The sequence below is a fragment of the Pangasianodon hypophthalmus genome, chromosome 16 (genome assembly GCF_027358585.1).
Source record: "Pangasianodon hypophthalmus isolate fPanHyp1 chromosome 16, fPanHyp1.pri, whole genome shotgun sequence".
In the NCBI taxonomy this organism is placed as follows: Eukaryota; Metazoa; Chordata; class Actinopteri; order Siluriformes; family Pangasiidae; genus Pangasianodon; species Pangasianodon hypophthalmus.
This window is the reverse complement of record NC_069725.1, coordinates 20,582,539-21,156,117: the sequence shown is the minus strand read 5'-3', so window position 1 is coordinate 21,156,117 and position 573,579 is coordinate 20,582,539. Positions and strand designations below refer to the sequence as shown.

At 38.8% G+C, this 573,579-nt stretch overlaps 31 protein-coding genes and 2 long non-coding RNA genes across 75 annotated transcripts; 16 read left to right on the top strand and 17 right to left on the bottom strand.

The window, feature by feature from the left end:
- Nucleotides 1–3,197: 3,197 nt before the first annotated feature.
- On the top strand, nucleotides 3,198–13,100 carry zmp:0000001088 (trypsin). The gene is made up of 5 exons (XM_026921223.3): nucleotides 3,198–3,347; nucleotides 6,042–6,201; nucleotides 7,077–7,218; nucleotides 10,691–10,954; nucleotides 11,262–13,100. Exons 1-5 carry the CDS (start codon nucleotides 3,293–3,295, stop codon nucleotides 11,430–11,432), a joined length of 792 nt encoding a protein of 263 aa, XP_026777024.1. The 5' UTR covers nucleotides 3,198–3,292; the 3' UTR covers nucleotides 11,433–13,100.
- Nucleotides 13,101–51,699: 38,599 nt separating this feature from the next.
- fam43b (family with sequence similarity 43 member B) lies at nucleotides 51,700–53,798 on the bottom strand. The gene has a single exon (XM_026921097.3). It carries the CDS (start codon nucleotides 53,653–53,655, stop codon nucleotides 52,708–52,710), a length of 948 nt encoding a protein of 315 aa, XP_026776898.1. The 5' UTR covers nucleotides 53,656–53,798; the 3' UTR covers nucleotides 51,700–52,707.
- Nucleotides 53,799–67,877: 14,079 nt separating this feature from the next.
- On the top strand, nucleotides 67,878–72,320 carry mul1b (mitochondrial E3 ubiquitin protein ligase 1b). The gene is made up of 5 exons (XM_053240924.1): nucleotides 67,878–68,147; nucleotides 69,766–69,893; nucleotides 69,976–70,063; nucleotides 70,378–70,498; nucleotides 70,668–72,320. The coding sequence occupies exons 2-5, from the start codon at nucleotides 69,774–69,776 to the stop codon at nucleotides 71,383–71,385; spliced, it is 1,047 nt and encodes a 348-aa protein (XP_053096899.1). The 5' UTR covers nucleotides 67,878–68,147; nucleotides 69,766–69,773; the 3' UTR covers nucleotides 71,386–72,320.
- A 2,613-nt stretch (nucleotides 72,321–74,933) lies between these two features.
- Nucleotides 74,934–77,882, top strand: camk2n1b (calcium/calmodulin-dependent protein kinase II inhibitor 1b). Its single transcript, XM_026920970.3, has 3 exons — nucleotides 74,934–75,076; nucleotides 75,182–75,365; nucleotides 76,772–77,882. The coding sequence occupies exons 2-3, from the start codon at nucleotides 75,200–75,202 to the stop codon at nucleotides 76,840–76,842; spliced, it is 237 nt and encodes a 78-aa protein (XP_026776771.1). The 5' UTR covers nucleotides 74,934–75,076; nucleotides 75,182–75,199; the 3' UTR covers nucleotides 76,843–77,882.
- A 19,360-nt stretch (nucleotides 77,883–97,242) lies between these two features.
- On the bottom strand, nucleotides 97,243–132,694 carry vwa5b1 (von Willebrand factor A domain containing 5B1). The gene is made up of 22 exons (XM_026920705.3): nucleotides 132,004–132,694; nucleotides 129,759–129,953; nucleotides 128,162–128,323; nucleotides 127,583–127,802; nucleotides 127,207–127,361; nucleotides 126,456–126,587; nucleotides 123,085–123,209; nucleotides 122,148–122,324; nucleotides 118,300–118,410; nucleotides 116,725–116,927; nucleotides 114,271–114,385; nucleotides 113,767–113,952; nucleotides 112,119–112,317; nucleotides 111,613–111,812; nucleotides 108,636–108,831; nucleotides 107,408–107,701; nucleotides 107,110–107,247; nucleotides 105,752–105,883; nucleotides 105,432–105,500; nucleotides 105,193–105,262; nucleotides 103,689–103,809; nucleotides 97,243–99,327 (listed from the first exon to the last, which is right to left on the bottom strand). The coding sequence occupies exons 2-22, from the start codon at nucleotides 129,895–129,897 to the stop codon at nucleotides 98,701–98,703; spliced, it is 3,771 nt and encodes a 1,256-aa protein (XP_026776506.2). The 5' UTR covers nucleotides 129,898–129,953; nucleotides 132,004–132,694; the 3' UTR covers nucleotides 97,243–98,700.
- Nucleotides 132,695–136,181: 3,487 nt separating this feature from the next.
- On the top strand, nucleotides 136,182–145,310 carry ddx19a (DEAD-box helicase 19a). Its single transcript, XM_026921038.3, has 12 exons — nucleotides 136,182–136,521; nucleotides 138,051–138,105; nucleotides 138,243–138,290; nucleotides 139,430–139,565; nucleotides 140,209–140,301; nucleotides 140,769–140,871; nucleotides 141,896–142,010; nucleotides 142,120–142,297; nucleotides 142,430–142,667; nucleotides 142,761–142,923; nucleotides 143,924–144,115; nucleotides 144,191–145,310. The coding sequence occupies exons 1-12, from the start codon at nucleotides 136,465–136,467 to the stop codon at nucleotides 144,250–144,252; spliced, it is 1,440 nt and encodes a 479-aa protein (XP_026776839.1). The 5' UTR covers nucleotides 136,182–136,464; the 3' UTR covers nucleotides 144,253–145,310.
- LOC117599282 (uncharacterized) lies at nucleotides 140,182–142,533 on the bottom strand. Its single transcript, XR_004579744.2, has 3 exons — nucleotides 142,399–142,533; nucleotides 140,771–140,923; nucleotides 140,182–140,320 (listed from the first exon to the last, which is right to left on the bottom strand). It is a non-coding gene; the product is annotated as an uncharacterized LOC117599282 (long non-coding RNA).
- On the bottom strand, nucleotides 145,288–148,372 carry ubxn10 (UBX domain protein 10). The gene is made up of 2 exons (XM_026921039.3): nucleotides 148,038–148,372; nucleotides 145,288–146,907 (listed from the first exon to the last, which is right to left on the bottom strand). The coding sequence occupies exon 2, from the start codon at nucleotides 146,897–146,899 to the stop codon at nucleotides 146,210–146,212; it is 690 nt and encodes a 229-aa protein (XP_026776840.2). The 5' UTR covers nucleotides 146,900–146,907; nucleotides 148,038–148,372; the 3' UTR covers nucleotides 145,288–146,209.
- A 145-nt stretch (nucleotides 148,373–148,517) lies between these two features.
- On the bottom strand, nucleotides 148,518–151,134 carry cptp (ceramide-1-phosphate transfer protein). Its single transcript, XM_026920955.3, has 2 exons — nucleotides 150,768–151,134; nucleotides 148,518–150,000 (listed from the first exon to the last, which is right to left on the bottom strand). The coding sequence occupies exons 1-2, from the start codon at nucleotides 150,878–150,880 to the stop codon at nucleotides 149,478–149,480; spliced, it is 636 nt and encodes a 211-aa protein (XP_026776756.3). The 5' UTR covers nucleotides 150,881–151,134; the 3' UTR covers nucleotides 148,518–149,477.
- A 217-nt stretch (nucleotides 151,135–151,351) lies between these two features.
- On the top strand, nucleotides 151,352–165,152 carry ints11 (integrator complex subunit 11). 2 transcript variants are annotated; one of them, XM_053240737.1, is made up of 18 exons: nucleotides 151,352–151,711; nucleotides 152,323–152,420; nucleotides 152,566–152,639; nucleotides 153,250–153,478; nucleotides 153,658–153,756; nucleotides 154,932–154,966; nucleotides 155,046–155,184; nucleotides 155,275–155,339; nucleotides 155,650–155,839; nucleotides 155,935–156,018; nucleotides 157,206–157,295; nucleotides 157,742–157,904; nucleotides 158,630–158,740; nucleotides 159,391–159,452; nucleotides 159,607–159,749; nucleotides 160,769–160,898; nucleotides 164,042–164,100; nucleotides 165,063–165,152. In XM_053240737.1, exons 1-18 carry the CDS (start codon nucleotides 151,684–151,686, stop codon nucleotides 165,100–165,102), a joined length of 1,839 nt encoding a protein of 612 aa, XP_053096712.1. In that variant the 5' UTR covers nucleotides 151,352–151,683; the 3' UTR covers nucleotides 165,103–165,152. The 2 variants fall into 2 exon arrangements, with proteins under 2 accessions (XP_053096712.1, XP_026776044.1); XM_026920243.3 differs by lacking the exon at nucleotides 165,063–165,152 and having other exon boundaries at nucleotides 164,042–164,160.
- A 696-nt stretch (nucleotides 165,153–165,848) lies between these two features.
- LOC113530777 (lysophosphatidic acid receptor 6) lies at nucleotides 165,849–167,459 on the bottom strand. The gene is made up of 2 exons (XM_026921092.3): nucleotides 167,197–167,459; nucleotides 165,849–166,931 (listed from the first exon to the last, which is right to left on the bottom strand). Exon 2 carries the CDS (start codon nucleotides 166,908–166,910, stop codon nucleotides 165,936–165,938), a length of 975 nt encoding a protein of 324 aa, XP_026776893.1. The 5' UTR covers nucleotides 166,911–166,931; nucleotides 167,197–167,459; the 3' UTR covers nucleotides 165,849–165,935.
- A 15,735-nt stretch (nucleotides 167,460–183,194) lies between these two features.
- acap3a (ArfGAP with coiled-coil, ankyrin repeat and PH domains 3a) lies at nucleotides 183,195–243,110 on the top strand. The gene is made up of 25 exons (XM_053240642.1): nucleotides 183,195–183,458; nucleotides 211,153–211,210; nucleotides 215,717–215,836; nucleotides 216,697–216,750; nucleotides 220,336–220,394; nucleotides 221,570–221,753; nucleotides 222,046–222,090; nucleotides 222,332–222,427; nucleotides 222,754–222,828; nucleotides 223,342–223,353; nucleotides 229,726–229,838; nucleotides 230,030–230,081; nucleotides 230,721–230,821; nucleotides 230,915–231,026; nucleotides 231,252–231,460; nucleotides 232,422–232,491; nucleotides 233,507–233,601; nucleotides 233,740–233,948; nucleotides 234,036–234,137; nucleotides 235,502–235,594; nucleotides 236,153–236,373; nucleotides 236,492–236,601; nucleotides 236,699–236,809; nucleotides 237,650–237,711; nucleotides 243,004–243,110. The coding sequence occupies exons 1-25, from the start codon at nucleotides 183,412–183,414 to the stop codon at nucleotides 243,108–243,110; spliced, it is 2,517 nt and encodes an 838-aa protein (XP_053096617.1). The 5' UTR covers nucleotides 183,195–183,411.
- A 2,290-nt stretch (nucleotides 243,111–245,400) lies between these two features.
- On the top strand, nucleotides 245,401–251,185 carry ube2j2 (ubiquitin-conjugating enzyme E2, J2 (UBC6 homolog, yeast)). Its single transcript, XM_026920114.3, has 7 exons — nucleotides 245,401–245,596; nucleotides 246,640–246,770; nucleotides 246,853–246,893; nucleotides 246,991–247,093; nucleotides 247,882–248,020; nucleotides 248,166–248,246; nucleotides 249,186–251,185. The coding sequence occupies exons 2-7, from the start codon at nucleotides 246,640–246,642 to the stop codon at nucleotides 249,459–249,461; spliced, it is 771 nt and encodes a 256-aa protein (XP_026775915.2). The 5' UTR covers nucleotides 245,401–245,596; the 3' UTR covers nucleotides 249,462–251,185.
- A 3,813-nt stretch (nucleotides 251,186–254,998) lies between these two features.
- On the top strand, nucleotides 254,999–273,422 carry hipk1a (homeodomain interacting protein kinase 1a). 10 transcript variants are annotated; one of them, XM_053240757.1, is made up of 17 exons: nucleotides 254,999–255,252; nucleotides 256,729–257,444; nucleotides 258,353–258,726; nucleotides 259,110–259,233; nucleotides 260,372–260,491; nucleotides 260,575–260,661; nucleotides 260,807–260,988; nucleotides 261,257–261,407; nucleotides 262,460–262,664; nucleotides 262,844–262,962; nucleotides 264,100–264,234; nucleotides 266,710–266,867; nucleotides 267,011–267,166; nucleotides 267,575–267,715; nucleotides 268,809–269,005; nucleotides 269,091–269,221; nucleotides 271,458–273,422. In XM_053240757.1, the coding sequence occupies exons 2-17, from the start codon at nucleotides 256,731–256,733 to the stop codon at nucleotides 271,863–271,865; spliced, it is 3,402 nt and encodes a 1,133-aa protein (XP_053096732.1). In that variant the 5' UTR covers nucleotides 254,999–255,252; nucleotides 256,729–256,730; the 3' UTR covers nucleotides 271,866–273,422. The 10 variants fall into 10 exon arrangements, with proteins under 10 accessions (XP_053096732.1, XP_053096730.1, XP_053096731.1 ...); XM_053240755.1 differs by having other exon boundaries at nucleotides 262,841–262,962; XM_053240756.1 differs by having other exon boundaries at nucleotides 262,457–262,664.
- Nucleotides 273,423–276,241: 2,819 nt separating this feature from the next.
- On the bottom strand, nucleotides 276,242–291,111 carry marchf9 (membrane-associated ring finger (C3HC4) 9). Its single transcript, XM_034311607.2, has 4 exons — nucleotides 289,403–291,111; nucleotides 279,676–279,831; nucleotides 278,688–278,880; nucleotides 276,242–277,300 (listed from the first exon to the last, which is right to left on the bottom strand). Exons 1-4 carry the CDS (start codon nucleotides 289,736–289,738, stop codon nucleotides 276,966–276,968), a joined length of 1,020 nt encoding a protein of 339 aa, XP_034167498.2. The 5' UTR covers nucleotides 289,739–291,111; the 3' UTR covers nucleotides 276,242–276,965.
- Nucleotides 291,112–298,226: 7,115 nt separating this feature from the next.
- Nucleotides 298,227–308,082, bottom strand: tspan31 (tetraspanin 31). The gene is made up of 6 exons (XM_026921277.3): nucleotides 307,862–308,082; nucleotides 306,097–306,264; nucleotides 304,057–304,137; nucleotides 302,922–303,062; nucleotides 302,346–302,456; nucleotides 298,227–300,191 (listed from the first exon to the last, which is right to left on the bottom strand). Exons 1-6 carry the CDS (start codon nucleotides 307,922–307,924, stop codon nucleotides 300,117–300,119), a joined length of 639 nt encoding a protein of 212 aa, XP_026777078.1. The 5' UTR covers nucleotides 307,925–308,082; the 3' UTR covers nucleotides 298,227–300,116.
- A 192-nt stretch (nucleotides 308,083–308,274) lies between these two features.
- agap2 (ArfGAP with GTPase domain, ankyrin repeat and PH domain 2) lies at nucleotides 308,275–328,908 on the top strand. Of its 6 annotated transcripts, none has more exons than XM_026920368.3 (19): nucleotides 308,275–310,347; nucleotides 319,412–319,470; nucleotides 319,742–319,829; nucleotides 320,761–320,846; nucleotides 320,978–321,119; nucleotides 321,220–321,354; nucleotides 321,646–321,767; nucleotides 323,205–323,348; nucleotides 323,610–323,693; nucleotides 323,982–324,086; nucleotides 324,871–325,048; nucleotides 325,131–325,238; nucleotides 325,426–325,566; nucleotides 325,858–325,917; nucleotides 326,210–326,358; nucleotides 326,451–326,541; nucleotides 326,658–326,880; nucleotides 327,491–327,749; nucleotides 328,239–328,908. In XM_026920368.3, the coding sequence occupies exons 1-19, from the start codon at nucleotides 310,179–310,181 to the stop codon at nucleotides 328,443–328,445; spliced, it is 2,550 nt and encodes an 849-aa protein (XP_026776169.2). In that variant the 5' UTR covers nucleotides 308,275–310,178; the 3' UTR covers nucleotides 328,446–328,908. The 6 variants fall into 6 exon arrangements, with proteins under 6 accessions (XP_026776169.2, XP_026776170.2, XP_026776164.3 ...); XM_026920363.3 differs by lacking the exon at nucleotides 308,275–310,347 and adding an exon at nucleotides 314,996–317,007; XM_026920364.3 differs by lacking the exon at nucleotides 308,275–310,347 and adding an exon at nucleotides 315,001–317,007 and having other exon boundaries at nucleotides 325,429–325,566.
- Nucleotides 327,994–330,947, bottom strand: LOC117599265 (uncharacterized). Of its 2 annotated transcripts, XR_004579728.2 has the most exons (3): nucleotides 330,843–330,947; nucleotides 330,126–330,222; nucleotides 327,994–328,480 (listed from the first exon to the last, which is right to left on the bottom strand). It is a non-coding gene; the product is annotated as an uncharacterized LOC117599265 (long non-coding RNA). The 2 variants fall into 2 exon arrangements; XR_008304133.1 differs by lacking the exon at nucleotides 330,843–330,947 and having other exon boundaries at nucleotides 330,126–330,261.
- On the top strand, nucleotides 330,160–336,176 carry LOC113530420 (zinc finger and BTB domain-containing protein 39). 4 transcript variants are annotated; one of them, XM_026920372.3, is made up of 3 exons: nucleotides 330,160–330,299; nucleotides 332,122–333,658; nucleotides 334,229–336,176. In XM_026920372.3, the coding sequence occupies exons 2-3, from the start codon at nucleotides 332,153–332,155 to the stop codon at nucleotides 335,126–335,128; spliced, it is 2,406 nt and encodes an 801-aa protein (XP_026776173.1). In that variant the 5' UTR covers nucleotides 330,160–330,299; nucleotides 332,122–332,152; the 3' UTR covers nucleotides 335,129–336,176. The 4 variants fall into 4 exon arrangements, with proteins under 4 accessions (XP_026776173.1, XP_026776171.1, XP_026776175.1 ...); XM_026920370.3 differs by having other exon boundaries at nucleotides 330,163–330,303; XM_026920374.3 differs by lacking the exon at nucleotides 330,160–330,299 and adding an exon at nucleotides 330,402–330,629.
- Nucleotides 336,177–336,414: 238 nt separating this feature from the next.
- Nucleotides 336,415–338,845, bottom strand: LOC113530407 (G-protein coupled receptor 182). Its single transcript, XM_026920339.3, has 2 exons — nucleotides 338,669–338,845; nucleotides 336,415–338,023 (listed from the first exon to the last, which is right to left on the bottom strand). Exon 2 carries the CDS (start codon nucleotides 338,018–338,020, stop codon nucleotides 336,956–336,958), a length of 1,065 nt encoding a protein of 354 aa, XP_026776140.1. The 5' UTR covers nucleotides 338,021–338,023; nucleotides 338,669–338,845; the 3' UTR covers nucleotides 336,415–336,955.
- Nucleotides 338,846–340,115: 1,270 nt separating this feature from the next.
- On the bottom strand, nucleotides 340,116–343,697 carry LOC113530755 (G-protein coupled receptor 182). The gene is made up of 2 exons (XM_026921045.3): nucleotides 343,563–343,697; nucleotides 340,116–342,870 (listed from the first exon to the last, which is right to left on the bottom strand). Exon 2 carries the CDS (start codon nucleotides 342,865–342,867, stop codon nucleotides 341,803–341,805), a length of 1,065 nt encoding a protein of 354 aa, XP_026776846.3. The 5' UTR covers nucleotides 342,868–342,870; nucleotides 343,563–343,697; the 3' UTR covers nucleotides 340,116–341,802.
- A 4,267-nt stretch (nucleotides 343,698–347,964) lies between these two features.
- pip4k2ca (phosphatidylinositol-5-phosphate 4-kinase, type II, gamma a) lies at nucleotides 347,965–359,903 on the bottom strand. The gene is made up of 10 exons (XM_026921162.3): nucleotides 359,476–359,903; nucleotides 358,670–358,767; nucleotides 356,327–356,423; nucleotides 354,941–355,087; nucleotides 351,675–351,821; nucleotides 351,278–351,316; nucleotides 351,018–351,131; nucleotides 349,205–349,469; nucleotides 348,881–348,984; nucleotides 347,965–348,765 (listed from the first exon to the last, which is right to left on the bottom strand). Exons 1-10 carry the CDS (start codon nucleotides 359,632–359,634, stop codon nucleotides 348,685–348,687), a joined length of 1,251 nt encoding a protein of 416 aa, XP_026776963.1. The 5' UTR covers nucleotides 359,635–359,903; the 3' UTR covers nucleotides 347,965–348,684.
- A 2,024-nt stretch (nucleotides 359,904–361,927) lies between these two features.
- igfbp6b (insulin-like growth factor binding protein 6b) lies at nucleotides 361,928–366,613 on the bottom strand. Its single transcript, XM_026920287.3, has 4 exons — nucleotides 366,095–366,613; nucleotides 365,348–365,382; nucleotides 364,873–364,992; nucleotides 361,928–363,812 (listed from the first exon to the last, which is right to left on the bottom strand). Exons 1-4 carry the CDS (start codon nucleotides 366,438–366,440, stop codon nucleotides 363,699–363,701), a joined length of 615 nt encoding a protein of 204 aa, XP_026776088.1. The 5' UTR covers nucleotides 366,441–366,613; the 3' UTR covers nucleotides 361,928–363,698.
- Nucleotides 366,614–369,810: 3,197 nt separating this feature from the next.
- spryd3 (SPRY domain containing 3) lies at nucleotides 369,811–416,543 on the top strand. 2 transcript variants are annotated; one of them, XM_026920756.3, is made up of 11 exons: nucleotides 369,811–369,968; nucleotides 373,292–373,419; nucleotides 375,530–375,605; nucleotides 380,853–380,977; nucleotides 382,010–382,145; nucleotides 382,823–383,011; nucleotides 394,279–394,428; nucleotides 403,445–403,502; nucleotides 408,164–408,271; nucleotides 409,524–409,660; nucleotides 411,278–416,543. In XM_026920756.3, exons 2-11 carry the CDS (start codon nucleotides 373,292–373,294, stop codon nucleotides 411,410–411,412), a joined length of 1,242 nt encoding a protein of 413 aa, XP_026776557.1. In that variant the 5' UTR covers nucleotides 369,811–369,968; the 3' UTR covers nucleotides 411,413–416,543. The 2 variants fall into 2 exon arrangements, with proteins under 2 accessions (XP_026776557.1, XP_026776556.1); XM_026920755.3 differs by having other exon boundaries at nucleotides 369,818–369,977.
- Nucleotides 416,544–417,345: 802 nt separating this feature from the next.
- On the bottom strand, nucleotides 417,346–442,022 carry lima1a (LIM domain and actin binding 1a). 11 transcript variants are annotated; one of them, XM_026920825.3, is made up of 12 exons: nucleotides 441,892–442,022; nucleotides 441,013–441,105; nucleotides 435,002–435,142; nucleotides 433,538–433,580; nucleotides 430,406–430,645; nucleotides 423,871–423,934; nucleotides 423,557–423,654; nucleotides 423,320–423,400; nucleotides 423,179–423,230; nucleotides 420,613–420,668; nucleotides 420,003–420,136; nucleotides 417,346–419,902 (listed from the first exon to the last, which is right to left on the bottom strand). In XM_026920825.3, exons 3-12 carry the CDS (start codon nucleotides 435,121–435,123, stop codon nucleotides 419,020–419,022), a joined length of 1,773 nt encoding a protein of 590 aa, XP_026776626.3. In that variant the 5' UTR covers nucleotides 435,124–435,142; nucleotides 441,013–441,105; nucleotides 441,892–442,022; the 3' UTR covers nucleotides 417,346–419,019. The 11 variants fall into 11 exon arrangements, with proteins under 11 accessions (XP_026776626.3, XP_053096426.1, XP_053096425.1 ...); XM_053240451.1 differs by lacking the exons at nucleotides 441,013–441,105; nucleotides 441,892–442,022 and adding exons at nucleotides 436,297–436,424; nucleotides 437,954–438,408; XM_053240450.1 differs by lacking the exons at nucleotides 441,013–441,105; nucleotides 441,892–442,022 and adding exons at nucleotides 436,297–436,424; nucleotides 436,833–437,928.
- zgc:174906 (uncharacterized protein LOC571548 homolog) lies at nucleotides 441,703–447,547 on the top strand. Of its 2 annotated transcripts, XM_026920972.3 has the most exons (5): nucleotides 441,703–441,765; nucleotides 443,510–443,791; nucleotides 446,100–446,447; nucleotides 446,539–446,616; nucleotides 446,765–447,547. In XM_026920972.3, the coding sequence occupies exons 3-5, from the start codon at nucleotides 446,129–446,131 to the stop codon at nucleotides 447,046–447,048; spliced, it is 681 nt and encodes a 226-aa protein (XP_026776773.1). In that variant the 5' UTR covers nucleotides 441,703–441,765; nucleotides 443,510–443,791; nucleotides 446,100–446,128; the 3' UTR covers nucleotides 447,049–447,547. The 2 variants fall into 2 exon arrangements, with proteins under 2 accessions (XP_026776773.1, XP_053096429.1); XM_053240454.1 differs by lacking the exon at nucleotides 441,703–441,765 and having other exon boundaries at nucleotides 443,326–443,791.
- Nucleotides 447,548–450,176: 2,629 nt separating this feature from the next.
- csad (cysteine sulfinic acid decarboxylase) lies at nucleotides 450,177–460,371 on the top strand. Its single transcript, XM_026920876.3, has 14 exons — nucleotides 450,177–450,276; nucleotides 451,934–452,079; nucleotides 452,168–452,294; nucleotides 452,379–452,469; nucleotides 453,866–454,088; nucleotides 454,904–454,983; nucleotides 455,081–455,135; nucleotides 455,359–455,475; nucleotides 455,746–455,810; nucleotides 456,495–456,576; nucleotides 456,812–457,011; nucleotides 457,136–457,187; nucleotides 457,957–458,046; nucleotides 458,148–460,371. Exons 1-14 carry the CDS (start codon nucleotides 450,255–450,257, stop codon nucleotides 458,319–458,321), a joined length of 1,524 nt encoding a protein of 507 aa, XP_026776677.3. The 5' UTR covers nucleotides 450,177–450,254; the 3' UTR covers nucleotides 458,322–460,371.
- Nucleotides 460,372–460,970: 599 nt separating this feature from the next.
- Nucleotides 460,971–470,537, top strand: znf740b (zinc finger protein 740b). Of its 4 annotated transcripts, none has more exons than XM_034312135.2 (7): nucleotides 460,972–461,812; nucleotides 463,811–463,901; nucleotides 464,207–464,389; nucleotides 464,985–465,119; nucleotides 465,444–465,573; nucleotides 466,860–466,978; nucleotides 467,856–470,537. In XM_034312135.2, exons 2-7 carry the CDS (start codon nucleotides 463,857–463,859, stop codon nucleotides 468,024–468,026), a joined length of 783 nt encoding a protein of 260 aa, XP_034168026.1. In that variant the 5' UTR covers nucleotides 460,972–461,812; nucleotides 463,811–463,856; the 3' UTR covers nucleotides 468,027–470,537. The 4 variants fall into 4 exon arrangements, with proteins under 4 accessions (XP_026777140.1, XP_034168026.1, XP_026777139.1 ...); XM_026921338.3 differs by having other exon boundaries at nucleotides 460,973–461,719; XM_034312136.2 differs by lacking the exon at nucleotides 460,972–461,812 and adding an exon at nucleotides 461,881–461,961.
- Nucleotides 470,538–483,377: 12,840 nt separating this feature from the next.
- copz1 (COPI coat complex subunit zeta 1) lies at nucleotides 483,378–490,493 on the bottom strand. The gene is made up of 9 exons (XM_026921356.3): nucleotides 490,369–490,493; nucleotides 489,169–489,237; nucleotides 488,353–488,434; nucleotides 488,165–488,256; nucleotides 488,024–488,079; nucleotides 487,853–487,930; nucleotides 487,073–487,124; nucleotides 485,632–485,670; nucleotides 483,378–483,950 (listed from the first exon to the last, which is right to left on the bottom strand). Exons 1-9 carry the CDS (start codon nucleotides 490,384–490,386, stop codon nucleotides 483,903–483,905), a joined length of 534 nt encoding a protein of 177 aa, XP_026777157.1. The 5' UTR covers nucleotides 490,387–490,493; the 3' UTR covers nucleotides 483,378–483,902.
- A 12,165-nt stretch (nucleotides 490,494–502,658) lies between these two features.
- On the top strand, nucleotides 502,659–508,183 carry nfe2 (nuclear factor, erythroid 2). Its single transcript, XM_026920986.3, has 4 exons — nucleotides 502,659–502,934; nucleotides 505,837–505,915; nucleotides 506,140–506,289; nucleotides 506,901–508,183. The coding sequence occupies exons 2-4, from the start codon at nucleotides 505,868–505,870 to the stop codon at nucleotides 508,101–508,103; spliced, it is 1,401 nt and encodes a 466-aa protein (XP_026776787.1). The 5' UTR covers nucleotides 502,659–502,934; nucleotides 505,837–505,867; the 3' UTR covers nucleotides 508,104–508,183.
- Nucleotides 508,184–508,330: 147 nt separating this feature from the next.
- On the bottom strand, nucleotides 508,331–512,813 carry LOC113530730 (heterogeneous nuclear ribonucleoprotein A1-like). Of its 5 annotated transcripts, none has more exons than XR_008304162.1 (12): nucleotides 512,703–512,813; nucleotides 512,101–512,220; nucleotides 511,746–511,892; nucleotides 511,447–511,657; nucleotides 511,267–511,359; nucleotides 511,093–511,176; nucleotides 510,737–510,802; nucleotides 510,085–510,264; nucleotides 509,846–509,983; nucleotides 509,695–509,773; nucleotides 508,501–508,566; nucleotides 508,331–508,418 (listed from the first exon to the last, which is right to left on the bottom strand). XR_008304162.1 is itself a non-coding variant. In XM_053240636.1 (11 exons), the coding sequence occupies exons 1-10, from the start codon at nucleotides 512,712–512,714 to the stop codon at nucleotides 509,706–509,708; spliced, it is 1,119 nt and encodes a 372-aa protein (XP_053096611.1). In that variant the 5' UTR covers nucleotides 512,715–512,813; the 3' UTR covers nucleotides 508,331–508,566; nucleotides 509,695–509,705. The 5 variants fall into 5 exon arrangements, 3 of the variants coding, with proteins under 3 accessions (XP_053096611.1, XP_053096610.1, XP_053096612.1); XR_008304164.1 differs by having other exon boundaries at nucleotides 508,512–508,566; XM_053240636.1 differs by having other exon boundaries at nucleotides 508,331–508,566.
- LOC113530729 (heterogeneous nuclear ribonucleoprotein A1) lies at nucleotides 509,268–517,957 on the bottom strand. 4 transcript variants are annotated; one of them, XR_008304161.1, is made up of 13 exons: nucleotides 517,811–517,957; nucleotides 517,201–517,320; nucleotides 516,838–516,984; nucleotides 516,539–516,749; nucleotides 516,351–516,443; nucleotides 516,191–516,274; nucleotides 515,925–515,984; nucleotides 515,639–515,803; nucleotides 515,411–515,551; nucleotides 515,231–515,333; nucleotides 514,459–514,658; nucleotides 514,142–514,208; nucleotides 513,983–514,065 (listed from the first exon to the last, which is right to left on the bottom strand). XR_008304161.1 is itself a non-coding variant. In XM_053240634.1 (11 exons), exons 1-10 carry the CDS (start codon nucleotides 517,820–517,822, stop codon nucleotides 515,242–515,244), a joined length of 1,125 nt encoding a protein of 374 aa, XP_053096609.1. In that variant the 5' UTR covers nucleotides 517,823–517,957; the 3' UTR covers nucleotides 509,268–509,542; nucleotides 515,231–515,241. The 4 variants fall into 4 exon arrangements, 2 of the variants coding, with proteins under 2 accessions (XP_053096609.1, XP_026776788.1); XR_003403172.3 differs by lacking the exon at nucleotides 514,459–514,658; XM_053240634.1 differs by lacking the exons at nucleotides 513,983–514,065; nucleotides 514,142–514,208; nucleotides 514,459–514,658 and adding an exon at nucleotides 509,268–509,542.
- A 522-nt stretch (nucleotides 517,958–518,479) lies between these two features.
- On the top strand, nucleotides 518,480–528,597 carry cbx5 (chromobox homolog 5 (HP1 alpha homolog, Drosophila)). Of its 2 annotated transcripts, XM_026920990.3 has the most exons (6): nucleotides 518,484–518,680; nucleotides 521,051–521,128; nucleotides 522,526–522,736; nucleotides 522,859–523,078; nucleotides 523,332–523,432; nucleotides 526,650–528,597. In XM_026920990.3, the coding sequence occupies exons 3-6, from the start codon at nucleotides 522,597–522,599 to the stop codon at nucleotides 526,789–526,791; spliced, it is 603 nt and encodes a 200-aa protein (XP_026776791.1). In that variant the 5' UTR covers nucleotides 518,484–518,680; nucleotides 521,051–521,128; nucleotides 522,526–522,596; the 3' UTR covers nucleotides 526,792–528,597. The 2 variants fall into 2 exon arrangements, with proteins under 2 accessions (XP_026776792.1, XP_026776791.1); XM_026920991.3 differs by lacking the exon at nucleotides 521,051–521,128 and having other exon boundaries at nucleotides 518,480–518,680.
- The last annotated feature ends 44,982 nt before the right edge of the window (nucleotides 528,598–573,579 follow it).

The following is a 573,579-nucleotide window of genomic DNA, read 5'->3' as shown; positions in this document are numbered from 1 at the left end:
CTGTTCATATAGCACCTCACATGATGTATTTTACCTCTTACATTTCTGGATTTTACTTCTTTTTTAGTACTCATATGCTTTAAATGGCCAATTTTGATGTTTTATCTTCCACAGGGCTGCACCCCAGTGATACAGTGCTGAATTTTTGTGTTAGGCTACAAGCCTTATTAGCAATCTAGACAGAGACTAACATAGTCCGAAATATTTTATAGAGCTTACAGTCTCCTTGAATGTCTACAAATCAGACTCCTCGCTGGAGTCTGGAAAGAGACTAAAATCTGCACACTGGTTAGCTGCTCTTTTTAAAATTCTTAAATTGAAAACAATATGTTTCAAGTGCTAGTGGGATTTAAAAAAAATACAACAGAGAGCAAAAGGATTAAACACAAATAACTGTGAGTAATAAACAACAGACTCTCAATAGCCACTATATAAAAGAAATGGATGGATATCCATGTCTTCATTAAAACCCCTCATTTTAGGCTAATTACTCAAAAGCTGGCTTTCTGAGATCTTCTGTACATGGACAACTGACGACTGCAAAGTCTAACTATCTCAAAGAGAACACTGCATGTGAACATTAAAGAAGCAAGAAGTGATTGAAGTTTTCTGTGCTCAGAGATGTTCACTACTTGCAAAATGTACTTCATTTGAAAAAAATTCCTAGCATGAAGTGAAATGAACATTCTAATTTGAATGTCTTGGAAAATCTGTGGCCATGTTCTCTAAAATTTAACCAGTTCTTTGGGTTGACGTCATGCGCTTTTGTTTATATTTCCATGTGCCTTTGTTTCTGTTCTAGGACTGTCTCCACCCCTGTCCTATCGTTGCTGTGTTACCCTAATGTGTGCACCTGTTCTGTGTTTAGTTCTTGATTAGTTTGTGTATTTATACCTTCCTGTTTCTTTGTTTCATCATCAAATCTTATCATTCATTTATTGTCTTGTTAAGTCTGAGTTCTGGATATCGTTTTCCACCTCATCTGTTTACCCCGTCTTATGATTATGGATTATCCAATTTGTTGCTGTCTGCTTATGACTATGATTTTCAGATTCGCCCTAATAAAGCATATGTTGACTTTTCACTCTTGAGTCCTGCCTCATATCACGGCAGGCCCTGTTTGTTTTTTCTTCAGCGAGCATATAGCAACTTCTAAATTCTACAATTAGATGTACATTTGACATCAATCAAAAGGTACTTTTGATTGATTGGTTCTTTTTCTAAGAACTAGTGTTCTTGCATGAAATAAATTCACTCATGGTCAAGCTTAAACTATAATGTTTTTAAAACATATATTTTAAAGGAAAGAAACTATGGACAGATTAGTTCTTCAGCAATGTTATGGTCAAAATGTATGTCATTGCTGTGTTACCCTATTGTGTGCACCTGTTCTGTGTTTAGTCCTTGATTAGTTTGTGTATTTATACCTTCCTGTTTCTTTGTTTCATCATCAAATCTTATCATGCATTTATTGTATATTTTTTTTTATAGGAACAAGGGCAGTGGGTTTCAATTTGATCCTAAAGCATAGGGTTATGTTTTTTCTTTTTTTATTATTTTTTTATCACAAATCAGTCTTAATGTATGGAATTAATTTTAGGATTTTAAGTTTATTCAAGGGTTCTACATGGTATGATACTGAATATACATTTAGCATACCTGAAGGAGCATTTATATTAGTTAAAATGTAAAAAATAGAAGTGTGACAACGTTAACATGAGTAACATAGTTGACCAGACATATTCTTAACAATCAGAATACACCTTTAGCACATCTGAAGGAGCATTTATATTAGTTAAAATGTAAAAAAATAAGTGTAACCTAGTTGACAATAAATGTGACATCAATGACATGAGTAACATAGTTGACCAGACATATTGTTAATAATTTGAATATACCTTTAGCACATATGATGAAGCATTTATATCAGTTAAAATGTAAAAATACATCTGTAACATAGTTGAGCTGTATTTATATATATATATATATATATATCTACGTATCAAAATGACGTAGTTGACCTGAGTAACATAGTTGACCAAACACATTATTAACATTCTGAATGCTATTTATTTCACAACCTTCACAATATTATCATGACTCATATTCACCTACATGACCCAACTGCCCACTTGCAGCACAAAGCAGGGGAGCATGTAGCGGGTAGCAATTACACATTTTCAAAGGAACTTGCATCACATTGCAGCATTGCAGCAGATATTTAAAATTACCCCAAGCTAAAATGTTGAAAGTAGGTCAATAAAGATGTGTTATATGGAACATGGGCCTTTAATCTCTGTATACTAAGTAGGAACTCAGGAGCAGAGTAACGGGTCAGCTGTAAAAATTGCATACGGTCAGCACCCAGGGGAATGAAGCATGGAAAAGAGATGGGGGAGAGAAAGAGATATTGTTGCTGTAATGACCAAAAAAATGAATGAAGCTTGCTGTGTCAGGCTTCAAAGGTGGATATTAGCTACACCCTGTTTGGGGGGAGGTGTCCAGGAAAGCAAGGGGGGTGGAAGAGAGTGTCTCGGATGAACACTGACAGAGAGCAGCTCCAAGTATATGGACTTCTCTTGAAACTAGCCTTCAAACTAGTCATTGCATCATGGTCTCAGACTTGCAAATTCATAACAGTTTAGGGGTGGGGTGAACATTTGTGTCTTTTTATTTTAATGACTTAATTTGTATGAAACTTAACCACTTAAGTCTTTGCTCTTTTGACTTTATATCAATTTCTCAGGAGATCAGGTTCAGATTTGAATGATGGGTAAGCTTGATGTAGAAAATGTAGAAAATAAGAGTTGCATGTTCAACCGATTCAGTTACAAATGACATCATAAGAAACACAATGATCACTAACCTCTACTGATCATCACGCTGTGCTTAACCATTCATACCTCATCATTCTGTCCAAATTATTCCAACTGAATCACAGTGGTTGTAAAATTCCTTGAGATAAATTTTTAATGCAATGCAAATTAGGCTTCATGCCAGGCAGATTGGTATAGAAAGCCTGAATCAGAAGGTCACAGGTGGGGTTAAGAAAGCTACGCTTCAATTATATATGGTTTCTTGTCCTCGTCTTCGTGGTGTCCATGGAAACAGAAATCGGAACTGAGAAACCCGAGAGCACTGAAATGATCCTTCCTTTGCAGAGCAATCAGAGTATGGGGTGGAAAGGCTCCCCTCAGTTCAGCCTGGCACCTGTGGATCCTCTCTCTCACTCCCTCCCTCTCTCCCTCTCTCTCTCTCTTTCTCTCTCACTCTCTCTCTCTCCTCTTACAACATGAATCTGCTCACCTTTTTGCCCTGCATCCTGCTGGAAGTTCTCGCTGTCACCTGTAAGTAAAGCTGTGGACATTTGTGTTAGACTTCTTGGAGATACTTTTGATGTGTTCCTGAAGTTTGGCATGATTGGAGCTTTTTTAAAAAATGAACCTGGACTTGATTACTTCTTAAATGAAAGAGGAAAAGGTGATAAATATAAAGGTTTTCCAATTCCTAAACTGGGGTCCAAACACTGCTGCAAGTAATATTTATCTTCTTGAGAGCTGTATAATATAATGATTGTTAATTTTTTACCAAAACATTGGCTTCTTCACTTCTGCAGTCTTTCAGGGTCTCAGTATGTGTCTCAAAATCACTAAAAATGTCACTAAATGTTTTATTGTGATGAGAATTTACTTGTCAGCTTTTATTAATCATTGAGTTTTATACCAAATTATAAATTAAGCTGTTATCATTTCTGTCAGAAAATGCAGGCCCATCTTTATCAAGTCATATGAAGATGTTTTTAAATATATTAACAGCAATATTGAAATATTTTGTACATATTGTGTCTACTTTCTGGCTGTTACTCTATTTTTAATGTACCATTAAATTGCACATAACGTCTAAGCAATTTTTGTAAAATTGAAATGCATTTGCCCAGAGCAATTTTTTAGGTATAATATTGTATAATTTATGGAGATGAAATCATGTGGTAACCATTAAGCAAACATGAATTTATCAGGGATGTGGATAATGCTTTCATTATAATGTGGAAATGACATTCCTTTACACAGCCAGATGCCTGATGATGAGTATGAGTATGAGTGATTTCTATATGAGTGGTTAGAACTGTTAGCTGAATCTCTTATATGCATTGATGCCAAAGCATATCTAAGGCTGAAGAACTGTTGCTGAAGTCTGAGCACATTTGGGGATATTTCTGCTCTGTTCCAACCCTCTAGCTTTAAAGCTCCTTTTAGATTCCACAGGTAGACCAGCTTGGGACTGTGATATATTATATAAAGGACCTACTCTATATGTGGAACCATTATTTATGAGCTGAAACTGAAGTTGCATATCAGCTGATGGTGGGGATAAGGATAAAGATAAGCACATTTTCAGGAAACAATTTCATAACCTAAAACAAAAGAAAACAAAACACAAACTGACCCGTACTCTTTCTACTGACCATCACTGATTTATCGACTGGTGTTTAAGTAGCTAATAAAACCTGATGGGGTGGTGTGAAGTTGATTATTTCCTGATAACAGCACATCAAGTTTTATTCCTCTTATACCACAGGAATTTACTAACAATTATTTTAAAAAATTTATTAATGAAAGACATTTCATGCTTTTTATTTATTTAAAGTTAGATTTAATGTCATGGAATATCAGCAAGACAAGTTTGTTCAAATTATCACTCAGTCAGTCTTGTTTTCTCTCTCTTGATGTTAATAATGCAAAAAAAAAAGCAGCTTGTCATGTTACAGAGAAACCAGAACGTCCTCTACCCCGAAGACTTTCCTGTAGTGGAAAAACGTACAGACTGTTACAAATCACTGACACTGGAGACCCCTTACATTAAAGTTAAATGAACATCTCCTCACAAAAAGTTTCACCATATGCATTAACTGTTACTATGGAAATTATAACATTTTAGAACGAGTGCATTAATATGAATCTGATTTGACTTATAGATAGAACTGCTATCAGAACTTCTGATCAAATAGAATCGAGAACAGTGCTAGCACAATAAAAAAAAATAAAGATGAAGGTGCAATAAATTTCTGATGATTCAGTTCACTACTCGGGTTGTGTTATTGTTTGGTTCACAGTGGATTCAAACACAGACACAATCATCCTTTCGAGAGGGCTGTTCGCTTTCTTTCAGAAATGATCTTTTAAAAAAAAAGCGATAAGATTCTCTGCGGTTTCACTCTTGTGAGATTGCAAGCCTTGGGTGCTCTGTTGCATATTGAGTTTCAGTCCAATCTGTGTTTGTTTCACATGGCAATCCAATCACTGTCACAAGGTCAATACATTCAAGGGCAAGGCAACTACAGATGTATGGTGGCACTTTATGGGATGTATAGTGTATTCATCCCAGCATCACTGTTTGTAAAGAAGGGAGAGAATCACATCAGAGACTCGGAGCATTGTTTGGCAGGAAGTATAGTAGAGGATTGAGTTACCATGTGACAAAATTAGCACTCAGAACCTGAAACTTTGGGTTGTGTTACACGTCTCCTCCCTTTTATGCTCGCTTAGGCTGAGATGTAGATAGCCATAGATGAGTTAACACCAGGGGTGGACAATGTGATGATATAAGTATCATGACAAATGACATTACAATACACTTTTCTGAGACATTTGGACAGTTAAAACAAAAAAGTCCCTTTTTTTTTCTTGAATGCATTGGGTGCATTTTATTACCAAAGTGCATTCACATCATATATTACAAAATTGTTGATAAATATCATGACTTGATATTTTTGTCCTTTTTTGGTAGCCCTGTACAAACTTATATACACTAGTAAATACCGTAATCACATTTCTTCGCTTGTGTCTGAGGGGTGACATTTTGCCTCCTACTTGACACTTATAACATAATGTATAAAGATACATAAGTGACAGAGAATTTATTCAGATTTATTTTGTTTACACTCTAAGCTCTGCAACAGATATGTTTTTGGGTATGATATGATTTCTGATACAGTATACTATAATGCCTTGTGTTGTTTAATGCCACTGTATATTTCTCAGGTCAGGAGACGATGCAGGGCCGGATAATAGGTGGCTACGCCCCTGCACCCTACTCCATCAAGTACATGGTGTCCATCCAGACCATTGTGGGACAGCACTTCTGCGGCGGCACTTTGATTAACAAGTACTGGGTGCTGACAGCAGCACACTGCAATGTAGGGTAAGCTTCCTAAAGTCTCATTCAGGTGTGCTTATATAATGTGGCACTTTAATTTTTACAAATGCTGTATTGCAGATAATACTGCTAGCCTAGTTATACCAGCTGCCCCTGATGCAAACTAAGCCTACACACACACACACACACACAGAGTTGGCAGACAATAATAAGTAGGAATCAGAGTAAATATCCAAGCACTCTGAGAGACAGAAGGAGATATGAATTTAAATTTTAGGGCACAGGTTTTTGTGGTCTGTGACTTTGGAAGTAAAGTGCACTAAATGCATTAAAGATAAATATGACAGAAGAAGAAGCTCTGTACATTTGATTTACTGTGCAATATTCAGGTTCACCCAGTTCACCTTATTGAAAAATAAAAAGTGTAGACTAAGGTAATGAAACGTTATTCTGAAAATGTACTAGCACAAAAACATTAAATGTTTAAGGGTAGCAATAAAAATCAAAGTAAATGTTAAAAAAAGATAATCAAGCAAATAGTAATAAACTGTAATGGAACAGCATGCTGTAATTATGATATTGGAAGATAGTGCTTGTGTTTGTTGACTGGGACCTCTGGATATGTATCATTTAATAATAAGTGTAATAAAATGTAACAAATGCATTCAATCTAAAAAAAAAATAGTGCAGAAGAGACACTGGCACTGTACTTTTATATCTAACCTTTTATATCTAACCATGTCTGATTTACTATGCAATATTCAGGTTTATATTCATAACACTGCAGAAAATATGATCTAATCATACTGAATATGTATGTAGCTGTAGGAAATGTTAATCAAATTCCATATTTCAGTACTTCATCACATTTCCACTGTCCTTCTATGAGGAATGTGATCAATTTTATGTGTTGTATCTAGTGCTGGGAACATGAGGATTGTCACTGGAGATTATTCTGTAAGTGTGTATGAAGGGACAGAACAGTATCGCACACCACAGCTCCTAGTACCTCACCCACAGTACAACAAAATCACGAACAACGCAGACATCATGCTCATTAAGGTAAGAGACTACACAACATCATCTTCAATCCAGATGAAGACATACTTGCTTACCTTGGCCTGTTCTTTAGGACTTAATTTTTTAATTTCATGATTTGTTGTTAATTGTAATAGATTTCCAGTCATTAATAGGTCTCAGAAAGTGTTGATTCATTTTCAACACATTAATTCTGACTGTAATTCAAATCACAGAATCGTTGTTGTTTCTAGTAACAGCGTACACAAGAATCTGTATGGTGTATACTCCATATAAACACACTTAAAAATGTGCATAATATTTGAGATGTTGAAGTTCTCTGTGAGGAGACATTAGCATTTTTGGAAGGAGTCTCCAGTGCTAGTGCTTTGTAACTGTCAGAGATAAGACATAAAACTGTTCCACCATGGGAAAGAACAGAGAATGTTGCATTTGGCAGATTCTCTGTAACAAGCAGTGTTTTTTAGTCCTGTTAACTTCAAGAGAAAGTGAGTGAATAAACTTTGTGATAAACTTTGCAGAGATTCCAGAACAATAAATGTAACTATAAATAGATAATAATTATTACATGTTACTGTTGGGACATATAGTGTGGTATAGGAGGAAATTTATCTTTGGGGTGGTAACAGTAATTCTGCTTTGAATCAGGACATATCACATCACCCTGTTGTTGATTATTTTTGTATAACAGAGCAACCTGATGTGATTTATGCCTTACATATGAATACCTAAAAATAAATAAATAAAAATTAAATAATTGTTACTATTACTACTACTAATGATAATAATATTAGCTGTAGTAATAGGAGGAGTAGTAGCAATAATAATCATACCAGTGGGATAAAGTTATGTACTGTTTATATGTGGAAAGCTCATGTTTTATTTGCACTGAAATGGGTAGCCAGTGTAACTGTTAGAATATGTATCTAGTGTGTGCTGAGTTCCTGGAATGATTGAAGCATCCAGCAGCTGAATTTTGAATATGTTGAAGTTTAGTGATTTCCAAAAGAAAAGGGTATTGCAGTAATATAAGTGTGAAGTTGACTTATGAAAGCATGAGTCAGGGTTTCATAAATTTGCACAATGTTATACAGCTCAGAAAGTGAAGCATTCGGGTAAATGACCTGATAAAATGTTGAATATTATTGTTTTAAAGTAAGTGAAACTTGAAATTGCTCAGGTCACAGAATTAAATACCGCACTGGGACATGGGTAAATGTCATCGTCTGTCACTGATTCTTCTCTTTCTGGTAAACTGTTTATTTGGCTTGACAGAGCAGCCTTAAAAAAGAAAGTCCACTAGTATCTCATTCTATTACACTGTTAGAAGAAAAATAAATGAACACTGTACTGAGTTTTAAAATGCACTGTGTTACTTGAAAAAAACCACCATTTTTGGCAAATATAATAACTGTGATAAACTACAGCAAAGGACAATGTAACCTTTAAAAATATTAAAAATTAATACTGGCACAGCTATATGACATTTTTCTGCACTCTCTGTAAACTCCTTCTGGTGAAAGTGTTTTTACAGATATAACATATTACATGTAAGTACATAATTTACATGTACTTTAGACCATCTTCTTAATTTTGTCAAAAGTTTTATTGGCATTTACCTGTAGATACAATCATCCCACTCACATCCCTCACAAAAAAGTCCTTCACCTCCTCCATATTGAACACCAAAGAGCTCCAAAATCCTCTTCAATGTTGCATGGAGATCTGGGGAAATGCCTTTGGACTGACAAACCAGGATGGTGTTCCCTATTTATTTTAAATGGGGGACCAGAGGGTATGTTCCAGTTATAGGGAAAAAGTCTGACAGATGAACCTTGGATTCAGGAGGAACAAAGTAGGTTCTGCTCAGGACATGGAACTGTAGACCGCTTTTATAGTCTTGCACAGCTTTGGTTGGGGTCATGGGAGTATGCTAATCAAGTCTACATGTGTTTTGTGGATTTGAAGGAGGCATATGATTATGCACCTCGATATTTGGACATTGTGGGACATTCATATGATCTGGTCTAGAGTTGTGTCCACATTCTTGGTGTTAAGTCGAAACCATTTAATGAACAACTGACTGCAAAATACCACACTGTTTCTTATGAAGAGTCACACATTTGAAAAGTCACAGAGTTTGCTAACAAAGTTGATAAAGTCAGCAAAGTTGGCTAGTCATTGATCAAGTATGCTAATGGTATACCTGATCACTAAGACACACCCAGCTATAATCAGTTAATAACCAAGAACTAGTGAGTGCCAGCAGCAAGTTATCTGGCCCTCATGCCCTGGTAGGCCTTCAACATATTGTCAAGACACATTTGTTGATCAAAACTTCACTGGTAGGAAGCATGACCCTTAGCCTTACCAGATCCAATAAGTAGAGGTTAAATCCCTACTGCTTCAAGGCACCCATAATGTCCTCATATTCATCCCAATGCTAGTGAGTCATTGGTCATGCAAACATGGTGGACATGGTACTCTTATGTTTCTCATTTGCATGTTCCTTGGATCAACTGTTTCTTGACCTAAAATTGGTGGAATTGTAACAAAACAAGAGAACGTTTTCTCGTGGGTCCCAGTTTGGGTGCCAGAGTGAGGTGGGTTCTGTCAAGGGTCTGCAATGGCAGTAACCGATTCCCAAAGACCTCAGTGAGGAGTGTAAACATTTAAATTTACATTCACTCATTTGATTGATGCTTTTATCCAAAGTTACTTACCATTGAGTGTAAGCACAACCTTCTGATCAGTAGCCAAAAGCCACTGATCCACCACTGCAAAGAAAGTGTTCTTTACCATTGTAAAGAAATTCTTAGCTGGCTTTTCTTGGCTTTTGGTTTCTTTACTTCTGTAAAGAACTGGAAAATTACGCAGCCACGAGAGCTCCTTTGACAGATTCCGGAGCTGCACCATCTGACTTCCTGGTTCACACAGACTTGGTGTCCTCTGCAGTAGACTGAAGGGTTGTGATACATTGCTGTTCTTTTGTACTGTGGCCTGAATTCAAGGCAGTCTAGATTCAATTACTGCAAACATCAACATAACTCTGTAAAGAGTGCCTTTATGTGCTGTTCAAAGAGTTTTTCACGGCATTAGAAGACAAAGTTTTAGTTGTCGATGTTGCTGAAAGCTCCATAACTTTTCAGTGTTCTCAGTTTGAATGTCACTTATGTAACTTAATAACTGTAAATTAAAGTTGACCCCAGAGAAGAAGACTGCGCCATTAGTGGTAACTGAAAACAATATTGTTTCACATAATGGTATTTGGCATTTAAGTATCCTCAGACTGGTTGCTCTTTTACTATATTCGGTGTAAAAAGGAGGCATGTGCTGATAAAAAGTGATACAACGTACTGTGATATTCAAAAGGCATTGGACAATTTTTGTTCATTTTGCCCCCATTTGAAGGCTGCATTATGAATGATGTCATAACAATGTTACTTTAACTCTAACCTTACCCTTTTCATACATACTGCTTCTTTCACCCATCCAGATGCAGACTCCAGTGATTGTGAATAACTTTGTGTCCCCTGCACCGCTGCCCCGTCAAGGGGACAACATGGCAGAGGGTCGAGTGTGTCGTGTATCTGGCTGGGGATTCACTAGCCCCACAGGGGGTATCCCTACATCACTTCACACCGCCACAGTGCCCATTGTCTCCAGCGCCCACTGCAACAGCACAGACTCCTACGATGGCAACATCACAGAAAACATGATCTGTGCTGGCTATGCTGGTGGAGGAACAGATGCTTGCAGTGTAAGCTACACATTTGTGACATTATTTCAAAATAATTGTCACATTATGGATTTTTAATCGGAGCCAAAATCAGTGTAGTCATAGCAACTCGCTTATTAGCTAGTAAAGTAACTACAGATCTCAGATGCAACCAGAGTGAAACAAGTGGACAACCACTTAATCAAGTTTAACAGAAATAGACTTGTTCATAAAATTTGAATTAATAGAGTAAATATAAACCGTTTCCGCATGTGATTTCAGGAATATGTTTAGGAATATTGACATTTGCTTTGATTGTGCAGGGTTTATAACACTTTCCACTTTGCAGGGTGACTCTGGCGGGCCACTGGTGTGTGAAGGTCGTGTCTACGGGATTGTGTCTTGGGGAAACGGTTGTGCAGATCCTCAGTATCCTGGAGTTTACACTGCTGTGTCGAAGTTCCGCAAGTGGATAGACAACACTGTGTTTGGCTTTTATGGCAGCTGTGGAAAGAACTAGACTGCACTACCTCAATACCTCTTCAACCATAAACTTGAAACCACAAAGAGATCAACATGCCAAATTCCATGTTGTTAGAGTACATCTTCTTGTTGTGTTACTATGTTAATAATGCTAAATATAACTTATGATGATTTATACCACCTTCTGAATTCTCCATTTGGATTGGAAGGAGTCTCCAGTGTTGGCACAGTTGTTATAACAGTCAGAGGTAAAGCTGTTGCTTTAAAATTTTCAGATAATGAGAACACTTCAGGACAGAGGTCATTGTGTTTTGCAGTTTCTTGGTAAGCTGCATTTTTTTCTGTTATTAACTTCATGAGAGAAAAAGAGAAGCTGGTGAGTATTGAATGACTGTTTATAACTGCTATAATAAGTGATAACATGAATTAACTTGTTTCACAGATGTTTCACAAATGTAACTATAAAGAGATAAAAAAAAAAGTACAGCATGTCATTCTTTAATTTAAAAAAAATCATTGGCAAGTCATTGGTGTTATACTGGTGGTATAAGAGGAATAAAACTCTTAGGGATATACTGATCACGAAAACTTTGTGAGTAACTTCGGGATGGTTGATTAAATTTCTTATAAGAGCACACCCCCCAATTATTTTGTTCTTTACTTAATAACTAGCTATTTTGTTCCTTGCTTAATAACTAGCTTAAGATAGTAAAAATAGTTTATTTATAGTATAGTATATAAAAATAATATTTTAAGAAATAATAATGCCTCAGTTTTACTTGGCTAATGTGACTGAGAGTGTGACTGAGCCGAGTGAACTGTTGTGTATGTTCTTTAGTAGGTGCCATATTGTGTAGCACAAATATCATATTAGTAGATCCAAAAAATATAGTGTGTTCCTACCAAAGAAATACGATTGGTTATAAATCTAATATAAATTATCATTTTTCTCAGAAATCCCATTTTATTAAAATTTCTAAAATGAGCTAAATTTGCAAAAGGCTGCAGACACAACTGTGCCTTTGCAAGTCATAAGCAAAAGACACTATAGACACAACTAAATACAGACACACGTCTAAGTGTTATTTTGTTTGTTTAGTTTGTTTATTTTGTGAGGACCTTCTTATAGAAACCTTTCCCTGTTGTTTAATATCGCCAGACCATGCATTAATAACAGCTGTCATGATTTAGACAGTTTAGCCAACATACTTTTTTTTATGTACGTTATCCGTTTGGTTTTACATTTGTGTTTGGGTTTTGAAAATTGGTCTTAGATTATTGGCAAACTGACCAGTTTACTAGTTATGCCAGTAAAGGCCTGGTTAAGATTACAGAGTGTTATCCGATAACTAAACAGTACCTTATTAATGTCTCAGAGTAGTGTGAGGATGTGTACATCACAAAGCAATTGAATGTCTGTGTTCTGGAGTGTAATAAATTGTTAATTGTATAAACACTGTTTGGTATTTTATTTTTCATTTAAATTCATTTCATTTACATAGAAATAAATGAAAGTATGTACAAAGCAGTTCTGTACCATATACTTAGATGTGATATAAAACACAAATTCATAGCAAATCAAAGTTTGGGACTCACACTAAAACCGTCCTGCTGTGTTGTTGCTATAAAACTACTTACTTGTGTGATTTAAAGGTGTTTTTTTTTTTTTTTTTGGAGAAGGTCAAAAAACATTAGTGTGATTGTTTGGCTAGAATTTGTCATGGGTCACTGTTACAAACTGACTCTTTGTACTTGAATGAAAAGTAAAGGCATTACTGTAGAAAGCTACAGCCTTATGTCTCTTCTGCTTACTGTTTTTTTTTTTTTTTTTTTTTTTTTACAAACATTACATTCATCAATCAGGTAAGGTGAATTTTTCTTTCGTAAAAATTCAACGAGAAAAAAATGCAGTCGTTTTTTTAAACTACAACTTTATTCAAATAGGCAGTCAACAAAGATAACAAAGCTTTGGCAGCTAACATTTTATTGTCAAGAACGTTGAATATTAACTGCATAGCATTAAGGACTAGCTGTAACTAATAATAAACCTTTATAGCACTGCACTGTAGACTGTAAAATATATAAAATATTGTACGTTTTCCCTTCAGTCAACAGAACAAACAGACAAAAAGATAATCTCACTCTTCTCTTTTGTCTCACCAATGGTGAGAGTGTCATCACTGCTAGCAAGAAATCCTAGCAGGCAGAGAAAAAAAATTACCACTGAAACCCAAGTGTTTGTCGTTGGACAAGATGGAAATAGTGAGTCAAATAATTAGCAGCACATTTTTTTTTACTGATTTGACACAAAGCTGCGTTTCATCTGTCACAATAACTGAAGTGTCTGGATGGTGGCTTCCAGCTACACAGCACTCTGTGTAGTATGTTAGCTTCTTGTCATAACCAGGGTTAAAAATCACTCACTCGTTGCACTTGGAAGTGTTAGGTGTTGTTGCATTTAGGTGCCATATTTGCCACAAGCACTGCTTTAAATCTACTGGGCCTTTAGCTTGTTTGTTCTGAGTTTTGAGCACAAGTTTGTAAGGAATTTTTCGTTGGGAAAACAAACCTGTTAATCATAATCATCACTAACTAGTTTGATTTGACTGTTAATCATAATCATCACTAACATCACTAACTGTTTTTGCTCTAGTTAGCTATGTTAGCTAGCAACCAAGTGTTTTAATCTGGATTTTTCCAGTTCCATGCATCATTTAACAAAATCTGAAAGTTTCTGTCATTCTGTCAATGTGGTAAATCAAAATCTGTTCTTGCACACGTTCCGCTTAAATCCAAGTTATGATCATACTATCAATGTTCTTGATGTTCTTTATGTTCTTTATGTAATAAAAAATGCATCAGGGATTGTGCTGCATCACATCACCCTGTTGCTGATTATTTTCTTATTATTTTCTTATAGAGGAACACATTTAATGTTTTATTTTTATTTTTTTTAATGTAATCTGCATGCATTTCCTTCATAGTAACAATAACATAGCCATGATTTCAGATAAGAGTCTTATCTGGGGTAATTTAAACACACTTGGGCACACCCATTAGGATTGCCGTCGCCGTATCACCATGACACAGACATAAAATGTCCTACTTTTCTGATGATCATCTTACTCAACTAGGGACTTAAGTCTTTCTGATTAAAGGTGTGTCCTGGTCGCAGTTATGGCTTCACAGCTGCAGTTTAAGGGAATCAAACTCATTGTTGAATTACTCTGTATGCAAATTTGTGCAACATAAATGCATATCATAATACATATTTTGATATCTGAAAGGAACAATTTAGTGCATTAGTTTGGGGTGGATTAGACATGGTGAAATGATTCAGTCCTAAAAAAAAAAAAGGAAAAAAAAAATTGTTCTTGCCAACAGTTCTCAGGAGATGTGAGTTTGTGGTTTAAAAGACAAACCCTGTCATGTAGCACTCAGATAAAAATGGCCTTTTATCTGAATCTAGGTCATATATTCATAACACGGCTATTTCAAGTGGACAGAGAAGACCCTGAGAACATATTCAAGAGCAAGTACTTGTTAAACATGCACAAACATTTTGTATTACTTCTGGTGCAGCCAGTGTTTTATCAGATTTAACACGATTAGATTTGTAATACAAATATGTCTTAGCAAAAATGACTTTTCCCAATTTGCACAACACTAATGTAACTAGATTCATACAAAACACGAGACATGAGGCTGAGTTACAATCAAATGTGGCTGATTTAACACATGATGTGTTGGTTAATTGTGTGTATTACTTAAAACTTTACATTTTAAGTATTTAACCCCAGTTTGATTTATTCCTTAATGCCTAATAACAGAGCCATATATTAACCATGACATGTTTCCTGGCCCATGTTTCCTGTTTTTTTTTTTAACTGTAATCTGTTAATACTGTTGATTTAAGGATCAAAATGCAAAGCTGTGCTGTTATAGGAAAATAATCAACAATGGAGTGATTTACCAATGCTATTTTTATCCATTTATAGTTATGAATCTGAAAAATTAGAGTTAGTGGGAACTCAAAAACAAGTATGTGTAGAAATAATGTCAACTTGGACCTGATGTGTTGTGTTGGTGGAACGTTCAGGTATAAAAAGCTCTATAAGTAGACAAAAATATTATACAGAAAATTAAAAATACACATTTATGAATGTCATGGGGGTCATATTGCAGTTAGGAGTCCCTGCACTTAGCACTAAAACACATATACGTACTGAGCATCCTGAAGGTAAACTTAGCTCGAACACTGATATTGGCTCCTTTCAATTAAAATGGCTCTGTTTTATGTTGACTGATTTTATTTAAAGTTGTGCTTCTTCTTTTAAAGATTATTTTATAGAAAGTCTTTATTTATAGACAATTATAATTTGACTTGCCCTTCAGAGCCACCATAGGCATATTTGCTTCCCCTTGTGACAAGACTAGACACTTCAAATGATAGCTCAGCCAGGCCATAAATTCAGCGCGGCAAGAGCGCTGTGTATCAGAGCCGGAAACCTCTAACTGATGGCTTTCTGTCCATAAATGAACAAAGACACAGAGAACTCAAAAAGAAAATCAATACTACCTTTCAGGCCAGGGCAAACAAAACTCAGATTTATTTTGAAACACTTTATACAAGCTTGAATTTGGAGATTGAAGTCCGAGTAACGTAAATGGTTAGTGTAGCTAGATCACTTCAGGGCAGCGGTTTCTCTTTGAGGAACTCAGTCATTTTTGTCCTTTTTTAGTTATCCTTCAGGCAACTAAAGCTTTCATGTCATACTGCTTTCTAGCAGCAGCATTTTATTTGGATGTGGGCTAATGGCATGCTTCCTGTCTCCATCGGGTTACAGTGAGTACTTCAGGTGTGCTGTAATAAGAAAATAATAAAAGGCAGGGTGGTGTGGCCTAATGCAAAGTTGATTATTTTCGAACAACAGCGAATGTTCCGAGCTGCTTTATTAATCTTATGCCACAATAATTTACCAACCATCATTTTTTAAAATTAATTAAAGAACGACACATCATACTTTTTTAAGTTTATAGATAAATTTAATGTTAATGGAACGATTGTGATACCAGTTAGTTCCTGTTATCATTTACACAAAAACAGCTATAAACAGTCGTTCCCTCACCAGTCTCTTTTTTTTCCCCCTCATTCTTGAAGGTAAAAAGGCAAAAAAAAAACCAAAGCTTGTCATGTTACTGAGAAACTGGAAAGTTGACTGTCACACAAAGCGCTGACACTGGAGACTCCTTCCGTGAACGTTAAATAAACAGTGCATTCTTAAAAAACAACAGATGTGAATTAGTAACTATAGAAATGTTAACTTATTAGAAGGATCGCAGTAATATAAACCTTGCAGACGGAACTACTGTCTACTGCTGAGCTGCTGTTATAGAAAATTAATCAACACCTTTTGACCAATCAGATCACAGAATTCAGCAGCACTATGGTTTAAGTGTTAATGCACATTTATATCACAGAGGCATTTTGGACAAAGCTTTAGTGTCCCGTTTTTCAGTACTGTCTTTTCAGTACTTACTGTGGTGTTCTGTCTCTCTTCTGTCTTTTTTTTCCCTTTAACCTACTAAATGTGCATTTTTATCTCACTGACAGCTTGCCAGTTTTTGATATGACCTGAATATTTTATAGTTCTGTATGGGCAGAGTATCAAACAAAAACAATGCAAAAGCAGACAGCCCAGAGAAAAGTCCTGGTATAATTTATTCAGTGTAGTAGCTCTTCATATACAGAGCTAAAAAGATGAAACCTAAAATCTCACAAGCATGACAGGGTCCAGCAGAAAGGACGATATCCATCTTCAGCTTGTACTTTGGAAATGTCAGCCTGGCTTTCCTGTCAGTAATGCACAGCCTGCACAAGCCAGATAATTTGCTTAATTTGTTACATCAGTCAAAATGCTGGCTTAAAACGAGCAAGGTCTTTATAACCTCAGTTGTAAGGGATGTCATAACCCCCCAGTGACAGCTGCAAATGCGTACGGTCATTCAGCGTTTGAGAAGCATTAGCTCTGGGACAGGAGGCATCTATTTTTCCTCCTCATTGAGACGAGCAACCGAGTGGGGCTAAATTGAGATGAATAGTGCTCAGGCAATGGCCTGGCGATGTACCTGGGAGTGCGCAGGCCTACATTAAAAACCACACAAACGTTTATAGAATAGTAAAACACTGAAGGATACGCAAAGCATAAATTACGCCATCCTCTCCGCAAATGATCTAAAGGGCCTGTCCTGTTCTGTAATTGCATGGGCTTATGGGAGATTTGCACACACTCTGTGCGTACTGTTTGCTTATGGAAAGTCAGTGGCTTGGGAAAGATTTGATCCCGAATGAAAAGTACATTTACTAGTGCATGTCCTGAAACATCAACTGGATATTTTATAGCTGTGCTTAATGATGTTTTAGGTTTATTTTCATTTTTGGGACCTTTCCTGTTCTGTTTGTTACATAGGAATGAAACATTTATTTTAAAATACTTCAAAAGTCTCAAGTCTCAGTTGGATAAAAGTCATTCACATGGTGGGATTCACCAGTGAGGATCTGACAATTCTTTGTTTGTTTTTTTTTTCTTTGTGGGGACATTCGGCTGGTCACCATGAGGAAAACTGCCTTTTTTTTTTTTTTTAAACAAAAACTAAAAACTAAAGAAACCGAAAGGTTTTCTTGGTTACAGAAATTAAAGTTAGGGTCAGATTTATTACTATTACACTGTATAGAACTGCAACACAATATACTTTACTTCCTGCACCTTAGCATAGCTATAGATGTACTGTATATGATGCATATTATATAGGTTTATTATTGATATTATATCTATGCTATACATTTTTATATTTTTACCTTTAAATTTTATTTGATTTTTTGATATTTTCAATATTTATTTTACTTTATCTTATTTTATCTTTATTTTATTTGTACATTGTCTTTTATGTATGCTGCTGAAATGCTCTAATTTTCCCTTGGGATCAATAAAGTCTTGCCTTATGTTATGTTATGTTATGTTATGTTATGTTATGTTATGTTATGTTATGTTATGTTATTATCTTATCTTATCTTATCTTATCTTATCTTATCTTATCTTAGGTGTAGCATTGTTGGATTATATACTTAGCTGGATTAATATTTATGTCAGTGGAAGGATGGTAAGACAACCGTGTGTGTGTGTGTGTGTGTGTGTGTGGGTGTGTTGAGATTCTACACTTAATCTACCTCTTGTTACATTTACTCAAGAAATTAAAATACATAAAGCATCATATTGAAATATGACATTACATTATATAGACCTAAAATTATATGAGTAAGGAATAAAACATAACAAGGTGTGCTGTTAAGCGAAAATGAATCAAAGACACAGTGGTGTGATGCAGCTTGACATGAAGCGAAGTTACCCTTACTAATCCTGAAGTTGCTGTTGTTCTTAAAACAGATGTCTAGAAGTGTTATTCTTCTTATACGACAACAATTTGCCACATATTTCAATCTTTTATTTTTTAAAGTACAGCACATCATATTTTTATCTATTTATAGTTATATTTAATGTTGTGGAACATCCATGAGATAAATTAGTTCCTGTTATCACTTATATTATAGTAGCTATAAACAATATGTCTTTCATCAGCCTCTTTTCTCTCTCTTTCAGGACAGCGAAAACCTCCTCTGTCCTGAAGACTGTTACGAAGAGCTGACACTGGAGACTCCTTCCATAAATGTCTAATAAAAATGTCCTTACAGAAAACTTCAACATAACAACGATTTTACTGTATGTCTTGCTTCATTAAATAACAACAGGGTTTTAATCTGTTTATGATTAGGCTTAGCTTATATGTCCTGTGTAAGCTGTTACTATAGAAACGATAATGTATTAGAATGAATGCATTAATATAAACATGTGATTTGAATAACAGCCAGATCTTAATTATATGGAGTGTTAAATTGATAGAAATGTCTTTTATATGCAGTTAATTTGTTTCTCGCTAATTAAATATAACCACAAGGCTGAGGTTGAAAAAAACCTGTTGTGAGTCTTAATATATAATTTATAGTTTTTTTAATTGCTTTTATTCTACCCAAGTTTTTTACATCAGCATCAGAAGTACTCTTTACAGCTTTACAGAACAGGATGTGACCTGGTTGTTACATAAAGCCGCTTCGAAGGCTGCAATTACCGGAGCTGCTCATTTTTCGCCCCCTCTTAAGTCTCAGCTGCACTTTTACTGTTCTCCCTGAATAACTCCCGGAGCAAGGAAGGCAGATACTAAGGAAAGCATCATCACTGCCAAACCTTTTAGGAGCGACTGTGAAGTGAAGAAATGAGTCAGAGATGAGTTGAGCCTTTAATTATGTTTAAAAAGTGGCCATTAGGCAGACTAGTAGCCTGTTGTGTGAAGACAAGCCCTAATGAGATATTATGTATGCAAAAATGGCACTCCATTTCTCTTTTCTTGCTCCTCGTGCCCTCGTCCTGATTGTGATTCAGCAAGTTCCTCCTGAGAGGAGAATGTCAGAAACTCAAGAGCTGTAATGTTTCTTAACAAGACCTGTCAGTCACCAAACAGACCTCTTTGCTGTCTGTCAGTTGATAACAGAGCTTGTTACCTAAAGCCCAGATCAGAGCTGCGTGTTTGTGTGTGTATGTGTGTATGTGTGTGTATGAGACATAACATCCTCCACATCTCTCCTCTGTACCATTAATGCTAAAGCAGACAGACACAGACATAACGACACCTACATACTGTATCTGCCCAAGCACAATGCATTTCTAATGTCTTGGGAACATTTTTTGATAATGGTTATCCTTTTCATAACTATATTATGGCCATAAAATGCAGATTATTTAAAAAAAAAAAAAAGAGTAGATATAGCTGAGTGCAAAAGTTTGCATCCCCTATGGGTTTTGAAGGGAAAAAAGGACAATGTACAACTATTTCACAACGTATCTATAAAATAATAAAAAGTATTGCACAACACCAATCTAATCTGTTAGACAAAATCAACAGAAAAAGTGGTTGAAAACTACTGGTTTGGTCTTTCCTGATCTTTTCAGTACCCAGGCAGCAGCAGTGTGACAGCAGAATACGAGGATTAGAGAAGGTTTATTTTATCACATTCAGAAAGGAACTTTTTTTTAGTAATATCTTACCGCACACTTTTGGCCATTTTGTTACTTGTGATAATAAAGCAGTGAAACAGGTATTTTGTTATAAATAATTTTTGTGTTAACTGTGGATAGATTAAGGGTAAATAAAAGAGAGTTTAAGACATTTTAGCAGGATTTGATGTGCGTGTTTACGAGAAGAAAGTGAGCATGAACATGAGCAAGTCATGAATATAACATTAGAAATCTTAGTCTTTAAACTAGATAGTGACAGACGAGGAGAATATCAGCTTAGACTATGAATGAACTTAAATTTGAAGAACAAATACATTAGGAACTTAAAGAACAAACACATTATGAAATCGAAGAACAAACTCATTATGACCTTGAAGAACAAACTCATTATGAAAATTCAGGCAAATAGAGAAATACTGCAGAAATACTGGGTAGGTGTTCATGGAAGAAGCAGGAAATGGCAAGACTTCACACACATGGAGAGTGGAAGTCTGGGTGAAGTCTTGTGTCTGGTGTGAGTATTTAAAGAATGCTTAATTGATTAGGAAGCAGTTGCAGGTGTTAATGATCAGTCGAGGCAGAGTGCCGAGGACAGGGTGGCTGTAGTGGTATGCTAGGACTTTGCTACAAAAAGATTTTTAAAAAGATTGCAGATTGCAAAAATATCAAAAACATGGAAAAGATTACAAAATGAGATGAAACCAGAGATGGTTGATGAAAACGGATGTACAAATAAACAACAGAGCAGGGAGCTTAGATATTCTATCTGCAGGAAGAAATGGTATCTTTTTTTTTAAATCATTTTTCAACATTCAATCTACGAAAATATTTAACCATTCAAAAAACACATCTCAGGCAACAATCTCATTTTTACAAGTTTTCTTTGCTGACAGGCTCCATTTTTTGAGCATAGCATCCATGCTAATGGGGTGAGGACTTTAAGGACGTTCAAATAACTTGAGTAAAAATGTATATTTTTAGATGATCATTTACTTTAAATCCATAATTTGGGCAACAGAATTGTTTCAACTTTCAAATAGACCTTATCAGTGAGTATCACAATATCACTGAAAATAAAGAAACCAGAACAAGAGAACTTAATATTCATCTTCTCAGGATCTTTAGGAAATTTGGATGATGCAACTTCCTGTTAGAATATTCCAAATATTTCATAGGGAGGATTATATTATAGTGAATGAAAAATGAATGATATTTGAAAGTTTTTAATTATCATATTTCAAGGGAAATTGGAGTTATAGTGAGCTGGGCAAAAAAAAAAATGCTGTTTGGTTTGGTAATATTTTAAGTTTTATGTGAAACATGCACATGAGCTGTTATGAAGGACACTTAACCTTTTAAAATGTCTTTTTTGTAATATTAATGTAATGTTTAATGTTTTTTGTAAAAATTAATGTAATATTAAAGGAATCACTGTGTACTCTCATATATCACACATTAGCTTTAATCACCTATGAAGCTCTAAGATTGTATATTACTGCATCATTTCATCTTAAATAAATCATTGTATATAACATATAATATCACAGTCTGACTGTAATTGTGTAACAAATGTCACCTGATGACATCAGCCACCCAATGACATCACAGATCACATGCACATAATATATAGGGCTCTATAGAGTTTTTTATCAGTGGCATTTTCATTTTCCTTTTAAAGTATTTTTCTTTCTGATGTGCTTCACCAGTATCCATCAAACCTTTCAGCTACACACACACACACACACACACACACACACACAGGTTTAGAAATAGACACACACAGTCACATAAACAGAAACAAGCAGTGGAAATGAAGGGGGTGGCTGCACCCTGACTCAGAATACAGCAAAATCACACATCTATCAAGTAGCAGCTAATAAAAAGACAGCAAATGGCGAGGGGGTGTGGGGCTGAACAACGCTTGAGAGGATTTCTGAGGCTGACTCGTGGGTGTGCTGTGTCTCTCACTCAGTTTTTTCTCTGTACATATGACTCAGTCTGACTGAAGCTCAAACACACGCTGTGCACATTTTAAACACACCTCCAGGAGGAACATTATCCTCGCACACATCACAGAGCTTAGAGTGAACGCTCTAAAGTTAAAAGCCTACAGCAATAGATGAATTATAGAAAGAGATGGAGGAGAAAAGGAGGATTACTGACCCCCTACCTCAATGCACACTCCAGATAACATGTGCAGGAATTGCTCACTGTGATTTTTATACAGTAGGATCCAACTGTCTGGGTCCAATAACCAGCTCTGGTTTTATTTCACCATTTCATGACCTTACTCAAAACCAAAATCAAAACATTTTACCTTGTTAGTTTATGTTCCAGGTCATAATGTACACAATTGCACAATATCAATCATTAAAAAGACACTATCATTGTCTTTAATTAAACAATAATTAAATTAATATTTAATCAGAATGACAGCTCTGTTGATGGACATGAGCTTCCATGCTGCGCACTCTCAGTTCCAGAATCAACTCTGCACTTATTTATTATTTTGCAATGATTTATTATTCATTTACATTGGTAACAGTATAGTCTAAAAAGCATTCTTCGCTTTTATTTATCATCATTTACCTGCACTAATATAACAGCCTAAATATAGCAATATCTTGAATCAGTTTTTGCTTTAACTATGCAAAATACCTCTTCTGACTACTTTTTTAAATTACTGGTCAACTAGTAAATAATTAACAGTCGTGCAACCTCTACTGACTACACATGCATAGATGACAGATTACACTAAGCTCTTTGTATCCACATGAGAGCAACTACCATTTCCACATTTGTAGTGGTTCTGCTTCAGCATTATCCAGGAACTAATCCATCCACTTTAATGTTTCCTCGAGGGCCTGAGGGGGTTCAGAGTGCGACGTGTGCAAGCCGACTGCTCACAAACTGCTGCAATGGTACTGATTCTCACCCAATGATTAGCTTCAGGGATGAGCCTGAGAGAGGGCAGAGTCAGATCGATAAGTAAGAAGCGTGATAGGGTACTGTGGGGCACAAGGCTAATGGGAATAGAAGACCATCTCCTACACGTCAGACTGAAATGAGCAGAAGGCCTGAGGGAAGCACTTAGGAGTAAAGCTTTCCTTTTCCTTAACTTACTCCAAATTGTTTAAAAGATCAGCTATTCTATCTTCTTTTAGTATTGTGTATTCCGGATTGAGTGCATATTTTAGCTGAGAGTCATTACAAGTAGTTACAAGTGGGATGTGTACATAGTTTCATTGCTCATAATTGCAAGGCAACATCTCATGTTTTATTAATTGAATATTAACTTGCCTTGCCAAAGTACAACTGCAATCAAGCACTTTACATAAAGCAGCTGGCAAACGTCCTCTTCAATTACCTGTACAGATGACTTCCATAAACAGCTGTGATCTAAGTGGGTATGAATTATTAATTCATGTATCCCAAAGATGTAACTTGTATCTTTGATAGTTACTTCGGAAATTGTATCCAAGTTACTAATGAAAATCGGGCAGTTCTGCTTAAGCACCTTCTCAGCATGTGGGCCTGTGATCAGATGTGAAGAACTCCCAATTATTTATCCTTTTTTTTTGTCTTTCTCTTTTTTAAAATTGAGGTCAGGTTGGCATGGTTGTTTGTGGTTCAGTATTTCAGAAACTGCCGATCTCCTGGGATTTTTATGCACAACACTCTCTAGAGTTTACACCGAAAGGTGCGAAAAAACAAAAAAACATCCAGTGAGCGGCAGTTCTGTTGGCAGAAACGCCTTGTTGATGAGATGTGTCAGAGCTGACAGGAAGGCTATGGTAATTCAAATAACAACTCTTTACAACCAGGGTGAGTAGAAAAGCATCTCAGAATGCATAACATGTGAAACCTTGAGGTGGATGGGCTAAAAGAGCAGAAGAGAACAATGTGTTCCACTCCTGTCAGCCAAGAACAGGAAGCTGCACTGAGCACCAAAACTGGACATTGTAAAAACATCATCTGGGCTTTTTCCTGTTTTCACCTGTCCAGTTTTGGTGAGCCTGTTTTATATCCACAGCTATTATACATTACTTGAGTTGTAATTTGTTGCAACATCTGATTGATTACTGTTCAGTAGAGACCCGAGCATGCTTTCGATCATGCTTTCTTTTTTCACACTTGCCAAATAAATGCCTGGTCTTCTCTTCTGATCTAAACTTCTGTTGCAATGTCCAATTTATAAACCTATATACATTCTTACACTATTGATGGTTCAGCTCAAATGAGGATTTTTTTTGTTTTCTCAGACTGCAGGTACGGTGGACATGAAGACAAGTCTCCCTTGTGGTTCTGGTTTAAGACATTGTCAGTAACAGACACTAATTAGCACCAACAACCTCCCTTGTGTGCTCTTTTTTGCTCCATGCTGCCATTGTTCTCAGTGCTAGAAAGACCCATAGAACTGAAAACTAGTGGATAATGTTTAGTAGGCTGTCTTAAAAATAGGGTTGTTAATGCACCAGTGAAGGGCAATTAAGTCAGGATAATTTTGGTGACACTCCCTGCTGCTTAAACGCCCACTCTCGCTCTGTTCCTTACCGCGAGAGCTGTAGTGCTTTCCGCTCTGACGAAAGAGCCCAGAAAGTCACAAAGCCACAATAGAACAGTTGAACTGCAGAACTTCCTGTCTGCTAATAATCAGTTCTGCGTCTCAAATCTGTGTGGTCAGATTCCTGAGGCAGGAGCATCTGTCCAACCAGATACTCTTAAAGAAAAAAAGTTTCATATAACACTCTTAAGGGTTCTCTGGTTTTGTTTCATACTATAGAGGAGGTTTCATACTATAGAGGATACTATATTTTCTTTATCAAAAAACATTCCGAGTAGAACATCTTTAGGAAGTGAAGAGCCCCTAACTATCCTTGAGGAACCATTTTCTAAGTACTGAAGTATTGATGTACTGAAGTATTTTTTAATGAACTCCTCATTCAATTCAATTCAATTCATTTTTATTTGTATAGCGCTTTTTTACAAAGGTCATTGTCTCAAAGCAGCTTTACACAAACAAAAGTAAAGTGAAGTGTGTGTGTGTGTGTGACGTCTCTGATGAGCAAGCAGGGCGACGGTGGCAAGGAAAAACTCCCTGAGATGGTGATAGGAAGAAACCTTGAGAGGAACCAGACTCAACAGAGAAGCCATCCTCATATGGGTTTACACTGAAGTGCGCGCGTGTGTGTGTGTGTGTGTGTACAATGTGCGTTTGTGTAGTCCATAGAAAACAGCTGAAGCGTCTTCGTGGCAGTGTGAAGCATTGCCGGTGGACAGGTCCAGAGTGAAGGGGGGTGGGGGGGGGGGGGGGGGGGGGGGGGGGGGGGGGGGTCTGGATTCCTGAATGAACTCCTCATGTATTCTCTTCTCTACACTCTTAGGGAGTTCGATGATGGACTTGATGCGCATAATGATACACATCTTAAAGGGGTTCTACATTGAACCCTCTGGGAGGTGTTCACTCACAGAATGAGTTCAACCTTTTGGTATGTGTAGATTCTTAAATGGGTTCTATATGGAACCCTCTGTGGATTGTGCACTCTTACAGAGGTTCTACATGGAACCTGTTGGTGGGTGTACACTCTTTAAGAGTTACTACTTTGAACCCTCTGGAGGTGTGCACTCTGAGAATATGTTCCTCTTGGAAACCTTTGGTGGGTATAGACTCATGAATGGGTTCTATAACAAACACTCTGAGGTTGTTACACTCTTACAAAGGTTCTACTTGGAAGCCGTTGGAGGGTGTACAGTCTTATAACAGGTTCAGTCTGGAGCACTGGGGTGCAGATTCTTGAATGGGTTCTACGTGGAACTCTCCAGGGATTGAACAATCTTATGGGAGCTCTACCTGGAACCCTTTGGAGGGTGTGGATTCTTAAATATAGATTTTAAATACTTTGAACTCTCTGGGGGTTTGCATTCTTAGAATAAGTTCTACATGGGATCCTCTGAGGGTGCAGATTCTTGAATGGCTTCTACATGGAACACTCTGGGAGTTGTAAAGTTTTACAGAGGTTCTATTAAGAATTGGTTGATGTACACTTTTAAAGAGTTGCCACTTGTAACCCTCTGGTAGGTGTACACATATGAAGGTGCTCTACTTTGAACCCTCTGGTGGGTGTACAGTCTTACAAAGTCCTACTTGGAAACCTTTGGGAGATCTCCACTCATAAAGGGATTATAATAGGAAAACCTGGGTCTCTAGATTTTTCCTTCTGTTCTTCAACCTTCTGTGAGTGTACAATGTTCTACTTGTAAAAAGCTAGGGGAGAATATGCTCTACGAATGGGTTCTACTTGGAACACTTTGATGGGTGTACAGTCTTGATAAGGGATCTACTTTGAAACCTCTAGGGTTTTATGCACTTAGAAGGAGCTCCACCTGAAGCCATTGGAGAGGGGGGTTGTACACTCTTAAAGGGGTTCTACATGGAACCAATTGGGGATGCAGACTCTAGATGGGATTCTACTTGGAGCCCTCTGGGAGATATACATTCTTAAAAAGGTTCTACTTGCAGCACTCTGGGGGTTGTGGACTCCTAGAAGGGATGCCACTTGAACCCCTTTAGGGGGTGTACATATTTAGAAGGGGTTCTTCCTGAAACCATTGCAAAGAGGTGGTTGTACAAGGGTAAGGGGTGGTTTTTAAAGGGGTCCTACTTAGAGCCAATTGGCAGGTCTATAATCTTAAAGAGGTACTTTAGTTGTAAACATTTGTTGGTGTACACTCTTAAATGTGATTCTTCCTGGAACCCTCTGGTGGGGGTGTACACCCTTAAAAATATCTGAAATCTCTGAAAGCAGAGGCATATATTTTTTTCCCATAAGGCAGCACATGAGACAGTCATTCGGGGGGTGGGGGGTGGGGGTGTGTGTTTGGCTACATAAAAGGAATAGAAAAATGAAGTGTAAACTTGATATGCTCCGATTTTCTCTTTAAAGATATTGTGCAAGTTTCTCTAAACTTGTGCCCTGGCTTAAAAATGGAATTGTACACTCAGCAGCTCTGTCCACTGCAAAATACAACGTCCACACCAAACAAAAAGCGGTCAGCAAAATTCATCATCTGACTCAGACATTGGCAAGCTGATTTATCTGAAGTCTTGGCAACCAGACAAAAGCCTCGCAGCCTCTCACTTTTTTCTTTTAATCCAGGGAATTGTGGGTAAGCATGCAGATGGCTGAATTAATAACACACTCTCTGCTGACAACAGAGCTTCAGGGTAGGTGTCCTGGTCCAAGTACATATGAAACGTACCGCATGTGTGACCACAAATATTTGGTGATGTGATCTTAAGATATTTTAGATTCAAATACAGCAAATTTCTATATATTGTGTATATACAATAGTCTTACACTGTCTTACAATACCACAGCGCTGTTGAATTCTTGAATCTGATTGGTTATACTTATATATGTCATAACAGCAGCTCTGAAAGTATTTCCAGCAGCAAGGTTTATATTAATGAACTTGTTCTAGTGTGTTATATAGTAACAGTAACATTCACAGGAACTTGTATTGTGTTGTACCAATATAATTTAAAACGTGTTAAATGGTTGAGCCAGTATACACATCACTATGTGACACAACAGACCAAACAAATAAGAGCTACATCTCACATTGCATATTTATGGACTATTATAGACATATTAATACTAAGCGTTTTCCCTACTGCAGTTAGTGTTTGAATTATCTCATCTAGGTTTTTGATTTGAGACACAGCTCTTGATAAAAAACATTGTATATTTAACATCTTGCTGCTGCACATTGATAAATATGTGTTCTAAAATAGCTGGCGTGAAATAGATAAACGTTATAGCAGTTGACATGGAAACCTGATGGACATGGTTTCAGCTCTGACATATTATCTATGGGCTTTAATCCCCCAGATGCACAAAAGGTACACAGATGAGTATGTGAACAATGACACTCCTATTCATTATATAGTGCACTATTTTTGTACTGCCATTTTGTAGTGCTGTCCAAAATCAATGAAGCACACCCAGTGCACTGTTTTAATCCTGTAATGCACCATGATAGTTAGAGTACAAATTGTGTATCCCAGAAGGCACAGTCAATTTTTACACTAAATTTACATTTACATTGTTGTCTAAAGTTTTCCAAAGACTTTCCTGAGCTTATTACGAAAAAAGAAAAAAAAAAAAACCCAACATGCCATGGCTTGCTAATATACAGCTGTGTTATGAGCGAGCTGGAGGGATGAGGAATAAATCACACCGTACCTAATTTTATAGCTGCACGTGTGCTGTGATGCAAGTATATCGTAAGAACAGAAGACAATTCATGGCGTGTCAGATTCATGCGTTTGCCTTATAATTCATTATAACAACACATCAGCCCTTCCATGTGTTACTAGAAACAGTGTTGTTTCACACACTAAAGTGGATCTGAACCTGCTACAACATCCACCACATACATACATACATCCAATTTACAGTATTATGAGTTTCATTTCCCATTCATGCGTTCAGATCTTTACATAATAACATAGCTAGACATAATGTAATTTTTTCTATCTTCCTCTGAAAATTAGATTTTCCTTTAATTTGATCCATCCTCTAAACTGAAGGACTGAAAAACCAAAAAAAACCTGAAGGTTCAATTCAAAAGAAAGGAAAATTTCTTTGAACGTCCTTCAGCTTTGAGTTAAACGGCCTTGTTGATGATAAAGCGATGACGCTGTTCTGGGCTTGTGCCAGACCTCCATTATAATTGCAGTTTATCATCAGGTCGTGAAACTATGTACATCGAACCACAATTGGAAAGTCTCCTTCTTCAATAAAGGTGACTCGATATTGCAAAACTTTCCTCTAATGCCCCCCCCCCCCCCCCCCCCCCCCCCCTTTGTGGTATAAAGTAGCTTTTGTTCTGCAGAAATTATGCTTCTAGTGACTTGAATATAAATGTTATAATTGTGACTTCTCGAATGCAGGTTAAGAAGTGAAAAGTGCATTAGAAAGTGATTATTACCTGCTAGGGAAATAATCATCTCAAATGAGATTTTCTCAAAAGAGTGAGATTCGATCACATTATCTGAGATGAGTCATTTAGGATAAAATCCATGAGGCTGTGTAGAAAGTACAGTCTGCAGGATTAAACCTACAGTTTTAATGTCTCACTTGTATCCTGCATTCAGATTGCTCATTTTCCACCTGCTGGCTTTATAATTTCGATATAAAGGGCAGCCAGAAAATGAAAATGATACTGCACTTCAGTAAAGTTAGAAATTTAAACTAGCGCATCTTATTTGGTTCCATTAATTCAGCAAAGAACTGAATGATTTCTGGGTCAGTATTTCTCAAAATGGTGCTCAGGGACTTCAGCTCTGATATTTTTGCTGATCTGTTTTTACTATAAGTATACAGTAGATATAATACAGATATGAGTGCATTAATACAGTAAGACAGTTATACCCTGCTGAACTGAACCAAGTCACAGCTCACCCCACACACAGATCAATACTCTGTGCACACACACACTGTTCTCTGTGCACGCATTAATCAAGAACTGGTACATACACACTATTATTTTCTGCACATTACTCATATTACACCTCTTTCATATTGCTCATATTTAGACTGTACATATACATCACTGGATCTCTATACACACATCTCACTGTACATACTGTATATACTGTACCTTGCCATCCTATTTATTGCTTAATCTGCACTGTTGTACATGTACTGTTGTACATTTTGCTGCGCTAGTACTTGTACTCTGTGCAATGACAATAAAGTTGAAGCTATGCTTCAATCTGATGAAACCTATTTCTGAAAATACGAAGTAGCTACAGTGCCATGGTAGTGCAGTGGGGAGTGCTGATGCTGCACAGCTCCAGTGTTCCTGGTTTGGTCCAGTTCTCAGGTTACTGTCTGTATGAGCTTTTGCCTGTTCTGAACATGTCCATGGGGTTTCCTCTGCGTTCTCTGGCTTTCTCCCACCTCCCAAAAACATGCTGGTAAGTGAATTAGCTACTCTAAAGTGCTTGTGTGTGTGAACGTGTTGGACTTGGGTCCCATCTAGCCTGGTTTCCTACTTTCTTAAGAGTGTTCCTGGGATAGCCTTCAAATCCACCATGACCCTGACCAGGATAAAACGTTTACTGAAGATGACTGAACGGATGCACTAACTACTCATGATATTCAATTAAACACTTTAAACCCCCAGTTCACAAAATTCATATAGACTTGATTGTACTATGTAGTTCTACCAACAGCACAGTGGTGCCTCAGTGATTAAGGCTTTGGGCTACTGCTGGGAAGGTTGTGAGTTCAAATCCCAGCACTGTCAAGCTGGTATGCTTGACTCTTAACCCTTGACTTTTCAGTTGTATCCTGACTCTACTGTAGTTTTGGGTAGAAGTGTTGTATTTAAATGTGCATAATGTGAGACATAATCTCATGAAACTAACCATTTTAATAAAATTCTCAGTACATTTTCTGACAAATGATACAGTGATATGGTGGAGGCTGCATATTTAAATCCTGGTGATGCCATGGCAACACCAGCCTCTCTCGTCTCTCTGTTCAAAAAGATGTAGCAGCTTCATTTCTCTTGTTTGAAGCACTCTCGTCGCCCCTCAAATGACAGGGGGATAACCAGATAAATTTTTAGATTTATTTATTTATTTCAAAGTGCACTTTCAAGTCAATATGTAGTTTATTTTCAAGTCACTTCAAGGCTAGCATACTAATAGTATCTTCAGAGTGTCATGGGTTTGGACACATGCAGGTTTATTTGCAAGGCTGACAAACCCAAAGGACAGAGCCAAAGCTGGGTCAAAATCAAAGTCAAAAAGGGTTCAGGAAATCAACAAACCAATTGGTTTAGGTTTCAAATCAAATATAACTAGCTCAAAACCCGAATACACTCAAGGGCTTGGTAATGTCATTAGGGATGACTTAGCTGAGATTTGACTTTGCAATGTGGTTTGAGCTGTGTTGACATAACAGCAGTAAACTCAATAAAAAGAACACGCAAGTATACTTTGTGAAGCCTTCTCTTGCTCAAAGGATTTTCTCCAAATGTTTTTTTCGAAATTGTCATCACATATAAACCCAGCAGCAGCTTCGTTGTCTGAACGCTGTTTTCCCGATCTATGGCATGGATGAATGAATTTCATTCTCATGCTAGGCTTTGTTATCTGTTAAGATACCCCTTAGTGTCAAGAAGAGCATGGGTTAGCGCTTTTGTGAAAGCCTCATGCTCGAAGTCTCGACAGTAATCTATAATTAACTTCAACCTAGCGGAGAGAGAATGTGCAAACTCCCAAAGCAGAATTTGATCACTACAAAATCGAAATGTAAATTTGCTCAGTCTTCAGTCTCAATTAAGCACCGCTTGCAGAAGTACGACTTCAGAACATTTCTCTCAGTACACCTCTAAGGAGAAGATAAAACTACAAAGCGGGCTTGATCTAAATGAGATTTTCACTATTTATGAGCTCAGGGGGTGTACCACTGAGCCACCAGATATATTAATCTCAGTATACTCAACAGACAGATTTATAATCAGGAACTATTTACACAGGATGAAAACAGCTCTTTGTCACATAGATAGAATTACTTATTCAATGATATTGAATAATTGCTTATTAAAAGCACGGAGCTCCTGAGTAAAGCAGTATTGAAAAACTTAGTACAATTAAAAACAACTTGCGCTCATCTGGAGCTTTGTAAGATGAGCATGCAGTATATTAGCAGCATAAATTACTTTATCGTACCTCCGAGAGGCAGAGGTCTGGAGGAATTGCTGTATCAGTAAAGTATTGCAGTAGTGGCTTATAGGTCTTCATCAGAGCAAATTCCAACTCATGAATTTTCACAAGACACCTTTTCCACTCACTGCAGAGCAACTTCAGTGAGTTCTCTCATTTCTTCTCATCTATATTTCTCGTCTATATTATATATGCATGTTATATATGTGGTAAGCTTGGAAAACCCATCTGAAAATCAGGTTTCGAACAAAATTCATGGTTTTTTTTGGCTAGCAACATAGAGTCAAAAGTTTGTGGACATCTGACCATCACATCCATGTGCCACAAAGGAAGCACACAACTGTATAGGATGTCTTTGTATGCAAACCTTTGGCCACATAGTATACTATGACATCTGTAATTTAAGAAACTTTTCACTAAAATTATGTAGAAATGTTTTTACTTAGTTTATAATCCTACCCACGTTTTCTTCCTGCAAAGATCATGTTTATTAGAGGCAATGTTTATTAATGCAATGCAATGCCATGGTCCGTATCTGTTTAGTGCTTCAAATACTCATTCCTGTATCTGTATTTTGATTTTAACCCAAACAGGTGTCACCTAAACCCCAGATATGGAAATGCTAGCACTGTCATGGTATAACATGATATGTGAATTCTAGCTCTAACAATTCCTCATCCTCAGATGCATAACTCGAGTTCATAATTGGTCTCAACTAGCGATGTGTACGGGAGTGTTATTTTAATCCTGCTTGCACTGTTATTATTTTTGTTTGTACCTGCCCATGATATTTTCTAACAACTAACAGAACTTTAGTTGGTTCTGTTTCCAAAAATACAAACAAACTAGTAGTTTAATTTAAAACCACTGCGACCCTGACCAGGCATTTACTAAGGATGAATGAAGGAATGCTATAAATGCATCACATGTTAATGAACATGGGCTTTGTTTGTCTTGTGAGCTTCATACCTGACCGCTGACTCAACTAGTTGGATAGCTAATGACCTAACAAAAATATGGGAAGTTTGGTAAACAGAACAGATCTGACTGAATGACTCAGCGATTATTTCTCCACCGATGTTAGTCACTGTAAGTGACTTTTACCTCATGTGATGAGACAGACACTGCTGTGGATGATGCCGTTAATCAAAGAGAGAACACATTTCCTGTTGTAAACTTAATTTAAAAACAATTTTTTTATAAAGTGCTTAACATGTAAAATATTGTACATTAAATGGAAGTGAAATCAATAAATAGTAGTTGCATTTACACAATCAGCGTATTTCCATCTTTGGAATGGGATCTTTAAGAGCAACTTCCTCCTTTTCAGACTTTAAAATATTTCTTATGTTTAAGATAGGCATCAGAGAAAAACATTTATCAGTCAGGAAACCCTGTAATTTTTGACTCTTCATAGTGTATAGTAGAAAATGTCTAAATCTGTGAATGTGAATGGTTTTCCTAGGCCCTCGCATACACTATGTCTTCCCCGGACCAACAGAAAAATTAATTTTTAATACATGAGCAATAGTTCAAGATGTTCTCCATTCTCTACAAACATGATTTTGTCCAAGGGTTGAGTTGATCACTTGAGCTCGATCCAAATTTCCAAAAACTAATTCAGCAGTTCAATTAAAATTTCCATTTCGATCTGACTCGCTGAAGGACAGCCATGAATAAAAACAATTAGTGCAAAAATGCAGGCTGAGCTCTGTATCACAGCAGTGCATCCAGAATTATAATGTAACCCTACGTGCTGCAGAATTATTTAAAGTGGACAGATGGTTGAATAGCACCATGCTTTTATCTTTCATGGTTTCTGCTTATATAAATACTACCCTACACGATCTCTGATCTTCACAGGCCCATATGAATGGCAGTTAGTCACAGATGCGCTCCTGCTATGCATGGTGATGACTGCACAGCCTTGTGAACCTCACTCTTGTTTTGTGAATATTTCTGGAAGTGAATGACAGACAGTGTGTGACAGATGGCTGAGGATGTGTGCTTTTCTACAGAGCCAAAGATGTGCTTTTTCAAAAAAAATAATTATATTATATATGGTGTGTTTCTAATTGTGGGTAAATTGAGCAGATGTTTTAAACAGCATTCAAGCTATTTTCCATTTGTTTCAGCTCTCTGCAAACCAAGTATAGCAGCTCGTCTCTGTTCCTTGGGGAAGGATGGCGAAAGAACAGAGACAGAGAGTGTTCAGTAAGTGTGCAGAATAGGATTAGCGAGTGCAATTTGCTGACAGGCAAACTCAAGCAAATTTAAAATGAAGTGTGATTAAAACAAAGACATGGAATCACATGCAGAATCACAACAATGGAAGCCAAAGGGAAAGCTTTTATACAAGCTATAATATCCTCGTATAATATCTGGGTGTAGTAAAGGCAAGTTTTTTCATGCGTTTCATGGGATTAGCGGAGCCAGTGCTTCTACACCCTTAGAAAAAAATGATCAAATCTATAAAGATTATATGTGTAACCCAACAACAGAAAGCTGAAGCAAAGAACCCTTAGCTATACAAAGAACGCTTTTTTTGTGTGAGGGTGATAGCAGGCCAGCAGTGTCGCGAGCACGCTCAGATGAAGTGCCCACACTGAGAGAGACTCAGGGGTTTGACTGACAGGAGAGTTTATCCTGGCAGAGGATATTAATCTGTGAGACCGGGAGATAGGGTTTAGTCAATATACACAGTCCTCATTACTGACCCCAGAGAGGAGCAGCCGTCTCCACTGCAATTTCACTGTCTGGTTATTGGTAGAATATATAAACTGCCTAGCTATTAAAATGACATATTAATTCTCTGACTATTAAGTTAGGAATAAAACATGACAGGTGTGCTGTTATAGGAAAATAATAAAGAATGGGGTGGTGTGATGTGGATCGGGCGGTCTTGGAATCAAGTTCAATCTCGAGACATTTCTGTATTGAATTGATTTGTCTCAGACTTATTGACATTGGTACTAGGATTTGTCTCAGACTTGGGTATTTAATATGGCGTTGGTCTCAACTGAGAGTTTGTAAAATTAAAGTCTTTTCGAAAGCACAAAGTTTGACAAGAAGCAATTCCTTTTTCTAGAAAACATAGCCTAATCAGTAGTGCAATGCATGAATGAAGCCAACGAGTTGAAGTAAAAGCTTGGCCTTGAAAAGGATTTGAGGGTTTTCAGTCTTGGCCTTGACTTCATCTCGCTTTCATTTGGACTCGATCTTGGCCTCAACCTCCTTAAGACTTGGTCCTGAGTCAACCTTGACTAGTCCTCATCATAGACTTAACAATGGTGGACTTGACTACAGACCTAAACACAGACATGGAGTGGAGCTCTAATAACAGCACATTCAGAAGTGTTTTATTTCCCTTATACCACAGTAATTTGCCAACGATTACAATTTTTTATTAATTCGTATATGTATGACATACTTTTTTATTCATTTATAGTTACATTGAATGTTGTTGAATATCCATGAAACAAGTTAGTTCCTGTTATCACAGTTATAACAGCTATAAACGGTCGTTCCCTCACCTGTCTCTGCTGCTTGTCATTTTACTTAAAAATCAAACTTTTGGTTGGTAACAGTAACTGCCTCACACCACACCATTGTTAATTATTTTCCTATAACAGGCCACCACATCATGTAAAATATCACTGTAAACAGAGACGAATTTCCAGTGATAGTTTATAGGATATATAATTTGTTATATACCGATCAGCCATAAGATCACAACCACCTGCCTAATATTGTGTAGGTCCCACTTGTGCCTCCAAAACAGCTCTGACTCTTCGAGGCATGGACTCCATAAGACCTCTGAAGGTGTGCTGTGGTATCTGGCACCAAGATGTTAGCAGCAGATCCTTTAAGTCTTGTAAGTTGTGAGGTGGGGCCTCCATGGATCAGACTTGTTTGTCCAGCACATCCCACAGATGCTCGATCGGATTGAGATCTGAGGAATTTGGAGGCCAAATCAACACCTTGAACTCTTTGTCATGTTCCTCAAACCATTCCCGAACAATTTTTGCAGTGTGGCAAAAATTAGGGAATACCATTGCCATGAAGTGGTGTACTTGTTCTGCAACAATGTTTAGGCAGGTGGTACGTGTCAAAATAACATCCATGTGAATGCCAGGACCCAAGGTTTCCCAGCAGAACATTGCCCAGGGCATCACACTGCCTCCGCCAGCATGCCTTCTTCCCATAGTGCATCCTGGTGCCATCTCTTCCCCATGTAAGCAATACACATGCACCCGGCTGTCCTCATGATGTAAAATAAAATGTGATTCATCAGACCAGGCCACCTTCTTCCATTATTGCATGGTCCAGTTCTGATGCTCACGTGCCCATTGTAGGCGCTTGTGGACAGCAGTGGACAGGGGTTAGCATGGGCTCTCTGACCCGTCTGCGGGTATGCAGTCCCATACACTGCAAGCTGCGATGCACTGTGTGTTCTGACACCTTTCTATCATTGCCAGCATTAACCTTTTCAGCAACTTGTGCTACAGTAGCTGTTCTATGGGATCAGACCAGACAGACTGGCTCCCCACATGCATCAATGAGCCTTGGGCGCCCATGACCCTGTCGCCGGTTGTCCTTCTTTGGACCACTGTTGGTAGGTACTAACCACTGCATACCGGGAACACCCCACAAGACCTGTGGTAATCATTTCAAATGTTGTATACTCCCACTCTTCTGCACTAGTTGTACCTCTAAAGTAAAAGATACATGACCTTTTCCTACCACAGACATGTTCACTCAAAATGTCAGTGTAAACACAAATCAGACAACACTGAATCCTTTGCGTGAAAAATGAAAGCTAGCATATGAGGCTGTGTGTTGGTGTTCAGCTCTACTTGGCTGTGTGCATGTAAATCAGGTAGTGTGTGCACTGTACAAAGCGAGTGGCTGTAATGAAGGCATAATTCTTTGCCTCTCTGTGGAAATGGCATTATTTTCCTCACTCTGCTGTCTTGTTAGCGCTGTGCATGTGTTATTGCTCGCCATCCACTGAGTCACTTCCATCATTCCCCAAATGGAATTAGTAAAGGAGAACAGCAGCATGTTGAGAATGTTATTTTGTAAGCTTATTACATATAAACCTCGACCTAATAAAATCTCTGCAATCAAGATTTTTTCATTGCTTTGATTATCCAGCGAGTCACGAGTAATCAGAGCCTTGTTTCTTTCTTTATTTCTGTATTTATGCTTCAGTGAACTGAAGACTTTAGGCAATGCATCTTTTATTCATCGTCACCAAGGAATATACCAGTGCCTTTCAAACCCAGACTAGTAATAAATGGATTTTTTAAAAAACGTTGCTTTTTAACAAAAAAAAGTGTATAATTGGTGACTTTTTTTGTTAGGAGACATTGAGTAAGAGCGACAGAGAGAGAAGATGTGGATGAGGAAACGATTGTTTATTGTTATTATTCTATGGTAAGTGATAACAAGAACTAACTTGTCTTTCGGACATTCCAGAACATTAAACGTAGCTATAAACTGTTAAAATGGGTGATGTGTCATTCATTAATAAATTAAACATGTGTAATATTTGGGGGAAAAAATCACTGTGGTATACATGCTGTGGATTTTTTTTTTTTTGTATTAGATTCCTTACAGAAAAATGTGTGATCCTCCTTCTAAATCTATATTAAGCCCTAAAGGCCAGATGTGGTTTGTGCACATGGATGTATGTGTCTTTATGTGTAATTGTGTGTATACAGTTTTGTACATGAACCATAAAGTGTCAGTCAATATCAGCTGCATAGAGATAATGCAAACATGAAGAACGCTCATAAAACGCTCTCAAATACTGGGTCACGAGACATTTCACTGAAGCGTCCTGGGAAAATCGTAATTAGTGCACCTTTAAATAGCTGAGCATATGTCTGTCTGCTCTGTGCAGAAAGGATTCATGCAGTCACTCAAGGGAAAATCTGCAAGTTTGCTTTGTAGGTCTTTGCAATAGACATTTACGTCCTACACGTTTGTAGTACTGACGCTTTGGAGTTCTTATTGGGCAGAGAAACAGTATGCTACACTACTTCCCACAATGCATAGCAGCAAATCTAAGGAGGATAGAAACTTATTATTTGTTTTTTTTTTTTTTAGATAGTGCTAGTAATTGGTGTGAGAGATAAGTTTTAGCACAAAAGACTTATATATGACGCAGAACACGGGATGGCTATTAATCTCTATCTGGTGTCGGCTGCGCACACACACACACACACACACACACACATACAAACCATTTTGAGATTTGAATCACAGCCAGTCATTAGATTAAGGTGATGCAATGTAACAGTTACACAACTAGATCTGTGTCAAAGCCCAGTACCAATAAATCCAATAAAGCTCGCTAGGAGAAAACTGCAGATGCACAGACGTGAGGCTTTGTACCTTCTTCTTTTTTTTTTTATAGGTTTTACAGTGATCTCTGAAGACACAGCCAATCTATCCTCTCTTCACACAACATCCAGTAAGTGTGCATAAAAGTCTGTTGAAAATTCCAGCAGTAAAATGAAATTGCACCATAGTTCCTTGTAAAAAAAAAAAAAAAATTATCTGGAGAGTAATTTCACACCTTGCATTTGAGTTCCTTTCTATTAGTATAAAATCCCTGCCCTTCAGCGTGTGTGTGTGTGTGTGTGTGTGTGTGAGTGTGAGTGAGTATGTGTGTGTGGGTGAGAATGATTCTGCAAAGATTAGCTCCACACAGAGAGAGTGTTCTTGAATCATCGAAGGTATACAATATAATCAGACGGCATAACATTGCTTTACAGCTTGCTCCTGATTATAAATTAAACTATTAAATGGTTATAAATGTGCACACATTTAATAAATCTAGATATATACTTATAACAATTCATGCCAGTACAATTACGTACGCAGTCATACACACCCTCATTAAAACCCTGCACATCTGGCTTCGAGAAACAGAAGGACAGCAAGCATAAATAATGCAAGAGCCAAAGTATCTGCTTTGTGTTTTCCATCATAAAATGACAAGGCTCATCTCTATGCGAGAATAATCGAGACATTCATTTCCCCACTGAGGGCAGGAGACAGAGAGGAGTGCAGAAACATATTAACGCTGTGTCTACAACCCCAGTGCCCCTCCAGCTTTCCTTTACATAACTGCACCACATTTTTGGAGGCTTATCAAGGGAGCATACTTATTATCGGAGATGCAGAGATTAAAGTGTAAAGGATTTTGATCTCAGTCCTTGGCAGTTCTGTCACGGAGCTGTAGACTCACCCACTTGTCTCCATAACTGCTAAAAACTTCTCTCAGGCGAACAGCCAGATGATTGTGCTTAGGAAGCGATTCTCTGGTCTGTACCTCAAACCAGGAGCGAAATGCAGAGGACAAACATGATAATGGAGTTCATTAATAATTGTACTTCATTACAAAAAAGTTGTATTTTAAGGGATTTGCACTTAAAACATATACTCACTTACATTCCCATGAAGTGCGAATCTTGAAAAGCGCTTAAGTATAGAATTATGTGAAAGATATTTAAACATATTCAAACATTTAAAAAATAATTAATTAAACTCTACTTAGAAGTCAGGTTGTGTTTTTATTTTTAACATCTTATAAACATGGTGGAGGTAGTGTCATGGCTTAGGCTTGCATGACTGCTTCTGGAAGAGGCTCACACTTCTTTATTGATGATGGAACTCATGATGGTAGCAGCAGAATGCATTCTACAGAAGTCTACAGAAACATTCTGTCTGCCAATTTACAGAGAAATGCATCTAATTGGGAGGAACTGGGAGGAACATCACACAGCGAAACAAAGACCCAAAACACACTGCCAACAGAACAAACAACTTCATCATGGGAAAAAAGGAAGGTTTTAGACTGGCCAAGTCAATCACCAGACCTTACCCTGATTGAGCATTCATTTCACCTCCTGAAGACGAGACGGAAGGGAGAAACCCCCTAAAACAAACACCAACTGAAAGAAGTCTGGAAAAGCATCACAAAAGAAGAATGCAGCACTTTGGTTGCTAAACAGCTGCCGCTGCCGTTAGCCATTATTTTAATCTGCGAAAGCCAGTGCCAGATTGTCATAATCTATTAACGCAGCCTTTTGGAGCTTGTTATCTGGACTCCAGCTGTTTCATAGGTGACTTCAGCATGCCCTGCACACCATCTTCAGCCTTTAAGGATGTGACATGTCACCCTGTGGGAGCGAGCAGACTGAGAGAACGCCTGAAAAATGAAAATGAATCTTTTTCTGAAGGACAGCACCATGTTCAGGAAGAAAAGCTCTATACAATACAATACAGTACTCATCCTGATATTCATGTGTTGCAGTGATGACAAGAATCTGAATAGTTTGTATTTTTAAAGGTGCAGTTTGTATGGTCTAATATAGTCTAATATGTGACTCTCGACATGTAAAACTCCTATCTTTTGGAAATTATTTTGGAAAAAAATAATAGAGTTTGCTAGTTTCTTTGACTCAGGCTTCTTTTTATATTTTTCTGACACTTAATTGACTTCAGAGTTCCTGTTGTGTCGCTATTAAGGCAATGCAATTACCTGTTCCAAAAATGAACGCCAGCATTAACGGGCCAGAGAGCAGATGATTCATCATGATGTCACTCATTGTGAATCTGTTCAGTACATTTACCAATGTCTTCTAAAAGCCTCTTGTGAAATGTTACCTAAGAAAGTTCATTCAAAAATAGACTGTCAGATTTGATTATGATTGAAAAAAAAAAGCACAGATGCAGTCCTTCCCGGAGGTAGAACAGAAGATATTTAGCTGAGTTGACGTCTATGAGAATTAAAAAGCAGTAAACCTAGGAAGTGGGCCGAGACTGCACATGAAAAAAAGAGGTAAAAACTTTGACGTCAAAGCTATATTTCTTTCTCTGAATCACAGGCCAGCGCCATTTTTCTTAGGCACGCATTTCTCAGACATACACACAGAAATGCACTGTACAAAAGAAAAGCTCATTCACAAAGACTCATGCTTAATAAAATAAAGCTTGATTTGCTACAGTGTTGTGTTTTCTTTGTGCCATGCAAAGCTCTGTGTGTGTGTGTTTCTGTGTGTGTGTGTGTGTGTGTATGGGTTTTCCAGTACAGTAAAATGTGACACCAAAATAAACGCATGTAAACTTGCAGAGCAGCGAAAAGACCTTGTAAGTCGTTTTGTCACATCACTGAGCTTTATGAGAACATTCGCTTCCGGCAACTACAGTATGCGTGGGTGTGTTATGTGTGTGAGTGTCTGGTACACGGCAGGAGATCACTCTCTAAGATCTCTCACTGTAATAGGGACCAGCAGCAGAACGAATGCAGGCCTGGTTTGCTTCTTGTCTGCGCATGCTGAGGTGATCTGTCTAAACTACTGAAGGCACTTTGCTCTCTCACACAGAAAACACTCGAGAAGCAGCATATTAGAAGAAGGCAATCGGCAAACCGGCAGCTCTTAGCAAGACAGAGAGAGAGAGAGAGAGAGAGAGAGAGAGAGAGAGAGCAGTTGGAAAAGACGTCAGAAGAATTATTGAATCACTTCTGTTATTGCACATTCTCTCAACCTAAGTGCCAAACGGTGCCCAAAGGAGAACAGCAATGTTATGAGCTTTAATCTAATATATCGGTGTGTAGGAGCGTAATAAGGAGAGACTCCATTCTCTTAACTGAGACGATTTTAAAAAGAGGTCAGCCCTTATTAGCTCTCCTTACACACCTTCCTCTGTTGTTTATTAATTGATTATTATTTCTTTCTGTTTTCAGTTTAGACATGATTAGTACTGAAGGTTCTCCATCATACAGCTTTGGCAAGCTAAGAGTGTATGAAAGTCTTGTCCAATGTGTATTAAACATGCCTCTGTGTCTTTGACCGGTTTCTTAGATTGCTAGTAACTATAATTGCCTCTTATTTTACTTAATGGTAATGAAGAATATATGAAGAAGACAGGTCAGAGACTGCTTCAGTTTTATTGCCAATCACTTGAGAGTTTTTAGAGGAGATCTTGGGAGCTAATATATTTCTGAAATGACTGTGAGGGCTTTTTTGTTTTGTTTTGATTTTTTGACTGGCACACAGCTGGAGTTTATGTCCTTTTTTGTATAATGTCACACTCATGGTCACTGCAATAGTGAAAAAAAAAATCCCAGATAAATCTGAATCCCAGCTACAGCCCTGTTAAGTACTGCTTGTACTGATAAATAAACGATCAATTTTATAAATTTTTTTATGAATTTTATAAATTTTATTTGGGGGCATACTGTTATATTTGCCAAAGATTGTTTTTTTTTTTTTTAATTAAAGCACATCATAATTTCTATCCATTTTTAGTTACATTCAACGCTGTGAAACATCTATGAAATAAGTTCGTCATGTTATCACTTATGTTAGCAACTATAAACTACAAAGCGCAAAGTCCCGTGTCGACACTGAACACTCCTTCCATAACTGTCGAATAAACATTTACCTAAAGAAAATGTCTCTATAACAATTCTACAAGTAAATCATTTATGTGGAGTGGCCATCATACAAATACCTTTATATTAGCTGTTACTATAGAAATGATACTGTATTAGAACTAAATTAATCTTGTATCCGACACTATAGTTGGAGCTGCTGTTATAGAAAATTAATCAACACCTTCTGATCAAGCATTCAACAGCACTGTGGTATAAATATATTTAACTAATTAAACAGCCTTTTTCCTCCTTCATTAGAACAGAATCGAATCAAAGACTGTTAAGGTTTGATTGATTTGTTATTGGGTCAGAATCACTGAGTCATTATTGGTAGTGATTTACTGTTAGATCAGATAACGACTGTGTGTCTTCAGCTTGAGGAACAATTTCATTTAAGTCTGTGCAATTAATTGTCTTTCTCTGGATCATAATATCCAAGGTATAAGGATTTATTGGATAAATAAAGGTTCTTAGCTTTTAAAAATCGAGTTTCAAATAGGTTATAACTGGAACTGTTCTCTGAAATTTAAGATTCTATAACTTCTCTAAACTGAAGAACTATTAATGTTGTTGAATGAGAACTTTTTCTCTAAATGTCTAATCTTCCTAGTTGACCTGGTTTCCAAAATCACAGTTGTTTTTTTGGGCTATTTTCTCTTCATATATCCTAGTTCCTTTATCTATGTTACTTTTTTCTGAATTTGACCTTTGTGTTTTGATTATTGATTCACCTCTGACTGCTTTTTCTCTCCAGTCATGGATTTGGGCCACGATTCTTGAAAGTGCACAGACTTTGGCAAAAATCCTTACTGTATTTTCATAAAGACTTGAATTTTGATTTAAAGGAATAAAAGCTTAGAGGTAGAGGTGTGAGTACCTGCGACTTTATAGTGTATCTGGAAGTAAATCTAAATTTTAGAACTAAAAGAATATAGTGTTAATGAAGAGCCATTTGTTAATCCTAAACCATGCTCCTGGTTGCCAGTATGACATTTAGAAATGACATCAGTGTTGACGTTGTGTCAATAAAAGGGAAACGGCAAGTGTTTTTAGAAAGTCGCTCATTTAGAGCTCATTCGCTGCTTCACACTATCAGTTTCATAATCGCTCTTCTAATGAGGGGAATGATGTCAGCAGCATGGCAGGCCAGCTGGGCAGTGTGGAAGGTGTCTGGATCCAATCTGTAAGTCTTAATGGGTGAAATAAATGGATAAAAAAAGGCTTCATACAACATCAAAGGGGTAGGCCTACAGAGACTTTACATCGGGATTTACGCATGTCGACAATCATCATGAAGACTCCGAATATTAGATAGTCAGGGTGTCGTAGGGCAATAAACTCAGTTGCAGAGAGACGAACAAAGAAATCCGGCTGGGGCTTTGTTTAGACTGTGCATATTCAAGCATCCTCAATCATCTCCTCTAGTAAGTGTGGTCACTACATGTGGTATCTTATGCACTCACATGTGGGACCAATTCCTGGGAAGCTGACCATGTGAGAATTGTCTCTTCACTCAGACACAAATCTGCAGGTGGGGATTTGTTCATGCAGCACAACTCAGGCTTGAAGTCCTGATCAGTTAAGCCCATTAAGTATTCCACCTTCAGTATTGAGCAGCTTCTAGAATAGCACTTGCTCTAGCACATCCTAATAATGTTCATTTTAGTTTTGTAGATGGTGCTCCGGCAGTTACTCTGTTCACACACCTTATGAGATACTAAACAGGTCATTTTTATAAAATTGCAAGACGTGTGTGGGATGTAGGCTAGTTTATCATGCTCTTAATTTGTTGTTTTATTTGTCAAATTTATAAAATATTCCCTCTGTTTTTGTTTATTCAGTCCACACTCCTGTAAAGAAAATGGTTTGAAAGATAAGCTGACCAAGCACTTATCTGCTGCGCTTGGTCCTTAAGATAAGCAATGTCTCCAATTAAGATGCTGTCTCATCCGATGTACTCACGGAAAGAAGATACTACTAACTCATTATTAGTCTCATATCTATAGTATGCATTTAATATTGATCTCAAATAGCATTTCATAGGGTTTTTTATTTTAAATGTACTATTTACAGCCAAAAACATAAATGTCAGCATGACATATTGTGGTTACATCAAACTGTCAGACAGTGGTGCTGGACGTAATAATGGGCTGATATCATGAAAGAATAATGCACTTAAGTTCAAGGTCAGAATTGCACATGTCTCTGTTTTACTCAAACTGCGCACTGTATGCATAACTCTCATGCAAATCCTGAATAGCACTTAAATCCAGAGTTATGTCCGAGATCCGAATACCGATATGCCCAGTCATGTTGGCAATACAGAGCATCCATGTTGGTAATTTACGTATCTGGAAAATAATTAGCAAATAAATTATTATTAATAAGGAACTCCAAAGTCAGATGTGCTGATGAGGCCTTTGCATGGTTGAATGGGAGCCTAATTCAGTGGTTCTCAAAGTGGCGTCCATGAAGCATAGACAAGGCATCTGTGTTTGTTTGTTGTTGTTTTTTTTTTTTTACATTTTTTTCATACATTTTGTTTGTTCATTCAGTGATGGAACCCACCATTAACAAAGCTATTATATGTATTTCTGACCTATTATAATTATTAACCGATTGACATTGACTGGTCGGTTGAATTGAACAGGTTCAATCCAAATCTCAATCGCTCGAAAACAAATAGCTTATAAATAATGTCAACTTGGACCTAAGGTGCTCTGTCAGTGGAAGATTCAGGAATAAAAAGAGCTTTGGGAGCTAGAGGGGTCCCTGGCTGTAAAAAGTTTGAGAACCCCTGGCCTAACTGAGACAGCCTATTCCATAATGTCTCTAGATGATTAGAACATGGGTCTAATTGATCCCAAGGTGACAACCTATGGGATAGATACAGTAGGACGGGGGAAAAAATAGTATATAGGCGGACAGCAAGCACTGGGATAGACTTTTCCTCCATTCCATAGGGGGTCCATTGGCGTGTTAAGAGGTTGCAAGGATACTCTCTGGAAGAGAGGCAGCTGGTGAGGTCTGGAAGATGAGCTGTTCAGATTAAGGGGCTGGTGTTCACAAACAGGACACATAACTGAGTCTGTTGTTGATTTGGAGTTCTCTGGAGTTCTTTCTGTCAGAAAGTTGTTTGCCTTCTTGTTCAATCCCAAAGAGATTGCGTAGCTGCTTAACACAGCCTGACAGAAAATACTCGACACGAAACATCTTTACAGAAAAACCCTGCTACAATTAAAGGGCTTTGCAAAGGGAATGTCCACACCAAATTACTTGAATTGGAAACGGAAGCAAAGCAAGAGCCTAGAAAGCTGAAGAAGATGCATACTTGAGTCACTAAACTACCACAAATTAACAGGATTAACAGGATGAAGAGAGAGTAGAAAACATGTCTTTAAATAACTAGCAGTAAATTTTTATGTTAGAGTACTTTAATCTCGACGATTAGGTGGAAATAATAGAAAATAGCAATTCTGCATCTAAAAGTGTGTTTTAATACACTGTCAGCAGTGCTAGAGTGTGTTCTAGGTTTTCACAACCAAATACCTACTATATTGCAGTATTAAATGCCATTTAAAGTGATCCTTTTTAAATATGGATACTGCAATGAAAATTGTGATGATAATTACAGTTAATATACTGTGGAGTTTTCAGAGCATTACACTCCATCAGACAGTAAATAATGAGAGAACTGCAGAAGACACATTGCAGAGAAGATAATGATGCCTCAGCTGAGGTAAGGGCAATGTTCACTGCTGATTAAAAGGACCGTCATTGGACTAGCTGCACTTTTTTTAATCATCGTCCAGCTTTGTATAGAGTCTACAAAGCTCCTTGCCTTGCTCGGTGGGAATAATGTTTTAAAAGCCTGAATTTTTTTATTCTTTTGAATCTACATGAACAAAGTCTTTTCAAACTTAGCAGCGTAGCCTGTTACAGAGTGAGTTAAAATAAAAAACACGGAGAGCAACATTACTAAAACATATAAACCCAATTTCTATGAATACCATCATCAAATATAGTTGTAAATATTTGCTGAGACCTACTGTTGAACTGTAGACCCTACTAAGTATTCTTCACTTTACTTTATGTCTGTTTCTTTGGACGAGAATCTGATGAGACAATCTGAAGGAATGTAACATGGCCGTCTGCTTGAAAGTATTTTTGTTTTCTCTCAGACAGGTCATGCAATATTTAGTAGCCGAGACTATGTAGGCTACAAGTCAGCTGGTGGGCGTGAGATCTTGCTCTGAAGTGCTAATCATGGCACAGAACTTTGAGCTGAGATTGGTGAGACTCACACAGGGAACGATAGCTTAGGTTGACGGAGCTTATGATGTGTTATATAATGGTGGAAACGCATGACATCTGCTCAGCGACTCGGCCTGGTGCATGGCAAAGTGAACATACAGTATTTATGTCAGTCCAGCTGAACACCACTGAGCACTGTAAAAAGTTTATTTGACACAGCAGGTGGTTATTCAATAGTGTGAGAAGTCACTGAACACAGTAAAAGTTTTGTGCATAATTTTTCAATTATATCAATCCATATATCACTGCCTGAAAGGTATTACAGTAATACATCTTTTTTTTAAACTAATCTGCGAGCACTGCATGGCCAAGGACAAAAAATGGAAATCTAGTCCAGACTCACTTATAATGGAAGTCTAAGGGGAACTCAAAGTTTGCCCTAATCCATAATATTTGTAAACTAATTTAGGGAATACTTTTTCACAGGGAAGAATTTTTGGTTCTCTTCTTGCCGCATTATTGCATGTGGATACCACAAATCCTTCAAACCATAATTAACCAGAATTACTTTTGTATTGCTCTACTGTTGGGAAGATTTGTACCACAGCACTGTTGAATTCTGGAATATGTTACTGTCATACCTGACTTTGGTGCAGGACTACGATTCCCATCAGCCAGGTTCACGTTTTGGTTTAATGAGCACTTGTATTTAAGTCAAGTCGTGCACAGCACACATTGTCTAGCTTTTGTCTTTTGTTGTTGTTTGTTGTCATGGTTTGCTCTAGTCCATGTATGTCTTTTTGGCTTGAAACCATAGTTTATGTTTTAGTGTCTATGTCTGCACTGTTTGTCTTGTTCGTTTTTCATTAAAGTAGAAATCTGCACTTGCATCCGCCTCCTCTACAATATCCTGAGAGTTATATTAATGCACTTGTTCTAATATGTTATTGTTTCTATAGTAACAGCTAATTCACAAGGACTTGTATGGTGAATGCTCAACATAATGTAAAACTAATAATAAATGGATTTAAAAAGCATGGTCTTATTTAACTATAAAACCCACATTATTGATATGCTGAGGTTTTCTGTAAGGAGATGTTTGTTTAACATTTATGGAAGGAGTCTCCAGTATCAGCATGTTGTAACAGTGTCAGTAAGTTTTCAGGACAGGGGACTGTGTGACATGAAAAGCTGCAGTGTTTTTGTCTTACTAACTTCAAGAAAGAGAAACACAGAGAAGCAGGTGAGAGAATGACTGCTTATATCTGTTATAATGTAAGTAATAACAGGAACTAACTTGTCTTGCCAATGTTCCAAAACATTAATTGCAACTATAAATGGGTTAAAAATATGATGTTCATGAATAAACTAAATTTTGTAATGTTTCGCAAGTTGCTGGGGGAGAAGAAAAAAAAAAAAAAAACATTTCAAGACGAGCTGTTACAACTAAAATTCACCCCCAATCAAAGATTCAGGATTTTCCAACAGCACAGCTGAAATTTACTAAATTAAATTATTATTAGTTATCATTATTTAGAGTGGGCCAATGATAAGATCAAATAAATAAAATGAAATTAAATACTTGTAGGTAGAAATGGCACTATATCACTTTTTCTTTTCTGATTTCGATACTGAAACCATGAGCATCAGCCGATATGGATACCCATCTGATCTTTTTTTTATTGCTTTAAAACCTAAGCTTTAAAATGTTTTTTTTTTTTAACTGAAGCAATTATAATACACAGATAAAACATGTCTTACAGAAAACCACAGCTTTGTATAATATGTAATAAATATAATAAAGTGCAAATACCCAATTCAGACACAATTCATTCTTTTTTCCTCCGATATCTAATCCAAATTCTTTTTTTTGCTGGTTGGCTCTGCTATGGGATCGGTGCCATCTTTACTTGTAGGCTTTACTTGTAGTGGATGAAGTCATGACAAACAGTAGAATATCATTTAGAGAGACTTTGAGAGGGCAGAGTTAATAATGTATGGCTGAGGAGGTGGGTCTAGAAAAATCTGTAGGTAGTGATAATTATGCTGTATCCAGCAGTACAGTACAAGAGGACAGTTGAGTGCTACTGTAGAATACAAATGAAACACACACACACACACACACACACGCACACACTAAATGCCTAAATTCGGCTCTCAGCCTGCGTGCTGTGGCTCATTGATCGGGTGTGTTCTGTCCCTAGCACACCTCGTTCTCCTTTCTGCTTCCAGGAGAACTCATTAGCGCTTTCTCTAAAACCCTTCCTCAAGCTCCGCCGCAACTCTGTACCTCCCATTGTTCCTCAGTGAGCAGGTGACAGGAGTTCACACACACACACACACGCACACACACACACTCAGCTCTGTTCTCTGTGCTGAAGCCAAGTACACTCTTACACCCACTACTCCTTTAATCCGTCTCCAAGAAAGCTCTCTGGCAGCGATGAAAAGCCAAATCACCATCTCCACCACAGCCTCCATCCACCACACACCAACAACACACAGGAAATGTTACAGCTCACACTCAGTGCTGTTAGACCACTTTGTCCCCCGAGGCCCACGCTGTACGACATGTGCTGTGTGATTTGATGCAGATGTAGTCTGTGGATTCCCCACAGGGCTCAGCATCAAACACTCGTCTGCTCGACACATGGGGAACAGTGATGAAAGACGTCTTTTCTTCCTCCAGCGTACCTTCCATCTGGACCTCATCTTCCGCTTGGCGATGTGTACAGGATGGTATACATGTTTTGTCTGATGTGGTTCCTCAGTTAAGATGGCGCGCTTACGTATGAGACAACACTCCACGTGTTTAAATGTTTTAAATTATTAAAATAAGCTATGTAGAATTATACATTATTTAACATGTTTATTATATAAAATGGCCTAGGAACACCTTCACCTCTATGAATATTCAGTTTAATTTTATTTCTATAAACACTGTCACAAAGCAGCTTTGCAGAACTCAGACCATGGATGTACATTTAGATCCCAAATGAGCAAATCAGAGATGAAAACAGCAAGGAAAAAGGAGAGGAACCAAACTCTAAAGGGAATCCGTCCTCTTCTGGGTGACACTGGGTAATGGAATTATAAATCATTACAGTACACAGCTGCAGGAGAGTAAAGACAAACAATACTAAGTGTGTTGAAGAGATGTTATTGTGAATAAAAGTCTTTATGATTACAGCAACAGTTTTTTAGGTACAAATCTACAGTATCCATGTGAAGCAATTGTATCTGGTTTTGGGAAGTGTAAATATTTAGGGCATCCATGTAGGACCATCAATAAAAGCATCCATAGCAGCAGAAGCTATCTGGCTAGTTAACTGCTAGCATAAGCTGCAGGTAGACACCAGAGCAATTTTAGTATTTTAGAGTCGTGACTTGCATCATCATATTCTCAGTGATTTAGCTAAACCTGTCAGAATATACCACAACAATGAACAAAATATTACATTCATCACTAAAATAAGCTGTTAGCTAGCTGACTAGCTGAACACTAGTAAACGATTTTATTTTTATCTTAAATGGCTGATTATACAGTAGATTCTAGGATTACTATTTGGTATGAATATTGCTTAGCTAGTATACTAGTGTTCAGCTGGTCAACTAGCTAACGTAGCTCATAAGTGATGAAAGAAATACTATTGTTAAGGTATATTTATAATTATAAATATTATTTTTAAGGTACATTTCAACAGATAATATTATATCATGTTAAATTATATTATTTATTATTATAATTCCAGGAAATAGTAGAGAACAAAGAAGTCATATTTGCAACAAATATGTCTACCTGTGGCAAATGCCAGCTAGGTATTAGGAAAAGCAGGTGGACATGGTTTTCAAATTTCATATTCATGTAAATCCATATTTTAAGTGATGGCTTTGAACAATAACTTGTTGTAAGTTTAATTTCAACACTTAAGTTTAATTTCCACATTTTCTTCTTCACGTCCTTTCACCAGCATCAGGTTGCCTCTACATGTCTATTCTCAGAGTTCATTTTGGAGTTTTTTGGTAGGTGATTAGTTGAGATGTATATTGACTGATCCTCAACAGCTCCCCGAAGACCAATTCATGTGAATAATTTAAATCTCACTCTACTGCACAGGCTGTTCAGTTCTGCAAACCTTGCATACAAAATGAAAAAAAGACAGCTTTGTAAAATGAACCTGAAATTTAAATTAAGCATTTGAATTAGAGACTTAGAGAACAATGCAAAATTAAAACCCTTCGCTGCTTTGGGCAAATGGAACTCGCATTAATATGGGGCTTCTGTTTTGTTAATTAAAGGTCGTGTGAGTTGGTTGATGTAATAGACCGAGTACCGGGATGCAGAAGCAGTTGAGTCTATGTCTTGCTGGAATTTTGAGCCAGGTGCTTTATGGTCATTTCCTGTACATTTTGTTCATCTGACGAATTGCCTGGCTTTGAGACGGCCAAGTGTGTGTGTGTGTGTGTGTGTGTGTGTGTGTGTGTTTGTGTGTGAAGAGATTTCTGCTTCCCTCTCCAGAGCCCACTCACAGCCGGTGTCAATCTGCATAGCCATTTGTGCAGAGATTGTTCATCTTTTGAGTTGGTGATACACTGTTGTGAAACATGGCCTGAAAACCACAGGTAATTCTGAAAAATCTTTGGTTTTTTTAACTTTGGACACACAAACACAAACATATCACTTTCACACATTTCTGCTCATATCCAAAAACAGCATCTTCACCTAGAAATGTTTTTTTTCCCAACATTTTATTATAATTTTATGGTAATTAGTGCAATTGGAATGACAGCTTGTGAAATGTCTAGTACACTATTATTATCACAAAGCAACTATTAGATAAAAACATGTCTACGAATATGAGACAGTGTTTATAGGCATACGATTTTGAACAATGCATTACCTCTTAAAGCAGTAAAGCTTATTTACCTTTTTACCAGATCAAGCTGATATCGAAATGTGTATCATGTAGAAAGAAGCATAGACTATATTCATATTTTTCCTCATATTGGTCCCAGACATGTCACAGTGCAAACCAGGGACGGTAAAACTGCAAACATTTAAAACATCCTGCCTTAAATGCCATGGCCGACGTCTCCACTGGTCATACGGTAAATGATTCTGGGGCTGTAATGTGTGGCAGCTGTAAACCCGTCAATTCAATGGCTGATATCCTAAATCATGGATTAATTCATTAGTGCTTCTGCCTTGGTGTAGAGGCTGAATGCTGTCACAGAGGTTTTGGCCAGAAAGGAAAGATACATAGAAGAGGGAGATGGTTACTGTACGTAGAAAAATGTACATATTACACAAATAATATATTTCCAAAATTATCCAGTAAAATCTGAGAAAAGTATGTATTTTCATGCAATCACATGAAAAGAACACAAAGGCTCATCGAAGGTCTCTGTTTTGTCCTTGTTTGGTTTGTAGCCCAAGGACTGAGCTCCCTCAGTGTTCATCCTCCCTGGCTTGCTTTGCAGTGTGACGCTCTCTCATTGTGCTTTTGTGTTTATTCACAAAGTTCCACTTTATTAGACACCCATATAGAAAGTGCTCACAAGGCGAGCCAGCAGCAACTCAGCATTAAAACTTGCTGATGGTGGACCAGATCACGCTCTGCAGGAATCGGTGTGCTCTGAGGAGAGAGCGCTCTTCTGAAGTGGACAGAGAGGAAAGAGGAGAATGGGCAAAGGAAGAAAGAAGTGCACACCATCCAATATCCATGTGCGGTCACACAAGTGTGCTGAGAGTCATGTGCACCTCGTCTCTGATGGTGATTGAAAACCCGTCTAGTCCGTGAACTATGTATCCCAGCTCTCTCTCAGGGGGTTCCTCTGGCTCGGAATTTGGTGGATCAGTATTTGATGCTTTATCATCTTTATTGTCTGCCTGCTCTTCCACCTCCTCTTCCTCCTCCTCATCCTCCTCGGTGATGGAGAACAGGCGGTTGGAATTGCCAGGCCTGTCTACTGGTGGCTGATAGTGACACTGTCCATTCAGCAGCTTCCGTAGGGGCATGAGTGGCATGATATCCTCTCCCAGCAGCTCCTGCTTGCGATGCCGGAAATCACTCTGGCGTTTGAGCCTCTTAAACTCACTGAAGGCTGAAATAGAGTTCTGGTACAGGCTGAGAGCAATAGCATTAGCTTTGTCCGCCTTGGCCAAAAGTACAGCATGGCAACGCAGAACCACTGCCTTGTGCTTGACCTGGTGCCGGTAGATCCAGGCCAAGATCTTGGGCCGGTAGGGGTCTGTTGTGCAGTAGGTGATACGGTTAAGGGTGTAGAGGTGTGGGGGTTTCCTGCGGCAACCCATGCGTATTCCGTATGGCCCTACACTCAGCTTCATCTTGGCACTCTGCTCACCGTAGTTGCTGGACGCCCAGATCTTGGCGACAGCATCATGCGTGCAGCCCTCACCCTTCGCCACTACAGTCACTACACTTCCCAGGTAGCGGACGCTGTATATGGGCTCCTCCTTGTTTAGCTCCACTTTCTGGCGCTTGCTGTGGAAAACCCCGGCGAGCCAGTGGAAGGGGCACTCAGGCACTAGGTCAGGGCACGACCTCAGCAGCGAGGACAGCAGTGAGTGGTAGGTGAGTCCAGCACTCAGGCTCTTTGCTTTGCTCTTGGAATCATCCTCCACCAGCACAAACTTGCTCCTTTTCCAGGGCAGCATGGTCCCAATTTGTCTGAGGGGCTTGATGCCCCCCCCCGAAGGCAAAAAAGCGAGTGTGTGTTTGTTGTGTACTGAGTGCCTGCGCGCAAGAGTGAGGAAAGCTGTTCTGTCACACGCTGAAGAGAGACTGAGAGCAATGAGGCTCAGCTGGTCTGCTCCAAAGCTCGCTCACTCGCTCGCCCCTCCTTTCTCTCCTCCTCCTCTCCTTCTGGTCTGTTCACATCACAGAGAGAAAGAGAAAGAGAGAGGGAGAGAGAGAGCGCACAATGATCAGAGCTGGGATCCCAGCCCGATGTCTCGGCATCATTTATCTTAACTCTTCCTGCCCCTCGCCTGCTTCTACCATCAATAAGTCCAACAGTGAAGGATCTAGAAGCACAGTAAGTCCGTTGCTCTTTTCATATCTAGTCTTTAACCAACTGGTGGTGGGTCTCTTGACTGTTGAGACAGTGAGATGTCTCTATAACTTAAAAACAACCATTTCTTTGCAATTCCTGAAAAAAGTCAAGCGGAAGGAGCATCAATCCCTTGACAAATTGGGAAGGTTAACATGAAGAGCTGATTCACAGTGAACATCATCACATCAGATAATTTTTGTACAAACATAACAAATTCATACAAATGTTTAACATTATACATCACCTTGCATAAGTATTCACCCCCCTTGAACTTAGAATCATGGCACAGCATATAGCGTTTCTGCTGCATAACTCCAGGTTCCCTGGTTCTATCTTGAGCTCAGGTTACTGTCTGTGCAGTGTTCCACATGTTCTCGCTGTTCTTATCTGGGTTCACCAGTTTCCTCTCATATTCCAAAAACGTGCATTTAGGTGGATTGGCTACACTAAATTGCCCATAGATGTGTGTCTGTGTGTCTGTGTGCTCAGATAGGCTGAGGTCCCATCCGGGGTGAATTCCCCCACCTTCTGTTCCTGGGATAGGCTCCAGATAAAACTTGACCCTGACCAGGATAAAGTGGTTGCTGAAGATGAATGCACAACCTGAAACTGAAATGGACTTAATTACAATTTTTACTATTTGATTTATGCAATATGTCCAACATGTGAAGGTACAAAATATTTTTATTTTGTCAAAAATGGTTTCAAACAAAAAAAAAAGACAGTTGTTGGGTGCACTCCTGGGTCAGTACTTGGTAGAATCCCCTATTGCTGCAACAACAGCTGCAAGACTTCTGGGATATGTCTCTATCAGCTTTGCACATCTGGATCCTGATATTCTTTGCTCATTCTTTTTGGGAAAAATTTATCAAGAGCTGTCAGATTGGATGGAGGCCACATTTTCTTCAACATGTCTTGTCACAGATTCTCAACTGGACTGAGGCCTGGGCTGTCACTGCCATTTTATTATTACAGGCTATTTTGTGTAGATTCATGATCTCAATTATGTAGATTTCAGTTTCAGAATTGAACACCACAAAATGTGTGAAAATTTAAGGGGGGGGGGTATAATTGGTTTATTACTCTAAAGAATCATTTGTCAATGTGGAAACAGCACTGCTATTAGTTGCTCTGATCTGTTTTGGCAGTGCATCTGTCCATTTCATGCAGAACAACACAGGGAAAAACGGTTCACTTCAATCTTACTCACTTACTCAAATGACTCACTGATCTATTTACACTTCATTAATTTCTATTAGCATAGAGATTGAAAGAATGTAACTGCAGTTGTTTGTCATACAGTGTCATATTGTAATTCCACATCCACGATACATTGCTTCTACAGTATTGCCCATGTGTTCATTTTCTAGACGTCTCTGGCAGCAATCATTTTATTTACATAATCCCTGAGCTATTTCCATGTCTTTTCCCCTGAAGTCTGAAGTATATAATAGCAGACAGGGTTGTTGAGGGAAGCCGTTCAGCCGGTCAGGTCAGCAGCAATGAATCATATACAGCAGCATTTCTATCAGCTGCAGGGTGTGAGACAGGGGATTGTGTTGTGGGGGGTGTTGGAGGGGGTTGCACATGTCCAGTTGAGATGAGATCTCAATGTGATGGATTGAGTCCCATCTGAGTTCCCAGCTAGTGATTACTTGCAAGTAATAGGGCAGTTGGAGCTCTCGTGGCTATTGCTATCAGGGACTGCTGAAATGTGGACCATGGCATGTCAAAACCAATTTTATAAGAGCAGGGGATAGCAAGAGTGACAAATAATGAGACTAGGGGGCCTAAAATCTCACTTTCACACTAGTAATATGGCATGGTTACGCAACATTGCTAATGACCCACGTACTAGTTATCATGAGCCGCATTGATTCCATTCTATTAAAAATTTGTCAGTCATCAAAGTGCTTGTATTGTAATTGACAGGCTTAGACTACTGCATTAACTGCACATAGTATTATGTTGCTCTTGTCCTCCTCTGCCCTCTCTCTGACCTTATGCAAAGAAGCATTATATACACTGCAACATGTGTGTAATCAGTGGACCACAATGAGGTCTGGAAGGATAAATTACATCCAGCTACATCTGTTTGGTCACGTGATATTTGGAATGCACTGATTCCCTCTCGGGATTCTGAGAGGTTTTTCAGTTGCCTTCTTGCTGCAGCAAAACTCCCTGTGTACACTCTTATGACTTAAAGAAAAGGACTTCACAATTTGATAGTTTATGATCGTCCAATTAAATGCTCTCTAGAAAGTAGAGGTGGGTCTTGCTCTACAGTAGCGGCTTCTTAGTAGGAAACATCGTTCGTTGGTGGATTTTGTTTGCCATGATTGCCATTTTACTTGTTAAGACATGCATTTTTGTGAACGCTGACACTTTTTTGGGGAGTGTTTTACCAACTTGTGGCTGTTTACTGCTGAAATGCGTCTCCCTCAAACTGATTGAGAATGCTATTCCACCTTTATACCCGTCAGGGTGTCTCCATGACTATGATCTGACTCTCAGACCTGTCAGATGCCTCTACAGCTCTCTGTCACCATCGGTGCCACTGATGGGCAACCTAGGCTCAAACATGTACAACCTAGGCTCAAACAACTCCAAAACTTGGCTAGGATATTGTCCTGGTTAAAGTGAATAGGCATGGGTGAAGGCAGAGATGAGAAATCCTCCACAGTTGAGAAAGACTTTTGTTCATCTCTTCACTATTCTCCATATTTAGCTAGTTGGCTAAGCTACTGTCAAGTTTGTTCAGATTCGGCAGGGCGAACACTACTAACTCAGGATGCATGAACATATGGAATAAAATCACTGCTCTCAAGCCATGCAGACTTAGATTTAGATTTAGTTGTGAGAAGTCGTGTGGTGTTTGGCTCTATCTATCATCTATGGTGTTTGGTTCACCTGAGATTTGATGGAGAGTGGACAGCTTTTTTCTATAAACAACATACATTTCACTGTTTGAAGCAATGTCCAACATTTCTACCTCTTTTTATTCCTTTCTGAAAGATACACTCTAGTAGCATCCATACAGCATCATGCGAAACTGCATGGAGGAAAGCAAAGGAGAGTCAAGATAGTCCATTAAGTGAGACTGCTTTTTTAGAGGAGGTTCGAGTAGAAGCTATTTGTTTGAGTGAGTACACGTGCGCAGTTTTCTTGGACATGAGCCGAGTGTGTGACAACACAAAAAAAAGAGCTGCAGAAGATTAACGTGCAGGGCAGAACTCAGCCATGACTTGCCTGGCCTTTCCCGAGATTGATGAACGTGGCTCGTATTGACTTAGCTGCCACTGAAGTTAACGCCGCAGAGCAGGGAACAGAGCCGAGGAATGAAATAAGGAAATGCCGAGGGAAAAAAAATTAACCCAGAGCCATCTTAGTTTTCCACTTATGATCATCACTGTTTTGCTGTTTTTCCTCTTCTGGTGTGATTGAGCTGCACATTTAAGACACTCAAAAGAACTTTCAGAAGAAAACCAGCAACTTTTTTTATCAGAATGAATTGTCAAACAGTATGGAAGAGCCAGTACAATTGTGACTTTTTTTTTTTTGGTTTGAGTTAAAATAGTCAATGATGGTTTAAATGACAGACTTTATGACATCTTGTATGTTTGATTCTTTAATCAAGTGCATGTTTACCTATGTCATCAGCAAGTACTACACACTTTCACTGAAACTAACAAGAGTCCTGTGGTACAGTTACACAGGCAAAATGCCACAACTGTAACATCAAGTAGGTGAAGAATAAGTCACAAAATGCTGTAAACTTACATGTACATCAGCAAAAATTAATGCTATACCACTGAACACTTATACTTTGGAGGGTAGATGTTGGAAAATATTAAGAAAGCACATAAGAAAACGTACATAGGACAATCTTGTATTGTAATTGGCTGATGATGCAGAGCACATAAATCCTGTTTTTCTTCCCATTTCATTTTTGCTATTTCATAGTAAGCATGATCCTGCCTCTGCTCTGTGTGTGCGGAGTTTCTCCCCATGCTTCGAGGGCTTCCTTCAGGTACTCCGGTTTCCTCCCCCAGGCTAAAGACGTGTTGTAGGCTGATTAGCATTTCCAAACTGTCCATAGTGTGTTAATGGGTGTGTGGCGTGTTAGCACCCCATCCAGGGTGTCCCTCGCTTTGTGCCCCGAGCTCCCTGGGATAGGCTCCCTGGGTAGATGGGTAGATGGACAGTAACCATGACTACTATGGTATGATATAAGGTTACTATGGTTTAGCCATAATTCTATGATTTAAAAAAAAAGGTTAATGAGGATTTTAAGAGGATTTTCCACCAATTCCACCACCAGTTCATCCTTATGAGCATGGAAATTTGTGTATGTGCAGACCGAGAGCCTCTGAAACAAGTTGTACAGTTATAAGAGGTGTTACAGTTGTCCTGCAGGTCGCACCCATGATTTTTCATAAACCTAGCAAACAGAATTAGCAAGCATAAACATTAAAAAAAACTCTTCTAACAGTTAGTGTAGTGACAAGTGCAGACAAATGTGCTCATTTTGAACATGTAAAACAAGCAAAAATATTAGAAAACTACTTAGTGTTTTTTGACTTTCCTTGCACAAACTAGATTTGTCACAAAAACTGACAAGGAGAAGTGACACACTTGTATCCAGATGTAATGAAGTCACAGTTACATGTTCTCCCCTGTGATGCAAAATGTGGCAGCCACTCTCTGAACCAAGTGAATGCATTATTAAAGAAGGCCGTGTTATAGAATGGCTTGTCGTCTGCATATGAAAGCCGGGAGTGTGAGGGAATTAATTACGTGTGTGACTTTTACTAATGATGAAGGACGCAAGCTAGAATGAAAGACGGCCCTGGCCTCATGTGAAGTAAATTATTCCCTCAAAATGACATGCCCTCATGGCGGCGTAGGCCGTTCTTTTAATAATTAAATGATCCGAAAGCTTTGTGGAGAAGTTTATATTAAACAAGATAGACAATCTCTTGCAGATTTGTTTTTTTTTTTTTCATTTCTGAGGAATGTGATCTCACTATGCACTAAAGCCTTTATAATACATATAAGATCAAACACAGTATCAGCATTTTATCGCAACTAATTTCTTCAGAGAATTGGGACTCCTTGGGTCCTTTTACATAATTAAGAGTACCTCTGTGGTATCATACAAACAGCCACTAGATGCTATCTAGTGGAATATTTGTTTCTGCTGCTTATTAGACTAGTTCAGCAGAACGGACGTCAGCCCAGGGAATCACAAAAAAAAAACAAAAAAAAAAAACGTTATTGCTCTTGGAGCTGAACAAGCCTGCAAGGGTGCCTGAAGATCCCATTTGTTTTTTTTCTCTCTACCCCATCCCATTTGTTATCAGTCCTCTTCTTGCATGAGCAGCCCACGGTGCGGAACAGTGTCGAATCAAACCGATTATTCTTATCTAAACGTCCTCCTCTCGCTCTTTGGTTCACTTTCCCATCTCCGTTTCTGCATACGCTGTTTCTGTGACTTTGATTGTGTAACAGAGCTCCTGGTGTTGGACATTAATCAACACCTTCTGACCAATCAGATTTTTAGAATTCAACAGCGCTGTGGGATTTGAATCACTGATGGCTGGTCATGATATTAGAGGTTTATCAATAGCTTGACAAAGAAAAGATTAGTTTTGAGCAATGCTTTATATCAAGAGGTCTCATCAATGTCATAATAAGAATGATCTCTCTCTCTCTCTCTCTCTCTCTCTCCCTCTCTCACTCACACACACACACACACATGCACACAGGCATTTGTGTTAAGTGTTTTAGCTCTTTAATGCTCTACTGGCTTCATGTTGTGTTTCCTTGAGCTCAAGATTCAAGAACTTCAGTATAATATGCACAAGCTTCTTGTAAAATTGAAATACCTAGCTTGCTAATTCTCAGGATAAATAATAAAGTATAAATAATAATGAATAAAAAAAATTAAGACCAACGGTAGAATTTGTACAATATACTGTATTGTGCAGCGCTGGAGAAATCTAAAAAAAATATGTCATAAAATATGTATATATATATATATATATATATATATATATATATATTACATATAATATATTATATATATATAATATATAAGATATACAGAAAATATACTTTCATATATTTTTGAGGTTGAGGTGAGGTTGTGGGAAATTGAAGGTAATTTAAGGTGAAAATTAGAGTAAATAATCCAGATTATCTACCGTCTAGGCTAGAAAGAAATCAGCCCCAGCGTCACTTCTTCATATCATTCTGTGTATTTTACTTACAATCATTTGGTGGTGCTGTTGCACTCTGTTCCACAAAAATCTGAAATAATCTGCTGTAAGATATTTGTTAACAGCAAATCATTTTACGTGGATGCCAAAAATGAAACCTTACATTTATCTTTGCAAGAAAGGTCCGCCAGCCACTCCTGTGTTTACTTTATTTTCCTGCTGGTCAGTGTGTAATTAAATCAGGTTCTTGACTAAGCTCGACTCAATCCACTGTAATGAAAGATGGGAAAGAGCACCAGCTCTTAGACGGGTGATTTATAGCCGCTGTTGTGCTCTCGCTCTGAGGAAATGCCTGGCATGATGACAGCATACATCCTGGCCTGCTGTGCCGACTACAGTACCTGCGACCTGCAGCTAAACAAACATGCACTGACTACCAAGCAGGGATAGTTTGTCCTCTATCTAATATGGCAAAGGGAAATAAAAAGGATTAGCCCTTCATTTTGTGGCCCAAAAATGTGTTTGCCATTCATTTGTCCTTGTTCATTTTTCTTCCATGTTCACTGGTGTTGCCAAATGATATATTAGCCAATTAAGCTTAATCTACACCACTGGACAATTATTGACTTGTTCATCCAGACAGAAAAACAAGCACAGGGGTTATCTTGTCTTTTTAGTCTCACCTAAGCGTGTAACTTTTTCACCCGGTTTTAACTGATTCACCCTTATTTGCATATGCATTAGACTCAGCCCTGAATGCAAATCCGCCTCGCCGCTGAACTTTCTGAAGAGCGGAAATGAAAATCAGCATGATGCAAGCCAGTGCCAATCGGCTTCATTATTCACTGGCTGCTTTTGTCTCGTAAATCCTCAGAGGCAGCACTCCGGATGCATTATGACTTTCAATAGATGGCATGATTTTTAATATCCTTAACTAGCTGAGATGGTTTGGCACTCGGTTCTGTCTGTTTTTTTAAAGATCAGAGATGAGGTTTTCTCAGAAAAGCAGAAGAAAGAGAACAAACATTAGTTGTTAGTCATAAGACACCACACTGATTTTGCCCTCGTTTTTTTCTGCAGTTTACATAAAAATCTCTCCATTCTGAGTGTGATGTGGTTTAATCTTTTCAGCCTGACAGGAACAGATTCAGAAATCATCATGTCTGCCCTGGTTAAAGTTACTGATCATAATTTCAACCATCTCATGTAAATATACCTTAACAATGCCACACAAATCACTCACTCTCACTATTTTCCACTATTTTGAGTTTAATTAAAGTAATGATAGATTTCTGTCTCAGAGAAAGGGAAGGAATGACTGTTTATAGCTGCTATAATATAAGCGATAACAGGAACTAACTTGTTTCATGGACGTTCCATAACATTAAATGTTAGCTATAAACGAATATAAAGGTACAACGTTCCCTTCTTTAATAATAAATAATTGTAATCGTTTGCAAACTGCAGTGAAGGAATAAAACCCTTTGGGACGTGCTGTTTTACAATCTTCAGGCTGGTAACAGGAACTAATGCTTCATCACACCACTTTACTGATGATTATTTTCCTCTGACAGCACGCTTCATTGTGTTTTATTCCTTATTTGTTTCAGTGAAAGGAAACATTAGTAAGATGATTTGGGGAAAATTTTATATGGAACTTTTTTTTACTGCCAGCTCAGATTTATTTATAGATGCATGTTTTGCTTAGTCAGCAAATAAATCGGCAGCATGAATGACAACCATGACACATCTGTCAGAATGACAGGAAGATCCACGCAATCGAACATCATGCATAATGGCACATCCAAACGACAACGAGAATGACACAACCAGATGACAAGAGTGACATCATGTGATGGAAAGGACTGATCAAACATAAGCAGCTGCTGTTTAAGCTCAAAACCACTGGCACAGAATTGGACCGAAAAATCACTACGAAAAAGTCCTAAGTGCATATATTATTGCTCAAACATTTTCTGTTATATTAGACACTGACAATAGTTTTATTAGTATTATTAGTGATCAAATGCACACACAAAGTGGTCCTATATTTAAACTAATCTCACCGTGCTACACAGAGTTCTCATGGTTCTCAAACTTTTGGTACTCTTCACTTAAAAAAAACAAGATTGGTCCCATTTTTCACCTCAGCTCCCCAGTATAAAAATCCACAAGTGTTCAATATAGAAAAAATGGAGAACAAAATGGAGAACAAGAGTAAGAGCAGACTCGTGCTTTGAATGAAACAAAACCGCACTGATATTGTAATCATGTCTGGATCTCATGGATCATACCCCACCACAGTCTTCACTGTATCTGCTTCAGACAAGAGTCTAGAAAGCGCTAGAAATAAATGCAAATGATGTATTTATACACAATCCAAGAGCTTGATACTAGCCATACTAGCTGAGATCATCTACTGTATGTTGATGAGGCAGGATCAAGTCTGTCTACAAGTGATTATAGCGAAAGAACAAAACAGAATAAGAGGAAATTAGGAAATGTGTAGAAATTCATTCTCAATGCAGCTGTGAGCATGCGGATGTTGGGGTTTTCAGGATGCACTGGGTTACTCATTTATCATGTTATACGTCATATTAACACTAACTACTAATTAATATATTAACATTCATCATACAACACTCAGTTCTGGTCCACTGATCTGATTGGTCAAGCGGTGTTCCAAGAGTGCCTGTATTTAGTATAACCGCACTGGGATGTTTTGCTGTGTGTATCACTCCGCTTGTCTGTGTTCGCCATGTAAAATTCCACTTCCTAGTTTCAAACCGTTACTACAGTAGTGTTAGCGACATCATCAGACACGGTAAACGATACTTTTCAGAAATATAACTTTTGGCTTAAACTACCAAATGAAGATGAAAAGGAAGAAGGGATGCCAATTTTACCAGAAGCACCTTTAACGGGAATGTACCGTCAATGTGAGCTAGCTAGCCAGCTAGCCATGAGTGTAGCTTCTTTGGGCTCTATTTCTGATAGCGGAGCAAAAATAAACAGAACATTTGCTCATATTGTGTCCGAAATGTAAATGTTAACGTCTTAAATTTATTAAATATTCAACCATAATACTTTATGTTTTATTCGTAGGACTCTCAGGTAACTTTATTTATTAGATGCTGATGATTTTAGCATGTGTTAAATAAGGAACAACACATCTGAAGGCATGCTATTGCTGAACGTCCCACAGTGTTTTATTCCTCTTAGACCACCGCACTTTGCTGATGATTACTTTTTATGACTTATTAAAGAATTACACGTCACACTTTGCATTCGTTTATAGTTACGTTTAATATTGTGGAACGTCCACAAAACAAGTTAGATCTTGTTATCACTTGTGTTATAGCAGCTATAAAGCAGTCGTTCCATCATCAGCCTCTCTTTTCTCTCTCTTTTGAAGTATTTTGATGTTGCCAAGAAACCGCAAAATGGAGAATCCTTCCGTAAATATTAAAAAAGCATCTCCTTAAAGAAAACATAAATGGTTTTGCTTTGTTAATCAACACCTTTATTATTAGTCTCAGATGATGTGGTGCGTCTGCTATACAAGTATGAGCTGTTGCTATAGAAACGATAATGTGTTAGAACAAGTGAGGAGCTGCTGTTATAGGAAATGAAACAACAATCCTCTGACCAATCAGATTTCGGAATTCAGAAGCGCTTTTTGCTATCATAGTTATTAGTATGATAGTAAGAAAAGAAGTTGTAGTAAGAGAAAGTTGTATTATTCACTTGAAAAATATGCTTAATGTATCTGTCAATAAACGTTGGCGTGTTTATTTTTGTCTAGTAACGATGCCGATGCATGCAAGCCGGCAGGAAGACAGAAAAAGCAATCCTGTCGTGCTGTCGAGAAGAAGTGAAAAATTGCTACGTGTCTAAAAAAAAAAAAAGCGAGGCCATTATGGCATGCATTAGGAGAGTCACATCAGGATTGATGAGAATATGAAAATCCATTATGTGCGATTTGGCAGAAGTTCGAAAAGCAAGGCAAAGGCAAAGGCTGTGTCTGCACGACACCGCAAGTCTAACACTGTGATAAAAAGGATGTTTGGCTACAAACAGTAGACAGTTGATATGATGAGAGATGACGATGTTAACGCCTTTCTTAAAATCGTTTTTTTAAAAACACTCTGTCAAGACTCTGTGCATCGTTAGTGCAGGGAGCGCAAACAGGCCCACCTCGTTTACAGTGAAGATATATGAAACTCCAGAGCTATTAACAAACATCCAGACTGATCGTAACGTCCTGTTTACTCAGCCTCAGGTAAACACACTCCATCTGGAGAACATTTCGAGATTGCTCACGCGTCCAAATACCTGCACCTGTGCATCTGTGCGTGTGTGTGTGTGTGTATGTGTGTGTGCAAGCACTCATATGTGCATATGAGTGTGTTATTGAAGGGAAATGATGTGCATGCATTTTAATGAGTCATAATACAACCACAAAGCATCATGTGGTAACATAAATGTGCATTTGTTTAAAAAAAAAAACATTCTTAAAGTGGTAAAACCTGAACCACCTTATTTTTACGATCAGCTTCATACCATTATCAGTAGATTTTATGTTGTATTTATGAAAATTCACTAGATAACATTTGGCCATAGATAACATGTGAGCAGTTCTACATTGCATGTACATGTATTAAAAATAAATCATTCCAAAAATTCAAAAAACATTATCCTATGAGACTTTCCACTGAGTTGCTATAGTTCTGAAAAGAACTGTAGGTGATCAGCTTCGACCCCATGAGTGATCTTTAAATTCAACAGCCTGCTGTTCACATAGCTAGTAGTAACAATCTAGCGGCTGAACACATGTTAGTGTAACACTTGTTACTCTAGATACTAGCTAGCTAGCTCATGAGCTGCTAACTTTATTTCATTTCAATTCTATCAACAAGAGGAAGGAAGCAAGAAAGCTTTTATTTTCTCTTTTTGCATTTTTCCACTCCAGATAGATATAAACGCATTGTGATCGCTGCTTGTGACGTTAGTTACCTTAGTTAGTTACGTAAAAATTTCAGTTTCTAGTCTTTTCACACCACAAGGGGGCGCTATGTGAGTGCTTCATACATAAACCTTTTCACCGAATGGAGGCAAAGTCATCTATCTATACATCTATATAGACATCTAAGTCATCATATATATATTTGTGTGTGTGTGTGTGTGTGTGTATACAGAAGTTTAATACTTAACCGAATGTTTTACACAAATCTTTTCTTACATCTACTGTACGGTTTAACCTCCACTCTAAGATACATTGCAGTATTTTTCAGTTATTGGTTCTTTGAAGTAATTCATTAAAGCTATTTCTAGATAGCAAATACACAGGAAAAAAATTGCATACATCAACAATCTATAGCAACTTCCGTGAGTCATTATTTTAATCAAATCATCTGTGCTGTGTGTAGTATCCCAGGTGGAAACGATGTGCATATTAGCAGGTATTTGACTGATTAATGTCTTTCTGATTAGAGCAGTGGAAAAATAATTGACATTTTAATTTATATATATAAATGCCAAAAGTCTGAGGCACCTCATTTTTAGCATTATCGAGTCAGTACAAAAAACATTTTAGATTCCAAACATTAGTTTTCCAGCAGAAAAATCAAATGTTACAGAAAAATGTTTGTATGTCAGTAAAGAAAGCAATATATTACATAAGAGACACTTTTCAGACAAAAAAACACAGTGAAGGCTGCTGGGTTTCGCTGCAAAAACAAGAAGCAAGGTGACAGTCAAAGTCTCCAGAAGAACTGTGGCTGCTTCTGCAAGATGCTCAGTAACACTTACAGCTCATTTCCTTATAAAACTGCACACACTGCACCTGAGACTACTGTTTAGGATCGTCACACCAAATATTGACCTTGTTTCATTTATTACTGTTTTCTGCTCTTTATAGTATTTTTTAATGTAGAAACATTTAATTTCATTATTTGTGAAGGCATCTTTGCTCTACAGCATTTCTATGCATGTGCCTAAGACTTTTGCACAGTACTATATACATATAGTAGTGTGTGTGTGTGTGTATATATATATATATATATATATATATATATATATATATATATATAGAGAGAGAGAGAGAGAGAGAGAGAGAGAGAGAGAGCTGAGTGTGTTTATGAGCCTGAAACTAGTGCAGCAGAGTTTTATTTCTCTATGCGCTCCTCTGCTGCACACTCTCAGGGTTATCTCCACAACCTCCTGTGCGGCTTTGTGCTGCTTGCAAGAAACTGTTTATCATGCAAACTAGAGTCACTGGGTGACGTCTGCTGCTGCTGCTGCTGCTGCTGCGCCACCAGCTTCTCTGCTCAGGGAAGATTTATTAGTCCATGACCTCATCACCTGCAGCACTGTTCATCTGAAGATGTGTTTCTGCAGAGCCACTATTCAGTGTTTCTGCATACAGGAACGCAGCGTGGGTTTTGTATAGACACATATATCAATAGATTTAAACATTTGCTCTTATATGACAAAGGACAATTGTATATTTTTGTCAAGAGATGTTTAATAGATGTTTAATGTCAAGCTGCATTATTTGTCTTATTAACTTTATTATTTTCCTATAACAGCATGCCCCTGAGTGTGTTATTCCTTTTACAGTATACAGTAACAACATGACTCAAGACTACCATCTACAGTACAGCACTGAGGCTGTGCTCTAGTGCTCCTTCCTCCTTCTTTCTTCCTTTCTCCATTAATATGGACGTCATAAAAAGAGATTTGAGTCTTGATTGAACAAAGATCGTGAACCACTTTTGTGAAATAATGATAGTTCACTTTCTAAAGAAATCTCTCTAAAGAAATTAACCTTTATTAGACCTACATTAGATATAAACTAGGCAAAGAACAAAACGGATATCGTTTCTGAAAATGTTTCAAAGGTTTGCATCCAAAATGCATTTTATATCCTTTATATCCTTAAAGTACATTTTTCATTTTCAAAAATTATTACACACTCACTCTGTTATCCTTTAATTTTGTACCTTTTATTTATTTATTTATTTATTTAGTTAGTTAGTTAGTTAGTTAGTTAGGTAGGTAGGTAGGTAGGTAGTTAAATATAAACCATAAATATAGTATTTTCACCCAAACTGTAATCTTGTTATATTTTTATTAATTCATTAAAGGCCATATAGATAAGACATGTAGCTCTTAATATATATAATTTATTTACACACACATTGTCTTATTATTTGCACTCAATTATATATATAGAATTTTGGTGCCTGATATAAAATAAAATAAAATAAAATAAAATAATTTTTAAATTTAAATAAAAATGTATTCAATAAAAAGTAAGTAATATAATTAGAAAAGGTACAAAAATTTATTCCAAATGCTGTTTTTAATCCAAATGCTTGTCACAGTATCAAAAAGTCACTTATATGGTATAAAAAAACAAAACAAAACAAAACAAAACAATCTTCCACACCACAAGGTGGCAGTTAATTCACACCACTTAAACGTCACTGGGGGGGGCGGGGTAAAGGCTGCATTTCAAAAAGCACCTCGTTTCCTACCTAGGTGCACTCCACACCGCACAAACAGAAACACTTCTACACTGTACTCAGTGCACTACATGTTTGAATTGGGAGTGAACCAGGGTCGACGCTGACCCAGGGTCGAAGTCACTACAGATAGAGAGTTGTTGACATTAATTTTTTTGGTCATTATAAGTGTTTTGGTTTAAAAAAAAAAAATAGAAATAGGAATTCTACATAAATGTCGTTAGTATTTATCTGTGTAGACATGAGGTTTGTTTAAACGATAAAAACAGTGCAAAAGAAATGTTAGTCTAGCATTCAGTTAGCCAGCTAAGAAGACAAGCTAACAAGCTAGCTGAAGTTATTAGGCAAGTATACACTTATATATCTGAGTGAATGTGCGATTTAGTGTTTGATATTTTTTGTTAGTATTATGTTAAATTTTTATTTAACATTTTTATTTCAATAATAATGAAAATGTGGCTTATTTTACTGTTTTAGCTTATACCTGAAACTGAAAGTGTGCTACAACTAACTCAGTTAAAATAGCACTAATCATGTATGCGGTTATGGCTCGTGAATAATATGATGGTAAAACATTATAAAATATAAATGACATTTGTTTCTTCTTTCTCAGCCATCTGCCTGAAACTGAAACTGTACAGCTGAATAAAGATTTGCTATGACCTGGAAAATCAGTGTTGCCAGTCTGGTTTCAGGGGAAAGTAGCTAATGCATGCTCAAGTCGCCAGATGACGTCATATATTACATTTGCATAGTCATTGAATCGTCGTGCTCATTTGCATATCAAGTGGAGTTACATGAAGAAGGAAGATTTTCTGAAGACAGAATAGAGTTTTATTAGAATAGAAAGTGACAGATTATAACATACTTCTTATAGAAAGAGAAAATCTTTGGTCATGGCACGACTATAACGCACAGCTCTGTACATATTTAGTATTTAAAATACTATTTCTATGAAAAATATAGAAAATATGAAGCAATGTTATTGAATACTGGGTGGTAAACATGAAGGAAATGGTTATGAATGGAATAACTTGCCTTTATTAGTTGTAAATATCACCAAGAAGAGAGTTTAAAACAAGGAAGTGCCTGGGTGGGAAAACTATTGCCTGTCGGGAACAGTGGTGATCAGTGATTGGTTGTCGGGAACAGTGGTGATCAGGGATTGGTTGTCGGGAACAGTGGTGATCAGTGATTGGTTGTTGGGAACAATGGTGATCAGTGATTGGTTGTCGAGAACAATGGTGATTGGGGATTGGTTGTCAGGAACAGTGGTGATCAGTGATTGGTTGTCAGGAACAGTGGTGATCAGTGATTGGTTGTTGGGAACAATGGTGATCAGTGATTGGTTGTCGAGAACAATGGTGATCAGTGATTGGTTGTCGGGAACAGTGGTGATCAGTGATTGCTTGTCGGGAACAGTGGCGATCAGTGATTGGTTGTCGGGAACAGTGGTGATCAGTGATTGGTTGTTGGGAACAATGGTCATCAGTGATTGGTTTTCGGGAACAATGGCGATCAGTGATTGCTTGTCGGGAACAGTGGTGATCAGTGATTGGTTTTTGGGAACAATGGCGATCAGTGATTGGTTGTTTGCAACATCTCTGCACAACTCGGTCCGGATTTACACACTAGTGGTGAGTCGAGTGAACCTGCTCTCTCAACCTCTCAGCTCTAATAACCAGCAGCTGTGGTGTGAGCTGGAGAGCCGTATCGAGTGCAGGACAGTCTCTAACGTCGGTTCAAGAAGTAGTTCGATTTGTCGCTAGACTTTTTTTTTTTTTTTTTAAATAAAGTTGCTAAAGTGATCTAAAAAGTCACTAAATTTGGCAACATTGTGGAAAATTCACTATGTTGTGACTCCTACACCTTCACTTTGCTTGTTAATGTTATTTGTTTTTACCAAAAGATTATTAATTGATGATTATGATTAATAAGGTTTCTCTTTTATCTATAATCCAGAATAAAAAATGGACTCGAATGGCAAACCTTCCACAAGCCAGATTTTGCTCTTGGCCACCAGTTCAGCTCTCACTGCTCTCCTTTACTCGGTGTACAGGAAGAAGGCCAGCAGTGCTGCCAGATTGAGAGTAAGTAAGAAAATTATTGGGATTTATTTCGACGAACAGATGGTGCAGTTACAATAGCATCTGATTATATTCTAATTAACAGGAAGCCAAGAAAATATCATTAGATCAAGATCTGCAGAGCATCCTTGCTGAAGCTCCAGGCAAATGTATACCATACGCTGTTATTGAAGGTATGAATGAATCGCAGCGTAATTGTGTGACAACAGTTGTGCTCCTTTGTGTTACAAGGATTCTTATGGTAATAAAATAAGCAAAATATTATCAGAGTTTACAAACTTGGTAAAGAAGAATAAGTGATTAAGTCTGGGCCAGTAATCATCCCAAATTACATTTGCTATTTCATTTCTTGGTTGCCATTTGGCCTTTTGCATTATTTCTGTTTTTGCCTCATTAGCAATCTGTATCAGGGCTTGAATATTTCCTCAGCGGTATAATTAATAAATGAGAGAAAGATTTTGAGGCTCTGTCTGTTGTCTGTCTGTAGGGGTTGTTCGGTCTGTTAAAGAAACCTTGAACAGTCAGTTTGTGGACAGCTGCCGAGGTGTGATCGCCAGACTGACACTAAAGGAGAAGAAGATGGTGTGGAATCGGACCACTCATATCTGGTAAATGCTTGAGTTTTGGGCTTTAGTTTCATGCTTAGTTCATTATACTTCATTAGTGTGTAAGAAATGTAGCTTTTTTTTTATTCATGTTCAAATTCACTAAAATGCTGTGAAGAAAATGTGAGTACTGAAATTGACTTTTGAGCTTGAAATCATTGCCTTTTGTCAGGAACGACTATGAAAAGGTCATCCACCAGCGCACCAACACTGTACCCTTTGACCTCGCGTCACACGATGACACCATCACAGCCACTGTGCGCGTGATCCGCCCCCTGGACGCCGAGCTGGACCTGGACAAGACGTACGAGAACTTCCACCCAGCCACGAGCTCCTTCACCAGCATCGTGGGTCACTTCCTGAGCGGCGAGCGGCCACAGGGCGTGACGGAAATGGAGGAGATGCTGCGGCTGGGCACAAGCATCACCGGCGTGGGCGAGCTGGTGATGGACGGCGGATTGGTGCGTCTGCAGCCACCCAAACAAGGATTGCGCTACTTCCTGAGCAGCCTGGACTACGAAACGCTGCTGGAGAGCCACAAGAGCAGCGCGAGGTTCTGGAGAGTTCTAACGGCACTCATGGGTCTGGCAGCGTGCGCTACACTGGTGTACGTGCTGTGGAGGCGCTACACCTGGCACAGGGAGAAGAAGAAGGAGCGTGAGATGATGGAGGAGTTTGAAGAGCAGAGGAGGAGGAGGACGGACGGGGAAGAGGAGGCCGTGCAGCTTGGAGCTTGTGTCGTGTGCCTGAGCCACCAGCGCTCGTGTGTTTTTCTCGAGTGTGGCCACGTGTGCACGTGCTGGCAGTGTTACCGCTCGCTGCCTGTGCCAAAGAAGTGCCCCATGTGCAGGTCTACTATAGACCGGGTGGTGCCTCTGTACAACAGCTAATCACCTCTCAGAAGAGAAAACCCAGAGGCTTAGATTGTGTAGTTTTTTTGTGAAAATATTTAAATTTTCCAGCATGGTGGTAGGTGCTATACCGAATCTGGGTGAAAATCCAAAACGTTTATTTAGCCTTCTGAACACCAAATGTGACATGCGATCTGCTTAACATATAAGTAAATATATATAAATATAGAGCTGATGATTAAACAATAAATAAATATATTGTGATAAATAGTAGAGCAAAATACCTCGATAATGGTTGTGGCAAAAATCAGGAAATATTTGTTTATGAACTTTCTTTCACATAAATTGTTGTGATGTTATATTATACTGTATGATGGATTAATGAGCAGCAGGCGGTTCTAACTGGTTTCAGAGCGGTGTTAGAACAAGTGTTCCTGCTCTCAGGGCTGCTCTGATTGGCTGCTGGCAGCCAGAGAGAGAGAGAGAGGGAGAGGGAGAGGGAGGATGAAAATTGAACAATATGAAATTTTCAGGTTGATTAACATCAGCTCTGTTACCAAAATGGACTTTCCAAATGGAATAAAAGCACTCACATTTATTATACTACAACAGCACTTCCTTTATAAAGAGGAGAAAAGCCTGTGGACTGTTTTGCTTGACCACTGAAAGTGATTTATAGCTGTGTGAAGACATTGTGGTCTCATGGGTGTTGGGTGAATTTTAAGATTTGGCAGATGAAAAGTTTCATGGGTGAAAAGTTTGACACAACACGCTTTATGCACAATATACATGTTAAACAGATATAGGTTGTTTTGTTTTTTTTTTGTTCAAGGGCTTTAAAATGATGCTTGAATTCTTTTCCTTAAAAAAAAAAACAAGTATTACTTGTCATAAAAGGCTTCAATAAAGTTTTCTTCCGATATATCACAAAAAATATCAAAAAATATCACAAAAAATAAAATGTGATTTCAGAACATTGAGCAGATCTCTTGAAATGTTCTTACTCTCCTAAGTTTGCCCAAGCCAGAATTCTAGCTGGCGTTAGAGAGTCTGGTACCTTTCACCAAAAATTGCCTTACTTCAGCAGTAAAAAAAAAAGCAGTTGTACTAACAGAAATGTGTATACAATAAAATATGGCGAGCCAATCAGATTGTAAGCTTCAAGACTGCGATGTTTGTAGCAGCTCAGTGTCCAAAACATTTCAGGTAGTCAGTGGATCATGGGAGAAGTTTCAGAGCATTTCAACAACGTAGTAAAAAGATCATTTTGAGCTGTTGAATTCTCTTATCTGATTGGTCAGTGGGTGTTGATTAATTTTCTATATCAGCAGCTCTGACACTAGTGTTGGCTTCAATACAAATCACAGGTTTATATTAATGCGATCTTTCTAATATATTATCATTTCTGTAGTTACTCATCCACAGGGACTTGTATAGCAGACACTCAAGAAAATCTAAGCCTAACAATAAATTGAATTAAAAAAAAACGATTTAACAAAGAAAAACCTCTAATCGTTGATATGGTGATCTATAATTGTTCCATAAGAAGACATATATGGAAGGAGTCTCCAGTGTCATGATTTATTCCTTACTAATCACCACCGCTTTTTTTTTTTTTTTTTTAAAGAGTGTTCGAAGGTGCAATTTGTAATGCTGAAGTCTTTTTATGCCCCAGTCCTAACGCAGCTGTTCAGCCCCGCCCCTTTTTTCCTTAAAAAGGCAACAGTAGGGGTGGGGTCAGTTAAGTGGAAGAGAAAGGCTTGTCAATGTTTTCATGGCAATTATGATTTGATTTCCAAACAGGAATCTAAAATGGCAAACTGTTCTTCTAAATAAAATACATCTTGTATTTTGGTCAGTGGAATGTTTGTGATGAAGGATCTTGTACATAAAACAAAAACTCACCCTGACAAGAAGAGGGCGCTGTCTATCTATTATATGCAGGGCCTTGCATAAGTATTCACCCCCCTTGAACTTTAGCACATATAAGATGAACTTAATTTGGATTTGTATGATTAGATACGCAAAATATCTCTAACATTCTAACCCAATCAGACTGCGGTGTGCTTTTGACTCAGACATTCTGACGTCTTGGTTTTTAACCACTCCAGTGTAGAACCACTTCACTTGAATATTACAGTCTCAGAAAATAAACGTATCAAACTGTATATTTTCTTGTCACTTGTGTGGTACATCTTCTGTATCTTTTTCTATTTATCTTTCTCCTGGAAATGTGAATATAGAATATCTTTCAAAATAATGTAGATACATAATTTGACCACTGAGGTACCTTTAAAGCTTTACTTTAAAAACTAGTTAAAGGTAACACATGCACCTTCCCAAGTAATAGATACATACTAAAGGTACAAAAATGTACCTTGATCGTACCACATCAGTGACCAGGAAAGTACAGTTCTGATACCTTTATTTCTGAGAATGGATTTTGTGAATATGTATCAACAAAGTGAATACATTTGCAAGGAAAGCTATGTATGTATGTATGAACATACATATTATTATTATTATTATTATTATTATTATTGTTATTATTGTTATTATTATTATTATTGTTGTTATTAGTGTTGCCATAGCAGTCTTTGTAATGTTTGTAAAAGGGATTTATTTATTTATTTATGATTATTATTTATATATTTACTTAACTGTGTTAAAAAGGTATTGCATTATTTTTAATCAGTTTCAGCTTGTTGCAGAACATCTGGATTATTCCCACCTGAAATGCTCCAGTGTAAACTCACACTCCTCAGAGACATTAAGCAACTGAAGAATGAATAAAGAAGATTGGGTAATTAGATAATGTTTATAATATCTAAATGTTAATAATGTCTAGAATTAAAATGATAATACATTTCAAAGAATATAAAGGCATAATATAGCTCTTTAACACTTTCTTTAAAAAAGTGTTTTTACAAAAGTGCATTACAAATAAATACCTAGTTCTTAATTCTTATGCATATTGGTATAAACCTCCAAAAGGCTGCATTTTGCAAAATGATGAACATGATCAGTTTTTGAAAAAAACAAAAACAAAAAACAGACAATATCTTGCGTCTTGCAATAATTTAAAAAATGTGCAGTTCTCGCAGCAATAAGAGAAACTCAGCTTGACCTAATCTCGGCTTTATTTTCTTTTCCATCAGCTGTTTTTCCCATCAGCTGTGTTACGACTTTGAAATGGTCCGAAAACAACCCGCGTGTCCCAAATCACCCTGTATACACTATGTAGTGCACTACTTTTTAGAGCGTTCCCTGTTTTTTTTTGTTTGTTTGTTTGTTTGTTTGTTTTTTTCGTTTTTTTCGTTTTACAGCGTTGGAAAGCTTAGTGGATAGAAAATAAAATCCCACTGAGATGGACAGTGTGCAAACGACGAGCCCTAACTAGTAACGATTAAACAAAGTGCACTTTATATTGGTAGGGAATAGGGAGGCACCATTTCGGACACGGAGACGTGTTGCGCTGAATTCGTACTCCAGAAAGAATCGGATTCGTTCCGCGGTGATTGGTTGGGTTCCTGAAATCCCGCCTACTTGGATTGTAATTGGGCTGGAATCCTCACGAAGCGAATTTGATTGGCTGACGGACTGGTAGTCTGGCGAATCCGCGCGCGGGAGAGCAGATTTTACGTTGGTGTGATATCTGTGCACCACGTGGTGTCTGTGACTGTAGGACCTGCTCTGGCCGAAACACCGAAACACCTAAAGAGGCTCGCGGGTAAATAAAATATATGTTTAAAAAAAAGCATTTTGTTGGTCTGTTTGATAGTTTCAGTTCTTTAATTTGTATTTAAGAAAGGTTTTTTGTTGACTCTGGGTTTAGACGGAGAGAGAGGCAGTCATGTCGCAGGTGTTGCCTTACGAGGAAAACATAAGTCGGTACGGTAACGATGGAGACGAGGAGCAAATGTCTCTCACCTGCCGCCTGCACAACACCAACAACTTCTTCAGCTCCACACAGAATAAAAGACCTCCAAAACTCGGACAGATTGGACGGAGCAAACGAGGTGAGGAGACTTTCAAGAGTTTGACACAAGCTCTACCTTGTTAAAGTTCATTTCAGGTGGCAGAGTCCACAATGTCCAGCTAAAACCAGTGAACACCTTAAAGGAAAAGTCCACCCTGAAACACATGAAGTATAATCAGACTCCAAAATGTGTGATGAATTTATAAATTCTGATTTTAAGTTGTTCGTTGATTTTGTCTTTTCGTTATTCGTGTGAAAAGTTAGGATTGTGTCCTGCTCTGATGTCACAGGGGGACACTGTTATTACTGTTATACTAGTGCACTTACAGTGGCGTTTAACAGGCGAAAAAAAAAAAAAAAGAACGAACTCAAACATGTCTTTGAGAAGGAAACCGGAGAACCCGGAGGAAACCCAGACAAACGCGGGGACCCTGGAGCTGTGAGGCGGCAACGCTACCTGTGTGTCAGCCTGTTCGGTGTCACATTAATGAGAAATCCAGTGTAGAAAGTAGTAGAGACGTTGCTGCAAACGCTGAACTCAAAGTTCCAGAATGCAATGCAGCTATACGACGTAGTTGCGATAGAGACTCGGGTCGATGACGAGCGTAATGGCTCTGAAAGCTTTGGAAGCTGATCTGTTTTAGCATGAAGAAGTGACCGAGCCAGACAGACTAAAGGACTAAAGCGCCGCTGCATCACTCTCTTTAGGTAGAGCTGGGCTAAAGCAAGGGCTAAATCCCAGTGGCGTTACTATCAAACAGCATTGTGGGTAATGTAGAAAAGCAGAAATGTAGAAAAATCAACTCCGATGACTTATTTTGAAATAAATTTTGAATACTGCTGAAGATCATGTGTTAAGTACAGAAATAAACATGCAAGCCATTCAGGGTGGATTTGTCCTTGAAGCCTTGCACTAGCTGTTATTTTTTAGGGGAATGTTTCTATTCTTTGGCTTGTAGGATCCTGTCATGTCATCTATCTATCTATCTATCTATCTATCTATCTATGTGCATGCATTTCTGGTTTATCTGTAAGCATCTGTGCCCAGATGTTTACCTGTGGAAACATGTGATATGTGTCGGTTTGCTTGTTTTTGCAGCCTGCATGTTATTATCTGCTCATATTTGCTCATCCATGGTTGGTGTAATGTCTGGAAAGATAATGTCAGGTCGAGGGACGGATTTAGGTGGATTACATAACACACGCTCGCAGGAGAAGAGAGAGAGTTGGAGATGGTGATGGTGGGATTTGAACAGGGCCCGAGTGAAGAGCAGAGAACAGTGTACCTGTTTTATCCTGCTGTAGCACTAGTACTTTCAACTGGTTATATAACATCCAAGTATTTTAGTTTTTTTTATTATTATTATTGAGAAAATCATTAGTATTTTCATTAATCACACCTCTCTCTCTCTCTCTCTCTCTCTCTCTCTCTCTCTCTCTTTCTAGTTGTCATAGAAGATGACAGACTTGACGAGGTGCTCCAAAACACGACGGAAAAGTCGCCGGCGAAAGTGTAAAAAAAAAAAAATCAGCGAAGGACGTTTTTCATGTTGGAACGCTCACCTCTGCGTGAAACGGCACTTTGCGGTGCTCTTCAGTATGGGTTGAATTTCACAGCACAGCACGTGAGGAGAGCAGCACCGGCGCAGGCTCCCACACGGAGAACGCTAATGTCTGACCTACTGATTCCTCCTGAGGGCATGTTTTGATCACTTATTTTTTTCCCCCCCTTTATGAGTTGAGATCAGTCTATTATTGCTACTTGTTGATCCTTAGTGGTAAAGGTACCGTTGTATTGTGAGAATGCATTGATATTAATAAGCACAAATCACAGACTAATGGTAACTGTTATATTTTGTCTTTTTTTCTCTCTCTCTCATTCTTTCTCTCTAACAGCGCACTTTGTTTTTTCTTTGTGTATCTAACATTTTGTGCACAATGGAACTGTGAATTTCTTCAGTGACGTGTTTTTCACTTTAAGGAAATCTCTTATTATATACATTTTTGCAGTACTAAAAGACTGAGCAAACGTTTTTATAAACTGATGACAGTTTTTTTAATTAACTTTTTTGATGTTGCTAATCGTGACTTTTGTTGTTGCTGAACTGCCTGCGCAGCGTAAAAGTGAATCGCTAACTTTTGTACGGAGAAGCAGTTTGTGAAACCGGCTTATTTGTAGCTGTAGTTCTAGCACTTTCAGATGTGGTCGCCACTCTCTGCTGTACAGGATCTTTACGATCACAATTTGTGCCAAATCTTGCAAAAGTATGCCAGTCGAGGTGTGTCGCTGTGCTCTGCGTACTGTGAAATTCTGCGAGCCTGGCCGTCCTGTCCGTTTCAGGGCTTTTCTAACTGCTTTTGCATGAGACAGGCTGAAGTGCCTCGCTGTGTGGCAGTGAAACTGGTGTACTTACAGTAACTTTGGAATGACAGACCTCAAAACTCTTGAATATTACATATAGTAAATGTTGCACTTCTTACTGTTTAACAGGGCTACATTGATAATGGAAAGTATGACCATCAAAATGTGAATATACAATAAAATCAATACAAATGATCATTTGTGAAACTGTGATATTTTTTTTTCTTCCACAATCATGCAACATACTTCACAAATCTACATTTTGGCCTTGCAACACATCTGAACTCTCTATAACTAATCATTTATCATCCATGCAATAATAATTGGGACATTTGGTGTCCATTCAAATGTTGTTGCTGCATATCTCAGATTTTGTTCTTTTTTTTTTTTTGAGATTTTTTTATTTGTTGCTTGTGACCTAAAACCAAATCCTTTTTTCCCCTCAAATTTCTATCACACTTTTTCACTCCTGTGAAAAAAATATTTTTAATTAATAAAATGTCTTATCTAGGATGCCATGTTTTGGATTTAATATCCTCAGATATATTTTTCCCTGCCACATGAAATTTGGCAGACATAAAGACAAACTTGTTTCTTTATCAACTGTCTAAATGAAGTCCCCACAGAAGGCCAGTTTTTTCTTATTGGATCCTCAAAATGGGAAAAAGTGCCAAATTTCCAAAAGGCTTACTATAGACCGCACTTTAATTGACACACGCTACAAGTCATAGTTTGTGTTTAAACTTCTAAATTTTATTGACTGTGAGTCAAAATCTGAGGTCGGACCAACTAACAGAACTCAAGATACTGACAAAATTACAAGATAAGTTTAAAAATTTGTGCCATTTTGACATACTCAGATGTTGACTCACTCGTAAAATCATGAAAAATTGTGTGAAATATGTCTGAAGTATTGTCTTGTTGTGTTCCACGTTGTCTTAATATTCAAACTTGACAAGATATCAGCCCATATTTCGTCTAGAATCGACTGTAGCCATTTACATAAAGTGACCATAGAATATGTCTGACTTTAATAAAGTGCTACATAAATAAAATTTCAATCTCAGAAATATCAAGCTATAAAAAACACACATTATTCCATAAGATCCTATATAGGCCATAGACATATTTGTATGCAGATATGTCTACATGTGCTGTACGTAGACCCACAAGACCAAGACAAGTCCAAGTTGATACAGAGAACATCTCAAGACCTGACTCGAGTCCTACAGCCCCACTTCCCACTTCGGAGTTAACTCAAATGCAGAATAACTGACACCCCTGGAAGCCCCGCCCACTTCCCCCCCGTCTCACATTAATAATGTTTTAGCCGGTGCTGTCATCTTGACTTGGTTTTCAGGCTTGAAAGATGTAGCACTCTTGCCTCCCTTCAAGGTAAATGGAGAATGTTTTGAGTTCTTTTTTTAAGTGAAATAAATTTTATCCACATGGGTCCCTGGAGGGCTAGTGGTTAGGCCACAGAGCTCTCGGCGCTGTGGCACGGGTTCAATTCCCAGCCAGGAAACCCCTGGGGTTGTGTGCAACAGTGCACTCTCAGTGCCAGTCCTAAGCCTGGATAAAACTGGGGAGGGTTGCGTCAGGAAGGGCATCTGGTGCAAAAGCTGTGCCAAATCAAATATGTGGATGTATGATCCTCTGTGGTGACCCCTAACGGGAGCAGCCGAAAGAGCAATAACAACAAATTTGATCAGCGTATGTTTAACTAAGACAAGTTTATAGCTAACATCAGTTAACTATATTCATCCGGGGTGCATTGAATGGTTGGCCACAGAAATGTTTTAGATGGAAATGGTCAGTTTTAGTCCAAAACCCTTAAAATTTTGACTGAATTAAAAAAAAAAAAATGTGGAACTATTTTACAGTTTCCACGCGTAACACTGGACAAGCCATATGTGAATATATGAAATTATACTGAAAATCTACTGTATGTTTTTATACTGTGAATTGTGCTTTTATTTTACCCTTTCCACGGGTCTACTCATTACTTCACTTCAGAGTTGGCAGGTCTGTAACACTGTTCCTGATAGCATGTGTAAACTCTAAAAAAGAAATTCTAAATTCAGCTAATAGGGTCAAAACAGCTAATGCTCTGCGTTTATGCTAACCATATATTAGTCAGTATTTTGAAAATAAAGCATGAAAGACCATATTGTGTCCGCATTTGCTAGAACATGTTGCCCCTGAGAGGAGTGTGATGCGAATCCACTTCCCGCCCTTTTTCCCCATGAGTGTGAGATGGAGTTGGTTGCCATGGCAACAGAGAGGCACCCCAAATCAGCTTGTTAGCTTTCTCTTAGGCCCCTGAACCAACACCCGGACTCTGTCATCAAAGTGCTCAATTATTCAGCACTCGTTCTCAGTTAATCAGCAGCCCTCCATTCAATGTTAGCACCGAACGCTCTCAAGAGCCTCTCAAGACTCGAGAGAAATGGTGTTAAAAATCTTTTTTATGTCCCAGTGTCCCTCAGGCTCCATCCAACAGCAACACTTTTGAATATTTAGGATGTGGGTCAGCATAACTTATAAGTATAGGTTTAGCATATACAGTATGTACCATACGATGAGCAGTATTAGCATGTATCAGCTCATTAGCAGGTCATTAGCATCTTGCACTAGCAGTATTAGCAGTGATCTATTTTCTTGCTACAGTGGTAGGAATGGACACAATGTCTGCTTTACTGTATGCCTACACAACACATTGTGTGCAAAACTGATATATAACACTTATTTGTCTAGCCTGAAACCAATGTCCCATGCACGGTGGTTGCCATGGAAACATTTTTACCACAAAGGGAGACACTTCAGCTGTGCTCATTTCCCACAATTCATTCATTATGATGCATTTAAAAGGATGGCATCGTTTCAGGGGCACAATAGGTGAAGAGCTGTTTATAAGATCGTTTCTCCATCTAGGCTACAACGACAGTGCTGTTGAATCCATTTCACCTTCAGTGCGGCTCAGAGTGAATCTCTTTCTCATGCCTTTGGGCACCATTACTGCTGACACAAAGCAGGGGTGGACAATCACCACCTCGAGCTCCCAGGACAAGCAGATAATATCAGGTTTTTTTTTTTATTATTTGTCATTGCCCAGTGGACTGATGACTCAGTACATTGCTTGTAAAGACACCAGTTTTTTTTTTTTCTTCATCCAACCAGAGAAAAATTGCTCCCTCTTTGCTTTCACAGCTAAACATATATTTTAGGCACAACACAAAAGCATTCACCATATCGTTCACCATATGAAAGTTCAAATCTCATTGATATCACAGACATATCACGTGGCTTGGAGCCAAAAAGCAATATTGGCCTAGCATACTCTCTGTTCCCTGTCAATCACAGCAACACTAGCCAATCGTGGCACCTGTGAGCTCAGGTATGCAGAAGGGGGTAGACAGCGTTTTCTTCTGAGTGTGTTACGCCACCCTGTGATGCAGCATGAGCAGCAGTTTGAAAAGATACGCTTGGCTGGCTTCACGTTTGTCAGAGGAAGCATGTGTTAGCCTGCGTTAGCATGTGTTGTATGATAGGGAAGAGCTGACTGGTGGGTGGGAATTGACAGGTGACAGGCGAATTGAGAAAAAAGATCTGAAATGCTATGTATCTTTGAGTCTAAAACACTACAATCATTTCTAGGCTCTGAGTGGAGCTTCAATGTGTCTGTATTCACTGTAGATAGAAAAGAATTGAATTGCACCAACAACAAATATATAGGGTTTATATGGGGCAGTTTTTTATTGGACTTCTGATGAATGACGTTTATTAAATCCAGAAATCCAATAAAATCCCTTCCTATGAATTTTGAGAGAGCTTGGGTAAGGGTAAAAGGTGACAGGGGAAAAAAAAGCATCACTTCTCATACATATACATAAACCTTAGTCATAACAGTTCATGCATTTGCATCAGGTGAAACTGAGTTCTCGTGCATTATTATATACCTGGTGGGAGCGTTTGCTCTGAGACAATGCTCAAAACAAAAAAAAGGCCTTTGAAGTAGTCTTCTGAATAATGAATATTTAAAGTCTGAGCCCCAGATTTATTGTAAATTTACTGGCACTGAGAACAGGGTTTTAAACTAGCAAAATAGAATGTGTGTTGCCCAATTTTGTATGTACCAAAAGCACCAAAAGCACAAAATACATAGAGGTGTCTATGTAAATATATTAATTTACCATCTGCAATGTCATTTACTGCACAGCCCTTCAGGCACAGCAATTGTGTGCACAAATTAATACTACCAAAAAGCAGGTATTATATTTGCAGAAGCCCGTTTCTGCCAGTTGAAGGCAAAATTATAGCAGCTATTCATCGCACATTTACACTGATACTAACAGCTTTTAAACAGAATCTTGGAAAGGGTTTTCCTTTAACACTTTATAAACAAAACACACACCAATTGTGTGCAAATTAGTACTACCAAAAAGCAGGTATTATATTTGCAGAACCCTGTTTCTGCCAGTTTTGAAAGGGTTTTCCTTTAACACTTTATAAACAAAACACATTCTTCTATTTGGCAAATTTTATACCAACATTCTATACCACACAGCCTTTAATTGTACTTGATGCACAATTGTGGCGAGGTATAGTTACACTTTACCGCTTAGAGATCTGAACTTGCCGTGACTATCAAGAGCAAATAACGCACGTAAAAATATATCTGACATATTGATTTACTTCTAGTTTATACATGACGTAATTAACTCAATTATTCATTGTACAGTACATCACCTACACACGACTACTTTTTGTGTGTCATTTACTTAAGAAATCGTATTTCAGAGATCATCAGTCAGCCTTACTATCACTAGATATGATTATGTTTGACTATATATGATTTGACTTTGATAGAAAAAACATTTCAGTGAGATTGACATTACTCGAACTCAGTTTTATTCATGCAGATCATGTCTGCAGGATGTCAGGCTTTGTTCCACATAATTGGATCAGTCATTGAATTATTAAAGGATGATAATGAGGCTGGTAGATTATTCAGATTTCATTATAAAAAGTTTTCATGAACACAGCTAAAATAGAAACTACGCTCATTTTTCGAATGCTTTAACTGCACGTTTTATAGTAAGTTCATTTCGAAATTCATTTTTTGACAGCAGTTGCTAGTAGGAAATGTTTTTTTGTTTAAAGGTTTGTTGTTGATATCTTAGGAGACTTCATACTCATCCTCATGTTTCATTTATGTAGCAAGATATCTTTGTTGCAAATATAACACTGAAAAAAAGAGATTTTTTTTTCTATGATTAAAGCATGAGATTACTGGCATCTTTTGGCTTATGTGAAAGCCAAATAGGAGCTGTCTTGTTTTTCTTTTCTTTTGATCTCATTTCTCATACAGAGCTAAGAGGTCTCTTTTCACATTTTCCTCTCCTGTAGCATGCTGTGTAATACTTATAATAGTGGTTAATTATAAATTAAATTACTGTTATTTCATTGTCATCCAGTGTAAGAACAGTACAGGAGCACTTATCTATCTATCTATCTATTTAAAAAAAAAAACACTCTGGATGGCGGATGTTTTTTTTTTTTTTTTAGATAAATTTTATCTCATTTCTCCTTTTATCACAAACCCCTCTGCTCCCTCCTTGTGATCCCTGTCATCATTAGCAGACGCTGACAGACTCGAGTGTGTGCGAGTGTTTGTTGTGTGAAATGACGGTCCCGCAGGAAGCTGGGATAGCACATGGTAACACACTCCTGGCACAGAATACTGTATGCTGAGGTGAGTGCTGCCAAAGTTGTTGTCATGGTAACCTCCTCCTCCTCCTTCTCTCTTCTCTCTCTAACACACACACACACACACACGCACGCGTACAGAGAATTCGCAACAAAGTTGAGGATGAGTTTAATTTTGTGGAGGAGGACGGCAGGTCTGAGCATCCTACGCACAACCAAAGAGCATGTGCTTCCTCGATCTAACTGCATAACTCTGATTTATGACTTCCAGTTTAATTTCTCGAGGAAAAACAAATTGTGTTTTCCACTAAAGCATATGGATGATACTGTAACGTTGATGCTATTTAATAAGCCTTTGATGAAATTAGTGGCTGTTGATCTGCAACTTGGAGAAGTGGAAAAATAACATGATAAATAATATGAAAAAATAAAAATAATAAATACAGAAATATACAATATATAAATTATACTATATATAAACATTAGGAATAATTATAAATGAATATACTAAAATCAGTAACAAATTTTTACATTTTTTAATTTTATATATAATATATATATTTTTTAAAAATAATAATAATTAAATAAAATAACAACTTCTCTCAAGCTTGTTTTTATTTCCACTACAAAGTAGTATACTATATGATATCTCAATAATAAAGTAATATACGTTCTCAATAATAAAGCAATATACTCTCTCAACAATAATGCATGTATTGTTTTGTGCCTTTAATAAACATGACTATTCATGTGAATTATTCATCACATTGTTATTTGTTATGAAAGTCTCTGCTCTTCCACGTGTCTCTACCGTCCCATTCACACATGCTACAGCATGCAGCGTGTTTTATGCATGTGACAGACACAGAGAACATCTTCCAGCCCTGAGCACATCAAACCCTGTCCCACTGTTAATTGGCTCCGGCAGATCACTGATAGCATCAGCTATAAAAATGGATAGCACCATCCGTAGAAGTCTGAAGATCTGCACATTGAGTCTCTTCAACAACAAAGTGCTGAGTGAAAGAGACATGATCACTCTGTAAACGTTCTTGGCAGGCGAGTGGGTAAGCAGCTTTTGTAGCTCTTGTGCCTGATGACTGCAACAAATACAAGTACAAAACTGTCAAGTCAATGATCGCATTTATTTAAACAAATTTCTTCATGACTCATATTAGATATTTTACACTTCTTTGAGTTGCAGTGTTGCTGCCTGGGTTGTATTCAGCCTCACTTTTTTTATGAGGCCAAATGAATAAATATAAACAGCCCACAGATGTCAGCACTCAATTTTTTTTTTTTTTTTAGCTATGTAGGCATTCAGATAGAGGATAGATACAAGTATGAACACAGAAACGATTGCAGAAATGTTATTTTATACTTTTGCTGTGGAAAATAAGATCAGTTTTCTGAATAATAATTATGTCCATTAAACCTGAGTTAAAAAGGACATTGGCTAAGATGAATGGTTCTCAGAGCTGGTCCATGAAGCATAGCCAGGGGGTGAGTAGAAATAATTTTAACCTCAATAACTCAAATAAGCCTGTAAATAATGTCAACTTGAATTTTAGAAGAAGAAGCCTTTATATGTCACATATACATTACAGCACAGTGAAATTCTTTTTTTCACATATCAGAGCTTGTTAGGAAGTGGTTGGAGCACAGGATCAGTTTACATACACACTTTGTTTCTTCCTATTCTGTTATGTAAAATAATTAATAGGAAAGTGTTTATCTGCTCCAGGGTTAAGGGCCTTGCTCAAGGGCCCAACAGTGGCAGCTTGGCGGTGCTGGGGCTCCTGCGCTCAAAGAGCGAGGTCATACCTGTCACGGTAGAAACAGTAGTATTGCGCATATAAACACTTTCCTATTAATTATTTTACATAACGGAATAGGAAGAAGAAAGTGTGTATGTAAATTTAGTGTCTTATGTAATCTTAGTCTATTGTCTACATCTTAACTAAAACAGACAAGCGGCAGCTTTTTTCCCCCAAGTGCCTGATGGTTACCATAAAAGCCTGTATATACAGTAAGTGCACTCCAGTTTGTATTTTAGAGAAGTGATTTATAGGTCTATATTGAAAATGTACTGCTTTTTTGTCACCTCACCTTTGGCAATACTGTGCATTATTCCTCTTTAAGGTTAGCAGGTCTGGATCTGTTACAGGCCTTCTGATGAGACACGGTGATGTGATTATGGCATGACTGAGTAGCGGAGCCTCATTAAATAATTACAGCTAGTAAGGCCATTCATAATGACAAGCTCACCATCCATGCAAAAGGTCGGTGGTCTAAATTTTTAAAATGATGAATCATGTCGCATCTTACCATCATTCCATCATCAAATTGTTATATCTTATATCTCACATATACAAACTGGATCACATGTACTGGAACGTATACATATCATGCACTGTTCTGCAATAATACAGTCACGATGTTGAATTAGTAATGGTCTATCAAATAACATGGAGCTTGTGCTTTCCTCAATAACGCTGCAACATCCTGCCAGGGCCCGAACCACCCGGCCGTCACCAGGCAGCGGCGACACTCAATCCTCCGCCTCTCGAACAGCGAAGCCCTAGAGGAATCATCTGTGTCGCTCATGATTAATTTAAAGCTACCACCTACCACCCGCCAACCTCGTGTGTGCACCGCAGCGCCTTTCCCCCGGAGGCATGAGCACAGAGACACCACCATCATCTTAGCTAAGAGACTGGAGCTAATAAATCTGCTTCACCTTAGGTGCTTATGCAACACTTTATAGTCTCCTGAGGAAAGTGCCAGCATTTGACTGTGATGCACATACGTATATCAAAGCGTTTACGTGATAAACTTCTGTATGATAGATATGTACTTTTGACCAGTCATAATATAATAGATGCATGAGAAGCCATGTTGATTTGATTTTGCTGAACTCGGGGTTGAGGAGACCTTCCCGAGGTTCAGAGTAAGAATTCCAATTTGGTGGGGCATTTACTTTGCTTTTTCCCAGTCGAAGGTCAGAAATTTTGAGTTACAAGTTTTAGTCGAATGCAGTTTTAGCCATTCGAGTCCATTTATACCAGCTTTTGACTGTCTGAAAAAGGGCTCTTTGAGAGTTCTTTGGATAGTTATGGGTTCTTAGCTTCCTGAAGGAATTATAGGTGGAACCCTGTCTGATTGGGAAACAGTTTCTTCTAGGGTTTCTCAGAGAGCCAACCGAAAAAGCCTTAAGGGTTCTAGATTTAACTTAGTGGTGTAGTACTATCATAAAAATTCCTATATTCTTGAACATGGAAGAATGCGCATAATATTCCAGTACTGGCAGCAATTCCAAGCCAGTAAAATGTCCTTTTATTTATTTTTTTTATATTTATTTTTTTTTTTTTAGTTTTTTCTGAGCTACAATTCCTTCCTTTACCCAATATTATTATATTATTTATTCTTCCCTTAGGCTGTTTTTGTTTGCTTTTTTTTCTTCTGAGCTGCATTTAGAAGGACCTATGAAAACAGTGCACAATTTTACTAAATAGTTAATAAGTGAAGCCCATTATTTCACATGGAAGAAGACCATTTGTTATGGTTTTGGTGTCCAGACAAATAAATTTTGCCTCAGGTCGTGAGATACTGAGAAACCAGAACAATAACCAGGAAATATGAACGTTTATGATTTGAAGGTTAGAGGGTAAATTAGAATCAATAAGTGGAAACTTGAAGGCAAAGTTTCTTTGGAAATTGAGGAAATAGCTTTAAAATACTAATGCATTCAACAGTTGCCTGGAAACACACATTTTTTCAGTGGTAAAGCTTTCATTTACAGTAGCTGCTATTTATTTCACCTCTAATGGACTATTTCAGTAAAGGAAGAACATTTTCCTTAGAAACTGTGCACTTTATGGTCAAACTGAAAAACTGTTCGATCCTGGGAGATGGAACTTTTAGTCGTTACTGTGAGCAACACTGACTTCCTTTCACAATTTTATTAAGTGTTTGGTAAATGTATACAATATGTTTAATTTTCTTTCCAACACTTGTATGGAAATTCTAAGCCTGTTATGAAAGAAATATTTGTAACGATTTGTAACGAAAATGTAAGATAATAAGATATGTTTGCACTGGAACTACAGACCTAACAATATATACAGTCCCTATACACTGAAGACGTTTGGGTTTAAGATCGAACTGTGAATATGAGAGGATAGATCAGAATTTCAGCTTTCATTTCCCACTGACATCACCAAACTGTTGCATTCTTCTTTTCTTTTCTTACTGCTGATGTGTGGTTTACATCTTGTGGTATAGTCTCTATATTCATGTTCTCAAAGTCTTCTCTGAACGGTGGATTGTGATACCTTCACCCTCGCCCTGTGGATGCTGTTGGTGATGTCATAGACTGTTGTTTTTGGGGTTTTCTTCACAGCTCTCACCATGTTTCTGTCATCAGCTGACATTGTTTGCCTTGGCCAACCTCTTTAATGTCTGGACATTCCAAATTGTTATATTGGCGATGCCCAATGCTTTTGCAATGGCTCTGATTTTCCCTCTTTTCTCAGCTTCAAAATGGCTTGCTTTTCTCCCATAGACAGCTCTCTGGTCTTCATGTTGGTTTATCCCTTTTACAACAGATGCAGTCTTCACAGGTGAAACCCAGGTATAAAACCAAGAGTATTAATTGTTTAAACAATCTAACAGGGCACACCTGGGTAACAAGAAACACCTGTCAGTCACCTGTTCCAATATTTCTGATCACTTTAAAAATGGGTTTCAAACAAAAGGTGCCATGTTTTAAGTTGTTTAACACATTTAGATGTAAATATCAGGGAATTAAATCTAAAACACTGATCTATCATCTAATATTCATCTTTTTCATGTCAAACCCAATGTCTTCGGTGTATAGCAAAGACAAAAAAAATTGGCCTTGCTCATCCAATATATTCGGAGGTGACTGTATATAATAACAAGTGGGACAATTGCAACATACAACTGCCAATTAGCATCAAGCTGACTTTTAACTTTTAACTTTTTGAGTTGACACATGTAGCTATGTGGTTTCTGACAAACAGTTATCTCATCTGTAAAAATAAATATAGCTCAAAACGCATCTTAATACATATTATTATGAAGCTGGTTATAAAGTATGCAGTCATGAGAGTTGGTCTGGACACAGTATTACAGAGCATAATCCTAATTGGTGCCCATTACTTATATAAGCTCCAGTGTAAAACTAAAGAATCAAAATGGTGACACGAAACATGCCTTGAGTAAAAAAAATGTGTAAATTATGTCAATTTTTCCACTAACCATTACTTTACCTACTTTAACTTTGAGCTTAACCTATAGGACTTAAGGGTATATACCATATATCAGTACTCCACTGCCACCATGTGCTACATCAATTAGCGGACCATTCCAGGGTCATACCTTGAAACGGATGATTGAGTCACTCTGTGATGAAGAACATAGCAGGCATTATTAAAGCTCTCCCTTACTGCTGTGGTTATAAGTCTCTCAGCGCTCACAGCACATAACAATCATTAGAAGATTACTTCACCCAAGACTGACCAAAGTAATAATAACTGACAGCTAAAAGGTGCCACCTACTATTATGCAAATTAGAGCTTATGAGGACATCCCCGGTATCATCTACTCACAGAATATTGTGTGTGTGTGTGTTTGCATTTTGGCTGAAATTAAGGAGGTTCTGAAAATCTGAGTATTTAATCAGTGTTTAAATATCAAATGTGTACAACACAACAGTACCTTTTTGAGTGTAATTTAATCATAATCAAACATAATCATATTTTTACTTGTTTGTTTTAAATAAGAGCAGCCCTGGTCCAATTAATCAGCTATCTTCAGTTGTAAATACTTCAAAGGAAATACTGTGGTAATGATCTGCAAATTATGCAAACGCGATGATATTTGATTTCACAACTCAATAGCAAACATGAACAGGTAAGTTATTAGCTAGCTGAGTGAGCTAGACTAGTTATTAGTTATTCAGATTTTTTTTATGTTTTACTGTAAAAAAGCCCTGTATTAAACTTAAGATGTCACTTCGATGTTTGGTAGCGATTGCCTGTTGTGTTAAATATATCGAAGTGCTGCTAGGTAACACTCAGGATAATGTGTAAGGGGCATCTCTGCTAGCTTGCTAACTATGTAGCTAGAAACATGTATGAATGAACTTGAACCAACCAGCTAATAAACCTAGCATGCTACTGAAATTCCAACAGCATTTGGCTAACCAGCTAACATTACCTTTCTTTATATATTGTTGATAACGGAGGTGGTGTTCATTTCAGCATAGCCTGGCATCCTACTGTGGAGAAAAAGAAGCATGTTAATAGGTTGTCGTAAACCAGCACAGGTGTAGACAATCATTCATTTCCCGCTTGTTCTACATGACTCCTCCTCCCTTTCACAGCAGGTGCTTGGCCACACCCCTGCTGTCACAATAATGTATTAGAATGTGCATATTAATACAAACATATCATTGGAATTACAGTCAGTGCTACTAAGCTGCTGTTATAGAAAATTAATCAACATCTTTCTGACCGTCTGTTTCAACAGTGTTGTCATATAAATGAATTAAGAAATAAATATAGCTGCAAGCCGCAATCTGCGGGGGCCCAAGCACTTTTATTCGGATCTATTAAATAATAATTAAACAAATAAATCAGAGTATTCAATTCACACTATAAATCGAGTGGTGTGATTTATATAATTTAAATGGTAACACATGTATGTTTCGAATACACAGTGTTAGCTGTCATGTCTTAACGAAGACCAACCTATATAGAGTTAAAACAGTCTGTAATGCATGATAGGTTTTTCTGTGCTGATTTTAGAGAATGATGTAATATTTAAGAAATAAAATTTGACAAATTTGTTTTCTTTTGTTTTCTTTAACAGTGAAATTCTCTGAGCTTTAGTCTCTTTGCTTGAGGGTTTTGAGATTTGTTATTTAAGATTATGAGAAGTGAGATTTGAGAATTGAGATAGGAAAGCTCTGCTGTTTAAATGCACACACTTCACTAAAGAGACTTAGGCAAACTACACACACTACAATCCTGATTATTTATTAGATATTTAGCTTCGGTTAATGACTTTAATTATCCAGAGTGACATCTGATCCTGATATTGTTTCTCTTTTCAATCTGAGTGATTAATTCCTATCATTAATATTCACCCTGTATTTTTATCCATATTTGGTCGGGAAGACAGTTTCTGTAAGCGCTGTTTTATCCAAAGTGTGTCTATCTCCAGCCAAAGACTAGTGGCATGATGACGCATGTTCATAAATGTTATGCCCCGAGGCAAATTAAAATGCAAATTAAAATGTTCTGAGGTGTAGCTTGATTGTTGGTGTGATGGTCAGGGTCATGTAGCGGTATAAAATGTGATCTCTTGAAGGAGGAGAACTGGTTTATGGGAAGTCATTTGAGCTAATAGAATAAGAAAGAAAGAGAAAACAGGTCTTACAAAGTCTCTCTCACAGATTGGGAAGGGTTTTAAGTTACATAAATTTCCTGTTATTTTTATCTTCTTTTTTATGGGCCTTTTCTTCTTTAGTAATTTTTGCCTTGTTGTTTGTCAATTTGGCTGGTACTATTTTATCGGTTAAATCCAACATTTCTAGACTGACTTATTTTACTTACCCCTCAGTATTACTGAATTCTTGAATCTGATTGGTCAGAAGTTGATTCATTGTCTATAACAGCAGCTCTGCCAGTAGTGCAGCTGCAAAGCAAATCACAAGTTTATATTAATGCGCTTGCTCTAATACGTTCTTGTTACTATAGTAACAGCTAATTTACAAGGACTTGTATGGCAGATGCTCTACATAATCTTTGGAAGGAGTCTCCAGTGTGAGTGCTTTGTAAAAGTCAGTTGATAAAGCTGTAACTTGAGGTTTTCAGACAAGGGAAAGTCTTTAGGATGGACATCTTCATGGCTTGTGGTTTCTCTGCAACATGATTAGATGCATATTTTGGCTTATTAACTTCAAGAGAGAAAAAAAGAGGCTGGTGATTGGACAACTGTTTCTATCTGGTATAACGTAAGTGAAAACAAGAACTAACTTGTTTCACAATATTAAATATAACTATAAAAAGGACAATGTGTCATTCTTTAATTAATTAAACGTTGTTAGAATTGGCAAATTGCTGTGGTGGAAGAGGAAAAAAACACATGAAAATAATCAACTTCGAGGTGGTAACCGTAACTTTACTTTGCATTGGGCCACATTACACCACTGCATCATTGATTATTTTTCTAGAACAGCATTGCTAAAGTGTTTTATTCCTTAGTCATCCAATAATTTTTTATTTTAAATAGTGCAGTAAGTGCATTAACAGTACTCTTGTTTTTAATCAAGGATCGCCGAAAATCAATATAGAAAGGTCAATATTTAAATTCCTGACTGTGACTGGGAAATCCAGACCGCCGTGCCCACTTTGTCAGAAGTGATTACAGGCAATGAATCATAGCTCACTGTCAGCTTTGAAGGAGACTCATCTGACTCTCTCTAAGCCAGAATGAAGATCATTCACACAGTCAGTCATTAGCTCATAAATAATAAACTGTTTAAAAGCTGATGATCAAAGATGATCGAGGGCTTTGGAGCAAAGCTCAGTTCTTCATAACGCTGCCAGTTTCCATAGAAACAAAAGTTCTAACCAAAGCACATTGCACTTTTGAAAGTTAGCACGGCACACATTGTCCTAATCACCATGGTAAACTGCGGTGTTAAAATAGTCATACTTGTCATTGGATTATATCAGGCAGTGTGACGCAGTGGATTACAATAAGGACCAATTAAGTCAGTCACCCAAAGTTCCCAGCAAATTGCACTTATATAATGAAGGTGTATTAATGATGTTGAAAATAAGATGAGCTGTGTTGCATAATGCTAAGAATTATATGCCAAAAGGTTATATTATGTATAAAGAGCTTTATTCTTATCTGCAATCCTGTGTTAGGTTTGACTAAAGCTCATATGTAACTCGGAAAGCACCCCATCAACTCGGAATTCCTACTCTGAAATATTCTCCTCAGCCCCGAGTTCAGCATGATGTCATGCCAACATGGCCGTCCATGGCATCACCAGTAAATAAAATACCACTTCATTCCTTTAATATAGTACTAGTTACTTTAGATCAGTCAACACAGACACAGTAGTTGGTTAAATCTATAACACTGACCATACAATGCATCATAAACTTATGATCATTAATGTTATCTGACTAGGTTGTTGCTAACACAGCTTTATTAAGACGGCTGTGTTTTTTCTTACTTCGTGGCTTGAAGAAGCTTGAAAATGATGCAATTCCGAGTTAATTTTGAACGCAGCATGAGACCATTAGTGAAAATGATTTATTTGGCATTTGTTTCTAGTTTAATACAATTTTTTTCAGCAATACAAAAATTCAGTAATACAGAAATTATCAGCAAAAACTTGAGGGAAAGTAGAATCTTAAAAATATTTGCATGAATTTTTGAATTTCTTAGTATTGGTAAATCCACCTTTTGCATTAATGACATCTACCCATGTAAAACCAGATTTTCCAAGTTAGATCAAATTCATCGAAGTGTCGTCTGAACTACGTGCTTCAACAGACGGGATAAGATGGGATAAGACTCAAGGAAATTCTGAGCTTTTGTACACAAGACTTAACATTGCTTACATTTTAAATAGTGGCCTAGAATTAGTGCAGAATCATGAATACTGGAACATTTCCTTTTTGTTTTAAATCTTTTACAAGACCAAAACTTTCTGGTTATTTCTAGTTTTAAATAAAAAAAGAAATCCCCAGTCTTTCAGTGTGATCTCAGACTTTTGGACTCCACTGTATAGCCACTATGGTGTTTTTATATAATGATGGTGAAAACCACTATTACCCTTTAACAAAGTATTAGATTTGTTTTATAAGGAATAAAACACAATGCCGTTATAGGAAAATAATCAACAACAGGGTTGTGTAATGTGGCCCGACATTTGTTGGAGTTACTGTTACGACCCCAAAGTTGATTATTTTCCAATAACAGCATGCTGTGAAGTGTTTTATTCCGTTCATACCACAATCGTTAATTTATTAACGAATACTATGTGATATTACTGATCCATTTATAATTATACGTTTAATGTTGTGGACCATCCATGAACAAGTTGGTTCCTGATATTACTTACAATATAGCAGCTATAAACCATTGTTCCCTCTCTCTCTCTCTCTCTCTCTCTCTCTCTCTCGATGTTAATAAAAAAAAAAAAAGCAGATTGTGTTGTTACCAAGAAACCACATCTTCTGTCCTGAAGACTTTCCCATTGCAGAAAAGTCAATGTTACAGCTTTACCTCTAACTATTCCTAAATACTCTCACTGGAGACTCCTTCCAAAAATGCTAAATAAGTGTGTCCTACATGGAGCTTCCACCATACAAGTCCTTGTGAATGAGCTGTTACCATAGAAACGATAATGCGTTAGAATGAGTGCATTAATAGAAACCTTGCAGCTGGAGGAACTTTCAGAAAATCAATCAACACCTTCTGACCAATCAGAAGTGAGACTTCAACAGCGCTATAGTATAAATAGCTATGTTGGTGCATAATTGTTTAACGTGCCTCCTATTTGAATGGTTAGATAACATTTAGAAAATAAAGCTGTGCTGGCATCAATATTTAATATCAGCATCACATACAGTATCAGATGTTCCTCTATTACATATTTTGTTTCAGATTTTTGACATTAATACGTGGTATAGCCTCCGCTGTTTGCCTGTGACGGTTATTAAGCTTAGGTTAATGTTACAGGTTAATACAGACGACAGGAGAGTACGCTACTCGTTAGTACTCCTGCAGCATGCTCAAACTTCTGAGGAAGATGAAGGCTGGAGAAGCTTCTGGAGCTGATGAGAGTTCACAGTTGAGAGGTGTGTGTGTGTGTGTGAGGTCTCAGTGAACAGGCTCCAAAGGAGAGACACTTTCAAAGCAGCTCCTACAAAGCAGTTCCCTTTGATTTCTGCACCATCGAGGTCACAGAGGACGTCCTGAAGATCATTTCTGTTTTAATGAGGATTGATTAGCTCAGTCTTCACCACTCCCCCCACACACACACATCTCTGTTTCATCATGCTTTACTACTGATAGCATCATCATCAAAGCCTTGTTATAGCCGTGTCAGAGCTCATCTCTCTGTCTCTCCAAGTTCCTTTATCTGTGGTAATTAGTTTTAAAATACAGAGCTGCTCTGATGTGTACTAGGTAAATAAGGTGCTCTACATTGTGATGAAGTTTTAGGATTTCTCCTAAACGTGGTGCTGAGACAGTAGCAAAGCCTTTGGCTGGTAAATCAGGTCATCGGCATGCCTGGCAGGACACTAACACGCCATAAAGGCTTAGTCACGGCTCATGTAGCTGCCTCTATTGACATCAGCACTCAGTGTCACACAGCCATGCGGCTTGCAATATGATCCTCAGTTAATCAGTGTAGCTTTTTATCACACACATGAACCACAATCTTACCTTACCTTACAGTAGGGGATGTGATTAGCCACGCCCCTGACTTTCTGGTGTCTGACATCATCAGCAAGAAATAAACAAACAAATTCTATTCACCGGCTTTCGAAATACTATTGCTATAAGAAATGCTGGGCTTTTCTGTTGCCATGGAGACACCACTGACAATCCTTTTGCCCTTTGACACACCCACACAGCTCTGAACAGGCGCAAAACGAGATTATTTCTTGCTTCTAAAGACAACCTGAAATCAGAATTGACCTTTTTACCTTGTTAGATAATGGCTGTGGTCAGATTTAGCTGTATGTTAGCTAACTACTTCAAAAGACAAAATTCTTCTTTGTCCATTTGTACTGCTCTAGAAAAATCAGCGACAGCGCAGTGTGATGTGTTAGTTACTGTTACCACCATGAAGTTGATTTTTTTATTTTCCTAATACAGAAATAATCCCTTAGTGATTCATTCCTTGTATACTACAGCAATTTGCTAACACTAACAATTATTCATTTATTAAAGAACAAGACATCATACGTTTTGTCTGTTTAGAGTTACATTTTATGCTGCGGAACACCCTGAAGTGTTTTATTCCTCTTATACCACAGCAATTTTCCAACTTTTTATTTGTTAAAGACAAAACCTACGTAAAAAAAAAGAACCTAAGTTCTTCTCGCCTCTAAAATGACCACTGATTTTTTCATTACGTCAGTGTAGATGTAGATGTAGGTGTAAAAATGATAACCAAAAATTTTATATTTTTACGTCACCCTCCTAAACGAAAACAACAAAAGTCCCAGGCCATTCAAACATGTGGATTCACTCAGAAATACATCATTTTGTGGGGGAAAAAGTGTTCGAAATCCCGTTTTGCAAAATTGTTCTTATGTAATTCTTATTAAATTATACATTTTTTTTAATCGCAAAACAAAATTCTAACATATGTAACTATGTTGGCTCGATGTAAGGGTTTTTTTTAAAACTTATAATAATTCCTTTTAAAAAATACATTTGGAAAAAATGTAAAAAAAAAAAAAGTCTTTCAGACTTTTGTTAACATTTTTCTGGCCCTGAAATCAGCTCCACCCCTTCCTCTTAAAGCTCAACCCACAAAGTAAACATAATTTCAACAGAATAGATGGGTTCAACTGAGGGAAAGGTGAAGGCTTGTCAACGTTTTCACTGTCGTTGCAGGGAGCAGAGGGCTCTAAAAATTACAAACTGACCCTTTAAATTGACTGCAGTGCATTACAGTTACCAAGACAACATTCCAGGTGTAGATGGAAATAAAGGGCAAAAATTCTGTGTTCAAAGGTTTGACACTTCTTTAGGTTAGCACACATAAATTTCAGTGTTTGAAATACAGGCCATATGCAGAAAGAAAGGCAAGCTAGGGCCTAAATTGAATCTCTAATGTACTGTAGGATACATCCTTTTGCAACCATATCAACTCCTCCATCTCTTTTCCACTTGTCAAAGTGTGGTGCAGCATCTGCTGGTAATAAAATGTATTGCTTTTCAACAGAGCCTGAGATTGAGCAAGTGGAAGAAAGGATTTGTTATGTTTTATTACAACATGCCATGTTCTTGTTGTCCAGAATGCTGTAAAACCACTAATGTTTAAAATTAAAGTCTTTAGTTATAGAACTGAACAATAATGTGAGACGCAGAACAGCTCATTAAAGCGTATGATGACAAGCTAGACTGGTTATGGAAGAAGAAGAAGAAGAAGAAGAATAGGAAGAAATGTAAACATTCAATCATTACATCTACCATTCTGTTTGACAGCAAAGTAGCTAAGTTGTTAATGAGTTATTATACCACAGCGCTGTTGAATTCTCGATTCTGATTGGGCAGGATTTCTGTGAGATGTTTATTTAACATTTATGCAAGGAGTCTCTAGTGTCAGCTCTTCAGTCGAAAGTAAAGCCGTAAAGTCTTCAGGTTAGAGGAATGTGTGCTTTGTGGTTACTTCTTAACATGACAAGGTGTGTTGTTTTTGTCTCATTAACTTCAAAAGACAGAGAGAGAGAGAGAGAAAGAAAGAAAGAAAGAAAGTGGCAAATGTGACAACAGGAACTAACTAGATTCACTCAGGTTCCACAACATTAAACTATAATTGGATAAAAAGTACAATGTGTCATCCTTTAAAAAGTTTTTTTAATTGTTAGCCTTGGCAAATTTCTGTGGTATAGAAGAATAAAAACTTCAAGACATGTCTTTATAGGAAAATAACTCCATATCACTTCACCTCATTGTTGATTCTTTTCCTCTAGCAGCACAACCCTGTGACTGACAGTGACAGTGGTGCTGTAATAACCAGATGCACTCTCTCATCATTTACTCAGCAGCAAGACTTTATTACATGCAGTTACACACTCCGTCATTGCACAAGAGGCACTACAGCGAGCTGACAAGCGCTTGATAACCACTTTGGAAAAACACGATTGACCTCAAACATAGAGTTCACGTTTTTTCACGCGAAGAGTCAACGGCCACATTCACAAGCAAAACGTCACACATCAGCGGTGGCTCTCAGACGAACTCATGCATCAACAGACTCATGCTCACCACAGGGACTCAAGCTACACAGCAGCGATACCTGAGTGACAGTAACAATCTTGTATGGAAAATTTAAAAAATAAATAAATAAATAAATAAAAACAGTCAATCATGTGGATAACACTCAGCAGAAATTTCGTGGAATTCACATACGATTTGCCACACGTTAAGGCAATCAAACGATGGCGAAATTCAGCAACAACAGATTCACAGATTTCATAAATACACTAGTAAACAGCACACAAGAGATAAACTTCACGTGGCATTACAGGAAAAAAAAAACGTATCATAGTTCATCGGAGAAGTTCGGCTGGGTCAGGCACTTAAGACTGGAGAGCACTCGACAGGAAGTGCTGTCTCAGCAATAGTTTGACATCTTATTAAGTCTCCAAGTACAATAAAATAACACTGCATGGTAAATACAATATAATACTGCTGCCTTTTACAACAGAGCAAGCGTTCATTAAAAGGTTTGATCCTTCAGTGCCTTAATTAAAAGAATTTCCATAGAATGCTGTAGGAACTTTGTAAGATGATGACCATTGAAGAAACAGCCGTGTTTACAGCTATTTGCAGTACACGAGATCTGCTTTACTCATTACAGAAAGCAGCAATCACACCAAAAGTCAAACCAAGTCCAACAAATAAAAATACATTTACAGTATATATATATGCTCCGAGACGAACACAAACACGTTCCGGTTACATCCTGCTTGGATTCTGCAACTTGAAAGACGGAATGTTAACAAACGATAGCATGCTTCGATGTCAGCGTGGACATCCCTGAGTGGATGTGCCAACAGAATCCACATCAGCTGTCACAACTATATACTGGTTTGCATATAACCTTGGTTATGAATAATTTACCATCAAATTATCAGTTTTTAGGTCTTCCGGTGCACCAGAGTTTAATGTGCCCAGAAATAGCTTTTAATGAAACTAATCTTTTAGGCCTTCCATAGAACCTATTGCAGCACTGCAGCATTTTTGATAATATGATGAACAAATTAAAATGTGGTGCCTTTGTTTCCAAAAAGAAAGGAAAAGAATTAAAAAGGTGTAAGAGCTCAGCATACCGTATAATTATCACATCACTAATGTCATTTTAAATTCCGTTCAGTTTTTAGTGAACTGACAGACCAACGGTTTGACAACTTGCATGGAGTGTGGATCAAGTAAAACCAGACATATGATGCTGTACAGGATAAAATCCCAACAAAATCACCAGCCAATAACGTACTTTATAGATCTACATGCTGTTGGGGTTGTAGCACAGCATGTTGAGCTGCAGGTTCTCATCCCAGTGTCTGAGGATGATGAAGAGCTGATTGGCCGCCGCCTTCACCGCCCCCAGCTCTCGTCCCTCGGGCACCACCTGCGCATCCAGCCACAGGCTTGCTTTCGCCGCGATCAGCTCCCATTCAATGAAGTAGCTTGCTGAGTTGTTCTCGAGCCACGCCAAGGCCACAGCCGTAGCCCACACCATGCCCTCTGGCTCCTGCACCATCTTCTGCATGCCTCCAGGCGAGACTGGTGTCTCTGTGGTTCCCAAATCGGATCCCCGTCCACTGTCGGACTGTGAATAGCTGGGAGAGAGCGACGCCTCACCCAAACCAGATGAGCTGCTTTCGGTTCGGGGGCTGCGAGGCACCATGTCCTCAGATTCAGAAAGATCGGAGTCTTTAGGTGGAGGCGAATAGCTGTGCTGGACCTCCAGACTGTCGGTTCTCCTGCTGCTGGAGTGGGAAAGGTGGGGGAGGCTGAGTCTGTGGCTGGTGAACGGCGACGTCCACTTCAGTTTGTCCATGGGGACATTTATGGCCTCACACAAGGCAGCGTCAAGGACAAATGCACCACAGGACAGCTGCAGAGACACCTGCAACAATCAAGAGTAAGGTTAGGAAGGAAGAGGGAGAGCCGTAGGTACTTGCTAATTTTGACAGGAAATTTAGCCAAAAGTCGTCCATTGTGATCAGCGTCTCAATCTGATATGCACAGAAGCCTGGTGTAGACTACAGCCGGCTTTGTTGTTACATTTTTGGTTTTGTTGTTGTGTTCTTAGTCTTCTGTTGTGTTCTTAGATTGCTGTTTTATTTTATTAGTTTTACTGTTCTGCTTTTGATTTAAAATGATGTCTTTTTCACTTTTGTTGTTGTGTTCTTAGGTTTGCGTTCGTGTTTTCGGTTTTTGATGTTGTATTTTTGTTTTTTTGCCATCGTGTTTTTGGTTTTAAGCTTGTGTTTTTGGTTTTCAAAGCTTTATTTATGTTTTTTGCAGTCGTGTTCTTAGTTTTGCTGTCGTGTTCTTAGTTTTGCTGTTTTGTTTTAGTTTTGCCTGTTGTGTTTTTAATTTTGCTATGATGATTATGGTGTGTTTGTGTTTTTCGTTTTTGTGTTGTGGTTTTTGTTTTGCTGTAGGCTGCAAGAACGTCAATAAGTTTGAATCCAGTAGAAATTAGGCTGTCACTGAGAGAAAATCTCCAGCTCTTTCTTAAAAAAGAGGAGGAGGAGGAGGAGGAGGAAGAAGAAGAAGAAGAAGAAGAAGAAGAAGAAGAAGAAGAAACTGTACCGACCATGTTTCCCTTCTTCTTCTGTGCATATATTTTTCAGTGTGTCCTTTTTCCGTACATCATTAGAGCTAAGCGCTGCCTGGTTGTCAACGTCATTTCAGCCTGAGAGGACTAGAGACCAATTGACATTTAACTTTGGATTTGACAGTCGCCCACTATGAGCGCCTACATCATGAAGCAGTCAGTGTGAGCCGGCTGGACAATTTCTGCCATTGTGTTCTATTATTTTGTACAAATTCATATAACTTTTACATGCAAGACTAAAATTTTCAGTGGCAGGCAAAAAAAAACTGAAAACGGACAAAAAAAAAATTCCAACAAGCAAGAAAATGTTTCAGAAAAGGAAATACTACCTGAAATTAAATATTTATCACTGAAGCCTAACACACTAGTTAGGGTGTGCTAACTTTTGCATATAGATCAAAGACCATTCTTTTAAATTAGAGAAAAAAAATCAAGCTATTATGGGAAAAGTGTTGTGTTATTACAAGAAAAATATTACATTTTTACAAGAAACGTAATGCGTTATGATGAGAGGAGCATAACGTTATTATGAGAAAACATCTCATTATTATCAGAAACCATATTAATATTACAAGAAAAGTCTTTCACTATTATGAGAACACATGTTATTAAGAGAAAGGCATTACGTTATTATGAAAAAAAAATCTTGTTATTCACAATGCATTACATTATTATGAGAAAACATCTAATTTTATGAAAAAACATCACGGTAAAATGCATCTTTTTATTGTGAGAAAGCATCGTTACCTCATTACGAGAACAGCATCATTTTATTACGAAAAAATTCATGTTATTATGAAAATATCTCGTTATTACAAGAAAGTATCTAGTATAAACTATAAGTATAGTAAAGTATAAAGTGAGAAGGTCATCACTTTATTTCAAGAATAGCATTTCATTATTACGAGAAAAGTATCTCGTTGTTACGAGAAAAGCATGTTGTTTTGAGAAAATATCTCATTATTATAAGAAAGCATCTTGTTTTTTGAGAAATGCGTCACATTATTACAAGAAAAGCGTTACGTCATTATTAGAAAATATCATTATTATGAGAAAACATTACGAGAAAATCATTTCATTTTTACAAAAAAAAAAAAAAGTATCTCATTATTACGAGAAAAGCATCTTGTTAATACAGGAAAAGCACTAAGTTATTATGAGAGAACATATTATTACAAGAAAGCTTATTCACACTAATATGAGAAAAATCTCATTATAACAAGAGCAGCATAACGTTATTATGAGAGAATATCTCGTTATTACGAGAAAGCTTATTATTATGAGAAAAAAATCTGATTATTATGGGAAAACATTTTGTTGTTATTAGAAAATTCCAGCATAGTAAATGTCTACAGGCTCGGTATGTTGTTACATTTGGCAGCAGTGTATGTGGCACAGAGGGCGTGGTCAGGTGAATGGGAGGAGGAGGAGTCACAGAGTGATAATGAAAGTACACCTACAACGACGTATGTAATTTATACGCTGTATTTCTACACTGCATGTCTTACAGACAGAGAGACGGTGCTGTATTTATTATGCTTTTCAGCCTGAAGACTCTCAGAAAAACAGAAAAAACTCAATGAGATGCTCATGTTTGTGGAATATTGCATTTTTTTTATGTTTAGAAAATTCCCTTTCCATTGCAAACCAGAAGCCTAAAGCTAAAATCTTTCAGTAATTGTTAAATCCTTGGATCTTTTGCAGTGTCTGTGTAGAAACACTGATTGATCAGATTACAGTATTTTCATGCTCTAATAGTATTAACTAATCTGTAGTCAAAGCTGAACTGATCTGTAAACAAATAGATACAAATAGTCGATTTCTGGGGCCTTTTCCTCATAAATCATCCCTGTTGATTTTGTTAAGCTTCACTACCAATCACACAGGAGGATGTGCATCAAACTCAGCCTGCAATCAATACATTTCACAGTGCTGACTAGAAAAATTTATTAGATTACTATCCTGAGGAATGTCACAATTAGAGGTTGATATATTCTCAGCTAATTAGGATAGTTTTTTTAACATTACACCTGTAAACAAATTTTGATACCTTAATAGAAATTTTTTTTAAAAAAATGGAAAGATTGAAAAAAACAAAGATGACTACATGTTTCCAATCCATCTGAGCATTTCTGAGAAACAAAATATTTTATAATGTCGTTTTATGACCACTGTGGTGCAGACCAGATTATTATTATTATTATTATTATTATTATTATTTTGTCATGAACATTTTGGATCATATTTTACCCAGTCAACCCAAACTCTAAAAAACTCTCCCTAGGGTTTTCTTAGAGCTTTAGAGTTGTTTTTCTTGGTGAAATCTTTCATAAAGGAAAAAAAAACCACTTCATGTTCAATATTTAATTTAATTTGTTTACACAGCAATCTGTTTCATGTTTACATGAGGGCTGTCACTATAATTACCTAGATTCTAGACAAGATTACTCTTACACTTAAATACTTTCCTATTTCTGAGGAAGAGAGGTTTGCTAATTAGTTGATGCTAATAGTGTAGTAGTGTGTTTATTCTCGGGAGAAGAAAGAGAATTTTTTGCTTTAATACTTTAATATGAACAGCATGTAGCTGATTTACCATTTATTCAAATTTACCAATTCTATGCTAGCGAAACACTTAGCTAAACATTAGTCCCGAATTCTTAAGTGTACTTAAGTGTTGACTGAAAATGTTTTGTGTTTTTATAACTCATGCTGTGTCCCAATTTGCCTACCATCTGTCCTAAACAGTATCTGAGATTAGAATTAGTGTGTCCCAAATCATAGTATGTTGAAATAAGTATCCCAATGGTCCCTGGATGGTCTACTATTTCTGGTAGATTTTCAAAGTGTGGATCCATGGACACTTTTAGCTAATATTGCCCACAATTCCTTGCGTGAAGGAGGAGTAGTTTTGTGACGGTTTGCTTCGCTGAGTTCAAGGACGCATTTTAGAGAGATATAAATGAAATGTGGAAAAATAAATCAAAGGAATGGTAAATTAAATTGATATTGTTCCTCTTCCAGCCGCGCCCCTTAGGGGTCGCCACAGTGGATCATTGGTCCACGTATTTGATTTTTATGGCACAGTTTTTACGCCAGATGCCTTTCCTGACGCAACCCTCCCCAGTTTTTATCCAGGCTTGGGACCGGCACTGAGAGCGCACTGTTGCACGCAACCCCAGTGGCCGGGGTTGGTTCCCTGGCCGGGAATTGGATCCGGGCTGTGGCCTAACCACTAGTTCTCCAGGGACCCTGAATGGTAAATTAAATTACATAGTATAAATTATATAAGGAATAATGAATGAAAAAAGGCTGAAATGCAATGAGAAGTTTGTTTACGGCGTCAGTGTGCATAACTAGGCAGCAACGTTCTCTTCCGTTACATGACGTGTTGCTTAGGATGTCGCAGTACTTGCATACTCTTTTGCTACACGCTCAAAAGTATGTACTATTTAATCACAAAAAGAGTACATACTTTTAGTGCATAGTATAAGTAGGCGAATTGGGACGCAGCATAAACGTCCTGGTAAATTCAGATTTTTGCAAAGCCTTGATATTTTGGATTTTATTCCATTTGAGACTGTGTTTTTTGTTGTTGCTGTTTTGTTTTTGCCAGAGTCATTGACACAAGAAACAATACGAACCAGAGGGATGTAGTCCTTGTTGTCATTATCACTCTCTCCCACTGAATCAGCTTTGCTTTGTGCGCGGCACATGAAGCCCCGGGCTGCTTTAGTCAGGAGCCGTGTTCTGGTGAGACTCAACCTGAGAGAAAAGAAGGGAGAACATCTAATGAAATGCCACCAAAGGCAAACCTCATTCCTCACGACACGAGTCTCTGGAATAATTTATCTTCAAACTGGTTCTTATTCAGTAAACAGCACACTTTTAGATTACCTTCAGAGTGAGCTTACATGTTACTAAATGTTTGACTCAAACATTTGACTAGAGAATCTAATGCAGCTATATGACACAGCTGTGCTGAGATACAGCACAGACTCTAATACAGCACATAATACAACACATTCTAATACAACAACACATTTAGGTCTTGATTCACCCAGAAAAAACACAGAAAATATATACAAGATTATATATATTTATACTGTAAATTGTGCTTGGGGGCTCCTGGGCATGGATAACTGTGATAAATGTTGGACTTGCTTCTTTTGACTGACAACAGCACTTAAAAAACAATCAAAATGCACCACTGAGAGGGGAAAAAATGCGTATGAAATAATCAAATTGTAGATTAACTTGTCTCCTGGCAATATGCATCCATCTATCCATTCTCTGTACTGCTTATCCTACACAGGGTCATGGGGTAACCTGGAGCCTATCCCAGGGAACTTGGGGCCCAAAGCAGAGGACACCTTGGACAGGGTGCCAAACCACAATCGCACACACTATCACACACCCATTCACAATTTGGAATTGCCAATCAGCCTATAACACATGTCTTTGGACAGGGGGAGGAAACCTGAGTACCCGGAGGAAACCCCCGAATCACAGGGAAGACATGCAAACTCTGCACACACAGGGCGGAGGCAGGAATCAATCCCCCAACCCCGGAGATGCGAGGCAACAGTGAGAACCACTAAGCTGGTGGCAATGTTGGCAATGTAATTTACATCTACATCCATGAACTTGAGATTATTTGACGGTCAAGTAAACGCTTTTCTACTGCACCATCTTTTATGGAAACCCTCTCCACGTTGGACTTGCTTCATTTGACTGACTGACTGACTGACAACGACACTCAAAAAGCAATGAAAATTCACCATTGGGAGGGAAAAAAAACAAGTACTGAATAATCAGAGTGTAGATCGTCTGGTGGCAATGTTTGCAATGGAATTTACATCTGCATCCATTTGCATTGCAAGAAAAGACTGCAGGTAATTTCCTTGCCACAGTCTGTGGTTAGCCAAGTCAAGTGGTATTGGACTTTTTTTGAGGGTTTTGTCACTAGTCTTTCCTCTATTTCCTCTCAAAATTGAGTGACATTTACAAGCAGAGAGAAATGCAATAAAAACTGGCGATCTGTCATTTTCTTCCAATATCTCTCTCCCACACTGTGTGGTTCTCCATCTTTGCATCAATCCACGACTCAGAGTGTGGTCTTTCTTTATCTCTGTCTCTCATACCCACCTGGCTGAGAAGAGGCTTTCCACTGATCTCTGCGAATGGTCGGAGGACACCGTGGGACTCCTCTGAGAGGCTGAAACAGAGAGAGCAGTGGCAGCAGGTTAGCCTCCAGCACTTGTTCTCAAGGATAGTCACAGATGGATGGATGTTCAGTTTAAGCAGCAGTGCCACTCCCTGTGGTGTGTGTGTGCACTTAACAGTGCTTTCAGAATTATTACTGCTGTAGTGCCAGGAAACCATACCTTCTGTGAAGCTGAACCGTTCCCATCCAGCTGATGAGGGAGTGCTACAAGGAGAGGCTTTGTCTTCAACTGGGTATAAAAATCACAGATTAGATTAGATTTAGATTTTTTCATTCATTTCATTTGATACAGGCCTATATTTTGACAACTTTCTCCAACATAGAAAACTATATATATATACAATATGTTATGTGTACATGAGTGCAATGGATGTTATATAATACACTTTTGGATTTAAATATAAAATATGAGACTTAAAAATTGTGAATGGTTTCAGTAATGGCCAGAAGTGATATTGTGACAGATGAAGATGATCTTACAAGTTGGTGTTGTTTGGTCTTCAGCCTCAGCCAGGCAGCCGGACTGTGAGTGGCCCAAACCCACCGAATAACCACGGCTCTTCCTGCTTCCTGAACGCTGGCTCGAATGTGAGCTACCCTTCCGTTCTTCCCCTGAGAATAACCACAGACTGATATTAGCATTGACTAATTAGGATAGTTGGGAGTGTTTGCATTTTGGAGTTAATTCCTGCATTCTTCCCACATGAGAACCATGTACTCTAAAAGTCAAAAAGCCTGGCGATCTTCCCTTCTGCTTCTCTTCAGGGAATAAACAAGGACCGCTGCAAGCATCCACTAATTAGCAATACTTGCCAATCTTAAACGCTCAGAAATCAGGAGATTTTTCAAACCCATGGGAAATGGTCCTCCAGCACGCGAACTTGAATTTTTAGAGATTTTTATTTTCTGAACACTGCTGACTTTCTCTTAAATTACATTTAGGATATAATGCAGTATGTATTAAGTTGTCTTTAAATTCAAATGTACATGAAGGAACATGTAAGAAACTAAGGCTAATTTTTTGCTATCTGCTGTTGCACTAGCTTATTAGAAGTGGGCACTTTAACAGCTTTTCTTGCTTTTCCTACTCACACATATATATTTAACACTGTTATACATTCATTTGAAGCTATAGTTGTAGAATTTTCTGGTTAAAAATGGGGATAAAACATTATTGCGTCAAAGGAGAAAAATACTTTAGAACATGTCCCAGAGTTGCTGTGAGTCACCCTGAAAATCATGTAATACTAATACATAGACAGAGCTTTCAGGTATGAATTAGCAAGAACCTTTTAAATGTACATGTCATACATCAGCTCAGATACATCTCAAGTCATCATTCCTGAAAGTAGTATAGCCAAAGACTCTCATCGAAATTCTGCTCTGAAGTAAGCCCTGTCTTGATGTAAAGCTCTAATCAGGTCACATGAAGTTGGTAAGATGAGTAGTTTGGGACCCAATAAGGGATCAACTCAGCATCTGACATCTTGCAAACAGTTGCAGAAATAGGACAAAAACCGACTTTATATATCAGACAGCTGACATAACTTCATTATTTTATTCTTATAGAATAAGTGCAAAGTCCACTCCTGTTCTTCCCACACATGAGGGTACTGAAGATCAGACCTGGTCTCCTCTGTCATGAGAGTTAATTTAAACCCTGAGCTTCTCTCAGAGGAGACCAGGTCTGATCCTCAGTTACTATACATGAGGGTACTGAAGATCAGACCTGGTCTGCTCTGGGAGAAGCTCAGGGTTTAAATTAACTCTCATGACAGAGGCACTGACATATCGACAGAAAGTTCAAATCTAATCAAGGAAACAAAGATGTGACTCACCAGTGTATAGATACTCAATAGAAGTAGGTAAATATTCATTGCTGTCTAGATCAATGGGCACGAAGGCTGTGTATTTGCTCAGGATGTTGCAAGCTTTGCTAGTCTGCATGGCGTACAGCTGATAGCGCCTCCCGGAACCTGAGAGAAATAAAAGAGTCACGTGATTACTCACACTTTTTTTGGACAGCTTGGAGACACAGAGAGATCGATGCAGACTAAAGAACAGACCAGATCTCCCAATATAGATTACTCGAAACACTACACTTGATTACAGAAAGTGTATCATCTCATTACTTACCATGCTCAATCTCACACTCTTTGTCAGCCATCTGCTCAAAGTCCTGAATAATCGACCTTGCAGCCAGATGATGGAAGGTTTCATTCCACAGATCCTCATGAACCTTTTCCTCTCGCTCACGCCCTTTCAGGTAGGGTTCGATATCGAAGCACACCTCCCATTTCACAGGTTTCCCACACAGCAGTCCCGAGATGACTGCCTTGCAGTCTCCTTTACCTTTGCTCATGGGCTTGAAGTCCGGAGCATGTGGGTCTTGAGGCGTTTCTGCTTCACAGAGTTGATGTGTGTATCCATCTGCAAGCAAAAACACAGTGGAGTAAACATCTGAACATCTGACATATGATTCCATCTTGAAGCTCATAATTACAGCAGCAAGTGTGCATGGCTCATTTTACTTGGATGGCTTATGTGTTGTAATAACAGAGCTATAAATGGGCAAGCAGGGATAAGAACTCAATCTCTCTCAAGGATACATATATTAAAATTCCACATTGTCTTATTTGCTGTTAACAAATGGTTTAAAGTGGATTGTTTTTTTTTTTATTGCTCTGGAACCAAGAACAAAAGCACTACAACCATCAATGGTCAAGAGAAAATACACAGAATGGTATGAAGTACAGGCTGGGGCTGGTTTCTCTCTAGCTCAGACTGTAGGTTCAAGCAGCCAATCACTGCCAATCAACCTTAGCCCCCTAGATTTGGTGTCCATTGTGGCTAATTTGCTTCTCTGACAAGTGACAGAACTGTTTTTGTGTGGTTTGAATGAAAGAGCTAATGGCAAAGACAGAATTTTTTACAGTGGTTGCTACTGAAAAAACTTGTCGTAATGATGTTTCCTATCTATCTTTTAATGAGTGTCTATAATAATATAATAATGCATAATAGTTTCATAAGTATGATGAGTCCCTGTACTACAAGGCTCAACCATAATGATTTCATTATAGTAATCATCTCATTCAGTATTGTGAGCAGCCATCTCTGAATAACCCATTGGTCTTTGTGGTTTATTAATGCGTATGCATTAGCATTCTCATGCCTCCAGTGTTTCCACTGGCTTTCACTGCCAGTTAATGGAACAACTAGCAATCATACCAATCGCCTATTACTTTAACTACATGCTGTTTCACCAGACCACTAAACCCCTCAAACCCCAGACATAATGGCAGCATTCAGTGCATTCATTCTGACACTATTGATCTACACAGTGTTTCATTATGAATGGACTGACCTTCTTCTCCTGTGCTGCCCAGGGAAGGGCTGTCACTGGAGGATTTGGAGCCATTCTCCTTGTTTTGGCCGCGGGTGGCTGCCTGCGCACTGGGGTTCACTTGGGTTTCTTCTGGTTCAGTGTCTCCATGGGGTTCGTCAGGCAGTGGGCGTCCATGCGCTTTGGACGAAGTGGCACACAGAGTGGCCAGCTGAGGCTGCATATGGACATACAAAACTCTTATAGCATTCTTGTGGTGTGTATGATATGATATACCCTGAAGCAGGGGGTTAGTGAGTTTTAAGTTGGTGAAGTTGACCTCACAATGTGGCATCTGTCATAACATATGTCCTCAGAATAAAACTGTACTGTCACAGGCTGTGCAAACAGATGAGATGGACCACCAACATCCTAATGAAGAAAAGGAAGCGTCTCCACTTGCTTGTCAATTTAAGAAGCTATTCTTCCTTCCTAAATTACATTCAAGGGTTGTGGTCTAGTCGCTGAAAGGAGGGTCTGAATTGGGATTTGGATTTTGCAATCCAATTGAATTGGATTTGGAGTTGCAATGTAGCTAGCTGCAGCTAACCTCCACCAAAATACCTTTAAATGTATAACCTTCCAATTTAGTACTTTGGTTACAGAGTCTGGTACATTTCATTTATAAATTTGGCCAAGAAAGGCCTGATTTCACTAGAAAAGTCCAAGTACAGACCTTTTCCTGAAGCTTGTCAGCAAACAAGCGTGATTATCTAGCTTACGTACCAATGAGTCCTTGAAAACTCTTGAAAACTCGTGAAAAACTTTGAAAAAGTTGTGATTCCTTAAACTTTTTTTTTTTTAATCCAATGACTATCTGGATTGCTGTGTTTAAAATTTTGTTGTCTTGCTAGAAGTGCAAGTCATATTTGGCCAACATTATAATTAAGGGTTGTATTCATAGAGTGTTTGGGTAATTATCCTAAAAGATGGTGGGGGGTTTGCACATTCTAAGAAATTCTTTGTGTTAGGAAAAGGGAAAAATATGTTTATGACATTTTGACAATCTGTGTTCTCTTTATTTATTTCCAAGAGAGATGTAGAAAAGGCAAAACCTCATTACACCTCCTGTAGCAATGCCACACAATACCATTTTCTCATTGTTTTTCCTTATTTCTGAAAGGTAATTTTTCCACACTAAAATGCTCTTTTTGATCATATAGAAAAGGCACATGCTTAAACTAAAAATGTTATTCACAGTCAGGGGTAAATCACAGGTGCCATTATTTATTTAACATTTCTCACAGTAACATTTCTCATTAATTATCATCATAGTGAAGTATTAACAAGTATTAACTCATTGTTTTGATTAATATCATGACATGCAGGATGATAAAGATGGTTATGCTTATATGTGTATTTCATTTTCTCATTGCATTGCAATGGGCAAAAGTCTACAAATTGTATTAAATGTATCTCCAGTTTTCTCAGCTACTCCTTTCTGAAATGTGGTCACTAGGAAAGGCTGGCAGAAACACACTCTGGATTAATAAAAGATATACTTTTGAGTGATATTCGTACACTCACTCACACTACTCATTCTTCTCAAGAAATCTTTGAGGTCGGTGCATAAGATGGTCCTTGTTAGGAGAGAGAAGAGGAGGAGAATCACAGCCTTGCTTTGTATTCCTGATTGCATTCAAGTTCCTCTTTTGGATCGGGCATATTTTTGTCACCTCATTATCTTTCCACTGCCATGGCAATTGCAACACTGACACATCTTTCCATGACAGCCAATAACTCCCTCTTTTTTAGTGTCAACTGAACCAAAGGAGATTTTGTATTACCGGGAATGTGGCCATGCACCACAGGAAGTCATTACCAATGTCTACCTGGAAGCCAGTCTGTCTGAGACGTGAATTACTTTTCTGAAATTTAAATTCCAGTCTTGACATAATTGTCCAGGGAATTGTCTGCTGTACCAAATGGGCAAAACTATATTTGTGTATAGATGTGACAGAAAGAAGATTGAATTGTTCTGAGTCTGGACTCGAGTTAGGAAATACGATCAAATAACTCCTGTGAATAAGCAGTGGAATCCTCAGGGTTTTGTTGCTTTAGTCTCTTATCATCATGCCAGACGCTCGGCTGCAACAGATGGCACTGGAGAGATTAGCCAAGGAAATCTTTACATCAATAAGAAATAATACTGTGAAGCAGAATTTTTACTGCATCAGATCTTTCAAGTATAAAAAGCAATCACAATTACAAACACCAGCAAAAGCCTTTTGCCATTGAGACCTGAAAATTATGTAAGATCATTTCTAATGTGTTGGTGTGTTAACTGCAAGATTAGTCTAATTAGCTTAATGTTACATAATCATGTTGTTAAAGAAAACTTTTAGTCATATTTTATTCTTTTTTATCTTTTATTTAGTGAGGTCTGGTGTCTAATTGGAATCAGTCGCCACTGAGATTTTATCATTTCTATAAAATATTTATAACCACAAAAGCACCCAGTCACTTACTTTTGGTTGGCAGCCACCTCTGGATAACTCTGAAGGAGCTGGAATAGCTGGCATAGCTCAGACTCAGCCAGGCTTTATGGAAAATCAAAATCCTTGCCATGTTGGAGACTGTTTGTTTAGGTATGTTCTATGACAAACTCTGGGTGGGACCTTTCAGGAACAGGTTCATTTATATTGAGATCAGGACACTTGAATTAGACACAGATTGACTGGCAACTGGTTGCACCAGAAATAATTTAGGTGTTTCACATTAATGGGGGTGAATACTTATGCAATCAGAAATTTTTACTTTTTTAAATTCGTAAATTATCGTGCAAACTCAGTCCTTAAGTACTCATGACATTAAATGTTAATTAATTCCAATTCAATTCCAGATTGTAACAACACAAAATGTGGGAAAGCTCAAGGGGGGTGAATAATTATGTAAGGCATTATAACAGCTCTAAAAGGCTAATGCATATCACGGCAATATGTTTTGAAGTCCTACTAACCTGATAGTTCATCTTCCACTGGACCCCATTATCAGGACTCGTCTGTCCGATGAGCTCCTGGACCTTGGCTCTCCTCAGAGGGTTTTTCCCCACCACTGAGCTCGGGTCACTGGATGTGTAGGCCTTCTTCAGAGGATTATATTCTTCAATCTGATTGGTGCTGTATGCACGCCTTCTCGGAGAAGAGCTCATGTTAGTCCCTGTGATGGGAATTTCCATAATTGAACAATCAGTATGCCAAAGAGAAAGGCAAACAGAAGAAGGCAGGATCACTCTCTTGGTTCACTGAACAAGTTATTAATAAAGAAAGGCTTTGAACAAATTGAACAAATCCGATCCAATATCAGCCCTAATACCAATATGTACAGATTGGTGCATCCCAAGTACCTAGAGTAATCCATCTGTGAAACAATACTGTTCTGATCTCACTCATGGAGGTGGCAACAATCACTAGATAGACATCTTTGAGTACTTTGATGAAGTGTTTTAAAGTTCTAGGTTATTACCAATGCCATCCTGTTCCACCATGCCAGGGCTGCTTTCAGACATGCTCTGGTATGCATCAGACATTCCTGTGCCTGATATATCCCTGGCAGCACCATGCCCATCCGAGCTGCTCTTCCCTGGTTCTTCCTCCTGACTGTGGTAGAACACAGAGCTGGCCGACTCATTGGAGCGCATCATGCTATAGCGCCGTCGCTTGTCCTGCCACATCACAGCAGACAAAGAAAGAGCAATACAGGGCTGAACTGGTTAAATAAAGCTGACAATTTGTTATGCAGTAAACACTAATGAGGCGTCTTGAAAAAATCAGGTCATTTCAATGAAGTGTGGTAAGTAATTAATGGTGAAGGGAAAAAGCAAAACTCAGCTTCTGAAATGAAAAAAAAATTAGCATCCTTTAAGCAGTGCTTTTCAGTCCCAGTCATGGGATTTCAACTAATGAGCTAATAATGTGAATCAGGGAAAGCCTCCCAAAGGTGCTAATCTCTGGAGTCACACAGTTGTGCTCACTCCAGGTTTGCTCATGATGGAGGGTAGGCTTGTGTTTTCTTCTCACTTTCCCTTTTTAGTAAGCATGTCAGCATCTCAGCTTGCAAGATGCTCACCACAAACAATGTATGATACACCAAACAATCAGATTTCTAATTTCTTATCTAATCTTCTAATCCTAAACCTATCAGACATTTAAAGGGGTAGTTTCCAATGCTCAAAAAATTACAAACTGCTGCTTTAACATATTTGGCTGATATGTGACATGTGACAGATTCTGAGATAAACGATGTCTCATTTATCACCATATATGGAAAACGTACCTATATGTTCAAGCCCAATTATGGTACACAAACTAAGTAAGATTAAATAGATTTAGTGCACAAGGAATTAAACATGATGGGGGTGCTGTTATAATCAACAAGAAGGTGGTGTAATGTACTGCATATAACAGCACATCCTGATGTTTTTTATTCCTCTTATACCACAGAAATTTGCCAACATTTTTTTAAAATTAAAGTACACATCATAATTTTGATCTGTTTATTGTTACATTTAACACTGTGGAACATCCACAAAGCAAGTTAGTTCCTGTTATCACTTACACTACAACAGCTATAAACTGTTGCTCCCTCACTAGCCTCTTTTTTTTTCTTATGCTTGAAATTAATAAGATACATTTTTTAATTAAAAAATACAAGCTCGTCATGTTACTGTCCTGAAGACTTTCCTGTGGTGGAAAACGTATCGACTATTACAAAGCACTGACACTGGAGTCTCCTTCCATAAATGTTAAAGAAATATCTCCTTACAGAAAACTTCATCATTATATGTTATTAAACAATTTTTAATGTGTTTATTATTAGCCTTACTTCATATACAGCACATACTGTAAGTCCCTGTGAATGAGCTGTTACTATAGAAACAGTAATGTATTAGAATGAGTTCCATTATAAACTGTGATTTGAATTATAGACAACACTATTGTCAGAGCTGCTGTTATAGGAAATAAATCCACACCTTCTGACTAATTGAGAATTCAACAGCGCAATGGTATAAATATAAATAACGCATGTATGGATAATACAACGGAACAGGTTTTTTTTTTTCCCTGTATTCACACAGCTTTGCTTGTGCAGACCCCTACTGAAGTTTACTCACAGACTTGGGGTTGGAGTGGTAGCGTGTCGTGTCACACACCACGCTGTATCCAATCAACCGGTCACCAGGAAACAGGTACGTCGTTCCCACTGGAGATAGCAGCACCTCCTTAGTCTCAGGATAGAGCCATTCAATGGAGATGTCACTCAGAACGGGGGCCATGGACTTCTTCAGGCATTTAATCATCTACAAAATTTCCCAACACATGGACAAATACAAGACGAGTTCATTTCTCATGTTACATGCTGCACGATTATTTTAAAGGAAGTAGACAGTAATTACTATGCTCTATGAATAATTACAATGAAAGCTCAGACAAAACAAGGGAAGGAAAGCATGTCTTTTTTTTTAACCACTGATCCTAATTTTTGTCCTACTGTTTTAACTTAGCAGAATGAATTGTTAATTGATAGTACTTGTAAGCACCCCACAATTTATATCCAAGCTTTAATTGCAAGGCAGTGACATTCAAAGCAGGATAAACATGTCAGTGTGAATAAAAACCTTAGGCTGCAGTCTTTCTCCTTCTGCCAGGAACTCAGCAGCACCTCTGGAAACAGTCGCGAGGCCCTGGATGAGCCGCCTGCAAGCTCCATGACCTATACCGAATGTGTAGCACCTGCAAAGTAAACAGTCACGGTTATATTGAGATGAAGAGCTGAAGCATGTCAGAGCTGCTATTTGATATCTGCATAGACGTTATAGGTCCAGGGAAGCACACTGCTGCCACGCAAGAAAAAAAATTCTCATTAACATCTTGATATTTCGAGATATGTATCTTGTACAAGAAAAGCATCTCATTTTTACAAGAAAACATCCTGTCATTACGAGAAAAGCATCTCAATATTCCAAGCAAATATTTTGGCATTATGAGAAAAGGATCTCATTATTATAAAAGAGGCATATTGATATTATGAGAAAAAATAGTTCATTGTTACGAAAACATCTCATCATTACAAGAAAAGCATCTTGTTCCGAAAAGAGCTTCTTGTTATTATGAGTAAAAAATCACATTAATACAAGATAAATATCTTATTAGTATTAGATTGTTTTGACACATTTCATTGTTATGAGAGAAGCATCTCATTATCATAACAAAACCTCTCATTGTTATGAGAAAAAGTATCAAATTTTACTAGAAAAGCTTTTCATTTTTATGAGAAAACATCTTGTCATTATGAGAAAACTGCATTATTGCAAGAAAAACATTGTTATTCAGAGAAAAGCATTCATTATTATAAGAAAAGATCTCATTATTACAAAGAAACGCATCTTTTTACTACGAGAAAAGCTTCTCAGGATTATGAAAATACATCTCACGGTTAGAAGATAGTATCTCATTGGTATGAGAAAAGCATTTCGTTACTACAATAAAGCATCTCATTACTACAAGAAAGCATTTCGTTATTACGAGAAAATATGAGATGCTTTTCTCATAATAACAAGATGTTTTCTTGGGGTAACAAGATGCTTTTCATATAATACATATTATGATATGCATATCTTGTAATAATGAGATGCTAAAGGTTTTTTTTTCTTTGAATGGAAAATGCACTTTTGTACAAACTGACAATAGGACTGACAATAATACAGTTGAAAAAAAAAAAACAGTTGTGTTAACATAACATGATTTATTTCCAATATTTACAGAGTGTAAATCAGGCTTCTCATTAGTTTTCGGGATTAATGTTGAGGCTTTGATGTATAGTGGGTCGCTCATGCATGTGAGATGAAGGAAAACACAAGTGATTAAAGACTCAGCTTGACCTTTAGTTTTGTCAGTGACATATCCAAGATTCATCGGAGTTGGAGTTGGAGATTCATGACTATTTGCTCATTATGCAGGGTTTGCTCGGTAGCTGATGCGCAGCAAGGACAATTCCATATGCCTTGGAGGTCTGGGCAGACTGTGTGCCTAATGAAATCATGGCATGGGGTTCATTCTTTATAAGACAAAGAGTCAGGGTCATCAGTTCCTCTTAGAGCAGGTGCTGTTGTTTTTTTTTCCTCTCTCATGCCAGAATAGTGCTTAAGGGTTGAATCCATCTGATCTACTGGGATGAACAAATGTTAATGGAAATTTGCATAAACATTAGACCGGATGTTGCATATCAACGCAAGACAGATCTGCGGCTTATGCTGTAAATCTCAGACAGGTCTGCGCAAGCATAACCACATGCAAATACCAGCAACATCCTGTTTATTTCAATCTGAAGTGGATTATAGATGCATGCCATTTTGCACGCACAGCAGCCAGGCTGATTTGATTACAAACTTGCATTATGTTCGCTTGTTTTTCATGTCTTTCGTTTATCAAGAAAGAACAGTAGGCATTTTCAGAACTAAGCTCTGTTACTTCACATTCAAAAGAACTAAAGAAAACGCATTGATAAATATCATACCACAGCATTGTTGAATTCTCTATTCTGATTGGTCGGAAGATGCTGATTAATTTTCTGTAACAGCAGCTCAAATCACAGGTTCATATTAATGTGCTCCATCTAATACATTACTGTTTCTATAGTAACGGCATACACAAGGGCTTGTTTGACAGATGCTCCACAATAATCTAAGCCTAATAATAAACAGTTAAAAAAGTTAGTATTAGTATTTAACAAAGAAAAACATGTATTTGTTGCTAAGGTGAAGTTTTTTGTCTAACGTCAAGAAAGAGAGAGAAAAAAAAAGAGTGGCCAGTGAGGGAACAACAGGTAGTGTAAACTTGCTCCACAGCCATTCCACAAGATTAAATGAAACTATTAATGGATAAAAGTACAACATGTCATTCTTTAATCAATAAAAATGTGTAATCATTGGCAAACTGGTGTAGTATGAGTGACATTATACACTTCAGATTGTGCTGTCATAGGAAACTAATCAACTCCAGGGTGTTATTTCTTACATATTCTACTGCATAGCAACAGCCTATAGTGTAGCTACAGTCTTGTTTTCTCGTACCTGATGAATCGGGCATGACTGCGGACCAGCTCGATGACCTTGCCCGTGTTACTGACGGCTCCATCCGTGAGGAAGAAGAGCAGGCGAGGATGACTGCGCTGCACCGGCTGCCTCAGGATCCAGTTCAACGGGGCCAGGATGTTGGTGCCACCCATGTCAGCCCGAATCTTCTTTATATATTCACACGCAGTGCCTAAGCTTTCCTGTGATGCGGTAATGTGTTTTGAAACAAAGTAAAACAAGGGTCAAAATCCATCGGATCAGAAGAAAACGGAAACTCGTTAAGCTAATTAAGCTCATTAATTTAAAAAAAAAATTGCTCAAGAATATCAGCAATTAATAGTAATGAGTTGATTTTAAGTTGATTTGAATGAACTGGAATATAATTGACCTTAAGCCTGCATGGAAATTCATATAATAGTCCTCTCTGTGGATTGATTAAAAAAAACACTCCTGCTAATAAAATGTGACTAGACAAGCCAAGTTTTGCCAAACCACCATCAACTGCACAGCATTTCAGTGTCAGGGGATTGTTCGAACATGTGATCATTTCTGTAGTGACAGCTACCAGACACTCCATATAATCTAAGCCTATGAATAAATAGATTAATACAAAAATCTGTTGTCAGAAGTATAACTGTATAATATGGTGAAGCTTTCTGTAAACAGGCGAAAAAAAAGACGTGGTTTAAGATGGTTCAAGTTCGAGGGGCAAAGTAATATTGTGTACATTAACAGCATTCATTCACTCATTCATTCATTTATCCTTAGTAACTGCCTGATCTGGTTTGTGGTGGTTTATCTATTTTGGGAAAACTAAATTCGTTCAAAATTATAGTGGGGAGGTATTAAAAAAACCAGTCCTTCGCACATCTCTAGTTGAGCCAAATTGTCAACTCAAATGATATAGCTGAGGTTGTGGAACTGTCAGAGCCAGAAGTCACACACCATGATGATAGTGCTGTCATTTCTACCTCTAGGATTTTTTCCCCCAGTGTTTTCCAGTATTTCCGGGGGGCATACAGGTAGGGCTCATTAAAAAAAAAAAAAAAAAAAAACACAGCTTCAGGCTTCCTGTTTAGGCCATGCTCACTTCGAGTTTAATTCCAAATACAGATATAGATAAATAGATAAGGATATTTGAAGCACTAAACAGATGCAGATATGGATACAGATAGTGGCATTGTGTTACACTCCTAATGCATACATAATAGCTTGCATCATTTCATAAAGGTAAGTGGTTTAGAAATGGATTTTGGCAACACTACAGGAATTTAACCAAGTAAAAAAAGACCAAAAAAAAAAGATGCTGCATTCAGAAGTTTCACCATTGCTGCATCGGCTGTACAGAAATGCTTCAGCCAAAAATGTCAACATTGTTAATAATGAATGAAAGTAAGCACCAAGCATAAAATTACAAGAGCCCTTCTCAGTAATCATTCATTATTAACAGTGTTAGCATTTTGGGGTGAAAAATTCCTCCACCCAAAATAAAAGCTAGTGCTAAACACTGTTAGAAGCATTAAATCAGATTGTGGTGATTGTTTGTGTTGTAGCTCGTGGTCAGTGCTGTACCTCATCATAACTCTGACTGGTGGCAAACAGCGGTTTAAACGTCGAGCCAAAGCCGATAATATTGAACAGGCAGGCGGGGAAAAGGCTTTTCAGAATCACCACCATGGCATCCTGGCAACACAAACACCAGGAATGAGTGATTGCAGAGAAAGGATGAAATAAAAGCTGAATGAGCTGGGTATGAAATGAAAAGGACAGAAGTAGAACCGAGAAAAGGTCAAAGCTGCCACTCAAGAGCTATTCTTTATATCTCAATACACCATTATATATAAATGGAAACTCTCTAGATGTCACCATATTGTAGTACATTAAAGGTTATATTGATGGTCTGCACAAATGCAGGAAGTAATACACGCACAAAAAAGGTGAAAGCGCCAACAGCCAAGTAACATCCATCCAAAAATTCAAAACATTCTAGTTCCTTTATAAAGAAATGTTTTCAATTTGACAGAAGAAAAATGTTTTAAAAGCACTGCCTTAGTTTAAAAAGAATAGTGTTGTATCATCAATGTGATATGTACGTCACTTTAAGTCCAACTTTAAAAGCTGATTTCTGCACATGCAGTGAAATCTGTAAATGTTCAATCCAGAATGCATTTAAAGCTCAAGAAAAGGTGAGTGTAAAATTTACAATTACAATTTTTACAGTATTCCACTTACATCAGATATAGTTGATCAGATAAAACTATCAGTAAACCAGGCATTTCTAATTTCTTGTAAAAAGATGCAATGTGGAGCTAACACAAACACAAAAGGTGTAAGTGATAGCTAGTAGTAGCAACGTCTCAAAATTGTCTCAAAATGAAACTTTTTGTCTGACATCCATCCAAAATTAGAATTGTTAAAAATACAGCTGTCATAATACGATCATCAGGGCAACTGGATCCAAAAAAGAAAGCCACTTTGATTTAAAAAAAAAAAAAAAAAAGGCATGACACAAAAGTGGTGACACGGTACACTCTCAGCCAATCAGAATTGAGGAAATGTTACATAGCTATACAGGTGTGCATGCTGGACGGCATGGAAGGAGCAATCTGGCCTTAAAGTAACATATTTAATGGCATAAAAAAACACGCTGATCAACTAAGACGTTCAGCCAGCATTAGATTCTTTAGTTTTGCACTGGAGCCAGCATTAGCTTCTTTAGTTTTGCACTGGAGCAAAAAATGCTAATGTACCTTACAACGTTACATGCCAGAAGGGGTCACACTTTTACATTCTTCCTGTGTACCTGAAAACAACTTGTGAAGGTTGTCTCACTCGAAATCTCTTCAATAAATGACTGCTACAAATCATGTCCTTTTTTCCATAAAGGCCACACACATATTTTTATAATGTATTCAAGCTGGAAGTGATGCCAATTATAATGTAATTATCCTTTGAATTTAAATACCATGGATATTTTATTTTAAAAAAAAAAGGTTACATAGCTTAACTATGCAGCTATATGAATGTTTAACCAATATAATAAATGTGTTTATAGAAAATAAAATTGGGCAAGATAGACTTCCATTACTTAGTAATATTAGCCTTGAAGCTTTTAAGGCTCACCCAAAGGCTTACGTAATCCATTTTTTTGTATAAATACATCTCCATATCTCCATATACCCGGCATTATTAATCTCAGTTGTAATCTCATTTGTAAATAAGTGATTTTGCAAATTATTCTGACTACTGAATACACAAATTGAAGTTTGAAGAGGAAATTAAATCATTGTCTGCATCATTTCCAAGTTTCACAATAAATCAAACTGGCTCCTAAACCACATCAGTAAGTCTTTATTACATTACTGAGGACATGAATGATGGATGAAATACCTGAAGCAGATATTTATGGAAGGAGTTTTGGTGAGAAAATCTTCCATATTTGTTAGCTAATTCTTAGCTACGCTAATGTCAGACACCACACACGCGTCGGATGATCAAATGTGTGCAAATGTGTCGCTTTAAGGTCAGATTTCTCCTTACATGCTGTCCAACTGTCAGACCTGTATAGCTATAAGACTATAATCCTTTAATTCTGTTTGGCTGAGAGTGGATCATGTGATGGATCATGTGATGGCTTTTGTGCTCTGTGCCTTTTTGTCTCAGTGGATTGCATTTTTTGGATCCAGTCGCAGTAGAGTGACCCGATCCTATAAGATAGCTCCTGTGGTGGCAGAACAGGACCATCCTCAATCAAACACAGAATGAGTCATCACTGCATCATGCGTCATACACCCCAGCCTCACACACTCCAGCACACGGTTAACATTGGCTCCCTTCACCAAACCCTCAGACATAATCACTCACGCTACTCGAGCCGTGCACTGACCAACACCATCCGATATTTCACCTACTGCCCTTTTACACTGGACAACTTTAATGGCTTCGGTATAGCCAAGCAAAATGCTAATGACATGCATAGTTTAATGAGGTGATGTGCTCGTTATCTTTTCAGGCCCACAATGGTACTGATAAATTATAGCAACTCAAGGTTGTAGCAATTTTGGAGAAAAACTGATGCTTGTAGCAGGCTCAGTAAATCAGTAAATGCATTAAAGGATTTGTGTATTAAAGGAATGCTTGAGTGTTTTTCAGCCTAAGCTCCATCCACTCCATCTGGTGTGTGTGAGTGTGTTATTACCACAGACAAAGATTTCAACAAATTTCTCTATCATAAGATAACAGGATTCACTTATGAACATCTAAGGGCAGTTGCTGAATTGTTTCAAATACGCAGCTACATAATGTGGATTTTAAAAAAATCTGACTGTTTAACAGTTAAACAAATTTGGATGAGAAAAGAATTACATTAATTGTTCTTATGTAATTTTCTTCAACTTCCAAATATTAGAGGAAAAATAGTAAAAAGTAAGTACACAAGTATTTTTGTAACAATAACCACAAATTGAATGAAGAATTTCTGAAAGCCTTTTACAAAAATATCCTTTTTTTTGTGCATAAACATTTGTTGACTGTCCCAACAGCTTCCCTGAACGGTGATTTTAATGATACAAACGAGTTTTGAGTAAACTGGTTTTCCATACTTTCCTCAGGCTTTGTGCACATATATACAGATATTTTTAAAAACATTTTTTTTTTCTCTGCATTTTTGGCCCCCCATTCACGTGAAAATTGCTTTTTTTTCTAAAACGCCCTCCAAGGTGGAGAAATGATACCTGATCAACTGCTCCTGAATCCACTGCTCTGGGAGTACACATTATACTGCAAACAAATTTTGGAGATTTATCCAAAATTTAGAATTTTTTTTTTATTACACCTGAGCAAACACTTTGCATTCAAGTGTAACATGCATACAAACAGTAGGTCTACTTCATCATCAGTTTGTCTTTTTTGTTTGTTTGTTTGTTTGTTTTAGAAAAATTTGGCCATTTTTTGTTTTCCACATTTTGCCTTGCACTCAATGTGCATGCTCTTAACATTATTCTTGAGGCATTTGGCATAACAGTCTGAAAAGTTTAAAAACTTTTCAAACAATATCCACCCACATGTGTGGACGGGGTCTCCAGAGAACTTTGTCAAATTTTGTCAAATTTAGTAGGTTACAAAAACTTTGGAGTATTCCATTAACAAAGGAGGATTTGAAGAAAAGTTTTCATTTGCTTTGAAATTCCTCCTATGGACCTTTTTTCACTCTTATATATAAAACCATGTCATTATTAGCAAGAACTCGTTTGGACTCATCATTATCTCTATGTGTACTTGTTATCTAACCTTAACCCTAACCCTGACTTACTCTTCCCTTTTCCTGCTTGGTGTTCAATCATATTAACTTGTATTCCATTATATATAAAAATCTGACCAAAAAAACCTGATAAAATCCATAATTGACTCAATTACCTTACCTTAACACGGCTGATATTGACACCACTCATACTCCCACTGCGGTCAATAAGGAAGATAAACTCCCCCTGCACCCTGCGCAGGTCAGAGGTCATGGATTGTAGGTCGGGGCAGAAGTTAAGCATAACCACAGGGTTGTGAAGAATGTCTTTATGGAGCCTTTTATGGATGATATCCACCTATGCAGGGAAGGAGACGAGCACAAATCAGGAGCATCTCTAAACAATACAGCATACATCTTTAGAGGCTTGTTTAATTTAAAACATTTTTTGTTTTTGTGGCATGAGCATGAAGACATGGTCCTAATATTTGGAATTGTGTATGCAAAAGACCATGGAAAGATTCTCATAAAAAAAAAAAAGGACGGGCCTAGTTACTAATTCAGACTTTTCTGAGCAAACACGTAGTAATTACCCTTTCAGCAGTCTATAGTCTTTGTTACTATGTTACTTTTTTGGCTGGGGCTTGCATTGCTAATGCAGCAATTTTTTTTGGGTTTTTTTTGCAGTTCGTAGTCATTCCTTCACTGGCAGTTTTAAGGCTTTTTATTGTTGGTGTAAACACAATGAGAGGAAGACGCACATATAATACACTTGCACTTGTTCTGCTGCCCTGTAGGTTGACACACCATGTACACTCCATTAGAGACCTCTGATAGTTTCCATAGAAACCCCTTTTTATTGCTGATCATATTTACGGCTGAATGTTCTCAGCCTCATGTTGAGGAACAGCGGTCACTTAAGGATCTAATTAAACCCGCCTTCTTGCAAGTCTTTCACAAGGATACATCTGTCCTTGCTGCAGTGTGCAGAAAGTACAGGAAGTGGGTACTAAATGACTAACAGAAGCTCGTCCTTGTTCATTGTTCCTTCCAAAACAGTGCATAAAAATAATTTGTGGTTATCAGCCTCGTTATCTTTTTGCCTGTCTTCTCCTCACTTTCTTTTCATTGCTAGAGTCCTTCTTGATGGCCTTGATGTAGTCACTCCTCCCCTTCAGATGTTCATCATACTCTTCCAGCGTCATGTCTCCATCTTCGATAAGCACATGAGGCAGGTGTGGCTCTGGAGACAGCAAAGGAAAGGAGAGTGGACTTCAGAGTTGCACCAAACAGTCTCCTTAAACCACTTAAAAATACACAAATTAGTGAGCACAAATTAGTTAATGTCCTCAGAGGCCTCTCCATTACACAGTTCAGCACTGTCTATTCAAAACAGTTCTAGAGGGTTAAAGTCTAGGACAGTCGGGTGACTTCCCCACACGGAGACACCTGATTTCCCTTACAAGTTAATTACAGGTTTATTAGTTGTGTTAGATCAGAGTAATCACCAAATTGGGGAACCCTGGTCTATTTGAATACTGACTATATAATGCGAAAGAACTGAGAACAATTCCAATCATTTATTCTCGCATATTCATTTTCCATATTACTACTACATATTACTTTACATTCTGTATGTGTTGCATATTACTAATTTGACACCAGCTTTTCTCAACCTTACCACTGTATTAAAAATTGCTGCTTACTTGCACTGAAACATTCCCCTTAAGAGCATTCAAGCATTCCTCTATGCTGTCCTTTTAAATCAATAAAAAAAAACACACAGACGCATTTCTATAGTCAAGGTAAAACTCAATATCAAATGCCATTAGAAAACTCTCTCTGACAGTACACATGATGTCAAGGCTTGCATTATCTCACCATTGAAAAACCTTTCCGGCTCAGTGGCGTAATGTACTTTGTGATACTGATAGTATTTCCCAAACACCTACAGCGTGTGAGTCAGCATGTCACGATATTAGTGCCATTATTAGCACTGCTAACACATGTTGAGGTGGCATTGGGATCAGTGAACAGATTGGTTTGTGACTGTCCATCTGTAGCCTGTGGGCAAATGAGATTCGCAACAGCAAAGGATAGAAATAACTTTTTTTTGCTCAGTGGTTTTTGTAGGATAGGATTGCTTAACCGAGAAGCCATAATAGCCATAATTGCTTACCTGAGAAGCCATAATGATGGGTTAAAAACATCACAATGCGACTGACATTCCCTAGAACTCATTGGTCTGAAATCAAATAAAGAGCCTGTCCCTTGATATGGGCATATATTTGCCCACAGCACGTTTCCTCAGCATGAGTCTTGAAGAAGCCACTAGACAAAAGCTGCCCACCAAATTCAGTTGTTCCTCAGCCAGCTCAATGAGGGAGCATCAGATTGATTTTTCCCAAGAGATAGAGGTCAGGAAGAGCAAGTGCTGGGGGAAGAAAATGTAATAAGGGGAGAAGTGACAGCAGAAAAGCAAGCATCTCGCTCTGGCTGCCCGAAAACATTTAAACCACGGCCCACACCAAGAAGAATCCAGCAAGAAGGATGGTGAGGATGATGTTTCAATATTTTTGATCTAATAACAGCCCACGCTTGGTGTGGGTGTGCAGGAGCATTAAGAGGAATATGGGGAAGCCTAAAGGCTGATTTTTTTTTTTTTTTTAAAGACTCTTTTGGTCAGAGAGGAAAGTGGTCATCTGTGTGTTTAAATTCAGTTTGGGTAGCTGCAGGAAAATACAGGCAATCTGCAAAATTCTATAATGCTGTGATGGCGTATGCATCCGCAGGTATTCAGGAGTTTCATAATGTGCTTGTGTTCTTTAGCATGTGTTGCAGAAGACAATGGAGGCCACGAACACAGCGACTAAACAGCAAGCAGATTATAGTGCCATTAAAATGAAATCTACACACGCAGCTGAATTGCACTATGGAGGTAATGGTCCACCAAAACTTGTTGCAAAAGATCCTCACACTTGCTTTTAAAGCCTGCAGCAAAGACTCCATTGGAGTGGCTCCATTCTTCAAATACCTGCACAGCATCCCATCTGGAGACCTCAGTAATGAGCAGGAAAAAAGAGGATAATGAAAGCTACCTTCTCTACTGGAAACCTGAAGAAGAGTGCATTCTAAAATGAATAACACCATCTGTATACCAAGATTGCAATCTCCATCTGTTTGACTTTGCACGATGGAACTTGGAGCTTGTGTAAGAAAAGTGTATGACACATCGAGATAATAGCCAGAACAGCTTCCCAGTAGGGATGGAATTGGCCAGGTTATGAGTGGTACCTGGATGTAATGCTTGGCCTTTAGGGCAAAGTGTTGGTTTCATCAAATTATAGAATCTTGTTTGACCTGAGAGTCCTTTAAGTGTCTCTTGACAAGTAACCCATTATGTGCCTTTTACCAAAAAGTGGCTTCTGTCTGGCCCCTCTACCATAGAGGCTAGATTGGTGGAGGGCTGCCGAGATTGTTGTCCCTCTGGCAGAACCTCTGGAGGTCTTTCATAGTGACCTATAGGTTCTTGGTCACCTCCCTGACTAAATTCCTTTTGGTGGAGATTAGTGGAGTGCTACAGAGATGGTTGTCTGCTGGCAGGTACTCCTCTAGCAGAACCTTTGGAGTTCTTTCATAGTAACCATTGGGCTCTTGGTCACCTCCCCAACTAAAGTCCTTCCCCAGGTTGGCTGGACAGCCAGCTCTAGGAAAAGGCTCATCGGTTCCAAACTACTTCAGTTTAAAAAAAGGAAGCCAGTATGTTCTTCAGTCCTTGACAAATGCATAGATTCCCTTTCCCAAATATGGACCTTAAAACAATCTTCCTTGGCTTCATGGCTTATTTTTTTGCTCTGACATACTCTGTCAGGTCTGGGGCTTTTTTATAGAACGAGGTGTGCATTCCCTGGTAATGTTTACTGAACTGATGTCACCACAGGGAGACTTTATTCAGGGTGTAGAAACATTTCAAGCAGGATCACTGGAAAAGGATCTTTCTGAATGCACTGTGTATCAAGGCCACATGAGCAATAAATCTAAGATCATTACATAAATACAAAACCTAGTAAACACTCATCCTTCTATGCAAGAGAGCCCTTTGCCAGCATCACTGTATGAATGAATGCCATTATTCTAGATGCTAGTGCAAACTGAGAAAGATGAGTGTAAATCCATGACCACCCCCATTTTACAAAGCCCAGACTGCATTGTCTAGTCTGGGTTTTGAAATCTTCAGCTGAGTCATCTTTGAATATCACTGACAAGCTTAGGTGTGTACAGTTCTCCTTCAAAAAAGCTTTCACAAAAGCTTTACACACTATTAGATTTAACGCCACCAAATTTATGAGGATCTGTGTGGGATGCCTTATTGCTGAGCACGACTGCTATTACAAGCAGCTAAATTAAACCAACCTGTTGGGTTTTATTTAAGCAAAATTTAATTGTGTGTAGATATATGTGCAGTTGTGGTTGCTTGTATAGTACATACCACTGGGGTAGATGATGATTTCCACAGGACAGTCATAGGTGTATTTGTCTGCCAGGGTGACCACAATGCTGGTAGCAGAATGGGCGGAGGGGTCAGCATCTGCCCGGATGGCGTGAGAAGGGCTCTCTACTCCTGAACAGAGAAACCTCAACCTTACAAATACATTAAATTTACACATTATTTTACCAAGTGGGTTTGTTCAATCAGGTGGCCAATCAGTATCACAGTTACAATCAGTGTTTAAATTATCCATCCATCCATCCAACCCACCAACCAGCCATCAATCCTATTGCCTTCTATCCATCCAATGATCCACCCATCCAACCATCCATCCATCCATCCATCCAATTAACCAGAGCAATCAATCCAACAACCAACAAATCATCCATTTGACTGTCTTCCATCCATCTTACCATCCATCCTTTCTATCCATCAATCATCCATCTATTTTATCCACCATCCATTTATAAATCCATTAATCCAAAACCATTCATTTATCCATCCTCATATATATATATATATATATATATATATATATATATACACCACACATGCTGTCTAATCAACCATGCACTATTCATCCATCCATCCCTCCATCTGTCATCCAATAAACCAACTTACCTATCCAATCTATCCAACATCCACCCATCAAGCAACCAACTATTTATTTTTTTGTCCACCCCTCCGTCCATCCATCAATCCATCCATCCATCCATCCATCTATCTATGCCAGTCTCTGTAATATTCTGACCTGCCAGTAGATATGGTCCTCTGATCTCTAGCTGGAAGTTGAACTCATAGTCAATGGAGTTGATAGACTCCTCCTCCAGTAGCCAGGAGAGACACAGTTGGTTGCTTGAGCCCATCTGCTCATGTGATCCTAGAGAGCAGTGGTGTCTGTCTCTCCTGAGTCAGAAACAAAAAATAAGTCTCACACGTCACTGCTTATTAATATAGAATAAGTCCCTTTTCATTAGAAAAGAGCAAGAATGCATAACTAAGAATTCAGAGCTCCTATTGTTTGTGTAAGCAGAGATGTTAAACATATTTGACCAGTGGGCACCAGGTGATTTTTCATCATCAAACAGAAAAGCGTACATAGCTAACAACTATTGTTAATGTCCTACTTCCTGCTTGTGTTGGGAGAGAAGGCCTGCTCCTCTTTAATGGAGCGCTGGACCCTTGGAGTGCAGACAGGCGGTGAGGTGACACGGATACCCCCATTTCGAAAGGTGGAAAGCTCATAGGAGGTGCTGACCAACACATTCACAGTTTCCAGAGGTGGAATGACCCCCAAGTTTACCACCAACACCATCCTCTCCAGATCCTCATCAAGTACCACATGACCTGCAGCACAATCACAAAGTACTATTCAGGTTCCAATCAAGGCCATGTAATCAGCGTGTTCCATTACCTTCAAGCAAGTGAGCAAGTGAAGTGGAGTCACTGTGTCTAACTGTAAGAGTGCTCCAGTAGGATCACCTCACCCCTCATCCTTATCACGGTATTCATTAGGATACAATACCCCTGTTCTAGACCAGCACTCTGAGAAGGCTTATGGCTGCAGATAAGATACTTAGACATTCTGCACACAATTTTTTAATTCAACAAGCACTTGAACAGCAGTAATGCAAAGGAAGTTCTGGATGAGGTCAAAACATGGCAACATTTGAGGGCAGTTTTTAAAGCAAAGCATAAAATCCCACCATTGCCACTCTGTAGATTTCCGTTGGTCGCTGTGTAGCAGTCGAAGTAGCAATCGTCGATTTTTGTCTTGTCTTTGATCTGCACTGTTATTATCTGACTGGATATCATTGCCTCAAAGCCCACCACCACTGAGCCCTCCTCCAGCGGGTAAATGAAGATACCTCCAAAAAAGAAACCAAATTTTATCAACAAAAGGAAATAAACTAAAGCAATGATTCAATGATTTTTTTTAATTAAGTAATTTAACAGTAATAACAGCTTTGATTTAAAAAATGGCAAAGTGGCTGCTATTTTGGTATTCAACAATGGCACTATTGATTTCTTTTCACTACCTGGGTCTGGGCTTTTGAAAAGTTCTTCTATTCAGTTTTGCCAGGAAGGTTTTGAGAAATTCAGCCCTATTTAACGCCAACCTAAAATATTATACAGTTATCATAACATACCAGGGATATTCCTAGTCTTTATATCGACAGTTAAAATAGTTTGGATGTGTAAAGTAGAGGTGTAACTCAATGCCACTATCTGTATATGTGTCTGTATTTGTTGCTCCAAATATCTGGATTCAGATTTATACCTGAAGTGGGTGTGGTCAAAACCTGAAGTTTTTTTTTTTTTTTATTATTAATTATGAATCCTACAATGGACCCAGAAAACCTGGAAAAAAACAGAGGTGGAAATGCAGGCACTGTCAGCATGGTGTGTGAGTTCTGACAGTTCCTCACTGACAGTTCCTCAACCTCAGCTACATCACTCAAGTTCATGATTGGTTTCAACTAGACATGTCCACAGGACTTTTTTGTTAATCCCACTGGCACAGTTATTATTCTTGTTTGTACCTGCCTGCTATATTTTCTAATGAATATAGTTGGTTCTGTTATCCAAAATTTAACATACTGGCCTCATTTAAACCAGACCAGATGCCATGTGAACCTTTCTAGCAAGCTTTCTAGGAAAAAAAAGAATAGTGTGCCTCCTGTTGGTATCTCTGGCATCTGATACATTTTCTGAAAACCTGCATGGGGAAAAAAAGAGAAAAACATGGGCCTAACATACTCCCTTGTTTTCTTCATTTTGAAATAGCTGCGGATTTGCTATACCATGCCTGCATTATGACTAAGGCTGTAGCAATCACACTGATTCCTTCCTCCAAGCATGTCACAAGCTAATGTTGTAAAGCTACCACGGCTGACAGCAACAAGCTTTCCCCAGACAGAGTGAGGCTGCCAAAGGAATGTCTACTGTCTGGCCAGAACAACTTTGTGGCTCCTCGGAGTATAGCTGAAGCCCAGGCTACGCATTCAAGTGCATCCACATGCCAGAAAAAAAGGTAATGAGTTGTACTATAAAACAAAAGAACTACTTTTTGTAGAACATTAGGTCTGTGATATACACATCCCATATTTTTCTAGTCTAATTTTATGCATATTTGACTTGCACTGCTGGAAGGATATGCAAAATATATTTAAGGCAGGTAATGAAAACAATATTACCTGTAATATCACCTGATACATACAAAACCACCATTTAATGCAAAGTATGACAGGAGCTCAGATCTCTATCATCTTTGTGGTGAATACAGAGAGAGTTCACTCTCACCTTCTATGGGGTGATCCTCAATGTTTTCATACGTCATGGAGGCTGTCATGGCCAGGGTGTAACCCCGGACACAGGAAGTGATGTCAGAGACGCTGAGTGGCAGTGCGCTGCGTTTGGCCTTGTTGATCAGGCCTGGCATGGTTGCAGACTGGCAGGTGTTCTCTCACACACACAGAGCTGCGCTGGGTGGCGTCTCTGAAAACACAGACCACCAGTAAAGTCGCATGCTGACCCCTTTCCATTAAGCACAACATTTCTACACTCCTCTATTGCACTTATTTATTTATTTATTTATTTATGGGATTCATCACACGTTTTACTGTCACTTTATTATGATCATGTGCACTACACTCACGTTACTCATTTGTTCATTACTTTATTAATTTAATTATTTGCTTACTGTCATTTCTGTATTATAATTTGCGTCCTTGTAATTTCATGTGCCTTTTACTGCTGTGACGAAGCAATTTTTCAGTACAGTCAATAAAGTACTCTATCTATCTATATATCTATCTATATATCTATCTATCACATTCACTCACTTTCAGTAATGGCTTTATCCTGATCCAGGTCACAGTGGAGCTGTAGTCCACTTGACATGAAGCAGGAATACACCCTGGATACACCCAGAAGCCAGTCCGTCACATGCACATACACTGACACATTCATTCACCTAGGGACAATTTCTTATAGCCAGTTCACCTACTGGTATGGTTTTGGGAGGAGAGAGGAAACCAGAGAACTCATAGGAACCCCACAGGGAAATGGGAAGAACATGGACAACTCCACACGGACATTAACACGAGCTCAGGATCGAACTGAGGACACTGTACCACCATATGTAGATGCATATTTGGATTTTTTTTTTTACTACATTCTCATACAGATACAGTATAACATGTCTTAACCTGTGAATATCCAAATAGATGAGGAAGATTAAGAATGCTTAATGATCTATCCTTAATTAATTAAAAAAGGCGAGAAAGACAACAAGGCGAGATGATCAGCTTTTCTCATTATCATTAAGATACTGTGATTTGACTTTTAAATTCACAGTATTATTGGGGAGCATTATTGTTACATTCATTGTCTATCTACTTTTAGCATCACTATTACATTTTAACCCATATCCGTGATTAGAAAAAAAGGATAAATTGCTGGGACTGTCTTAATGTTTTCCTCGTCTCCATGTTTTTCTAATGTGAGATTTATAATGTGAGATTTCTGTGAGAGTAATATGTTGCCTCTTCCTGTGAAGACAGCCTTCTGAAAAGCTGACTTAATTGCATGTGGCAGAAATGTATCTCTCATAACCTAATCCCTCGCCCAGAATAAGGCAAGAGATGGCAGCTGATGATTAAACATCTCTCTGAGTGTTATCACAGAGCAACATCAGCATCCAACATTTCAAACATCCATCCAATCCAACTTCCAGTCAGCAATAACTCATGCACAGAGGAAGCATTGTATTACATTAGGCTTTGGCATGTCGCTATATTGAGATGATAACGAGAAGGGACAGCAGCGATGCGTTAAACCGTTCCACCTTGCCAATCTGTGCCAAGACTGCCATCGTGTGTCCAGTATGCAGTGTGTCGGAAATAAAGCAGGTCCCTCATAATCTGATTCCATTCAGATCAAGATTTTGTGAGCAGGCATATGAACCATTCAGCATGCCAAATAACCTATATTTAGGCAGGTAGGTGGTTACGGCAAGCCAAATTCAATTATAGCATCCCTGTGATGAGATTGATCTCTTGTGATTAAAGCACATCACATCTGTTTCAACTAGACAGAAACTGACCAGGAGAGAGAAAAAAGAGGAGAGCAGAGGAATGGGGAGTCCAGGAAAACCCCGAGCGTGACTCAGTTCCTCTCCCAGAAGTCTCAGCTGACTGAATCATTGCACAGGCTAATGAGAGATCTCCACCGTCTAATATAAACCCCTCTACCCCTGCGACCATTCATGCTGAGAGACGAGAACATGCTGCAGAAGTCACCTGTTGATCCGTGCTGCGTATTCACATCACACCAGCTTCACTGACTACCCTGATTAATTCCACTGCACTTTTTTTTAAATTTTTATATTTTAATTTTATCTTTGAGGTTTAGTGAAAGGATTCAGCCAACAAAGCATGCCAGATTTGATCCTTTGCTCTACAGTCTTTGCACTTAAACATGACTAAACAGAGACTTTGAAACAAAACAAAACAAAAAAATTACACATGCAAAGCACCAGGCTTACCTCACATTGGTGTTGTGATGATGGAGGAAACCTCTTCTAATACTTGCAAGGTTTTGAGGAAGCAGCATGAAAAGCAGTCCTTTCGCTCTGTCTTTTCTTCCTACCTCTGTCTCTGGATGGTGACAGTCTGTGTGAATGGCGTAGAGGAAACAGCAGCTGTCACAGGTGGTTGAAACTCTGAATTAAACCACTCTCACAAAACAACTGAGAGAGGGAGACAGAGAGACAGTGAGATAGTGTGTGTGTGTGTGTGTCTGTGTGTGTGTGTGTGTGTGTGCGTGAGCAGCAGCTGCAACCCCACTGATGCAGTCACTCGCCACAGCAACATGTGGTTATAAAAAGTAGCTCTTGGTCTGTGGCTGGAGTTGGTGGTGGTGGGGGGATGCGGAGAGAGAAGGATGCGGAGAAGGATGTGGATGCGTGTCTCATTTAGCAGCATAACATCCCCCTGACTACTCCATCCCTTTTTCCCCAAGCCTCAGCACCACCTAGTGTGCCCTCCTCCCCTCGACTGGCCACAGTCACTGATGAGGGCGCCTATTCATGCGTCCTTTTTGATAAATCAGAGCCGAAATGAAATGCAGCAGCATGCAAAGAGAGCACAGCAGTCTCTGTTTTGGCCCCCACAGGCAGCTACATATGTTTTGTTTGATAGCTAAGCTGTAAAATTTTGCTTTGTTTTTTTTTCCTGTCTCACGCTCTTCATATTTTTGCCACTGTGGCTCATTTGATCCATCTGCTTTTGCACAGAAGGTAACCATGACAATCAATATGGAGCCTCTAGAGCTTCTTAAAGACAACAGGTTGGGGTGTGTGTGTGTGTGTGTGTGTGTGTGTGTGTGTGTGGTAGGAGGGCTTATCTGAGCTTTCACAATTAAATTAAATCTCTCTCTCTCTCATTTTCTTTCTCTCTCTCTCTCTCTGTCTTTCCCTCTCTCTTTTTCTCTCTCTCTTTCTCTCTCTCTTAATTACAACCCATGCAATTATACTATAATTTGTCATTTCTTTTACAGAACATGCATGACGATTCTTACCCTTTAATTATCAGCAGTAAATGTCTTCATCAGACATGAGATTATCATCAAGAGTGTCAACAGCATCTGGCCTCAGCCGCTTGTCTCTACATCTCATTACAGGTGGAACATCTCCACAGTGACAAGACTGCCTACCCTTTTCAGCAAATTAAAAACAATTTAAAGATCCTCCTGTATTTGTGCGTCAAATGAAACAAAATCGTATATTTTTTTAGATCTTCAGCATGAATCACAAAACAATATGATATTCCTTGTTCCACTATTTATTACTTATGTGTGATTATTATTTCTGATAAAGGTCATTATATACACTCACTTACTGAGTAGGACCCCTTTTTCATGGCTTCCTCAAGGTCTGAAATATTTCTTACAGATTCTGGTCCATGTTGACATGACATAATTGCTGCAGATTTGTCAGATATACATTCATGCTGCCTCCAAATCCCAAAGGTGCTCTATTGGATTCAGATCTTGTGATTAGAGAGGCGGGGGTATGGTGGCTTAGTGGTCAGCACTGTTGCCTAGCACCTCCAGGGTTGGGGGTTCAATTCCTGCCTCTGCCCTGTGTGTGTGTGTGTGTGTGTGTGTGTGTGTGTACCCCATGCTTCAGAGGTTTTCTCCAGGTAGTCTAGTTTCCTCCCCCAGTCCAAAGACATGCACTGTAAGCTGACTGGCATCTCTAAATTTTCCATAGTGTGTGAATCCATGTGCTATCGTGCCCTGAGATGGGTTGACACTCCGTCCAGGGTGTCCCCTGCCTTGCAGCCCATGTTCCCTGGGATAGACTCCAGGCTCCCCCTGTGACCCAGTTTAGAATAAGATGTATAGAAGATGGATCATTAGAGAGGCCATTGAAGTACACTGAACTCATTGTCATGTTCAAGGAGCCAGTTTGAGAATACTTGTGCTTTGTGACTTGGCACATTATCATCCTGGAAGTAGGTGTTATAAGATGGTTCAATTGTGGCCAAAAAGTTGTACATGGTCAGCAGCAATACATTCAGATAGGCTGCGGAATTCATATTAAGGAGCCCATTGTGTGCCAAGAAAACATTCCCCATACCATCACACCACCACCACCAGTCTGAACCTTTGATACAAGGCAGCTTGGGTTCATGGGTTCATGGAATAATGATGTTGACATTAAGTTCTTTGGCAGTGGCAGCAGAAATCAAAATTCTTCAGACCAATCTTCAGTCTTTTCCAGTCTTCAAATGTCGCCTCAGATTTCTGTTCCTGGTTGAGAGGAGTGGAAACCCAATGCAGCCCATCTGTTTCCATCTGTTGAGCATTCTGTGGTGTTTTTCTGCTCACCATGCTTGTAAAAAATATAATATTAGGAAAGCATTTCCAATCACACACTACAGTTGGTATAAAAAAAAGTTTACACACCCTGCAAACTGCAAAAACCGCAGCTTTTTGTGATGAAAAAAAAAAAATGAAACCAAGATAAATCAGATCAGATAAATAAATCAGATTTTTTTCACCTTTAATGTGATATAGCAACCAACAAATCTTCAGTTAAAAAAACAAATAGAAACATTCACACCCCTTAACTAATACTTTGCTAAGGCACCTTTTGCTCATAATACAGTACTCAGTCTTATTGGGTAAGAATTTACCAACTTAGCACATCTTTATTGGGTGATTATATTATACTCCCCAGATCTATCAAATTTTGATGGGATCCCCTGTGCACAGCCCTCTTCAAGTCATTCCAAAGGTTTTCAATAGGATTTAGATCTGGTCTCTCACTGGACCATTCCACAACCTTGATCTTCTTCTTTTTCTGCTTTTTCCACTGTTGACTTGGATTCGTGGGTCATTATCAAGCTGGAAGATGAAAGTTTTCTTCATTTTTGGCCAACTTTTTTTTTTTTTTTTAATTTAAAGTGGTCCCATGTAATGAGTATGAATGAAACAAATACATCAAGTGTGAGTGCATCTGTCAGTTTTTAGACACTGTTCTTCCACTGAAATAAGAGTGATATATGGAGGCAGTTTCTGAAGAATGGCTTTTTAAATAAACAGGCACCAATGCTGCACTGAGAGAAGGTCATCTTGATTTGATATAAAACACAATGATGAGTGGAGTAGTCTTTTTTGTCTCCAGTCATAACGATGAAAACTGAATGATGAACAGCATCAAGAGGATTTAGTAAAAGGGAAGGTAGCATATTCATAATACACATCTCTACATGCTTTAACCAGGAGGAACATCTACATCTTTACTGCACAAGAAATAATTATTCATCTATAGGTTTTGGGTGATGTGAGTGTTATGAATCCCAAAATATGACCTATTTTCTATATAGTTCATAGGTTCTACACCCTACATTGCAGGTCCCCAACCCTGGTCCTGGAGAACCTGCTAGTGCTTTTCCTGCTTTAACATATCTGATTCAACTACTCAGATCATTAATGACCCTTTCTGAGTTGAAGCTGGGTTGTTAGAGCAAGGACAGCACGGAAATGTACAGGATAGGGGGTACTCCAGGACCATGGTTGGGAACCTGTGCCCTACGTTATTCCATCCTGCTTATCCAACACAGGGTCATGGGGGCCTGGAGCCTATCCCTGGGGACTTGGGGCACAAGGCAGGTGACACCTTGGGCAGGGCGCCAACCCATAACAGGGCACAATCACCCATGCACACACGCTATGTTTGCTGTAGGCCTACAACGCATGTTTTTGGACTGGGGGAGGAAACCACCGTACCCCGAGGAAACCCCTGAAACACATGAGAACATGCAAACTCCACACACACACAGGGCAGAGGTGGGATTCAAGCCCTCAAACGGGGCGGTGTGAGGCAAATGTACTAAGCTCTAAGCCACTGTGTCCCTGCCCTATGTTATTAATGACAGGAATTGGTTTCAGTGAGTCGAATCATTTGTTCCAGTTCACCAGTAAGAGCCGAATCTTTGGGCTCCTAAACGGCTCATTGTCATTTTGTCCTACACTGGACAATGAATTGGATTAATTTAATTCACAGCTCAGACTTTGAATTGTGATTCAATTGCATTACAAAAGAAGAAGAAGAAGAAGAAGAAGAAGAAGAAGAAGAAGAAACGGTTCATATATGCGACTCGGTTCAGTAAGGGGTATTCAGCTAAAAGAGCCGAATCAAAGAGCCGACTCGTTCATGAACGACACATCACCATTACGTATGTAGTAATGTAGTCATTTATCTGCATTTAGGAATCAGTGAACTCTTTGTAGGCTCGTGACATTTTCCAAATAAACTGATTTTATAATTCACTGGCGCTATTTTGGACAAGCAGGAACTAAAGTTTCGTTTGTCCGAAACCAGACCGGACAACTGAAGAAGAGACACAGAACCGTTAGAAAGTGGAGCTCAGGGTAGAGAAATCAGTGTTTTCAAAAGTTAATAAAAGCAGCAAAAAATATTATCAGGCAGAAAGAAATGGCTACTGACTCGTGGGCATTGTCTGTTGATCAACAAGAAGCAACAACCAAAACAGTAAGAAGTTTTTTTGTTTGTTTGTTTGTTTGTCTTTTAATAAGACTCGCATCATCATGCTGCTCATGCTAACAGGTTAGCTAACAGAGAGAGCAGTGTTTGGGTCGCGTGCGCTGCAGACACACCTGTTTATATTTCTCATCTGCGATATTTATCAGGATTCATCTGTTTTTTATCATCAACCAGAACAACAACAGCTTCAAAAATACAACCAGAAAGAGAACAACGTATTAATTTAGTTATATTCATAATTCTAGTTTTAAAAAGTATATATTTTTTTAAATAGTTTGAATATTTCTCTACTATCCTCACAAGATAATCTAAAAAATAGTCTAAAATAATCTATTATTTATCACTTTAATAAAATAATAGTAACTTATCCCAATTATTCAGGCAATTTGGTAAAAATGAAAAAAATCTATTACACTTTTAATAATTTTAAATCAACAGAAATCAGGGTTTTCATTCACAGTATAAACCAGGATCCCTTTAAATTAATAAAAATTAAATGAAAATAAGACTGCTCTTTAGTCACAATAATTGAGTCAAACATTAAAATGATTTTTTAAAAGATGAATATAAACAAATTCATACTCTAAATAAATCAATAAATATATGTCAGTTAAAAATATGTCAACAAGGAGCTTGTGTTTTTTTTTAAATGATATTAGAGGTGAGTGATATGACAAAAATATCAGATCACAATTCTCAAAATCATTTCTATGATACACAATATGTATCCTGATATAGTTTTTATGTTTTTATATGTGCATTTAAAAAAAATAACCTTTTCAGTGATTTCTGTAAGGTCCAGAAAATTATAAGATTTATAAAAAAGATTTATAAGATTCTATAAGGTTTTTTGTTTGTTTGTTTTTTTTACAAAATATCTGTAAAAAATTTTTTTTTTTTTATTAAAAAAACTAACACTGAAAATGTGAAAACCTAAATCTGTAAAAAAAAAAAATAATAATAATAATAATAAAATAAATAAATTACAATTTTAAAGTAAAAGATTTTAATATCAAATCAGCTGCTTCCAATCAGTTTGTAGTTAAATTTTTTTTAAGAAATTTTATATAAATATATCATATAATCATAATTAAACATAATTCATATTATATGGTCATATTGCCCAGCTCTGCATTTAATGGTAATTATTTAACGTATGCCAGACATGATTATTTTTTTTACTAATTGTGGAAGCGAAGAATAAAAAAAAAGTTATAATGGATAAAATATAATTAATAAAATATTAAAAATCGTATAGCTTCATGTTCAGTTATGAGGACAGAGGGAAATATTTAATTTAGTCCTAAAGGCATCAATTTATATTACAGTGTGACTTACAATCTTACTGTGTACTGTACGTATGTTCCATACTGTATATTAGACTTTTCTTTCCTGTTTTCCTGTAACAGGAAACTCTTTTATTCCTTAGATAATGTTTTCCATGTTAGTGTTAAATGCACAGTAACTGGCTGATCTTCTCAACTGTTATTGTCCTGGGTGTTATTTGCTCTGAACAGTGTGAACTGCTGCGGATTAGAGAAAGGCGAGTCATCCCGAACACTGAAGCGAAAGGTGATTGTTTACTGAACACACACACTTTAATCGAGCTTTATGTTGTTAATGAAAAGTCAGAAAAGTAGTTCTGAACTCTTGGGTTTTTTTTGTGTGTGTGTGTGTGTGTGTGTGTGTGTGTATTCTTTCATGTTCAGAAACAGCAAAAGCTACAGATGGTGACAAATCAGACGAAGAAGAAAAAGGTGAGTGCTTTCTCTTTGCCCACCTCCATTTTACCACGGTTAAAGTCAAACACCTGGTATTTGCAGAGCTTTATTGTTTGTGTCAGATTTACACGGAGAGCTGGCAATGATCATCATGTGATTTTCTGGCCTGTGCAGCGTGGAGAGAAGCAGTAACTGCAGCCAAAAATGTAGTCTCACACTTTTTTTTTTGTTTTGTTTTTAATAAAGAACAATGAACACTGTATAATCAATGTAGGACGCTCAGGCACAGAATGCCATGAATGATCCATATGGCAGGAATATTATATCATGACACTTTTCCATAATACACAATATATATATCATGATATTTAAGTGTTTAAGTGAAGTACGGAAAAAATCCAGTAGTGCTAGATTTAAAAGCTGTTACAGGAAAATAATCAGTGAGGAAGAGTTGCTGTTACAACCTCAAAGATCATTTTCCAATAACAGCACTTTTATTACTTAAATGAACAACATGTCATACTATTCATGATGGAGAACGTCTGAGAAACAATTTCACGTACATTAGAGCAGTTATGAACAAATTGTTCCAGTGTCTCTTGAAGTTAATAAGACAAAAAAAAGGCAGCTTGCCATGTTACAAAGAAAACCATAAATCACAAAGTCCTTTATGCTGAAGATTTTCTTAGCGCTGACACTGGAGACTCCTTCCATAAATGTTAAATAAAGCCTCCTTACAACATATAAATGATTATTCTTTTGTTAAATAACAACACTTTTTTTTTATTCCATTCATTATCAGTCTTAGATTATGTAGAGCACCAAAAGCTATGAAACTATAACGAGCGCATAAATATAAACCCGTTACAGCCGGAACTGTTGTCCGAGTGGTGTTATAGACAATTAATCAACAGCACTGTGGTGTAACATATGTAACAGAAAAAGAAATTTTCATAGAATACCAGATTTTAATGCTTAATGATTTGTTCTGTGTTATAATTAAAAAAAATACCAATATCTGAGATCAGAGAAGTGTATCATGATGCAATTCATCACAAGATCTAAATCATATTGCCCTGGCTTTCAGGATCTTTGTATCAGATGTCTGCTCATAAAGTTAAATTCACGTGGCTTTATTTAATAAAGTTGATGTGGATTTTGTGTTTGTGTTCTAGAGGACAGAGCCGCACAGTCTCTTCTTAATAAATTAATCAGGAACAGCCTCGTCAACAACACGAACCAGGTGGAGGTGCTGCAGAGAGACCCGAATTCACCACTCTACTCAGTCAAGACATTTGAAGAGCTGCGTCTGTAAGTAAATACACTTTAATACACGTTACTCTGTAACGACTGGGGGTGTAACACAATGCCACTATCTCAGTGTCTGTATTCAGAATTATTTATTCATTCACATAAATATAACTACTAATAGCAATCTGCAGAACATAACGTTGTTCAAGTCTTGAACTTTCTACGGTTCCTCAACCTCAGCTACTTCACCCGAGTTCATAATCGTTCTCAGTCAGACGCCCTGTGGACGTTTCTGGCAAACGTTCTAATGTAATCTAATGGGACTGTGTGAGCTAGCTGACTCTCTCTCAAATCAAACTATATAGACAAAAAAAATAAGTAATGTCTCGTATTTGTATTTCTTTTAGAATACATTATCTGTTTATCTGGAATAATGTGTTCATATTCAGCTAGCTCCTTAGTAAATACTCTCACAGTGACTGCACTTTCCTGGAAAACAAACCATACTATTAATTTTAAATGTATGTGACTTTTGATTGTATGACTGCATGGGAAAATATTTGATTATATTATTAGTCGTATGATTATTTGTTCTTGAAATATTCTACAACTTTTGCATTCTTGCTGAGTGTGTTGTGTATAATGAAATCGAACTTGCTTGTTATGTTCGTCCCTCATGAATTCATGCTCACTGTGTTCACAGAAAACCTCAGCTGCTGCAGGGAGTCTATGGAATGGGCTTCAACAGACCTTCAAAAATCCAGGAGACTGCGCTGCCGATGATGCTGGCAGAACCGTGAGCGCACCGTTTCTACCTACGCATTTGAGAAAAAATACTGATCTGTACCCAAAGGCATTTCATTATGATGCACAGAGTATAAGTCTGACCCGAGACATGCATTTGAGTATTTTATTATAGAGACAGTATGTAGCATAGAGAGAGAGAGAGAGAGAGAGAGAGAGAAGGGAAGGGAAGGGAGAGAAGAGAACAGGAAGAGAATGGAACAGCTTTGGAGGATAGGAAGAGCAGACAGGGGAAACAGAGACAGACTTCCTGGTACACTTATTATACACAAAAAGGTTTTAGCTCAGACCCATCATCTTTTAAATCCAGTTAAAATGTTTCTAAGCTCTGGCATCTTTGTACTGTGGTGAATGTTGTGTCATAATATGTTTGGAAAACAACTTCTCATATTGGACTTAATGCTTTTAAGCTCTATTAATCCTGTATTTGGCCAGTATGTGTGTTCTGTGTGGTTACAGACCTCAGAACCTGATTGCTCAGTCTCAGTCCGGCACGGGGAAAACCGCCGCCTTCGTACTGGCCATGCTGAGCCACGTCAACCCAGTGAACAAGTGGCCACAGGTGAGCAGGAGCACTTTGTGTATATCCTTACACCGCTGCTGAATGCTTGAATCTGATTGGTCAGAAGGTGCAGATTAATTTTCTTTTGAACTGCAAGATTCATACTAATTTGCTCATTCTAATATGTTATCATTTCTATAGTAATAACTTACACAGTATGGCAGAAGCTCCATCTAAACAACTTAAAAAAACGTCTAATGGTTAATATGGTGATTCGTGGAAGGAGTCTCCAGTGTCAGTGCTTTGAAACAGCTGAAACTTTGAAACTGTTTTCTGATGCTGGAATGTCTTCAGTACAAACGACTTTGCACTGTAACTATATGTTTTACATAATTACATTGATTTAACCATAAACAGATAACGTTTTTTAATAAATAAAAATCATTCACTTTAGCAGATATCCGTGGTATAAGAGGAATAAAACACTCCTGGATGTGCTGTTATTGATGTGCTGTGGTAACAGTAACTCAGCTTCACAATGATGACTAACCATTGTTTATTATTTTCCTATAACAGCATGCCCCAAGTGTTTTATTCCTTATTTACACAGGGATTTGGTTTCAGTCATAACTCATTTGGATCTCCAATGATAGCCTTTACCATAAATTCCAGAGAATCCCTTAAATGCTATAAACGCATTCTTGTTTACAGTTTTTGTCTTGTAAAGCCGATTCCAATTCTCTGAAATGGACATACTCACAGTTTTAACCCGTCCAGCTGAACCAGTACTCTGGAAATCAAGTTCAGTCTTGCATAATGACACACTAAACATTAAATGTTGATGTTTAGTGTGTTATTAAAGCTTAGTCACTGTTTCCAAGTGACAAATCTGTTTAAGCATTTTCCCTATAATCAGATTAAGCGCTGGAGTCGAGGTGGAAACAGCTCGAGGTGGAATGGAGCTGGAAACAGCCATGAGTGATGAGTGAAGTGGATTTCAAAAATTGGGAAATCAGGACCACTACATGTATAGTGTGCAAATGAGTAAATTGTAAATTTTGGTGCTGTGTTGTGTCCCCTGCAGTGTCTGTGCATCTCGCCAACCTATGAGCTCGCCCTACAGACGGGTAAAGTCGTAGAGCAGATGGGCAGGTTTTACCCTGAGGTGAAACTGGCATACGCCATTCGAGGCAACAGGAGTAAGTGGCCTACACAAGCACAAGGAACCAAATCCCACTACTGTGTAGTGACTAATTTAAATAATGGAATTTAGTGCAAGTGCGTGTAACTTCCTGTGCCATTCCTTAGTTGAGGGAGGGAGTAAAATCCAGGAGCAGATTGTAATCGGCACCCCAGGCACCATGTCCGACTGGTTAACCAAAAAAAAGGTCGTAGACCCCAAGAAGATTCAGGTGTTTGTACTGGACGAGGCTGATGTCATGATCGCTATGCAGGGTCACCAAGACCAGAGCATCCGCATCCAGAGGTGAGGGACATCACCAGCAGGCGACACAAATAATCAATAACAGCTTAGTATATTTGTTAAATATATGTAGATCACAGCATTAAATATGCATCAGTGCTCACCGAGTCTTGTGATGTGTTGCTCTGACGACAGGAAGCTGCCCAAAGACTGTCAGATGCTGCTCTTCTCTGCAACCTTTGAGGACTCGGTGTGGCAGTTTGCTGAGCGCATCGTCCCCGATCCCAACATCATCCGACTGAAGCGAGAAGAGGAGACCCTGGACACCATCAAGCAATATTACGTGCTCTGCAAAAACAAACAGGACAAGTTTGATGCACTGTGTAACATCTACGGCGCAATCACAATCGCACAAGCCATGATCTTTTGCCACGTATGTGCTATTAATGAGCTAATATAATCCATAACCTCGGTGTTTTAAAGGGGAAAGATGTTCACATGACACCATCATGTCTTCTTGCTGCAGACTCGCAGGACAGCAGCCTGGCTGGCAGGAAGGATGGCAGCAGAGGGTCACCAGGTGGCACTGCTGAGCGGAGAACTGGCAGTTGAGCAAAGAGCGGCCATCATTGAGCGCTTCAGAGAAGGCAAAGAGAAAGTGCTGATCACCACTAATGTGTGTGCGAGAGGCGAGTACTACGACACGTGATTACTGTGCTGCAGCATTGTGGGAAATATTCACAATGACTTTGTTTCCACATTAAAGGATTTTCATCAGTCTGAATGAATATTTAGATAATATTTAGCTTAAACTCTGAAAGCTTTCCAAAGTGTTATCAATTTGCCACCAATTTTATCAGTTTATAGTTTCAGTTAATGTTGTGACACTTCCATGAGACATTCCCTCTCCTGCATCTCTTTCTTCTTTCTCTTGAACTTAATAAGACTAAGAAAGAAAAGCAGCTTATTATGTTGCTTAGAAAACAGAAAGTGCAAAATCGTCTGTCCTGAAAACTCTCCTGTGGCAGAAATCTTACTGTAACAAAGAGCCAACACTGGAGCCTCCTTACATAAATGCTAAATAAACAACTCCTTACAGAACCCTTAGTTAAATAACAACACTTTTTATTAGTTTTAGCATCCAGGATGTAAGTCCTTGTGAATTAGCCATTATTATAGAAATGATAATGTATGAGAACGAGCGCATTGGTGTAATTTGGGTTGTGGTCGCAACTACTTTCCAAGCTGCTGTTACATAACATTAATCAACACCTTCTGACCAATCAGATTCAAGAATTCAGCCATGCTGTGGTGTAAGTAACTCGCTCTCTCACTCAGTCCTCTGTTTTAAATAGAACACTGTATAGGGAGCAGCAGTAAACAGCAGCAGACACTGAACCGACATTGGACAGGACTAACCATAGAGTGTTCTGGAAACACCAGTCATTAAAATCATTTTCATTAACATTTATATCCGATCTTTGTGTATCTGTTCTGTACTATCAAGCTGAAAAAATTGCTATGAAACGTTACACTTAGCACAGAACTAGGGGGACTAGGATGTACACTGGATTTACACTTCACTATGGGTAATTATATATAATTTGTCCAATGAGAATTCAGTTGCTGACCCCCAGATAGTGCACTACATAGTGAATAAGGAACGAACTCTTGATTTGTGCTCAGCAGGTATCGACGTAGAGCAGGTTTCCGTGGTGATCAACTTTGACCTCCCCCTGGACAAAGACGGCAACCCGGACAACGAGACCTACCTGCACAGGATCGGCAGGACGGGGCGCTTCGGGAAGCGAGGTCTGGCCATCAACATGGTGGACAGCGAGGAGAGCATGGCTGTGCTCAGAGCCATCGAGGAACACTTCAGTAAGTCCATTAGGTCTCACTGAAATTCACCTAAAAGATCGATTTTGAATTTGAATGATTATTTGTCTTTTGTAGGTAAGAAAATAGTGAAGCTGGACACAGAGGACCTTGATGAAATTGAAAAGATTGCACACTGAGGTGGTGAAGAAGATTAAATACACTACATAATGACATAACACTAACATTTATAGTGTTATCTCATTTGAGCTATCTCACTTGAATTTACCGCTGTTTACTCTGAGCTAACGACGTGTTTACATTTACACTTACATTGCCTTACCTTTAAGAAAACATTTTAAACTTTAACCTTTGCCAAAAAAAAAAAAAAAAAAGACTTTATCCTTAGCTGATCGTTACTAAGTTTGAGGTTGGTTTTTTTGGTTTTGTTTTTTTGGTTGATGCACTTTCTGTTTTCAGTAACAGGTCAGTGACACTGCTCAATATATTAAGCTATTTAATTACTGAGGGTTTTTTTTTGGCAGGACTAATTAACTGCCGTTGTAGCTGTTTTCTGTTTTTATACTGTGAAATGAACACCGTTTGGTGTCTCTTAAAGGACTAGACACATTCTGATGTGCTGTGGAAAGCACACGGGTACCAAAACAACCAAAGGGAGTATTAGTCATATCAAAATGACACTGAAGTTGCACTTTTTGACTGACATTTTGAGGATCAGAATTTGAAGAAATACTCCTTCGTTTAAAAAAAAAAAAAACAACAACAAAAAAAGGACATTCCTAAAGAGTCATATGTAATATTACTAAGGCACTCCTTAAATGAAAAGACTGTTAAACCCCTCTGTTTTGGTGAGAAGTTTATCCCTTGCAATGACAAGAGGAGTAAAATAAAAAATAGTTTCATTGTTGGGTCTAAGGACCAGCTGCTGGATCATATGATGATTTTTTGTGATACGTTTTTTTGTTTGTGTGTTTACTGACATATTCCTGGATGATTAGGGATAGTTAGATTTGTGTGATTTCTTTAAGAAGAAGGAATGGTTGATTTAATATTTTTGCTTTGTTACTTGAATAAGTATGCACTTTAGTTTGGTTTGTGAATGCTGTGTTTGGATTCGAGTGAACTTGGTTACAGACTAGCTGTAAAATTTTATTTGCAGCTCTTGCGTTGTGTTTTTCTGTTCTGCTGGATTCAGCTGTTTACTGATACATTCAATAAAAATTCCTGCCTACTGGAACCTTCTCTCACAGTATTTTATTTACTTCTAAGTTGCATGTATTAGTGGTTATATAAACATGGAGTTGACAGATTATTATTATTATGATCCTTATTTCTACATTAATTGGTCATTTTATCAGATAAATCTAACATAGGCCACTTTTTTTAAGTAATAAAATAAGGAAATCACTTAGGGGCATGCTGTTATAGGAAAATAAACAACGACAGGGTGGTGTGAAGCAGAATTACTGTTACCACCCTAAAGTTAATTATTTTCCTATAAGAGCACATTCCAAAGTTTTTATTCCTCCTATACTTCAGCAATTTGCCACAAATTACAGTGTTTTCTTTTATTAATTTATTAAAAAACAACATCCATTTATTGTTACGTTTAATGTCACGGAACATATGTGAATCAAGAAATGAAAAGCCCTCTATCCATGACATTTTCCTTTAAACGAACATCTTCACCTCTTACTGTTATAAAGCACTGACAGTGGAGACTTCTCCCATAAATGCAAAACAAATATCAACAATTACATGTGTTGTTATTAGTGAGTCTACTATCCAAGCACATGAATATAAACCTGTGATTTGACTGACAGACAGCACTACTGTCACAGCTTCTGTTTATAGGAGATTTGAGAATTTAACAGCGCTGTGGTTGCTTGCTGAAAATATTATTTGGGTGAAGGATCATTGTCAGGATGTCCCGTTGAAGCAAGTTCACTTTGCACAAATAGGAGAAAATAAATAATAAATAACTGAAAGTTAGGGGCGATCCTGTTTAAAAAGACATGGCGTTGTACTGTAAGCAGATGGCGTGATGTAGTGCAAGCAAATGTCTGTTCATTTCAACAGTGAATAAAACCAATATTCTCCACTATTTATTATTAAAGATAAATTGTTTTTGAAATGTTAAGGACTGTCTTTGAGGCTGATGCATAAGACTGATTTATTAATGATGCCACACTGAGAGAGAGTCATGTTCAGATTGGTGAAGCTCCTCCGAGGAACCTCCATGGTCTCGATCAGAACGTGTTCGTACCGTTTTCCGGATTGGTCCTCCGCTGTAGCGACGACATCCCGGAGTGTGTCTGTGGGTTGGAACTGGCACTTCAGCCTCTGACCGCACGGAGTCCGGAGAGCAAGCAGAACCCCTGTCTCACCCTCCTGGCACCAAGACGTCGACCTGACAGTCCTGCTAGACGCCCTCTCCGTCTCCTGATCGCTCCTGAAGAAACGACAGGCATGGAGTCTAGACCTCGAGGACTTTTCCTCCATGTCTGAGCTGGACGCCTCTTCTTTTGATCTCTTCTCGATAGACGGGAGGACTTTGTATTTGTTTAGCGACAACACCGGGATGTCAAGGGCTTTCTCAACTGCTGAACTCGGATTGTCGTGCCTAAAGAAAGCACGGGGGGATGGAGACGACTCCAACCTGTGGCTTGGTGTGTGGCTTGGCGTGGGTGGAGGACGAGGAGGATGAGAAGGAGGGTGTGGGGAAAACGGACGATTCTCATGTAGAAGCTCATCATCTGCAGTACGGGCCTCGGTCACTTTGGGTCTGGTGCGTCCTTTGGCGGATTTTGGTCTTATCACATGCATGTTTCCTTCTAGAAAATGAAACAGCACTTCAAAATGGTTGAAAAAAAAAGTTTGAGTTGTAAAGCTCTAAGAGCTGCTGATGCAGGTGTTACTGTAAAGCAAACTATAAGTAAGGAATAAAACACTTGTGGATGTGATGTTGGAGGAAAATAATCAACAACATGGTTGGTGATCTGGCCTGACACGAAGCGGAGTCGCTGTCACCACGCCAAAGATGATTATTTTCCAACACCAGCACATCATGATATGTTTTATTTCCCTTATACCACAGCGATTTAACAACAATTCAATTTTACAATAAACACTTTTTTTTTTATCCGTTTAGAGTTACATTTAATGGTGTGAAATGTGCACGAGTTAGTTTAACAAAAATATATAAATGTTGATTATGGTTAAGGTGTTTTTTTTTTTAACATTTATGGAAGGAGTCTCCAGTGTCAGAGCTTTGTAACAGGCAATAAGTTTTCCTCTACAGGATGGAGGAGTTTGTGCTTATGGTTTCTCGGTCACATGAGCATGTTTTTTTGTTGTTGTCTTATTAATGTCAGGAGAGAGAGGGAAAAAAAACAGGATGGTGAGGAAATGACTGTTTATAGCTGCTGTAATGTAAGTGATAACAGGAACTAACCTGTTTTGAGGACATTCCACAACAATAAACGTAACAATAATCGAATAAGAATAAGTCGTTGTTTTTGTTACACCGCCCCGTCACAGTTTTGACCAGTGGTTTAGTGGTTTTGAGGTCTCTCAAGCAGGAAATTATGGACCAACTATTTCTTTAGTGGTAAATAAACTGCAATGAAGGTAATAGATTGGCTTCTACTCAGAATGTCAGCTGGATTATTATTTTCCACTGGTCACATATGTATTTTTATTAACTTTACCAAAAGATTTTTAGAAGAAGCCACAGTACCTTTCTGTCTGAGACTAAACAAGATGTAAAGGCTGAAAGTTAGGAAAGAAATGGTTTAATATAGTTGTAGTGGTCATTATAGCTAATAAAGCTTGCTAGCTAAGTTAGCCTGATAATGAAAATTAGTCGAGTTTCACAGGAGGAATATTTAATGGTGTTCAGCTTTAGCATAAACAATAAACAAACATGTATAGATAGATAGACAGATGAAGAGTAAAACTTTACCTTAAGCTTTATTCTGTCGCTGGGTGATAAAATTACGCACGCGGACATTTTCGGTGGCGTCATTCAAGTTGCCAATACAGTAACGTCTCCTTGGCAACGGCTCACGTGCGTCAGTCGCACGCTAGGCTAGTTCGCTGTTTTGCTAGGACGCCTCATTAGCCCCTGTTGCTAACTACCGCGACACGACAACGCGTCCGCCATATTGGAAAGGACCAACTCAGTACAAGTCTATAGAGAAACACTTGCCTACCCTGATATCATTAGCTATAACTTGCTTTATATGAGACGTATTTTCACAACAGCTTCTTTGTTATAGATATTGTGAGATATTTTCTGACGCTCTAAATACAAATTCATTCATTCAGTTAGGTCATTTTTTTTATTTAATGGTGGTGCTGTTGACCTGTCTCCACATTATATTCATTTTCATATCTGTGATGTGAACACCCAACATTAAACAACAAAATTAACAAGACTGTGACTGGTTGAGTGATTTATTTTCTATTTGGTTATTTGGTCAAGTAAGATGTTTCAACTTTACATACAGAACAAACATTTACACATGAATAATGGTGTAGAATGAGTGATGTATCATTTACGAGTGAGTCAACTCTTTTAGGTGAATGTTGAGAGCTAACTGCCATATATATATATATATATATACAGCAGTAACCACTGCTTCCATGGAAACCATTTTTCAAATTGTAATCTGTTTGTTTGTCCAAATGATTCGTGTGTTTGCCTCTCAGCTATGTAGCTGTGTGTAGAGGTAAGTTTATTGTAGTTTATTAGGGGATGCAACTGGTTTTCAGGATAAATGGTAATAAATCTTTATAATGGACCATAGACACAACAGGGTACAATACCAATACATGGATTCTTACTGTTCTCATCAGTGTGTTTTTGTAGAATTTAGCTGATTTAGGATTATTCACATGGGTTTAATAGGTAGAGTATAATTTCACTAAACCATTTCAGCCATGGTCTGGCAAAGAAAAAACAATCACTGCTCATAATATTGGAAATTTTGTCCAGTTCAGAAAAAATGGCAATTATTCATTTGGGAATTGAAAGAGTTGACTCTGATTGGTGAGCTGAGTCAAATGATCTGATTCACTAAAAACTTACTAAAAAGAACTAAAATTTTTAAAAATAATGTACATTAAGATACACACGGTTAACATTTCAAATATGTAAAACATACTGTCTATCATAACTGTGCTGAATATATTTCACAGAATAGTGATTCAGGTACATTCAATATATCCCTTTTAACCAATAATAAATATGTGATTACATTCAAATTTCTTAATTTTATAATAATAAACTGTGATCATATCCCAGTGTATTTGGAAAGTTACAGGAATAGCAGGAATATATACACTACAACACACAGTAATATCAAGTAACCAAGGAATATGTCAAGTAGTGTAGAACCTTCTAGGGTAAGTCGAGCAGCTTGTTTTTTGCATACAGGTCTTCTGTGATCTGATAGACTTCTGAGATCAGAGGTAAAGCTTCTCCCAACAGTGTGATCACCTCCTGATGGCTGCCTGCATTCATCACCTCGAAGAATGCATCGCGGCCTGGCAGAGCGCAAAACGCCAATCCAGCTGCTTTCCGGATGATCCACGAGTGGTGCTGCGCCAGTGACGCATTATAGGCCTCGGAGCACATGACGGAGGTCTTACTGTCCTCAGTGCTGGTGCGCAGACTCTCCAAGAAGAGCTGCAGCCAGCGCAGGGCACGGTGGAGACGCAGTAATGTGCGGCAGCCCGACTCCGGATGGCTCCCTCGTTTGGTAAGATCCACCAGCTCATTGTCCAGCTCATACTTCACCATGGACTGGACGGTGAGGTAGTGCGTCCCATTCTCACCCAGCAGAAAGTTCTCCAGGATTTGGATTTTGCTGACTGCATCCTTGGAGATGAAGGAGAAGACGCTTCCCAGGCTGTTCATAAAGCTGGGAGAGGGGAAAAGAACATAAAGACATCTGGCTGATCTAATAATTAAGCAAATATCATATTTTCAGTTTGCGAGCAAAATGAGATGATGACATCCCTCCAATGCGTATTTGCATGGTGCCCTGCGACGGACAGGTTTCCCATATAAGGTTGTTTTCCTGCCTTGCACCCAGTGTTCACAGGATGAAGTGGTTACTCAAGTTGAATGAATTAATTAATGTTGGTCTTTCCAAACATTTGTTTAATTATTTTTGAAAGCATCTTGGCTTTATTAAATTTCTTTACATGTTTCTAAGACTTTTGCTCAATACTGTATAAACAAATGCACAGTTTACATCACAGGTGACATAAGCAATGTCTTCATTCATCTTCAGTAACTGCTTCATCCTGGTCAGGGTTGCGGTGGATCCAGAGCCTAATCAACATGAGGCAGGAATACAACCTGACACAAAGTGCTACGTTTGATGGAAACCCAGCCCTGCTTAGCAGCCTCAGCTCACCATCCCCACAGTGAAGCATGGTGGTGGTAGCTTCATGTTGTGGGAATGTACTTCATCAGCAGGGACTGTGAAGCTGGTCAGAGTTGAGGGCAAAATGGGTGAATGATATCTAAAATGCTTTTTCTTGTGTAAGTATACAAACACTTACAGTACAAACAATACTTTATAGTTCAAACACTGAGATGTATGAAAGTCTACATGCTCTATAACCGAATATAACATGACAATAATGCACAGGAGGAAACTAACTGGTGTACACCACATACCTCACAAGCTCTCGCCATCCTGATATATAGTACTTTATGTAGACTTCCTTATTATCACTGAGACATGACTTGAAGTTTTCCAGAACATTCCGTAGACTGAAAGAATCTGCCATTTCTAGTTATTCTAGTTATCTAGGTAATCCTGTCTTTGGAATTAACGAGTCAGAATACAAAAACACTGAACACTGAACACTATTATTTACAATTAGCTGTCAGAAACAAAAAAAAATACCTTTACAAAATCATTCATATCAGTTAATAAGCTAAGTAGCTACTCTAATAATGCTGTATAAACCATCACCAGTTTCAATTCAGCGTTGGATTATTTTCTTTACCCATATTCCGTATCCTTCTTCCGGATTAACAAATGGTTCCCTCCTCTGATTGGCCTGTTTTTCGTTTTATCAATATTCTGTCCAATCAATGCCTGGGTTTGAAAGAAGAAGGCGGGATTTATCAGAATGCAGGTGTAAAAGAAAGCACATATCCGAATCTGTTGTATGAATTCTTCCGGGTTTGAGAGCTGTACACCAATTAAAGTGGGCCGCGGTGTCACGTGTTGAAATTAACCAATCGGATTGTTTTTGGCGGTCGCAGCATTTGAACATCATGTCCGCTGAATTTTTTTTTTTTTATATATTTTGATGCTTTGTATGCATGTTCTGCTAAAGTAATTGCTTTTTTATGAAGATTTTATGAAGAAGTTACACTAGAGAAGTTGTGTATTCCTGAAAAGGTTTGAGGTTAAGTTATAAATGTAGTTAAGGTGAGGGTCGGTGCAGCGAGCAGCTTTGCTTGCACACTTCACAAGTCAAAGTTTCACTATTAGCTAGCCAAGTTACCCAGAAACATACACCCAGCTTTAAAACAAAGTTATTCAGAATATATAAACTATATATATTCTTCTATTTTTAAGATGCCGGACATCAAAGTGACGCCTCTGGGTAAGAACCGTGTGTTTCTAACGTTATACAGTATCACATTAGGTTCCTATGGATCTGTGTTCATAGTGTCTGGCTCAGTGTATTGTGAGGAATAAAACACTTGGGGGCGTGCTGTAATAGAAAAATCATCAACGACAGGGCGGTGGGATGCAGACCGACATCAAGCAGAGTCGCAACAAGTGTTTTATTCCTCTTATACCACAGCACTTTCCCATGTTTATTAAACAAATAACAACATAATGCTTTTTATTGTTGTTGTTATTCTTCTTCTTCATTCGGCTGCTTGTGTTAGGGAACACCACAGTGGATCACTGGTCCGCATATTTGATTTGGCACAGTTTTTACACCGGATGCCCTTCCCGAAGTAACCCTCCCCAATTTTATGTGCAACCCCAGTGCCTGGAGTCGGTTCCCTAGCCAGGAATCGAACCCGGGCCACGGCACCGAAAGCGCAGTGGTCTAACCACTAGTCCTCCGCGCTATGGTGTAAAGTCATTTGTCAACTGTTTGGCTGAATAATGGCTTCTAATCATAATTTAAACACCCTAGTTAGTGCATGGAGTTATTGAGGATACAGATATTAAGTGTTTAGCTGATGTTTTGTTTTGTAGGTGCTGGACAGGATGTTGGACGCAGCTGCATTCTGCTCTCTATAGGAGGCAAGAACATAATGCTGGATTGTGGGATGCATATGGGATATAATGATGATGTAAGTTACTGAACAGCAGAACACTCTCCCTTTTTTTGCTGATTTATCTGTTCACATTGGCGCAGAATTGAGACATCAATCTAAATTGATGTCTAATGGTGCAGAATGTCTAAACTGAGTCTGATTTCATATTTTCTCTTATTAGAGACGCTTTCCAGACTTCTCTTACATCACTCAGAACGGCCGCCTCACAGACTTTTTGGACTGTGTTATAATAAGGTTTGATTGTTGTTATTATTATTGTTATTATTATTATTATTAAACATAACAGTTGTACTTGCCCCATGATTAAGTGACTGTGGACTGAGTCTCACACACACACACACACACACACACACACACACATATATATACAATTTCGTTCCTGCTATCACTTTTATCACCATCACTAACAGCTATAACCAATCATTCTATCCTAAATCTCTCCGTCCTGAAGACTTTAAGACTTTCCCGTGGTGGAAAACTATATGTCTAGCACGGTTACAAAGCTCTGACACTGGAGACTCCTTCCAAAAAAATAAAAAAATAAACTGTCTTTACAGAAAACTTCACCATATCAATAATTACGCATGTTTTTTGTTTTTTTTTGTTTGTTTATATGGTGCATCTGCTGTATAAGTCCTTGTGCACATTTATTATGGTCACGTATAAGAACAACAGCATTATTTCAGTCGGAAACTACTGTAGAGAAAATTATGATCAGTGAGAATCAAGAATCAACAAAGCTGTGGTATATGTTCAGTAGTGTTGAAACACAAAAAAAATATGTTTAAATATTGATTCAGTTCTCTTTAGATTCAATCTAAATTCCTCTCGTCTTTACCTCCAGCCATTTCCATCTGGACCACTGCGGAGCTCTTCCCTACATGAGTGAGATGGTGGGATATGAAGGACCGATCTACATGACCCACCCCACCAAAGCCATCTGCCCCATCCTGCTGGAGGACTTCCGCAAGATCACGGTGGACAAAAAGGGCGAAACCAACTTCTTCACCTCACAGATGATCAAAGATTGCATGAAGAAAGTGGTGCCGCTGAACCTGCACCAGACCGTTCAGGTGGGTACCGACAAACACTGCGTGGGTCACGCTAAAGCTCATTTCCAAATGTGTTTGGTGAATATATTTATGATTTGTAACACATAGAGCACTGTACTATTTAAAACATCTTTAAAAAACGACAGCAATGAACATGAAGTGTTACTGAGGTCTTGTTTTGTAAACTTTCTCTCTTATAGGTGGATGATGAGCTCGAGATCAAAGCCTACTATGCAGGACACGTCCTCGGGGCGGCAATGGTGCTAATTAAAGTCGGCTCTGAGTCTGTCGTCTACACGGTGAGCGCTACACGCCTGTTTTTATCATTTTATGTTTATTTATTCATGGATGAATCAGATATGAATCAGCACAGAAGTGGTAAACAAGGTGCAGGATACATATAAATAAAATTAAAAAAAAAAAAGAATAATAAGGCCTAAAATAGAACCTTGTGGGATCCCATATTTCCCCCCATATTTTTAATGCTAACGAACTAGTGACCGTGTGTTAAGTAAGATCTTTAGGCACACACTTGTATCTAAGCAAACCATGGACCTCATTTACAGTATTAAACTGGATACGAGCAAATTTATTTGTCTGCAGGAGCATATACTCAAGTAATGTCATATTCAGGGAAATCCTGGTAGTTCAGGGCAATGTTCATATCCCCTGAGTTTGTCACTTTCTGTAAATTTTTTTATTTAAGGAGACTCAATAACGTAAACTTTGATCGGTTTCAAATCGATGGGTTGCGCAATTGTATACACAGATTGCGCTGTCAAGTTTAAATCTCTAATTTATTTCAATTACACGCACAAATTAAATGAATATTTTGTGATTTGAAAGAATACAATCCAAAAGAAATCCATAAATACAGACAGGTAAACTCTAGCCATTCAATTAGGACAAAAGTATTTGCGCCCTATAAACGGAGGACACCTTAGTGTGGAAGCTTTAGTGCACGCCACATTTTGGAGGCACTTTTTCAACGTTTAGTGTTCATCGTTCATCATTCAGCTCTCTGAGCTTTAACTTTTATGGAGTTTTGTGAGCGTCACTACACACATCAGCTGTACCATGAATGCGTTTGGTCACTTACAGGTGATTGGGTTTTATCAAAATATGCATGCAAGCCTAACCAAATCAGCATTACCAAAACATGTTAGTTCTGTTTGGTCTATGAAAACATTTACACACAGCTATATTAAATGATTAATAAATGAGGTCTGCTGTTTTCAAACCTGTCTATTAAGTGAGGAATAAAACACACTGGGTTGTGCTGTTATAGGAAAATAATCAACGATGGGGAGGTGTGATGAATCTTGGATTCATCTCTGATTCTAATATCTCATCTTCAATATAGACTTAGAGCAACTGGGTTATATACTTTTAAATAGCATTATGTGGAGTCTTTCTGGCTTTTCAGAGTGTGTGTGTTTCCACTCTGTGTACGTTTTAACTTGTCTTTATGCAGGGTGATTACAACATGACACCAGACAGACACTTAGGGTGAGTAGTTTATTCATTTGTAATAGTGGGGGAGAATTACAAGTCATACCTAACGGAACATCATAATAATTTTCTCCAGAGCGGCCTGGATTGACAAGTGTCGTCCAGATATTCTGATCACCGAGTCGACCTACGCCACCACGATCCGCGACTCGAAGCGCTGCAGAGAGAGAGACTTCTTAAAGAAAGTGCACGAGACCATTGAGAGAGGAGGAAAGGTCAGAACAGCAACGTAAATACACGAGCAATCGCATGGTCGTCACTGTATACACTATGTGCTTTATTTATTTTTTTTAATGATTTGACAGGTCCTCATTCCAGTGTTTGCTTTGGGAAGAGCTCAGGAGCTCTGCATCCTTCTGGAAACGTTCTGGTGAGCAGTGAAGCAGTCTGGCTTTATGCCCACACAACACTTTTGTGATTATGAAATGTCAAAACATTAAAATACAGGAATCCCCCTAAAACCCCACTGGTTTATTTTTTTAAATGAATGGGTGTATCGGGGTAGCTGATCTTTAACGAGAGAGAAATTTCTGGTAATTATATACAATGTTATATTTATCCACATGAATGATGAACCATTTTTTAACATGATAATAATTAGCTGTAAATATCTGACCTCCGAAGCTAAAGTTGTTTCTAATCCGTATAAGCAACGTGTTTTGTTTTTTTTTTTTTAACAGGGAGAGAATGAATCTGAAAGCACCCATATACTTCTCCACGGGCCTGACGGAGAAAGCAAACCACTACTACAAACTCTTCATAACATGGACCAATCAGAAGATTCGCAAAACCTTCGTGCAGAGGAACATGTTCGAGTTCAAACACATCAAAGCCTTCGATCGCTCCTATGCAGACAATCCCGGACCCATGGTATGATTTTTTTTTTATTTTTTATTAATATATAGAATGAAAGGAAGAATGAAAGCCTTTGTGCTGATCTGTAAATCCGGGTCTGTATGTTTCAGGTGGTGTTCGCTACTCCAGGGATGTTGCACGCTGGCCAGTCGTTACAGATATTCAAGAAATGGGCCGGAAATGAAAAGAACATGGTGAGAGATTTTAGTGAAGTAGGACTGCACGATATACAGTACTGTGCAAAAGTTTTAGACACCCTATTTTTTTTTTTTAGTACAAACGTTGTTATAGATTTTTATTTTATGACTTCTACGTTATTGATTCAGTACAAAAACAGTTTAGATTTCCAAGCATTAGTTTTCCAGCACAAAATTAAATGTTACAGAAAAATGTTTGTATGTCAGTAAAGAAAGCAGCATATTACATAAGAGACACTTTTCAGACAAAAAAAGCATAATGAAGGCTGCTGGGTTTTGCTGCAAAAACAAGAAGCAAGTGTGACAATCGTCAAAGTCTCCAGAAGAACTGTGGCTTCTTCTGTAAGATGCTCAGTAACACTTACAGCTCATTTCCTTATAAAACTGCACACACTGCACCTGAGACTACTTTTTTTTTTTTTTTTTAAAGCGAAGGATCGTCACACCAAATATTGACTTTGTTTCATTTATTACTGTTTACTGCTCTTTATAGAATTTTTTTAATGTAGAAGCATTTAGTTTCATTCTTTTTGAAGGCATCTTTGCTCTACAGCATTTGTTTGCATGTGCCTAAGACTTTTGCACAGTACGGTATGTTTGATTGTTATCGCGATATTTGGGTTTTGTAATGCTTATACCACTGATCCAGATCAATATAATATGTTATTTTGTGGAGGCTTTGATGAATCTCTTAATCTAACAAATAGAAAACTGCTCAATGCAATGCGGTTCAACTTTGAAGCATTTCACGTCACCAGTGTGCGTTTATGATATACACTCATTTTCAGTCCCTTCATTTCTCAGCACATAGGGCCACTATTTATTGTCGATACTTACATGGGGAAAGTTATGTGTATTCAGAGTCCATTTCTGCACATGCTCAAGTCAGTTTTCTGTGAGGCTGATTCAGATATGCGTGTAGTTCACACCTTTGAGGTTGCCAGATCTTTCAAGAATAGAGGTGTTTGTGCTTTATGGTTTCTTGTTAACATGACAAGCTGCATATTTTCATTTTATTAAAATGCAAGAGAGAGGAAAAAAAGAAACTGGTGAAGAGAGAACTGTTTATAACTGCTGTAATTATTTTCCTGTTTTATGTGCTATAGGACATCTACTCCATTTCTGTAACTTGGTTTCAGGATGCGAATTCTATCTGATTTTTTTATTTATTTATTTTTTGACAGGTCATTATGCCAGGGTACTGCGTGCAGGGAACAGTCGGCCACAAGATTCTGAACGGCCAGAAGAAGCTGGAGATGGAGGGAAGAGCCACGGTAATGATGCAGTTATCTTCAGTGCTCTGCTTCGTGCTTTAGCTGCTGGCTTTTCACTCACTCATGCAGCTCTTCTGCACATGACAAGACATTAATACACACACACAGCATCTGATCATACATATCATACATACACAGAAGGCACGCCTGCCACATTTGCACATGCACACGACACTTCAGCGTACATATGTATATGTACATACATATACAGATAAATACATACTCATTTGTATTTTTAGTATGCTATTGTTTTGTCTGCACTCTCCCTTACTCCTATACCCATTGTTATATTGTGTGTATAGTCCATTTATTGTTCTTGCTATGAATGCGCATGTGAAAATGAACCTTTGAAATCTTGCTTGAATGTTTGTGAATCTCAGAAGATTGTGTATGTGTGTGTGTGTGTGTGTGTGTGTGTGTGTGTGTGTGTGTGTGTGTGGTGACAGCTGGAGGTGAAACTGCAGGTGGAGTACATGTCGTTCAGCGCCCACGCCGACGCTAAGGGCATCATGCAGCTGATCCGCATGGCCGAACCTCGCAACATCCTGCTGGTTCACGGCGAGGCCAAGAAGATGGAGTTCCTCAAGGACAAGATCGAGCAGGAGTTCAGTGAGTACAGCACACACATTCTACAATGCAACTTTGCATTAACATACCTAATTTATACACTTCAACCTAAAGTAGTGTGACAACTACAGTTTTTCATTACATTTTCTTTTATCAACTATATTTACCTAACAAAAAAGAACTGTGAGCACCCCTTTGAGAACCCAATGCCATCACTGGCACCCAGTGAAAATGACTTGACGACGTAGTCGTATAGTCTATGGTAAATGTTTACAAAGGGTACTTTTACAGAAAGGGGCCATTTGTCAACCACAAACCTTTTCCCCGAACCCACTGGCAAACATATGAGATTCACTTTTACTCACCACTAACTGCTTCAAACAAAACTCTCTATTAACATATAAAGAGAGGATGCCATGCACTTTTTTCAATCCAGTGACAAAATAAGCCTTTTTGGAGCAAGATAGACTCAAGATTCTGAAGCTTGTGGCCAGAAAAGTGTACAATAAATATCAGATGCTCTGTGGATCTAAGGCTGTATTGGAGGAATGATAAATTATACCTTGAAGTCTAGACACAACTAACTGTTTTGTGCATATTATTATATCTATTATATATATTGCTGGCTCAGGTTGTCTTGTTTGAATCCTGTACTAAGGTGTGTGGTCCAAAAGCTTTGGCCTCAGGAGTTAATCACTTAGTCATTTCTTGATATGTATTGCTGCTTTGCCTTGCTCTCATTGATGTTCCTGTTTCTCTCACTGCAGATATCAGCTGCTTCATGCCGGCTAACGGAGAGACCACCACAGTGACGACCAACCCGAGCGTACCGGTGGACATCTCGCTCAACCTGCTGAAGAGAGAGATCAGCCTGGGAGGTGTTTACTTAACACGCCGAGCTAGCACGCTTACTCAAACTGTCCCCAAGAATTAACATACTTACTAAACTGAAATTATTCCAGTAATAATAGCCAAGCCATCATATTTATTCTAACACCAAACTAAACTAAAACAGTAGCTTAACTCCAACATCTCACTTAAACTAAGTAGCTCAATTATTTAAACCAACAACAATAATCATGCCCGTACACATAACAAGACTAGAGGCTGGATGTGTTGACAATTCTGTTTGTAATAGACAATCTGTTGTTTGGCATTTGCAGGAAATGTGAATTTTACTGATGCACGCTTTGACAATGGAGCTTAACAGGCAAAGCTGACAAACTGATACGAACTGATAAAGGACACATAGATTAAAACCTCATAAGCTCTTTACATGCTATTAGCAATGACAGTTTGAATTTGTGGTGAATTTTTTAAATATAAAACCAGCTTTACCACAGCATTTCCAGGTTTCACTATAATGTGCTAAGTCTGAGGTGATTATGGTTACTCACTGTCTTCAAGCAGTGTCCTTTAAAAAGTCTAATTCATCACAAGTGATGGTTCAAAGGATCTAGGAAATGCTTTAATGGCATCAAACAATTAGTGACGTTTAACAATCTTTTTATTTTTTCACCCGTGCCAGGTCCTTTACCCGACCCTAAGAAGCCGCGCACCATGCATGGAACTCTGATCATGAAGGACAATGTAAGTCAGATTATTATTAAGACCTCTTTACCTAGTGACCTTTGCTATATTTTCCTTTCTGATTATTGATTTTTAAGATGACTGTTGTTACTCATTCCTTGTGTGTGTGTGTGTGTGTGTGTGTGTGTGTGTGTGTGTGTGTGTGTGTGTATAGAATCTGAGGCTGGTTTCCCCAGAGCAGGCTTTAAAGGAGTTGGGACTTTCTGAACACCAGCTGCGTTTTACATGCCGTGTGCATCTGCAGGACCCTCACAGCGACGCAGACACTCTCACTCGCATCTACAGCCATCTCAAGAGGTCTCTCTCACACGCTCACATGCACACACACACGCACACACACACGCACACACACACTGCTTAAATTGTAAATATTTTGATGCCCCTCCAACACACAGTTAGGTTAAATCCTAATTCAGTTTGTTCACTATATGTGCTCACTGCATAGGGTATAATGGAATAATGTTGTGGAGAATGCTTTGAGATTTAGTGACTCTTATAATAGGTTACTGTAACTTCTTACATACAGTAGGACTGTTTTTTTTTTATACTTAATTAGAAAATATACAGTGTCTTGCATAAGTATTCACCCCCCCTTTGACCGTTTCCACAATTTACAAGTCACATCCTACTGAAATCTACTGAAAACTGAAATCCACTAATTGTGACTCCATTTTGTGTCGCACAAAATGTAAAATTCAATAAAGTTAGCAAAATTATTTTCAAATAAAAAAAAGGTGTGATTACCTAAGTATTCATCCATGTTACTGTGAAATTAATTCTGGTGCAACCAGTTGCCATCAGAAGTCACATAATTAGTTGAATGCAATTAAAATGTCACATGATTTCACTATAAACACTACAAAATGTTGAGAAGTTCAAGGGGGTGAATATGTGTGCAAAACACTGTATGAAAATAAAGAGTTTCATAAATGGCATTCACTTATTCCGTGCACCTTTTCCTACATCGAAGCCTTCGAATAAGTAAATACATTATTATAACCATTTGAAAAGTATTGAAACAATGACGTTCATTTTGTCTGTACTGTATACACACACACACACAGCCGAACACATTGTGTTTTTGAACAAAATAGTTTTTTTTTTTTTTAGCACTAAACACAGGGGGGCTTTTTTCCATCTCTAAAGGAGAATGTAGTGGTTTACTAGGTGACTCATTTCCTCCCACATCTCGTGATGCCTTTCCAATTTTCAAATGTCATTACAGCGTGTGAGGTACAGTGTGTTTGTTTTGTGGATTTTTTGTGGGTTTTCTATCTGCACTTAATTGTAACCCCCTTTTCCTTGCACTTGATTAGCATGCTCAGAGGTTACTCTGTGCAGCACCTTCCCGATGGCACCGTTATCGTCGAGTCCATCGTCCTCAAAGTGTCTTCGTCCACCGACGACCCCAGTCTTAAAGTTATCCTGCTCTCCTGGAGCTATCAGGTAAATGTCAGTGAGAAGCACTGATACACACACACAAACACACACACACACAGAAGGTATGGTCAGGCACATCCTTATAGGTGAACTAGGTGATTACTCAGAGCGAAGGGGTGACAAACTACCAAAATTGATGTTCGCTATTACAAAGGTGATTGTGGCGTATGTAATTTTACAAAGTTTACTTGCATCCTGCAACATGACAAATCACAAGGCAAAAAAAAAAAAGTGTTGCCATGACATTCTTGATCTAAAGAACCGACCTGAAAAAGGAAGTGAATTGAACTTTACAAGTTTTAGAATTCAAAATTTGAGGATACGAAAGAGACACTTATGAAGGCAAACGGTGCGCGTACACATTATTAAGGAATACTTACATCACATTCAGAAAGGGAGATGCAAACTTCTGCATTTCTGGTCCCACTATACACTCACCAGCCACTTTATTAGGAACACTGGTGCACCTGCTCATTCATGCAGTTATCCAATTGGCCAGTCGGGTGGCAGCAGAACAGCAAAAGAAAAATCATGTAGATACAGATCAGGAGCTTCAGTTTAACATCAGAACGAGGAAAATATGATCTTCGTGGCATGGTTGTTAATGCCGGATGAGGTGGTTTGAGTGTTTCAGAAACTGCTGATCTCCTGTGATTTTTCACGCATTTCAAATAGTCTCTAGAGTTTACACAGAATGGTGCGATAAAAAACAAAACATGTGGGCAGAAAGATCTTGTTGATGAGAAAGATCAGAGGAGAATCGCTAGACTGGTTCGAGCTGACAGGAAGGCTACAGTAACTCAAATAACCACTCTTCACAACCGTGGTGAGCAGAAAAGCAACTCGGAATGCACAACTCATCAAACCTTTAAGGCGGATGGGCTACAACAGCAGAAGGACCACATCGGGTTCCACTCCTGTCAGCCAAGAACAGGAATCTGAGGCTACAGTGGGCTGAAGATTGTGAAAATATCAGCTGATCTTTATGCATTTTATGCATTGCACTGCTGCCTCATGATTGGATAAATGCATAAATAAGCAGGTGTACTATTCCTAATAAAGTGGTTGGTGAATATAAATCAAATGTAAATAGATTAAAGATCCATGTGAGGTGAATTCTTTTTTTTGTTGTTTTTGTCAGAATGAAAATGAGAGAACAAGGAAGCAGCTTTAAATTTTTTTTCTTGACACACACTAAAATAGCAAATCAGTTCATTTTTTTTTTAATGATTATGTAAAAAAAATATATATTGACTTGCTTTTTGATTATTTTTACTTGTTTCACTACACAAAGGCTAGATATTCATATTGTCAAATATCCAAATATGAAAAAAATATCTATATGAGAATCACTGCGGTACATTTCAGCATGAACAGAGTCAACCTGGAAGCAGAAGTAGGCAATTCTTCAGGTTATTCTCTGGTTAAGATCTCAAAGAACCGTATTATTATCTTTAGTTTTCATGCGAGATGATATAAAATTTTGAGTGATTAAAAATATTTTTAAATTCCATCAATGGAAAATTGCTCCTTCCTTCCTCCTCCAGCACACGTAGAGAATCGAATTAGCAAAACATCTGTGGAGCTTGGAAACTTTAAAAAAAAAAAAAAAGTATTTACAAATGTGACTTTTGCATAGTTGAATTATCACATCACATTAAATGTGTTTTTCCTGTGGTGTATTTAATACATTTACATATTTGCCAGTGTTTTTTCTTTGTTTTGAACTTAGTAGTGGAAATTTGAAATTACGGGTTATGGGTTTAACTTTATTTTTTTATTTATTTATTTTTTTTTTAATTATTATTATTATTATACATCAGAACCCTGAACACAAATCTCGAGAATACAGTTTTTCAGTAAATTCGCCCACGGGACTGCTTTTCCCCATGCTTTGAGAGTGGCATGTTCTTACTTAAATAACAAGATTTCTACAGTCACACTAGCTGCTTAACAGGAATTTAGCAATTTCAGTAGAACATAAAATTGTAGCTGGATCATAGCTTCTTTTTTGACTCCTTGTCTCAATGAAAAAAAGAATTGTATTTACATGTATATAATTTAAATATATAAAATTCATATTGTCAGCTAATGGCTTTAATAGCAATCTTTAATCTACCCTCTTCTTGCTAGTAGCTACTCTGTAATCACTGATACGCATCCGGGTCATTCAGGATCTTTCATTCATTTTAGCCCCATAGTGAAGCTGAAATGATGGAAAGCAAGCAGAGGAGAAATGTGGGTGCTTTTTGTCATATTTATTTTTTAAATAGTTTTAAATCCAAACTGCATATATTCATTTTGAAATGAAAAAGGAAGGAAGGCAACATACACAAATCCCTAACATACACTGATTTTGTTACTTAAGATAATAAAAGTATTGTAATAAAAACTAAACCAGTAAACGCCTGGTTGGTATTTTTAAGTGTACGTAGTTTTGCACTCAAGTTCCATTGCAGTGTGTGTGTGTGTGTGTGTGTGTGTGTGTGTGTGTGTGAGTGTGAGTGTGTGAGTGAGTGTTAAATTGCCATGACAAATGTTCCACAATGGTAAATCTCGAGTGTAACCCGTCACCCAGGTGGAATTTACAGTGTACCCACATAATAAACTATTTAACACTCACAGGCCGAGTTTAGGAACAGATTTAAGTCTGCAGTAACTCATCTACTTCATTGTTTCTCATTTTAACACCACAAATATCACACACCTGCACTCATTCACACACACACACACACAAGCATCTTTATTTAGCTGCAAAAGCAATTACAGTACAGTTGAACAATCATTTATTAGGGCTAAAGGCAAAACAATAGGAGTGAAAATCTTTGAAAAACATTTTGTATGAATAAACAATAGCTTATTAAACGTATTTAAAAAATGTTTTCTGCATAATCATACATAACATTTTCATTATTAGAGATTAGTGCAGAATGTACTAAATTAATAAAATTATACAAGTATTTATATAATAAATATAGTTGATATGAATATATATTAATATATAAAATTTATAATGTAATGTAATATAAAATTTAATAATATATTTATTTATTATAATGTAAATATCTTGCCATCGACACTGCTGATTTTCTGATTTTTTTTTTATTATTTTATTTTTATTTTATTATATTTATTTGTTATTTTTTTAGGACGAAGAGCTCGGCAGTTTTCTTTCTAATCTGCTGAAGAAAGGACTTCCCTCCGGATTGTGAGTGTCGACTAATGTTGTTCAAAATGAATGATTAAACCTTTTGTAAAAAAATAAAAATAAATAAATAAATAAAATAAAATAAAAAGAAGAAGAAATCTCACTTCCCCAGAATGTGTTTAAAACATAAATATGTACAGCCTCTCTACACTGTAAAACACTACAGGTACAGGTTAATTTTAGGATCTGAAACCAGTGTGTGTGTGTGTGTTTATATGCAAGCACACATTTGCACGCCCACACACACACACACACACACACACACACACACGTGTCTGTGTGTGTATATATATATATATATATATATGTGTGTGTGTGTGTGTGTATTTACACACCTACTAATGTAATTAGTATGAAATGTTGCAGTAAATATATATATTTATATATATATATATATATTTTTTTTTATATATATATATATACATATTATAATATATATATATATATATATATATATATATATATATATATATATATATATATATATATATATATATATATATATATATAAAACTATACAGAAAATATATTCAATATTCAAATGTCACATTCTCTTTGACAAATTCACTGCTCACTTTCCACTGGGCTTTTATTTTTATACATTATATATACAGCTATGGTTTGCTGTGGTAACTATGGCAACAGAAGTCAGAAATCCTTATCTGGAGAGAGTTTAGCCACAGCATACAATACATTTTTATTTTACACCCACAAAGATTGGATCAAACAAAGTTTCTAGATAAACAAGAATTCCACCATTTCATTTTATACACAACGTCAGTGCTTGGGAATTAAAATCAGATAAAATGTTTCTAATTAAAATCTTAAGATTGCATGGTGGATTCCTCTGTCTAAAAAAAACAACAACATCTTTTCAGTTCTGTTATCATGCATAACGTTTCCTTTTCTTTGACTAGCATAAATGTTTCCATTGAGGAATAAACTCTTTCCCTTTCCTGCAGTCCAGCTGCCGTTTTGGAATTGAAACCCCTCATTAAATGAAGTCCTGTCTACCATTCGGTGAGATTTTCATGGTTGTAGATAGAGTTGTTACAGTGTCACAGTTTCAGTGGTTCGTCACAGTATGATTGGATGGTTACCTCACCGCTGACTTTTTCTGATTGACTTCTGATTGAAATGCATTTCCATCTCTTGCCATTTACCCAGTCAAGTTCTTAACTCCAGTGGTTCTCATCCCATTTGTGTCTGGCTATAATGCCTCAGAAACATCGGCTGGATTTCACAACCCTTCCCCTGGACAGAAATCATCCAGAGCACCTTGCTATCTCTGCTGCCGCTGCTAGCATGTTTATAACTGTAGCATACCCAATGGCGATGGCTCTCAAACACAGAAGACCACAACATGGCTGACCAGACGTAAACCATTAAACCAAAAAACTATTTTTGGCTAAGCAGCGCCGCACAGTGCGCTCTGTTTAAATTTTTTCCTTTCCTTTCACACACTCTCTCTTCAGCGTATAACAACATGATAACTACTGACAGTGTATGAAATTTCGTGGAAAAGTCACTGGATTTGATCTTTTGTTTCTTTTTTTTTTGTTCTATATATACAAGAGAGGTTTCATAATTAATTTTTCCTTAAATTTTCACCACCAGCTTGTGTATGTGTGTGTGTGTGTGTGTGTGTGTGTGTTTTATAGTCAATTAAGATTAGGTTATCATTTAAAACAGTAACCCCAGTAGAATATTTCACCAGAAAAAATCCTTCCAATGCACTCCTAAGCTTTATGTCACATAGATGCCCCTCATCTTCTCCTGTTCATTTCTTTGTCATTGTTTATTCTTAGAAATCTCGATAAATGGAGTTTGTTTCTTCAATGAGCTTGTAACCTCTCTGAGATGGCATAGACGTCTCTTTTCTTCCTTGGCTTCAGCCGCTTGAAGTTCCATTTGCAGTTCAACTTGCAGTGGCTGGTGGCGAAGTAATAAAGCACAGGGTCGAGTAGGCTGTTCATGCTGACCAGCGCCATGGTAACACGCCTTGCTTTGTAGATACCATCAGCTAGCAAGCAGTTATGGATGACCTGAGTTCGCAGCAGCAGGTGCAGCAAGTACACTAGGTGGTAGGGCAAGAAGCAGAGGACTGTGATGGCCAGGATGGTGTAGATGATCCTCAGGGCACCGCGCGCTGTTCGCGTCTTGATTTGCGCGATCCGACGCGCCACCACCGGGTAGAGCACCAGGATGATGATTGAGGGAAACAAGGCGCCAAATACCAGGCTTAAGGCGCTGTACAGAACCAGATTTGTCTTCCAGTCACTCTCTGAAAAATTCTCGAAGCAGCTTGTCCGCCCATTGGTGGTGTGGCTATCTGGAGACGTGAACATGAAGGCTAAAATTGCTGCCCCTCCAAACACCCAGATGAAGGTGGACACGGCTCCAGCGCAGCGTGTGTTACGGAGACGCAGGTACATGTGGGGATGCGCGGTGGCCAGGTAGCGGTCCACGCAGATGCAGCTCATGAAGGCGATGCTGATGTAGACATTGGCGAAGAAGACCGTACCCGTCATACGACACGCCACATTCCCGAAGGTCCAGTTGTTGCCATTGAGGTGGTAGTGAATGCGGAAGGGAAGGACACACAGGAAAATAGTGTCAGCCACTGCGAGGCTGATGATGTAAATGCTCGAGGGGGACTTATGCTCTGTTTTGAAGATGAAGATGTAAAGGGCTCCCAGATTCCCCAGCAGACCGAACACCATCACGAGGATGTAGGTGATGGGGAAGAGGTAGAACTGGAAATCAGCAGTCAACTCGGCATCGCATGAGATGTTGTTGGAAGTGTTCATCTTTGGAAGTTTTTCTGATTTCTTTTATAAAATTAAGGCAAAAAATATGTACATATAGTCAGTCTCACTTTTGATTTAAAAATTTGTAACTTTCTTTAGTGACTGTATAGTGATAAACTGATAAGTTTATAAGCCATCTTCTTTCTGTTTGACTCTCAACTCTAAGATCAGATCTGCTGCTATACGATAATTGCAACATCCATTTTAGATCCTTATTTAAACACTAAACCTTAAAATAAACAGAATTTTTAATATAAAATCCACAGAAGAAAACAAAACAACTTACCACGTCTTTTTGAGTTTTTGTGTAAATCAGTCCTTGATAACGCGATCTCCAGACATGTGCCTTTTTTCCGTCAGTCTCGTCAACCGTCTCACTCAGACACTAGTGGAAAACTTTCTTTCACCTCTGTGGTTCTCACTGAACATAAAAAACATGAAGACAGGAAGTCATGAAGCAAATGTTCTTCCCCCAGCCTCTGGTTTATAAGTCACACTCGGAAATACAGAGTTGTTATAATGATGTTTTGACGAGGGACCTACACCCACTGGGGCTGTACTGTAGATTTTATACCCAAGTAATTTTTATTTACTCACCCTGTTTTGTGTCTATAGCTCTGTATGGGCTTGGTTTTGTGGTCAGTTGTAGAGCTGACAGGGTGCAATCGGATGTGCTGCAAATTTCTGTGGGTGAGATTAGATGACTATGTTACATTATTCACATCACCCTAAGCTAAAATATGCAAAGAAAAGAATGTACAGTGCCTTCCAAAATTATTGGCTTTACCTTTCATTTAAAAAAACATACACAAATGCGATTGTATAAAATAAACATTACACACAATAATTGAAGTTTTCCACTCAAACAATAATAGACATTATTACTATTACATTATTAATAACTAAAAATGTTGTCATTAGAACTAGTTTTTTTTTTTTTTTAAATAATCATATTTTCTCTAGAGAACATGTACCAAAATTATTGAAACAAATTATTAGGCAATATTTTAAATAAAGGCAGACTAAAGGGTAATTGTGGAAAAACTTAGTTATTTTATAATTATATATATATTTTTTTTTTTACAATCGCTCTCATTCCCTAGGAGCTCTTTGGCTGTAACATGAGCGATATGATTACATTATTCTATTATTCTCGTTCATTATTCTCGTTCTAATGCGTTATTGTTTCTATCCTAACGGCTAATACATAGTGACTTGTAAGGCAGACGCTCCACATAATCTAAGACTAATAATAAATGGATTTGTTGTCTGAAAAGAAACAACAATGATAAACAAAGAATGGTGTGAGAGAGAGAGAGAGAGAGAGAGAGAGAAGGAGATGCTAGTGAGGGAATGACTGTTTGTAGCTGCTATTATGAAGGTGAGAACAGGAAGTAACTTGTCTCTCAGGTGTTCCATAACATTAAATGTAACTGTAAACTGTTAAAATGTGCAATGTGTCCGCATTAATAAATTAAACATTGTAATCCTTGGCAAATCACTGTGGTATAACACACTCTAGACCGTGCTGTTCAGTGAAAATAATCCACTTCGGTATGGTAATCACCATGTCGTAAATTATTTCTTTTTATAATCACACAGTCTGGAGTGTGTTATTCCTTACATAAACAATTACAAATTCCAATAAACACAATAAGACCATAACAAAAAGCGTTGCATGTCCGAAACAGTTTGGCAGCACAAAAGGGGCCTACAAGGATATACACCGTTCAGCCATAACATTAAAACCATCTGCCTAATATTTTGGAGGTCCCTTGTGCCGCCAAAGCAGCTCTGACTCGTCGAAACATGGACTCCGCAAGACCTCTGAAGGTGTGCTGTGGTATCTGGCACCAAGACCGTAGCAGCAGATCCTTTAAGTCCTGTAAGTTGTGAGGTGGGGCCTCCATGGATCAGACTTGTTTGTCCAGCACATCCCACAGATGTTCGAACGGATTGAGATCTGGGCAATTTGGAGGCCAAGGCAACACCTTGAACTCTTTGTCGTGTTCCTCAAACCATTCCTGAACAATTTTGGCAGTGTGGCAGGGAGCATTATCCTGCTGAAAGAGGCCACTGACATTACTGAACACCGTTGCCATGAAGGGGTGTACTTGGTCTTCAACAATGTTTAGGTAGGTGGTAGGTGTCAAAGTAACATCCATATGAATGCCTGGACCCAAGATTTCCCAGCAGAACATTGCCCAGGGCATCACACTGCCTCCGCCGACTCGCCTTCTTCCCATAGTGCATCCTGGTGCCATCTCTTCCCCAGGAAAGCGACGCACACACACCCAGCTGTCCACATGATGTAAAAGAAAAGGTGATTCATCAGACCAGCAGTTTGTGCTTGGGCGTCCATGACCCTGTTGCTGGTTCACCTTTGGCCCTTGTCAGAGTTGTTCAGATCCTTATGCTTGCCCATTCTTCCTGCTTCCAACACATCAACTTCAAGAACTAACTATTCACTTGCTGCCTAACATATCCCATCTCTTGACAAGTGCCATGTAACAAGGTAATCAATGTTATTCACTTCACCTGTCAGTGGTTTTAATGTTATGGCTGATTGGTATATAGGATCGTATAACGATTGACACTGTGTATTTGAAACAAAACACACCATGCTAATGGACAAAGCACAACAACAATGCACTTTGCACCTCAAGAATTGTCAAATCAAATCAAGACAATGTACAATGATAACTCTTCACTTCATCTGCATCTGTAGCACCTTAATGGTAAGTCCTTTCTACAGGCTGATACTCAGATGTGATATGTGACAAGACATGCTTGGAGGTAGTTTTTATTTCTTTTAACGATTTGTAGTTCTAGAGAATTGTGGTGAGGAACTGAAACAAGCTGCTGAATATGCCTGCAGCCTCTCTTGACCTACTTCTCCCAAAAAAAAAAAAAAAAAAAATCATCAGAAGTGCTTTGCTCCTGCAGAGCAACATGCTCCTGAAGATGCAAACCTCATAAGAGAATATGAACAAGCATCTGTTCTCATTACCTTATCAGCCATTTTATGAAATCATGTCTATGGGTCTCTCTATGGGTTCACAGTATTATTTTTTAAAATCTATTTACTGACAGCCTTCTGTAATTAACATAATCTTATGTGTCGTGTTTTTTAATATGCAGCCTTTTATTATTAATCAGTTCTGCTGTGATGCAGTGTCTGCTTTGCTGAAGTATTTTAACACAAAGAAAGTGAGGCGTGAGATTTCTAGTGTGAATTATATTTCGGCTCTGCATTTTCAGGCGTGGTCTTTTAAGCATTTTTAGCAGGAAGGAAAGCTGCTAAAAAATGCTTTACTTCTAACTGTTACACAATCTGACAGTTCCTCAGCTACATGACTCGCGTTCTTTACTGGTTTCAGCTAGAGATGTGCAAAGGACTGTTTTTTTTTTATTTTTATTTTTATTTTTTAAAAATCCCATTCATGCAGTTATTATTTTTGTTTGTTACACTAACCTGCAATATTTTCCATCAAATTTATCTGTTTTTATTTCCCACCATATTAACAAATCAGTAGCCTGATTTAAACCCCTGCAACCCTGATCAGGCGTTTACTAAGGATGCTGTAAATGCACTGCATGTTAATATTAATGTACATGGTCTTTCTTTGTGCTACGAGCTTCATATCTGACCACTCACTCACTCTCATGAAACTAAAAACCTCCCACTCACATGTCTTTTTTTGTTGTTGTTGGATCCTGCAGGATCCCAGTTTTGATGCATCCCCTTCTGGCAAGCTTTTCTATAATAATAATAATAATAATAATAATGACGTATTGGATCTGTATTTGTATATATTCTGAATAATTTTTTTGTATACCAAATAATGTATTCAGTTACATCCCTAAAGCACAGTTTGCCTTACCTGATATGTTCAAAATCATATGCAAAACTGCAGGAAATGCCACATCTTTGATCATCGGGTGTTTTTTACAGAAGCAGTACACCAGATGGTGCTGTTTATTTGAGTTCTGCAGGAATGCAATATTATTTCTCCTTTATGTAATATTCATTTTCACTCTGGATTAGAAAGCACATTTTGGGATAACATCACTTTGCGTTCATTTTAGCCTTAGTCACATCTCTCATATGATGAAATGCACATCAGATTTAAAAGAGAGAGAGAGAGAGAGAGAGAGAGAGAGAAGTCCAGAGGCCAAATGTTCCATTAGTGAATCCTGGCACATAATCTGTTGATGGAAGGGACAGTCAGGGACATAATGTTGGATTTGAGTCAATAAAAACAAAAGCATGTAGAAAACTACACGTAGAAGATGTTTGCAGTGAAGATTCCAGGCTTGTGGGATGAACGAGGCATTGTGCACTCTGGCCTTTAACTTTGCATCATGTCTATTGATTTCTCGTCACTTCAGAGACGTCCTACACTTCCTGTGTGGATGCAGCTGGCATTGGGTTTGGAAAATGATTCAGAGTGTGTCTATTATTTCTAATCTCGCCTCTTTAATTGTCTGATTTTTTCCCCCTTTACAAAGCTGAGGACTCAGATATTCAAAGAATCCTGAGGAGCCGTTTTTCCTAAGAGTGATGGTGTGTAAGTTCTTATATTGGCTCTTAAATGTTAACCACTTTTACATTTATTCTTTTATTGATTTTTCCCCACGGTGATGTATTAGTGACTAGTGAAACACGCATATTGCTGTGCATTTGAGAATCAAGGGCCTGACAATGGGGTTTGGGATTTCTGATCGATAGTAAAAAGCCATAACATCTGAACTCTTACCTCCCTCCTTGTATGTCTTCAAATTTAAAACGCACTAGTTTTTTGTTTTGGTTTGAATTTTCTTTTGGATAGACTTTTATAAGGTGTGTTTCTTAGTAATCCTTCCAGCTGCACTAATTCTTACTCTGATATGCTTCTTTTGGCTTCAGACTGACTATGACTTCATTTTCTTTAACGCCTGAAAAGCCTTGGCGCCCATGTTAGGACTTTGCAGTTTACGGCGTCTATATGCTTTATATGGCATTCTGAGCCTGCTTATGTGATTAGGCTCGCTCTAATGTGATTAACACAGATTTGCAACAAGGTCAAGCAAATGTTCAAGCAACATCTCAATTCTTGTGATCTTAAATGGGTCCAGAGTAAATTTCTGCACATCAGCACATTTTAGCGTGACCGATTGTGTTACATTCTGACATGGATAAGACATTCAAGCATGTTTTGGGGATTTTTCAACGACAATGTCAAATCAGACCTTCTCTATAGCACAGAGGTAGGCATGGTGGACAACTAAAAAGATCCAGACCTTCATCAAAAATGGCCTAAGGAGAATCCTATAGATCTGATGGCCCAAAACAGGTGGCAGAGGACAGAACAGCAGCAAGCGGAGGAAGAAACAATAAGAAGATGCTGTGGATGGGTTGGCCACATGCTTCACGAGCCTATCCCACAAATGTTTCCAGACAAGCCCTCACTTACAATCTCTGAGGCAAGTGGAAAAGAAGATGACCGTGCAATAATTGGTGCCGAGACCCGGAGGTGGACATCAAGAGATGAGTGAAATGAGTGAATAAGATTGAATAAATCAGTCTTTAGCAAGCTCGCTAAGTGCCTCTAGCAGTAGTCATCCCCCACCATCATTTGTAAATAGAGGCTAATTGATGTCCTGCTCCTCTGGGTACACAAGGTCATTGCAAATGCTGCTGAATTTGTTTGTGTGGCACAAGGATTCAGCAGCAGGGGTCTGGAGTTCCACACGGTATTGTGTTTTCCCTGAAGAAAGACACCTCATCACTCATCAATACTAGGTTTGGAAGGTAATTATAGAGAGAAATAATGTGGTTTTGAAGTATGAATCTAGTAAAAAAGAGGTTGAGCGTAGCAGAGACTTTTTCAGCATGTACCAGCCGTCTTTATCCTTCAACCTGGTCATGAATGATCCCTTGGTGGGGAGCAAAGCTTAAAGTTTTTTTTCCCCAACCTAATCTCTATCTGCAACATCTGTAGTGTATTTGTGATTACCACATATTTTCCAGTACTGATAAAAAAAAAGTGTAGAAATCCTAAACTCACTTTTCGAAGAAGTCTAGGACCAGCTGTTGGAGCGTTGATGAATATTTATGAGAAACATATTCTGTAGAATACGTTCATGAATATTTCAGATAAAAGAATTTGGAAATTAAGCTCTAAATCAGCCAATCATTTATTCTTTCAAAGCCTATGTTAATCACCAGAATGACATTGTGCCGTCATTCTCTCATACCTAAGACCTGTTTTAGTAAGACTTTTTCTCGTGTATATCATTCTTAGGTATAAATATTTAAACTGAGATCTGTCCTTGTGACAGATTCCCTAAAGGTTCTACACATAATCCTACAACAGTATAAAAAGTGTTCCATGTAGTACCCCTTTGCAAAGAACCCTTAACTATCCAAAGAATCCTGTGTAGATTAGTAGTTTTGAAATGAACAGCTGCCATTAGACTTCCATCCTAAGTGAGCTCAGGTTTTCCTTTCCGTTCTTTTCCCAGCACAGGGAAACATGTCGGAATTGTTATCTGTGGTAATCACACACACACACACACACACACACTTGAGATGCATTAGATAAAGGTAAGGTTAAAAAGAAAGTTGAGTATGCCTTTAAACTTAGAGTTGGTAATGTTAAGGATGTTAAATTTTCCATAAGAATGGTGTATATTCTTCGAAGCAGCCAAAAGCTCTTTTCTGGGTTTACATCATCTGAAATCATCTGAAACCTTGTTTTCGCCGTATCAAATTCTTGACCAAAGCAGACTCCACCGAAACTGCGACTTACTGGATATGCATTTATATAATAGACTCTGTGACAGAAACCTTAGCCGTAAGTGCTGAGAGGGTCTCACTCGCTCAGATCTGTTTAGCAATTCAGTCCATCTAAATGTGTTTGGGTGGCTGAGGCAGGACGAGACGCTGTGGAGCTCAGAGGGAATCGAGAGCATAAATGACTCTCTGTCAAGTGAATGAGTTCAATAATGAATCTATAGTCAGGATAAAAATTCGAGGACACAGAGAGTTATCTTTTTGTCAAATCATTAAGTTAGGATATTGGCAAGGATTTTTGAAAGAGTGGATATATGGACTAAAAATATTGACACTACAGATAAATAATGGATCAGATCGAGAAAGACAGAGAGAGTAGCTTTTCCTCTGAAACACTGAATGAGAAATGTCTGATCTGATCCACTCCAGTGGTTGTTGGTTGTATCTCGCACCTGCAGTCTGAATAATGTTACACGCTGAGTGTTCAGTGTTCAGCGGTGCAGCACTTGGCTTCCTCATACAGACCAGAAGGGCAGAAACTGGGAGGGGGAACGAGGAAAAATGGAGAAAGGAAAGGGAGTGAAAGTAGGTCATCGTTGCTGAGCCCCGCTTCACATCTCTTTCCAAACTGAACCGCCGCTCCACGCTGCTCCACTGCATGTGTCTGCCATAAGAGGGAGATAAAAACCAAAATCTGATCTGATGTGACAGACAGGAAACCCCTTATTGTCACACACACACACTGAACCTGAAAGCTTCTTTTTTATTAGACTGGCATTGCAATGTCATTCATGCTCTACATGCTAGTAGTAGCATTAATAGCAAAAATGTATCCTAAACAAAAGTGTGATTCGTTCCTTTCTCACTCTGTCTCATTACGCCACATCTGTTGAATCCTCGATTCTGATTGGTTAGAAGGTGTTGAATAATTTCCTATAATTTCTTGGACAGTAGTTATAGCCACAAGGTGTATATTAACATCCTCATTCTGATATGTTATTGTTTCCATAGTAACAACTTGCACTTGTAAGGAGGACATAAACAAATGTTTAAAAATGTGTGTTGATATGGTGATGTTTTCCATCAAGAGTTGTTTATTATTATTATTATTATTAGTAGTAGTAGTAGTAGTAGTAGTAGTATTTGTGGAAGGAGTCTCCAGTGTCAACTCTTCGTAACAGGTAACAGGTAAAACTGCAACATTAAGTTTTGCAAAACGGGAAGGTCTTCAGGATGGGGAACCTTTTTTTGTTTGTTTGTTTGTTTTGCTTTGTTGGTGTTTTGTGGTTTTCTAGTAACCTGATTTGCTCCTTTTTTTGTCTTATTAACTTCATGAGATTAAAAGAGAGAGGCTGAGAGAGCAGCTGTTTATAGATTCTATAACATAAGTGATGACAGGAACTAACTAATTCTGCAGTCCTTTTATAGCTATAAATGGATAAAAAAGTACAATGTGACGTTCTTTAATAAATATAACATTGTTAGTGTTGGCGAAAACATTGTGCTATTATTGGAGAATAATCAACTCTGCCATTTCCAATCTTCAAGTTTCACTGTGCTTTAATTTAAACCATATTTTAAAATGTTTTGCTATAAAATTTGAAGGGAAAGCTTGGGTCAGTAGGAGATCTGTTACTGATTAGGGAACACAACATGTGAGTTAAGCAGATGGTCCAATTTCCATACAGGATCCACGCTGCTGATCACCAACAGTGATAAATTGCTGTCATTTGCAGGTGATAATATTTTACTCGCTGTGTACAGCCGGCCTGGCTTCTGCCTACCGACAGTGCCTCGGTACTATTCATGAGCAACCTCAAATCAAAAGGTTCCCTTACTTCTTTTCCAGCTGAGGCTGCTGACTCATCAGCTTCCAAGAATGAAAGGGAGAAAAAAAAGAAAGAAGAAAGGTTGCCGTTTTTAGCTAGCTGAGAGAGAGAGGAAGTGAAGGAAGAGAGGTGGGAAGCGTGAGAAATCACAATGGATTTGAGCTTTGGCTAATTTTAGTCCCTGAACACGGTGGAGGAGGTTTACATAAGATACACAGGAATGTGAGTGAAGAAACAGAAACAAGGAGAAACTTCTCTAGCACTCTCGTACTGGTAGAACCGCAGGATTCCATAGCAAGCTCCAAAACAGCCCCGAGTCCAGTCATGCTGAGATCTGGATGCTGTTTCAGTATTTATGCATGAGCAATAATTTTCCATATCAAGCTGGAGTGGAGAAGGATTGCAGGCAGGAGCTTTAAGCATACCAGTGTGTGTGCAGGGGGTTTTACTGGAACAGTACTTGTTATATTTTAAAGGTCCTGTTTGTACGTAAGGAACGAAACACTTGGGACGTACTTATATAGGAAAATAATCGACCACAAATTACTGTTACCACCCTGAAGTTGATTATTTTCCAATAAATGCATGTACAGAAGTGTTTTCTTCCTCTTACACCACAGCAACTTGCAAACTATTGCAATTTTTATTTATCAAAGAATGACAAGTCTTACTTTTTATCCTTTTATAATTGCATTTAATGTTGTCCACGAAACAAATAACCTCCTGTACAGTCATTCTCTCACCAGCATCTTTTTTTCTCTCTCTCTTGAAGTTAATAAAAAAAAAAAAAAACAGTTTTTCATGTTATAGAGAAACCTCAAAGTGCAAAGTGTTCTCTCCTGAAGACTTTCCAGTGGTGGAAAACTTGTTACAAATTGCTGACACTGGAGACTCCTTCCGTAAGTGTTAAATAAACATCTCCTTACAGAAAATTTCATCGTATCGATAATCACACATTTTTTAAATTCTTTTATGTGAGTGACCACTGTATAAGTTGTTAGTAGAGAAATAACATAGAAATAACTACGAAATTACTGCGGAAACCTTGTAGCTAGAACTAGTGTCAGAGCTGCTGCTATAGAAATTTTATCAACACATTCTGACCAATCAGAATTGGGGAATTCAACACGGGATCTCATTAGTTCCTTTATTCCAGGTTTCTGGTTACATTTTTACGGCAAGAACTTGGTGCCAATCCCAGCTAAAACAGTTGCTCAGCTCTTCCCTTTTTCCTTTAAAAAACAACAACACACAATAGAGTGTCATTTTGGAGAAAGGGAAAGAAATTGATCTTAATTTTTTAACTGGAATTGCAATAATAAAGAGCATTCGAATCATTACAAACTGCTGATTTAATCATATATGTCAATATGTATGACTGAAATGTTTTTCAAATCTTTTTCATACACTCCATTTAGTATCTATTTATTGAATCAATTAAGGCAGTTTGATTGCAAATTTGTTAGCAAATGATCAGCACACACAGGTGTAAAGAGGAATTAAGCAGTGATACAGTTTATCAGCATGTTCAGTAAGAAACCCTGTTTCATTCACAACCCCCCTGGGGTTCCCAGCTTCCTGTGTAAAAGGTTTTCCTTCGTATTTTGTGAACACACTCCCCAAACCCCCGTCACACACCCGCTTGGACACTCCTCTACCCAACAAAAGGGCAGAATGAGATCATTGCTAATCAGTAGCTCAGGCTCCATACGTGGGGCACCTCTGAACAATAGCACACTCTGACAGCCTGTATTGAAACGCTCAGCCGCCCTCCCCCGGGTTGTTCCACTTCCTGTGAATTAATAACATCTTCTATTTCTGGCCTCGGCTAGGAAAAGCAAGCACTTGAAATAATCTTGTTTTAGTCTGTGCCATTCAAATTGACGTATGAAGCAGCGATATTAATACATCTACCTGCATAAGGCTCTTGCAATGCGAGCAGTGAGATTATACTGAGGATTCTAATGAACTCTCATACGTTGTGGTTATTAAATTTGGGACAATTTTCAATCTGGCAAATAAATAACCCTTAGCAGCTAACCAAAGTGCTCAGTTACTCCTGACAGATCAGATACAAACTTCAATTTCAAGACAGAGTGTCTCATCTGTGTGTGTACTGTGTATTTACAAAACATTAGGGAAAATTACATTTTAATAAACATATATTTTTTCTAATATTATAATACTATGTGAGTGTCCTACATGTAAAGTGAAGTGCACTTGTATGTTGAGATGAATGCTTAATTGCTTAAATACTAGGATCTTAGGGTAACTAACAGAAAAAAAAAAGATTAACCATGATATGTCAGCAATTTGCCAACAATTCTAAATCTAATTTAATAAAATCTATTTTATCCTTTTATAGTTACATATACTTTTCTTCTCTCTCTTAAAGATAATAAAACAAAAAAATACAGCTTTTTAGTGAGATATTGCCACGTCCTCCATCCTGAAGACTTTCCCATGGTGGAAAACGTAAAGCTACAACTTTACGTTTACAACGCTGACACTGGAGACTCCTTCCATATGAAATAAACATCTACAAACAGAAAACTTCACTATATCAATGATTATACATCACTCTTTGTTAAAAGCAACACATTTAATCTGTTAATTAATAGTATTAGATTGTGGAGCGTCTGCCATACATGCCCCTGAATTAGCGGTTACTATAGAAACAATAATGTATTAGAACGAGTGCATTAATATAAACTTGCAGTTGGCACTACTGTTTGCTGTTATAGAAAATTTATTAACACTTTCTGACCAATCAGAATAAAAGGTTCAACAGTATTGTGGAATAAAACAATACTACACAAAATAATTTATGACTCTAGATTTTTTTATAGTATAAAATTACATGCTCACAGATACTTTCACCTGAAACAGTGTTTGTCTTCATCTCACCAGAGATCTCATGTTTCTAAGACTACGCAATACAAAAATTTGGTTGATGAGCGGACGCTGGGAAAACAAAACCAAGAAAGGGAACTCACTTTTTTGTGGGGAAAAAAAGTAGTGTTGATGATTGTTAAGGTATTTCTGGCATTGCAAGTACAACCTGTCAAGAAAAGAGGAGTGTGATTTATTTCAGCCTTTGGACCAGAATGAGATTCTCCACCTGCTCCTCTACACTGTGCTATTTCTGCTCTGACTAATGTAACAAGATGCCAGACCTTCCTCTCTAGTTGGCATACATCTCACAACTCAACCAAACCCACACCAAGGTCTGAGTGGAAAAATATTTATACAATGCAAGTTATTGTACCTCTCTAATATACTTAAGTATTCTTTTGGCTTATTTATACTTTACTGGAAGTGAATACTTGTACTCTTACTTAATTACATTTCCAAGAATACAATTTCTTCTCTCTTCCAACCAATGACTGTACTCTATAAATCAATAGAATGGGGTCAGTTTAGTGTCCAGTCATTTTGGTTTCACATCCAATCAAGTTGATCAGTGTAGAAGAGAACTACCAAGAATTATACCAGTTTGTCATCTGAACAAGCCAGAGGTGTAATGAACAAGCCAGAGGTGAGAGTCATGAGGAAAACCTCCTTTAGACAATCTAAGGATAAAAACCTTCGTAGGAACCAGAATCAAAAGGATTTAGCGTCTAAAAGACAAAACCTAAAGTTAAAAAACCTGACCGTCTTGGTTCAGGTTTGGTGTTAATACACGGTGTCCCAAAAGTCTCCAAGCATAGGGGACTATGTACGCCAGCACCACGTAGGTTGTGTCTTCATCAGTGGAGGTTCGTGTACGTCCATTTCTCGGTTGGTCCGCAGCACTTCCAGTTTTTTTTTAATTTGTTAATAAGTTTGGCAGCAGTGTCGTGCATGGAGTGCTTTCCAAGTTTCCCGTTAAAGTCCATTGGAAGCTTGTGACAGCTTCTTAATCTAACCGTGAGAAGGATTTCAATACATTCTTCTTTTGTCAAAAGGCATTCTTAAAGGCAATCTGAAAAAAAATATATATATATAAACTAAGTAAGAAAAATTTTAGACGATTTTTTAGAAGATATTTTGCTAATCTGACTATGTATTCCCTTACAGTATGTATGGGGACTTTTAGAATAGCTTGTATACTGTAGGTTAAAGTGTACAGCATACAGTTTTGTGACACAAAACAAGAAACAAAACTGAAAAGATTAAAAAAATTGGTTTCCTTACTGTTCTGAATAATAGGTGAATATTGAAGGCTTTTCTGGTGAATTGTTTACTCCTATGAAATGTTCCCTATTCAGTTTCAGATACTGTTTTGCTCTGAACAAGAAGGAACCTAAAACCAAATAACAAGTTCTCCAAATAACAGAGGTCATGTCAGGACTCCAAGAAGAGAGGATTTTTATTTCACAATTATTATAGTGTCCCTGATTCGATCCTGATCATGGGTTACTGGTTGTGGTTGAGTTTTGTGTGTTTTCCTCATGTCTGTGTGGGTTTCCTCACACCTCCCAAAAACATGCCAGTAGGTGAATTGGCTATGATAAATTGCCCCTAGGTGTGAAATAGTGTGCGAATATGTGTGTGTGTGTGTGTTTGTGCATGGTGCCTTTGCAATGGCCTGATGTCCCATCCAGGGTGTATTCCCACCTCACCCTCGGGATCCAGGGGTTCTGGATCTGCTTCACTGTAACACATTGCAGTAACTGGATGAGATATCTGTAAGACGCTGAGAATTCGAAGGTTAAACAACGTGGCCAGATGAAACCTGGCTTCAGCTGCAGTATGTGTAAAACTGATTAATAATTCACAATTCCCCTAGGAGACATGAATAAGACTTATCATTTACAACATATTGTATGATATCAAACTTTTTATTTATTGGATCATACTGTGTCAAATGTTTTAATTATAGGAAAAAAGCCATTAATTTTTTTTTTGCTTGTTTTCAGAGCAATGGCCTCTTTCAAATGAGCAAAGATCGGACTGTGATGGGCTGTTAATCATTTAAGTCAGTGTAGTACACTGAATTCCTCAGGCCATAAACTATCATAGGAACACAGTGATCTGCTCTGGGGCTTTTCTACATGCTCTAAGCAGGTCTTGTTATTCAAAGAGAATGATTCAATTAGTGCCCTATAGCAGAAAACAAGGCAAAAAAACACTACAGAACAGTTTCGAAATCATTGATTTAAATCAAAGTGAATGTTACGTAGCTAACAGATGTTACTTTTCAACTTTAGATTGCTGAGATGCTCAGCAGTTGTCATATGTACGCAGTTTCTACTGTTAGCCTGTAATCTAATCTTAGCTTCGTTCACGTTGAACATGTGAATTTTGGTGCAATATCCTCCCAAAAAGACAAACAAAACAAACAAAAAAACCCTCTTTCTAATTATGTCTATTCCATGTTATTACGGTAGCAGGATATATTTTGTTCATGGAGTGCTTTTATTTTAACTAGGGGTAATCTAGTCACGTGGCCTAACTGTGGCCTAGAGCTTGTCATTAAAAGAAGTGTAAGTGGCCCTTTACACACCACTGCTCTAATTACGGCTTAAAACACTCTTCTCCTGTGCCTTTCATGTAATTATGTTATTTAGTGTATGAAGCTGCTCAGACAAATTTGATACACACTGCCCTGATCAGAGATGCATGCAATTTTTGCAGTTATTTTACCATATAAGGAGGGAAAATAATATATTTTTTTAAATAAGTAACTGAAGTAATATTATTAACAAAAAGATTTTTATCATTAATAAAAAGTTGCTTGCAATTTATTTAGATTTTTAATCACACACTTAACCTGGAATAGAGAGTAATATGGACAAGACTGTGTGGGATGTGTGTAGTGAGGTCATTTAGGGACTGTCTTAAAAGAGTTTTCTTTTACATTTTTATCCAATGACACTGAATGCATTCAGAAAATTCTTGTATGGAAACAGCAGTTGCCTGACAAATATAGTGATTTGCTGTGCAATAATTCTAAACATTGTCAGACAGAAATGGTTATAGTTATGTCTATGTAATCATAACAAATGACATAACTTGTTCGATGGATGTTTCTTTATCAGAGGAAATGAAAATTGTCCCGTGAATGTTAAAATATAAATAGAGGAACCATTAAAATGATATAATGTGACATAAATGTGGATTGGATTGTATTTTGGATTCTGAGCTTGAGAGTTTGAGCTTGTTTTTAACTTTTCTTGTCTTAAATAAAGTTTAAGGTAAACGTGGGTCGACTGTTTTAAGTCATTAGATTTGTAATGTAGCACATTCAAAGGAATTAACTAGGGCTTAGCAATGGGCATGAAATCTTTTGAGCTTTCAAATAACAGTTGAGCAACTCATCTTCTCAATTTCTGGAATTTTCAGACTGTCTTGTAAATACCAGTACATTAATATTCTGTTTTGTGCATTTTTATTACATTGTTTTTAACCCTGTATCACTTGATAAAGCAACACCTGTACTTCTATAAGTAATAAAACAGATACCTGAGAAAAGTAAACAAGTAAGTAAGTAAGTGATTTATAAAGCATATTTACAACAACCAAAGTTGACCAAAGTGCTGTAAATAGTTAAGATCACATAGATGCAAAAAGTAAAAAAGCATAAAGCATAAAAATAGGTATAGGCGACAATAAAAGAAAGAAATATAAAAGAAATATATGTATTTGTCACAATCAAAACAGATTAAAATGCAAATACAAAATATTTTGTAAAAGTGTGTTTTTAGTCTTGATTTAAAACTGTAACAGAGGGAGCACATCTGGTGTCCAGTGGGTTTACATCTGGCATTGTGAATGCGTCTCCAGTGACCATTTGCGTTGGATTTCATACATCGTTTCCTCTGGAGGAAGACTGTTGCACATATTTATTACCTCAGTCTTCTGCATCGTTTGTTTTCAGGCAGAAATGTCCTCTGAATTCTGTTTTATGTACATGCACGGGCCATTTCAAATGCTTCACCCACATGGTCTGCTAACAAATCTTATAAATGAATGGCAGATGAGATAACAAAAGAAGTTATGAAAAGCAGTTGCTTTCGTTTCTGCTGTTTTAGCCACCCACAAGACCCCACAGAATGTTATAGAGCATATGCACTATAAGTGCAACAGTGAGTTATCAGTTCAGTGCAATGATTATGTATTTTACGGGTAGGGCAGCGTTGCAGTCGATTAGGCGGTCGTTTGTTGCTGTCTGGGACGCATTGAAACACATTCTCCTTCACACTACAAATGTAATGTGGCCATATGAGTCCCAGACCACCTCTGAACGTGGTTTGAGTGATCGAATCACAATGCATCTTTGAGACGGATTAGACCGCGTTCACACCTGTACTTAGCGCTGTCCACTTACAATCCAACCTTCTAGGATGCATGTTAATACCAGGTGTGAACAGAGTCATAGCTTCTGGGTTTCACTTGTTCTCCCTGTGTCTGTGTGGATTTCGGAACACGTCGGTAGTTGGATTGGTTACACCAAATTTCCCCTGGGTGTGAATGTGTTTGTGTATAGTCGCCCCATCCAGGACGTATTCCCACCTCACACCCAGAGCTCCCAAGATAGACTCTGGGATAGAGCGCTTACTGAAAATGAATGAATGAATGGATATTCAATTCAATGAATGAATACAAGGGCTAAATGGCACCCAAATTATGGAATCACATTTATATTGATTGAATTTTTTTTTTTGTACATCCCTTTTCTGTTTGACGTTTTCTTACATAGCCGACACTTTAGCGACGCTCCCTGACTCCCAACACCGAGCCTGTAGAGCTGCTAAGCTCCAGTCTTGCAGTGACACTCCTCTTCTGTGGACGAGTTCATACGGACTCACTCAGGATTGCTCTTATTCATCTCCACTCTCTCTTTTTTTTCTCTGCCTGCGATGAAATTTTTGCTTTGAACAGAAAGGAGGACCAGATTCGCCCCTGCAAAATGACGGTGGATTTTGAAGACTGCCTCAAAGATTCACCCCGCTTTAGGTACCTTTTAAAAATTGCCTCTCAGATAACCATTTTACCAATTTTTTTTATAATTATCCTGAAAAGAACACTTGTTCATTAACATTAGTGAGACCAAACCTTATAATAGTACGTTATTTTCCTTTGTGTTGTCTTTATTTCATTTCTATTCTTGTGAATGTAGACATCCCGCCTAAGATACAGTTCTGGAGGGATGTTCACTGTTCACAGTGTGTATAACATCTTCATGGGTTCTGAGTCCACTATCTTTTAGTTTAACATCATATCCTGGAATAGTATCTTCTCTTCTTTATATTGTAATCCTAAAATGAAAGAAATGAGTGGGAAAAGACTGCTACTCTGGTCTGTCTTCAACAACCTGTAGTCCATTATGGACAGTTACAATGAACGAATATTATCATTTTATCTGATTCCCGCGCTCTTGAACGCGCGTCATTTTTTTTTAAGAGAATGAAATTCGACGTGAATTAGCTGCAAAAGCCTTAAAAATACAGCCTTTCTGTCAGGAAAAGGTTTATTGAAGCACTACTGGAGGCACAGAATCGTTTTTATGCCCTTGCTTCATGGTCAGGTCGTGTCATTTCCTCAGCAAATTCATCCACATTTAATCTATAGCTAGTGGTACCCTATAACCTGTTTGGTATAACGTTATAACACCCATATGGATGATGGCAGAGGTGTTATAATATAGTACCTAACATAAAGCTAATGCTGCAGTTTATGTCAGGGGATGAAAAGAGAGAAGGATGAACAACACGGTGACAGGAAATCCAGCAGGAGTTGTGGGACTTTCTCTTTATTCTGACTCACTCAGTAAGAGAAGTGGTATGATGATGGGGTAGTCCCTCAATGTAGGGCTGTAGAGTATGGACGAATCATCATGCTGCCTTAATATCAGAGCATAATTCGAATACAAAATGCTTCAATCCCATTGGTTAAAACCCAAACGTTATTTCAGTTTGTTGAATCAGGTCAGTGCATGTAACAAGTCATTAAAACCTAGCAGAGTATCTTAACTCGGGTGTCTTCGGTTTGTTCAAGATGATCAGAGCACTCGAGGAAACACTCACTCACTCACTCACTCACTCACTCACTCACCCATTCATTCATTCATTCATTCATTCATTCATTCATTCACTCATTTATATTCCTCTTGGTGATCGTGGTGACAACAGGCTGAGAAGGTCAGCCCAGACTTCTCTATTCCCAGCAATGGATTCCGGTTCTTCCTGGGAGATCCCCAGATGTTCCTGTGAGATATAATCTCTCCAGCAGGTTCTGGGTCTGCCCCGGTGTCTCCATCCAGTGGGACATGCCTGATACAGCTGTAGTAGAAGCTGGCCAAGGGGGCATCCTTGTAAGTCATCCAAACCAACTCTCAAGAAAACATTGGTTTTCATGGATAGGATTGGACTGTGGATATATGGTGTATGTATATATATATATTGGATATAAAAGACTAACTGGATATCAGATATGTTACCAAAGGTTTAATGAATCTTGGGTTGCTCAGATTGGATATTGCGCATTGGTATGGGGGCCAGTACTGGCCTAAAATGCTGACTTGGCATTGCATGTTTTCTGTTTTGATCCACTACCCTGTTTAATGCTGTGGATGGATGTGATGCTGACCGACCCAACATGCATCTTGCATGTAGTACAAGCCACCTTTATGCCTCTGATTTCATAATTTGGCAACAGAAGCTTGCAGACAGTTGACTCAGCTACTGTGGGGATGTCCGTATTGGATCAGTATCAAGTATCAGCAATTCTCAGAGATCTGATATCGGAATCTTATTAAAAATGGAAAAAGTGTACCAAAAATCTTTGGTACAGCTTGAGGACAATACACAATTCAGCCCTAATTCAACTGAGAATTTGTGAAGGGCCAGCTAAACAAAATTCCTAACAAGCCATCCAGTCATCTTTAAACAGTCTGGTTTTGTTGGTAACTTTTTTAAGCAAACCATGTCGTCTGTTTGCTAATCAGACCAGAGAGGGTAAATGTTTTAAACATCTACAAAAGCCTTTGAAAACCTTCCTTCCATGATGAGCTGCCATCAGGTACATACTGTATTTCGAGTGCTTGGTTCAGTTCTCTGAAATACTTTGCTGAAAGGCCATTTGCCTTTTATAATTATGAACGTGATCTTTTGCTTTTGTAGCTTTCATTTCTGTAGATTTCCCCTCAGATTGATCGATTTTGTGTAGTTTGATCCCAAACTTGTGGCACACTGGAAAAACATCTGGCTAAATTTTGCATGTGGAAAATATAGATGTGTTTCCTCTTGTAACAAAAATGGAATATTTGGCAGGAACGGCACACAGAGTTTCGTCTGCGGGAATCCCATTCACTGAGAGAGCACCACTCTGTGTTAAAAGAGAAGCTTCAATTTACACAGCAGCATGGTCACTGTAAGAAGGTCATTCCATGTCTGTGTGAGGGCTTTAAGTCCGCTTGATTCATTTGTTTTTAATGTGTAAATCTTTTGAGACAGGACGTCCACTCTTGGGCTTTAAGTTATACAGGACTTGCACTTAATGGTCCTCTTTATTGTATTTTTGCTGTCGTGGAAAAATCCCTAAATTTATGGGAGAATGGCCTTTTTGAGGGATGTTTTATGAGGAACTGGATCACTTGAAAAGCAGTGTGGCTGATGCACATGTGTAGCCCAAATGCTGAACCGAATTACCCCTTTCCCATGCAAGTGCTCCACTGACACGTAGAGGAGGAGACGGACATGGAGCAAAGGAACATGGGATGGCATGAAAGGTAGGAGTCTCACACACTAGCCAGACTCTACAGGTCGTGCTGCTGAGGTTAGAAAAATAAAGGATGCATTCCTTCGCAGCCACATCCCCTCCACACAACCAGCTCCCATTACTGCGCACATGTGTGTGTGTGTGAAAGAGATACAGCGTGAGTGAACATTTTGCCGTGAGAGTGTGTGAGAGCAGGCAGCAGATACGATCTCTGCTCCAAATCAAAGACTTCCAGACTCACTAGCAGTAATGGCTGCCATCTGGCTTTGTATCCAAAGCCTGTACAGTGCAGAGCAAAAGGTATTTACAGGAACCTCCTCATGTTTGTGTGTGAAAGAAGAAAGGTTCTCTGTCAGCCTGTTAACCTTTGTTCATTTCTCAATCCACTTTTAATTAGCCTATTATCCATAGACACCTTTTTTCTGTTCGAGCTTTTTTAATAATTTGCAACTATTCTTCTTTAGTCCTGGTAAGAGGATCAAATGAGCTCGGTTGACGCCCTGATTTTTATATGCAGTATTGGTTTTTTATTTAGTCTGGTGCTGAGTCCGTTTCAAGAAAAGCCCATAACTTGAAGTCATGAAGTTTTGTAACACTGTTGAAAAGGTTCCCAGACCAGAAGAACAGCTTGAGAGGAGCCTGGTGCATTAGTGGCTCTTTTGTGGAGGTAAAAGCAACAGAACTGTTACATAACATCCCAGGAGGTAGAGACGAACGAAAGGAAAGAAAGCCCTGGTTTAAGCATGCTTTATGCCTTTTCTCTCAATCACTATGTGAAATGTATTCCACTTCCTTCATATGATGGAACATGCTGAGCGTGGTCACCGCATGGGTGCTTTCACACTCTACCTTGAATGAACTCTTCATTAATGTTAGTTCGTCAGACTTATTTGATCTTTGCCAGGTCTTGGCAAATATTTCTTTTCAAGCGGATGTCCAGCTTGGGTCCAGTTTCCCAAAGTAGAGAGACCGTTCAGTGTGATGCTTACTCTGCCATTTAACAACCATCCTTTGTCCTGTGATGCTTTTGGGAAATTTTAGATGGTCACATCCTTGCCTGGTAGACTGACCAGTTTTTGGTGTGTAAATCATTTTATGATAAAAAACAGTCCTTTTTTTCTTTTGGATTTTAACCTCAATTCTGGGTTAATTTTCAAATCTTAGTCTACACATGGCGGAATTCCTCTGACTGTAATAACAACCTCCAGTATCCCCTAATGTTCCCTCTCTGGTCATAATTCTAGTGCTGAAAGATGTGGCGTCCAGCAGATTGGAGCCACCTGACCAAATATTATTCGTTAGTCTTCTTTTAAGACTGCTGTGTCACCCTGTGGTTCAAGCTCTCAAACATTCCTCTGAATGAAATAGGAAATTACAGTTTGATTACATCAAAAGGCTCGGTTTCAATATGAACTTCCCATGAGTCACATTTATCTCAGTTAGAAAGTAACTATACATGAGCATATGAGATGTATTTAAATGGTCCATAATACAAGGGCACGTTCTGATGAATACTGGATAGTATAATGTGATAGCAAGCAGTTGACTGGCAGGTTCAAAGGCCAGTCTCTGAAAGAAACATGGTGTACATATACAGTGTGCCACGTGCACTGATTTGTGGTTTTGCCTGAACTATTTTTGAATCATGTGACAGGGAGCCTGAATTGTGGCTATATTTGCAGTACCAATGACCGCACACACTGACTCTAAGTGACAGCATACCGTTTAAAGAAAACCTACTTGTGGTTATAACTCAAATATAATAAGTGTTATGATTCTACAGCTGCAAAATCTATCAAGCTGAAATAAAAAGATCCAGTGGTGAATCATTATTTAGCTGGTTGATTGTGCTGACTCAAGCCCATGTGACTTTGATCCACACCGTCTTGCTTAGTCCTGAATTAAGCCTCTGTTTCTTTATAAGTGAGTTGCATGACATGAACATTACAGACCTTACAGAGACTCTTCCATGCCTCCAGTCCTTCTCACATGGCCTGTTTGATTCCCATGCCTGTCTGTCCTACATCTCCTCCAGCAGAATGCGCCCATTGTTATGAATGCTCTCTGCTGTCATACTGGCTCTTTTCACTGGCCCTGCTTCTTCTGGAGCAGCTGCCGGATGCGTGGAGGCCTCTTCGCCATGGGGCTCCTTACTGACTCAGGATCATGAGGCTCTGAGATGGAGGACATGAGAGAAAAAACATGAATGAACCTCCTCAAGGAAGTGTGTTTTTTATGCTGACCTTGGTTATCTGATTGCCGATTGCTCTGAATTCCAAGGCTCAAGTAATTCATGAATTTCATGTGAGACCCTGAGCTTATGATGTGAAGCACAATCCAGATCACCTCTGATATGAAAACAACAAAACCTGAGCTATCTAGCAATGGCCAGCTGTTTATCTGGTCTTCTGTGGTTCACTTTGTAATGAAATGTTCTAATACTTAGCAAGCCTGAATGAGCTAAATAAGTAGATAAGGTGGGAATTTTCATGGACCTCAAGATTTTATTTGATTTGATTTCAGTTCAGGATGACACGCTGACAGAATTAATCTATTCTTTATGCAACTGATTTTTGACTTTCATAGCCAACATTATGATATTTTAAATATGAATATGAATACCCACCATGAAAACATGAGGATTACTTTGGGCTGGGTGATATGACACTATGATATTGATATTGCAATACTTACATCAGTTTGCAACTCTGTTGTTACTTAAATAAGTCACTGGTTGGATATTAAAACCTTTTTTTCAATCAATTGTTTCATTTTCTCTGCTGTTCCTTGGTAAAGAAAAAATATTTCGAGCTTATAATTGTAGTTCCTCGGCAGTTTTGTTGCCACTATTGCACTCTGTCTTTTCCTCGGAATCATATTCTGTGCTAAGGGAGCCAATAACCAGATTGATTGACTGTAGGCCCTGGAAGAGATCTATATGTGTTTGCCATTGTCTCCTGTTTGATGTAAAGTTGGGAGGATACGTAACATGCTCCTCCTAAGAAGTAAAATGAGAAGAGAGTAGATTGAAACATAATTCAGTTATGCATTAATCTAAGCACCTAAGAAAATCTGTTAGGCCTCACAGACATCTTTCTCTGGTCTCAGCCCAACCTTGTTAATTTAATTCAGCCCATTGCCTTGTTTGTGAATAAGGCTCTTGAAGTGTGACGTTGAGAAGAAGGAAGACCTTCTCAGCTCATTAAGTGTGTTAGTGGACTGGCCGGCCTCCCAGGATGACCACAGAAGGTAACAACAAACAACATAGATTAACAGGTTGAATGCCTTGGCTAATCATGCATTAGCCCACATTCTGTCTGTCTATATCCAGTTCCAAAGCATCAAGGTGTTTACACACTACACTTCTAGAGGGGAAAGGTTCCAACTATCCCTCTAAAGGGGATTCTTTGAGTTATCCCTCTGGGGAAATCCCTTAAAGTGTTGGAAACAGAGGGTTTCCCTTTCAGAACTCTTTCTGCGTAAATACCATTTCATTCATCTTTGGGTTGCGGTGGATCCAGAGCCTATTCTGGGAACACTGGGTATAAAATTGGAATAGACCCTGGATGGAATTACTACATTACAGTGCACTATGTACACACATTCATACCATGGGGCAATTTAGCATAGCCAGTCCACCTACTGGCATATTTTTGGTGGGTGGGAAGAAACCGGAGAACCTGGAGGAAACCCATACAGAGATGGGGAGAACCTTGGCACAGCCAGTAACCCGAGCTCACATTTCAACCGGAGACCTTGGAAATGTGAAGTGGCAGTACTGCCTAATTACATAAGTAATCTTAGTTTTCAGTACCATGAAGAAGATTTTTAAAAATTCCCCCAGTTCCCTTAGCCACCACATTTCAGAGATTTTATCTTTCAGAATATATGATGCTGCTTCTTTGCCAGTTGGGACTCAAATGACTGGTCTCCCATCCAGGGCACTGATTGGAGGATCCCTCTAGCTTTAGGGGTCTGAAAGGAAGCAACAGAGAGATGTGCAAGCCACAGGGCTTATGGGAGAGAGAGTAGGCTTTACAGTATGGCTGAGGATCTGAGAAAAGCTTTGAATCCTCTTTCTCTTTGATATGGAGCTCCGTGCATTTTTGAAAAAGAAGATTATTTTAATGTGGGCAAAAACTGAACTAAAGCCATATGGTAGCATTTCTTATTTCTTGTGGTCCACCAATTCTTCATTCCTAATTTGAACCCATTTAGATAGAATTCAGTACTATCCGGAAATTGAATGTACGAGTGAAAAAGACACCGGAGTTACATAATGGTGTTATGTGGGGGAATTACAGGGTGTAAGATCTAATATTTTTAAAAAATTAACAAGCAACAACACTGAAAGATTACATCAAAAAACAGGGAAGGAGAAGCTGTACCAGCTTTCTAAGGTTTTTGTCTTTGCTTGTTGATTTCTTTTGAGTTATTGTTGCTTTGCTTGTCCCTCCCCCATTTCTTGCTCCCTCTTCTTTCCCCTGGCCCAGGCCCTAAAATGCAAAACATTTTTCAAAAATGGGACAAAATATACTTGATACTTTATGATGGCCCAAAGTATGTAACCTATGGGAAACAGTGGACACATATGTAATCTTTGCAGACCTTAGTAAGAAACATCTGAATCCTTATGTGACTCCAAAACTATGGCAATGATGTCATCTATCTTAGCCTTTTGTTGTGGGGGCACCATGTGAAGCCTGGCTGTCCTTCCTGTTTTGGTGGGGCTGAATAGCTAGTCCAGTTGAATACAAAGTGATCAGTGCAGACCACCACATTCTGAGCTGCCTGCTAATTTATCTCGATAGACCCTCTTGCAAAATGACCAAGGGCAACTGAGGGGGAAAGTCAGCACAAATAGAGGCCTGAGGGCACCTTGGAGATGGGCTCATGAGTGTGTGCAAACGGTTTATTAAATAAAAGGCAATCAGATTATGACTCCTCATGCGACTTGGGTTGTCTTCCTGTGGTCTCTTATTCCTCAGGATTAGGTCACTACAGATTCCTCTTTTGTTGCTTATGCTTAGCAAGCTCACATTTCTGTGAATCAATAGATTGGTGAAGGATGGGATTTCTGTGAAAAATCTGCTTTATTTCTGAAGCTGTTCCAGCTTTTGTTTAACTTCCAAAGTTAAACCTCGGTTCATATTTAAGGTTTGCAACTATTCTCAGTTTTGATGAGCTCGCCATCTGATCTCAATTGAATTGAGAGATTGGATTTCTCTTGCTGTTAGAACTAACACCACTTTTCCTCTGATCTGAATCAGAAGGGTTCCTCAAAGTTAAGGAACTGCCAGAGTTAGGGTTAGGGTTGTTCTGCCAGCTAGAATATAGGTCTTTTCTTTTGCTGTTTATTGAACCACATCAAAAGATGCTTGATGAAATGCTAGTGTTCCAATGAACAAATAATATGAATCAATGAGTAATGTTAGCTATAGATGGCCCATCCCTAGTAAAAATAGGAGGAACTTCAAGATGTTCCTGAAAATTTATTTCATTGTGTACCATTTTCCTTTGCCCTTTGTGGAGATTTATTACTTTTGCACCAGGTCCACACCTCCACGGCCTCACAGTCTCACGCACAGTGTCAAGAGGTGAATGAGCTTGATGAGGGTAGTGTTGTCCACCTACAGGTCAAGCTCAGCTCTTTTGTCACTGTCCTTCCATGGTGAACCTTAGTATTTTCTGCAGCGTGACTCTACATGTGAATTATACCGTTATGAATGAGCTGGATTTCTGTCAGAATGGCTTCTACGATAGAATCTGTTCCTGACCGGATATATACATTGCTATATCTTAATGGAGGAGTTTATATTGCCATACCTGTATGACTGTGTGTGCTTTCTCAGCCAGTGGAGGATGTGATGCAAGAGTGACTCTTAAAATTTATTAGCTTTTGCTTGTGTTGCATGGAACACTTTTCCTCTCAAACAGATCTCACTGACCAGATGTAGGGCTGTGGCCTCTCTGAATGAGTCAGCTTGCTGGTAAATGGTCTGTACTCGTGTTAGGGTGGTTCTTGAGGATTTAGACTGTTATTTTACTTTTCCACAGCTGTCATAACTGCCATTTTACCATAGTACTGTTAAATTCTTTATTCTGAGTGGTCAGAAGGTGTTGATTCATTTACTATAACAGCAGCACGGACAGTAGTGCTAAAATCACATTTATGTTAATGTACTCGTTCTAAAACATAACCTTTTCTATAATAACAGCTCATTTACAGAGACTTGTATGGCAGACACTCTCAGACTAATAATAAACAGAATCATAATAGTGAAATTTTGTGTAAGGAGACATGTATATAACATTTATGCCCATGATTGACTAGCGTCACTATGAATGACAGGGAAGAGAGTAACACCATTCCTTTCACCCGGAGACTATGGTCAGTTTGCTCCCTCGGCTCCCACATGGCTGTGGCATCATTGGGATTCAAACTCATGGTTTCCTGATGATAGCGTGAACACTTTTCTGTTGTGCCACTCAAGAGCAATACTTTGTATTCTTTATTTGTCTAGGCTCCAATGACATATAAGTGAAGACTGGCACTAATTCGCCTTGACACAGAGCACTACTGACTCTGAAGTACAGAGTGTTACCTGGCATAGAAAAAGAAACAGGGCATGTGAGTTGCATGGCAGAGGAAAGGAAGTGGGCTGAATTTGACTACATTTGACTTAATTTGACTTAATTTGCAATGACAAATATAATAGGATGGGCTGCCCAGCCCAGCATGCATTAGTCATTGCCTTACCATTACGAATGAGGTACAATGCAAAAATAGTCTTCAGCAATCATAGCAGCCAAATTTAAATTGAATCCCCAGACATTTCCAAGCCATCTAATCTGTCCAGTGGGTTCTGGGTCTGCCCCAGGATCTCTGTCCATTGTTATGTGCCTGACAGATTTCTACCAGGAACCAAACAGGGGGATCCTTGTAATGTGTCTAAACTACCTCAACTGGCTCCTCTCAATTCAGCGGAGCAGAAGATCCTCGTCCTATCACAGAGAGTAAGCCCAGCAACCCTGTGAAGGACCTCATTTTCACCACCTGTACTCGCAGCCTTATTCTTTCAGCCACCACCCACAGCTTGTGACGATAAGGGCTCACCATCTGCAAAGTGTACAGTGAGGCTCAGGTGCAATGCCAGTTGGGCGGCAATCATGTGATGGACAGTCTAGACGGACTAGACCCTTGGAATTAAGAAAAAAGTCAATACAGATAAATTATTTTCTTCACATTATCCTCCCTTGTTAGGATGCCATGATACAGTACCATCAGCCTTGCTCGAGAGCCCACCGTTGGCAGATTGGTGATGATAGGTTTGAGACCTATGACTTTAACCACCTGAAACACCACTGCTCACCAGTGGTCTGCTGATGGGAGGTCATAATTATTGGACATTTTATTTTTTACCATATTGTTTTGGTATATACCATTATTATTATAGAAGCTACTCTTGGTATTGGTGTCTGAGTTATTGTGGCCTTCACTGATATTCAGGAGGACTTATAGGATTTGACTAGTGGTACCTTTGGGATCAGGATGTCTTTAGTCCATTTTAGGAGTCTTAAATATAAACTCCAAGCTATCCTAAGAAGTTTCCTTAACCATATTTTTGTCGGTTTGGAGATGAAATCTTCGGTCACATTCGTTCCATGATTCAATGCAGCTGTCTAATGCAACCGGGTGAAATCATTCCCTCAGCAGCCATGACCAAAGTCAGACTGAAGCCTCCTACAGAGCACATCGGGAATTTTCCAGGTGTATAAACACAGCCTGAGCAGCACCATCCACACATCCCATTCTCCCAAATTCATCAAGTGGATCCCCCTTGATCAGGAAGTAGAGAACTCCCTGATGTACTAGAGATCACAAGCCCACGCTTCGTGTCTGTCTCTGTTCGCTTGCGCTGGAAAGGCACCAAACCCAAATGTGTTCCAGCAGCGATACACTCGCTGGTCACGCAATCAAAAAATGTCTATTGAATTCACTTATCTATGAAGGGAAGTAGCAACAATGACCAAATTAACTTGTCTTTATAGTTACTTCTGTGTCTTTGTTCTGTAGTTCTTCTTCCATGTTTTGTTCCCTGTTTAGCAAAAGTGAGACTCTGATTCATGCGGTTCAGTCGTTAGCCGAGTGCTGCTGGTGCCGAGATGTTCGCTGACTCACATCTGCAGCTCATCTGGTTCTGATTTGACCCAGCCTGCGCACTAATCTCCCAGCATGCTCTGGGGCAGTCCTCCAGCTCACCAACAGGAAACATTCGAGGCTGACGGCGGCCCACTGAAATATTAACACAGGCCTAGTGCCGTGGCTAGAAGGAAGGGTGTGTGTGTATATGTGTGTTTGGATGGGACTGACCTCACCATCTCTCCCAAGACTGAATCAGACCTCAGCGCTTTTTACTCTGAAATGAATCAGATCTTATTCATAAATAATGTTAAATGACTATTAATGAAGGTAGTAGTCATGTTGAATTAACCACATGATTAATGAAGGGTGGTGTTGATTTCCATCCAGATACTGATCTAAGCACCAATGTAACTTATATTCTACAGAAACATGGCCAGTTTAAGCGGCATTGCCAGGCTCAGTGCCAGCCCTCACCTCCGCCGGTGGTGTGCCAGAGCTGCAGTGCTGTTATTGCAGCAGTCTCAGGAGGCCCTGCGGTTTATATTGGTGCTCACTGACGCATGACAGGAGCTCCTTAAACGTGATGGTGGTCTGTTTGTGTGGTGTAGACCACTTGCCCATCTGAACACCACCTACATTCAGATTTTAAATATGCAAACAGTATTCTGTCTTTGTAACACATTCGCATACACATCTTTTTAATGGACAAATTCTTTGTATAGGCTTTGTATCTGTCGTTTTCATTTTATTATGGAGACTTGGGTTAAATGTGTGGAAGATTAAATAGCATCCAATCATCCAATACAGTTGGAACTGTAGTCAGAGGTACTGTTATAGAAAATTTATCAACACCTTCAGTTTCAACAGCGCTGTGGTTTAATAGGTAAATAGTTCACTTCAAAGGCATCATTATGCTATATCCTCTGCAATATATTTATGTGTCTGGGCTCCATAGGATGTGAAAGCTCGCTCTCTAATAATGCAATGTACGTCACATAGGGGTCCATTTCCTACCCACACTTTATCTCTCAGCCCATCAAGTGGGACTTTGTTAAGGCCATGAGAGTGAGTTCATCAGCATCCTGGCACAAACCCATATGGTGACGTCAAGAGAGCAGCAGTAAAAACGAGCTAACGGAAACACCTGGAGAGAAAAAAGGATAGATGGATATAACCTATAGCTTTTCAGTCTCGCTACCTCCCTTTCTCTCTCTTTGTGAATGTTTATATTTGTCAGTCCATTGTTGTATTTCAGTCACAAAGCTTCTTTATGGCAAAGGGTCATGTCTGATTTCATACATTTCTTAGAATACAGCCTGAGTTTAGACATTTGGCCACCAAGACAGTGGTAATAGTTGAGTGCCAAATTTGCACACCCTCAAGATGGGTTTCAGCGATGTTCCTTCATTATGACAAGTTGCTATCAATATCAAAGATCTCAATAATGAAAAATGATCAGTTCAGTTGTTTGTGTCTCCCTTTCTGAATGTGATAAAAATATTTTCTAATATCTTATTGTAAGGCCACCCTTTGCCTTTATAAGTGCCGCTCCAACCTCTTTCATATCCTCTGCTCTTTTCAGTTGATATGATGAAAGTTTATTGAGAGTTTATGGAAGGAGTCTCCAGTGTCAGCACTTTGTATCAGTCAAAGGTAACGCTGCAATTTTAACATGGGGCAACTTTTCATTTTGCAGTTTCTCAGTAACAAGCTTTTTTTTTTCATGGTTGTTCCACAATATCAAATGGACAAAAAGTACAGTGTATCATTCTTTGATAAATGAAAAAATTGTTCGCGTTTGCAATTGCTGTGGTATAAGAGGAATAAAACACTTCAGGATATAGCTTAATATCATAGGAAAACAATCAACCTCCGCTTCATGTAGGGCTGCATCACATTACACTGTCCTTGATTACTTTACTATAACATGCTGTCATGTTTTTTTTCTGTATTATCCTTTCTAACTATGCCAGATATGAATGCAAAAACTTTAAAATATATATATATATTTTCTGTTGAGTTTAGCTTTGTGATTGTTGTCTTGAAATATCACTCTTTTGAGATTTAGTAGATACATTCTAAAATAGAGGTATTTCATTCCGAAAACCATGAACCATGGCTGATGAAAAATTTGCAGACATTGTTGGACATTTCATCATGTGCTGCAGTACAAGTATTCAATCAATTGGACAGACATGTGACTCTATTAAGTACCTTTCTCTTGACAGTTTTTGGAAACACTGGCAAGATGGAGCTCTGTGGTATGTTTTTGCACGGCTTCTCAAAGTGTAAGTGTAGCCCACAAAAATGCCTGCGCTCTCCTGAAGACGACGGTGACGCTTTTAATTCAACTTCCCATTCAGTGAACATGACGGAATACCGCAAGAGGCGTCTGAAATCCACTAGCTACAGCATGCCGCAATCTTTTCCCCATTCATCTTGGAGAATGAGAGGCAGTGGACAATGGAGTATTGTGTATGATTGTTCTCACAGTCTGCATGTGTGTGTGTGTGTGTTTCAGTTCCCTTCTGTATATCCACTTTTTGTACGCTGTAGTCATGATGGACCACCCCATACTAAATTCTGCGTGAGTCGTCTTACATATTGTACACTTGCTGTCTGCTCTCCATATACAGATTGTTAAACACTAACCACCCAGCACTTGGCTTGTCTCTCATACCAATGACTTTTCTACATCAGCTTCATTTACTCGAATTTAGTCAAAGCAGTGAGCATTTTAACCCTCTTGTCCTGTTCCCTAGTTTTCAATAACGTCACATTGTCTAAAGTCAGCAGTTTACACGAATGAAATTTCTTTTAAAATACTACACTTTATCCACTGAGGTATACATTTGCATATATAGCTGAATTAAACTGCAAAATGAAGCAGGAATGAGAAACATTGCCAGAGTGCACTATTGCAGTTATTGGTTAGACATTTAAAACATAAGAAGGTGCTTCTTGTGACTTAATGCACCAGAGTCAAGAAGGAAACAATATCTAACATTAATAAAGTAGCTAGTTTTAGCTAAGCTCAGGTTAATGAAGAAGGTTAATAATTGTGTTGACATATGTAAGGTGGCTCGGAAAAATTCGTCGGACATTGCTAATCAAAGCGAGATCTCACTTCCTGTTGTAAACTCAGAATTTAACAGTAATGTTATAAATGTAGTGGTATGAGGGGCGTCTTAAAATGGATTTGGCATGGGATACAGTTTTCTCCTTTAAAAAAAGGCTTTAAAATGCTGGAAGTTTTCTTTTGATTAAGAAATGTGCATGGGGGAAACATAATTCAGTTCAGGAATGCCTTTATGGATAGTGACAGACAAAAGCTCTTGTACATGCTTGGGGATCCTGATTTGCCTCCTGACTAGCGTGTGTGTGTGTGTGTGTGTGTGTGTGTGTGTGTGTGTGTAAATAAAGAGATGGAAGGGACTGTCAGAATGGCCTGAACATCTGTGAGATATAATCTAATACTTTCATGTGCATTTGTGAAAATTAACTTGAGCCAGGCATAAAGATGGAAAACCATTCTCATTATTGTTTGCGTTTTATTAAAGATTTATTATGGGAACGCAAGGCTTGAAACTGGTTTTAATCATATGATGAGTCTGTGAAGAAATGAAATGCTATGCTGTGTGCTTTATTCCTAACTCGGGGTTTGGCATTAATCACTACATTGTTATTTGAGGAATGCGCTCTAACTACTCTCTCCATACAGCAGCTCAATAGCAGGGACTGACTGAATGAAAGCACAGTGAGCTCGGAGTGACCTGAAAGGGTTAATCTCACCACATCCTCCTCATGCCAGCTTTTGTTGGACCACCATTCTGTCTGCCAGTGTGTGTGTGTGTGTGTGTGTGTGTGAAGTGTTCCCCAGGGACCAGGCCTAATTACTACTTACTGGGGTGGCAGGACGCTTTGTAATGTGAGTCTTTCACTCTTGAAGTAACCTAAACATAAGCACAAAGACATACCAGATCTGCAAGGAGAATCTTATGTAAGAAATAAAACATACTTTTATAGGAAAATAATCAGTGACAGATGTCATGATGCGTTAACACCACAAACTTATATTGAGTCTTTTAGTCTTCCTATACCACAGCAATTTGTCAATGCTGACAGTTTTTCATTTATTAAACAACGAAAAGTCATACTTTTTTTGTTTCAAAAAAACAACTTAGTTCCTGTCCTAACAGCTATGAACAGTTGTTCCCTCACAGCCCTCTCTTTTTTTCTCTGTTTATTAGTTAATGAGACAAAATGCAGCTTGTCATGTTACAAAGAAACACACAATGCACTCAGTTCTCTATATTTTCTGCCTCAGGTTCCTGTTCTTGGATAACAGGAGTGGAACCTGGTGTGTTCTCATGCTCTTGCAGCCTATCCTCCTCAAGGTTCAGCATATTGTGCCTTTTGAGATTCTTTTTTGCTCACCATGGTTGTAAAGAGTGGTTATTTCAGTCACTGTGGACTTCCTTTGAGCTTTATCCAGTCTGGCCATTCTCATCTGACCTCTCTCATCAACAAGGTGTTTCTCCCTGCAGAACGTTGGAGTTTTTGGGTTAAACACCACTCTAAAGACTGTACTGGTCACTGTGATCACATTTTTTTCCCCATTCTGATGTTTGGTGTGAACATTAACTGAAGCTGTTGACCAGTCTCTGCATGATTTTATGCATTGTGCTGATTGGATAGTTGCAAGAAAAGGCAGGTGTACAGGTGTTCTGTTTAAAGTGGCCAGTGTTTTTATTTGGATGCTTATCTGTTATGATGGAGTATATGAGACACATATGAGTCACACGGAAAGTTCTTTGGTCAAACCCATTGCCATCTGCCACGTTTTTCAGACCGTCTTTCTTCAGACAACTCATCCGTCTGTATTTACGGAAACTGGCCGTGGTTAATGAGGACAGCACGCCACACTAATTAGACATCTGCTGGAGAAAATAAAGCCGCTCTGGAAAACAAAGTCTTTTGTTCTTATTGAGATTTCTGCTAATGCTTCATTTTGTGCCCTCAAAAATTAGGCTCTGATTTTTTGTTTTATTAATTTGCTGTAAAGTGTTGCTTACTTTAAAGTCATCATAACACTGCACCAGGATTTCATTACTCTCAGGCTTCCTTTGTTTACTTGAACTGTATCTGATTATTTCCAGCTCTGTATTATCATACACTTTCGTTGACTAATCACGTGCTGAAAGTCGAAAGTGACACCCTCCACTTCTGCTGAGTGATACTGATCCCAGGGGGAGGAGACGTGTGCCAAGCTCCGTCTTCACTTAACTGCTTATCTCGCCCTGTAAGAGCAACTTCAGATAGCGTAAATGTAGACTAGAATTAGGTGATGAAGTAAAAAAAACTAAAGTGGGTAAAGACCTTATCTGATAAAAAAAAAATTAAGCTGATGGCAGTATTTTAAATTCTTTCTACTTTCTTATGATTGGGAAAGCAATATAGTGATAACCTCTTGAATTTGTAAGGAAAATCCTTTCATTATTATGCTCTTGTAATAAGATGGGATACATTAAGAAACGGAAACACATTTTTGGGTTGAAGGGTTTGCTGCATCTGGTGAATGTCAGGGAGGAAAAAAGCGGGAAACCCTTCGGACTGACCCTGCCTCTTCTGGCGACCGTCCATCAGAGAACGTGCATGGGGGTGTGGAAATGTGTGGAGTCACTGCGGCCTCCTGCCCTGTGTATCCCTGACAGCTCTTGTGTTGTCTAATCCCGGCTGGGATGAGGCAGCATGGGGGCAGCTGCTCTCTCGGCAGGGGTCAGAGGTCAGCACTCAGAGGGTCATGCCTGAGCTTCAGCTAAATTGAGAGTGACTAATCAGCTCATTAGAATGGCCTGCGGGGTTTGGCTGCATTTCCTGTGAAATATGTACTTGATTGTGATACTGCACAGCATGCTACTCGAGCAAACTGACAGATCATTATCATAATAAGGATACAATGCGAAAATGATACATTTTGAGTTTCACAATAGCCCAGATTCATTGTAACTGAATTGCAAATGACTGATTAAAGATAATTTAAATGCTTTTGTCAGTGAAGGAATGTAAAGCCGTTAGTGCAAAACGTTTATGCAACTCTCTAATCTAAGTTATCTTAAAAAACCTGCCTCAAGGGTATTGCCATGACAATGCTAGTTCCACATTCCTGGAAATACTGAGAACTGCCAAGTGGCATATTTTCCCTATAGCTGTTATGTTTCTCACAAATTGTCCGAGCCCTGAGAATTTACAGTTCGCACATCGTTCCTCTGACCTTCTCTGATATTTTTTCTTCCCACTGTGGATCAGAGCCTTAACACACTCCATGGATTATTCCATATCACTCAGGCCAGAGCTTTATCAGCCGAAGCAGCGTGGCCTTGTAAAGGATGACAGGAAGGAAGGAGGTTTCACACTTACTGTCACTGCAGAGGATCTGTCCTCTCTGGTTTCCTTGCTTTTTCCTCCTGATCACATATTAGAGACAATAAAATGTGTGTGAACAACAGGGATTGTGTAAGTATAGGTTTAAGGTTGTTGGGGTAAACCCGAGAAACGTTAATAGTTTAAATAATAAGTCTCCTGAACCTGTTATCATAGAATATTAGATGCTGAATTAATAGCATTTTAATTAACAAAGACCTCAACCACAACTGCAAACACAACCACAGACAGTCTTTTTAGTGCCATTGCTGGTACATAATCTAGAAGAGTTCTTTATATTTCTACTGCAAATAAGATGGTTTTTGTCTGACAAATGGTTTCAACACTGAACTGGTAACTTCAGGGGCTTGGAGCATTATCATTATCACCATTAATAAAAAACTCAAGCAACTCAGGTTATTTTTATGACCACCACTGAAATAAAACGTCTTTGTGAAGTAGTTGGTTAAGGTAATATTGCTTAATCAACTTTCATTCATCTTCAGTAAGTGCTATATCCTGGTCAAGGTCACTGTGGATCTTGAGTCTGTCCTCGGAACAATGGACATGAGGCAGCATTACACCCTGGATGGTACATCAGTCCATTGCAGGGCACCATGCACACATATTCACATACTCGTTCACAACTAGGGGCAATTTATCATAGCCAAACTCCCTACTGCCATGTTTTTGTTAGGTGAGAGGAAACTAGAGGAAACCAACATGAACACAGAGAGAATGTGCAGACAGTAACTCAGGATAAAACCTGAGACCCTGGAGCTGTAAGCTAGCAACTTTACCTGTTGTTTCCAAACCCAGAAGAATTTTCCAGACCCATTTAGGTTGTCTGATCTGATTTTTTTTACTAAAACCAGACCAGAAATTAATCAGTATCTAACTGTATTTCTCTGCTTATTAAAATGGTAAACCTCACATTATGCTTTCAGGTCCTGAAAAGAGATAAAGTAAAACTATCCTGATTTAGAAATCTCCTAACCTGACAACACTGCTTTGTAACATCATTATCTGTACTTGAATTGCATAATGTTATAACCATTTCAGATTTTCATCACACCCCTGATACAGATCCATCTCTCACACTCTAGAGTTCAGCAGCTGGTTTTGGCCAGCGATGGGCGATAACAGAGCCAGACTCCCAAAGGGTAATAGTAATAGTCTGCAGAATGTTATCTGTGGGAGAAGGTCTGTGTTGCTTAACCAGCAGTGTCCGGTTCCACAGAGCCAAAAGGGTATTAATCTTTCAAAGAGACTTGGACACTCCTGTCTTTCTGTCCCCGAATGATCGTAGAGGATGCACATGCCAAGGTTGGAGAGCAGAAACATGTTACCATTATTTAAAACTTTCCAATCTGCCAGAGGAAGCACGGACATAACTTTTCCCTCTCACACAACAAGCATACTTGGATTCTTTTTTCATTTGAAAGGAGGCCAGTTTAACGGAAGCATTCTCAGCTGTCCTAATCTGTCTTTAAGAACTGAGACTTGTGACTCCGCCAAGCTTTCAGCTGCCTGAAACAAATCAATGTAGCAGTTAAACAATCGACAGTGCTGCGCAAACCCAGAATTGCTGTTGATCTAAGTTCCCATTTGTTAACAGACGATTTCTGTTCGGCTTAATATCCATGCCATATCTCAGAACATCTGCATGCTGGTTTAGTTGAGTGATTGTCCTCGCCCATGGTGGCTGGCCAAGAAGAATGCACTAGGCAAATGTTCTAGAGATAAACCCTCTCAAAGTCTCTGGATGAAATTGAGTCTGACTTGGGATGGGTCAGAATGCAAGCAGCTGAGAGAACTGCATCAAAATTGGATCTGACTTTGGATGGGTCAGAATGCAAGCAGCCGAGAGATCTGCATTGTGAGCCAGAAGAGAAAGAGAACAGAACACCCTCACTTTTACACTTTTCCAAATTCTTTATATTCTGACTGTTGATGCTTTACATTCTAGAACTGACAGCCAAGTTGTGGTGAACTATGTGTGTTTAGTCGCTCTCTGGCAGGCTTAAGTGAGTCCAGCTGGCTTTAGCATACCAACAATTCCCAAACCACAGCCTGTGGGAATCGTGTGTGAGAAAAGATACCACCCACATGTACTGATTTTGCGTTTTCTGACTGCATCCGTGCCAAAATCAGTTTCCACCTGAGAGCTGATGCCAAGAGTTCTCAGTGGAGACACCAGTGCATTGTGGGAGGTGTTGGCTGAGTTGATGGAGTGTGACTGTGGGAGGAGCCATGTTGGCCAAGGATCAAAGGGAAGGGATCAACTTGGATTTAGAGCACCAATAATTAAATCAGTGGGGTTTGAAATGTTGGGTGTAGTGATCTGCCGATCATAGTAATCTGCTGGAAAGCTAGACCGTTAGCCCTGCTTGCATGATGTCCTCTCTCAATTTTATATTTATAGCCATGGGGCTATGCATATTTTACCCCAATGACAGCCACAATTCACAACTATGCATCTTTGGTGCTTGGCCCCCGAGTAATAATTTTAGCTTGATGGTATTCTTAGTCCCTGATGTAGTGAACTAGCATGAGGGTATGTTTTTGATGGAGACTACAAAGCATTTCTCTTTGTCTCTTTGGATAAGGACATCTGCTAGATGCTATAAATGTAACAGTTCACAGTTGGGCTTGATTTGTCTTGGAGTGTTTGCAGATTTTTGGAGCAGGTAGGTTCAAAGCTGGCACAGGAAATCAAGAAATACTGAAGGACAGAAAATTTCCTATCAGACCAAGTTAGAGTGTATGGCTCAAGTGTTTTCATGTGAGTTTAGTGTAGGTATTCATACAATCAAGTGATACATTACATAAACAACATGTGTAAGACATACAATGTGGCATGCAGAAGTAAATAAGACAAAAATAACGCAGTTTGTCACCTTACCAAGTAATTGCAAAGCCCTCCATCCTGAAGACTGTTGGAAAACAAACCACTGACAGTGGAGACTCCTTACAGAAAACTCATTTATTTTATTTTTTTATTAATTTATGTGACGCATCCAACATACAAGTCCTTGTGTTAGTTGTTACTATAGAAACGACAGCAGACAGATAATCAGATTCAAGAATTCAACAGTGGTGTGATATAAAGTAGTTCGTTGCTTATCTCAATGGCAGAAACAGTGCAATACCAGCTAGAGAAAATAAGAAGAGAAATAAACCAAAATGAAATAGCTTAGATATAAACAGACATTTTAAATGTAGCATTAAGTGAATATTAGCTACATAGAGACATCAGGAAACTGATATATCAGTATTGATGTTTCTGAGCAGACCCTGTGTGTAAGTATATAAATGCACTGATAAGGAATTGCTATCTGCATCTGAATCCCTGACCATAGCCAGTGTAGTGATTCATCATCATCAGAGCGTGAGTGATTAATTACAGCATGGGTGTCTCTGGGAGGTCGTTAGTGCACCAGCGTGTGTGTGCAGTGTGTTTGAGAGAGGAAGTGACTACAGTAGTGTTATAGTAAATAAAGGAGAGGGATGGAGGATGCCTTTTTGGATGTGACTCATATACTGATCTTCCTCGGGAAGACTCAAAGCAAGTAAAAAAAAAAAAGGCAAAAAAAAAGCTGCTAACATCCTGGAAAATAATGCTTGGTACGCTGTTTTATGTTCTGGGTTTGACCTCATGACTTAACACATGGCCTGCTTAAGGCCTGCTTTAGAGAATGAACAATAAAACATGCCAGGTGGTTGCTTTCTGGTTTTATTCTCTAAAACTTTGATCCTCCAGGAAATTCATCTGCTGGTATTAGTTGAGGAAAGTTTTTTTAAATCAGGTTTTACCCCTTAACAGCTCTGTGGTGGTGTGATGCAGCCTGCATTGAAGCAGAGTTACTGTTATCCCTCGGAAGTGTATTATTTTCCTATAACAACACATCCTGGAGTGTTTTATTCCTTTTATACCACAGTGAGATTTCAACTCTGACAAATTTTATTTATTAAAAAACAACACAATTTTTTTATCTGTTTATAGTTACATTGTATGTTGTGGAATGACTGCAAAACATGTTAGTTCCAATTATCCCTTATATTATAACAGCTGTAGTCAGTCATTCCCTCGCCAGCCTCTTTTTCGCTCTCTATAAGCGTGAAGTTTGTAGGAAATACACTTTGTCATGTTACCGAGAAACTGCAAAGCCCTCCATCCTGAAGAATGTCTAATGCCAGGAACCTTGCTGACACTGGAGACTCCTTCCAAAAATGCTAAATAAATGTCTCTGCTAAAAGTCTCTGTAAATTGTTACTATAGAAATGATACCACCATATTAGAAGGAGCATATTAATATAAACCTGTGATTGGTCGGGCAAAAATTATAGAAAATGAATCAACGCCTTCTAACCAAAAATCAGCCTTAACCCATGGAACGGTTACAAGAAAAGCCCCTCCCTCACTACGCCGCACATCCTTCCTCCTTTTCTGACTGAGACAAAACCTAAAGACTCTACACCAATAAAGGGATCAATATTCAGACTGATGGTGTCATGTCTCAGACAGGATGTAGCTCTTTGGGTGGGAGGAAGGAGAGCCCAGACCCCCCTCCCCTCTCTCAGCACTGTTACACTGTCTGTCTATGTTGAAGGCTATTGGCAGAACAAAATGGAGAAACATTAGAGTAGTCTTGAGTCCTTGTATTGAATATGTGTATGGGAGACGATTTAAGCATGAAGCAACATTAAAATAAAAAAAAAAACAGGTATCTTGCCTGATCAGCTACGTTTGATTAAAGTGAACATTGTGTCAATTTTGTTCCAGACTACGTGGACAGATAGCTTTGGAAAAATGAAGGGATTGCTATGTCTATTATCTGACGATGAACGTGCCACGTGAAATTCTACGATTGGTCGTTATAAACTAGCCGATTCATTCCAAGATGGATGGTCATGGTAATTGTTGTGCAATGTTCACGGCACCACCTGCAGGACTGGAGTACATGTACATGTACATGACAGCCAAAACAAAACCCCAAAGTTTGTAACCTCATGAAGGTGTTTTCTTATTCGTGCATCATCTTGGAGGCATCATCAGCCTTAAGTATGCTGAAGCCTTTAATAGTGTACATAAGTTGTGTCTCGTTATTATTGGCACCCCATTTAAAGGGTAGTGCCCATCTCAGCGGGTACATTTTGGCAGAATATACAAGTACCTTAGCCAAGAAGATAGCCATAATAGAGATGCCAGCTTTGTGCTCATTAGCGTGTCTGTTCTCAGCTGCTTCTTTGTTCTAAATTCTGATCCTAAACTTAGGAACTTAAGAAATGAACTTAAGAAAAGAAATCTGAGTATGGTTTTGAGTTTCCCCTTGATGATGGGAGACTAAAGTGGCTGACGGTTGAGTAAAAGCTCTGTAATATGTATATTTTATATTTTATATTTAGATAAGATTTTTGTCCAACATGGCAGAGGTGATGTTAACAGTCTGAGCACACAGTGTCCCTGGAACAGCTTGGCATTAAGTGCCTCGCTCAAGGGCACAATAATGACATCCATCATCAGTATTGAGGCAATCATGGAGCAGCTGGGCTGAAACACCTCAGCCAGACTGTACTTTCCAGTGGAACGGAAATAGATGATGTTAGAGGTGTGCGTGGGATTGTTCTCTTTTTAAATCCCTTTGTAATCCTGTATTACGGGGTGGACAAATCATAAATTCACTAGCAAGACCACTGCACCAGAGTGCTTTCCCAGCCCCATACTTGCCCAGAAGGCTAAAAAGCGGCAACTAACATAATTTAACTCAACAGTATGACCTCAGTTTGTGTGTAACGCAGCAGGTGGTGGGATTCCGTAAAAAGAAGCATCTGCCACAGAACTGAGGTGCAACGAGAAACATTAACCAAGTAGGGTATGTTACGTTTAAACAAACATCAACGTATCATCAGTTTATCAACAATTACCTACCATTCACTGTATGTGGAGTAGTAATGCTAAATGAAACAAGTGATTTGCTTTGCTACAGTCAGAGCTGCTGTTATAAGAAATTAATCAACAGCTTCTGACCAATCAGAATCCAGAATTCAACAGCTCCTGATTATACAGTGTAATGAAAGTAAAGATGACATCACAGTTATCCACTGACCAACTGTCAGTCTTCAGGAGAGTATTCAGAGAGTAGACAGAAGTGTGTTGGGTGAGACGGGTCAGCCCCCTGCCAGCATCAGTTACCATGGTTACATCCCCCAGGGGAAGGTGGGGATGTGCCCGTAGGTCTTTGGAGTGCCATGTGCAATGAAGCAGGACAGTCAGAGAGAGAGAGAGAGAAAGAGAGCAAGAGAGTGAGAGAGAGAGAGAGCCTGAGGGTCAGATAGGACAGCTGTCCTCCAAGCATGTGCCTTTCCACTCAGGAAACACACACACACTAACACAAACCCACCCACGTTACACAGCCATGTCCACATTGCAGTCTGGACACTTATTGAAACCCCGTGCACTTTGAATTTCCAGTAAGTCTAATGGTAATCTGAGTTATCCATACTAATGCTAATTATATTTAAATGAAAACGTGTATTTCATTTGGTGCAAATCGACTCAAGATGCACACACTGCACACCACTCACCATCACAAAGCATTAAAGAAATATTTAGTCAATTTATTATTATTATTTTTTACATATTGCTATTTTAGTAAAAATGTGCACTGTAAAAGAGAGGGCTTCAGGAGAGGCTTAAAGGCTGTGCAGAGACATTTATTAAAACATTTATGGAAGGAGTCTCCAGTATCAGGGCTTTATAACAGTCAAAGCTGTAACATTAAGTTTGGTTACTGCAAAAGTCTTCGAACAGTGGAAGTGTGTGGTTTCTTGGTAGCTGCATTTTCAGAGAAAGGAGCTCTCAAGTAGTGCAACAAAAAAGTGTTCACTCTGTTGTCAGTTGATCGCAAGTTAAAATCTCGAAATTGCCACAGACACCCATGGCCGTGGGTCCAAAAGAGCAAAATTGGCTGTGCTTTCTGGGTGGGAGGGATTGCGGCCTCTCTTTCCCCTGTCAATCACAGAGACACTAGCCAATCGTAAGCATCTCTGAGCTCGAGTATGTGGAAGAGGGCGGATTGCACAACTTTTCTCTGAGTGTGTTACGCTGCCCTGTGATGCAGCATTTCTCAGGCAGTGAGTTCATTCTCACATCCAACAGGAGTGATGGGCAAAAGAGGGAGATTTCCACAGGATAAACAGCAGGACGCAGGCATTTTCGGTCTAAATAAATATGGGTCTACATCTGGACAAAAAAAAATCTCCCATTTCGTCTCAGACATGGAGGTTTGGCACACAGTTACCCAGGCGCTGTGTGTCTCTTCTCTGTTTTGTCTGTGTTGAATTACTGGCAGTCGGCATCTTTCTCTCTCTCTCTCTCTCTCTCTCTCTCTCTCTCTCTCATCACTCTGTCAGTGAAACACACACACACACACACACACACACACATGCAGCCCTTCATTAGCTGGCAGACAGTGTGTAGATGAGTTCACTGGCTCGCAGTGGGTGTGTGTCTCAGTTATATTTTACTTCCCTGACTGCCAGATTCGGCCGCTAAGCTCAGCTCCAGAAGTCTGAGTTCACTCCCAAGAAATGTTTCATCATTTATCAAAAAAACAAATTGAGTCCTGACAAAGTCTTCACAAATATGAGTCAGGAAAGTTAATTGTACAAAAAAGCAGAAGAGAACCCGTGCATTTCCACTGCAGGAACCTTTTCAGGAGCTTTCTAAGTTCCTGAGTTTCCACTAGAGGAAAAACGGCTGATTGTTGTTGTGTTGTAGTTCCAGGAACCTTTTCCTCCGAGGCACTTGACGCCGGCCAACCACAACTTATTTATTGACTAATGACATATCCTTTATTTTATCCATTTATAGACTTTCCAATTGTGGAAAATCTATGAAACATGTTAGTTAATGTTATCACTTATATAGCAGCTATAAACAGATGCTCCCTCACCAGTGGTTTTTTTTTTTTCTCTCTTGTCATGTTATCAAAAACTCGGAAAGACTTTCCCATGTCAGAACATTTTTACAAAGCGCTGACACTGGAGACTCCTTCCAAAAATATTAAATGTCTCCTTACAGAGAATTGCACCATATCAACAATTACACTCAATTTTCCTAAATTCATCTGCCATACAACTCCTTGCGTAAGTTCACTTATTAGAACGAGAGCATTCAGATAAAACATGCAGCCAGACCTACTGTCAGAGCTGCTGTTACAGAAAATTAATCAATCGTCTGACCAATCAGAATTGAGAATTCAACTGCACTGTGGTATAAATTAGGCTAACAACCAATTTTTCGATTGATAGAGGATAAAAATATTTTATCACCGTAGTCGAGAAAGGTTGATAATGTTAACAAACAAGTATCACCATGTCCAAGTATGAAGTGTTAGCATTCATACCCAGATCAGAAAAGCAGCTCTGGAGAAGCATGGCATTATAGATTATGTTTTTTTTTATCTTTGCACATTTAATTTTGAGTTATTGAAAGGGTTATTGAAATTCAACTGGTTATGTAAAAAGTCTTTTTTCTCTCTCTCTCTGTCTCTCTCTTGTTTGGTCAAACAATGACTCAGTTATTGTTGTCTGAGAGAGCTGAGATGATACACACCAACTCTTTCTCAGATTCAGTGCCAGCAGGGTGGGTGAGTGCCATTAAAGGTCACTGTGGCTCATCGTTGTGATTAATGCTGAGGATCAGACAAACTATTACATTTCCATTTCACCAGATGCTGCCATTAGATTCGAGACTAGTTGAAATTGTGACGTTGTGGTGAGTTAATCATTTTTAGAGAGTGACTTATGAACGCAGTCTAGCACATTTCTTTCTTCTCTCTGTCTCATGCTGTCTCAGGTGATGCAAAGCTCCGTCGGATCCACTCAGCTAGCACAAAGGCGTCTTACTGAAAATAACTTCAGCCCTTAGCAACACTGACAACACTTCAGCAGTTTTACTTTTCACAAGAACACCACGTCACTGCTGTCATTTCTCTTTATTTAACAATCGCGTCATACTCACAGGTTCACTCTGATTTATGAGCCATCAATCGGCTCCGGCTCCAGATCACACCTTCGTCCTGCGTATGACGAACACAGAACAAGGAATGAACACATATTCATGAGAAGAGAAAGTGTAAAAGACTGATATACACTTATTTGTAAAAGTGATTATCCTTCAGGAGCATCTGTATCATCAGGATGGGATGGAAAATAAATGTATAAAGAAACATAGTGCTAAATAATGGTCATTATATTGACATTTTGACAAAACAAAGTAGTTTTGGTGAAATATGTTTATGGGTTCTTGAAGTTGTCAAGGTATGTTGTGTGTGGAAGTTTGGTCTATTTATTTTTGGCTATTTTCAGCCAAAACGACATCCGATGGGTAAATGTGTTGCAGTGTCATAATCCCAACATTTCAATCAATCAATCAATCAATCAATCAACAAACAAACAAACAAATAAATAAGGCTGTTTATCGATGTTGTGATGAATTGTAATGAATCACAGTCTTGCACTTCCATACAGTACGCATACACACATTAAAGGGTTTTCTTCATATTTTTTCTATTTTCTATTTTTTTCTATTTTAGAATAATAATACAGACGTCATGCTATGAAATAACACAGGATATGTTATGCATTGACCATGAAAAGTGTTAAGAATTTACTTTGTTACACTATTCCTGATAGGATTAGGCAATATGATGATGTAATATCATGACGAATTATGTCACGATACACTTTTCGGACATATCGCCGGTATCATGATATATGCTTTTTTCAAATTTTTTAAAAAGAGCAATTTACCAACAGATTAGAAGCAACTAATTTTGTAGTGAGCCATTAAAACTGTGAAAAGCAAACCTATATATTGTGAAACATATCGTGTCTTCAGGTATCGTGATATGATATCTGTGGCAGCTTCTCAACCAGCTTCATGAGGAGCTTCACCTAGAAGCTTCACCTTTTCTCAAGCTTCCCACATACGCCATGCTCCTCACTGCTTCTCCTGCAATCTACAGGCTTAATTATACATTATTATTGACTTTTCTACTACAAGCCTTTATCAAAATGTCTTTGAGACAATGAGAAAGATATATTCAGTCTGTGGGGTGGTAGTGTCCAGGAAGGAAAAAACAATATAAAGTGTGTTAGTTAGCAGCTACTGCGCCAGAACGGCTTTAACACGCCTTGTCATTTCCTCTACACGTCTCTGGAAACTGTACTGGAGCGATGAACGCCATTCTTCTGAAAGCTCTAACCTCAGTTAGTGTTGCGATGATGGTGGTGGAGCATAAAGAAGTATTTCTGGAGCAGTGCAGTAACTTCACGTTGTTTGGTGTGTTTCAGGGCGAACATCGATGAGGTGGAGACTGAAGTGGTGGAGATTGAGGCGAAGCTGGACAAGGTGAGACGTGCTAATGCAGGCGAATGAAATAAAGCATAACCAATTACATTACGTTCTTCAGACTGCATTATACAGCAGTGTAACGTGAGGAAGGACGAAAGCATCACTTTTCCTCCTAACGCTCTTCCTCTGCTTAAGGGATGGATGTATTTTTACACACTGAGAGTTTCATTAAAGGTGGAATCTCTGATTTTTAAATCTTGTAATATCAGGCGAAGTTCTCCTCAAGTTCTGGCATAAAATATCTGATCAGAGGAAAAAAGTCTGATCTCGGTGGCAATAAAGGCTCATCGATGGAAGAAAAAAATAAATGATGTGGACCACTAACTTTCAACCAATCAGGACAAAGGAGGTGTCTCTTTTTTGTTGTTGTAGTTGTTGATTCAGAAAGCTCTGCCTGTCACACTAACATTCAGGTTTTGTGGGGGTGTGGCTTAAGTGTGAGCACTGATTTCGCCTACAACTCAAACTGAAAACTGGCCCCTGTTCACTATCTACTGCACTTTTTTGAAAACTTAATCATTTTTAGTCTGAAAGCATAATGGGGAATATTCAGTGCTCGAGAAATCCCATAATGCACTGCTCAGGGCTAATGTTCAAAATGATGCATAGGTACAGAATACGCATAATGAATAAAAAATTAAATAAATAAAATAAATTGTGTATTATTATGTAATTAAAACAGTTTTACGATTAGGTGTATCCTTTTTTGTGAATTAAATTTAAAAAATGTTGGCACTTTTTACTAATCATATAACCATTTTTCCTATTTGATTATGCATATTTTTAACTAGTAATATTTAAAAATAAAAATACCAGAAATTACATTATATTTGAAATTATTTAGAAATAAATAAACATTTTTGGTTATTTATTTGCTATTTGAATATGCAAATGTCTTTACTCTACTACTATAAAAAATAGCATTAATATTTGACATGATATTTGATAGAAATTTAAATATATTTAATATAAATATAATAAATATATATTTTTATATTTTAAAAAATTTGCTTATTTTTTGCTGTTTGAATATGCACCTTTTTACCTAATAGTTTGTAAGAAATATTTTAAAAAATATAGTTATTATATTATATTATATTATATTATATTATATTATATTATATTATATTATATTATATTATATTATATTATATTATATTTTATTTTTAAAATGTTTAGAAATACATTAAAAACAATTTTACTTTATTTTATTTAGAAATATTTAGAAAAAAATTAAAAAAACATTTTTTTGATTAGGCATTTTTTTTTATAACTAATTAAATAAAAATGTTATTAGTAGTGATGGTTATTTTTTTCTATTTGAATATGCTCATTCTAACTAATATTATTTAAAAACACCAGAAATATTTTAGATGATATTGTATATTCTATTTAGAAATATTTAGAAAATTAGTCATACATTTTTTTTCTTTTTAAATATTGGTAGGGATGGTCATTTTTATGGTTATTTCAATACACAATTTTTTTTAACTAATAGTTTTTAAAAATACCATAAATGTTGTAGATTGTAAGAAATATTTTAGTAAATATGTTGTATTGTACTGTATTTTATATACAAATATTTAGAACATTTTTTAGAAATTGAGAAATTTCATTATTCTATAATGTATTGCATTTTATATTTTAGAAATGGAGAAATATTTTATATTACATAAAAATACAAGCAGTATTTTTATATAATATAAGTGCTTAGTGTATAGTGTTAAATATGCAGCACCATTTGAGACACATCGTCATGCTTTTGTGCTGAGTCGGGACTCCGGTACTTCATTCCTGTGGTTGTGTTTTGCCTCGTAGACAACGTAGACAGATTATCAGCGTGGCGTCTGATACATTTGTGGTTTTATTTATGATCGTACCTACAACGAGGAGAGTGAAGTGTCCATTAGAGCAGAGTGAGTGCTTCTGCGGTGTCTCCACTCAGCGTTAGGCTGAAATCACTCGAACAGATGCCGCACTAATGCCGCTGAGGTCACTGGTCCATCTGTTCCTGATGACCATGAGTGACAGCTGTCAATTCCCATTACTCCGCCCCCTCCTCCTCCTCCTCCTCTTCCTCTGTCATCAGCTCAGGTCAGTGTCAGGGTGGACATGATTATTCCTGACATATCAACATTAAAAAGCTGCTGTTGAAGAATGGTTTAGGGTTCTTTCGGCATCACTAATGACTAGAATTTAGTGATTTTTTTAAGTTATGTCTCCGTTCCTCACCAGTAATAAGGACAATGTGCGATACGTATAGTACTTTAATTGGATTTAAGCTTTTATAATTGCTCTGTATCATCTAAATCATGTCTTCTAACCACACCACTGCTGAGTTCTCAGTTCTGATTGGTCAGAAGCTGTTGATTTGTTTTCTATAACAGCAGCTCTGACATTACTTCCGGTTATGATTCAGATCACAGGTTTGTATTAATGCACTCAGGTTTTCTGTAAGGAGATGTTTATTTAACATTTATGGAAGGAGTCTCCAGTGTCAGCACTTTGTAACAGTCAGGTAACGCTGTACCTGTACGTTTTTCCTTTAAGGAAAGTCTTTAAGATGGAGGATGTTCCGGTTTCGGGTTTCTCCGTAACATTAGAAGCTGAGGGCTTTTTTTTTTTTTTTAACTAAACATAAACTGTTCAATGCTGCTATAGCGTGAACTAACGTTTTACAGACATTCCACAACATTAAACGTAATTATAAACTTATACAAAGTACATGTCATTCTTTAGTAAATCAAATTATGTAACTGTTGGTGACTTGCTGTAGTATTAGAGGAATATAAGACATTATATTTGGGACATGCTGTTATAGGAAACTAAACAACTTCAGGGTGGTAACAGTAACTCTGCTTCATGCTGGGCTGCATCACACCCCTCCGTTGTTGATTATTTTTCCATAACAGCACGTCACATATAATATAATATAATATCAATATAGTGATACATTATACATTATCACGACACACTTCTGTGAGATGTCGGTATCATGATAGCTTTTCACACATTTATATATATATATATATATATATATATATATATATATATATATATGTGTGTGTGTGTGTTTGTGTGTGTGTGTGTGTGTGTGTGTGTATATATATATATATATATCGTGATATGGTATTTCTGTCTCTATCCTGTTGTGTTTTATTCTTTATGTAGATATTTGACTATCTGAAGTGACCATCTGATTATAATCCCAAGGATTCAAACAGAAAATTTGTTTCTGTCGTCTTAGAGAAACGTGAAACGTCAAAATATGTAACATAACGTGCGCCGATTCTTCCTTTAAAAACCACGGGGTCTGCGTGCAGTGACCGGACCTGATTAAACTGAGAATATAGAACACAGAGAGCGAGGGAAGAAGAGCAGAAGAACAAATGAAAGAGAATAAGCAAAAAAAATTGATCAAACGCTCAACTCTGGACGCCACAGCTCGAGCTCCAGAGCCTCATGACTGCCTTCTGGTACAGTCTCACACATGGAGGCCACCTGAGAATGTCTCACACACACACACACACACACACACAGGACTGGGGGTGATAATTGAGAGCTTAAAACAAACATGAAACCACATGAGATGGCTGTGTGTGTGTATATGTGTGTGTGTGTGTGTGTGTGTGTGTGAAGCTGCAGCTCAGTGGTGTGCAGGGAAAAGTGGGAAATTGTTCTTCTGCTCTTTATGTGGGAATGTAATAGGAACATTAGCGAGAGCACTTACACTGCAGAGGAAGCTACACCTGTCGTGTGTGTAGAGAATTATAGTTTTTTCACGTGTGAGTGTGTGTCTGCGCTCTAAAGTAGTCTGCCATTTAATCATCTCAATAGCAGCGTTTTAATAAAGGACTGACACTAAGCCAGAGCACAAGAGTGGAAGCTGATAAATGGGGAAGATGATTTTTACAGAAAGTTCAGTATGCAAATTCTATCATTGTATGAGTTTATTCATTTCTCTCTCTTTCACACGCACACGCACACACACTCTCACTCTCTTTTTCACTCTCTCTCTCTCACACACCCATACACACACACACACACTCTCTCTCTGGGTCGCACACACTCTCTATCACACTTCGCTCTCACTCTCTCTCTCACACTCTCACTCTCTCTCTCAAACTTTCCCATACTCTCTCTCTCTCTCACACATACTCACACACACTCTCGCACTCTCACACACACACTCACTCTCTCTCACACACACTCTCACACTCACTCTCTCACACACTCTCACTCTCTTTTTCACTCTCTCTCTCTCTCTCTCTCTCTCTCACACACACCCATACACACACACACACACACACACACACTCTCTATCACACTTCGCTCTCACTCTCTCTCTCACACTCTCACTCTCTCTCTCTCAAACGTTCCCATACTCTCTCTCTCTCTCTCTCACACACTCTCACTCTCTTTCTCTCTCACACTCTCACTCTCTACACTCCCTCTCTCTCTCTCTCTCTCTCTCTCACTCTCTCTCTGTGTGTTTCTCTGTAGTTGGTGAAGCTATGCAGTGGGATGATCGAAGCCGGGAAGGCGTACGTCAGCGCCAACAAGCTTTTCGTCAACGGCATCCGAGACCTGTCTCAACAGTGCAAGAAGGATGAAATGATATCAGTAAGTGTGTGTGTTTGTGTGTGTGTGTATTGAATATAGATTTTTGTTATCATAAAGGCTTATGGTTTCTATGAAAAATGTAAATAGTGAGTTTAATGCCAATAATGTATAAATTGTATAAAAAATGGGATGTTAATTAAAAGAAAAGTATGTACTTGTTGCTAGGATGACTTTTTAATTTTTTAATTTAATTTTAGTCTCCAGTGTAAAACTGTATCTTTACGTTTTCCACCATGGGAAAGACTTCACGACGTAGCTGCATTTTTCTTCTTATTTAACTTCTTATTAACTGAAAGTGAGAGAGCGAGTGTTCATAGCTGTTATGACGTAAGTGATAACAGGAACTAACTTGTTGTGTGGTCGTTCAAGTAACTATAAACAGATAAAAAGTATGACATCATTCTTTAATGAATAAAAAAAATAAGCAATGCTGCGATAGAAGAGGAATAAAACAGTTTGGGAAAATATTCAGCTTTGTTTTGGGTGGTAATGTTGTGTATTTCCTATAACAGCACACCACCAGATGTTTTATTCCTTACATAACTGTACCTGTCAAAATATACAGTAACAGCGACAATTTTGTTTGGTACTAATATTAGCTAAATTAGATGGCTAGCTAGCTTAGCATGAAAAATTTACAGTATCATGTCATCCTATGATAATTTGTATATTGGACATTATAAGCTATATATCTATTTATTGGAAACAGAAACTAAGCTTATTCATAATGCTCCACAAATCAGTTTATTACAGAAGTACTGAGAAATCAGGGTTACATCATCCTGCTTTTTTTGGTATTTTTTTTTTTTTGGTATTTTGGAGTGCTGACTGTACTCTCCTTCCTTTCTGTTTGCTTACAGGAATGTCTGGAGAAGTGCAGCGAGAGTCTGCAGGAGATAGTGAACTACCACATGGTACGTCTCGCTCGTTTCCTCCGTACGCGTGACTGTTAGGGCAGAGAGACTGGACCCCAGAGACTGACCTCATAATATCACAGTGTCCTGACTTTACACTACATTACTGATAATTACGCTACCTGTAATTAGCTTCTAATTTCACAGTTGAAGAAAATCACAACAATAACGTAAATTAGGAGCGGACGATATGACCGAAATATCACATCATGATTCTCAGAGGCATTTCTACGATACACGATGTGTATCACAATATATGGGTTTGCTCACAAACTGCCAGCAGTATTGTAATGTTGCATTAAAAAAAATCAAATATCGAGAGAATAAATAAAACAAAATAAACTATTTAGCACTGAAAAGGAGAAAATAAACAGTTTTACAGATTAAGTAAGAATTTTTAAGTATTTTAATTATTATTTTTTTCATTATTATTAAAAAGATACCATCCATTATATCTCAGAAAACATACAGGTGACATAATTATTATAATTATTACAATATCAGTATTACATCATAAATAGTAAAAAATATATGCTACTGTATGATTAATTTGCAGTAACCCTTTTTTAAATAACATTTTAATTTATTTTTTAATAATAAAAGTTACAATCTCTGACTGAAAGCAGCTGCTTAGATGTTACAATTTTGTCTGGAATTTTTGTAAAATTGTAAAAAAATTTACAGATCTAAAAAAAATCTGTTTTTTCTGTGTTAAAAATTATTTTTGTAGGCATTAAATTAAAGTGTGAGTATAGTTTTTTTTTTTTTTTTGTAAACTGATATATCGTGATGTGTATCATGTATCGTAGAAATATCTTTAATTATCGGATATGGTATTTTTTGTCATATTGCTCACAGCGCAGTATTGTAATAAACTTACATTTTATAGCTTTTAATATACAAAAAAAATTTTCATATTTTAGTTAAAATTTACCAAACTTACTGAACATTACAAATTTTTTTTACTTGTTATTAAGACAACATTAAATAAAACAATAGAAACACAGCTAAAATCCAATAAAATACATCTCCAGGAAAATGATGACTTGTTAATCCACGCTAGATCATTATGTTTTCTATTTTAAAACTGTCTAGCTTGAAAATCAATCGCACAATTCTTCAGGAAAAGCTGATTGCCGGTTTTTTGTTCTAAACGACTAAAACGTCCCAGAATGCATCACGATATTACTGTAATTTGTTGTAATGTAAAACAGGATGTACAGCGCTTGCTCACAGTGCACCCATGTGAGCTTTACACCCAGACAGGAGATCAGGAGGAACGTTCACGAATGATTCAGTGAATCGTACGAGATTTGTAAATGTCACAGTGCTCAGTCTGTAGATGAACATTCTAGAGAGATCCGGCCTTTTAGCCTAGCGTTAAACTCTTGAATTGAGTCAATACCTTTTAGCACTGTGGCTATTCTATAGACTGCACGGGGGGTCAGTGATCATGACTGGAAGCTCAAAGCTGCACAAATGAGGTTAATGGCCGAGGTCGTCACACACGGAGAAGCACAGTGACCCCATTCGACCCTGTTCCTGCCACCATTTTACACAATATGGTGAGTGTTGGAGACGGAGACAAAGAAATAGCAGCTTGATAGATGTCCATGCATCAAGCCATCCAGTGGAGCGACTGTGCAGAGGAACACTGAGGCATCACACATGATGTTTTGCAAGAAAACACAATTTTAAACATTTTCGCTCTAGTAGGAAAATTAATAATAATTATTATTATAAACACAATTTTCTAACTTTTTCAAATGTAGTTGATCAGCCAATTAGTGTTTCCGGCGTTTGCTTTGTTCTTGTGTACTATTAAGAGATCACCAGCGGAGGGTGAAGGATTCCTCCAAGACACGTGCAGCCAACCTCTTCATCTTTTCGAGCTACTGCTCGTGCAGAGCAAAGTGCTATCCGCCCTCTTCCGCATACATGAGCTCACAGATGCCCACGATTGTGGGCAAAGAGTATGCCATCGCTCCCACCCAGAAAGCACAGCAATTTTCCTCTCTCGACTCCAGCCATGGAAGGTTGTGGCAACATCGGGATTCGATCACACTTTTCCGTTACGCCACTCAGGAACACGCTTACGTGTTTTTTTTTTTATGTTCTGTTTTTCTGAAGGAATGGAACTAGTGCAGTTTTTCCTGACCTTTTCAGTCATTACAGATGGGATGACAGGAAGGAAGGAAACAAAGAGGCCTGCAGAATGACGTCAAAATGGACAGATGAAAGGGTGAAGGATAAGTGAAACGGTGGAGGGTTGACTCAGGGATTTCTGTCATACAACATTTCCTGAAAAATATTTGCTCACAATCTCAGGATTATCCACAAGGATAATGGCAAACTGTTTCCCTCTCTCTCTCTCTCTCTCTCTCTCTCTCTCTCTCTCTCTCTCCACAGAGGAAAACCGGTATTATTTTCCCTGATTGTTCTTGCTTATGTTTAGCAATTTTTTTCGTCTTGTAACTGCGCTAGCGACGTCTCCACGTGACATCAGCGCGGCAGACGTCTGCTAACTTCTAAAAGGCATAAGAAAATACAGCACCAACCAACAAATATTTCAATAAATTCATATTTCATGTGTTTCAGGGTAGACTTTTCCTTTAAGTACGCTCTCCCTCTGCGGGGTTTCGCATCATACCCAAATAGTTATTGAGATGCAGGATTCATTACAGCACTGAGATGCATGCAAAGTGTGTGTTTTACTGCGCTCAGCCTCTCAGGATTGACATGGCGACAGGAACACAAGCATGTTGAGAAGTTTTTGTTCTTCTGCCTCACTTGGCCTATAAGGAGCCTGTTGGAGTTTATGGGATAATAAAATGTTAAAGAGCCTTCTGCTAAAGTGCCCACCTGGAGAGTTACATCTCACAAAGCCTCGGCGTGTTTTTACAGCCTCATATAGAGTCATATTTCTACCTGCACTGAGGTACTGACGTCTGGTAATAGAATTGTGCTTATCACACTGATGTAAAGACTCAGGAATGTTGAGGCTTCGCAGTGCAGCTTTGATTTTCTTTTGAAAAAATCAAAAGAAATCATCAACCAGCTTATCATCTTATCATAAAATGTATTAAATCAGTGTATGAAACGCTGTAAACGCTAAAATAAAGCATTGTATGTCTCAGAGATGTTGTACTGTGGGCCTGAGTGCTGCATCATCTAGAACATTCAGTACATCCAGGTGCTAAAATCCGAGCTGTGTCAGTGGCAGACCTGTAGCCTCATCCTCTCGCTCTTCATCTATTATTATCAGTCTTTGTTTCCACCAGCTGTGCCTCTCATTCTCGTTTTTTTTCCTGCCCTCCCTGTCCGACTGACCTATTTTATCTGCAGCGAGCACAGCAGGGCAGCGCCGATCAGCAGAAAGCTCCTCACGCTGCGTACACAGCTGAATATGAATGAGTGAGCGCAGGATCAGAGAGTGATGGACGTGGGTGGGAGGGGATTCTCACGCGTGTGATGGTTAAAACAGGGTGTGATCGCCCTCTGCTGGTGAAAAACACGTCTGTGCATGTGGAGACGCATCGGAACGGTTTTTAAAATAACATTGTTTACTGTCATTCTGTGTTTCAGATCCTGTTTGACCAGGCACAGAGATCTGTGAAGCAGCAGTTGCACAACTTTGTCAAAGAGTAAGTACCGAAGTACATTTTACTCAGAGTGTAAAATATGCATTTTGGAAATGCCCTGAACTCTAATCACATCTCAGGCAAATTAGAGTTACATAAGCTAAATTTGCATATCAGAAGATGATTGGCTCATATATTTTATGATGCAGTAATACCTATCGGAACCTGATTGGATCTTATATTATATGATGCAATAACTCCTCCTAAAATAAGAGCCAATCACGTTCGGATAGGGCATATCATAGGATGTCAGAACATGATTTGAACATGATCGTCTCTTATATTTTATGATGTAATAACACCTAGCAGAACATGATTGGCCCTTATATCTTGATATGCAGTAACATCTATTGGAACATGATTGGATATTTTATGATGTAATAACATGTATCCAAACATGATTGATTTTTGTATTTTATGACGTAATAACACATATGTGAACACGATTGCCTCTCAGATTTTATGACACAGTTAACATCACCTGCCTGTCATGTGTTTAATACTAGCTACTGTTTTTCAGTTAGGTTTTTTAGCACCACAGTTTCTTCAAATAATACAGAAACGCTACCGCAGGGACTTTTCTGTTTGTTTTGCATTTTTCACAGGGTGACTTAATTAATCACATAAAGCCGAGACAATGTATTCTTTTACTCTCACATCATTAGCAGTTTCCAGAAGGCACTTTTAGTGGTTATAGGATGTATATATCTTATTAAATGTGGCAACATTGGGGAGGTTATTGATTCATTCTAGACTCAAACAAGCCTCTGTAGGAAGCTTCCTTGATGTCAGATGTACTGCTGCAGGCTACAGCCATGAATGAGCACAGTACAGAGTGGAGGAAATGGGAGAGGAGTCCTGGGTTACACATACACACACACACACACACACACAAACACACCTCACACAAACTGCTGACATTTAGCTCAGGGATGCTGAGACATCCTGTAATCCGGGAATTTACTGTTCCAGATTTAAAATGCACACACTTATGCATGGCCACATTTGTATACACACACACACACACACACACACACACACACAGTGAGTGCAGATTACTCATGCATGAACTCTTTACAGTTTTTGAAGCCTGGCTTTCAGTTTGTTCATCCATTTAGCTTCATATCACTTTAAGCTTCCTGTGGTTTTGTGTGTGTCTGTGTGTGTGTGTGTGTCAGGGATGTGCGGAAGTTTAAAGAAACGAAAAAGCACTTCGATAAGGTGCGTGAGGACCTGGAGATCGCTCAGGTGAAGAACGCTCAGGCCCCAAGGAACAAGCTGCACGAGGTGGAGGAGGCCACCAGCACCCTCAACGTCACCCGCAAGTGCTACCGCCATCTAGCACTGGACTACGTTCTGCAGGTAACACACACACACACACACACACACAAACACACACAGATTGATTAATTTATTTGGACTGCTTTGCTCCTCCTTTGACACTTTCCTGTGTTGGAAAAGAACTTAAAGTTACAGGTTTACCTCTGACACTGGAGACTCCTTCCATAAATGCTAAATAAACGTCTCCTTTGTTGTGTACAACACGCTGCTCAGCAAAGCACATTTCTCCACATCCAACACATATAAAAACTAACTCAGTACAGCATGAATCCAGTGAACAACTCTTAGCTTGGTCTTATTTTCTCCTCCGTAGATCAACGTCCTTCAGGCCAAGAAGAAATTTGAGATCCTAGATGCAGTAAGTTCCACAAATCAAATTACACTGTGATCCCTGCTGAAAAAAAAAGCACTTGAACATGAATTCCAAGCTGGACTAATCTGGTTTGTGCTGGTGTTATCGCTTACTTGCTCTTAGTATGCGTTACATTGCTCACGCTTGTATCTGGTCTAGACGTGTTTGTCTTCAGCAAGGGTTTTTAAAGCATGACTGATCTTTCATTTCTTTCGTTTATTTCTTCCTCTTCCTCTCTTCTCCGCAGATGCTGTCGTTCATGCACGCTCAGTACTCGCTCTTTCAGCAGGGTTTTAATCTGCTAGATGAGATCGACCCCTACATGAAGAAGCTGGCAGCAGAGGTGACCGACGCCCACATCCTCACTTAGTAGTGACACTAAAGTCTAATCAGATTCATGTTTTTAAGCCTTGGGGATATTTGATTAGCCTGCTGGGGTTGAAAGTAAGTAAGGTAAGGAGAGCATTAGTCAGAGAAGCCCCATGATGCTTAACATGATGCTACCACCACCGTGCTTCAGAGTTACCTCTTGGTTGATCATTGACTAAGTTTTCTTCTTGTACTTTCTAAAGAAATAACACAGCAATGAAGGGGTGAAATGAACAAAAAGAATGAGTAATATTCGCGGTGTCTTATGTCTGTGTGTCTTTTTTTTTTTTAAATGTGTAGCTGGACCAGCTGGTGATTGATTCAGCGATGGAGAAAAGAGACATGGAGCACAAACACGCTACGATACAACAGCGGGTACGCATGACACACGTCTAAGCTGTTCTTAAAGAAGTCAAGTTGTTGCCTTGCCTGTACTGTGTGTAGTCAGGACATACAGAGAGCCAGAATCCACTAAATTCGTGACTGAGGATTAGCAGCTATATTTAACTTCCCAAAGCCAACAGCTAACTCAGATGTTAAAGCAGGTAGAATTAAGCACATGAAGAGTTTGTCGAGCCTTTAGTTATCTGGAGTAGAAAAATCATTTCTCAGATAATGTATTTACTACAGCTAAGAAATTATGACTTATTAAAAAAATGATAAAGAAAAAAATGTATCTAAGTTTATCCTGAAGAATACGTTGATCAGTTTAGTACAGTTTGGTCTCCCATTTTCTCCTCAGTGTGTGAGTGTGTGTGAGGGTTTTATATCAGCAGAATTTGATTCTCTGGGATGTAAACTTCACTTTAGATCTCATTATCTAACATATATTTTCTTTTCTCTTTCCCTCCCATTTGGGACTGTCCTAAATTGATCTTCACTTCACAGACTCTTCTACAGGTCAGTTTTTATCTTTTAATCGATATAAATCCTCTCTGGACTGATATTTGGACATCAATAGAAGCCTTATAGTCCGACTTCTAGGGCTTTAGTGTCAGCACTTGACACTTTACTGTAACAGTTAGAGATAAAGCTGTAACTTAAAGTTTTCCAACACTGGAAAGACTCCCCCAGTCATGTTTTATTCCTTACATAATCCACTTGTATATAGATGTCAGTGTTACTTTTGTTTCTAAATATTTTAATAAAATTCAGGAAGAGACAAAGCCATGCATTTCCCAATTATATATATTTTCGATCTTTATATTTTCTACACTGTTAAATGCGATCTCAGGAATTGTGTAGAGATTTAAAGGTACAGTACCCCGGATCAGATCTGAGAAATTGCTAAGGCGATCGTTTGGATTTTCTGCTTTCCCACATCATACCTCATTTGCATGAAAGTTAGAAATTGCCTCTTTAAATGTTACTAATTGCTGAAGCTCAGCTTTTGCTATGTTACTTGCTAGTATTAACGCAGATTATTCACATTTCATTTCATTGTGTTGCAGTCTCGCTAACGCAAGAGGACAAACCTCATTAGTGCGTTGTGTTCTGTTGTGTAACCGAGATGTAAGCGTCTTATATAACACCAGTGAGGCTTCCGTACAGCAATAATGCCGTGGACGTCTCTTCTGCTGTCACATTATTTCTGCTCAGTGGCTCCTTCCTGATGTGGGTGTTGGGAAAAATATGTTTTCTCTGCTTGTGCTTAAAAAAAGTTGCTGGTCAATTTCCGCTCAGAATAGCAGCTCATTACGGAGCGTGAGAAACGACTAAAGCATGAATCTGTGAGATCAGTTAAGAGGTCCACACGCAATTTTTTGTCATATCCGGAGCATATTAATAGCTGTTAATAGAGACGGAACAAAATGAGCAAGCAGCACTGAGGTTGAAGTATTCCATTAACGTGTATTCCATTAAGGCTGAGTCAGCAGGGGTTGTGTTTTTGATAAATATGAATATTCAGAACTAAAGTTGGGAAGTTCTTATATGGAGACTAAGATCTGCAGTGATTTAGTTCATTTAGTTAGTGTGTATATTAATCACCTGTTTATCTGTTCACCGAGTCCCAAATTAATACTTTGGGTTCATATGTTGTTTGGTTCAATTCAATTCAATTCATTTTTATTTGTATAGCGCTTTTTTACAAAGGTCATTGTCTCAAAGCAGCTTTACACAAACAAAAGTAAAGTGAAGTGTGTGTGTGTGACGTCTCTGATGAGCAAGCAGGGTGACGGTGGCAAGGAAAAACTCCCTGAGATGGTGATAGGAAGAAACCTTGAGAGGAACCAGACTCAACAGAGAACCCATCCTCATATGGGTTTACACTGTAGTGCGCGTGTGTGTGTGTACAATGTGCGTTTGTGTAGTCCATAGAAAACAGCTGAAGCTTCTTTGGTTTTATTTTGTTTCTCACTGCACATGATTAAACTAACCAAAAAGGGACGAAAATGGCTGTGAGGCATGTAGACTGAAAATCTACTCATAACACTCTTCCGTTCACTGAACAGAAATATGTAGAGGGTCGAAAAGGGTCTCTGGAGGACTAGTGGTTAGGCCACACTGCGACCTGGGTTCGATTCCCGCCCAGGGAACTGACCCCAGCCACTGGCATCCAGCATAAAACTGTGCCAAATCAAATACGTGGACCAATGATCTGCTGTGGCGACCCCTAACAGGAGCAGTCAAAAAGAGGATCAACAACCAGAGTGCAAAGAACACAGAGCCTCTAACGCTCAGAAAATTACTAGATAATTATATAAATAGCAAAAAAAAAATTATGTTTTCTCTTTTTGTTTGTTGCACCAAATATTTAGAACAGATGGCATTTCTGCAGCACTACAGCTCTGTCCTTTGGCTCAGTTTAGCAGCATATACAAAAAAAAACAAAAAAACCTGCAACCCAAAATACACAGCATGTTTGATTCACGTCCTGCAGTCGGGTCGATTCAGAGTCTCACAGCGCTAGAGTTCACTTAGAAGTGGACTAACATCACCTTGATTATGCAGTTATGTTCTTCCTCACCCGAGTGTGATTGCTTTGAAAACGCACCAGGATTCCGTTGAAACGGACTAAACACTGCACGTGTGTGTCTGATCGCTCTGATGCACCTGTTAATCATCTGTAGGTAATCACCGGTTCATGGCAGAGGTCAGCAGTGGGTGATGCTCCTGCTTTTGAAAGGGTTTTAAAGCGCAGCATGCACTGATGCTGAGGCTTTTTTACAGAAAAGCTTTTAGCCAGTGTGTGCACGGGAAGTGAAATGAGGACAGCATGTAGCTGCATGACCTAGAATGTTGTAATACCGTGCAGTGGTTCAGCTAACTCCTAAATCGCTTAGGATCAACTCCAAATGAGCAAAGATGTTAATGCAGAAAATATTTATTCTAGCGCATGAAAACTGAATACAAAGTCAAAACAAGCCCTAATACGGGTTATAATGTGTTTGCCCACGGTTCACCTCCAGCTCCTCCTACATTTTTGATGTAATATTTAATGTTCTTTCTTTGCTCTGGAGTACACCTTGGACTTTAAAAATGAACGACTCTCATAGTTCAGACAGATTGTGGCTTTATAAGGCTACCAACTACCAACCTCCATATAACACATCCATCCATCCATCCATCCTCTGTACTGTTTACTGTAACCTGTAGTCTATCCCAGGGGACTCGGGGGCACAAGGCGGGGGACACACTGGACAGGGTGACCACAAATTGCAGGGCACAATTGCGCACACACACACAAACACACACACTCACACGCATTCACACACTACGGACAATTTAGAGATGCCAATCCACCTACAACGCACGTCTTTAGACTGGGGGAGGAAACCGGAGTACCTGGAGGAGACCCCAAATCACAGGGAGAACATGCAAACTCCATGCACACATGGCGGAGGCAGGAATCAAACCCCCAACCCAATCAGAATAAAAGTTAAAGGTTTAATAACTAGGACTGAGCGCTGTGCCACATTGTTGTATGTTTGCATTGCTAGTTTTATAGATGGCATTAGCTACAGGTTAAACCAGATTATAAATCAAAATTAGTTTTTATATGGAGAGGTGCTTGTGTATAAAGCAAATATTGTAAATAATAATAATAATGAAAATAATAATTATTATTATTATTATTATTTTCATTATTATTATTAACAACAGTTAATAATAATAATGATAAAAAAAAGTACAGAAGAAAATGAAAAGTCTATTAAAATACAATAAAATAAATCAAATAAAATTCGTTTAAAAAGATTTTTAAATGTCCACTGCTTGACTCTTGACATTGTCTATGCTTTAATTTTATGGCATTAAAATATTTTTACAGTAACATCACAATTAAATATGCACAACTGTTGTTGAATTACAGTAAATATCTTACAAAATAGTATATTTATAGGCCTTTCCTTTTTTTTTTGCCTGCAGTTTTCTGTACATTTTACACTAATTTTATTTCACAGTAGATTACATTACATTATTTATATATATATATCTTTTGTTTTTGTTTTATAATATAATATTTATAATAAATATATATACTTACATTACATATATATATATAGTGTTGTAAGTATATTTATTTATATTTATATTTATTTTTTTATATTTTAAATAAAGTAATGTACATTATTTCCTTAATCTTAATATATAAATACAAATATTTCTTAATCGTTATACATATATAATCTGTTTATAAATACATAAATAAAATGAATAAATGTCTACGGTTTTTTTCCTGTTCTCTGAGGAACACTGGTTTAATCCCAAATTGCTTCTTATTCCCTATATAAGTGCACTACATACGGCATTGAATACTGTGTCTGTAACGAGTGTGTAGTGTACTGTGTGTTCACTATAAAGCGTTTTTGGTGTTTAGCCCGTCTCCATGGTGCTTGTGGGTTGAATTAAGGAGCGCGCGATAACGTGTGGTGCTGTGCGCATGCGCGGCGCAGGTCTCGTGCGTTCAGAGCTGCGCGCGCGGGGGCACAGAGCCACTGACAGCTCCATGGCCAAGGTGACGGATGCTTAGTTCAATGTTTTTAAAGTATTTAATAAATAATGATGTTGGAATACCTTAAAAGCGTAAAGCTGAAGATCTTCAGCAGGTTGGACCTCACGCTGGTGGGTAAACTGTCACTTTCTCACGAAATTTAGTTTAAAAGTCGAAATATAAGTGTAATGAATTGTTAAACGCCAGAGGTTTCTAGGCTGTTTGTGTTCCAGTGGATTTAATCCTAGTTCATTACACATAAGAGCAGAAACATTAGGTGCATATTAATATAAGTATAACTAAAAATGTTTTATTTCATGCTGACAATATTTGCATTAATTCTGACATTATAAGCAGGTGCATTGTTTTTGTTTTTGTTCTGAAATTATTAGGGCTCTAGTTTTTGTAAGGACAAGGTAGTGGTGTACAGAGAGAGTGTAATAAATACATTCATTAAAATTAATAAATTAAAATAAATTCAAACCTCTTTGGGCCAGTTTTATTTCATGAGCATTATTTTATTTTATTTTATTTTACTCTCACTGTCCACCCTTATATTATCTTATAAACACTTACAAAGCTTGGGGTCCTAAGAATTTTAAAACAAGTACTATTTATATGACAAAATAGTGTTTTACAGTGAGAGTAAAATAAATAAATACAGTAAATAAATGAATTTATTTAGAATGGATTTATTTCGCAAAAATTGTTTAAATCTGTACAGTAAAATTTTCCCTATTTCATATAGCGATTTTTTTTTATTCATGAACTTTCCACCAGAAGAACACATTATGTTCTGGTTGACTTTATTTACTTCTTTTTGAGTTATTAAGCTTTGGACAAAACTCATTCAAATGGTCAAACAGGATCAGAATTATAAGAACTCAATAACGAATATAATAACTTTAATTATGATGGGTTTTAACTAAATTATTTTTTTTAAATCATGGACTGGCTAGCTATCCTTTCTCAACCTCCACTTTGAGAAGCACTTCTTTAAGAGAGATTAAGGTTTGTTTTTTGTTTTTTTTTTACTTGTGTCTTGCTTATGTGTTGATCTTGATATTGAAAACTCCTTCGGCTTTATTGTTTACTGAGTTATACTGTAACGCACATTTTCAGTACAATCTATAAAGTTATATAGAAAGAAAATGCTACAGTCTGTGCTGTATTGTTCACAAGGCGAGTGAAACGTCTGCTCTGAAGCAGTAATGAGACTTGGCCTTATGTGAATAGACCTGACTGTTTGCATAGTCACGCTGGTGTAGTCTAGGGAAAAGGAAAAAAAAATCTCTCATAGTAACCTCAGAACGGGCCTTTTCTTTTAGTCTTGTTCCTTTATTCCTTGACACTAATACTAATGTTCGCATATTGAATATAGCGCTATACATATTGGTATGTTTACATCAAATATTGTACCTTATCATATATAACAGGCAAGAGTATTCAGTTTAAAGAAACTCCTGCTGACTCTCACAGTGACTAATTTAAATGCCAGGGAGAAGATCTGACCAAACAACACATGGGTGTCACTACAATGACAGTCCTGCAGTTTGTTTATTCTGGTCTCATGGCATTTTGAAAATAAAGTGGTTTTTTTTAATGCAGAAAAAAAACAAGCTTCATGGTGCGATACACTATATGACCAAAAATATGTGGACACCTGACCATCACACCCATGAGTGTTCTTTCCCCAGACAAAGATGGAAGCACACAATTGTCTAAACTGTCTTTGTGTGCTGTAGTATTACAATTTCCCTTCACTGGAACTAAGAGACCCAAACGTGTTCCAGTGTGACGATGGTCCCGTGCACAAAGCCTTTCTGCTCATGGTTTTGGAAAGGGATGTTCATCAAGCACATGTGGGTGTGATGGTCAGCTGTCCACATACTTTTATCCAAATAGTTTGTCTCAATCTCTTATGTAAGCATGTAGACTGATTTGTTGCACCTCTTAAGGTCTTTCTGGACAACTCTCTGTGTATTTAAAGTGTAAATATTGCTGAGAGCGCCAGTTTCAGAAGTGTCACTGGAAGCATCAGACACTTTGACGTTATCTGTGACAGTATTAACAGAAATAACCAATACTGTAAAACAAAGTTTTAACTAACTAACTTTTAAGGAGCTCAGTCGCTGACTGAAATTATCATTGGTAATTGATTTAGCAGACACTTTGGTAGGTAAGCTTACAGCGCTGCTCATCACAGTGAGGAGCAGGAAACTGTAAATAGTGCATAAAATACGTAATTGTTCCTGAAAAGAAAATGCTCATGAAGATGATCTTGCACATGTGGTTTGTGACAGTTTTTATTCAGAGCTTCTGCTCTCTCTTTCAATCAGGACTTTGCCTACGATGACCCGAAGGTGGAGTTCAACGTGGACGCTCCCAACGGAGTGGTGATGGAGGGCTACCTGTTCAAACGGGCCAGCAACGCCTTCAAAACGTGGAACAGGTGAGCAGAGGAAATGAATTACACAGCACTGACCATAGTTACAACCCATTCATGAGAAATGATGGAGCGAAATACGACCCACTGGTCCACATTTGACTCATCCACAAAGCTTTCACCAAGTAATGACCGCTTTACAGCTTTATCATTCCACTCGTCCTACATCCATCTGTGTTATTCATGTGTCTCCTCAGGCGGTGGTTCTCCATCCAGAACAGTCAGCTGGTGTATCAGAAGAAGCTGAAGGCAAGTGTTCCTCATCATTCTCATTCATGTTTTTAAATAATTTTTTAATTCATTTATCTATAATAAAACAATATAACATCAATCATGTTTTCTATAGCACTGTATTCCGCTTTTTGTGTTGCTGGGCCACGTTACTATGTGGCTTGCAAGCCTGATTGCAAGGGAAAAGGAAAAGTTAGGCATATTTCATGAAGACTAATCAAATGCCATGAAATGCACAAAAAGCAAAACTTTACACATGAAGTGAGCTCAATATTTAAAAAAAGAGATAAAATGATTTATTACATATTGATCTTATTCAAATGGTATTCATGTGGTAGAGGTGGGCTTGGTTACATTACACAGCATACAGAGCAAGTTATATACTTTGATAAGCAAAGTATGCTTGTGACAGAATGTTGATATTCATCATATAGAAAGTGCTGCAAATAAGTTGCATGCGAATGTTTTTTCTGTGACATTGGGTTGTTTAAATGAGGATAATGCATGAAACATAATTCTCAGAAACACCGGCTTAGCTGTTACTGTCTATGGCTGTGTATCACACGTCTGTGTCTTTATCACACCTATTCCACAGCTGTGCTGTAGTGTTGGTGTTACACGCATTCAGGGATTTCATCCAGTGTGTTTGTCCTATAGGACTCACTGACTGTGGTAGTAGAGGACCTGAGACTGTGTTCGGTCAAACCCTGTGAGGACATCGAGAGGAGGTTCTGCTTTGAAGTGGTGTCTCCTTCCAAGTGAGTTTTACCACATACTGACTCAAACGTCCTACAAACACTGTATGTCCTTCATGGTGTGATGATGATGATGATGATGATGATGTGTTGCAGGAGCTGTATGCTGCAGGCTGAGTCAGAGAAACTCAGACAGGCCTGGATCCAAGCAGTGCAGGCCAGCATCGCCTCAGCCTACAGAGAGAGTCCAGACAGCTACTACACTGAGGTTAGCACATATATGACATTCTCACGTACACACTACACTGTTTCTCTTTTCTGACAAAAAGTGGCATTTGTTAAGAGACTTTGGGAGTAAAACAAGGTCAAATCAAACATAAAATATTAATATACAACAATATGTGTGTTTGGTGTGTAGAATGTGTAATTATATGATAAATGCCAGCATGTTTCAGTATAAGACTTTATATCTTTGTATTATTTTCTCCTTCAGCGTCTGGACCGGACAGCGTCTCCCTCCACCAGCAGCATCGACTCGGCCAGCGAGCCGCGAGAGCGCAGCGTAAGGGCCGAAAGCGTGCTGCAGAGGGTGCAGTGTGTGCCAGGCAACGATGTGTGCTGCGACTGTGGCCAAGCCGATCCACGCTGGGCCAGCATCAACCTGGGCATCCTGCTCTGCATCGAGTGCTCTGGGATACACAGGTAACACACACTCCGAGTAACAGAGGTACAGCTGAAACAGAAGGCTGTACCGAGTGTGTATACTGTGCAGTTATAGCCTGTCTTTCTGTCAGAAGCTATTAGTTAGAAGAATAGGTCTACTATACACTGTTACACTAGTCCATAGTCATTCACTCTTGAATTGATTTCTGCCTTTGAATAATAATAGCATTTGATACATTTCAGACACGCCCATTTATTTAAACCATATTACTATCTTAAAAAAAAAACTTAGTGATTCCCTGATTTGTACATCTAGAGAGAAGAAGTTTAAAAACAGCCTAAATGTATCCAACTCATGTTTTATCAGTATTAGTTCTTTAGGGTTTTTTTCTGTTTTCTTCAGTTTCAAACTGTCCTTGGTCTTTTATCACAGCACAGACAGATTATGCAGATCCCTTCAGTACTCTGCCCGTGGTTCACACCACCTTGTGAATATTAATGCACCCTCCGGAGGCCACTTTTCTCATGCCGAGTTCCAGGCAACTTTCTTCTTTTAATTCTCCATTTTAATTCTAACCGGGTTGCCCGGATACGCAGCGACACACGCTGATGTGAGAAAGGGTGGGCAGCTGTTCAGTTTCTCAGAGAAGCAGCTTGTAGTTCTGTAATTTCAGCCCTTAAACTCTCTCCCGCTGCTCCGCTCAGAAACTCGTCTGAACTGGAGAGTGAAAGTTCCTTTCTCTGAGAGAAACGTGAGAGCTTGAGCTGCTCTTTTAATTCAGACAGGTTTTGTGTGAAAGAATGCCTACGTGCAGTATATAATTAGCATCTGAACGTTTATGGCAGCTTCTTCTGTCTGTGTGATAGCTATGTACAGTTCAACACAACTGTCAGGCGTGTGTCAGACAGCTACTAATTTAACAGCAGGCTTTTACTTGCTCAGCTGTGATGATGTGTGTGTGTGTGTGTGTGTGTGTGTGTTTGCGTTTTCTCCATGCAGGAGTTTGGGGGTGCACTGCTCCAAAGTCCGCTCTCTCACCCTGGACTCATGGGAACCTGAGCTACTCAAGGTGGTTTTTTTTCCCCTTATAACCTCTTTGTCCAGCTCATCCTCAGTGGCACACTACCAAAAAAATGCACACAATTTCCACTTCCCCTAAATGCCTAAGTGTAGTTGATCAGTTAGACATACACCATATGGCCAAAAGTTTGTGGACACCTGATCATCACAACCATACTGTATGTGGACCTTTCCCAAACTGTTGGCTCAAAGGTGGGGTGTATATACTAGGAAATCAGACATTATAGATTGTATACGGTATACATCTGTCAAATCAAGTAGATCTTTATTATCATCACATCCATATACAATGTACTATACACAGTTAGATGAAATAACGTTTCTCCTGGACCCAAGGTGCAAGATACATGTATGACATACACAGTGCTGACAGGACATAAATAAAGTGCAGAGTGGGGGTATGGGAAACAGTCAGGGTGCATACAGAGACGGGTAGCCGAGCATAAATACTTAATCACATAAAACATGACATGATTTAACATGACAATAATACATTACAGTAAACACAGGGTCCAAAGCTGCAGCTAGAATGAATTTAGTAAAAGGTGTCTGTGCAGTAATGCTTGTAAAAGTAACCTGAGATGAATGACGTTTAAAGTGACAGTGCAGTACTGTAATGTTGTATAAAAGTGACACCAAAAACTCACTTAAAGAATCCTATTGTAATCTGAATTATGCACCATTTGATGTAAGATTAACCCTGTCCTGCAGGTGTAGAAGAATGTGGGCCTCATTTGTCAACTATTCACCGCAGTTACTGAGTATCTGATTACAGATTAGATTAAGTGAAAATTCACCATATCTCTCCAAAAGACAGTCTGTTCCACTTGGAATGGACTGATAAATACTGTCGTGTGACTACCATGTGCACTCTTCATCTGATCAAAAATTATTTTTTTTTTAAGTATTGTTGCATTAGCCCCACATTAATCCACATGATTTTCCTGTCGGATCGCTGTGTTGTGTAATAAATAACCCATGTTTACATGTTGCTTTGCCTGCAGTTGATGTGCGAGCTGGGCAACAGTGTTATAAACCACATCTACGAGGGCACGTGTGAGGAACGGGGCATGAAGAAGCCAGGAGCCAACAGCCCCAGGTGAAAGCGGCACATGCACTATGTTCACATTTTCCGTATAGAGAGTAAATTCTATAGTACACTCCACTTTTACTCCAGCTTGTACAGACTGGAGTTTCTTAATTTCTGCTATCTTATTACCTGCTTAACTGACTGCAGGCAAGAGAAAGAGGCGTGGATTCGAGCCAAGTACGTGGAAAAGAAGTTCCTAAAGAAGATGGCAACAGCGGAAGCCCTGATGAGCAGCGAGAGAAAGTCAGAGAGGCGGTGGGCTGCAAAAAAGTGTCGACGCCACAACAGCGCCACCACCGTGCCCAAACACCGGCGGAAATACAGACAGGATCCCAGCTCGGGTTCCCTCTGCTCAGGTAGCGTGTCTCACCTTTAGTAATTTATACCAGATTGATGTACAGACAGAGCCGCTCCTTATATCCCTGCTCCTTCTTGTCCATCAGCCAGCACCGCTTTGGAGAGAAAGTTCAGGCGAGATTCGCTCTTCTGTCCTGATGAACTGGACTCCCTGTTCTCCTACTTTGACACCAGCTCAGGGCCTCGCAGTAAGTGTTACAGCCCAAACAAGACAAAGAAGGAAAGACTATCCTGAGACAGAGTGTAGTCTTTCATAGCATTCTTTCATTCTGTATTAAATAGAGTAACTAAAATACACATGGTCCATTAGTGCAGCACATCTCACTCTATAAGAACTTATAATGCAGTCTCTAAAGAGAATGTAACCCTATCTTCAGGCTTATTGATTAGAAGTGAGAGCTAATCATACAGCTCAAGTTAATGTAGGGAGCCTGGAAGAGGAGTAGTGCAGCAGAGGAACTGGATTTTAAAGTAATAATCCAGAATTTTTCACTGTACTGTTATGATCAGTTACCATGGTCAGGCACTTTTACATTTCCCTGTACTAAGAACAGAAAACCTGTTTAAACACATTTATAATGGAATTCTACAGGCAGTAGTTAAGGAGAGCGATGTCCTGATCCCACTTTTTCTATTTCTATATTTGATACTTCTATCTTTGTAATAACTGAGCTGCTATCTGCAAGTCTGTCTTTTGCCAAGTTAGAAACATCAGAGGCATAACAGTGGGTGAACCTTAAGACAAGTTGTGGTCTGTGTTCACTAAGGATGTGTATTTTTTACATCTCAGACAACTTTTTTATAGCCTATCATTCCACAGTGCTGTAAAATTCTTGATTCTCATTGGCCAGAAGGTGATTCATTTTCTTTAACAGCTGCTCTGACAGTAATTCAGGCTTCAAGGTTTATATTAATCCACTTGTTAAATATGTTATTGTTTCTGTAGTAACAACTGACACAGGGATTTGTATGGCAGATTCTCCACATAAACTGATTTTAGACGTTTTCTTTAAGGAAATGTTTATTTAGAATTTGTGGAAGGAGTCTCCGGGGTCAGCGCTTTGTAACAGTCAGAGGTAAAGGTATAAATCAAGGTTTTCCTACACAGGTCTCTAGGACAGAGGACTTTGCAGTTTCTCTGTTACAGTGACAATGTTTTTATTTTATTAATTTCAAGAGAAAGAGAAAAAAGACCAATACACAGAGCTGCATCACACCACCCATCTTTGATTATTTTTTATAACAGCGGACCCACATGTGTTTTATTCCTTAAATTCAATGGTCACAAGATTTGGGCTGACAGTTGTGTGATCTGGTTTTGTTTTTCTGAATGTGTTTAAACACGAGATGATGGCGTGCTGTAGTAATTTTATTTACGTTTTTATTTTGTTTGTCATGATTATTGCAGTCACTTGTAAGTATTTGAACACTCATACTGATTAAGCCTATATGAATGCAGACTTTGAATGACACTTTGTCACTGTGGATGGAAGTGGGAGTGTGAGTGTAAGTGTGTAACACGTCCGTGGTTTGGCGCTCTCTGGTCCTGCAGGTCTCAGCAGCGACAGCGGCCTGGGCGGTAGCAGTGACGGCAGCACTGACGTCCTTCTGTTCGGCTCGGTGGTGGACAGCGTCACCGAGGAGGGTGAGACCACGAATCACTTACACACCACCATATCTCTCACACCTTTACACACAGAGTTACACACACAGTCAGATTTAATAGAGTTCATAGACCAAGTAAATGAATGAAAGAACGGATTTAATGCAGTTAGAGGCCCCGACAAAATCCCAAAATTTCCCCAGTAAGAAGGACACATATACGAGCAGGACACAACATACAGCCAAAGGTAAAGAAAATAAAAACATACGGACTAACAATGAAACCACAGCTTAAACGCTTTTGACAAGCAACAGTAGGAAGCATCCACTGCTCTTGAAATGGTGTATTTCATGTATTTATAGTGAAAGCAGTGTTCACATTAAGAAACAGAGATATGCATTTAATGTAATCACAGTTTTTTTTCTGTTTAATGCAAGATTTTAGTGTTCAGTTACACAAGAATGAGGTAAAAGATAATTGTGAGCGTAGTGAAGCTTAATTGAGAGTGAAGGTCCAATCCAGAAGATCCCTGAGTAGATAAAACAATCAGAAGATCATTGAGTAGATAAACAAGCAGCCATCTGGTGTGTGTGTGTGCAGAGTGTGAAGTGTCAGAGGACTCAAGTGGAGAGGTGGAGCTGGAGCCGGAGGCGTCAGACCCGGAGGATGTGCGTGAGCTGCATCCAGGCGCACTGCTCTATAAAGCCTGCCAGGCTCGTAACCTGCCCATCATGGCTGAAGCACTGGCACACGGCGCTGAAGTCAACTCAGTCAATGAGGAGGACGAGGGCAAGAGCCCGCTCATACAGGCCGTGATCGGAGTGAGTCAGTCATTTTGTTAAGGGTGTTTGTTAAACAGTTCTTGGTAGTGAATCCTGATTTTTTTTTTTTTTTTTTTGCTTGAATTTGATAAAAGACTTAATTTTTTTCTCCTTATAGGGCTCTTTAATAGCATGTGAGTTTCTGCTACAAAACGGTGCAGACGTCAACCAAAGAGACCTAAAAGGAAGGGGCCCGTTACACCATGCTACGTATTTAGGGCACACAGGGTGTGTAAAAAACACACACACACAAACACACACACACGCACAGTTACAGAGTACACTGTGGCTGACTGTGCCCTGTGTTCGGTGTTGTGATTTGCAGGCAGGTGTGTTTGTTCCTGAAACGAGGAGCCACACAGAACGACGGAGATGATGACGGTCAGGATCCTCTCAGTATCGCGGTGCAGGCCGCCAACGCCGACATCGTCACTCTGTGAGTGTCAGTGAGCACACACACACACCTCGAGTTACATAAATAACTATGATGAACAGGGTTGCAGAATGTGTTTCAGACATTAAAATGCCTTGTGTATTTGTCCATTTTATGAGGAGGATCGAGTGCCTTCTTGTTGCTTTCTCTCTCACTAGCTCACACACTCTCTGTTCCTACTCTTACTGTTCTTCATAAGAAAAACAAACTGCCTTTTTGCCTCTTTGCCTCTTCAGGTTATTACACTGTACTTGTGTACTTAAGCATTTCCTTTTCCTACTCAGTGCTGGTGTTTTTACTTTAAATTCAAAGCCTTAAGGGCTCCTTTACAATTACATTGCCCTCATGTACCTATGAGCAAACCCATTTTTGGAAAAGTGGCATTTGTTGTTCAGAGACATTACGCATAGTTACATAAGAGAGCATTTTAAAGGTTAGAAGAACACTACATTTCTCAAGCATGAAAAAATATAGCATTAAATGCTGCAACAAAATCTCTTTGGTGCTTTACCATCCGTGTTTGGTGTCACATTAAAGGAATTTCTCATTCCTGTTACCTGTTTACACATTAAATATAAGATGAATAAAAAATGTGCAAGCAGGAGGTTCAGTAAACATTGTACCTGGTTTTAGATGAACCAGTTTCAGTTCAAGACTTGATCAAACTCACAATGCTTATTTAACCGAAGGTTTGCTAAGCCCCGCCTCTTCTATGTTGTGTTTTATCAGTCACTGTGGTTGGGGAGAAGGAAGAGATTCAGGAAAGTAATGAATGCCTTCTGTCTCTCTGTTTCTCTGTCTCTCACTCTCTCGCTCTCTCTCTCTGTCTCTCTCTCTCTCTAGGCTGCGTCTGGCTCGGATGAATGAGGAGATGAGGGAGTCGGAGGGGCCGTTGGGACAGCCAGGTCAATACCCAAGCAGCAGTCCTACAGAACAGCAGTACAAGAAATGCATCCAGGAGTTTATTTGCCTCAACATAGCTGAGTGTTAGATGTCCCTGTGTAGCATAGACTCACTCTCTCTCTCTCTCTCTCTCTCTCTCTCTCTCTCTCTGTGTCTGTCTCTGCTAATCCCCTGCCTCACACACTTATCCCACAGCACATCTAAACACCGTGGAGGGTTCTCGCTGACCAAACAAATGATTTTAAACAAATGTAACGTTCTGTTACTGGCGTATTTTAGAAACAAGTTGGGTGTCTATCTAATACAAAGACACTCATCAACCCCACACTACTGAGACATCAGCAAAAATCTGGCCTCTAAATGTAAAGTTTGGGAGGTTTCCAAGTTTTCCAATAAGAAAACCAGAGAAAAGCAGCCGGGATTTAAAAATCTTGTGTACGGCTTAAACACATGAAAAGCGAAAAACGATGAACGAGTGAGAAACGCTGTGTTATATAAACAGTCAAAGAAGGACGCAAACACAACAGGCTTTAAAAGTCGTGATCAGCTCCTGGGATTTGAAGGACTCTCATTTTGTCTGTGACCAAAATACAGGTTTATGTTTTATAGAGGAAACAGGGTTCAGCTTGTGCTGGTGTTGTGGATTCTCTGGTATTTATGAATATCTTTCACCAGTCAGCGTAAATTATATCACAATTCATCAGGGTTTATTAACCGTGTGTCATACATTACAAATCATGATTTAGCAAAACATCAGTTATATAATTATTATGTCATGAGGTGCTGTTGGATAGAGTGGAAGTCTAACCCTAAGCTAAAGACTAACACTATGGGACCAGTTTCTTAGCTTAAGCCACTATCAGATGCTTTCTAACTGCTTCCTGCTACTCTGCTTTATGTAATAATCTGATCTCTGGCAAAGAAAAAGGGTCTGTCTCGAAAAAAGATAGCGTGACCAAAATTACAGTGCAAATTATTCCAGGCAACACACGTCCCTTCTGTCTCTGAGTCTTTAGAGCCCTGAAACACTAAGATGGCTGTAGCTGTTGAACTGTTCACACTAAGAGTTTTTACTCTTACTTACTAGAGCAATGCGAGTCAAAATTCCAACCAAGTAGTACGTTTACAAATAAAATTTGTAGCTGTTTGTGTTTGTATATCGCCAGAACTCACTTTGTAAATGAAATGAGTTAGCTATTTTGAAGCATCCTCACAGCTAGCTTGGATAATTTGCAAGACAGCAAATCTAGCTAGCTGTTATTCATCAAACAATTTTCAAGACATGTTCATCTCCAGAAAAATAACTGCTGCTCGTTTTGTCTTCACTTACGAGGATTTGTCCTCACGCAAATCGATAATTTATCGAACAATAGTAACAAGCGAAATAGTTATGACATGATAATTAAGATGTCGTAAACACATTCCCTTCCGAGGTTGCTCTACAGTGAAAATTTCTCATTTTACGATCATTCCGATGCAACAAAATAGAGAAAACAGTAGCTAGGCTAATTCCAAACCATGTAATAACACATTAAATAGATTAATAAAATAGTACAGCACTGTAGGTACCAATGCTGTATTATTTGGACGTATTGTTTAGTACACTAGTATTTAATTTGGGACACTGCCTTTTTCCTTAATATTGAGTTTTTCTGTTTTGTTTTGGGTTTTTTTTTTAATTACAAACTGTAGTTGTAATTTTTCTTTTATTACAAACACACATTACTGCTGTCTACTGGCATGGAGAGTAATTTCCTTTCCCACAGGACGTACATACACGTCAGATGTGTTTGCCGTGTACAGCTTTTCACCTGCGAGAGAAAGTGATCTTCGAACATTGTTGGTTGGCGTTAGTGTTTTGGTGTGTCAGGGCTTTACAGTCTCCTATTTTCAGTCTCTTTTCTGGACTGAATGAACCTTCAGACACTCGAGGCAGCTGTTCGTCATTTGCCTGTGGCATTGAGGTAGCTTTTCTAATGTTTTTAAGTTTTTAAATGCACTCGAGGATTGGGCCTTGAGGGACTCGATATCCACGCATCAAGAGAATGCATGAATCTTGGGGATGTGGGCCAGATATAAATAACTGTGATGTATTATATATCATAAATACTAAAACGTCTTTGTTGAGACCTGAAGGAAATGGTTAATTATGTAGCGCTAAAAGGAAAGTATTATGCACTTTTGTAGAAAAAAATAAACTGTTGTTTGTTTTGGATGCTAGCTTGAGATAAGAAATGCTTCGAGTAGGATTTTATTCTCACCTGCTGCCCAGAGCGATGGTGCAATGATGATTTAAATTGAGATAATCAGTATTTTTTGTATTGTTTTATTGAAACAGTGAAGATAGTATTTTTTTAAACTCGGTATACTTTGTCATTAGATGTCAAAGCAGCAAACTTTCACCCAAACTTTCACTGACCTGCTAAATGCACTTCATAGCGAAAAACATCCACAACCCATAACTAGACAGACAATTAGCCAAATATGACATGGGATAAAAATTTAGAACTGTATCTAGTGTACCTTCATGTACTGTATGTTTTAGATGCATTTCTCTGGTACTCGGATGTAAAATGATCAGAATCTGATTTTCTTTGGTTTATTTATTTATTTATTTATATGCTCTGTATTGCATGGGTTACTGTCGCCCCTTTGCTTTAATTTCTACTGTATTTGATTGTATGTATATGAATATTTGTTTACCTACGCAAGGTTAAACCTTTCAAGTCTGTGGTATTTGAACTGAAAACGTCTGGAGTGTCTATTAAAGCAGCAGTTTGTAATCTTTACAGTACAAATCTATTGCATGGAAATATTTCAGTTTACAGTTTTCTGAAACATCTTTAACATTATATGATTATTACCAGTCCAGGAACACTTTTTAAACTTTACACACTGTAACTTGGCATCCGAAATTCGTGGTATTTATTTACCTAAAACTTGTGTAATTGCAGTAAAAATTTTTATTTTATTTTAATTTTATTCTAATTTTGCATATGCAGGACAGAAATGTCCCGAGCATATCACAAGACAGGAAGCAGGACACACAACATCAGATTATGAAGCTCCATGCATTTCATAATGCCTTTATAGTTCACATGGTGGTTATGTAATCACCTCAGGGCTGGAAGCAGTTCAGACCAGTTTTTCCCTTTTATATATACCTGTGTTATTGTTTCTTCTTTAGTTTTTCACCAAACTCAGATAACCAGAATTTGTACATTCATAAGAATCCATAGCTCTGGCCCTTTAATCAAAGTTTTCAGTCAATCAAAGACCACAGACACATTTCTATCTGTAAAGTTATCTGGAGAAAAACATGCTCTCCCAGTCTTTATACCAAATCTGTAACTCCTGATAAAGAATTTCTTCAGTTTAGAGCAGGGGTGTCAAAAATATATCCAGAATCAGCTTTATAAACTTTTTAATATGGCCAACCAAATGAATTAAAATCAGCTTGTGGACCATAATTGAATTGAAGATTTGTAAAAAAGAGAAAAAAGAGCTTTCTTGTATTCCACTAGGGGGAAAAATAGAGAAATTAACTAATTTTTTTTTCTAGCCCATTTGACACTGGACTGAGTGTAATGTAATGTGGCCTGTTAGCTAAAGCTAATTTTTGACACCCCTGGTTTAGACCATTACATCGTGTTTTCCGTCATCAGAACTGGGATTTTGAGAGTTTCTCTTTCAGTGTAGCTTCTTTTCAAAGAAGGATGGTAAACATGTGTTTGTCTCTCTGGCAAGTGAACATTTGTAGCACTTTTATTTAAAACAAATAAATTGTGCTCACTTGCCTGTGAGGAGACAAGGGAAGGATTTGTATTCATTTAATTTAAGCCTGGAAAGAAATGTAGAGAAAAAATAACATTCAAGTACAGTATGAACGGGGCTGTATTAAACTTTCTGCTGTAGATATGAATTATTAACTCTTCTGCTTGCTGTCAGACTCCGTCGGCACTCTTCTCCTGTCTTACTACAATCCTGTAAAATAACTTGTTTGACTCTTGTATTAAAAATTCACTTTCATCTGTGAACTAAACCACTGCTACATGTTCTGTTCTCACTCTGCTTTCTCTGTCCTTTTTCCTGATTAAAAAATACACTGAAAATAAAGGAAAGATGTGAGTGACCTACTAACCTTTTCTTCTGCTTCCTGCCTTTTTTTTCAGTCTTTATTCACTTTAGACTCACTAATACTGCATCTATTTATACGAAGAACTGCATGATTCCTGAAAAGACATCAGGAAAATAAAATATTTGAAACTGGTAATAAAAACCACCAGCTGAATATTTCAATACAAATTTAAACAATTTAAAACAAAATATAGTAAAAGCTAAAAATAATAATAATAATAAATATTAGAAACAAATAAGAATTATGTATATTAACATCACAAAGGAAAAGAAAGTCTGTTTTTCATTCAAGCTTTATTTATACCACACTGTTGTTGTTGGGTTTTTTTTTTATTCTGGTTGGTTAAAACGTGTTTTTGATAACATTTTCTAAAAATAAAAATATAGTAGTCCTGGCTGTATTTCAAATCACAGGTTTATATTAATGCTCTCATTCTAACACGTTATCGTTTCTATAGTAACTCGTTTACAGGGATTTGTACGGCAGACGCTCCATGTAATCTAAATCTAATAATAAACAGATTAAAAATGCATGAGCTGAAGTTTAACTGATGATTAACATTTGTGGAAGGAGTCTCCAGTGTCAGCTCTTTGTAACAGCTGGTGTTTTCAGCTTTGCTGTTTCTCAGTGACATGACAAGCTGCCTGCTTTTTTTTCATCTTATAAACTTTGAGAAAGAGAGAAAAGAGTCTGGCGAGGGAATGACTGTTTATAGCTGCTTTAACTTAAGTGATAACAGGAACTAACTTGTTTCGTAGATGTTCCACAACGTTAAATGCAACTATAAATGGAGAGAAAGCGTGTGTTTCTCTTTAATGAATAAAAATTTAATTGTTGCTGTAGTGTAAGAGGAATAAAGCACTTCTCCACGTTGCAGTGGTAACAGTAACTATACTTTGCGCCAGTCAGCATTACACCATCCCCTTGTTGATTATTTTCCTAAAACAGCATGTCCCCAGATATACAATTCCTTTTTTACTTACATCATGTGTGACTACAAAAAAGATTAAAATCAGTATTATATGAGTATAGTATTACATTGGAGGACATTTATAGTTTTAGAAATACTGTTATTCTCCATCACATAATTATTTAAACAGATATGTTGATTTCCTGAGTGTCTTTTAAACACGCACGTCTTTCCCTCCCCTTCTAGGCGACACGACGTATCTGGACATCTTCCGCGAGTTTTCCCACATGGCATCTCACAACCCTGAGAAGCTAAAGCGCAGGAGCATTCACTTTCGCCACTCCTTCAGGTAACTCCCATGATGCCCTGCTCTCTGGTGCTGTTTTTGACCAGAGCCGCTCATCAAGGGTGCTTTCAAAATGGCAGCATTCTTGTATACTGTATCCTATGATACAGGTTTACACTGAGGCTGGAATCCTAGTCAGGGTCACTGTGGTTGAAATGACTGACTTGCTGAAATATAAGCAATAAACCTTTCTGCAAACTAAACTAATTTCTCTTAATTAGTCTTGTTTCTTTTCATCCAGAGTTTGATGGACGTTTTCCTGTGGACCTGAAAACACGAAAAAGAGATTGAACTTCATATTTCACATGGAAACTGCGCAGGCTAGAATTATAAAACCACATTATTGACACAGAGTTAGTAAAATAATAGAGCTTACAGAAGCTGAGTAATCAGAAACGAGAACAGAGCTGTAATCTAGAATCAGTTACAAACACGTTCTTTTGAATGTTTCTGTTAATTTGAATGTGCAAAGGTTTCTTTACAGAAATGTTGTTTTGGAAGCTTTAATGACTTTATGGGGATCAGCTGGACTTATCCTCCATTTTCTTTTTTTAATTTTGCCTACATCATTTTTGGGGTATTTTGTATTTTAATATTGTTTAGACTTTCAGAGTCAATAGTGAATATTAAAGCTTACATCACTACAGTTATTATACAGGATTTCTTCAGTAGTTCATGGCTGCATGTATGTACACAAAAAAAAAAAAAAAATGAAGAAATCTCAGTCTTTGCTCTTGTCTCAATGCATTTATTATCTTTATTTGCTGAATAAGTCCATTGTTTAGTTTTCTTTTATTCAAAAGAACATGGTAATGAATCCCATTTTGCAGTATCATGTATTTATGACTGCAAATAGTTTGTCTTAAGCTCTTTTCCAGTTGTGTTTGGTGTGAAGTGTGATGTTCAGTGATGACTATGCTGGTGTAGTCCTACATTCGTCCTGCTCTTTATTCTGTACAGTTACCATGAAGCATCGCAAACTCAATGGCAGATGTTGTACATGTACAGTACTTTTTAGATGCAAAATGCTAATATATCATGAGAATTGTGGTATTTTGTAACAAAAAATAAAACTAAAATAAACCTCTCTGTGTCTGTTTTTGATATTTGGCATCTATATGGCATCTCAATGTACGGGTTTAATATACCAGGATTCTCATTGCTAAATCCACATCGATTAATTAAAATAGTAAAACGTACTGCTTTCTTGGCATTGTACTACAATGGCAACACACTTAACGCCAGTTTGACTTCAGCAACAAAACTGCTGGTCTAAAACCAAGAATCATTGATACCAGAGGTTTGGGTGTGGAGCAGCTCAAGTAATTTAGAAGACTACCAGGAAAATAATATGAGATCGGTGTGAGATGGTTGGAGAAGTTGACTGAAAGGTTTTCAAATAATCATTGGTGGAAAAATAGGCAAAGTAAATACAGCAGCGCTGAACAGAACAACTGTTTATTGTAAGAAACTGAATTTGAGTGAATTAACAGCTGAAAGCAATAAACCGTATCTGTTATTTTGTCTTGCACATTAGTGTTATCTTTGAACCAACACAATTATTATTTCATTCCATGTCAGGTTGCGTAACTTTTAAACCAGTAGAGACGTGAGTCAGTTCTTACAAAAACTCCACTCGTTCCTTGAGCCAACCCCGGCACCTGGTCAGTGGAAAAGAGTACACACTGAGAAAAAAGTACTCTTTAATGCTTCTTTAAAGGATCACTGGGTAATTATGGGTCATTCGCCACCTAAAAGGAACCTGGTCACCTTGTATGATATGGAGATATATGTTTTAGGGTTCTCCAGAGTACATTTCCCCCTAAGAGTGTAAGTTATAGCAACATAATGTGCATGATGCATCCAAGCATCATGAACAACAAACTCCAGCATGTTGCTGGGGAAAAAAAACAACTGGAGAACCCTGAGGAAACCCACACAGATACTTTTTGGAAAAAGTACCAAAAATACCAAAAATAATGTTTAAAAAGAGGTGTTTGGGGTGGTAAGATTTATTTTAGCATGCTGAATCTCAGTGTGTGTGTGTGTGTGTGGTGCCCTGTGGTGTATTCCCACAGCACACCCAGGAAGTTAGGGTGTGATAGACTGGACTAGACAGGATACATCACTTACTGCAGATAGATAGATAGATAGATAGATAGATAGATAGATAGATAGATAGATGAATGAATGAATGAATGAAGGAGGTGTCTCTTTGTGCCACTCCTGTGTACACATCCTTTGTTTCCATTCCTGTCGCGCTTTTACTTTGACACGGAGGCGGAACTTTTATTTTCGTTTATCGTCATCACTTCCGTGTTTTGAGCGGGGACATATTGGAAAGGGGCACAGATGAGGATTTCGGCTAGCTCAAAGCTGCATTTATGTTTCCTTTGAGATTTTCCGTTTGTGTTTTCGTTCGGAAGTAAAATTAGACTATTTATAAATTACATTTTTTAGCGCCTGTTTGAGTTTTTAGTCGGTGTGTGAGAGGTAAGACGCTGTTAGCATATGCTAGGTGTCTGTCTCCTGGTGCTCGCGCGCGTGTGTTTATTTATTTATTCATTCCCTCTGGTGATGGGAATTATTTCATGATTTTTAGATAATTTATGTCACATTTAATACAGTAGAATATTTATTACCAGTACACTACCAGTACACAACTAACTAGACTAGCAACTTAACAAAGTAAAATAAACTCATTTAAGTATGCACTGAGAGACTGTGTGTGTGTGTGTGTGTGTGTGAGAGAGAGAGCACTAAGAAGAAAAGTGTTTCTTTAAAGCAAAACTCCACCCTGAGACACATTAACTCTGTTTAGATTGAAATGTTTCGGATGTGTGTGGTGATTAGTTAGTTGTTAATTGGTTGGTGTTGTATTTTCATTATTCCTGTGAGAAGCTTACAGATGTCCCGCACTGACGTCACGGGGGGACACTGTTATCTCCAGTGCAGTTACAATGGCGTTCAATAGCAGAACAGTACTGAGTTATCTCAAACATAACGGATAATGTGTTGATTCATGTGTTGCTATTAGTGCCTAAAAACACCAAAAAAACGACGCCCAAAGTCATAATTATGAGAATTCTGACGTTGAAGTAGTGGAGACGTTGGTGCAAACGCTGGACTCTAACTCCCAGAATGCAATGCAGCTGAACGACGCAGTTGTGCTCAGTTACAGCAGAGAAATGATGGTGGTGTTAGCATGAAAATTGAAGCTTTGGAAGCTGATCCTTTTGAGCAGAGTGTACAGATGAGGAGGTGAGAGAGTTGGACAGACTAAAGCACTAAAGTGCCGCTGCATCGCTCTGTTTAAGTAGACATGAAGTGAGGGCTAAAATCCCACTGCAGTGTGTGTAATGTAGGAGCCTGTTAATCAAAGAGAAAAATGACCAACAAGCCAATGAAAGAAGTTTTTATACTAAAAATGTCAATTTATTCATACATTAATTATAAAGACTAATATTCAGGGTGGAGTTTTCTTAGAATGAGTCATGTTAGAAATCTAGATGTGAAAAATGTTATCCTGTTTTTAGATGAGCAGCAATATTAACAAGAGAGCTCCTGCGACAGCGACACAGAGATTAAAACAGGATTACCTGCGAATAAAGAAAGATCCGGTCCCGTACATATGTGCAGAACCGCTCCCTTCAAACATACTGGAATGGTAAAGCACTGATCTGAAGTTTTATAGACTGGTATTTGTGATTTGGTGTGATCTGACTAAATCATCACTGCTGTCGTTTCAGGCACTATCTTGTCCGTGGTCCTGAGAAAACACCCTATGAAGGTTTTTCGTTTGTTTTTGTTTTTATTTTTAAATTCTGAAATCACTATGTTTGTGTGTGTGTGATCTACTTTAACGCTTTATTTTTGTCTGATCGCAGGCGGTTATTATCACGGGAAGCTCATATTCCCTAGAGAATTCCCGTTCAAACCACCGAGCATATACATGATCACACCCAACGGCAGATTTAAATGTAACACGAGGTACACATATACAATCAATATACAATTAATAGTAAATAACTTCTCTCAAGTGGAAACATGTTTTCCTATCTGAAGTTTGTTTTCTTCTTCTGCTTTTTTTCTTTAAATAAAGTTTTGCACTTACATTACTATGAACGTAAGTGCAAAGATGCACTTTCAGCCCCAAACAGTATGAAATTGTTAGAAAGAACAGTAAATAAAAATATATATATATATATATTCCCACACCATCCTCACTCTTCCTCCCAGCTGCTATTTATAAACCAGAAGTGATTCATACGAATGTTAAATGGTTTAAATAAATAAATAAATTTAAATATGTGAAATACATTTTAGGAGCAGTCTCAGTTTTAAATTATTCAGAAAATTTGTGCTAAATGTGCGACTGAAATATTAGTCACAGCTAATATTAAACACTAGGACATAATTATAAGTAAGATTAATGTTTATAAATGTAAATCCTTCCACGTTTTGACCCTATCATGCCATAACCAAGCAGATGTGCTGATGATGTTTGGTAAGCTCCGCCCATTATGCTCTGTAAACACTATACAGTAAGCTCTGTTTACTTGTTAGTTATGTTAGTCTCTGGTGCTGAACTGAAGAAGAAAACTCAATTGGCTGATTTTTGGGAGTAAATTGAAAATTGTGTATATTTCACTTTTGGTGGAACTTTTTTTTTTTTTTTTTTTCATTCATTCAATTCATTCATTTAACAGTATGGATAGCAACACTGCAAATATACCACTCATATATTATCATTACTGCTTTCTGTCCTTCTCTGTTAGATTATGTCTCTCCATCACTGATTTTCACCCGGACACGTGGAACCCTGCGTGGTCAGTGTCCACCATCCTCACTGGCCTCCTGAGCTTCATGGTGGAAAAAGGTCCCACTCTGGGCAGCATAGAAACATCTGATTTTACCGTGAGTATGTTTAATATCAATCAATTAATATTAATTCAGTTACTATCATTATTAATCCATCAATATTTACAGCGAATTTCTTGTTTAGTATCAGCTAAATGTCAAGCACTATTTTATTTTCCCACATCAACTTTGCTGTCCACAGAAAAGACAGCTCGCCTCGCAGAGCCTCGCCTTTAACATTAAGGACAAAGTGTTCTGCGAGCTGTTCCCAGATGTCGTTGATGTAAGTACTACGTGTAGACAGACGGGCGTGCTTAAAAGAAAAATAACTCACTCCGTCGTGCCACTTCAACCACACAGCTCTTAGCATAGTGACATGCACACCTGGAGAAAAAGTACAAAGTCTTATAGTCACGCTTTAATCTCCCTGATGACTTAGGAGTGAATTTTGAAGCTGTTAGGTGTGTTAGTGTGAGGTACTTCCTGCCTTATTGTTTTTAACGCCTCAGCTAGATGCTGTTAGGGGTGGAGTTGATGTATCAGTACCAGCATGAAGCCCAACTATTCAAAAGCTATAAATTGCATGACACTTTGGTAGAAGAATGAAATATTTCTTCTATGAACAACCATTATTTATACCACAGTGCAGTTGAATTCACGATTCTAATTGGTCAGAAGGGGATGAGTTTTCTATAACAGCAGCTCTGACGGTAGTGCCAGCTATAATTCAAAATAATACGCTTGTTGTAATATGTTATCATTTCTATAGTAACAGTTTTACAGTGAACGCTCCATTTACAAATTTTAAAAGCGTGTGTCATTGTTTACTGTGAGGAGATGTTTAGCATTTTTGGAAGGAGTCTCCAGTGTCAGTGAGTTTGTAACAGTCATGCGTAATTAACTTCAAGAGAGAAAAAGAGAGTTTGGAGACGGAATGACTGTTTATAGCTGCTATAATGTGTATAAAAATGACGTTCCATAACATTAAATGTAACTTTAAATGAATAAAATGTACTGCGTGTCATTCATAATAAATAAAAAACTGTTAGCCTTGGTAATGTGCTTCGGTATGAGGGGAGGGACGTACTGTTTTTGAAAAAGGATGAAATTCACATTGGGCCACATCACACACTTGTCATTGATTATTTTTCTATACGAGCACATCCCTAAATGTTTCATTCCTTAATTATTGTAATCTTACTCCTCTGTTCCTCCCTGACAGGAGATCAAGCAGAAGCAGCGACGGCAAGAAGAGCTGAGTTCCCGCTCTCAGGCCCTGCCTCTGCCCGACGTCGTGCCCGACAGCGAGGGCCAGAACGGACGCCCAGCCCAGAACGGACACGGGCCTGCTGGGGCGGCTCAGCCCGCTGACGTCCGGCGGGTCAACCGCAACCACGGACTCCTAGGAGGAGCGCTAGCGAACCTGTTCGTCATCGTCGGCTTTGCTGCTTTCGCATACACAGTCAAGTACGTGCTGCGGAGCATCGCACAGGAATGAACACGGAGAGGACTGGACCTACTATTACGCCAAAAAACAAGGAGGCATCCTCTTGTTTTGTCCAAATCAAAAGCAAACAGGGCTAATAGTGAGTTAGTGAGTGTCCCAGCAAAGAAAAGGAGTCACGTGATGCCCTTATTACAGCTATAAAGACAGTCGGGGTATGGAGGATATTTATAGGTAATGAAATGTAACACTTCTCCCTGTATTCAGCCCCACATTATAACAGGAATTATTTTCAGACTTGTCCACATGGCACTCTCGAGAACTTTTGTGTGAAATCATCTTGCTGTGCGTCAAGCGCCTTTTATAATCCTCCTGTTTCTATTTCACTGAGACGTGATAGACTATAAACAAGCTCCACCTTTTTGAAGAAATACATAAAAATAAGGATGAATTTTTAGCATCCACATTGTTTTATTTTCTGTTAACAAGCGGATTATTTTGTACTTTTGTGGAGCCAAGAACAGCAGCACCATCACCACCGGTCATATAAGAAATTACACAGAATGGTATGAAGTAGAGACTGGGGTTGATTCAGATAGTTTGATGTGAAATATGAACTTGTGAACGGTCAAATCTTGCACTTATGATGGTGCTTATACATAACTGTACAACTTTTTTTCAGGTAGGAACAAAACTTGCGTTATATTCATCGTTACAGGAGTAGCCAGGGATAGTTTGCTTCCCAAGCCTTGTATTCAAGCGACAAATTGGGGTGTCTTTACTGAGAAAATATGATTAATTATATTTGAGGAAAGAACTATTGATACCTGAAGATGACTCCTTCCTTACATCAGCAAATTTAAGTGATTTTTAAGTTTGTTCTTGTTATCACTTACGTTTTAGCAGCTATAACGGTCATTTCCTCACCAGCCCCTCTTTTTTTTCTCTCTCTTCAAGTCAATTTTCAAAAATGCAGCTTGTCATGCTACAGAGAAACCAGAAAGCACCTTGTCCTCTGTCCTGAAGGCTCATACAAAGCACTGACACTGGAGACTCCTTCCATAAATCTTAAAACAATGTCTCCTTCACTATATCAGTGATTATGCATGTGAAGTGTCCACAGTACAAGTCCCTGTGTATGTTACTATAGAAACAATACCATATTAGAGCGTATTAATATAAATTTGATTTACAGCTGCACTACTGTCAGAGCTGCTGTTATAGAAAATTAATCAATGCCTTCTGATAAATCAGATTTGAGAATGTAGTTGAAATCTCACAGACACGGGGGAAAAAACTAAAAAGATGACCGGGCAAGTAATATAAATGACTGATAAATACGACTAATAATTTGCCCTTCTTCAGAACAATTTACCACTTTATCGATTACAAATAGGTCTTATTACCCTACAAGAAGACTTTTGGATAGCAGCTATTAATTAAAGAACATTCTTGAGATGAGGTTAATGAAGTTCATAGTGTTATGAATTTTTCAGGAAACACACCCCAGATTGTAGCCTGTTACAGTATGCAATTCTGTTGGATCCAGACGTCAGTGTGTAACCCATGATGGCTCGTGTCTTCGCTAAGTTTTTGTTTATAGGAACTCATTCTATTGGACCATCCAACACTACAGTTTGTTCTATTGTTTGTGCATTTTGGGGATTTTTCACAATTACCTGAGCACTATAACGCACAAAAATCTTTAATTAAGGCTTTTATGGTGTAATTTGTGCAATATCATTCAACAGATTTTAAATAAAATTTGATTTACTTAACTTTCTGGATATAAAAAGTTTATTATTCTGAAGATGATGTAGTGGAACTGATTTTTTTTTTTTTGTTGGGGGGTGTTGGGGAGATGCTGATATGATGCAGTCTGATATGTGGCGGAGTTACTGTTACTTACGATTGTAATTTTTTGGCTTGTTAATCTCTCGTTTGATGGAAGAGAGCAGCGCTAGGATTCTTGTCTCCTTTCTGGAGGCCATCAGACCACTTAGAAGACTTTTCATTGATGGCTGCAAAGATTTGAACCAGTAAACAGCTTGACAAAAACAAGGAACATATTTGCTCAACAAATTTGAACACTCACATTTTCTACTCAAGTATGTCCATCTCAAATTACTTGTCAGGGTTTTTTTTGGACATTTAAAAACTCGGATTTGAACCTCAGAGGCATATCGTGTCTATTCTTCGGTCTATAGACAACCAGAAATTAGCTTTGATGTTAAGTATTATAGCACTTCATTGGAAAGTAATAACACTCCCTTTTGTGGATTTTTCTCAGCTAAATCTGAAAAGGAAAACCAAGACTGTTAGGATTAAACGAATTAAGAAAGAATATGTACTTTTTACTCAGATTTTTATTGAGCCCTTCAAAGTACTCATTATGAATCTCTAAGTTCTCCTTCTTCTTTCATCCATCTGTATGCTATTCATCTACAGAATACAAGGGCAATATGTGTATAGGTAGAGACCCAAAAGACTAGCAGGTGTAGTTGCAGCTAAAGGTGGTTCTACCATGTACTCACTCAGGGGTAGATACTTATGTAAGCAAGAATTTTTATTTTATTTATTTTTTGTTTTGTTTTGTTTTGTTTGTTTTTAATTAATAAAAGTTTGAAAACTGAAAATGAAGTACAACAATGTAAAAATGTTGAAAAGCCTTGGGGGTGCCAATACTTATGCATGGCATGTTTGGGGATGTTATTCAAATCTATGTGCACATAGATGAACAACACCCCATACGAGAACATGTATAAGTATTGGCACCCCTTCTTGTATTTTCCCGGTTGGTTACTGTGCACAGAATCTTATAACTCCAGGCCATCTTTTCAATCAAGTTTTCAAAATTCTGTTTACATGTGGAGGAAGAAAACGCTGTATCTCTGTAAACTCTGTCAATGATGACATTATCAGCAGGTGATGGAAGCCAGCCAAGAGAAAACTGAAATACTTGATGGAAATCAATACATAAATCCTTTTTTTTTTTTTTTTTTTTTTTTTTTGATAAAGCCAGATATAAGGCAGCACAGATTTTCATGTAAAGTATTCATAATGCAAAACACAGCTTTTAGTCCGAAGGGGAAAAAAAAAACACATTTTAGGATTAAATTCAAGTTGTCACTTGTATTATGTGTATAAAGTTAATACAGCCTCTTCAGGGATTTGATAACTGATAAGACATAGTCTAATACTATGAGCTTCATGACAAGGGAAATTTGCAAACATCATGTTGTCTTTGATATCTCTAGTTTGTTAGAAGGAGCTTTATCCTGCTAGGACAACACACAAACAACTCGGTTAGCTCTTCACAAGCTGTGCTTCTCATAAATGAGGTTTATGTGCATAAGCTTTACGTGCATCTGAGATTGACGTCAAAACACAATGGGGCGTCCGGCTTTCAGTGCTGGTCTCATTGAGGACAACTCCTTCAGGTAAAGAAGGTGAAGAAGGAGGAAGCTGTTTCTGGTCTCTGAAGCTGGATTATGAGCCAGTGGTTTCTCTACTTCCACTTCCTCATCTACGAAACAAGTGTGACTGGAAATGCAGGAAATAATATATCGGCTGTAATATGTGAGGAATAAAACACATGGGGTGTGCTGTTTTTGAAAAATAAATAATGATGGCCTGACATGATGCAGAGATATTGTTACCAACCTGAAGTTGATTGTTTTCTTATAACAGCGCATCCAGAAGTGTTTTATTCCCCTTATACCACAGCAGTTTGCCAACAATTACATTTTTAAAAATGTATACGTAAATACAGGTAATCATAGCCATGCTGATATTCAGTACAACATGATTGTGAGTGTGATATTGCTTTCATACAACAGTTCTATAAAGAAATTAATATTGATTAACTGACACAATATAGATACATAGTGGGTTTATTTTTGCTTCATCAAAAAAAATAATTTCCACAGTATCCATTGAGTGTGGCATGTTGCCATGCAGCACACGTTTTAAAGTTATATAGTTATATTTAATGTTGTGGAACATCAGTGAGACAAATTAGTTCCTGTTTTCACTTCAGTTACAAACAGACGTTAACTTATAAACAGCCTTTCTTTATTCTCTCTTGAAGCAAAACAAAAAACAAAAAACACAGCTTGTCATGTTACAGAGAACAGTAAGAGTCCTCTGTTCTGAAGACTCTCCTGTGGCAGAAAACATACTGACTGTTACAAAGTGCTGAAACTGGAGACTCCTTCCACAAATGATCAATAAACATCTCTTTACAGAAAACTTCACCATATCACCAATTATATCGTTTTTCTTTGTTAAATAACAACACGTTCTTTTTTAATTATTAGATTTATATTATGAGAGTCTGCTGTATACGTTCCTGGGTACGTAGTTACTATAGAAACAATAACGTATTAATATATTAATATAGTTTATATAAACCTTGCAGCTGTAACTACTGTCAGAGTTGCTGTTATAAAATTAATCAACACCTTCTGACCAATCAGAATCCAGAATTAAACAGTGCAGTGGTATTAATAATAATAATAATAATAATGATAATGATAATGATAATAATAATAATAATAATAATTGCACATTTATATATACATGTATATATACATATAGGATACATGTGTAATCCGGCAAATCCATGTCAGTTAATGTTGCTTTAGGATAAGAAACCATACTTTATATATTTTAATAAATTATGAAAATTTTTAAATAAAAGGACAAAAAAACTGGGTTTAATTTACTCATTGTTAGGCCAATAAATATATTGTGTCTTTAATTGTAGTGTTTTTGCTGCCTTCTTGGCCAGGTCACTCTTGTAAAAGAGATTTCATCTCAATGATTGTTTTTAATCCTGGTTAAATAAAAGTTAAACAAACAATATTAAAATGTAGTTTTCTGGTTCCAGCTTGTCATGAGTACACAATTTACTGACTTTTTTCCCCCATTCCAGTGTTTAACCTGAACATTGGAAAATATGTAAACCTTAAATCAATTGTGCTGGAAAATGTTAATAGTGTAAGTAGTTTGGATTCAGTAAGTGCTGTAAATGTGATGGTAATGTGATATTTGCTTAATGTGCCTAATATTCGAATAGATGAATAGATAAATTTACCTCAGTGAACTCAGAAGCTCTGAAAACAGAAAAATTGTGTGAAAAATTCAAAAAGTTGAATCTTAAAGTGCTATGTCATAATTTCAACTTAATATCTCATTATTTTGACTTAATAACTCTTTTTATTTCAATATAATATGTTACTTATTTTTTTTTAATGTTACTTAATCCTTTTCTTTTTTATCAATAAGACTATTTTATTGAATATTAGTTTTAATATAATATAGCATACTATTTATGCTAATATTAATAATTCTCAGATCAGAAGGCGTTGATTAATTTTCTGTAACAACTTCAGGGCATCAATAACACACTGAATGCAAAAAAGTTTGAGCTCTGTTCGAAAGAAAGTAATTAAGCAGCAAGCACCATGACCTGTAAGCACAGGGCTACGTGTCAAACCGCATACTAGCCTACTAAGTAGGTGGCCTATTGATGCCTTGTCGGTTGCTATGTGACGCACTCTTTAGGCACACTACTTAGTGTAGTGCGGAGTGATTTGGGCGCGGCCCGTGCGGCGCTTCCTGCTGTTTGGCGCTGTTTGAGAGGCTCCAGAGGGCCGCTTTGCGGTGTGAAACGATGCCTCTGTGGCCGTGTTTACGCAGGAATAATGCAGATCTACTGTGTGTGTCATCCATTAAAGTCAGAGGAGATGGATTTTGCGGATAATAACGTTTTAATGAGTTATTTTGGGAAATGAGGCCTAACAGGATGAAGAGTCGGGCTTGAGGAATTCAATGTAATCAGGTGAGATAAAGACAAACAGCTAACTAGCTACTTAATTAACATTAACTAATGTTATCTATTATCCATTTCGCTCAATTTTTTTAAAGAAAATTATTTTGTGTTACACTGCAGTGCGCGTGACGTGAGCCATGTTAGCTAGCTAGCTAGCTTCATCCGTAACCTTGCTAACTTTTCAGTGCTAGCGAGGGAATATTTAGCGTTTTTGCGTGGACAGCTTTCTCAGGACATTCTTACTGTTCCCTGGAGCTTCATATATTTAATTTCGGTCAATAATATGATGTTATTTTGTTGTTGTTGTTGTTTTGAGAGTGCTAACTTGTTTAGCTAACCTCTAACGACGTGGCGAATTTAAATAGCCGCTATAACGACAAGTGGTTTGTACTCGCCTTCAAAAGAAAATAAAATGCATGAAAATGAATAATTTCCTTTCAGGTATAGATTTTATGTTGCCTGGTTGTTAATAAGTTACCTTGAAATCATGTCATCATTATTATTTTCTTGTCTCTAGGAAGAAATTCACGGTTGTCATGGCAACGAGGCATCCTTCCTGTTTCTTTATTTTTGTATAACGTTTATTTGTGTGAATACACAATAATGTACAGTGTTACCAAAAAATTTGACTATGGCTATTATTTTATATTTTTTAAATGATTTTATGATTTATTATTTTTGTCTATTATTTTATTTAATTTTAAATTGTCTGTCATATAGCTGACCAATTTGGGACAATATATCAGCAGTATTGATATCGAAATATGACTATAAGTCTACAGATCAGGTGTGTGTGTGTGTGTGTGTGAGAGAGAGAGAGAGAGAGAGAGAGAGAGAGAGAGATTGAAGCATCCTGACTGAGTTTTTGTGGGTTTTTAAAAATATGAATAATATTATGGTACGTTTTCCTCCATGTGAAAGTCTTCGGGATGTTGAACTTTCAGGTCTCTCTGTCCTTCTCTGTCTTCAAGAGAAAGAGTGTGTGTGTGTGTGTTGGGGGGAGGGTTGATATGTCATTCGTTAACATGTGAAGAATTTTATTTGCTGGCAAATTGCTGTGGTACAAGTGGAATAAATCACTTATCATATTTTTTTTTCAAGAGATATTTATGATGGAATTATGATAACAGTACTAAATGATAAGTGATGAACAATATTATCATCTCTTATCATGATGAATAACATCGCAATACACCTTTCTGAAAGTATTGCAGAGCTTTTTATTTAGCTGCACACAGGCAATTGCACACAGACTATGCAGTGGATGGGTGAAAGGGTTATAATGAAAATTCTGAACATGCTAGTCTACGGAAAGTCAATAAATGACAGTCTGTGACAATATGCGTTTAAGGTGTGTCTTTGCTTCTGTAGATATTGTTCTGACATTAAATTCAGTCTCTCTGACACCTTTGGATTGCTGTCTAGGGCTGTATCTGTGTTTTGTATTAATGATGTCAATGTTTCTCATTCCATCTTTTACTTTAGCTATGGCCTCCCAGCTCCAGGCATTCTCCTCCCCTTCGGTTTCCTCCAGCGGTCTTTCGCGCTCCAAGAAGCTCAAGTTGGAGAAGCCTGCATGGGACAGCGAGAGCAGTTATGGTCTGCAGAGCCCAGGACAAGCCAGCGCGTCCTCACCCTCAGCGCCAGATTTCAACTCCAACTATGGCTCTAACAGCCTCAGCTTTCCTTCCTCCAATGGTGCCCGTGAGCACACGGTTGTACGAGCTGCCGACAGCACTGGCAGCGTCCCTGGACCTTCCTCCTCCTCCTCTTCCTCCTCCTCGTCCTCATCGTCATCGTCAAGCCACCGGGGCAAAGACGCTTACCAAAAGCAGAGCGGTGTGAAGAGGAAGAGCGAGGAGGTGGAGAGCAGCGACAGTGTGCAGATCCTGGAAGAGCTCTCGGCCCCTGTGCTGTCCAACCGGGCCGGCGGAGCAGGAGGAGGAGGCACCACTACGGCACAGTCCATCACTCACTCCACTTCCACAGCTAAGAGCAGCAACTCGCACAGTGAGGGGGACTACCAGCTGGTGCAGCACGAGATCCTCTGCTCCGTCTCCAACAGCTATGAGGTGCTGGAGTTCCTCGGCCGCGGCACCTTCGGCCAGGTCGCCAAGTGCTGGAAGCGCGGCACCAACGAGATCGTGGCCATCAAGATCCTCAAAAACCATCCGTCTTACGCACGACAAGGTCAAATCGAGGTGAAGCTAAACTTAAGTAATTCCAACTGTCCTTTCAGTATAAATTAATATTACACACGCTTGCTATCAGCTCACTAGATTTATTTTTCAAACTACACTACAGACAGAAAATATGGAAACTAAGTAATTCTGTAAGTTTTAAAAATACCTTAGCATGAAGTCAATTTACATGCAAAAACTTTTTCCATGTTGGTTTGGTGAGATATATTTATGGTTTTCTTAAAGTAGTGGTGTCAAAATATTTTATACTCTGAAAACTCCAATTGTGGCCAATTTCGTTCCCCTCATTTTTTGGCTCTTTGCCAGAATTCAGCCACAGCAGCATCTGATCTTTTGAAACTGTTGCTCACGCAGTGTAGTACACTTGGAGGAAAGCGCTATCCGCCCCCTTCCGCATACACGAGTTCATAGATGCCGATGATTGGCTAGTGTCACTGTGATTGACAGAAGAGAGAGAGTATATCATCTCTCCCAGAGAGGAGGCCAGTTTTGCTCTCTTGGACTCCCGGCCACAGATTGATGTGGCATCGTCAGGATTCGAACTCATGATCTCAAAGATAATTTGATTTCTCTTTCACGTTTGTCTTTAATTTTACACACATTTAAAATCAATTTGTGGTCTGGTATTTGTACAGATTGGTCAGACTCTTTGAAATCATAAACACACGTATAGACATCTGTGTTGCTTTGCTGTATTGGAAATTCAGCTTGAAGAAATGAATGTATAGATGTTTGAAAATGAGAAGTGCATAAGTAAGTGTATATTAGTGAAGAAGTTTCAGAAACAAGGTGCTATTCAATGCTATAAACAAAAACGGCTGTAATAACAAACTTTATGTATAGTAGCAGTTCTAAAGATTCACACATGTAGCCATATTTTTCTATTTTGATTCCATGTCTTTTTGTAGGTGAGCATCCTGAGCCGGTTGAGCACAGAGAACGCTGACGAGTTCAACTTTGTGCGCTCATACGAGTGCTTTCAGCACAAGAACCACACGTGCCTGGTGTTTGAGATGCTGGAGCAAAACCTGTATGACTTCCTCAAGCACAGCAAGTTCAGCCCACTGATGCTGAAGTGCATCCGGCCCGTCCTGCAGCAGGTGGCCACCGCGCTGATGAAGCTCAAGAGCCTGGGCCTGATCCATGCCGACCTCAAACCCGAGAACATCATGCTGGTGGACCCCATCAGGCAGCCGTACAGGGTCAAAGTGATCGACTTCGGCTCAGCCAGCCACGTCTCGAAGGCTGTGTGTTCCACCTACCTGCAGTCCAGATACTACCGGTGACTGACCACTGACCTCCAACACACACACACACACACACACACACACACACACACACACACAGAATCAGGCTTCTGAATTTTCTATATGTGCTCACTGCATAGGATGTAACATAATGGCATCATTTTAAATACTACTACACAAAAAGGTGCATGTTGGAAATTGTGAAGAATTTACAAATTATATAACTTTTAGGGTGCAAGTGTATGTTTTTACATTATATTTTTAAAACGTATTTTTCCAAATTTGAAAATTTTGACGTTCAACATGTTCACATATTGTTGCAACAGCAAAATGTTTTGACACCCCTTCTATTTACTGTTATCATTGACAACTTTTAAATACTTCAGACTGCTAAAGAACGCCGTCTGTTTTCTCGCAGTGCTCCTGAGATCATCCTGGGTCTGCCATTCTGCGAGGCCATCGACATGTGGTCTCTGGGCTGCGTCATTGCTGAACTCTTCCTCGGCTGGCCACTTTATCCTGGAGCCTCTGAATATGATCAGGTCAGCGCACAGCTCGGGATTTAGTGCTGTACATATTAGGAATGTGCCTTCTGCTTAATTTTAATATTCAAATATCCACAAATATAGAGAACAGGGAAAAGGTGTCTTTTTTTTGTAATGGAATCTGGTATAATTTTCCCATTGAGATTAAAATTTCCTTCTGTTGGTGGCTGTTCGTGGTTTGTTTGACAGATGTAATATACAGAATTCCTAAACACACACATATATAACGCCATATTTCAGCCTGTAGCTCTGTAGAATCTTATTCTGCTAATTCATACATTGTGAAACTTCTAACTGTGTAGGATTAATTAACTTTGTGATCACAGTAGTGATGCATATTTATAATAATCTGATATTCAGTACACACATTTGCTAATGAATTTTACTAAATGAGAGAATAAAAGCACAGGAATAACTGCTCCACATTAGAGCAATAAAAAAAAGCGTAGTGGTGCGTCTACAATGCACCTTAAATGGTCTGCAAACTTGAGGTATCTGATTTGTGTCTGCTGTAGTTTAATACTTTTAATAGAGTTACTGGATGGATATTAGAAATTAATTATCTCTCTTCTTCCCACAAGCTTCATATCTGACTGCCCACTCTCACCTGTATGAGGGTAAAATCCCCAGAGACTTCTTTAGTCTCGATGCACACGGCTTTTCTTTTGCATATTTTCTGATTTTTGATGAGTAGTGTAAATCTTAAAAATCAGTTGCCATCATGGAACGGCATTTTCACTGTCACCTCTTTGATAATGGGAATCAGTGTTGGGACATAAATTGCTGGATATTACATTCAGCATATTTTCTGATTTGATCCATTGATGGGTTTTGTGGAACTACACAGATCTTACATGCAAACATAAGATGCAAATTTTCTTAAAGCCTGCCATCATCATATCTGTGATGTTTCAGATCAGATTCGTAAAGATCTTGCTCAGCTACTGTGAGCATGTTGGTGCCAGGTATCAGCCGATTCTCAGAGCCCTAATATCGGTATCATATCAAAAGTGGAAAAAATGGAATTGATGCATGTGTGGGCGGAGCTTAACAGGCACATAATTATACAGTTTTCTATATTTATACCCTCCAACATTAAGGAGAATAATTCTCTTTCCATATTGTGCTGTTGCAGATCCGTTACATCTCTCAGACACAAGGTTTACCAGCGGAGTATCTTCTGAGTGCAGGAACAAAGACCAGCCGATTCTTCCACAGAGGACCAGACGCCAGCTACCCTCTGTGGAGGCTCAAGGTCTTTTAGTTGCCACTTTTTATTTTATAGAGAACATGTAATGGAATTAATCCTAAAGTTGAATGCTTTTTTTTTTCCCCTAGACGCCGGCAGAGCACGAGTCAGAGCTTGGCATCAAGTCCAAAGAGGCTCGAAAATACATCTTCAACTGTCTTGATGACATGATGCAGGTAATTATGTGATTTTTGTACCTAATCATTTTATTATGTGAACATGCAGAATAAACAAATTTGCTACAGTTTCTTCATTGAAAGTAAAGCAGTGCTCTCTAGTGATGCAAAAAACGACGCACACATTTGTATCTCTCTCCTGCAGGTTAATATGACTAATCTAGAAGGCACAGATATTTTGGCAGAGAAGGCTGACAGGCGGGAGTTTATCGACTTGCTAAAGAAGATGCTCGCTCTTGACGCAGATAAAAGGATCACGCCGATGAAGACCCTTAACCACCCGTTTGTAACCATGACTCATCTTCTGCACTTTCCCCACAGCGCACAGTAAGCTGCATCTACCATGGCACATTTTAAAATAATAGTATATAGGATATGAAAGTGCTGGAAATCCAGGTTTTGCTGAATTGAGGCCAGTGCTGTTAGAAAAAATCTGAACTGAAGTATGGGCTACCTCATATGACATTAGGTAGCAAAATTAGCAAAATATTCTTATTTGAAGTATTCATAAAAGTTGCACCTGAACCCTTCAGTAGACTTTTGGAGTGTTTTTGTGGAAGAGTTTTTTTTTCCTCACTTCTCTGTCTTTGCACAGTGTAAAGTCCTGTTTCCAAAATATGGAGATCTGTAAACGCCGATGTACTGCATTTGACAACAACAAGAACCTCTTTAGCAACAGCAGCGGGCCAAGCGCAGCCACCAACCTCACCGTGACCTTCAGCAGCCAGCTCAGTCAGCACAGTCAGGTGGGCACACAAGCACTTTAGCACAGATGGGCTGAAAGCTTTACACTTAATCACATACAACCTTAAACAAGCATTTTTTTTTTTAATCCTAGTCTGTATCCATGCATATGTAATTGTGTGATTAACACAGACAACAGTGTGGACATGTTTCCATGCTGCGGGCTGGGGATTGGGTCACATGGTCATATGATCACACTCCATTCGTAACATGGTGTCCATGTGGTTGAAGAGATACTGGAGTAGAGAAGAGACACTGGTTCTTATTTCAGTTTGGGGTGTACCAAGGTTTCAGCAACAAAGCATCTATTTTTCATTTCATGACTCAAGACGTGTTTAATATCTGGGGAGGGTCACTGATGCGTTCGCTACGAGACTAAGTAGGGCAAGTAGCAGCAAGCAAACATCTTTTTTTTTTCCCCCAACGTGAGGCGACATCTGCATAGAAAATCACAGATATATTGCGTCTGGACTGGACTGAAATTATCAGATGACTGCAGAGTTTGGTGAAAATTAGTAGGTAGTTTGGCCTGTAATTTTCTCAGAGGAGGAGAAGGAAAAACACAGACGTGGCCAATCCAGACAGAAATAAATCACGGAGGAGCAAAGTGTAAAATAATAACTGACCCCAGGTCAGTAAATGTGAATGCAAAACACAATTTTTATAAAATGCTTTTAGTTAGTAGAAGTTAATTATAAATTCTGAGATAGAGCTTAGTTTATTAATGTTAATGTACTGAAACAATGAACTGGAGTAACTTAAAGCAGATTAAGTAAATTTAGTGAAGATCAGCTTTTATTAGATAGTAATATGAGCAATGAAAAGCAGCAGCCTGATAATTCTGCCTGGTGTTAACACATGACCTTTCCCAAAACAGAACATAGTCAGTTCTTTCCTTTTAGCACCAAGTCTGTTAGAGGAAATATATGGCTATTTTATTTTGTTCAACATGAGCACAATGTTATAAATCACGTTTTTTTGGTTTCTGTAGCCATCAGATCACTTTCCTTTTGAGAACCACGCCCATGACCTTCTCTCCTTTGTCTTTCAGCAGATGGCGCCCTCCGGTGGCCAGTCCCTGTCTCTGAGCAGCAACGTTCCCCTGCTCAACTACCAGCCGGGTCTGTACCAGCAGGCCACCATCAACATCCCGGGTCTGACACAGCAGAGCGTCCCACTGCAGACCAGACACACACAGCTGTGCACTCAGACTGAACCCTTCCAGCAGACCCTCATCGTCTGCCCTCCCACTATACAAGGTCCCACCACTACCACTACTACTACTACACACACACTCACCCACCCCTTCAGTATCTGATTGGAATTATATCTGAGAACTTAAAACGTGACATTAAGCACTGATTAGAACTAATTAATGCTAATTCTACATTTATCTTGGTTGGAAATGACTGTAAATTCAGGCTCTTTATTCCAGCAGGGCTTCAGCCTTCCAGTAAGCACTCGGGATATCCAGTGCGGATGGACAACTCTGTCCCCATGGTCCCCCAGAACCAGTCCGCTCAGTCTCTGCACATCCAGCCCAGCATGTTGACGCAGGTAACGCTGCAGTGTGTGTGTGTGTGTGTGTGTGTGCGCGCATAGAAGAGAGAATGCTGTACCTGGATTTAGTTCTGCCTCCCAGTCTGCCCTGCATGTGGTGTCGCTTTTTCTGTGCAATAACATGTTTGTAGGATCGAACAGTGTGTATATGTGTGTTATTCATTTTTGAGTAAACTGACGGTGCTTACTAGATTTTTATTTTTCATTAGGTGGATTTATAGTCTTCGGTACTAATAAATCTCTTAGAAATGTGGACCAGATTTCACATGACTTTTAATGTCAGTATTTAAAATTTTTTTTTGTTATGTATTTTTCTCTCCCTAACACTATTTGGATGGAATTAGTTTTACATAGGTAAGTGGGTAGAGTTTACCTTTTACAGGTGCCACTCTGTGATTTTATTTTCATCCAGGTTGGTTTGAAGTAGTTCATCCTGTCTCTATAAACATCTGTATCTTATTTTTACAAACAGATGTTGTCTACTGAATTAGAATCTTTTTTTTTTTTTAATTGTTGTACATACTCAATTCTACACACATCCAGAGAAAACGCTTGAAATTGTAGTTGCTTTGGAGTCATAACACTTTGTCCATTCTGTCAGCCCTGGAAGCCAATAAGAAGATGAAACTGTGATATAGCCAGCACAAAGCCTCATTTTAACATTTGCATATGCCACAATGTCATGATGTTAGTTTTCTATTAATAAATTCACGATTCAGTAATATGATCATGTCTCCAGATGTTCCACAGACATCTGGGTTTGCGGGAAAAGAAAGCTGGTAGAAACTCACTCATCCTATTTTAATTCCCAGCTGTCATGTTGCAAGAGTTTAATTCCCAGAGGAGATAATTTAATCACAGAGAGATCATTCTGAGAAATGAGTACTGTCCAAATGGTGCTTTTGTCCTTAATTTTCAGTATTACAGTCATTCAAGACTACATAAATTTTAATGAACTAATAATTTTCCCTTTTCCCCAACTCTCCTCTCTTTTATGGCTCACTCTGTGTGTGAATTTTCATGGTGGTGTTTGATGAAACCATGTGGCAATTCACACGCTCCTCTGCCCCATACAGTGTGTTCTAACCTCCTCCACCCCCTCCTCCTTCCTCACACCCCTCCGTCCCCCTGCAGGGCTCCTGCACACCTCTGATGGTCGCTGCCCTACACCCCCCTGCAGCAGGAGTGCCCCCTCTGTACCCACTGCCCCTGGCATTGAGCCGTTCGTCTGCGATAGCAGGGCACCTGGAGCCGAGCACAGCCATGCTGGTAAAGCCGTGCCACGGCTCCCTCACAGCCCCCTGCTGTTCTAAAACCTGTTCTCTCCTCCACCAATCCCTCCTTCCCTCCCCCACCCCCTCCTCCTCTCCTCTACCCTCCTGTCCAGCCCGCTCGAGGGGTAGCAGACACAGCATGATGGGACGCATGTGGCTTCACCCAGCCTGCGCTACTACTGCTTGCAGCTTCCAGCATCGGCTCTAATCACACAATCCCCGCACATACACGCGCAAACACAAATCGTGGTTAGGATTGTTCCAAACATCAGAGTAAACTCATCCTCGAATACTAAAGACGTGGTATTATAAGAGACATGTCACGTGACCTAAAATTACTCCTCTGTTGAAATAGTTTGTGTTACCAGGTTTCACTCTTGCTTTGTTCCCCCCCCTTTATAAAACCATACCAGAGATATTATTATTATTATTATTATTATTATTATTATTATCCCTCCTTATTAAACCTACCACTTAAAATAACTGATGCGGGTGAAAATAACTCATCTGGTCAAAAAATTTTGATTGTGAAAGTAGCTGCTTTGTTTTATATGATGCAAAACCATAATGACATTTTCATCAAAGTTGCATAGAAACGAGTGCAGATTTGTCTGATTAATTAAACTGTCATACAGCATCAAAATGTCAACTTCAAAATCAACTTCAGCTGCATGGAAACAAATTCAAACCCACTAGACAATTAGTTACATGTAATATTCAAAGACACGTGCCAGTTTCCTCTGTATGGCCAAATGTTTGTGGACACCTCACCATCACACCCATATGTGATAGAGTTAGGTGAGAGTGTATGTTCATTCAGCCACAAGAGCATTAGTGAGGTCAGGCACTGATGTTGGGTGAGGAGGCCTGGGGTGCAGTCAGTGTTCCACTTCATCCCAAAGGTGTTCAGTGGGGTTGAGGTCAGGGCTTCGTGCAGGACACTTGATTTCTTTCACTCCAAACTTGGCAATCCATGTCTTCATGGAGCTTGTGTTGCGCACAGGGGCATGGTCGTCCTGGAACAGGTTTGGGCCCCATTGTTCCAGTGAAGGGAAATTGTAATGCTACAGCATACAGAGATATTCTAGACATTTGTGAGAGCAGTTTGGGAAAGAACCACATATGGGTGTGACGGCCAGGTGTCCACAAACTTTTGGCCATATATATGTATATATGGTTTACATGAAACATGCCCTAATTTGTGTGTTGCGACAGTGAACCAATAAAAGGAAAGCATTGAAACACATTTCAGTGAAGTTGAGTTAGAGATGATTGTATTCGAGGTTGCTGCAAATAAAAATATTCTTTTCTAAAGCCTCAAAAAACTAAATTAATAAAATAAAATCAGCTGTTTCAACAGAGGAACAGATGGTTCAGTATTTTTTTTCTTTTGCAGTTCTTTGTTTTTGTTGAACTTCATGGTACCATGTAGGCGTATATAGACAGTTATGGATTTGTGCACTGCTTTTTCTAAATAGATTCAAAGATTCACACACACTGTGACATGATGCAAGTTTGATCGTACAGATATGCCAAAGTTTAAATGAATGCATACACGAATGGTCGTTATTCTTATAATCTTATTATAGATTATATAATCTTATTTTACAACTAGTTTTGACCAGCTTTGAGGAATAATGAAGAGTGCCATTATGTTGACCGTGACTGATCTACAGGTGGTGTCTGTTGGACAGAGCTGAGGGGAGAAAATTAATTGATGTTTTTTCTTGACATTTCTAACATTCTTATTTTTTATTTCCAGGTTAAACATGTCCTTTTGAGCAACAGTTTCCATGTAGCTAGCACGGCCTTGCCTCTGTGCCTCTTACTTTGGTGGGATCTTCCAATGCAGATTTTTTTAATCTTTTTATTCCAAAACCTGATCCTGTGGCTAAACAAGACTCTTCTCTCAGCTTCTCATCCTCCGCTTTAGTTTTCTTACCAGCAGCAACCACAGACCTTCCAAGTCTGCAGAAGGACACCTTAAACTTAGGAACATGTTAGGAACTGTTATGAGTGAAGTTGGAGTAAATTTTTTTATTATTTGACTTTAACTTTTTTGTTAATTTATAAGGCATTTTTTGTCACGCTTTCAGCAGCTTTACCACCAGTTATGGTGTATTTCAGCTACTCAGTGGCTGATTAACACTGTCCATGTGAGAAGGATTCACAGGCATGCTGAGAGCAGATTTTGCCATGGCTCTGAATTGACCTCTGTTCAGTGCAGTTTTATTTTTTTTTTTCCAAAGCTGTAGATCTGTGCATGATTTCCTAGGAGCTTGTTGGAGATGCTTTCCCTGTATTAGAGCAAGAGAACTGCCTGACTGACTCAAATATCTGTCTCTATGTTGCATGTGCTCCTCATACATTTGTCAGTTAACAGACATCCCAAGTTTTAAATAACAAACATGAAAGCTCATCTAAAACCTGAGTAATAATTGCTTGCTTCTGTTTGTTGTGTGTTTTTTAGCAGGGCTGGCCTGCGGGCACACAGCAGATCCTCATCCCGTCGGCATGGCAACAGATGCCGGGCATGGCTATCCATGGCACTGGTCAGCCCGTCCTTGCTGACTCTCCTATAGGCTCTCTGTTGGCTGATGGCTCGAGCCAGTCCAGTGCCAACTGGAGGTCAGCGCCACTCTCCCAGCACACACTTTAGACCAATACCCATAGATCTTGTACTCAAGTGTATTTAGTGAGTGCAGATTTATTCCTGTGCCATAATGGTGCTGCAGGCGTTCAGTGTCAGTGCTGTTTCTGTGCTCCATTAGGGGGCGACATGGCGGCCAGTGTGATGTCACGCATCAGGATGCTGCACAGGGATGCCACATGACCTCGCAGACGCTCAACACAGGCGCAGCCAACAGTCGGACACAGCAGACCGGGGTTAAGAGATCAAAAGGTCGCCATGCAGAAAGCAGAGCTAGGTAATGTCTCATTCCTCACCTAACAGTGAAATAAGAATATTAGGGTAAATAATAGGGTCATTAAGAATTTTTTTTACACCATTCAAAGGCAAATAATCCAAATTTAGACGTTTGTCATGGCCATTGTGACATGACCACTCTTTTGTAGTAGTTGGATCTCAAATTACTCTCCATTATGTAGTGTCAGTGGATTATATCCTATGTAGTGTGCATACATATTCTATAAAGGGATTTGGGATTCAATTTTGGGATTTGGGATTAGAAAGGGCAGTCTCCTTTCTTTACTTTTCAGATTCCATGATTTATACCATACTAATTCATAGTGTAGCACTACTGTTAATGTTTGCTCAGTAATGTTCAAATACATAATGTATGGACTGTGTTGAGTTGTTGTTGTGTGTTCTGCAGGCCCATGTCCTCTGCACTGCACACCAGCGGTGACCCTTCTCAGCCAATTATCATTTCGGACACGCCCAGCCCAGCTGTCAGCATCATCACCATTCCCAGTGACACAGAGGACGAAGATGACACCAAAGTCCCACCCACAAAGTGATTGGCATTTATTGCCCTGCCTCATAACTGTGCTGCATTCAGCAGTATTTTCATTACTTATTTAGCAGGAGAGGCACAAGCCATTACCTTTCAAGTATAAAAAGGTTCAAGTATTTTATCCTTAATCAAGTCTCAAGCACTACATAGAAATCCCAATCAAAACCCATTCATCAGTATGATCAAAGTACCATGGATCAGTTTCCTTGGAGCACTATTTATTTGGGGGGTGGGTGTGTGTGTGTGTGTGTGTGTGTGAAAGGGGCAGCCATCCAGAGCCATGGTAGAGATTTTGAATGAAATGGATGTTAACAGATAATTCTGCAATCAGCAAAAAAAAGCTACTGTAAATGTCTAGATAAAAAAATTGTTAGTGTCAGAAAGTGGCAACTTCAAACAAAAATTAGGAAGATGTAATAGAAATATTGGTGAAAATATTTTCCTGTTTAGGGTCCTAAATCCTAATCCTGTATTCACACATTCATTCTCATGCAATTACAATTTGCAATCCTGCACCCAACCAGCAAGCTTTCTGCAAAAGGTGCACAAATATCCATATCAGTAGCAGTAACTCAGTTTCACATATTATTTAAGCCTGCATTATAGATGGGCACACCTACTCTGCGCCCGCTGTCTCTTACACATTCACCTCTAAATCTGAGCGGAAGATCCGGCACATCAGCCACCTGAGACACTTTCTGCTTCTGTGGGACTCTGCAGGAATCTTATAGACTGGAAGTTTTATGACCTTTACGCATCCAAGGTGTCATTAGAGAAATAATCCTTGTTAAACATTTATGGCAATTCAATTCCCCTACGTCATTCTCTCACCCTGGCTCCACAAGAAAAATGCTGTCTTGGGCTGCATACACTCGACACAGCCCTGTCCTCAGCTAATAAATTCTTGACTTGACCATGTTACTCATAGTCTTCATTCTGAGTCGTCTTAGCACTGTTCTGGCATTGTATTATGGATGAACACACAGTTTAAAAGTAACAAGCATAGTCAAATCACTTATAAAGCTGGTCTAATTAATTCTCTTCAAACAAACTGCTCATTAATATTTTGACATTATCCGTTATTTTCTCTCAGCTGCAGTGCGAACCAGCGGGCGAACGTCATCAGCTGCGTGACGGTGCACGATTCTCAGGACTCTGACTCGTCCACCTGCAGCCCTCTTAGTCCTAAACGCTTGCCCAACTTTGCAGAGAGCAGCGGACAAGGCTCCAAGTCTCTGGCTGTAGTGATGCCCTCTCTGAAGACTCAGACATGGGAGGGGGTGACCAGCGGTACATCATCACTGCACTGTACTCCTGATAAAACTATGGGTCTGTTGTTTATGTTCTCATGTTTTTTGATTTGTTTATGTTTCAGAACAAAGCAGCACAACATCCGGGAAGTCGAAGAAGACTTCAGCTCTGCAGTCCTCTCGCTCAGGATTGTCCAACAGTGAGCGACATCAGAGAACAGTGACCACTAAATCACAGCCTCTCAACCTGAGTCAGGTAGAGCCGCTCTGCTGTACATTAAACAGTCACTCACACCCCCTGAGACACCGGCAGAGATGTTCATATATAGTGCCTCATTTATCAATCTTTTTGTAAGGTGTGGGTAAATGTTTGCCTAAGAAAAACCAAAGTTTTTAGCTGGATTTACAGAAGTTGCAGAAATGCTGATTTTCTTAATACTCGTGCGCATGTTGATCATCTGTAAAGTGCAAAGTGTGTTCTCTACGCAGCTCATGTGCATGTAGTGAGGCCCATAAAACTCTTTAAAAAAATAAAAGTTCAAGTGTATAGACAGCTGTGTATACAAAATGAACGATTAGGGTAATGGCTCAGAGGCCGAAGTGGTTCATTTCTATGCCATAAGAATATTTAAGACATTATACTATTACTACTATAATAATAATAATAATAATGAGCGAGCGCTAAATCTTCCGTCAGCTGAGGTATTTGTTCTCTGTTTATACGCCACCATTTCTTTTGTCATAATTGAAAGATTACTTTTATTTGTCTTAATTTATGGGTTTCTGTTGACTTGCTTTCTTAATTTTTCATATTTTTAACTAATGCAAGTAATATAAAATGGCTGGTTTTCACTAAATGTTGGATGATCATGTCCAGCTTGAAAAATGAGGCCCATCGATCAGTCAAGAACACAAAGTCAACGAATGTATTTGCAGTAAAACTGTACTTGTTGCAAAACTGCTGCACGTACGCTCATGGGGTTATACCCAGGCAGATCCATTAAGCGTGTATTGGCTAGGCTGAAATCCAGGTGCTTAAGGCCTACTGTATTTCACAATTCAATACTCCTAAGAAAAGATCAACTATATGTACATGTATATAATATAAAATAAAAATTAGACCAGTTAGCTGCTAAATAAGGTCAGTATTCTATGCAACAATTTGCAGTACGATGAAAGGCTGTGTATGAAATAGCCTACACAAGATCCACAGTGCAATAGGGGTGAGTGATATGCCCATAGTTTAATGGAGAACTCTTTTGTAATAGAGTAAAAATAATATTCATCTTGTATAATCAGTAGTCACTGATGTTTCTTAAGAACTAGACAGACAAACCCAATAAACAGGCAGCTGTTACATCAGTCAGTCAGTTGTTTGACAATATTAGCCTTTGGACTCTATATTAATTTGAGTATTAAAACAGACAAGTGTGCCAGAAGGACTGCTGGCTGAGGGTGAAGTAGGCCACTGATAGGAGCAGCAGCTCAGACATACTGTTCAGACTGTTCCTCTGGATCTTGTTGTTTGTTACGCAGAAGAACACATGAATAGTCTGCGTGCTTGTATTTTTTTTTCATGTTGCTTTTTATAGTGTGTTTTTGGAAGATCATGTTCTAGTCAGTGGAGAACACTTTTGTAATAGAGCAATGATGTAATATTAAAAATCAGCTTGTATAATCAGTAGCCACTGATGTTTCTTGTAAGAAAGACTCTTGTATAACTGTACACTGCGACACAATTTCTTAAGAACGAGACAGATGAACCCAGTAAACAGGGAACACAGTGTAGGTGCAGCTTTCCCCACCAGCCCATGTTTATAAGACAGCATGTACGTGTCTTGCTTTAAAAGAGTTTGAAAGAGAAAGAGTTCTTAATTGAAAGTCTTGCTTGCGTATTGTAAAATGTCTTTGCATTAAAGACACACTGTTTATATTTCTGTCCATTCAAAATACTTTCTTGTAGCCACACACTGGCCATTACTTCAACTCAGCCTACATACAGATTTACTTTCTATGTACACAGTTACTGACTGTAGCTCATTTGTTGCTATGCACGATTTGTCAGCTGCTCTCTACCCGGACCTTCACTAATCAGATATTGGATCATCACAGCAGTGACACTGACATGATAGTGTTCCAGTTTGTGTGTTTAAAATCCCTCAGCAAGACTACGGCTAAAACACTCTACCATGTGTCTGCCTCTGCTGTGCTGAAAATAGTCCATCACCAATTTAATATCTCATCAGAGATAGTACTACGGTGGTTCCTTTTCTGATCGATGAGTTGATAAATTGTGCATACCAACAAAAGGTTCACGTTATGCAAAGCTTTTCTGCAAAGATAAACTTTCCTCACATTTGAAACTGCCTTGCTGTGCCAAAAACGGCACTCGAGTGCAGCACTCAGCACCTTTTGGACATCAGACATCAAGTAGCATATATAGCTCAGCAGAAGTCTCATCTTCTGTGTCCTCGTACGTCTTCCCGCTGCAGGTCCAGCAGCCTGTGATGTCCTCTCATGACAGGTCAGGAGGTGGATCCCTGAGACGTCAACCCACTTATCCTCCCGCGGGTCCGTCACACTCCTACAGGCTGCACGAGGCCTCGCTCTTTAGCTCCGCCCCCAACCTGTACGCCTACCCCGCCTCGGCCGCCCTGGCCTCAGTGTCGCAGGCTGTGGATCAGCTGCACAACTCCACCGGCTCTTCCTCCTCCTCTTCCTCCTCCATCAGGCACACGCGTGCTGCCGGACCTTACTCCACCTCTCTGAGTCTGCTGCAGAAGAGCAGCGCTATGGGGCTGATGGGCCAATCAGCTGCCTCGCACTGCCAACAGCAGCAGCTCCCCGGGCAGCCGTACCCCCTCAGCCAGAGGAAACTCAACCAGTACCCTTACCTGTGAGACACATCATCACATAGCAGAGCAACCTGATTGTGGAACTTAATTATTGTAGGTTTTCTTAATCATTATTTTAATACTAGTTTTGTTTTTATGTAGTAATGTTTATTTTAATGCGGCTTAAGTTAAACCATTGCGTTAAGTCAGATTGTCTGATCTAATGTGTAGTTGACATCGGTTTACATTTTGTTCTCAAGATTTAATGGAAGGTGTGACTGTATAAAAATGTTCTTTAGCACTATTAGTGGTGTTCAAAACATTCTCACTTTAATTTTCATCATGCTCTTATTGAACAACTGTAAGATATTATCATTAACTTTACCCCTATTTGGACAGGATTAGTTTCTCTGGGTGGCTTCTATAATAACATTTTACTTTTCTCCTCTAAAATAAAGCTCTTGTGTCCAGACATCAATTATATTAATACAGGAAAAGAGAGTTTCTGTTGTTTTATATGAATTAGTGCTTTTAATATTGGGAACGCTATTGGATTGTTTACAATTATATTTATTTATTTATTTGTCAGCGTCTAACGTTCGATGATTAAAGATACAACTGCTCATTCATTATTTTCCTAGATGATTAAGTGTTCCATGATATTCTGCAAGATGTGAATCAGCAGCATCATGCTTTTCTGATTTGTTAATTTGGGAACACACTAGATGACTAAAACAGAGAGTAGCAATGATGCAAAAAAAGTGAAATAATAATAATAATAAAAGAGTAGGTTATTATGCCATCATGGCTGATCCAGATGGAAATGAAATCACAGAGGAGCGCCTGTAAATGTAACCTAATCCCGTCCAAATATGGTTGTTTTTTTTTTTTTTTTTTTTTTTTTTCTTTCTTTTTCTTTTTCTCTTTGTTTTTACTGCCTTCATGTATTAATCATTTTTTACTGTTTATTTACAGGTGCCTTTGACTATATTAGCACTTATGTTTTAATATATTTTCGTTATGTTGCTTTTCAATGCCAATCTCAAAGTGTGTGTGTGTGTGTGTGTGTGTGTGTGTGTGTGTGTGTGTGTGTGTGTGTGTGTGTGTGTGTGTGTGTGTGTGTGTTCGTGTTCATGGATATTGTGCTGACAGTTGCATGTTGTTTATGTAGAGTCCTAGGCGCTACATAGTCAAATGTTTTTAGGCTGCATCAGCAAAATGATTAAATAAGAAAGAGAGAAGGTCGGATGATGTATTGAAGGCTGGTGTTATGTAAGTGGTGGTGTGCAGTCAGTGATGTAGATAGCACTTAAAAAGAACGGTTAACATCGATGTGTATGCTCATAAACTTGTGCCTAGTACAATGTGTGTTTGACTCCGAGTCACAGAGCTAAGCCTGCTTTTCACAAGCTTCTTATTAGTGGACGTTTGCTCTAACTAGAAGATCGTGAATCAGTGATTTTACGCTGGTCACGTGTTCATTTAGAATAAATCAGACTTGTGCAATTGTGGATGTTTCTACTCTTCTATCAGAATGTGGAGTGTAAGTAGACCAAATTACGGCTAAGTCCTGATAAATATACATATTGTATATGCACAATAAACATTTTCAGTGTATATTAATCAGTCTTGTGTTTTCTGAATATACTAAATGATAGTGAAGCTTTATTCATGTGGAATTGTGAAATTTGTCATTTTGCATATTATATTACCAATATCATCAGTGAATCTGGAGGAGACAGAGGGTTTTTTTTTTTTTTTTTAAGAAGCTGCTCAAATACCAGAGAAATAAAAAAGTGTAAAAATTGCTGAACCAACTTTTAAAGCTCTATAACTGAGGATCATGTATAGCTTATACTCTCTGTCAAACTTTTGAGGACAGGAGGCAAACTTTTGTGGACTCAGTGGAGGGTGATTGAGGCGACCTGCCAAATCACGTGATTGCCACCAACAGAGACAGACTGCTCATCCATCCAGCTGGAGTACTATCTAACCACTGGTAATGTGTGTTCAATTTGTTCTTTAGGTTTCTTCATCATAATCTCTCTATCCGTCATCACCCAGAAGAGGATGGGTTCCTTTTCGAGTCTGGTTCCTTTAAAGGTTTCTTCCTCCTGTTGTCTCATGCAGTTTTTCTTTGCCACTGTCATCTGTGCTCATTAGGGATTTAAATCTACATCCGGATTTATGTAATGCTGCTTTGTCACAATGTCTTGTTTATAGACAGGGTCTGTGTTTAAAAGTGCTATATGAATTGAATTGAAATTAAATCAAAGCAAATTGGAGCAGTGCAGTGTGTAAGCGAATAACAGGAGTCCTAAAGCTCCAATTCTGTGCCTTAAGTCAACTACAAAGATACAATTCATTCTCTAGTTCCTCTAAATAAAGGTATAAACGATGGATCAGAAACCCCAATGTTTGTGGTCGAAAGGTTTTGTTCCCCTTTGCAGAGTGTAAGGAATTACAGTCTAATCAAAAAGGTTGTACAGAATATCACACATACTAAATCTACATCATACTGATGAATAAACCTTGAAAGCGTCTGACAAATCCTCCTACTGCAGTGGTTCCCAGCCTTGTTCTCACATTTTCGTGTTTTCCCTGCGTAAACACACCCATGTTGACTCAGAGAAGGTCTGTTAATTAGCTCAGCAGTTTGATCAGGTGTGTATCAGCAGAGGAGAACAAGAAAATGTGCAAAGTGAGGGAGTTTGGGGAACCACCGGTGAATTTGTCAATAATCCAAACTCATTCATGGAGCTCTGCCACCCTGCAGAGTCAAATATAATCTAATCTAATGCATCTGGTCTAATACTCGGATCTTCGTTTTCCTGATCAGATTTGGAATGAAACACTGCAGAGAGATTTCCAGAAACAGGTCTGCATCCATAAATACACTTATCTCCATCCATGAATACAGTTAATGTTTCAGCATCGATTAAATCATTATTTTTTTCTTAGAATGAGATAACAGTAAAGGGGTATTGAAACAGAAAGGGCTTTCTTGGTATAATAGGGACTGTAGAGTTTTTTTTTGTTTTGTTTTGTTTTTAAATAAGTATCAATTTCTACATCTAACTATACATATTCAGATGAGTGTATAGTCTCCACACTGAGCCAGATGGGTCATCACTGTTTTCACAGTGATGCCCAAAAGATGACTTTGACTTTTAAATACATCACGCCGATAGCTCATTTCACGAGTAGGCTGTGGTGTTGCATCGGACTGCATTAATGACACGCTGAATTGGCCCATAAAGCCATTATAGAGCTCATTATGGCTGGAAATGAGAGTAGTTTACTAACAGCAATCAGAAAGTAGAACAAGGTCAGAGTCACTGGGGGGCATGGCCATGACCTCTACATCCTGTCAGCTCAGATGGGTTCTATTCCTGCTGGGAGCCTGGTAGTTCGTTTTTTAATTTTTCAAATGATTTTTTTTTTTTTAATTTATGGATAGGATACTTTCATTCATATTCAGGAACTGGTATAAATGTGCTAGCAGAGATAAGCGCCTATCTTTCAAAGAGAAAAGACATCAATATTTGGGTGGCACAGTGTGTAGTGTGTAGTGTTGCTGTCTCACAGCTACAAGCTCCTTGTTCAATCCTGAGCTCAGGTTTCAGTCTGTGCCAAAAGTTTGTGGACACCTGACCATCACACCCATATGTGCTTGCTGAACTTCCCATTCCAGATTTATTCCCCCCTTTGCTGTTATAATAACCTCCACTCTTCTGGGAAGCCTTTCCAGTAGTTAGTAGTTAACATGAATGAATGAATTAAATTTTAAAGCAGAATATTTTGGACGTTTGTGGAACTAAGCACAACCGCACCATGGTGGAATGATGATGATGGTAAGAAAAATACACTAGATGATATGAGGAAGCAAGAAGCGAGGCTGGAGCTGATTTCTTTCTAGCCCAGACTGTAGAGACATGCCACCTATCAACGACAGTCATGTCAGGCCCCTTAGATTTGGTCTCCATTTGTGCTGATATTTTTCAGCTTCTCCCTCGTGTTGTCTCAGGGAGTTTTTCCTCTCCACTGTCACCTTGGGATTGCTCATTAGTGTTCTAAATCTACATCTGGATTTCTGTGTCTATTTGTTAAAAGCACTAGAGAAATTGAATTCCCTTGAAGGCGCTCTCCACCTTTGGGGTTAATGAGTTCCACCATTCCCCCTGCTGTGATGTGGTCATGAGCTATAATTCACACAGCTAATGTGTGTAAAAGGAAAGCGGAGCAAGTAAGTATTTGTAATTATCAAGACATATATGTATGTATTGTCTAGAAAGCTCATTTCTCAATTTGATTTACCTTCATGGATTCATTTGTTAAAAGAAAGTCTTTGCCCCCCTGCTGAAAGTCTAATACCCTCCAATTAGATTTGCTGTGTCAATGGTTACGGGTTCGGTGGTACAGTTAGGTATCTCACAAACACCTGATGAATAGCAGTGTTTATTAAAACAAGCACCATTCGAAATGAAAACAGATTCATCATATCCTCATGTTGAGGAGGCACAAAACTTTACCCTCATGCAAAGTTCACTGCAAAATGTACAGGTATCTTTATTGCAGAGAAAATCCAATCCTTTAAATATTAATGTACTTAACACTCTGTTATAATCCCTTTATTTATCTTATTGCACCCTACCCTTCATGATATTCTCGTTAAATGTATTTATTGGTATATTGTAAAGAATTCTTTGCTCCCTGGTTGTTGTGCCTTTGTCACGGTTTGGTTACGGTTAGTTTTTTTTTTTCCTTGCTCAATTGTAGCATTGGTAAACATCACTGTCCTTTTTTTAAGCCATTATATTCAGTACAGCAGCGTCCGTTCATAAAACCACACGCCCTTAGAAAATGAAACATAGTAAAAACCATAGTGGTATAAAACGACACCAGAGAGGAGACGAAATAAAAATGCGCTTGTGTGCCAGATCACGAAGACAGTCCTCTTTCTTGTGTGTTTCATTTTATGAACCATTTAATTCCAAAGTTCATCCTTTTCAGCATGTTAATATTCTCAGTTATGACAAGTGCATGTTTCACTCAGCTCAGGAAACAAGAGCGAGACGTCATCTGATGAGTCACGACACAGCTGCTGCTCAGGACAAGTCTTTGCACACTGTGTCTCAGCAGCTTAGAGCGAGTGCACCCCCATCCTCATACAGTCGTGACCCTCATGACCACCTCGCGGTTGGAGTTGGAGGCGAGGCGCGCTTCGCTGGGCCTGATCTGACTCAGGATGTGCAGGATGGTGTAGCCGCAGTGGTGGTTGAGGATAGTCCTGAGCCTCCGAATGCGCTGATTCCTCCTGCTGCCACTGCCCAGGCTGTGAGGATTGGAGCGCGAGCCACGCGCCGTCGCCTTACTGCTCGAACTAATCGGCTCCCCCAAGTCCTTGGCCTTTTCATAGTTCAATACTTTCCACTGCTGATTGACAGCTTGCCAGCGCTTAAAGATCCGGTAGACCGATGAACCCTCGTGGATGATGAGGCCTGCGGGAAATATGGATTAACAAGGATCCAAACGTGGGCCAGTGTGGGAAATTTCCATCATTTAAAAAGGATTTAACTTGATTTTCTTATTTATTTATTTATCTGAAATAATCTTATAAAAATGTATAATGTTTCAGAGAAATAATACTCAACTTATACTGATGTATACTGAAATGAGGAGTAATGAGATACTTCTGAATGGATGGATGGATGGATGGACTGAAAGATGAATGGATAGATTTGTTGGATGGATATATGGATGGGTAAATTGATGATGGATGGATTGACACACTGATGGATGGATAGGTGAATTTGATGGATGCATGGATAGATGGATGTGTAGTTGTTTGAACAGATGGATGGATAGACAGATGAATAGACAGTTGGATGGATGAATGGTTGTTTGAATAGATGGATGGATAAATGGATTGTTGAACAGAGATAGATAGATAGATACTTCTACGATTATTTAATTCAGTCTACAGGAGTCTTAAACACAATGCATTTTGGGTAATTTTGTAGATTTTGTAGTATGGGACCTTCACAAAATATCATACATTAACTACAAAATTTGGGCTAATTTCTTTCTGCTAACTGAGTTGTTAATTTAAACAATTTCACAGTTTTAGATATTAATGTAAAGCTGCTTCTTAGTCGGTTGAAAGATATTTTATTTTGCAGCTCTTGTTTCACTGCCAGCTCCTCAGACAGATTAATGCTTGGATCGTATATGACCTCAGAAGTCGAAGTGTCTGCACAATATGATTTTTAAATCAGTGGGACTCTGGATAAATAAAAAAGCTAGCAAATAAAACATTCATTCCCTAATCACTTTCTAGCTATAGACACAATTATAAGGTGTATTTAGTTCAGTTTTTAAATCCCTTTATTAATAATCTATGCACAAGTTCTACTAATGCTTTAAACTGATCTACACTGAGTGAATTATTTACTAAAGACGTATATCAAAACTCTCTCCTGAGAGTGTATCTGATCACAAACGCTTGGCAAACATGCCAAAAAATTAAAACCTTAAAAGAAACAATGTGGAGTAAATAATACAGTTTGAAATCACACGGCTGTTATTTACAGTGACTGTGACTTTATAGGAGTAATATAAAGTAATATAATTTGGGATATCATAGATAATTCACATAATATCTACAGTTATACACTCTACATTTATTTTGCTCCCTGTAAATTATTGTAAAATGAGTCACAACATGAGTCACAGTCTCTTTCAGCCGATCTAAAGAACCTTGTACTGAAACACCCGAATGCTAATGGCTATGTAAATGGCCAGTGCCTGCAGTAATGACCACAGTGAAGGTCAGCCAGTGGGTCACTGTGTGTTTAATTATATCATTTGCAACATGCCTCTGCTCACCTATGCACACAATGTCCATGAAGCCATACATGCCATAGCAGATCTGGAAGAGCAAGTCCTGCCGCTGCCACTTGGCCGAGGGGCTGAGCGACGACCACACCAGCCACGAGATGCTGGCGATAAGGAAGAGCGAGCCGAGGATGATGGCGGCGATCTGCACCTTCTCGATCACGGTCAGAGAGATGGCCTGCCACTGAAACGCAAAAGCCACACAACATTGCTTCATCCCGCTGAATATACATGAACATCATATGGTTAACGCGCCAGTTTCACAAAACAGAAAAGTTCCTTTAAGGTGTCTCCTGTATCATATTTTATTAGCTCAAAAAAGTAAATGCTATATCTAAATCATAGATGTTTCCACCTCCTGGATGTTACAAACCTTAAAATCTTTGGTGTGTTGATTAATTTTCTATAACAGCAGCTCTGACAATAGCTCTGGCTGTAATTCAGACCACAGGTTTATGTTAATGTGTTTCTATAGTTTCTATTGTAACTTGAGACTTGTATGTACATTCAGTGTTTTTATCTGAAGAGAAATACATTTGAGCTGAAGGTTAATGGCCAGACAGTACTGGAATTTAATATCACAGGTTTTAATATGGCATTATTATTATTATTTAATATAATAGCAGGTGATATCAGTGTGTTTGTATCTAAAAAGAGGTTTTCATGCAGTTTATAGTATAAATGCACAAAGTTGTGGGTGGCTTAATGCTTAATAATGACTCATTTTCTTAATTGTTGTACTTGGAGCTACTGGCTTGATTCCAGTCTGAAGAAAAATACACCCTTATTGACTTCCCCTGCCCTGTTTTACTCAGGAAATCCATTACGGAGAAAGTGAATCATAGATCACATGCTACTGTCTTGAAATCGAAGAATGTTTCAAAGAAGACAAAGTAACAGAATATTTATGGATTATGCCAAGTGGAAGCAGGGGGAAGAGGCCCTTCTTTTTGTGAATTTGGACCGTACTATCTCTTACCTGTAGTGGATTTTTGGTGCTGATGGCCAGCACTTGGTATTTGAAGTAGCAGAGCTCACAGCTCCAGGAGCCTCTCTCGCTGATCCAGCGGATGAGACACGGCTGATGGGTGCAGCGCACTGAGCCGTCACAGCGGCATGGACTCAACAGCTCCCCCTGGGCACACGATCACAAAAACACACTGGGTTATGTCATGGGCCTATTGTCTTAAAAGCTTATTAGGCAACAACTGTAATAGCAGAATTAATTAAAAAAAACTTTAATGAAGATTGTCTTTTGACCTTTAATTTATTTTGCTTAAATACTTGCAGCAGATGGGGAGAGTTTATTAGAGCAAATGCTGATCTGAAGTTCCTTTTACCCAAATGTCAACTGTAATTATAATAAATCAAGTGTTAAAGCTGATCTCAGGTCTGCATAATCAGTCGCACATTTTACAACAGTATAATGGCACTGAGGCTTGCAGCTAAACTTTGACTCTGGTTTTCTGCATGAGCCTGCTGATAAGCACATCTGCTTCATTTAGACGTAGCAGAGTGTATCCTCAAACAGCAGCAGGTATGTGAGCTTCACCCAGTGGATCCACACCCAGCTGTGAGCCACTGTTGTGGCATCTGTTACCCAATATTAAGCCAATCCCACATGCCTCACTAGTTCCTATATAAGAGCATCATATCAGGTAGGAAATAATTATTTCTACGACCCATGGAGTGCACTATAAGCCCAAAAGAGAGCCACTAGGTATGGAGCAAATAGCTGAGTTGATGAAGGCGTGTTGCATCGCTGTACATTACTGACCTAATCCAGTATTGACCCACACTGAGGTTTTCATTAGAGATAAAGATAATTAAAGATAATATCAGGATGGTTCTACTAAATCATAAAGAAAAGGCTTGGGCTACATCCAGGGTAGTAGACTATGGGTTGTGTTCAGAGACAGTGACTTAAGTCCAAAATTTGGGGAAAGTTCTGTGTATTCAGAGAGCAGTTGCACAGGTACTGAGGTCAATTTTTTTGGGCTTCCCATTCAGATTATTTTTCTTGAATAGAAGCGTCAGAAACTTTTTTTTTTTTTTTTTTTTTTTTTTAATTCGGTAGTGTCTAGGTCACTGTCTTTAAACACAAGCACCTGCCTTTAAACTTGAAAACAATCGGGCAAAGAAAATATGCTTGACAGCAAAAACAAAACAAAAAATTAAATCTGACAGCAAAGAAACCTTACGTCCTTCTTTGTTGTCAAATTTAAAATAATGCAACATAAAAGCAAAAGAAAATTTAAAATGAAAGACAAAATAAGAATAATACGATGTGAATGAGAAGAAGGAAAGAATTAAAATAAACATCTAATGGGAGTATAATATACAGCCAATATATTGCTGCATGAATAGTTCATGTAGTAATTATCACATTACTCACTGCACATCTACTTTGATTTAGCAAAATGGCTTCTACACTCATTATTCAGAAGCTTATAAAATAGCACTTGATCCAGCACATCATGTTATTTTGCTTAAAGCAGGAATTTTAGTGTGACATATTGTTTTTAAATCAAAATATTAACTGGTGGAACTTGACTTAATACTGCTCCTTGTTCAAGCCGATATCATGGAAGAAAAATACCAGAATCACTTACTTACTAATTCTGTAACACTTGTGCAACGTCCGAATAGCACTTAAGTCTGTACTTATGTCTGAGGTCGGAATACCAATGTGCACAATTTCAGTATTAAATCCTATGTGCATGCATGTAACTCAACTCATGTCCAGCATAGTGGAACACAGTGACCATAGTTGTGACCATAGTATCCTTTCCTGTATTTAAAGCCGTGTCCAGTTCAAGCAGTATGATCTGTGATCCAGTTAAAGCAACATGAGCAAATAAAGTGACTGGACTTACATAAATGAGATATTACTCATAAAATATTACTCATTTGGAGCAGGAAATCAATGCATGCAGTCAGCGTGTAGCCACTGTTGAGGCCTGACTGTAGCCACAGGATCTGCTTTTTACTATCATGCAGGTTAGTAAGAGGTTAGCTGTTCCTGCTTCCCTCCTACACCTAGCCAACCCATCAATACTGGACACAAACCCCACAGACACGACTCTCACGACACAGGAAAATCTCCATTCTAGTATTTCCTGTACGTTCACTGGGTTCTAGGATTGGTTGTAAGTCCACTGGGTTATAGAATTGGCTAGAATTGACTGTAGGTCCATTGGGTTATAGAATAGATTGTAAATCCACTGGGTTATAGAATTGGTTGTAACTACTTTGGGCTCTGGAATTGGCTAGAATTAGTTGTAAGTCCACTGGGTTATAGAATTGGTTCTAAATCCATTGGGGTATAGAATGGGTTGTAGGTCTATTGGACTATAGAATTGCTAGAATTGGCTGTAAGTACATTGGGTTCTAGTGAAATGAGAAATGGTAGAAATTACTTTATTTCTTTGGAAGAATCTAGAGCTAATCTAATGAAAAAAGGCCAAAATCTTTATCACTGCAATTAGGCACTTCAGGCACACTGCATATTTATATTTTACAGTTAATACTAGCACTATTTTCTCTATATGCTTAACTGATTCACCCTCTAACTGTGCCTGCCTTTAATAAAGCACTCGTTTAGAATCTCATTAGAATCTGAGAGTGAGCAGTTAATAAGTTCCACAAGTTCCTTATTTAATTCCTATTCTGTATAATTTTGTTTGGTCTGTGGTAATCGTGATTAAACTGCAGTAAAACCTTTTGTCTGGCAACGTATCTAAAGAAATGGTTGTATCACTGATGAGAAACCCAGTTTTGAACATTTAGCTTAGTTACTTTAGTTATAATGCACCTTTTCAAAGTCAAAAACACAGATTTTTCCCTCAGCACTCAGCATGCTGTTTTATTGAATAATTCACAGCATGTCTCTGTATGAAAATATAATTTATATGTGAACTTCTATTATTTGAGTTTTCTGCCCAGCATCCTTTTCAGATATTTGAAGTTCTCCTATTGACATAATTAAAGTAATCCTCCAGGGAGTATGATGGAACTCTTACCGGTTTTGGTGTCAGTGCAAATCATGTGTTCTTTGTAAAATGCTTTCATGAATTTTTCAGTTGAAGGAACTTGTATGTTAAGCCCTAAAACTGTTCATTTCATCCTTTCAGAGGGAAGAATAGTTGGTTATGGGTTACAGATGTGGCCTGATCATGCATTAAGACCACTTTCATCACAGCAACATTGAAGTCTTGGTTCTGATAGGTCAGAAAGTGTTTATTAATTTTCTATAACAGCAGTTCTGACAATAGTTCTGGCTGCAAGGTATATCACAGGTTTATATTAATATGCTTGCTCAAATATGTAATCCCTTCCATAGTAACAGCTAACACAAGGACTTCTGTGGTGGACGTTATAAACATAAATCAACATATGGTAAAGTTTTCTGCGAGGAGATGTTTATTTTGCATTTTTTGGAAGGAGTCAGAGTTAAAGATGTAACTGTTTATAGCTGCTATAACACGAGTGTTAACAGAAACTAACTTGTCTTGTGGATGTTCCACAACATTAAATGTAACTATAAAGGGATAAAATGTATCATTCTTCAATAAATAAAAAATCTTTTTTTTTTCCTCAGTACATGTTGAAATACTTGTCTGTGGTAATCACATACTTTACAAATACGGTGACTAGGGATGATCTGGAATTCAATTTAGAAGATCTTTTATGTACTTCTAGTTATGACTTGTTTGGTAATCAGGCTACATGTGTTTATTGTGTGCTCTGACCATCCTGGCCAAGCTGATCTCAGATGAGTGTTTCTGTGCCAGTTTTGATGAATCACAGCATTCACACACTCCAGCAAATGGAAATTATTTTGGTGAAAAAAAAAAACAAAGGCTGATCTTTAACCATGTCGCATCAAGGTTATAATAGATTGCACGGCAACCTGCAATCACAACACATATTTCGCATATCCCCTGCTCGCTTCTAACCAATCACACAACACAAGCCAAAGAAGGTGACCAATCATAGTTATTTTACATAAAATCCTGACAAATATGAAAGATAAAAAAGTGTTTGATTGCGAAGTTAGATAAAACAAAACTACAAAAACTATTGATCTAAATATATGCTTCAGTGCTATGGTGCTTTTGTACAAAAAGATTGAAGAATGTCTCTATCCAAAAGCTTCATGAGAAATAAATACAAAAATTACATAATACACAAGAGAAAACTGATGCAGTCTTTTGACCATGACCACAAACTGAGGAAAAGGTGAATAGGTGGAGAACATATGGCAGGCTAGCAAACAAAATCCTGTTCCTCATTAGCACGAGAGAGAGAGAGAGAGAGAAAGCAATTTGTGGGCATTAATGGCATTGATCTGTTAACTGTGCAGCACTGTGCTGAACCCCGACACATGAGGGAATTTGAGGTGTGACAAGAATGTGAAATGCACAAAACCTTGACAATAGCTGCTGATTTTTTATTATCTTTTTTTTTTTTTTTTTTTTTTTTTTTTGCAGGCTGAGCTCCAGATTTATTCATGTCCTTTGTGTAAAGTGGGAATTCGAGAACACCAGTAGAAAGAAAATAATGAAATTATCTTAGGACAAAAACCTCCTGCTTCTTCTATCTCATCTTCTGACTGAAAAGCCTTCTGTATAAAAGTCTCCTGTTACTGTGGGAGTGATATATACCCAGTCTAGTCAACTAGCCCAGAGAATTTTGACAGTCGGTTGTTTACAAGTGCACTGAATCATCCTCTCTTGTTCCATCTCACTGTTCTTGTGTGACTAGGTTGTACTCAAGCGTTGAGAACGTTGTGGGCAACTACTGGCAGATATCACAGATTATAGCCTACACAGTCCTCACCGAGGGCTGCTATTTGGTCCAGAGGTGATAAAACTAAAGGATGCTGTTGTTGTTGTTATTATTATAGAGGGAACAGTCCAAGATATCACATGTCCAATCATCAACTGCTACATCTGACCACAGAATCTGCTCAACTGCTTATATTCCTTAATTATTTCTAGACTTCTCGATCATCTTGATAGTCATATGCCATAGCTCTTCTACAGACCATGAGGTCAGCTTCCTGTTAGCTTCCTGTTACAGCCAGTCTCGATTCTGATTGGTCAGAAGGTGGTGACTAGGTTTCTAACAGCAGCTCTGACAGTAATTCCAGCTGCATGGCAAATCACGGGTTTATATTAATGAGCTAGTTCTAATATTTTATCATTTCTATAGTAACAGTTTGGGACTTGTATGGCGGACGCTTCACATAAATGTTTTTTAAAAAAGTGTTCATATCGTGGCGTTATGGTTATTTGGCATGTTTTAGAAGGAGTCTATAAGGGGGATAAAACACTTCAGGGTGAGCTGTTATTAAAGCAATAAGCCACATGATGCAAAGCAGAGTGCCTGAAACACCCTTACCCATGATAAAATCACTGTAACACACATCAAAGTGTGGCTTAATGCTTTTAGAAAATGTCAACAAAACAATATGATAAAATCCAGTGCATAAATAATTACTTTTCGAATTCACAGGTGCGTATATATCACTGATTTTTACAACAGCTTCAACACGGCTCAGCCAATCAGCTTTTAGGACCAAAACGATCCATTTTATAAAGGAAAATAAACAGCTTCAGAGTTGTTGATTATTTTCCTGTAACAGCACACCCAGAGTGTTTTATTATTTACTAATTCCTTACCAAGTTCACGATCATTGTTTTTGTATTGTGCATGCACTTTTTGTTACCACCTAGACCATTCCATCATTAGTCTCTTCTCTTTCAGGTTAGGAATACTTGCAGATTCACTAGATGATTTGTATTAGTGTGCTGTCAACTGTTTGCACATTTTGTAAGTCGCTCTGGATAAGAGCATCTGCTAAACTTACTAAATGGAAGAGTCCCTAGGCACCGAGTTGTTTATTAATGTGTAAACACTGTTTTCTCTGATTTCCCTCTCTTCAAAAAGTCATCTACCCTGAAATGAGAGGCAGCATCCCATTTACCACATCAAAATGACTCAGTGTTGTTTCTCTTTTCCTTATCTTCTATGAGCCTTGACATATTGACAGTTGGCTAATGAAGATTGATATTCCATACTGCACTATTCATTGGCTAATCATGTTTACAGAGATAATGTGACACACAGGAAGGGATGTGATTTTCTCACCTGTTGGGACTTATCTGGATAATTCAATAACAGTTCTGCAATGATCAAAGACAGTGATTATGGATGCAGGACGTGCCATCTAAAGGTTTATCGAGGACATCAGACAGTGGAAATGAGATTTTGAAAAAACATCCAAGATTGCTGTTAGAGATTCTTATTTATCGGGCTTTCATTTTTTCCTCATTCTGTTGCCATATGGGGCATTTTAAAATTCAGAAATATAATAACATTGGAGAGAACTACTACAAAACCCTGAAACATGCCTTAATATCAGTCTCTGTGTGTGTGTGTGTGTGTGTGTGTTTTTACACCACCACCTTTTAAAATTAGCTAACGTCCAAGCCTAACCTACATTAGACGAGCTTTACTGGCTTCTGCGCATCTGTTCTTTCACATCTTGGCCACAGACCAAACATCTATTCACCGTTCTGTCGGTAACACAAACAGCATGTCATCCATCTGCTAGGTCTCCTGAAATCAAGGCATATTATACTCCGTCCTAATAAGGACATTCCACTGATCGGCAGAACAGCTTATACACAAAGTGGATGTGAAGAGAATAGTCTTGTGTTCAGCTGGCACAAATTACACAAGGATATAACAATATGGCACAATCTTAGAACTGTCATAGGAATTCACAAAAAATAACTATTTCTACAACTTACTCATAGAACAATAGACATTCCTCTTTCTCCAGAATAGGGCAAGGGATGATTGCAGGTCAAAAGTGCAACATAAGAATATAATACTCTAAATTTATGGCTATGAACAGAAAAAAAACAGCATCTGTGAAAATGTCACTTCGGTATATCATGGCATCCTTATGGATGATGTTTCTGAAATATGTGACATATAAAAATGACAATGCAGGAGTCATTAGGTCCAGATTTACCTTCTTTCCTCCTGTAACCACTGTAGGTACTGAACAAATCAGAGTAGGTGGTGAATAATATGCTTTACACTACAACAATTCTCAAGTGAATTCTCAATTCTGATTGGTCAGAATGCGCTGATTAATTTTCTCGAACAGTAATTCAAACCACTTTTTTTAATTAATGTGCTTGTTCTAATACCTTATATAGCTCATTCACATGGACCTGTATAGCAGATGATTTAATCTACATAATCTAAGACTAATCATTTATGTTGTTGTTGTTTTAACCAGAAAAACAAACCTATAATCATGGATATGGTGATACTGCAAGTTTTCTGTAAGGAGATGTTTATTTAACATTTATGGAAGGAGTCTCCAGTGTCAGCACTGTAACTGTCAGTACGTTTTTCAGCCATGGGACAGTCATCAGAAAAGAGGAGTTTCTTGGAAACATGACAAGCTGTTTTTTTTTTTTTTTTTTTGTCTTAGTAATTTCAAGGGAGAGAAAAAAAGAGAGGCTGGTGAGAGAACGACTATTTGTATCTGTTATAATGTCAGTGATAACAGGAACTAACTTGTCTGGTGGATGGTCCAGAACATTAAATATAACTGGAAATGGACTAAAAAGGTATTGTTGTCAAACTGTTGTGAATAAAAGACTTTGGGATGTGCTGTTATTGGAAAGTATTCACCTTCAGGATGGCATCATACCACATGGTTCTGAATATTTTCCTATAACAGAAAGCCCCATTGTGCTTTATTCCTTACTTAAGATGAAAAACTGACTAAGCCAGGATTTTAAGGAATTAATCCCTTGTCTCATGTTACAGTGTTGTGGATTTGGACTGATGGATAAAATAGAAATGTTACAAAATCTTTAATCTAAATATTTGAGGTAACTTTTAAAATTAAAAAAAAATAATGTGCAATAAAAACAGAAAGATTTCTGACTTATTACTAAACTAATAGTGCAATTATAAGAACCTATTCACTGTAATAACCTGTTACTGTAACAAAAACATTACTGAGCCATCAACAAAAACAAGACTACTGCATGCCTGAGTTGCCAGATTGGGAACACACAGATCCCACACACTGGGTTATTTTTATCACAGATGAGCTAGAAGATGGCACTGGAATGAAAGAAAATTACAGTAAATATAGTTTAAAAAAAAACTAGTGGGCATCTCCCTGAATCTTTCCTGAATCTTGTAAAATCACATGCGGAAACAAAGCATGTGTAAAACTGAAGATAAATGAGTAAAATCATCTGACAATAAACTAATCATGTGCAAAATTATGCAAAGATAAATGAATCATGTGTAAATTCACATGTGAAAATTAATGAAGTATGTGTAAAATCACGTAAATAAATGAATTGTGTGTAAAATCACATGTAAATAAATGAATGTGGAAAATCACATGTGTAAATAAATGAATTGTGTGTAAAATCACATGTGAAGATGAATCATGTAAAATCACACGTGTAAATAAATAAAGCATGTGTTAAATTCATGTGCAAATAAATGAATCGTGTAAAATCACTTGAACATAAATGAAGCATGTGTAAAAATCACATATGAATATTAATGAATTGTGTAAAAATGTGTTATGAATGAAGTATGTGTAAAATGTGAAAAAAGTTACCTCTCATGTACTACGTGTGAAAAATATATGACACATGAAGTGTGTATATTTCACTTCAGCTGTATTTCAGGTATATTTCATGTCAACTGTGATTATTCGCATGTGATTGTTCTGTAAGGGTTAAACTGTAAATCGCCTTCAAATACCACATGCAGTCTGATAACCCAGTTTCCTCTAGCATTCTGAAATGAAAAGTTTATATCCAGGTTAGCTGAGAAGCACAACTCAACACCCAGTGCCAGTGTTAAAACAAGACTGCTATACTGATGCATTCACTCATCACACCTACAGTGCTGAATTTACACCTGCACGTGCACATCTGGACAGCAGAGGCTGATAATGCATCACTGTAGGTGTTAATTCAGCACTGGGGATTTCGCAGGGCTTGGAAGCCCAGACAGACGGCGAGCTCTGATAGGCCCAAATCCTTCCATATAAACAAAGAAGCGCGTTTATTTGCACGCGGCGCCCTCCGTCCTGCCTTTTGTCTGACTCACCGAGACATCGACATGAGCAGGGGGGAAAAAGAAAGAAAGAAAGAAAGAAAGAAAGAAAGAAAGAAAGAAAGAAAGAAGCAGCTCAGTTGTCGGATTTCCAGAAACAGAGGATTTTATCTATCTAGGGATCTGAGCTGCACAATAGGCTCTCTCTCTCTCTCATTAACAGCATTAACCTTTGCATTATTGAGATCCCAGAGTCTGGTAGCCAATCACTGAACTGTTTTCATGCGCGAGCTGAGCATTGTGACCAATCAGAGTCGAGCTACATGTGTGTTTCCGTGTGCCTTTGATGAATCACGGAATTCACATGATCAAAAAGACGGAAATCGGTTAAAAATACAGACTAACCTTTCCAGACAAAACAATACATTGCACGAGGCCTAGTGTATTGTGTAACAGTAATCTTAATTAACCTCCTTCTGCTGTCAATACAGAGTATAATAATAATAATAATAATAATAATAATAATAATAGACAGTGTACGCCCAGTGTGGAAATAAAATAGCAATACGGTAGTATATATTGTTTACCTGCTCAGGTCCTTGGAAGCAGATGCGGCACTGGGGTGTGCGGGTTCCGCTGCTCAGGGACACGGCGTCCGCGTTCGCGTGCATCCGCGCGTCCCGCTCGTCCAGTCCCGCCGCCGCCGCGCTCCGCCTCGCGCCCGCATCGCTGCCGTAGTACTCCTCAGCGTCGTGGTCGTGGTCGCCGGTGCAGCGGGAGAACGCACGCCACCCGCAGCCGCCCATAGCGCCCAGGCCCCGCATACTCGTGCCTGCGTCCACGCCGGGCTGCCGAGGACCGGACCGCATGAACACCAGGAGCTTCAGCTCGTTGAAAAACATGCGGATCCGGTTCTTGAACATCTTTCACTACATGCGTGTGGTGTGCGCCAGAGGTGAAAAGGAGCGCGCGGATTACTGTGTTGACATGTAATATTATTATTATTATTATTATTATTATTATTATTATTATTATTACTGGTGGTAGGTGTGTTTTCTAGAAGACCTGCAGGCCTGTTCTCGTTACTTGTTACTCAGGGAATAAAGGTATAAGCGTGTAATATCACAGCAGGATCCAGAAACGGCCCGAGACAGACTACAATGCTTTTTATTTGCTGTCTGATGGCATGTTAGTGCGGATGAGAGATTTTCCGGCCCGGAGCGGCTGATGCGCTCTTTAAAATGTTTATGTGTAAAGAAGAGCAGGCGCGTCGCCGCCTCAAAGCACAGCAGCGATCCGAGAGTCTCTTCAAGCCTCTGTCCCGTCTCACTGGAGCAAAAAGAAGAAGAAAAGAAGAAGAAAAGAAAGAAAGCGTCAGTGCATTGGTCCGGGTTTTAAAAAAGAGGGAGGTGGGTGATATCCGGCTATGCAAAAAAAAAAAAAAAAAAAAAAAAAAAAAGAAGAAGAAGAAGAGGAGATGCAAAAGATAAACAAATAAAAAAACAGATTTTCAAAAAGCCATGTGTGTGTCCCACAGGTCTGTCATTACTCAGAACAGAAAGCAGGATGATCGGTGTCATACGCGTCTCTTTTTATGGTTCATCGCCGTTATTTGATCATGACGAATCCTTCAGCTCGTTTCCTGGTCGTTTTCTCATCGGTGTGTGTGGACATGTTTTGACGCCGCCTCCCATCCGACGAGCCCCGGACTCAGGATGCCTCGAGCTGGCATTTTTATTTAAAAAACAAAAACAAGAACAAAAACAAAACAAACAAAAACCTGATAAGAGACTCAAGGCCCAAGCTCGCTACAAGAGCAGAAAATCCCAGCAGCTCGGTTGTGTTTGTTGTCCATCACCATCCCGCCCTTAAAGCGGCCCGTCGAGCTCGTGCGTCGTCCACAGAAAGATGCACGCAAATAAAAAACAGGGGGAAAAACCGCACCATCTGCTGAATCGCGGTGTTTCCTCCTCCACGCGGTGATGGGTGCGTTACACGTCCGGAGTCGCTGGGAATAAAATCATGGCAGCCTTTTCTGCTCCCTTCTTTTTTCCCTCCTTGAAAATGGACGTCTTGCCAAAATGACTCAGAGCAGCTCTCGGGTACGCGGCGTGCTGGCAGGAGAACAGCGCATGTACACGTTTATTCATTTACACACATCTTTGTTTCGGGTGCACTCCTCAGCGGAGAGCTTAACGCGGGATTGCGCTGATTTCGGTGCGTTATTTTTTCCTGACAGGCGCCGCTGTCCGAGGTGCTGATCTCCCTGCGTGACGCGCTGGTCACGTGCTAACGAGACGCGGGAAATATGACCGTCTGCGGGCGAGACCGCGTCCCAAATGCCTTTTAACTGAGTAGTGCACTAGGTAGGGTGTAGGCGCCATTGTTTTATCCCCGACAATGCACTCAGAGAGAAAAAGTGGACTGAACTGTACCTTTCCTTGAGGCTGGACCTTTCCTTTGTGCTATCTCTGGAAGCCTACCGTCAATATATTTCACCTGGAAACATGGATACAGTGTAGGATGAATTTCAGATTTATTGGCACCTTGTGCCACCTTGCTTCCTCAAGGTTTTGAAGATATACAATACAGTAATGTGTGTGTAAAAAAAAAAAAGTCTTAGGCACAATGCTGTAAAGCAGAGATGTTTTCAAAAATAATGAAATTAAATGTTTCTACATAATATATTATACTATAAAGTGCAGTCAACAGCAATAAGCTAAACTCTGGTGTGACAGACCTTTGTTTTAAAAAAACATTAGTAGTCTCAGGTACTGAGCATCTTGGAGAATCTGCCACAGTTCTTCTGCAGACTCTGACTGTCTCACTTGCTCCTTTTTTTGCAGCAAAACCCAGCAGCCTTCCTTTATATATATATATATATATATATATATATATATATATATATATATATATATATATATATATATATATATATATATATATATATATATATATATACAAAGGATGAAAAGTGGTCTGTTACGTAATATGTTGCTTTCTTTAATGACATACAAACGTTTTTCTGTAACGTTACAATTTTTTATTGGAAAAGTAATGTCTGGAAATATAAATATTTTTGTACTGACTAAAATAAACTAAAATAAAAATCTATAACTGAAAATTGTACTAAAAAAAAGGGTGCCTAAAACCTTTGCACAGTACAGAACATATGAAGAAAAAAATGTTCATATCATATTCCATAGAAGCATAGCTGACTCTTTTATCGTGACTGACTGGAATCCACTTTTTAATGACGTTTGGTCATTTGGGATACGTATTTTCATTGGTTTAGGGCTTTTACTTTCATCCACTTTCATCCACAATTACATGCTTATTTATTTGTAGCATACTTATTTGTGGCATTAAAAACTACATTTCATATTGCCATCACACATTTCCACTGCAAAGGCTTAGTAATAAGTGTTATCAGACTGAAAAATAAATGGTGCTTTGTTAAACTGTTCCAATTTCCCTGATTTCCCAATACAGCTGATTTCACTCTACCTTTAAAAGGATTTAAGGTAAACAATTAGACCATAATTACCTTTTAGATGAAAGCTTTAAAGCTACACTTCTGCACTTTCTAGGTAAGAGATATACATTTAAATGGTGTACGCTTGAAGGTAACACGCAAGCGGTACTATTTACCAAGAGTGTAGGCAAGAGAGAGGAATTTGGAAGTGCACAGAAGAGGGTGATGAAATAGCTTGTATTTTCACATTGCTTTCTATGTTCAGGTTTTTTTAAATGGAGAATTGAAGTTGTAGCAGTTTATTATATCTAATATAAGTATGTGGGGAAAATGTGAATAGGTATAAACAAGACAGCTTAAGTAAGGTGTTAACTGACCAAGTGACAGTGACTCAGTAGCTATAAAATGATTATGTGTAGGGAAAGTTTGTGCAAAGCTTATATCATTGTGTAAAATGAACGACCACATAATGACCTTAATGTGTTGGAGTTATAGTTGCTCTATACTTCCTAATACTCAAGGGATTTGTTCAAAATGACCCCCTTCATTTAGGGCCAGGATGCACATTACTGATCCACAATACTGACAGATTGATTTTTCACACTACCTACTTGCATTCATTGGATGTCAAGATGACTCCGCTTGTCCCAAAGGTATTAAGTGAATGTTAGTAAGTGACATTATTTAAAGTGAACTTAATCTGAAACATCACACTGTTCTAAATTAAATAACAAATGCTTTATGTGTCCACAAAAATATTAACAATAATGAAGGCACTACAGCAGACGGATTGGAAATATTGCCAATTTGTGCGTTGTGTGCGATAATATTCTCCAACTGCCACAGCAAGTTTGATTAATCCCTGATCATTTCTGAAATGCTGGTTGCAGGAGTTATGCAGCTCTCAAGGATCTAAAACATCTTTAAAATGTAAACTAATCATTGTAGGCCAGGAAACAGTCTACTATAGTTTGGTGATTTCTCTGCCTAAACATAAACACATATCATTACCCAGTTTAGCTCTTACAGGAAGAAAAACACTGAATAGTGCTAAACATCAGACAGGAACCAAGCTGGGCTCCTCTTTGTATTCTTGGCAGACGTTTTACAGCTGTGATCATTAACGCTGTTCCTGGAGCTCTACCTTCATACAGAATTCAGTTTCAACACCTGCTTCAGATAATCAGTTTAATCCATTAGCCAGATCAGCTCTGTTGGATCAGGGCTGGAAGTGAATTCACTAGGAAGGAAGTTCTGTAGATCTCCACAAACAAGGTTCCACTCAAACTGTGCAACTGGTGAGAATTGATGAGAAACTATTCATAATCCTTTGCTTTGTGGAAGAAAATGCAGGTTTATATGATGCTACATGCCAGGATTCAGAGTGAAATGTATTTGTTGGTTAAGTATTAATATATAAAGAACAACTTGTCACTTTGCAGGTTCTTTAACACAGGGAAATTCAAAGCTGACTACTGGGTACAGGTCAGGATTAAGGATTTTACTTTAAGTCCTAAAAGTCTAACCGAATCAACACAGTACTTTTGCTGTTAGTGTCATTACAGATAGTTAGAAAAGTGAGTGAGTTCAGCTCTTCATCATATCATAATAAGATGAAAAACAAATCTTTTTGTGTCAGTAGACATATCTAAGATTTCTTTATGGAGGTGTAGGCTGGGAAATCCACGTAAATGAAAAAGGGAACATTATGGCTGTACTCTCTAGGTTCTTCTACCTGAAAGAAATATATAATATAAACTAAGTATGAAAATTTTTGGAAGACTTTTGCTAGAAAGTGTTAATTTCCCCTATGTATGGAGATTTTGGGGATACCCTGTAGTATCAAGGCTGTTATGGTAATTATTTATCATAGCTGTAAGCCTAATGGGTTAATCTAAACCCCAATAATATTACATATTATAAATATAAATATTAAATAAAAATATTAAATAAATATCAAAAAATACTTTTGAACTTTAATTATAATTTTAATAAAGTGATACACAGTGTTCAGGAATTAAAAGCTGTAATAAACTGATATGATGATACGTGTTCTTAAAGTTAAATTCTTTTACTCTGGAAGGGTCTCTGCCTGAGAAAGTTCGAGAACCTTTCTTTGATCTAGAGAGCCAGATTTCAGCACAGTTTGAGTTAGCCAAGCTGTTAAACTTGGTATTTGTGAGTGCAGATCACGCCCTTCAACTAAATGACACAAAGATTGTTGTGGAACTGTATATGGCAAGGAAAATTCTGAGAATTCTGGCTGCTTTGTGCTAGACAGCTGGACCCCCCAGAGTTGTTGAATAGTAGATTTGAGACAGAAAGGTGGTGGGTGTGGAAACGAGAGAAGAAAGAAAGTGCTTTATTACATTATTGGAAGTTAACTAGGAAGAAGGTATAGCTACAGATGTGGTCTTTTTTCCCCAATATTCTAATTTATAGAGTATATATAGAGCATATAGTATATATAGAGTATATAAGGAATATATAGTTTCATAAGTCCATATTAATATATTAGTCAGGTATCTTTGAACAGAGATATCAAATGGTGCTGGGGTCTGGCCTTCCACGACTGAAACTGATGAGTTTTGCCTCAGTTTCACTTGCCTTCTTCATATGACATTTCATAGATATAATTTCCTAGCCATATAAGCCCTGGGAGCATAGGCAACCTCAGAAACTATACAAAAACTCTACACAAAAAAAAAAAAGTTTAAATCTTAAACCCTTAAATGTTCTCTGGTTTGTCTCTCAGAGTTTCTATGTAGAAAACTACAAAAGTAGAACCTCATTAACAAGCTATAGCTATACAAAAAAAAAACAAAAAAACCTCAAAGAACTCATTTCTTTAATAGGCCAAGAATGTCCATTTCTGTTCATGTAGAATTAAAACAGTAAATTCAGCTAGCCACACTTTCAGTTTAGACCAAAAGAAAAAGATTTATACTCTAGACACATCCCATGTAAATGAGAATAGGCTTCCTATTCTGTAAAATGCCATAAAAATGATAATACATGCCATGTCAGTCAAATGGAAAAATGGGTTTGCCATCTTAACTTTTTTTTTTTTTTTTTGTCACTATCCTAAGTTTGGATTAATGTCCCACCTCCCAGAAACATGCCAGGAGGTGTATTGGCTTTGCTAAACTGCCCCTACTTGAACATGTGTGCATGGTGTCATGCCATGGACTTGCAACCCATGCAGGGTGTATTCCCACCTCACGTCCAGTGTTCCCAGGATTGGCACCGGATCTATCTTGACCCTGACAGGGATAAAGCACTTACAGAAGATGAATGCTATTAAAATATAGAACAAAGTAGTCTGCCAACTGTTATCTGGCCTTTTAGTCCAGCCTGTTTTATCGACAAAATAACTGAGTGTGTTTATGCATTTCTTATCAATCAACTGTTGGCTGATGGTGGTTTATTTTTTTTGAGAATTTCTTTTACTATATATACTATGATTTCTGATTTATAGTTTAACATATTTCCCCTAAATGGAAGCTACAGCACTATCTTGACTAGGTACTGTACACTATATAGCCAAAAGTATGTGGACACCTGACCATCACACCCATATGTGGTTCTTGTTCAGTTCTTCCCAAAACTGTTACCACAAAGTTGGAAGCACACAATTGTATAGAGTATCTTTGTATGCTGTAGCATTACACCCAAACTGGTTGCAGCATGACAATGCCCCTGTGCACAAAGCGATGGTTTGCCAAGGTTGGTGTGGAAGAACTTGAGTTGCCTGCACAGAGCTCTGACCTCAACCCCACTGAACACCTTTGAGTGAAGTGAAGTGACTTGTCGCCAAGTATGGTGACCCATACATGGAATTTGTGCTCTGCATTTAACCCATCCAAGTGCACACACACAGTAGTGAACACACACCCGGAGCAGTGGGCAGCCTTTTTTGCTGCGGCGCCCGGGGAGCAGTTGGGGGTTCGGTGCCTTGCTCAAGGGTCTCACCTCAGTCGTGGTATTGAGGGTGGGAGAGCGCGCTTGTCATTCACTCCCCTCACCTGCAATCCCTGCCGGACCTGAGACTCGAACCCACAACCTTCAGGTTCACCTTTGGGTTGCAAGTCCGACTCTCTATCCATTAGGTCACGACTGCCCACATTGAGATGAATTGGAACACCGACTGCACTCCAGGCCTCCTCACCCAACATCAGTGCCTGACCTCACTAATGCTCTTGTGGCTGAATGAACACAAATCCCCACAGCCATGCTCCAAAATCTTGTGGAAAGCCTTCCCAGAAGAGTGGAAGTTCTTATAACAGCAAAAGGGGACTAAATCTGAAATGTTCAACAAGCACATATAGGTGTGATAGTGAGATGCCCACAAACTTTTGGCCTTATAGTGTATCTCAGAACCTTTGTGGTTCCTTGGTAACATGACAAGCCTTAACTTCTGCCTTATTAACCTCAATAGAGAGAGAATAAAAAGGTTGGTGAGGGAAAAACTGCTTATAGCTGTTACCTAGCTTGTTTCATTGGTTCCCGCCACCACTACTCTACACACAACAAAGAAATTCCTTCCAACTGACATTAACTCATATGTCTGTCTCTAAGGAAGGGCAGTACATGTTCGATAGTCCTTCCTTTAAGACAACCAGTCTGCTCTGTCTTCATTTGCACAAACAACATGGATCCAGTCAGTCTAATTACTTACACTGCTATTGACCCACTTGTCTTTGTAAGCTAGCAGGAGAAATTACACTTTCTGTTTGTTGGGCTGACTATGCATGCAGAATATTAATCAGCTGCTTCTCTGCCCTGAGTGTCCTCATCATGCTCCGTCAGCAGGTACACAGGAGGACAACAAGTAGAGACAAGTGCTCCAAAATATTTATCAAAAATAGTGTGGCTTGATCCACTTATTATGTACTATAAAGCTTCCATGGAGAGGCTCTTTGTGCGCAAGAGGGATTTATCATAGTAAAGAATGGTGGACTTTACAGAGCTGTTAAATATGAACTGTGAAATTACAAGAAAACAAAAAAGGTTACATACATATTCATGACCATGCGCCTTCTCTTCATATTTCTCACATCACCTCTCACTTCTCCATGTTTCTCCAAATCTTCCTCTCTCGCAGTTCACACTTTTGTAAGTTGTAGGCTGGAACTTGCACTTGACACCCTTTCGGAGTTTTCTTTTCACAGACTTCACACGTCGTCAGCTTGGTCTGCGAGTGCACAGGTGGTAGCTGTGAAGTTTTGCAGCTAAACCAAGTCTGAGCATACGGGTATACACACACAGCAGGGGGTAAAGCCTGGCAAAAAGCCCAACCGCACTACAGGGGAAGGGAATCCATTTTGCAGATACATCCATACTCCTGCAGACCAGAAAATTAAAATGTTCTGAACACCCAGGAGCCTTTCTACAAACATTGGTTTACTAAATCTACTAAAACTAATGGAGCAAAACAGAAAGAACAGTGAGTAACTCACAGATAAATTGTAAGTTTAAGGTGGAAAGTGAAGAATGCAAAAATGGAGCACATCTTGATTTGACCATCCTGCAATCTGCACTTGTTATTTACTCTGTCATGCCAGGTAGCTCCAGGACTTGGCATCCTGCTTTACACCCATTTCCCAGGAAGGGATCTGCGTTCTTATAGGAAAATAATCAACAATAGGGTGGTGTGGCCCACCCTGAAGCAGAATTGCTGTTATCATCTCGAATTTGATCTTTTTCCTAATTCAACACCTTTGTGGTGGAATTAAGAAAAATAAATGATTAAGTCTCTTGAGTGCAAATATGTAAAAACAACTTGATATGAAAATTTAAAATGACTCAAGTTGGGAGAGAGTTAGTGTGGTGATTTATTTGAAATCTTTTGAATTTGTTCAGTTGTTGGAATTGTTAGAACTTAACACATGAATATCGCTGCTCATCAGTTGGGCCAAAGCACTTTACAGACCATGTAAGTGGATCTATTTATTGGTAGCTCTGTACAGAAAAGTGCACTATAGAACAAAATAAATGGATATGAATAAAGAAAACTTCAATCTTTACTTCATTCAAGCACTTTCCTTTAAAATGGGGCACATGGCAGTTTTCCAAATTTTGCTCCAAGATGTTTTAATTGGAAAAAATCAGGTCCAAAAATACAAGGAACATCCGGGAAAAGAGTTGCAGGTGCATACAGAGTTGTGAGAATAATGAAAGAGAACATGGCCTGCTTATATAAAGGCAATAAATTAAATAATGAGAGAAAAGAAATGGCCACAGAAACATTCTGAATATTTGGCAAAACAGCCACAATACTAGTACTCCAATGACCTTTAGCACATATACACAATAATATTAATATGCATTGTGAAAATTCAGTGCATCCTAGTTATCGGAAGTGAAATGAGACTTAAAGAGGAGATTTTGAAGAAAAAAAAAACCTGGACTGAATCAGTACGAAAAAAGAGTTAAGACTGAAGGTGTGAAGAATGATTAAACAGATGAAAGAAAACTTAGCAAAAAGAAAGTAAGATTAGCAGAGTTATAATTATTTAGAACACAGTACATACAAATAACTTACAAACCTGAATGGCCTTAACCTTAATACTTTTAAATGCAAAAGGAGAAATGGTGCAAACAATGAAAGTGTGAAGTAGAATGGCAAAAATAAAACAGAAAATAAACAAGTAGAACTCGGATGGCAGTGCCTCCGTCGCCAACATGCTACAAATTTGTACACCGCCTAGTGGCGGAGGCATAAAAGTGAGAGAAATTGAGAGCTAACCAGAATCTTTTTCAAGAAATAACAGTAACAAAGGTGTAGAACTAATACTTATTTGACAAACAAGTGTTATAGAGAACTTGACAAAACATTAAAAAAAATTCATTATGAAAAAATGTACACACTCTAATATTGACTTAAGAGGCGAATGAGATGAGACACCTGGATTAAAGTGATGGCACTGGAAGAACTTTGCCCACAGGTTATAGCACAAAAAAGCGAGTCTGTAATTCACTATATTGCAAAAACACAATATCTGAGAGTAATACCAAGAAACGTGTGTTAAAGGTCCAGTGCGGGTAGTACCTCAGCGAGAAGCAAATGAAACGTGTATGTATGAGAAACGCAACCCGTCACGGAGACACGTGTATTTACACAACATCAGGGCTGCAGTCTGCTGGCTTCTGCATGGCTCAGTTACACAACATATTGAACTAAAATCCTAATTCCTCAACTAGCACTCTCACATCGTACATCTGTAACAACAACTCACATTAGCAAGAAACATCTGAAAGGAGCAGGAAGTAAAGTTTGCCGTGTATCACAGATGTCACACCTTGACCAGCTCACATAAAAATCTATGAACTACCTGCTTCACTGACACTAAAAGCCCACAATGGTAAAACTATATGGAGCACAATAATGACTGAGGATCTGCCGGGTGGAGTATAACAGAGTGGACCAGCTGTAGTAATGGCTATAAGCATGCAGATATTAATGCTGAATCTCTGTCCAGGACACTTTTTCTCAAATCAAGGATGGGAGGGGTCATGATGTAGGTCACACCATGGGACTGGAGATCTAGACATAAATACCGAACATCATCCTATCATTCATGAGACGTCCAGCTTTTGTTTTCACTATGTAAGAAAAAAAATGACCAGATTCTAGAGAGAAAAGAGAATTTTCTTTAAATGGGCTCTTTAGCTCTTGGTGCCATAAAATCAGTGAGATGGTTTGTAGAGAGCAACATGTCAGCGTTCAGTCTGAAGTCCATGCTGAATGCCTGAGTGCCTCCGGGTGTGCAAAGGGAAGAGGAATCTGCGATGCTGCACTGTGGGACACGGAGGAGGCTGGGAGACTATAAGAATGCGCTGGGGTTTGCCCGGGGGTCTTTCTGGTTCCTGTAGCGCATGGCCAGCCAAACTCCTAAAATCTGGAAAAAGAAAAAACAAATATGGCTTTTTTTGATATAAAGCACAGATACACTGTTTCTCAAGTAGCAACATGAGGAGATACGAGGTAGGGTGCTTTCACTTGTATTGTTCAATTATGATACATTCTCCCCCTTCTTGCAGATCTTTAGGCAGGTGAGAACACAGCAAACACACTCGGATGTGGACTAAAACTAAGCCAAAGGGCAGAGGTGTAGCGCTGCAGAAATGTGATGTGCTCTGGAAAGTTGGACTGACACAAAATGCTTAACTAATTTATATAAATTATCCAATCAATTATTCTGCAATTTCTATGTGCACTTGGCAAATGTTTACTTACCTTTTTACCTCAGAGTATTTCTGACCAATAACTGAAAGCATTCTAACATGTTTTAGGCCCCTCACCAAAGTCTTTTTTTTTTTTAATTATGTTCAGTCTGAAACCAAACCAACAGCAAATGAAGCAAAAGAATAAATTTTGCTTGGATTTGGATTTATAAACGTGAAAATTGAGAGGTGAATTTCTCCCTACATTCTGACAGCTGTCAAAACAAAACAAAACAAAACAAACACTGGTTTCCACACACCACCTAAATCTAACCAATCAGGATAAAGAAGCATCTCTACCTCCTTTTGCACGAACATTCAGATGTTGCAATGTGAGTTTTGGGGATGTGACTTTTGAGAAAATGATAAATGGAAAGAGTGGATGAAGCTGTTTGGATTTTGAGCTTGAAAAATTCATTAGATGAATATATGAGATTGGGCTGAGTTGAACAGAATCTAGCCTTCAGAACTGCAGGATAAAATACGTCACCACTGTAATGTGTGTGTGACCAGTACTGCTCGATTTTGGGCCGTCTGGCTCACAGCTCCAGCAGGAGGTGCAGTCAGCTGCTATTCAGGGAGTCTGTGGCTATTTCAGGATTATCCAAACACAAATTAAGGTTTCAGCCATGCTCCACACAGAGCTCTTGCTCAGAAAGGGGGTAGAGTGGGTTTTATTCCTGCATAACAAACATTACATTAAAACTGTACAATATTCCCTTTAATCTGCATCATCTGCATATGACTGGTTGTCCACAGATTTGATCATGAAGCAGCTAAAAGTTAAACATTAGCATATTGAACAGATGACCATTACACCGTTGTAACTTGATGGATCAGCTCTATTCCTAACCAAACCTTAATTTTATCTATTAGAGAAAGTGATCAGATTAGTGTAGAATAGTAACGTAAACAGATACTGCATGCTCTCTTACTGCTCCACGGTTTCAGAGATGTGAACTCCACTGACGACAAAACCAGCCTTCTGATTGACTCTCTTTAATTTACAAATCAAATAAAAATTACTACACTGAAAAAAGGGCAACTGCGGAATGCTCCGTTCTGATTGGTCAGAAGGTGGTGATTCATTTCCTCTAACAGCAGCTCTGACAGAATTTAAATATATTAAAACCCTGCACAAGGACTTGTATAGTGGACGTTCCACATACACAGAGTAAAAACTGTGTGTGAAGCTCCTCTGTGAGGAAATGTTTATTTAGCATTTATGGAAAGAGTCCCCCATGTCAACACTTTGTAAAAGAACTTTAGCTGTATGTCTTCAGGATGGAGGGCTTTCTCAGGAACATGACAAACTTATTTTTTTTTTTTTGCTTATTAACTTCAAGAGAAGAAAAAAAAAAAGAGAGGCTGGTGAGCAACTGTTTAAGGCTATTATGACAAGTTAAGGAATTAACTTGTTTCGTGGATTAAACATAACTAGAAGAGATTAAAAGTATGATGTGTTGTTCTATAATTGATAAAATTAGCTTTGCTGTGGTACAAGAGGAATAAAACACTTTGTGCTGTTAAAGGAAAATAATCAATTTCAGGGTGATAACCCTGAAACTTTATTTTCCTGTAATAGCACACCACCACCGTGTTTTATTCCTTACATGATGTAATAGCAGGGTTGAACCACTAGAGGACAGAATGACATATGAAAACCTCAAATTAATACAAATGTTGAAAATATCCAAGGCTGTCCTGTTTTTCATTTCAGAATTCACATTTCCATCACATTTCCATTTTTAGCTAAACAACTATGTATGTAATGAACTTAAAAAAAAAAATAAAACAACAGAATGCTGAGGTGTAGGACATCGACTGACCTCAGTGAAGCTGAAGAAGAGACCCACACCACCCAGAATTCTCAGGGCCTCGGACGCATGCTGCAGCATTTTCTGACCACACGTTAAGCAATTCTGAGTGTTTAAACAGTTCTGTTGGACAAGAGAACAAAACAGCATCACCATTTCACAATTCGTTCATAGTAAAATGGCCTCACACTGATCTCATTATGTTACATGTGACTGAGTGTGCTGTGTGTGAGATTATTTCACTACACAAATTTGCAAAAAACCTTTTGCAGAGAGGCATGTTGAAAGGGGCGGGGCTAGAAATGTACTCACAGAAAGTTTCAAACTGATAAGGAACATTCCGCGACAGCGAAACGCAATCACACAAGTGAAAAAAACATGAAACTAAATTTACAAATGATACTGTTTGATTTGTAATATGCAGACATGGAATCTCGTCCATAAAATACTACATATGTGAAACAGCCCTTGGATGATTATTATAAAGAATTTTAGAACCCTTGAAAGAACTGAGCAAATTTCAAGTAAACATTATCCACATTTTTGTTTTGACTCCATTCATCCACACTCCAGTTCTTGGATTCTTACAGCTTCACACAACGCCCGGTCAGTATCGAACTCATGGTGGTCTGCAGTGCTGTTGAACAGGCCACAGCAGTCCAGCTTCTTCTCCAAATCTACCCTGGTCTTATTGCTCATCATACTCCAAGTGGAGGTCATCAACTGCTCCTGCAAAGCACCAATGATGGCACAGGTTCAACAACTAAATACATTAGACACAAAAATAAATTCTCCTCCTCATCATCATCTACACAGCACTTTAATTGTCTCTGTGTACAGCACTTTGAGATTTAGGGCTATAAATAATGAACTAGATATATTTATACCACAGCACTGCTGAATCTAATTGGTCAGAAGGTGATGCTGATTACTTTTCTATAACAGCAGCTTCACATTGTGGAAAACAGCTTTCTATTAATTATGCATTTAATGCTATTGCACTGTTTGAACACCAGAGGTCCCAATCTGCGCAACCCATATACAGAGAGCGTGCTGGTCACATGATCGCGTTAATTTGTGGAAAATCATTATCGGAAATTATCTGCACTTGTTGCACAGGAGATGGAAGTTGGACATTATAGCCAACTTTGGAGCTATTATAAATTTATTTATTTTTAAGATATGATGAACCAGTAGTACATTTTGTTTACAATATTAAACCTCTGATTGTAGCATTTTTTAATGTATTTAATTTATACAGACAAAAATGCATTATTTATGATTCAGTAAAAAAAGAAAGTCTTTTCAGTCATAATTTTTCTTCATTCAAATATTGTTCAAAATATTCTGTGAATCCTGAAGCCAGTATCATGTATCAAATCGAATCGTTATGCCCCTGGTAACAATTTACACAGGCACTTGTATGGCAGACACTCCACATAAACTGATTTAAAAACCATGTAGTTGCTGTAAAAGGTTTCTGTAAGCAGACGACGTTTTTGGAAAATTATAAAATAATCACCTCACCTTGTTGTTGATTATTTTCTTACAACAGCATACCCTGAGTATTTTATTACATGCACAAATCATTCAATCACTTTATATTAAAATTTAAAAGTGTATTCTCTGTATATTTATGAAAATTAGCATTTAGTTGGTTCAGAGTTAACACATGTTACTGTTCTGTTACCAGCATTCAATAAAAGATATGATGCAAACCTACCTGCTGATCCTGGTTCATGGCCAGACAAGAGCAGGACACACCAAACTGGAAGAGGAACACAATGAACAGAATAACCATGTACTGGAGAAGAGAACAGTCAAGGGAAATTACTCAATCATACCCAGAGGCACTGATACACACATACACACTTTACACACAGCTGGCTTGAAGTAGAACAAAAGTGTCATGTATTAAGAGAAGTATCATGACATTTCATAGTGGCTACTTCCTGACGAGTGTTTACAACACTCCTCAGTACTAGCACCTACTCCATCATGTGTGTTTAGTTTTGGCTCATCTTTTCCTCTTAGACCTCTCTCACACGTGCTTGTTTATAACAAAGTTCCCAATATTCCGGCATCCCTGGGGCAGTCGATTTACATACAAAATGACAGCCATACATCACTGTTTGAAAAGTGCACCATTTGATAGGTCATGTTCTGTAAGAGAAAAACAGATTATAAAATCTGATTATAAAATCTGCTTGTAGATTTAGCAAATTGGGGTCGTGTGATGTGACTACCCCCTTGAAGTGCATTATTTTCATACAACAGCACGGTCTGGAGAGTGTTATTCCACTTACACGGCAGCAATTTGCCAATGAGTACAATGTTTAATTTATTAATGAACAGCACGTTGCGCATTTTAACAGTTTATAGTGTAACTGAGACCAAGAGTGTTTACAACCGAGACCCCTCCGTAAAACTAAATAAATCTCTCCTAATAAAAAACACCATATCAAAGATTAGAAGAATTACTTTGTTAAACAACACATTTTTAAATCTGTTTATTGTTAGTCTTAGATTATTTTGGAGCATCCACCATACAAGTATGTGTATGAGATGTTACTATCGAAACAATAATATATTTGAACGCACGCATTAATATTATCGTTCACGTTACAGCTGGAATTCCTCGTGCCGTTATACAAAAAATAAAGCACATCTACTGAGCAATCAGATTCTAGCATTAATTACTAGACTATATTACATTACCACATTTATGCAAATTATATCATATTACTTAGACCTGCGCAACTTTACACATTTTGTGTAGGAGCTCTGAAATTTAACATTGTAGAACGCTAGTATCACTTTAAAATATGCCAAAAAAGCAGTCTGTTTCTCCCGAATAAAAGGGGAAGTGAGCTAATCGACATATGAATCTGGAATGCTCCGCATAGGTGTTTTGAAATATCTGATATTAACTGACACCTCCTGAAAGCCCCGCCCCCATCTCGCAATCTCACATGCTCACGACTCGCATTCTGTCAGAGAAATGGAGAATATTATGAGTTCATTACTGTGAAATAAAATCTAATGGTGTATGTTGACATAATAAATATCAGTGTACTATATTTATTAAAGATAGATGCCACTGAAAAATTTTGGCCAAAAATAGTAATAAAAAAATAATGGCAGCAAAAGAGAAAAAAATGGATGAAGATTTTGACCCAAGAAGAATAAATAGGACTACAACAAAGTGTCATCTAACATTTTACAAATAATGTCAATAATAACGATAATAATTAGAAAGTGATTAAACATGCTGGGATTTTTTTTGGACTGCCGCTCTCCTGCACTCTCCTGCAGAGATTTATATATATATATGTTATATATATATATATGATTTTTGTATGTGTGTATATATATATATATATATGATTTTTGTATGTGTGTATATATATATATATATATATATATATATATATATATATATATATATATATATATATATATATATATAATTTTTTACCTGTTTACACCACATTGCTGCAGAATCACCAAAAAAATTAACCTGAAATGGTGGAAATGCTAGTTTTTCTAGTGGTTCTGGACAATCAAATCCAGTATTGTAATATTTTAAAATGGAAAATCACGAGCAGGAATTTGACCCTCCTCATCCCCCCACTGCAGCGTACATTCAGGACACACAGACAGTACAATAGCACTGTTGGTTTGAAAACAGCTGCCGAGGAGGCGTTACAAACAACACACTGACGCTGACGTGCTGCTGGAAACAAAAGTCGCTAAAGGATACAAAGAACAGCATGACTTGGTGGTGATGGACGGCTCCGATGAGGCCCACAATGGCGATGAGCAGCAGGAAAAAGCCCACAGCAATCACGCCTCCAATGATGTGTATACTGGACACGATCCCGAAGCCCTTCCCCCATGCTGCTACACCAATCAGGAGCAGCCCCACCAACTGATGGGCCAATCAGAGATTAGGAAACTATTACTGCACTGAAACACTTTACACTCATTAAAGGTGAAGAACAAACACAAAGACTAAACACTAAAAGCAAATATGTATTAATACAAATAAATATTAATCTCAAAAGACACTGAAAGCCTGCTTGTGACAAATGTGAACTAGTTTACTAGTATTTATCTAGCTAGCTAGCCAGACAGACGGACACACACGCACAGACAGAAACACACAACAAGCTAAACAGACACAAAAATAGACAGACACAGACAGGCAGACACACAAAGACAAGAAGACACACAAAGAGAGACAGGCACACACACACAGACAGACAGGCGCGCGCGCACACACACACACAGACACACACACAGACAGACAGACAGACAGGCACACACACACACACACACAGACAGACAGGTGCGCGCGCGCGCACACACACACACAGACACACACACACACAGACACACACACACACAGACACACACACACACAGACACACACACACAGACACACACACACAGACACACACACACAGACACACACACACAGACACAGACACAGAGTAAATGATGTCTGAAGGTTTGCAAGTTGGAATGATGCAGAACTCAGTCATTTCTGGGAAAGTGATGTGAAGAATGTCCTGTGCTTTGAGAGTGAAATCCCCACATGGGTGTAAAAAACAGCAGAACAGTGTCGACATTTTCTCTGGGTTTATATTTAACTAGTGGGTGAGAATAAAGAGATGAAGTTAATTGATAGCAGGTAAGCGTGGGTACATCCTGTGGACAGAGTTAAGGTCTTCCTGTCTCGAAAAACACCTCGCATGGCTAAATATGACTAAAACCCGCCTCGGCGACATGACGTCATCGCTCACGTGATCAGAGTCCTTTCTAATCCCTTCCGGTGCAGAAGACGTAACATTAAGTAACATCATCAAATCTACAATGTGCGGTTTACACACAGAGCTGATGATGCTTGAGGAGGAAAGATGAACGAGAAATGTTACGTAGGGACGAGGATGTTACAAACATTGCTAACGTTAATATCTGAGTTTAAAAGAAAGCCTTTAAAATATATAAGAGGATGATTAGCAACACTGTAGCTAAGCAAACGTTACTATTGACGCAATATCCAGTGCTAGCTTGACGTGGCTACGAATACATGACAAGGTAGCTGCTTATCCAATCACCACTCTGACGACTTCCTTCATAAAGACATACTGATTACATTTGTGTCAAAGCAAGACAAAACAGATGTTTGACACCGCACACCTTGTGTTTATACTTGTGTTCAAATCAACAATTTGTCGTAGAGAAGTTAGCTAAGCTAGCTGTCATGAGACTGTCGACCGGCTCTCCGTTATATTAGCACAATAAAAAAGCTAACACTAGCTGTGCTACTTAACCATCTCTCTCTCTCTCTCTCTCTCTCTCTCTCTCAGTCGTTGTTTGTCATAGAAAACATTTCCTTGTGAACGCTTTATCTTCCCTTCTGAACACATTATTGTGTAACAAACTGTTCACCAGACAAAACAGAGCTAGCTAGGCCAGAGACTATGAGCTAGCACAAGGCTAACTAGCCGTCCATGACTCACCATGTAAACGACGTTGAGAGCGCAAAGCGCATTTTTCGAGCAGGTAAATCCTCCACACACCATGGTGAACCCTGAGGCATTTAATCTACAGTCTACAACTCCTCTTCTCCCCGCTGTGAGCTAGTCACTGAGCTGCTCCGTGCTAACTGTTACAGTCACCGAGCTAACAGGATGCTTACTCCAACCTGCCAAAGCCACAAACCATCCACAGACTACAGAGAGGCGCCACTCGGCAACACTGCGAGCAGCGCTTCACAGTGCATTGTGGGTAAATCAGAGCTACGATCTGATAAATCGAGTATGTGCTCACTGCAGCCAGTAGCGCGATGACGTATTGGATTAGATCCACTGGATTACGTACTGGATCTTGTCACCCTGACCCTAACCCTAAATGAATTACTTACGGACACACTGTCTCTGCCATCGAGCAATCCATCATTTTTCTCCCACTGTCCTGTCAAAATAAATTTGCGCATGTATGAGCGCATGCATGATTAAACATTCATGATGTTCTCGAAACCTTCTACGGCGCATGCGTATTACAACATCCGGAACATATTCGATCCAATGCATCATTGCGCTATACAGGCTGCAGTGAGGACCTCTTGGATAAATCTGGAAGATTCCACCTTTCATAAATTACCATTTACTATATAGTAATGAGGAGACCTCGAATAATCACTTGGTATCCAGAAATAACGAGAAAGAATCTCAAAAGTGTGACACTGCATTGTGGGCAATGCTGCCTTCAAGGCCTGTTGCTGCGTATGTGTTGCCTTGTAAATCGCAATCTGCAAGTTGAAATAATTGGTTCGACGTGCGAAATGGAAAAAAATGGAAATCCTCCACAAAAGCGTATCTTTAATTTGCTCTGTCAGAGCACGTAAAGCTCATAGAAAGCTACTTCGCCTGTGCTTTTACAGTTACAGGCCTAAGTGTATATACATTGTTATGTATAATATTGTTGTTTTTCTACTTTAGTGAACTTCAAACAATCATGCAATATTCTGGACGGAAATTGCAGCACAGCAACAGCAGCACACAACAGCATGTACCTTAGCAACAAGCTAGCCAGTAGCCAATAGCGAGTTAGCAACAAGCTAACTAAAGCCAGGCGGCTAACATTAGTGATAACTGTAATGTTAGTGATAACTGTAATAACCTTTTCAAAACAGATTAGTATGGTCACTGTTATAGATTTAACCAAGTACTGTGTGTATATTAACCGACCTAAAGCCAATACTGCTATAAACTAATTTAAAAGTAGAGACACGGTACTTTACACTGGTCACTGACATCACTCTGTAAATGGGGAAGTTTCACGTTTATTTAAACAGGTGGTGTTGTGGCTTTGAGATGAAATATTCCTGTACATGCCTGAGTATAGACTGCACAAAAACAACCAAAACAAAACAACTGGACCTATTCTCAAAGCAATTCCTAAAAAAGGCTTCAAATATCATTCATTACAGGAAAACAGCCTGCAAGTGCCATGTCTTTTTGACACACACTTCAAATCACTAGTGCAGTAGCTAAAGTTCCAGTCAGGGAACCTGGAGGAAATGCACACAAACGTGGAGAGAACATGCAAAACAGTGCACAGACAGTAAAACAAACTCAAGATTGAAATGGGGACTCTGGAGCTTTGAGGCAGCACCACTATCTGCTGCACCACCACACTGCCTGATTCTCCATTTCTAAGGGAATATAACCTTTAAAGGATTTCCCCAGAGGGACAAACTAAAAAAAAAAACCTACGAGCGTATTTATAGGCAAACGGATTACATTTTCCAGTGTGTTTGTAATGAATGTCTTTACAAGGTTATTTTGTACCAGTGCATTTCAACCACCAAAGGCAATTGTAATGACAGAAATATTAATACAGTGTACATGTAAATCAGAGTTGATTTTAAGAAGTCCTTATTCTTCCTAAAATAATCTTTACCTTTTTGGCCTATAATGTGTATTTATTTGCCTACTAAATAAACTAAATAAGCACATTCTCTCGTCTGGGGAAACTGCTGAGAAAAAAAAAAGTACGCTTTGATGCGTTTTTCCTTTCAGTTGAAGTGAATTCACCGCAAAGTCCTGTTTGTGAGAACAGACTACGAGAGTACAAAGCTGTTTGAAATCAGGAAGTGAACTCAGATGCACACAGAGGAAATTCATGCAAGCTGAATTGCTTTTCTGCTGTACTTCATGTCTGACATTGAAATGACTTGCTGCTTCTGCTTATGAGAGAGAGTATGGGAAAAGAAGTTGAACGTACCAATGGGTTGCGGGGATAAATTTGGATGTTTTAGACAGACTCACCTGAATGAACATGCATAATTCAACTAAGGTGGCACATTCAAGTGCAATTCGGGCTGAAGTAAAGCGCCATGAAAGCCTACAGAACACCCTCAACAAAGTGTTGAAACAGCTGGAGAGGGTCGAGGACCAGCAGCTCAGGACTGGCCTGAAGGTTTACATCCACAGCGTGCAAGGTGAGTCCACCTGATGTTTATAAAAACAAATTTATACGGTGAGTCTGTTCTTTTTCATCCTACCTGCTAATCAGTTCCTGCAAGATGGCAAAGATTTGCTTGAGTGTCTGTAAATCAGGAAAGAAAAAGAACATCCCCAACGCTTATTTCTAAAGTCAAAAATATATCTAAGTAGGAATAAGCAGAGCATCACTGAGTTTGATGTAATGTAGAGGAGTATATGCTGAGACTTCAGTATCTGGGTCAAGTTGCCTTGCCTGTGCCTTTTTTAGGTAGGTGCTTCAGGTGTTTCTGTGCAGTCATATTTATTTTGCTCATTTCTTCTTCCCTGCATGTGTGGTGATTTAATAATGAAAATGTTATATTAAAAATGGAGATTGACTGAAATTAGAGTTGCCATAATTTGGAACATCTGGTGTCAGATTGCATTCTATCTATATTTAGTTGATGGTATATAGGGAGTATATCTTGCTTGCAGCCATTAGTCTGGAAGTCTGTGGATCAGTGTAATGTTGCATAAATGAGGAAATGCTGTCAATTAGTGTCTACACAGTACACACATACAAAAAATTCATGTTATCTTTCATCAGCCAGGATGTACCAAATGTAAAATTCCTACATAGTCTATTTCCAAGTGGTTCCAAACCTCAGTCTCAAAAGGCATGTGTTCACTGAGTAAAATGTCACTGTGACTCTAGGATTTAAATGGTGTTCATTTCACATTGTTGGTTTTCTTATGCAATCACCCAGCTGGAGTGTTTATGTTGACTTGATTATTTTTGCATAAAATACATCGGATGTTAAGTCTACTGTTAGTGTTAAGAGGAAAACGACGTAATGAGTCTGCTCGTCAGGGACAGAGTGAGGTGATCTCCCAGAAACCATGTGCCGGTAATGCAGTATTATCAGCCACATCACTTCCTGTGTGCACTGCAGGCTCACTACGGCTCATCAAGTAGAATTGCTTATCCATTACATTATTAGCTGATGGGTCCCTTCAGTCAACATACTTAATCACGCTTGTGGATATGAACGTTAAAAGGCTTGTGTTGCAAGATTATCTCTCACATGTAGTCTTGGTAGCAGGCTTTTGTATGGGCCCACTTCCTGTCTCGCTGCCCCAAAAGCCACTTCCTCTCCATCTCAGACGCCATCTGTCACGTCAAGTTTGCACTCTATATTTAAAATAAAATAAAGAAACAAAAATACATGACACCTTCTAATGTCACGTATAGTTTTTGTTGTTGTGTTTTTTAAACTCTGGTCTTATGCATTGTACTGTAGTTTTCACCAGACAAGAGACGGATGTCCAATACGGGGAAGGGTAATTTACATTTCAATTACACATTACCAGATACACACACGTTTGAAAGGGTCAAGCGGTCAAAGGATCCTGTGACAATGGTTAATTTGACTTTCATTTGGTCGTTCAGACCCACACACCATAATTCACTTCCTCCTCCGACTACTTCCTCTCCTATGTGTAATTACTGCTGTTCTAGCTGAAAACAGCATCAGACAGATTACAGCTGAAACACCATCTCTGCAGTGCACTTTTTCTTGATTTGAGGCATGCGGCCAACCTTGTCATACTTAATTGACTGGGATCACTGCTGGACTGAACACCAGCAGTGTGCCATTAATGATTAACACTTAATAAACATCTAAATGGTTGTTCAATACCATCCACAGATTGTAAAAAGAAGAAAGAAGCTACTAGCAATTAATAAAGAAAAAATTAATGGAGTGAAGTGCTACGGTAATCCTGGAGACAGAGGTGTTGCCATTCGAGAACGAGACATTTAAATAGTGCTTACTGCTATGAGACTGAAAGGGTGATTGAAGGAATATGATCTTTTTAGCAATGATTACTAAACACAAAGGACTGGAAGAATGCAAAATCTATAGTATTTTTCAACAAAACAGAGCAAAGTTAGAAATCAGACGTATAGACACAGTAGATCTGATTCTGATACAAGTCTAAATAACAGCTCTTAACATAAACTGCTATAAACACGTAGAATACAAGAATAATTTAAGCCCAGTACAAGCATTACTTAGATGTGAAGCACTGTGGAGTTTTACTGCTGAACTGTGGGCATCCACATGCTGATGTTTAGCATTCACTATGCATGTAGACTGTAAACCCCTCCTTGCCATGAGTCTGTGGTTATTTGCTGTAAGAATCAACTGGTATACACAAAACACACTTCCCATCAGCAAATAGCAAGACTGATTCAATAACCATGACCCAATTTCTTTAAGTAAAACAGAGGGTACTACATATCATACTAGCCTGTAGGCAAACTACAACCTCTCTTTCACTTTAGGGCAAAATGGTTGCCAAGGCTGCTTGCCAGCACAGACTAGTGTGTGTGCATGATTACAGGTTCTTTTTCTTTATCTGTTGTACTGTGAAATCAGGACTAGAAAATACTGAGAAAAATGACAGTGAAATCAGGAAGTGATGTACTGGGTTCACGTCATCATCCTGTGTAAGTATCGAATATGTGGAACTGGTTGATGTCACCTCACATTCTGTTGACTGACAATATGGAGGAGTTGAGATTGTGTGCATTTTGTGAATTGTTATTGAAATTAGTGGGAGTGTTTATATCTCTGGCCATAACACCATCTGAACTGTGTTAAGAGTATGCTCTGAAGGAGGAAGTAATGTACATATGGTATTTTTATGTGTCTGTAATCTGTCTTTAGTGACCACTAGTGAGTGTATTACCTCAGTAGCAAAGTTGCCAAATCTACCAAAACAAATCTGTTGTCACCAGACTCAGCCAATACCAAAACTTAAATAAAGGGTAGCCTGTATTAAGCCATCAGATGGCATTTTCTAATTAAACTGTCAGATGCTCAGATTGGTTGCTAAAAATCAGACTCACAGTGTCATTGGCTTTGTGGCATTTTGTATAGATATTGCTCAGCTAATAATTTACTCTGTTTTGTATGACTTCAATCACACAAACCACACACAACCACACAAGTGAAAAGATAAAGTAAAAATTGAACTAAAAGATGAGTTGCATTTTGTCAAAGTGTAGTCTTAGCTTCAAATACCCTGCCCACGGGATACAGAGTCTCTGATATCTTTTGTAATTTTCTGGCCACAAACATCAAAATGTTGAAGGCTGCTTTCTGACTGGCTCTACACACCTCTGTGAGCTGGTTTCCAGCAGGAAAATAAACTTTTGAAAACTACCACACAGTGAGCCTTTTGGAGCAAGATCTTGTCACCAGGTTAAAGGGAGTTCACAGAATCCCATTTAGTTTTCAAGAGTTTTGTTTCAAAATACTTGAGATAATGTCACGTACCAAGCACAGCAGATGTTAAGAATTATAACAAGAAGCACACATATGCAAAGAGACCTTGCTTGGCCAGTATGTATGTTTTTATATAGTGATTTAATTAACGTAATATAACATAATATATGCAAAACATCCAAGCCATTCATAAAAAAGCAACTTGTTATCTGTATCAGTAGCATGGCTGAACAGTACCACAATTCCATGTCAAAACCATGAACCTGGCAACTCTGGTGGCTACGCAATCTTTTGCCGTTTTCCGGGATGCATTGAGATGCATTAGCAATTTAATATGGCCTTATGTATTCAGTGGTCTGAGTGATCCTTAGAACAAGTGCATCTGACTTCATTCAAACCTGTGTTTATAGTTGTCTGTCACTCAAGAAGGATGTTAATACCAGGTCTGAATGGGGCTGTTCAGCTCTACAGTGTGAAAAAGGCTTACTTGTCAAGTGCTCTGAGCACAATAAGATATTTCTTATTGTGAAATGTTGCTATTAATGTCCTGCTGAAAGTGTTACACTTTTGCCCTCCTATGTTAAATCAGTAGTACTGTTTACTGATTTGTGAATATAGTGGAGACACAAAATCAACATTTTCATATACATCATATAGCCTACAATGCGTGACTGTCTAATAAGAATAAATTTTCACTTCTGCTTATATCCATGCTGCACACACGATATCTCTCCACAACAGTTCATAAAAAACTACATTAAAACTACATATTCTGCCAGCACAGTGCATTAATAACACAGAAGGTCAAGTGCAAAGATGCCACAAAGAACCCACTGTAATCCACTGCATTTTCTCTTTAGTGGAGAATCGATACTTTAGTAACTGAAAATGCTGATGAATTGAAGCAGTAATGATTAGTCCTATCCCAACCACCAAGTAGTCATTCAGTGGCAGCCACAAATCCTTAAAAGTATCTAACACATGCAGTAGGTGTCAACAAAAAAAGAGACCAGACTGGGCTGATGATAGAGATTAAATAGAGAGACTAGCCAGAGCCGGTGTAAGGAGGTGGAGTTTATGCTCCAGAATACCTTGGTAACAGGCTGCCTCAGCGTCTGGGAGGGGGTAGTGGGTGGATACCGCAGCTTGCAAACTACGCTCAACGATAAATGAAGCACAATGCTGCTGTTTGTATATAAAAAAAGACGTAGATGTTCTACTGATTTTGCTGTCTTGATTAGCTGCTTTTAGATTTTTTTCTCATTTGTTGATTAGTTTTTCTGTGACTCCGCCCCTTTGCTTCACCAGCATTTTATTGGCTTTCGTTCCTTGAAGTGGTGTGCCCGCCTCTTCCCACAGCACATCACTGCCTATCCCTTTTTCCAGTGATAGAGGGAGAGAGAGAGAGAAAGGATGGAGAGAGGGAGGAAGAGAGAGAAAGACGGGGAGGGGGGAATTTCTGTGGAAAGCAGAGGCTGTGCGCTGTCTGGCTGTTGACAAGGGCAGGCAGGCAGAGGGAGAGGAGAGAGATGGAGAGAGGAGCGAGGTTTTCCAGCTCTGATCTGTGGAGTGTGGGCACTAGGAAAAGCATAGGGATTTGAGAAATTCCTGTGCTCGAGGCAGATGACTGATCTAAGACTAAGTTTTTCTGGCACAAGGACCCCAAGGATGCACATTCATTTTGTGCACCAGGTACTTGACACTGAAGCCTGCTGTATTAATATCCATCCTGCTTGAAGCGCATGGCAGAAATCTCAGATCACAGGAAGCGTAATGGATAGACTGTCCGTGGAGAGCCTGGAATTGTTCTCTCTGGATTTACCCTAAGCTTCTCTCTCTCTGATCCATGTGTCAGGTAGTCTTCTTGCTTGCTTCACCTCTCTTTATCTCTACTGTCTGTCTAGCAATATCCACACTGTGGTGTATGGCTGCAAACAACATGCCTCAATCTACAGGCAAAAACAAGATGTAATTTTCCTGTCCATCACACTAGATGTCCATGTGTCATCAACCTGAAGGTTAGGAAGGTTGTGGTTGCAGTGTTCCAGTGTGCTCAAATGTCTTAAAACTGAAGAACAATCCCAATCACAGGGGAATGAAGATTCTGAGGTTTTAAGATATGTGGAAGACTAACAGTTAAGCTAACAAGCACAAAGGACATAAGTAGCTATTTGGTCCAGTCTACAGGAAAAACAACAATTCAAACCTTCTTCTCTCCTCCTCTAATGCTCATCAAAATGTCTTTCAATCTTTTTATCAGTTGGGATCAAAATAGAATATCTGATCACCACAGATCAGCTTAATCTATGTTTGTGTCTATGTGTCTACCCAACTTGGACCTCATGGAGCAAACTGGTGTATCACAGCATAAAACCACCTACCTCATCTCCCTAACCTTGGTGAAGGTGGAGACAACTGAAGATCATGGGATGGAAAAGGCCAGGCAAAGTGTGGAGGGGGCCACAAGTCAGGCCGGAGGAAAACAATTATCTCCAAATGCAGACTCAAGCTACAGGGATCTGAAACAACAGAAAAAAGAGGAGGTCATTGAGCCAGAAGCAAGGAAAGGTACCCAGCTCAAAACAGAACAGGAAATACTTCCATGCCCCAGGGACCATAAAGCACTTTTTACAGATGGTGCACAACCCAGTGACAGGCAAAAATCAATAACCTCATCCACTGCAGAAAACGGTGGGGCAAGAGAAGCCACAGGAGCATCTCACACATCTATATCCAAGGATGCAGCTGAACCAACCCAACCCCCAGGCACAAACGATGGTGTAGGACGTGTTAACAAGCGACCCGTTTCCCTTCTAAAGACACACAGTGGTGCCCTCAGTAGTCGTGAGTTAAGGGAGGCCAGAGACAGCATCCATGCTTCCTCTAAGAGCCTGGATCGTAAAGACAGCAGGACCAGGATCCAGTCCCCTGCCAGCCCTGCTCCCAGCACATTTAGAGCCTCCTGGGCTGTGTGTGAGGCCAAACCCAATCAGGAAGATCAGAAAGGAGGCACCAGGGTTAAAATGTCTACAGAAGCTGTGATAGCCATGCGGACCCAAAGCCCAAGAGCAGAGAGACTGAAGTCAGGGTCTACATCTCTTCCAGCTCCTGTCACTGTGGTTTCCAAGCCCCAGCGCAAAGGGAAGAGTCGTACCCTGGACAACAGTGACCTGAACTGCCTGTCTGAGGACCTTCTGAAAGGAAAAGGTGGTCAAATGACATCAGACTTCAGGACAGGTCAGTTGCAGGGGACCTCGACTCGTGACCGCAAAATGCTCAGATTTATTAGTGGCATTTTTACCAAGAGCACTCAAGTCCCATCAAGCGCTGGTATGGTACCCCAAGTTCCTAGCTCCTCACAGAAAGAATCCAGTGAAGATGAAGGTAGGAAAGCACCACCTCCACATCCATTCATGATTTCGATACTAGCAACTCTACGTGCATGCAAAAACACAGCACAGTGTATACTTGTTGCACACGTTCAATGAAAGGACACGTCGGCTTTCCGTATTTCCATAGGACAATTTGGCTTTTCCATATCTTTGGTACAGAGACAAATGCTAGATATGGGCAGGACCCAACAAACCATATAAAATTAATTTTGACTTGCTATATTTAAAAACTGTATATAGTATATAATTTATGGGACAATAACAGTCCTTCGTCTTTGAACTCATGAAACAGGAAACTGCTCACATTTAAGAAATTTAAATGTTACTTGTAGTAAAACCAGGAGCTGTGGCAGTAGATAAAGACATCTGAGTCTTTTCTACATTATCACCTTCCCCACTGTCCTTGTGCCTGATTCAGAACAATTGGAATGGCAAACAAATTTGACAATACCTGCCAAAGCCTGTGCAATTACAGACTAACACATCCTAATCCCATCTTTGATATCCCACCCACTGCCTGTTCTCATACCAAATATTTTTTTGTGGCAGCTTCTACTCTTTTCATACTGAAATCTCCAGTTTCATACCATGTCCTAATTTTTACTTCCTGATTTCTCTTTGCTTCTTTATTAACCAGTCCTTTTATTATTATTATTAAATAAAAGTGTTGAAATATAGCTAGTACTTTGAGCATCAAAAATTTTGATCTGGCAGACCATCAGTGAGATACTGTTAAAATCGGGAGTATGAAGAAAAAAAAAAAGCCTATTTAAAATGATTATGTACATTGAACTTTTTGAGAGTGTTAAATGATCATATAGTCAAATTTGTGGATAGCAAGTAGACTGCTTCAAAAGCCGCAACTTTTCTGATACGATTGTTTTTACGAGATTGTAAAATCACATCACGTAAGAACAAAGAATTTGACTGTTATCCTGAAATACATAAATATGGCTCAGTAATGTGTCAGTAAAGATGGGTCTGTGTTGTGTGTGTGGTCCATGAACTGTGTGCACTGATATGTGTGTGTAAGTGTGTGTCTGTGTGTAAACTCAACGCATGCGCGCACAAAAATATTTACGTATGTGTCCTCCGGGCGAGCTGACAGAGCAGCTGGAGGTGGGGTTGTCATGGCAACAGGCAGATGGAGCTGCCTGTTGTATGGCTGCATGATGCCTCTGAGAGAGTCCCCAGCCCAATGAATGAGAAAGAGCGGGGTTGTATGGGTGTGTGTGTGTGTGTGTGTGTGTGTATGGGGTAAGGGAGTCTTTTGAAAAGCATCCAAAAAGAGAGGAAATAAAAAAATGCAGGCTTTAGAATGTGACACATAGAGCATTCTTTTTCATCCAGGCGCTCCGGATACACGGCTGTATATAGAGGGCTTGGTGTCTGCATAAGGGTCTTACTGTCTGGCCCTGTCTCATAATGCCCTCAAAGACCAAGCTGAATTTGAGTGGGTGGGTTTTTTTTAAGAGGGGACATTCTCTGTATGTAAAGCACTGGTGTTTCACAGAGGAAGTGGTGGATAGTGGGTTTAGTAACCTCTCTTTATCTCAACCTTTTGCCCATGAGTAGAGACCAGACAGTGCATAAAGGCTTGAAGGTGTATCATCTCCCTTGTTTTGTAAGTCACAAATTATAGTGCCATGAGACAAAGCATCTCAGTTACCCCTTTACATGTCCATAGCAAGCCACAGCTGGGCAGTCATGGATGAGATGATCACAAGGAAGACAGCAGAATTCTCTATCAGTCACTGGTGACAGTGAAACAGCTGGGCTGAGCCAGTCTTCACAGAGAAAGGGAGAGAGACAGAGGGAGTATCTGTAGGATGAAAGCTGTTACTCATCTGGCCAAAAAGCCAAAAAAAGACTGTCTTTTTCTTCTGGTTTCTTTCATTCTTTTCTTTTTTTTTTTAAACCTTTGCAGTTCCAAAAATTATGGACATCTTACCTTAGTCTACATTAAGTGTAGACCTATGCCGAAGTTCAGATTTCAGGAGCTGATTTTAACCAATCTTGAAACTGTATGACATTTGAAAACAGAGAACATTATGTTTAGAGAAAACTGTGGATTCTAATGGAATGCAATCATTTGATCTGTTCTTCCATTATCCATTAGCTTTCTTTTAAACATTATTACATGTGGGTAAAGGATAATAGTTTTTAGGCTGCAATTAAGGTGAAATTTAACTTACTCTTATTTGTGTCTTAAATTGACTTTCGTCAAGACACGCAACATGTAGGTCTTATGTACACTTGCTTAAGATATGCTGCGTTGTGGATTCAGTACACTCAGACATCCTGCCAACTTTGAGCATTAGGTTATTACTAAATATGCCATGTATGCTTATTGTTTCAGTAAGTTTCAGTGTCTATGTCTTTTATTCTGTCTGCAGCTTCCTGTGCTAACAGTCAGGAATGGACCTTAAATCGTTCTATACCAGAGCTGAGACTGGTAAGATGACTTTATAATCATCACTGTAACACTGGTGATTCTTCTTGTGGTTCTTTTTGTTTATCTGACATTCTTGTGCTAAAAAATAATTATGAGCTTGCTAACACTATCTTAAAGACTAAAAAAAGAAACTCAATGTTAGGTCAATTTTATCGAGCAAGAAAATATTTTTGCTTCATGCTTCTGATACTGATAACTCTGAAGGAGAATTTCAATTGTCTTTTTGTTACAAATGAATACTCTTAGTTGATCTAAGTATATCTTCATACAGGGTGTGCTGGGTAGCATGCGGAGTGGAAAGTCTGCCCTGGTAAACAGGTTTATCACAGGAAGTTATCTTCCCCTTGAGTCACATGAAGGTAAGAAAGTACTACCAACCAATCGATTACATAAAGAGACTGCACATGAAACCAGTCGTGGTTAGCTAGGGTTAGGCTAGATTTTTTTTTTTTTTTTTTGTCCAGTAGTTCTCTGCACTATTAGTTTATTATCCAGTAATGATCTAAAGAGACTATAAACTTACAGTATTTATGGTTTCATTATTGTTAAGTTGCTGCAAATTGGTCAATTTATAAATATATATATATAAAACTGGATCTAAAGAACATGTAGCAACATGCTAATACTTCTTTTCTGCTCATAAGGTGCCTGTATGGGAGCCAGTGCCACATCAAGGAAACAGCAAATAACTAAATAATAAAAAAAACTAGTGTGCATTTCTACCAGTTTTCCATAATATAGTCATATATGTAGTCAGATGTGGACATTTAAAAATGATAACATTAAGGGTTTTACAAATTTCATCATCCTATGTCAAATCTTTTAGTGTCTATAAACAGCACAAAGATATCACCATAGACAACAAAATATGTGCAAAACAAAAATACAGGGGTGAAATGTTGGTGTAACGGGTAGTGTTGCTGTTTTACAGCCCCAGGGTCCCCGGTTCTAAAAACTGGTGCTAGGTGGCTACTCTAAATTGCCCCTAGGTGTGAAGGTGTGGCATCCCATCCAGGGTGCATTTCCACCTCAGGCCCAGTGTTCTTGGGATTTGTCTTGGTCACAAAATTATGGCATTCCCAAACCCATGACATCACCAGTTCTTGGATGCAGATCAGCAGTATTGAGGTGCTGAAACAAAACTACTATTGGCACAGAAAAGTGCAGAACAGTTGAAGGTCAGGCTATAGAAGACTTCAGAATCAGCAGTAGCACCTTGTTGGTGGAGAAACACATCTACAAGGCTGTTACTATCTAGCATATATTTCAGTTTCTCTTTTCCCCTTTTAGGTGGGAGATATAAGAAAGAGGTGTTGGTTGATGGTCAGAGTAACTTGTTACTGATTCGAGAGGAATCCAGCCTTCCCACTGCACAGGTTTTCAAGTGTTTTTTTTCTTTGTTCGTGTGCATCCTTTAAGCAAATTGTCTCCAAATAATAATTTTATGTGCACTCTAGCTCATGTAATCATACATCTTCCTGTATAATTGTCAAATATTGAATTATAGTTCAGCAACTGGGTAGATGCAGTTATCATGGTGTTTAGCCTGGAAAACGAGGCCAGCTTCCAAGATGTGTATAAGAACTTCAGTGAACTGGGAGCTCACCGCAACACTGCAGACATCCCGCTCATAGTAGTGGGCACACAAGGTACAGGATTTCAAAACCTTACCTTATGAAAGTTTTAATACGGACAAGAAGAAGCTTTGAGGTACTTACTGTCAAGGTGTCAATGTGCTTTTCTATCCAGATAAGATTAGCAGCACTAATGTTCGTGTTATTGAGGATAAGCGGGTACAACAGCTTTGTGCAGATGTGCGACGCTGTACCTATTATGAGACCTGTGCCACCTATGGACTGAACGTGGACCGAGTCTTCACTGAAGGTTAGGATCTCCTCAGAATAGTGAAATAAAATACTGGGGCTAGGACCAATTAAATTTCACCTTCAGGATTTTGGAAAACACACAAAATTATTTAAGGAAAATAATTCAAATAGATAGCCTGTTTGAAAGATCTCTGTTGAAATGAATTCAATGGGCATCCATTTATCTGGCTTATAAAGCAATCCCATGAGTGGGCTGAGCTGAAATTTAATCTCTAGTCCTTTTAGATCCACATTACTTCCATATCATAGTTCTATTTTTGATTCACTAATCCAACCATTCACCATGCAGTGTGCCAGAAGATAGTAGCAGGTAAGAAGCAAGCCAGCCATCTAGCATCCTGCAAGTCCCTACCCAACTCCCCCAGCCACTCTGGAGCCTCCACGCCTGTGTCTGCTCCATTATTAGGACAGGTACTATCATACAACTGTTAGACATTGTTTGAACACATGTATTTCATATCAGACTCATTGCGTGGTCTTGATGTGGGTACAGAGTAATCTGTACAGAATTAATTGGGTTCAATTGGTCACAGTGTTTAGCAATCTGGCAATGTCTGTCTTGCACAAAATGTCTGGCTTATCAGTGCCCTGATCTTTTAGGGCTGTATTCAGAGTTGAGTTATGCATGCTTAGTGCGGTGTTAATATCAAGTGTGCATATGTCTATTCAGGCCTCAGACGTAACTACAGACTATGCTATTCAGGCAGCTGTGCAGTAACTGCACATGTGGCCAGAGCTTGTCCAAAACAGAGGAGTGTCTCAATTCTGACCTTGGACTTATTTTTAAGCTTATATTTCTTCTGCCTAAGTTTGGAGAAGTATTTAGTTCAATGCCTCTGTCTCTGTCTCACAATATGTCATGCTGAAATTCTAAAATGTTAAATCAATTTAGCATCTCACGGCTTCATTAAGTTGACACAATTAACTGTTGGAGAATGATGTAAAAATAAAAATAAATCAAAAACAATAGGATATGCTGGATCAATTGCTATTTTTAAGCTGTTGAATAATGAGGGAGGAAGACATATTATTAATTTAAACCAAAATTGCAGTGATTATTAGATGTTTATCTGAATGCTTATAAATCTTCTCATTCATATATCGTATTCCTCTTTTCATTTTTCATTTTTAAATTGTTACACTGAATTACATTTGACAACAAATAAAAAGCATAATCTGCTTCTTCAGTCTGCATTTTCTATACTGTGAATTTTGGGGGTTAAAGGCAAGTGCTTGTATTTAAAGGCTGTGGTCTAGACACTATTTTATAAACCCTGCTTCCAACATTTCTATTTTTTCAGAAAATTCATACAAACTCTGAGATGTGAACTACACTAAGATCATTTAAATAATCTTAATGGGCCACACAGAATATTAGCATAACTACCTTAGTAAACAGTCTCTAGATGCGAGGAACTTTCCCCACATAAATAATGACTTAACTTTTGAACTTAAAAGAAATTCACCAACTCTGAATTCAGCCCTTAGTCATGGCAGAATATCTTGCATTTGTTGAATGCTTCAGTAAAATGGACACAAAAAAACTGTGCTGTGCAGACAAAAATCCCCATCTCCATAGCCAGATTATCCAGGGAATTCATTCATGTCTTCCATTCATTTCTGCTGTAAAAATCATTAATTATCACAAACGCAATTAAAGTTTTTAGTAGAATTTTTTCTAAAGAAAAAACAAATCTGTCAAAATGGGAGACTTTCTCACAATGGCAGCAATTTGAATGGCCCCATTCTTTCTGTGTTTGTCTGCTCGATCCCCTCATTCTGTATGTGTTCCATTTAACATCCCTCTATCTTTTCTGTCTCTCTCTGTGTGTCCTCCCCCTCTCTCAGGCCAGTAATGGGGGTCAGAGTAGTGATTATTCCTCCTCTTTGCCCTCCACCCCTGTGATAAGTCACAGAGAAATACGGGGAGTGGCAGGAGGAGAGGGAGGCTCTCAGCGAAATGTACCACGCCGCCGGACCTCCTTGTTCACGGTTAGTTCTTCAGTCTCAATAGCCTAAAAACCCAACACATTCAACCCAATATCAAAGAGGGATTGCTGGAGAGAGAAAGTAATTCTTAATATGCAAAAGAGGAGATATTAGGAGAGCTATCAGAAGTTTAATAACTTGAACATGACAGTGAAGAACCACTCTATCACTCACCTCATCTCTCACCTCATGCCATATTTTGTCTCTGTCTATCTGTATTTTTGTGCTTCGTCAATGCTTTATCTCACATGCCTGCCATTGTAGAACCGTCGTGGGAGCGATAGTGAGAGGAAAACTACGGACAGCAGAGCTGATGCAGGAGGCAGCAAACCAGTTATTATCAGACAGGTACGAAACATTATTTAAAACTGAGGCAAAAACACTTTTAACTATTTGAGAAATATCTACTGTAAATTGAAAGTGCCTGATCACACGGACCTGCTGTCATAAATATTGTGTAAATATTGAGTGATATAACAACTCGGCCATGTAGGTTCACATACAATTTCCATATTTTTTAAATTGTTGCCAGCTATGTATTTCATTCAAATGGTAACTGTTTTGGCTTTGGTTCAATTACAGATATTGACTGAATAAGCATCATCATAATGGTGAAATGTGTGTTTCGTCTGGCAGGGCACATTATGGAAACGCAGTGAACGCTCTCTGAACAAGGAGTGGAAGAAGAAGCTTGTCACACTCACCAACAACGGCATTCTCACGTACCATTCAAACATCAATGTGAGAACCACTGTCTTCTACTGATGGACAGAAGAAAAAAGGAGTAGTAAAAAAGTCCTCTGACCTGCCTTGGAAATCATGAGTTATTTTTTATGTCAGATGGCCTAGGAATTATAGATTACATGGAATATTGGAAGTTATTGGTTAGCAATACAGATATACAATATGGCCAAGTTTGTGGACACCTGACAATCACACCCATATGCTGTCACCCATATGTGGCAGCAGTGGGCCGTCCCCAAACTGCTGCCACAAAGCTGAAAGCACACAATTGTCTAGAATGTCTATGAATGCTGTAGCTTTAAGATTTCCCTTCACTGGAACTAAGGGGCCCAAACCTGTCCCAGCATGGCAATGCTTCTATGCATAAAATGAGGTCCATAAAGACATGGTTTGCCAGGTTGGTGTGGAAGAACTTGAGTGGCCTACACAGATTCCTGACCTGAACACCTCTGAGGTGAACTGGAATGCTGACTGTGTGCCAGGCCTTCTCATAAGACATCACATCATGGAGTAACAATAATGTGATGGAAGTTTAAAATGCAGAATTAATCCTTTAGCTCCAAACACCCTGTATTAATATTTTACTTCAAGAAATTTTAATGGACAAAATCCATCTGTAATTTCAGCTCGGCCACTTTCATTAGTCACTTGTAGCACACATTATTTTTGTCTTATAGTTGATACTTACATTGTCTAGCCCAAACTTAGGAAAAACAAAACATGAATACATATCTTAATATTTGAATCACATTGAGCAACTGGAGTGTGTGGCCGTTTGCAGGAATATAGGCAGAACACCCATGGTAAGGAAATGGAACTCCTGCGTGTAACTGTGAAAGTACCAGGAAAGCGTCTACACAGGGCAGCACCCCCAGCTGGCCCTGCTCCTGCCTCTACCCCTGCCCCTGGCGTCAATGGCCTTTCAAAAGACAAGCCAGCATCTGAAGGGGGAACCTCATGTGAGTAATGTGAGATGTTCTGTTTCTTTAGATATCATCTCAAACCAAAATCTTCACACAGAGTGTGACTTATGTTTTCCAGCAAATCTTCTGACTGTTGATGAGGCAGGTGGCTCTGTAATGTCATCTCACGATGACCAAAAAATCAAACGCTGTCCTTCATCCGTGTCCAATAAGGCAGTAAGCATGGGTACGTAATTAGGTTCTTAGAGTCTGCAAAAACAGCATTTCAATAAGCTACAACTAATACAACAATTCCTGAGTGAGCTTTTCAATGTGTAGAAACTCCATAAATCTAACATGTATTGATTCACTGAAGTCCATAAGATGTGACAACGGCTTGGTTTCTAGATGTTTAACCTCCTGCCTCCATCCAGCAGAATCAAACATTGAAGGGGTTATAAGCCCTTCTCTGGGAAAAGACCTCCCTCCATCGTCCCCCATGAGCGACAGGAAGAAGACCAAAAGGAAGAAAAGTATGAACGTCAAAGGAGATGCTGCAGCTAGCCAGGCTGATGGTGAGCACCACGAGAAGCACACGGAATGCTTAATAACCTCTCCAAATATGATTAGAAGATTATAAAAACAAGCTAATGATAATTCATTCTGAAAGGATTCCATTACTTGAAACCTGATGAATTTCCCTGCTTGTCCTATGCTCTTTGCCTCCTCTTCCTTGTGTCTGTGAAGATTTAACACAGTTAAACTGTTTTCTATGACTTATGTCTTCTCTTGCTTCTCTCCTTTTCTCTTCCCCTTCCCTCTTTCTTTGTCCTCTGCTGCCCTGGGCTAATTTCTTGCACTGCAAGCCAAGCGCAAAATGTGGAAATTGAAAAGCTTTGGTAGCTTGAGAAACATTAACAGAACAGGTAATAAGATGCAGTGTGGATGAGGTGTACAGTTGAACTCAGTGTGACTGGCTGTTGCTCTGCACTGTGTTGATGTTTTTCATCCCTCAGTCATGACGACACATCATTAGATTACTGCAAATGGATTGCACCACTACAGTCATCTTTCACTCTGTCTCTGTCCTTCTTTCTCTTCCTCTCTCTGGCTCATGTCACTATAATGAGAAAATAATATATTAATCTGAGGAGTTCAGTGAGTGTCTTCCATTGATTACTTCCTCTCTGGTAAATAAATATTGCCTGCTCCTTGCAGAGGAGGAGAACGCAGACTTTATCATCATATCAAGCACAGGACAGAGCTGGCACTTTGACACCCAGAATCAGGAGGACAGGGATGCCTGGGTGCAAGCCATTGAGAGCCAAATCCTTGCTTCTCTGCAACTGTGTGAAAGTAGAAATAAGGTTGGTTTGACCATGAATTGTAAACATCATCAGTTTCTTCAGATGACAGAAAATACTGATCTGACCAATGCATCTGTATATGTGTGGGCCAGCCTCGGAGAAGCAGCCAGAGTGAAGCTGTGGCACTACAAGCCATTCGCAATGCCAAAGGAAACGATCTGTGTGTGGATTGTGATGCACCATGTACGTTTCTTTTTTTTTTTGCTGTATCACCAAATCAGATGAATAATCCAACCATTGTGTACAGAGAGAGTGTCTAGTATACTCAAGAGATAATTTACTTCTCCCTATCCCACCAGATCCCACCTGGGCAAGTCTAAATTTGGGAGCACTGATTTGTATTGAGTGCTCAGGAATTCACAGGAATCTCGGGACACACTTGTCCCGAGTCCGTTCCTTGGACCTGGACGACTGGCCTAGTGAGCTCACCAAGGTGCTTATGGCAATAGGCAATCACATGGCCAACAGTACTTGGGAAAAATGTACACAAGGGCGCCAAAAGCCAACGCGTGAGGCGACAAGGTGAGCAGGACCTCTTGGTTTCTTTACAGTTAAAGGTATAGTAATTTACTGCAAATGATTCTTCTGATGCTGCTGTTCATAACCCAGGGCAAAACCATTTTAAAGCCCCAGGGAACCTAAAACTGTAATTGCATTCTAATTAGGTTAATGTTGGTCTTGTGGGAATCGCAGTTTCAGTACACAAAGTGTACTTAATTCATCAACAATAATTTGTCCAATGAATCCCCTCCAAGCTCATGTCACATGTGACTTTTAAGTAAAATTATGCTTTCTCATATCTAAGGCCTACTAGTGAGTAAAAAAGTGAAAGCAAAAACAAACCTACCTTTCAGTCAGCATCCATAACGCAGCCTATTTGGAGAATGATTTTTACAATCATTTTATATATATATATATATATATATATATATATATATATATATATATATATATATATGAACAGTATATTTAGTTGAGTAGTAGACAAAAAGCCTCACTGCCATCTACTGTTCCATTAAATGATAAAAAAAAAAAAAAAAACTGGAAATCTACAAAGCCTGTTCAAACACTCACAAAAGGTCTTCCCAGATAACATCCTTTCCCTGTGCCTTTTTTTTGGCGTTCAACCCAGAGAGCAGAGGGAGTCTTGGATCCGGGCTAAATATGAGCAGAAGGTGTTTGTGGCACCCTTGCCAACTCAGGACGAGAGCCCAGGTGAGGTGACATCATCACAGCTCCTCAGTGCCGTCACCAGCAAAGATCTTCCCAGGCTCCTGCTGCTCTTGGCCCACAGCACCAAGGAGCAGCTCAATGTTCCACTGCAGTCTCAGAGCCCCTTACATGCAGCCTGCCAACTTGGAGATGTGGTCATGACTCAGCTCCTAGTCTGGGTAAGGGTTTACAGACAGTGGGGATATAATGATAATAAAAATACACTCTCAGGTGCAGTAATAGCTGCTGATTGTTACATGAGTAATTTAAGGAGTCAAACAAGACGGGGCGTGTTATAGGAAACTAATCAGTGAAGGGTTGGTGTTATACAGCCCAACACAAATCTACTTAGCTCTCCAAAGTTGATTATTTTCCTATAATAGCGCATCCTGAAGCATTATATTCCTCTTATACCACAGCAACTTGAGAACAATCGCAACTGTTTATTTATTCAAGAATAACGCATCATACTTCTTATCTATTTATAGTTATGTTTAATGTTGTGGAATGTCTGAGAAACAACTTGCAAGTTATAGCAGCTATAAACAGTTATTACCTCACCAATCTCTTCCTCCCAATTTTTTCTCTCCAAAAAAATGGATGTTACTTTTTTTGTCATTTTGAATGATGGGTTTTTAAGTGTTTTTTTTGTCTGTTTCTCTGTGTAGTATGGTAGTGATGTGAAAGCAAAGAATCCTCAAGGCCAAACAGCTTTAATGCTGGCACAACAAGCTGGAAGCCAAGAGTGTGTGGATATTCTTCGCCAACATGGCTGCCCCAGCGAAACCTCACCCACTGCGCCCACTCCCATCCTCTCCCGCAAAAGTAGCATCACAAGTCTTGGACGTAACAATTCCAGGAGAAGGGTCTCATAACTTGGAAAGACTTCATGGACAGACAAAGATTCTTTCTGGGGAAAAAAACAACAGTTTTTATTTCATTTTGTTAAAAAGCTATGTACGTCTCTCTCTGTGGATGTTTTGCTCTGTCCTCATTCATATACGTACATTTAGGTTCCTCAGAGAAGGCAAAAAAATGTTCTTGTCAATGTATGAAATAAAATTACCAAGCCAGCTTGAAATCAAATACAGATACTGTTTCAACAAATCAAAAGCAATATAATACATGCTAATTATATATCTATTAAAGACAAATGTAGCCTAGAGAGCTTCTCCAAGCAATCTGAGCAGATGTATTCAACATTACTGTATGACTCATAAAACTGTTCCTCATAATAAGCAACATAAATGAGACCACTGTGTTTGTATGGGGAAAGAATAGTATTTGTCATTGTGCAACGTTTCTGAATACTAGAATTAATAAACTTAAATCTTTCAACTTTTTGTTAACTTTTTTTGGCTAACATTTTTTAGGTCTGAAAACCATATTTAAATTTAATTAATTTGTGGTTGTTTGAGTTTAACTAAGGTAAAGGGACATTTTTTATGCAAAGGCAATGTGTGGAATTGTATACTGTCATATGTACACTATTACATGTCATCAGAAACATCTTTGGATGAGTCAATATGTAGGTGCACCACAACCTAACCAAACTTCCCTACTGCATCTTGTGCAAAAATGTGGTTTGACCAAAACCTATCAATTTTATCAGCAAATTTGTCTGTGAACCTTTGTGTTGTATCCAGTCCCTAAAGGACTTTTGTTAATTATTGGCAATTTGTATATTTGACAACATTATGACTGAGGGTGGCACGGTGGTGGAGCGGGTAGCGCTGTCGTCACACAACTCGAGGGTTTGATCCAGAGTTCGGATTCATTTCATATATTCTCCCTGTGTCTGTGTGGGTTTCCTCCAGGTTCTCATGTTTTCTCCTACGTCCCAAAACAAGGTGTGAATGATTGTTTGAATGTGTGTGCGCTCCGGTTCCACTGTGACCCTGACCAGGAAAAAGTGGCTACTGAAGATGAATAGATGAATGAATGAATGAATGAATGAATAAATATGATCATATGACAGCATTTAATTGGACTCCTCTTATCTGTACCAGAGACTGATCATATTTTGGATGCAGAGTAGATTAAAGGTGGATTTTCCACATCTTCATTAAGTTTGACTTAATGATTAAGGTTAGACTTTTCTTTTTAGAGCAACTTTGCTTTCTTGACTTTTCCTAAGTTTCTTCTTTATTAAATTTCTTAAGATTAAATGATTATGACATGATGTCATGTAGGTGTATGGATTTTTTTTTTGGTGTACATGAAATTAAGATCTACAGCAGCACTGGTAGGAACTGTTTGATGGTAGGCCTATAGTTTTAGTCCTACTTCATGCTCTATTCTGCTGAGATTTCTTATATTTTCACGGTGCCACTCATCACAGCCAGGATGAAGGATGCACATTTTTTGAAGAACCATTAAAGTGAAGTGCTTTGTTGTCCCAAATATATCTCATTACACAGAACCCTACATTTTATTTTTAGAGTATATATGTGTTTGTTGTGAACCTTGCTACTTGGCTGGGTTAGCTAAATGCAGTTCTATGCAATTTTAAGAATGCTTGCAGTTTTCATAAGGAATGTAAACCATGCTCTCACATCTGGCTGCTCATTCCAGTTCAGTAGCCGGCAAGGGCTTTGGCTCAGTGTGTATTAGCCAGCTAGCCATCATGGTCCGGGAAGAAAGGAGCCTGAGCTGATAAAAACAACAACAACAACAATAACAACAACAACCTGGAATACTCTCCTCTGAAAACAAACTACCGCCACTCTGTGGGTAAACAGAAAATTTGTATTCTATATTTACAGATAGTAGTAAGCCAGTTAACATTAGCTAACACTGCTCAGCACAGGTCTACTACACTTGAATTTTAATGCTAAGCTAGCTTCCTAGCTAGCAGCTTAGCTTCTGGGTTGCTAAACTGGTGTCTAGCAGCCAGTGCATCATAGAGCTACCTTATACAGTGCTAACATGAGGCCAGGTTTCTAATTAGCTGACGTGACTTGGGTAGTTTGGCTGCTTTACTGTTTTTTTTCGTATTCAAAACAGCCTTTCTGTGATATTTTATTTTTTGTAATATACTTGAAAAAGTATAGCTACAGGTAAAACATTCTCCTTTGTTTGCTAGCTAGCTAGCTAACTTGCTGTGGGACGGTAGACTCGCTAGCTAGCTAACTAGCAAGCTATATTATGTTTATGAGATAGCGAACTGTTTTTTTCCCTTTTAAATATAAAACCATTAGCGTAATTTACAACATTTGGTTTCTAGTAAGCGTTTAACGTTTTGTTTTAATTACTTTCTTCGCGAAACCTACCTTTTTAAAAGTATATTAACATGTACTTTAATGTTAACGGGTGTTTTATTGTCAGATGCTTCTTGTGTCTGTGGTAAAAGTTTGTAGCTCATTCTAGTGTTTTTTTTTCCTCGTCGCGCGAGGAATTCAGATCACTGACAAGAGATGCTCGAGCACTGGTCACATCTTATTGGCTGTTACAGGTGGCTACCAAGGCTAGTTACTTCAGAAATGGCTGTGGTCCTCAGTTAAAAGGTTCTCACACTTTTTGGCCATTTTGTCATAGGTGTACTATAACCCTGAGTGAGGCTAGTAGATCATCTTTACCAGATGGTAAAAGCTGGTAGAAAGGAAACAGCTTCTGATTTACAGCTACTAATGCTACATAGTAGACAAGTTCATTCATTCATTCATTCACATTTAGTAAACACTTTATCCTGGTCAGGGTTGTGGTCGATTTGGCGCCTATCCCGGAGCGCCGAGCGTACAGGGCATGGCACAGGGACACATTAAATGGGATGTGAATCCATAATAGGGCACCATGCACACCTAAGTAGCAAGACTACCTATGGACAAGTTTTTGGGAGTTGGGATGAAATTGGAGAAGCAGAAGGAAAACCCACAGGGTGAACATGCACAGAAATTCCACACATGCAGTGGTTGAGATCGAACCAGGGTCTCTGGAGGTGTGAGGTGAGAAAGCTACTCACTGCACCACTGTGCCACCTTGTAATTTAAGAAAATAACACAACAGTAAGGCACTTAGAAAATCGCAAACATTTATTGATACATTTATTCAAGACAAAAGGATGCAGGAAAGTAACTTTCTGACTTGTAAAGATGGTCTATCAGCTTGACCGGCTTGGCCTGTGTTCTTGTATCTGGTCAGACCAAGTTTTCAGTAGGGTAATTGTTGTTACTCATCTGTTGTTATGTGTTTGAAAAGGGGCCGCCATTGACGAGAAATTATTTGGGTAGTGGACCAATTTCAACACAACAAGGGTTGAGTATTTTCCCTATTATAAGTTTTAGTATTTTCCCTGCTCCAATCACCCCTGATTCAACTACTCAGCATTTTAAACAGCTCTTTCTGAGTTGGAGTGTGTGTGTGTGTGTTAGATCAGGGAACTCACTAAAATATGCAGGACAGGAGACAATACTCCAGGAACAATTTGGGAAACTCTTTCTTAAGATAACATCTTCTGTTGCAGTTAAATTGATCATAAGATATGAACATTAGGAATTTTTAAACATGAAGCAAATTTTAATCTTACATGAGTTATCTCTGGATGTGTTGCAGTTGAACTGAGGTCAACGCCGCGCTGGCAGGCATGCGGATCCGGCTGCAGAGGTCAGGCCATGCGGCCCTGCTTCTATCCGAGCTCAACCGCTGCCGCCTGTCACGGCTCCTCTGCGACGTGGTTCTGCAGGTTGGAGGTCGATCCTTCCCTGCACATCGTGCCGTCCTTGCATGTGCAAGCTCTCACTTCAGCAGCCTGTTATCTAGGGGCCCGTATGGCCAGAGTGGGACTCCTCCCACGTTTTCTTTGGACTTCATCTCTGCAACCAACTTTGAGAAAGTGTTGACTTTCATTTACACGGGCGAGATCCTCACTGATCTGATAGATGTCGGTGTGCTGTACGAGTTGGCGGAACGACTGGGTGTCAGGGAATTGGTACGGGCTTGCCATGCCACTTTCCCAGATATGAAGAGCTCAGATGGAGATGTGGAAACGGACATGACCCCTGCTACCACCATACATGCCTCCATGTGCTCTTCATCCGTGGCATCCTGCTCTTCTCTGTCATCTCCTGCTGCTCCCACTCCTGTAGCACCTTCTCCTCTCCCTCAAAGCAGAGGAAACAGGGTAAGCCGCTCTCATGTGCCCCCCCTCTCACTCTCCCACTCGCCTAAAGCGGAGGATGGCTTTCAGCTACATCTGAGCTATAACCAGCTGGCAAAAAACAAACAGAGCTCATTGGATAACCACCACTCTCAGGCTTCCGAGATCCTCCCAGCTCTCACTTTGCAGCTTAAAACTGAACAGGAGGAAGAGAAAGTGGATGGGAACCACAGCTCAGAGGAGCAAGCCATCATTAATGGTAACAAACCAGCACTTCCTGAAGTGTGTTCCATTCCTGACTCATCAGCACAGGCTGGGGGGGAAACCTGCGCACCATCCTCCTCCTCTGGTGACCCACTGGATAGCCTGCAGCTTAGAGTTGTCGAAGGAGGTGTTGGACTTGGGGTTGGGGCAGTCAAAGATGACATTTTGTTTGGAGAGGAAGATGATGCAGAAAAAAGGAGCCTCCATGATGACCCTCCAGAGGATGGAGAGCAGTGGAGAGCACTGGCAGGGGATGTAATTGAACTGAGTGACGATGAAGAAAATTACATTGAAGAAGACGAAGACGACGAAGACTTGATGTGCATAGAGAATGGCGGAAGTGGTACCTTGGCAAATGAAGGCCAGTTGGCACCATCATCACAGCCCTGTAAAACCTGTGGAGTGTTGCTGCAAGCAGATAACAGTGTCTTACGTTCTCATGCAGAGACGCACCTGTCTGAGATGGGCAGCTGCCGGGTGTGCGGCACTTCTTTCCCTGACCGTGCGTCCAGCATTGCTCATGCCCTCACACACGTGGGCATCCTGTTGTTTTCCTGCGAGATATGTGAGTTGCAGTTCTGCACCGAGGCTGAACTGATCCGTCACAGGCGCCAGTCAGTGGCCCGATGCGTCCCCCAAATGCCAGAGCAATTTAACAATGCCACTCAGGGGCCTGGAGAGGAACTGCACTGTGCTGTATGCACTAAATCCATTCCTAAGGATTTAAAGGTTGGTGCTTTCATTTTGTTGTCTGAAGGTGGTTAAATGATTATCAAAAATGTTTGTGTTCCACTAATGAACTCTCACCAGCTCTAATTTATTTGTCCCATTATTCGTTTGCCTTTATTTTACCTGAGAATCACTTATCAATTCTGACAAGATTTTATGGGTTTAGGTGTTATACAATCCTTGAAATTTTGAACTTCATTCATATTCTTTAGTTGTGGCATTGAGTTGAACTAATCTAAAATTATACTGTACATTTGTATACTTCAGAAAACATAAATACTTGAAGAATGTATTGTGTGTGTGTTATAGACAGGCAATAATCAGTAGTTAAGGATTGTTCTGTTGACTCTAATGTTAAATACATCTGGTGACCTTCTGGGAGCAGCACCTGTCATATATATATGAAAATGTCATGGGAAGTGATTTCCTATTATGCGTGGGAATCTGGGCATTTTTCTAAAGAAAATTAATACATGCTAGGTTTGTATTGTAGTGCATGTTGTCCTTTTCTGTGTATATAATAATGATAAAATATGCCCTTCTTAATCTCTTAACTATATGTCCTTTCAGGCTGTCAGGGAGCATGTACATGGTCACGTGTGTTTGCGGACATTGCGCTGTGGTGTGTGCCAGTCAACCCAACCCACGCGATGTGCTCTTCTGTGGCACACGCTAACACACCTCCTTGTAATCCACTCCTGCCCACAGTGTGCCTGTCCCTTCCTGGAGCGGCCTCTACTTGACACACACTTAGCCATGCATGCTGAACAAGGGGGAGTAGGCAAAGAGGATGAAGGCAGTCAGGAGAGCAGTACAGAAGGACAGGGTGAGTTTCAGTGCTTCTTGTGTCCTCAGACTTTCCCTTCAGACGCAGCCTTCCACTACCACCTGAGCACGCACCCTAGTGAGCCCCATACATGGCCTGCCAAGCGCAAGGCAGACCAGCCACTGGAGTTTTCTTCCTCTTCTTCCTCCCCACTGGAGCCAGGGGTCATGGGAAAACTTGGTGGCCTAGGCTTTAATATGGGCACATTTATACCAGACAAAATGATTCAAGCTGGTATGCCATTTCCTGCTGGACTTTTACAGAATGGCAGCTCTTCTGGTTGCCCTCAAACGGGTGCAGTTCTGAAACAGAAGTGGTACCGCTGCAGGTATTGCGGCAAGCGTTTCGCACACTCCGGCGAGTTCACCTACCACCTTCGCATCCACACAGGAGAGAAGCCATACCAGTGCAAGGTGTGCCTGCGCTTTTTCCGTGGCCGCTCCACCATGATCTGCCACTTGAAGACACACGCTGGTGCTTTGATGTACCGCTGCACTGTGTGCGGCCTGTACTTCTCAACGCTGAAGATGGTCTCGTCACACATGGAACTCCACAAGGACCACCTACCTCCTGACTTCAATATAGAGGAGACATTCATGTACAACGACCACTCCAAAGAGCCGGTCCCTAATCTGGACACCTGAAATTTATACTCATGTGCCTCAATACTTATCTTGCTCATTATCTGTGACCATTGTGGAGGACCAAGTAGAAGTAGGATGCTATTAAATGTTTTATGTCATAGACTGGAGATTGAAGTAGGTACTGTTATTGCATTGCCACTTGGTGGCAGCATTTATGTATTTAGGGCGCACTGACTGTTCATGTGGATGTGAGGTTTGGTTATTAGTTTAGGATTACCTCTTGATGTTCTTCCTTCTACTCATTCTGTAATTAATATAAGCTAAATGTATATATTCTAGAGTGTTACAACAGCATACTGTATCACCAGTAAATATGGTAGTGTAAATGGGCATTGTAGAAGAAATGGAAGATTCAGTAAGCGGACAAATGAGGCAAGATACAAGACTGTGCTCTGCTTTGTTGCCCTCATACAGAGGGTAATTTTTTAGAGTTGTGTTTTACTTGGTTATTTATTTTTACACTTTATTTTATTCATTATTCATTCATTATTCACTCCTTTTTTATGTTGTGTTTGAATTCAGCACAAAGTGCTCATTTATTTGTTATGTATTAAGATGGTATCAAGCAAGGGCGAAAATAAAGCAGTCATATCCATCAAATCATAGCGTAAACGTAGAGTAAGGAATAAATCATGTGTAGTCAGTATAGTTCTGTCATCTTTTTACAAGATTCCCCAGTGTTCACCTTTATTATATCATATTTTACTGATAATTGGATTGAAATAGTTTGTGTATCCTTAAAGCAGCAGGAATAAGTAGCATTTTTAATGTTACACACTGGTGACTGGTGTAGTCAGCAATTCCAGTGTCAGGACCAGCAGCAAGTTCATCAGTAATATCTCTTTGAGAAGTGTAAAAATGGTACCTATTGCCTATTTAAATGGGCTAATTCCACAATGTGTAATATTTTTTTAATGTGAAAGCAGTACCTTATCATACAATTTAAGATCTATAACTATTTATTTATTTATAGCTTTTTATGTTGATATATTATATTTTGTAAGGAGTGTTTTCATTATAAATAGGAGCATATTACTTTGTTCTCAACTGTATTTGTTTCGTATGTGTGATTAAAATTGATCTGGCAAACATACACAAGTGTTGCAGTGTGATGGCAATCTTCTCAGCCTTTGCATGTAGCCATAAAATTTCCAAGCAGCGAACAACACAAATTCAGAGCAAATATATATATATATTTATATATATTTTGTTTTGTTTTTTGGACAAAAGTGCTACTGGGCAATTTGAATATAAGGTATTGTTTAAAAAAATAGACTTACAATACATTTTAGTAGTGAAGCCAATTTATTTATTTTGTCCAGTGTACAGACATCATCCTCTGCAAGTGTTTGATTTCTAGACTTCCTTTTATCTGTGGCATGTTTGTCAGCAGCTTCCTGTGGGAGTGTCATGTAGGGAGTTTTCTTCCTTCCTCTTAAATCCACTGACAGGAACTCCTAAAGCTGTTTCTCTACACGCACTTTTGACACCATTGGACCTTCCAGTTCCACTGTTTACAAGCAAATAAGAACAAACCGTTTAGTGTCTTTTTGAATGGCTATTGGTTCTTGCACTGAAATATTTTCAAGTGAGGCTGATCTCCAAGCCCTTAGTTTATGATTTAGAAAAAAATCAGAATAATTGTTCTGAAACGGTCTCTTTAGCTACATGGAGGTGTTAACACTAGGATACAGAGACATGGACATTTTGTAAAACAGTTACTTTGATGACCATCTAGAAAATGTTTTCTTCATAGCAGCACAAATATATGCTGCTTCCTCATGTCTCTCAGGAGACCTCATTGTGACGTATTGGAGACTTCCCTTCTTAGGATCCTATCTCTGAGTGACTGGTGCTGGCATTGCTGAGTTTTCGCTCCTTTCGTGATACTGTCCCTGCGCCATCAGCTGCATTGGCTCCAATGTTGGCAGGTGCTGAGGAAATACGGGAAAGAATATCGTTGATGAGGTTGGCACGAAAGTTCTTGCTCAGGAAGTTATAGAGAATGGGATTGGCAATGCAATGAAAGAGCGAGATGCACTGTACAACGCTGAAAGCGAAGTAAAGTATATCTACAGTGTTGCAGGACATCAAGTGTGGATTCAGGTCATCCACCATCATCAGGAACATCACAACATGGTAGGGTAGCCAGCAGGCCACAAAGACGAGTGAGTACACGTGCAACAGCCAAAGGTCCCTATGATTCTGGACGTCCGGAGAGGCACGCACAGCCCGCGCAATCAGAATGTTACAGGCGATGATAACTGACCCAGGCCCCAAAAACTGGAAGATAAGGCAGAAGAAGCTAACTGAGACAAACCATTCAGTGTAGTGAAGCTCAGGCATCATGTAGCAGCCTGGTTCATCCCACTCAAGCAGGTCCACATGTACATTTTCTAGCAGTGCCAGCACCAAGGACAGAAGCCACACTCCAGCACACAGCAGCCATCGCCGGTGCCTGGGTTGCAGTGGAAAGCAGGCGGGCGTGGTTGGCCGTGTTAAGGTCAGGTACCGCTCCAGAGTCATGAAGGCAAGGAAGAAGGAGCTGCTGTAGAAGTTAATGACATAGATGAGGTGCGTAACCTTGCACAGGAATCGGCCCCAAACCCAAACCCTGTCCATGGTGACCTCCAGCATGAAGAATGGCATAGTGAAAACCACCATCAGGTCAGACAGACTGATGTTGATAACACAGAAGAGTACACCACTGGCCGAGCGTCGTCGACGCCAGTTTACCCAAATCACCAGACAGTTCTCCAACAAGCCAACCATGAACAGGAACAGGTAGAGCAGGAACAGTGCAATGCGCCGAGATTCCCGGTCCAGGTTGAGGGTACATTCATAGAACCACGGTGTTTCATTGTGGTCTGATGTGTTGTGATCGAGGTTCATTTTCTGTGAGAAAGAGGAAAGGGTTAGTTTGTGTGCGTGCTTGGCAGTTATTTAATAAGATTATGCTGATCCATTTTTTGCAGTTGTTGAGCTGAGAGCTGCTAACTTGCAAACAAGAATCTGAGATTCTAAACACTGTTTCAAAGTACATTGATTTTAAGGCACTAGTAAAAATCTATTCTATCAAGGCCATTTGTCCAAAAAATTCAGCAGTAAATAAGGGGCCATGGTGTTGGTAAATCAAACCTGGATTTGGGTTCCTGAACCCCTGAAATACTCATGCCCTTTTCAATAAGTTAACCTAATGATCTTCCTTATGTGTCCTCTAAACTATAGAGGCAGTTATACTCTCTAGAAAACAACAATCTTTGGGTAGTTCACACTCATTCAACACTCATTTTGGTTCTCAAAATAGTTCTAGAATCACAACATATTGCTGTCACAAGATGTAGGAACTTTTGCTGACTGTTGCACAGTGATGCTTTTAGGGAAGTGCTGGTTTGCTATAGATGACAATTAAATGGTGCCTATTTACACATAGGTATATATGCATATAGAAATGTGTATAGGATTTGTTGAAATAGATTTGCTTCATTTTATTAGGTTTTGAAAAAGAGTAAGTAAAAAAAAAACAATGACAAGGCCTACCTTGGCTGTGGAGTGTGGAGCTCTTGTGAGGGTAAGACCCCTCTGATGGTGCAGCGTCCTGGAGAGATGAAGGCTGATCTGGCAGAACAGTTGTGCCGCTTTAGTCCTTTCCTTAGCTGCTTTGGGGCATTAAGCCCTCCTCTCTCTCTCCCACCCCCTCTCTCTCTCAAGCAGCACTGCTGATAGGACATTCTCAAAGGGCAGGAAGGAGGGCATGCTCAGCAGGAAAGATTTCTGAGAAAGTCTTGAGCACAGGTGACATTTTGTGATCTGACGTATCTTGGGTAACTGCCAAACCCTGTGAAGTGTTCCAGTAAAGTAAAGTACAGTTTTTGGTACAGAGTTATCTTATTCTAAACTCTTATTATGTCATTCAGCACAAATACCATCTTGGCACGAAAAGTTCATTGCATCTCCAAAATGCAATAAATCCTAGGCTGTCAGTATAGTTCTATGTCTTCTTTTTATAAGCATCACCAGTGTTCACTTTTTTTTAAATCAAATTTTACTAATAATTGGGTTACCCAAAAGACATGATCAATCTACTGAATCTTTTATTTGTATTTATTTTTATCATGGGCATTCATAATATGTTATTTTATATATGATGTCAACTACAGTTTCATATTGCTGTGATGTCTCTTGCAGAGAATTGTTGAACTAGATGCATATTCATGTTTATTGATGAAATGGGTTTCAAATGGTGACAATGAGGAAGGAAAGTCATCGGTCAGCATGCCATTGTTCCTGACCAGCGAAGGGGGAACAGAAAAACACCACTGCGTCCTCCATCACCATGCAACTCTTGGCCCCTACAATACTGCCCATCTTCTCACTTTCCTGGGCACACTGCACAATATCCTCATTTCAGCTGAGCAGATAGATGGCCCAGAGCAACACAGGTAGGTTGTCATCTGGGACGTAAGCTTCCACTGGTCTGCAACTGATTCATTGACCACCATGTTTTTCGGTTCCTAATCTGCCATCATATTCTCCATTTCTCAACACTAGTGAAGATTTTTTTTTTCAGCTTGGTGTTGGAAGGCTTCTACAAGCAATTGAGTAAACATGTGGTAACATATCTGCTGAAGCATATCAGGGCTGGATTTGTCTTGCCAGGTGATACTTTCCCTGCTGCTTGCCTAGGGAGTTGTTGATGAGGTCCTGTGGCCAGACAAAAGCAAAGGGCAGGATGCAGGCTAATTTTTTTTTTTTTTACTGAACATTCTGTATATAAGACTTTCTTTACTCTATTGTTTTTCATGTATGTAGAACAACTTACAAATCCAACAGTGTGTGCTGAGATGTATATAGTATTTCAGAAAAAATTTCTATTCATGCATTGAAGTTTTTTTTATTGGAATACGATAACATAATGGTTTACAACAGGCTACTGTATGTATAATATGTAGTGTAACACTGATAATGCAAAAGGCCTCCTGATAAGACTCATAGCTGTGTTTTCCAGTCATCATAGTGTTTTCTACTGAGTACATCTATGTTCCATTGGTTCTTAGAAATGTCTATTTATTTGATAGTGTGTGTGTTATTTGAAGACAATATTTCATTTTGAGAAGACATAACATTGTTTTGAATGCAGTATTTGCATTTGTAAGTGCTTTGTTGAGATTTTTATGTGTGAATTTTTGGATTTGTGTTTAGAGATTGGAGAAAATGAGCCATGCTTTCAGAAAACATGTGCATGCAATCGAGAAAAATGGTAATAGCTACTGTATGCTAGTTGTTGCTTGATTTTATGTTAGCTATGACTTTTTTGTAACTTGCTTGATGACAGGTGTGTTTGCCTTCTATATACAATGGGGATCACACTCAGGCTATGCATCAAAAGGAAGAGGTGATTATAACCTCAAAGAGGGGACTAAATCTGGAATGGGATGTTCAAAAAGCACATATGGATGTGATGGGCAAGTGTCTACAAACCTATAGTGTAGCTCCTCTGGTCTGCAGTGCTGTCTACACACAAAAGTACTGCCAGAAATGATAGTACATTTGGCACCTTCCCCTCTCCAAATTGATGTAACCCATTTCTTCCATATGGTAATCTCTCGGAAAATCATGGAAACTTAAATCTGTGTTTTTTTTTGTTTTTTTTTTATTTGCTGTTGCAACACCATTTCACCAGCTTTTGTTTACTTCCAGGTTCTAAAACACGCAAGTGTGAAAAGGGCCCAAAAAGGGCTAATTCCACAATGTGTAATATTTTTCTAAAGAGAAAGCCTTGTATTTTATCATACGATTTAAGCTCTACAGCTATTTATTTATAGCTTTTTATGTTTATGTATTATATTTTGTAAGGATTGTTTTCATTCTAAACAGAAGCACTTTACTTTGTCCCCAACTATTTTTCATATTCAGGTGTTACAGTGAAGTAAGATGTTGATGTTCTCAGCTTTTGCATGTACTCATAAATTTCCCAAGAGCAAATGAGTCTTACACTGTGTGAAATGAGCATATGGAACATATGTATAATAATAATATAATTTAAAAATCTTTTTAAAAATATTTTATTTCATATAAATGGCTGTTTAATATAGGGTACAGTATTTAAAAAAAAAACAAAAAAACTTGCAATAAGTTTTAGTAGTGACGCCAAGTTATTTATTTTGTCCAGTGTACGGATCATCATCATCTGGAAATGTTTGATTGCTACATTTCCTTTAGTCTGTGGCATGTGGCATGTTCCTCAGTAGTAATGCCATCGCTTCCTGTGGAGTGGGATGCAGGGAGATTTTTTCTTTCCTGTTTTAAAACTACTAACAGGAACCCCTAACCTTTACATGGACATCTTTACATGGACATTTGACACCACTGGACCTTCCAGCTCCACAGTTTACAGTCAATAAAAACAAACAATTTAGTTTCTTAAAATGTTCTTTCTGAATGCCTATCAGTCCTTGCACTGAGAAATTGGCAGTACTTTAGAAGGTACCATAATACCAAACCAAAAAAAAATGTGAATAATTCTGAAATAGTCTCCTTAGCTATGTGGAGGTGTCAAAACACAAATGAAACTTATTTCTGCACAGCAGCACAGAATAGGTGAAGCTCCAATATGCACTGCTTCCCCATCTCTCTCAGGAGACCTCATTATGACCTAATGGGAACTTCCCTTATTAGGATCCTATCTCTGAGTGACTGGTGCTGGCATTGCTGAGCTTTTGTTCCTTCTGCTGTGACCTCCCCATACCACCAGCTGCATTGGCTGCACTGCTGAATGGTGGTGAGGAAATACGGGAAAGGATATCGCTGATGAGATTGGCACGAAAGCTCTTGCTCAGGAAGCTATAGAGAATGGGGTTGGCAATGCAATGGAAGAGTGAGATGCACTGTACAACGCCCATAGAGAAGAACAAGCTGTCGATAGTATTGCAGGACATCAGATATGGGTCCAGGATATCCACCACCAGCAGGAACATCACAACATGGTAGGGTAGCCAGCAGGCCACAAAGACAAGTGAGTACACACGCAAAATCCATAGATCTCTGTGATTTTGGATGTCCGGAGAGGCATGCACGACCCGTGCAATCAGGATGTTACAGGTGATGATGACCGACGCAGGGCCCAAAAACTGAAAGATAAGGGAGAAGAAGGCAAGAGAGAGAAACCACTCACTGAAGTTATTCTCAGGTATCATGTAGCACCCTGGTTCATTCCACTCAAGCAGGTCCACATGTACATTTTCTAGCAGTGCCAGCACCAAGCACAGAAGCCACACTCCAGCACACAGCAGCCATCGCCGGTGCCTGGGTTGCAGTGGAAAGCAGGCGGGCGTGGTTGGCCGTGTTAAGGTCAGGTACCGCTCCAGAGTCATGAAGGCAAGGAAGAAGGAGTTGCTGTAGAAATTGATGACGTAGATGAGGTGCGTAACCTTGCACAGGAATCGGCCCCAAACCCAAACCTCATCCATAGCGATCTCCAGCATGAAGAATGGCATAGTGAAAACCACCATCAGGTCAGACAGACTGATGTTGATAACACAGAAGAGTACACCACTGGCCGAGTGTCGCCGATGCCAGTTTACCCAAATCACCAGACAGTTCTCCAACAAACCAACCATGAACAGGAACAGGTAGAGCAGGAACAGTGCAATGCGCCGAGATTCCCGGTCCAGGTTGAGGGTACATTCATAGAACCACAGTGTTTCATTGTGGTCTGATGTGTTGTGATCGAGGTTCATTTTCTGTGGAGAAAGAGGAAAGGGTTAGTTTGTGTGTGTGTCTGTGTGTATCTGTGTGCGTGTGTGTGCTTGGAAGTTATTTAATAGGAACAAGAATCAGAGATTCTGCTTCACAAGCAAAATATTTTCGAGGTACTACATATTTACGAAAAGCTAATAAAGGATATGTTACTTCAAGGCAATATAATGAGTCTTAAAAATGCAGTTGTAAATAAGGGATTATGCTGCTGTTAAAGCAAACTTGAATTGTGGGTTCTTGGACCCCTGAGATACCATGCCCTTTTCACTTATGATTAGCAGTGTAAATAGATAGATACAGTTATACTCTTTCAACCCCATCACAATAATCTCTGCTTTTGGGAAATTCAAGCTCATTTAACAATTTGTTTCCCCGAAAGGTTCTTGAATGATGTTTGCTTTCGTATGACGTAGGAAATTTTGCTGACTGTTGCACTATATAATTCTGGTTTGCAATAATTTGCTTGTTTGGTAGATTACTTAGAGTCTTTGAGCCATGTATAGAAATGTGTATAGTATATGTTGCAATGTGTTCACTTTATTTTAATAAGTTTTACTACTTCTGTTTACTTTATTTAATAATTTTTTATTTCAAGTGATACACCGTTTACACATTTGGCTTTTTAGTACTGCGCAGTGGCCTTGAGAAAGACTTAGTAAAAACTGACAAGGCCTACCTCGCCCTTATGGAGCTGTTGTGAAGGTAAAACCCCTTTGATAAAGCAGTATCCTGGAGGAATGAAGGCTGATCTGGCTGAAGAATGGTGCTGCTTTAGTCTTTCCTCTGCCTGTTTTGGGGCATTAAGCCCTCCTCTCTCTCTCCCAACCCCTCCGCCCCCCTCTCTTTCTCTTTCTCTCACTGAAAAAGCATTGCTGATAGGACATGCTCAGCAGGAAAGATTCCTGAGAAAGTTTCCATCACAGTTGACATTTTCTTCTCCCTCTACACTGTCCATCTATTATCCCTTCTCCTGTCCATTCATTTCTTTACTACTGGATCCATTTTGCACAAAATAACTAAAGACGTGCCATAGATGGCTTTTTATAGACCAGTAGAGACTCAAAGTGAGATGGGAATCAGCCGTCAGTAGTCTATTATATTTTAATTCAGTTAGCTCTATTTCTATAATTAATATACACTTACTGGCCCCTTTATAATGAACCTTATACATATACTGAGTAGGACATGACTGCATTGAAATTGATCAAAATCAAAATGTATGACGTTGTCGTTTGCTGTTGTAGTCCATCTGCCTCAGGGTTGTGTATTTTGAGATGTTTTTCAGCTCGCCACGTTTGTAGAGTGTAAATAATAAGTATTCAGACACTTTGTTTTTGTTATTTAATATACATCCAGTGTATATATCCACTTCAAATTTACTATATGTTTGGGGTGGTTGTCTTGCTGAAATGTCCATCTTCTCCCCCGATTCAGGTTGGCTATTTCCTCTAATTTGTCCCAATACAGTACATCACACCATTCATGTTTCCTTTGATGATGTGTAATGCCCCAATAGTGTTTGCAGAGAAGCAGCCCCACATCATGATGCTCCCATCTCCATATTTCACTGTGTGTATGGTGTTCTTGGGCTCATACATGCAACCCTTCTTTCTCCAAACATGATGAACTGAAGTATTGCCAGAGAGTTCTAGTTTTGTTGGGTTCTCTCGTACCTTCCTTATCATTTCCATATCATTTTATTTGCTTATGAACATAAGCTTTTTTGCTCATATTTACAAGTACAAGTCAAAGACATTATGTGTGTGAATTTGTATTGGATATATGCACTGGAAGTATATTTAATAACAAAAACAAAAGTGTACAAGTACTTATTTCTGCTCACTCTATTTGAGTTACCATAGCCTTCCTGTCAGCTCAAACAAGTCTGGCCATTCTCCTCTGATTTCTCTCATCAGCAAGGCGTTTCTGCCTACAGAACTGCTGCTCACTGAAGTTTTTTGTTTTTCGCAGTTTCCAAAATACTCAAACCAGACTGTCTGGCACAACCATGCCACGGTCAGAGTCACTGAGATTTTTTCTGTTCTCAGTTACAGCTACATTTTTCCCCATTCTGATGTTTGATGTGAAGCTCTTGACCTGTATCTGCATGATTGCATGCATTACGCTGCTGTCACATGGCTGATTGATTAATTGCATGAATGAGCAAGTATACAGGTGTTCCTAATAAAGTGGTTGGTGAATGTAGATGTTGCTTAAAGTGTTGCTCAATATAGCATTCATGACATAGCAAATTGCTATTCAGCTTCACTGTTTTAGGTTTTGAAACTGGCCAATTACACTACATGCAAAAACCAGTGAACAACTGGTGGTATTATTATTATTAATTATTATGATGAATACAACAATTACAAATGAAAGGTGCTAAAAAAAAAAAAAACCTTTCCAGAACTAAATGCAAAAAACGCTTGAAATAAACAAATTATATAATTATGCCAAAATGTCTAAAAATGGTTTAATAATTTTACATTTGTAGTATCATAATCTCATAGTGAGAAAAATAAGATCAATTCACCTATTTTCATGATATTTGCAGTTGCTAATATATCATTTTTGCAGTATTATTTTTTTTTATTTGTTTGTAGTATATATTATTTTTATTTAGAGCAGGGATTCTCAAACCTTTTGCAACCAGAGAATGCTTCAGTATAGATTTCTTTTATGACTATGATAATTAAACTATTCTAAAGTTAGGCCCATTATTTAAATGTAAACAATAATATTTTGATTTTTTTTTTTTTTTTTTTTGAGCATTTAGCTTTTATATATTTAGCTATATTTTAAGCCATTTTAGTTTTTTTTATTCCAGAACTTTCCAGTTACACAACACATTTTATTAAAATTATTATTAGAATGACGTTGACATTATTTATAGCACGACTTTTTTCCAGGTATTGAGATTTGGATTAAAATAGGCTAATAACTCTAAGAACTCAGTATCTTTGATGATAAACAATCATGATTTTCACCACTGTAACAAAAACAACAACAACAAAAAAGAAAAAAAAAAAATCACTGACGTCCTGGCTGTGTTTCATGGACCCCTGGGGGTTCCTAGACCCCACTTTGAGAACCATGAACTTACACAAGTGCTATCCATTTCACATCCAAACTCAAAACTCAGCTATGAAGAATGCAAGCATGCAAACTGAGCTGTAGAAATACACACATTTGCATATTTAAGGAACATGTCAATATAAATACATACATACAATACATGCAATATATATTCACAAATGTTAAAAGCAAAAGAAAAAAATATTTGCAGATTTCTACACCCAGATCAGCATTGTGCTATGGGATTTGGAGACTGCCTGTTAGCAAGACAAATATGTTTTGGCAACCTGGATATTGTAGTCTTTTTTTTTTTTGCAGTTCAGATTTCCTGAATCTAACAACGAAGGAAAACCATATAGTCAGACAATAGAGGGAAATGCCAGTGTGGAAGGGGAATGTGTACAGTGTCCATGATTACCCTGTGAGGAAGGTATGTGTGTGTGTTTGAGTGTTTTTTTTTTTTTAAGCACATCCTTAAAACACAGACGCTTACCCCTCTGTACCTGCGGTAGAAGGGAACTGACGATAAATGTTTTCATAAGCTAACTGTTTAATAACCTGAAGAAGAGGAAGGTCCTTTAACCAAATAATACCTGGAGTACAAGTGTTGAATTTTCAAATCTGATTAGTCAGAAGGAATTGATTAATTTTCTATAACAAGCTCCGAGAATAGTTCCAGCTGCAGGACAAATCACAGCTTGATATTAATGCACTAGTTTAATTCGTTGTTTCTATAGTAACAACTTAGACAAGGACTTGTATGGCAGAAGCTCCACTAATCTAAGGCTAAAAACAAACTTATTATTTAACAAAGAAAAACATATAATTGGTATTATAGTGAAGTATTCTGTAAGGAAATTTTTATTTATTTAATTTTTTATAATTATGGAAGGAGTCTCCGGTGTTTTTTTTGTCAGGGGAAAAGCTTCAGGATGGAGGGATTTGTGGTGTCCCAGTAACATGACAAGCCGCATGTTTTTTTTTTTTTTTGTCTTATTAACTTCCAGAGACAGTGGTGAGAGAACGACTGCTGATAGCAGTTATAATGTAAATAATAACAGGAATTAACTTGTCTCTTGAACATCGCACAACATTAAACAGAGTGTACAAAAGTACAATGTGTCATTCAATATTAAATACAAATTGTAATCGTTGGCAAATTGCTGTGGTATAAGAGGAAAGAAACAGTTCGGGGCATGGTGCTATGGGAAAATAATCAACTTTGGGGTGGTAACAGTAACGCTGCTTCATGTCAGGCCACATCACGCCAGTGTCGTTGATTATTTTCTTATAACAGCACACCCCCAAGTGTTTTAATCCTTACTTAACAAGAATGCCCTCGAATTGAATTTCATTTCAACTCACTGCCTCATCATCAGAGGTGAAAATATCACACAAAAATGCTTCTGCGTGCCGTCTTTCAGCGTGACTGAAGATTTAATGGCTCCTTACATCTTGTTGTTTTGTGTTGAGGTTTGTGTTGGCTCTGCTTCCCACCATTTCCAGATTTAATCGCCTGCCTTGCTCTGTTCCAGCCTCGAGCAGCGGCTCGTCAGCATTTTAAGCGATGCAGTGGGGTCCTCACTTTTTCTCCCCTGTCTCTTCCTGCATTTTTCCATCCATTGTTAAGGACAGTCATGTCGTGTTTTTTTTTTTTTTTTTTTTGGTTAGAGCAACAGGAAATGGTCTGTCAGCACAATTTGAATCTTCTGGAAGAGGCCAGGAGGATCCTGTCCCTGACCCCCCACTATTTACAGAGGTGCACTTATCTGAAGCTAATAAATTCAACATTCTTTATCAAGTGACAGCAAAACTGATTAAGTTAAAGAAAACGGTTCATTTCTTGTTTTTACATGTTTTAATTGCATGATTGCCATTTTTCTAGTGTGTATTAAACTTATATGCTTAGGTCTTATTTGACCAATAATTGAACCAAGCAAAACACATTAGAACTCGTGTAAAATATTAAAGTTCTTTCTTAATAAAAACAAACTCAAGCTGTGTTTCTGAAAATTGTCGAAAAAATATATTTGGTCCAAACACTGAATTGCAATATAAATAAAATGAAACAACAAGGCATGCGATCCTAGTTCTGTTCTCTAAGCTGCAAAAAAAAAAAAAATTCTCATCTAAACTGCATAAAATAGCTAGAAAACATTTGGAACTATATATTCTAGGCATTTATACAAATATTCAACATTCAAAATATTGCTTTTCTCTAGCCATTAGGTATAAATGCTAACAAATTACATTTATTAACAATCACTCTCTAGTGCAGCTTAAAGAAAGCAAAGCTGCTAAAGGCGGTGTGCTACAGAGAACAGCAGGTCGCGTTACGCCGAGAACAACAAGGCAGCTCTCTTTCCTCCGTTCTGAAAGAGAGGAAGAGAGAGATACAAAGAGAAGAAGAGCTCGCTCACCTGGGAGGACATTTTAGTGTATGGTACTGCTACAGGTTCACATTTATCAGAGAAAAGTATACTCCATTAATGTAGATGAAAGATACGTGATATTAGAGAATGGGTTTCAGGCTCGTCTCACATAAATAAATATGCACATGATTTTGTTAACATTAATCAGAAGCTTTACGTTCATTCTTGCTTACATAGCATACATGTGCTTATGTGATCATGGTAGTTTTTGTAAAATATATACAAAACAATCAGAAATACCCGAACCGAACAACATGGAAAGACAACTGAGATTAAGACTGTGAAGATGCACTATGCAAAAATAGTGGAGATGAAGTCGCGGAATCGTTTGGCATATTGCTCAGGATGAACTGTGGATATTTCTGCACCAGCCTGGGAAAAAAAAATAATTTATTCATTTCAATACTTCAAATTTAATAATAATAATAATAATAATAATAATGTAAGTAAGAATACATAAATGTATGATTTGTGTATTATTTCTCACCCCGTGCTTAACTGTCTTAGCTGCATGCGCAGCTTTCTTCTTGGTATCGTACTGCGTCAACACGTCTATAAGACCCATGAAGTACACCTCCCTCTGCGGCGCGCCTGGAAACCGACACAAAGTGACATGCTTACTGTACAACTCTCTCCACCAATCAGAGCCATAAAGGTCAACATATAATCAGCACTTCCTCTGTTATCCACTTGACCTAGTGTTCTTGCCAAACGAGTGAGGGAAAACACACTTCCCAAATGATGTGTCAACTCTTCCCAACCTTTCCAAGAAAATAGCTACTGCTTCCTCTCACCTTTCCAAGAAACTAACCTGGGGCGCTTTTGACGGCGTAAACGTCCAAGTAGGGGTCAAACTCTCCAGGGCCCATGGGTTTAAAAGAGTTCATGTAGCCGGCGATCCCTTCGGGTGATGTGCCGTAGGAGCCGACGTGCGGTGTGGGGTTGACGCCGTTCTCCGCCTCCCCTTCATCCTCGCAGCTCGGCTCCTCTGCTTCCTCTTCCTCACGCTCGGCCCGCGCCACGTCATGGATCCCCAGCAGCAGGCTGTAGTCCATTATCTTCAGCTTCACCAGGAACTACGAAATACAGATATGAGCATAAATAAACACAGCAAACTAGAAATAGATAATCTAAACCTAAATGGATAATCTATGATTTAGGGAGAAAGCTAAAGCCCTTCCTTTCAATGGTAACTCTAAAGCCACGCCCTCAAAACACAAGCACACCACCTCCTAGGTTGAGCACAGGGCTGTAGGACTCCTAAGACGTTTTCTGCATTGACTTGGACTTGTCTCCGACTTATTGGCATTTGTACTTGGTATTGGGCATTGGTCTCGCTAAATATTTTCTTGGTCTCAATCCAGACTTTGTAAAAATTATATCTGTGTTGTCTTTTCTTTTCACATGCACAAAGTTTGACAAGAAGTAATTCTTTCTTCTAGAAAACAGCCTAAATAGTGCTGCAATGCATGAATGAAGCCACCTAGTTTAGCCTCGAAAAGGTTTTGATGTTTTTTTTTGTTTGTTTTGTTTAGTTTTTTTGTGATCTTGAGATCTTAACTTGGCCTCACTTTCATTTGAACTCGATCTTGCCTTAAGACCCTGTTAAGACCCGGTCTTAACTTGATCTTGGACTTAACAATGGCGGTCTTGACTACAGCTGTAGCACACTAGGTGAAAAAGAGGAGCATTCTGAAAGGACAGGTGTTAATTAACTGTTAATTTTCTCTTCTGAGACACAAAAAGTATTCCAACTGCCCACCTTTAAAGGATTTCTTGAAATTTCTTCGAATATATCAAACATCAGGGTTGACTAAGAACATGCAGTATCTTGGTTATATATCTGGTGTAAGTAGACTATTCGACTAACCAAGAGTTTGTTATACAGTCAACTAATCACACAGTGGCCTGACAAAAAAAAAAAAAAGTCACAAAGCTATCATCCACTTCATAGAGCTCCTAATGAGCATGAGACATGGCCAGTTTGTTTCCCTGCAACAATAGCTGAGAGAGCAACTAAAACAAAGCTGAGAGTGCCAATATTTTATTCTTTCTTGCTGGCACAAGGGAAAAAGTTGGTTCTCACAAGAGCACACCCACTAGTGTTTCCAGAACAAATGTCACCATTTAGAGTTTCAGAATATTTATGTAGTTAAAGAGCAAAAAAAAAATTCAAAATCCTCATTCAACCGTTGCCCCAAATGTCACCACTGGGTATGAATAAACAATAAATCAAAACAGCTAGCCATCTATTTAAGATCCCATTTTGTACTTTTACATTTTATCTATTTTAATCACTTCTTTTCAAAATGCTAACTCAATTTTCCATGGTTTAATATGCACTACTGATAATATTTACTATGTCTGTGGAGGTAAACTGCATGTTTATATTATTGTAACAAAGCTTGAAGTAGCTTAAGCTTGCTTGGTTATTTCATTCATTTTGTCGACTTCCAGGTTTTAGGTTTTAGCCTAAATTGATTAATTTGGTGCTGCTAAGTAAAGCAAAATCATTTCAACCACGCCACACTACTGAACAATCAAAATCCTCATTTTGAAGGATTCGAGGACTTGACATCACTAATACGACGTCATATGATTGACTCCAGTTTGAATTCTCGTACCTCAACATCTCTGTTGAGCTTCTCCAGGATCTTCTCTTTCTGCTCCTCTGTCACGTATACCTTTTGCATGTTGTTCCTGAAATCTACGTCCTTGAAGGTTGGTAACTCTTTGACCTGCCGTTACCACGGAGACAAAAACACAAACATGGTGTCACTCTGATGTACTTTTACAAATTTCTTATGGAAAAAAGAGAGAGAGAGAGTGTGTGTGTGTGTGTGGGTTGGTTGGTTGGGGGGGGTTGGGGATTTTCCTGTCATACCTTCTCTTTATCACTGGCCTCTCGAGACACCAAGGAACCCTGCATTAAATGAGCAGTTTGATTAGGATTATGCATTTTTTTAAACATAACACATTCATCACACATGGCAAAGTGATGACTCATCATAAAATAATACTAAAACTCTAACACATCTGCTTGGTTGTAGAGAACACCCCCTTGTGGCATATTATTATTAGCACAGCTGAAAAATGCAGGGGAATTTAGGAAAAACATGGGGAATAACACACTCTAAAGATACAAATGTAAAAATATGATTAAATATGCATGTACAATTTACACATCGTCTGAACGTTTTACATCAAGTGCCACAAAAGTGCACAAAAGACCAGAACAAAAGACCACGCTGTGCTGTGAGTCAAGTTCTCGACCCTCTCACCTTCAGATCGTATTTTCTGTGCACGGTGAGTCGGTGGCTGAACATGTTCCTCATGACGATGAGGTAGGTGTCCTCGCTCTCCACGCTCACGCGGTACATGCTGAGGAACTGAGGGAGGAGCGTGCTGCCATGACACTTCACTATGTGCTACAGGAAAGCAGAGAAGCGACAGTGTCTTATATCAAACTGGAATTATAGAGTAAACAATTACAGATAAACAGATTTATAGTAGAGATGTTGAAACGGATGTTGTATAGTCTTTTGTCTAATATTTAATGTTAAAGGCAAAATTAAGGACATCCTGGATGAGCTGTGTAATAAAATAATGTTTTACATGTAAAATATAAGGAATAAAAAAGGAAAATAACCAACGATGGGATGGTGCGATGTTACCACAACAACACGTCCTGAAGTGTTTCATTCTGTATACAACAGGTATTTGTCAATTTATTTTATTTATTAGAGAACATGTACTTTTTATCCATTTATTGTACTCGTTACAATGAAAGTTAGTGCCCGTTATCACAGCTATAAACATTCATTCTCTCACCAGCCTCTCTCTATTTTTCTCTCTTAAAGTTAAATAAGAAAAAAATGTGATTTATCAGTGTAAACTCCTGTCCTGAAGCCTTTCCCATAGCGGAAAACTTAAAGTATACAGCCTTACCTGACTGTTACAAAGCACTGAAACTGGAGACTCCTTCCAAAAATGATAAATAAAATGTCTGCCATACAAGTCCCTGTGTAAGCTGTTACTATAGAAACATAGAATGAATGACTCTACAGTCAGAACTGCTGTTATAAAAAAAAATTAAACACCACCTTCTGACCAATCAGATTTGAGAACTCGACAGTGCTGTGGTATAAACTGAAATATTCTCAGCTGCCACCAACTGCCACATAGTTCTTTCCCTTGTGGGATTGATACACTACATTGTTCTGAGTTTTGTCTGTTTCGAGCTGTTCACAGTAACAACAACTGGTTATTCTTTAACTGCACCATGTGACCTATTATAGAAGGTTCATGTGTGTATGGAGTCCCACTGTGTGCACATTACATTCAGAGCAGAGATGTTGACACAGAGCAAGAAGAAACATTTCAAGGCCACTTGCAAGCTTGAACATCGGTTTATGACGCAGCAAACATTCCGAACTCCTGAAATCGAGCCCTCGGGATGTGTGCAGAAGCTGGAAAACCTCCAAATACTGGAGCAAAGTGGCAGCTCTGATCACTAGGAACATTCTTCTGCAGTGCGAACAGACAAAAGCCACTCACATACTTTTAGAAACAACTGACAAACAGCTACTGCAGTAGGGTGACAATGTTCCTGTTAACATGTGATAGGCAAGATTCCATTTAGTGGTTTGGAATGTTTGGAAGAGACATGATGAGTCAAAATGAGACCAAACTCTTTTCCATTTGTTGAGGAATAACTATAGAAATGTGTGACAGAAAAAAAGAGCAAATTTTATGCAGAAATTAGGTGTAAACATGCCAGGATCTTCATCACGTGCCTTGCTGTTACAGCAAATTAATCAACGATGGGGTAGTCTGATGGGTCTTGACGTCAAGTGGAGTTACTGTTACTACTCTGACGTTGATTGATTTCCTATACCAGCACATCCCAAGGTGTGTTACTGCTCTTATATCACAGCAATTTGCCATGCTAATAAATTTTTTATTTAAAAAAAAAAAAAAAACAGACACATTGTACTTTTTTCCAGTTTAAGAAAGAAGGTAGAACATTCTCAAAACAACGTTAGTTCCTGTCACTTATATTAAAACAGGTATAAAAGTTGTTCCCTCACTGGCCTCTCTTTTTTCTTCTCTAAGACAAAAAAAAAAAAAAAAAAAAAAATAACGAATCAGAAAGTGTCCTGAAGACTTTCCCATGGTGGAAAAACTTACTGACTGTTACACAGATCTGACACTGGTGACTCCTTCCATAAAAAGTTTAATCAATTTATTACGAGGTTTACTTTAGGTGGCGTGTCAGCAAGTTAACCCCTGTAAACCCCTGATTTGCTCTGCAGTTGGAACTACTGTCAGAGCTGCAGTTATGTAAGGAAAAACACACAACAGGCTGTGCTGTTATACAAGAATAATACACGCTGGGGGTGGTGTGATGGGGTATGACACGAAGCGGGGTGCCACTATTCAGTCATTCCCTCACCTCCTTTGTCTCCTAAATGTCTCCTAACAAAAAAAAAACCGTCACCACATCAACAATTATGTTTTACTTTAAGCAACACTTTTGTTAATCCGTTTATTATTAAGTCTTAGCTTATGCGGATTGTCCACTGTATAAGTCCCAGGATATGAGCTGCTGCTATATAAACAATAATGTATTAGAAAGAGCGGATTAATATTAATCTGTCATTCATGTTACAGCTGGAGCTACTGTCCGAGCCGTGCTGTTATATGAAAATAATGCACACCTTCTGACCAGATACAGATTCTGTGGTATAAAGAAAACGAATCAACACCTTCTAATCAATCAGATTCGAGAATTCAATAGTGCTGTAGTATAATCAGAAATAATGTGATGTTTCTTGTAGTTTCACAAAATCAAACTGCTTCTTTTCTGCACCATCACAAAAGAGCTGACAAGAGAGACAAAAGTCAGGAGTACAAAACTAAAGTATTTGCCTACACCCAGGAAGTGATATGGAAATATACAAGACCGAAAGCTTATGAAGGTAACATGCACCATACACTGTTGCCCTATTTTCCCTTACTGGAGGCCAGAAAGGGGATAAATATAGACAAAGAGTGAATTCAGACGGATGATTTTTCAGGACACGAGCACAAATTTAGAACGAGATCAGTATGTAAAAATTCGCAGATGGATAATGTCTGTGAGCTGTTTCACTCTCAACATTATGGGCATGTAAGGACACTGTTCACAGCACACACTTAGTATTTGTCAAATCTTAATCTTAATAATTGATGACAGATTGCAGTCATGTGGTAAACTTTCAGTAAGAAATGTTTTCCCAGGAAGTTGAGCAAGAACACCTTTTAAAGTTGACCTTCAGATTAACGTCAGCTGCGGTGCTGCTAATTTTGTGGTTCATTGTTTACACAGGTGAACATCGCTACTATGCGGCATAAAACTTTTTAACTTCCTCAGAAATCTATTAAAACAATACCTCAGGCAAAAGGCAGCCAGTTTCATTTCTGCTTTCATGTTCATAACCATATGAGAAATTTAAACTCGCTTTATGCTGAAGTCCAGGTCTTGCAGTAAGAGACGTGAGAGTACCTGGTGATATTCAGACAGGATGCTGTGCATGTCGGCCACGTCCTCACTGGAGATCTGCTTCACCACCAGAGTGCGGTCGTATGAGATGAAGAGGAGACCTTCGCCTTGTCCCTCACCCTTCACCGGTGGACTGCGGGTCAGAGAGGCCTGAGGGGACACACACACACAAACACCAGTTCAGCTCCGCAGAGATCAATGAAAAGATCCTCGGAGGCTGAGAGAAAATTAATTTTACCAAAACAACCCTAGCTTATGTTGGTGAACACAATATTTTTACCAGATGTGCACCAAGCAACAGTAAAAAAAATTATAGCAAGGCAACTGAATAATCACCAGCTCCTCCCTTTTTTACTGACAAGAAAGCACATAGCTCTGCCCACTTTCTTTGCAGCTTGTGAGTTCATAGGTCAAAATTCACCCAGATAAAGCGGGCACAAAAGGAAAGTAACAGCTACCCAGAGCAAATGCGCCTTTCACGTCCCGCGTCCTTTCCCCTTCAGTGAATTACCTTTTTCGCATTTGTTCTGACTGTTGCTTTGGCTGAAAAAGCAGAAAAGTGTAGTTCACAGGTGTCTCCTGTATCATTGTGGCAATCAAATTTCATAAATGTTGCCACCTCTGAAATAAACATTGCTCAACTAGTTGCACTTTACATGGATTTTTTTTTTCCATAGCTAATATTCTATTACTCTAAAATACCTGAGTGTCATTTCTGTATCACTGGAATATTTGTACTCCTTTATCTTCTTAAATCTTCTGGCTGTATCTATGAATATTTGAGAATATCCAAATAAAAAACTTTTAAACTTCCACATTTATGACACAAGAGGGATCTTACTCTCAGAGTCTCAATCTGCATATAATTTGCTTAATGGTATTAATTTAACAGTAGCCAAACCTGTCACCATGAAAACTAATGATTATTTTTGCTCCTCAAACAGCTACCTAGCTTAAATGTAGGCAACATCATTCTCTAAAAAAAAAAAAAATCTGCATATCAGACGTGATTGGTTATTTTTGTGACATCACAACACTGAGCTCATAGGAAGCGTTCAAACATTGTAGTGTAATTTCGGTGTAATGGAAACAACTGGTGTCAACAAATTTGACCCATATTATGTTAGAGAACTCGGAATTCTGAGTTGAATGACCGTGCCGTTGTATTTCTCCCTGTCGGAGGTCAGGTTTCTCCGAGTACAATGGATTGCAGCGTAAAGTAAGCAACAACACCACTGTTTAACTTCGAACAGGTTCCATATGACGCGAGAGTGACTGTGCACACAGATTAGTGGTGTTTACTTTATGAGAGTGCTCTACTGCATCCTAAACAAGGAATTATTGTTTAGTTTCCACAATAATACACTCATGTGGTGAAAAATTTCATACCTGGTAGTCCAGATCCTCGATTCCGAATCGCTCTCGAAGGTTCCTGAACACCTGGGGGCAGTACTCTTTAAATTTAAAATGTCCCGGGAGGTTCTCTCTGTTTAAAAAAAAAAAAAAAAAAAAAAAAAACTCTGGTCACAAGAGACATCACCAGATTTAAGCTTCACTCCTGACTGTGTGTTTCCAGGCCATAATGACTAATATTCAAACCAAAACACACATCCCTGCATTTTCCTAAAGGTTTAAAGAACAACACCAATGACCTACAGTGCCCTCCAGAATTATCGGCACCCTTCATGCAAAAGAGCTCAGATATACAGGGACATTTTAAACACAAAAATGTCTAAGTAATCCAGTTTCTTTCTACAAAACACTGGTTTCAAAATTATCGGCACCCTTATTTTTAAATATTTTTTTGACACCTGGCCTGGAGAGAATCACAGCACAGAGTCACTTCCTGTGACATCTAACAAAGTTGAAGACACTTGTAGAGGGATCATGGTTCACTCTTTGATTCATATTTAGCCTATTACCTGTTTTGTATTGCTCAACTATATACATCTATTTTGAGCTCTTTTACAAGTGTGCAACATCATATTTATACCCCAGGGAAACGATACATGGTTAAAATGCAACAGGGGATTGAGAGTAACTTAAAAAAATTATATATGTTTTTCAAGAATGATAGATATTTTAAATGTTCCTTGGATGTGTCGAAAAATTTTGTCACATATTTCTGAGAGAAAATATTATTTAATGAGAATTCTTTTACTTGTTACAACAGAAAATCTGATTTTGCTAAGAAAATTTGACAAAATTACATCCACTTGGAACAAATAGCAGGAAAACTGGTCTACAATCAATCAAAATCAATAATCTGATTTCTTTTAATAGCATCACTACAGTTTTATTACGTTTTCAAGTTGCGAGTGTCACCATTTTTAAATTAAAAGGCCTAAGTAGTTAAAGTACTTCATTTTATTTTCTTATATACATTAAGACAGTGTATTAGTCTGTTAATTGAAAGCACAATAGACTTGAGGTTACTGGCTGTTAAAATAACATGTAACATTCTTAGTTTAAATTTTATAGTTCTTCACTTTCAGGAACAAAGATTTTTGTCACCATGACAGAATGAAATTTTTTGTTCCTCAAACAGCTAGCTGGATTAGAGGTAGGCAACATCATCCTCTAAAAATCTGCATATCAGACGTGATTGGTTATTTTTGTGACATCACAAAACTGAGCTCATAGGTCATGTTCAAACGCTGTAGTGTCATTTTGGTGTAATGGAAATCATTTGTGACAACAAATTTGACCCGAACGCCTTGGACTCAGCCGAGATCAAATTAATGCTGCAATCCATTGTACATGGAACTCAGGAATTTCCAAGTCTATCTTCCTGAGGTCTGATCTAAACGCCTTCCAGCGCTTCTGCTCGGAAAAACATGGGACGCACAAAGCAAGGTCATATACGTCTGTCACAGTGATCTAATCGTGTTAATAAAATCGGGCCGAGACTAACAGAATTACGGTACAAATCTGTGCCGCCATATTGTTCTGACGTCAGGCGTGTTTATGTTAGAGAGCACGGAATTCTGAGTCGAATGACCGTTTCAATGTACTTTTCCCTGTCAGAGGTCAGGTTTTTCCGAGATCCAAGTACAACTGCAGCATGAAAACCCTGCTCAGACATGCAAAGGTACTTTAAGGTAAGCAACAATACCACCATTTAATTTCAAACAGGCTCCATATGATGTCAGAGTGACGGTTCATAACTACTCACAACTTTGTGATCGTCCAAAGAACCAAATTTCTTTCTAGAACCAAATATGTCCCGCCCCTGGAGGCGGATCTTGCTCTACAGTAATAGATCGTGAGCACTTTTGGTTTGTCGTTGCGTTTTTGGCTGCATGTCTCCCTCGCTGAAAGTATATTTTGCAGAAAGAGAAATTTATACAAGTGCCAGACGCTGCTCTCCATATTTAGCTAGCTCACTAAGCTACTACCTTGTATGTTTAGATTTGGAGATTTGGGTTGTGGCAATTCTTGAATGTTATTGGCTGCAGTCAAGCACTTCCTGTTTCAGTAGGAAATACGTCAACATATGGATTAAACCAGCAAAGAAGTGACTTCATGGACACTAAGTCTAACGTCAACCAGCAAAATGAAAAGATATTAAATGTTTGGGGTTTTTTTTCAATCATTTCACTGGTGTTGATCTGTAAATCTTAAAAAAGACCAGATTTACTGATACACACTGCTGTAGTGCTACAGATGTGCTACAGATGTGCTACAGATGTGCTATAGATGTGCTATAGATGTGCTGTGTGGTGAAGTTACTTGTTGAAAAGATGGTTCTGGACTTTGATTTTGGTGTTGGCTTTAAAGTCATCAGGGAGAAGCATAACTGGGACGGGAACCTGGTTTAGATCATTTATCTGAAGAATAAAAAGGAGAAAGAAACCAAGCAATGCAAAGTAGTGGTAAGGACATTTTATGGAAAATAGTAATATGACCATATGCATATTGTGGAAAAGTATATTTCAAATAACGACCTACAAATCTGTCATATGCACAGAGATGGATTTACATGGTATAAAACCTTCCTGGAAAAAATGTACTATGACCTGAAACTCTATACGTATTTTTAGATACATTTTTAAACATTAGTCATGGTGATCATATTTTTGTCTTTACATCATGGGGAATTCTTGTTTATTAGCTGTTATAAGCGTCTAATGTCATGATTGCCCAATGCACGTCCACCAATCCGCACATATACTGTTTATACTCTGATTCTGCTCATAAACTGTAAATATAAACCACAATCTACTTTGCTTACATGTAGCTGCTAAATACCACATGTAAATTCTGTTTCCGCATTCTACGGGGAAATTTGCTACGGTTATCTTGCCCCATCCGTATTTAGACAAATCCCGCCTCCTGAGCCAGGACTGGTCAAGAATCACGAACGCGCGCTATGATTGGACAGCGTGCATGGCGAGGTAACCAATCCTAGCGCAGGAAGCCGGACATGTCGGAATAGAGGTAGGAGAAAAAGAGCGTCGGTGAGGCTGTTTATAGCCATGCTAGCTAACTGAAAAGGGAGGCGCCTCGGGAAGTTCAAAAGAAGCTGAAGGACCTACCGAATGATTTACTCCCCACATAAAGACGCTGAGCACCGGGTCGCTGGCTCGGAACACCTTCACCTTCTGCTGGACGAAGTTTTTCTTTTTGGTCTTGGTTTTGGCGGCCAGCATGAGCATGGGGCCGGAGGCGCTGCCGGGGTTCCCGAGAGCCGCCATCACGCCGCGTCGCCTCTCCTCCGCTCCTCTCCGCTCCTCCTGCTCCTGCTCCAGCTGTCACTCAAAGTCCCGAGCGAACACACACAAAGCCAGACTGTTTTATTTTAATTTTCCGGGTTTTCTTCTGTACTCAGTCCCACTGCTTTAGCAGACAAATCACTGAAACAGCCCTGCCCCATTCCAGAAAAAAAAAGATGCCTGACAGCCGAGTGAGGAAATCGACAACAACTGGGGAACTTCTGCGGCGGCTCACCTGGGGGCGTCATCACCCCGCTTCTAGATGGACAGCTCCGGGAGCCAATAGGTGGCGCCGTAATCAGGCCACGTGATCTGTTTAAGCCGGAAATATGTTGGCACAACACCTATAGCCCGTATATGACATGTACATAATAGGTACTGTGTGTATGTATGTATGTATGTATGTATATGTGTAATATGTGTGTATATATATATATATATATATATATATATATATATATATATATATATATATATACACACACACACACACACACAGCGATAAGCTATAACATTAAAATCATCTGTCTAATATTGTGTAGGTGCCCCTTGTGCTGCCAAAACAGGTCTGACTGGACACACTCTGAAGGTGTGCTGTGGTATCTGGCACCAAGACATTAGCAGCAGATCCTTTAAGTCCTGTAAGTTGTGAGGTGGGGCCTCCATGGATCGGACTTGTTTCTCCAGCACATCCCACAGATGCTCGATCGGATTGAGATCTAGGTTTGGAGGCCAAATCAACACCTTGATCTCTTTGTCGTGTTCCTCAAACCATTCCTGAGCAATTTTTGCAGTGTGGCAGGGCGCATTATCCAGCTGAAAGAGGCCACTGTCAAAGGTCTGCAACAATGTTTAGGTAAGTGGTACGTGTCAAAGTAACATCCACATGAATGCCAGGACCCAAGGTTTCCCAGCAGAATATTCCTCAGGGCATCACACGACCTCCACCGGCTTGCCTTTTTCCCATGGTGCATCCTGGTGCCATCTCTTCCTGGTGCCATGATGTAAAAGAAAACGTGATTCATCACACCAGGCCACCTTCTTCCATTGCGGTCCTGGACTCTCTGACCGGTCTGCGGCTACGCAGCCCCATACACAGCAAGCTGCAATGCACTGTGTGTTCTGACACCTTTCTATCATAGCCAGCATTAACGTTTTCAGCAATTTGTGTTACAGTAGCTCTTCTGTGGGATCGGACCAGAAGGGCTAGCCTTTGCTCCCCACGCACATCAGTGAGCCTTGGGTGCCCATGACCCTGTTGCTGGTTCATTGGTTGTCCTTCTTTGACCACTTTTGGTAGGTACTAACCACTGCATATCGGTAACAGCCCACAAGACCTGCTGTTTTAAAGATGCTCTGACCCAGTCATCTATCCATCACAATTTGTCCCTTGTCAAAGTCACTCAGATCCTTACGCTTGCCCATTTTTCCTGCTTCCAACCCATCAATTTCAAGAACTAACTGTTCACTTGCTGTCTAATATATCGCATGCCTTGACAGGTGCCATTGTAACGAGATAATCAATGTTATTCACTTCACCTGTCAGTGGTTTTAATGTTATGGCTGTATATATGTATGTCTGTAGATATACATATTGTGAAGAACATATTTTGTAGCTATATAATTACTGACTAAGGGATTGTTTGGGTAGTGGACTATTTTCTCATTCTCAGTAGAGCAGTTAAGGTTATATGATAGTGGATGTGTGTGTGTTTGATGCTGATACAAGTGTATCACACACAGCAACATCACTGAATAGGAGGCACGCTATTTGTTATTGTCATAGAGCTTTTCATAAAGGATCACAGGCCATCTGGTTGAGTCTAGAGGTGTGCACCAGGACAGTGATCCCACAGGACACAACAAAAAAAGCCATGTGAGCAGGAGGTATATACACTATATGGCGCACACACACACACACACACACACTCACTCACAGTTGAACTAATTTAGAAAATATCACTTATATCATTAATAAACAGTTCTGGACAGAGTTCTAGCTGAGGTTGAGGAACTCAACCCCTAGATTTTTTTTTTTTTTATATATACAGTGTTTTTCATACATACTGGTAGCATTCATTTAAAAAACAAAACTGGTTTAGGACACTCCCATTTTGGGTTTAAATTCAAATATAGATATAGATACAGATATTTGGAGCACTAAACAGATACAGATAGTGGCATTGTGTTACAAGCCTAGTGACATGGGTGACGCTCCACATAAACTGATTTAAAAATGTGTGTAATTGTTGATCTGCTGAAGTTTTCTGTGAGGAGACATTTATCTAGCATTTATGGAATGAGCCTCCAGTTTCAGTGCTTTGTAACAGTCAGGGGTAAAGCTGTAACTTTTTTCCCCCTACACGGGAAAGTCTATAGGTCAGAAGACTTTGTGTTCTGCAGTTTCTTGGTAACATGCAAGAAATGCTGGTGATGGGATGTTATATAGCCATTATAACGTAGGTCATTAAAGGAACTAATTGTTTCGCGGACATTCCACAACATTAAATGTAATAATAAACAGATTTATTCCTCTTAGACCATGGCAATTTGCCCACACTAATAATTTTCTTATTTGGTGAATAACATCTTCATACTTTAATGAATAAAATTAACAAGCAATTGTCAGTTTAGGGAAAATGCTGTGGATAAGAGGAATAAAACACCTCAAGATATGCTGTTATAGGAAAATAAACCACTTCAATCTGTCCAATATTAATCATAAATCTGAGGCAAACATTATATATGCACCTTACATTTAGTTTCATTTTAATGGAGCTTTCGAATAAGACACAGTACATTGTTACTTATAATAGTAATATAGCTATTTGTTCTTTATTTTTTTTTAAAGTTCTTGTACTTTGCGGCTTTGCAGAGCCTCCTGCGATCACTGGCACACACACCGATACAACAAGAGAAGTATGAATGTTTGTGCACTTTCATTTTCAGCATTTTTTTCTCTGTGCATTTTGGAGTGAGAAAATAGATATCCATATTTTTTTGGAATGACAATCGGAACATATACCAATTCTGAATGATCAACATAAATATTACAGTTCAGGAAATGAAAGAATAATTGCTAAAACATGTATAGTAGTACAATATATCTGAAGGGTGTGTTATTTATTTATTTTTTAATTCCTAAAATGTGCCATCAAAGCCCGGTGTTCACTTTCAGCATGAAATTAAACTTGACAATGAAAAAAAAAAACAATGTTGACAATATAAAAATACATGGTATTGTAGTTCTTTAAATAAAGCATCAATCTATATATAAAATATTATATTGAAGTATATAAAAATATGCCTTTTCAGATAGAGTAATAGCCATCAGCTTTCAAGAACCTATCACCCAATGGCAACCACAAAAAAAAAAAAAGGATTTATGTACAAACAATGTATGTATTAATGCTCAGACTGTCACAACAGAAAGGACTGAATGTTTTCCCAAATCACGTGCACACACGGCAGAGTTGATGTCTTGGTTACATGAAATACATGAACGTCTCCAAGGAAATACAATAATACTCCGGAATAAATTAAATGTAAAGGCATAATTTGCTTTCGTACATGTTAATTTAGTCAGTGTATCTTTGGAGAGAGGGAGAGGGGATGGCAGGGGAGGCGGAGAGAAAAATGGCGCCCACGCCCGCTTTAACAGTATTTACGGCCTACTCAGAGATACACAAGACACAGGCAGTGATGGCTATCACAGAAAAATGGACGCTACTAAGTGGCCAGGGTGTAGAGTCTCGTTTCGAAGTGATCTACCACGGGTGGAGTGATGGAGTGTCTCATTGGCTCTGTGCTTACACACTGCAGGACCTGCAGAGGCGTATGGCAGTGACGTGAACCTTCAGTTGTTGCGGTGGATGGAGTGTTTGAGCGAAGAGCGTGTGTTTCCCGTGTTGAGTGGTTTTCCCCTGGTGTCTCCTGGCCAGGCAGTGTCTAGCACGAGCGGCTTGTCCTCCCGTCTCCCTTACGCCCCTCCCCTCCTCTTCCTCTTCTTCCTCCTGGCTCAGAATTGTGGCACCGCGTGCCCCGTCTCACTCTCCATCACACGGTAAAGTGCCGTCGTCTCCAGCTTGGGATGGTAGGGTGACGCCTAATTCGTCCACGCACCAGCAGTGACCGCGCTGCATGCCTTTAGAGGACCGACACTGAGGAACAACAGGTACACACTTGAACTAAAACTCTCCATGGAGACACAGTGTGCTAAATGTAACCATAAACAGATAAAAAATACAACACATCCTTCTTTAATTAAAAGGACTACTGGAACAATAGCCTGCTAATTTGCTTTCCAACATAAAACTTGAATGTGAATAATTTCACATGCAAGAAAATCATATTTGGAGCATTCTGAGAATTACAAAGTGTAACGAAGGTCAGTCACATGATCTCCATTACTTATTTACATACACACACACACGCACTCACAGGCTATCTGAAGCAATTTTGTGCATCTACCTCCCTAAATATAGTGTCTACTCAAAATATTTAAATATTATATCATTTTTAATGTGTGTATTATGAAAAATAGCATTACGCAGGCTGCTGTAAAATTACGTAACATTATATCCTTAAGGTAGGATATTAGTTTCTGAGCGTTTCTCAGTGTCTTTCAACAGTATGTAAGTTTCTGTGTGAAAACCTCTAATGCATTCCCTAAGTTGTCTATACACTTTTTTTTTTGTTGTTGTCAGTTTTGGCTTTAAAATGATATCCAGATATGTTCTAGCATGGATACACAATATAGCAAAGCCTTGAAACTGGCAATATTATATAAAATATTATATATAATACATTATACATTATGATATTATAGTATTACGCCATTTCAGGTGGACACCTCAATCAACACATTTTGTTTTAATTGTCAAAAATTTATTCACAGAAGTTTACTGCTGAGAAATGATTTAGTAACTTGTACTATAATAATAATAATAATAATAATAATAATAGTAGATTTGATTACAGTTTGTCTCTATTAATCAGTGCATTATCACCATTAGGGCATGCTGTGTTTTATACTTCCATTAAATTACAGCACTGGAGCTCAGCTACACTTCTCCGCTCATATAGTCATGGTTTTACTGTCATACTTGAGACATGGATAAGGTATGCTCCTGTTATTCTTTTTCTACCTTTGTTTTTGTCCCCTCTGTCTATTTAGATTACCAGTCGATCATGTGAGATGATTACATACACATCATATACCTGCTTTTTCCTGTAGTAGCCACGAGTGTCGCAGTTGGGGATGTAGATGTCACGATCGGACTGGAAAACAGTGAGCTCGAGGCCACGCAGCACGGCGTTGAGCAGCTTCCGGCACGGAGCCTGGGGAGGAAATGAAAGTACAGAGGAAAAAGATGGGAGATTGGGAGAAATGAATTGAACGCTCCAGCTCATACATGCCTCACTGATGTGAATGCGGATAAGGAGCGCAACAGTATGTGTTCTTTTGAGGTTTGGTGATTAGATCTGTATCAGGGCACACAGTGGATCTGATGTCTTTATGCATTATTGTAAAGCTTTCAGGATCAAAAAGAGTGAACCTGAAACATTTGGGATGTCAGGCCATGATGATTTGAGGAAAAGGTAAAGGCTTTGTGAGGGGATTCTCAGGAACGGGCTTTAGGATTCATATCCTGGATGAATATAAAGTAAGAAATGAAGACAAGAAGACACCAACCTTTTCAATTTCACCGCTGTGGGAAGGATGTGGACCTGCGAATACAATAAGATAGAGCTGAAATGCATGATGAATGCTGGCATAAATGATCATTTGTATAATTGTGCAGATAAAATGAACAAAATTTCAGTTGTGCCTTTACACAGGCTGTGTTTAACGCAATAGCTGTTAATGAACAGTAGATGGAGACGTCTGGTGTATGAATCAGCACCATGAGAATGTGGGTGACACTGAGATGTACTCACACACACACACACACACACACATGCACACAGTCCTTCCCTATTTCTCGTTCCCTTTTTTCCTGTTTGACCCATTTAATATCAGTCACACATGCCCATATTGACACACATAGGATTGTACACGCACACACGCACACACACACATATGCACACTGACAGTAAGTGATCTGATAGTCACTGAAGTCACTGAATTGCTTTTGCACGGCAGAGGAATTTATTGTCATTGCACGCAAACTGACAGCTATTCCCAGCATTTTATAGTCTATGCATGCCCTTCTTGCGCTAGCATTTCTGTCATCCCTGTGACACTGACACTGCAGCATAGTGACCAAGGTGAGTGTCTGATAAGGCATCTGTGGAGCCTGAAACACATGCTGCTGCTACATGCCGGTGTGCTTAAAGTGGATTACGGCGTTCGTTCTGATGCTGCGTGCAATGATACAGCATGAATCAGAGATTGTCATGCTTCAGGACCGTATGCCTGCAAAAGGCAACGAGCTCTTACCTGTAGGGTGGGGTTTTTCGGTGGGACTCGTCCTGATCTGCTTGGTGCATACGCCTCGGCCCTGCAGCAGAGCCTGGAGTGGGCTGTGGTCGCGTGGTGGAGGCATGCAGCGCAGGCCCTTGGCACAGCTCAGCGTGTAAACGCCGCATGGCTCCCCTAAAGCCAGCACAGCTGTGTTGGCTGCCCCGACAGGGTCCCGAGAAGCTCGAGAGTCTTTGCAGGACGGGCAGATCTTATGTGGACCCAAGCGACTGGCCAGAGTCCAGGATCCACAGTGAGCGATGAGCAACAGGACAACAGCCATCAAGTTCAAGAGCAAAGGCATCTTTGCGCTGTGGGACTCCATGCTCCTTCGCCGTTCGTACGTGCTCCTTGGCCGATGCTATTTCTGGAGATCTGCTTCTCTTTTCTCCTTGCTCGGTGCTCCGTTCAGCCAGAGTGCCAGAGGACACGATCCTGAGAAACGCACAGAGCAGCAGCTTTTAAAGATCTGAAAGGCGGTGATAGAGAGAGAGGGAGAGAGAGCATGGTTATGACACCTTCAGGGGCTGGGACTGAGAGAGAGAGAGAGAGAGAGAGAGAGCAAGGAAAGGAGGGAGGGAGAAAGAGAGAGGGGGGAAGAGAAAGAGATTATTTTTCCTTTCAGAAATGATCAAGCTCCATTCCAGCTTTTCTTCCTCCGTTCTCGCATCTGGAAGCACTCCTTTGCCTGAAATACAAATGTGGCACATGTCAAAAGCGGTGCAATGCACCGTACATGAAAATGTCACACCGTTCTGGACATGTTTGCCATGGTAACACACAGAGGGCAAAGGATTGAGATCCTCTCATGCCTACACAACTGCACTTCTTTCAGAGTTTCTACTCCAATAATATTTCATAAAAAATCAAATAGGATATATACTCTGGGTTTAAGTGCTGCTACAAAAGCAAAAGTCAGTATCATCAGAATATGATGATAATGCAATCATTTCTATGGTGCTGTATCATTATCTGATTCGTTCAACTATCTGACTCTTGCATATGTATTAGTTCTGACAAACTTTTCTCAATGTCCAGTTACCTAACCATGATTGATTGTCAAAAACTCCACTCAGGTAGCCTGTAATAGCTGGATTTATCTATGACATATCTGGAAAAATATAGCTGAACAGAATTTTGATAAGGAAATGCTTGCATTTTTGTGTGAACATCATAACATATGATTGTGTCGAGACAGGCAGCTGTCTATTTAAAGGCTTTCGCCTGAGAAGGCATTATCTAGTTAAATGTGGATAGTGCTTTAAAGAGCACAAGACAGTCTGTTCCAGCGGCAAATAATATGATTACGATAACTCGACATTACCTGGGTTTTATTGTGCAGTACTTTTCAGACACTTGTTGTCTTTGAAACATGCTATATACATAAAGGTGACTTGACTTAACTTGACAATCAGTTTATTCGCCCAATATGATCTCCACAAGAGATTTCATGTCCAAGCCTGTGTCCTTTCACCTAAATACCATTACAACTAAGCTGTAAACTGGGATTTTTCCTTTATGACAGTTCTCAGCCAAATAGAAGGGTTTTCTTTCTTCATGTGACTGTGTAGAAACTTTCCTGGAAAGACAGAAACAAGATTTAAGAGTCATTCTAGCAATGCGCTTAAACGCAGACCTGTTCAGCTCTGGTCTTGTTAGAAGTATCACATATGAGTCAACTGAACTCCTGGTTTCAGAAGAATGCCTGTTCCCTGAACACTGGGAATGCAACCAGATTGAAGATCTCTCTTTCATCCGCTCTGCTCAGATGTTAGCCAGCTGGTCTTGTTAATGTAATATCGGCAGAGGTGATCAATTTTGGCAAAGGGAGTAAGGTTACCTGCAGTGTTCTCTTTCCATATAAGGCTAAGTGCAGAACCAATGCTTATTTTCCACATGTTCCAGCAGGGAAATGTTCCAAATGGATTGCAAACCAATGGGGGGATGACAATGGGGGCCTCTATGTTTTTTTTTCTTCTCCAAAATTGTCTGTCAGAACAAGACTCCATCCCCTCCACTCATTGAGACAGCCATTCTCTCCTAAATCCCTTTCTCAAATGTGTACATCACCCATCACCAGCCATCCATCCACACACTGCCGCTTTAATCGCACAGCATTCTGGAAATGTTTTCCACACAGATTCATGCGTCTGCTCATCTTGACAGGTGCCTCCTTCAGAAGCATTTAAGTCTTGCTATTTCCATGACAAGGCTTTAAATGTAGATCCCATGTGATTTTCATCATCTTGCTCAGGGTTGTGGTGGATCCAGAGCCTATCACAGGAATACTGGGAATGAGATGGGAATACACCTAGAAAAAATCACACCTAGGGACAATTTATGGTAGGCAATCCATCCACTGGTATGTTTTTGTGATATTGGAGAAAACTGGAGAACCCAGAGGACACCAAGTCTTGTTATAGTACACTCTTACAATACATACAATTTATGGATATTCTGATTCCACTCAGCACCATGTCTTGATGACTAGTATGGCTGCAGCTAAGAAAATTATTTTCCTCAATTGGAATCAGCTCTGGCACCCCCTGTTTTTTTTTTAAGTATTTATTTATTTATTTATTTTTAAAGATGGCTGTCTGAGATGACCCATGTGGTGCAGATTGAACAACTGAGATGCTGTGACACAAAAGCATCGAGGCATTTTTGCTACATTTGGAATACATTTTTGGATGTATTAAAGGGGTTGTCGGTTGCTCCTGAGTGGAAAAACAGTAAAGCATTTGCCTTATCACCTGGAGATCACAAATTCAAATACCAATGATGCCACAGTCATCCATGGCCAGGAGTCCGAGAGAGCAAAAATGCCTGATAAATTGGGTTGGAGGGATGTTATACTCTCTATCCCCTGTCACTTAAAGTGACACTAGCCAATCATGGGCGTCTGTGAGCTTATGTATATGGAAGAGGGCGGATAGCGCTTTCCCCTGAGTGTGTTACTCTGCCCTGTGATGCAGCATGAGCTGCAGATTGAAAAGATAAGGTTGGCTGGCTTCACGTGTCTGGAGGAAGCACGTGTTAGCCTTCACCCTCCCCGGTTGGTAGCTGTCATATGATAGTGGGGAGCTGGCTGGTAGTTGGGAATTGAAAAGACTAAATTAGGGAGAAAAGCAGGTGGAAAGTGGGGCTGTTCTCCTTGCTATTTGTTCACTTGTTGATAAAACACTTATAAAAAAAACAAAAGGTTTGTGAATGGTTCTTTGGGTGGTTAACTTATCCTATAATGACAAACCAGACAACAATATGGGGTGCTAGATATAGCTACTACAATAATAATAGTGACTTATTGGGTACTTATGCATGCATATATATATATATATATGTATATATATGTATGTATGTATGTATGTGTGTGTGTGTGTGTGTGTGTGTGTGTGTGTGTGTGTGTAATTTTACATTTATACATGTGTAATAAATCTTTTAGGAAAGAAGTGTTTCTATTCGAAGTCCTTTTTTTCAGAGAAACTGAACTAAGGCTTTGTATTGAGACCTTGACCACGTATATGGATAACCGCATACTAACGCACTAATTAGTATTTCAAAGCAGCATATCAAATCAGAGCGCTACAGTACTATTTAGTATGCTAGTACGCCGTACCACTGACGTTTAACTGTGGCGCGTTAGTACGCATGCGCTGGATTGCGGCTCGCTTTCCTATTGGTTAAAACCGCGTCAGTGGGTTTTTTTTCCCTCTCAGTGGCCTCTGATGTAAACAGGAAGAGTCTTAGACAAATTTCTGTTGAGTTTTTCAGATGACTAGCGTGCTAGCTAATGGAGTTTGTGGCTAGAATTAAACACAAGGGGCCTTAACATCCCATAACATTACCTCCAAATGTGAGTAAGGTAAGATTGTTTTAATGAAAAGAACCAAAATGGCGCTTCAGTATCATCTTACTTCGAGCGTCTCATTCGATGCTAATGCTAACGTTAGCTGAGAGTAACTGGATAGTCAACTTGCTAGATGGCAAAGTTTAGACAAAAGTTAGTGTTAATGTCTAACTGGATTTTTTCTTAATTAAAAATGTTTTTCGATATTCAGTCACGTATTTAGCTAACTAACTAGCAAGTGTATTTGTCAGCTATTTAATTTTATACAGAGAGTGAGTTGAAGCTGACTGACAGTTTAGTAGTTAAAAGCTGGACACACACACACACACACACACACACACACTGTGAATGCAGTGTCCATGGGTTTGTTTTTAAAGGTGTGATAGCTAGTGTGCGATAGCTGTTAGTTTTAACTAATGTATTTGTTCAAATAAACCATGAAAGATGTGTAGAAAATGTCCAAAAAAAAAAGAAAACGACCAAAAAATCCAAGACATTAGGAAAAAGTGTATTAAATCTCTGAGAAATCCCGTTTGGAAAACCTACTTCCGGTCCGGAATGCTTGTTTGTGTTTGGATGCACCTCCTGTCAGTCATTTTATAGAGGTTATACTCTGTGGTCACCGTGGACACTGGGGGCGGAGCTTCGTGAAAATGGGCGGGACTCATTCACATGTGAAATCCTCCTAGCCATTAGGGAAGTTATCCTGAAACAAACCAGACTAATCTTACCGAATGCACCTTTAATATACAAGTTTCAGTCATTTATGTAATAACTGCATGGTTACATGGTTATTACATCTTAATCTTAGTGAACGTCGTTACACCTTAATTGTGGTTCTGTAATTGAATTCACAGAGCTGAGCGTGTTTTGTAAGCAATCCCGACTTCATTTAATTTTTTGACAAAATAAGGTGTGATTATCTATCTATCTCTCTCTCTCACTCTATATATATATATATATATACACACACACACACGTGCACCGATCAGCCATAACAATAAAACCACTGAAAGGTGAAGTGAATAACGTTGATTGTCTCATTAAAGTGGCACCTATCAATTGGTGGGATATATTAGGCAGCAAGTGAACAGCCAGTTCTTGAAGTTGATGGGTTGGAAGCAGGAAAAATGGACAAGCGTAAGGATCTGAGGGACTTTGACAAGGGCCAAATTGTGTTGGCTAGATGACTGGGTCAGAGCATCTCCAAAACAGCAGGTCTTGTGGGCTGTTACCGATATGCAGTGGTTAGTATCTACCAAAAGTGGTCCAAAGAAGGACAACCGGTGAATCAGTAACAGGGTCATGGGCACCCAAGGCTCACTGATGTGTGTGGGGAGCGAAGGCTAGCCCTTCTGGTCCGATCCCACAGAAGAGCTACTGTAGCACAAATTGCTGAAACTGTTAATGCTGGCTCTGATAGAAAGGTGTCAGAACACACAGTGCATTGCAGCTTGCTGTGTATGGGGCTGCGTAGCCACAGACCGGTCAGAGAGCCCCACCTCGCAACTAAATCAGTGCTTCTCAAAATGGCAACCTGAAACGAATTTAAATTAATTAATCCAAACGTCAATAACTCAAAAACAAGTAGGCCTATTAATAATATTAATTTACGGGCCACCTAATGGGTTTGGGTGGTGGAACGTTCAGGATTAAAAACTCTATGGATCTAATATAGACAATTTTTTATTTATTTTTTTTATGAAATAAATCTGTAATGAGTTATGGGTGTTCTGTGGAATTTATTTTACAGTTAACAGGTCTGTGAGTGCAAAAACTTTAGGACTGTGGTTCTCAAAGTGCGGTCTATGAAGCTTTTTTTCTTTTTTTTGTTAAACACATTAAACGTTATTTTTATTTTAAAATACAGTAATGCTCATGATCAACCATTATCAAAGTTGTTATATTTATGACTACAGCTGCAGACTTAACTGGTTGCTTAAATTTTAAACCTCTACAAGTTAAAAAGAAATATAATACCCTTATCGGTTGGATTAGTTTATCAGAGGGACGTCTGTAATGAATTTTTTACATCTCCTCAGTGCTAAAACTCTGGCATTGCGCCTGCAATAAAATGACCACAGGAGGAGCGAGTTTCTAGCGAGTTGTATTTTCTGTGAACCCTCGATGTTTGCGTCGTTAGATATTTAAGGATCTGGCAGTGAAACTAAGTGCAACTAATCATTAATTATAGAAAACTTAAAGTCAATGTTATTGTGCGTATGTGAATACAATAGTAATAATATAATGTGAATAATGATTATAATGACTTCTTTAATCAGCCTGCCAGATCTTGCTTTTCTTTATATCTATCTAAAAGAAAGTTTTATTTTCTTTCTCCCTCTGAAAACGGTAAGCGTGTGTAGTCGAAATTTTAACACCCATATGGCTGAGTGCCTCTTCTAAAGCATTAATTTTTCTTTTTTTGCAATTCAGGAAGTGTTTACTATCTGAGGGAGGCTCAATGATGCGTGTGCTACGAGAGTAAATACAGCAAGTAGTAGCAGGCAAGCTTTCTTTTTTTCTCAAGCGAGGCAACATCTGCATAGAAAATCACAGACGTGTATCTGGACGGGAATAAAATTATCAAATGACGGCTGAGTTTGGCGAAAATCAGTAGGAATTTCGGCCTGTAATTTTCTCAGAGGAGGACGGAGAAAAACATAGACATGACAAAAATAAAATCACAGAGGAGCAAAGTGTAAAACAGGAAATGACTCGAGGACCCCATGTAAATTTAATCCCGTCCAAATAGGGCTGACGTCAACGTGAGTCTAATTGCAGTTTTAAGGAAACGTAAGTGCAGGTGAAATAAAATGTTCAGGTTATTTTTTAGTTTTAAAACAAAGTAAGTGGTTTTTGTAGAAACATTCATGAATTAATATTAAAGTACATATTTGTTAAATGTGTCTAATATTTGATTAGATAAATTTATGATGTGATTATCAGGTCCTCAGTGTGTGTGTGTGTGTGTGTGTGTGTGTGTGTGTGTGTGTGTGTGTGTGTGTAACACTTTCTTTTTAAATCATGACAAACGAGGCTATGAGTGGAACAGACAGTCAGACAGAAAAGTTAAAAAAGGATTTTCCGTTATGACGGGCAGCTGTCACATCACTCCAAATGTTCTCTCCATCAAAGATGTTTCATGCATCTGGATTGCAATCAAGGAAAGGCTATTGTGGCCTCTTTTATGCAGTAATTAGTTTAGACAATAGATTGCAGCTTGACTGCATTCTCTAAACATCTGTCCCCAACACAAGAATTCTAAACATTGTCGATGTGTTTTTTTTTCCACTGTTTTTTTTTTTTTTTTCTTTTTTCCGATCAAGATGGATGACATCAATTTACACTACAGGATCCTCAACTGGAGGCGCAGGATCAGAGAAATAAGGGAAGTGCGAGCTGTACGCTATCAGGAGCGCTACAAACGCATGCTGAAGGATGGAGACACTTTGAGGTGCGTCTGCTGACTGTCTGGGGTTATAAGCCTATACGTTTCCTGGAATGAGTCATGAGGTATTTACGTATCTGCCAGACACGCTTTTTACGTAAAGTAGATTGCAATTCTTGGAATTCAAAGTATGACCAGCAATTCAGAAAAAGTCATCAACTAATCATCTTTTCCATCGTTTAAGCAAAAGCTGATTCAGGACATCGCTGTTTTTATTAGTGCAGTTACAAGGTGATGAACAACAGCGAACAATGTGTCATGCTGCCGTGAACAAGCTACAACGTACGCTTCCAGCTTCAGGGCTTTTATAAATAAATCAGTGCAATTAATCTGCATAATAATCAATCTGTGTTTCATGTTACTCTATTTGTAGCAATGTGTATTGGGTAAAGCTCTATACAATAAAGCACACGTTTAAAACGCACTCATGTGAATGGCCTGGTGCCGTATCTGGAACTGAGAGTGCGCAGCATGGAAGCTTGTGTCCATCAACAGATCCCTATAGCTCAGTGCTATGTCTAAGCGGGTGGGATTGGTCAGAATTCCTTTGAGAGTGGGTGTGAGTCTGATTAAAAAAAAAAAAAAACAGGCCCACGCACACACCTACACTCATGGAAATATATTCGGACTACATTTAGCTGATTTCTTTAGTGTCTTCCTGCTATTTTTTTCCACCTCTCTAGCATAATGTATTAGTCGACTAGGCTACGCATCTACTAATGCAAACTAGTCGTAGAAGGAACATAAAGAGCCTTTACTTGTATTCAGTAGTGAAAGCACTAATCACAAAGTCACAAAGCAACCAGTACAAGTTAAAGAAGTCTGACTAGAATTGACCATAAATAGGCAAAAAATTCTGTACTTTAGATCCACATACATAATTTCATTCCCAATGCTTTGGCCAAGTTAATTAAATCAGACTAATGGAAGACAAGTGCATGGCCTTCCTTCTTATTTATTGCTATAAATAGCATCTCAGAAATGAACAGTGTTCATTTATCTTCCGTGCTACCAAGTATTCCCCAGTTCAGAACATTCTGTCCATTTCCGATCACCTGCACACTCAGCATTAGTGTCGATTGTTGCTCAAATGGTTTCTTTTGAAATATCACAGTCAGGACTCATCCCCACTCCCACGCTTGCATGTGTTTCTCCATCAGCACGGTGGAACCCGCGACAGAAAAGTGGCGTGTGTGCATGCGTGCGTGCAGGAGAGCCATCAGCTCTTCCCAAAAACGCAAACAAGGCCTGCCTCTCGCAAAACCTCACTGATTGAAATAATTATAATCTCAGCAAATGTTATGGGCTGCTTGTTTTTTTGCTCAGCAAAAGATGAAAGGCACGTTTGACGTATCGGAAAAACAAGCAGCCTTTGTGCAATATGGTGTCCGAATTCCACAAAACATAAAATGCCATATTTTCCATGTCACTGTCACATTCAATTGGAGACAAAATTGCAAACATGGAGGTCAGGTTGCGTTTAGACAGCTTTGTAATAACTCCACTGTCTCATTCATGTGCGAGCGGATTTTAGTTTGCAGGTGCATTTTAACACAGATGAGCGTTAACTCTCGCATCCAAAAAGAGTCGATTCCCTGAACTAAGAGTCAACTTCGACGATTTGGAGTCGATTCTACACATGAAAAATGTTTCACCTCATGCAATTTACCATTTGAGTTAGAGTTAGTGGATTTCGGTCGTTATTTTGAATTTGAACCAATCAGGGCTTGAAATGCTTCAGATTGCTCCCTGAGTGATCAGGGCCATCAGTCCATTGTTCACACTGACACATTTCAAAAAACATGTCGAGAAGCAATAGAAGTTGTATAAAATAATTTTATTTTAAGTTTATATCTGATTTGAAAAAGTGGTCATCATAAGCACTTGATAGTATTCTCAAGCTGTGATCTGTTATTTTAATTAATCCTAGTTATCCAGTATTAGTTGATTTTTTTTTTTTTTTAAATAAATACTCTTTGGTATTCAGTATATTTTAAAAAGAACCCGATTACTCAGGGAAAATTGAGACGTAATCATGGTGGAAGGATGGAAGTACCTATAGCAACAGTGCTCTTTATGAAGTGTTTCTAAAGTGCTATAATTTTCCCTGCTGTAGTTACCAAGGGAACTCTGATGAAGTTGGCTGCTATGTGGCTCCACGGCCTTTATCAAAAGGAAACTGTTACTTTGAGGTAAGCAATGGCAGCAGTACAGGATTTAAGGCCACACAATAGGTAGAAATGATGACTGATGATAAATGATAATGTCAGTAATTTTTTTCCCCCGAGATTTTCTGGATAAAGTCTGTCTATAATACAGCTTCTTCTGTCTATAATGCGTCTTCTCTTAAACTTGGAATACAAATACTCAACAGATAAATTGAAATTTCATTGTTTTTGTTTGCTTATGTCCACCGCATGAAACTTTGGTACAGTCACTGTCATGTCGTACATCTCCTGACAATTCACGTGTCATTATGATGTACGTCAATTTTCTTTAGAAACCTTATATACCGTACTAACTCGAGTGGAAACACATTAAACGAGATTGTTTTTTTAAAACTGTTTTTCACACAATCAATTTGTTTCTATATTCAGAACCAAAATTCTCAGTTTATGGATGACCTGAATTCAAGAATTTTTCAATATTTATTCCTTTCCCAGAATATACATGTGCTAACCTTCATGCAGTTTACATAGCAGCTCCGCATTTTAACATCAGAGTACGCTATGACTTATCGCTCCTAAATATGCCAAGAGTCTTCTTTTATTTACCCCGATAAAAACAGCAGATGAGCCAGTCGACATATAAATCTGGAATGATTGACAGTTGCGTAGCTGGTTTGAACTCACCCATCTGAACTGACGCCCGTTGGAAGCCCCGCCCCTTTCTCACAGTAATCTATTGGCAGATCTCGACTCAACTTTCCCACTTGAAAGGTGGCTTTGAAAGATAACATTAGGCAAATATATAGTTAATATCAATTAATTTTTATTTATTAGGAACGTCCCAAATTTTTCTTCCACCAAAAAAGAAAATAGCCTGAAAATTTTGAGGGGAAAAAAGATAACGTAGTCTTATAACAAAGTGTCAAACTTAACAATTTACAAATAATATCAGTGCTGATTATACAGGAATGTCCCAAAACTTTGATTATTGTTGGATTTTATCTTAGATTTGATACTGGAAAATGGCATAAAATAATATTTTTTTATGACAGTGCATGCAATTTCCTTAATTAACATTTACAATAAACTGTTCTGTGAAAGTCTTTCTCTTTAGAGTGAAATAGTGAAATAAATATTTTAATTCTAACAACATCAAAATACTAGATTTTTCTGTTTATTAAGTATGTATTTGTTTTTTTTTAATGACCCTCTTCTCCTTTCGTCATTCTTGCCTTTCTTGAGACTTTAAATGCCAACCAGTGCTGAACTTGACCTTCTTCTTCTTCTTCATCTCTTTCTTCTTGCTACTGTTCAAGTTAAACACGTTTTTTAAGATTTAACCCGTTGTGTTTTTTTTTTTTTTTAAGCGATACCGAACGCAGTAACGTCAGCACATTATACATTTCCATTCATGTGTAGACAGAAACAAAATTCAGATGCAAATTGAATACAAACCTAAAGCGTGGAGATTATATAACAAAGAACACACCCTTTTTTCCACTCTGGGGTTTTTTTTTTTTTTTTCATGTTATAAGGTTCAGTAAAACTGAGTGTCCCCTCTGATTCAGATATTTCTCAACACTTGTGCTAAATTTAGCATTTTTTCCATTTGAAACAGAGACCTACTCAGTACCTCTGTTAAAAAAAAAAAAAAAAAAAAAAAAAAAAAAAAAAGTAGGCTTGAATCTATTACTTCCCATATGCAGATTATTAGAGGATCATGTGGTAAGTAGAAAGTCAAGCCACACAATTTTTATCCATATTCATTCTGTTCTATTTTGTGTTTATAACATATCAAAAAAATTTGTTGTTCATGCCATTTATAGTAAATGACATGCTCAAGTGGATCGCATGAAACGTGAGTCACAGTTCTGAGCTGTTGTGCCAACAGAACACCAAGAGATTGTCCTTCTCGTGAAGAATACTCTTTATGAGTTCATTCTGTGCCACACGTAGCCTCAAGGAACAATTAAAAAATTTTCTGTGACTTCTCCAGGACATGCTGCACTTCTCGAGCTGTTGTGGGTGATGCCTTTGGCATAAAATAGCATTCGGGAAAGGAGCACGCAGGTGATTTAATATGGAAAAGCATGCGAGATTGTGGCTGTAAATTGGGTTTTGGGTGAAGGCGTGCCGTGAGTGATTTACGATGCTGGTTTGAGGCTGCTGGCAGCTTGTCGTGGTTTGATAAACTCCCATTTCCACATGGGCATTGGAGCTGGAAGGTAGCACCCTGTTCATGCTGCGGTGCTGTGTGTGGCGCTCCATTTTGCATGGAAAAAAAAAAAAAAAGCAAAACACTCCCTTGTGGCCCTTTTAGGTTTAAACGAACTATCTCACAATTAAGCCAAGTTTTCTGAACTTGTTTTTACCAAGGGTGCCAATAATTCTGGACTTGACTACATTCCTTTAAGAAGACAGTTGAAAAGAACATGAAAGGTTTTACTGTTTTTTTCAGGTTTGTTCACAACATGTAACGATAATGCCGGTTTTTGGACTGGTTTTTCTCCTCAGTTTGCCCACCAGCCAGCTCACGTCATATAACGGCTATCGACCAATCAAGGTGAAGGCTAACACGTGTTTCCTCCAATACACGTGAAGCCAGAAGCCTCAGCTGTATCACAGGGCAGCGTAACACACTTAAAGGAAAGAGCTGTCCGCCCTCTTCCGCATACATGAGCTCACAGAAGCCCACGATTGGTTAGTGTCACTGTGATTGACAGGGGAGAGAGAGTATACCATCCCTCCAACCCAGAGGCCAGTTTTACTTCACTGGGCTTCTGGCTACAGGTGGCTGTGGCATCATCGTGATTTAAATTTGAGATTTCTAGAAAATAGTGTGTTCTTTTTTTATTTGGGACGCTCAGAAACGCAAATAACAAAATAATTATTGTGCAAAATGAAAACTTCAGCATTGTGACACCATCATCAGTGGTCTTCTTGAAGGAATGCAGTCAAGTCCAGAATTATTGGCATTCTTAGTAAAAATGGGTTTTAAAAAAAAAATTACGAAATTCAGTCACAGGCAAAAGTATATTTATGTCTTTACATATTTACTCAATAAGTACACTCCTTTAAAACTACTTTTAGAAATAAAATTTATTTCAAAAGGTAATTATGCAAGAGATAAAATACTTGGGGGTGTGCTGTTATAGGAAAGTAATCAGTGACAAGGTCGTGTGGCTTGATGCAAAGAGATACTGTTAAAGCAGGTCCTGAAGTGTTTTATTCCTCTTATACCACAGCAGTTTGTCAACAATCATGGTTTTTATTAACAAAACGATGGCGCTTCCTACTTTTTATCTGTTTATAGATACATTTAAAGTCTCAGAACATCCACGAAACAAGTTCTTGTTATGTTGCAGCAGCTATAAACAGTCAGCCTCTGTTTTTTTTTTAACATGCAACTTGTCACGTTACAGAGAAAGCACAAACTCCTCCGTCCTGTGGGGGAAAACTTACAGCTTTACTTCTGACTCTGACAAAGTACTGACACTGGAGACTCCTTCTGTAAATACTAAATAAACTTCTCCTCACAGAAAACTTTGCATGCTGTGTAGGGTTTTTTTCCCCCCCAGCATTTGACCTCACAGCACTCCTCATATTTCAGTCATTGTGCACATTAGTGTGGGTTTTAGCTCAGCGCTGCTTCCCTAATGACCTCATCATCGCTGTAACAATCAAAAAAGCAAACCGAATGAAGATTATACTTGACATGCTGCATCAAGTGGTGCTTATTGCTGGATTATGGATGTACTGTGTCTGCAGTGTTGTAAAACATGTTGCTATCCAGCTTCTGTGTCTTTAATTAAGCTGTATAGCTTTTGACATTTGAGCTGATTGCGATCGATAAAGCTCCCGCTGTACTGGGTAATGCAGGTCATCTGATTCGGAAGCACGTTTCTGAGAGAATCCCCCGAATCCCTGGAGTGTGGAAGCAGCTTTTCCCCCTCCTCTATAAAGGTTGTGTGTCTGGTGGAATATGCGTCAGTGGTGTGATCATATTTCCTCGTTACATTTTCACAGACGTTTCAGTTCACCTCCTTTGACCTCCACAAGTCAGCGTGCTTACCCGCTAACCCATCAGCCTCGGCTCTGGCACACACTCTGCTGAACCTCTTTTCCTTGTTTCAACAACTTCACTCCAAAAAAAAAAAAAAAGGCACACTGTGATCTTAGGCTGTCTGTTTTTTCAGTGAGTGTGTGTGTGTAAATCAATTTTGTCCTTAGTCAAGTGGAAATTTTCTCTATTAGCCTAATTGAATATTTTGTCTGGAAGCCTGGGCTGAAATTCTGCAGCTCCCAAGTTCACAGCAGGGTTCTCTTTTTGTGGAGCGGCGCATCTTCGGCGCATTAAATTCACAGCTGGGCGCTTGTAGAGCGAGTACATCGGACATCGATATTTAGGAAACGCTTCTAGATTTATCATACCATTTTAAAGCTTGGGGAGCAAATCCTCGAAAGAGGCAAACGGAAAGTCATATTTCTTTCTCAGCTTATGAATATGCTTTAAATGCTGGCAGTAAGTTTTAAGTTTTAGAGCGGGAAGACGCGAATAGCCAACAGCTGCATGGCAGCCATTTTCCTGGAGAGAGCTATAAACCATTAATCCTTGTGGACTAGAATCGAGCTTTCTTTTCTGCTGAGGCCAAATTTTCTCAAGAATAGTGAATCTAATGTTGATCTGACCTTTATGGAGGTCATTTTTTTAAAGAATTGCATGGGAGGATGTGATTAAATTAGTCTAATTAATGGAAGTGATTGGACTTAGTTCCAGTTCCTTAGTTCAGAATCGAGCTCGACGAAGCAAGTCATGCTGTGAGAAAACCGAAAAAATGCAGGCGGGGATTTAAGCAGTACCTGCGAGGTCACATATTTCATAGCAGGTTACTTGACATTCTCTGACATCCTTCAGCTTCTTTTTTGTTCCCTCGCCACATACACAGCTGCTCTTCCTGCAGCTGCCCCCCCAATCCCCGGCTATTTTAAAGGCACATCTGTGATATTGTTCATAACAGCAAATATGACAGTCATCTGAAATAATCTCAAACCATGAGTAGCCATGAGTTCTTGCTGTTCAGAGCTCCATTCAAGAAACCACAAGAATTTTTGTGACATATATGTGTATAAATGTATGTGAGTACAAAATAAGGTAAAAAAAGATTTTGATCTGATTTTAGAATACAAAAACTGATTAGTCTGATTCTTTGTGCTACATGCTGTTATGAGTGTTGCAGGATTACTCTGAGATGTTGTGTTGTGATATTTCAGGTGACTATAATGGACACGGGTGTCAGAGGGACGATTGCTGTGGGTCTGGTTCCTCAGTTCTACAAGCTTGATCATCAGCCCGGTTGGCTGCCTCACTCAATCGCTTACCATGCTGATGATGGGAAGTACGTGTTTAATCATGTGTTTTTTGTTGTTGTTTGATTGAGGGTCTTAAGCAAATTACCCAATAAAGGTTTCTGATGGTAGCTTACATGGACAAAATTAGGGCTGAATCACGGTTTCATGGTATCAATCAACCATTTAAACCCACGCAAGTAAAAATGAAAGTATTTTTTAAGAAAAACCTCAAACATGAAACATCGAGTCCCCTAATTTTTTTTTTATTATTATTTGAATTTCTCATAAAATCTCTGATCTGAGCAAAAACCAAACGAAAAAATATCGAACGAGCGTGGCAGTGTGCAGCATTGTTTAGATAAAATAAGATAATTGTTTCGTTTAGTTCTGGACAGCAACGCCGTGTTCTTCCGTGCATTTGATAGTCTTTGTATATGATAAAGTTAGGAACATAGTCATTGTGACAGCAAAGGTAGCAATGCAACATGTTTAAAACAGTAACAGATTACACAGCAGTCAGTGCAGTTTGCAGGCTTCCCCTGTATATATCCCGTGTAAAACCCTGTATATAATTTCTAAATTTCCCCTCAAGGATCAATAAAGTACATATATATTTGTCTACTTATATGCCCACCTACCTACACACAATCCAGTGGAGAAATGGAGGTAGCTGTAGTATAATTTAGGGCAAGTCCAGAGGGAGGGTCTTTGTGTTGCAGCCAAACACAAAATGAACAAGAACCGCTGGAGTAAGGAACTTGAGCAAGTAAAAAAAAATGAATGGGTAGATGGTAATAAATGAAAACACATTTTAATCAATATTTTGAAAAAGTCAACAGCGAGGCAACCATGCGATCGTACACCGTGAGTCATCATGACACGGTAGCAACCCTAGACATAATAATAACCTGTGTAATTATATAAATGATTGGTGTTTTTTTTTTTACTCAATTTCCTCGTGTGTTTTATGTGTTGGGATTTTCTCAACCTCTTTCCCCAGCCTCTGCGTTCCAGATGAGCAGCTAATCAGAGGTTGCGGCTGAAAGTCTGCTGACTCGTATCTCTCCTCTCCTCCACAGACTGTATAATGGCAACCCTGTCGGCCAGCAGTTCGGCCCCAAGTGCAACCGTGGCGATCGGATAGGCTGCGGGATCTACGCAGACACTTTCGACGCCGGACTCACCACTGTGTTTTTCACCAAGAACGGCAAAGAGGTGAGTTGGAACGCGTCACAGACCTCCTCCGTTCCTGAAAGTGTTTTGCATAAACGTCCCCAGAGGTTTGTTTAACTACCCATGCTGTTCTTAAATGACCTGCTGTTTTGGATCAGGACTTCCTGGCTTTATTTATGCTGTTCCTGTGTTTGTACCCTTCTTTGAATGAAGTGCAGCTTGAAATGAATTAGATGGCGGCGTGCTTTGATTGGCACGTGGCCCGTGGCACGTGTATTAATACTTTTGCGGTGATGTAACGAACTGCTATACCACTATGCACTGTTTACACTGATAATGTTCATGGCCTCTTCACTAACGCCCTAGCAAATATTTACATATTGTTATGCTTACTCATCCCGTGGTGAGCCTCCAAGACTAAAGCAGCAGTTAATAAGGCCGTGTTTTCCATCAGCCGAGTTCAGGGCCAACAGGACCCGACTTCATTCCATAGCACAGGCTTCTCTTTGCTCTTGCACAAGAGACACAAGCCTCGTAAATGATCGCCCCGTTATGACTTTCTGTTCTACGCAATCATTTAATACTAATGGCCTGCAAACAATTACAGTAGAATACAGATAAAGAAAGCCCAGGCGATCAGGATGTGTTTATTTCTTTTTTCCATAGTTTATTCTTTTAGTGCACAATTTGTGATGAGTGAAATCCCTTTAATGGAGCAGGTGGGCTCAGTGGTGGTGCCTGTGGCTCCGGGTGGCCTTTTCCCTGCCATCGGCATGCACTCTCTGGGGGAGGAGGTGCGTCTGAACCTGCAGGCCGAGTGGGGCACGGAGGAGGAGGACAGCATCATGATGGTGGACAGCCACGAGGATGAATGGGGACGCCTGTATGACGTCAGAGTCAGCGGAACGGTAAGCCGAGACATTGTTTTTGCTGTAAGCATTAAATTATAAATCATTTTTGTGGTGGATTTTAATATATATTTACTTAGAATGTATCAAGTAAGGAATAAAACACCCCTGGTCATGCTGCTTTAGGAAAATAATCAATGTTCAATGGTCAGTTTTCTTGTTACAGCGTGTCCCGAAGTGTTTAATTCCACTTACACCACAGCATTTTGCTGGTGCACTTTTCTTTTTTTCCTATCCGTTTAATATTACGGAACATCTGTGAAATAAGTTACAGCTGCTGTGACATAAGTGATAACCAGAGCTAAAGAGTCACCCCCTCACCAGACGTGCTTATTTCTTCCTCTTGAAGTTTAATACGACAAAAATGCAGCATGTCATGTTTCCAAGAAACCACAAAGCCCCCCATTATGAAGACTTTGCTTAATGTTACAGCTTTACCTCTGAATGTTATGAAGCTCTGACACTGGAGACTCCTTACAAAAATAATAAACATCTCGTCACAGAAAACATCACCAAATATTACACAAGTTGTTTTCTGTTTTATGTGGCGCGTCTAGTTTACGGGTCCCTGTGAATGTTGTTGCTATAGACATGATAACGAATAATTAATATAAACCTTACAGCCGGAATATTAAGCAATCACAGTCAAATATAACAGGTATAATAGGTTATTAATAGATAAAATATTTATTGCACACTTCATGAGTGTAAATTAGTATTTTAACAAACCAGAGTGAGTTGTGAAAGGTCTGGGCCTGAGCTGCACGCCGCTCTCGTCTTGGCTTTTTGTGCGCCTGGAGTTTATAGCATCTCAACTCTTGCGCAAAGCACCTTAAGGGCTAGTATTACGGAGAATTAATACTCCATGCCAAGTGTGTGCGTGTGTGTGTGTGCTGAAGCTGCGTTAGAATTTAGATGGGTCGTTCAGCCTTGCTTATCTAATTAGAGCATGAACAGAGTTTGGTGAGGTGAAAAACTGTGGATTTATTCTGGAACCATATATCCTGTCATCCTGATCTCCTCACCTGAAGCTCACTGAGATCACCTGAGATCACTGGCCCCCATTTTCAGTGGCCGGTGATGATCAGAGCAGGCACATACCTGGTGAGGATGCTCTGGCATATATCCAGGACAGAAATATGGCTCTATGGGCCTCTTGTCTTTTATAAATGCTGCTGGAGATTTTCTAAGCTGTGGTACATAGTGAAACAGACTTTGCAGAATTGGACAGGTTAGTGAAAACCTACCTTTGGAAAGGAGAAGGAGAAGAAGGTCTTCACATGCATGCCTCTGCTGCCACACCGAGCTGATAATGGCATGTTTTGACAGGCAGTTGACAGTTTGAGCTCTGGAACTAACAGCTGACAGCGCCGCACTTGATTTTCCACATTAGATACTGTGGAGGAAAGCAATCTGGTTGTTCAGGTGCTTGGAACATGAGTAATTTGTTTGAATTGTTGGCTGACTATCTTTGTTGTCAGGCAGTGTTGTTATTGTTATTGTTATTAACAAGTCTGATAGCTGGCGCGTGGAATACAGATCTCACAGAAGCCTGCAATTTACCCATCAGCACTCAATTCGTCAGAATTCTGAACAATTTTAAGATAATCTCCAGGTAAGTTATCTGTGGGTATGTTGATGGATTGTTGCAATGGAGTGATCCAAAAACATTGCGCCTTTTTAACCGTGACACTGTAACAGTATAATGCAGTATATATGCCATGATCCAGAGGTGCCAACTTTAACGGTTTAGCCATAGCATTTTACAATTTTTGACTCCTTGCTACAACAACATTGGAGACACTTAAAAAAAACTACAGCATAAACTAAAGCAGCAATCTGAGCAAACTACAGTTCACCTGTTGGAAAAGCCAAATCACCAAGGTCATTGGTATTTGAACTCGGAAGCTCTAAACGACAGAATGAACACTTTTCTGTTGAGCCCAGACACTATTTGTCAGAGACTTTTCAGATAAATGTACAAAGTAGTTACTGCTCACATTTGAAAACTGGGGAAAAAAAGGAACTTTTTTTTTCAGGTTTTGGTTTTCGGCCCAGCGTGTCCTGAATTTTGGTTTCAGCCAGGAATTTTCATTTCACTAATACAGATGACTCTGACTGGTAGGTGCGGTCTTATACTGAGACCTCACATTCAGAGAAAAAGCAGGTCAGGAGGAGTATTATAAGGGGAAAAAACATTTTGTGGTTTTTGTCGGACTGTGGTTTTCAGAACACTGCTGGTGCTTTCCATTTTGTCCTTTAGTAGTGATCCTTGTGTTTTACTGATATCTTTTTTGATGCAAAGGGATTTCTATGCTTTGGAGGAAACAAGAACAAAAGCAAGTGGCGTATGGAGTGGTATTTGTCTGAAGTGACATTTGATCTTGGTTTATTAGAAGCAGGAGTTCCACGCTTAAAGTTAAGCATAGTTGCCTCAGAAGGCCTTTGTGTCTATGAAATGCAATATATTGTCCAAGAAGTAGCCTATATTTCACTGTGTAAATACCCTTGATGAGCCCTTGTGCTATATGCCTTGGTTTCTGTGTGTTCAGCTCTGCTGACTGGTATGTATTTTATGAGGTGGATAGGAGGAGGGTTTAGCCGCAGAATGCACAGAGCCTCGAGTTGTTGCCGTCTCTGGAACCGAGGCCTTTATTTGCTGTGTTTACATTAATTGCCGGTGGAATGGCAACTCCTGTTTAGATAAGCGGGTATTGTGTTGTAGTTCGCCGTTAACTGTCGTCATGGCTGTCTACATCAAACTTAAACACTCCCCTGTTTTGTTTTGCTGTTTTTGTTTGTTCCTGTGCGCTTCATATGTATCACTGGCTATGTTCAGATAACAGTTGGGGGGTATTTTTGTATTGCATTTCTCTCCTGTGAAATCTCACTGCTTGACGTCATCACCAGAAGGAGTTGCAATCAAGATTACATCTTACTCCTGGACTAGCTTGGGCTGTTGATGCAAATCACAGGTTTATATTAATGTGCATGTTCTTATAAGTAACAGCTAATTCATTGAAGACAACAACACATAATCTAAGCCTATTAATAAACAAATTACCTTCTGTAGAGAGTCATTTGTTTAGCATTTAACATTCTTGGAAGGAGCCTACAGTTTCTCTTTGTAACAAAGATAAAGACTTTAGGTTTTCCACCATGGGAAAGTCTTCAGGACCGATGACTTTGCGCTTTGTGGTTTCTCTGTAACGTGACACTACAATTTTTCCCCGTCTTATTAAGAGAAAGTGAGGGAATGACTGTTTAGAGCTGTAACATAAGTAATCAAGTTCAGAGTGGCAACAGCAATTCTGCTTCATGTTGTCATTGATTATTTTCCTATAAAGCACTCTCCCAAGTGTTTTATTCCCAACATGATCATTAACTTGGGTGACCGATATCTTGGAGAGGAAAGCTGAGCAAAAAAAAAAAGTCACTGAATTGTAATTTTTCAGCAATATGCTTTGTAGAGCATTAATGAAAGATCGCTTTGTTGTGTCTTTGTGGTTTTGATACAGAATTTAGTGTTTAATTTTAACACAAGGGGAGCAGTTAGTCATGCAGAACGGTCAGAGAGTTGGAAAGTGTTCTCACTGCACTTTCTGCCTCTGCCAAAATGTAATAAGTGGTGCTGCTGTGTGTAATGATGTCATTACTGATGAAAAATGACTGCTATACCTGCAGCTACTGTGCAGGGTGAAACCGAACCAGCAGACTCGGGTCATTTCTTTCTCTTTTTTTTTTTCTTCCTCATGCTGCCGTACTGTTTGTACTGTTTGTATGAGGAAGTGATTGGGTGGCGCCGGTGTGTACGTGCCACTCCACGCGAGCACATGGCAGAGATCACAGTGCACGTTGCCACACTGGCGGCTCTGCCTGACCTTTTAATCCCCGCTGGAGACTTAGACTTTTATATATCTTTCTCTCTCGCTCCCTTTTGTCCTTCTGCTTTCCCCCAGCCAACACACACACACACATATTAGGCATGGAACTCATCACAATATGTCGTCTTCACAATCATAATACGAGTATAATAAGCAGGAAATATTATTTTTCCTCAAAAGTATACATTTTAGAAAAATGAGAAATCAGTACCACATTTATTTAAGGCATTTTATTTGCCTGCAGAAATCGATTGTCCTGTCATGTCAAAATGCCATATCATATTTTTTAAGGAATGAAACACTTGGAGGCACGCTGTTATAGGAAAATAATCAACAGTAGGGTGGCGTGATGTGGCCTGACATGAATCAGTGTTACTGTCACCACCCAAAAGTTGATCATTTTCTAATAACTGCATGTCCTGAAATGTTCTATTCGTCTTATATGATTACAGTTTTTTAAAATTATTATAGAATGACACCTACTTTTTATCCATGTAAAGTTATGTGCAACGTTGTGGACCGTCTATGAAACATTAGTTCCTGTTATCGCTTACATTATAGCAGCTATAAACGGTCGTTCCCTCACCAGCCTCTCTTTATTTCTCTCTTGTCATGTTACTGTGAAACTGCAACGTGTAGACTTGTCCATCCTGGTAGAAAACCTAGGAACATATTTATTCTGATTGTTAAAGCTCTGACTCCTTCCATGCACGGAGGCATAGTTATCTGGCGTGTGACAGAGAATCTAGAAGCTGCAGATTTGTCTCCTGCTGCTGTGGGTCGCTGATTTTCTACAGTTGAACTGTGGGAAAAGTGGTTGCTGTATGCTTACGGAGCCATTTTTAAGCGCTACAGTTTAGCCATAGTATTTACAATTTTCAGCCCTTGCTACAGTGTTAGAGGAAACAGTTTCTGCTTTTTCAGATGAAGCAGTGATCAGACCAAACGTGAATAAAGCTCACCTGGCAGAAAACCCAATTCACTGAAGGGGAAAGGATTTGCAAATCACAGTTTTGTGAACCAATAAAAAAACAAGAAAATTACGAGTTAGCATGGAGCCACTGAAGTACACTCCGGTTTTTGTGGTAAAATCTGTTTTTGTTTTGTTTTTTTTTTTCTCTCTACTTTGTTTTATGTCTGGACCGTTTCATCTCTTTTCCATCCAAAAACTTTTCGGAGACTCTTCTCGTTATTGTTCAGTCCACTGGCTTCTTCCAAGTACAGATAATGACCTGGGTTCTTGAGTAAAAAAGAGTTTGTCTTTTTCCAGTAAACTCTACCAGTGTGTGACTTTTAGTTTCACTCTTCTCTCAGAACAAGAGCGCGGGAGTGAACAGGAAACGCAGACTTTCATTGCCGACAGTGTGAGGTCTGCTAACGTGCTTTAACAAGAGCGATTTCCACTGTGGGTGTGACTCTCTGTCTTGTTAAAGATGGAAAGTAAGATGACTCTGGAGAAAAATGAGTCATTTCTCTTATTTGGGCCGTGTGTTGTTGAAGAAAATCAGATGCATGATTGAGTCAGTATTAGTACATGTGATTGGAGAGTTTATATAACATTTAACTTCTTGTTTAAAAAAAAAATAGTGATGTCAAATTTATGTTTTTTTTTTTTTTATAGAGTAGGTATAGTCTTTGGGGCTTGTTCAGGAAAACTGTCTATTTCCGGCTTTTACTGTTTTTATTCTTTTTATGCAAATTGGAAGCAGATTGCTCCCTGTATGCCTTCCAGCCATGTTCTGCCTCTGGGAGCTCAACTTAACAACTATAAACCCCTTAAAGTTTTCTACACAGTCCAAGGCCAGAAGTTTTTCTCTTCTTCTAAATGATTATTGTTTTGGAGGTTTTATCAACAGAAAGCCACTTGGAGAGGCAACTCGGAGAGCCTCGGGAGAGGAGTTAAGACTTTAGTACATGCGCCACATTTCTGCTGAAAGCATCAAAAGGACTTGCAGACCTTGGAGACATGCTGGAGTTCATCTGTTGCTCAATATCATAAAACGATTAGCCGCTGCCTTTACACAGAAGTACCTAGTGATTAGCAGTTGGGGTTGGACGAGGCTGCCAGCAATTATGGTCCTTAAATCATGTGAGGAATGAATTTATATAGGGCACTGCTAAGCTGGATAGGAAGCTCAGAGAGAGAAGATGGCTGCGGATTTCACTTTCAGAATTTATTCTTCTCTTTGAAGCATTGTATAAAGGAAAAAAAATACTTTAGTCCAAATCTTTAATCCCTTTGAGAACGTAACAATAGAGACTTATTAATCCACACCCTTTGTTCTATGCATACACAACTCACATTTGTAGTTTGTTCCATTTTTACTGAACGTTATCATGAGCTAAATTGCACCTTCAAAAGTACAGAAATGGCTCCCGAGTGACCAAGGTCATGCTCTCTGAATGGGAGGGATGGCATACTCTCTCTCTTCCCTGTCAATCACAAAGACACTAGCCAATCATAGGCATTTCTGAGCTCATGTATGTAGAAGAGGGTAGATAGCACTTTCTTTCGAATGCAGCTTGATTCTTTGATGCAGCTTGAGCAGCAGTTTGAAGAGATGTGGTTGGCTGGATTTCATGTCTCGCAGGAAGCACGTGTTCTAGCCTTCACCGTCTCTGGTTGGAGTGTATGTATATATACAGTACTGTGCAAAAGTCTTAGGCACCCTATTTTTTTTTTTTTCTTTTTTTTTTAGTACAAACTATATAGATTTTTATTTTATGACTTCAACATGATGAAGTCAGTACCAAAACATTTTAGATTTCCAAACATTAGTTTTCCAGCAAAAAATTAAATGTTACAGAAAAATGTTTGTATGTCAGTAAAGAAAGCAGCATATTACGTAGGAGACACTTTCCAGACAAAAAACATGATGAAGGCTGCTGGATTTTGCTGCAAAAATAAGACGCAAGTGCAACAGTCAAAGTCTCCAGAAGAACTGTGGCTGCTTCTGCAAGATGCTCAGTAACACTTACAGCTCATTTCCTTATAAAACTTAAACTGCACACAATGTACCCGAGACTGCTAATTTCTTTTTTAAAGTGAAGGGACCAAATATTGACTTTGTTTCATTTATTACTGTCTGCTCTTTATAATATTTTTTTTTAATGAAGAAACATTTAATTTCATTATTCTTGAGGGCGTCTTTTCTCTCTAGCATTTCTTTGCATGTGCCTAAGACTTTTGCACAGTACTGTATGTATGTAGGTATGTATGTATATAAACACTTGGCCAGTGTTCTTTCTACGCCAATAATTAAGATTAACAGGCAGTATGTAATGAAGAAAACACTTGGGGGTTTGGTGTTAAAGGAAACTAATCAATGATGGGGTGGTGTGATGCAGCTCAGTGCTAAGCGGACTTATTGTTTTCACCCTAAAGTTGATTATTTTCCTGATAAAGTGCTTTATTCCTCTTATATGACAGCACTTGACAATGTCTAACAATGATTACAATTTTTCTGTACAAGATTTCTTAAAACTTGCAGCCCTCTTGCACTATTGTCAGAGCTGCTGTTATAGAAAATGAATCAACATCTTCCAGTTGAGAATTCAACAGAGCTGTGGTATAATAAAAAGATATGACTTGTTTTGATTTGGCTGTGATCGCCTGTACTATTAAATTTTACACTGATCTTCACAATGAAGTTTTAAAAACAGGTGTGTTTTATGGGGATCTTTAAGCCTTGCAGTCATGCTAATGCCTGGGTTTTAAGGATTAGCACTTTTTCAGGTTTCCTTTAGTGGGTGTTGAGGTGCATTTGCTTAAGAGCTTCAGAAATATTTTGGAACTCCTTGGAAACCTTGAGTGGCACATAAGAGAGAGCGTGCAAGTGCACCATCAAGCCTTTTAATGGAAGCTTGTATTAGATTGAAGTGCCTCTCCTTTTAGAGTGCATTCAAGGTTACTGTAAAGACACTTGAAAAGGCTCCATTTGACTCTTGTTTTAATGGCATGAGATGTCTTCATCAGTTTCGTCATAATAAATCACAGGGTGATAAGCAAGTAAAAACGTGTTCTGCAGACCAAGTGTACAAATGTCAGGAGCGCTCTTGGAGATGGGCGCACGCCAGCAAGTATTCTCCTCCTCCGAGATGCTCCAGAAAACAGGTTTCGGAGCAGTGCACCTGTTGCCCAGGCAGCAGCTCAACAAAACAAGCAGAAGGGCTGCAGACGAGAGCGGCTGTGAGCCGTTCGGATCTGTCAGTGCTGTCACCGGAGCGTGCCGGGAGCTGTCGGGTGCCGCTGGGAGTGGCCAGCCTTCCCGTTACTCAGCACTGAGTAGGCAGGAAGGTGTGACTCAAGGAATTTTAACTCGGGGATAAAGGAGCACGCGACTGGTCTTGGCACGACTAGTACGCTAACGAGAAGAAGAAACATCAGCGAGAGCAGAGAATGAGAAAAAGTTGATGTATGACGAATCCTGACAAACCTCTGCTGATGAGAATAGAGAAGGTGGAGTCAGATTTGAACAGTGAAAACAATGAAATGTTTTGCATGAACAAACACATTGGCGTGCTTCTGTGGAAGTTATGCGCATGAAGAAATTGTAAAATGAGCCATTTAGATCAAAAACAGGCACACCAGACTCCTCTGATGTGTGTGTGTGTGTGAGAGAGAGTACTTTTCATTTAGACGCTCTTAGCCAAATAGTTGAAAATTCAGTGATACAAAACATCTAGTCAATCTGCAAGACACCTGTAAGACAAGTGACTAATATTAGTTTCTGCTAGTATCTACTTAAATGATGTGAAATGTAGCCGGTTAATGTTAGCAAAAACTTACTATAACATGCTTTTTCAAATCAGATTCCTGAGTCCATGCCTTCTAGGGAGGTAAAGGAGTAGCCTCACTTTACATGAGTCTTTTCTTACTTCAGCATTTTGAAACATTATATTGAGGTAGGGCCAGGGGCGCTCATCCTCAGGCTCCACACTGCAGTCTGGGGGATTGATTATCCATGTTCAAGGACCCTCAGCCTGAAAGACAAGACTAATGCTGGTTTGCTCAAGTGCTAGAAAGGTCTAGGTCAGGGCTCGTCAACTTGCAGACAGTGCAGAGTGCTTGGAAAAAAATACTGTAGCAGAATCAATAAACATGAAAAAAAAAAACAACTCGTCATAGTTCAGAGACTTTAGTTTTCTAAACATAACGCTGCACAGCTTCTGTAACATAGTCATTTGCTGCTTATCTAAAAATGTTAATTATTAATTATTATAAAATATTATCATGCAAATTACTTAGCTAAATGCATCTCTTCAGACCAGGGACTAGAGACATTAGCTCAGAAAGGAATGAGTTTTCACAAACTTTGAGTATTTTTTCCCCCCAATTTTTTTCTCTCTCTGGTCTGATTAGCAAACTGACAAGATAGTTTGTTTAAAAAAAAAAATCAAATCACATCAAATTCTTATTTATAGCCATAAACTAATTATTAATGGTTAAACATTTAAAGGTAAATGTTATCACCATTGTAAGCAAGGAATTTTATGGAGCTGGACCTTCACCAACTTTAGTTGAATGCAAAGAAAGACAGTTGTGAAAAGGACGAAGTCAAACTTAAGAGCATAAATAAGACAATAAATAAAAATAAAGCAGCAGAGTGCTTCAAGGCAAGGTCAGGATTTCGTACTAGCATGCTTTTTTCCTGCTCCCTCACCAATTTCTAGCTTTGTACGTCTGTCAGATCGTCTGAGCAGCAGTCACTCTCAGGGGTAAACAAGGATACCAAGAGTTGTAAATGGTGTTGGAGGATTGTTTCCATTGCTTGGGCATATGGTGATTTTGACATTGTGAATGGAAACTTTGGGGCAATTAATGAAGAGTGTTTAAAATCTGAAAGTCATTACACTGCTGTGTTGTGGGTTGGATTCAGCGCCTTTGTTCTACTGAGGAAAGAATAAAAGATGGGCCGAGTGTCCTGAGCAGTTCTATAGTTCTCCTGCACGCCACATTTTAGGTTTTCTTGCATTACTGTTTGCATTCTGAGCATTCTGAGGAGAATTAGCTGATGAGTTGAGTCAAAAATATTCAGGGTGGAAAATACTGAGAAATTATACTTGGAGAAAGATAATGTGTCAAAATTTTAAAAATTAAAGCCAGAAAATTTACTCAGTTTTTTTAAAAACTAGTGAAACTAAGTAATGTATTCATGTGAAAATGAACTTTTATTACTTAATCTACCATTTTTCAGAAAACCTCATTCACTCTCTGTAACTTTGCTTGTCATATGCATGACTAGCACTAGATAGTTTGCTAATTAATTAATCAGAAGTAAAATATATAATATTTACCATTAGCTGGAATTTGACAGTTATGTTAACTACTAGTCTAACCTGGCCTTATCAGAGAAAACAGGCGAACTTGGTTAAATATTGCCAGTTAATGTTAGTAAATTAGCAAAACTTACCTCGATGTGTTTTTTTTTCCCCCAAATTTGATGGTGTTCATGCTTTAGAGAGGGGTAACTGCAATTTACTTCTGTAAATTGAACTATGAGCCTCAAATTGTATTAATTTATTGTTAATTTAATGGGAAAAACTTCAAATGTTATGGCCCTGATCTCTGCCATGATCTCTGCTATTTACTTATAAACCTTTACACATTATTAAAATGAACCAGACTTGTGATACAATTGTGTTTAGTTTCTATGAATGTTTTATTATGTTCTTTTCCCATTGACAACCCCATATGACATACAGCCTAAATATTACAGCAGCTGAGTCAAAGTTATTTTAAGGTGTCTAATGACTTAAAACAGTTAACACAATTACTTTATTTTTTTTTAATAAAGTTACTTTAAGTTCCAACAGGGTGAAAATCTTTAGCGTTTTACTGTGAGCAAGTTAATAATCAGGAAAAAAAAAATGCTTTCACAAAACCTAAAATAGAAAAGATTTACATCTCTCTTAGCTAGAGAAGAACTTTAATTCAGAAATTATTTCAGAAAAAGCAGTGGCTGATACTTGGAGATATTTCTACGGTATATGTACAGTATGTGTACCCAATATGTATCGCAATATATAGGTTTGCTAACAAACTGCCAGCAAAACAGTAGTGTTAGTAATACTTGGTAGGTCAGTAATACTTTTAATTAATGTGTTTAAAAAAAAAAACACACACAGTGGAACAGATGGAAAATGGAAAAAAAAAATCTATAAAATTGGGAGATTTTCACAAATCCAAACAGCGAGAGACTTGTAAAAGGTCTTATTTATAGTGCATATTTATATGAAAGTAAAATTTTAAAGCTAGCTTCTCCTGGTCTCAGTAGTCATTCTCTCAGCTGCTGTGCAGTAGATAGCAGTAAGTGTGTTATTCAGCACATTGTCGTTGGTGGGTTTGGTGATGAGTAACCGTGCTGGTGTGTGCCTTCACAGCTGCTGGAGTATGTAGGAAAGGGAAAGAGCATCATGGACGTGGGACTCGCTCAGGCTCGCCAGCCGCTCTGCACACGGAGCCACTACTTCGAGGTGGAGATTGTGGACCCTGGAGAGAAGTGCTACATTGCATTGGGCCTCGCTCGAAGAGTGAGTAACGTACACAGCATTGTTTATAGTTGGTGTTCTATTAATGGTGTTATAAAACTCAGCAATGTGGTTGAGGCTGAATTCTACTGCTGAAAAATGGGGTTTTAGCCAGAACTGGGGTTTTCTGTCTATAATAAACTTGGTAGGAGTTCAACACAGAAGTGGGCGTGGCCTAAACTTGAAAGTTCTTTCTTCCTCCTTCCTTCCTTCCTCCCTGCTTTCTCCCTCCCTCCTTCCTTCCTTCCTTCCTTCCTTCCTCTCTCCTTGCCTCCTTCCTTACTTCCTTTTCTTCCCCTCACTCTCCATCCATTCTCCCTCCCTCCTTTGCTCTCTTCTTCTTTACTTTTCTCCTTCCTTCCTTCCTTCCTTCCTTTCCTCCTCCCGCCCTCCCTTCCTCCTTCCATCCTACCTTCATCTCTCCCTCCTTCCTTCCTTCCTTTTTCTCCCTCACACTTTCCTTCCTTCCTACCTACATCCTTCCCCTTTCTTTTTTCTGTCCTTCTCTCCTTCCTTCTGTCCTTTCTATCTGTCTCTCCCTCTCTCCTTCCTTCCTTCCTTCCTCCCTCTCACTCTCTTAGTTCCTCTCTCCTTCCTTCTCTGCTTCCTTCTATCCTTCGTTCTTTCTTTCTTTTTCTCTCTTTCTTCCTTTCTTTCTTCCTTACTTCCTTCTGTCCTTCAATTCTCCCTCTGTCTTTCACTCCCTTCGTTTCACCTTTGTTCTTTTTTCCTCTCCCTCCTTCCTTCTTCCTTCCTTCCTTCCTTCCTTCTTTCTTTTGTCCTACAGTTATTAAGCTCTTCCAGTCACTTCTGTACCATTGTACATTATTAACATTAACAAAAGTTGTGATCCATTTGAGTGCAAAAGTTTGGTTTCTTAAGTGAAAATGTAAATATTTTACATTTTATCAACAAAACTATATTTTTGTTACTATTATAGTGTTTTGCCATTGACAGTCCCTTACAACATACAGCATAAATATAGTTAATAGTTATTTTAACTTCTAAGGTTTGATGAGCTGTAGTTGATTTATTTGCATGTGCCTCATTAAGATGTCTAATGACTTAACAGTTAACACAATTACTTTAATTACTTTGCTAAGCCTTAAATTGAAAACTCTCAAATATTTTGTTGTGAGCAAGTTAAGAATGAACGAGAGTCAGGACAACTGCTCTCACAACACAACAAAACTCACTGAATTAATCAGCTATTATTTCAGCACTGATATAAGGGGCGACACATTTCAAGCAGATTTTAAAATGCTAGAACTTTACTTGTGGGTTTGATGCATGCAAAAGTGAAACATATTTAAGTAGTTTTCAGATCTTCCCATACTAGAAAATGTCAAAATTACACCATGTGAAGGTTTTTTCCCCAGGCCACCATTTCTCTTCCATTTTCAAGGTAATTTTATTTGGTGATTTGTGACTAAACCATTTTCACCAAGGGTTTGTACTGCTTAGTCTTGGAAAATGACCTTATTTAAACCTTTATAATTAATAAATATCGTCACATTTTTCTCTAAAATGTGGAAATTTTCACAGTTTAGAATCTATGGTGAGGCCATTTGAAATACTCAGTGCCTCCTTGCGTATATGAGCACTGTACAATGGAACCACACATGGTGCAACATCCATTTTCACCTGCCCTGAGGCGGAGCACGTAAATGTGGAGCAGCCTCGTGACAAATCACCTCTTGCTCTTTCCACCACATGAGACGTGCAGAGGAAAAGAACACTCAGCACTGTCTGTGCAACACTTGAAGTCTGTGCTTGGAGCAGAGAATTTTTTCCATGAAGTTGGAGCCCAAACGTAATCAAAAGGCTCGTCTAAACGACGCGGCAACAAACGAATAAATCACTTTCCTAGTAAAATCACTAGCTCCTCTTACTGTTGTCTTTACATATAAACATTTCTGCTTCACGCTTTCCTCTTAGTTAACCTTGATAATTTTGATGGCCATCGTGCCTTCCTGCCTGTCGTCTCAGGGTGGCCATGGATGGTGCTGGGCTAATTACTCTCAGGTCTGCAACCGCAGACAGTAAACATGCTTGTCAACTGAAGGGTTGAGCAAGGCCACTGACTTCGCTGTCCTCTGAGGGGGGGAAAAATGGAGAATTCGGGTGGGGGTAGTGGCAGGAAGGTTTATCAAAGGTGCCATAACTTCCCCTGGAACATTGCAGCCTTTACGCATCTGTATTTTATTATGCAGCAAAGGGCAACAAAGGTGGTAAAGCAGGTAATTGCAGGGCTGCTTAATTACTGTTTACTTGCATTGGACGTCAAGCTTCGCACAGCATCCTGTGTCTGAGAGACACAAGATGCTCACGAGCTGCTAATAAATCAGACTTGCCAACCTTCGCGCATTTTGCGTAGGAGCTCCTCATTTTAACATTGGAGTACGCTGCTACAAGTTATCGCTCAAAAGTACTGACAGTTGCGCAGGTGCCTTCGACTTAACTCGGAAGTGGGAATTCTGAACTCAGAATGTCAAGCTTGGCGCAATCGGGCTACAAAGTGGGGGAAAAAACGGACGCCTCTATGTAAGCGTATGTTTTGTTACCAACAAGCTAGCTAGCTAACATTAGTGATCATGAGTTTATGATGTATTTACAGTCTCAAAAGAGTGAACTGCATGGTCAGTGTTATAGATTTAAACAACTAATGTGTCTGTGTTGGTGAATCTAAAGTAAATACTACTATAAAGTTGTTTAAAGTATGGATGTGATATTTTACTTACTGTTGACATTGTGAGTGGCCATGTTGACATAATGTTATATGTTGAACTTGGGGCTTGAGGAGACCTTCCAGGCTTTCTGAGTAGGAATTCCAGATTGAAAGAGCAGGGTTTCTTTCTTTATTTCTTTTTGTTTTTTTCCTTGTCAGAGGTTGAAAATTCCAAGTTACAAGCTTTAGTTGAATGCAACAAAACTGTCACCCCCTCGGAAGCCCCACCCCCTTACCTCATGTCACATCGGCTTTTGTTCTCATCTTGATTTTACCGCTTGAACGATGCACCCTCGCTTTCTAGCAAGGTAAACTGGTAATGTTATCAGTTTATTGATGTGAAAATAAAAGAAATCAATATACAGTCAGGTCCATATGTATTTGGACAGTGACACAATTTTTGTCATTTTGCCTCTGTATGCCACATTGAATTTGTAATGAAACAAGCATGATGTGCTTGAAGTGTATACTTTCAGCTTTAATTCAAGGGGTTTAACAAAAATACTGCATTAACTCTTTAAGAATTACAGCTATTTTTACATAGTCCCTCCATTGTCACAGGCTCAAAAATAATTGAACAATTATTATACAGCCTAATTATTATACAAAACTGATAAGCAGTTTCATGGCCAGGTGTGGCCTGTTTCCTCATTATTTTATGACAAATTAAGGGGCTAAAGTTCTGGAGTTGATTCCAAGTGTTGAATTTGCATTTGGTAGCTATTCATTGGAACTCTCAATATGTGGTCCAAAGAGGTGTCGATGCAAGTGAAGGAGGCTTTCATTAGGCTGAAAAAACAAAACAGAGCTATCAGCGAAATAGCAAAAACTAGGAGTGTCCAATTTGGTACACTTTTTAAAAAAAGGAATGCACTGGAGAGCTCAGCAACACCAAAAGGCCTGGAAGACCACAGAAGACATCTAATGTGGATGAATGCAGAATTCTTTCCTTGTTGAAGAAAAACCCCTTCACAACATCTAGCAAAGTCAAGAACACTCTGGAGGAGGTAGGCGTATCATTGTCATAGCCTACAATCAAGAGACACCTTCATGAATGTAAATACAAAAAACTAAAAAACCTCTTAAAAAAAAAAAAAAAAAAAGGCTGACCAGTTCTGGAGCCAGATTAACTTGTACCAGAATGATGGGAAGAGAAGAGTGTGGAGAAGGAAAGGAAGGGCTCATGGTCCAAAGCATACCACATCATCTGTCAAACATGGTGGAGGAAATGTTATGGCATGGAAATGTATAGCTATGTATGTATGTATGTATATAGGTCACTGGTGTTTATTGATGATGTGACTGCTGGTAGAAGTAGCAGGATGAATTCTGAGGCGTATAGAGCTATACTTTCTGCTCAGATTCAGTCAAATGCTGCAAAACTGATAGGACGGCACTTCACAGTACAGATGGATAATGACCCAAACATACTGCGAGAGTAACCCAAGGGCTTCTTAAGGCAAAGAAATGAAATGTTCTTAAATGTACGATGACCTCAACCCAACTGAAGAATGATTTTCACTCACTGAAGACAAACATAAAGGCAGAAAGATCCACAAACAAGCAGCACAAACTGAAGGCTGTTGTAGTAAATGCCTGGCAAAGCTTCTCAAGGGAGGAAGCTCAGCGTTTAGTGATGTCCATGGGTTCCAGACTTCAGGCAGTCATTGACTGCACAGGGTTTTCCTTAAAAATAATCCTAATGTTTATGATTATTTTAGTTTGTCCAATTACTTTTGAGCCTGTGAAAATGGAAGGCCTCTGTAAAAAATTGCTGTAATTCTTAAAAAGTTAATGCTATATTTCTGTTAAACCCCTTTAAATTAAAGCTATATTTGAATTAAAGCTGAAAGTCTACACTTAAATCACATCTTGATTGCTTCATTTCAAATCCATTGTGGTGTGTTGTACAGAGGCAAAATTATGAAAATCTTGTCACTGTCCAAAATACTAATGGACCTGCCTGTATGTTTGACTTACCTAACATCAGACAAATATGTAGTTAACATTGGGTAACTTTTTTAAAAAAAGTTTCCACCTTAGACAAGTGATTTGTAAAAGGACTATCAAATATGCACTGCATTTCTCCCCCCCAACCCTCCTTGGCAGGACTATGCATTATTCCTCTTAAGAGTTGGCAGGTCTGATAAGACAAACTTCGATGAGGATACCTATGATGTTCATATGTTTATATGGTTTAGGGACAGTCACACTGTGATTTGTCCTTTGACCACCTGGATTGGTGGACTGAAGAGGAATCTAATTCCTAGTTTGGCAGCCATGTAAGAACAGCCCTCTTCAGCATCACCTGCTTCCACAAGCAACTGCTTCTACCATTAAAGATGGCAGTTATATTGAATAGTCACTAAACTGCATCCACTATTTTCCCAGTACCATGGTTCACCAGCTGGTGACCCCTGACCTAGTCCATTCCAGATAACAGATAACATTCTTTAGAGTTTCTATGAGTTTCCCAGTTTCAGTGCCAGTCTCTTTGAATGTCCATCAAAAGCTGAAGGGATAGTGAAGGTAAAGATAGATAGCACTTAACAGATAACATTCTTTAGAGTTTCTATGAGTTTCCCAATTTCAGTGCCAGTCTCTTTGAATGTCCATTAAAAGCTGAAGGGATAGTGAAGGTAAAGATAGACAGCACTTGATAAGTTTAGATAGCACTTGTTGGATAAGTGTGATCTCACCCTTCACGCTACCTTATCAGTGCTTTACTTTCAGTGTTATACTCCTTGTCAATTCAACAGCAATTGCAGGCATGGACAAATGATAAATTAATTAGCTATCTCATCATGTGCCTGCCTAGTTCCATGTTTTGGTTGCATGGAAACCAAGGCTTGTTGTGCGTTTTTTTTTTTTTTGGCTTGGTTTCGTCAGTGTTTCCATGTCCCTGCATGCTTCTGATTCTGAAAAGATTGTCTGTCATCCGTGCATGCTAATTAATCCATTTAGTAAAAATCATTCTACCGTCATCCCGATCACTCCTCGACCTACGTGAGACATCTCTAATTGTTGAACCTACTTGTCCTCCAGGCAACTACGAATAAAAAACGAATATCCCTGCTTGTCCTACCCTTGACCCGCCCTCTAGCCATAGAGCACTAGAAATCAACAGTTCCTCCAGAACCAGGTAACCTGAAACACATACTTTTAGTGATTTTCAACTGTGGGTTACAATCTGACTGCGGTGGTTCATTTCTCTGAGCCTCACTCCAACAAATCCCTTTCTGTTGTACCAATAAAGCAATAGAGCGCTGATAACTTTAACTAGCCCTGGCCCCCCCACCCGGCACCACGCCAGCAGCTTGTTTGTAGCTCTGGAGCACTTCCGTTTGCATCCGGTTGCTAGGATGCAGGACAAAGGTCCGAGTGGAGGTAATGAGGGGCGGAGGTGTGTACTAGTGCGCCAGTCTCCATCTCTTATTACCCCTTGGCCTTCCTGACCTGAGACCTCCATTTCCTTTCCTTCCGTTGAGTTGGACTTCAAGACCCTTCGAAAACACAGTACTTAATCCGTTCACAAGGCCAGCACAGACCAGGAAATTTTCTCCCAGCAAACAATTTCATATTTCTAATTCAACAGTGATGAGTGGTTGGCACAAAGGAATCTCTCAACACTCATATCGTACCCTCGTTATGGTGGCTGTGGAGCACATACTGTACCTGCCTCCCTCCCTCACTTATCTCCGTGCTGAATTTGTTAGGAGATGGGCATCAACCTCTATCAACAGCCTCTCAGCGACTTGTTGATTTTGCCACAGTGTGGAAATGCAGGTGGTTCAAATAACACAGATTAACCCCCCCCTCACACACACACACAACCCCATGGATCAGATAGGTTTGAGTCAGTGACACTAGCACGACTGTTTGTGTTCTTTGGAAGCCCGATGCCTCACTTTAATTCCTTTTAACCACTACTTTGGAGAAGACAACCCTCTGTAGTTTGTCAGAAAGGGTTTATCGAGAGCACTTCTACAAGTCCTGTAATTGTGTTTTCCAATGCTACCTCCATGATTGACATGATAATGTTCCTTTTTTGGTCGTATTATTGTTGTGTGCCTGTGTGGATATGATACACTGAAGCAAATCATACCAATGTATGGAATGTGTGGATGTTCACTATGGAGTAAAGCTTGTACAGAATGAAGTTACATACTATAATGATTTATTTTGACACGTACAATCTTCCAAGACGGCTTTCTATTGTAGCGCGTTCATCTGATGTGTCATCATCTCAATCCTCTCTCTTTGCAAATGTGCTTTTGTTCAGTGCCATGCCCTAATGCTCCTAATGCCTCATGGAATGCTTACATTGAGATAGTTCTTAACAGGAACCGTGAGATGAAAATAAGGGGAGGGATGCTTAAGCATATCATCCATCTTGCTAAGACTGGTTCTGTGGCTTTTTTTACCGAGACAGTAAATCCATCAGCTTTTGCTCCGTTGCTTTCTCATCCCCTCTATTTTCCTAATTAGATAAACAGATCAAACGACATCCAGCTCTCAGCGCAACACTGCCGTTGGCCACATACTTTACTGAGCCTGAACCAAAACAGTTTCCACGTAATCTTGGAGACGAGTTTACAAAAAAGCAGGTCTTGTGGTTACAGAGCAGAAAATGAGGATTTGGCTGAAGAGGAACGTGTAAAACACATTCCACTGTCTCTTCTCCTTCCTTTTCTTCCTTTCTTCTATCCCTTTCAAGCATTGTTACTGCTTTCTGAGAAGTGGTTTCCTTAACTTGAAGGAAATTTACGACTTGCATATAAATCTTTATAATCGACATGTAATCATGGATTGCATCAAAGATTTATTTTGTAATTAATTTTTTTTGGTCCACTTTTTGCTTAAACTTCTTTCATTGACTTGTTGATCTGATGCATAGTTGATAGTGGTGCAATGAGATTTAACCCCTGCTTCATCTCTACCTAAAGAGAGCGATACAACGGCGCTTTAGTCCTGTACTCGGTCCGGCTCTCTCACCTCCTCATCTGTACACTTTGCTCAAACAGATCATCTTCCAAAGCTTCAACTTTCATGCTAATACCACTGTCAACGCCATCACCCTCGTCATCTCGTAGATTGCTGACTAGCCGAGTCTCTGCTGTAACTCTGCTGCATTGCATTCTGGGACTTTGAGTCCAGCATTTGCACCAACTTCTACACTAATTCTACGTTCGATTTCTCATTAATATTATGTTCAACTTTTCTGAAAAAATCGCGAATGAGAAAAGAAGCTCTTGCTCATATGTTTTTAGGAGTTAACAGTAAAACCAGACTATTATCCGTTATGTTTGAAAATAATGTTAAATATCTTGAAATGCAAAGGCATGGTTTTAGGAGAAGATGCTCCTCTCATTTCTTTTGAACTGGCTGAGAAATGTATGTGTTCAGCATTGTGTCAGTGAGAGCCTCTGAATTATTTTACACACTCGAGGGCAAAAGAGGTAATGTGTTATTTTTATCTCTTGAACCTGATAAGAGCATCAACATTAAGCAATGAATGCCTCATTTGTGCATCGAGCCATTAGGAAGAGGCAAAACATTTCAGGAATGAATAACAGTTGTGTAGTACTTGTGCAGGTGCTTTGGTTGTAGAGACACAAAAATGCGAAAACACATTTCCGATCGTTAACTCTGACTCATTCTCTGATCTTATCAAAAAAAAAAAAAAAAAAAAAAATCATTTGGCTGCTCTGAGTGTTTCCTGCTGGTGTGGGGCTGTTATATACTAGAGACGCATCCTGTGCTGCTATGTGAAAGCAATCAGGGGTTGACAAATCATAAATCCACTGCCTAGCACACTGGGCAAATGGAAGCTCAGTCCCATGTTATACTTGAATAGAAGTCCAAAACTAAAAACCTAAAGCGCTAAAACCCCACCCTACTTTTTCCAAATATGACGAGCTGAATTATCACCAAACGTATCACAAAAGTGTTCTGATTTGTCTAAATGCAAATTGTGCAAATATTAGATGCACACCTCCGTGCCTCTTTTCCCTCTTTTCAGCAGAAGAGTTTTGCATGAGGTGAGATGATTGTGGTGCAGTTCATTGCTTATTGTTCTCTGAGTTGTTACAACTGTCGTTACACAGTGTGTGTGTGTGTTTGTTTATACATACATTTATTTATAATATCTATATATATATATATTTGTCAAGAGACATTGTGTGTGTAAATTTGAACTTGATATATGCACTGGAAGTATAGTTGCAACGGTCATTTAATGTCTTCATCATTGTCATCTGTATGTGTGTATGTGTGTGTGTTTTTCTCCAGGACTACCCTAAGAACAGACATCCAGGCTGGAGCCGAGGCTCAGTAGCATATCATGCAGGTGAGTCCCACACTACATTGTTTTAAAAATGAAAAGAAAAAAGTCGACCTTCTACTACATAATACAGAAGTTTGTAAAGTAGTCTGGTCAATCACACACCATTCACACCTGTTTACATGTAATCAAATGTTCCTTCAGTTACCTGGATTAAACACCAAATGCTAAATCATCCATAATATGCAAATCAGTTTATTAGATGCAATAAACAACCTCCTGTGTTCTTAGTGGGAAGATGGCTACTGTATTAGACTTATTAGAATTTTTGTCCATATTCAGATATAATCCTGATACACAAAGTATAAATGCAGTCTGACTTTTCTTACACACACATTCTCACTGCTTCAGCCAGTTTGGCTATGTGGGGTGGGTGTGGGTGTGGGTGTGGGTGTGCGCGTGTGTGTGCGCGTGTGCGTGTGGGGGTGCGTGTGGGGGTGTGTGTGTGTGTGTGTGTGTGGGTGTGTGTGATGTGTTCATGCACTGCACCCACATATCACTTAATCTGTCTGTGATTAAGGTTCTGTGCTAGTGACCGGAACATTGTGAGTTCAGATCCAGTAACTGTGAGAGTCATTGGGCCGTGAGCGAGACGCTGCATTCTGAGAGATCATTTCATTTTAACCTCTATTTGCTTTACACATTTTCTGATTTATGTCTATGTTTGTTCCTGTATAGCAGCTCTGTCCAGGCCTGTTCAGAATTTTCTAAGAATTAAAAGTGCATGTCTTTGTCTCTATGTGTAAGTGTCTGTGTGTATGTGTGCTTGTATCTGTGTTTTTGTCTGTAGGTGTTTGTCTTTGTCTGTGTATGTGTCTGTGTGTGTGTCTATGTATATGTCTGTGTGTATATGTGTCTGTCTGTTTTTGTGTTGATGCATGTTATTTTTGTCTGTGTGTATGTCTGTCTGTTTTTCTGTTTATGTATGTGTGTCTGTATGTCTGTCTTTGCATGTCTGTGTCTTTGTGTGTTTGTGTGTGTGTGTGTGTGTCTCTCTCTCTCTCTCTCTGTGAGTCTGTGTCTTTATCTGTATATGTCTGTGTGTCTGTTTTCTGCCCGTGTGTATGTGATTGCTTTGTCTCTGTGGGTCTGTGCATGTCTGTCAGTTTGTGTGTGTTTGCGTGTTGGTATGTATCTGTATATGTATGCCTGTGTGTGTCTGTGTGTCTTTTTCTCTGCTTTTATGTCTGTCTGACGTATGTCTGCAGACGGATCACTGACTTCACTACTGCATTGATCTTGTGTGAGCACTCAGAAGATGACGTTGCCAGAGCCAACATCATCCTATATTTCTATGTATCTTCATCTAAAGCTGTAAATACGTTCTATTATTTGCCCGTTTCTCTTTGCCTCTGCTTGTCCATGGAGTACATGGAATTTTTCTCGAGGGCTTTCTGAATGTGGCCAGGAGCAGCAGCAGTGACGCTTCTGTGTATCTCAGGATCTGTGCACTTTGTGTCTGTGGCTCATTGAGGGCCTGAGCTCTGATAATGGGCTTCAGGATATGAGGACATGAGATGGAGTGTGATTATTGATGAAATGAAGCTTCTTAAGATGCGGAACTCTATCTGACTCTGCAGACTTCCATCTGAGAGAGGCACCTGCAGCATATCAGATGGAAATAAGGAGCTTTGTACAGTTAGCCCCCAACTTCAGTACCTCTGTCATGCCACCACAGCTTTTCACTGAGTCAGTTAGCTTGATTAGCTTCTGACCTTCTGCTACAAAGCTGGGGTGATGTGTTGAGGAGTTTTTGTAGGCTGTGCTGGCAGTAGTTGGAAGACCCTGTCACTCACCAGGGCGGCACAGGTCTTAATAATTTCTTCTTTTTAAAATAAGAGGTGTGATTGATGCGGTCACATGCATACATTCCTTTCATAGCACCACACTCGCAGTATCTTGCCACGCCAAAAGCCCAATGCACATGCAGAACCATATTGGTGATATTTCTTGTGCTGCTCAATTGTAGACTTTCTGGCAGCACTATTTTTATTGACTTAACTAACAAAATTCCAGTCATGCTGTAATGTATATTTTCTCATCATGCCTGCACTTGGCTTATCACATCATCCCTGCACCTCCACTATTATTCTTCCCTACGCTGTGAAGAAAACCTCTTTGCTTATCGCACCCATCAGACTACTACTGTTTGTTATCAAGACCTAAAGGAGTGCCATGTTTATGGTGCGCGTCTCCTGAATAAGCTTTGCCAAGAGAGCGGGCCAGGTGAGGGGGTCATGGGCCATTAAGACGCCGCAATCTATATGAAGAATCCATCTGTGAATCATCAGCCTTTGAGTGTTTACACCTGATGCTAGTACCAGGTGTGGTCCTATACACAGGAACCTAACTGGGTTTTATTCCAGCTGTTTTTCTGTCTGTTCAGAAAAAAAACAGATCTAGAATATGTCTTCTGCCCATTGCACAGGCTACTTGGGTTGGACATTTGCAGTTTTCCTTTGAGAAGGATGTCATAGGAGGAGTGGTAGCTTAAACTTTATGTGAAGGGTAAGATTTCTGTATCTGGTTTAATACTTTGCCTGATTTTGTCAAGTGGGTCGTTTGCCAGACTGTTGGCAGGATGTCGTACCCTTAAACTGTTGTGCTGAGACAAATACAATAATGTTCTTGGCTGGATATAACTGGACTTGATTTGAGGAATCTACTGATGGCACAAGCAACTCTTTATATCTGGTCCTCCACCTCAGGTTGTTTTGCGGAAGCGGCAGCATCCCGGTGGAGATATCTTCTCTCATCTTTTCCAGACAGGCCTCTGAGAAAAGGTCTGAAGTACAGGGAAAAGCATCTGTGCTTGCTGGTGTGTTGTTTCCTGTCAGCTCAGGTGCCAAAAGTCCTGAAAGTGTTCCAGCAGGCCGAGACAACGCACCTATGTCCCCTATCTATTTTTAGCCATCTTCTTCTTCCACACTGGTTGCAGTGTTTTCTGTGCTTGTGGTGTAGTGTTGTGACAGGGGCCCGCATTGGAGTCTTAACGATACACTGTCTCCATCACCCTCCCATATTCAGATAGAGATTGTTTAAGCAGGATCCTGAGCCAGGAACGGGTCCCATGACAACTTCACAAATATTTACCAGCTACACAGTGCGGTGGGCTTTTTGTCTGCATTCTACCTTTTCACTGTTTTCTTCTCTTCATATTTTCATGTTGTTGTCTCTGTCTTGCCATCATTTATTTTGCTCTCTATCAGAAAGATTAAACAAACAGAGCAGTGAAGAAGACATTTAGATGAAGAGAAAAGAAAGCTATTCTCTGTTTTGGCCTGTTGTTGCATCAAGAGCATAAGACATTCTGGGATCATTAAGACCAGAGCATGAGTGGAATGTTCTAGCAATACAAGGATGTTTCATTGTAGATTAGGTCTTTAGGGTTAGAGCAGGTCTTCTTAAAAGAAACAGGTGTGGATTCTGCTTTGCATCTGCATTTTCACTATAAAACCTTTCTCATTTCAGGTTTCACAGCTTATTCTAGAGTTGTGTTATGACACTTTTATAAGCATTGCAAGCCTCAAGGCACAGAAATACATGTCTTTAACATGACAGTTACACATGACATGACATCACCTTGCGCTTAATAGCTGAAAATGCATGTCGACACCTTTATCTTTAGCAACTCTCTGATCACTTCTTCCAAAAATGCAAAAATCCTAGGTGTAAAGTTTGTTCAGATATCAATCTGGGTTATGTATGTATTTCTTGTATAGCATCAGGAATATTAGACCACTTCTTTCCAAGGAGACTTGACGGTTGCTGGCTAAGACTAGCTGCTGGTTGGTCTTCCTGCACATGCCATTTTAGAGCCTTGCAGCTGATCCTGAATCAGGAGACTGACTTGTCTTCAGTCTTCCTAAGTTCACTCATGTCAGTCCACTGCTGTGTCCCCTCCACTGGTTACAGGCTAAAATCCTCATATTTGCCAACAAAGCCAAGAATGCACCAGTCACCCCCCTACCCAATGGTAGTGGTCAAATCCCAGACTGTACCTTGACCCCACACCCATCACAATATTAGAAGAGCAAGCATCAGGACTGGCATCCAGGTGGTGGAGTGAGCCTTTACCAGTTGAATGAAAATTTATTAAGCACTGATTTGAGCGCAGTTCCTGGAAGTGCCACAGCTTGTTGGTATCTTAAGAATTGGGCTAATCTGCAGTTCTGTAAGTTGCTCTTCAGAGGAGTGTCAAATGCCATAAACGTATATGATCGAGAAGCCTGTAGCCTTGAGGCCACTTGAGACTGCCATGTCTGTTCAGTCAGTAAAGCTCTGTCTCCTTCAGAATAAATAGGCTAGTTGTAGACCCCTGCTGGTACTGGTGCATAAAGTGAAATTTAAAGCCTTCTGACTGTCAGTGTAATCTGTCTTTGTCATTACCACTAAATTATACTTCTAGGCCCAGATCAAGTCCATGCCAGTATTAGCTGTGCAAAGAAATTATTCATGCTTGCCTTTTTTCCAGAGAGGTTTAAACTTCAAAAGACAAATGGTGGATGACAAATCCTGTTGAGTTTCAACGACTTGTAGTGTCAGCATCTTTTCAGAAGTGTAAAATTGTTTTTGTATTATTATATTAAAGACTGTGTCTCTTAAAAAATTTACTATTGCTGTTGTTGCTAATTCTTAGTACGATTTGTGTGGGTTGTTTCCTACAGATGATGGGAAGATTTTCCATGGCAGTGGAGTTGGAGATCCATTTGGCCCACGTTGCTTTGAAGGGGACATCATGGGCTGTGGGATCATGTTCCCTCGTGACTATGAAGGTGTGATCTTGTACAAGGATCTTGTTTAACAGAGCACATATCTAGCATCATGATCTTGTGGTTCCTAAAGACATTGCCAGCCACAGCTGATAGGATAAACTAGGACAGGGGTGGATAACTGGATAAAATCATAAATTCATTACCTAGCCCGCCAGACAAAGTGAACGCTCCAGTCGGCTAAAAAAGGTAGCTAACATAATGTAGTAAAGCATGGCAAGGTAGTTATGTGCGTTATTGGAGACACAAACAAATAAAAAAAAATTTTCAATGTTTAACCTTAAGGTGATTGTGTGGGGCGCTAACAAGTTACGTGACAGCTTTACGCTGCATTTTATTTTGCTTGGTCATGTAATCTTCTTGTCTTGAATGCTCGGGCTATTGATTTGTCCACTCTGTACGATAATGAGATCAAGCTAACTGACCCCTTTCATTCACTGACAGTCATGTTAGCATTTTATGTCATGTTAGTACATGTTAGAATGAACATGTACAAAATAAAGCCAAAACATCACAGAATATCCTCTCATGTACCAAGCTCTGTCTATTTTCTTGACTTCCTTGGATTTGATTAACTTTCCATAGTAGAAACTCTGACAGAGGTTCCAGCTACAAGATTTATGTTAATGTGCTCATTCTAATACATTATTATTTCTACAGCAGCACAGACATTTGTATGGCAGACACTTGACATGAATGGATTTGAAAAAAAAACATGTAACCATTGATATGGTGAAGTAAGGAGATTTATTTAGTTAGCATTTTTTGGAAGGAATCTCCAGTGTCAGTGCTTTTTTTAAATTTCCAACACAGGAAAGTCTTCAGGATAGAGGGATTTTTTTTTAGCTAAGTTTTTTGACTTCTTATCTTCAAGAGAGAAAAGATGAAAGGCTGGTGAGGAAACACCTGTTTGTAGCTGCTAACGTAAATGATAAGCAGAACTAACTTGTTTCCATAGACGTTTCACAGTGTTAAATGTGACTATAAATGGATAAAATGGACAACATGCTCTTTACGTAATAAAAAAGTTGTAATTGTTGGCAAATTTCTGTGGTATAAGAGAAATAAAACACTTCTATTATTGGAAAATAATCTTCGAGTTGGTAATCATTGTTGATTATTTACTAAAGCAGCAGGCCCCGGAGTCATTTTACTTATAGCAGTTTGAAATCACAGGCTTCTTGTCACTAGTATGAAAGTACTCTTTTTTTTTGTGTGTGTGTCTCTGTTAAATTTATATATATTTTTCCATTAGATGAGGCTGATGATGGAGAGGACATGGCAGAGAATCCCAAGCAAAACCGCGTTCAGAACGTACTGTACCTAAACGATGAGGATGAGGAGGATGAGGGAGATGACGCAGAGCAAGAGCAGGAAGGCAGGAAGGTTATGGTGAGCTGTCCTGACATTTCCACCTTATTTCCAGTGTACAGGTTTCATAGTCTATTAATCATATTTTACATTATTCTAAATTAGATTATACAAATTGAAACAAGGAAAGCACACTGGAGGCAGGTAGCATTGCTGCCTCCCAGCTCTAGAGTCCTCGGTTCAATCCTGAGCTCAGTTTGTGCGGAGTTTCACATGTGCTCCACATGTCCACATGGGTTTCCTCCTGGTTCTCTGGTTTCCTCCCACCTCCCAAAAACATACCAGGAGGTATACTGGCTATTCTAAATTGCCCCTTGGTGGAAATGTGTGTCTTCATGGTGCTCTATAGTGGACTGTCATCCCATTCAGGCTGTATTCCCGCCTCACCCTCTGTGTTCCTGGGATAGACTCCAAGTCCACAGCAACCCTGATCATGATAAACCAGTTACTGAAGATGAATGAAAGAAGATAAATGATAATCGATGTAATTATCATAATGATGTTTGACATAAGGGATCAGATTCTGTAATCTGATATAACCATGTCTAACAAATACATAACATCAGATTTGTGTTAGAGCTTCAGGCTCGTCTCAGACTGTTTTTATTGCCAGATCTAATTTGATTATTCTATCAGATGGACACATATACAAACACACGTTTGTTTTACTATCCTTGTGAGGACCATTCATTAGTGCAACTAATTAGTGCTAAATCTAAATCTAACCCTAACCTTAACCTCAGTAACCAAAAGCAAACCTTTTTTTTTTTTTTTCCTGGTTTTTGAAGTGGGACCATCCAGTTAAAGCTGCCAGATTTTCCTATCCTTGTGGGGACCCCACAGGATATAAAAACATGCCTCCACCCAACCGCACAGATGAACACATGTGTGTTACATTTGTCACTGCAGCGTTTGGGCTTGTATTTCTTTGCTCTCGATGCCCAAGTGTGACCCATGACTTTTTCATCATGAAGTGCAGTGGTGGTGTTAAAAGCATAATCAGCCATATTTCTTTTCCACAACAGTTGTGGACTGATAGATGGTCGTTTGTCTTGGAAAAACTTCAACATTAGACAGTTACCAAATTCAAACATTGCATTAATCATTTTTATTAGACGCTGCACGTTTTAAGTCAGCAATGTTGTCTTATAGAAAAGGCCAGATCTTTTTGTGCTCGGGTTTGCCTGGGTGTGAAAGTTGAGCAGCATTAATCATGGGGGATTTCAGTACTGATGTAACCACAAAGAATTTTTGCTTTGCCTCCAAAAATCTTGGAGGGTTAATGTTCTCTTTGCCACACTTTTGCAACAATATTTATGTGTCCACTGCTGTGCGCCGTTACTCCACGCTGAAAATTTTTACAACTGTACATATTTAGTAAGTGATGTTAGTTTAGGACTCTGAATTGTTAGTTTGCAATGTGCCTGTGTAAATCTTGTACTTTTGTTGCCCTCAAGCCTTTTGTAAATAAAAACGAAAAAGCCTGACAGCTATCTGAGCCAAATATTGCGTACTTCCAATTCCTCAAAAGTACATGGCATTTATAACTAAGCTTTGTGTGCTATGAGAAGCAGCTGGTGTATGAGCCTGTGTCTCACGTACGTGGCTGCAGAAATATGACTCTCTGTCGCCCCCTAGGTGTTCTTCACCCGCAATGGGAAGATCATTGGGAGGAGGGAGGTGGTGGTGCCGGCTGGAGGATTCTACCCCACCGTCGGCATGCTGAGCAGTGGAGAGAAGGTGAAGGTGGATCTCCACCCTCTCAGCGGCTGATGGCCAGAGACTACAACTAATCCCATGTCGACAGTTCAACTGTGAGCCTGTAGCAACATGAACGGTTTAAAAGGGAATCAGGGAACATTAAGTCTGCAAACTGATCTAATGTCTTTTTTTTTTCTTATTGATGGGTGCACACTGTGGAAGTAGGTGGAAGTTTTTCATATTAATTGCCATGGAACCAAAAACAGCAGTGCATGATTTTCACTCACGCTGGAATAACGATGCATATCTTACTGTCTTTAGGCCTTTTTGTCCTTCAGGGGCCGAGCTGTATTCTCTTTATACGGTTTTGGCGATGGTTCCATGTGTAACCATGTTGAGCAGCTGTATTCAGAGTTGAGCAGAGTGTGTGTGGTAAGAAATTAATACTGAAATACTGCATACACTCATATTATTATTTGGACTTAAGGGCTATATAGACAGTTACATTATTATGTGTTAAATAGCAGCTATTCACACTTTTTGTACCAAAGGGCTTTTCTCTTAGCTGTAAGTCCAGCTACACTGTATGACAATTTTTTGTCAGTGATATGATATTGGCAATATAATATATTATATCTAGTAATAGTAATTAGAAGAACAAACAACCACAGAATGTAACTTGTGGCCAATATTAGATGTTTAAATGTGACCTCGAAAAATAAAGAATCATATAAATACAGATTTATTCCCAAATTACAAATATTCAGTAAAATACTTACTCAAATCAGGGGTGGACAAATTATAAATCATAAATTCATTAGCTAGCTCTTCGGGCAAGTAAAATCTCTTAAAGTGCTGCCCAGTACCAATTTTAACCGACAAGGCTAAAAAGTGGCAAGCTACATAGCTAGTTAAGTGAATTAATACAGAGACAAATGAGTATAAAATTATAAAATAATGGTTCAGCTATTAGCCATGATGTTTTCTTCACATCGCACATAAAAACCCTTCGTTCACACTAGCAAGAGACAAGTCACTTGTATCGCTTGTAGTGTGTCTCTTGTGGGCGTGCACTCTCTAGCGTGCACTCATGAGGATGGAACTGAAGAAAAGTCGGACCAGACCGAGTACATCATTGAGTGGATTGGTCCGAGGAATCATTTGAATTTGGATTCGTCGCTTTGCAGTGTCGTATCTAATTTGCATAGGATTAAGAAAATCTCAGTTCAGTTATCAACTGTTATGCCATCACTTTGTCGATTGCTGTTGTCGCTGAAATTGTGGCTCTATGTCATGTATATTCATAGAAAACAAATGATCGCCGGTAACTTTCTAGTGTGAATGCAAGGGTATTCCGCACTTGACTCGGTTTTGTCAGTGTCCACATACCTGCGTGTATCAGTTTTCCATGCACAATAATTAATTCGCCTAGTAAAAGCCAATGTTCATCGTGCAGCAGGTGGTGGGATTCACCACGTGTAACTTGTGCTATAGTTACATCATCAAGGTGCATCGTGAAGCATGTTTTGTCTAAATATAAATCAAAGTAAAAGTCAATAGCAAGTAGGATTTAGGAGAAAACAGCTAGCCTACAGAGCCTACTTGTCCTTTGTGCCCAAACTACTCACTAGTCCACCCCTGGAAATTATTTTTATATTATTTCATTCTTTACAATATTAGTAAAGATTTTTATTTTAAAGATAAATGTACATCCCAGCGCATTTTCCTCCAGAAAATTATGTTCCCTGAATTAGCCTAATCTCAACAGTATCTAAATTACACAATAAGGAATCAGTCATATACCTCCAAGCCATTCATCATCATCTTTACCTTCATGAACAGAGGCATGTATGCAGAAGGAGAAGTGTTTTTTAGGCCCCCACTGGAGGAGTTGTCACTTACAGATGAGCAGTGTTTTAAAGGCTATCGATCTGTGATGCTGACCTGAAACAACAAATTGACAGCTGAGCGTCTGATTGTTTCAGAAGGCGTCTGGGGGAAATTCTCCGAGTCTCCTTGGTGTCCATCATTTTAAACAGAGGCATAATGTTCAGAAAGTTTCCCATTAAGCAGCGGAGAAGGAGAGCTTGTGAATGCGACTATCAAGACAATCAACAACAATATATTCAGCTTCTATTAGATTACATATTTCTTATTTTTATATCATCATATCAGTCTAACCTTCTAACTTTAATTTGAAAAAAAAAATTACATTTACATTGAATTGACAGCAAATTTCACTTATTAAATGTAAACTGTTTATTTCTTATCACCTGAAAATTGTGCCAACGCAGGTCATTTTAATCATTTAAATAATCGAGATCATTATCTAAATACGGTTAACTATTTTTCGTACATATATATTTGTTTTATGAGCTTAAGTGGCCCGCTTAAGTCACCAACTCTGAATACAGCGAAACTTAAATGATTTCAATTGACTAACGAGAGTTGTATGAAGCTGATTTTCTGATGCATAGATCATATGTAGCTATATATATATATTTTTAAAAAGCTTGTATATAATGTACAGTTATATATATACTATATATATATATCACCGGCTGTACTGATGCCACAGCAAGTAACAAAGAATCACTTCAGGAAATAGCTGAATGAATGACTGAATAAAGGAATGAATGAAAGGAGTGAATGGACAGAGAATGGCATTTCAGTTTATAAACAGCATGCATTCGAGGGGCAGTCGCGTCCCCGAGCATCATCGTCACGGTCCTGCACCTTCCCCTTTCCCTCACAGTCCTAAAGCTGGTGACATTTCTACTTTGTCATGTTTTTGTTTTGTTTTTTTTTCCTGATCAACTGACATTCAGAAAGAAAGTGCCACTTTGTTATCGCTGCTTCGTGGAAATGAGGCCTTGGGCAGGAGCAGAGAAATGTCACGAGGTAATTGCGTCCACAGCAGAGGTCAGACAGTTTGCAGTGACGTATGCTTTTCTGAGATGCTAAATGCAATCTGAAAAAAAAATCTAGAAATAAAAGAGGTTTATTTCTTTATACTGGTGTGTTTGTATTATATGTATGCAATTCAGCAGGGCCGTATTCAGAGAGGAGATTTGTTCACGCTGTGAGTATTCAGAACCTTAGGTGCAACTCCGTACTTTCAGAAGTTGCGTGAGAGTTCCACACGTCAGGTGTTGTTTGAGAAAAACTGAGGCATGTCTGAACTTGCATGCAGTTCTGAACTTGGATGCATTATTCTTGAGCGAGTCGGAAAAAGAATAGCGTGATAAAATAGCTTAAATCCAGTGCACACTTTACGATTTCATGGGCAAGATTTATAAACTTGTGACTTTGTTACATTGTGCACACGGAGTATCAATTGGTGTGCAATTAAAATAATAATAGGATGGACTGGATCAAGTGCTATTTTATAAGCTGCTCAGTATTGAAGGTGGAAGCCATTTTCTTAAAGTGAGTAATGTGATGACTAGACACACACACACACACACACACACACACATATATATATATATATATATATATATATATATATATATATATATATATATATATATATATACACACACACACACACACACACACACACACACACACACACACACACACCGATCAGCCATAACATTAAAACCACTGACAGGTGAAGTGAGTAACGTTACAGTGGCACCTGTCAAGGGGTGAGATATATAATAGTCAGCAAGTGAACAGTTAGTTCTTGAAGTTGATGTGTTGGAAGCAAGAAAAATGGACAAGCGTACGGATCTGAGGGACTTTGACGAGGGACAAATTGTGATGGATAGATGACTGGGTCAGAGCGTCTCCAAAACAGCAGGTCTTGTGGGGTGTTCCCAGTATGCAGTGGTTAGTACCTACTAAAAGTGGTCCAAAGAAGGACAACCGGTGAATCAGTAACAGGGTCATGGGCGCCCAAGGCTCACTGATGTGCGTGGGGAGCGAAGGCTAGCCCTTCTGGTCCAATCCCACAGAAGAGCTACTGTAACACAAATTGCTGAAACTGTTAATGCTGGCTATGATAGAAAGGTGTCAGAACAAAAGCGCCAAAACCAAGTACACCCCTTCATGGCAACGGTATTCCCTAATGTCAGTGGCCTCTTTCAGCAGGATAATGCGCCCTGTCACACTGCAAAAATTGTTCAAGAATGGTTTGAGGAAAATGACAGAGTTCAAGGTGTTGATTTGGCCTCCAAATTGCCCAGATCTCAATCCGATCAAGCATCTGTGGGATGTGTTGGACAAACAAGTCCAATCCATGGAGGCCCCCAGGATCTGCTGCTACTGTCTTGGTGCCAGATACCACAGCACACCTTCAGAGGTCTTGTGGAGTCCATGTCTCGAAGGGTCAGAGCTGTTTTGGAGGCACAAGGGACCTACAAAATATTAGGCAGGTGGTTATGTTATGGTGATTATGTAAAGTTATGGCTGATCGGTGTATATTTTCTTCTTCAATGTGCATTTTCTATCTGTTTTTTTTTTTTTTTCAAAGCAAGTGATTGTGCATATTCTGAATGGGAAGTGCAGAAAATTGATTTAAGCACTCAAAGTCTTAATGCATGCAAATTTAACTGCTTAACTTTGACAGAACTCTGAATATGGCCCTTAATGAGGTTTTAAGTGGAAGTCTTAAGACCGTGTCTCAGGTTGGACATGTGTGTATCTTCATTTTCTCAGTGTCTTGACAGCAATCTATTTCTTTCTTTTTTTTTTTCTTTAGTTAAAAAGTGTTTGCCACATTATTTAGCCATGACGTGTGTCACTGACTGGATGCCACCTCGTATTAAAAAAAAAAAAAAAAAAAGATGTTCTTTGGCAGTGTGTGCTTTAACATGAGTTATTCCAATTCACTAATGCCCTGAGCACTTTACAGCAGATTGATTGTGTGGGTAACAGTGTGGTGGTTTTACAGCTGTGTGTTTGTGATGAAAGATGTTGGAGCAGGGATCACCATGACATATTTATATGACACATGCATTTTCTGCTCCAGCCATCTTGGACCGAGCCCACCGATCTGCAAACTTCAGACAGTAATTGTTTTTGTCTTGTCATCATGTCCCAAAATTCAGAGAAATGCAATGTATTTTTTTCATGTTGGTTAATGCCAAAAATGTCACTATAGATCCTTCAAACTCTCCCACTAAAAGGGAAGACGATTAATTATTTTACATATCTGTTGAATGATGACATTAAACCACATTTGCTTCACTTTAAAGTGTTTCAGCTCTTTTTCCTCTCCATAAATCGTGAGATTTCGTCGTCTTGTATTAAGTAGACAGTAGAGTTTTTGCACATGTCTGGAAAGTCTGAAAAACTCTGGAATTTGTAAGGCACTCATTTCCAGAGTTCATTTCCATTTTGAAAAAAAAAAAAAGGGGCTTTCTGTCATTAAGAAAATATATAGATTTAAAACACTCAAGGATTTAAATCTGTTGTATTATTCTCTTATATAAAGCAGCCTCCTGCTGCACATTCGATCATTTCATGCCATGTTCACAACCTTGAAAACTAGCAAGAAAGTCTGGAAAGATTAAAAAAAAAAAAAAACAACTCTGGTAAAGTCTGATCTGATTTTCCTTTTTTCAGCAGAAAAGGGTGAGAATTTTTTTTTTTGAAAGGAATAAAACAACAGGATGTGTCCTGATGTGGCAAAGCAGAGTTACTGTTACTTTGTCAGTGCTTACAATTTGTATTTATTATGGAATGATACACAGTCATTTTTATCCATTTATAGTACCTGATATCACAAGAACAGAAACAGCTATAAACATTCGTTCCCTTGCCAGACTTATTTTTTCTCTTTTTTAAAGTACATAAGAAAAAATTGCATCTTCTCATGGTACTTAAAAACCACATTAAAATTTTTACTTTTACTGAGCTTTTCCTCTGAGCACTGACACTGGAGACTCCTTCCCAAAATGCTAAGTAACATCTCTTGACAGAAACTTCACCATGTCTACAATTACACTTTTTTTTTTTTTTAATTAGTCCTTGTGAATGAGCAGTTACTACAGAAATGATAACATATTAGAATGAGTGCTTTACTTTCTGGATAAGGGGATAAGGTTTACATAAAAGTGTAATACTTGTGATCACATGAAAAAGTCTTGAATTTGGATAAAACCATATAGGAATATGAAGAAGCAGACCATCGAGCAATCGTTTTCTGCCTGCTCCTTTATATTGTTGAGTTGTATAATAGATGACTGCTTTTGTCACACACACACACACACACACACACACACACACACACACTGCTGTTATGCGAGATCTCATGCTGCTAGAAATGTTTACAATCGTACCCTAATTGCAGCACGAAACCATTTCCAACATATGGTTATGATTTCCATAGAAATTTGGAATCTAAGCATTAGATCAATCTTTTAGAAAGCAAGCAGTTGGAACATGAGCTATAGGGGCATGTGACAGTCACTTGAGAGAGAGTACACATAGTGAACTGTGTTAGTTTAAGAAATCCTGAGTCACTTCATTTTTCATTATTTCTTGTATAAATTGTGTAAACGCACCCATTTTTGGAGGCCCAACAATCAAAATGTTGAAGAAAAAAAAAACAATTATGTATTAAATACTTATTTATTGAAGGAAATTTGGTCCCCTGGTTTTAAAAAAAAGTAACATTTAAAATGCAAGTGCGCAAGACCGTGCTAAAAGGCATCCATTGATACATCCATACAGCTGTCCATACATAGCACACAACCTATTTCACTTCTAAAAGATCACATGTGCTGAGACATATTTCCATGACTAAAACAAATTTCCAAAGTCCGAGCCTCTAGCTCACACAGCTGGATGACTGCCAAGTCTTAATGCTCAATCAAAAACAAATTATTTTGCATCTGGAAAAAAAAAAATTAATAATAATAATGAATGACTTGAACTAGTAGACTGCTTTTTGTCCTTGTACAACTTGTTTTATGGTGGATTATATAAGAGCATCTAAAACAGAACTACAGAGGTGCAAGAAAATCCTAGCAAACAGAGAGAAAAAAAACAACTTTACCACAAAAAACCCTAACGGTTAGTGGTGTCATAAATGATGAACAGCAATTTCTATCCTGTGCTTTTAGCGACTACAGACCAGTTCTTGTTTTCTAGTGGTTCACAAAACAGTGGTTTACGAATTCACAGTCTAAGGTGTAAGGTAAAGTCAGCATAAGCACTACCAGAAGCAAATGTCTATTATGTACTGCATCCTTTCCCCTTCAGTGAATTGGCTTGTCCACTGGGAGAATTTAATTCGCATTTTGCTTTAGCTAAAACAGTAGAAAAGAGTCGTTTTCAGGTGTCCTCCATATTTTTGTGGCACAGAGTCAGAAACTGCAAATGCCACAGCCAAACTGTAAATGTTGGCACCTCTTCTATCTAACAGATAACATGAAAAAAGATTCTATAAAATTTCAAAGCAACATTAAATGGCAACCCATACGCTACAAAAAAGACATAGAAAATACACACTGTACATACATAAAAAGTACCAATAAAAATAAAACCTTGTGCATCTTTCTCATGTGCTGCACATGATGTGGCCCCTTGTGGAAATCTGAATTCACTCACTGAGGGACAGAGACTACTGCCACAGATAAAAGGAAGACCAGTGAAGGTGATCCCTTGAAAGTCAGTGGAATTAAACAGACTTTAATTTCGTTTCACTCATTTATTGGTAACACGGATCAGTCATCGTCATCGTCGTCGTCTTCTTCGTAGTGACGGTTTTTCCTGATCACATCCTCAATGGACGCATCTTGCTCTTCCTCGCCATCCCAGAATCCCACATCCTGAGAGTGTTTCTGCTCAAACCCAGAGCTTGATTCACCCTCGCTGAGGGGGGAGGAAGGAGGTGTGTCCTCCAGTGATGCACTCTGGCATGTGAAAGACGGTGGCTCCTCCTCTTCCGGCTGATCTTTCTCTTCAGTGACTCCTTCATCACGCCTATCTTCGACTTCCACTTCCTCCTGTCCAGCCTCTTCACTTATTTCCTGCTTTTCCAGTGGCTGGGGCTGAGTTGGGCGTGTCAGACTGGGTTGACTGACAGCTGAGGCAGGGCTGCTGACTGAAAAGGGGCGGCTGCGCTCTTTAAGCGAGGAGCTGCTGCAGATGTCAGAGAGCTCTGCTTTTTCGGTACAGAGTGGGCTCGAGTCGCCCTCTGGTGGCCATTTTGGGCGGCTGGGACACACAGCGGCCTCTTCAGCCAGCACATTGGTTTGAGCTGAAGCTTCCTCGCTGTCTGTTTTTGGAGGCCAGGAGATCTTCAGCCGTCTGGTTTCCACTGGTTTCTCCATTCTCTCTGATGATGCATCCTGAGCCCGTGTCTCCAGTGAGGCAGTGAGGATGTTCACTTTAACCAGAGGAGACTCCTCCACTGTGGGACTGCTGTTGTTTTCCAAAGGCTCCTCCTGGCCCTCCTGGTCCTCTGAACCCTCTCCTCGGGAGTCCCACAGCTCCTTGTGGGGACGGTGTCCAAAACCTTCATCGTAGTTCCCTTTAGCCTTGAAGAGCTGGCAGAAGTGTGGCTTGCAGTAGACGTTGTTATGTAGAGAGGCGTAGTTTGCGAGGCTAAACAGCACAGGAAAGAAGGAAAGATGAGAAAATTCAATGGAATGGTGATGCAAACATTAAGGATTAAATTAGAACAATTTTTCTGAGATCGTTTCACCTCAGTTTCGTGTTGCAGTAAGCGCAGCGGAAGCAGGAGTTGTGATAAACTTGCTGGTTGGCGACCAATCGCTCCAGGGGGTACACGGTCTTCGTGCACGTCACGCAGCTCTCACGCGTCGGCAAACTGAACTTCTAAACACACACAGATTCACACGATAAGCTTTAACTATTACAAATGAGCATTGTCTAAATTGTTTATCAAATAGTATTAAAGGAATAAACCACTGATTTTCAAGCTAATCTCTATTCGAAGTGTATATGTGATTAGCATTGATGATCATTTCAACACAGAAAAGAAAGTTTTCTTGCAAAGTAGAAAAAGATTCTCAAAACGTACATACAAAGGAAGTCTAAGGGCAGGTGTTGTTAATGTTAAATATGTAATGCAGTCTGATTGTGCATTACTGCCACAAATTGTTTGGGAATGTTTACACTGGGATAACTGGGATTACCTTTCCTGAGTTTGAAAGTTGCATACATTTTGGATACACTTCTTGTGCTAAGTCTACATAAACTACAGATGCTACAGATGGAGTATTCCTTTAAGCATTCTACTCAAAGACTCTCACTTTAAAATGTACACAATGGTAAGAAATCTGAGGGATCACCTTAACCGTTTTAGTTTGGCCATGGTCAGAAACAGGAGTAGCCACAGTGGAGCCTGCTGAAAGAGGAAAATCTTGATGAAGTGACATCAACCCAAAAACAATAGAAGGAGCCAGTGAATTTAAAATGCAATCCATGTCATTAGACAGGATTGTGTTTTATTCTGTTACACAACTACAGTATTTTTTTATCTTCATGTCTGTAAAGCGCAAGCTACATGACAGAAGCAGAAGAGCGTACAGCAGGAATTAATGTAGCCAAAGCTATAGTCTCTTTCAAATAATGTAGCCTTGTCAGTTTATCTTGCTAAATACTAAAAAGCAAAGAACTATTACTGAGAAACAGCAAAGTGCAAACTCCTCTGTACCATGGAGGAAAACATACAGACAGTTACAAAGCACTGACACTGGAGACTCCTTCCATGAATATTAAATAAACATGTCCTTACAGAAAGCTTCACCGAATCAACAATTACACCTTTCCTTATTAAATAACAGCATGTTTTCATTTTATTTCTACGACCATGTCTATTTATTATTAAATTTAGATTATGGGTAGCAAACAACCTCAAATGGATATTAGGAATTTTCTGCGACCCCAAGCCTTGACTACGCTACATTTTTAAATTCCAGATTTATAATATATGACTACTGTAACGTGAACATTTTATTATGTCAGTGACATACATATGTGTAACGTCAGTGACTAAAAACCAAAGGAAGCGTCTTTGCACTGACAGAGCCAACGGGACATCAGAGCCAAAAGATCCCTGTCCATCACTATGCGAAGCTGAAATGTCAAATTTTATAGATTTCATGCACAGCATTGCTAAACACACTGGCAAGCTCTGTTTCTTTTAAAACTTTCCACTGTCATCATGACAGTTAGGCATGATTGTCTTAAATCAAAAACTCTGACCTTACATTCAAAAGTATTTACTAAACTAGAAAACAGCAAAACAGAGCTTTCGGTAGGTTTTAACGCTACATGAAGGGTTTTAAAATTCAAACACTGACTACAGGAAAACCAGTTAGTATTAGTGCTCACTAACGGTCTAGAATAGTACATAAGTATGCGGTCTGAGATACAACGCTAGTTTGTTTAGTGGAGGTAGATGGATGAGGAAATGATAGTAAAAAAGACTAAAATAACACATTAATTTAAATGTTGCTTACAGTAACATTTCAAAATATTAGCACACAAATATTAATTTGTAAAATTCTAATATTAATTTGTAAAATAAATAAATGAAACAAAAAGGAAGTTTGTGAATTTCTCCCATGACCCCATTTGTAAATCAAGTGACTATGTTTGTGACTCCAAGTGACCCCTGAACTATAGACACAACGTATTAGAACAAGCGCATTAATATAAATTTTACTTGCTTTACAGCTGGAACTACTTTCAGAGCTGCTGTTATAGATTTCACAAAACTGTGAGGTGAAGTCAACAAGGTGTGTTAAACACATTGTTTGATCACAGGGTTGCATGTCTCGGGTAACCTGAATCCTGCTACACAATAGAGAACTTTCCCCGCACAATAATATTAGCACCTTATACCACAGTGCTGTTGTTATTGTGTTGCAGGATTCAGGTTACAAGAGACTTCCAACCTCATGATCCAATAATGTGTTTAACACGCCCTTGTTGTGTAACCCGAGTCCTGCTCCTTATTCACACAAAGTCATATTAGTACCTTATACCACAGCACTGCTGAATTCTTGATTCCAACTGGTCAGAAGGTGCCGGGTTATTTGTTGATTATTAGCGCCTCTGACAGTAATTCCAGTTGTAATGCAGCTCTCAGGTGTATATTAATGTGCTTGTTGTAATACGTTATCGTTTCTATACAGCTAATTCCCAGGGACTAAAAGGAATGTGGTTATTTGAAGGTGTAATAGTTCATTTTTTTTATTACTTGTACAAATAACTTGTAAAATATGTAGAACATGATCAAAAATAATGGTTTAAGCCATGATCATAGGACAAAAGTATTATGTGGCTTAGAAAACCCATTTGGAAAACCGACTTCCGGTTGTTTGTGTTTGAATGGACTTCGCATTAGTCATTTTACAAACAATCTACTCTAAGGGCCACTGTAGATCCTGGGGGGCGGAGCTTTGTGAACATGGGCGGAAATGGGGCGGGCCCAAGGAGTTAAAAACATCATAAATCAAATGCCTAATCCACGTACTTAAAATAATCTTAGAGCTAAGAGAGAGAGAGAGATGATCTTGAAAAAACTGACTAAATCTTACCTAATCTTACCACTTTTAACAAAGAAAAATATATAATTGCTGATATAGTGAAGCTTTCTGTACGGAGACGTGTAACATTTATGGAAGGAGTCTTCAGTGTCAGTGGGTTTTCAGATATGGAAGTGTCTTCAGGATTTCTCGATAACATGACAAGCTGTGTTTTTTTCTCTTATTAACTTCAAAAGAGAGAAAAGCAGAGGCAGGCAAGGGAACAATTTAGAGAAACTAACTAGGTTTCAGAATATTAGCTGTAACTGTAAATGGATAAAAAGTACAGTGTATCAAACTTTATTAAAGTAAAGTGGCTCACCGTTGTTATCTGTGGTTGAAGCTTTCCTGCTGTCAGACTCAGGAGTGGAGGTCTGCGCAACACAGACACACAATGAGTGAAGAAACAGAAATGGTGCCCTCTACAGGCAAAACACAGTCCATCATCAGCAGCAGCACCTACCACATCCAGCGGGACCGGAGGGACATTTTCCTTCTGCTTCACGCTATAAGCACGTGCCTCCATGTCCACTTCACTCTGGCCCTGAGGGGGAAATAAAACACGTCACAAAGCTGCTTAAGCAAGACAACGAGACAGAATGGAGCAGAGCAACTTCATGCCACCTCACTTCAGCACAGGAAGTGGCCTGAACTAATCAGACTAAATGATTATAGAGAGTTGATAAAGCAGGACACTCACACAAGAGGACGAGGACACGTCTAGTTTAGACACTGCGGCCTGATAGAGGGCCATTCTTTCCCTGAGGGGCGTGGTCTCCACCATTGTCTCAAACACTCCTGAGAGAGAGAGAGAGAGAGAGAGAGAGAGAGAGAAAGTCAGATAGTGTACAGGACACAAGGTCAGGGTAGGAATAGGAAACAGGCATTTCCACAGCAAGCACTAGATCACTTAATGTCAGCTGTCAGCCTTTTCCTTTGCTCTCTTGATCCTAACTCACGAATAGCACTCGCCAAAAGAAAACAATCACAAACAACTGCACACTTTTTCTATACCTTTGTCTCCAAATTCCATTTTGTCAGGGCCACTTCCTGAGGTTTGTACCGACTCTCCAGAAACCTGCACAGGCAAAACACTAGATTAGCGATGGTTTAATCAGGAAGAGGACACAGTAAAGAACACTTGCACTGTATTTAACTCGATAAAAGACGGGAGGCTTCTAGGAGCTTGCACCACTTTAGAGGACAGTTGTGTGAAAATTTATAAAAGGAAATACTAGGGAATATACATACATACAGCACATACACATCGGTTAAATATGTAACATGTTTTAATTAATTTTCTATAACAGCAGCTCTGACAATAGATCTGGCTTTGTGGGTTATATTAATATGATTATTCTAATATGTTACCGTTTCTATAGTAACAGCTCGTATGGCAGATGCTCCACATTATTGATATGGTGAAGTTTTCTGTGAGAAGATGTTTATTTGACATTTATGGAAGGAGTCTCTAGTATCAGCGCTTTGTATGAGTCAGATGCGAAGCTGTAACTAAAGTTGTCTGACACAGAAGAGTCTTTTGGACAGAGTTTGAAGTTTGTCAGTAATATGACAAGCTTCAGGAACTTTTTTATCCTATTAACTTCAGAAAGAGAAAAAACATAGAGGCTGGTGAAGCAACGACTGCTTATAGCAGGTGAATACAGGAATTAACTTGTTTCATGGGCGTTCCACAGCATTAAAGGTAACTATAAATAGATCAAAAGTATGACGTGATGTTCATTAATAAATTAAACATTGTTAGCACTGGCAAATTGCTGTAGTATAAGAGGAACGTCAGGACGTGCTGTTATAAGAAAATAAATCAACTTCAGGGTGGAAACAGTAACTCTTCACATCGGGCCTCATCACAACAACTCATCATTGATTATTTTTCTAGAACAGCACACAGCCAAGTGTTTTATTCCTTACATTATGAACAGAATATAATTTTCACTTGTACTTCTGTCTCTGTCTAATAAAGTTATAAATGTGATTAGATGAAAACTGCAGCACCGTCATTCAAAAAACAAAAAACAAAAACAGTTGAGTCGAGTCCTGTGCTGTCCTGCCAGCCTTTAATAATCCACTAATGAGCTCAGGATAACGGACGCACTGGCAGACACCACTGTCTAGCCACTCTATACACACTGTACTCACACACACACACACACACACACACACACACACACACACACAATCATCTCCCCCAAAACCCAGGCCGCCTCTACACCTGGACCTGTTGGGAGGACACCAGACATCGCACAGCTGCACAAACCACGGGATTAGTCTGCTCTGTGCTAAGCGGAGAAGAAAGGTCATGTGAGTGTAGATAAATAATGAACAGCAGGATAACGTCTACTGTCCAAGTACAACAGCAGGTTCTTCAGATGAACAAAGCTCAACTGCTAGTTCATGTTCAAAGCCATGAGAGATTTGTGGGTAGAAGGTTTTAAGAAAACATGACTGGCTGTGGTTCCTCATCAGGGCTTCCTTCTTCTGTTTTGCTAAGAGAGAGAGTCAATCAGTCAATCTCACTTTTCTACAGCTGTATAGCAGACTTGCATGTTGCTCTTTAGTGCATGTGGTGAATAATTTCAGAACACTGCATCAGCAGTAATAAAATATATTTAAAATAAATGATTAAAAAATAGTAAACTGTTTATAATAATAATTAATTTAAAAAGTTTATTTAAAAAATAAAAAGGGGTTTAATCATACAAAAGATAAACAAATTTTTAAAAAATCAAAAACTATTTTAAAAAGTTTTTTTTGCTTCAGGGACATACGTTATATATTTATATAATATATTTATTTATATTATTATATTATTTTTTGTAAGAATTTTTTTAATTATTTTTTAAATTTATATTTAGATGCTTATTAAAAATTGCATTAGGGTTTTTTTTGGTTTCAAGTAAGATTTGTTTCTTTCTTTTTTTTTTTTTTTTTTTTTTTTAAAAGAGTTTTTATACGTTTTATACTACTTCAGTGTAAATGGTGCAAGGTTCCAACCTGGCCGAGTTTTGCCCTTGTGTTTGACACAGAAAACAGGAACGGACCTTTTTCTGCTTTAGAGAGTTACATTAAATATAATCCTACACCAAATGTACAATTTTAGTGTCAGCTGCCATTTTATATAAAAAAGCAACAACACATTTACAAGGAAAATTAAAAGAGGAATTAAGTCATGTTGGCTGTTTTCATTTTAGACCATTTCAGAGGCAACATTCATTCATTCAATATAAAAATGAATAAAAGCAGAGACTTAAAGTAGACTGTACCATTATTAACTCACCAGACAAGAAAAAGAAGCAAAGCAGTCTCTACACGGACTTCTGACAACATCTACAAGAACTTGTTTCAAACACAGCCACCCCTAGCAGTCCTGGAGTCTTGTATCTTGTATCTTACCTACTAAAAGAGGCCTCAGTCTGATTCCTGACTCTGCGACAGAGCTGTGTGTGTCTCTGACTTATACTCCGAGCCCCAGATTAGAGACGGGGAGCTCGCCTTGGTTTTGTTGGCAGGAGCGAGAGAGGAGGAGGAGGAGGAGGGGAGAAAGACTGAGCAGCTGGTGAAGCTTTCAGAGAGGGGGTTCAAATCAGTGCTGTTCCTCAGCAGAGAGGCGTGAGGTGGAAGACTCCAGACTGAGCTCGTGACACCGGGAGAGCAGGAGGCAAACGCAGCACAAAGAGCACAAACCAAGTGGGGGATCAGAGAAGACAAAGAGCTCTTACACTAATCCAACATACAAAAGAGCCCGAGGATCTGCGACAGGCCCGACGTGGCTGTGTTTAAAAAAAAAAAAAAAAAAAAAAAAAAAAACACGACTGCCTTCTGCATTCTAACATCACTATAAGAAATAGGAATCGTGTTTAACATTTAATTTTAACAATAAAGTTCAATTTTAACATGATGTCTGCCATTAGGCTGGAAGAACATGACAACACTTAAAGAAAGATGACATAAATCCAGTTTCCTGATATGCAAAACATTCATGCACATTCTGAGCTGCTGTTTTGTCATCATGTACAATTTCAATGATCAAAATGTTCAGTGCTGCGCAGAAATAAAGCGTGACACACCCATTCCACCCCTCAGCCCACCCCCACCCCATTTGCCACACCCAAGAGTCAAGCAGCAACATATGGCTGAAATTTAATCAGCCGCAAAACCCCTTTTGAAAGCCCTCCCTCTTCGGCCACGCATAATTCATAATACATTTAATACATTATAAAATCTCAGATATGTTCAGAGGATCTTACTTATCCATTATCACCACTAACTCGCTACTTTTAGCAAAACACACAATTTTGTGAACCCATATTTCCTAAGAATATGATTATTCTTGGCTAATGAAAATAAAACATGAGTAAAAGCAGTGTAAAAGGACCGGAGCATTGAATCGAACGGAGAAAGAGCCGGAAAAAAAACTTTACATGGTCTATTTATGACATTTTCTACTATATATAGTTCTACAGATGTTCCTGAACTGAAATATATTTCTTTTTTGCATCCATCTCAACCACAAGTAACATTCTAGCATTTAAAATCCAGTGAAAAAATAATGTTTTTAAAGATTTCATTCCAATTGCATTGAAAGATGCTCCGCCTACTTTACATTTATAACCAAATCTACTGATAGAAAAACAACATTACGGAAAATTTTTAAAGAATTATAAGTGTACAATAGGAACATCACGCACATCAGTGTGTTTCTCATCATCTAAGGGAAAAATATCACACGCTGCATTTAAACACGAGCCTCATCATCGTCTCTTCACTCCATTGATCACTGTTAATGGTATCATCAGCACAGAAATAATCTGATTCATTAGCTCACTTCTGTTCTTTAAGGAATATTTCCTATTATTTGTCCATTTAAACATTTCTAAAACTTGTCTTTTTATGTAAGCACTCTTCTCAGTTTTGATGATGACATGACTGCGCAGGACATTGGATGTGGCGGACATTTTGTATCTCATACAAGCTGAATTAATTAGGCTTATTTTCGATTCACTATGGCATGTAGCTAGTGAGGTTTTAGACATCTTTAGACAGACTGACTGTTTTTAATCACTGTTTTTCTAAAACTGACTGCTTAGACAACATGATCTTTGCACGCAATGTTAGAAAGTAGCCTATATAAAAAACATTTCCACATTGTTTTGGTGTTTTCTTAAAGCAGCAATGTCAAAGTATATTAGTGTATATTAGTCAAAGTATATAACAGAAAACTTAATACTGAATTCATTTTCAAACCCTGTTTTTTGACATTATTTGGCTGTTTTGCAGAATTTAGCAATAATGACATCCGGTGGGTTTTCCCAGACCACCAAGCGTCAAAAATTCACACGCTACTAACATACTGATTCATGAAGCAATGAATGATACTTACAGCTATTTCAAATTTAAATCAGGATTTCTCAAATAGCTAAAAATATTTATTTCACTTCTTAAGCTTAGCCAAAAAACAGTGTTTTAATAAATGATAAAATCAGATATGGACAGGAAATTTATATTTGCCAGACCCCTTTTAATCAAGAGTGAGTTATCAGTTGACACAGGATATAATCCAGCTGAGCAATTAAGTGATTATCTAATCTCTGTGCCTCCCTCATGATCTTCCCTCCAGCTAGCATTGAAACAGGCTTTGGTAAGACGCTTGTGAGCATGTGTTGTGCTCATATGAAGCCTGATCCCATGACAGCACCCCTGGGAGCAACACTGCACCCAGATCATCAGCTCTGTGACCTCTGGTCATGTGACCTCCAGGCTGCATCATCACTCTGTAAACGCCGAGTGTGTTCTCTCAGTGCATCCATATGGGGAGGATCAAGACTCCTGACCTCATAAAAACATATGCAAATATAAGGAGAAGGGAAACAAAGGAACATATGCTGATAAGGAAATTTATATTTACATGTTCCTTTTATGAGCAATAAACTCAAAGCTGTGGATAAATGATGAATCTAAAAGGAATATAGTGGTCTTAGGGTACAAACTGAATGAAGAGTTAAATGTTTATAGGTAATACTTATATAGTTTCCTTTTATTTGATTCCAAAGTTACATTTTTATCTTTTCTTCTTTTCTTCGTTCCTCGTTTTCTCACAGGCCACAAATCCCTTCATAAAAGACACAAAGCTCCATTGTCTCTGGTTATGACTCGGATCATTCACGTAAACTTTACAGTCCAGATGAAGGGAAGACTATACATGAAAGTTTATTTCCTCTTTCCCACTGGCGATCTGTTTTATATTCTTCGCTCCGGTTCTGATTTAAGTCAGCGGTATAAACTGTACTGAAGCCTCACAGGCCTGATGGTTGTTTTGTGTAGTGCGTTTTGTATTCATCAGCAAAGGTACAGCAAACTAAAAAGTATTTTGTTGAGGAAAATGTCTCAAGCAAGATTTTTGAATTTCAGAATGTTAAGAGTTAGGGAGGTAACTGAATACAAAAGAATTATTCGGAATGAACAGACAATGTTTCCTAAACAGATACGAATATGAGGCACATTGTTTATTTATGTACTTTTTTAGAAAGTTTGCTAGGGCATCTGTTTCAGACTAGAGGTGTGTATCAGGACTGGGATCCTACGATACCCAGGAAAAAAATTCGTATAAGTGGGAGGTGTGCAAGTGAGTGGCCAGATATGAAGCTCGAAAGATAAATAAATATAAAAACCACATTCATTAACAAACATACAGTGTTCATTCATTTATTCATCCTTAGTAACCATCTGGTCAGGGTCACAGTGGTGTAGATTTGGCATCCAGGTTGTTTATATTTTTGCGAAACAGAAGCAACTAAATATGTGAGAAAATATCGCAGATGCTCTTCTCTGTTTTGATGATGATGATGTGACTGAGCAGGAGCACAGTGGACATTTTGTATTTCATAACAAACTGAATTAATTAGACTTTTTTTTTGTTTCACTTTGGTGTGTAGCTAGTGAGGTTTTAGACATCTTTAGACAGACTGGCTGTTTTTAGACACCATGATCTTTGCAAAAATAGCCATGTGAGCAGGATTAAAACAACAGTTGTACACATATCTCTATTTGAGACAAACAGTGAACTGGAGTGATGTAGCTGAGGTTGAGGAACTGTCAGAGCCAGAATTCACAAACCATGCTGACACTGCTTCCATTTTTACCGCCAAGTGTTTTTCAGTGCTAATCCAAGGGTTTTTACTGAATTCCAATTGGTTTCTATTGAAAAATCTCTTCCGGTTAAAGTACAGATAGGGCTATTTGGAGCACTAAACTGAAACTGATACAGATACAGGCATTATACCTGTATACAGAGTCCATGCTTTACTTATGGAATCTGATCATTGTTGAAACACGTACACATTTACACATTTGCATTTTCTCACCAATTATAGTAACAATCATTTATGAATATGAAACTCTTGGCTTGTTTAAATACCAAGTTTTATGGTAAGTTTTATTATGTTCTGATAGGAAATCCTAATACATTTATTCACCATTGAACAAAACCTCCTGTCCACGATAAGCATGCAGAGATGGCACAAGCACTCACCTTGCTCTCAAACATCATTTTGAGGCTGCTGAGAGGCACGTTGGGCTTGTCCGTGTCCTCCATGTCCCTCTGTGGCGTCTTCTCCATCTCTGTGACCCTCGGGGGGAAGTTTGAGTCAGCAGAGCTTGCAGATCTTGGTGGAGTGTGTGGACTTTGGTCGGAGGAGAGGGATTGTTCAGCCTCCCAGCGCTTTTTCAGTGCGCTCAGGGTACCGGTTTGCAGAGCGACGCCTTCCACGGCCTGGAAGAAAATCAGTGAGAGTTTGATCAGATTCATCAGATTATTTAAAAAAAAAATTAAACATGGAAATAAAATTCCTTCACATAATTACACCATAATTATGTTAGCTCAATATGAATCTGTAAACACAAAATGTAAAAAAAATCATGCATCAACAAGAGGAAATTTTTTTTCTCTAAATGTAATGCCACAAAGTCAAACAAAAAGCCTGACAGAAACCTGACAGAAAGCAGATGGTGCTCAGGAACTATCCTCTCCAGTCAATAGTACAGAAAAGCAGTTAATGTACACACAAAGTGAGTCAGTATCCCGATGACAGCTGGATCTTTTGTTAGTTTGTTAGAAAAGAATGTCAGTAAAAGCCGTAAACCTGGCGAGTTTTAGAAGCAGCTCCCTCAGACCTTGTAGGTGGAAATAAAAGAAGCTGTTCCAGATGGGAAGTGTTGGGAAATCCCAGCATGAAAGAGTGATTCCACCCCCCCTAATGACGACAGAGAAGAACCAGAGAAAAATGTCGAAGAAAGAAGCGTAAAGAAAGACGAGGGAAAAAAGGGGGCGTTGAAAAGCAGAGGAAGAACCAGGAAATAGAAAAAGTTTTCCCCACAAAGCAAGCACATGACAGAAGAAGTGCCAAGTATGCATCTCCTCTCAGGATCTTACAATCTTAAATTTCCATCATCCAAACATTGTAAAAGTATACAAATCTATTACTGTTTAAAAAAAAAAGCTTATAAATATGTTGGAAAAACAATCCACACTCCAGTAGACATTTCAGAATTGAAGCCATTGGAGAGAAGAGAATTGAAGTACATCAAAAATAACATACTCATTTTATTTTTTCCTATGTACCTTTAAGTAGATTGAAATCCTAAGTCTATACAATCTTCCTGCTGTTCACATCCCTCCTTCATTTCCCTGAACTAACTGCTAGAAACATTTCTGCTTTCTGCCAGAGAAATAACCTACTTGTCAATCTCGGAGGAATGAAACACTTTGGGACATGCTGTTATAGGAAAATAATCAGTAACATGGTGCTGTGTTGCGTCCTGACGCAAACCAGAGTTTCTGTTGCCACACAAAGTCGATTCATTTACTATAACAGCATGTCTTGAAGTGCTTTAGTCATCAGACTGTTAGTGACACTGGAGACTCCTTCCATAAACATTAAATAAACATTCACTATAGCGATGATTATACATTTACACGTTCATAGGACAAAAGTGCAGCTTGTCATGTTGCAGAGAAACCGAAAAGCGCAAACTGCTCTGTCCTGAAGACTTTCCCGTAGTGAAAAACTTACTGTTACAAAGCGCTGAAACTGGAGACTCTTTCCACAAATGTCAAATAAACGTCTCCTCACAGGAAACTTCACCATATCAATAGCTACTTTGTTAAATAACATATTGTTTAAATCTGTCTACTATTAGAATTAGATTGTGTGTAGCGTCCCTGTACAAGTCCCTGTGAATTAGCTGTTGCTATAGAAACGATAATGTATTAGAATGAGCACATTAACATAAACCTGTGACTTGCTCTGTAGTCTGAATTACTGTCAGAGCTGCTGATATACAAAACTAATCAACACTTTCTGACCAATCAGAATCAAGAATTCAACTGTGTTGTTCTCGCCGTTGAATTCTTGCCTCACATCATCATCCCATACCACTGCCATGTGCACAATGACGTTAACGGCGGTCCAGCAATTCTGCTTCTATCTAGGCTCGTTTCATAATATAAAGTATTCAGGTCACAACATGGCTGAATAAAAAGTCACCATCTAGAAATCCTCTTCCAGTCATTTTACAAATATTACTGTACTCCTATTACCTTCTCATCAGCTACTACTCTCTCACTTCTTTAAGCAGACAGCAGGTCTTTAACGTCTTTAACTCCGTTTCCTCTCTGCAGGACGACTAGCTGTGTTTACTGTTTACTGGCCTGACAGGCTGTACGCCAGCTCACATAATGACTGGAGCTGATAACACACAGGACACTGTGTGAACCTACAGATTAACGAGTGTAAACACGGATTAACGACTGGCCACTAACTGCAGTGAAGAGGAAATCAGTGGGAGGTCTGTGTGTGTCTGCCTCTGTCTGGCTCTGTACATATGTATGTATGTATGTATGTATGTATGTATTAGGGATGTAATGCAATGCCATTATCTGTATCTGTTTAGTGCTCACAATATTAGTAACTGCTTTCGTATTTAAACTGGAAGTGGGTGTTGTCTGTACAGGAAATTGTTGTTTTGTTTTGCTTTTTTTTATAGCCGTTCCCTGGAAACACTAGAAAACACTAAAAAACAGGGCTGCTGGAAACGGAAGACATTTCCATTCACAAATTATTTAGCAATTTGCAGAACATAACTTTTCTGTCTAAAGTGACTGAGTAAGCAAGCTTACAGTTTTAAAACATTGATGTCTTTCCTAAATTGACAAACTGTTATTTAGGCTACAGTTGACAACAATAGCTATGTAATAATATTTTAGTAGATTTACTTCACTTTTTATTTTTGTTACATTCCACAAAGATCAGACACGCTATGGGACTCTATTATAAAACTGGGATAGGCTCGCAGTGTTTCTGCAAGGCAAAATGAAGTCCTGTAAGCAGAATTTTAATTAGAATGGCTGTATAATTTTCCAAAATGCTTTGAGAACAATTATTTTAAAACAATGAAAAAAAAACATGCCTCTCTGTCTTTCTATCTCTGTCTGCCTTCATCCGTCTATCTGTATATCTGTCTATGTCTGCCTGTCTGTCTGTCTCTATCTCTGTATGTCTGTCTGTATGTATTCACTATGACATTTAACCAAAGGATGTCCAAGTTATTATAATAATACTAATAATAATAATAATTATAATAATAATAATAGCATATCACTCACTTTTTTCTTGTCCAAGTTGATATCCTCTGCTGCTTTCTGGTACCTGTACAGAGGTGATCGGATAGTTTATGGTTAGAATAAAGCCTTAAACCAAGACGCCAAAACAAAAACATACAAGCTCTTCACAGGTTCATTCCATAATATCTACTTAATTATTTTATTAAATTAATCCAGTTCAGCAGATTTATGGACCTGATCATTAAAAGCCACAAGGGCTCCACTATAAAACATCAGCGACTTCAGGTGGTGAAAGATGGTAGTGCGGAAAAGAAGAAAGGAAAACGGTTCTTTCACGAACATATGGAGTGGTGATGTCTCACAAAAGTTAACTGCAGCAAAATTAAGGCTTTTTTTTTTATCATTTCAATGTTAGATTTGTTTAAAACCCAATGGAATATCTGAGTTTCAGTCAGAGTGCTTACAGGTTTGCTTACACACTCGTTTTAATTAGCACACACCCAGTAACATGACTCGAGCGTTCGAGTTCTAACACAGATTTGGTTTGTTCCTACACCAAGACAAGTTTTTAAAATAGTTAATTTAGTCCAACACTATGTGCAGGTCTAAACACAACAGAAAATGAATAGTACATGGTCATAAACTGACACTTGTAAGAAATCTGCTGAGATTTCCTACAGCTGTTACTACACGTCTCTGATTTTGGGTCTTGTGATGAGTGATGAATGAATGAAAAGCCGGGAGAGGAAGACAGATGAAGCAGGAAACACCTCAAAAGATGCTTTAATGCTAGACCTGAGCTTGGATGCTCCTGTTGTCAGTGTGACAGGATGTGGGCATGGAGAACTGATCTTACTTCAGTGTACAAGACATTTGGGGGTGTGATGTTACAGAAAAACAATCAACAACGTGGTGGTGTGATGCGGCTTGACGCAAAGCTGCTCCAAAGTAACAGCATGTCCTGAAGTGATTTATTCTTCTCATACCACAGCAGTTTACCCACAAATACAATATTTGATTTAATAATGGATAACACATCATACTTTGTTTCCATTTATAGTTACGTTTAATGTTGTGGAACATCCGAGAAACAAAACTGCAGTCCTCTGTCCTGACAAGTTACTGTTAGAGACTCCTTTCATAAATGTTAAATAAACAACTCCTTATAGAAAATTTTAAAATCTATTTATTATAAGTCTTAGATTATGTGGAGCTTCCACCACACAAGGCCTTTTGAATGAGTTGTTACTATAGAAACAATAATATTTATATATATAATAAATCACTTAACATAAGACTTTCTAAATTCTGAAGTCTGGAACGCCATCTTTCACAGAGACGAAAAGATGTGTACATAATGGCTGGATGAATAAGGGAACGAACAGCAATGATGTAAGCGAAAGGGAAAATTAGAGCTCAAGAGGATGAAAAGAAAACAGTTGAAGAGAAAGTGTGCGCTAGTGCAGGCGTGAGCACGCAGGATCAGATAAGCAGACAAGTACGTACTTTGAGAATCGTTCCGCTATGGCGGTATTTTTCCCCCGAGTTCCAACAATCGAGAGCTCTTTCGCTGTGACGCGGAGGGACTGGGAGGCCCACTGCCTTCTGTTGAATGAGCTGACTGCCATCTCTGCTCCTCAGGCTGGACTGAAACACAAAAACACATATAGTTACACATGTTTCAGAAACAACCTTTTCAATAAGCATTATATGACCCTAAGCCACTTGAGGTCATGTCTAGATAAAGACGCAAAGGAACACTTTTCTTGCTCTCTCTTAGACAGGAAGCGGCTCATCATTCTGAGTCATAGCAGATCCACCTGCTGCTCATCTGACCATTCAGTACACACACTCACACAGGTTCTGAACTACCAATAAGACAAGGATGGAGTCAGTGCTATGTCACACACCTCACAGCACTTTGTCATTGCACAATCCACTAAAACAGACTGACTGCAGTCAGGAGTAAACTTGCACAGACATGAAACACACTCACAGGTGAGATTGTCGTAAATCACCCACGTGTGAAAGATTTTATGATGAAATACACTATGTGAGGCGGTCTGTGAAAACGGAAATCAGATTTTGGTCAAAATTAGATACTGTAACATGACACCTCAACTTTAAGAAACCATAAATATGCTATTTAACCTAAACCGTGACGAGGTTTTTATTTGCCTTCTATTCTTCCCTAGGCTAACCTCCTGCAAATATCATGTTGTTTAAAGAGCTAGTTTAACAAATACTACACATTTACTTCATACCATTTAAGCCTTCCAAAAAAAACACTAGTGCCACATTTAAAGAAAAAAAAAATATATATATATATATATGCTTCCAAATATATTTTCATTTACAGTTTATGAAAAGAAATTATTCACCAAAAAAAGAGGCGCAAAAAATATACATTTTAACTTTTAGTCAGCTACTTGTAAGCAACAATAGTGTCAGTCAGTCTTATAAAAGTACTGATAATATTCATGATATCTAAAAAAAAAAAAATTTTTAAAAATATATCATGACATCATTTAACACATATCACCAGCACTACTTTGAAATATTTATTATGTTTTAATTTTAGGGACATTTGACCACAACTCTTTAGCACTTGCGAGTCTTGTTTTTTCCAGTCAGATCTGAGTTCAAATGGTATTCAATCATTCAAACAAAATCTTGGCCCAATTTGATGTCCCTAATACCCCAGTAATGTAATTTAACTGACCGTGAATAGCGGTGTGTTTTGTATCAGGTGTGTAACTCTGACAGATAAATAGCAAGCCCTGACACAACATCTGACTCACATCAGCGACTCCAACCTCATCACCACATCCAACATCCATCATTCAGAGACATGGTGAGTCAAAGTCCCACAATGTTTTTGTAAGCTCTTTCTCCCAGGATCTTTTTTCCCCCGCTTTTGCCGTAAGCACTTTAAGAAACAGAGTTAAAGAGCAGAAATTCCATCTGAGCTCCTAAGCTGGAGAGACAAAATGGCATTCTTCCTTGCAGAGGAACACGACAGAAGACTTTAAAGATAGTCCAGGCCAAGTGAATGTAATACTTTCAGTATGATTACAGACAGTACAGTAAGGATAATTACAGATTTTAATGTTTAAGTGACTTATAAAATCGAGATTGGTTCAAATAAATGTCAGAGAACATGTCAGAAGTCAGACTAGCTCTATATATATATATATATATATATATATATATATATATATATATATATATATATATATATATATATATATATATATAAAAAAGACCCTGTCACATGATGGTCTCATGGAAAGTACAAACAAATGTGCATTTGAAGATTCACTTGGTTTAGATTTACCTGAGAAACAAACAGCTCATGATCCCATATTTGGCATTTGCGTAAGATTTAAGACAGAAATGCCTGCAGCAATGGATGTGAAGATTTCTGAAACCTCAATAATAAAGATGTTTCATTCACAATATCCTGGATTTTTTTCTGAGGAGGTGGGTATAATCTGTAGAGAAAAGTTGGCTCACAGGATATGATTCAGCCCTTTCACCATTCCAAACTTTCCCCACAAACCACTGACAGGTCAGAGGTCAGCGTCTTAAAACATTAAATTAAACCCGGGGGTTTTCCAGTCCTACGCTTAAACAGACGCTTCGTCTCATCACTCATCTTGCTACATCTTTCCAGACCTAAGAAACTAAGGAAATGAAACAGAATGAACTTAAGAACAAAACTTTCACTGATGAACCCGGTTAGATGAGTGATGAAACATTTCCAAAGTTATCCAACAAGTTTAGTCTCGTTGACCTCAGCCTTACCTCAGCACTCCAGCATGCTAAGACAGGCCGCTCCTGATCTCCCTGAGGACGACGTGTCTTTTCCAAATTCTAAAGCCAGACAGCTGCAGTGGACATGTTCAACATGACAAACCCTTACAGCAAAACCGTTGTGCTGGGGGTGGGGGGGTTGTCCTGTAATTTCTACTATTACAAGATCCTTTTTAGCATTTCATCAGTATTGCTTTTTATTTCTTTTTCAACCTGCATCTGAGCAGGATTTGTCATTTAAAGGGGAAAAAAAGCACATGTGGGTTCATTCTGATTTACTGTTTATATACACAACTTTCAGCTGGCTTTATCTTCTTCTGTAACACAATGCTAAGCTGAAGAAGTTTAAAAAGAGAATATGAGATCTCGGGATGTAATATAAAAAATATAAAAGGTTTAATGTCACAAGAGACAAAAGTTCATCATGAACATAAATTCTGAAAAGCTAACAGCTTAGCTAAAGAGCAGTGTCAAGATCAAAACTTCACATATTGTAAGCAATTTTACCTTTTCTAGCTCCCAGAAACTTCAAGGTAACTGCAGAAATAACTTAATTCATTAGTACTAGACAAGTGAACCTCCAGCTACCTATCCTTTACTGCAAAACAATGTTTTCTCCAAAGAAACAAAGAAATTACCTACCGTGAGTAAATGGACTGTGTGGCGAGTTAATCCTCGTCTTAAAGTCAAAAGTTAATAGAGTCTGTAGCTTTCAGATTGTTTCAGCTGTTTCTTTCCTCCTGTGAGTGTGCTTGCTCTCTCTGAACTCTCAGACTCTTAAGTTTTACACTGTGTGTGTGTGTGTGTGGGTGAGCACTTTGTCTCCTCCCAGCCAATGAGCACACAGCTCCTTGTTCCACCTAGCAGGTAAGTCCCAGCCATTCAGAGCGCGCATCATCGCCCCTCTTGCTATGACTCAGTCGGTTTGGGAATATTCCCAGACAATTCCAGGAAGTCTCCACCCATTTCCAAATGAGGTCATCTATCTGAACCCAATCTGACACCACAGTTCTGAAGAAATTGACTGGAAACGATCAGTTACATCACAGCACTGCTGAAATCTCGATTCTGATCAGAAGGTGTTGATTCATTTTCTATAACAGCAGCTCTGACAGCAGTTCTGCATCCTGCATAGCAAATCACAGTTTTATATAAATGCACTCATTCTAATATTTTAATACATTACTGTTTCTATAGTAACAACTCCTACACAGAGACTAGTGCCTAATCTAAACCTAACAATGAACGGATTACATACGTGTTGTTATTTAACAAATAAAAACAAGGTTTCTGTAAGGAGAAGTTTATTTATTTTATGGAAGGAGTCTCCAGGGTCAGTACGTTTTCCTCCACAGGAAAGTCTTCAGCACAGAGAAGTTTGCACTTTCATGTTACCGTGAAACCAGAAAAGTTGTGTTTGTCTTATTAACTTCAAGAGAAGGAAACAGAGAGAGGCTGTTGAGGAAACGACTGTTTATAGCTGAAGCGTCAAGGACGTTCCACAATAAAATGTAACTATAAATGGATAAATAGCACAATGTGTTGTATTGGCTGTAATTGTGAGCAAATTGCTGTGGCATAAGAGCCAGAACACACTTCAGGATACGATGTTATTGGAAAATAATCAACTTAGCATGGTAACAGTTACACTGCTTCACATCAGCCGCATCATACCACACTGTCATTGGCTATTTATCTATAAAGCCATGTCCTAAAGTTTTTTTTATTCCTCACCTGTTGTATAATACAAGAATGTGGAAACAAAAAATACTGGTCAGGTATGACGCTTTCCTGTATGAGCACTGAAGTCAAATTCAGAAAAAGGTTTAAGCCAATATTCTTATTGAAATACATTTTACTGATACACAACACTTTGTGAGTTATCAGCTGACGTTTAAGCAGAATACTTTCAAAACTGGTCAATAATGTATATTTTAATGAAGCAGAATTACACTCTATGGTGGAAGCCCTGCTGTCAACATAAAGGTCTCATCACCATAATCCTAATCACATGAGTGCCATGTGTGAGAGCAGGCTTAGCCATCCGTTCTTTAAGCCAACACACACAACTCAGAATCTTAAAAAAAAAAAACTTTTAGAGCTCTTTAAGGCACGGATTCTCAATTTTTTTTGCAGGCAATACTTCACGGACCCCACTTTGAGAACCCTGGCTTTAAAGGTGCATTAGGTACGGGTTTTTCTTCTCAAGGTTGGGTGGGTTCGACATTTGAATGATTCCCACCCATGCTCATGAAGCTCCGCCCCCAGGATCAACACTGGCCCATAGAGTACAGTATCTATAAAATAACTGACAGAAGGCGAACCAAGCATTCCGGACCAGAAGTCCGTTTTCTCAGCAACTTTATACCCTTTTGCCACGACTTAATCAATTGTGTTTTTTTTTTTATTATGATGTTCTACATATCTTCCAGGTTATTTGTACAAGTAAGAAACAAAAGAAAATTGGCTATTGAACCTGCACAGACATTTCATGCCCACTTAAAATGAATGACTCACAGGAATACATCTTAACATCTCTTCAGTTCTCTCATGAAGCCATGCCTTCCTCGAATTGCTCCACAGTGTACTGGAAAGAGAAATGGAGTGTAAACTTCTGCAGAACTTCCTGAGGCACTCATTCACCTCAGCGTACAAACAGGCAAATATTTACAAGGCTGTAAGTTTAACTCACTCTCTTGGGATGGTAAATAGCTGAGCGTGCTTTTCATGGCTTTAGACGTCCCACAGAGTTTTGGTCCAAGCAACAGAGCTCTATAAACCACATGGGACTGCGTTTGTAGCACTACTTGTAAAACATTTACTCTTCATGCTCCATATGTGCGATGTGTACAACACTGGCTTTATTTTAGGTTACTCAACCCACAACGACGCCATTCAGTCTATCCTCAACCTGAAAAATGAATTGCCATCGTCGCACTACGCAATCTCTGCTGAAGCATTCAAAGCAGGCAGTGAGGTGTGAAATCAGCTCAGGAAAGCATGTTCTCTGATACGGAAATGGAAGCAAAAGTGAAAAATGAGAGGATGTTTGGTCAAGTTGATGCATATCTCCTGCTTGAAGTGAACGCTGCTCCCAGCTCTAGTGCCTTCCTCCAGCTTGCCATCAACTTTTTAAGGTTTAGTTTATTAACTTCCTTTTTTAGTTCATTATTCATTTCATATTCACAGTCATGATTTCAACCACAGTTCCAGACGCAAACAAGTCTAACCATCACATGTAACGTAAGCCTTAATGAGACGCTTATTTGAGTCACTTATAATTCTCTAACAATCAGAGGAATGAATCTCAGTGACTACTGATGAAAATAACATGACTGATCCTGGGAACCTTACACAGGTTGGAAAACACCTGTTTTAACAGCGCTGCCCTCCGGGATGTCTTTCCAGAGTATTCTGAGTCATATCTTTGTAGATAATATTTTTTCTTCAAACTACTTCCTTCTTGCCATAATCAGAAATTGCTGAAAAGGTGCCACAGCATCACATGACCACCTGAGAGATTATTAACCAAAAACCAAAAACCAAAAGACTAGATTCTTGTTTTTGTTCAGTATATTTTGTATTTGTTAAATATATTTATACTTTTTGTTAAGTATATTTAGCATCATTTGAATAAGTATATTTAGCGTCATTTGAATAAGTATATTTAGCATCATTTGTCAACAAACCACTGAACTTACCCTATTTACCTGCAGCGTCTTGCTTTACCAGTGGTGTTTAAATAAAATCGTTGCTGGCTGTTTGTGCATTGAACTGCTTACTTTCTCTTGATCCTGAATGTTAAACAAACAAACAAAAAAAATCTGTTTTGCCTCCTTTCCTGAAGAATAGTACAGAGCCTCAGAGGTGACATGGTGGTTATTTTTAATAAGTTGTGGCCACTAATAAATAAATGGCCTATTAAGGCCACAAGTCAAGCATGAGTTAAGCCTCATGAGATCTATTTCGTAGCAGCTACTAAATTTTAAAATGGCTGAGATGAAAAAATCAATTGAATTGGACCAGTGTGGCCACAGGAGCCTGAACAGGGTGATGACTGATATTATTACACTTCAGCCTTGTAATGATGCAGAACCACATACTAAAGCTGTTACATGATAAACCATTAACCTGTGAATAGACTTTTTATTATTCAGATAATTAACTGGAGGCCATGTAAATAAGGATGACCTTCAACAACATATGACGTTGTGGGGTCAAGTTACACAACTGGTGGATACAATATAATAAATATAATAAAAAGTCGTATGCACGAGATACTGTAAGCTCGAAATATCTCGTGACCTCAGTGTAGTAATTCGTGGCCACGCCTTATTAAACTAAAATAACCACCATGTCACGTCAGAGGCTGCAGAAGAACAACAGCAGCTACCACTTCCTCTGGATCATGCGTGGACTAGCAGCTCATATATTACAGTTTAATCACGTTAAAGGTGAGCATTGCACTTCTCCTTGCATTACGTCACATGCTTTAGCACTGCACTCAGCATTAGCTCATACCCTTAGTGAATATATTTTTTTATAACAATGATAAGACACTCACTCACTCACTCACTCACAGTCCACTTGTATCCTGCACCTCAGCAAACTCCCAAACAGCCGCCGAAGTCACCCGGTGACGTCACCCGCTCATTAGCATATTCATGAACCACCTGGTTTCATATTAAAATGTCTTTAATGGCACGTGAAGGTAAAAAGAGTTAGAATAGAGTTAGCATTTAGATTCATTGTTTATAATTTAAAAAAAACATAGTTTGGTATTAACTGTAATTAAAGGTTAGCCGCCATGTTGGCAACAACAACAACAACAACAAAAACAACACTACAATACACACATAGACATATAAAGGAGGGAGAGTATATTATATTATATTATATTATATTATATTATATTGGTATTTTTTTCCACTTCCACAGGCTACTGAAACAAAGCAAGGGTTACTTATTTATATATTTAGTGGTCACTAGAGTAGGCTCTAAAATCTTTTCTTTTTCCATTTCATTTCAGCTAAATCAATTTTCTGTTAACATTTAACTAGCTTTTATTATTTGCCAAACTTTTACTGGCACATTTAGAGTACATTGCTTTTGTATTATTTTAATTATTGTATTTTATTTTTTCCACACATCTTATTATATATTTTAGATACTTTTTATTCTTCTTTCTTTCACTATTATTATTATTATTATTATTATTGTTGTTGTTGTTGTTGTTGTTGTATTTTAATATTTCGTTTTGACTAAAATTTATTCCTGTTTTTATTTCACATTGTAAAAAATTTTGATAGATGTATGAATGTTTCTATTTATTATTATTATTATTATTATCATCATTATCATTGTTGTTGTGCTATGGTTGTTGTTGCTGCTGTTGTTGTTGTTGTTGTTGTAGCTGCTGCTGACATTGTTGTTGTTGTTGTAGCTGCTGCTGACATTGTTGTTGTTGTTGTAGCTGCTGCTGTTGTTTTTGTTGTTGCTGCTGTTGTTGTTGTTGTTGTAGCTGCTGCTGCTGTTGCTGTTGTTGTTGTTGTAGCTGCTGCTGCTGTTGTTGTTGTAGCTGCTGCTGCTGCTGTTGTTGTTGTAGCTGCTGCTGCTGCTGTTGTTGTTGTAGTAGCTGCTGCTGTTGTTGTTGTTGTAGCTGCTGCTGTTGTTGTTGTAGCTGCTGCTGCTGCTGTTGTTGTTGTAGCTGCTGTTGTTGTTGTAGCTGCTGCTGTTGTTGTAGCTGTTGTTGTTGTTGTTGTTGTAGCTGCTGCTGTTGTTGTTGTTGTTGTAGCTGCTGCTGCTGTTGTTGTTGTTGTTGTAGCTGCTGCTGTTGTTGTTGTTGTTGTAGCTGCTGCTGTTGTTTTTGTTGTAGCTGCTGCTGTTGTTGTTGTTGTTGTTGTTGTAGCTGTTGTTGTTGTTGTTGTTGTTGTTGTAGCTGCTGCTGTTGTTGTTGTTGTTGTTGTAGCTGCTGCTGCTGTTGTTGTTGTTGTTGTAGCTGCTGCTGTTGTTGTTGTTGTTGTAGCTGCTGCTGTTGTTTTTGTTGTAGCTGTTGCTGTTGTGTTGTTGTTGTTGTAGCTGCTGCTGCTGTTGTGTTGTTGTTGTTGTAGCTCTTGCTGTTGTTGTTTTTGTTGTTGCTGTTGTTGTTGTTTTTGTTGCTGTTGTTAAAGTGCTTACACAGGTTTTGGGTGGGTGTAGTTTAACCCTCCTGCCTGCAGGTGGCAGCACAGTGTTCACTCTCACTACAGGAAGGAGGAAGAACACAGACCGGGAAAAACACAACACGGTGGCAATAGTAACATAATAAGCGCTCAGATAGAGCTGGAGATTCAGTTTAGAAAACTTCCTAAGCTCTGTATGAAACTATAACATACACACTCAGACACAGCTGTGTATAAACATTACATCCGGGACATGTTCCTGAAGCAGTGAGTGGAAGATGAGCTGAAAGTTGGAGACTCTTCAAACAGCTTTGAGCAGGTAAATGAGCTGTTTCCACAATGTGGTGAGATTATATTAACAACACACACTTATTATAATGTTAATGGCATCTAAGGCAAGACACTTCAGGTTAATAGAGCAATCTTTTAAAACAATGGCTAGCACAGTCAGTCTTTACCATTTGATTGCTGATATTGATACTTTTTTTGTATTGGAGCTCAGAATGGTATTTGTTTTAATGCAAATGAGACTTCATTTAATTAAATGTGCAATAGAAATCAATTTAAAACCTAGTCTTTCGATCTTGTTAGAACTAAAATATTTATTTCACTGTGAAGACTCTCAGGAGAAAGACTTATACAGAACTGTTGGAAAAATATTTCTTGTGTCATATTTCAATGTAATATATAAAATAAATCCAACAGTAATCAAGATTTTGGGAAATTCCTCTGTAATATGCTAATTAGGGAGAGGGTTTAGTAACCATGGTGAGCAGAAAAGCATCTCAGAAAGTATAACGCTTCAGACCTTGAGACGGATGTTCTACAGCAGCAGAAGACCACGTTGGGGTTCACCAGGATTGGAAAAACATCACCTGGTCGTTTTCCAAGCCTGTGTCCACTATAGCCTCACATTCCTGTTCTCACATGTGGTCTTTTGCTGCTGTAGTTCATCCGTCTCAAGGTTTGGCATGTCATGCTTTTCTGAGATGCTTTTCTGCTCACCACGGTTGTAAAGAGGGGTTATTTGAGCTAATGTAGACTTCCTGTCAGCTCGGCTCAGTCTGGCAGTTCTGCTCTGACCTCTCTCATCAACAGGTTTAAGATAATACTGTAGTCGCAGAAGTACAAAACAGTGACTCAAACATTCTTCTGTTCTGTTTCTGAGTTTTTTATATTTTTATTACACTTTAAGAGAAGACTTATCAAGAATGTGAAATTTTATGAAAAGGTGGCACGGAATTAATTTGACCATGTTTGACTTTACATGGCGACTCAGAGACTAAAAGTCTCAATCTCCGAGTTTAATATTTTACACTACCTAAATAAAGGCATGTTGAAAGTAAGCAGTCTGTAGCCAAATATCATCCGAGACACATAAACAGTGTTGAAATGCATCAGAGCTCAACCTAGATTCAGTCCTTACATCACTGTTAAGCAGGATATCTACAGGACTTTACAAATCATCGATTATAAAGTCAGCGTGGACAAACAAGGCTATTAATTAGCCAAAGGCCAGTTATTCAAACCAGACAGGGTGAATTGTTAAGAAGTTGTCTGTATCATGTTTAAGGTAATGAACAGTAACTAGGAAGGAGTCATTCAGCAGCTGCTTAAAAATTAACATTTAAAAAAAACAGGTTTGTTCCAGCATTTTAAACAGCATTATGACACAGCGTATAACCCCTCGCTTCCAAATGATGAAACCAACAACATGTTTTAAGTTCATTAATTATCCCAAGTACCAGTTGTGGTTTTGTGTCTTTCATTTTTAATGCTTGTTGATAATGACATGCCTAAACACGTTCATCTTTTGTGCAAAGGACCATTTAAAAAAAAAAAAATCTCACTCCTGCCAGCACCCACACTTATTATTTTTGCTTATAGCACAGCACTGTTGTGATCTCGAATCTGATTGGTCAGAAAGCGTTGACTAGTTTTCTATAACGGCAGCTCTGACAGTAGTTCCGGCTGCAAGGCAAATCAGAGGTTTATATTAATGTGCTCATTCTACGTTATCATTTTTATAGTAACAACGTAACCAGGGCTTTGTATGGCAATTTGTGGACATTCCACAATATTAACCGTAATAAATGGTTACAAAGGACAATGTGTTATTTTTTTTAGTAAATTTAAAAATGGAACCGTTGGCAAATTGGTGTGGTATGAGAGGAATAAAACATTTCAGGATGTGCTGCTATTGGAAAGTAATCAACTTCAGGGGGGTAACAGTAACTCTGCTTTACGTCAGGTCTCATCACACCACCCAGTCGTGGATTATTTTCCTATAACAGCACAACAGGTCATCTTTTATTCCTCACATGTACCCACCTGCAAGATTTACTAATGAAAATATAAACAAATTACTCACTTAAAGCACAGTTGTATCCAAGATAACGCATTTACTGAAGAGGAGTAATTGAAACAGCGGCCTCTGTTGTTTGTAAAGAAGACATGTACCAGTACATTTTAGGTTTTCTTCACAAAAATGTACTTTTCAGTATATTACTCAATGTTACTGTGGCAAGTTAACTAATTTGGTCCTCTCAAACTTCATAGTGCTATAAAATATCTATGTGTGTACTGTAATTGTGTAAGTCAACACTATCCTCTCTACTTTGTTTCAGGAAGAACTTGGAGAATAATTTAGGAAAGAATGGCTGTAGAGCCAGCAGGTGGCGCTAGGCTCATACAGAAGTTTAAACTACGGCTGATAGATGCTCTGTGTGGAGATCCTGACTTTCTGCTCCAGCACTGCCATTCATCCCGCTTACTGACCCAGAAAGAATATGACCGCATCAAAGCTTCTGCAGTGCCATGGGATAAAGCTCGGGATATCCTGGATTACATGATGAGCAAAGACAAAAACCGTGTTCAGATATTCCTGAGTCTTTTAAAGGAAAAAGATATACAGGAGGCATTTCCTAAACTGGAATTTCTCAAAGAGCTACCTCTGAGCCAATCGATCGCTACAGGTAACGTAGTAACCGTGAAGGATAAATAATAATACCGGAAATTTAAATTGTAATAACAATAGCTTAACGTTAAATAATTCTTACCTTGTAGGGAAGAAGAGGAAGAATGGCAAAGAAAAGCAACCAGAAGAAGAAGTTCCCAGAAAGCAGCCACACAAAGTAAAAAAAAGTACGATTCCCAGACTGAGGTTTCTTGAGTTCTTTATCCCGGCTCTAAATTAGGTTTTAATTTTGTAGATTAAATAATGCCTAGACTTCCTGCTACCACATTTCGGATGTTCTTGCCATCTCAGTGACATGGTTCTCTTTCCAACCAGGAAGCAGGACGGTGACGGAGAAGCAGCTCATGAAGGTGGCTCGCCACATTGGCACAGACTGGAAGGAGGTGGGCAGGGTGGCGCTGGAGATCTCCAGTGTCAAGCTGGAGCAGATCGTAGAGGAGAACCCACACAGCCACAGAGAGCGGGTGTTCAGCATGCTGCGGCTCTGGAGCATGCGAGAGAAGGAATTGGCCTCGGCCACTCGCCTGCACTCACTCCTCACACAGGAGGAATTCGCTGTGACGCCCGGGAGCATCGACTTCCTGCTTGAGGAGAGCTAGTGTTAGAATCACTGCTTTCTGTTCTCATTACACGGAATTACTAAGGTGGATGTGTGATGATGATTTTAAGCACCTGTAAATATTAGATCATAGTAGGAGGGTCTCAGAGTAGTTACATGGACAGATTTACTTCCTTGATTTTATTTTATTTTATTTGTTGTATATAAAGCCACAATTCAAGAATTTTGTCACATGCGCTAGCTTTCTAGTTGGCATGTTCGCACATGTGCTGCAGTAAAATATAAAAAAATATATATTTTTTACAAATATGGTTAAAAATACTGATACATTCCGAAGGGATTCATGGTGCAAACGGATCTCTCAGGAACAGATTTTAGTTTTTCCATAAATTTGCACGTGTAAAAAGTATGTTTTATGTTAGTATGGATTTTTTTTTTTTTGTATATAAAGTTCTGTGCTTTGTATATTTTGTATCTCTTATAACATTTGTACTTTTGTACTGGTTGCATAAAAAAATATAAAGAAAATCTTGATCTCACTGAGTTACAGAGTTAATTTTTCTTTTTAAAAAAATTTCACATGCTTATATGCTGAATTACATCCACAATATCAGACAGTACCAGACAGAGTCTTTACGTGGACTGGTTACTGAGCGCCTCAGAGTAAATTTGTGATTTAGTTCATCTGGGATCAGGTTGTACATAAGGACAGAAAAAGCAGAAACTGCTCCTAATAGCAAACCAACTAAGCCTTGAATTACACTGAAATAATCAGAGTAATCAGAGACATTTCATTTTGTGTCTAACAATAATAATAATAATAATAATAATAATAATAATAATACATTTATTTATAGAGTGGTAACTCTATGTGCTATACAATCAAAGATAAAATAAAAGATGAATAAAATGAAATATGCATAAAATAGAATAAAATGCATGCAATAAAAAGGAAGGGTAAAATTATTCAACACATTTTAAAACACGTAAATAAAAATAAAATGCACACATAAGTACCAAAAACAGAAGATGTACTTTCAGTTAAATGCCAAATTAAAAATACACCAAACTAAACTGTATTTGAGCTTTGTCTATGCTCGGCCTTTATTTGTACTTGGAAAACTACTCCACTATGACAGTTACTATGTCCTCTTTCAGTAAGTTCATGTATTTTTTATTTTTTTTTTGTAGTTCATATATTTTGTGATGTATTTTTTAAATGAAGGTTTTAAAGTGAGCAGATTGGTTTCCATAACTGCATTTATATAACTGTATTTTTTTATTATTATTATTATTATTTAAATCTCATTTTGGAGTCTGCATTAGCTGAGCTTTTTCATGAAGAATTCCAGCACACACATGGAGTGTCCAAAGGAAGCTTTTTTTTGTTCCAACTTAAACAATTTATCTGCTGCTTCCATGGTGAACTTTGTTCTCTCGGCAAGTATCACGTTGTTTCACCCTGATGGGTTTTCACCCGGGTTTTTCACCCTTGTTCACCCTTGTACTGTGTGCCAAGTAATCAGATAGGAGGAGGAGCTTTGTACGATTCCATTGCATCAATAGCCAGACTGCATGGCATATTTTTATCCCAGAGCTAGAAGTGACTTTTTCACTTCATCAGCTTACAAGATGTGTGAGGAAATTTACCCTTAATGCAACATTAGTGTGGTTTTAGTTATTCTTATTTCCCCCTTTCTGTATTTATTCTCTTGATGGTCTTTTTATCTTTTTTATGTCTGTGTCCTTGAGTCCATTTTAGGTAAATAGAAAAAAATTCAGGGGTTAATTATTGACTTAGTGGTGAAAAGTACTCAAAGTTAATGAGTAACAGTTTTATCAGGTTTTATAATGTAATTTAGATTTTTGTCTGATTTATAATTTTGTTTTTATTGCAGGCTTATTATGGGCTGAACTGAGATGTGCACACTGTGCAAGTGCAAAAATGTAGACTACACCATTTTTCTTAAAATGCAGAATTTAGGTGTTAAATGTTGAATTATCAGTGTTTGATCTAAATGATTCTCGTGCTACATTGTTTGGGGTAAATGCTTTAGAGCTTGCACTTAAATTCCAGTGTATTCTTGAGAGGTCTGCAGCTGGGTAGCTTTCTGTAAGTTTTCTGTAAATGGTGTCACTGGAAAGTGTGTCCCAATGCACAAAGTTGATGCAATAGGAAAGTAATCACCATTACAGAAAAGGCCCATGAACTTGTGATTTTTTGGACACTTCACATATGTGTGACATGTAGTTTTTATTTTCACATGTGACTTTCACCCATGATTCATCTATATATTTATATTTATATGTATATTTTGCATATGTATGGTATGGGGGGTTCATTATTCGCATAAATAATACTTTTTCCACACATGATCACATTATTCACATGCTCTCACATGAGTTCACTTGAGGTCACATGTGCACCTTCACACGTTTTCCCCGTGTGATCACATCTTACTCATTAATCACAGGTGAAAAATGTATAGTCACGTGACCACTACTGCTCTTAAAGCTACGATTTTAACGCGTTTCGGAACTGGTCGCTGATTGGTTCATCTGGAATTTTATGTAAATGATGCGATCGATGATTGATGTGCGTGAACAACAACAGCAAAAAACTAGTATAATCTGAATACAAGTCATTTTGTAATTATAACAAGAAACCAAATTTGTGTTTGTGGTTTTTTTTAATTATTTAAATGAATGTTATATTTGCTTTGGATATTTTTTCTCTGTTTAATGGCATAATGATTTAAATGAGCCCAGTATGTTAGAGGATAATCTTAATGATAATGGTGTTATCTGTTATGTTGTGTTGTTATGTTGTTAAAATTTTATGACAAATGATGCCATTAAAATGGGCTCTTATAATTCATGCATATGGATAAAAAAGTGTTATAAATTATAAAAATGAATCTATCCTTCAGACTTCTTCATAAATAGGCTAGAGCATGTTATAACCATACAGCCATGCTTTTTTCCCCAGTTGGTTATAAAAGAATAGTCGAGGTTAAAAATGGCTGTGAATGTTAATTCTGTACTATTTTTGGTTCACTGCCTTTCTGAGTTGCTGCTTCAAGCAGTTTTGCGGACAGCAGAAGTCCAGCCTCTCTGGTCCAATGGCGTGCCGATGCGTCCTCACTGCTCGCTTCTCATTGGTCAGCCGTCCTGCTTAAATTAGACATAATATCGGATTACATATAGGTTTAAGTGCGACTTCAGAGCACACAGAGGACTGCAGAGATGAGTTCAACCGTTACTATAGGTGAGAAAAAGCTTTATTCCTGCTGAAAAAGTGTCCTGTGCTGACAGATTGACATATTTCCACTTTAAACACAAGGAGAAAATGATAAACTATGTTTAAATATTTTTAAGAGAAAAAAATGCTGCATGTGTTTTGATACTAATACTTCACAATGTGGACAAAATCTCTTTAAAAGTGCAAAGTGATGAAGCAGAGCTGCTGTTTGCATGATGCCAGGAAGCCTGAACTGCATTGAACTGAATTTAACTACATTAAAGGAGTGCATAATTAAAGTTATTTTTAATAACTAAGCAATTTTTTCACAATAAATAAAGAATTTTTTCACTTACCTCAAATATAGTTAGCAGGCAAAATATGTTTGGTGTCTGATATTTTCTTCTTGAGCTACTTTCCTTATGTTCCTTATACTTTCCAAAAAATAAAGGAGTGTGTATATATATATATATATATATATATATATATATATATATATATATATATATATATATATATATATATATATATATATATATATATATATATATAGATAGATAGATAGATAGATAGATAGATAGATATTGCAAAAGTGCAGGGAGAATCCATAATTTTGAATTAAATTTCAAACTGGAACTGTATTACCATTTGTACATTTGGTTTGAGAAGGATTCAGTTTCTTCACTTTTTTTAATGGCCATGACCATAATTCACTTCTCTCCCATTTTATGGATCAGTGTTTGAGTCAGTGAATCATTTCACAGTATACCAAAGTCATAAAATGACTGACTGAATCAAACTCTGAGTCAGTGAATCATTTCAAAACCGAGACTGGCTCCTCGCTTTTTTATGTGGATCAGTATTTGAATCAATGTATCATTTCATGACCAAGATTCACTTATCTTTTGCATAGGGGATCAGTGTTTAAGTCAGTGAATCACTTCACAACATAGTTTCACTCCTCTCACTTTTAGTGGATCATTGTTTGAGTCAGTGAATCATTTGCTTGTATTTCTCATCTGTAAGCCGCTTTGGATAAAAGTGTCTGCTAAATGAATACATGTAAATGTAATTTCAGTTATAACCGAGAGTCTCTCCTTTCTTGTTTAAAGGATCAGTGTTTGAATCAGTTAACCCTTCTGGTCATGACTGAGATTCACTTCTCTCACCAGATCAATGTTTGAGTCAGTGAATCATTTCATGAGAGAGATTCACTCCCATCTTGTTTAGCAGATCAGTATTTGAGTCAGTGAATCATTTCACAACCTAGATTCATTCCTCTCTCTTTCAGCAGATCACTGTTTGATTCAGTGAATTCAGTCTGAGTGAGTGAATCCTTTCACAGCCACAGACATTTGTCATTTCAGTTATGATCAAGATTAATTCCTCTCTCATCCAGTGGATCTGGAGTTGAAGATTACCGGCGGTTTTGTTTTCTTCATGCTTATATTACCAAATAACTGGATACAGTTAGACATCTATCATTTATGAGCTACTACATTACCCTCATAGCTCCAGTTCAAAGCTCAAGAAGCACACATATCTTAGCAAATTATTTCTGGTGAGATGTTAATTGTGTTAATTAGATCAACTGTTACAAGGAAATCCACAAAAACCTAATGTCATATCAGCCTCATCTTTGTATTTAGTTACATTCTACATATAATTTTGTTCAATTCTTTAGAGCACACTGTGAGCAAAGTCACAAATGGCCACCTTCATGTGGATGAAGCTGAACTGGACCGTTCAGTTGGTGAGCAGTTCCTCTCCGAGGCTTTCAAAGTGATCCTGGAGGAAGCGGTTCATAAGGCTACCGACGTGAAGGAAAAGGTTGCATAAGTAAAACATTCATTCTAAGCATAATGTAGCACAAGATGCAAGAGTCTGTATCTAACAAACCATGTCCATACATTTACAGGTGTGTGAGTGGAAGGACCCTGACCAACTGAGGGCTCTTTTGGACTTGGAGCTGAGAGACCATGGGGAATCTAATGAAAAGTTGCTGCAGAGAGTACATGATGTCGCCAAATACAGTGTGAAAACCAGTAAGCCACCTTCATCTCTGCTTGTTCATTATGAATGAACTGAGGAATAAAATAAATCTGCAGCTGCATGTTCTTTCTTTCCAGATCACCCTCGCTTCTTCAATCAGCTGTTCACTGGAGTGGACTACCATGCCCTGACTGGACGCCTCCTCACAGAGACACTCAACACCAGTCAGTAAGTGCAACCTAGTTGGCACAAGTATGCACCCTTGAAGGAAAGATAAGAGCATTACTAATGTCGCTACTAGATGATACATCTGGTGAATAACCGCAATAGCCTTCATGTTATAGACACAATAATCAGCCTGTTCCTTTTTCTCAGTACAATGCAGCACAAAGGTCACTGTAAGATAGACTGTGTATCTTGGACTGTCAAAGAAAGTTTTAACACTGTGATGTTTTTAGGAACAGATCACTGCATGTCCGTCATGGTCTCTAATACCAGAAACATTTGCATCATCAAAGTGGAGGAATTTCAGAAAATATCCAAGAAACACATTTTTATATTTCATTGCATGCATGTGCAGTGTCGTCATGCCACTCCAAGGGTCACTGGCATATAGTTCAGGATTTACCAGTGCATCAAAGCAAAGCGCTTCATCCGTGTTTGGAGGCAGCAGTAAAGCTGGAGTCAAAAAGCGATAACCAAGCATGTTTATTGCATTATGTGAGGAATAAAACACATGGGCAAAAATAATGCATGATGGATTTGTGTGATGTCAAGTGAAACTTTAACTATTGACATTTGTTTTTGTGGCACGTCCATCATTCCCTCACCAGTTTCTCTTTTCTTCACTCTCTTGAAGTTAATAAGACCTCTGTCATCAAGACTGTCCTGTCAAACTTCCTGTTACAAAACACTAAAACTGGAGACTTCTTTATATAAATGTCTCCATATTAACATTTATACTTAAGCAATATTGTATTATAAGAATATATAAACAAAGATGCAAGACATAGAATATGGGGTGGAACTATATGGAAATGTCATAACATCATAACCCTAGAACCCAGTATCAGGGTTTTCAGTACACCATAGCATTGGCTTACTAGATGAGGACGTTGATGACAAGTACATATTATTTAGTAAAGGGTAGCTGCTAAAATATTTTGATTAAAGTTTTCACATTTTTGTGGTGCTATTATCTACAGCATAGCAGTTTAACCATAACAGATTCCATCAACGTCATACTACTAATTCATTTTGCAGGGAATATAATCATTATACCAGAGCGCTGCTGAATTCTCGATTATGATTGGTCAGATTGGGTTGATTAATTTGCTATAACAGCAACTCTGACAGTAGCTCAGCTGCAAGACAAATCATATTAATACACTCGTTCTAATACATTTCAATAGTAACGACTAATTCAGATAATAAATGTGTATTTAAATACTGATACAGTGTAAGTTTATGTGAAGGAGTCTCCAGTGTCAGTGTCAGTAACAGTCTGAGGTAAAGCTCTTACTTTAAGTTATAACTTATAACAGCATGCCCCAAGTGTTTTATGCCATACTTAACTGATATCTAGCTCAGAATCTGCAAAAGTTTAAAATGGTGTATCTTTCAGGTACACCTATGAGGTGGCTCCGGTCTTTGTTCTGATGGAGGATGTGGTTCTCCGCAGTCTGCGCTCCCTAGTGGGCTGGTCCGAGGGGGATGGCATATTCTGCCCAGGAGGCTCTATTTCTAACATGTATGCCATGAATGTGGCTCGATATTGGGCGTTTCCGCAGGTGAAGACTCAAGGCCTGTGGTCTGTCCCACGTCTGGCTGTGTTCACATCACAGGAGGTAAAGATAAGAATAACAGAGTTCTGTTAAATAAATATCATCACAACTGTTTGCTTTGCCTTGCAAGGGTTAGGAAAAGTACATGGAAACTGTGCTTAAGTAGACGTATGGGTGCTACATCAAAATCAATCAAAAGTAAAATTATGGAAGCAAATATCTACTTAACTGAACGTCAAAAAGTATTAAAGCGTAAAAAATAAATATTTTTAACTGATGAAAAAAGCTGACCACAAGTTCATCATGTCCAATTCTGCATGTCTAGCTAGTTCGCTAAGCAATCAGTCATTGTGAAAATATTCTGCTAACTCAGACATACATAGAATATAACTTGCTGGTTAGCTAATGTTTAATAACCCTTTTGGACTGAATGCTAAGGTACATTATGTTAACAATAGAAACCTAACTTAACTAGCTAGCTAATTTAACAAGCTGATTTACAAAACTTAACTAGCTAGCTAATTTATCTAGCTAGCTCATTTACATGGCTAAATTACAAAACTTAACTAGCTAGCAAACTTATCTAGCTAAATTTCAAAACTTTACTAGATGATTTACCAAACTGAAAGTTAACTTAACATACTTTTTTAGATTTGTTGATGCAGGCAGGTATTAGAATTTACGTGAGAGGCAAATGAGACATGAATTGGCAACTCCAGCAAAAGGCATCATCTTACTAATAAAAACAATGTCATTCCGTTTGAGATTTGATTTGTATTTATAGGTCAGAAATGTAAGAAGTAAAAAGTATGTTTTTTTTTTCTTTGAAATGTATTTGAATAAGAGTATAAATCAAATTCCATCCTTGTTCCTTGCAGAGCCACTATTCGATTAAAAAGTCGGCTGCCTTCCTAGGTATCGGGACGGAAAACGTTTACCACGTGAAAGTGGACGAAAGGTACATTAGTTTATACAAGGCCTTTGCTTGTCTTTTCTGCATACGCCACGTCACCTGGAGTCCACTTCATCCTTCTTCAACCTCTCTGTACCCACAGTGGCAGAATGATCCCAGAAGACCTTGAAGCTAAAATTGTTCATGCCAAATCACAAGTATATGCATTATCCTTCCAACTGACTTTTCCATCATATTTTATTAATCATGAAAATTAAATGCAAATCATGAACAAAAAAACACCTTACAATTTGGCTGTGGTTTTAATGTGCCACATTTTTATAGTCTGATCTACGTATGGGGTTTAGAGGTGACTCAGTATGACTGCTATAATGAAAATGTGGTGGTTGGCATTTGATTAGCATGTTCTCTTTACTACAGGGTGCTTACCCGTTCTTTGTCAACGCTACAGCTGGCTCCACCGTACAAGGAGCCTTTGACCCTCTGGAGAGCATCGCTGACATAACTGAGAGGAACGGAATGTGGATGCACGTTGATGTAAGCCACGTCCTCTTTATCAGAAGTCATGTTGCATAAAACCACATGGAACATGACACATGATAACATGAGACAAGAGACACTTGTGTAAAGTAATTTCCCTGTATGTACAGCACCTTTGGATTATTATGCAAGCACAAAATGTTATTTCATTAGCTCTGAGAAAATAGTAAGTAATGTCTAAACTGGTCAAGGAACAGAAAGTCATCTGAAAGTACAGATAAGCAGCCTTGTTGTAATAGACACCCTTCTCCTTTATCCGTTCCATAGGCCGCTTGGGGAGGAAGTGTGCTGTTTTCCAAGAAACACAAACATCTAATAGCAGGAATTGAAAGGTATATCCCATGTTTTATGCTTATTTCCACTGAAGTGACCTGTACTGTAGCTATGTTGCCATTTGTGCCAGGGTACGAAGAGTACCGAACAGGGACATAAGGGGAAATCTAGAAATAGTGGAGAAATAACATTTTGAAACACTACACTTAGAAATAAGTTCAGAAAAGGTTCCAAATAACCCTGCTGTAGAAAGCTAGAATTGTTAACCATCTAACGTGGAGGAACAGTGAGGAAAATTTGAGGAACATGGAGGAGAAATCATCTTTTCTTATGGGCTGCATTCAAAATTGCATACTGCTGTAGTGTACATCTTATACAGTTTGTACTACATATAGTGCAGTTTACCCTTTTTAGCTAGAACCCCTTTTCTCTAAAAGGATATGAAACAGCAAATCTTCAGTAATGTTTTAATAACATTTCCATCAGGTGCAATGGAAAACATAGAAATTTCTGTTTTCACATAAAACAAAAAAAAAAGTGCAGAGTAAAAAGTAAAACCTAGATTGAAGACCTTGAAGCTCCTTCTTTTGCTAACACTAATGTTGCATAGGAAATAATGTCAACCCACAGCCTCCAGAGAACTTCCAATAAACATGTGTTTATTGTGACACCCACAAAAAGTAGGGAGCAACTTCCTCTTTCCAGATGTCCTATTGCTTGATGTTTTTTTCTGTTGTGTTCAGGGCCAACTCTCTAACCTGGAACCCACATAAAATGCTGACGACTGGCCTTCAGTGCTCCGTTATTTTGCTGAGAGACACAACGGTACGATCCTGTGGTACAATCTATCAAAAAATATAATAGTTCAGTAGACAGCATAGAGAGAATAAAAGTAAGTAAGCAAGCGCTGAAAATTGTGTGGCGGCCTGGGAAAACCCTTCACATGGTGAAATTTTGACATTTTGTACTAGTTCTGAAAACGACAGGTATTCCTTTTTCTCTTTTGCATGGCTCTCTACCACAAGTTTGGAAAACCTATTTATGCAGTTTCTCTCACCAGAACCTGCTGATGCACTGCTACTGCGCCAACGCCACCTACTTGTTTCAGCAAGACAAGTTCTACGACACACATCTGGACACCGGGGATAAGTCCATCCAGTGTGGACGCAAGGTGGATTGTCTGAAACTGTGGCTCATGTGGAAAGCTATCGGCTCGCAGGGCCTCGCTGACCGGGTCGACAAGGCTTTCGCCAATACAAGGTAAACAAGACAAAAAAAAATCAATTCAGATTTTAAGAAAACAGAATATAGTTCATATACATTTAATATATTCTAATACATGAGTCAGTGTGGTAATGGATTATTAACTTGCTGTTTGCTTTAGGTATCTTGTTGAGGAGATGAAGAAAAGAACAGGGTTTCAGCTGGTCTCTGAGGTAACATTGTTGTATTAAAATCTAATACAGTTAAAGGTGCATTAGGTATGAGTTGTGAAAATAGGTCTCTAATAGTTAAATGGGTGGAGCTGAATAAGATTTGAATGACTTTTTTTTTAATTCATTGATCTCACCCCCATTTCCACCAATATACACCAAGCTCCGCCCCCAAAACGGCGGTTCATCTAGAGTTACCATTAGCGAGGACTGTCATGAGATCACTTTCAAGCGCACGTGGACATTCAGCTGCTTGACAGCCGAGTTACAGCTCTGTAAACATGCAACTTCTCCTCATAATGATTTATGAGTATGTGAAGGGGTGTTGGGGGTGTGTCTATAAAATGACTGACAAGAGGCCAATCCAATTACAAACAAACCTTCCGGACCTGAAGGCAGGTTTCCAAACTGTTTTTGTTTTAGCTATGTAATACACTTTTTCTGAGACAATGGCTTAAACGATTATTTTTGATCATTTCTACATAATTTTTCACATTATTTGTACTAGTAAGAACTGAAAAATGTTGCCTATTGCACCTTTAAAACTGCAGTTCCACCAACTGACTAGAAACAAATGTGAGACAGAAACGCAGCTAAACAAAGAACTAAACACACATGTCCGCAGTGTACACTCACACAAACACACACAGAGCCACAACTAAACAGAAGCACTAGCATTCAGTCAAACTAAAAATTATTCAACCGTACAAGCTGAAGCGGGTCAACCTGTAACAATGCTTGTAAATGTTGTTTCCTTCATATTTCTCCACAGCCGCAGTTTGTGAACGTGTGCTTCTGGTTTGTGCCACCCAGCCTGAGAGGGAAGGAGAATGACACAGATTACCAGGACAAATTAGCAAAGGTTAGCCTATGGAGAAGACCAGAATATGTTTTTGCTGAATCTGTGCTGCTTTTTGATTAAAGGATATTAAATATCATGTAATGATAAATCTTGTCCACCAGGTGGCACCGCTCATCAAGGAACGCATGGTGAAACATGGCTCTATGATGGTGGGTTATCAGCCTCTGGATGGTCGAGTCAATTTTTTCCGCATGGTCATCCTTTCTACCCAGCTGCAGCACAGCGACTTGGACTTCTTCCTCGACGAGATTGAGAGGCTGGGGAAAGATCTGTAAATGAGCTCTGGGTGCTGTTCATCATTCGTTCTTTAGTCATTGTCCATCATTGTTCTTTCCAGAGGCATTCTTTAAGGTTGCTCTCTATCGCCTTTTGATTTTCTTAGACAAGCAGTGAGTTTCATAAATCAGTTTGTAATTTAGCTGGAACAGCACTGGCGCTTTGCTGATAAGATTGGGGACCACTGACTTAGAACTGCTAAATGAAGTTTCTTAGAAACATTGCTGGGGCTTCTATTATTCATCACTTCCTGTTCAACCTTCTTTCATTCTTCTTTTCTGGCTGTAGACTTCGTTTATCTTCCAGACTTCTTCCAACTTTTGACTCGAAGCAGACCTCTTCCTGTGCAGGATTAGATTAGACTGCTTTTGTGTTTGTTCTTTCGTTCTTTCTTTCTTTCCTTCTTTCTAGATTCCAGGTTCCTCACAGTCCTTCAGTCATGTGGCTACTTTTTCAATATTTAAGCATCATTTTATAAATAATTTCTACATTTTTACAGCCACTCCTTTTTGCATCTTAATTTACATCAAACACCTATCCCTGCAGTTTTACTGCAACCCTTTTCATTCTTGTCAACATGATAAAAATTGAGTGTAGCAATAGGTCAATTTTATTACTTTTATTTTTTAATGAAGAAAAAGGAGAGCTTTTCTAGCTTTTCTTATAGTCAGTAGCCTACTGACAATAATGTTGTAATATCAAGAACTTATGTGTGCTAGATCAGCTAAATGGACGGTTTATTAGGTACCGCTGTCATACTGGTGCACTTTATAGATATAATATCACTGATGGACAGAGAAGAGGGGGCTGAAAATGGTTCATAGCAACAGATGGGCTACAGATAGGAATTGTTCATCTATAGGGTAGTTGTACCTGATGAATGTTGGTAAAACTGGCTATAATAAACTGACAACTGAATGTATATTAATGCAACGAATCAATTTATGTGGCTGCAACAGAAATTGCTGGGTTAGAATAAATTGGTCCCTGGTGTCTAGTAGCTATGTAAGTCAGAATGTAAACCCATTGTAATGAATTAGTTCTAGTTGTTTTTTTGTAAGCATCAACTTTTGATACATAAGTGTGTTTGAATACATCTGAATTTTCTTCTTCTTTTACTTACAGGAAAAAAATCCACCCTGAACAACTCACTATCAATATTTATAACATATGATCTTTAACATATGTACAATATTTTTAACATATGATCTTCCTTTGTCCAAAAGATTTATTTTATGATAAATTCTGAGATGACTTTTTTGGATTAACTTCAGTTTGGTCTGTTTTCCCTATAGCTAAAGGTTTCCCGTGTTACCCATAATGAATTCCAGTGAATTCACCTCTACCGAAAAAGGGCGATGCAGCAGCGCTTTAGTGCTTTATTCTGGCCAGCTCTCTCACCTCCTCACCTGTACACTCTGCTCAAACAGACCTTTCATGCTAATACCACCATCAACTCCATCGTACTCGTCATCATAGATTTTTAAATTGCAGAGCCGAGTTTCTGCCGTAACTCCAGGTGCAAACACGTCTTATTAGCTTGCATCTATTGCATTCTGGAGTCCAACATTTGCTGTTCCAACTAATTCTACACGAGACTTCTCATTAATGACATTGAACATTGCTAAAAGTGGTGAGTGAGAAAAGAAGCTCTTCGTCCATTATGTCTGAGATAATTTTTTTTTCCCTATTAAATGCCATTGTAACTGTGTTAGCGATGTTCCCCTGTGACAATAGTGCAGCACACAATCACAACTTCTCACAGGAATAACCGACAAAATACCACCAGACTCACTTAGAACATCAGAAGATTTTTTTTCATATAAACATATATGAGGTGTTTCAGGGTGGAATTTTCCTTAGACTGTCTTAGACTGTCTGTCAGACTTTAACGTCCTATTGTGTAGACTTGTCTTAATGAGAAACACAAGAGGGCACATGCTACTGTTTGTAGTCAACTTAATTTATCAATGAATGACATTTTTTTTTCATGGACAAAGTACAAGTGTCAACATGTCAGATTGACAATAAAATGGTTTGTGAACTAGAGCTGTGTGGCCTCTTTGCTGCAAATATGTGTGCTGGATATTCGTAGCCTTAAGCATGGTTTTAAAGGCACTGATTATGGTTAATTAATGTAATTTGGTTGTATAAGCAAATAACATGTCAGCCTTGTTGAAACCTGTTTTGTACTATATCCATAGACATAGACAGACACAAGTCTTTGGGACAATTCTATAAAGCAAAGATGCCTTCAAAAGTAATGAATTTAAAAGTTTCTACATAAAAAAATACTATAAAGAGCAGTAAAGCAACCTTTGCTTTAAAAAAAAAAATACATGAGTAATCTCAGGTACAATTTGTGCAGTTTTATAAGGTCATTGGCTGACACAGCTCTTCTGGAGACTTTAACTGTTGCATTTGCTTGTTTTATTACAGCAAAACCCAGCAGCCTTCATTGTGCTTAAAAATTAAATGTTATAGAAGTATTTTGTAGGTCAGTACAAAGGGTAACATATTATGTAATAGACCACTTTTTAGACAATTATCCAATCAGCCAATCATGCAGCAGTAGCGCATTGCATAAAATCATGCAGATACAGATCAAGCATCACAGTGGAGAAAAACTATAATAATGGCCTGATCGTTTCTGCCACACAGGCAGGTTTAAGTGTTTTAAAAATGGCTGATCTCCTGGGATTTTTCTCACACAGTCTCTAGTGTATACACAGAATGGTGCGAAAAACCAAATAAACATCCAGTGAGCAGCAGTTAGTCATGCGTAAGCTCCTTGTTGACGAGAGAGGCCAGAGGAAAATGGACAGACTGGGCCGAGCTGGCAGAGAGGCTCTGGTAACTCAAATAATCACTCTTTACAACCGTGGTGAGCAGAAAAGCATCTCAGAACATACATCAGATCTTGCCATGGATGGGCTATGATTGCAGAAGATCACACTGGGTCAAAGCCACGATCAGGAATCTGAGGCTACAGTGAGGACAGGTTCACCCACATCGGACAGCTGAAGATTGGAAAAACACAGCCTGGTCTTTTTCCTTTCTTCAATCAGCTGCTCAGTGTTTGGTGGGTTTATGCCTCAGAACACAACAGCAGCACTTTATAAATGTAAAAGCTCTCAGCTGAACCTGGACATCATAAAAATATGAACACACTGTCTCATTTTTACGTTATAAAACCTACAGAAATGCTGTTTCTTTCCACATTTTTTGGCATCCCTGATTTCGAGCGCCCTCTGTTGTACCGGAAGAACCGATACAGGCGCTTGGTCACGTGCCACGCTCTCCCCTGAGAGCACTTCCGGTGGTGTTTCCTGTGTTTGTAAACTGGGGGAAAAAATAGGAACTCCGACGAGAAATATTGCTCGCACAGAAACGGAAGGTAAATTAAAAATAAACGTGTCTCCATAGCGCTTTACCTGTAGTGCTTAGCAGCGAGGGTTTTTATTTTGAAAGACAGTCTGAACACGCTAAAGTGAGTGACGCTTAATAAACACACGCCCTGTTGTTGTGTTGTGTTGTTGTTGTTGTTGTTGTGTTGTTATGGAGGGGGGGTTGAACAAACAGGACGGCCAGATCCCAAATACATTTCCACTGGATTTATAGGGCACTACACAGCTCAAGGTTGTTATACAGTAAACAAAACAGTTCAATCTTTAGCTCTTAGCTAGTTGTGGTTCACTAGTGCTTCCCAAATGTGACTTACACGTATTTCATTGCATTCCTAATTGTATGTAGTCCTAATTTAAATTTTTATTTAAAAAAATAATAATAATAACATTTCATTTCATGCTATACGTCTGTCTGTTCTGTACAGTTACATCACATTGTTTTTTTTTTTTAATTGCCTTCATTACACTTGTACACATGCATTGTGTTTGTTTATGGTAAGCTTGCTACATGTATCAGACATTTCAGAGTGATTGATGACCTAGAATCAGTTTCCTGTCGTCACGTGATCCGGTTCATTAGTTACAAAAGAAAAAAAAAAAGTCATCTTTACTATATAGAGTACTGTGCAAAAGTCTTAGGCGCCCTATTTTTTTTTAGTACAAACTTTGTTATAGATTTTTATTTTATGACTTCTACATTATTGATTCAGTACAAAAACATTTTAGATTTCCAAACATTAGTTTTCCAGCACAAAATTAAATGTTACAGGAAAATGTTTGTATGTCAGTAAAGAAAGCAGCATATTACATAAGAGACAATTTTCAGACAAAAAAAATAAAAAATAATGAAGGCTGCAGGGTTTTGCTGCAAAAATAAGAAGCAAGTGTGACAGTCAAAGTCTCCAGAAGAACTGTGGCTGCTTCTGCAGTAAAACTTACAGATCATTTCCTTATAAAACTGCACAAATTGTACCCGAGACTGCTAATTTCTTTTTTAAAGCGAAGGATTGTCACAGTTTTTCACATTTTGTTTCATTTATTACTGTTTCCTGCTCTCTATAGTATTTTTTTTAAATGTAGAAACATTTAGTTTCATTATTTTCGAAGGCATCTTTGCTCTACAGCATTTCTTTGCACATGCCTAAGACTTTTGCACAGTACTGTATCTTTGTATCAAAATGTATCAAAGATATACAGGGTGTCCCAAAAGTATCATGTAATTGTGTCTTTGTCAGTGGATGTTCGTGGACGTCCACTTCTCAGGTTGGTCCGCAACACTTCCAGTCTTTCTAAATTTGTTAATAAGTTTGGCAACAGTGTTGTGTGTGATGTGCTTGGCATGTTTCCTGTTAAAGTCCATCGCAACCTTGCGACAGCTTCCTGATCAAGCCACGAGAAGGATTTCAATACCTTCTTTTTTTAATCAAAGGCATTCTTAAATCTAAAAAAATAATACAATATAAATTAATTAGGAAACATTTTGGAAAATATTTTGCTAAAAAGTGTTAATTTTCCCTATGTATGGAGACTTTTGGGACACCCTGTATATCTTCTCTATATCTTTGATACATTTTCAATATTTTGATATATATGAAATAGTGTGAGAATGACATGTTGTTCATTGTAGTCTGTAAAATATTTGATTTGTATTTAACCAACTTCTGTCCAGAACTGATTTTCTGTAACCTTGCACGCTTGGAAGTAAAGGTACCAAGCTGTACTTTCCCTTGTTGCTAGGGTAGTACCAACACTGCTACATTTTTTTTTTAACCTTTAGTATATCTTTTACTTGGGAAGATGCATGTGGCGTACCTTTAATTATCTTTAAGGGTTCATGAGTATTTGTTAAAGTATTTGTTAAAGTTGTTGGTACTACCCCAGTGACAATACTGGTACCTTAATTTCTGAGTGTATATAGATCTGGGTTCCCCAGGTCCAGTCCTGGAGGGCTGGAACCCAGTACCCTCTGGTGAGCCTCCAGCTTGAAGACTCCTGACTGGAGTTAGAGAAACTTGTCTTAGATATTTTCTTGGCTCACAGCCCTGCTGACTGTGTGTTACCTATCCATTCTCTCTGCCCAGTGCGACGCTCTCTCTCCCCCCCAACACACGCACACACATCACTGCGATGTCACAGCTTTCCAACAACCCAGTCCGAGACCACATGAAATGGGTCAGTGTTTTTCTTCCCACGTTATTTGCATTTTGATCTGTTTCCGTTTCATGTCACATGCTTCCGCTGTCAAACCTGCAATGTCATAACTTGCTTTCCATTAAAAAAAACTGGTCCTAATCCTAATTTTGTGTCCTCTGCAAGTATATAGAAAATCTGCCTTAATCTCTAACTGGAAATCAATTCAGCTTGAGCTGACAAAAATCAGTGCTCTGTAGTGGTCAATAAAAAGAAGAAAAAATGATGATATGTCATATCACCAGGCTGTAGTAACCGGTGTGTGTTTATTTGTGTGTTTGTGGCAGGCTGGGTTGCTGGGCTGTGAGGCAGTGCTCTCCAGTATGGCTCTGATGCAGGCCAGTTCTCCACCCAGCCATAAAAAGATGGCGTCTCCACTGAGCCAGAACCACAACCACAGTCACAACCAGGAAGCCCACAGTCACCACAGTCACATGGTGCTACCTTCTGGAGTCAGCTGCTCACCCATGGTAAGACAACCAGGACGTGGAAACTACGGTTTAAACCACATTAACACACCTAAAAACAGAACAGCAAATCAGAAAACGCAACAGCGAAACCAAAAACATAACAATGAATCAGAATATGCAGCAAAACCAAAAACGTTACTGCAAATCAGAAAACACAACAGCACAACCAAAAACACAACAGCAAATCAGAAAACGCAACAACAAAACCAAAAACGTTACTGCAAATCAGAAAATACAAAAAAAAAACCAAAACCAAAAACATAACAAATCAGAAGATGCAAAAAAAGAAGCAAATCAGAAAATGCAAAACAAACAAACAAAGAAACAAAAAACACAACAGCAAATCAGAAAATGAAAAAAAATAAAATAAATCACAACAGCAAATCAGAAAACTCAACAACAAAACCAAAAACGTAACTGCAAATCAGAAAATAAAATAAATAAATAAATAAATCACAACAGCAAATCAGAAAATGCAATAAAAAAAACACAACAGCAAAACCAAAAACACAACACCAAATCAGAAAACACAACAACAAAACCAAGAATATAACAATGACGCAGGGATTTAATGGGTTTCTCTTGTCACTCATAGCTCATTAATAAGGATGGAGAGTTCCACTCTTCCCGGCTGCTGGAGGAGAAGGACATGCAGTCGAGCCAGAACGCGCAGTCAAAGAAGAAAAACAGGAAGTCAGGAACACCGACCAAAGTGAGAGAAAAAGTGCAGGCAAGTAGCCCATAAGTGTGTGTCTGTGTGTTACTCTGTCATCTGTCTGTACCACAGTAACGCTGATGATTGTTTTCCAATGACATCCTGAAGGGTGTGTGAATCCAGAATCCAAAAAACATGGAATTTGTAGATAGGAGTCAAGACTGAAAAATAGTTTTAATCAATGTTTTTCCACATTTTCTAACCAAATAATTTAATATCAGTTAGTGAGAATCATGCTGCTGGGCTGTAGAAATCATACGATGGATTTTTTCCATGTATGTTCTTCTATAGCAGTGACCATACTTTCCTGCCTGTGTGTGTGTGTGTGTGCAAACACAGGTGGAGATGCCTGAACCAAGCGATGACGGTTCTCTCAACTCCCAGGTGCAGAAGAACTTCATCTGCGAGCACTGTTACGGAGCGTTCCGCAGTAGTTACCACCTCAAACGACATATCCTCACTCACACAGGTGAGCTTCTGAACGCCAGCGTGTCACTTCCTGCTCAAGTGTAGCACATCCTGTAAAAGCTGTTCAAATTGTCCTGCTTCAGTCTGGGACATCCACAGCTGTGTTTACATGTCTGACTGGAAATGCTCTCCAAACTGCAAAGAATTATTGTTCGTTGTTGAGTAAAGAAGGGCAGTCAAAGACTTCACAGTTAAATGGAAAGAATATCGAATATTTATGCTACAGCGCTGTTAAATTCTTGATTCTGATTGGTCAGAAGGTGTTGATATGGTGGTGTTTTCTGGGAGGAGAGATTTATTTAATAATTATGGAAGGAGTCTCTAGTGTCAGTGCTTTGTAACACTCAAAGGTAAAGTTTTGCTTTACATTTCTACAGAACAGAGTTGTTTAAATTTTTTGCTTCCACTTTAATGCATTTATCGAATCTCTGTCACCAAAGAATAGATGATCGATTAAAAAAAAGCCTCTTCAATAATGCAGCACTTTTGTTTTGCCGTTTGTAAAATGTTCTCCAGAGTTCTCACTATGTGCAGTAATATATTCGAGGAGTGAATGCCAGAGAAAAATAAATAAATATTCAAATGGTAAATTATTACGGATAAAAGTATAGTGACTGCTGAGAAAAGAAATTAGATTTAAATGTGCTTGAGAGTCATAAGAGTCTTATGAAAGCCTCTGAGTCGAGAAGTTATTCTCTTCCAGCAGTACTAAGGTGTTTGAAAGGCATGTGAGGTTTGTGGTTTGAGAATTAGATTTTTTTTTTCTATTTCAGTTAATAATATAAAAAAGGTAGAGAAACAACAACAAATCCATATTCAGTGGATATTCAAATTTTGAAAGACTAAACCTGTGTAAATAGACATGTAAATGATTTCCCTTAGTAAACAAGGGAATTAACGGTGACATTTGCATTTGCATTTTGGACATGCTCTTGTTCACAGTGCCACAGTAACTTTTGCTTGTTTCATGTTTAACCCTCACTCAGATTTTCCAATGAGATTTTCCCCTGTTTTTCTACAGGATGCGGTGAAAAAGCAAGCTGCACATTGACTAATCTGCTTACTCAATCAGTTTGATTTCTACAAAATGATTTCATATTAAAAGAACGCACAAGTTTAGATTGACTTAAAACCTGCCTGCTGCTCTTCACTCTCTCAGATTGTTGTCATGTGACTACCACTAGTTCACATGTATATCTTATATATTATATTCTTATAATTTATCGGTGCAATATTTATCTCCATCAGAAGTAACACCAGAAGTAAAACTCTTGCATGTGTGTGTAGGTGAGAAGCCATTCGGGTGTGACATGTGCGACATGCGGTTTATTCAGCGCTACCATCTGGAGAGACACAAACGTGTGCACAGTGGAGAGAAGCCTTATCAGTGTGACCGCTGTCAGCAGGTCAGACACACACACACACACACACACACACACACACAAGAAATGCAGATGCTTTGAGTGTAGTAAGGGCCTGAAGCCTAGTCCAAACTAACAGTGCTGTTTTTATGTTTTGGCCACACTAGATTTTCAGTCCATTTCCCAGCCACAATGAAATGCAAATAAATGCACACTGAGTGTCATTTCTGCCATTTTTTTTTTTTTTTTTTAACATTTTGACAACATGAAACACTTTCTTGCACACCCCGGCGTTGCTTGTATACCATACAGTGTTCCATACAGTGCAGTCAAATGCTGATACAGAAAACAACAAGCCATCTTGGAATTTGGACAATCATACATCAGTGTTTTTGAAAAGCTACCTTCTTTCCCCTCATCCACACTATCATAGTTTATTGTTGCTATAGTAACACCTAATTCACAGAAACCTGCAAGGCAGATGGCCCACATAATCTAGGACTATTGCTAAATGTAATAAAATACATGTTATTTAACATAGATGAACATATAAACGTTAATTTGGCAAAGATTTCTCTGAGGAGATGCTTATTTCACATTTATGGAAGGAGTCTCCAGCATCAGTGCTTTGGAACAGCCTGTAAGCTGCTATAACGTAAGTGATAATAAGCATTACATTGTCTTGGGGACATTCTACAACACCTGATTGAATTCATACGGGCCTCTGTGTGTAATTCGTATGCATTATACTTCTCTCAATAACTAAAAATAAGTGTTTTTAAGCATCTATTAGTGACGTTTGAGAAATATTATTTCAACTTTTAGATGACACCATTCTGTTTGAGATGTTCGTTCATGATCATTCATAATTCCTGACCATCTAGTTCTGCTTTCTTTCTCTCTCGCTCTCTCTCTCTCGCAGAACTTCTCCAGAACAGACCGGCTCTTGCGGCACCGGCGCATGTGTGTCGTCGGCATCCCTAAGGAGGAGAACACGTCGTGCTGTGAGGGACGATCTTATTCACAGGAACCTGCGCAGCAGTCGTGGAGCCCCCTACAGGCCAACAACAGCAGCAGCCGGCTTGCAGTGTGACGGCTTTCCGAAGCCTCCGTTCAGCTCTGTGAGAGCAGGGTGGACTCAGCACATCCACTCGGGGACACTTTACTGCATCAGACTGATCCTGGAGACTCTGGGAAAAGACTCCATCTCTTGCTTCACTTCAACTTGGTCATATTCAGCTATTTTTTCAGCTGATTTGACTGATTTTTGTAGTATTTTCTATAGATGCTATCAGCCCCTGGGAGGGTTGGCGTAGTTTTTTTTGTACTGCACAGGCAATAATGAGTCATGTAGAGGACCAAGGAGTGGGTTAATCCTATGTTTAATAGTTACCGTGGATGGAGATTGGTTTACACGCACATAAGATGGTTTAATGTGTTACAAAGTCACAGAAAATTGTGAGCAGCTTTTCAGCCGTTGTCACATGTGGCCTTTTGATTTCTCCACCATTCTTCAATAGCATATAACCAAGAATAATTGAAAGAGGTGCTAAACTGCAGGACCCTGCGTTCATACTAGCAAGAGACAAGTCACTAATGTTGCTTGTAGTTTGTCTCTAATGACCACTACAGTTGTCGCATGTGGGCGTACACCAGGGCTTCCCAAACTAGGGGTTGCTTGATTTACAAACGGGGCCATGAGAGAAACACAATCTCCTCTCTTGTTTAATTCATTTATTTTATAAATTAATATTAGAAATATCAAAGATGGATTCTCTGTGCTAATATTTTGAAATGTTACTCAGAAATGTTACTTCTGGATTTTCTAGATTACTTTTGAATGTAAGGTCAGAGTTTTAAATTTGAAATGCAGACCATGACAACAATCACGACAATGGCGGACAGAGCTCCTCAGTGTGTTTAACATTGCTGTGCATGAAATCGCAAAACATTTTACAGTTTGACTTGGAAACCTGATGGATGGGGATGTCTTGGCTCTAACATGGCATCTAGTGAATGTCATTTTCGAGAGTGTGAACAATGACACTTGCGGTACTGCTGCTTCTGCACCAAAAATCATTTGGCAAGTATAAACCAGGCTCCTCTGCTAGATATCTGACTGTATTTACATCTGGAACAAAAACATGGGGTTGGAGTTGCAGAAAATTCATAATGTCCATTTTTGGGGTCGTTTGCTCAAAACGTTTGGGTGCCCCTGGTGTACACTGTCCGGCGTTTATTATTTCCAATGACAAACAGTAGTAGCCAAAATGGTACTGATTCTAAAGCTCACTAGTTAAACACAAATTAAATAATGCACTAGTCAGAGTGAAAATTGGTTATTTGATTTACATGTTAAATGCCAGGATTCATACTAGCCTTGTTGACAGATTAGCAAAGCAAGCTTTTGTTAGAACGGAATAAGATGAAACCACAGTTATAAGAGTTTCTTCCATATTTGCATCAAACAGTAAACTAAAGATTGCGAGTGAGGAACTGACGAAATGTCGGACCACAGATGGGGAATCATTCGACTCAGTTGTTTGTATTTGTTGCTTGTCGCTTGCCACTGTCTCTCAAGTCGTGACTCTGGGACAAGTCATGGTACATAGAACATAGAGAATAATTAGTGGTCTGTTGCTTTGTGGCTTGCTAGTGTAAACACAGGGTAAAACACAACAACTGAAATATTTTTCCCAATAAATCCATTTTATTTCGAGACAGTTTGGGAATATTAGGCTCTTAAAGGTGTAGAAAGTAAGAGGTTTACATTTAGCCATGGTAGTTTCATTATGCCACTGAAAATTGCTATCACCTGTTAGTTCTAAAGAAGTTTTTTTTAATCCACATTCATAATGATGATATCAAAGAAGAAACGAAATGTATCACTGCAATACCTCCTATAGGTCTAGGAATTCCATTTACATTTGGCAGACGCTTTTATCCAGAGTGACTAAGAAAAAGTGGTCCACTGTGATTCAGGTCCTCACTGTAATGCATTTCTGTACGTTTGTGTGCATAGAACTGTTATTTTTGAGTCCAGATTAGAAATGTGTGAACATGTGTGTGAGTTTTTTTTTTTTTGTTGTTTTTTTTTCCCAATCAATTCCTGATGCTGTTTATCGAGTACAATTTTCTGGACTCGAACACTGGATCAGTTGGCCCAAATAAGGCTAACGGTGTGTGTGCTTTTTAGCATTTAGTCATTTTTATATATGAACCAGTAGTTCCTTAGAAGGCCAGGTACTACAGACTTTAAACACTGAACAAAGACTACATGCAGATTCATGTGCTGAATCTTATTTTATTTTGTTTTTAACATTTTCTGTAGTTCTTAGACTGCTACAGGTGTTTAACCTAGTAGCCACGTTTTTATAACAAGTAGATTTGCATGAACCTCCGTTCCTCAAACATCTTGTATTGTGTTTGCTAAAGAAAGAAAAAAATGTATTTTTTTGTACCCGTTAATAATTTTTTTTTTGTTTTTTGTATTTTTATCATGCGCAAAACATGCACACTAAAATCTTTCTTACCCAGCTAGGCACTGCGTAGTGAGTGGAAATATAGGTTCTCAGAAAACAATAAATTAATTTCTTTTTCCAGAGATGTGTGCTTTGTTTCTATTGTATAATTTTTAGAAACATTGGCTATAGACATGTAAACAATTTTTGTTAGGTGATGTGTTGTAGTTATTTTGTTTGCCAGCAGGTGGCACCACGCACCTAATTCAAGTTCTATCAAACGAACTATCTGCAAATGTGTGACTTTTTAACCTCTAAAAAGGGTGCCATGGGCCTGTGAGGATTTGCTGCCCATTACTATGGTTTATGACATATCCCTGTGACCTGGTGCAGTGGTTTCCAGAAGCATCTTGGAGGTCCACAAAAGGGTCGTGAGGTCATTTCAAGGCTGCTTGTTCCGGCGGAGGGCAATTCGCTACTTAGTGAAGTCATGTCTACATCTCTGGCAATGCTGACGTTAATAAGGGAAGATTCTTGATACTAATCACTGAAGCAATTAAGTCTTTGGCTCAGTTGGCTCAATTTAATGTCCTGTTGGAGCATCAACGTTGACGTTCAGTACAGATTGTAGTTAATGAGGTGTACAGTACGGACATGATGGCTGGAAAGCCGGATAAATGAATGTACTGTAATGAGTGGTCTGGCTTTGGAATTGTAGAGAGCTTTATGGATCCTTTCTCTCTCTGATTTACAGTGTGTGTGGATGGGGAGCAATTACTGCAGTGTCTTCTTTATGATGAGTACAGTGATGGGACAGAAAGAACAGGGGGCTGGGAAGGTTCCTACACACAACCCAACCAATCATCTAATGCAGGAGTGTCTGATGCATACCTCAGCACTGTACAGTTTAATGTAACCTTATCCGAACCTGTTACATTCTAATGTGTCCATCACATTGCCGTCTCCTAACTAATAAGACGTATACAGCCTCTTAGAGCTGGTTTGATGGACTGAATAGTCTATATCAGGGATGTCTGATTCTTCTACTGAGCAATACCTTTAGCTCAGTTCAGTTCTTTATTGTCCACATGGGAAATGTGGCTTGCAGCATGGCTCAACAAGAACAGACAGTAGACAAGATAAAAATAGATAGAACACAAATAGAACACAAACAATGAAATCAACTAAAAAAGTTTTAAAACAGTTAACCTTTTTTCAAGAACGGATTTTAAATATTGTGGGAGTTTGAAATTTATTAAACCCGATTTCTGCCAGTACAAAAATATTCTTCAGTTATAAATCAGCGCTGTTGAATGCTCGATTCTGATTGGTCAGAAGGTGTTGATTTGTTTTCTTTAACAGCAGCAGTAGCTGACAGTAGTTCCAGCTACAAGGTTTATATTATGAGATCTTTCTAACATGTTGTAATTTTTATAGCAACAACTAACACAGAGAGTTGTATTGCAGACACTCCACATAAACGGATTTGAATAATGTGTGTAAACATTGATATGGTGACGTTTTCTGTGAAGAGATATATATTTAACATTTATGGAAGGAGTCTCCAGTGTCAGCGAGTTGTAACAATTAGTGGTAAAGCTGTAACTTTAGGTTTTACAACACAGGACAATCTTCAGGATGCAAGGCTTTCTAGTTTTCTGTAAGCTGCATTTTTGTGTCTTTCAAATTTCATGAAAGAAAAAAATAGCAGTTAATTAAGAAATAGATGTTTGTAGCTGCTATAACATAAGCGATAACGGGAACTAATTTGTTTTGTGGACGTTCCACCACATTAAATATAACTATTAGCAAATAAAAAGTATGATATGTTGTTCTTTCTTTAATAAAATAATGTAATCATTGGAAAATTGTTATGGAATAAGAGGAATAAAACTGAGACAAACAGATAGCTATTGTACCATAGTGGTGTAATATTAGCATTAGCTAATCTTATAACTTTAACTTGTGCTTAACTCTTTAACTCAGTTGACTGATAAAATAATTTCTGTTGTTCTGGCAGTGATTTGAAAGTAATTTTGTGTCTTTCTGAAAAAAATTTGATTTTAAAAAATTACCTCATAATTATAAATTTTGTTCTCTTTGTCCTCTTAAATCAGAAATTGGTTTTACACGTGTATTTGGGAGAAAACCAAGCATGTGGCTTTCTAGTTTGTTCCTTACTGTTGTAATTGTTGTTAATAACCTATATTTCATTTTGTAAATATTAGTTAGATCTTGAACGTCGTTAGTCATTCAGTCATATATCATAACTAACAAGCTGGCTCACGCGCGTTCTCCAGCTAGCTAACCGGAAGTGAAAAACCTTTTCCACACTACGCAATGAGGGATGGAAACAAAAACAAAAACAGTGCTTTAATGGCATCGTAGCCTGTGATTTTTTTCCACAGACACTCGTTTAGTTTGTACTTCCTACTTTAATATTCTCATCATGAACAAGAACACTGGGTACAAATCTAACCGCGCCAACAGACTGCGCGCGACCATCTGTCACTTTCCCGCCAGCGCGCGCTCGTGTTAATTATCGGAGGTGTCGCGCGCGCCAGCTATCCTCATTAAGATTTCACTCCCGCCCTCGCGCGTCTCAGGACACAGCTGCACACCAAGTCCTAACGCAGTCAGGCTCCAAAATGATGAAAATGAAATATTAATAAAGCGTCTGCTTTTTCCTTAGGAGAGCTCCAGGCTCGGCGTAACAAGTAAGCCAGTTCCATTTTAGAGACATTTCATATTCATATTCTAATTATCACTGAATGTGTATGTCTACCAAAATTCCTCACTGCAGTAATTACACAAGAAAAGCAAAGATATTGCTATGTTTCATGAATGAAAACTTTCTCAACTAACACATAAATTAATCAAAGTCATGCAGCCTGCTCCCAGGGAGGCCTCCTATTTCTTCCTGAGTTCTCAGGCCTGCTCCAAGAAGCATACATTAAACTAAAACTGAACATCAGAATGGCTTGATTTTGGTGCTTGGGATTTGATTTTTTTTTTTAAATGTCACTCAGAAACAAGGTAACACTAAATACAAAGGAAGATTAATTAGCTGGCACCAATTCTCTCCTGACCTGGATGAGTCCTGTCACCAACACTACATGGGACACTGGGGAATTAGAACCAGATCCTGCAAGCCACACGCAACCTTATCCAAATAATTCATACATATTCATGCAAAATAAACAATTAAAATGCTTCAGTTTGCATCTGCACAGTTTTCCACTGACTGAGCCCTCACATGGTGTAAAAAATAAACCTCTGAAATGATGAATGACACCCTCATTCTGTCATTTAAAACATTTCCTGTTCTCCTTGCAAGAAATTTGATTGATTCAGCTAATATAAACGGTTCTTTGTGTTAATGTAACAACACATTTAGGCCAAGAAATGTATCTATGTAAGCATTGGGAATTTACATGGCTGGGTAAACGCCGTGTTCACTTAGCAGATTGTTTACATCATGCTAGAAATCATCTCATAGAAACTTTTCCAAAAGATCTTCTTGTTCAAATCTTGTCCATCTGAATGTTTGTCTCGAGCTGGCTTTGGCCTCTTTGAGGTGGAAACCCGAAGCGTCAGGCTGACTCAAGCTGACCAGCGTCTCATCGAAAAAGATTTATCTCACTCATGAGCCATCCACATTCTCTGTGACAGGACAAACACCCCGGCGCCCTGCCAACAGCGTAAAAATCACTTTCCGAAAGAGGCATTTAGCCTCGACAGATACATTAACAGGCGGCGGTCCCGTGTCACCCCATCAATCTGGAGCTCGTTGGGGACCCAACGCAATCCCAGGGCCGCACGCAGATCGCTGCACCCAGGCAGGCACGTCTCTCCCGTGGGTTATGTCCCAAATCTTGCTCCACTCCTTCTTACCAGGTCATGACTTCTCATGTTAGCTGAAGGGGTCTTTGGGTTTAATTTCCCAGGTCCTGCAGAGGACCACTCTAAGGACACCATGAAAAAGGTCAAGACATGGTGTCATGTGTGGGTGTAATGTCTCAAATGGAGAGGCATCATAAACATTTATGAGATTTATCAATCAACACTCAAATGGAGCCTCAAGTGAATGGGATGGAGATGAGAACTGATCCAGTGGTGTTGTCATTGTGTCTGATGGTCCACCGTGTAACAGAGGAACCCTCATATGTAGCACAAAAACAATGGAAAGCTTAATCAGTGTAAGAATATATGGCAACCTAAACCCTTTTCTAGGATCAGGTTTACGTTCTGACAAGTTGGAAGGGTGTTACGTTGGAGTTTAAAGGCAGAATGTCACGAGTTAAACTGAAAGCACATTATATCACAGTGTTACCTGTAACCTTTCCTTTCCTAAAGACCTCTTTAGGATCTTTGAGATCAGGGACCCTTTTTATTTTACATCCATAATTCAACTATTTAAAAAATTTGGTTCATTTTTTGAATGTCTACAATAATAATATTGGACACCTATAGAGCATTTTTTTTAAATTTCCACTTAAAGAATACATTTTTATTAAAATACATTCTTGATATTATTTACAGACTTGTTTTTGAGTTATTGAGGTTTGGATTTAACCCATTCAATTCAAGTGACCAGTCAAACAGGTTAATAACTAAATAGATAAATAGTAAATATAATAACTTTGATAATGATAAGTTGTGATTTCCACCACTGTAACAAAATTTGGATCCCATTTGAAAAGCACTGTTTTAGAGTATGTTATATGCACATGATTTTCAAAAAGCTTTTGACAGTCAGAGACAAACAGCAATGCAGTCTTCCTCCAAACATGTAAGTCTTACTAGTAATGAAGTAATGAATATTACATTACTTGCTTGCCTAATTACTTTTGTTCTAAATTAAACACCATCCAAATTATACACTGGGTGTTTTGCCTAAAATTGGGTGTGTGTCATGGGTTTAATAACATTATTAACCCAAGAATGATTTCAGGTCCCAAACTGTGAGCTGCTTATACCGTTGTTTTTCCTGGGACAGAGCCTAACGCTAATGAAACTAATTAAAGCAACAACAATTTAGGCCTCCCCAACCTTCTATAAGCACCTGGTGAGCAACAAATGTGCTCCTCTATTCGCAGATTGTTTCCACAAAGCCTGATTTGTTTGGAAGAATGCGGCACAGCGCGAGAGCAACTACGCAATCTACCGCCGACGGAGAGAGATGCAGGGCAGGGAGGTTCATGCGGTGACCTGGATCCTGATGCGTGTCTCTAGACACTGTACAGTTATTATTTTGACGAAGGGAAAGGGCTTGGTATGACTTCTCCCCTTCTCTCTGACTCTCTCGAACAGCAATTTTCCACATGAGCAGGCCAAGAGTAGAGCGAGCTGAACATGGCGTGTGAATCCTTGGGCCTTGATGAAGAGCAGCGGCCTTGCTGTTTAGCCTGAGTCATTTTGATGGGTCACAGCTGTGACAAGGGTTCACGCAGGTTGCCGATGAGCTCTTGAGTGATGAGCTGTCAGCCCCATGTGCTGATGTACAGATAAGAGCTCGAAGCAGGTAGACTCCATCAGGGCTCACATGGACCCTAGGCCAAAGTGACTTTGGCAGTTTGCCTCCGCTGATCAGCTCGGCGATACGCTGATTTATAAGCAGCCGTTTGGATCGCTTTGAAGAGATATGAGGCATATGTTAGGGGCAATGCAAGGGCAGGAGGGATAAACAGTGCTTCTGGATCCGTGTTCATAAAAAAATCTCTCAGTAGGGGCACTAATCTAGGGATCAGGTTCTTCCTCGGTTTTATCTGTGATCTGAGGCACATAAATAGTTCCCAGATCAGCGCAGTTTCACAAATGCTTTATGAATTCCAGGCCTGATGTATTTTGAAGATATGTTTAAGATCACTTAATTTAAGGCTTCGGGGGTTTGTCCCACACATCATGGATACCTACTGAACATCTAAGAGCTGATAATAAACGGGAAAGAAATGGACTGGAGAAGCTCAGCGTTTTGCTTAATTTTCAAAGATTCCGTTGAAAACGGTCATATTTCATGTTAAACTGTGGTGCAGTTACACGCACACTCACTCCACTCTCTCTTCTCATGCACACACACGCAGACAGGGAGATATAGTGAAGATTTATGTGACAGTCAACTAATTGCATGCTGCCATTTGTCTTGAGGAACCGTCACCTGATCTCCACTCAAGCAGTTCAAAAATTAAACCACAAGACAGAACTAGACATACCAAATACAACCATTTAGTACAGTTACAGTATGAACATGGGTTTACATAAGGGTACAAATCTAGTTTAGGTGCTTTAGGTATTATAAATGAAGGATAGCTGAACATATTGATGTTAAAAGCTGTAGTGTGTAGTATGAGTGTTGGAATATCCCAATTATTATTGTTCCTAATCGGCTAAATAGGCGTAACTGAAAAGTGCTGGGGGGAAAAGATGATGAAGGGGTAAAATATGGCATGTGTGATAAATGGCATTCCTGTATCAAAGTATCATAATATCACTCATAGAAATGTACAAGCACAGTTGCACTGAACTCATGTCAAAGCGACTTTATTAACATCAATAACATTTAGTGTTTTTTTCTATATGCATTGCCTACCTTTTTATGTCACAGGCCTACTAGTGCATTAAATACAATAACAAAACAAGAAGTATGGAATAAGCACAATAAATAATTTTTCATTGTTTTTTCAATGATTTTTAAACTGTACTTCATAACTTTATTTTATTACTTTATATAGAACTTTATACTTTATTATGTAGGTATGTTTTGTTGCTTCTGTTGCTTGTAATAATCTAATTGTCTTGCATTTTGTGTTGCTTAACTATATAGGATAATGATCACATTTTTTTTTAATAATAATAAATACAGTAGAAAAGCTTTTTTAAAGCACTACAGCACTGAACTTACGTGCATTGGTGCAAGAGATTTTTATTTAATTTGTGATCCATGATTGCAGTAATCTACAACAATTAACATTTTTTTTCTATATACATCATGTAACTTTCATTGTCGCAGGCCTACTAGTGCATTAAGAAACAACGATCATTTATGATCAAGATGATAAGTAGGCAATAAATATTTAGCAGGGTTCTTTTTTATTATTTTGTTGCGTGTATTGCTTTTGCTAATCGTATTGTCTTGCATTTTGTGTTGTGTAAAGGTGTAGGCCTAAATATCTATTATTATTATTATTATTATTATTATTTAGGCATATTGTAGTGTTATGTTGTGTATGCCAAAGGCAAATTTCCACTCTGGTGGACAGTAAACCCCTGAAGTCAAGACATTTTGTGAACTAGTGTGAGCATGTCCACAGCATTCCCTATATAAATCATATATGTGTATGTGTATAGATGTGTTATGCAGGACAGGGAGTACACCCAACCCTGACCAGGACCTGGATTGGGAACCATTACTCTGTGGCATTTTTCTGACCCTGACTGAATGTCTAAAAAATGTCTCATAAAGAGTGAACACATCCAGAGGTCTTTCCCAACTATTTTCCAAGCAGACAGGGAGTTCTGCATAATGTTTTCTTTTAGTTTGGGTGTTGGAAAAGGGATGTTTTTCCAAAAGTAAATGTGCAAAAGTGCAGAGAAGCAAGAATGACTCCTGGTTTAAATCATCTAGCCACTCTCTTTTCTTTCTCCCCCCCCCTACCTCTCTCATTGCTTCTCTCATGAGATCAGGAATGTAGTGCACGCCCTGCACCTTCCCTCAGGGAGAAGGCTTTTTAACGATTGAAACCTGACACCATTTCTGCGTCCCATAAGCAACTGTGCTGTAACTCACATCAAAGGCACCCGGCGTCAAATCGCAGCGCAGCTGTAAATCCACCTGTCACTCGCCAACCAATCAGGAGGCAGCATTAAATCAGTCCTGTCATGCTGGCGGCCAATGGCAGAGCGACGGCGGTAAATCTGTCAGGCCAGGGTCTGTTAACGGGCACCGTGGTGCAGACGGGGGAATCCGCAGGGAGGTGGGGTAGCAGGAGTGAGAGACTATGAAAGAGAGAGAGAGAGAGAGAGAGAGAGGAAGGAGGTATGGGGGATGGGGAGAGAGAAAGATGGAGGAAGGTAGAAGGACAGAAAGAGGCTGTGAGGTGTGCCACCAAAATGCAATATCCTTCTTCCCTTCTCTTTACCTTTTTACCAACATGCATCAAGGCAATCAAATTAAAATCAAAGAGTTAGTACTGAAGAAGAACATGCACATGGGAAAGGGAGCACATGTCCGCCTCAGGGCTGCATTCTGAATAAATAGCACCCTGTAAAATGAAAAAAAAAAAAGTCATAAAGCTTTATTGCTACCACTGCTATCTGGTGTCGTGTGTCTGCCATTATGGGAACGTTTCGCATTAGACTTTCATCACTAAATTTGATCTGCGTTCAGAGGTAGGATATAGAGTAACTCACTAAGCTACTTGTTGCAAGAGCTATTAATACGATAGGAGTATGAATGATACGATAATTCCCATCTTTATTGGTTATAAGGTCCTGGGCCAACAGTTTGGTGTGTAAACCCTTGAAACCAATCTCCAGCCTGAAATGCATGCTCACATGCTCAGAGCAAATGTGCAAGAGTGGCAACCAGATGTTCTCACGCATACAAGCAGACACGGCTGAGGACAGCAACATGTCTATGTAGCGCAGCAGGAGAGTCTCTAGGATCTGAAGAGATCTCTGTTTCATCCTAAATCATATACGGCTTTTTTTTAATAGGAGGCTCCTTTCATCATTGGTTAGCAGTTTGGAGCTCTGACTTTGCACCGCTGCCTGTTTTCAATAGGGACCCACTGCCAAAGCTGGTGACTAATAGCGCAGTCAAATCGAAAAATAGAAATATCCAAACACGCTTTTGGACATGTGCACCAGCCAGGCTGATGGATGTGGCATACCTTTGTTTTGGATTTATGTGCTTTTTTTTCCCCGAAAGCCCATTCTGTACATTCTTATGCTGAAATCTAGCCAGAGGAATAATGTTATTTTTTTTTTTCAGAATGATCCCAAAACCATAATGTGTTGTATAGAAATATTGTGGAAGTAAGAAACAGCAATTTCACTGTCAAGACATTTCAGTGAAAATGAAATGTCTTGGCCACTACTTGCACTGATCCTGGAACATAATATCTTATACATTATTTTTGTCAATTAGCAAAAAGACATTATCAAAATTTTATTCCTGCCCTTCAGTTGTATTATTATATACAGTTTTGAACATGTTAATCCACAAAAAAGTCTTCTATCGATTTTAATTGCCATTGGTATCAAAATGAAATAAAAATCAAGGCCGTTGTGTAGAGAGCAAAATGGCTTTGTGAGTTATAGGTGAGGCAGAGAAAAGCAGCAGCACTGCTTGTTGTTTTTGGTCTCCTCAGCCTCCGAGCTGAAATGATTTTTTTATTCGATAGGAATCCGTAAATGGGCCCAGTGAGGGTGTGTGCTGCCGTAAAGCATGTCAGGTTGTGCAAGGCCCGGCATTTGTGTGTGTGTGTGTGTGTGTGTGTGTGGAGCTCAGCAGTGGGACTAGTGAAACAGCCTCTGGCATCTTATCTCATTCAGGCCTTGTACACGTCCACTGCCTGACTTCCCTTTCAATCCAAGCCGTTCCTCATTATGGCCTCTGAGCTATTTCCTTGCACTATATTTGCTTATAGCAAAGGCAGGATGTAATCTGCTGCCGTTTATCGAAGCCATGCTGTTTGCGCAGCTTCACCCACAGAACGGTGTGTGTGTGTGTGTGTGAGGCCTTGATTAGGCTGATGCATTGCAATCATTGTGATCTCTCATACAGCTCTACTATTGAGGTTCTGGATGTTCTCTGCACGCGAATCAGGCTCAGGCTCATTGGCATATACACCTAAACACTCGTTTAAGCATGCTCATAATTGTAATCTATTGACCATTACTCACTCATGTAGCCACTGGAAACACAACACGGACAAACACACATGCTCTGTGCATCTATCAATTCCAGGCCACGGGCCTACATATCCTTGACAACTTTATGGCATGTTATGCATAATGTGTCAAGCTGCTATGTTTTATTCTATTATGCCTGTTACTGTATAATTAATCTAAATTGGCTTTTTGGCTTTTTTATGGCAGTGCCACTGTAATTAGGAGATGAAAGTGAGTAACCGAATGCCTGCAGGTGCCATCAGGTGCTACAACCAATCCAGTTCTTTATTTCTCAGCCAAGAATTAACCTCTCTTTCAAGAATGTTGAGGCTCTTCTCTGGGCTTTTATTTGGACAGACATGAATTGATTTGTGGCAAGGAAAATCAGTGCTTATTCAATGAAAGGACTTCACAAAAAAAAAAAAAAAAAAAAAAAAAAAAAATCGGTGTTAATTTGAATTAAAAAAAAAAACAGGCTGGGGTTACCCTTATTATTTGAATAAACCTCAGGTAAAATCAGCAAGCGGTTGTTACGCCTATGCAAATCAAACAGACATAATGAATCATATCCACCTCATGGTGATACAAATCATTGTAGTGGTATGTTTTTATAACCAAATCATTCAAATATTACAAACTGTAGAGAACTGTTAAACCAATACAATGATTTCAATAGATAACCTCTCCGTTTTCACCAAGGAATAAATCATTATATTCTGCAAAAATTCAACCTAGTTCTATACACAATTAGGTTGTACAACTCCTTATAGTGCCTTTTCTCCCTCTAACCATAATAATCCTGGAATACTAGTATATCATTATACCACAGATGATGATTAAAATTCTATAAAAGCAACTCTGACAGTAGTTCCAGCTGTAATTCAAAGCACAGGTTTATATTAATGCATCTCTATTATATTATCCTTTCTATAGTAACAACCACAGGGACTAGGCGGACAGCCTACAAAAATAAGGCTAATAACAAACTGATTAAAAAAATGGGTTGAAGAAAAATGCATAATTGTTGATATGGTGATGTTTTCTCTAAGGAGATTTAACATTTAACGAAGGAATCTCCAGTGTCAGTAAGTGGTCAGTAAGTGAGGGAACACGTGTTTATAACTGTTATAATTAAGTGATAACAGGAACTATCTTGTTTTGTGGATGTAGATGTACCTGTAATCAGATGAAATATACTTAAATCTATTAAACATTGGCAAATTGCTGTATAAGTGGAATAAAACATTTGGCATGTGTTGTTATAGGAAAAATACTCAGCTTCAGGGTGATAATATTAACTCCACTTTGCATCAGGGTGCATCGCAGCACCCCATCATTGATTAGTTTTCTTATAACAGCATGCCTGTAAGTGTTATATTCCTTACTTACTATACATATCTGCTTTTTACACACAAAAACCTGGCGTCACAGTAATCGATAAAATCCAAAAGCTATACGATGGTCAGCAGTGAAGTTAAATTTCCACACAATACTCCATACTTGGCCTCAGCGTCCTGCTCATATCTGCAGCAGCGGCTCACTTCTATCCAGCAGTAAATCACCTCCCTATGAAGGAGCTACTCCACTTAATCGGTGGAGGAAATTCAGTGCTGAAGGCTCCATCCCGTTTGAAATAAAGCTCCATTTCCTCTGCAAAAACCTCTGCACGCCTCAGGACTTCACCACCAGCCAAGATAAAGGTGTTTTGCACCTCTTTCATATGAATACCAGGCAATTATTAAAGACAGATCTGAAGAAGGATGAGTGGGGAAAAAGTGAACGTGGGGCCAGAATGGAGACATCATGCTTGAACATGCTGAAGCCTAAAGAAAAGATCTAAAAAAATGATCTGCTGAAGAGTTGTTTCAGGATCAGGCTGAAAGTTTCAGTCTATATGAACAGGAGCAGTGAAAGCTGATCTGAGAACAGACACCACAGATTGTCTGCTTTAGGTACTTGCATGAGACCAGGCCATTAATGGGGTCGAGTACATCAGCATGAGTGGTCTTATGTCACCTCCAATCCCCAGGTATACATCATCGCTGCATATCCATAACACACTGCTTGTCTTTGGCATTACTCCAGGGACAAGCTCTTATTTGCATAAAAAAAGGGAGGGATGTGAAATTTTCAACCTTCACAGCTGGTGTTCTGTGACACTAACATGTAGAACGGATACCCACGAGATTTCAACACAGAAGAAATAAATTAAACTGTCGCAGTGTGTTTCTTTCCCCCAAACTTTACATGCAAATATGTTCATATTTTTGCATACATTTCACACCACATAATAGTAATTATTAAAACAGGCTATGCAATTGTTTAAGGCACCTGTACAGTCATGACAGGTTATAAGACTTTTAAATCATTCTCATGTAATTTAACCGTGGTCAAGTCCAGAGTAAAAATAAAAATAAAGCACTAATACTAATAATATTTCCTCAAAATTATAAATATAACATGCTTTTTTTTTGTCTTAGTTCTCTTTGTATCACTTTTAATGTTGTGTATGTGCAACGGTGCACTGCAAAAAAAATGACTTGTCTTAGCAAATGAAAAGATCTTGAATAGTCAAATGTATAAAATATTTCCTATTATAAAATGACAACAAAACAAATATATGATTACTAAATCTATTTCTAGATATTTTTACTTTCAAGCTTGAAATAGTCTTAATGTTATGTTACATAGAAAAAGCAAATTTAAAGCTGGAAGTATATAAATAATAACAAATATGATATTTGATTTATAGTAATCTCATAACTAGATAGAAGAGATCATTTTGCCCATATTCAATATATTTGTATTTGCTAAAATATAATTTTTTTTGCAGTGTGGTGAAAATAAATCCTAAAGCTGTGCCTCTGAGCTTGCACCAGAAGATGGAGCTCTTATCCAGCTTGTGAATTCCGTGTGTGTGTGTGTGTGTGTGTGTGTGTGTGTGTGTGTGTGTGTGTGTGTGTGTGTGTGTGTGTGTGTGTGTGTGTGTGTGTGTGAGGAGCAGTTCCTTTTGAATACATAAAGTAAGAGGTAAGGACAATAACATGAACAATATATTGTGGGAGGAAAAAAATCAAGACAAACTGGAATACAGTCCCAATGGCAAAACAGTCATTTTTATTTAAATCATAACATGACCATGGAAAACAGCAGGAAGGTTCACTGGAATGTACTTGAATCACATTTGTCCTTCACACAGCCTTGTGAGTATTTCCTCACACACACACTGAAAACCGCTTGGGGTGGAATAATTAGAAAGTCTCTGCTAAAGACAGAAATGCAGGTACTCACTCGCTCTTTGTCTGGATTACTGAAAAGAAACGGTTTATATAACAGTGATGACTTCATGCTGAAAAGTGATGCAGATACAGAAGTCATCATAAATGGACGATAGTTTGCATAAATGTTAGGACTCCATTTGTTGTTCAGTCTTCTCTTAAGGTGTACAATGAGCGTATTTAATGTATCTTTTCCTTTAAAGAGTCTACAATATCACAGCACCGAAACACATAAGGAACAAAAAAAAAAAAAAAGAAAATGGAAAAGGCAACAGTGATGAGAGGAGTGATGACGAATGCACCATTGTCTTGGTGGAAGAGAAAGACTGCTGAGATCTATCGTAGAAGAGACCATTTGATCTGCTCTTTGGCCGACTGCAGCACCTAGAGGAGAAAAATCAAAAAGTCAAATCATTAAAAAAAATAAAATAAAAAAACTGTTTAAATCCACATCCAAGCATTTTAGGACACTCCAGATTTTTGAAGGACAAAACTATATGTTATATATATAAAATTGTGTTTAAGTGTTGTTTTAAATGTTTTATTCCACTTATACCACAAATTAATAATTTATGACCATAACTACAAGTTATGTTTAGTTAGTTTAAAAAACATAAAAAAACATGTTGTGAATGACCACAAAACTAGGTAGTTTCTGTAATCACTTATGTTATAGCAGGACTTGGGACGGTAAGTCCAGAACACGTGGGAAAACGTAAAGTTACAGCCTGTGTACCTCTGACTCTTACAAAGTAGTGACACTGGAGGATCTCAGAAAACTTCACCGTATCAAGAAGCAAATAGAAATCTACAACTTTAGAGCATCGGGCAAAACACTACTAATAAAAGATGATGGGAAGGGGGCGGGGCTTTCTGGTGGTATCAGTTAATATCAGAGAGTATGCTGATTGGCTCGTCTGCTGTTTTTACCGGGGGGGCGGGGAGAGACTGCTCTTTTGGTGTATTTTTGAGGAATAACTTGTAGCAGTGTAATCTGATGTTAAATTACAGAGGTTGTTAGGTTTGTAAAATGTTTGTCATTAATATTAGACTAGTTAGTTAGCTAAAGTGGAGTGCTTGCTCTGTAGCTAAAGTTTGCCAGGTACCACGTCATCCTCTAAGAGTCTCCATATTAGACATGATGGGCTCAACACCTCACTAACTAACAGCCTTGCAAAAAAGTTAATGATATTTGTGCAGAGGAACAAATATTTTTAATCAGCAGAATCAGTAAATCATCTTTTATGTGATACGTGTGTTACATCCTCATCAATAAACACAGAGACATCAGAATTTCCTCTGTGGTGCCAGGCTTAAATTACTAATTGATTCTTAACACTACTGATTCAATAGTGTGCCATTAAAGCATTCGGTTTTATTTACAGCATCATTATACAATCGTTTATCACCACGCTGGAAAAAATAGCCATGCGCATCGTTAACACCTTTTCATGTCACCTCTGACCAAAACCTAAGTACAGAGCACCCGTTAAACACAAAGCTTGTACAACACATACTCCAGAAAGCAGACACCGTCTCACACACGCCCACAACGAATTTAAGCGAAACCTGATGCCTGAGTAATGCGTGCACAGGGAAATATCCAGGAATTAATTAATCATTTTAATTTGAGGAAAGGCGAGGCATAGCATAACCATAAAGCAAAAGGATGAGGAGCGGCATTAATCAGGGGCGCGTGAGGGATGCTGGCAGTCTGTCACAGGCCTCTTAAATGAGACCATCAATCAGGCCACGGGAAGCCGCCGCTGCCAGACAGCCGCCAATAATTAGCCATCATGCTTTACATGTGGCAGACGCGGGGGGAGCTCGCACGCTCGGAAACCTCAGAGCGGCTAAACGGACCACCGCAGACTGATGTTATAAATGAGACACGCGTGGAGAGGTTCAGAGCCATGGCAAATAACAGTTAGTCTTGGTTACAATGAGACAACAGGAGAGCAGAGAGAGAGAGAGAGAGAGAGAGAGAGAGAGAGAGAGAGAGAGAAGGGGAGGGAGAGGGAGAGGGAGAGAGAGAGACAGCATCAAGGCTGAAAAGTCTCTTTACCTGAGTGACTGTCTGTTCCGTCAGTGGCACGTCATCACCCTGGAGGAAGGGAGAAGTAAAATGAATGATGGCATTCAACATCCTTTAACACATCATCTATTCATTCTTCACTTCCATTATACTGATTACTGAACCTCAATGTGCTAATAAGTACTGTACACCACCATAAGTGGGGGTTTCTGGGTTGGTGTTTTTTTTTTTTTTTTTTTGGATTGTTCCTCATTTTTCTCCCCAATTTGGTCACTTGCCATTTCCCCTCCCACCAGCGAGATCTCCCCTATCATATGACAACTACCAACCAGGGAGCATGAAGGCTCACACGTGCTTCCGCCGAGACATGTGAAGCCAGCCAACCGCATCAACTGCTGCACATGCTGCGCCACACTGTTTTTCTCCAGTAATCTATTTGTGCATTATAAATAGCTTTTTCATGTTTAAATGATCATTTGTGCTATGCCTCCATCTGTAGACATTTGTAGTGTAAAAGAACTGAAATCTGATGTGCTTATTGAGCTGTGTTGGCCTGGGGAAACCCTTCACACAGTGAAGGTTTGATGACTATACACAGTTCTGAAAATATATTTCTCTTTTGCATAGATCTCAATCACAAGCAAAGGTCCAGCCTGATTACCTCAAAAGCGAAAAGGAAGAGAATTGCATTTAAATATTTAATTTCGACTGTGACACAGGAGCATCAAGGACGTTTTGTCGGTATGAGATTACAAACTGATTTGATTAGCATTATGCCCAAAGCATGACATTCAGCGTGTGAGGAAATCACATGTAGCTGGTGAGGTTTAGAACATCTTTATGCAGACTTACTATTTTTACAGCTGTGTTTATTAAACTGGCTCCTTACACAGCCAGATCTTTGCAGGAAGATAGCATAATAAAAACATGTCCAGGTCAGGTTAAGGAAATATATTTTAGATTGAAGTGGCAGATTATGAGGCAGAAAAGAACAACCAAATTCTTTTTTTTTTTGTCATTTTTGTCATTTTGTCATCCAATGGGTTTTCCCAGACCACCTCACATATTTTCAGTTTAGTTTACTAAAAAGCTTTTATTATAAAAGTGGCAGAATATGTGTATGACCTGAATTTAATACAGGCATGTTTCATACAGAATTACAACAGACACAGGAACTGTTATAACATGGTCTTGTTCTACTCTGACATCCTGTAGTATTTAGAAAGCAGTAGGGATGTTCTGGTTGTAGCTAGTAACTAGCTGCGTTTTGATAATATGACCCTGCGTGATGAAAGCACAAGGACTGCCTTATACTTTGGTTGAGTTTTGGTTGAGAAAAAAAAAACGTATTTAAGTAATTTGCTTAACATTTGGATATAAACATAGTTATTGTGAGTGACTGTATACAGGAACCAAATCTACAGTGTGAGGGTGTGTGTGACAGTGTTGAGAGATGGATTATGAAGGTTACCCTCAGGGCCACTCGGTGTACAACCTGCTGGGGGTCACTCTCCAGGATAACACTGAGGGGAAAGAGACGAGTTACAGCGCTCACACACAAGAGCAATGATCCATGCAGCCATAACATGACATGTCTGGAGGAAATACTATTATATTAGCTATGCTATTTATACTTGTTAACATAAAATACTTCAATACTAGTTAGAAAATATTTACTAACATAAAGCACTTCAACACTTTTTTTAATTAAAAAATGTTGAAATAAGGCACATTCATACTATATAGAAAATATTTGATAAGATATAGCATTTCAATCTTATTTATAAAATATTTCCTAGCACATTAACACATCCATACTTTTTCTTTTTAAAAAATGTTAAAATAAAGCACTTCCATACTTCTTAAAAATATTTACTAACAAAAAATACTTTCATACTATTTATAAAATATTTCCTAACATTGTACTACAATACTATTTATAAAACACTTGCTAAAATAAAGCACTTTCACAATAAAATTAAAAAATAATATAATAAATAAAAATAATTTTAAAAATATTTGCTAACAAAGTACTTCAATATTGTTTTTTTTTTTGCTTTAACTTTTTTCTTTACTTCCACAAATCTTTTACACACATATCTACAATAATAATAATAATAATAATAATAATAATAATAACAACATACAGGCCTGAATCAATTCAATAGTTTTGGAAGGTTTATTCTCTCTTTTTAACACTTTTTCATTTCTTTAGTTGTCAATTTGAAACGTGCAAAGAGCAAACACATACCCTCCGTCTACAATCTCATCGACGGCTAAGAAAAGGCCCTCCATATTTTCAAGTAAGGCTCTCTTCTCCACATTTTTCCTAAAAACACAAGCAAAAAAGCATTAAAAGTAAGCTAGGTGAGGTTAATGTTACAAAATGTGCTGAGAGCAGCTCTAGATCATTCTCCCTTACCTCAGCATTTGACTGAGAGAGTCAAACAGACAGTTCAACACAGACATGAGCATTAACTGTAAAGAAATAAATACAGATAAATGCATGAAACCGGGGGACAGACCGTTAACTGCATGAGAGAATCAGCTTTCCCGCATTTACCTCATTTTCATGCGAACTGCCGATAACATAGAAATATAGATCTATGTTGCTCTTGTAAACGACAGTAAGGCCTTCAAGCAAGGCGATTTCACCTGTTAAAGACCGGAATTATAGTGAGAACTGAACCACAGCTGAGGAAGCGTTAGAAAAAGTGTTAAATTCTTTACTTACAAAAAATAATCACTTACTGTCTGTTCTGTGTGTCTTGTTGAAGATGTTCTTCTCAAAAGCTTTCTGCTCTTTAACTGTAGGGTACGTGTCATCATAATACTGAAAGAGATACAAGTCAGAATAACAGACAACACATAAAATGCCCACAAATTTGTTACAAGTAGGTGGGATTAGATTCAGATTCTTCACACCAGTATTATCTTCACCAACTCACAAATTTACAAAAAAGAAGAAACCTAGTTTACTTAGTGAACTTAACACTGTTCACTAAGTCAGTTTAACAATCAGTTTAACAAACTTCTCTGTACTGAGACAAGCAAGTGCGTTGTTTACCTTGTACCTTTACCTGGAAGAATTTCAGATGAAGAGTGCGTCATCGAAAAAAAATACATCCCATCATGTCATGAAAATGAGTACGAAGACCTGACATGTGGCTGTTATAATTATGGAGAGGATTCCGTTCCAGAGCGAAAAGCAATGAAAAAAAACGTCCCATACTGAAAAGCAAACCCTTCACTGTGTTGACCTCTTCAGTGAAAAAAACAATCAGGAGGGGGATTGCGCAATAAAAAATTAATGTCACAAGTGAATGTAATTCTCTGTTGCACTGCATTTCACTTTCATCACTGTGTCGCAGTTGCGCCACACTGAAATGCAATATGTGTCGAATTACAGCTCTAAGTCATACTCAGAGGCGTGTTTGTAATCAGAAAGCGTCATTTTCATGTTGCATGTTGTGGTTCTGTTTATTATATTAAACCACCCAGGGACCATTAGGGTACAGTATATAGTACGTAACGTGTTACTGGAGGTTATGTTATTGAATTTCTCACCTTGGCATAAAGTCTTTCTCCATCGTTGTCCATAATTAAGACGGCTTTCACCGTGTACAGCGAGGGCTCCTACGACAGCAGCACAACACAATCACTGAGTGTGTACATGATTAGAGCTACGCTTACAGGAGAAAGCAAACCAAAAGCCAAAGGTCGCACACATCCAGGGTCGGCTCTGATACTCTGTAGAGCTCAGGTATGAGAAATTAAAATGTCACTGGAACTAATATCAGACTAAATATTATATCCTGATTCATACACAGGGGGTAGAATACAACTGGTTTCAGTCATTAAGAGCTCCAGAAACATGGCATTACCAAATATATATATATATATATATATATATATATATATGTATATATAACTTGAATCAAAATCAATTTTTATTTGATCTGTAATATGAAACTTTTTGAAAATTTGAAAGCTGATCATTTTACACTGAATTACTGATATATAAATATTATGGTTTATTAATACTTTTACAATCCTCTCTACTCAAAGGTGTAATAAATAATCCTTATTAAGGAAAAAAAATACCGTTTGTTGTTCTTAATTAAATGTTTTTTGGTAAGTTGCAAGTGTTTAATCTCTCTCTCTCTCTCTTTTTTTTTTTTTTTTTTTTAAATGTGTTCAGGTCCAATTCCTAAAGGAGTGTCACAGCATTAAAATGGAGTAGTCACTTTAACAGTAGCCTAGTTAACAGTAGTAGTTAACAGTCGTTAACTAGGCTAACTTTAGTTAAAAATATCAGTTAGCCTAGTTAACAATCTCTAGGTAGTTGGTTAACTGTATTGTCTAGCCAGTTTTCGACGCCCTTTAAATCTAATAATTCACCATCTTAAACTGAACACAGCTACACGGCTAAAAAGAGTAGCACTCTTTACAACTGCTCATTAAGCGGCTACAAGTGAAGGCTGTATCCCAAAATGGCTCCTCATTCTACCTGTAGTGCACTAAATATAGCATGAGAGCCATTATTCCCAGCGTTACTTAGTGCACCTACACAGGGAGAACAGAGTCGTTTGAGGTTCATTCAACGCGAACTAGCCAGCCAGCTGCTAGCACTAACTGGAACATAAAGCTAGCTAGCTAGTCTTCATTCAGAGCTAACATTACATACTATAATTACGTGGAACGTTTGTCACTTTCCAGCCGTATTCCATTAGATAGCTGTCAGTAAGATTAAGAAATATGCATTACCAGAATTAGCGTATCCATCCTTCCAGCGGTAGCTAACCGTGTTCCCGATGTTAGTGAGTAGTTTCTACTTCCGCCTGCATCATGGGGTGAAAGGTCAAACCGTACGCGGAAGGTACTCCACGAACATTCTTCATGACGTCAAAACATTCACAGACTAGGATTAAAGTCACAATTAATTTTCAGTCTAATGTCAGATATTCAGATATATATATATATATATATATATGTGTGTGTGTGTGTGTGTGTGTGTGTGTGTGTATACATATACATATACACATATATACATATATATATAAAACGCAATTTATTAATCCAATGGTACATTTTTTGTTTATTTTGAATTCTGGATTCTGATTGGTCAGCAGATGTTGATTCATTTTCTATAAAAGCAGCTCTGCCAATAGTGCTGGCTGTGAGGCAAATCACAGGTTTATATTAATGCACTAATTCATAGGGACTTGTATGGTGGATGCTTCACATAATCTAAACCTAATAATTAACAGATTTTTTAAAAACATGTTGCTACGTAATATAGAAAAATGTCTAATAATTGATATGGTGAAGTTTTCTCTTAAGAAGAAGGAGTATCCAGTGTCAGCACGTGGTAAAAGTAAGTTTTCAGACTTCAGGGCAGTTTCTCAATAAAATGAAAAGGTGTACTTTTTGTCATGTTAATTTCAAGAAAAAAAAAAAAAGAGAAGCTGGTGAGGGGGACAAAGGTTTATAGCTGCTATAACAAGTGATAACAGGAACTCTCGGGGATGTTCCACAACATTAAAAGTAACTATAAATGGATAAAAAGCACAACATGTTGTTCATTAATAAATTAAAAATTGTAATAGATCGCAAATTGCAAATTGTGTTATAAGAGAAAACACTTCTGGATGTGCTGTTATTGGAAAATAATTAAGCTCAGGGTAACAATAACTCTGCTTCATGTCAGGCCACATCACACCACCCCAGCACTGATTATATATGTTTTAGTTCTTATTTGTTTAATGTGTGCTTCACTATTTTTCTACAATTTCCTCAGACAATAATACTATCTAAACTCCATAAGAAAAGAGTGCGTTTTTATGTCAGTTTGTTTTGCATATTTAACAAGCCACAACACTGTAGACTGAAAATGTCTCTTTTGTTACATTGTGCTCCATATCTGTTTAACCTGAGGATCTGATCATTTGAGCTAAATCAATGTTTTTTTTTTTTGTTTGTTTTTTTTTGTTCTTTTGTGCAAGGACATATGACTCTGCGCAACCATGGCTCAAAGGGGTCACAGTAAAATTGGAAAGGTGGAGATAAGTCCAAGGATCCTGAGTAGACAGACATTGAGTCCAGGCTCTGGGGAATCAAAGCTGTCCAGGACAGGCTCAGAATTTTCCTGCCACCCACTGGGTCTCAGGAGAGAAGCTGGTCATTTCTGGCTATATCCTTAAAAAATCCTTAGTTTAAAATGCAATATAATTCAAGGCTGACATTCTCAGAAGCACACATGTCTGTGTCAGTCATGCTGATCTATGAATCTATAACAGATTTAGTTCAGTTTGCTTGCGCTTTGTGAACTACTCATGTTCTGGGCCCTTCCTGTCCCACCGTGTGGACAACTTAACCAGAGTTATTTGCTCATTCTAAGCTGTCTTGCCCCTATTGTATTTTCCATTGTGTCATTTTGGATTTAAAACCAACAGACCATGACAAAAATAAGCCTACTGCCCTAAGTAAAGGACCAAACCACTTAGTTTTTACTGGAAGGCTTTTGCACAGACATTGGCACATGCACATGTGGTTGGTAATGTAGATAAAAATTTTTTTTTTTACTTGCCAGTTTTTAATTTGGATGCTGCCTCTTCTTGTCATCACTCTATGTATCTAACAGTTGTAAAAGTTGTACTTGTTGTCAGGGGTTAAACTGGGGCACTGGGTAGTCAGGGAAATGGAGTTCCCCCACTTTTGGTTAGTAAATGTTGAGAAGTCCATATAATAACAGTCATGTTCCCATTTTTGCCTTCCATAAAGAAGTAAGGTATCTGTAACTTTTAAATCTCATTTTAACCCCAATTGAACTGAAGAGGTGGTAGTCTAGAGTCTGTTAATATCCTGTATCATCACACATTCTTGTTTAACGTGGGTGCCAAAGTAGCAAATGGAACTAAAAAAAGTTACAGTGCTAGTTGAAGAACGTTAATGCTAAAAGAACTTATAACTTTCAAATAACTATATATAAATAACCTTGCATTTAGCAACAAATGATTATTCCTTAATGGTGTCTGTATTTACACTGCAATGTAATAAAGTAAAAGTAAAAAATAATCAAATGTTCCCAAAAATGACATCATCCAAACCTTATTAGTCTGTATATTTTGGGATTTATCAAACATCCATGCCAAGCCTAGCCCTGTATCGAACAGTATGGTCACTTGACAGTAGCTCTGTCTCATTTTTATAATAACAACTTATACAGGGACTTGAATGCCAGATGCGCCACATAAATAGGTTAAAAAAAAACATATAAAACAAACGTATGTATAATTGTAAATATGGTGATCGTTTTCTGTGAGGAGTTCTGGAAGGAGTCTCCAGTGTCAGCGCTTTGTGACAGTCAGGTTAAGTTGTAAGTTGCATTGTAAGTTGTAAGCATTGAACATCCCTTTCTAAAACCATAGGCATTAATATTGAGTTGTTCTCCCTTTGCTGCTATAACAGCTTCCACTCTTCTGGGAAGGCTTTCCACTAGATTTTGGAACGTGGCTGTGGGGATTCGTGCCAGTTCAGCGATAAGAGTGCAAGAGATCAGGCACTGAAGGCCTGGTGCGCTGCTGTCATTCTAATTCATCCAAAAGGTGTTCAGTGGGGTTGAGGTCAGGGTTCTGTGCAGGCCACTCGAGCTCTTCCACACCAACCTTGGCAAACCTTTATAGACATACATTAATTCCAGTGAAGGGAAATCTTAATGCTACAGCATGCAAAGGCATTCTAGACAAATGGGTGTGATGATCAGGTGTCCACATACTTTTGGCCATATAGTGTATCACATTTTATTATATAAGTGATGACAGCAACTAACTTTCATAGATAGATAGATAGATAGAATACTTTATTGATCCCTGAGAGAAATTGTTTTGTCACAGCAGCAGAGAATATAAATACACCTGATACAAACAAGACGCACTTATCCATAAGTCAATCCATAACACTGAATGTAACTATAAATGGATAAAAAGTACTATGTGTCTTCAGTAACTCTGTATCACACCACCACATTGTTGATTAATTTACTATAACTGGGCATCCTGCTGTGTTTTATTCCTTACTTTTAATAGTAATATTAATATTCCTTACTTTTAATATTAATATTAATATTAATAACAAGACCAATATGCATAATGTAATTACAACAGATGAATATAAATGTAACTGTAACTGAATATACATTGTAGGCCAAACTCTTTAAATAGCTCTTTCACTAGCTAAACTCATCTCTTCTGAGTATCCCTATGAAACACTTTTCAAAATATGGGTCATCATTAAGTGATTTGTGGTTTTTACAATGATTCACAGGCCTCAATGACAAGGGTCTTGTTTTAATTTAACACATCCTCCTACAGGCAGCCATCATAATCGGGCTGGTCACCTCTTCTGGGAAGCACCACTGTGAAAACCAATCTCCAAAGGGATTTTCCCTGCATGCACTTCACATCTATTTACTACTCCAGCTCCACTGACATCAGAGATCTTTCACTCCATGCTCAGCCCTTTTGGTTACAAACACTACACTCAAGATCTGTTTACAGACCTGTGGTAGGGTATTTGTCATATCGAGCAATCCCTGTTGAATTGGTCTCATGCTCTGTTTCCATATTTAAAAGAATTATACAGCAACGTGGTTGCAGGAGCTGCATTTCCTATGCTATACTGCTCTGTTTAACGTTGTGTTACACAGGTCTTTGTATAGATATTCTTCATCAAAGTCTACTGGCAGCAGTAAAGTGGCTCGCCAGAATGTTTCGCAATATAGGACTGGGCTTTCACAAGTTTACCGCAAAGTGCATTTCGAAATAATACTTTGTGTCGTAGAGAATATAATATGACATGCCATGATGTTTCTGGTGAAAAGATAAACTATTTTTCATTAAAGGTCAGAGGGTCAAAAGCGAAAATGGTTGATTTCTGTTTTATTGTTGCGGCTTTGTGCCTCCATGCACATTTATTCAAAATGGTGACCTAACAACTCTCTGCATATGGAATAAACAGAGCCTCAGGTTGGAATGAATTGCATTTGCAATAGAGATTCGTAATTGTTCCTTGCTATAAGATGAATAAATATTAAAAATAAGAAAGAAAACACTTTGGGAAGTGCTGTTATAGGAAAATCATCAACAACGGTGTGATGTGATGTGTCCTGAAGCAAAGTGGAGTTACTGTTACCATCCCAAAGGTGATTTTTTTCCTATAACAGCCTGCGCTTTACTCATCTTATTCCACAGTAATTTGCCAACACTTTTTATGTTATTAACGAATGACCTGTTTTATCTGTTTATAGTTACATTTAATGTTGTCAAACATCCACAAATTAAAAAGTTAGTTCCTGTTATCGCTTACGTTATAGCAGCTATAAACTGTTGTTCCATCATCAGCCTCTCTTGAAGTTAATAAGTTACAGAGAAACCACAAATCCCTCCATCCTGAAGATTTTTCCATACTATACGGCATTATCTCTGACTGCTACAATGCCCTGAAACTGGAGACTCCTTCCACAAATGCTACGTAAACATCTCCTCATAGAAAAATGCACCATATCGACAATCACCCGTTTATAGGCAGTTTATGTGGCTCAACCCTGAGGGCAGTGGTAGTTCAGTGGTTAAGCTGTTGGCTTACTGCTTGGAATGTTGTGAGTTCAAGCTGCCACTGCTAGGCCCTTGAGTAAGGCCGTTAACTCTCAGCTGCTCAGTTGTATAAAAGAGATAAATGGAAGCTGCTCTGGATAAATGCTGTAAATGTAGTGTTCCTGTGAATTTTTACTACAGAAACAATAACATATTAAATTAATATAAACCTGTAGTTTGCCTTGAAGCTGGAACTACTTCTGTTAACACCTTTTGGCCAATCAGATTCAAGAAATTAACAGTGCTGTGGTGTAATGTTCATTGTCACTTCATGGCATGACCTATATGATGTTCATGAGTAATGAGACAGTGACACACTTCTATTTCTGCAGTACCATAGATTCAAAATGAAACAATGACAGCGAGTTAAAGTGCACACTCTCAGTTTCAGTTTAAAGTCATGTTTTGTTACTTATTAACATTTCTTTCTAAAATTAAGGCATTTTGTATGTTCAGCTTTATAATGTAGAAATGAATAAAACAAAGTATTTAGACCCCAAAGCTTCGTTAAGATACTGGCTGTAGGTTGTTGTATGTGAGTGTCTCGATGCGGTGACATTTAATGAACGATGACTAAAATCTAGATGACGTGAAGTGAAATGACTAAAATCCCGAGAACATTGTGAGCAAAATACAGCACGGCTATGACATTATGCTTAATTTGTGTAATATTAATATATTAATATTAACGGTAAAATGAATACATATGGCCTCACTTTTAAAGTAGGTTTTATGTTATAATATTCTTCTAATAATGCATCTAATATAGTGTGTTTATACTTTTGGTCTGGGTTTTGTATTTCTGGGCCTGTATAGTATTTGATAGTTATTCTGATGGCAAACAATAGTACAAATGGATTTGCTTCTGGATTTGTTTCTGCTGTTTAAACAAAGTAAATATTCCATTGATAAAAATCTATTAATTTTATGTGATGTATGTGATATACTGTTTTCATTACTATAAACTAAATTGTGGTATTATGTGACTGAAACCATCCACCTTCTTTCAGCTTTTTAGCAAACTATCACACTGTATTGTCACAAACTGTAACTGTAATTCTTTGTTTATTTATTATTATTTTTATGAAACTCTACTGCTCTTGGTTCACAAATTTACAAATGGCAGCGGATGCCGTTGGGCTTCTAAGAAACCTGCAGTTAAGTGGAACATGTATTCAGAAGAATATTTCTCACTGTAAAAATGTTGAACCTCCTAAGCCAAAGGAGGAACCTGTACCCACAGACTTATTGCGTACAGTAGTGATGTCTCAATAGGACTCAAGATAAAATGAACTGATAGTCGAAGACCTTTCGAAATGGCTCATCTTTATCTCTTCGTGCACACCAGTGTGTGTCCAGTGAGACTTCTTCATACTATGGTGACTAACTAAAGTTGTGAAGGTGAGGGAACTTGTCCTGTTTGTGTGTCTGTGTGTTTGTGTGTCTGTGTCTGTGTGTGTGTGTGTGTGTGTGTGGCAGTAAAGGGAGAGAAGACAGAGGAAAGGGGGATGTTGGGTGGCGGAAACTCTGCCGAGTGCTGATAAGAGCTTTACTAGGTGCTCAAGCTAACTGCTGTGGTTTCTGGCTTGAGAAGGGGGAGAGAAGAGCTGCCCATACTATCACTCGGCCACTCTGTCCATCCCAGCATGCACTGTTGCACAGTGATGTGCACAATACCATACAGTGTGTACTCAAACCCAAAGGTGGAAAGAAACATAGTAAAATTACTGTTACTGTACTTAAGTCTGTATTTTAAAGTATCTGTCGTTTACTTTAGTTTTTCTAGCACCTAATACTTTCGACTTTTACATTTCAAAAGAAAAAAACTTTTTAATTATCAGGAGACATCCATTGGTGGACAGCGGTCCGAACCAACGACGTTTCTGTAGCAGATCTTCTGATATGTCTTATACAATCACATGCATTTATGAAAATTATTTAGCTGAAGGCAGCTTATCAGACCAGAGACTAGCTAGTGGCAGAGCTAGTGGCATTCAACATTCAGAAAGTAGTGAGTTTCATATGTCTTATCTGTTCAGAGTCCATGGTGCCAGTCAAAAGTGAACATGTGATGTGCCACTATGAAACAAAGAACAACAAATTCAAATCGTCTTATTTTACAGCCATAAATAAATCATTAACGATTAAGCATTATAATGTCATTTTTCACATTCAGTCATGTTAGTTTCTTATCCGGACCTTTAAGCAAGGAATTTTATGTAACTGGACCTACCCCTGCACTGGACTTTACAAAGTCCTAGCCATGTTGTCAGTTCGCTAATCAGAAATGCCTTTCTAGATGTTCTAGGGCAATCGTGGGGCACCTAGTAGTAAAAGATGGGAATTGCACCAAGTGCTAATAGAAGCCCACTGGGGCAGGAATCACGCTGCCCCATGCTCACTTTATGAACATTTTCAGTAGAGAAGGAACAGTGGACAGGACTGTTAATGACAGGGTTGCCATATGCGGCTACATTAAAGATACTTATCAAGATATCATTTTACAGCAGAAAATCAGAATTTAATCTAACACATTTCTGCAAGCAAAGGCAAAGTGTAAGTGCAGACAATGTGAATGAGTCCATGATGACACCATGATGACACCGTTGTAAAATATATTGCAAAGTTTGAGAAAGTGAAAAGGGGGATTATGGATAATGTGGATAATGTCCATACATCAGAAATGTGTGTGTACCACAGTGACGTAGTTTCCCAAGCAAAGGCTGAGAAAGAGAAGTAAAATGTGCATTGCTTTTCCAGTGCCCAATTTTTTGTGCTAGTTTCAGGTCCTTTGTGGGGTTTTTGTGATGTAGTTGGGCTGGAAATTTTGTTGAAACCTGGCAAACACACCTGAGCAAAGGTACATCTAAAACTGCTCAAAACAAGCTCAAAAATCAGTGTGATTTCAGGCATGTTTTCTTTTGTGTAACTTTCATGTACTTTTACTTTCATACTTTCATAAAGTAAATTTAGGATTTTATTCTTTTCAGTTTTAACTTGAGAATCTATACTTTTACAGAGTAATTATTTAGAGTAGTAATTGCCCTTTTGGTATTTTTAGCACCTCTGCTCAAACCTAAACTGTACATGGGAATGGAGTCACTGTAAACACAGACACACAACTCAGGCGTGCTTTTCCATGAGAAATAAAGTATAGTAAGGATAAAAAGGCAAGCCATGAAATATGGGAGATTGAATGGCGGTGGAAATGTCGTCGTATTACACATATTATCTTACATTTTGAATTATTATTGCCTAGGAAATAAATGAAATAAACTTGAACACACATGCACATATTTTCCATTTTTCCCAGCAGAAGGCTAGGATGAACTTTCCCAACATGACCACAAACCAAGGAAACAAATGCTCTCATTGTAATTAGCTCAGAAGGTTTTTTCCATGCATTCGAAAAAGCAGCACGTTCGATCACATCTATTTGTGAAATTCGCTCTCAGGCTGCACATATTTAGGTACACACAACACCATTACACAACATACATAAAATGTGGGATTGTTAATACGATTTGCATGGAGGGATGAGGAATAGTTTTGCGGGGTCACTGCGAGGGTGTGTGAATTCCCGTGGTCAGCTCTGGGTCGTGTAATGCAAAGGATAAGAGAAGCAAGCGAAGTATGAGGCCACAGGAGTGCAGCAGGAGATGGTCATTTGTGGAGGAGAATATAAACACGTGTATGGTTCACTACATAGTTATAATGTAGTATAATGAATGTAGATGAGTAAAATGAGGGCAAATAAAAAAAACGAGGCAGGATACCCCGTGACCTAAAGTAAGCCAGAGTGGGTGTTTAGCTTGGAATGAGCCGAATCCCAAACCACTGTGGTCGCTGTAATAGCGAGCTGGCTTTATGTGTGTGTTGTAGGTGGGTGAATAGGGTGGGTGGGTGCTAGGAATCGGGCCTCGGGAAGTCCCATCTCTCTGATTACTGGCAGGCACGCACTCCTGTGAACGATGTCAGCCACCTACATCCATCACTGCGGTGTGTTAAGGCCACAATAAGAGATTTGTAGAAGTTATTTCGGTCTCAGATTTATGGTATCAAATTTATACACTCCCACCAATTCTCGAAGCTTACACATTTTAGAAACCTCATTTTCCAAAATAGTAGAGAATTTATTTGCAAACAGTGAAACATACAATTTGCCCTTGATTTTTTTTTTTTGTATTTATTTGTTTCATCAAATGACTAGTTCTTGTATCTTGTATCTTGCCCTATGAACAGGATTGGAAAGCAACAAACTACATGTACTCTCATTACAGTACTTGACTACACGGTTCAGTGTAATGGTACTTCTTTTTAGTATAATTAAATCATACTGAAATTTGTAAAATGTTCAACTGTGCTACGTTTAATTTTGAGTAAAAATAATAACACATTCAAACCCAGAAAACTTTAAGACAATTAAAAGACAGCGTGTATAAATTCTGAATAATTCAATTTCCTAATCACAAATAAATCAGTTTCCTGATAAATGTGTAAACTTCAGGTGCTAAATGCTTTGCAGCAATGTCTGAGACAGTGGAGCCAGATGAGCTGCCCTGGTCCAATTGATCAGATGTCTTCAGTTTTAAATTCTTCAAAGGAAACAGGGTGAAATTGATCAGCAAATGATATGAGCTAAAAACCTGTGGAGACATCAGCATTTCACAGCTCAACATCCAACCTGCGGAAACATTTACAGATAAGCCATTAGCTAGCTGAGTGAGCTAGATGAGCTAGCTAGATATTTTGATATTTTACAGCATGAAAGCTGTGTATTAAACGTAAGATTTCAATTTCAATGCTAAACAACTGCTACAGCCTACAGGTAACACTCAAGATGATATGTAAGGGGCATCTTTGATAGATAGCTAACAATGTAGCTAGAGACAAGTATAAATGAACATGAGCTAGTTAGCTAACAAACCTAGCAAGCTAATGAAACCCCAACAGCATTTGGCTTCATTAGCTAGCCAGCTAATGTTACCTTTCTTTATATATTCTTGATAATGGAGGTGGTGTTCACTTCAGCATTGTTTGAACATAACACATGAATAGAAAATAGCACTTTTTTTAGTTATGTCAATTAAAAAAAAAAAGTTAAAAGTTGTAAAGTACTCAAGTAGTTTTTCACCAGATGACTCTTACTTGAGTGATTTTTCCTGATCATTACTTTTAGTCCACTGCCTATGTCCAATGACCTGGTTCATTAGCTCATGGATAACACTATTGTGTTGCAACAACACACTTTTTTTTTAACTACAGATCATGCTGCAACACTTTTCTCCATCTGTTTCTCTACACAAATCACATGATAGGGTAATGTCTACAGTATATATACAATTGTTTGCACTGGTTTCTTCCATTCAGTACTGTCTTGCCCTGTATATTTAGTGTGCACCTTCTTTAGTGTGTATTTATTGTATTTTTGCACTCTCAAACTGTCATGTATTTGCACATCATGTATGTGTCTCATGCTACTGCATTGTTATATGGTCCTGAAGAAATGACATTTCATTCCAATATATACAAAATATATAAAGGAATGACTAACACCCACTTGACTTTTCTGACTCGGAGGGAATTCAGTTCCTCATGTAGTTACTTCAGAGTTTCCAACATAAATATAGCCACTCATATCATTCTAATCACTCATTTATTTTGCAGATATGTTCCAAAAGGTTAAATATAACTATAAACGAATAAAAGTATGATGTGCTTTTTTTTTTCTTAAATAAAAACAAAATCATAATCAAAGGGAAATTGCTGTGGTATAAGAGGAATAAAACATTTAACACTGTGATGTGCTGTTACAGGAAAATAATCAACTTGGGAGTGGAAGCAGCATAACACCTCCCCGTCATTGATCATTTTCCTATAACAGCACACCCTGTCATGTTTTATTCCTCACTTCATGACATGTCCTATCCAACACCCATGAGTAATTAGCAGTGAAACACTGCTTCTGCAGCACTCAGGATTCAAAATGAAACAATGACATTAAAGTGAGTTAAAGCACAGTTAGTAAAGCTGTCAGTTTCAGTTTGAGGTCACGTACTGCTGTTTATTAACATTACTAATGATCTCGTATATCTCATGTAGTTCCTGCTTTTAACTTTTGAAACATTTCAGTCTCAAAGCTTCCATGCTGCTGTACTAAAATCCCTGACTGTCAATTTACTTTTGATGCCACTCTTTAAAAGACTTATTGCTACATCCGCTTTTATTACTTCCTGGATTCTTTTATAGTGTATTCAAGGTCTTCATTATATTAATATTAATATCATGGGCCTGCTGTGAACTTGGACAGAGTGCCTGTTCAGAGCTTAGCAGTCTCTAATGGCAGTGCAATGTTAGATGAAGTAACAAACCAATTGGCTGCTGCCTCCCTTACCCTATTTAAGTTCCACTTCAGCTACATGAGCAGTCTTTGGCATAAACAGACACCTTTGTGTGTAGCTAATGATTGCGGATGGCAGCACACCTGAATGCTCTTAAGTGGTGTAATACAGCTGTCTCTGTCCACAGTGTTATTGAGAGGTCTGTAACACGATAAGGCAAACGGCTCAGTGGCACTGGTCAAATGAAATTTAGCCTTTCAGATGAACGATCATGAATTGCAAATCTCAAATCTCATCCTAATCTACCAAGCTGTGATTTTTTTTTTTAGCAAAACAATTAGTTCAAGCTTGCGTACTTGGCACAGTGAGAAGAGGCCAAGGACTCAGACGGTCACTAGCTATGTAAAGACATGCTCTCGGTCCCTCCACCTCCACTTTCTCTCCCTTCATGGCTGCCAGATATAGGAACAATGTGGCCTTTCTTACCTGTCAGAGGTGTACATTCCATCCGTACTAAACCAAGTCAGAAAGCTGCCCCCCCTCCCCTTCACTCCATCTTACCCCTTCTTCACACAGGTCCTCACAGCAGCGCCAGATTTAGTTCCAGGTGCTTCAGCATGTGTTCTCCGTTCCCTAACCACATCCCCTCTTGGTGGCTTGGTGGCTTTTCTTCACAGCATTACTTTAGGTAAGCTTAATTTTTGATCCCCCTCCCTCATCCCTCACCTCACCTCAAAGCACATGTAATATATCTAAATAGTTGTTGATCACGTGCCAATTAATCACCATCATGAGGGTTTAGATGCCCCAGAGTCTTTATTTTGGATAGGGAAATGGGAGGGGGTGGGGGTGGGGGGTTGTAGGGTGGCTAGCGATGGACTCTTGTATTCGTGACATAACTGTTTGTGGTTGTTTTGTGGGAAACATAAATTTAGGAGGTCAAAGTGTGAGAGTTGCAGTAAGGACATGAAGAGGGCAAAACTGTGTGGGAGCTTTACAGGAAAGCTGCTTACATCACTCACAGACCCATCCCATTTATGCAAGTAACAGCCAAAGCAGAAGAGAGAGAGAGAAAGAGAGTGAGAGTGAAACAGAGAGAGAGAGAGAGAGAGAGAGAAAGAGAGAGAGAGAGAGAGGCAGACAGACAGACAGAGGTCGCTCACATGTACTTCTCAACTTCAGAGCTATCAGTTAAAAAATGAATACCAAACAATTAATGACTGATTTGTGAAGCTCTGAACTTCGGCTGAACTTCAGGTTCAACATTTTGGCTCGCAGGATAATATGATAGCTCGAGATATTTTACCTGAACTCATGGGTCCAAAGAAATGCTACTAAGGTATGTTACCTCTTCACTCCAGTTTAAATGATATTCATACAGAGGCCATATTCTGTAGTGATGTATACGTTTTAATGAACTCTTACACACACTTTTTAACCAGTGTGTCATGTCTTACTGCTTTAAATTACCATGAAAATAGGCATGTTCATTTTTTTCATCTGTGCTTATGCCATGCTGTATATTTAGAGACACGTTTCTGGAACTATTCTTTGTTTTATGCTACGTTTTACAAACAATACTTAAGACTTTTTTTGACAAAGTGAAATTATGGGATATCTGAACACAATATGAACACATTTAGTACCTAGGACTTTGCTGAAAATTATTTGGAATGGATCAGCATATAGACTATATAATTTATAGACTATATAATTTATTCAAAATGTGTATAATCTAGAAATTTTTAATTTGATAGTGTATGAAATAATTTTTTTGTCTGGAGAATAGGCACGTATAAGTGCTACTGAATGAGATCATGACTTATAATGTACACTTTCTGTTATTACTAAACTTCCTCATCTGTGCTTGTTGTTGAGACTTTTAGACATTTACGAGCCGTTTGTAGCTAGTGTATATGTGTTTGTGATCAGGATATCACATCTGATGTTGAAACAGGGCTACTCTGTGACAGATGTACTATCAAACTTTGGCAAAGCGGTCAAAGGAAATGCTACAGACAAGGTGCTAAATGCAGGATGTAACACTTTCAGTTTTACTATATTCAACATAAGGGAAAAAAGATCTTTGTTGCATTTTGATATCACGCCATCAGATGTGACCCTTAACAGTTTTACATTTACAGTATTACAGTGTGCTCTTGTTTGCAGCCGCTTCTCATTTTATAATGTTACAAATTCTGACTCAGTGTTTGACCAAAAAAAAAATAATGCAAAGATCTTCTGTAATCTCAGATATAATAATATTAAATTATCTTGTCAACATGCTTTTAAATAATTTTCCTGTAACTCTGTGGTTAGGCCCCATGGTAGCGTTTCTGTACAGCAGCCTGGTTCCCAAAAGATTGTCTTATCAGGTTTTGACATTACTCCTCAAAAGCTTAGCTGATAGGCCAAATAAAACCCAACGGAACTCTGCACGCTTTGACATTTAGAGAATGTTGGAAGAGCCACTGATATATCCAATTTTGGAACTGAATTTAAATTTCCTACATTTGCATATAGTGTCTTAATATTTGTCTTGTGTCCCCTTTTGAGGTACAGTATACAACATATTGACTATTTTTTCTCCTATCTTTTTCCCTAGAAATGTCTCAGACAAAAGCTTTTTAAATACTTCTTCAGATTACTGCACATGATAAGAAAATATGCAGGGAAAATAGGGGAAAAACGTTTCCTCTAATTCACTAAATTCACTACTAAGTCCAAGAGCTGAATTCTCTTTGCATTTTCTAACTAAATGATGAAGCTACAATTACACACAGTACTAAAAAGGAAACCAAGAGTGCAGACCTTCCATACTGAGTTAATTAAAGAATTAAATAATAAAGAATTATCAATGTATATATTAAAAACAAAACATTTTATATACACTTGATGACGCTTTTCATGGAGTCAGATCATCTTTTTTTTTTAACTAATGCTTACTAATGCAAGTAAGATACAATGGAAAAAATCCCTGTTACTGTTTCGCAGCACATAGAATTGTTTCAAGTTCAAAATAGTCATGAAACGGTTTAATGACAGCATGTAATCTGCATAGACCTCTAGGAAAAAAAAGGTTAATCTAGAACCCTAGAGGTTTCTTTGGTTTATCTCTCAGGGGGAAATGTTAAAAGTCGAACTATTTAAGTGAAGGAACCTTAATTATTCAAATAGCCCTTAAAATGCTCAAGGGATCTTATTATTGCAACATGCATTCTGTACAAAAGATCTTTATTGTTATTTTTCCTGCACTGTGGTGTACATTACGTCTAACACGCCTTGTGTGTCTTTGCTCTTTGTACTGTTTGCACAGTTCAGGAACTTGCAGTTAAGAACTTCACTGCAAGAATTATACACTGTATAACTTTCTGTATGTGACATATAAAGAACTTGAACCTTAAACAAAGAACGTCCTGTGTGAAATACAATAACCATTTTAATAAATTCGCTAAAATGGTTTAATCATAGTTTGTTATTATATCTATTAAATATGATCCAGTTTGCTAGTATTCTGAAAAAGGTCCAATATTCAGTTGTTCCTTTGGAAGCTGCAGAACCCTTCATTTGAGTTTTTCCTTATCAGAACTCTTAACCATCCAAAGAAGCATTGAACGTTTCTTTTACTCTAATAGTGTATGAGAAGTGTAATTTACATGTCTCTTTCTGATCGCACTGAATATCACGCAGCACGTTATATTTGGATCACCCAGTTTCCTAGTATTGAAAAAGTAACTATCCAATCAACTATTTGAATTTTTTTTTGCAAGCATTTATGAGCTTCAGTTTCCTGGGTTCCTAAAGCTGACTGGGAAACATATACTTTAGGTATCACTTTGTGAAAATTGGACTGAATATCACGCAGCAACTATGCAGCAATAGATAAATAATATTTGTGATGCACTTCAGGGAAAAATGACTTTCAAATGAGCGCACAGACCCAGGATTACATTATTGTGCAAATAATATTGCATTTATGTTTTGTCGTATGTACTGTAAATGCTCAGATTAAAAAAAAAAAACAAAAAAAAAAAACAACACACCAAACACAAAAAAAACAAGAAGAAAAACACTGAAATTATCTTAAAGTATATTTGCAAAATGCCTAACAATAAATTAAATTAGTATATATATTTGTACAAGAAATTTAATATACAGCAATTTATTAATATTTTTAAAATCTTTGTGGTAATACTGTTTTACACACAATTGAACTGCTTTATGCTGGTTATATATTCCAGAGGTGGACACTGCATCTGGGGCCTTTCCTGAATGTGTTCAACCATAAACAGCGCTCTTCCCTTTAGTTTCAGTTGTGAGGTGAGTCCTTATATTAATTAATTAGTCCTTAATGGCATAATCTGGAGATTATAATGCTAATCACATTCACTGTTCAATGTAAAGGATGTAACAGATCATGCAGGCATGAACCAGTGGAATATGTTAGGAAAAACATTTTTAGTAACCTGCTAATAAGAATCTTGGTGTGTTAATGTTTAAATGATAAGCGTCTTTTTCCCCCCCTTACATTTGTGTGTCTTTAGGGACCAGTAAACTCTAACAGACTTCATGGGGGAGTGTCGATGTCTAGCACTCACAGATTCAGTGCGAGTGGCAGGGTCTGGGCCAATTATTCTCAACAATCAGAGATGGACTGGACCTGGCAGGAACTAATGGCAATCACAGAACTGCAGGTCAGTGTAAGGCATTAAGTTTCTGTTTGGGTTTTTATTGGTTTTGTGAGAAAGGTCAGAAAAAAAGAGCAGGGACTGTCCACATCTATCAAAATGACCATTTGTATCATTTCCTGATAGAAGAACACTTTTTAATCCCATTTAAAAAAAAAAAAAAAAAAGATCTATCTTAATGAAAAATCAAGCCCTGTAACATTTAGCTAAAGCTGAATTCCTCCTAAATGCAGCGATTCCGTTAAGATGTGCAACAATAGGCCAATTGAGTGACGCAAGGATAAAGACAGATAGAACGAGGGTGAGTGCAGTAGGTTGCCAGCAGCCCCCTGCGCAGCACAATGGCCATCTGTTTCTATCTGAAACCTGAGCGGACCTAAGCGAGCCCTGCATAAGCTACGGGTGGCACATTCGTGCAGGTGGGCTGATGTTGTGATCTGTAACCTGCAGGCGACTTCTGAAAAGGCCCCTTCGGTCTATGCCCCAACCCCTTGTATTGCACAACGAAAAGCTAAATAACAATGTCTTCGATATGCAAATATAAACGTAAATGCGATCAGGAGAGTAATGCCAGAGTAAGGACATGAGCAATTAAACATTTTATTGTTGTGTTGTAGGAATTTGAGGTCCCCAATGAGAATCCATTTGAGGCTGGTCCATACATCTCCATGGAGCCAATGGTGCATTATGGGAGTTGTGGAATGAACCTGGCAGAACCTAACCCACCCACCTGTCAGGCAAGCCCTGCTGCTGCTTTTGAAGCTGGGTATGCTGATGCAATATCCCCGTACCAACGCTTGAACCCAAACATGGAGATGCACTATGGACACAGCGGGTGCCAGGCTACCAGATTACCACCAAATGCACCACCTCTTCAACCCCCACTCATGAGCCTGTTGGATCCCATGAACATGCCGAACACCAATCAGGGACAGGGGAAAAACTGCAACGGACACCCAGACGATCTTGAGTCAGACTCTGGTCTTTCTTTGGGCTCAAGCCCACCACTTGCCTCACCTGAGAACGAAGTCCATGGGGCACTTACATATTTACCCCGAGACAGTTATACTAATGGTGACATAGACTGCATTGGTGACCCATGTCACATGAGACCAAACATAAATGCTCCTGTGGATTATTCACACACGTTTGGGGCCTACTCCGGACATTCCTACTTTCCAGTTGCACCAAACCCACAACATGCCCAGCAGCATGTGCCTCATTCACATCAACACATAACAGCCATGAAACAGCAGCTTTTTCCTGCTACTCTGCATGATCCACACGCAAGCCACACAAGCACACCAAGAGCAGTCTCTTTCCAGTCACCACACCCCAAAACAAAAGAGGTTGGTGTCTCTAGCCCTCTCACCAGGGACGAGCGGAGAGCAGTAGCACTCCAAATCCCTTTTCCGCTTGACAAGATAGTCAATCTGCCCGTAGATGACTTCAACGAGCTATTGAGCAGACATGCACTAAGCGATGCCCAGCTCACACTTGTGCGCGACATCCGCCGCCGCGGCAAGAATAAGGTGGCGGCGCAGAACTGCCGGAAGAGGAAGTTGGAAAACATCGTGCACCTGGAGCATGAGCTGGGCCAGCTGAGGGCCCGCAGGGAACATCTAACACGAGAGAGGGTAGAGTTCCAACAAAATCTCACCATGCTGAAGTGTCGTCTCTCCGAGCTTTATGCTAAAGTATTCTCCCAGTTACGGGATGAAGAAGGACACCCGTATTCTCTGGAGGACTATTCGCTCCAACAAAGTAATGATGGTAACCTTTACCTCCTGCAACGAAACAACTCGCTGGATGGGGAATAAACGAGGGTCTTACAATTAAGTGCATGGTTAAAAGTTGGATGTCCCAAAAACATTAGATATGCTATAAATGTTTTTATGGGACATTAATGTAGCAAACCCAAAATCATCCTCAGGGCCACAGCCAAAGACTACACAGCATCCTGGCTACTTTCCTTAGCAAAAATAAAGTGGTCCAACTCTCATGATACTATGTACATATGATTAAGCATTAACTCACAGGAATCATGTTTCGCCACTTTAAAAGCTTTATTTACATAGTAAAAACCAGTTAATTACATAGTAAAAAGATTTTATTCCCACATCATCTCTTTGGTCCTAAAACAAAACAGAAAAGACAATAAAACATCAGCATGTAATTATTTACATCTCAAGCATCACAATGGAGGGAAAGAATTACCTTTGCAGTACCTGAAGAAAACAGGCAAAAATCATCCATTCAGGATCAATGCTTTGCATCAAATTCCTAGAAGGCAGACCAAAAAAAATTGCCAGTCAATACACAGACAAGAACACTGCATGCATTAATCTGAAGGGACAGAATCGAGTTACAATGTTAAGCAATGTATGTTTGTAACAGTTCGTTCTTCTCGCTGTAGTTACTTTCCTGTTTTTTTTTTTTTTTTTTTTTTTTTTTGTTTAACATTAGGACACTGAATGCAAAGTTCAGAATACTGTACTGCATCTACAATGAATAAAATGAGTTGTGTCCAGTGGTAATGGAGAAGTCTGTTCTTACCTACTGGTGGCAATAAAGCCAATCTGTTGCTCTCTCCTAGTCTTTCAGAGACGACCTGTACTCAAACGCTCCCTGATTCTTCTGATGGCGAAGGTCTTCCTACTCCTCTCTCATCTTGCTTCCATGGCTAGTCATGGTAGTCATACAAGCTAACCTGCTTTGTCTTTGCCAATCTAACCAGCAGGTGGCCAACGTTTGTTCTACAGAAGGCTTGGCAGAGATCTGGCATTTCAACACTGCTGCAAAACATTTCCCTTTTTTAATAGTCGGCATTGTTCCCCTGCCTGGACTGTGTGTCAAAAGAATTCTGGCATTATGGCAAAACCACCACTTGAGATGTATAGCCAGCAAGTCTTCTCCACAATGCTATGCCTGACTATACAACTCAAGCCCCCAATAATCCCCAGTGACTACAACAGTACACTTAATAAAAACTGGATGATGCTTTATTTCTTGATTTTGTTGGTGTTACACATAATTAGGACCCTGGTTTAAAGTAATTCTACACAAAGCTTCATATGGAATGCATCCCATAAAGAAAAATATAAAAAGCCTGACATCACAACCATACACAAAGAAAAGTCCCTTTCATGACAGCGCTACTGTACAGCTCTTCTGAACGGCTGAGCAGATCTAGGGAGTAAACCTGCCGCTGCCCTGTCATTCCACTTGCTCTCCTGTCTCCTCTCCTAAGTACTGAGTCCTGTTGAATATGAACAACAACATTAAGCTACACACTGCCTCTGAGGCTTCCATAGATTTTTGTACAAATATTGGTCATCCAGTAGAAGACACTTTTGCCTAATGGACATCTCAATATACAATTACGATTATAAAAACATGCAAGATACAAACCTTTAAAGGACTTAATATCGTCTACCACCAGAGCCACCACCATAGCCTCCACCTCCTCCTGAGCTACCCCCATATCCACCTAAGGAACAGAAAAAGGTTAGCTCAAGAATTCTTAAGAAATTTCTCGTGTGTAGTTTAGCACAAAACTCACCACCATATGGGCCGCTATTTCTGCCACCTCCACCAAAGTTTCCTTTCATGGGGCCAAAATTTGACTGCTGGTTGTTGTAGTTCCCAAAGTCATTGTAGTTGCCACCACCACCGCCGCCGCCTCCACCTCCGAAGTTACCTGTGCATACAACAAGAATTCACAATCAGGGAAACGGGACAGAACCAGACATTCCAATCAGATTTTAAAAAGAGCCCTGAATACTGAAAGCATAAACTCACCACCTCCAAAGTTTCCGTTGCCGTTGTTATAATTGTCGTAGTTGTTGCCACCGCCACCGTATCCGCCGCCACCACCACCACCATATCCGCCACCACCGTAGCCACCGTAGCCTGGTCCTCCGCCCCCATATCCTCCACCACGGTTGCCTCCGTAGCCAGGACCGCCACCACCATAGCCACCTGTGTAACATGGTTTGGTTAATTTTCCAGATTCTGTAAGCTATACTGGATCATTCATGTACTATAATGATCAGTAACAGCAGAATTATACTAAATAACCAATAAAAATATTTACAACATTTTAATAAGTTAGAGAACAGCGTTCTGCAGTAACCTTTATCACTTTCATAGGTTATTCAGCTAATAACCCGCGTCACTTCAATGCAATTTCTTAAGCTTAAGATTTGACCATTCTTATACAAGTCTTAGACAAGTGAGCATATGATTAGTTTTCTGAGCTGAAACTGTGAAAATGACCAAATGCACTGACAAAACACCAAGCATTTAAATAATATCTTCAGTTATTATAAAGCTAATATTTAAAGGACAAAGACCCTAAAACTCTGCATAAATGACACTGAAGCAACATATACACAGGTGCACACACACACTCCTATTCAGTTCACAGGAAACAAAACAGTCAGTCACATACCATCTCCTCCAAATCCATTGTTGTAGCCATCTCCACCTCCATATCCTCCACTGCCTCCTCTGCCTCCTGATCACACAGTAAAAGCATTAGGATTGGTCTAAATTGGGGTTACACCCCATTATCAATACAGTACTACTGTACAGACATCACTGGTCATCCCCCATAGCCCCAAACGCATTCATGTAGCGCTGAGGAAGTTAACCATTTGGTTTGCTTGGGCTACAGTAAAGTCATGCACCTCACTTTAAAATGCAGCAATCGCTGTGTATGAATTTATAGATCACAAGCACATTTTATCATCAGGCACAAAAATAAACCAAAAACACAGACTGTAGTTCTGTAGTTGTAACATGTACCTCTGAATCCATCCCTGAATCCATCTCTGCCTCCTCCAAAGTCATTGTTGCCATATCGACCATCAAAGTTTCCACCTCCACGCCCTACACAAATATTATAATTAAATATATATAATTAATTTATATAAATGGTTTGTGTACTTACAAGATTTACAATTGGACACCAGGTCTTACCTCTCATGTTCATTGATGAATTCTGCATCTCTTGTTTAGAGAGAGCCTTCCTCACTTCTGAATTATGGCCATTTATTGTGTGGTACTTTTGAACTAGGAAGAGAAAAAAAAACAGCACATTAAGCCAAAGTCTCAGCTGCCAAGACTTGCAACAAACCAGCCTGTACACGAGACACTTACTAACGATACGATCCACAGCATCATGATCGTCGAACGTAACAAACGCAAAGCCTCTTTTGTTGCCAGTCTTATGATCGATCATTATTTCAATTGCTTCGATCTTTCCAAATTCCTGGAAGTAGTCTCGTAGGTGGCTCTCTTCTGTATCCTCCTTAATGCCACCCACAAAGATCTTTTTCACTGTGGTGTGTGCAAAAGGTTTGTTGGAATCCTGGAACGCAAGAGGAGACATTTAGAAATGGATCAACCCCTCTCTCAATACATTTTGGGTAAGGAAATTACTGAACATGAGCACTTACCTCTCTAGACACAGCACGTTTGGGCTCTACAAGACGACCATCGACTTTGTGAGGACGTGCCTGCATGGCGGCATCGACTTCGTCCACACAGGAGTATGTGACAAAACCGAAGCCTCTGGAGCGCTTGGAGTTCGGGTCTCTCATAACCTTGAGGGAGAAAAAAAAAAAAAAAAAAAAAGACAATGAGTACACAGACTCACACTGAACTTCCTTCAAGCATAAAAGAAAAGTCGTGATTACAATTGCAAACTGTAACCTACAAGAAATAAAGTTATAATTTAAAAAAAAAAAAGTTATTTATATATACATACAAAGCAATTGCACATTATTTCAAAATAAAAGTGTGGAGACTCACCACACAGTCGGTTAACGTGCCCCATTGCTCAAAATAAGAGCGCAGGCTGTCGTCTGTTGTCTCGAAGCTGAGGCCCCCAATGAACAACTTCCGGAGCTGCTCCGGTTCTCGTGGCTGTTCCTGAAAGACAGTTGAGCTCAATTAATCATTTTAAATAAACCTACAACGTTAGCAAATAGTTGCTCGGAAAGAGAAAATCAAATTTGAAGTGTCGCGTGAATGTACACGGAGAGGTGAAACAACATGGCGGCCATGATGGCTACCGACGCGAGAGCTGGCTAACAAAAGAACACACTGCTGTAACAACCAGGACACCAAGAAATTCGCAAATACAGCCGGCAATATGCCACAGCCAGAAATTTGTTTTATGTTTAAAAAAAAAAAAAACAAAAAAACATTTCAACTACTCCGCTAGCTACATTTTCTGTGTCTATGCGGCCTAATAAACAAACACAAGATGGCCGTGTAGTTAACACTAAGCTGCTAAGCTAAACAGATAGCCAGCAGCACTACATAAAAAAATCCGGATTAAAATAACACCCATGTACGGTTAGGTTAAACATAGATTTATCTTATATATAAGTATTTGCTTATATATTTACCTCCTTTGGCATACTGCGGTTTTATTCTGGCTGCTCGGAGCAGCACACAAGTGGCCGGCGAACAAAAAAAAAAAAAAAAACGACGGCCTCCTACCGTGCTTTAAATCAGACACACAGGAACCGCCTCCTGTAGTCTGCGATTGGTTCTCGATTTGCGCTCATGCGCCAAAGGGTACCTTCTGTAACAGATGATTGGTTTATACCCCTGTCAATCAAAGCGATTCCCTTCGTAGCACACCCCCGTTCATTCGTAAGAGTGCAGGCACATCATTTATCTGCTAGACAAAACTGTTTTATTTCATTTCACATTCATTTTATGATTAATTTCAGTTAATTTGCCCCCAAATATTTTGCATCATAGTGGCAATATCTAATGGGGTAGGAAAGAAAAGCTTATATAAGGCTAATGGGAATCAATATCAGCTGACAACTGCAACCATTTTCTCACCAACAATAGCCCAAAAAGCCCAATAAGACAAAATAAAGCATGTTGAAAAACTGGATTTTGAGCTTGTAATGTTGCACACCTTCCACATTAGAGACATCCAAATTATTCAAGTCTTAGATTGAGAGGACTGGATGAGGCCATAGATTCTTACATTATCTGCAAAATTCATATGCTGGCCTAAAAGGATCCAGTGGCACTCATCATTAGGCCCAATGAGCTCAAGGATTTTCTTTTATGTGTTGATATCATTAATAAAATGGAAAGCCATGTTTAGCCAAATAGCTAGCGAGACGTTGGGGCCACTAACAGTACGGTCCATTCAGAAATGAAGCCTTCACATGGGAGTGTTTTTGAAGGAGTTTCTCAGAGATACAGCAAAAGCCCCTTCTGAAACAGTTGTTATTGAAAGGACAGATTGATGCTTTAAAATCCAATCACTGTCACCAGTTACTTACTGGTGCAAGTAATAACAGCATAAATAATCTTGAGCCTGCTGTTTCAGCTTGAGAGAAAGTCATTTTAAATGTGGAATATTGTTATAATGGTAAACTGTTTATAAGCCAGTGTGTTAAGCTTCTACAAAAATAGATGCTTGGGTGTAGAAGAGTTTATATTGAAGCACATTCTGAACAGCTCCCACTTTCAACTCCATTACAATAAAACCTTACAAAGGCATGGGCATTCATGGCATAGGGCATAATCATGACCACTTCGGAATGGTCATTACATCTAGAGCCCAATTTGTTCTAAGCAATCTACAGTACAGCATTAATTACAAAAATAGCAAACATTTAAAAAAAATGAAAAAACAAAAAACAACCTCACAAGACACTTTACAAAACAATAAAAGCTTTATTTTAAGCAGTAAAAACATCTCTTAAAAAGTCCCCCCCCTACCCCAACAGGTCTTTGGTCCTACAACAGATAAGACAGGTGATCATTTAGAAACTGGTATTTCAAGTATCAATGGAGCAAAAGTAATGTTTATTACCTTTACACTGCCTGCAGAAAAAACAGGCAAATATCCCCACTCTGGATCATAAATCCCACACACATTCCTAGAACAAAAGGCAAAGACCAAAAAAAGCCAGTCAGCAAAAGCAAAGTCTTACACATACTTGCTACTCGGTTACATATTAAAATAAAGTGAGGACTCAGACTACATTACACTTAAAGTAATGTTTATACCAGTTCATACAAACTGCATTGTCATTAAAGAAGAGTAACTGCAAAGTTCAGAATACTGTACTGCATCTACAGTGAATAAAATGAGTTGTGTCCAGTGGTAATGGAGAAGTCTGTTCTTACCTACTGGAGGCAATAAAGCCAATCTGTTGCTCTCTCCTAGTCTTTCAGAGACGACCTGTACTCAAACGCTCCCTGATTCTTCTCATGGTGATGGTCTTCCTACTCCTCTCTCATCTTGCTTCCATGGCTAGTCTTGGCAGTCATACAAGCTAACCTGCTTTGTTTTAGCCAATCTAACCAGCAGGTGGCCAACACTTGTTCTACAGATGGTTTCAGAGAAATGTTCCCCATAAAATTACTGCAATTCTTTTCACTGTCTGGGCTACACAAAAATGCAACTATTATACCCACTGATACCCCAACAAGCCCCAGTAACTGAAAAGGAACAGCTTTTTTTTTTTTTTATAAAAACTGGAAGTCGCTTTATTTCAACTTGATTTCTTGAGTCACACATAATTAGAATAGCAGAATAAAGTACTTCTACAAAACCGCATATGGAATGCATCCCATAAAGAAAATAAAAAACTCGACATCACAACCACACACGAAAACAAAAGTCCTGCTTGTGACAGCACTACTGTACATCTCTTCTGAATGGCTGAGCAGATCTAGGGAGTAAACCTGCCGCTTCCCTGTCAGCCCTCTCGCTCTCCTGTCTCCTCTCCTAAGTACTGAGTCCTGTTGAATATGAACAACAACATTAAGCTACACACTGCCTCTTAGGCTTCCACAGATTTTTGTAAAATCAACACAACAGGGTTTAGTGCGCTTTAATTAGGACCAACTAATTAGGATTCTACAATTAAGGAGTGGGGGATCTTAAGATACAAACCTTTAAAGGACTTAATATCGTCTACCGCCAGAGTTTCCACCATATCCTCCACCAGAACCTCCGCCATAGCCTCCACCTCCACCTGAGCTACCCCCATATCCACCTGAGAAAGAGAAGATAGTCAGGTCATGGTTGAAAATGCTGAAGAAATTCACAGATGTAGTTTAGTACAAAACTCACCACCATATGGGCCGCTATTCCTGCCGCCTCCTCCAAAGTTTCCTTTCATGGGGCCAAAACTTGACTGCTGGTTGTTGTAGTTTCCGAAGTCACTGTAGTTGCTGCTACCACCACCGCCGCCGCCTCCACCTCCGAAGTTACCTGTGCATAGGACAAGAATTCACAGTCAGGGACTCTGACTGTCCAAATGGTTTACAAATCCCACCAACACTCAAAATGTAAACTCACCACCAAAGTTTCCGTTGCCGTTGTTATAGTTGTCATAACCATTGCCACCGCTACTGTATCCTCCACCACCATATCCTCCACCGCCATTTCCATAGCCTTGTCCACCTCCGCTATATCCTCCACCGCGGTTGCCCCCATAGCCAGAGCCACCACCGCCATAGCCACCTGTGTAACACAGTTAGGTCATAAGTTAAACAGGTCTTGCTGACAAATTGGCCTTTCATATTACTCTTAAAGTGACAATATAAAAGTGAACGCCAGTTTAAAAAAATAAAATAAAAAATACCATCGCCTCCAAAGCCATTGTTGTAGCCATCTCCACCTCCATATCCACCACCTCTGCCTCCTGATTACACACAATAAACAGCATTATAAGTAGCTTGCATCATACACCAGTTTCTCTGCACTTAAACTGGCACATCATAGCACCAAGCATAACATTTGGCCCCAGGGCGATGACTAAAAATACCCCGTGTTTGCATCTAGGCAGCTATAAACTCACCCACATTTCGTGATTAACCTTGAGCATAAACACAGAGTTGTGCTAGCTACCTCGGAATCCGTCTCTGAATCCATCTCTGCCTCCTCCAAAGTCATTGTTGCCATATCGTCCACCGAAGTTTCCACCTCCACGTCCTAGATAAACAGTGTGCTTAATGTAAATAAAGAACACAGCTCATGTACTTACAAGATGTGACAGGAGACATCTTACCTCTCATGTTCATTGATGAATTCTGCATCTCTTGTTTAGACACTGCCTTTCTCACTTCTGAATTATGACCATTTATTGTGTGGTACTTTTGAACTAGGAAGAGAAAACACACATTAAGCCAATCTCTCAACAATTTTATTTAAAAAAAAAAAAACAAACAAACAAAAAAAAAAAAAAAACACACTTACTAACGATACGATCCACAGCATCATGATCATCGAACGTAACAAACGCAAAGCCTCTTTTGTTGCCAGTCTTATGATCGATCATTATTTCAATTGCTTCGATCTTTCCAAATTCCTGGAAGTAGTCTCGTAGGTGGCTCTCTTCTGTATCCTCCTTAATGCCACCCACAAAGATCTTTTTCACTGTGGTGTGTGCAAAAGGTTTGTTGGAATCCTGGAATGCAAGAGGAGACATTTAGAAATGGATCAACCCCTCTCTCAATACATTTTGGGTAAGGAAATTACTGAACATGAGCACTTACCTCTCTAGACACAGCACGTTTGGGCTCTACAAGACGACCATCGACTTTGTGAGGACGTGCCTGCATGGCGGCATCGACTTCGTCCACACAGGAGTATGTGACAAAACCGAAGCCTCTGGAGCGCTTGGAGTTCGGGTCTCTCATAACCTTGAGGGAAAAAAAAGAAAGGAAAAAAAAAAAGAAAGAAATACAGACAATGAGTACAGACTCACACTGAACTTCCTTCAAGCATAAAAGAAAAGTCGTGATTACAACTGCAAACTGTAACCTACAAGAAATAAAGTTATAATTTAAAAAAAAGTTATTTATATATACATACAAAACACTTGCACATTATTTCAAAATAAAAGTGTGGAGACTCACCACACAGTCGGTTAACGTGCCCCATTGCTCAAAATAAGAGCGCAGGCTGTCGTCTGTTGTCTCGAAGCTGAGGCCCCCAATGAACAACTTCCGGAGCTGCTCCGGTTCTCGTGGCTGGCCCTGGAAAAACAGCACGTTAAATTACTTTTTAGCGATAGCAAATATTCGCAAATCATTCAACGGTCTTCATTCAAGGCCAAGTTTTCAGCGCAGCGGTAAAACAACAGATCCGCCATGTTGAACACCGGCACCCACAATAACATGCTAGTTAACCACACACACACACAAAAAAAACCAGTAACAAGCCGGACACCAAAACATTTAGAAACGGTGCACTTTTCTCGTATAGCTTACGACTACACAAGTAGACCAAACAGTCTGCAAGAATATCTATTTCGCCCGATTAGTCTGCTAGGGCCCATGTGGCCTAACAAGAAAACCAAGATGGCGGCTCCGCTAGCATCTGGCTAATTCTGTAAAGAGCACCACGCACAACTGAATTTACCACAAGTGTGCTTAAAATTAAAACCAATACAATAATAACCTATACAAAGCTTCAAGTCTAACATATTCCTCTCTAGCATAAGCTTAAATTCCTGATTAAACTCACCTCTTTCGACATGGCGAACTGCACAACACACTAGCCGATGAAATCGCAAGAAAAACGAACCGCGACTATACATTAAATGAAGCGCTTAGGCTCCGCCCTCTGCAGCCTGCGATTGGCTCACGATTCGCGCTCAAACGCTACGTCAAATTTATTTAGTACATGATTGGTCTATATTAATGTCATTTAAAGAAAAGGGCTAGGGCTACCAAATTGCCAGCCTATGCAACCAAACTTTACTCTTTCAAACCTGCAACTCAGTCTGCAAAGGCTCAGTATTGAATAAAGAGTTAGAACTGAAATTAAGGCTCATGTTCTACTTGTCAGTACTGTATGCTCGCGCTACATACATATTATGTCTACATAATAATAATAATAATAATAATAATAACAACAATAATGATCATAATAATAATAATAATAAATGAACACGTTGTGTTTTAAATAGTGTTGTTATAATATGAAAACATAGTCCCTATGAGATGAATAGCAAGATGAATTATCTTGTTACATTGTGCACGTGTGTCTTTAAATGTCTCATTAGATGCGGTTAATGTGTAAGATTTGGTACAGGAATGCAAGTAGAAAAAAGCTTGCATCCCAAACTGCTCCCTTTAGGAAATTTAGGGCACTACATAAATCGTAAGAAGCCGTTATTTTGAGTCCTACGTAGTGCACTTCTGTAGTAAACAGAGTGGGATTTGGCATTCAGCCCGCATGCCTTGTGTGCCATTGTGTGTTTTTGGCGCGCTGTAGCCGGTGCTGTGTGTGTGAGTGTGTGTGAGTGTGTGTATATGCATGCATGCATGTGTGTGTGTGGAGGGACTCGTGTGGAGGGTTGTTGCCTTTGAGAGCATCGAAGAAGACCTCTGTGTGAGTTCGTTTTCTTTTAAAAACAACTAATTAAGCATTTTGCATGAAATGCAACTTCCAGGGACTGCAGCTGACTTGGTGTTCCTGTAGAGCTGGCTTTAGGCGATGCATGCGTCGTAATTTTATTCGTGCATTTCCAAGCTGCTGCTTAAAAGTGTTCTCTACTTAGGCCTCTATTTTATGTAACGCTACAATCAGGAGTATTAGGAATGAGATCTGACCTGATTAGTGCATTCAGCCTGATACACTAGCTGTGAGATTTCTGGGGTCTGTAATAACAAATCGAATAAGACGTAGCATGAATGAGGCTGCTATTAGTACAGACAAATGTCTGCTAGCACGCTAAGTACCAGGCTGACTCCCAGGCTAAATCACAACGCCCCTAAGATGCACTGTGCTTACTCCATTTCAGTAGCTTCACTAATTCTACTCTGCAGATATTAAGTGATCATGTCAGAAGTCCTGTTTACTTGTTGGTGGCTGTTCTTTCTATTGCTTGCTAGCTGTTAGTTAGTGCAGGACTAGCTAACGCACCTAGCATATCTCACTGCGTGTTTCTAAGACGAGTGTCTTATATAATATAATTATGTTTAGCTTTTAATAACAAACAGCACATTACTGAAGTGCAAGCAATAACACTTGAGTACGACACTACTTAAAAAACATACGCATTTCTTAACTATTACGCTAACTAGCTGAGTTTGCTAGCAGTGCTCCGACGCTATTGAAGTGATGGCGGTTTCTATTAGCCTGCGCTAACATGGCCATGCTTAGCCAAGGAGCTAGTACTTGTGCTGCAAGTTGTTAGTTGACTAACCAGTTTTACGCTGCAGGTGCTTTCTAAATTTGTTCTAACCAGACAGACCTAAAAAAAACAAAGTTTCAACAAATGTTTATTAGTATTTTAGTAAACGACACTTAGTTGTATAGCGTCAAATACAATATGAAAGCTAGCTAAGTTAGCAAGTTCTTTGCGGCCCGGTTGACTTTTATGCTGGAAAGTCGTGTTTTTACTTTAAGTGAATAATTAAAATATGATAAATAACTATAACTGTTCCCTGTTCAAACACATTGGATATGTACTACCATTTCAAACAGGTTACAGTTGATTAGCTCTGAGCTTGTGGACATTTGTAAACACATTTCAGTGTAACTCATTGAATTTTCTGTGTTTTGTGAGATGTATTTCTGCTGAAGTTTCTGATTAACAACTATTTGAAGCAGGGTTTTGTTACTAAGTTTGGGCTTAATTCCCCAAAGTGCACTAATTTAGGTGTTGGGATAATGTTTGTGCAGATGTTAAAGTTAGAAATCCAGGTGTTCATTAGGTTACAGATAACTATAAAACATGAGACAGATTTCCTCACAGATATGAAGCTGTTAAAAGAGCCAAAGGTGATAAAAGTTCTGCAGTACTTCTGTTTCCGACAGTTAGTGTGAACGACAATTAGTGTGAGAGATTTGGAGGGAAAACAGTATGGAATTAAATTTGTGCCAAAAGTATTGAATGTAAGTTTTCAAGAAACGAACAAAAATATACAATGAGAGAGAAGAAAAAATGCTGAGAGTGAAAACAATGTACTCATTGGCAAAAGTTTAACATGGTCTTCAGATAAACAGCATTTTTTTTTCCATCGGTTAGTGAGATTTGGATCGACAGCTCCCTGACCTGGAAGTAGCGACGCTCCTGAGAGCTCATCTCGAAAAAATAGTTGTATGAGATTACCCAAACCTTAAATATTAATTATCAACTAATATACTAACTATGTAAGTGAAGAAGTAAGTAAGTAATTTCCACTACAAAGTATAAACACTATAACTATACAGAGAACCGCATCCACAACGCTCTGCGATCCACAGAAGTCTCTACTTCCAGGTCAGGGAGCTGTCCATCCAAAGCTCACTAACCAATGAGAGTAAATCGCTGTTAAGCTCGCCCACACTAGAGGCGAGCATAAACTTGCGCAGCATAAACGAAAACTTTGAAAGTGTAAATGAAAACTCTGGCAACACATTTATAAATCATGATTAGCGAAAAGGATGCTTAGAAAACCTAACAGAGAATGCTGTTTATTTGAAGACCATGTTAAATTTTTGCCACTAAGTTTGTTGTTTTCAGTTTCAGAGTTGTTTTTTTTTTTTTCTTCTTCTTCTTTTCCTTATTGTATATTTTTGTTTGTTTTTTTTTTAAAAAGTTACATTCAGTACTTTTGGCACAAATTTAATTCCATAAAACAGGTGCACACGCACAGAAACAGAGCCACTGTTAAACGCATCATTGGTCACAAAGCAAAACAACAATGTTCAGCTGTAAATCATAAAGCAAGCTCATTAACATGTCCAAATTCTCTTGTAACTTTTCCTTTTCAGGGGTGACGTTTGTGCCGCAGGTTTAAACAGCAATAATAACATCAGACCCAGTTGGCTTGCTTTGAAATAGGAGCATAGGTAAGCACTGAAGTATGTGATGCATCACTTCTCCATTAAACAGCAAAGCTCAAACCCTAATGCAAACTATCCGTATCCCGGCTGAGTGTCTCGGTCTCCCATCACCTACATCAGCCCGTGGAAGAAACTTTCTCTGGAGGATGGTGGTGACTTTATAGGCACAAAATACTACTCTAAATTCACTTAGAAACAAAAAAGGGTGTATCTAATATAATGTTAAAATGTTTCTCTCTTATAGAGCAAGCATGAGTTTGTTGGTGGCAGCACACACACCCAAACACAAGTGTGACAAGTGTGTTTAGTGAAAATAAAAAAGGATTAAGCTTTCTAAAAATACAGGTGTTTGAGTACAAACTGTGTCAGACGATGTTAAGTTTTTTGCTGAATCTCAAACGTCTTTGTACACCAATTCTGTGGGCACTGGGAAGGGTATTCCAGTTCAGTATGGTATATACTGTGTAGAGTACAAACAAAGTGAATATGAAGCCATTTGAGATTTGCCCCAACTCAGTGTTGGATTTTTCTTTGAACATGTGGAAGAAATGTCACATTTCGCTAAATACTGCTAAGAAAACGCTGCTGTGGGCAAATATGAAAAGATTAGGGGTAAGCAACATGAAAAAAATGAAACACACAAAGACATTTCTAAGATACTTGGTATGTATCATTATATATGTATGTCATATATATATAAAAAAATATATTAAAAAAATGATCTGCTTCTTATCAGTTTATAATTATGGAAAAAAATTAATTAAAAAGATACCATGACATCTCAGAAAAGCATATTGTGACACAGTTTATCATTTTGTCGATATCACCATATATCATCATATCTTAAGTTGTATAAATTATTGTGCTTTTAAAGACTTCTTGAAAAGAGTGGGAAACTTTCGTACTACTACTAAAGTGTTTTGTGCTGGTAGAGAAGCAATTCCAATCAGAGACATTAATCAGCTTAGTTCTGTGAGAAGTGTGTTTGATCATTTGATCACTTCTCATAGTACTTGGGCAAGATTGGTAACTAAATTCAACCGAGCTGCACGCTTATAGTTTTCTGATAAGGAACTGAATGGTCTTGTCTGAGAAAATTGGTATGAAAACAAGGCAGTGGAATGAAGAAGATTGCTTTATATCATGATGTTTTAGTATTTTCACACTGTCAGTGGTTTCTAGGATGTGAAAATATTTCATTTACTAATACAGGATTTAACAGAGCTGATATGTGAATATACAGTTCAAATCTGGTAATTAAATTCACACCGATAATAGATTCAGTAAAGGCTCTCATTGTTTAACCCCATACAGTTCACTGAATACTTAGACTACGAAAGAGTATATTTAAGTGGCTTGCATTTCTGTGCTTGTTTCTTAATACGCTGCCTTTTTAATTGCAGAGGGATCCTTTCCCTTCCTCACTCAGTCACTCTGTTACTTGTGAGTGGAAAAGAAGGCATTTGAAGCAGCCATGGGAAAGAAGAATCAGAACCGTGAAGATGACGAGTCTGCGTCCACAGACGAAGAGGAATACGTGGTGGAGAAGGTCTTGGACAGGAGGGTAGTAAAGGGCCGAGTGGAGTACTATCTTAAATGGAAAGGTTTTTCAGAGTATGTCGTCGTCTGAGTTCATTTCTAATCCATAAATTTCCATGCTGGCATGTCTACATTGTTTATCACTTATTTTCAGACATATGAGCTAATATTTGTGCTTGCTGATTTGTCATTCCTAGCAAACACAACACATGGGAGCCAGAGAAAAATCTCGACTGTCCAGATCTCATCGCCGAGTTCATGAAGACATACAAAAAGGGCGGCAGCGGTACAAGCACTCCAAGCAGCGGGACCAAACCATCCAGTGCAACTCCCACTCGCGCCAAAGACGCCGGCAACAAGAGGAGAAACTCAGACGAAGAAGAGGAGGGCGGCAGTAAGCAGAAGCGGAAAAAAGAGGTGACGGGGCATTTTGTTTTTGTTTAGCCTACATGCTGTTGTTTGGGGAAGGGGTGTGCTCTTGGCTGGTTTGTTTCAGTTCAGATTGTGGAGATCTTCAGAATGGTATGTCAAGGACAGCAGTCAGGGAAGGAAAAGTGCAGTACTGAAACTAAATGTAACAGTCCTGTTTCTCTAAAAGAAAATCATGATCTTGTCTTAGAAAATTCTTAATTTTTGTTTTGTCCTAATTAATGTTCTCTGCTGTGTCCAGGATGAGATCCTAGTTGCTAGAGGCTTCGAGAGAGGCCTGGAGCCAGAGAAGATCATTGGTGCAACCGACTCTTGTGGGGACCTTATGTTCTTAATGAAGTGGTGAGTGCCAGGCAGTTTCATCAAGAACACATTTCACACCTACAGAACCGTTGCATGACAATACAGAGTCAGTGTTTCCTCAGCAGGTCTGCGGCGCAACATTATCGGCTTTTGTTGAGGCAAATAGGTCACCAATATACCTCTTATTGTGTTGCCTTTAGTGCAGTTTCTTTAAAGCTTTCACTGTTCACCCCCCAAGCCTTCACAATAGGTGAGAAGTACTCCTAGGTGAAGTGAAGTGTAAAACACATTGTTGAAATGTACATGCATATTTATTTAGCTTACATGTGAAGGTGGGGTAATATAATTATTACTGGAGTGTTTATGGAATTTTAGTCCCATCTGAATCCATTATGTTAGTAATTTAAAAAAATATATATATCTGCGTGTGCATACGTTTGTGAAGATCGCACCGTGTTTTACTATCTTTAAAATGATTAGTAGAATATGTAATATGTATCCCATCTAAATTGGCATGATGGTAAATATTTTGTATTGTCTGCGGAAAAAGAGGTTTTTGCACTTTTTCTTCACTCTGAAGACACTCCAGGAAGTGGTCTTTTCTACTGACATAGTATTGGTTAACACACAAATCAGTATCAAAATAAGACTGTTTGTGAGAAACAATGCCTACAAACATTTTCTGGTCATGTGACCTACTAGTTGGTCAATTGATAAGTGTTCATGTTTTTTTTTTTTTTTTTTTTCCCCTCCCCCAAAAGTAATAACACGGCGATGTCAGACTCATTTGATACAAATAATTTAGCTGATTGAGTAACCTGTTAAATAGTACGCTAAGTGGACTAAAAGTCTTAAGGCATGTTTACACCAAACATGCAGAGCTCTAACCTCACGAAATATGTACGTAATACTTGTACTTTAACATCACAACCCTTCACCCTGAGCTTGATGTTTATATAATCATCAACAGTTTCACAATATTAAAAAGAACATCAGATAGATGGTCATACTGGGTACATGCTGCTCTTTTTTTTTTTTTTTTTTTTTTTTTTTTGACCTAGTTTCCCTAAAATGGACAAATTACCATGAAGCACTTAGCCTTGAGCAGGGTTTGGCATAATGTTTTCTTAAACTCGTATTTTATTATTTATCTGTTGAATTCAATAACAGTGAAATGTTGTGCACTCAGAACTTGCTTTGGCTTTCTTCGATTTTGGTATAGCATCAATAAATACATGTATGTGCTATTTGCTAGATATTTGGGGTGTGTGTGGGTGTGTGTGTGTGCGTGTAATATATATATATATATATATATATATATATATATATATATATATATATATATATATATATATATATATATATATATATATATATACACACACACACACACACAACTAGTTATACAGTAACTAGGGATGGGTGTTTGGCGCAGTTTACTATTCTGAGTTGTCACGGTATTATTTGAAAAATGATGTGTCTGGATTGTAGATTAAACCTTTAAACCTATTCGCTGCAGTGTTTGCACTGATGCGCAATATTCTAGGCAGTTTAAACTCTCTATAGCTGGCACACATTCCATGTTTAAACTTTTTCTTTTTTCCCCCCACATTCCATTTTACAAGGCAGCGAGCTTATCTAGCTAACTGTCTCCTACTGTACTGCTATACAGCTGGGTTTCTGCATACAGGCAGTGAGCAACAAACCCAGATAAGCTGTTTCCTTGCTCACTGAGACACCACTATAAGATGGGACAAGAAGCATCTCTGTTTGCATAAACTTCAAGATAAAATCTTTGTTTCTTTGAGCTGAAAGAATTTCACATTGGGCTAAAAATATTGTGCGACCACATGTTTGCCGTGATACATTAATGAAGTTTCAGTGTCTTTTTGACTTAAAAAGTGACACGTAAAACTGCATCCAGAAAACTGAACTGTCTGTTGAATGGCATTCAGACTTATAGCAAATTGTGAAACACTCATAAACTGCAGGCAGCAACACACCTCGCAGTCCTGTGCTAGTTGTGCAGCACTTGTGATTGTCATTACTGTTAATTAATACTCAACTATGTGGTTTAGTACTCAAATTTTTTTAAGACTCTAATAGACAAATTTGAAAATATTGGCATATTCCTAGCAATCCCAAGCACCCTGGTGTGTATAACTGATTACTGGCCATTTCCTACAATCTGTAATTACAGTAGCATATCCTTATTTTTATCTAAAATTTTAAAAATGAAGCCGTAATCTTTATTTATAGTACAGATCAGGTTCTTCAATTCATAAGAGCCATGAAGTTATTCAGTCACCGCTACGTAGAGCTTCAATTCCCACTAAACGTATTGTATCTGTATTGGAGCATTAATTTTTTTTTTTTTAAATTAAATAAATGTGCATTACTACTGGTACTATAGTCAGATAAGCTTAGTGTGTGAGAAGCTGCTTTTCCATGTGTCAGGTTTAGAAGGAGTGTATATTAAAATATGCCAATTATAAAGCTACAGTGAGCTTTTAATTCCACTGGTACAGCTCTCTCACACAGGTTGCGTTCTACAGGATTGCTAAATACACTACACAACCAAATGTTTGTGGACATATGACCATCACACCCATATGTGGTTCTTCTCCAAATACTTTTGCCATGAAGTTGGAAGTGCACAATTGTATAGGATGTCTTTGCATGCTTTAGCATTGAAATTTCCCTTCAATGGGAATAAGGGGTCCAAGGTTAGAGTGGAAGAACTCGAACTGGCCTGCACCTCAACCCCACTGAACACCTTTGGGATGAACTGGAACGCAGACTGCACCCCAGGCCTCCTCACCCGCCAGCAGTGCGTGATCTCATTAATGCTCGTGTGGCTGAATGAGCACAAATCCCCACAGCCACACTCCAAAATTTAGTGGAAAGCCTTCCCGGAAGAGAGGTTATTATAACAGCAAAGCGTGACTTAATCTGGATTGGGATGTTCAGCAAGCACATATGGGTGATGGTCAGGTGTCCACATACTTTTGGCCATATACTGTACATTGTTTTGGTCATTTTTTAAATGTACTTGTGCATGATTATTTGTATGTGATTATTGTCTCCAGGTATTTTCTCTTTACATCACAATAAAACAATAAACGTGTGATGCAACTTTTAGTGGCAAATAAATAACATGGAGCGTCTTTCTGTGGGTGACTGTAAGGTGTGCAGATGGAACACAGGAGCTAGATTTGCACAATGAGTCTAAAATAAACTTGCTCTGTCTCCACAGGAAAGACTCGGACGAGGCGGACCTTGTGCTTGCAAAGGAGGCCAATCACAAGTGTCCCCAGATCGTCATTGCTTTCTACGAAGAGCGTCTCACTTGGCATGAGGATGGAGAGAAGAAGGAGAAGGGTGCTGCAGCTGTGTAAGGGTACAATCCCCTCCTAGAGACAGACACGAGTGCACTCACAATCCGTCCTTTGTTATGGACCATTTTAAAACCACCACTGGCCTCCTGGCATTAGAGGTCACTTCCCACCTTCTTTAGTCTCCTTTCATCTCCCATATAAACGGCAACTCTTTATCAATGTCTCAAGTATTGAGGGATGAGCGAGTAATTGAGAACTATGCCAAGAGCTTGGGAAATGGAGATGTTAGACTGATGGAATCACATGGATAGTGTTTTTACCCTGTTATTCTTGCAGAGCTTCACCCTCTTTTTCATGTTTCAAGTATTTGTGTCCCAATGTTTTTCTTTTTTTTTTTCTTCCCTGTGTGTGTTGACTCGATAGTTTAGATTCCATACAGCAGTTGGTGAAATATATTGAGACAGCTGATATTTTTTTAAGTGTTTTATCAGAGAGTGTTATGTATCTGCAGTGCTGGATTAGTCATACCAGTGGTTTTTTTTTTTTTATTTTTTTTTTTACATTTTTTTTTCCCTCCAGATTAGATGACCTTTCTGGTGTATTCCTCACATCAGTGATAATTGTCTCTCTGTCCTGAGAATGTAGGACTACCTTGATTATGAATTTCAAAATCTGGAATCTGTTTACTAGACATGAAGCATTTATCCATTTTTTAAAATTTTTTTTTTTTTTTTTTTTTTACAAAGCAAATTTCTTCCCAAACATAGAAATCTGAACATGCCCAGGTTTTAAACAATGTGCTTCTCGCAGCTGCTTATGCTCAAACCAATGTATGGGGACAGACAATCATCACTTTTGTTAATGCCTGTGTTTTGCTTTGAGCTTGTGAGGGCATGCATCTGTGATGTTCATAAGTGCTCCACCTTGTGGCCATTTGCTGAGCATTTACTTTTACGGAGGCCAATAGTTTCAACCGCAAAGGGCTGTTGTGGCTAAAGACTTTAATTCCAGCCACATAGAAGTCACACCTAATAGTCACTTAAAGAACAAGTGAAACTGGTTGTGGCCTGTGTTTGGAGTGAAAACCTGTAGCCACACCGGGCTTTTGTGGATAAAATTGAAAGACCCCTAACATAGGCTGTGACCATGTTACTACCGCTTCTGTCCCCACCAAGGTTCAATTCTCAGTTTTAAACAGGAAGTGAATCAAAGCTGAACCTGTTCTTAATGAGGTTATGAGCTCAGGTGTGTAATTCTGTGTTTGTAGAGCCACTGGACAAATAATTTTAACCCAATAAACTTCCTGACTTTCATTAACATGACCGAGCTACTGATTCTGATTAAAAAAAGTCGAACCGTACATCATGGAGAATGTAATCAGATGAAAAGAACTGACACTTGTTTTTCAATTTTCATTTTCTTAGCTTTTCTTCTTTTATGTCTCTGAAGCAGGCGGTAGCCCCTTTAAAACTCACAGATGGGTCATGTTTAGACAACAAGGTGAAATGTTGTGAACAGACTTCATCAGATGTGCTATGGACTGCTCTGATTAGATACTGTAATGACCGTGTGTCTGTGTGTGTGTGTAGTTTAAGTCCCAATTAGAGAAGTCTGTTTTATTTTTCTTTTCAGATTTCTGGAGGGAAATGACTATTGCCTACCTGTCAATGCATTTGTCTATATATCACTTTCAAATGTACGGCCTGACTTTTTGTTCTCTTTATCTCATGTTATGGAAGTACCCTCCCATTTCTGATCATTTCATCACATATTCATGTGTTTTCAGAATAAGATTTTGATGTCTTTTACCTATAGATTTTTTAATGTCTTGTATCAAATTGTAGTAAACATAGTTTTCCACACGAATTTGATAGTTTTTCATTTTAAAGCCACAATACTGACGTTTTGATAGTTAAAGACAGAATTTAATCAAAACATGTTTGCATCAATACAGGTGAATTTTGGTTCATAAGTTTAAGAACACAGGTTTAACCTTTCCAGCAGATGGTGCTATTCGGCTACACTCTTATGTACAGACCAAATCTCAATGCAGCCCATAATATCATATCAAAATGTGCTGGTGTTGGATGTTATTTGTTGAACTGATTACTTGTATTGGTGTAGAGAACTGTAAATTTTCCTATTAAAAACTGAGATCATTGAGCAGCAAAAAAAAAAAAAAAAAAGAGAGAAAAAAAACTGAGTATGTACATGCAAGGACCAAAAAGGAGTTTTAGAATTTTTTTTTCCTTTTCCTTTTCTTTTTTTTTTTTTTTTTTTCCTTTTTTTTCCAGAATTCCTTGGACGCTTTTCTTTGAATTGTTTTACACTTTCTTTACACGCACAAGCAGTAGCTATACGCCATGACCTAGTAGTACAACGGCTGACATTTGGTCTTAATATATTCCTCATGGTGGCTATTATTGATATTCTTGGAGAGCATTTTATAAATTCGCCCACACACTGCTTACATGTGAAATATCTTTCTCACAGCTGTGTTTGTAAGTGTAGAATGTTGCTGCGGACATTCAGTCAAAACTGTCAAATCAAAATAAAGAAATTATAAATAAGACTGATTTGCTGTGACCACAGATTTGAGATTCAGAAAGACAGAGCTTTCGTCCTTAATTTCGGGCAGAACAAAAGCATCCGTAATCGTTAACAGTTATTTATTTATGTAAATTTTTTTTTCTGTTTATTTATTTGTTTGTTTGTTTAAACATTTATTTAATTTTTTGTATATTTTACATTTTATAAATGTATTTTTTAATTTAAAAATTGTATTTTTTTATTTTAAAAAATTATTTTTTTTTAAATATTTGTTGGATTTTTTTTATTTAGCATTTTATTTATTTTGGAATTTTTGTTTTGAATTTTGTATTTTGAGTTTTTGTGTTTTACATTTTGTTTTGTGTTTATGGTTTGAGTTTCATTTTTGTTTTGAGATTTATTTTTGTTTTGAATTTTAGTTTTTATTTTATTATTATTATTATTATTATTATTATTATTATTATTATTATTATAGCCCATGGATATAGGAGTCTAATATATAGATGACTAATCCAGAATGCTGCTGAATTTATTTTAAAGCAGAGCTAAAAATAATATGAACTAAAAATAAAAAAAATAAAAAATTTTTTTATAAAATTAATTATGAAGTACAGTTTTCAGATGAGACCGGAGTTGGAGCTGTCCTAATATGGAACAACTCTATCAGACTAACATGTGTTTGGGAGGCCTGTTGCTCTTCTCACCTCTGTACAGCTCAGAGCACTAAAGACAAGCAATCTTTCAGTCCCCCCATTTTTCCCCTCCAGCTCTTATGCGTAGATGGTTGCTTTCCTGCCTACCTCAGTGGCAGTGGAATTTTCCAAAGTGAGGGGGGAAGGAGAGAGAGAGAGAGAGAAAAGCTGGATCGCTCCAAATGGAATGCAAAGGTCACCAGTAAATTTGCAGCCGTGGGGAGCGGAGGGAGTGCGTGGCAGCATGCTTTATGGAGAGCTGGGCCTCTCCGGACGCACCGACATCTCCACCTGGAGGAGAAGCTCTCCGCTGGGCTGGATCTGCACAAAGAGAGAGAGAGAGAGAGAGAGAAATAAGGGTAGAGAGCCAACCGATTTGGAGTTTGGAAAGAAAAACAGCCATTCAGACATAGTGGAGAATGCGAGACTGTGTGTGTCTGTTTATAGGGACCAAATGTTCCCACTTGATTGAAACCCAAGAATATATTATGAAGGAAATGCAAATTTTACTTAACAGAAATTAAATTTAGGTTTAGATGTAGGTATTGAAGCATTTATCTACACTATAATACTACATGGTACAAATCCATGGAAAAGATTTTATGAATATGATTACTTTTTTAATTAAGAAAACTACTGGGCAGCTGGAATTGAACTAGCATGGTGAGATGAAAAAGGAGATTGCCTGCATGTCTATGTGCTTATTTACTACAGTCTTAATAGCTTCACACAAGAGCATAAAACAACACAGTGTTTGGGCAAGTATATCTTCAAATTAGTTTGAGCTCCTCCACAAATCCGCCTGGCTAAAATGGGAGCCTGGATTAGTAGGTGTTTATGAGTGTTTTCGTCAAGAGCCAGCACAACTCAAAGCGGGGATGCACAAGGAAACAGTTTGTCTCTGCAACCTTTCGACCAAATGAGCTCCACTGGGCTTTGCTGGGCTTCGGTGCCACTGCACATTAGCCAAATGGATGAGTGTCGAGGGGGCTGGCAAGCAGCTGTGGCGGGGGGCTCGAGTCCAGGGAAAGGGCTGCTGCAGAGGGCTGCATTAACGCTGCAGTTCTTTATTTCTACACACACACTCACACGCACCCTCTCTCCACACAGTGCTTGGGTTCCAGTACCTCACTGTTTACTGACGTGAGAAACAAAAAAGAGGTGTTTCCTTCCAGATCCCTTGAAAGCAATACATCTGCTTTTTGACCTTGAACGCAACTTTACCATGAGCAGAATATGCACTCTTTGTGAGTGCTATGATGCAGTACTCAGTCTCTTGCTAGTACAAGGTCATCCATCCATGCTGCTTCTGGACACCATTGCACCTCATTCCTGTTCGCTCCCTGCTCTGTGCACAATGGTGCAGCACTACTGCAATTTGGGTGCTAGCCGTGTTCAAAGTGCAGCAAAGCATTGAGACAAAAGCCCTCGTGCTCACACAAGCCCCTCCCTGCCAGCCCTTCTCCTCCTGCGGCCGAGGGAGCAGGAGAGTTATGGCAGTCATAAAAGGCAGATAATGCATTGTTAACTAATTCTGTCTGCTCGAAGCTGATGTATCAAGCACTCTAAATCTCCACGGCTCCAATAAAATGCAAATGCTAATGTCTGCCGTGCGTGAGCCGATACGGTTCGGGGTGCAAATGCTGCGAGAGGGACGTCGTACAGGGGCCCAAGCACTGGTAACACAGCCTGTTTGATAGGCTGAGCTGGGATCGAATGCGCAGGAAGGCACTGTAGCTTAAATAATATAGTGTGTGTGTGTGTGTGTGTGTGTGTGTGTGTGAGCACCACTTCACTGGTATTACATATCCATGGTTCTGTGTGTATAAGCTGGGAAAAGGACATCGTAGAGGGGCTGAAGCCCTAGTAGCACAAATCTTTTTTTTGGGATGAACGAATGCATAGGAAGGCTCTGTAGCTTAAATAATACTCTGTGTCTGTGTGTGTGTTTCTGTGCGTGAGCACTATTTCAGTAGTATTACCTACCCATGATTTGGGGAGTAAATGCTGTGAGAGGGTCATCGTAGAGGGGCCCAAGCACTGATAACAAAGCCTGTTTGGTAGGCTGAGCTGGAACCGAATGCATAGGAAGGCACTATTGCTTAAGTCAGGAGTCTTCAGTCTTATCCACAATGGGCCAGTGTGGCTGCAGGATTTTATTCCAGCCAAACTGGTGGCACACTTCATAGTTGATTGGAGACCAAGCCGAACTGATTAAACAAGTGGAATCAGGTGAGGCTTTTGCTTGGTCAGAATGAAAACCTGCAGCCACACTGGCCTTTTGTGGATAAGATTGAAGACCCCTGGCTTAAGTAACACACTGTGTGCATGTGTGTGTGTGGACTACTTTAGTGATATTATATGTCTATGGTTCATCATGTAAAAGCTGGGAAAAGGAGCACAAAGCCTGATCTAGAATGCGTAGGAAGGCTCTGTAGCTTAAATAATAGTGTGTGTGTGTGAGAGAGAGAGAGAGAGTGGTATTACCTACCTAGTAAATTCTACATCAGGGATGTCATAGAGGGGTCCGAACTACTGTTAGCACTAGGCCTGTTTGGTTGGCTGAGTTGGGACTGAAAGTGTAGGAAAGCACTTTAGCTTAGTAATACTGTGTGTGTGTGTGTGTGTGTGTGTGTGAGCACTGTTTCAGTGTTATTACATACCCATGGTTCAGGGTGTAAATATTGGAAAAGGGCACCATAGAGGGGGCCAAGCACTGGTAGCACAAAACCAGTTTGGTAGGCTGAGCCGGGACTGAATGCGTAGGAAGGCTCCGTAGCTTAAATAATACAGTGTGTGAGTGTGTACTGCTTCAGTGGTATTACATACCCGTGGTTCTGAGCCCACACCTCATGCTGCCACTATGGACAATGGAATGATGGGAGAATAAATGTCAGTGTGTAATGCCCTGCCCACTGATTCATGGGCTGTTTCAAACGAGCTCAGGGCAAATCATTACACTGCTTTCTATGTATTATTTACAACATTTCACACAAGGGGTTTCAATGTAGAAATATTAATCGTGTTTGCCTCCAGGTCAGTGTAATTATCAAAATGTTGAGTGCTAAATTGTGAACGTTCATCTTAAGGGTTTGGGTGAGCTTTACAGGAAATGATAGGATGTCACAAATGTTACATTTGTAAATATATCCATTCAATTATAGTAAGGTACCTTAATGATTTCTTATTCAGTCCTGTCTAATTTGTATTTTCCAACATTGAATTGGTTTGATTAATTCAGAGTGGGGGGAAACGGCACATCTTGGTTTTGTCTGCCTTTTGAACATGACTAAGTGAGTATAAAATGGCTATTTTTTTTGTAACACTTGTTGTAACTTGCTGAGATATCTAATGTCAATGCAGATCTATATTTTAATTAACAAGCAATCCTGCACTTAATGCAATCCATCACTTAATGATGATTTGTGCTTATTCAAACTCTGGCCTGTAGAAGCTAAATTAATTTGTAGATGGGAGTGTGTGTGTGTGTGTGTGTGAAGAGAAAATGAAAATTATATAGAGTATGACAACTGGAATTAATACGTGTAATGCATGTATTTCTGTGCTTATTCCAAAGTATCAAAGAGGCATGTGATGACCTTGTGATGATTTGGCCTGCCCAGGATATATCTCATTATAGTAAATTGCATAAAGGCTAAATAGACTGAGATTGAGTTGAGATAACCACCAGCATGTGATGGCATCCACTGTTTGTCTTTGGGAATCCAGAAATATAGACCGGAGATCACAGATGTGAAAAAAAATTCACATTTTTCTGGTGAAAGTTAGATGATCAACACTGACCAGTTTCTTTGTGCCTTTTGCTAATGACACACACACACACACACACACACACACACACACACACACAAGTGCCCACATATTCATTTCTCAACCCCAAGCAAAAAAGTGCATATTTCTGGACTGTTTTGGTCAGCACAAGTTCCTAAATTTATGATGTGGACTTTTCGGCGCCCATTCCTGTGTTAAAAATCTTCTCGAGTTTCCTGACTCGTGGCTGAGAAGTGCATTAATTCTGCTCATAGCAGACACTTCCGGTCTCAGATCAGAGCCTCGTGGGGCTTGAGACATGGTTTAGGACATCCTTGAGTTTCTAAAGGCTGTAACAAACATTCCTTTAAAAAATGAATTTTGTATTGGTTTACTCTTGAAAAATTCCTTTTCCTTTTCACTATCTTATTTACTTCTATACTTCTTCCTTTATTTCACACATCTGTGTTTACAGGAATGCTGCTAACTTCATAATTGGCATTACAGAGACTAATATAGTTAGTGGTGTGTTTTTTCTCTCACAAAAATCCTAGCTCTCTCCTTTTTCCATGGTGCTAGCCTACTGTTTTTTTTATGCTAACTGTCTGCGTGGGCACCCGCCAAAGCAAATTTCTCATGTGTGAAAATGTGTTTAGCTAATAGAAGTTTCTGATTCTTTTGATTTTCAGGCAGGGCCGATGGCACATCTGTCTAATGGAAAACCCGGCGGCCCATCACATGCGTCTCGTAAAAGTGTCAGAAAATGACGAATATTACTTTCAGGCAGAGATGCACCATGAATGGGGGATTATTCTATCGAGTGTCCGTGAAATCCCTTGGCTTATCGATGCAGGCATAAGCTGTGATTGAAATTCCCGTGCTCTAAAACTTTTAGCTGAAAAAGTACCACACATATACAACACGTGAGAAAGGGTCCATTTCAGATGCATGGAAAGTTTCCAGGTTTTTTTATATCTCAAAAATGTTTCATTTCAAAGCACGCCTTTGCAAAACTATATCATGGCATTAAACCGGTTTGTAATAAATATAATGTGATTTACCCACGGACATTGTTAAATGGTGTGGATATATTAGGATATCGTATGGTGCTGATATGTGCCAAGCCCACAGGATCAGAGGGCGAGCCACACAGTAACAGCACATGATATGCCTCATGGTTACGATCATCTTCATCATCCTCAGACTTCATCAAAGCTGTCACGCTCTCAGTGGGGTGAAATACAGGCAGGGCAGCCTCGCAGGAATCCTGAAACGTGAGAGAATTTGGAAAGGAAACAGATGGCAGACATATACCCATTTAAGTCTGTGGTTCTCTTTCTTTCCTTTTTCCCCCCTCTTCTCACTTCTCTCATTGCTCTCTCCTCCTCTCTTTCAATCTGATCACTATGTTGTCTCCATTCCCACTCTCGAGCACTCATCCTCCCTTTCCCTTGCTTCCCATTTTCGCCTGAAACTCCTTCCTCTAATATTTGGGCTCTGATCGAAGTGTTCCGTAGCATTTTCCAGACATTTAAATCTGTCCACATGTAGCACAGTGATGGAAGTTAAATAGCTGCATAGCTAATTCCCTAAACCATCCTTGCATTTTTTGCTTGATAGTCCAAGACCAGCACAAGGAACCCTATATAAAAAATACAAATGCACCCTTCCACTTCTGATCTTTTGACCAATAACCAAATTTCCATAAGTTCCATAATACATCCAAAAGTGGATACATGTTTTTTATGCATGGTTTGTGGTTTGGGATGAACAGAAAACCTACTTTTCTCTGCAGCTCATTTCAGGCTGACATAACTTTTTGGTTACACATCAATTGATTCAAGTCAACCATTTGGGCAGCTCCTAATAACGAAGCCCTTAGTGTGGTGAACTACATCATATTGTGAGAATGTCTGCTCTGATTTAGACCAAAAATTGCACTTTGGGAGTGCTCGCAAAGCATCTTTTTTTGTGTGATCCAGGAGCTCACTATGGCTGCCTTTAAAAGTCACAGCAAACTATGTGAAAATGTATGGCAGATGTGTTGCTGTGGTGACGGCAAGGTTGCCAGAGGCCATGGCGTAAAGACCTCGAGCTCATCTGGTTCCTATAGCTGGCGCCTGCTGTGGTGTCGTTGAAAACTGCCCTGTTACACTGATCTCAGACCTGTAGTGTCAATTTCTCCTGTAAACGTTAATAGACGTGAGTAGGAGGGAGCTTGTCTTGGACCAGCATCAAGGTGCAGCTGTGGCCAGACTTGGATGAGGAGGATAAAGGAGAGGTAGGAAATGATTGTGCTACCACCCGGGTCCACTTACTACCCACTGCCAAACCTCGGCTTCTGAAATTTCCAGCACCTGCTGTGCATGGTTTCTCCAATTTAAATCCATGCTTAGAGCAGAACCTCATAGTGTGCATACATTGCCTGGGATCAGACATGTCTCACTAATGCTGGACTACCTAATTAGAAACCAGAAAATTTATTCACAAGTTTCTTGTTTGTCTATGAGCAAGTTTTAAAATAAGATAACTTCTCATTTTGTTTTGTCAATCACAGTACTTGACCAAAGAATCAATCACAATCCGAATGATTCATGATGATGTGATGTGAACAATAGACCAGAGCTTATTCAAGCACTTTGTTAGCCTTCGTTGCAACACAGCCAGATCGCAGGAATTCACGCCAACTACAACTGTCTCTGTTTTTACAATCTGCCATTGAAAAATGGCTCCTGCTTGTTTAGGAGGTGGGGCACAACCGTTCCTTCTGCCTATACTGCTTCCTGCTGGTGCACACTGGAAAAGCAGCTTTGCTTCAACAACAGTGACAGTAGAAATTGTTCAAAGCGTTTTAGATGTTAATTTTTCATTGATTAATTTTTGGACAGGGTTATGGTGGATCCACTGGGTAAACCTACCACAGAAGTAATTTTGTAACTATAAAATGGTTGAAAGTATGGTTTATTGCTATGCATAATTTTTCCCTCACAGGGCCACCAGATATTATTTGGGTAGTGGACGTTCTCAGCACAGCAGTGACACTGACATGGAAGTGGTATGAGCAGTTTCTGGGTTTTTTCAACACCTCATTATCACTGCTGGTTTGAGATCATCATGCGGTGTGAAACTGATACTAATAAAGGGTAGAGAATGATGAACATGAATTATGCTTGGAAAAAGATAAGCTACAGTCTTTGTGTGTACATCTATAAGGTCCACCATCAAGGTAGGTGTGTCTCATAATGCAGACAGGAAGTGTCACAGTGCTCAAAACCTCAACGATGCTGTGCCTTAGTGTTAGTGAACTGCTGTGCTGAGAATTATCCACCTCCCAAATAATATTAGTGGTGGTCCTAGGGTGGTCCCTTTCCATTAATAGTCAGCAGAGAGGGGGACGGCACATTGTGCAACCGCAATTGTGTACCTACAGAAAGAGAGTAGATATGAGTAATGTATGTGTAATAATATAATAGAAGACTTTTGCATGTTCTCTCCATGTCTGCGTGGGTTTCTCCTGGGTTCTCGGGTTTCCTCTCACCTGCAAAAACAAGCAGATAGGAGTATTGGCAGTGCTAAATTACCCATAAGTGTGAATGTGTGTGCATGACTCCCTCTGATAGACTGGCATCTTATCCATGGTAAATTCTCCCAACTTGCAACCATCCACTGCCACAGTGACCAGGATTAAACGATTACTGAAGCTGAATGAATGAACAATGTAATGTAATATATAGGATAATATGCTTTACTGTTTTGGATCTAATATGCATCTAATATGCTATTATTATTATTATTATTATTATTATTATTATTATTATTATTTTTAGTAGTAGTAGTAACATTTTATTTTAAATCACAGAATATTATATCAGGACAACCTGCTTTACTGTCTGAGGTTTATTGTATGTAACATGTATCTAATATGTTATTATCATTATTATTACTTTTGACATTTTATTATTGTATTCTATAGAATCACAGAATATATTAAATTATATAAATATAAAATTTCACACAAACACAATCTAAGAACAAGAACAACAATATCATTATTGTTGGTATAATAAAGAAGTATTATATTGTTGTTTAAATATAATATAATATAATATAATATAATATAATATAATATAATATAATATAATATAATATAATATAATATAATATAATATAATATAATGTAATGTGCTGTACTAGCCTGTTTTAGGTTTGTGGCATGTAATATTGCTATTATTATTATTGCTACTACTATTAACATTTTATTAGATAGTTATAATAGTAGATATTATAATATGTAAAAGTTCAAACACCACACATTTATTATTATTATTATTATTATTATTATTATTATTATTGAATTGTCAAAATACATGTGAATATGTCAGTTGAATATATGCTTAGTCCCTGGATCCTGGTGGAAAGAAAATGCTAGATGTGTCTTCACTCCTCACTGCTGCAGCGCACGCGGCTGGAAAGGGCAGCAGCACTCGGAGGGCGCGCGCGCGACTCCACACCGACTCACGAGCCGCCGGAGCGCGCGGTGCTGTAAAGAAACCCGACACGGATAAACCCGGGATATTTCCGGATATCCGGGAGAGTGTGGCTTCACATTTATTTTGGAGGATTTATTTATTTTTTCATTTTTATTGTTGAGAAAACGAGCTCTCGGAGAGCATGAGCGTCTCTTAACTGGTATTAATAAACTACACTCAGCTTGGGTTATTATGTAGACTATAGCTATAAAAAAGTAAAATAGGGATTATACTAATCCAGTGTGATATTTCTTCTAGTAATAAACGTCTATCGCTAAGAGTTTTTAGACTAAAAATGCGACTGTGTACATGTTTATAGCGCACAGTATTCAGCCACAAGATGGCACTCTCTCCAAAATCACATCTGAGACAAGCACAGTAAGTAAATAAATAAATAAATAAATAAATAAATAAATAAATAAAAGAAACGTTGGCGTGTTTTTGAATGGTATCACGTTCCCGTTTTAGTTGTGGAAAAACCCACATTCCAGATTTGAAAACCTAAATTATCCCTTTTTTTATCGCGGATTGGAAAGAAGCAATAGACAAATTATAGAGGCAGTTAAAAACCCCGCAATTATATCAGAGTGTGTGAGAGAGAGAGAGAGAGAGAGAGAGAGAGAGAGAGAGAGAGAGATAGAGACAGACAGACAGACAGAGACAGACAGACAGAGAGAGAGAGAAAGAGATAGAGACAGACAGAGACAGACAGACAGAGAGAGAGAGAAAGAGATATAGACAGACAGACAGACAGAGACAGACAGACAGAGAGAGAGAGAAAGAGATAGAGACAGACAGAGACAGACAGACAGAGAGAGAGAGAAAGAGATACAGACAGACAGACAGACAGAGACAGACAGACAGAGAGAGAGAGAAAGAGATAGAGACAGACAGAGACAGACAGACAGAGAGAGAGAGAAAGAGATACAGACAGACAGACAGACAGAGACAGACAGACAGAGAGAGAGAGAGACACACACGCACAGAAAGAGATAGAGACAGACAGAGAGAGAGAGAGAGAAAGAGAGAGACAGAGAGAGAGATAGAGACAGACGGACACACACACAGAAAGAGAGAGAGAGAGAAAGAGATGGAGACAGAGACAGACAAACAGACAGACAGAGCGAGAGACAGAGACACACACACAGAGAGAAAGATATAGAGACAGACAGACAGAGAGAGAAACACAGACAGACAGACACACAGACATAGAGAGAGAGAGAGAGAGAGAGAGAGAGAGAGAGAGAGACAGACAGATAGACAGAGAGAGAGAAAGAGAGAGAGAGAGAGAGAGAGAGAGAGAATTTCCTCTCATCCTTCATCTCATCAGTCTGGAACTTGAGTAGCTGTCGTGACGTGCTACATGAGATTTTATGATCATCCTCTCCCACAGCAAATCAACACCTCATCATTTAACAATGACTCACATTTTTCAAATTCCACTACACCTGCACCTACTGCACTAGACCTCTACAAGCGCCATTTAATTTATTACACCAGCAACCTGGGTGAAATTCTACACTATATTATTACACCATGTAGCTTTTATATTAGTATAAATAAATTAATTTCGGATAGTAAAAATAGCTTTTGTTTATTTTTTTTAATGAACTCATTTTCTCTTATATGTGACATCTTATAAAATGTGTTATATCGTATAATGACCACCAGATGGCGCTCCAGTGCGCCTGATTTTCTATATAAAGTGTGTGGCGCAGTAAATCACACAGTACATTTTTTCTTTTTCTTTTAGTTTTTTTTTTTGTCATAGTTCAACAGAAAACTTACATATTTTTGATATGAAGAAGTAGAAAACAGTAAAAATCCAGAAAATAAATAAACAGACCTATAAAGCTCACGATCTGTAAGCGGAAGTGACGACATAAAGCTGGCCACTAGTGCTTGGGCTGCGTCCCAAATCGTTAAAATAGTTCTCCAGGATAAGTTACAATTGATACAATGAAGGTGTTGTATTATTAACTGCTCTTGCAGGTCTCAGATGACAACAGCTATTAAAAGGAATAAATAAATGATGAGTCATAAAAAAAAAAATCCTAAATCTCTTAAATCTTAAATGGCTCAGTGCTTTCAGGAAGTAAATAGTCATTTGGAAATGAGCCTTTGTTATTTTTGTTAGCCTAAAGCAGTATGTTTTAAATCCCTAATGAAAAAAATGTAACATTAGTTTTTTTTTAAAGCCTCCCAGATCTGTTAAATGTTATTTACATAGACAAAGCACTGTTATTTTTTACTAATAATTATTCTCCATTATCTCTATCTATACTGGTGAACTAGTGAAGAGATAATAGAGCTCTCCAATATCTCATCTTATGTTTTATGAAAAAAGATATCTCAATGTCTCAAAGTCTAAACCTGTGATTTTTTTTTTTAACACACATCAGCTCCTATATCTTAATAAAAAACATTATATTTTTCCTGTTAAAATGTTCCACATGACAAGTCAGGTTCTCTGGCAGTTCAGCTGATGAAAGCTCTTCAAAGGTAGAACTTGTTTTATGTCCACTGATGCTGGATCAAGTCTCTCCTTCTGACTCAGAGCTTAATCTTGGGAAACGTTTTAGTTCTGCGTTGGCTTACACAACGATAACATGGGCATTTGGCAAAGCAGAGCTCCAGGCTCATATTACTGAAGGTTTGAATCGGTATATAAAGCTATGTTTTCTGTGGATCTAGCCCAAACGTTTCTGGGCGTAATCCTCCAACATATCCTGCCGTTATTCAGACGGGAGAGATTTTGGATGAAACTAGTCGACTATCTGGCTCGTGTCACACTTTCTTAGAGACCCCACAGATGAGGCCTAATGTTTTCTTTAGCCAAGCAAATGGCCTTGTGGTCAAATCTCAGTAGAGCTGATCTTTCTGGCTTTGTTATTGTGTGGTAATGCAGCAGGTTCAAGGACTAATGGTAAGTTTTTTTTTTTTTCCATTTTTCTCCATGTATAGTTGTATTGAATTTGCATACTCAAGATTTAAAATGTCTGAAACCTTTTAAGAAATGAATCCACAGCTGCATATGCATTATCTTACCAAGACTTAGCTATCTTGCAACATGTGTCGATACTCCTATATGATCCAAAATAAGTATTCTGGACCATGTGCATGTGTCCTAAAGCCACTATTAGATGAATCATGAATCTAACTGTTACCTCTATCGCATTATGACTATATAAGACTCAAGGTCACTTTGGAGACTGTGTAATTATTTTGTGTAACATTGGAAAATACAGAGACTCTATACAATTGAACTCTATACAATTGAGTTCTTGTTTCATATTACAGGATGCTTTTTAGTTCATGTGCACCATAAGTAGTCAGTTCCTAAACCCCAGTGCTCATCTGTGACCTTTTTGTTGATTGCTACTGTTTATGGAGTCAGTAAAGCATCAAAAACTTGCAAGAAAGGAAATTCCTACATTCTTAGGTTCCTCCAGGGTTCTTTGCTCGATTAAGTCATCTTAGCTTCCCCTTGGAACCTCCTCTTATAAGAAAATATTTTGTTTTAGGGTTTGTTAGAAATACAAACTAGAATCAAGTGAATCAACTTAAAAAAAATTTTAGTGGATAGTTTTTGTAAATGTAGCTTTAGAGGATTTTTTAAAACTTCTCATTATTATTATTATTATTATTATTATTATTATTCTTGACTCACTGTAAAGTCTGCTGAAAACAGATCTGTGTCGATTTTAAGAGAGTCTTTCTGTTGATCATGCCCAAACCACAAAAAGTGGCTGTACCAGTGATTATTCAAAATAATTATTTATATAATCTAATGAATGACATGTTGACAGTGAAGACACTAATTACATATATTTCTTTCAGTTTTTTTAACAGCAGCTGCCGTTTACTGCAATTCTCCTTACAATGAACATATTTTATTATTTTTATTATTATTATTATTATTATTACCCCAGATATTTTACTACAGCACATTATTTTATGAAGCATGTATGTGTGCATGTGTCTAAGCTTTAGTTCATTTTGGCAGGATATTGCCATAGAAGTGGAGCTCCAGTTTAAACACACAGACTTGTTATGCCCTGTTTAGGAAATCTCAGACCTTACGCGGATCTGTCCTAAATTAAGCGTGTTAGTGTGGTGTTCTGTCAAGCTCTGATAAACTTAGTGTGAGGTGTCCGAGTGTATCATCACATCAGAGGGGCATGTGTTTAATGGATTCACTAGAAAATAGACATTTGCTACTTAAATTCATTAGTAGCACATTTTTTGACCTGATGCAGTTGCAGTAGTACTAGGTATGATGAGATATTTGAATGAGTTTATGTGTGCAGTGTTTAAGGTTCGAGGTTGTGAGTGCATTTCCTAGAGATTGCCAGATATCCAGTGGCACAAGATCCTTAACCCTAAACCCCAAAACCCTGTGCTTGGATTGTATTTTGCCCCACTTGTACATTGCTGTGGATGATAGAATATTGCTCTTCATTATGTGCTGTATTCTGTTAAGAATCTGTTATACTACTTTCGGCCACTAGAGGGAGTTTGATCTCAAATGATTATTCCTTGCACCATGGATTCCTTAGGTCGTGCTTGATTTGATACATTTTGATGGTAGTAGCTGTAATTTATGCAAGTCTGTCTGTTTTGCTGTTCTTCAAGGTCCAAATACTTTTGGTTAAAGTCACAGTTAAGCTCAGACAGTCCCTTCTCCTTAAATCTGGATGGTACAGTCAGTCCCAGACAGTCGCTTCTCCTAAAATCTGGATAGCACCTGGTGCTATTTTGGCTTTGCACTCTCGACTGGAGCGAGTATCCTTGTTCTCAGTATTGGATTAGCCAATCCTTTCGATGGCCCCTAAATAAATCACGGTTATGGGACAAAAATGTGTTTTTGAGAATGAGAGTGAAAAAGCAATGAGCCCTGGAGGATTTATGATGGGAGATGTGAAGCCTTGATGTTTCACTGATGCGGGCTGTGGCCATGGCTCAGGCCCGAGGGCTCTGCCACACTGAGGTAAGATAAGCCTTCTGTGGATCTGTCTGGAGCCAGCCAGGCCTTTCCCCTCTGAAACTCGCCTGCTTTCTAGCTTTTGAAGTCCATTCGAGTCCCCTCTTTCTCAGCCTGACATGCATGCTCAACAGCCGTCCCGCTCGTTCATCTTTCCAGAGCTCGGGCTCAGGCTGTGGTGATGAAATATAGTGCAGAGACCTGTTACATGTTAGTTTAAGAGATAGCGCAGGTGTAAATTACGCAGGAGACGCAAGCTGGTCTTATTTATGAGAGCCCTGTCAGGTGTTTAGGTGTTGGAGCGAGGTGGTGTAAATCAGAGCATGGTGGATGTGTGTGTGTATACACATGGAATTGGCTGTGTTTGGCTGAATGTTATTCTCTAAAGAAAGTTTACGATTGGCTGTGGAAAAAAATCTAAGCACACAAGGCCACCAGCATCGACAAGCCCATGCAGTTGACCTGCTCACATTGTCACCATTGGTACGTTGGTTATTTTAATGTAGTCATTTGCCTGAAATATATGCCTCGCAAAGCGTTCTTACTACTGTATTAAATATACACATTATTGTCACATTAAAATGTTATTGCTGCTTTATAGCGTGCTGGGCTAAATCATAACACGTTGTAATTCAGCCTTGCGGTCCTGCAAACTGATCCAGTGCAGCCTGCAGTATTATGAGGAATGTTCCATGAATACTTGATGATAAAATAAAAAAAGTATTACTGATGCTGAAGAATGTGGAGAACATTCCCCTGGCCTCGACCGAGCAGCACCTGCCGAGCAGCCTTTGAATAGAGCAGCTCGAGTGATGAATGGATGTGAGACGGCGAATAGGATGTCCGAACACATTGTAAATGGGTCATTGAAGCAGTAAACCCTGCTGGAGCACTTTGCCTGGTCCAGAGGGGACCGGTGCTGTGAACAGTGTTGATTTTATACCTGTGGGTGTTTACGAGCCTCCCTCTATTCTTTCCCGGAGTGCTCAGGAAGTCGAGCTGGGAGGGAGAAAGCCTTTTGGCGTGTGCTCTGATATGTTACGATACGACTTACTCTCTTTCTGCATTATGATTGATTCATGGAGCTTGTTGGATGGCAATCTAAAGCGGTCAATCCCGGACAGCAATGCCTCACGTGCCTCTTTGGCTTATAAACTCTAACATGTATGTAGAATAATTCATTGTTTGGTATGTTTATTTAATTCCTATTTAATTCCTTATTTAATTAAAGAAAATTCTTTAAATGTCCTAGGAACATCTTTATACACTAATTTTATTAGGAACTCCTGTACATATGCTCATTCTGAAATTATCCAATCAGCCAATCAGCGTAATACATAAAATCCTGCAGATACGGTCATGTGCTTCACATCAATCATCAGAATGGGGAAAACATGTGAGAGACTTTGACCATGGTTGTAGGTGCCAGACAGGCTGTTTTGAGTATTTCAGAAAATGACGATCTCCTGGGATTTTCACCAACAACAGTCTCTAGAGTTTACACAAAATAGTACTCCTGTGGGAGGAAACACCTTGTTGATCAGAGAGGTCAGAGGAGAATGGACAGACTGGTTCAGAAAGGCTGCAGTAACTCAAATAACCACTCTTTATAACCTTGGTGAGCAGAAAAGCATCTCTGAATGCACACCACATCAAAGCTTCAGGTGGATGAGCTACAGCAGACCACATCGGGTTCCACTGCTGTCAGCTAAGAACAGGAATCTGAGGCTACAATGGGCATAGTTTTACCGAAACAATTGAAGATTGGAAAAATGTTGCCCGGTGCCAGCTGTGTTCTGCTGTGACGTGCGCATGGTACAGTCAGAATTTGGGGGCAACAGCATGAATCCATGGATCAGACCACAGATCCAGCAGCAGTGAGGCAGCTGTGCTGCACACTATGCCACCATATCACCAGACCATCCTGTACAAGTCCTCTGTGCAAGTGGCCTTCTCAGTCACGAGATCTGAATCCAGTAGAAAGCTTTGACAAATCACAAATCTGCCGAACTAGGCCATGCAATGCAATCATATGAACATGGACCAGAATCTCAAAGCAGTGTTTCCAACATCATCTGGAATTCATGCCACAAAGAATTAAAGCTGTTCTGAGACCAAACCAGGTCCTACACAGTATTAGTATGGTGTTCCTAATAAAATGGCTGGTGGGTGTACATTTACTCCCATTAACAATGTCAATATCTGTTAATATGAAAGAACATCCCTTACAGAAAAGTCACATAAACTTTTACCCATGTGGCTTCTTAGACATGTTACGTGTTAGGTTTCACATGTAGTGCATGCATTTTTATTTTCACGTGATTTTTAAATGATTAATTTATTTATTTTTTCCTCATACAGGGTATTTAGCATCATTTTTCAAATGTGATTTTCTCACATGAATAATTCTTTTTATATGTGACCATACATTATTCACATGCTGTCAAGTGTTTACTTCAGGGTACAACATAGTGAAATGCACAGTCTCGTGTTTTTAGTGAAATAAACAGACCAATATCACTAACATATTATCTGGCTAGTTAACTGCTAGGTTTTAGACCCGAGTGTGATTCTAATATCTGAGTCTTGTTTTATTTATCATTTATTTATCAGTATCAAACCTGAGAAAAAAAGGTACCATAACAATGAAATCTAAGTAGGTTTTATACAACAGTTAGTGCTGGTTCACTAATTTGATTGGTCAAGCAGCGTTCCAAGAGTGCCTGTATTTAGTATAACCGTACTGGGACGTTTCATGGTGCGTATCACTCCGCTTGTCTGTGTTCGCCATGTAAAATTCCACTTCCTAGTTCGAAACCATTACTACAGTAGTGTTAGCGACATCACCAGTGGACATGGCAAAAGATACTTTTCAGGATTATAACTTTTGACTTCAAATATGAAAGCTTGTCAGATGAAGATGAAAAGGAAGAAGGGACAACAATTTCACCCGAAGCACAAATCATTGTGAGCTAGCTAGCCAGCTAGCCGAAGTGATATACAGCGAAAGTAGCTTCTTCGGGATCTATTTCCACTAGCGGAGCAAAAAAAACCAGAACATTTGGCCATATTGTGGCCATATTGTGTTGCGAGCTAGCTTAGCATGCAGGTTCTGCGGCTGTTAGTTTCCAGGTAGCTCAACATCAGCTAATAATTTGCATGTTGAACATGACAGGTTCAGAGCCTGGTTTGTGCTATACATTATGCTCCATGAAGCAGACTTTTTTATATGAAAGTACTGTTTTTAAAATGAACAAAATGTGAATTTAAAGCTAATGTTAACACAATTTATGGTCGTATAGAATTAGCTAGGTGCTTAAAATGACATTTTTGAGCTCAGGCCTCCTTTAATAATATTTAATTAAATAAAACATTCCATCTGTCCTGCTGTAGATGGTACTGAAGTTCTGGGTCCTTGCACACAAGCTGATTTATGGCACTGTGTGTGTGTGTGTGTTAGTAAGCCCCCCTCTCTTTTTTCTGTATCTTTCTGTTTTCTTTCTTTCTTTTTTCTCTTTTTCCGATTTTGGTATTCTCTGCCTACTCTTGTCTCTCGGACTTTCTTCTTCAACAAGCGCTCTCTTTGTCACACTGCTCTCTGCTCTGGGCTATAAAGCATTCTAGAGGGGGGCAAGGATGTAAATAACAGCCTTGTCTCTCTTTTTTTGGACGAGTTCCTGGGGCCCTGCACACCAGACTCAACAAAGCCCGAGCCAGAGAGGGAAAAGAGAAAAGGTTGCGTGTGAAAGAGGACAGAATAAGGCAGAGAGTGGAGAAAACAGAGAGAAATTCTAGACTTTGCTCATGTTAGATCCTTCCAGAGATTTGAAGTGCGAGGCCTGATCGACTGGTTGTGCTGAGCAGCGTCTGTGTTTTTCTTGGATTTGTTTATTCCTGTCTATGTGTACCATCGTTAGCTTTGCTGTTTGGGTCCAAGAGGGCATTGACCCCCGGGATCTTTTTGCTCTTAAGTAGCTGTCCAGACGTGTTTTGCCAACCTCCCCCTCCACCTACACTCTTCCTCTCCCCTCCTTCTCCTGGTGTCTGCTTTATTGCACTTGATTCTAAGAGCGTTCATTCCTGAGATGGCTTGGAGAGCAGCTGCGGCTGAATTGCCCGCCATAAAGCATGTGCGGTCCAGTCGAGGGTCTGGCACTGATGGTGAGGAAGGGGGATAAACCCTCTCACATGATCAACCTTTACAGCAAAACCCAACCCACTTACACACTCATTAACAAATGTAAACTTTCACAAGTTACGCCTTTATCCACCATGACGCTTTATCAGTATGTCTAACTTTGTTTAGATTTTAATGGATGTGTAAAGATTTTTAAAAATTTGTAATGTAACACTATCAAACAAGAGGTCAGTGACATGATTACAGGTCAGGTGCTGGAGCACTGGTATGTGAAACATAGCTGGGAGGTCTGTGCTTATTATTATTATTATTATTATTATTATTACTATAAAATGTTACAGTGGTACAAAATTTTTTTAAGAGTTCTTAGTTATTAAAGTATTTGAATGCTCACTTAAATTGAAAGAGTTTAATCCAAACTCAGAAACAATTAGCATATTTTATAAAGTCAGCTTGGACATAATGTGCTCTGTTGGTGGAAACAGACTAAAGAGCTCAGGACTAAAACGCTCTATGGGTACAATAAATAGCAAAAATATTATTGTGCACATTTAAATCATGAGCCTAATATTTCATTACTTGGATTAGGTTCATAACATAACTCTCTATATAATTTATATGGCTACAAACAATTTTGAGAACCTTTGTCTTACAACACAATCAGTGGACATTGTAGGTATGTGTAAGTGTAAGTGTGATACCAAGGACCTATAATTATTATCCAGTTTACAATGTTCGGGCTGCATCAAGAGTCCACTTCTCCTAATACCCCCCACCTTTCTTTCCATAGCTGTAAAATGTTCCACCAAGTTCCATTTGGTGTAGGTTATTGACCACCAGATTTAAGGGTGGTTGATTGTGTGTGTGTGTGTGTGGCGGGGAGTCCTAGGTGGCAACATTTTGTTACGTCTTTTTGCCAGCTGTCAAGATCTTTAAAAGGTTGGTCTTACTTTTACTAAAATATTTTTAATATAAAATATAAAACTCATTGTTTTGGAAATTAACACCATGTCTATGTGAAAGTGATGGATGGCCTGGGTGAGTGGACAAGATCAAAATAGCTAGGTGTGGTCAGTCATTATTGTGGCAGACTGCCTCCATCATGGGTGGTCAGTGGCTTGTGAGATAGCAGTACATCTAAGCAGCTGCAGGGGGCAGTGTTTGTCAGAGGAGAACTTTGACAGCTCCATGACACATCCCACAACACACACTTACACATACACACAAATGAATGTGCAAGTGGTGTGAAGCGATGATGCAAGACTAGGTGTGGAGTGTGAGGTCTGTGTGTCATCAGAAGGCGGAGACAGCGCACTGCCTTGCAGGGACAGCCGACTTCGTGACAGATGAACCTGGTGACAGTGGGATGCAACACCCTGCAATTGCACCAGCCCGTGTGATCCGTCAACGTCCTCCACTGCTGCTGCCTGCACACGCAAACCACACTGACCTGTGCCAGCATGCATGCGGAACAAGAACTTTTATGCACAGGCGTACAAAATATTACACACACATGCACACAACAGTTCACATACACACAGGAATTAGCTGTAGGACAAACCTAATTGAAGCTTGCTTGCCTCACACAAAGAGGGAGTACAAGGAATGTGACAAACACCATCGTATTGGGAATACCAAGCAAGAACTTTTCAAATATTTGTGAGAATTCCTCATTCTGTTTTTGAGTTACTATCAAGGTGGGTGACTCAAACCCACTCTATATCATCCGCTGTAAATGTCATATAGGCTATGTTGTTCTCTGATTGGTCACTAGGTGGTGCCTTGCCCTTAACATGCAACCCTGAAGTTCAGTTCCAGGCCAGTGTGAGCAGGCCTGATGTATCATGGCCCAATGAAAAGGAGGAAATGAGAAAGGGCCATAAATGTGTTTGGTGCATGCAGGGCCTAATGGAGTCTGCCTTTGCCAGTACATTAGCAGCAGAATGGAGGCACGCGGACACGCACCTCCACTACGCATCACAAGAGAAAGGAAATGGAGATGGGAGGGAAATACCCAAGTTGGTGCACTTTAATTGCAGAGTGATGAATTTATTCTCACTTAAACTGGATTTTTTTTTCTAACAATGTATTTATTGGCCTTTCATAAAATGATGCATAGTGCATACAATAAAGTACTTGGGGGGAAAAAGAGTATAAAGAAAGAATAAATAAGTCTTGTAGTAATAAACGGAACAGTAGGAAAGAATAACTATAATGTAAGACAGTGAAAGAAATAAACAAACAAGTGAAAAAAATAATGCAACAATGATAAAACTGTTCATTCTGACAGTGGCATGTTTATTGAGCTTTTATTGAGAATAATAATCTACTTTTTTTCCTGTTCAAATATTCCTCATCAGTAAATGACCAGGGTTTAGTAGGAAAATCGACAATTTGCCTTAATATAGCCAGGGACCCCTTTAACTGTAAAATAAATTGCACTGACACCTTCAGTAGAGAATTATTTTATGAATATTATTTAAATGTGTACAATAATATTTTGTCTATTTATTGGACTTTTTATACCTGAACACATTAGGTCCAAGTTGCCACTTATTTTTGAGTTATTGAGATTTGGAGCAGTCAAGAAGGCTCATAACTATAGGAATTTATAGAGGTGGGTGATATGACAAAAATATTATCTCACGATAGTTGAGAAGACATTCTAAGATACACAATGTGTATCATGATATATAGAGTTGCTAAGAAACTGTCAGAAAAAGTGTTTCTTTAAAAAAAAACTCAATAAAACTTTTATTTAATGTACACAAAAAGCAAAATTCTGTAAAAATGAACATCGCACATGCCATAATATCTTAGAAAAGTGTATTGTCATATAATTTAGCGCAATATTGATATTTTACCATCATATCGCCCAGCCATGATGGTAGATTGTGATTTCACAGCTTTAATAGCACCATGAATGTGCAGCATTGGTCTGTGTAGTTCAGAAAGCCTCTGCACAGTTTAAAATAATCTGATTTTGAATGTGATAGTCTAAATATGGACAGTTCAACAATATCACCATTAAACCAATGCAACAAAATAGATTTATTCCTTCTCATGCAACTTTCATTTATCCATAGAAATATGAAATATGTCAGAGGAAGAACTAACATTAATGATCCTTCTTTGAGGCCTCACCTTTCTGTGTTTTCTTTTTTATAATAATCCAATACTAGTAGCTATATATCTGATATCTAATAATATCTAATAATCCTTTACTAGTAGATATATATCGTGATGTTGACTTCATCTCTCTACAGAGCAGCAGCAGCATCCATACCGATTCATAACCTCCTGAAACTGTCTCATGTGACAGCCCTACTGTGGTCACTCCTCTGACACTGTGTCAAAGCAAGAATCAAATTCAAGCCTCTTGTCCTCGCATTCCAAGCCTCAAAGCGCTCAGAACTAGATTATCTACATTATGTCTGGTCTTGCTGCTTCAATGTCCCAGCTCCTCAGTGGTGCAATGAGCTTCTTCAGACAATAACTAGGATAATATTTTCTTTTCTATTGCACTTCCTTTTATACAGCATGTTCTTTGTATTACTTCCAAAGAGTGTGTAAACATTCATGTAACTCTGTATCTAGTTTTGTTAAAGCAGTGTGCTCTCCATTTCTACGCATGGCTGAAAAAGTTTCAACCATCTCCAGGATTTTATTTAAAGAGACTGGTTTTGCAAATTGCTGATTGGCCCAACTATCAACTTGGCCAGGGTTCTGTTTGCCAGTTAAGTATTTATCTAATATTTAAAATATTAGTTTTGCTATATGTGTCCTCAAACATATTGTTGTGATTTCCAAGCTTTTATTTTTGCCAGACGCTGGCTGTGCTCTTGGCCATGTGCATTTTTTCCGCCTTCTTCCTCCTTTTATAGGCCAAAAGAATGCGACTGATTTATGATCTATGCTTGTGCTGAACCCACATATTCTGCGTATGTGTGCACACACACACTGCTAATACTGAAGATTCCACAGGGTCGAGGCCATGTAATGTAATCGTGCTTTCATTTAGAGCCTTACAGCCTGGCGTCCTTGTAATATTCATTTATACACATGTGTGTTCGGAAATGCTAACCCCTAGGAATGCTGTCGGTACATACTAGCACATAGAGACACACACATGCATGCATTCATGCACAGCCAAGAGCAGCAGCTTGTTGTTTCCATGTTGCCTCTGTGCTTTGGCTTGTGGGGCTGTCGGCGACGCTGATCGATGCGCCTTTATTGCTTCCCCTGGATTATCAGTCGAGTTCAACGGGAGGGGAAGGTGATTCATCAGCACAGGGGAGAGAGAGAGTGTGAGAGAGAGAGAGCGAGCAAGCGAGTAAGAGCAGGCAAACAAGGGAGAAAGAAAGTGAGAGAGAGAGAGTGAAGCAGAAGAAGAGAATTAGAAAGGGAGATCTGAGATAAAAGGAAGAGGAAGAGAGGAAGAGAGAGAGAGACAGAGAGAGAGAGAGAGAGAGAGGGAGATGGACCAGCTACAAACAAATTAAGTGGGTGGGATATGAAGAAGATGATATGCAGATGTAGCACAAAAAGTGCCAAATGTATGCAGAAGGGAAACGAAAAGCCTGAAGTGTGTGTGAAAAGATTCAACGCATCTTTATTGTAGACAAATTACTGCTACTGATCCCCAGGAAGCTGCTTCCTAATTAAAACTGATAGGTATAGAAATAGAGAGAAGCAGCAGAGGAGGTGGGGAAGACAAAGAGTGGCAGCACAACGCAGGTATGACCCAGACTCTTTGGGATATGCCCAGCATACCAGAACATTTCCTATTTCCAGTTTCCTATTATGGCCCATTTTCTCAACAAAATATATACATATAGCTTAGGCTTAATAACCTAAATGACTGAGCTACAGAGAGAGAATGAGAGATAGAGAGGCACAGAAACAAGACAATGGACACTGAGATGGAGGGCGAGAGACAGACGGCGAGAGAGCCACAGAGACAGTAGCGCACCTGTTTCATCGCCACTCCATCCATCAGATGGCCCATCGCTGCTGCACACTCTCCCCCGACTCCTCTCGGTGTATGTGTTCCCAATTTACCACAGGTGCTTTCACGCCAGCCGTGACCCGCTCGACACACAGTGCCAGCCTGTGAGGCTAGGCCTGCAATATGTTAGTGTTTTCTGGCACCATGTGAAGGCAGGTTTGTTTGCTCTGGCCCAGCCTTCGTGACTTTGCTGCCTTGACGTTGTCATCATTGGCTCAGCGATTCTCCTTGTATCTGGCGCTCTTCTGAATGCCTCCATTGTCTACTGTAGTGTCTAATTGAGTATAAGAGCAGGGACTGTGCAGTTCCCAAAGCCCGAAAATATGAACTGAATACATATACAACAACAGAACAAATAAATGTATTGCATAAATGTGACACAACAGCTGGTCAGGTAGCACAGTTTCGAACTTAAGTTCAGTGGAGGGGCTCTTGTTCGAGGCAGCGCATTCAAAATACCATTAGCCACATTAAGTCAAATGATATTAGACAGAACGTAGACACACATATCAACTAGCAGCTAATAAATACTGTCATTTACCCACTAGCCACCATATTTCAAGTGATGCGTTTATCAGTTGAAAAAAAAAAATACTTACATATATGCATACACAGTCATATTATGTAAGGAATAAAACTTGGGTGGTGTGATGTGGCCACAGCAATTTGCCAACTAGTAATTTAAAATTTTTATAATACATGACACGTCATACTATTTATCCATCTATAGTTACATTTAATGCTGTGGATTTTCCATGTAACAAGGTAGTTCCTGTTATCACTTACAGTATAGCAGCTATAAACATTTGTTTTCTTCCCAGCCTCTTTTTTCCCCTCTCTTGTAGTTAATAAGACAAAAAAAAATTGTCATATTACTGAGAAAGTGTACTGTTGAGAAAGTGGACTTTTTAAACCATTTATAGTTACGTTTAATGTTGTGGAGTGTCTGTAAGACATGTTCCATTTTAGTTATCATTATGTTATAGCAGCAATAAACAGTTGTTCCATCACCAGCCTCTCATTTCTTTCTTTAAATTAATAAGACAAAAAAAACCATAGTTTGTCATGTTCCTGAGAAACCGGAAAGAGAAAAGTTTGTTGGGAAAACTTACTGACTGAGCTGCTTTTATAGACAATGAATCAATACCTTCTGAGCAATCAGAATCAAGAAATCAACAGCACTGTGCTATAAAGACTATTAACTTTGCTTAAAAAGAGTTCCTGAATTATGACAACTATCTGGCACATAAATAAATACCTTCATACTAATAAATAAAAGGTTGTACAAACAAACCATTTGAGCTAATAAAAAAAATTCTACACATGGATTAAACACAGAACATTGTAATCAGTAATAATGGGGACCATGCTGCAAGTCATGGCATGCTACAGTGCTAAGAGTGGGACGCTCAAAAACGTGCACTTTGCAGATGCGCTGCAAGCTACCTGCAATGCAAAGTAAGCTATTATACCTGGTATAATGTGCAAATATTCTGTTATGGAAAGCTAATTCATCTTCTTGGTCTTTTAATTCAACTCCCTGCAGATGATTTTGGTTTTATAATAATGTTACTTCTTCCTAACAACAAAATTACCAGAAAAAAAAACACATGCTAATGGTTTTAGCTTATTATGTTATAATGTAAACTTTTGCAGTTTAGCATTTCTCTTACGTGACTTCATAAGAGCACCGTTTAGTTTAGTCGGTTATGAATACAACTAATCCAGTTTGGTGCCAAGCCCCTGTTTGCTAACCATTAGTGCAGAGATACCTGCAGTGAAGGACTCCGCATACGTGTCTGCCGAAAGTACCTGCACGCCTGACCCCTTAAACGTCTCATATAGCCGTTTACCTTCGCCGCTCCCTACATTACTTTGTCTTCATATCCTGTGTAATCTTTTGCTGCCTCTCTCTGGAGATTTGTGCCTGTGTCTGTCCCTGAGATTGTCTTTGCCTTCACCTTTCTTTATGCCACTTTGCTTTTCTCTTTCCGTGCCCCCTGTCTTCCATCCATGCACCCCTCCCCTCCATCCCCCACCTCTCTGATGATGGATGGACAGCTTGTGTATTTCCAATCTGCCATCTCTCCTGATGCGGTTAGGGGCTTGGATGCTGCTGCAGGCGGGAGAGCGAGAAGAGGGATGAAGGGAGGGGTGTGGAGAGGAGAGGAGGAGAGGAGAGGAACGAGGCGAGGACGGGGTGATGCAGAGGACACGGTATCTGGAAAACAAGCAAATGAAAAAGAATGCGACAACGGTGGCAGTGTTGCGAGAGGTCCAGAGCACGTGCTCCAGAATCAAACATGGACATGTACACGTGCTGCTGCAGCTGCTGTGGCTCATACCATCTTGGCTGTAACATGAAAGCCATATTGTCAGGTGTTTTGGAAATGTTTGTGTCATTATGGAGCCTATAGTATTGCACTTAATCTTCCAGAACTGTTTAGGAGAGTGGATATTAGAAGTAGGCTTCAGTGCAATTTGGTGTGATATTGATTCATAAGACAACGATTTGATATTTGATGATACTACTGAATCTGATAGGATACGATATGATACCATACCGTATGACACAATTCGATTTTGATTCATAAGGCAACGGTTCAATATTTGATGATACCACTGAATCTGATACGATACGATACCACATGACATAATACCATACGATACGATACCAGACGATACCATATAATACAATTCAGTTTTGATTCATAAGGCAACGATTCGATATTTGAAAATACAACTGAATCTGCAAAGATATGATGTGATACGTGATGATTCAATTTTGATTCATAAAGCAATGATTCGATATTTGCCCATACCACTGAATCTGCTATGATACCATATGAGATGGTATAGCAAATCACATCAGTTTAAAATCTGAATTATTTTTTACGCACCAGTAATTTGTCCTTTTTTTTTGATAATGCTCAATTTATAATCAATTATAATCTATAATATTTGATTTATAATATTGCATTGATTCATTTCAGTCATTGCCTTTTAAATCAGTGCATTGATCCAAATCGTTGGAGGGTTACACTCTTAGCGATGTTGATTAATATTCTATAACAGCAGCTCTGCCAGGCAAATCACAGGTTTATAGTGATGCACTTGTCCTAACATGTTATCGTTTCTTACTCAAGGACTTGTATGGCATAAAAAAAACATGCATAATTATTGATATGGTGAAGTTTTCAGTAATGAGATGTTTATTTAGCAATTATGGAAGGAGTCTCCAGTGTCAGAGGTAAAGCTGTAAAGTTTTCAGATACGGGAAAGCCTTCACGTCAGAGGGCTGAAAAAGAGAGGCTGGTGAAGGAACTGTTTATATAAATTTATGTGATAATGTTCCAAAGCATTAAATGTAACCGTAATTAAAAATGTAAAATAAATTAATAGTAAATAGTCAATAAATAATTTATTTGTTTTCTATTCAACAAACAAACAAACAAACAAACAAATTTTTGCAAATTGCTGTGGTATAAGAGGAATAAAACACTTCAGGACATGCTGTGATTGGAAAATTCTCAACTTCTTGAGTGTTTTTTTCTTACATAATATTATTGTACACTGTTAATTTTCATGTTACAAATTTATTAAAACATTATCCAGTTGTGCTGTGATATTGAAGTATATAGTAATAGTGGTTTTAGAAGTATAGTTAAATTAGTGTATCATAGTATTAGAAGTATAGTTTGTTTTATTTATTTATTTATTTATTTATTTATTTATTTGGTCCTCCTCTACTGTTGATCCGTGCCAGTTTCTGACCACAGCACTGCTTTTGGCTGGATATTTTTGGTTGGAGGACTGATCTTAACCCTGTAGTAAATATAATTAGTACCAGTAGAGGGAGCCAGTTTGACCTGAGTCTCTGGTTTGACCTGAGCAAGTGAGTGTCGATTAGGCCCAGTGAGGTCTTACCTGACTGACTTGCATGTGTTAATAGTCCATCACCCGAGAGAACAATATTTATCTTGTGAAAAATGAAGAGTTTTTGGTGTCTTTTCGTCTGTTACTGTTTGTGTCCTGCATATATTTTTTACAAATATATATATTGTTATTTATCAGGACTGCCGAGCCTACAATAATGTTTCGCCACATTCCTTTGATTTCTCAGGTGAGAAGATCACGTGTGATACTACATGTTAGACATCGACCTCATCTGTATCGACCCCTGGAAAAGCCACTGAAAGGTCAACCTGCTTGACCTCTATGTCCATATCTTCGTCGACAAACACTTTTGAACATAGTCAGACAAGAACTTTCACACACACATCACATGAGTGTGTGTGTGTGTGTGTATGTGTGTGACATGATCAATATCAAGTACAGACATCAATTGACACATGGGAGTAATCTTTCCTTCACAGCTCCAGGCAAGACAGCTTTTTTAATTTGGTCAGTAGGATACGACTCAGAGTTATATTCATTTTGCTTTAATTCCACACAGGCTGCAGTCCATTGTTTTGGTCTTTTTCCTCTCTTTCTTTGGTAAAGACCCCTTCATTGATTGTAATTAAATTTGCTCTTGTCTCTTGTTTTTTTCCTGCTCTCTCTTCTTCCCATCTGTGTGGTGCGACTGGCTCTTTCTCATTCTGTGCCGGTGTCATCCCTCACTGTCACTCTTTTGCTCCGAGGCATCGACCTCTGCCTCAAGCCCCGGTTCAGCGGCAGGTCATTCGAGGGAGGGGGTCGCCTGTTATTGGGGGTGCCAGCTTCCTTCCCTTGCCACGGGTATGCTGCTGCCATGGCAACTGTGCAAGACTTTCGAGTGGCCCTGACTTTTTGCGGGGAGCATCTGAACCCAACCCTGATTCATATTTTCTTTTGGATCAGGCTGCAGATCTGACTAACTTTTCTCTAAGATCAGACCACTGTTCCATTTTCTCTATCAAGTCCATTGTTAGAGCTCTAGCTTTTAATATCAGACCTCATATCCAGCACCGGTAGATTGTACAGACATTACATTAAAAGAAGTATCAGGCCCACATATTCAGAATGGACCAGCTCAGACTCAGGACTAAGATCAGACAACTGATGTTTTTCTTTAAAAACCAACCTCAAATTCATCTATTTCTTTAGATTGTACTTCATGTCCAGTCTCAGTTCAGAGCTAGATTAATTTCAGAGGACATCACAGATGCAGTCTTCTCATTTCCCAGATGAAATTTTCCTCACAGATCAGACCAACCATCAGTTTTTATTTCGATCACATCACTGATGCACTTCTACTAGAAACCCTTATACCAGTTGGCTACCTTTGATTCATATCACTGTTGTTGAACAACACAGAGCTGAAATTAAAAGGGGAAACTCTACATCTTTATTAAATACTGCCATAACCAGTTCTCCAGAATTGAATTGGAGCCTAAATATTGACACTGGGTGGTGTAATAATTCAGGGGAATTATGAAAGGAAATCCAACAGCAATTTGCCAGTCCTGTAGCTGGCTTTGTTCTATATTATGTTGTATTTATACAAGGGATGTTTTCATATATCAAAATTTGATGAATGATTTTAATGGTGACGCTGGAAAACTGGGGGAAAAAGGTCGAATGAAGGAGAGAGAGAAAGCGCTGTGAGCTCTTCTGCCATTTTCTCCATGTGTTTTGGTACTGAACAGACTTGCAGAGTGCCTCAGGCCACCACGTTCAAACCAGGTGGAGCTTCTAAAAAAAATGCAACTCACTATTAATTATGTCTTACAGAACCCACTTTGTTTCTCTGTTTTTTTTTCTTTCTCTCTCTTTATCTTCTTCTGTCTTGCCAAACAGATATGATGGATTGGGTTATCAGTGTCCCACAGAAGCATGAGTGCCTGTCAGGTGCCTTTTGATGTTCGACAGCTCAAATCTCCTTCGCCGTGCTTTGATGATCCACTCTAAATCCAGATGAATCAACATGGCATTGTGCTTCACACTACGTGCAACACAGGAGGCCATTAAACACACTCCACTTAAGATTAAATGTACCCCTTCTTCATTTGATAGAAAGTTAAGATTCACTTTCACCATTTTTATAGCTCACAATTTCCACCCCCCAGAGACCATGCATATGTATAAAAAGTATTGTTCTCTTTTTCTCCAGTCCATAAAGTGACATAGTGCTTCCCTATCCTTATGAAACCACACGATCCTCATATCAGGATATCCCATTTTCTCCCAACTACTTTGTGTATTTATCCTCGTAAGACGCTCATATGAAGGCAGCTGGGTATTACTTTTTCCCCAAACTTCTTCCTGTTTGGAGACATTGATCAATTCCCATAGTTGTCGGTTGCTAATAAACAGAAATAGTGCAGCAATTACAAGGCACACAATTATAGTTTGGGTCTCCAGAGGTTATACAAGCACCCAGTCTTTTCTACACTTCCAAATAATGAGCTGTCAGGAATTTCACATGCTGTGTCATCAAGACCCAGTAGGTGGAGCTGTGTACACAAAACACACAAGATCTACATCCAAAACTAAACATTGTTTTAAAGTAGTACCCAAACAGATCAGACCCACTATTTAGTGTGGTAGCATGCGGTTTAGGACGTAGCCATAGAGGAAGGTGGCAGAATGACAGGAAGCTGAAGGGATGATTGATGGCACAGCAGGTGCCAAGAGAAAAAATAAAATCTTTTATTTTGTGCCCAGTTCTGTCCCATGTAGCAGTTTTTAAATTTTAATTTTTAATGTAGTTTCTAGATAACTACTATTGTTAGAGAAACAGGTGTCCCATTTATAGTTGTGAATAATGAGGCCTGTGGCTTGTGGAATAATTTCTGTTGCCATTTTAGAGTAAATAGTCCAATAATTCTCATGTTGCTCTCTTAAGAAGGTCCTTTTTCAGTTGTGATAAAGAAACATTTTGTGGTGAATCATTTGTTTATCTGGAATTTGGGTCTTGAATTTTTATCATCACGTTTAGTGTTTTTAGGTTAATAGAAGTGAATAATAATATAGTGCACAATAGAATATAATAATACAATATAATATAACTGTTGTATCCTTGATTAGTTCAGCTGATCTGGACGAAGCTGTGCAGGTAAAAGTGAAAAATTTATATATATATATATATATATATATATATATATATATATATATATATATATATATATATATATATATATATATATATATATATATATATATATATATATATATATATATATATATATATATATATATATATATATATACGATATTTACTGATAAGTTAGCAAAAACAAAAAATTAGGGTGGCACAGTGGTGCAGTGGGTAATGTTCCCATCACACAGCTCCAAGGTCCCTGGTTTGATCCTGAGCTTGGGTTACTGTCTGTGTGGAATTTCACATGTTCCTGTGTATGTGTAGGTTTCCTCCCACGTCCAAAAAAAAATATTTGCCAGTAGGCAAATTGGTAACCCTAATTTGCCTTTGTGTGTGTAGTGCTCTGCAATGAACTGACGTTCCATTCAAGGTGTATTCCTGCTTCATGCTTAGTGTTCCCAGAAAGGACTCAGGATTTATCACAGCCTTCAAGGATTTTAGGTTAATAAAAATGAATTTAGCATAAAATACAATAGAATTTATGTCATGTAAAGGTGTCCATTATTTTTTTTTTGTGGTCACATGTCCGTGGCTGATGCTTCAGAGACACTTCAGCTTACAGAGATCTAATTTCTTTTGAACAGCATTAGCTTCAGCCTAAATTCTTCATTTGGAGGAAGCTCCAAGTGACATACAAGTAAAAAGTGATTTGTTTTACTTGATTCATTAATTCCTCTGACTTTTTATATTAAAAGAATGAATTGTCTGAAGTGTAATTTAAAAATGCACTCTATAAGCTTTCAGTGCAGATTCAGATGCAGGGTTCCGATGAGCACACAGTTGTTTCCTGCTCTGTTAATGATTATCTGTGATTAAGCTCCTCCTGTACTGGGAGGTGGTCTTAAACAAACAATTTCCTTCGTTTTAATCAGGGAAGTGGGAGTGCTGCATGCAGAAATTAAAGAGTGTGTTTAAGATAATGAGGAGCACTTAACGCCCTGCTACTGTTCTCCACGTCCTTCAAAGCGAGGTGACTTTAAGTGCCTCGGAGCTGTTCCTGATTAGCTGTCCACTGTGAGACCTAGTAACTGTTAACACCATTGAGAGTGAGGGTGAACATGGTTGACAAAATAAATCCAGCCTCTTTCGCTCAAATGCTCAAGGCTGGGGGCGACCTCGACACCAGGAAGCAGAAACTCACCCAAAAGGAGCATGTGACAAGCAACAGGAAGTCATTAGCACAATACAAATGTTACTCTGGTTAGGGTTGTGGATCAAAGGCCTGGAACACTCCACGGCACACTGAACTGGGGAAGCTAAAAGCACAGGAAAGTCTTTCAGAGTTCAGGGTTGGGGTTGTTTCAGAAGCTAATGCTGTTTTAGGATCAGGGGCCACATTTTTCTCTTTTGAGTTCGCCAGTGCAATAAACTTTCAGTTTACAGAAACTAAAAGAATTTACTCCATTGGAGCGAAGCTGCAACTCTGAGGCGGTTAGTAAATGCATTTCCAATGAGGCTTTGCAGCTTGGCAGGCTGTCTGTTGCCAGGAGCTTCTAGTAAATGAAGCTTTTTGTTAACTGCAGCCTGCTCCTTCTTGCACTGGGTGTCTGTCCCTCTTTCTTACTCTCATGCCTTATATAGTCTCATTCTTTCTGTATTTGTCCTTTTTTGTTTCTTGGCTTGTCTCTTTTTATTTACGCATTTACCCACCATACAGTGCAGAGTATAGTAAAGCTTCCTTCCAAATAAAATCAGATGTGGGAAGTTCCTACTTGATATTCCCGTCTTCCGATCACAAAGCGTTCCAGTGCTCAGAGCTCAAAAGGATGATGTATAAACAATGAAAATGGCTTGCCTCAGCCAAAAACCAGATTTATCTCCCCATCTGTGTAGACTGCAAACTGGAGCGCATAACAATTACACCACATTCAGTTTAAATTGATATACACAGTTGAAAGGTCTATACATTATTAGAGAATCACAAAGCAATATTGTTTTATGTTGAACAGCTATGCTTGCTAACTAAGCATATGCTCGGTTTTGTCTCTGCAAGCATAGCAGGTTATATTATCAGTAATGTTGACTCAACTATGCATTTTAATACCTTAAAATTGTCTTAAAAAGAATGTATGTTTCCATGTTAGAGTGACATCACAACACCATCTGTCAGTGAAGTCTGTGTTGTGGAATTTGTAAAGATTGGTAGGTGAAATGCAACAACATCCTATTCCCGCCGTTGTACACAAAGCCGCACCCCCTGAATCTACTCTCACCAGTGGAGTTCGATTACATGGGTGATGGTGTAAGATTTTTACCCTGACTTGTGGCTTTGTCCATTCAGCTGCTTAATAGCTGAATTATAACACTATAATCACATAAATATCAGTACATACTGAGTTTTTTTCTCAGTGGAATGTTTTTTTCTCACCGCATAACTATCAGGCTGCACTGGGTGCGATGTTTTCTTTCAGACCGAGATGGGAGTGAAGGGGCGTTGGCGATTGTCTATAAAAAGACTGACAGGAGGCCCATGTAAACACAAACAAACCTGTTTTCCAAACATGTTTTCTCAGCCACATAATACATGTGCTGATGACAATAATTTTTTAGTTTTTTTGTACTAGTGAAAAAGAATTTTTAAACACTGCTATTGCACCTTTACCTAGTGTTTGCAAGCTGGAAATCTGACATTGCATGATGTTCTGTTGCACTTTTCCAAGTAAGAAGTTGTAAATTCCCACTTTCTGAGTTGAATGGAATGCAGCACAACAAATCACCATCATTAGGGCTGTTTCCAAAATGAATAGCATGCCAAAATAATGTGCTATAGTTTCCTTCATAGAGTGAATGTATAGTGTGCTAGTGTGTGGCATGGGACATAGCTAGCATGAGTCAGTTTTCAACCAAATTATATGGCACAGCAATCTTGACTCTTAGTGTTTGATAACGTTTTTATGGAGTACAGTGGAATAACCAGAAAGTTCCTTTTAGTTCGCTGCTTCACCCAAAAACAAATGCTGAGTAAAAAAGGTAAATCAGAACTTTAAGCTCCTCAGTTGTTACTCCTGTTGCAAGTTAGTGTTTACTGTTAACACTAGTGTTGTTTGGAAAATGACATCCTCCAGACAACTCCTTGCACTGTTATGTAAGCGGAAAAAAAAAGACCAGGGTACGAATAGTTCTGGATTCCTATTAGTAACTGTATCATACCATGCTGCAAAGAAAAAAAAAAAACCTCTCCATGTGTGTCTGCACTATGTCAACCCTGCAAAACTGTGCATTCCACACCCTGATGTCATGTCATGTCACAGGACATGGCCTAATGTGAAATAAACCAAGTGCACACTAACTTATCACTCCCTTTCACCTCAGCTAGGGGTTCAGAGGTGGTTAGATCAGCAAAACAAATAAGTCGATGGCAAGGATCAAGAGTCCTCCCTGGAGAGGCATCCATCTGGGCAGTGACTGGCAGCTCTGTCAGTGAGCGAGAGGGTAGTAATGCACTGGCATTTGGAGAGTAAGAGGAAGTGTGTGTATGAGTCTTATAGCTGCTAATGGAAATTACGCTAGACCTGCTAATGATTTCCTCATCACTATTAATGAAAGTTGAGGGGAAAGGCTGTCTGTTTCCCATACTAACTGCAGAGGGAGAACACCATTTGTACAGTTTCAAAGAACCACACAGAACGATTCCATGTGTGGCAGAAATGCCTGAGCCATTACAACGATCCGATCTTCTCCTTGTGTTGGAACAGGTCCCGGTTTCTTCACAGCCCAGTGCTGAGGACATCAATTAGGGAGAGTAATATTATTCAAAATGCTACTCACGCTGCTTTCATTTTTATGAAAACTCATCCCTGACTGTCTTTATGACAGGATGAGGATGTTGTAAGTGCAGGATTATTATCTCAGGGTCATACTGAGGAAGTATAACGATTACTTAGTTTGCCGTGATATAGAACTGTGCAAGTTTTATTTGTGTGTGTGCTTGTGCACGTCTGTGTGTGTGTGTGTTTTTTTTTTTTTTTGTGTGTGTGTGTGTGTGTGTGTGTGTGTGTGTGTGTGTGTGTGTGTGTGAAGAACCCAGATCCACATCTGTAACCAAGTATCAGAATTGTTTCCAGATCTGGGTATGTGTGTTTGTGTATCTGTGAGTATCTACTTCCGTTCGTTTGATTCATCCCAGCACAGAAGTTACTGTCTTTCTCAGTGTTTTGGCCACACTTCACTCCTCAGCCTTGCTGGTGTTGTGCTGATCCCCAGGGTTCTGGCGCCGATTGGTGAAAAATCTGCCCGCTAGCTTGCCTGTGTTCCCATCGATTCTGTCTCAGTTCCCAGTTATTCCAATTAGTTTCACTGCTGCCTGTTAGTAGCCCGGCTGTCAGGGGAGAGAGAGCAGATCTGGCCTGTCCGCTCACAGTGCTTTGTTTACACTACTAATTGCTGCTCTTGTTTCCTTTCATTAGCAAGAGCTGCCTATTACACTAAGTGCTTGCTCGCTCTGTACGTTCGTCTCACTCACTCTCTCTTTCTCTGGCTATCAGTCTCTATGTCTGTCTATCTGCCTCTCAGACTGCCCATTTTTCTCTGTCTGTCTTCACCCATGTCTGGCTTGTTTTTCTGCCCAAATTCCTGCATAAATAAAGTGATAGAACCAATTCAAGCTAGTATGAGTCAAGTATTTTTAATCTTGCTGTTGAGGTCCAGGGTTTTATGATTTTCCTGCTTAAACGAAAAATCCACCCTGAACAACTTGCATATTAATCAAGGATGCATATAACATCCAAGATTTATTTTGTAATGAAATTCTGAGTTGACTCTTTCACTGACATGCTGCTTTATTTTCACGCAGGTAAATGGTTTCCTACATTACCGACAATGCTGTTCGACTATCTGCTGATAGTGGTGCAGTGGGATTTAGTCCTCTTTTTGTCTTTACCTAAAGTAAATGATGCAGCAGAGCTTTGGTGTTTTAGTGTGTCCAGCGTCACTGCGCTCGTCATCACTAACTAGCTAACTTCAGCTGACTAGCTAATGCATTGCATTCAGGAATTTTGAGGCCAGCTTTTGCACCAACATTTCCACTACTTCTGCATTGTATTTCTCATTAATATGATATTGAATGTCTCTGGGTAATGGTGAACAAGAAAAGAAGATCTCGTTCTGACTCGTTATCACTTATGTTGGAGATCACTGAAATTTTTCTTCCTCATAAACACTTACATTTATATAATCACACATAAACTCAAACATTTATTTTGTAGCTGTCAGCCTATAATATGTGCATTGCATATCTCTCAACAAAAAGTCATAGTAATAGTGTCTTAGCAGACCTGATTTATGCTAACTTTTTCAAAGTGCAACCAATTACATGAGCCCTCATATGTGACGGAGCAAAGACGTGACTTGCTAGTTACAATGGAGGAGCAGCTAATTATTTGCAGGTCTCAATACCCAGAGATATTTAACCTTATGTAACCTTACAGATGTACCATGACATTCAGAAGAAAACTGCAGCATGAAGAAATGTCAGCAAAGAAACAGAAATACCAGATTTGTGATATGTGGAAGCCATGCTAGGCAGACACAATGGCATGCATGTTTTCGAATGTGTCTCGATGCCGTAGTATTGCTTCAACCTCACAGTAATAACGATTATCATTCCTACATTTGTACCTTTGCTGATCATGAATAGGCACCCTAAGCCTGTAAACGACTGAAACTAATGAGGTGTCCTCATAGCCAGTTACGGATTCCCAACCAAGGTATGGATAGTTTTTGATTAGGATTAACTAATGTGGTGATTGAGTTAATGTGTTCAAACCAAGGCCAGTGGCAGAGTAACACACCTTTTAATGCCCCTGCAAGGACCTTGTGCACTTGTACTCCTAATTGTGACACTAACGTTTTCCAGTCTGCTAACAAGGACAGACATTAAAGAAATTAAAATTCACTCTTGTTCCTTTAACACATGTATATGTCTAGGTTGGATCGCTGTGTACGTGCTCCTCGTGTTTGTGTTGTGAGTTGTGTTTTTTTTCTCACTTGTAGTGAATTATGCCTTAGAGGCTTGTGTGCTGAAGCAAAACTCTGCATCTGCAGTCTTTTCCCCCACCTTCCCCATAAACCCCGGTGAAGGCTGTAGGAGGAAAAGAGAGAAGAGGAGGGAGTGGAGTAGAGTGCAGCCGCGCCTTCTTAATGACTCCCATCCCTCTCCGTGCCACGTTATTAATTAGCTCAATGATCCTTGCCGATGGGACTTGGGCGGCGGATTAAAGACCTCGGCGGGTGTAGGAGTGTCTGCCTCTGTCGGAGAGGTGAGGAGGGACAGCACCATGCTCTCTGGAGGTCTACAGGAACAGCAGCTAGTATCTCTCTAAGCCCTAGGGGAGTGTATGTGTGTTGTGTGTGCGTGTATATATGTGAGTGAGAGAGAGTGAGAGAGAGAGAGAGAGAGAGAGAGAGAGAGCGAGAGAGCATATTACTCTATGATTATTGCTTAAAAAATCTAATAATCTAGTACTTGAAAGAGTGTGTATTAGATTTCTGTGATAGTAGAGCTTACAATGCAGGATGCAATTCTGTATGACTGGTTTTTAAAAGACCAATCATACACAGCTGCTTGCTTTGGTGGGTAGTAAAGGCAAAGCTGTACAACCCTGGCTTTTAATATGAAAGAGCAACATCACTGATACTGCTACTTTACCATTAGCAGTCCGAGGAAGAGGACATAAGACTCCCGAGGCAGGAAACAGAAATAGCCATGAGAGGTCAGTGGGTTGAGAACAAAGTACTTCTAGTAAAGTCCGTCCACTTGGCAGCCATCTTGGCAATGCTCCCAGGCAGTTATTTTCAGTCATACAAGACCAGGCTCTTATGTGCTTGAATGGGGAGAGACCCATATACCAGAAATGTATTGATAAAATGACTTTTGAAATGGCTGCAGCTAAAATGGCATTAAAAAAAACATGAAATTTTTTTTCAGGTTGCTACATATAACTTTTCTTCATAACTGACAGAGCAAAGTGTCCTAAATCTATGTAGGTGCAGGTGTGAGAAGCTTGTTAGTTTGCTATCAAATTCGTACAGATTTTCCTTGGATAATAAGCGAGCTAGAGTTGTGTGATACTGTATGTAAGGAATAAAACACATAACACCACATCTCAAACTGTTTTATTCCTCTTTTAAAACAACACAACATACTTTTTAATGGTTTATAGTTGCATTTAATGTTGTGGAAACGTCCATGAGATGAGTTAGTTTCTATTTTCTTTTACAGTACAGCAGCTATAGACGTTATAAGCTATAATCGTTCCATCAGCAACCTTGTTTTTTCCTTTCTTGAAGTTAATTAAAGACAAAAAGGAACTTGTTACAGAGAAACTGCAAAGCACAATATCCTGAAGACTTTCCAGTCTTCTGTACTTCTCAGAAAAGCATATTGTGTTCACATTTTTGAAATTGAGATTGATATCATATTGTGATAGGCAATTAATCTTGTTTCTCTCCTTCAAGCTAGATTTTGCCCATGTTGTCTTGTCTACCCTAACCCTAACCCCTAGGTGTAGCTTACACTATGTGGCCAAAAGTATTGGGACACCTAAACATCACAACAAGATGTGCTTTCTAAAAGCATGGGTGTTAATATGGAGTTGGGCCCCCTTTGCTGTTATATAATATCCTCCAATCTTCTGGGAAGGCTTTCCCTTCCCAGATTTTGGATGTGGCTGTGGGGATTTTCCCATTCAGCCACAAGAGCATTAGTGAGGTCAGACACACATTCCAATTCAATTCCAATTCGTCCCAAAGGTGTTCACTGGTTTGAGGTCAGGGCTCTGTGAAGATCACTCAAGTTCTTCCACACCAACATCAGCAAACCATGTCTTCATGGACCTCACTTTGTGCAAAGGGGTACTGTCTTGCTGCAACGGGTTTGGGCCCCGTATTTCCAGTGAAGGGAAATCATAATGCTACAGCATACAAAGACATTCTATACAATTGTATGCCACCAACTTTGTGGCAACAGTTTGGAGACGAACCATGTATAGATGTGATTGTCAGGTGTCCACACACTTTTGGCCATGTTGTGTATGCTAGGGACATCAGAGACAACCTCCCCCTCTTTTTTAATATGCCTGGGTTCCAAATATTTTTGAGTGTGGTCTGTAAAAAAAAATCTGTATAATCTCTCACAGCAATATCAGTTTAGGGCTTCATGGTGTCAGTGTGGCCTCTGTAATAAAATGTCTCCTCTGTGATAAAACTTTCACATCCAGAAGTTATAAATTCGCACAGCACCAGCAAATGTCTAGCTGGATGGTTGTGTCATACATGGCACTGTATCATGAATTTATTTAAAGAAAACTACAGTACATTCATAATATTGTAGCATAGGCAAATATAGAGTCTGAGGCTTTATTTTGGCTGCAGCTGTCAAAATAATGGCCAGGCTAATCAAAATGCAGGCTTGTGCTGCTTTCTTTTTTTCTTCCATTGGGTGACTTTATGGTTTACAGTATATTACCTACATTGTATGTAGGTGTTTAAGTTTGTAAGCCTTGCAGAGCATTTGTCATTCTGTGATTGCTGTCTCTTTTCCATGAGACAGGCTTAATACAGATGGCTTCAAAACGTTTCTAATTGATTATGCAAGGTTTTCTATTTTTTTGCCCCATCATTATTCTGTCCCAAGCACTTTTCAAAACCCATGCTTGTCAGATTTGAAACCATATACAAATATGGCTTCAATTCAATTGGAAAAAAGTTAGATTTCATGAATTTCTGCCATTTGGAGTGCAGAAAATCTTTCTTGCTTAAATATGACATGATGAAAAATCAGATTTGAGCCTGTCTGAACATAGAGGAAGAACCATTTTTTTGTAGCGATTTAGGTCAGCAGCGTAACAATCTCACTCACTGCCTCTCATCTGACAAATCTTCCTTGAGCTTCTACTACATATGGGACCACAGAGGCAAGCATCACTTCATCCTCCCGTCCATTCTGTTTGTTTGTCTAAAGCCCAGTCCCCTTGGCATGTCCATTTGCATCAGTGTGATTGTCACAATGGAGAAATAATAGAACAAGAGGGGGATCCAGCCTCTCCAGATGCCTGACGATGGCATGGAGCAAATGAACATAAATGTCACTGTCAGGACAGGAATGAGGAAAAAGCATGTCACATGAGCAGGCTGCATGACTGTCTGAAGACAAGGGAGCTCATCAAGCCTGTGAAAAGGAGAATCAAATGGTAATACATTGCAATGATTGGACCTTGTGTTGTGGAGTTGTGGTCAAGCATAGAGCTGTTGTTATTCACATGGATGTTATTGAACATTCTCCACTACACTTCTTTTAAATAATTCTTTGGGGTGTCTCAAAGTCAGCATGCTCTAGGATCAGTGTCTGCCATCTATACTTGTGTTTACTGGGACACAAAGCAAAAACTTGTTTCACACAAGTAGTACTGGAAAATGCGGAACATCCATGAGAGAAGTTAGTTCCTGTTATCACTTATGTTATAGCAGCTATAAACAGTCATTCCCACATCAGCCTCTTTTTTTTCTCTCTTCAAGACAAAAAATGTACCTTGTTATGTTATCGGGAAACCAGAAAGCATAAACTCCTCTGTCCTGAAGACATTCCTGTGGAGGAAAACTTACCAATACAAACCGCTGACACTGGAGACTCCTTCCAAAAATGCTAAATAAACATCTTACAGAAAGCTTCACCACATCAGCGATTAAACATCTATACTTTGTTAAATAAAAAACACATTTTTAAATCTGTTTATTATAAGCCTTAAATTATGTAGCATACCTACCTGTGAGCGAGTTGTTACTATAGAAACGATGACATATTAATATAAACCTGTGATTTACACTACTGTCAGAGCTGCTGTTACAGAAAATTAATCAACACCCTATGACCAATCAGTATCGATTATTCAACAGTGCTGTAGTATCACTGATCCTAGCAATGAAAATTATTTAGAGCGAAAGCATCAAACCAAATGAGTGCATGTCAAGGGAATAGAATCATAAGCAATACTGCTGCTGCCACATACACCCCCACACACGCCGTTCTCTCTCTTAGGTTTTGATATTGGCATTTATTGGCATTGGCTCACACATGAACCTAAGGCTTTGTGATGATGCTGATGTCTTTGTGTTAGTGCTTGTTCAGACATTTCTTGTCCACACACATCATACATCTCTATACAGGTCTGAGCAGCTTCGAAGTGTGCGACCCATGTGATTATTGACTTTGTGACCTCTGGATGACCCCGCTGGTGTGCGAGTAAAGGGCAGGGTGTTAGCGCATGCCGCACTGTCTGTCACGCATGTCAATAAGGTGATGAATGGGGCTGGTGGTTATTAAAGCAGAATTAGAGCAGGGAAAGGGAGGGGGGCAGCGATAAATGATGGCGCAAATGGCTCTGCAGTTGAGGGCTGGGGAGCCGGATGGCACAGCATCAGTGTCATCAGTCTTTATTATCCTCCAGGGATAGGACTGAGGAGTGTGAGAGAGAGTGGAGAGAGAAAGAGAAGGAGAGAATAAGGTGGTGAAATGGTCAGAGCTCATTACAGAGCATCTCAATGAGTGCCTTAAATCCACCTGATGGACAGTCACTACCTGCCTTTTTTACCTGTCTCACTAATCAAGCCTGTCTGTCTCTACCTTTCAGACTCTTTGTGTTTCTCTCTTGCATGTTCTCCTGTATCTCTCCTGATTTTCTTTCTTTAACCTCCCTCTCTCTCTGTTTGCATGTGTAACTGGCTTCTCTCTCTGAGGCATCGTTTTTTCCATTTCTGCTTCATTCTCCTTCTCCCCTCCATTTTCTCCAGCACAGAGGGAGGGGAAGACCCCCTACCGCTATTAATCATGGTGAAGTCTCAAAGCCTGGCGGCATACACACACACTCATACACACACATATACACACACCCACACACACACTCAGGCGACGAGGCAGCACTGGGTTCACTGCACAGTCACAGAGCGGAGGCAGGGCAGCTGATTGGTGGAGCCTCAGCTAGCCCGGCCCCTCAGCCACATGTCGTCATGACTGCAGATGGGAGTGCATGATGCTGCCATTGGTATTCTGTCCCCGTGTGCCACCAAACCGCTGATCCTTTTTTTTAATTAGTACTTTATTTATTGATACCCACGTTAATGTCTCTCCTAATTTTGGGATGCTTCTGTCTAAATTACGCGTAGCGTCATTCACTGCTGTGACTCTAGAGAATAGACAGAGCAGACGTCAAGATCACCTTGCTCCCTTTTTCGCTGGCAGATAACAGATCTTAGAAATCAAGTTACCTCTTTCCCTCTTCATACAAGCCTAATATTACTAACATCAATGAGGATACTCGATTATAACTATAAATATATAAATATACCTTGGATTAGGGCAACATACTTAATCATATACTAATTGAACCATGGTTTTGGCCTCTGCAATGACAGTGATGTATTCATTCATCATTGCCAATGTTTACCCAGTAAACACAATTATAGATGCAGGACCTTGATCCTAGAGTTACAGCACTATTAAACCAAGGGGTTACAGGAATTCTTTTTTTTGATAGTGCTGCAAGTGAATAGCCCAGTCTAAATTTCATTCCTACGAGCAGTACTATCATAAATCACAGACATTCTGGCAGGGATTCATAATGATTGAATATTAAATGCTATAAAAATGCACTAATTGCAATTAGTAATCTCATTTATAATCTCAGTCAAAATGATCTCCATTGTATTTTGTGTTGCAATCTTTCAGCTTTACCTTCAGTCTTTTATTGGTCACTTTTATTGGTGAGCCAGAGATTAGCATTAAAAGATGAACCACACAGACCCAGGTCCATATCTATCCATATTCAACTTCTTCTGAAAAAGGTTCCACATCTCAGTTGGTTTTGCTCGGTTTTCCCTTTCTCATAACCTGAAATTCTGCTTGCTCAATCCTTCTTGAAAAATCACTGCTGTATCTGGAGGGAGTGACAGAAAACATTACTGTATTGACTTTATTTTATTATCTCTGGATGTTGTAAACCGCTATTTACATCTGCTACAGCAACAAACCACTATTTCAGACCTTTAAACAGGAAGATTTTCCTCTCCTTCCATAATAATTCACAGCACTCTTATATGCCTATATACCTTTCAGCTCATGCTGGTTGATGCACTGATAATTCCCCTTGTATAAAGATCCAAGCTCTTCATTTTTAGGTTAGTCTCTATCTACATTTGGTGACTACATGAATCTGTAAATGATGCCCAAATTAACATAGCTAGTTTGCACTAAAGGAGATGATAATCCAAATGGATCAAATGAGCCCTGGCTTGAGAGTGGACGAAAGCAATGGGTTAACTAATTACTACATTAGTAGCTACTTGGCACAGGTGATCTGTCAGTGCTAAGATATTTCAGTCCCATCACCCTAAACGCTATCTCTTACAAACACCTGCAGCTGTGCAGCCCGTTCACTCTCTTCTCCTCTCTTTCTCCTTGTCTCTCCTCTTCATCCTCTTTTCCTCATCTCTGCTCTCCTCTTTCTTTTTTTCCAGGCCCAACAGAACGGGCTTCGCCCACCGCATCAATCTGAGCTCCATGTTTATATTTATGTATGGTGGAAAGGCGAGAGAAGCGACGGCACTCTGCGCTTTATTGACTAAGCATTAAGGGGACATTATCAGGCGATAGCAGAGTTATTTATGAGGATGGGGGAGAGGTGCGCTGCCTGAGTTATGTGAGAACCAGTGCACGGATGAAAGCTGCTCATACAGTCAGAGCTGATAGCAGACCTGCAGCACACTGATCCAAAAAAGAGCCTCAGATTTATGTCGAGTGAGTTTATGCTGTTGTGTAGGTCAGCCACAACCTGCTTATCTAGTCCTCATTGGCACAACTGTGGATGCAGAGCCTTGGCAATATGCAGAGCATTTGCAAATGTTGCTGAACAAACATGGCAAGTGTTAGAGCTGAGAAATGATGTATAATGTATGTTCAGGCACAGACAGTGAGGCAGATTTGTTTGGACCCCTGACCTTTATACTAAGCTAGCGGACATTAATAGAGGAGCACTTCAGAGGGTTGAACATGAATGGCCTGGTGATGAATTATACATGTACACATGAATGTTGTGTGATTTCTGAATTTTATACATTTGAGCAGCAGTGATTTGCTGAAGTGAGAACAGAAAATGATTTCCCTCCTGAACCTTGTGCTCTAATCAATCGTTATGGATTTGAAGATCAGAACATTTCTGAGACCTCGCCAAACAACATGGGCGTAGTTCAAAACACTTAATACATCCATGCAGCCTAATTATGCTTCAATGCACTGCCTGTGAGAATGCAAACATAGCTAGAAGATTCGGCTTATCATCGACTGATTCATGTACAACCAAATGCACTATGTGTTTAGAGCAGCGTAAACAGCCAAAGTGCTTCCTGACGAAAAATAAAAGCCTGTTCTAAGATAAATGTCTGATAGAAGTGGAGAGGAGCCTTATTTGTTGAAATCTGTTTATTTCACATTACTTATTACAATCACATCTGCTCATTCAGAAACTTTATTCCAGATTTATTCACATCTCCAGGTTTACATCTCAGTTGCCAGTGAATCACATAAAAATGAGGAATGATCAAAAGCACTTTGCAAACGAAAATAAAATTCCTCCCCACCCACACTACAAAAACGGCTCTCGGCTTTAAAGGTTCAAGGATGCTCAGTAGTCACTGTAGGATTGTATGAGTGGACAGACAGATTGTCAGATGAACAAACATGCCCTCGTTCACCTCCACCCTGTGGCACTTTCACTCTAAAACACATATTCATGCACTTCACCTAGCCAAAGCTATTCCTTTTCTGCAGCAAACCAGGTCAACAAACAAAAAGCAATTATGTTGGGCAGCTGCCGCCTGGGAGTGGGTAATTACAGTGTGGTGTGGACAGCTTCATTCTAAACAGGTACTAAAAGCATCATCAATCATCTGCATGGTGACGCCTCGTGTTCACGTGACTGCACGCCGCAGGGAGACGCTCATATCTGATTGGCCGGTGGAAGAAGTACTCGCAGAGGTCAGTCAGTCAGCTAAGCTGACCTGCCAATGACCTTGTATCACTTGACCTCTGCAGGCCTAGAGGTCA

What these genes read in the sequence shown, in the direction of transcription:
- zmp:0000001088 (XM_026921223.3), top strand. Translation starts at nt 3,293, where the DNA reads ATGAATCTGCTCACCTTTTTGCCCTGCATCCTGCTGGAAGTTCTCGCT. An exon ending in GGAAGTTCTCGCTGTCACCT is followed by an intron (nt 3,348 to 6,041) that starts GTAAGTAAAGCT and finishes TATATTTCTCAG; the next exon opens with GTCAGGAGACGATGCAGGGC. An exon ending in GAGGAACAGATGCTTGCAGT is followed by an intron (nt 10,955 to 11,261) that starts GTAAGCTACACA and finishes TCCACTTTGCAG; the next exon opens with GGTGACTCTGGCGGGCCACT.
- fam43b (XM_026921097.3), bottom strand. Translation starts at nt 53,655, where the DNA reads ATGCTGCCCTGGAAAAGGAGCAAGTTTGTGCTGGTGGAGGATGATTCC.
- mul1b (XM_053240924.1), top strand. Translation starts at nt 69,774, where the DNA reads ATGGACTCGAATGGCAAACCTTCCACAAGCCAGATTTTGCTCTTGGCC. An exon ending in GCAGTGCTGCCAGATTGAGA is followed by an intron (nt 69,894 to 69,975) that starts GTAAGTAAGAAA and finishes TCTAATTAACAG; the next exon opens with GAAGCCAAGAAAATATCATT. An exon ending in ACCATACGCTGTTATTGAAG is followed by an intron (nt 70,064 to 70,377) that starts GTATGAATGAAT and finishes GTCTGTCTGTAG; the next exon opens with GGGTTGTTCGGTCTGTTAAA.
- camk2n1b (XM_026920970.3), top strand. Translation starts at nt 75,200, where the DNA reads ATGTCGCAGGTGTTGCCTTACGAGGAAAACATAAGTCGGTACGGTAAC. An exon ending in GATTGGACGGAGCAAACGAG is followed by an intron (nt 75,366 to 76,771) that starts GTGAGGAGACTT and finishes CTCTCTTTCTAG; the next exon opens with TTGTCATAGAAGATGACAGA.
- vwa5b1 (XM_026920705.3), bottom strand. Translation starts at nt 129,897, where the DNA reads ATGCCAGGCCTGATCAACAAGGCCAAACGCAGCGCACTGCCACTCAGC. An exon ending in TCTCCCAACACAAGCAGGAA is followed by an intron (nt 127,362 to 127,582) that starts GTAGGACATTAA and finishes TTTCTGACTCAG; the next exon opens with GAGAGACAGACACCACTGCT. An exon ending in ACTCTAGCAATGAAAAGAAA is followed by an intron (nt 122,325 to 123,084) that starts GTGAGGAGAAGA and finishes TTCCCTGCATAG; the next exon opens with GTGGATATCATCCATAAAAG.
- ddx19a (XM_026921038.3), top strand. Translation starts at nt 136,465, where the DNA reads ATGGCTACTGACTCGTGGGCATTGTCTGTTGATCAACAAGAAGCAACA. An exon ending in CAGTGAACAAGTGGCCACAG is followed by an intron (nt 140,872 to 141,895) that starts GTGAGCAGGAGC and finishes TGTCCCCTGCAG; the next exon opens with TGTCTGTGCATCTCGCCAAC. An exon ending in AGCCATCGAGGAACACTTCA is followed by an intron (nt 144,116 to 144,190) that starts GTAAGTCCATTA and finishes TGTCTTTTGTAG; the next exon opens with GTAAGAAAATAGTGAAGCTG.
- ubxn10 (XM_026921039.3), bottom strand. Translation starts at nt 146,899, where the DNA reads ATGCATGTGATAAGACCAAAATCCGCCAAAGGACGCACCAGACCCAAA.
- cptp (XM_026920955.3), bottom strand. Translation starts at nt 150,880, where the DNA reads ATGGCAGATTCTTTCAGTCTACGGAATGTTCTGGAAAACTTCAAGTCA. An exon ending in GGATGGCGAGAGCTTGTGAG is followed by an intron (nt 150,001 to 150,767) that starts GTATGTGGTGTA and finishes CCCCTCTCCCAG; the next exon opens with CTTTATGAACAGCCTGGGAA.
- ints11 (XM_053240737.1), top strand. Translation starts at nt 151,684, where the DNA reads ATGCCGGACATCAAAGTGACGCCTCTGG. An exon ending in TTGGACTGTGTTATAATAAG is followed by an intron (nt 152,640 to 153,249) that starts GTTTGATTGTTG and finishes CTTTACCTCCAG; the next exon opens with CCATTTCCATCTGGACCACT. An exon ending in GAGAGAGATCAGCCTGGGAG is followed by an intron (nt 158,741 to 159,390) that starts GTGTTTACTTAA and finishes CACCCGTGCCAG; the next exon opens with GTCCTTTACCCGACCCTAAG.
- LOC113530777 (XM_026921092.3), bottom strand. Translation starts at nt 166,910, where the DNA reads ATGAACACTTCCAACAACATCTCATGCGATGCCGAGTTGACTGCTGAT.
- acap3a (XM_053240642.1), top strand. Translation starts at nt 183,412, where the DNA reads ATGACGGTGGATTTTGAAGACTGCCTCAAAGATTCACCCCGCTTTAG. An exon ending in TTGAGGCGAAGCTGGACAAG is followed by an intron (nt 211,211 to 215,716) that starts GTGAGACGTGCT and finishes GTTTCTCTGTAG; the next exon opens with TTGGTGAAGCTATGCAGTGG. An exon ending in AATTTGAGATCCTAGATGCA is followed by an intron (nt 222,091 to 222,331) that starts GTAAGTTCCACA and finishes TCTTCTCCGCAG; the next exon opens with ATGCTGTCGTTCATGCACGC.
- ube2j2 (XM_026920114.3), top strand. Translation starts at nt 246,640, where the DNA reads ATGAGCAGCAATATTAACAAGAGAGCTCCTGCGACAGCGACACAGAGA. An exon ending in TAGAAACATCTGATTTTACC is followed by an intron (nt 248,021 to 248,165) that starts GTGAGTATGTTT and finishes TGCTGTCCACAG; the next exon opens with AAAAGACAGCTCGCCTCGCA. An exon ending in TGTTCCCAGATGTCGTTGAT is followed by an intron (nt 248,247 to 249,185) that starts GTAAGTACTACG and finishes CCTCCCTGACAG; the next exon opens with GAGATCAAGCAGAAGCAGCG.
- hipk1a (XM_053240754.1), top strand. Translation starts at nt 256,731, where the DNA reads ATGGCCTCCCAGCTCCAGGCATTCTCCTCCCCTTCGGTTTCCTCCAGC. An exon ending in CATGCAGAAAGCAGAGCTAG is followed by an intron (nt 267,167 to 267,574) that starts GTAATGTCTCAT and finishes TGTGTTCTGCAG; the next exon opens with GCCCATGTCCTCTGCACTGC. An exon ending in ATGGGAGGGGGTGACCAGCG is followed by an intron (nt 269,006 to 269,090) that starts GTACATCATCAC and finishes TTTATGTTTCAG; the next exon opens with AACAAAGCAGCACAACATCC.
- marchf9 (XM_034311607.2), bottom strand. Translation starts at nt 289,738, where the DNA reads ATGTTCAAGAACCGGATCCGCATGTTTTTCAACGAGCTGAAGCTCCTG. An exon ending in GCTTCCAAGGACCTGAGCAG is followed by an intron (nt 279,832 to 289,402) that starts GTAAACAATATA and finishes TCGTGTGCCCAG; the next exon opens with GGGGAGCTGTTGAGTCCATG. An exon ending in CATGGACATTGTGTGCATAG is followed by an intron (nt 277,301 to 278,687) that starts GTGAGCAGAGGC and finishes TATTTCCCGCAG; the next exon opens with GCCTCATCATCCACGAGGGT.
- tspan31 (XM_026921277.3), bottom strand. Translation starts at nt 307,924, where the DNA reads ATGGTGTGTGGAGGATTTACCTGCTCGAAAAATGCGCTTTGCGCTCTC. An exon ending in CTCTCAACGTCGTTTACATG is followed by an intron (nt 306,265 to 307,861) that starts GTGAGTCATGGA and finishes TTGGCCCATCAG; the next exon opens with TTGGTGGGGCTGCTCCTGAT. An exon ending in TCTTCTTCAGCTTCACTGAG is followed by an intron (nt 300,192 to 302,345) that starts GTCAGTCGATGT and finishes TTCTTTTTCCAG; the next exon opens with ATTTTAGGAGTTTGGCTGGC.
- agap2 (XM_026920363.3), top strand. Translation starts at nt 315,930, where the DNA reads ATGTTTGTGTCTATGTGTCTACCCAACTTGGACCTCATGGAGCAAACT. An exon ending in CTGCTCCATTATTAGGACAG is followed by an intron (nt 321,768 to 323,204) that starts GTACTATCATAC and finishes CCCCTCTCTCAG; the next exon opens with GCCAGTAATGGGGGTCAGAG. An exon ending in AACCAGTTATTATCAGACAG is followed by an intron (nt 323,694 to 323,981) that starts GTACGAAACATT and finishes TTCGTCTGGCAG; the next exon opens with GGCACATTATGGAAACGCAG.
- LOC113530420 (XM_026920372.3), top strand. Translation starts at nt 332,153, where the DNA reads ATGCGGATCCGGCTGCAGAGGTCAGGCCATGCGGCCCTGCTTCTATCC. An exon ending in CCATTCCTAAGGATTTAAAG is followed by an intron (nt 333,659 to 334,228) that starts GTTGGTGCTTTC and finishes ATGTCCTTTCAG; the next exon opens with GCTGTCAGGGAGCATGTACA.
- LOC113530407 (XM_026920339.3), bottom strand. Translation starts at nt 338,020, where the DNA reads ATGAACCTCGATCACAACACATCAGACCACAATGAAACACCGTGGTTC.
- LOC113530755 (XM_026921045.3), bottom strand. Translation starts at nt 342,867, where the DNA reads ATGAACCTCGATCACAACACATCAGACCACAATGAAACACTGTGGTTC.
- pip4k2ca (XM_026921162.3), bottom strand. Translation starts at nt 359,634, where the DNA reads ATGGCGGCTCTCGGGAACCCCGGCAGCGCCTCCGGCCCCATGCTCATG. An exon ending in CAGAACCATCTTTTCAACAA is followed by an intron (nt 356,424 to 358,669) that starts GTAACTTCACCA and finishes TTTTTTAAACAG; the next exon opens with AGAGAACCTCCCGGGACATT. An exon ending in CGCCGTCAAAAGCGCCCCAG is followed by an intron (nt 348,985 to 349,204) that starts GTTAGTTTCTTG and finishes GTCGGTTTCCAG; the next exon opens with GCGCGCCGCAGAGGGAGGTG.
- igfbp6b (XM_026920287.3), bottom strand. Translation starts at nt 366,440, where the DNA reads ATGGAGTCCCACAGCGCAAAGATGCCTTTGCTCTTGAACTTGATGGCT. An exon ending in CGAAAAACCCCACCCTACAG is followed by an intron (nt 365,383 to 366,094) that starts GTAAGAGCTCGT and finishes TTGTATTCGCAG; the next exon opens with GTCCACATCCTTCCCACAGC. An exon ending in ACAGCGGTGAAATTGAAAAG is followed by an intron (nt 364,993 to 365,347) that starts GTTGGTGTCTTC and finishes TTTCCTCCCCAG; the next exon opens with GCTCCGTGCCGGAAGCTGCT.
- spryd3 (XM_026920756.3), top strand. Translation starts at nt 373,292, where the DNA reads ATGGATGACATCAATTTACACTACAGGATCCTCAACTGGAGGCGCAGG. An exon ending in AAGGATGGAGACACTTTGAG is followed by an intron (nt 373,420 to 375,529) that starts GTGCGTCTGCTG and finishes TCCCTGCTGTAG; the next exon opens with TTACCAAGGGAACTCTGATG. An exon ending in ACGTCAGAGTCAGCGGAACG is followed by an intron (nt 383,012 to 394,278) that starts GTAAGCCGAGAC and finishes GTGCCTTCACAG; the next exon opens with CTGCTGGAGTATGTAGGAAA.
- lima1a (XM_034311777.2), bottom strand. Translation starts at nt 431,262, where the DNA reads ATGTGCTTGCTTTGTGGGGAAAACTTTTTCTATTTCCTGGTTCTTCCT. An exon ending in AAATGATGTTTGAGAGCAAG is followed by an intron (nt 423,935 to 430,405) that starts GTGAGTGCTTGT and finishes TTGCCTGTGCAG; the next exon opens with GTTTCTGGAGAGTCGGTACA. An exon ending in GCCAAACTAAAACGGTTAAG is followed by an intron (nt 420,137 to 420,612) that starts GTGATCCCTCAG and finishes GTGTGTGTTTAG; the next exon opens with AAGTTCAGTTTGCCGACGCG.
- zgc:174906 (XM_026920972.3), top strand. Translation starts at nt 446,129, where the DNA reads ATGGCTGTAGAGCCAGCAGGTGGCGCTAGGCTCATACAGAAGTTTAAA. An exon ending in GAGCCAATCGATCGCTACAG is followed by an intron (nt 446,448 to 446,538) that starts GTAACGTAGTAA and finishes CTTACCTTGTAG; the next exon opens with GGAAGAAGAGGAAGAATGGC. An exon ending in GCCACACAAAGTAAAAAAAA is followed by an intron (nt 446,617 to 446,764) that starts GTACGATTCCCA and finishes CTTTCCAACCAG; the next exon opens with GAAGCAGGACGGTGACGGAG.
- csad (XM_026920876.3), top strand. Translation starts at nt 450,255, where the DNA reads ATGAGTTCAACCGTTACTATAG. An exon ending in GAGTTCAACCGTTACTATAG is followed by an intron (nt 450,277 to 451,933) that starts GTGAGAAAAAGC and finishes TCAATTCTTTAG; the next exon opens with AGCACACTGTGAGCAAAGTC. An exon ending in TTTTGCTGAGAGACACAACG is followed by an intron (nt 456,577 to 456,811) that starts GTACGATCCTGT and finishes TTCTCTCACCAG; the next exon opens with AACCTGCTGATGCACTGCTA.
- znf740b (XM_034312135.2), top strand. Translation starts at nt 463,857, where the DNA reads ATGTCACAGCTTTCCAACAACCCAGTCCGAGACCACATGAAATGG. An exon ending in TCCGAGACCACATGAAATGG is followed by an intron (nt 463,902 to 464,206) that starts GTCAGTGTTTTT and finishes TGTTTGTGGCAG; the next exon opens with GCTGGGTTGCTGGGCTGTGA. An exon ending in AAGTGAGAGAAAAAGTGCAG is followed by an intron (nt 465,120 to 465,443) that starts GCAAGTAGCCCA and finishes GTGCAAACACAG; the next exon opens with GTGGAGATGCCTGAACCAAG.
- copz1 (XM_026921356.3), bottom strand. An exon ending in GCAGTTCGCATGAAAATGAG is followed by an intron (nt 488,080 to 488,164) that starts GTAAATGCGGGA and finishes ATTTCTTTACAG; the next exon opens with TTAATGCTCATGTCTGTGTT. An exon ending in TCTCTCAGTCAAATGCTGAG is followed by an intron (nt 487,931 to 488,023) that starts GTAAGGGAGAAT and finishes TTGTGTTTTTAG; the next exon opens with GAAAAATGTGGAGAAGAGAG.
- nfe2 (XM_026920986.3), top strand. Translation starts at nt 505,868, where the DNA reads ATGTGTTCAACCATAAACAGCGCTCTTCCCTTTAGTTTCAGTTGTGAG. An exon ending in CCTTTAGTTTCAGTTGTGAG is followed by an intron (nt 505,916 to 506,139) that starts GTGAGTCCTTAT and finishes GTGTGTCTTTAG; the next exon opens with GGACCAGTAAACTCTAACAG. An exon ending in TGGCAATCACAGAACTGCAG is followed by an intron (nt 506,290 to 506,900) that starts GTCAGTGTAAGG and finishes GTTGTGTTGTAG; the next exon opens with GAATTTGAGGTCCCCAATGA.
- LOC113530730 (XM_053240636.1), bottom strand. An exon ending in TGCTGTGGATCGTATCGTTA is followed by an intron (nt 511,360 to 511,446) that starts GTAAGTGTCTCG and finishes TTCTCTTCCTAG; the next exon opens with TTCAAAAGTACCACACAATA. An exon ending in TTCATCAATGAACATGAGAG is followed by an intron (nt 511,177 to 511,266) that starts GTAAGACCTGGT and finishes ATATTTGTGTAG; the next exon opens with GGCGTGGAGGTGGAAACTTT.
- LOC113530729 (XM_053240634.1), bottom strand. An exon ending in AACGTGCTGTGTCTAGAGAG is followed by an intron (nt 516,750 to 516,837) that starts GTAAGTGCTCAT and finishes CTTGCATTCCAG; the next exon opens with GATTCCAACAAACCTTTTGC. An exon ending in TTCATCAATGAACATGAGAG is followed by an intron (nt 516,275 to 516,350) that starts GTAAGATGTCTC and finishes CTGTTTATCTAG; the next exon opens with GACGTGGAGGTGGAAACTTC.
- cbx5 (XM_026920991.3), top strand. Translation starts at nt 522,597, where the DNA reads ATGGGAAAGAAGAATCAGAACCGTGAAGATGACGAGTCTGCGTCCACA. An exon ending in AGCAGAAGCGGAAAAAAGAG is followed by an intron (nt 523,079 to 523,331) that starts GTGACGGGGCAT and finishes TGCTGTGTCCAG; the next exon opens with GATGAGATCCTAGTTGCTAG. An exon ending in CTTATGTTCTTAATGAAGTG is followed by an intron (nt 523,433 to 526,649) that starts GTGAGTGCCAGG and finishes CTGTCTCCACAG; the next exon opens with GAAAGACTCGGACGAGGCGG.